Below are 576,716 nucleotides of genomic sequence, written 5' to 3'. Positions count from 1 at the left end.
AATTTATTCAAAGAGAAGAAAAAGATGATGTTTTTCATCTCCTTGAAGAAAAACTGCATTCAATGAGCACTTCCTATGTGCCAGGCAATGGATCCCTAATTTCATTTTAAGCCAAATAGCACAGTCATGTCATCTCCATTCTATAGATAAGGGAACTGAGACCCTGAAAGCTTATGTAATTTGCCTCTGGTCCCACAGCTGGCGAATGGCAGAGCTGGGATTTGAATTGTTGGTTTCCAAAGATCACGGTCTCAAAACAGCTACTGTAGAGCGTTCACTGTCTTATCAAGCATTTTGGGTTTATGTCACTTCCAGGAACAGAAACGGAGGAAAGAGAAGGTCCTTGGGCCCACTGGGATTCTCCAATTGATTTAAAAGAAGAAGCTGTCAGAGTTCCCTTTGTGGCTCATAGGGTTAAGAATCCAACAAGTATCCATGAGGATCTGGGTTCAATTCCTGGCTTCACTCAGCAGATTAAGGATCTGGCATTGCCGGGAGCTGCAGTGAGGTCACAGATGTGACTCAGATCTGGCATTGCTGTGGCTGTGGTGTAGGCTGGCAGCCGCAGCTCCAATTCAACCCATAGCCTAGGAACTTCCATATGCCTTGGGTGCAGCCCTAAAAAGAGAAGAAGGCAAAGGAGAAGAAGAAGAGAGATTGTCATCCGAAGCAAAATGCCATTTCAGGCTAATGTCTTGAAGCAGCGGTAGAACACTGTAGAGCTACACCATAAAATCATAGGGTAGAAGGGCATTTTGTGATCATATTGTACAAGAGGTTCAGAGTGGAACCGAATTGCTCAGCCATATAGGATCTTTGTGGAGAAACAATTAGTGGGGGAAAAAAAGGCGGGGGGGATCGACAGTTACATTGCTAATTCAGTTCACCTGATCTGAGCTCGACTAGACCTCGGAAATTTGATTTCTGAGCAACCTGAAATCCAGGTCTCCTATACCTTAAATACAACTATAATGCTCTCTGAAAAAAGGCAGCCAGATTAAGAACACCAGAATGGAGGGGGGTGGATTTTGGTCCCCAATTACATCCATCCATGTCCTACAGTCACTCCAAATTAAAAACATATGCCTATATTATTCGATCTGAACAAATAATATTTTCCCAAGCTTAGAGTAAGTGTGAGTAAAAGCATTTTTTTTCCAAAAAAGTTTGCTATTTTTATTCATCTTGTAACATGCCATCTTGGTAAAAATAGCATGCTTGCTAGGCAACAACCCCATCATGCTCTCTTCCAAAAAATTGCTCTGGCTATGCCCCTCTTTTTATTGATATTTGGGAGCGTCTATCAAAGACCATCCAATGAGATGGTTGAGTTACGAAATTGAAGTCCAAACCAGCCACTGATGACTCTCTGAGTCTCACTTTATACGTCCACCAAGGCAGGGATTAGCAGGAAGGTAAGAGATAGGAAGCCCAGAGGGCAAAGTTTTATTCTGTCTGGTTCTGAACTGTATCCCAGGGCTTGGCCCTAGAAGGCACTCAGTAAGCACAGGGTTTATTGAATGAATGAAAGCGAATGTTTTACCAAATGACAGAATAGTTCCAGGAAGATGTGAGAATTCAGGGTCTCTCTGATTTTTAAAGTTTTAGAAAAGATGTAGGTTTGCCATGAGTTCAAGCTTTTAAAAAGTTGGTTCGGTGCGCAAAGACAATAAAAATGATTTGCATTTGGCAAGATGGGCCAGGTAGGGCTATTAAAGCAGTTATTAAAAAAATTCTTGAATTGGTTCAAGTCTGAGATGACTGGTCACAGATGAATATTAAAGAAACTGATACGTTAGCCAGACTCTGTAGAGTCAGTTCTGCTTGACCTTACATTTCATGGGCAAAAAAAATATTTAAAGTGTTCCATTACATGAAACTCTCCTGAGTTATAAAATTGTCTAGGTGGATGTAGGACAATTCTTGAGAGTTTGTTTTACAAAGTGGTCCAGATGTTAATTAATGCACTTACTCTTAGAAGTGCAAGGGGACGGAATTCTGGCTCTGACCTGCAGCTGCTTTTCAGAGCCTCAGTGTTCTCTTCTGTAATATGGGACTTATGGACCCCGCTTCTGCAGCGCTGTGTTAGATTTCGCAGGGGCATGATTAACACTTTCCAGCTCCCTGGAGACTAGTGATAGGGAGTGGAGGCAAAAATAGCACTTCTAGGGAGTTCCCGTCGTGGCTAAGTGGTTAACGAATCCAACTAGGAACCATGAGGTTGCAGGTTCTATCCCTGGCCTTGCTCAGTGGGTTGAGGATCCGGTGTTGCCATGAGCTGTGGTGTAGGCTGCAGACTCGGCTTGGATCCCGAGTTGTTGTGGCTCTGGCATAGGCCAGTGGCTACAGCTCCGATTTGACCCCTAGCCTGGGAACCTCCATATGCCAAGGGAGAGGCCCAAGAAATGGCAAAAAGACCAAGGGAAAAAAAAAAAAAAAAAAAGCACTTCTAGAAATCAGCTGAGAAATTAAAAAGTAGTCATTGTAGAAGATTAAAATGTCATCCCTATTACACTGAACTATATTCAACTAGAAGTCTCTTTAGGGGTTGGGGGGGCATGACCTTCTGGAGGACATAATAATGCAGGTTACAGGGTCCAGATCTGGGGGTTCCATAAACCTTTGTGAAACGTATCTTGATTTTTTGAGGTTATGGTAAAGAAACCTGACCGGATGGGTGTTACTAATTCCTAGATTGTAAAAATCTCCCCCAAAGTCTGACAGTTGCCCTGCACTTATCAGAGCCCAGATTTCTAAACTCGGGGCCAAAATGAGGGCTCACATGACTGGGTCTTCATCACGCCTCACGAACTGCAGGCCATTTGCCAGTAGTTTATGAAATATGATCGTAAATGAAAACTAAATGGCTCACGTAAAATAAATGGACAAGGAGCACTTTGTGATGGCGAGGACGCCGCATTGATTTTGTTGGTTCATTTATTTGGATACGCAGAGGATTTCGAGAAGCAGGGCAGCTCCATCCACTCTAAAGAGGTGGCAGGCACGTGGTCCTATTACTGCTGAGCTTGCCCCGGAGCCCATTTCAGAACCAATGAGGAAGAAGTGACAGCGAGGCATCACTCTACACTTTACAAAGTTCTGTCACCTGCATTCTTTCTTCAAGGCAGGTGGCATTATGCGGAGCACCAAGGAGTGGCTTTTACACGGGGTTGGAGGGGGGAGGGTCACGAGTTTCTCAGAAGAGTTGAGACTTTTGCTGGAAATAGAAAATTCAACCTAAAGTACACATGATTTCTTTTTTTGTTGTTTTTTTGGTTTGTTTGTTTTCTTTCCTTTTTTTATGCATTCACGACATGCAGACGGTCCTGGGCCAGGGATCGAACTAACACCCCAGCAGCGACTGGAGCCACGTCAGTAACAACTCTGGATCCTTTACCCACTGAGCCACCAGGGAACTCCCCATATGACTCATTTTTCAAAGGAGTTAAGGGCCAAGTCAGTCAGTGTGGCTGGGCGTTTAGGGCAGGGGGAGATATGTGGTTATATTTGCAGAGCCTTCAGAAGTTAATCCTGGCAGGTGGGTGCTGGTGGTGATGGTGCTGGTGTGACCTTTCCAGGAAGATCGGCTTCACACACGTCCAACTGAGTCATAAACTCCCCAGATGAAGCAAGCCGACAGGATAAAGCAGGAATACACTCCATCACACTCGGGGTCTGCCAATTGCTTTTGTCGGTGGTGGTGGTGGTATTATTATTATTTGGTTTCCTTTCAGCTTCACTCTATTTCACATGGAGGGGAATGGTCTAGAAAAAAACATGCTATTTGTCATTAGTCTTTCTTTCCAGGTAGAGGGAGGTGGGAAGGAAGAGACAAACGGAAAGGGTGGCACAGAATTGTGCTGGTGTTTGGACGCCCAGGAGGAGCCGATGGCTTTATGAGGAGTTAGGAAGTGTGTGAACTCAATCAGTGCTTCTGGGTTCCAGTCTTCACTCTACCCGCCTTGGGCTTAACCTCTCTGGAACTTGAGTTCTTCATATGCAACTTGTGGGTGACAATAGCACTTATCTTGGATGATGCTGGATCCAGAACACTACTCTTGGAGTTCCTGCTGTGTCTCAGTGGGTTAAGAATCTGACTGCAGCGGCTCAGGTCACTGCAGAGGCGAAGGTTCGATCCCTGGCCCGGTGCAGTGGATTAAAGGATTTGACCTTGGTGCAGCTGCAGCTTGGATTCAATCCCTGGCCTGGGAACTTCCATATGCTCTGGGTGTGGCCACTAAGACAACAACAACAACAACAAAACCCTCTTGATACCCGATCTGGACAAAGCCCTCCGGGGGCTGGGGGTGGGGTGGCAAACGGTGAGAATTCTGGTCCTTATCTTGGGCATCGAGCAACCACTCAAGGTTTTTCAAGCAGGTAGTGAAGGGGCCTGGTGGAGTCAGTGCAGAAGGAGTGGGGTGCAGACCAAGGGCTAAAACCTAGCTGTTTTTCCCTGGTGCTATTTTGAATAAAGTGAAACCCTAGACCCCTCAGGGTTGAGGCAGGTGGGTGTGACTGAGCAAGACTTCCAAAGCGGAACCCTTTAGCCAGTGAAGAGTCGGCCAGAGTAGACATGGCTTTTTTTTTTCGTCCTTTTTAGGGCCTCGCCTTCAGCATAGAGAAGTTCCCAGGCTAGGAAGAGTCGAATCGGAGCTGCAGCTGTCGGCCTTTGCCCCAGCCACAGTAATGCCAGATCTGAGCTGAATCCGTGGCCTACACCACTGCTTGCAGCAACGCCGGACCCTTAACCGACTGAGTGAGGCCAAGGATCCAACCCATATCCTCATGGATACTAGTCAGGTGCTTAACCCTCTGAGCCACAACAGGAACTCCCAGGGTAGTCGTTTTAATAATTAATCTAGCACAGGTCATCCTTCACGGTCCCTCCTCTGCCATCACAATGCCCACCACAGTAAGGGGCAGTTTGCAGCCCCAAATAAACAGCGCCTGGATTAAAAGAATCCTGCAGTCACAGCTTTCTACTCCCCCCAACCCCTCACAACATCCGCTTGCTCTTTCCCCTGCTCTTCCGACAAGGTGTCTGATGACAGTCTGAAGGATTCTCGGGGTTGACGTGAACGGGTGCCAGTGGAAAACCTAGAAACAAAATGCCTACATCAGGAATCTCAAGGCCCTGGGATTTTACAGCCTCTGAAAGACAAGCGGCGGCTCCCCGACTAAAGACTTCCACTCTGTGCCTCGGCTTTAAAAGTCAGTCTCATGAAAAAAGCGTTTCCAACATGCATTTAAAATCATCCATCCAAAAGATAACTAAATCATGGCCATTCATTCCTCTCAACCCATCACACTGCAATGAAAACATGTATTTAACCGAGAAAACACTGAGCCTTCACTCTCCCTGGCCTCTGGCGCCTTTCTTCTCCCTTTCTTTGAGGGCTCAAAATGTTATGATTCATCTCCGCACTGCCTACGGCAGCAATGAATTACAGGCCCCAAAGATTTCCAGACCCAGAGGGGTCCAGACAGAGAAGGACCCTCAGTTCATCGCCACCATTCTCTCTCCCACCAACTGTGTCTGTTCCCTGCCTCCTTTTGATCGTTCCTTATAACAGTAGCCAAGCCGAGGAAATTAAGCTTTTGTATTTAAAACTAATCCATGACCCTGGATCATTTGTAAGAGACATCGATGAGCAGTTAAAAATGAGCCTCCATCTGCCTGTCGTGGAGCTGTCCCCAGATGCCCCACGGCTCCCATGGTGGGATGCTACTAGCATTTCAGGCTTGGCGAGGGGATGTCTGAGCCCGAGGTGTCTTTTGGAGCATCAGTCATGTCCAGCCCTCTTGGTTTGAACTATGGAGAAACGGAGGCTCAGAGAGGGAAAGGGACCTGCTTGAGTGGGGCTTTGCTGCGGGATTTCTGACTCCCCTGGATGAAGAGGGCTGGACAGTAGAGAGCAGTGTGGTGTTACCTGATGTTAACCTGTCCCCCACGATCCAGGGGCCACTGTCAGATGAACCTTCTATCTGCCTGTCCCAGTCTCATCTTCAGGGCCACACGTGTGCTGCCTATTACAGAAGCACCATGGGGCTCAAACTAGACAATACAGTTTTGTGTTTTTGCTTTTTTCTCTTTTGGCCACACATGGAGTTTCCAGGCCAGGGATCCGATCCAAGTCGCAGTTGCGATCTATGCGGCAGGTGCAGCAACAACGGATCCTTCACCCACTGAGCTGGGCTGGGGATCAAACCTTCGTCCCAGGGCTCCAAAGACACCACCCATTCTGCTCTGCCACAGCGGGAACTCCCAGTTTTGTTTTTCAGTGGCCTTTAATGGAGGAGTTAAGGGTCTGATGTCAGGACGAAGGTTTGGGGTTCTGGGGTCAGAATGCATAAGCTCTCTGGGTCTTGGTCCTCTGGGATAATAGTAGGACCTACTTCCCCAGTTGTCGTCAGCATGAAATGAGTTCATTGTGGCCATGTGCTCACCATGGTGTCCAGCCCTTGGAAATGTGAGCTACTCTTATCCCCACTTCTCCCGCTTTCTGTCTTTTTCACGGAGAGCAACTTAGGAAGATTAATAACTATGTATTAAAGGCCAGAACCCTTGGACCTCTCTGCAACTTCCTGCATGAGGATGAGATGCCCTGTCCACAAGGTACTCAGTGGGGAGCCTCATAGACACTGGAGCGTGTGTTCCAGCCCCACACTAACTGACTGTGATGCTGGCAAGAACAGCAGCTCCCCTGCCTCAGTGTTCTTACCGGTGAGATGGAAATACACGGCCCAGCCTCCCACGTGAGGACCATTCACCTTACAAGTATTTACAAATCATGGGGAAAACAGACAATAAATGAACACAACTAAACGAACACATTCTTTCATTATGTGAAATCAGTCAAAGGTTATCTGGAGTTTATGGGCTTCCTTTTTCCTAAGAGTTTCCTGACTTTTTTTTGGTCTTTTTTTTTCTCTTTTGTTTTTTAGGGCCGCACTTGAGGCACATGTAAGTTCCCAGGCTAGGGGCTGAATCAGAGCTACAGCTGCCGACCTACGCCAGAGCCACAGCCGCCGGCCTACGCCACAGCCACAGCCAGCTTGGGATCCGCCGAGCCTCAACTGCAACCTACACCACAGCTCACAGCAACACCAGATCCTTAATCCACTGAGCGAGGCCAGGGATCGAACCCTGGTCCTCATGGATCCCAGCTGGGTTCGTTACCACTGAGCCATAATGGGAATTCCCTAACTGACTCTTTTAACTGAAGCTGATACCTGCAATGTTTTGCTTTTTGGCTTTTTTTTTCTCCTTTTCCCCTTTTATTTTGGAAAATTTCAAATATATACAAAAGAGAGAGGACAGGATAAAGAACTCCACTTACCAATTATCAACACAGATCCAGTCTTTTCCTTTTTTTGGTCATGCCCTTGGCATGTGGAAGTTCCCTAGCCCAGGCATTGAACCCATGCCACATCTGCAGCCCAAGCTGCTGCAGTGACAACACAGGATCCTTAACCTGCTGCACCAACAGGAAACTCCCCAATCTTGTTATACCTTAATACTCTTACTCATTTCTCCTCTTTTCCAGGACTATTTTGAAACAAATCTTAAATATTATATTATTTAGCCTGTAAACATTCAAATATGTATCTTTAAAAGACAAAAATTATTTTAGGAGTTCCCTGGTGGCCTAGCCATTTAAAGATCCAGCATGTCACTGTTCTGGCTTGGATCACTGCTGTGGTGCAAGTTTCATCCCTGGCCTGGGAACTTCCAGAAGCCGCAGGCACAGCCAGAATAAATAAATAATTAATTGATAAAAAATTACTTTAGGAGTTCCCATCGTGGCGCAGGGGAAAAAAATCCAGCTAGGAACTATGAGGTTGTGGGTTCCAACCCTGGCCTCTCTCAGTGGGTTAAGGATCCAGCATTGCTGTGTAGGTCATAGACATGGCTCGGATCCCACATTGCTGTGGCTCCGTCGTAGGCCGGCAGCTGTAGCTCTGATTGGACTCCTAGCCTGGGAACCTCCATATGCTGTGAGTGCAGCGCCCCCCCCCCCCAAAAAAAACCTACCAAACAAAGATTATTTAAAAAAATCATAAGCACAATATTATCCCAACTAGAACTTAACAATAATTCCTTACTATCATTAAATAGCCAGACAGTGTTTAAATCTCTTTGTCTCATTATCTTATTTTATAATATTTTATTTTATTATTACTTTTTGCTTTTTAAGGCTGTACCTGAGGCCTGTGGAGGTTCCCAGGCAAGGAAATTGGAGCTACAACTGCCGGCCTACACCACAGCCACAGCAACACAGGATCCAAGCCATGTCTGCGACCATAGCTCACGGCAATGCCAGATCCTTAACACACTAAGCAAGGCCAGGGATTGAACCTGCAGCCTCATGGATCCTAGTCAGATTCATTTCCACTACACCATGACGGGAACTCCTGTCTTGTAATTTTTAAAAAATTACAATGTACTGGAATTAATGTGGAAATAAGGTCCATACATGGCAGTCTGTTGGTATATCTCTGAATATTTTTTTTAACGTATAGGTTTCCCTCTCTCCTTTTTTTCTTCCAATTATATTGTTGGGGGGGAGGTCTTTTGTCTGTATGTTTTCCCCATGACACAGAGATATTTTCTCGCATCCGCATGGCATCCTTTAACAGCTTCCTCTGTTCCCCTTAACATTTTTTTTTTTAATTTTTTAATTTTTTGGTCTTTTTAGGGCCACGCCTGTGGCATATGGAGGTTCCCAGGCTAGGGGTCCAATCAGAGCTGTAGCCACCGGCCTACGCCAGAACCACAGCAATACCAGGTCGGAGCCTCATCTGCGACCTACATCACAGGTCATGGTAATGCCAGACCCTTAACCCACTGAGCAAGGCCAGGGATCGAACCTGTGTTCTCATGGATACTAGTCGGGTTTTTTAACCGCTGAGCCATGATGGGAATTCCCTTTTAATTGTTATAAATGCTTAGTTAGGTCTAGAGGCTTGATCAGATAAAAGTTCTACTTCTGGGAAGACTATTTTCTGGATGGCACTATGTTCTTCCATCACAGGGCATTTAACAGCTGGTTGTCTTGCATTTGGTGATATTTAAAGCTGTTAACGATCAATTCCAAATTACTTCACTAGGGGTTGTGAAAGAGAGACATCCTAATTCCATCATTATTCTATTTGTTTGTTTATTAGCCATAAAACTCCATAACTTGACCATTTCTCCCCATCAACTATTTGGCTGCCCTGAGGCACATTCAGTATGCAAAGACAGGAGGAACGTTTCATCCTTTCTCTTTAATTGCCATTTTTCAGAAGAATGAGTTGGTCCAATAGCCTTCTCCAAAGGTCAGTGGGCTCATGTTTTTTAAAAAGAGTGTATGTATTTCAATCTATCCCAGTTATTATCTGAACACACAAATGATCCCTGTTTGGACAACTTGAGCCTTTTAAAATTGGCTCCTGTCTTTTTAATATAACTTCAATCATCTTTGAAAGCCTCCTTGCTTTCTGGTAAAGGATGATCCAGCCTTATCTTGTACATTTCCTGCCTCAGACCTGGAATCAGCCATTTCTCCAAAGGAGCTCCAAAGGTTCCACTTAGTGGGGAATAAAATTCAAGGCCGTAGTCTGGGCACTAGAGGTGCCCACTGCTAGGCACTGAGCTTATGCAGACATGAACAAGATTGATCTGATGCCTGGCTTTTCTTTCTTTCTTTCTTTTTATTTTTTGTCTTTTTGCCTTTTCTAGGGCTGCTCCCGCAGCAAATGGAGATTCACAGGCTAGGGGTCTAATCAGAGCCGTAGCCACCGGCCTAAGCCAGAGCCACAGCAACGCGGGATCCAAGCCATGTCTGCCACCTACACTACAGCTCACGGCAACACCAGATCCTTAACCCACTGAGCAAGGCCAGGGATCGAACCCACAACCTTACGGTTCCTAGTCGGATTTGTTAACCACTGCACCAAGACGGGAACTCCTCTTCCTTCCTTTTTTTAATAGCCACACCTGTGACATATGGAGGTTCCCAGTCTAGGGGTCAAATCGGAGCTGTAGCTGCTGGTCCACACCACAGCCTTAGCAAATAGTGACACCAGATCCAAGCTGCATCTGTGACCTACACCACGGCTTCAATGCCAGATCCTTAACCCACTGAGCGAGGCCAGGGATTGGACCTGCATCCTCAGGGACACTAGTCAGGTTCTTAACCCACTGAGTCACAGCAGGAACTCCTAGCACCTATCTTTATGTTCCCTAATCAGACGGGGAAGACTGGGGTGGAGCACGTGGTCAGAGTGGTGTTAAGTGTTCAGAAGGGCAAGTTTGGGGTGTCATGTCAGGGCTGTGGCAGGACCTCGTCCAGGATGAGGGCTCAGCAGAGACTTCTGGAGAAGGAAGAAAGGGAGAGGATTGGGACTAGAGGAGAAATAGTTCATGCTCAGCCTGTAACTAGATGTTGAGCCTCAGAGGGAGGATCGAATGAGTAGGCCCGTGAAACTGATACGGAAAATGTAGCATGCTCAGCAATAAATCTCTAGTGCTGGAATTCAAAACCTCCAACCTGTGGGAAAGGTTTGTTACAGGTGGGCCAAATATCAGCACCTTTCAAATCAAGGTGCCATGACTGTCGCCTAGGAGCAGTAGTTAATCAGATGTGCATTGTCTGATTTCATGCACAGAACACCCTGAGGTCAGGACTACTGTCAAGCTCATTTAAGAGATGAAGAGGAGTTCCCATTGTGGCTCAGTGAACCTGACTGGTATCGATGAGGATGCTGGTTCAATCCCTGGCCTCGCCCAGTGGGTTAAGGCATTGCCATGAGCTGTCATGTAGGTCACAGACACTGCTCAGATCTGGCATTGCTGTGGCTGTGGCTGTGGCCAGCAGCTGCAGCTCCAATTCAACCTCTAGCTTGGGAACTTCCATAGACCGCAGGTTCAGCCCTAAAAAAAGACAAAAAAAAAAAAAAAAAAAAAAAAAAGAGAGAGAGAGAGAGAGATGAAGAGTCTTGGGAGTTCCCTGGTGGCTCAGTGGGTTAAGAACCCAGGGTTGTCAGTTGCTGCTGTGGTGAGAGTTCAATTCCTGGCCCGGGAACTTCTGCATGTTACAGGCATAGCCGAAAAAAGAAAAGAAAAGGAACTCAAAATGGATTAAAGACGTAGATATAAGACCAGACACTATAAAATTCTTAGAGGAAAACATAGGCCAAATACTCTCTGACATAAACCACAGCAACATCTTCTCAGATCCAACTCTCAGAGTATTGACAATAAAAACAAAAATAAACAAATGGGACCTAATCAAACTTAAAAGTTCCTGCATAGCAAAGGAAACCCTAAACAAAACGAAAAGACAGCTCACAGAATGGGAGAAAATCTTTGCAAGTGAATCAACTGACAAGGGATTAATCTCCAAAATTTATAAACACCTGCTACAGCTCAATACCGAAAAACAAACAGCCCCATCGAAAAATGGGCAGAAGATCTAAACAGACAGTTCTCCAAAGAAGACAAACAGATGGCCAAAAAACACATGAAAAGATGTTCAACATCACTCACTATTAGAGAGATGCAAATCAAAACCATGATGAGGTACCACCTTACACCAGCCAGAACAGTCGTCATCAAAAAGTCTATAAACAGTAAGTGCTGGAGAGAGTGTGGAGAAAAAGGAACCCTAGTACACTGCTGGTGGGATCGTAAATTGGTGCAACCACTGTGGAAAACAGTATGGAGATTCCTCAGAAAACTAAACATAGAACTGCCATTTGATCCAGCAATCCCAGTCCTGGGCATCTATCCAGAGAAAACCACGACTCGCAAAGACACATGTACTCTGATGTTCACTGCAGCACCCTTTTCAATAGCCAAGACATGGAAACAGCCTACATGTCCATCAACAGAGGAGTGGATCAAGAAGATGTGGTGCGTATACACAATGGAATATTACTCAGCCATTAAAGGGAATGAAATACCGGCATTTTTAGCAACATGGAGGGACCTAGAAATTATCATGCTAAGTGAAGTCAGTCAGACAATGAGACACTAACATCAAATGCTTTCACTGACGTGGAATCTGAAAAAAGGACAGACTGAACTTCTTTGCAGAACACATGCTGACTCACAGACACTGAAAAACATATGGTCTCTGGGGGAGACATTTTGGGGGGTGGGGGGATGTGCTTGGGCTGTGGGATGGAAATCCTGTGAAATTGGATTGCGATGATCATTATACAACTACAGATGTGATAAATTCATTTGAGTAATAAAAAAAGAAAAGAAAAGAAAGAAAAAGAGAGAGATGAAAAGTCTGAGTTTTATGTGAGATTAAGGAATTAGCTAAAGTGACCCAGTAACAATTAGTGGAAATGGGATTTGAACCCAGGACTTTCTGATGCCAGAGATCAGCCTCTTAGCCACTTTGCTGTGCCCTGCCACCCAAAGGGTGGTCACACAGCACTTTTGAGACCCCATTTGAAAGGGTTAAAAATCACTTACTTCTCAACCAGCAGAGAGCCTTAATCATACCTTCTCATCTTGTTCTTGGCCAGACTCCCCCCTTGTTTCCTACTCCCAGGATGACAAGAAATTACACCACGGTCCTTTGAGCCACCGTGTGACACGGTGGCAATTCCTCTACTCTCTGTTTCTCTTTTCCTGTCTCCTTACCTGTGAAAGGGGGATCATTAACTCCACTGATGATGGAATGATGTGACAGAGGTGATATATTAACCATAGGGTGAGCGCTCAATCAACAGTAGTTATTATCAAAAATAATGAAGCAGCGGCTAACATGTGTTCTGTCATTTCATGGCCACTATACTCAGAAAGGTAGGTGAATCATTATCCTCATTTTACAGAGAAGAACACTGAGACACAGTAAGGGGACTTCCCATGTCTAAAGCCAGAGTAAACAGGGGCACCAGCATCTGAATCCAGACAGATCCCTGGGGCTTGACTGAGCACCACTTGGCTGCTTTAATAATCTTGTCCAGCAGGGAGGGGCCTGTTATTTCAGTCTGGGGGCCTCGACACTTGGTCCCACCTATAGTTGAAAGGAAGGGAGGTTTGCCCAGAGATGGAGGTAGCTGCCTTAAGAGACCCATCGTAGGTCAAAGCAGATGACCCACCTCCCAGGGAGCCTACTGAAGCCTGTTCTGGAGGCCTTGCTCACCATGACCCTGAATCATGGGCAGGCACTGAGCTACTTTAGTAATTACCGGTCTGATACACTGCTTTCCTTCTTCCAGAGCTAAAATTTGGACATTGGCATCCCACTGGTGTTGATGCAGGGAGAAGGATTTTTTTAAAAAATTAACCTTGCATTCAAAACTTTGTGTTAGGAGTTCTTGCTATGGTTCAGCAAGTTAAGGATCCGACATTGTTTTAATGAGGATACAGATTGAATCCCTGGCCGGTCAATGGGTTAAGGATCCAGCATTTCCACAAGCTGTGGCACAGGTTGCAGATGCAGCCCGAATTCAACCCCTGGCCCCGGGAAATTCCATATGCTGCAAGTATGGCCATAAAAGGAAACAAGACAAAACAAAAGCACAAAACTTTGTGTTAGGCACTTTTTTTTTTTTCTTTTTTGTGGCACCTGTGGCACGTGGAAATTCCCAGGCCAGGGATTGAACCTGCACCACAGCAGTGATCCAAGCCACAGCAGTGACAGTGCTGGATCCTTAACCACTCGGCCACCAGGGAACTCCAAGCCATCTATTTTAACTGCACCAGGACAGAAAGGAAAGGAAGGGGACAACAAGGGCCCCGCCATGTTGGAGTTTCATCAGCGAGCTGTCAGATTAGCTCCTTTCTGTACCACTTTTTTTTTTTTTTTTTTTTTTTTCCTGAGCTCCATTTCTTCAATCAGCCTTTATTAGGAACATAGGTTTGAGTCTACAGGAACAAATTCTTCTGGCTCTTTAAGGAACGTATTTGAAGGGGGGTTTTATTAGGCTGCATTACTGGATAAATGATACAACATGCTTTCCAGCATGAATCATCCGAGCAGAGTGACAAAAAAGAAGCTTGAAAACTAAGCACAGCCAAAATATTGGCAGGCCTCAGCCACTCGGGCCAGATTTCAGATTTCATCTCTTTTAGAAAAAAAAAAAAAAAAAAAAGCCCAAAACCTCAATTAAATTTTAATCTCCTGGTGACAATTCCCATGGAGGAAGGCTGAGGTATTTTGTCTACATCCCTCTTGCCCCTTCAGGCTAACAAGACTCTCCGCCATCAGAGGTGGAGAAGAGTCCCCACCCCCTCCCCCGGGTCACCTGGCCTGGCCCCTGGGCTTCCTCCCCCAGCCCAGGCAGTGCCCCCTGCCGCGAGCTCGCCGGGTAGAGACTGCGCTTGGCTTTTATTAGCAACATATGCGGGGGCCACCGCGCGTCCAGACAGCCTGGCAGCTCGGAGCCAAAATGGATGGCTCTCAGGCTGCAAGGCCACGGTTACAAATGCTTTCTCAGGTGGACAAACGCGGCCCTTTGCCGCGGGCTCGGGTTCCCAGGCGCGCGGAGGCGGCGGCCCCCTTCAACTCCCGGCGCGGGCGGGAGCGGAACCCGTGTTAATTACTGTACGTTTCCACTGTAAAGAGAGTCAGCCGGGGAGCGGGGCCGCCGAGGCTGCCCGGCCCCGACGCACAAAAGCTTCATATATTCTGAATGAAGGCGAATCGCAGCCTCGGCCTCCTTGAAAAGAGCCGTGAGGGAGACTTAATTCTCTCCCTTTCAGCTGTGCTCAGACTGTGAAATCCACACAATCGCGCCCTTCTCTTTAAAGGGAGGGAGAAGAGGGGCCGCGGGCGCGCGCCCCACCGTTAGCTGGGCGCAGAGAAGGAGAGTTCACTCCGGGGACAAGGGCGGCACGGCCCCGGGGGCTGGTTGGCAGCAGTGTTTCCCATCCGACGGGGACTGCGGCTCTTTCTGCCGCTGCATTTCACGGGGCCTTTTGTTGGGCTCACCCTGGCCAGGGTGTCGTCGGGGGCCTGTCAGGTGCGGAGGCTCGCTGTCCCTTCTGCTCGCCCCGAGGAGATCCATTCCACCACCCGGCGGGCTGGGTCCATTCCCGGGACACTAGGCCGAGGGTGGAGCTGTCCAGTGCTCCGGGCATCTCCAGAGGCCTGGCCACACCCAGTTTGCGAGGCTTCCGCAATAATTGAAACAAGACGAGTAGGAGAAATGCCAAAACCCAGTAAAATATGTTGAACCATGTTTAAAATATTGGCGTTGAAATTTTGATGTTTTTAAAATAATTTGTGCTTTTGAAAAATACACGCACAATCCATATGACTCACAGGATGACTACTACATCTATATACACCTTATATAAGATAAGATTTTATAGACATAGATATATCTTGAGAATATATGTATTTGCAAATGAGACCTATGTTTGAGGTTGGGTGATGAACCTCATCCTTTGTATCTTTGCAAATGATGTGTGACCCAATTTAGGGAGAATATCTTAAGAGCAAAGTGGATCTTGGGACAAACATCTCCCACTCCCTCCTCTGCAGCCCCGAGTTCGAGTTCAAGCATCTTGGTCATTCTCAGCAACTGCCCCAACTCTTGAGTTCCAGCATTGTAGAGCCTGGCAGAAACTCAGAAGGTGCCTGGTTGCCCACCTAATGCTGCACTTTCCCCCTTTCTCTCCTTGTGTCCCTTTCAGTTGGCAAAGCAGGACACAGAAGAGAAAGACCCAGGAGGCACCTTGGGGTCTGATTGTTTCCTTTATCCCTGGGGGAGTGGAACATGGCATTTATAACTTGGGTTTAGAAAATTAGGGGCAAAGTGCACCCATCTTCAGGTACCCCCTACTCACTTTCCATCCCTCTCCTTGGAAGAAGGGAGTAAAGGTGTATATATAACACTTGATACTTTTTGTTGAGTATCTGCTATGTGCCAGGCACTGTGCCAGGCACTTAGCATGGGTTGTCCTTTTTGTTTGTTTGTTTGTTTTTGTCTTTTTGTCTTTTTAGGGCTGCACTGGCGACATATGGAGGTTCCCAGGCTAGGGGTCAAATCAGAGCTGTCGCCGCCAGCCTACACTAGGGCCACAGCAAAGCAGGATCTGAGCTGCATCTGAGACCTACACCACAGCTCACAGTAATGCCAGATCCTTAACCCACAGAGCGAGGCCAAGGATCGAACCCGCATCCTTACGGATCCTAGTTGGGTTTTGTTAATCACTGAGCCACGATGGGAACTCTGGCATGGGTTGTCTTTTAATTCTCGCAAAACATCCAGGAGATAGGTATGATTGAGCCCAAAAGAGGCAAAGGCTCTTGCTAAAACTCAGTCAATAAACGGGAGTGGGCTTGAACCCCAACGGGAATGATTCTCAAGTTCTTTCCAGCCACGCCCATGACCTCCTCTTTATACCCTACTGGCCAGGCTGGACCTGTTGCACTCTTTCTGTCACCTGATCCCCACAAAATCCTCCGAGATAAATGTTCTTATTCCTCCTGTCCCCATTTAACAGACAAAGAAATTGAGGGTCTCAGGTGTTAATTACGCAGCTTAATGACATCTAGTAATAAGCTTTGGTCATATGTTGACACGCGGGACACAGATCTCCATCATTAAATCACACATATTTATCATCATTATTAGGAAAAATCAGGAATTTCAGAGCATTCTTTTAAAAGAACATATACATTTCCTTCAGTCCCATCATCAAGGAAACATGCTAATTATCTCTTCCCTCGGATCCAGTAAAGATGTCAGCTCTGGAGCCCAGACCATCCAGGTCTGCATCCTGCTATATATTAGCTCTATGACCTTGGGAAAGTTCTTTTCTCTTTTTTTTTCTTTACTTTGCTTAATTGAGGTGAAACGCACAAAAGATACATTGATACAATTGCCATTTTAAAGCACGCAATTCAGAGGCATTTATTATATTCACAATGCTGTGCAACCATCATCTCTATCTAAAGCCAAAATATTTTCATCACCACAGACAGGAAACCCTGTACACATTAAGCTGTCACCCTCCATTCCTCATGACCTAATCTATTCCTGTGTCAAGAATTTACTTTTTCTTTCTTTCTTTCTTTTCTTTTTCTTTCCTTTCTTTTTTCTTTCTTTCTTTCTTTCCTTCTTTCTTTCTTTCCTTTCTTTCTTTCTCTCTCTTTCTTTCTCTCCTTTCTTCCTTCCTGTCTTTCTTTCCTTTCTTCCTTTCTTTCTTTCTGTCTTTTGTCTTTTTGTCTTTTCTAGGGCTGCACCCGCAGCATATGGAGGTTCCCAGGCTAGGGGTCTAATTAGAGCTGCAGCCGCCAGGCTACAGCACAGCCACAGCCACACCAGATCCGAGCGGCATCTCAACCTATACCACAGCTCATGGCAACGCTGGATCCTTAACCCACCGAGTGAAGCCAGGGATGGAACCCACATCCTCATGTATCCTAGTCAGGTTGGTTAACTGCTGAGCCATGACAAGAATTCCTCTCTTTCCTTTTTATTATTTTTTAATTTAAAAATTAATTTATCATTATTATAATCATCTTAGTTGATGTAAAATATGTCTCCTTGTTATTTTGATTTGCATTTCCCTAACAACTAATGATGTTGAGCATCTTTCCATATGCTTATGGGCCACTTAACTACCATCTTTGGAGTAGTGTCTATTCAAGTTCTTTACCCTTTTCAAAATTTGGATGTTTTTAAATTGTTGTTGATTTGTTAGAATTCTTCATTCTTGACACTAAACCTACATCAGATGTGTGACTTGCAAATCTGGTCTCCCATTCATGGGCAGATTTTTGACCTTGCTATGCTTCAATTTCCTCCTCTAAAAAAAGAGCAATATTTACAAATAAGGAAGCTTGGAGGATTAAATGAAAGGATTGATTTACAGCACTAGCATAATGCCTGGTGCAGAGTAAATGCTCAAGAGATGTTACTCATTATGAATACATAGGCATAATTTTTATTAAACTGAGGTCATAGTCTTTGAATTAACATTATATTATGAATGTCTTCCATGGTTCCATGGCACCATATGTTCTTTGACAATATGAGATTTTTTTTTTTTTTTTTTTTTTTTTTTGGCCAGCCCACAGCATATAGAGTTCCCAGGCCAAGAATCAGATCCAAGCCATAGGTCCCTACACCATAACTGCAGCAACACCGGATCCTTTAACCCACTGCACCAGGGCCAGGAATTGAACCTGCATCCTGGCACTTCAGAGATGCTGCCAATCCCATTGCACCACAGCGGGAACTCCAATATGAGCTTTTTAAATGGCAGTTCAGTAATCTCTCATTGGAGTGAGGCATAACTTATTTAGGCAATCCTTGATTGGTGGGTATTTAGGCTGGCCATGCTTCCCCACCTATTTAAATAAATCCTTTGGAGTTCCTGGCTCAGCAGAAACCAATCTGACTAGCGTCCATGAGGACTCAGTTTCGATCCCTGGCTTTGCCCAGTGATTAAGGATCCGGCGTTGCCGTGAGCTGTGGTGTAGGTTGCAGATGTGGCTTGGATCCCAAGTTGCTGTGGCTGTGGTGTAGGCCAGTGGCTACAGCTCCAAATTGACTCCTAGCCTGGGAACCTCCATATGCCTAGGGTGTGGCCTGAAAAAGTAAAAAATAAATAAATAAATAAATACATCCTTTGATTTTTGTCAAGTTATCAGTGCTTCATTTTTCCCTCTAGGTGGATGCCAGGCTTGGGTAAGTAGCACAACAAAATTAGCTGACTAATGATTTTAACCATAAAACGGTGAATGTCTTTGATAAGAGAAAACTTTTTCAAATACTTGGGCCTGTATCGTCAAATACTTGAACGTGTGTGTCGTCCACAGATTTCCATGTGCTGTGCATACATTCATGGGCTTGCTTTGCAGGCAGACTGGACTCAGTGTTATTTCTTTTTGTTCTTCCTCCCTCCCTCTCTATCTCTTTCCCTACCCCTCTCCTTCCCTCCTTTTTTCCTTCCTCCCTCCTTCTTTTGTCCTTCCTTCCTCCCTCTCTTTCTTTCTTCTTCTTCTTTTTTTTTTTTTTTTTTTTTTTTCCGCTTTTAGGGCCGAATCAGCAGCACATGGAAGTTCCCAGAAGGAGTCGAATTGGAGCTGCAGCTGCCCGCTTACGCCAGAGCCACAGCAACGCCAGATTCAATCCGTGTCTTCTATCTACACCACAGTTCACAGCAACCCGGATCCTTAACCCACTGAGCAAGGCCAGGGATCACACTAGAGTCTTCATGGATACTAGTCAGGTTTGTTACTACTGAGCCACAATGGGAACCCCAGTGTTATTTCAAATGAACAGAATACGATGGAAATGCTGGTGTGTGTTTTGGGGACCAAGGCGTAAAAAACAGTGTGATATCCTTGTCTTCCTCTGTCCCTCATACATCACTTGCTCTGAGGAACGTCATGCCAACGGCAGCCTTGTGGAGAAGTTCACTTTGCGAGGAACTGAGGCCTCCTGCTAACAGCCATGTGAGTGAGCTTGAAAGCACATCCTACATCCACCTCCAGTCCAAGATTTGAGACTCTACAGCCCGGCCAACATGGTGACTACAACCCAATGACCCTGAGTCAAGCCACAGCAGATTCTTGACTTTCAAAAAATGTCTGATGTAATAAATATTTGTCAGAGTTCCCACTGTAGCTCAGTGGGTTAAGAACCTGACTCGTATCCATGAAGATGTGGGCTTGATTCCTGGCCTCACTCAGTGGGTTGAAGATCCAGCATTGCCACAAGCCGCAGTGGAGGCTGTAGATGTGGCTCAGATCTGGTGTTGCTAGGGCTGTGGCACAGGCCTCAGCTGCAGCTCAGATTCAGTCCCTAGCCTGGGAACTTCCACATGCTGCAGGTACAGCCCTTAGAAAAAGCAAAAAATAAAAATAAAAAGTAAATAAACATTTGTCGTTTAACTTGGGGGTGACTAGTTATCCAGCAATAGGCAACTACTACACACAAAGCCCATGAAGAGACTTGCTGCAGGCATAGACATGTGCCCTAGAATCACATGGATACATAACGCAGTGTCTACATTTTGACACATGCTCAGAAGTCCCAGATTTTTGCTGTTTGATCCAATGCCTAGAGAAGAATGAAGTCTGATGTTTCATTTTCTTGAACTGCTTTTCTAATATGTGGAATATAAAAAGGTAAGATGTGTTGTTTGTGTTAACACAACTTGAGGCCATCAATGCTGTCAACATGCCCTAGTTGTCCGGCAAACATCATTTTATTCCGTGGATGTTTTCCCAGAACATTGCATGAGTGAATAATGGCTTTTTGTAAGTTGAATCATGCTTAAAGGTCATGAGAGTTGTTAGTTAAAGCAAGTCTTTAAAGGGAGCTTAAAAGGGAGCTCTTTTGTACCTGGGATCTATTTGGTAAAATAAAGAGTCATTTTGTAATTTCCCAGGATCAGAATTTAATACATTCTGTCTTCTTTATATAGGGCCCAACTGCTTTATTCCTTCCTATTGATGTTATTATGATCATTAGTATAACTTCAGCAAATAAAATTCATACACCACAATCAGATTTCCATAAATGAGGAGTTTCAATAATAGTCACAGGGCGTAGGATTTTTCCCATGACATCCTGACGTCACACATTTTCCCCATGAAGCAGAAAACCACAAGATAGCAACAGGTGAATAATCTTAAATTTGAAGATATTGTGGGCCTGGTCATATGAGAAGACTTGAAATGGAACCATCTTGGGAGGACTTCTCTGAAGGCAAGGTGTAAGGCCTCCAAGAGACCAAGGCACAGGTGAGATACGTCCATTTGGGAAGAGTTCCTCTGACATTAAAAAAAAAAAAAACTATATCAAAGCCAGGCCCAGACATCGTGGCATCATGATTTTCACTAGAGCATAATGCAATGCTGTTTACGAGCTAATTTCAAGATGCACAAAAGTTTATTCATAACGCACTCTAGATGGTAGGAGCACATAAGGAGCTTAAAGTTTTTTGGTGCTTCGCTGGCATATACATAGACCTTCATTTTCATTTTCATTTTTTTGTCTTTTCCAGGGCCGCACTCGAGGCATATGGAGGTTCCCAGGCTAGGGGTCGAATCAGAGCTGCAGCTGCTGGCTTACACCACAGCCACAGCAACACCAGATCCGAGCCGTGTCTGTGACCTACACCACAGCTCACAGCAACGCCGGATCCTTAACCCACTGAGCAAGGCCAGGGATCGAACCTGCAACTTCATGGTTCCTAGTCGGATTTGTTTACACTGCGCCACGAAGGGAACTCCTAGACCTCCTAGACCTTCGTTTTTAGACACTGGTGCTCATCGAACCCACCTGTCGGGTTTGTTGTAATCCAGACGGCTGGGCCCAAGCCCTGGGGTTTCTGATTCAGTACAGGTGGGGCCTGAGAACTTAGATTTCTAGCAAGTTCCCGAGAGAGGCGGATGGGGCAGATCAGAATCACACTGAGAACCGCTGGCTTCGGCACTCTGGGAGGGTGTGTGAAAGGACCTCCTTTCTACCATATGCCCTTTTCTGTACCATTTTCCATGTTTCAGCACGTGCACATCTTATCTGTTCGAATGAGGGACCCAGGGTTCATGTTCCCTGACATGCAGGAGGAAGGTTTTCGCTGTTCCCTGAGAAGCAAAACGGTTTTGTGCTTAGGAGCAAGGGCTTGTCCTCTGGCTCAGCCACACCATGATCTTGTACGAGGTACACAGATAGTGGTGACTAATAGGTGCACACTCTTTGTTTTGTTTGTTGTTGTTGTTGTTATTTTGTCTTTTTAGGGCCGCACCTGTGGCATATGGAGGTTCCCAGGCTAGGGGTCGAATCAGAGCTGTAGCTGCCAGCCTACGTCAGAGCCACAGCAACACCAGATCTGAACCACATCTGCGACCTACACCACAGCTCATGGCAATGCCGGATCCTTAACCCGCTGAGCAAAGCCAGGGATCGAACCCACAATCTCATGGTTCCTAGTCGGATTTGTTTTCGCTGCACCATGACAGGAACTCCCGTTCACACTCTTTGATACGTCTCCCTTCAAAAGCTGTAGCTGATTCCTCTACTCATAAGTGTGGGTTACGCTTAGTGGCTTCCTCCTAATGAATTGAATGTGGCAGGATTATCCTGGCGTGACTTCTGAGACGAAGATGTAAAAGGCACAGTGGCTTCCCCCTCAGTCTTTCTCTCTTGGATCCCTCACTCTGGAGACAGTGGCAGCCATGTTGTGAGGACATTCAAGCAGCCCTGAGGAGAGGCCTACTTGACTGAGGCCTCCAGCCAACAGCCATGTGAATAAGCCACCCGGGAAGTGGATCCTTCAGCTTGTAAATGTTGCCATCATCTTGACAACAAGTCTTTGAGAGACACCCCCACCCAAAGCCAGAACCATCTTGCTAAGATGCTTCCAAATTTCTAACTCACAGAGACCTTAAGATAATGTAAAAGAGGTTAATGCCACGAAATTTGGGGGTGACTTTCAAGATACTACAGGAATTTGACCTCCTTAAGCCTGAGCTTCCTCGTGTATAAAATGGGGCAGGTATTTTCTTGAATCCAGACGGTTATTATGAGGTTTAGCTGAGGCTGTGCACCTAATGCCATAGAAGAGTGCCTGGCATGGGGTAAGGGCTTGGCAGATGATAGTTATTGTCATTTTTTCCCATTGGAATTCCCCCTGCCCCCTACCCCACCAGGCTAGGGATTGAACTTCAGCTGAAGCTTCAACCTACACCACAGCTGCAGCAATGCTAGCTCTTTAACCCACTGTGCCACAGTGGGAACTCCACCCATCAGAATTTCTTTTTTTTTTTTCCTTTTTAGGGCCGCACCTGTGGCATATGGAGGTTCCCAGGCTAGGGGTCGAATCAGAGCTACGGCTGCCAGCCTATACCACAGCCACAGCAATACAGGATCCAAGCCGTATCTGCGACCTACTCCACAGCTCACAGCAATGCCAGATCCTTAACCCACTGAACAAGATCAGAGATCAAATCTGCAACCTCATGGTTACTAGTCAGATTCTTTTCCTCTGCACCGCAATGGGAATTCCCAGATTTTTTTTTTTTTTTTTTTTTTTGTCCTTTTGCCTTTTCTAGGGTGGCACTCGTGGCATATGGAGGTTCCCAGGCTAGGAATCTAATCACAGCTGTAGCCACCAACCTACAGCACACAGCCACAGCCACAGCAACATGGGATCCGAGCCAAGTCTGTGACCTACACCACAGCTCATGACAATGCCAGATCCTTAACCCACTGAGCAAGGCCAAGGATTTGACCCGCAACCTCATGGTTCCTAGTTGGATTCGTTAATCACTGAGCCACAACGGGAACTACTCCATCCCAGTATTTCTAATCAGTGGATTTCACCCAGGGAGCTACTTCCTCCTTGTCAGATGGTCTTCATCCAAGGTGGTGCAAAAGGCTAAATTCCTGGCCCAGAGAGCCCCACGCTTGTCACAGACCTGTGACCACTGGCCTCTGAGCTGTCTCTTTGTGTACCAGAAGGGAAGCTGGTCTTCCTCTTCAAGCTATTCTCTCTTTTTTTTTTTGTCTTTTTGCCTTTTCTAGGGCCGCTCCTGCGGCATATGGAGGTTCCCAGGCTAGGGGTCCAATTGGATCTGTAGCAACCGGCCTATACCAGAGCCACAGCAACGTGGCATCCGAGCCAAGTCTGTGACCTACACCACAGCTCACAGCAATGCGGGATCCTTAACCCACTGAGCAAGGCCAGGGATCGAACCTGCAACCTCATGGTTCCTAGTCGGATTCATTACCCACTGTGCCACGACGGGAAATCTCTCCTCAAGCTATTCTGAGCCAAGTGTGGTTGCACCTGGAAACTCGTCTTGAAGGAAGTGTTCAGGGACAGCCAGTGTCCTTCCTTCACTGTCCACTTGAAGGAAGTGTTCAGGGACAGCTCTACTCTAGGCCTTGGGTCCCTGCAGGATGCATGGCTTGGAGGAAAAAGCCCACTCCCTGTCCTCGTATCACTCCTGTAACTGTCCCACCACTCCATAAACCCACTCCGTCCTCATGGCTTTTCCCAATAGTACTTTAAAATCATGACTTGGAGAATCAGGCTGGATTTTAATGACTGTTTTAACTGTCAGGGCATTAGAAAGTCTTAGTCCTCCTTCTTCTTATAGCTGGGATTTGTAATGGCTTAGGTTTAAATGATCTCCATAAGGAATTTATTTTCATTTTAATGGCCTACCCCGAGTCTGACTTTCCAAGCCCTTTTTTTTTTTTTTTTTTTTTTTTTGCCAGATATAGAAACGATGTCAAAAATGTGATATGAGTCAGGCTATGACTAAGCTGAAAGATGCTGGTATGTTGATGATCTGCCTTGAAATAAATAGCAGAGAGAAAAGCAATTGGCTGGGGGGGGGTGGGCAGCCCGCGTGATGTGCTCAGATACTGGACTAATGGAATGGAAGTCCCTGTACCAGGACCTGCAAACTCGATGTAGACCTGGGCTCCAGACCTGACATCCTGCTGCCAAGGCAGAGCCAGAACTCAGTTCCTGGACAACAACACAGCCTCAGGAGCTTCTCTGGGACCTCAAGTCTGCAAATGGCTCCACTGGGTGGTGGTGGTAGCGAGTGGGTCGTGAGGATTTAAGATATTCTCTTCCCGTTACAATGATGGGCTAAGTAACTGCAGTGGACTTAAGCTTAAGATTAGGGGCACCGTCGATCCTACCGAACTGAGTAAGGAAGGTTAGAGGCAAGAAAATGAGGAGGGGATTTTGTTAAGATTGTTTTGTTGGCAAGTGGCAGAAATCCAACTATATGAAACACAAAGGGAGATGCATTAAACAAAAATGAAACATTTACATGGCCTCCAGATACGGCTTGATCCAGGATGATATTTCTTCAATTCTCAGCTCTGATTCCCTTTGTTTTACCCTTTTCGTCAAGCAGGCTCTCCCCATATGTTTATATATATGGCTAACGTTGGCTCCAGGCTTCTGTGCTTCTATCTCAGAAACCCCCAGGGAAAGAAAGAACCCTTTGCCTCATGTTGCAACTAAACTCACAACTTTAACTCTGGTTCTTCTGGTGTGGGTCTTGTGTGCCCTACTGTATCTTACAGCCTAAGAGAGAGAGAGAGAGAGAGATGGGTGGTTTCCCAAAGGGAAAACAACATTGAAGCGGCAGGATATGCCCCCTGCAGTTTGCTGACAGCCTCTCTGGAGGCTACAGAGAGCCATTTTTGCTCATAGTGACTAGTAAAGGCATATATTCAGCAACAGCGCAATTTTAGCTCCTGAGGAGAAAACACTGTGTTTTTAAATTTGGACACCAGAGCACCTAGCTGGGAAGTGGCTGGATAGTTTTGTCTTTCTCCTTAGTAGCTCTTCACTGTCCAGACTTGCATTTCTTTCAGACTACCTTTCTGGAATTTTCCTCTGGCTGTATCATGATTAGAAAAACCTATGTTATGCCGGGCACATAACTCCTCCTTTCTGAGTCTCAGTTTTTTGCAGATGGAAAAATGGAGATAATAATGGCTCTGCAGGGCTTTCTGAAAGGTCAAATGAAAAAAAAAAAAAAAACACAATATAAATGAAAAACATTTAGTAGAGCGCTATTGTTTGCCAGGCACTGGGCAGAGCATTAGTGTCGTTAAGTAGGAATTATTATCACCACCCATTGTATGGATGAGGCATGGAGGGACAGAGAGGTTAAGTAACTGACCTGGGTCACACAGTTACTCAGGAGACAGCAGAGATTTAGACTCACATTGTCTATCTGTAGGGCTGGAGTTTCTAGCCACTAATCTATCCTGCTTGCCAACAAGGGATTAAAGTGCTGTACTTATTTATTTAGTCTTTTTGGGGGCCACACCAATAGCACATGGAGGTCTCCAGGCTAGGGGTTGAATCAGAGCCGTAGCTGCCGGCCTACACCACATCCAGAGCAACGCAGGATCCGAGCCATGTCTGTGACCTACACCCCAGCTCATGGCAACACCAGATCATTCACCTGCTGAGCAACCTCATGGATACTAGTTGGGTTCATTAACCACTGAACCACTGAACCATGACGGGAACTCCTATGCAGGGCTTTTTAAACTGGGATCTACAGGCATCCCCCTCCTGACCCAGGGGTTCATGAATAAACTTGGATGGAGAAAAAGTAAAATCTTTATTTTCACTAAACCTCTAACTGATATTTAGCATTTCCTTCTATGATGAAATTAAGCCACAAACCAATAGGCTTTGATAAATCTGATACCATAGAATCACAGATATTTTTCTTTTTTTTTTTTTTTTTTTTTTTTTTATTGTTGTTGTTGTTGTTGCTATTTCTTGGGCTGCTCCCGTGGCATATGAAGGTTCCCAGGCTAGGGGTTGAATTGGAGCTGTAGCCACCGGCCTAGGCCAGAGCCACAGCAACGCGGGATCCGAGCCGCGTCTGCGACCTACACCACAGCTTACAGCAACGCCGGATCGTTAACCCACTGAGCAAGGGCAGGGACTGAACCCGCAACCTCATGGTTCCTAGTCGGATTCGTTAACCACTGCGCCACGACGGGAACTCTAGAATCACAGATATTTTTCTATCATGTTACCTTTGCAGATATTTTCTAATATTTATGTTCATTACTACTTTAAATTATGTCGGACATTAGAGCTTATTACTTAATAACAAGATAAAAGTTTAAAAAGCACATATATTAGTTTATTGCAAATTTAAAAATATGTTCACAACAGTATTCTTTTGTTTCCTTTTTAGGGCCTCACTTGCAACACATGGAAATTCCCAGGCTAGGGGCAGAATCTGAGCTGCAGCTGCCGGCCTACACCACAGCCACAGCAACCCCAGATCCGAGCCACGCCTGTGACCTACACTGCAGCTTGTGGCAATGCCGGATCCTTAACCCACTGAGCAAGGCCAGGAATCGAACCTGCATCCTCATGGATACTAGTCAGGTTCTTAACCCACTGAGGCACAACAGGAACGACTTATAACTGTATTTTATTGGCTTCCTTTGTAATTTGATATATTTTATTTTATGCATTCAAAAGCATAGGTTTATGCTCTGGGGTTCATGGCACCCCAGAAGAGGGGTATGGCTGGGCAGAGTGGATTCACCTCAATTGTTTCGATTGATGGGGGGGGTGGGGTGGGCCTTAGCCCCAGGCAGGGGCAGGGCTGGGGAGCCCCTCGGGAGGCAATGCTGGAAGCTGTCTCCAGCTGACTGACTCACAGAGCCTGGCTGTGAATTCCCAGTTGCCAGGAAGTTGCTGGATGTGACCTTAGGCAAAGAAACCAAACGCCTCTGATGTAAGAGTTTTAGTGACACAGGTTTGCCCAGTGCCTCAAGCCCGCAGCTGGGCCAACGCGCTGTCCTTGGAGCGCCCTTGGTACCAACCCTGGGGAGGTGTGGCTTGCGAGTCAGACAGGTATGGGGTCCAGCTAAGCTCCTCCAGGTGCAGCCCTGGCCACACATTGTGTCTCAGAGCCTTGGATTCCCCATCGGAGAAATGGGCATGTGACTCTTACCACCTGGACTGGCCAGGGGCTGGCTCAAGAGAAGAACCGGAAAGTTCTCTGGGAACTAGAAAGTTCTATCTCCACGTTAGTGATAATTTTTATTCCTGTCTTCAGAAGGAGGGCAAAGACACCGTTTATTAAATCAGGGTTCCCTCATGGAGGGACATGGGAGAGTGGGGGAGGGGCTAACATGGTCCCCAGGTGTCCCCACACTCTCCTGTGTGACCCTGGCTACACTCACTTGACACTATGGGGGAGCTGCAGGGATGGCAATTTTATTTTATTATTATTTTTTGGCTGTACCCAGGGCATGCAGAAGTTCCAGAGCCAGGATCGAACCCATACCACTGCGGTAACCCCAGCCATAGCAGTGACAACACCGGATCCTTAAGCTGCTAGGCCACCAGGGAACTCCAGGGTTGGGAAATTTGGATTCTTATACCTTCTTTACTTGCAAGACCACAGAGGCCTGTTCATCCCTAAAAGAAATCTCTTTCAAAAAGTTAAGTGTGTATGTGTATGTATATATATGTGTGTGAGTATACATACTTATGCTCCCAAGCCCCATATTTCTAAGGGGAAGAATCAGGTCCCTGGGACACAGCTGTTTTTTAATGGACAAACAGTGCTGAGAAGCCCACAGCCTTAAGTGATGGGAGATGGGGAACAGAGCAGAAGCTGTGGCATCTTCTCTCCTATTTATATTACCCCTTTGAGAGGTTGCTCTGAGATAATTAAGTGTAGAGGGTGCACTTGCTAAATATGATTCAAGAACGTAAAAGCTGCACACACACACACACACACACACACACACACACACATCTCTATATGTTTCTGAGTAAGATGTGAGTCTCCATGTATGGTCTTGTCCAAAGTGGTTGGTAATCCTGTCCAAATCCACCTTCCTTTCTCAAACTTTTCCTCTCTCTCTCTGTTTTCCCAAACTCATTAAGCACCCACTTGTGTACTGGCTGCTATCTTGATTTAGGCTCCAATCCCACCTGTGCCGCCTATAGGCTATTTGGGCTTTTGGTTTGGTTTGGTTTTTTTTTTTTTTAGGGCCGCTCCCACAGCATATGGAGGTTTCCAGGCTAGGGGTCCAATCGGAGCTGTAGCAGCCAGCCTACACCAGAGCCACAGCAACTCGGGATCCGAGCTGCATCTGCGACCTACACCACAGCTCACGGCAATGCCAGATCCTTAACCCACCGAGCAAGGCCAAGGACCGAACACGCATCCTCATGGATGCTAGTCGGGTTTGCCAACCACTGAGGCATGATGGGAACTCCAAGGCTATTTGTTCTTGAACAAGTCACTTAGCATCTCAGGTCTTCAAGCCCTCCTCTTAAATGGGCTGAAAAACGCACTGGCCCCCAGGGTCACTGGGACACTTCGATGGGATGGTTCAGAAAGTGGGCTTGGAACAGACCCTGGCCAGGAGGCAGAGCCAGTGACAGCTGCTCCGTCTGGGTGAAGGCGCAGTTCGCTGGGCTCAGGGGTTGGTATATGGAAAGAAAATTAAGCACAGTCCTAGACATTTGTGCGAAGGGCCGTGGGGACACCAAGGCAGAAGTGACAGGACAGGGAAGCATTGTCCAGTTCAGAAGCTGAGGGACAGGCAGAGGGTGTGACTCACCCATGATGCTGCGCAGGCTGACTTTTCACATTTCACATCTTTTACACCAGTTGTCTTCCTCTGAATCACTCCTGAACTCTCGGTGGATAGATTACCTCACTTTTTTTTTTTTTGTAACGATAGTCACAATATTTATTTGAGAGCTGCTTCAAGGCCAATCCTTAGGTCGATCTTCATAAGCATAAGCGAGGTGGGTCTATGTCACCCTTGGGGTACAGATGAGAAAACCAGAGCAGCAGAGACATTAAACCCCCGTGGACAGGCCCAGTCTCCAAAGCCCCTGATGTTTCCATTTCTCCAGAAGGGGGATGACTTTCTTTCCCCAAAGCAATCTTAAAACCGCACATGGCCCCTTTCCACCTCCACTGTGGCCCTCAAAGAGCGCCCTGCAAACCTGGGTTGCCTCTTGGCGAACCCAAGATGCATGACCCTTGGGGAGACGCTTTAGCTTTATGAGCTCGGTTTTCCCTGCTGCGAGACAGGGATGGTGACCTGATGACCACAGGTTTGCTGCAGGAGTCCTGGATGCCTGGGGACCAGCCTCACATGGGTCAGGATCATGGCTTCTCTGAGCTGAGTAGGGGGTGGTGTTCAGAGCGAGGGCCAAGCCCGGCTTCCTGGGGCCCTTCATGGCCCACGTGGGGAGGATGGGACCAGAAAAACTAGTACCTGTGCTTGAAGTGAGCAGATGGGCTACCAGTCTGCCTGGCCATGCTTCCCACTGTCCTGTTTTAAGCATCACCCCAACAGAGCCTGAGTAGGGGATGCACGGAGCTAACCGCCCCTTGCCGATCACACATCTTGAACTGATTTGGAGCCCTGGAGCCACGCCGGTCACACACAGCATGCCACTTTCCGTGGGCTGGCCATGCAGGCTTGTTAGATTGGCATTTTTAATAAATGTAGCGCTCAGGTCTGACTTTGTGAGGCTTGTGCTGCAGGCTACCGACGTCACCTCCAGCCTCTCCTACGGCCTCTGCGTCTTCACTCCTGCCCACACCCTCCGGCCCAAGAGGCAGAGCCTTTACTTTGGAGTTTCCACAGTGCCGTGTGTTCTTTTGATGTGCTTTTACAACAAGGAGATGCTTCTGGCAAAAGACCTGGCTTGGGTCCTGGGGCTGCACCCTCTGCTGATGTCAGGGGTTGGGATCCAGGCTTTGAAGACACTCAGAAGTCAGGATCCTGGAGGACTTGGCTGGGACTTTATTGCAGCCCAGCAGGTGTTTGTGGGAAACCTCAGTGCCTGGCTCCCTGAAAAGCTGGTTTAAGAGGACAAAGAAGCCACAGACCCTGCCCTCTGGGCATCATCAGTCTGGAAGGAAGACAGAGGATTAAGTAGCATTTTTCAACAAAATGCCATGAATGCTGGGATCCATCCATCCATCCATCCTGCATACTGAGGACCTCCTTGCTGCCCACTCTTGGAGACAAGCTAGTGAGCCAAATAAAGTCCCTGATTTGTGTCAGATAATAGAAAAATAATTGAGAAAAATGTATGTAACAAGCCACGAGGTGATAAAAGTTATGAAGAAAAACTAAAGCAGGATAAAGGGATAGAAAGGAATAGATGTCGTGAATGAAGTGTGTGTGTGCGCGCGCGCATGCAAGAGCAGGCATGTGTGGTGTGGATGTGTGTGGGGGGAGTGCATATGTGTGAGAGAAGTACGTGAGTGTAGAGGTGTGAGGGATGTGAGTGCACACATGTGTGTGGGTGTGGTGTATAAGAGGCCTTTTTGTTTTTTATTTTTTTTTCAAAAATTTTTTATTAAAGTATATTTGATTTACATTGTTCCTTCAATCTGGTAAATTCTTAAGAGTGGAATTATTGGGCCATGGAATTGGGGCATTCATGATTTACAAAGAACCAAAAAGACCATTTTCTGATGTGGTTGCTGCCTTTTTCTCTCCCACCGGTCATGTGAGAGTTCCAATATTTTCGTATCCTTGAAAATATTTATTTATTTATTTTATTTTTATTTTTTGTCTTTTTTTTGTAGGAGGCTTTTTTGGATAAGGCGGACCAACCACTCTGGGAAGGAGGCATTTGACAGAGACCAAAAGAAGTGAGCAGTGAGCTATGAGGATGTGAGAGAGATGGAGCATCCCAGGGAGAGGGCACGGCAGGTCAAACCAGGAGAAGGCCACTTAGCTAGATGCATTACAATAGGAACTTGAATTTCATAACAGATACAGTGACACAAAAGGTGTGACCAGGACTTTATCTTGAAAAATGAAATGGAAAATTCAGAACAGACTTTTAAAAATCTTACATTCAACAAAATATTGATGATAATGGCAGGGAAGCACACACTCTGTAACTGGAAGGATGATATTACATTTTATTTTATTTATTTATTTTTTTGCTGCACCTGCAGCATGTGGAAGTTCCCTGGACTAGAGATGGAACTCAGGCCACAACAGCTACCCAGGCAACAATGGTGACCATCCTGGATCCTTTGTCGTTGTTGTTGTTATTTGTTTGTTTTTGTTTTTTGTCTTTTTGCCTTTTCTAGGGCTGCTCCCACAGCATATGGAGGTTCCCAGGATAGGGGTCTAATCGGAGCCAGAGCCACAGCAACGCCCGGATCCTTAACCCACTGAGCAAGGTCAGGGATTGAATCCGCAACCTCATGGTTCCTAGTCGGATTTGTTAACCACTGCGCCATGATGGGAACTCCACCATGCTGGATCCTTAACCTGCGTCGCTACAGGAGAACTGCCTGATGTTGGATTTAAGCATCCTTCAGGTCACATCTGACTTTCACAGGGCATCATGGAGATGATCAGTTTTATAAAGATATCTGAGGGTTTTTCCTGTTTTTCTAAGCATCATTTCAAATCTGGTTTTTATTCAAGTTTATTCTCTTTCCAAGCATTATCATTAGAAAGATCTTTTCCTCCAGTGTAAGTTGTTCTAACACCATCACATGCCCTTTTGTCAAAGCCTTGCTGAGTGATTGGAGCTGTTGCCAATGTCAGTTTTGACTTCCTGCAGCCTTGTGTCTATTCTGCATTGTATTGCTGGTGACAACACAGGACAAGAGGCAGCGATGACCCTCTGGGCAAGCAGGGAGTTTGTGTCACACCGGAAGCCACATCTGAGTGAGACTCAGATTTTTTTTCTAAGGCATATGGAAGTTCCTGGGCCAGGGACTGAATCGAAGCCTAATCTGAATCTGAGCCGCAGCTTCAACCTATGCCACAGGGGCAGCAACTCCAGATCCCTAACCCACTCTACCACAGCGGGAACTCCAAGATTTGGATTTTTAAGTGACAGGTTCATGACTGAATATTTCCATGTTCCAGTAGCTGTGTTTCTTTCCACAGGCTCATTCCAAAGGGTCTCTGATAATGAGCTCAGGTGCAAGGAGGACCTCGCATGGCAATGGGGTGCTATGGGGGTTCAGAGGAAGAGCACCTATTTCCTTGTTCCTAAAAATAACAGTCTGATCATAAAAGCATAGTGAGTTAACTCCCCTCTATTACTTGTCAGTGTCCTTGCACTATCTAGTTACTGAATTCTCCACCCCTACTTGGTGAAACTGTTGGTGTTATTATTACCTTCTTACAGACTAAAAATTGAAAGGCTAAAAATTGAAGTGACTGTTTATTGGTTCATTAACCTTGAAATCAACCCCTCTAGCTTCCCAAATCACCCAAGCACTCCCTCTTTTTTTCCTCTCTGAGTATACATATATACACACATACATATATACATATATATATTCAGAATACACACACACACAAACACACACACACACCCCTTCGGGTGAGGCCTGAGCTCTGTTCGTACATAAGACAACTTTCATTGGTCATGTCTCTGGAACAGAAGCCACTTATTGAGGTACTTTTACTCTGCTAACCCATGAAAAACATTGCCAGGGATAATAAGAGCTCCTATTTATTGAGCACGTTGTCAGCGTCAGGCACTGTGTTTGTGCTTGAAGACAACTGTCTCCTGTATCTTCAGATAACTGAGAGGGAGTCGGTATGACCCCACGCTAATTGATAAGGAAAGTGAGACTCAAAAGAGCAGCCTTAAAAAAAGGCCACACAGCCGGTTCAGGTGGACTGGGATGCAAACCCTGATTCATGGGCTGCCTGCCTCTATGCAGGGGTGCACTGGGGAAGAGCTGCCGTCAGATGCTAGAGTCAGCAGAGAAATGGGGTTTTGACATAAAACTCGAGTATTCCTTAGGAACTCCAGAGCGTCTTAAATTATTTTTGGTGAAGGATCAGTTGTTCTGGTTTTGGATTTTCATGTCTGATCTATTGTGTGCCAATACTTCTGTAAAATATAATAACATCTGAATTTCTAGGAAGGCAATTATCAAGTGATTTCTGGGAACGGCTTGGATGTCAAGTCGATGTGAAATTGCTCTAAGTGCTTTAAACATGCCTCGCAATGTCTGCTTTGAAATCTTCTTTGAGCAGAAAAAATGGAGACTGGACAAGTTGGAGGCTTAGGCTGGAGAAGGTACGGGAGGCAGGCAAGAGTTTTGGCAGAGAGCAGTAAGCCAAGGCTTCGAGAAGCTGCTGCTGTGATGCTGAGGCTGGGGGAGGAGGGGTGTCTGGGAGAGAGTTTTTAGAAGATGTGGCTTTGGGCTCTGGCGTGTAATTCCATCCTTCCTTGCTTCCTCTTCAAAAGGCTTCAGGAAAAACGGGGGTTATTTTTCAAGCTTTTGGGGTCTGAAAATGGTTTCTTTTGACTGCAGCTCTGGGTGTTGAAAGGCACTAAGATGGGGCAAGAGGAGATCCGGATTTTCCCTGAAACGACCCTCTTCTTACCTATTATAGGAGGGAAGTTCTGGGCTAGATTGCCAAAAGGCAGTTCATAATGGCATAATTGTATCGATAATGATGGAGTTAATACTGGTAATAGAAATAATAATAATAACAATAATAAAAAGAGCCATTAGCATTTATTGCATGGCTAATACAAGCCAGGTGCTGCACTAGGCGCTTTACATGCATTTATTACACAACAGTGATATGGAGGTGGGTGTGAAATCCCCAGAAGGGGTGGGGGAGAAGCCAGAGGTCAAGGGACTCAACAGGCAGGTAAAGAACGCGGAGAGGTTCTAAGCTGATTGTTGGTCGCCAGCTTCCACGGTGGCGGCCAAGCTGCAGTGATTCTTGCCTCTGCCATTCCCATTGCGCTGTAATCTCCTCTGGACCTTTCATCAGAGCTGTCTGTGTGACCAAGAGCACATGATAGATGTGACAGTGTGTGCTTTGTAAGGCTTCGCTGTAAAAAGCCTTGTAGGTTCCGCTTTGGCCCCGTGGATCACTTGCTTTGGTGAACACCAGTCGCTGTGAAGTGAGTTTACTAAGCAGCTCTGGGAAGAGGTAAAGACAGGAACTAGGTCTTGTAGCAAGGCTACGTGCATGACTCTTCATTAGACATGGGCCCTCTGGGGAGTTCCTTTGTGGCTTAGAGGTAACAAACCCGACCAGTATCCATGAGGACACAGGTTCGATCCCTGGCCTTGCTCGGTGGGTTAAGGATCCAGCATTGCCACGAGCTGTGCTGTAGGATGCAGATGCAGCTCGGATTCCACATGGCTGTGGCTGTGATATAGGCTGGTGGCTGCAGACCCCTAGTCTGGGAACTTCCATAGGCCACGGGAGTGGCCCTACAAAGACAAAAAAAAAAAAAAAGAAAGAAAGAAACCGATCTTCTAGCCTCGGTTCCTCAAGCCTTCAAATGACTGTCGCCCTGGCTGACCTTGGACTGCAGCCTCATGAGAGACCCTACCCCCACCCCAAGCAACAGCTGCCCAGCTGAGCTACTCACAAATGTCTGACCTACAGAAATTATGAGATAACAAATAATTCTGATCACTTGAAAGTCGCCAATTATTGAAGTCATTTCTAGGCAAACCTATAACTAATATGTTAGGTCCAGATGAATCTCAGGAAACCAGTGTTTGGCTCTTTTGCTTCTTTTGACTGGGACTTCATCCTTCTTTTTGAACTGAGTGTGGCTCTCTCACAAAGAGAACATTTCTTACTATGTATAATCCCAACCGCCTCGGAAGCTTGGTCATGCATTTAAATATGAGACTTGATGATAAGAAAGGGACACTCTTTTGGGCTTGGGTACACGCATTTGGGGCCAGGTCCTCTATGTATCAGGGAAGGAATACTCCGAACTTCACGTGTGATGAGGAGGAAGCGAGAGAAACACAGGTGAGTGAGGGAGAAGGAAGCATGGGGCAGGTAGCTGCAGAAAGGCTGCTCCCCTTTCAGATATTCAGGGAGGTGGCCTGACGTAGCAGAACCTCTGTTCAGTGGAGTGTTCCTGGGTCCTAGACGAGCAGTCCTTTCTGTGCTGAGGGAGGGTTGGCCAAGAGCATCCAAGAAGACCAGGAGCTGGAAGCAGAGAATTTCTGGAAACTGGGGGAGGAATGTGGACTTTATTAAGTGGTGGAACTACAGGAGCGGTGGTGACGGCTAGTACCCTGGGTCTCCGTGGAGCAGAGAGCGCAGCTCTGAGCCTGCTCTGTGCCAGTCACCAGTGCGAAGACAGCAACCAGGACGTCCAATCCCTTCTCTCCTGGCACCCCCCCCCCTTCCTGGGATGTCTGAGTTGGGTGTATATCCCCAACTCGCTAACAGGTACAGGATTGTACATAACTGGAGATGAGCTGGATTTGGTCCTCTACGTCAGCACTTTTTTTTTTTTTTTTTTTTTTTTAGGGCCAGACTTTCAGCATATGGAAGTTCCCAGGGTAGGGGGTCAAATTGGAGCTGCAGCTGGGAGCCTACATCACAGCCACGTTGCATACACCCAATCCTTAACTCCCTGAGCAAGGCCACGGATCGAACCCACGTCCTCATGGATACTAGTCGGGTTTGTTATTGCTGAGTCATGATGGAAACTCCTATGCCAGCAATTTCCTGCCTCTGCTGTCAAAAGGGATCACCAGGAGTCCAAAGACCAGAGGGTGCTCTACTTTTGCCTCCGCTCTCTCTTTCTCACTCTCAGAGCCCAGTGCTGGGCTGCCCAGAAAAGCCGCCAGTCACCATGGCTCCCCTGTGAGCCTGTTTAATATCAGACCACTGAGGTGAATAAAACTCACAAAAGTTTACGGTGTGTAAATCACAGTTACGTCCCACTCTGGGCCCCAGCGCAGAAAGGCCTGATTCCCTCTTAAGATTCGTAAGTGGAAACAGCTTCTCTTCAGGGTCAGGAGTGTTTGAGGAATGGCAGCAAATGTTTGAGGGGCGAGGCAGGCCCAGAAGCATCTCTCTCAGGGAAGGGCTTAAAAGCCCTCACAGGCTGTTGGCTTCACGCCTTCTCTGGGGATCCAAGACTAGCACCAGCCACAGGGGTCGTCGAAGCTGGGAGACTGGACAGCACAGATCCAACCCAAGTCTTCCCCCGAAGCAGCATCTTCTTGCCTTCTGGTACCTTCCCTCATGCCCTCCATCTCAGGAACGCCCTTCCCTACCAGACGTATTTTTTTTTGTTGTTTTTTGTTTTTGTTTTTTTTTTGTCTTTTGAGGGCCGCACGCGCGGCACATGGAGGTTCCCAGGCTAGGGGTCCAATCGGAGCTGCAGCCTCTGGCCTACACCACAGCCACAGCAACGTGGAATCCGAGCTGTGTTTGAAACCTACACTACAGCTCAGGGCAACGCCAGATCCTTAACCCACTGAACAAGGCCAGGGATCGAACCCGAAACCTGGTGGTTCTAGCCGGATTTGTGAACCACTAAGCCACGGTGGGAATTCCCAGACGGATTTTTTCACGCCTCCATGTTTTCTCATCAGTAGTTCCCACAGGAGGATGCTGGACCCCCTCCCCCTCTTCCACCTTCTTCACCCTGGAAGTTCTCACTATGCCCTCCCCTCCACGCACCTCTGCAAGTTCCCATGGGTTCCTTCTGTGGTTTTGCTCTCATCCTTTTACGGTATTTATTGTTTCTGCATCTCTCTCCTCTAGAGAGTGTAAACACTGGAGATGAGAGTATGGGGTTTTGTTTTGTTTTAATTTTACTGGAATATAGTCGGCTTACAAAGTTGTGTTAATTTCAGGCACACAGCAAAGTGAATCAGTACATGTATACCTATATCCATTCCTTTTCGGATTTGTTTCAGTACAGCTGCAAACTACAGGCAACGTGGAGGACTCTAGAGAAGGCCCCTGACACTGGAAGTGTCCCTCTCACCTGGGCTTCCTTGTTTGCTCCGTTTTACTGTTGGGGAAACGGGGTTCAAAACTCCTAAGTGACTTGTCCAAGGTTTCCATTCAGAGGAGGCAGAGTCCGGAGGTGAGGCTGGACTCAATGCCCAGAAGGGAGGTATTTCATCCTTACACTTTATTGTTTTCCAAGAAAGGGCATCAACCAGGAATTCGGAAAGATGCTAGTATCACCTACCCCTGACACTCCTGGAGCCTAAGAGCACCCGGAAATGCGAGGAAATCAAGAAATCTTTTGGAAAACTCTCAGACTAAGACTGGGTGAAGAGTCCCCTGAAAGGATTCAGAAAAGGGTCAGGCCAAAAAAATAAATATTATGAATTATTGAGAAAGAAGAACACTGTCAGAATTTCCTTAAAAAGAGCAAATAAAAATCCTTTTCAATGATTAAGTCCACATGACCACCTAACTTCAGAGCCCAGAACAAAAATCTCCTTTATTTATGTCTATTGGCAAATACTGCCATGATTAACCATTCAATTCAAAGGCAAATCACGCACTCTCTCTGTCTCTGTCTATCTCTCTCTGTCTCTCTCTCACACACACACAGTCTTTTTTGGCACACCTGCGGCATGTGGAAGTTCCCAGGACAAGGATTGAACCTGTGCCACAAGGGACCTCTGCAAATCTTTTTAAAAAATATTTAGGAGTTCCTGTATGGCTCAGGAGGTTAAGAACCCAACTAGTATCATGAGGATTCGGGTTTGATCCCTGGCCTGGCTCAGTGGGTTAAGGATCTGGCATTTCCACAAGCTGTGGCATAGGTCAAGGATGAGGCTTGGATTTGGTGGTGTTGTTTTGGCTGTGGTGTAGGCTAGTAGTTGTGGTGCAGGCCGATTTGACCTTTAGCCTGGGAACTGCCATACACCACTGGTGTGGCCCTAAAAAGACCAAAAAACAAACAAACAAAAAATTAAAACATCAAGATTTTCGAGGGAAGTGTCAGACACATATCATAACTACTGGTGTCAATATAGAATCATAGCTATCTTATGCTTATGCTAGATTGTTTTCTTTTCTTTTTTCTTTTTTTTTTTTTTGTCTTTTTGCCTTTTCTAGGGCCGCACCCATGGCATATGGAGGTTCCCAGGCTAGGGGTCTAATCGGAACTGTAGCCACCGGCCTACTCCACAGCCACAGCAACACCGGAACCTTAACCCACTGAGCAAGGCCAGGGATCGAACCCCCAACCTCATGGTACCTAGTCAGATTCGTTAACCACTGAGCCACGATGGGAACTCTGAGATTGTTTTCTTTTCTTAAAGCTGGAATGCAAGTCAAAAGAAAATCAGATTTAAACAATAAAGGATTCCAATCCAATAATAGCTTCTGGGCTTACTTTTCCTGTCAGAGAGCTCGTTGCCAACAGTAGCTCTTTGAGTGTGATCACCCGAGCAGGAATGTTTGTCTTGCTTTGTCTCAAAGCAAAATGATTGATTAAGTCAGACTTTTTTTGAGCCAAGGCATTAATCCTGTGTCATATTCCGCAGTGAGCATGTAGAGCCTGGTTAAACCTGGAGGGTCAGCCCTTACCTTTGGACCGTCATGTAGCTATTGAAAAGATAAAGTAAGCTCTCTACCTGGGAGGGAAGGCTCATGATTCAACATTAGGTGCAAAAACCAAATTACAGAGTTGTGTATAAAGTAAGTGTCCGTTTATTGAAAACAGAACACGGTAAGACTCTCTCTCTCTCTCTCTCTCTCTCTCTCTATATATATATATATATATATATATAGTCTTGGAATATATATATGTGTGTGTGTATATTGCATACATATTCTATCTATATTGCATAGTCCTGGAATAATGTGGAAGGACACCCACCAAGCAGATGCCTGGAGGTGCTGCTGGTGGATTCATTCATTTTTCTTTGTATGCTTAAAAAATTACTTCACTTATTGGAACAATCATATGTTGCTTTTGTAATCAAAACAATAAAGGAACATAATTTGAGAAAACCATTTCTTTTGTGATTTTCACTGGAGCGTAGATTTTCTTTAGACTCATTCTCAAAAAAAAAAAAAAAAGTATCTGGTTTCCTAACAAGAATTGCACATAAATATGGATTTATGCAATCTGTATTGAGTTTGTTTATTCATCAGCTAGCTTTCTTATTGCTTGTCTTTTCTGCACCAGGGTATCAGCTCCATGAGGATAGAAAGTCGGTTTGGTTCACTCCTGGGTCTATGGCCCTTAGGAGGGTGTCTGCAAATGGTAGGAGTGCAATGAATTTATTTAGCTCCATCTGTCTTTATCTTGCAGAGGTGAAGTGTTTTGCCAAGGATTACAAACAGCTTTTAATAACACAGTAGTAATTTGTTAACGTCGTAAGTATTTATCAAACACCTATTACACAACAGGTCCTTACCCTTACTAGGCTCTTGGCATTTTAAAAGCAAGTAGGAATAACAAGATGGGTAAAGTTCAACTCTCCAGGAGCACTTTCTAATTCATTATTGGAAAGAGACTAGAAACCAACATTAGCCCCTGTTCATGGGTTAAGCAGTGCTGAGAATCAGCAAAACTAACTTAGCCGCGCACACCAGAACATGCTTGCTCCTGGAAGGTAAGACAGTAAACCAATCAGCTTACTTATGAAAATGAACAGATCTAGCAATTTCACTTCTGGGTTCTTATCTGAAGAAAGTGAAATCGCCGTCTCAAAAAGATGTACGCCCCCTTATGTTTAGTGCAGCATTATTTGCATTAGCCAAGACATGGAAACGATTTAAGAAATTAAGAATATATATGGAATATTATTCCGCCATAAGGAAGAAGGAAATCATTTGTCACAACATGGATGGACGTTGAGGGCATTCTGCTAAGTGAGATAAGCCAAAGAAAGACAAATACTGTATGATCTCACCTATAAATGAAAGCAAAAAACCAAACCAAACAAAAATAGAGGCAGAGAACAGATTGGTGGTTGCCAGAGGTGAGAGGTGGGGGTGAGCTAAATGGGAGAAGGGGGTCTAAAGGTTCAAACTTCCAGCTGTAAGATAAATAATTCCTGGGTATGTAATGCACAGCACAATGACTGTAGTTCACAATCCTATCTTGTATATTTGAAAGTTGCTCAGAGAGCAGATCTTAAAAGTTCTCACAAGAAAAAAAGTTATATCATATGTAGTGATGGGTGTTAACTAAACTTATCATGATGATCAATTTGCAAAATATACTTTTATCAAAGCGAGATGTTGTACACCCAAAACCAATACAACGTTAAATGTCAATTATATCCCAATTAAATACAAGAGAAGGAGTTCCCTTCTGGAGCAGTGGGTTAAGGATCCAACCAGTGGCTCAGACTGCTGCTGCAGCATGGGTTTGAGCCCTGGTCTTAGAACTTCTGCATGTCATGGGCAAGTGACCAAAAAAACCCAACCAACCAAACAAAAACCAAAGGAAGAAAACTAAGAGTTTGCTCATCAATAGATGCTTTAGGACCTTGGCTTTGCTGTGTCAGCCAGTAGAAGTTATGATGTCATAGACTCTGCTCAACTAGTCCTCTGCCTTGTAAGACCTCCCTTAAAATTATCCAGCACATAAAGCCCTACAAATACTTTCTCTAAATGCCTGTTTTCAGGAGTTCCCATCATGGTGCAGCAGAAACAAATCCAACTAGAAACCATGAGGTTGCAGGTTCGATCCCTGGCCTCACTCAGTGGGTTAAGGATCTGGCGGTGCCGTGAGCTGTGTCTAGGTCACAGATGCGGCTCAGACCAGTGTTGCTGTGGCCATGGTGTTGGCCGGCAGCTGTAGCTCCGATTCGACCCCTAGCCTGGACACCTCCACATGCCACAGGTGCGCCCTAAAAAGTAAATAAATAAATAAATAAATAAATAAATAAATGCCTGTTTTCAGACACTGCTGAGGTTCTGGCATGGTTGTACTTTCCCTGATCGCAGTGCTTCTAATGAACTTAGCTTCGCTGGCTCAACAGGTTTTTCTGGTAGTCTTCTTCGGCTCCTACCCGTTGACAGGGAAGTAGACAATATTTAAATAGGCAAACACATGGACAAGATCATATCAGAAATGACTCAGGTCTCTGCGGAAGAAGGGTGAGGTGGTAGAGCGACGGAGCTGGAGTGGGGAATAGGGTGGAGATGGAGCTCTAGTGCCCAGATTCCATCTCTCCAAGGCTGTGCCCTGTGTGCTGAGACCTGAGTGATGAGAAGGTGGCAGTTGGGGATAATTTGGAAAATGAGTGCTCCTGGCAGAGGGAACAGCTTGTTCAGAGACCCTGAGATGGGCTAGAGCGGGCACACTCAAAACCAGTGTGAGTGGAGTGAGTGGCGAGGAGCAAGAGGACAGGGAGGTGGGCAAAGTCGAGGGGCAAGACCTCACAGGTGACAGTAAGGAGACTGGATGCCATTGCAAGAGCTGTGCAAAGCCACTGGGGGGTTAAAGCAGGGAGGAGCTGTCAAAAAAGTAATCTCAAAGTGGTTAAAAACATGACTCCCATTCACATTTTATAATGAGCCCACGCCAAAGAGCAATTGAACTCATTAACAAAGCAACCTCCAGGATGGGGAGTTCCCACTGCAGTGCAATGGGATCAGCAGGTGGTGTCTCTGGAGCACTGGGATGCAGGTTTGATCCCCTACCTGGCACTGTGGGTTGAGGATCCAGCAATGCCATAGCTGCAGCATAGGTTGCAACCAGGGCCCGGATTTGATCCCTGGCGCAGAAACTCCATATGCCGTTGGCCGAGAGGCGATCAAAAAGGAAAAAAATAAATAAATTAAAAGCAAAACAAGACTAAATGAACTGGTTTGAGATGAGTATAAGATGAGTGTACAGTCAGAAAGAAATGAACAATTTCTTAAAAAAAAAAAAAAGAAATCTGCAGGATGCTAGAGCTGGTTCAAGAGCATTTGAGGAATGGGGAAGGTATACAGTCCCTTGGCAAAGATATGCTAAGAAATGCTCGCCAAGGTAAGGTCAAAACTAGTTTATGTCCTACAGAGCAATACAATCCTAGTATTACTGATAGAAATCTATTTACATCATGGGGTGAGCACCTGTATGCTGCCCAGTATGTGAGCTCAACTCCCGATTCTGTCCAATTCTCCCTCTTTCTCTTCCTTTTCATGGATGGTGGTTCTAAGAGCACCCCCTAACTAGCCTCCTTTGTGTACCCCCATCTGAGTCAGCATCCTGGAGAACCCAACTGGATCACACATTTCTATTGTTCAAAAGACTACAAGTTATGCAACTTCTTTCCCTGTGAATGGTCTTGGCACACTTGTTGAAAATCGAATGGCCATAAATGTGAGCAATTATTTCTGGACTCTCAGTTCTAGTCCGCTGATTAATATGTCTATCTTTTTTTTTTTTTGGCTTTTTTTTTGCGTTTTAGTGCCATACCTGTGGCATATATATGGACATTCCCAGACTAGGGTTCAAATCGGAGCCACTGCTGCTGACCTACGCCACAGCTGTACTGGATTCAAGTCACATCTGTGGCCTATGTGGCAGCTGTGGCAACACTGGATCCTTAACCCACTGACTGAGACCAGGGATCAAACCCGCCTCCTCATGGATACTAGTCGGGTTCGTAACCCACTGAGCCACAACAGGAACTCCCTAATATATCTATCTTTATGCAAGTACTGTCTTGATTAGCGATGCTTTGTAGTAAGTTTTAAAATAGGGAAATGTTAGTTTTCCTGCATTAGTTTTTTGCAAGATTGTTTTGGGTACTCAAGATACCTTATAATTCCATATGAATTCAAGGACTGACTTCTCTTTTTTGCAGAAAGTCCATTGGGATTTTGACTTGGATTGCACTGAATCTGTAGGTCAATCTAGAGAGTACTGCCATCTAACAGTATTAGATCTTCCAATACATGGACATGGGCTATCTTTCTACTTATTTAATTATTCTTTAATTCCTTTCATTACAGCTTTGTAGTGTTAAGTATAAAAGTCTTGCACCTCTTTTGATTAAATTTATTTCTAAATATTTTACTTTTTGATGTTATTATAAATGGAATTGTTTTCTCTATTTCTCTATTTATATAAATAGAGTGTATATAAATATAACTGATTATTGTATATTCATCCTGCAACTCAAGTCTTTGTGGGTTCTTTAAGATTTTCTATGTATAAGATAGTATTTCTTCTGTGAATAGAGGTAGTTTTATTTCTTTCTTTCCAATCTGGATGTTTTTTATTCATTTTTTCTTGCTTACTTGGCATAGCTAGAAACTCCAGTACGGTATTGAATGGAAATTGCAAATGTGAACATCCTTGTGTTATATACCTGATCTTAGGATTTCCTCCCAAGTTTTAGGCTTCCACTTTTTTTTTTTTTTTTTTTTTTTTTTTTTTGTCTTTTTAGGGCCGAACCTGTGGCATATGGAGGTTCCCAGGCTAGGGGGTTGAATCAGAGCTGTAGCAACTGGCCTACACCACAGCTCACAGCAACGGTGGATTCTTAAACCACTGATGGAGGCCAGAGATCGAACCTGCAACCTCATGGTTCCTAGTCAGATTTGTTTCCACTGAGCCATGAGGGGAACGCCCTCCCGTTTCTAATTTGTTGAGTGTTTTCATCATGAAAGGGTGTTGAGTTTGTCAAATGGTTAATTTTCAACAATTGAGATGATTCATTCTGTTAATATCGTGTATTTTAGTTGTATATTGAGCTACTGCTAAGATAAATTCCTACTTGACCATGGTGTATAATCATAAATTGCTGCTGGATTTGGTTTGCTAGGATTTTGTTTAGAATTTTATCTTCTTAGCAGATAATGATCTGTAGTTTTCTTATCAAGTCCTTGTTTAGTTTCAGTATCAGAATAATGGTGGCATCATAGAATGAACTCATTTGTTTGCAAACAGTTGTTTACAGTATTTTCCTATAATTCTTTTATTTATATAAGATCAGATGTTATGTGAGCATTTTCATTCCTTATTTAGTAATTTGAATTTTTTTTTTTTTACTTTATCTGTCTAGAAAAAAGTTCTCAATTTTGCTGATCTTTTCAGAGTACCATCTTTTGGTTTTGCTGTTTTTCTATTTGCCATTTCATGTGATCTTTATTACTTTTCATGTGATCTTTATTACCTATTTTTTCCATCTGATTTGGGTTTTTTCACTCTTCTTTTTCTAGATACTTAAGGTAGAAATTTGGCTATTAATTTGAGATATTTCCTCTTTTTAAATATGGCCTACTATATTTCCCTTTAGCACTACTTTCAATGAATCCCATAACTTTTGGCATGTTTTGTTTTCATTTTCATTCTTCTCTAAATACTTTTTAAATTTCTTTTGTGATTTCTATTTTATCCATTAATAGTTTTAAAGTATGTTGTATAATTTTCAGATATTTGTGAATGTTCTATATTTTCTTCTGTTATTGACTTCTAATTTCATTCCATTGTGGTTAGAAAAAATATGAGTCAAAATATGAGTCAATCGCAAAGACACATGTACTCCAATGTTCATTGCAGCACTATTTACAGTAGCCAAGACATGGAAACAACCTAGATGTCCATCGACAGAGGAGTGGATCCAGAAGATGTGGTACATATACACAATGGACTATTACTCAGCCATTAAAAAGAACGAAATACCAGCATTTTTTGCAACATGGATGGACCTAGAAACTATCATGCTAAGTGAAGTCAGCCATACAATGAGACACCAACATCAAATGCTTTCACTGACATGTAGAATCTGAAAAAAGGACAGAATGAACTTCTTTGCAGAACAGATGCTGACTCACAGACATTGAAAAACTTATGGTCTCCGGAGGAGACAGTTTGGGGGGTGGGGGGATGTGCCTGTGCTGTGGGATAGAAATCCTGTGAAATTAGATTGTTATGATCATTATACAACTACAGATGTGATAAATTCATCTGAGCAATAAAACAAAATGGAAAAAATATGAGTCAACATTTTTAAAAAATTTATGAGATTTGTTTTATTGTCTAACATGAGATTTTTTTTTTTTTTTTAAATCTGGAGAAAATTTCATGTCTCCTTGAAAGAAACACATATCCTGCTGTTGTTGAGACACATACACCTAGTATGTGCCTGCTGGGTCTGGTTTGTTTATAATGTTGTTCAAGTCTATTTTCTTGTTTTATCTATTGCCTAATTCAATTGATTGTTGAAAGTGGGTATATGACATATCTAATTATTGCTCTTAAATTGTCTATTTCTCCTTTGCAGTAGACTTTATTTCATATAAAGAGTTCTATTGTTAGGTGCATATAAGTTTATAATTGTTATATCTACTTGATGGATTGAACTTTATTATCATTATATAAGGTCTTTTTTGTCTCTCATAATAATTTTTGTCTTAATGTCTATTTTGTCTAATATTGGTATAGCCACTTTAGGTCTCTTGGTTATATTTGCATGAACTATCTTTGTTTTCATCCTTTCACTCTCAACATATTGTCTGCATGTAAAGTGAGTGTCTTATAGATGCTATACAGTTGGATCATTTAAAAAAAACCCATTCTGTCAATATATGGATTTTGATTGGAGAGTTTAATCCATTTACATTTATTTATTTATTTAACTTTTTTTTTTTTTTAATGGGCTGTGCCCACAGCATGCATATTTCCCAGGCCAGGGATTGAACCTAGACCACAACGGTGCCCCAAGCTACAGTAGTGATAATGCAGATACTTAACCAGTAGGCTACCAGGGAATTTCTGTCCATTTACATTAGAATATCTCCTACTGATAAGGAGAAATTTACTTCTATTATTTGCTATTTGTTTTCTATTATAGTGTATATTGTTGTTCCTCAATTACTGCTTTCATCTGTGTGAAATAGATATTTTCTAGTGCAACATTTTGATTTCCTTCTCATTTATTTTACTGTTCATATATTTTATTATCTTATAGATGCCCTGGAGATTATAATTTACATATTAATTTATAACAATCTAGTTTGAATTAGCATCATCTTTTTTTCAATAGTATACAAAATTTTGCCATTTAGCTCTGCACCCCTCTTCACGCTGTTTTTGTTTTGTTACAACTGCATCTTTATATGTTGTACACCCATCAATATAGATTTATAATTATTATTTTATGTAGTTGTCATTTAAATTATATAAGAAAAAAAAGGAGTTAAAGACCAAAGAAACATTAACACTGATTTTTATACTTAACCTCCATCGTTACCTTTACAGCTATTCTTTATTTCTTTTTTTTTTTTTTTTTTTTTTGTCTTCTTTTTTTGTTGTTGTTGTTGTTGCTATTTCTTGGGCCGCTCCCACGGCATATGGAGGTTCCCAGGCTAGGGGTCTAATCGGAGCTGTAGCCACTGGCCTACGCCAGAGCCACAGCAACGCGGGATCCGAGCCACGTCTGCAACCTACACCACAGCTCACGGCAACGCCGGATCGTTAACCCACTGAGCAAGGGCAGGGACCGAACCCGCAACCTCATGGTTCCTAGTCGGATTCGTTAACCACTGCGCCACGACGGGAACTCCTATTCTTTATTTCTTTGTGTGGATTTATTACTGTCTATAGTGTCCTTTCATTTCAGCCTGGATTTGCTTTAGCATTTCTACAGCAGATTTACTAGGGACAAACTCAGTTTCTATATACCTGGAAATGTTTTAATTTCTCCATTTTTTTTTTTTTTTTTAAGGCTGCACCTGTGGCATATGGGTTCCCAGGCTAGAGGTCAAACTGAGCCGAGTCTGTGACCTACACCACAGCTCACAGCAATGCTGGATCCTTAACCCACTGATTGAGGCCAGGGATTGAAACTGCAACCTCATGCTTCCTAGTCAGATTAATTTCTGCCTCACCACAACGGGAACTCCTGCACTATTGCCTCTTGACTGCTCCTCTCTGGTCTCCGCATCCCCTCCTTTCCCTGATTAGCAACTGCCCTTTGACGACTACTTTTTTCATTTTTATTTTATTTACTTATTTATTTATTTATTTTAGGGCAGCACCCGAGGCATGTGGAGGTTCCCAGGCTAGGGGTCCAATCGGAGCTACGGCTGCTGGCCTACACCACAGCCCCAGCAACGCGGGATCCGGGCTGCATCTGCATCTGTGATCTACACCACAGCTCAGGACAACGACAGATCCTTAGCCCACTGAGGGAGACCAAGGATTGAACCTGCAACCTCATGCTTCCTAGTCAAATTCGCTTCCACTGTGCCATGATGGGAACTCCTCTCCTTAATTTTTTGAAGGATAATTTTGCCAGGTAAATAATTCTTTGTTGACAGTTTTTTAAAAGACCTTTAAATATGACATTCCACTGTCTTCTGGCCTCCATGATTTATGATGCCAATCAGCTATTAATCTTAATTAGTGCCCCTTGTACAGCATAACATGACAAGTCACTTCTTACTTGAAGCTTTCTCTTCATTTCTGGCTTTCAGTAGTTTGGTTATAATGTTTTTCACAGTGGATCTCTCTGGGTTTACCCTTTTTGAGGTTCTTAGGGCATCTTGGAAAAGTAGGTTCATGTCTTTCAACAAATTTGGGAAGGGTTTTGGCTATTATATTTTTCAAATATTATTTTCTCCCTTTTTCTCCTCTCATTCTGGGACTCCCATTATACATATGTTGATATGATGGTGAGGTCTTAAACTTTTAAAGTCCTGTTTATTTTTTCTCATTCTTTTTTCTTTCTGTTCTTCCAACTGAATAATCTCAACTGGCCTATCTTCAAGTTTGTTATTTCCTTTGCCTGCTCAAAAACGCGGCCATACCCGTTCCGTTAATTTTTCATTTGAGTTACTGTTCTTTTCAACTCAAGAATTTCTATTTGGTTCCTTTTTATAATTCTTAGCTCTATTTGGTTCCTTTTTATAATTCTTAGCTCTATTTGGTGAGACATCATTCTCATGGTTTCCTTCAGTTCTTTGTACTTTTTTCCTCTTTGAGGATGTATTAAATAGTTGATTTAGAGTCTTTAGTAAGTTGAATATGAGGGCTTCCTAGGAATAGTTACTATTAATTTTGGTGGGTTTTTTTTTTTTTCTTTGTTTGGGCCATATATTCTTATTTCTTTGTACGGTTGTAATTTTTTGTTCAACACAAAAAGTTTTTGTTTAATTGAACCTTTAGTGTGGCAACTCTGCAAAACATGAATTTTCTGAACTAATTTTGCCAAGTCTAAAGTCTTTGTTATGTGTGACCACTGAGGTCTCTGCTTCATTTGGTCAGCTATTTATTTAACAGAGTTTTTTTTTTAGATGTCTTGAACCAAAGAAAATCCCACCAAAATTCTCAGTCTTTGCCGATAGGCTTTGCACACCTCTATGTTGGTGGACATCTTTAACAGTCAGCCAGGCAGTTTATAATTATACCTTAGTTTTCAGTTCTTGCTTACAGAGCCAGAGGTCAGCCACCGGTGAGCGCTTTGGGACATCTCAGGTCTTTTCTGATCATGTGCCCAGCTCTAGGCCTGCATGTGACCATCTAGATTCCCGGGAACATGGCATAGCTTTGCAAAGTCCTCATTCTCCAAGGCATTTCTTCCCTCAGCCTTTCTTCCCAAACTTTTTGGTTAGTTTTTTGTTTGCCCCAATTGTTATTCCTTATTCCAGGTTGCTGTTGACAAACATTTTCCTCCATCATGGTGGCCACCTCAGTTAGGATAGTTCTGAATTAGGCGAAATAAAGGAAAGCTCTTTGAAAAATCCTTAAGGGAGCCCCCAGACAGGTCAAAACCAACGATCACAGTTCGTCTACGTCCTTTCTGCTCTCTCTGGTACCAGGAACCTGAGCTGGGAGGGGGATGGATCCATACCAAGCTAAAATGACACAAAGCTGTCTTGCCACGATTAGCTGTTTGTTTTCATTACTCATTTACGTGGTTGCTGTAAACTTCTGATTATATTCCAGAGTAAAATTCTGAAAATTCTAGCTAGTAAAGCTGATTCTGACCTGCCAATTTATTGCTACTTTTTGAAAGGATATACATTTGGAGTTCCCTATTCCACAGTTTTCACTGTGTCACCAAACACATGACATTTTAGAAAACATTTTCTTTGTATTAATGGTAGATTCACTTACAGTTGTAAAAAAAATTATGCAATTTTCCCCAATGATATTACCTTGCGAAACCACAGTACAATATCACAACTATTATTGACATTGCTACAGTCAAGACATAGAATGGCTCCATCAGTATAAACATCCCTCATGTTGCCCTTTTATAGTCACACCCATCGCCAACTATCCCTTCTCCCCCGACCCGAAATCCCGGGGAACCACTAATTTGTTCTCCATTTCCCTAATTGTGCTGTTTCAAGAAGGTTATAAAAATGAAATCATATAGTATGTGACCCTTTGAGGTTAGCTGTTTTCACACTACGTAACTCCCTGGAGATTCATTCATGTTTATTGAAGTTCCCGTTGTGGCGCAGCAGAAACAAATCTGATTAGGAACCATGAGGTTGAGGGTTCTATCCCCGGCCTTGCTCAGTGAGTTAAGGATCCAGTGTTGCCGTGAGCTGTGGTGTAGGTTGCAGACGCGGCTTGGATCCCTTCGTTGCTGTGGCTCTGGCGTAAGCTGGCAGCTGTAGCTCCAATTAGACCCCTCGCCTGGGAACCTCCTTATGCTGCAGGTGCAGCCCTAAAAGGACAAAAGACAAAAAAAAAAGTTATGTTTATCAACAGTTTGTTTCTTTTACTAATGAGTTTACAATGAAAACACGCAGAAAAACCTGATTTTCTTAAAGCCATCCAGTTAAAAAATGTTAGCAGCTTGGCCACTGGCTGAAGGTTAAAGCAGCAAATGGTAAAGGGACAGTGACTGCCCTCAGGTGGCTTTTGGGGAGAGAGTTTGTAGAGACCCAGCTACAAGGCAGTGCGATAGATGCCTTAGTTCTTGGCTGGACAACATTCTTTGCAAACCCAGAGAAAGTATATTGTGTTTTACTGGAGCAGAGGAGGTAGACAAAACCATGGCTACCAGATTACCTTAGAAGGGCAAGGATTACCAGAAAAATGACCATGCATGCCATGACAGTGAGAAGTAACTCTTGGAGGGCTAGCGCTGGAGTCCACTCAGGGAGTTTAAAATCTGCTTCACCCCATATTAACCTATGATCTTGGGCAACACTAAACCTCAGTTCCTCAACCCTAAGCCTCAGTTTGTCAGTTACCGTATGTGCAAAATGGGATGATGGCTGAATAGGCACCCCAGAATTAAACGAGATAAGATGTATGAAGGGCCGGGGCATAGGGAGCACTTCAAAAATGTTACCTCAATGATTATTTTTATTATTTTATTTTTAGTTTGCTGTTGCCCCACCATCTACCATTTTGGTCTCTTTACTTTATCAAGGCCCCTGTTCATAATTGTGAAGGCTTTGCTGGCAAGTTTTCCAAGGTTCAGTGTTTACAGAAATTTTCTGCCATGAATATCCGAAGTCCCTCTCCTGGCCTGGTCATTTTTCTCTCTTTCTTTTCTTTTTTCTCTTTCTTTCTTTTCTTTCTTTCTTTCTTTCTTTCTTTCTTTCTTTCTTTCTTTCTTTCTTTCTTTCTTTCTTTCTTTCTTCCTTCCTTCCTTCCTTCCTTCCTTCCTTTCTCTCTCTTTCCTTCTTTCTTGGCTACCCCATGGCACATGGAATTCCTAGGCCAGGGATCAGATCCGAGCAGCAGTTGTAACCCACACCACGTTGTGGCAATGTGGGCTCCTTTAACCCATTGTGCCAGGCCAGGGATCAAACTTGCATCCCAGTGCTCCAGAGATGCCACTGATCCTGTTGTGCCACAGCAGGAACTCTGGGCCTGGCCATTTCTGCTTCCCTTCATGACTTGCCCAAATGGGCACTGGAGAGATGACCAGGCAAAAATTTGTGCAGATAAATATCTCCTAATGAAGAGGGTCTTCTGTAGCTGAGATGAGAGATGATGCTGATTGATGCGAGGGAGCCTTTCCAGCATCTAGAGGTAAAAAGCGTTTGCTGGATCTCTCTGAATTTGCACCACTTAAGTCTTACACACCCACATCCATGTGGGATGTACCAACACTCTCTACATTTTGTAATCACTGCTGCCCTAGAAAAGGGCCAAAAAGAGCACCCAGTCGCACCTCTGGCTCTAGTAAAGCAGGTGCCTGGATTTCTGGTGTCTGTGGTCCTCCTGGTCAATAGCTTTTCCAGGGTCTGTGGTCCCACTCATTTCCTTCTGAGTGCACCGATTTAGAGTTGCTACTGGCAAACTACAGTCACAGGCTTAATCTGACCCACCGACTATTTTGTGAGCTAAGAATGGTGTTTACATTTTGAAATGGTTAGAAAAAATCAAAACACTAATATTTTGTGACACATGAAAATAACAAGAAATTAAAATTTCAGTTTCCACGAGTTCCTGTGATGGCTGGGCGTTTAACAAACCTGACTAGTATCCATGAGGATGTGGGTTTGATCCCTGGCCTCGCTCAGTGGGTTAAAGATCCAGCATTGCTGTGAGCTGTGGTGTAGGTTGCAGATGAGGCTCAGATCTGGTGTTGCTGTGGCTGTGGAGTAGACCAGCAGCTGTAGCTCCAGTTGGACCCCTAGCCTGAGAACCTCCATATGCTACAGGTGCGGCCCTAAAAAAAAAATGCAAAAAAAAAAAAATTACAATAATCCCAGTGGTTCTCGAAGAGGCCAGTTTATGACCCCAAGAAACATTTGGTGATGTCTGGAGACAGTTTTGATTGTCACAACTTGTGGGGAGGTGTTACTGGCATCTAGTGGGTAGAGGCCAGAGATGCTGTGAATATCCCATAATGCACAGGACAACCCCCACAGTGAAGTATCTTGTCCAAAATGACAATAGTGCTGAGGTTGTCAAGCCCTGAGATAATCTTATAAGAGACTTTTCTTAGCTACACTTTCCCGAGAGTGAGAGTCTAACTTGCTGCCTCCAGCACTCCAGAGCTTAATCCTTTAACCCATGCTCAGCAGCTGTACCTGTAGCCATTATTGTCACAGCTTCCTCTGGCCAGCTAAGGAGGGGCTGCTGAGTGGTTTCAGTAGGGAAGTGACAGGATGGATTTCTGCCTTAAAAAAAAAAAAAAATCACAATGCAGTCTGGAGAAAGGAAGGACTGGAGCGTGGGGTCTGGCAGGTGAGGAGCTGGAGGCAGTTTGCAGGGTAAGGGGGTTGGTGGGGTGGACGTTCGGGCAGGAGGCTGTTGGCAAGGGCAGGGTTTCCACACTTGCCAGATCGGGGGTCCAGGGATGCTTGTTATAAAGTGGAGCCACTGCCTCTTTCCAGACTTCTAGCCTCAGAATTTCCCAGGACTGAGAATTTGTGTTTGAGTGAGTGTCCCAGGCTGATTTTTGCCATTAGATAAAAGTGGGAGATTTCAAAAGGTCTATTGAGTATTTGAGGAGCTCTAATGCTGAGCCCCCTGGAGATGGAGAAGGGACTGATGCAAGGCAATTTGGGAAGATACAGGTGCTGGAGATACAGCTGTGAACAAATGGGCCGTCATTCTGGAGACGGCCCTGGGCTACAGACAGGGAGGATGGATCTACAGGGAGCATAAGGGCCTGTGAGCAGGGTCTTAGGAAAAGGAAAGAACTCTCTGGAAGAAAATGAGCAGGCCTGAAGAACTTCCCCCACCCCCACCGCCCTTCCAGTTCAAAATTAAGACCAGCCTTTGGTGTCAATCCCAGCACACAGGGACAGCGGGGAAAGACGTCGGGGATCAGCCCTATGTCTGGGCCTGCGGAGCACATATTTCCATGGCATTTAAACGGGCAATTACTGAAGTCACCACTCTGTTTCAACAAGAGAGATTTAATTAAGTGGTTACAGCCATCTCCCTGATGGAATAATATTGTCTTTGCAATGCAGAAAACATGCGATAATGTGTTGAGTAAGACGGCGGCTCCTCCTCCCCGAGGCAGGCCTCCCTGGCCCCCGACCCGCCTCGCGTCCCAAAGTTTCCCTCCAGCTCCCTGGCTCCCGGCTCCTTCTGGTCCTCGGGTCTCAGCACCTCCTCCCTGGTGCACTGAACCGCTGGCTCCAGCGCGCCCCCGCGCGGCCGCCGCCAAGAAGCTCCTCTTCAGCCGAGGCAAAATCTGGTTTTGATTCAGCTGCATTAAGTCAGGGGCTTACCGCGTCTGGCGGTAAGTGAGGCTTGCTCCCGCGCCCTTGAGGGACTATAAACAAGAACTTTTAGACTCGTGGGGTGGGGATGGGGACACGTGGGGACACGTGGAGCCAGATCACTGCAAAGATGGGGTTAAGAATTAACGATTGGAGCCAGACTGTCTGAGTTACCTCTCCTGTCACTGTTAGAAAACTGTATGACTTTGGGCGAGTCATTAACCTTTTAGGATAATGATGGTAATGACCTCCCCGGGATGCTGCGAGGCTCAAAGAGATGACATTCCAAAGCTGCCTCTGCCTCACAGTGCTCAGAACATAGAAGATGCTCAAAAAGTGTTAGCTGTTCATTTTATTACTATTATTACTAGTACTGTTATAATCACCAGGGGTCTTTATATTAATTTTCAAAGACTCCAGAATACACCCCCCATCTCCTTATTGCTAATATTAAATGTAATATTTTTGTAAAATTAAGTGAGGGAGAGAGAGGAAAAAGATGTTATCGCACATGCTTACAAATAAATCACTTTCAGCTCCTTGCGATTTGTTTTCCTCTTAACCTAACCCAGACCCAGAAGGAATTGGGGGGTTACATTATGTCACATAATTCACATTAAAGTTCATAATATACAAAATGAATCAATATTAACCATGCTACTTCTCTCCCTCCTTGTCCGGTTTTTTGCCTGGTGGCAGTTGAATTGCAAAGTGGGCTGAGCTCACACTGACAACCCCCGCCCCCACCCGCCACTTAAGAAGATCCTCTGGAAAAAATGCAACTTCTTTTTATGACAAAGGGAGACACACAAACGTTAATAAATGAGTGAACAAATTATTCACTCCTTTGATTTGAACATTAGTAAATGATATGAAATCAATACTATTAATTATAAGTTACACCATATTTAATTGTATGGTAAATGATAATATTAATCAATAAAGTCTATTAATACAGGGCAGAATTTCTCGACCTTGGTAGTATTAACATTTTGGATGAAATAGTTCTTTGTCGTGGTGGGGACCATCCTGGGCACTGCAGGGTGTTTACTAGCATCCCAGGCCTCCACCTACTTGTTGTGAGTGGCAAGTCCCCAGTTGTGACATCAACAAATGTCCCCCGGGAGGACAAAACCAGCCCTGATTGAGAACCACTGAGAGAGAGCGTGTGCTTTTTTGTGAGATCATCAAGTTACAGCAGACAAAAGGGGGAGTCTGGGCTGCATAATTCTAGGACAGCGGTTCTGGAATGGCATGAAGGCTCCTCCTCCCACAAAATGGCCCTGGCTATGATGTGGGAAAGGTCCCAGGACCCCTACAGAGCTGGAATTTGAAGCAAAGGAAGTGGGAATTGAAAACTGTTCCCAGGATCCACAATTCTTCTGCCTGGAGAAATCCCATGACAATCCTTGGAATCTTGTTAGAACATGGTTAATTTAGCAGAAGATGCCTAGTCTACTCATCATAAAATGAACATTGTAATATTAAAGGAAAATTCATTCTTCAAGTACCACAATAATCTCATATTCCCTGCATACTTTGTCGGTGTTTTTTTTTTTGCAAGTTACTTGTGGGTTCTAAAAGGTTACATTCCAGGGTTTGGGAAACTGCGGCTCATGGGCCAAATCTGACTGGCTGCCTGTTTTTATAAATAAAGTTTTATTAGCACAGGGCTACATCCATTCATTTACATTAATCTCTGTTGCTGATTTCACTCTATGGTGGCAGAGTTGAGCAGCTATGACAGAGATGGTTTTTCCTGCAGAGGCTACAATATTTACTATGTAGGAGTTCCTGTCGTGGCGAAGTGGTTAACGAATCCGACTAGGAACCATGAGGTTGCGGGTTCGGTCCCTGCCCTTGCTCAGTTGGTTAACGACCCGGCGTTGCCGTGAGCTGTGGTGTAGGTCGCAGACGTGGCTCGGATCCCGCGTTGCTGTGGCTCTGGCGTAGGCCAGTGGCTACAGCTCCGATTCGACCCCTAGCCTGGGAACCTCCATATGCCGCGGGAGCGGCCCAAGAAATAGCAAAAAAGACAAAAAAAAAAAAAAAAAAAAAAAAAAAAAATTTACTATGTAGATTTTTTTTTTTTTTTTTTTTTTTTGTCTTTTTGCCTTTTCTAGGGCTGCTCCCGAGGCATATGGAGGTTCCCAGGCTAGGGGTCTAATTGGAGTCACAGCCACCGGCCTACACCACAGCCGTAGCAACAAGGGATCCGAGCTGAGTCTGCAACCTACACCACAGCTCACGGCAACGCCAGATCCTTAACCCACTAAGCGAGGCTAGGGGTCGAACCCGCAACCTCATGGTTCTTAGTCGGATTTGTTAACCACTGTGCCACAACGGGAACTCCACTATGTGAATTTTTATGGAAAATGTTTGTCCACCTCTGTTATATACACATACTGCCCACAAAGCTTTTATTGTGTTACACTCTGTTGATATGGCACAGAAATGTTTAATCAAATTTCAGCTGTGGAGTGCAGGATTTTCCTCCTGACCAAACATCTTCGCACACGCAACCTCATCTGATTATCATATTGGCCGCCGGGAGGGAGGTATTGTCGTCATTTTTTCCCAAGGATCAAAAGAGGCCAATGATCACAACACTGTATATCAACTGTACTTTAATAAAAAAATACAAAAAAAAGTTTAAACAAAGAAGAGACCCATAAGGCAGCAAAAGGCGATGCGATTGGCCCAAGGTCACAGCCAGCCCAGCCAGAGCTAAAACTGATAATCGTGTCCTTCGTTCTACCGTCGTTTCTCATGCATCTACCTGCCCCAGACTGTGAATTTGTTATAGGTAAACTGCGTTAGGCAGATTCACTTATGGGTAATTTTACTATTAGTTAATTTTTCTAAACATCCAAGCTCCTTAGTAACCAGTGCAGATAAAAACAGGTTTGACTGTTGGCATGGTAATTTAGGGTACAAATTTCCCCAAACCAAGGTGACTTAATTTTTCGCTCCTAGTGCATAAAGGAAGATATATGATTTGACCGTTGTTTTATGGTATGAGTGCTGAGTAAGTCACATGAACCCATAAGGGAAAAATCATGGGTTAGTGTAACAGCTTAAGAGGTTGGGACAGAGGTAGAATTAGCTTAGATGAGATATTAGATTCTTGGGCTGTCCTTAAAGAGCCTTATGGAAAAAGAGAGAGAGAGAGAGAGAGAGAGAGAGAAAGAGAGAGAGAGAGAGAATGGTCCTGTGGTCAAATAAATTTGGGAAACATCAGTTTAAACATAGATACAACAGATTTTTACCGTAGGACTTCCCGGAGACTATCATATGCTAATGAGCTTGAACTTTCCAAGGAGGTTAAAGTGCACAGCACTTTGTAGCCTCTCTCCATGGTGTTGTACTTATGCTCAGTACCTCTGAGAGGGTCCCTCCATGGAAAGCTTTGAGGGTCCCTTCAATGTCCCACGCAAAGAGCTTATCTATCCGCAAGGTGTGTCTACCTAACAGGAATTATTCTCAGATGAACAGACAGCCTCAGGCTCCAGAACAAATAGGTGGTAGTTCTAAGATCCCACTACATGCCATCTGCCCCAATCCTGCATATTCCCAGCTATGGTGTCACTCCACTGCCAGGCTGGAGTCCCCCTTATTAAATTGATTAGTCTTTTCAGATTCATGAGCGAATCGGGATAAAATGGTTTACCTTTCTCATTGAATTCCTCAGACTTGCGTCTGAAAGATAGGCCTACTCTATGGGTTTTGGGGTTCTAACTTAGCTTGAGGTGCCTAGAGCATAGAGAGGATCTTTCTGGCCACCAGAGTGGCCACAATGAAGTCAGCTCATCATGATGGTTCTTGCTGTCTGTCCTAAATCTTGGGTTGGTCCCTGCATGCTCACACAGGAGCTGAGGGACTGCTGAAGCCTCAGAAATTTTCTCTCCCCCTTGGGGCACCCCATATTTCAGTGGGTTTGGATCTGCCTTCAAGGGAAATCCCACTTATATGTGTGTTGGTGAGGACTCTTGATTGCAAGTGTCAGAAACCCAACAATTAAGTAAAAAGAGGACTTCGCTGATACAGGAATCCAAGGAAGTGCCAAAAAACCAAACTTCAGGACAGGGAGCTATTCAGCTGAGTCAAGAACACTCAGAACTAGGGCATGGAAGTTCCCAGAGCACTGTTTCTTCCTCATTTCTTGGCTTTTCTCTATAGGCAACTTTAGTCTCTTTTTCTATAGATTGACTCTCCTGAGGTTGTGTAACCGAGCTAGTGCATTGTGGAGCTCCTAGGAACACAAGGCTTTCTGTCTCCTCCATTTCCTGTTTTTAGGGAATAGGCCTCAGCCTCCATGACCTTCCCTGAGTTCCAAAGGGCAGTTGCTAATCAGGGAAGGGTGGGGGTGCAGGGACCAGGAAGGAGCAGTCAAGAGACCATAGTGCAGCCTTGGGGCAGGGTCCTGGTTCCTCCTCAGGGATTATACATGACTATATCTTTGAGCCTTTCTGAAGAACTAAAACCCCTAACAAATGGAAGAACTACTTGCTGAAGTGTTCTTCATTCTGGGAGAAGGGGGACCACCACAACCAGTCCCGGGGCCACTAAACACCAGCTTTGAGAAACAATGCAAGCTTGTGTCTACCCTGATCCTTATCTGTGACCCTGTTATTCCGCTCCCCAAACTACCTCTTAATATCTCCCAAGGGGGGCACAGTCTTTAAGGCATTAGCCTGCTGTGGTCCCCTTTGCCTGGCAAAAAGCAATAAAGCTATCTTTTTCTCCTTCACACAAAACTCTGTCTCCGCATTTCCAGTGGGCAACAGTGGATAGAGACCAAGTTTCGGCAACAGCAGGATGCATGGAGACGTGGTCTGAGGTTCTTAATGCCACACTGTCAGCCCCTAGAGAGTGACTGGCCTGTTTTCTGATCCCAAGTCCAAATCCCAGGTGAGGCGTTCATTGGCCCAACTGGATCGGATGACTACCTTGGAAACTATCACCTCCAACCAGGGCTGAGAGTGGGAAGTCACAGGGTACTAACAGGGAGGCTGTCATATCAGCATGGAAAGGAAGACATTTCTAAGGGAGGCCAATGAGTGAACCATCCCAACCACCCATGGATGCGAATGATGGCCAGATGGGTCTCTCAAATTTAACTCTGGTTTTTACTTCAACTATGAAAGGAAGTTCTTGAGAAAAATAAATTCTCATTTGACTACAGTTAAATATTGCCTTTGTCCTAAAAACACCAATAAAGGGTAAATGTTGCGGTGGGGCTAATAATGGCCTCATCCCATGGGACTGCTAGGAAGATTAAATGATGTAACACACAAAAAAAGACTGACACCTACTAATCAGTCAGTCAGGGCTAACTGTTATTTTACCTTCTTTTTTTCTTTTTTCTTTTCTTTTCACACTGCTCCTGGAGCATATGGGAATTCCTGAGCTAGGGCTCTGATGAGACAGCTGCTGCTGCTGGCCTACACCACAGCCACAGCAATGCTGAATCCGAGCCCCATATTCCATCTATGCCTTGGCTTGCCACAACACTGGATCCTTAATCCATTGAGCAAAATCAGGGGTCAAACCCAAATCCTCATGGACACTATGTCGGGAAACCCACTGAGCCACAATGAGAACTTCTAGTCTTCTTTTTTTTTCTTCTTCTTCTGTGGCATATGGAGTTGATGGGCTAGGGATCAGATCTGAGCCACGATTGCAACTTAAGAAGCAGCTACAGCAACACTAGATCCATAACCCACTCTGCTGGGCCAGGAATCAGGAATTGAACCTGTGTCCCATTGCAGTCAAGGCACCGCTGATTCCATTGTGCCACAGTGGGAACTCCACCTCTAATTCCTATAAACAAAGAATCGGGTGTCTATTTGGGGTATGGATCTTCCCAGTCTGCGCATCTCTGGGGGACCCCCAAATGAAGCTATAGCAATGTTTATGGAGGATCAGATTCGCTGCCCTTCCCCTGAAGCCTCCACCCCCAAACCACAGTTGGAATCAATTAGTTTCTTGAGACAACTTCATTTCCTTGGAAAGGGTCTTCATTTTCCCAGGAAGTGGGTTCTTTTCATCGAATCTGAAGATGATTTCAGCTACTTCCATAGCCTAGGATTTCCTTATGCCCATCTCAACACCCACACCTCTGTGGCTTCCTGGAAATGCAGGCAGACAACAACACAGAGCATCCCAGCACTGCCCTGGGGTTTCCTCCACCATGTTTGGAATGTCGACGTCAGGCTGGCTGTGCCCTCGAGCAACCTGAGGGTACCTAAAACCACTGGTTTTCCAGGAAGGAATGCATAGAGGAGGCATATGGTTTTTATAACTGACAAGACATTCTGATTCATTAGAACAACTAGAGTTGTGCTCGAGTGAAAGCTACGCCCGGGAGCCCCCTCCCTGAATTTATGGCCACGACCATGCTGGCTGGCTGGTCGCCTCTAGCAAATCACCTCCCTTCTCTGGATTAGTTCTCAAATCTCTGAAATGGAAATGAAATCGATTTGGAGGAGTCAGGGAGACAAGGGCTGTGAAACGGCCCAGGACGTTGCCTGGCACGTGGGGAGGGAAGACAGTTCCTGGTCCCCTTGGAGGACTGGCGACCAGAGGGGGACCCCCCCCGACCAACCCCCCCCACCGCCCTCTGCCAACCCATGTCAATCGACAGTCAAATTGGTCTTTAAGCACCACTTTTCCTTTAATCAGGCTGTTCTTCACTAGGGCTGTTTTAATTAAGGGTCTGCTGTCAACACAAAACATATGTCCTGAAGTCTTGCTTTGGTTACTAATGATGCCCAGGATTATTAAGTCTGGAAGGAATTTCCAGCTCCGGTTTGCTTGGTCTTTCCTCCCTGCCCCCTGCCCCTCGAGCCCCCATTCCACTCCCATCTCAGCTTTCACCCACATACCCTCCTTCCTTGGCGTGCTTACCCTCCTGGAGACTGACCTAGGAAAGCTATCTGCTCGGATCAACATTCAGGGTCTAATGTCCTAAAATATGGTTCTGACTCTTCCCGTTCCTGTTCCTATCCTTGATATCCAGGCTGATATGGTATTCCTTCAATATGTGTTCTATAAAAAAGTTATACTCACACACTCACATGCACTGTACATAAACACATGTGTATACACACGCATTATGTTCATATCACGCACACATGAATATAAAAGCACATACATGTGCATATTCATAAGTATATGTGTATATTTATACACATATCTACACAGTGCACGTGAGTGCATAAACACATACGTATAATATATGTACATATTCACAGTACAAGTGAGTGCATATGCACATGTTGTGTAATATACGTACATACGTGTATATGTGTACTTGCACATGTAGCTTTTTCCCATGAACTGGGGAAGAAGGCAGGCTGATCTCCTGGTGGCTGGGGTCAGCCTCTTCTCAATTTTCCCAAGTGTGGCCAGAAACCTTCTAAGATGATCCCTGGTGATAAGAGAGTCCTGATATTTCCAGTCTGTGGAATTCCTCCCCCGTGAGGGTAGGCTGGTCTCAGTGCCTTATTCTAACCGACAGAATGCAGCAAAATGAGGTCGCTTTTGAGCATAGGTTACACAAGACTGTGTCTTCTGTCACACTGGGCTTCTCTCTTGCCCTCTTGACTATGCGCTCTGATGAAGCCAGCTGCCATGCGGAGAGGCCACGTGGCCAGGCATCAAGAATGCCTATAGCCTTGTGGCCACTCAAAAGCCAGAAACAGAATCCACTCCCCAATGAACTTTGATGACCACAACCCTGGTCACCTTGACACTGGAGTTGGCCGCCCCAGGTAAGCTGTGCCCAGGTTCCTGACTCACAGAAACCGAGATAACAAACATGTGTTATTTTAAGCCCCTAAATTTGTGATAACTTGTTATGCACAACAGATAACTAATATTCCTAAGCGATGTAGTCCAGCCCCAAACTTGTAAATTCTTGAGAAAATACACCTCTGGCAATTGGCAGAAGACAGACTCTTCCAGAAAGTGAAGATAACAATGGTGCCTGCCTCAGAGGACTATTGTGAGATGAGGTGAGGTAACACTGGCTCAGTGGAAGCCCAGCCTCAGCCTATGGCAGGTGCCACGTCAACATCAGCCCTCGGCATCACTCAAGACCAGGCTTGCAAACCCTGCTCTAGGCGGACTTTTCTCAGACGCTTCACGTCCCTCACCAGGGAGTGTTCATCACTCATCTTGTCTGGAGCTCACAACACACCTACCAGAGCCCTTGCCACTCTGTGCCGTAGCTGCTTTGTTTTGTTTACACGGAACCTCTTCTCTCCACTGAACTGTGAGGCTCATCTTTGCATCTGCAGTGCCCAGCCAAAGACCTCTTTCTGTTCCGGGTAAATATAGGACCAGGATGAAGGACACTTTCTGGTTTGGTTGTTTTTTCAAAGGGAGGGAGAACCATGTGGATGGCTTATCAAAAACAGACATTTATTTCTCATAGTTCTAGAGGCCGATACACTCACAAACCAGGTGGCGGCTGATCTGGCATCTGGTGAGGGCTCTCTTCCTGGTCTAGAGACAGCTGCCTTCTTAGGGCGTCCTTATAGGGTGGAAAGAAAATGAGCTAGTATTTTGGCTTTTTCTTATAAGGGCACTAATCCTATTCATGTAGCCTCATCAGCAACCTACACCATAGCTCACAGCAATTCTGGATCCTTAACCCACTGAGCGAGCTCAGGGATTGAACCCATGTTCTCATGGATACTAGTCAGGTTTGTTACCACCGAGCCACAATGGGAACTCCCACTTGAATTTTATTTAATTTTTAAATTTTTTATTATTTTTTGTCTTTTTAGTGCTGCACCCGCGGCATATGGAAGTTGGCAGGCTAGGGGTCTAACTGGAGCTGTAGCTGCCAGCCACAGCCACAGCCGCGCCAGATCCAAGCCATGTCTGTGACCTACACCACAGCTCACGGCAACACTGGATCCTTAACCCACTGAGCGAGGCCAGGGATCAAACCTGCAACCTCATGGTTCCTAATTGGATCCGTTTCTGCTGCACCATGACGAGAACTCCTCTCCCACTTGAATTTTAAAATAAATATCCATGTATAGTTTTGACCACAAATCACTGCTATGTCTAAGTTGCAAAAATGGAGAAAGTAGGGAGTAAAGAATTAGACAAATCAATCAGTAGAAAACAAAGGTGGTGTACGTATTAGTTTCCTAGGGCTGCTGTAAAAAAAATCCAGCTGTCCATCAACATCGAAGGGGAATTGGTTCCAGGGCCCTGGATGGATATTAAATCCATGGATGCTCAAATCCCTTTACAAAATGTCATAGTATTTGCACATAACCTATGCACACATTTCCCGATACTTTAAATTATCTCTAGAGTGCTTATGATAACCCAATACAATGTAAATAGTATGTGTTAGCTGTAAATACAATGTAAATGCTATGGAAATAGTTGCTGGTGGGCTGCAAATTCAAGTTTTGCTTTTCAGAACTTGCTGGAATTAAAAAAAAAATATTTTCTATCCACCATTGGTTGAATCTGCAAATGCCTAACCCATGGATACAGGGGCCTGACTGTGCCACAAACTGGGTGGCTTAAAAATACAAAAACTAGGAGTTCCCATTGTGGCGCAGTGGAAACATCTGACTAGGATCCATAGGACTCAGGTTTGATCCCGGGCCTCGATCAGTGGGTTAAGGATCCAGCATTGCTGTGAGCTGTGGTGTAGGTTGCAGATGCAGCTTGGATTCCAAGTTGCTGTGGCTGTGGCATAGACCAGTAGCTGTAGCTCCTATTCAACCCCTAGCCTGGGAGTGCCCATATGCCACAAATGTGGCGCTAAAAAGCAAAAAAAAAAAAAAAAAAAAAAAAAAAAAAAAAAAAAAAAAAAGAGGGAAAATACAAAAACTTACTGCCTTGCAGTAACAGAGGCTGAAATCAAGGCAAGGCATTGTTCACTCCTACAACCTGTAGAAGACTCCTTCCTTGTCTTTTCCAGCTTCTGATGCTTTGCCACGGGTCTCTGGCATTCCTTGGCTTGCAACTATGTAAACTCCAATCTCTGCCTTCACAGTCACAAGGTGGTGTCCCTTCCTGTGTCTGCATCTTTACGTGATCATCTTCTTGCAAGGACACCAGTGATACTGGATCACAGGTCCTCTCTACTTGAGTATAAACTTAAATTAGCTAATTACATCTACAATAATGTACACATTCTGGGGGGACAAAATTCAACTCATAACTGTATGTATCCTTACAGACTTTCTTCTGGTAAAATGCAAACATTTATGAAGTCCCCTTACCTAGTGCATGAGACTTTTCTTGTGTAGAGAAGGTTTTCTGATCCAAGTAGGATGTGAACCTGGCTTACAGGGGTGCAGAGAGGGACGTTCTGGCTGAAAACTGCACGTGCAGAAGGCCGGCGGGGGGAAGCAGTGATGAGTGGAGGGAAGGAGGGATGGGTGCTGAGCACACTGGGCAGGAGTGAAGGTGGGAAGTAGGTGGGGCTGGGACAGGTATGGCTTTGGTTTCACATCCAGGACCCAGGACTATGTCTCCTCGAGGAAACCTTGGAAGATTTCAAGCATGGCAGTGATGGGAACAGAATTGTCCCTGCTTTACCAAGACAGTCCCAAGAATAATGATATCTGTCAATGGACTGCACTAGGAAAAAAAATAAAACCAGAGTTCCTGCTTTGGCACAGTGGGTTAAAGATCTGACTGTAGTGGCTTAGGTCGCTGTGGAGGCACAGGTTCAACCCCCAAGCGGAGGCTGTGAGTTAAGGATTTAGTGCTACTGCAGCTGTAGCATGGGTTGCAGCTGTGGCTTGGGAACCTCCATATGCTGAGGGTGTAGCTGAAGAAGAAAAAAAAAAACCCAAAAACATATATTAGCACTGGTTATGTGCCAGAGACTTGATATATGTCATCTCACTGAACTTGAAAGTGGCTAGTACTTTTATCCAGAAATATGGAGGCTCCGAGAAATTGAGAGGCATCCTTGAGGTTACAGATGTAGGTAAAAAGGCTAGGATTGGAACCAGGGCTGTCTAGTTCAAAGTTTGAACTCTTAACTATGGCACCAAACTATATTATTATTATTATTATTATTATTATTATTATTATTATTATTTGCACTTTGGATTTAACCACAGAAATCTGAGGTAAGAATTAACATGATTACAAAGACCCTCAAAGACCCTCAACTGATGGATACTTTGCAATGCTCAAGTTTCCAAACCCTGCATGTGTCCAGCAGGGACAGAGGTTCAGGAACAAATATCCTTCCAGATCTTCCTCTAATGCTGAAGCCCAGAGAGGGAAGGGCCACACTGAGACCCCCTTAGTGAATCTGAAGCTGAGTCAGGAATCCCTTCAACTTCTGGTGTGATTCCAGCTGGGAAGAAATAACTAGAGAGACATAAGCATAGTTGGATCCATTCGTTTGCAAGATGGGGGTCTAAACCCTAGCATTGCCACGTGTTAGCAGTATAAGGTTAGACAAGCTGGGTCCTCTCTCTGAGATTAAACCTGTTTGTACATTGCAGGGTAGTCATTCCTGGTGCAAAGTTATTTTGCAGCTGGAAGGAGTGGTGCATTGGGGCCACATAGTGGGTTATTCAACCAATGTAACCATTAGTATTGTCATTGCTGTTGCTATTAGAATCACTGCCTTTATTATTATCTCGTCTTAACCAAAGACAAGTCGGTTTTTTTTTTTTTTTTTTTTTTGTCTTTTTCTAGGGCCTCATCCACAGCATATGGAGGTTCTCAGGCTAGGGGTCCAATCGGAGCTGAAGCCGCTAGCCTACGCCAGAGCCACAGCAATGTGGGATCCGAGCTGAGTTTGCAACCTACACCACAGCTCACAGCAACGCCAGATCCTTAACCCACTGAGCGAGGCCAGGGATGGAACCCTTGACCTTATGGTACCTAGTCGGATACGTTAGCCACTGAGCCACGACGGGAACTTCCAAAGACAAGTTTTCATCAAGGAAAGAATTTTACCCTAACACCCTTTCTGAGGAGTGGTGAACTCATGTCTCCATAATCATGCATTAGATGAAGCTAATTTTTCTTGACATAGTTGGAAAGCTCAGCCGTCCCTATGAAAGCAAGGCGAGGCGGCTATGCTGAAGCATTGCAGGCAGAGCTAGCTGGCTGGTGATAAACACCATCTCCTTTCAGAGAGTCCTCAGAAAGCTCCCAGGTCTGCATAAATCTTGAAAGCAGAGGGTTTCATGGACTCTCCTGGGGGAAAATGTTTCGAACTGTAGTCACAGGGAAACTCAGCAACGCTTTCTGCTGAGAGGAAGGAAAGACATGGATGGGGACCTGTGTGCTAGCCTTTTTCTGATGCCCCTGCGTCTGCTGCATTCCAGTTTCATGTGACAAGAGGAGGTAACTCTAACCCAGAGGGGGTAAGGTGACCAGGAAACATCTCACACTAAGGGTGCAAAGGCAATGGCAGATGGGATGGTCAATTTTATGTGTCACTTTGGCTGGCCCATGGGGTGCCCAGGTTTTGGTCAAACATTGTTCCAGGTGTTTGTGTGAGGGTGTTTTGGATGAGATTAGCATTTAATTGGTGGACTTTTTTTTTTTTTTTTTTTGTCTTTTTGTCATTTTCTTGGGTTGCTCCCGCGGCATATGGAGGTTCCCAGGCTAGGGGTCGAATCCGAGCTGTAGCTGCCGGCCTATGCCAGAGCCACAGCAACGTGGGCTCCAAGCCGTGTCTGTAACCTACACCACAGCTCATGGCAACGCCGGATCCTTAACCCCCTGAGCAAGGCCAGGGATCGAACCCACAACCTCATGGTTCCCAGTCGGAGTCGTTAACCACAGAGCCACAACAGGAACTCCTAAATTGGTGGACTTGAGTTAAGCAGAATGCAGAGCATTATGTGCGTGGGCCTCATCAAATCAGCTGAAGGCCCAAATACGGCAAAAGGGACACATCTGAGGAAGGGAGAGAATTCTCTAGAGGTGGCCTTTGGACTTCATCTGCAGCGTTGGCTGTTCTGGTTCTATAGCAGACGGCTTCTGAACTTGAATTGGAACATTCGCTCTCCTGGGTCTCCAGTCTGCTGCCCCACCCAGCAAATTTTGGATTTGCCACCCTCCATAATCATGCAAGCCAATTTCTTATAAAAAATCTCAATATAAGAAATTTTAATATAAGAAAACATATATTATTATGTTAGTTTTGTTTCTCTAGAGACTCCTGACAAGTACAATGGCTAAAGCTACTGGGGCAAATCATGGCTGTGGCATCACACCATTCTAACCATTTTTTAAACTGTTTACTGCCATACACTCAAATAAAAATAAAACGCTAGTTTTACTCAAGAATGTCCTCCGTGGAGTTCCCGTTGTGGCTCAGCGGTAAAGAATCTGACTAGTATCCATGAAAACACGGGTTCAATCTCTGGCCTCACTCAGTGGGTTAAGGATCCAGCATTGCCATGAGCTTCGGTGTAGGTCACAGATGTGGCTCGGATCCTGCGTTGCTGTGGCTGTGGCTGTGGCTGTGGTGTAGGCCGGCAGCTGCAGCTCCTATTTGACCCCTAGCCTGGGAACTTCCATATGCCACAGGTGTGGGCCTAAAAAGATGAAAAAAAAAATGAAGCCGAGAAAACTATTGATTTTATTAAATCTTGACCATCAAGTACACATCTTTCTAAGATTCTGTGTGATGACAGGAAGGATGCGGAAAGCACTCCTGCTCCATACAAGGCAGGACGGTTGTAGGAAAGCAGTTTTGCTGTGGAGTTGCAAGCTGAACTAGCTACTTTTTTTAAATGGAATACCATTTTTATTATTTTTTGTGTGTGTCTTTTTAGGGCCGCACCTGTGGCATATGGAGGTGCCCGGGCTAGGGACTGAATCAGAGCTGTAGCCGCCAGTCTACACCACAGCAACATCAACTTGGGATGTGAGCCGAGTCTTCGACCTACCCCATAGCCCACGGCAACATCCGATCCTTAACCCACTGAGCGAGGCCAGGGATTGAACCCGCAACCTCGTGGATGCTAGTCAGATTGGTTTCCGCTGAGCTGAGATGGGAACTCCCCCTTTGCATTTTAAAAACTAGTGCAAACAAATTTATGGTTACTGGAGGGAAAAGAGGGAGAAGGATAATTAGGAGTTTGGGATTAACACATACATGCTACTGTATATAAAATAGATAACCAGAAAGGACCTACTGTATAGCACAGGGGACTGTTCTCAATATTTTGTAATAACCTATAAGGGAAAATACTTATATGTATATGCATATACATACATACATACTTATGTGTGTGTGTGTGTGTGTGTGTGTATAACTGAATTTCTTGTTACACACCTGAAGCTAACACAACATTGTAAATCAACTACACTTCAATTAAAAAAAATAAAAATACGGAGTTCTCTTGGGGTGTAGCAGATTAAGGATTTAGAGTTGTCACTGCAGCAGCCTGGGTCACTGCTGTGATGCAGGTTCAATCCCTAACCTGGAAAATTCCACATGCTATGGCCTCGGCCAGAAAAATGTTTTTAATTAAAAAAATTAAAAAAATAAAAAACTGACTGACGGACAAACTATTATTCTAAGTTATTCAGACTTAGTTATTTGGCAGACCTCTCAAAAGTGAATGAAGTGAACTTGTCAGTTCCAGGAAAACAACTGATAGTATTTTTGCCAATGATAAAATTCAAGTTTAAAATAAAAAGTAAAATTTTGGAAACTTGAATCTGTTAGTGTGAGCTTGACATCTTCCCAATATTTACACACTTTACCGATGAGATCAGCAGTGATATTAGTGAATGTGAAATTTTGACATTGTGTAATGAAATGTGTCAACATTTTGGAAGATCTTTAGGACTCAGCAAATCAAATCAAAATCACTACTGGTAAAATATCCATTTAAAGTGTCAGATGAACAAATGAAGTTTAATACAACAAAGGATGAAACACTCAAGGACTGAATTTTGTAACGAACTTTTAAGGAACTGTTATTTATACACTTTCATGTAGTCTCAAAGAAGAATGTCTTGCAATTATTTGAAAAAACTACTGAAGAACTCCTCTCTTTTCCAACTACACATCTGTTCGAGGCCAGATCCAAACAAGGCACACAACATAGTAAATGCAGAAGCAGGTGGCAGAATCTAGTGTTATTATTAAACCAAACCTTTAAAGAGGTTTGCAAAATTGTAAAGCAATGCCACTCTTTTCACTAAACTTTTGTCTGTTTTGGAAAAAATTGTCATTTTTAATAAAAATATGTTATTTGTACATATACTGATTGTCAGTGGGATCGTCAATGCACTGAGCAAGGGCAGGGATCGAACCCACAACCTCATGGTTCCTAGTCGGATTCACAAACCACTGCGCCACGACAGGAACTCCTTAATTATTATTTTAAGTGAATTAACAAACATTTAAAAGATTTCTCAACTTCTTTTTTTTTTTTTTTTTTTTTAATCTTCTTAGGGCCACACTCCCAGCCTACGGAGGTTCCCCAGGTTAGGGGCAGAATCAGAGCTGTAGCCACCAGCAATGAAGGTTCCAAGCCATGAATGTCTATGACCTACACCACAGCTAATGGCAATGCTGGATCTTTATTCACCCCACTGAGAGAGCCAGGGATCGAACCTGCGTTCTCATGGATACCAGTAGGATTCATTTCCACTGAGCTACAACTGGAACTCCCATTTCTTACATTCTAAGTTTTTTTTTTTTTCATTTTTTCGTTTTTTTTGGCTGCACTTGCGGCATGTACAAGTTCCAGGGCCAGGGATCAAACCCACGCCACAGCAGCGACCCCAGCCACAGCGTTGACAACCCCGGATCCTTAATCTGCTTATGCCATGAGGGAATTCCAAGCTTTAAATATTGATGGATATGACACATATAAACAAAATCTCTTTGGAGTCTTCACTAATTTTTAAGAATGCTAAAGGGTCTTGAGAACAAAAGTTCACTCTAGTGTGATCTGAATGGGCTCCTTTTATTGGAGAAGCCCTGGACTCAGCGTTTATGTGTCTTTTCTCTTGGGCTGTGGGGTGTATTATATTATTGTCCATACATTTTTATTCCTTCCCTGCCCTGGCTACCCTGTGTGGGAGAAGTGTACTTTCCCTGCTTTTTGGAAGCTCCACTGGCCAGGTGACTTGCTTTGGGTGAGAGGATACATGAGCAGCTGTGATTAGAGCAGAGACTTTAAACATGCTTGTGTGTGTTCAAATCTGTCCTCTCGAACTCTGCCATCCACCATAAGAAGGACGTGTCTAGTAGCCACTAGCCCCAAATCCAGGGAGAAAGCATGGATCCAGTCTGAAATCTGGAGACTTGGGGAGCCCAGCTGAAATGAGCTGAACCCCATTCAACCAGCAGAACTAACACAAAAAATAAATGTTTGTGGTTGTAAGCCAGAGAGACTTGGGTTCCAGGGACTGAATTTTTTTGTTTGTTTGTCTGTTTTTTAGTGCCAAACTCGTGGCATATGGAGGTTCCTAGGCTAGGGGTCAAATTGGAGCTGTAGCTGCCAGCCTACGCCACAGCTACAGCAACGCCAGATCGGAGTCGTGTCTGCAGCTTACACCACAGCTCATGGCAATGCCGGATCCTTAACCCACTGAGTGAAGCCAGGGATTGAACCCAAGTCCTCATGGATACTAGCTGGGTTTGTTAACCACTGAGCCATGACAGAAACTCCCAGACTGAATGTTTTTGTCCTCTCGAAATCCATATGTTGAACCTTAGTCCCCAGTATGATGGTATTAGGAGGTGGGGCCTTTGGGAGGTAATGAGGTCCTTAGGGTGGAGCACACATAAAAAACCAAAATGGGAGCTCACTTTCTTTCTATCCTGTAAGGACACTGTAAGAAGGCTGCTGTCTCTAAACAAGGAAGAGAGCCCTCACCATATGCTATATCAGCCAGCACTTTTTTATTTTATTATTTTATTTTTTTAAAGCCACACCTTCGGCATATGGCAGGTGGCTAGGCAATGAGTCAGAGCCGCAGCTGTCAGCCTACACCACATCCAGAGCAACGCCAGATCCGTGTCACATCTGTAACCTACACCTGCAGCAACACAGGCTCCTTAACCCACTGAGCCAGGCCAGGGATCCAACCTACATTGTCATGGGGACTATGTTGGGTTCTTAACCCACTGAGCCACAGGGGGAACTCTTCAGGCAGCACCTTGATTGTGGACTTCTCAGCCTCCAGAACTATGAGCAATAAAATTCTATTGTTCATAAGCCACTTGGTCTGTGCTGTTCTGTTCTAACAGCCTGAGGAGACTAAGACAGGGGCTATTACGCGGTCCTAAGGCAGGAGAAACCTCCCTGATATGCATGCCTTCTGCCTCAGGGACGGAGGTAGAAGTAAGGATGAGGGTAGCAGCTGGCCCGTCTCAGATCTGACTGGGGGAAGGGGCTTGAGGAGTCACAGCATCACCACAAAGCACGTCAACTTTCACTTCACACCCTTGTGGAGTGTGGTCCTTCTACCCTCAGCTGTGCCCAGAGCCTTCTGATTGAACATCCAGAGCCTATGAACCTCCTGTGCAGGATGCGGAAGAGAATCAGGGTGATTCTCTTTACCTACAGACTTGGAGTCAGTTCTTCTGGGGTCAGTCCACACAGCCCGCCCAGTGGTCCTCAATACCTTTGATGAATGCTTCTTTCTAGCCTTTTAACTGGTAAATGGGTCCTGCTGGGTGTCCCCCACTGCCTGCTGTGTTTCTGCTTTCTCTGGTCTGCTAAATCAGGGAACTGAAGGTGATCTGCTTCTCAGCTTCCAAAGTTTGCTGCTTGTCATTTTCTCTCAAATTCCTCTTTTTTGGGGTGGATTTATGCTTTTGCGATTTCTCATTATTTTGCCACCTGCGGCATCTATCGCGGAGGTGAACGTACGTGTTCAGAACGTAAGTTCAACCAGATGTCTCCTGGATGACCTTTTTTTTTAAAAAAAATAAATAACAGCTTTATTGAGATGTCATCTACATACCATACAATTTTACTCTTTTCAAGTGCACAATTCAATGGCTTTTAGTCCATTCAAAGAGTTGTGCAACCATCGCTATCATCTAATTTTAGAATATTTCCTCATCCTCTAAAGAAACCTCACACCCTTGAGTCATCACCTTTCAACTTCCCCATCCTCCCCAGACCTAAGTAACCACAAATCTACTTTCTGTCTCTTGAGATTTGATTATGATCGTTATTTTATATAAATGTAAATCATAAATATGCGGACTGGCTTCATTTACTTATAAGGTTTTCAAGGTTCATCCATGTGAAAACCTGTATCATTTGTCATCCTTTCTTCTTACTAAATAATATTTGGATATACCACATTTTGTCTATCCATTTATCAGTGAGTGGACAAAGTGACGCTTATTTATTTATTAAATTTTTCCTTGGCCACACCCACGGCATGCAGAAGTTCCCAGGCCGAGGATCAAAATCAGCCACAGCAGGAACCCGAGTCACAGCAGTGACAATGCCAAGTCCCTAACTTCTAGGCCACCAGGGAACTCCATTAAGTGACTTTTAAAAATGTATATCACACCACGCCACGCCCTTCCATAAAATCCCCCAGTGTACTAATAACAATTATTAGGCCAGCAAGGCTTGCAAAAACTCGACCCTGTCTCCCTTTCTGATCTCAATTATCGCAAATTTCCCCATGGCCCATTACCCACCAATCACACTGGTACTTTCCATTCCTTGAAAACCCCAACTTTATACCTACCTCAGGACCTTTGCACTTTCTCTTCTGACCTGAGCCCTCTGCCCTCAGACAGTTCTTCCTTTCCCATCCCTCGTATTTCTCCTGTGCAAGGCTTTTCCAGGTTCTCTAGCCCAAGTGCTCTCTCACTTTTGCCACACCCCATCAAAATCTCCTCTCTAGCCTCGTTAATTAATCATCAGCAGTCAATGACCTTCCTATCATTGTCTAGTCTATTCCTTCTCCTGTATGTTGTCTTTCTCCCTCTTCTGGAGTGTAAGTTTGAAGAGGTCAGATTCTTGCTGACACCTTTATTGCTCTACGGAATAGGCCTGGCACAAAGTAGGTGCCCGGTTAAGTCTTTCTTCAACTGAGGGATGACTGAAGGTCATGATGTCTTTTGGTTCTGGGAATATCTCTCTCATCCCTTCCTATGGCAGGCAGAATTATACACCCCTGCCCAAAATGTCTATGCAGTCATCTCCGGAACCCCGCAAATATGTTAGGTTGCATGGCAAAGGGACTTTGCACATGTGATCAAGGTTGTGACCACTGAAATGGAGGGATCATGCTGGGTCCTCTAGGTGGGCTTCATCTAACCACAGGAGTCCTTAAAGGCAGAGGCACTTCTCCAGCTGGTGTTGACCATCAGAGAGACTCCTGATGATGTAAGAAGAGTCAGAGGGATGTGATGCTAGCTTTGAAGATGGAGGGAGGAACCACCAGCCAAGGGGTGAGGCCTCTTGAAGCTGGAAAACTCAAGGAAATGAAGTCTCCCCTAGAGCTTCCAGAAGGAATGAAATAGCTAACACCTTGCTTTTAGTGCATGACTCTCACATCTTACTTCTTATGTCCGAAACTGTAAGATAATACATGTGTACTGTTTGAGGTCACCGACTTGGTGATAATTTGGTCCAGCAGCAATAGGAAACCAATATATGTCCTTTCCTCTTTTTTCTTTGCTTCCAGTCAGATTTTTTTTTTTTAAAGAAAAACCACCTTTATTCACAACCAATGTGATAGCATATTAGAAATCTTAGCAGTTCCCTTGTGGCACAGTGGGTTAAGGACCTGGAGTTGTTGTTGCCATGGTGCAGTTTAGATTCCTGGCCCAGGAACTTCTGTATGCTATAGGCGTGCAACTTTTTAATCTCTATATGAATGTAAAAATGTCATACCTTTGAAGGACAGAGCCTTAAGAAAGGGCTATCCTGGGAGTTTCCGTCGTGGCTCAGTGGTTAACAAATCTGACTAGGAACCACAAGGTTTCGGGTTCAATCCCAGGCCTTGCTCAGCGGGTTAACAATCCGGCGTTGCCGTGAGCTGTGGTGTAGGTTGCAGACACGGCTCAGATACTGCGTGGCTGTGGCTGTGGTGTAGGCTGGCAGCTGTAGCTCCAATTTGACCCCTAGCCTGGGAACCCCATATGCCGAGGGTATGGCCCTAAAAAGCAAAAATAAAAATAAAAAATAGAGGTTATATTAATTTTAGTAATATGGTTTATTCAACCTACTATATCCAACATGTTATCATTTCAACATGCCATCAGTATAAAAATTATTAAGGAAGTATTTTCATTGATTTTTGTGGACAAAGGCCTCTACCAGCCCAGTGGGCTCTTGTTCTGTAGTCTTGGCACAGCGTTTGGTCAGCAGAGAAGGGATTTGCAAATTTGACTCAAAACCTCCACACCCTCCACTTCCTAGACCCAGTTTCCAGGAGGCCTCCTTCCTTTTTGGGTCTGCCTGGCATCCACATTTCCCCAACAAGCCTCACCACCCAACCCATTAAAAATAACATTTCAAATCGTTCTCTCATGCAGCCTGAGATGCTGAGCCATGATTCATTTCAAATTTTAGCAAGGCTTAAGGGCTTTGATTTCTTTTTAAATAGGGTTGAGAGGAAAGTCAAACAGCCCAATAGAAAAGTGGGAAAAGGATATTAACAAGCAATTCATACTTAAGGAGAGAGGCAGGAACATCCTAACAGGAGCCGTCACCACCACACCTCCCCCCCACGCCCCCACCTCAACAGCAGGTGGGAAAGTGTCAATCCAGGAAGCGATGGTTCCCATCTAGCGGGAGTTTGACACTATGGGTGCTGGTGAGACTGTGGATAAATGGGAAGTTCCCTTTTTTTGTGTGTGTGTTTTTGCCTTTTCTAGGGCGTCTTCCCGCGGCATATGGAGGTTCCCAGGCTAGGGGTTGAATCAGAGCCGTAGCCACCGCCCTACGCCAGAGCCACAGCAACTCAGGATCCGAGCCACGTCTGCGACCTACATACACCACAGCTCACGGCAACGCTGGATCCTTAACCCACTGAGAGAGGCCAGGGATTGAACCTGCAACCTCATGGTTCCTAGTCGGATTCGTGAACCACTACGCCACGACGGGAACCCCGAGAAATGGGAACTTCTGAAGCTACAGGCAGGAAGGGCACATTTGGACAGCTCCTCCCAAGAACAATTTGATAGCATCCGGTAAAGCTGAAAAAGCACGCACGCACCATGATCAGCAATTCTCTAGGGTTATCTTCCCTGGAGAAGCCCGCCCACCTGAGGACCAAGAGGAAGCATGGAGATGTTTATGGTGGCAAAGCTTGTAATAGAAGGATTTGGAAAGTCCTAAATCTCGAGAAGATTCCGACAAGCAATCCAGTAGGGAATGGATCATTCCGCCCAGATCCGCACGTTATTGACCACAGCATGCCAGTTAAAAAGAAAAGTGGATCTACATGGCCCCACCCAGAAAGCAGTCAAAGTCAGACTGCCAGGGTGGCAAAACCAGCTTGCAGACGAATCCAGGGAGCACGGTGATATTTATGTAAAAACACCACACGAAACAAGGCTAGTATATGTGTGTAGATCGGCACACATCTGTTTGGAAGGATCTAGACGAATTATTGGAAGGAGACAAATCAGATTGAGGACCAAGGACACCTTTGGGGGAGCTCAGAGGGGAGAGGAGGGTTCCCAACGTGGCTCCATGGGTTAAAAACCTGACGCTGTCTCTGAGAGGATGCAGTTGGATCCATGGCCTCGCTCAGTGCGTTGAGGATCCAGTGTGGCCAAAAGCTGCAGCATAGGTAGTGGATGTGGCTCAGACCCGGTGTTGCCAGGGCTGTGGCATAGGCCTCAGGTGCAGCTCCCATTTGACCCCTGGCCTGGGATCTTCCAGATGCCTCGGATGTGGCTGTAAAAAGAGACAGAGAACGGGAAGAGAGTTTAAATGTGCTGATCCAAGAGGATATCAGCTTTGTCTGTAATTTACAGTTATTGTGAGGAAAGCAATATTTATGCCCTACATGTGGAATTTAAAGGTAAAGAAAAAATATGGGCATAGGGCACCTCCTCCTCCTTCTTGGCAAGGAGGAGCAGAGGCAAATCCCTCTTCCTTTGGGTCATCTGCTCTGGTTCCCCAACCCCCGGGGGCTCTGAGCCCCAGGAGGGGCCTGGTTCTGCCCTAACTCATGGTATATGACCTTGGACAAGTCGCTTTCCCTCTCTCTGTCTTTGCTTCATCTGTCAACCAAGTCAGGTGTACCAGCCAATCCTTTTGTTTTGCAACGAGCGGGTATCATACGTGTCTAAAGGACTAGTGTGGTTTCTGGAGGAAAGCTAATCTGATCAAGGCTCCAAATCTGACGTGAATCACTGCTTCCAGTGACCATGTCTGCACAATGAGCTTGGCAAAACATCCACAGCTGTTTCACCAGTAAAGTGTGTCACGGATAATGACACTCAAAATAAGAAAAGACGGCGGCGGCTCCAGGCTTCGGGGACATGTTCTCCTGGGTCCAATGGCACATCGTTGATTCATGACCAAAAGCCAAAGTTCTAACTTTCCCAAGAGAATTGGGATGCCCGCTAATCACAGGAGATCACAAGTCTAAATAGATAACTGGGAGTTTCCATGTGGATCAGCGGGTTAAGAACCTGGCACTGTCTCTGTGAGGATGCGGATTTGATCCCTGGCCTCCGCTCAATGGGTTAAGGATCTAGTGTTGCTGTGGCTGTGGTACAGGTCCTGTTTGAAGCCTCAATTCAACCCCTAGCTGGGAGCTTCCATATGCTGCAGGTGCAGGCATTATTAAAAAAAAAAAAAGATAACTTGGAAAAAAGCAAAGGACAGCCCGCTTATGTCAACTGCCACTTGATATTTTGGAACTGGTTTGAGTGAGCCCAGTTTTGTATATAAATGTATTCATTCAAGAAATACTGAGTGCCTACAAATCAGATAAGGGACCTTCCTTCACGGAGCTTAAAGTCTACTAGTGATGACTTTCTGAAGAGAAATATAATGGCTAACATTTATCGAGCACTCACACATGATTCTAAGGGGTTGCCCCAAGTACATCCCTGGCTTGTCCCAATGGATCTTCATCACAACCCGATGACATTGGTGTAATTTCCCCCCTCATTTGCAGATGAGGATGTTACGACTAGGGAGATGCACTGACATCTCCAAGATGATATATCTGGTTGGGGCAGGAGTTGGAAATTTGCCCACAGAGCTCCATACCAAAGTTCGCACGCTCCAGCAAACACATGCCTGTCTACTGGCAAACTGTGATAAGGGATATGAAAGAAAGAGCAGGCTGATGGGAGAGGGAAGAAAAGCAGAGGGTGGAATGAAGGAGATCAAGGGACATCCTCTCTGAAGAGGTGATGTGCAAACTGAATGTCTAATTCTGGAGGATTGGAAAGCACCCAATGCAGAGTGTGGTGGGAAGAAGGAAGAAAACAGCACCCAGTCCCTGTGGCCTTGGTTGCGAACCCCACTGTGGAGTCACAGGAACTCCTCCTTCTGTCTGGAGGCTCCCTGCCCCGTGTGTCTCTGCACATCCTTTAAGACCTGGCTGCCCCAGGAGAGCTTTTCTGGTGAGTCAGCCACACCTTCCTCTGAGCCTCCCCAGCCCTCAGCCATCCCGCCCTCTCCTCACCTTCTGGTCCCTCCCATCGCATCCCAGTCCAATCTGCCAGCTAATGGTGCTGGTTCTACCTTGAACCGTTTCCCAGAATCCAACCCCTTCCACTGCGCCTAATCTTCTCCAAGACACTGTTGTCTCTTACCTGGATGATTGATTAATTTCCCAACAGAGCTCCTTGATGCTACCCTTGTTTCCACAAGACTATTCTTGACAGAGCAGCCAGAGACTCCTCTTAGGATATAAATTAGATTGTGTTGCTCTTCTCTGCTCCAAACTATGCAGTAGCTCCCCATTTCATTCAGAGTATAAGCTGAAGTCCTTTTCATACCCCCCTCCGCACACATACACACGCACACGAGCTCCATCAAGTCAGAGGTCATGGTTGTATTGGCTGATGATCTCACAGCGCTTGGCATGCAGTGGACAGTCAACAAATAGGGCTTCAAAAGTTGGCTGATGAATGGACTCATTTCCGCTACTTGGCTAGACCTCCCAGATTCAATGTGAATATGAGTATCTTGTTGGGGGAAAGCTTGTAGAGTGGTTAAGAGCATGAGATGCATTTGTTTGGGTTTAATTCTGGCTCCCCCACTTCCTAGGTGCATGATCCTGGGGAGGTTCCATCACTTTGAGAGTCCATTTCTTCAATCTATAACACGTGGGTAGTAATACTTAGCACCTCCCTGTGTCCAGGGTGAAGTGAGAAACTTTATGTGAAGGGCTTAGTTTAAAGGAAGGACTTGCTGATGCTGGTGCCAAGGCTTGGAACCCCATAGGTTTTTGTTTTTGTTTTTTTGCATATGGAGGTTCCCAGGCTAGGGGTCGAATCAGAGCTGTAGCCACTGGCCTACACCACAGCCACAGCAACACAGGATCTGAGCTGAGTCTGTGACCTACACCACAGCTCACGGCAATGCTGGGTCCTTAACCCACTGAGCGAGACCAGGGACTGAACCTGCATCCTCATGGATACTAGTCAGATGTGTTACCACCGAGCCACAATGGGAACTCTCCCATAGCTTTTGAGAATGAGGGTGCTGTGACTTCTGACACCAGGTCCCCGGAGCTGGGCCAAACATCATAGGTTAAAGGCATGGTTTCCATAAGACGGCCCTCTCTTCACACCCCAGCCGCCAGTGTGGGGGTCCCCAGTCCATATGCACTTCTGACCAGTTGGCTACATATTCCCCGCTACTTCTCAGGTCTGCTCATTCACTAAGAAGACTCACAGAACTCACCAAAGACTATATTTCTGATCACAGGTAATATTATAAAGAATATAAATCAGAACCAGCCAAAGTGAGAGACATAGTGCAAGGTCCCAAACAGAAGCTTTCGTGTCCCCTCCCAGTGCATTCAGGATGTCCTACCCACCCCCTGCCCCCACACCCCTGCCCCCAGCACATCAGTACCCAGACTATTGCCAACCAGGGAGGCTCACCTCACTCTCCAGCTTCCCTCCCCACACACCCACCCCAGAAGTCAGGCTGATAGGTGGCTCAAGGCCCCAGTACACCCCTGGCTAAGGTTGGTGTTTCCGGTGTGGCCGGCCCCATCCTGGGCACTCATCTCATTAGCATACACGGTCTAGGGTCCACAGGAGTCACTCCATTAACACAAATTCAAATGTGGTCAGAGCGGGGAGCCCCCATGGATACAAAAAACACTCCTATCACTTGGGAAATTCCTCATATTCAGAGGTAACCTCTCAGAAGGAGGTGACAAAGAAGAGCCACATTTTTTTTGGTCCATGTTCTCAGCAGGTCCTGGACCAGGGATCAAACCCGCCCCACAGCAGTGACATTGTCAGGGAACTCTGCCACATTCCTTCTTATCACAGGTTAGAAGCGTCATCGTGGGAGTTGGTGTGGCTTTCCCCTCAAACCCGATTTTGTGATTGTACAGAAGGGCTGGCCGGGCCCTTCTCCACACTGCTGTTTGCCTGTCCCTGTGGAGAAAGCACAGGTGTGAGCACTCGCCACCCAGGGCTCACCAAGGAGCTGGCTTTGGCTCTACAGCCTGGCTTCCTCCATGTGGCCCCTGAACGGCTGGTCTTCCCCAGGGCTCTTCCTCCAGGGCTGTCCCCACATGTTCTTGCTCATGCGCAGGCTCCAACACCCATCTCTGAGCCAACCATTCCCATGTCTCTCTTTCTAGCCTGGACCCCTCACTGTGCTCCAAGCTTGAAACCTCTAGCACCCCCATCACCCCCTTCGTCATCCCCTGGGACTTCACAGCCCATAGATCCTGCCACCTAAATTCGTCTCCAGTATGTGTAACTTCCTCCAGCACTCAGCCTAGGGGCACGCCATGGCCCCCGCCTCCAGCCTTCCTCGTCTAAGCCCCAGGGGGTTGGAAAAAAGTGCATTCTCAGAGTTCCCATCTTGGCACAGTGGTTAAAGAATCCAACTAGGAACCATGAGGTTGCCGGTTCGATCCCTGACCTTGCTCAGTGGGCTAAGGATCCGGCGTTGCAGTGGCTGTGGTGTAGGCTAGAAGCTACAGCTCTGATTCGACCCCTAGCCTGGAACCTCCATATGCTGCAGGTGTGGCCCTGGAAAAGATTAAAAAAAAAAAAAAGTGCATTCTCTATGCCCCATATTCCTCCATCTTCACTCAACACAGCCTCCCATGTTGCCTGAGGACACCCTGCCTCCTAGGCCAGCCCCCACTCCTGGCCAAGGACCCTATGGCTGCAGGATCGAGGGGCCAGCACCTGCAATGTGCTCAATTTGTGTGTGTCCAGTGAATGAATAAGCACATGAGGACGAGAGAGAGAAAAAAGAGGGGACCACACAAGAAGTTTGGGGACCAGATTTGCTTGGCAGCGGGGAGTTACTTCAGGTTTTCGATCCAGGAGGATGATGTGATTCAAGGAGAGGGGCTTCCTGAAACAGCGCGGGGATACAAGGCCCGATTATTGGCCCTTCTGACCCCTTCTCAGACACAGCCGAGGCCCTGCTGGTTGTTTGGAAACTGGCTCCTTTGATCAAGTCAAGGGCCCTGTGGTCCAAATTCAGGGCAGGAACAGAACATTCGGGAAGAACGCTGCAAAGACTTGCCGGGTATATGGGGAGAAGGATCAACCAGGATTAGGAAGGCAAAGAAAGCTCTCGGTGGAGCCTGGGGAGAGGATGAGTTCGACAATAGCGAGTGCCTTTTGAAAACCCCTCCAAAATAGCTGGGATAATTGGGGTTTAGTGTTCTCGGCAACGATGAAAAACATGTCATCATTGCCCATTTTGAAAAAGCTCCATCCTTTCGGCGGGATAAAAAAATGATCCTGGTAATTTGGAGCTCAGAGAAGCCACCCCATGATGCCTCCTTATCGGCTGACTCCCCGCTCCCCACATGAAAGCCTGATGGGGCATCTCCCATTCTCAGGCTCTTCTCTCTATATTAAATCTTGTAGCAATTAGCAGGCATTTCACGGCCCATTTCTGTCAAATAATGTGACTTGGCAAAACCCGGTGCCCTTACAACTGTCTGAGGGCTGCAAATCATTTTCTGTGTTCCAGATGGAGAGAGATTTTGAAATTCGTGGTGGGTGAGTTGCTGGGAACAGAATACAACTTCCCTGAATTCTGACCTCCTCTCAACCTCCGAGTCTGCGTCAGGGAGGAATGGGGACACATGGTCCCCATGGGTCCTGACCTCTCCGGGCCATCTGCTCCCCAGCCCGTCCTTCTGGAAGCTGGATCCTCTGGGCTTTGCGGGACCCTCTGCCTCTGGCGGCCTGTTCCTCGGTGTCCCCTGTAGTGGCTTGTTCCCCTGTCCTTCTCCCCAGGCTTCCTCTCGATTCTCCTAGAGGCCTCCCAGCCACAGTGGTAGCTTGAATTTACATTCTGACAACTCCCAGTCTTTATTACCCATCCCAACTCTCGTCCACATTCTGCACTCGTGCACCAGCAGCCTTTCCAGTCTGCCCAATTCTGTGACTCATCAGCTTCTCCAACTCTGTCCCAGGGTGGTCGTCCCCCCACCCTGGGTTTCTGAACTGGATGGTTGCAACCTGCTTCTTGTTGCCTTCTTTTCTCCAGATAGCTTCTCCAATCTATCTCCATGAAATGAAGTCTGAGAGCATTGACTTGCTCCAGATCCTTCAACAACTCTGCAAATGTCTTCAGATTGAGATCAAAATTCTATAAGTCTCAAGGCTTCCGTGACCACCTCCCTCTACTACCTTCCTTGGCTGAGGCCCAGGCGCAGAAGTTAAAAAAGGCAGAGCTCAGCAGCCAGATGTGAAGGGTGGCTTCCCAACAGATGAGCCAAATATCCCTGAGAAAGTCAATTGACCTCTCCCTTCTTCAAACTCCTATGAGATGGGGGAATCATAAGAGTACCTGCTAAATGGGGGTTGTGAGGATTAAAGAAACCAGTGCAGGAGGCATCCTGCTGGCAAACGAGCGGTCTCAAGAAGTCCTGCTTCTTCGCACCGTTTGCAGCTTCCTGATGGCTGCAGGCTGTTGCCTTCCCCAGTATCCCCTCCAGACTCTTCCCTCTTTTATTTTGCTTTTTAGGGCCATACCTGCAGCATATGAAAGTTCCCAGACTAGGGGACGAATTGGAGCTGCACCACAGCCACAGCGACTTGGGATCCTTAACCCACTGAGTGAGGCCAGGGATGGAACCCCCATCCTTGTGGATAGTAGCCGGGTTGGTAACCCAATGAGTCACAACGGACACTCCCAGGCCCTCCTCTCGGACTTAGCAGGCCCACTTCTGTGTGGTGATGGGGCCTCACCACAATCTACATCCGAGTGTATGGAGTGTCAGCCCCTGCCATGGGCTGATTGGACTTCGAGACTAGAAACTAGATCTCTACCTGGGCTTGTTTCTCTTAGAGGACCTGACCCAGTCCTTGGAACTCTGTAGATATAAAATAATGAGTGAATGATAGAGATAAATGAAGGTTGCATGATACCTGCCCAGGTGGGTGGTCATAAGGGATTAATGTAACAAGTACGTGTAAGTGGCTGGTACCAGTGCCTGGTGCCCAAGTGGGCTCTGTATACATTGTTTTCCTTCCCTTTTCCTTAACAACCCATCCTGAAATGACTGGAATGAAAGGCAGCTGAGGTTGAATTATTTTATCATTGTTTCTCTTCGTTGTGTGATCTTACTGCTCCTGTCAACTTGGGGATGACAGCACCCTGATTTTGGGATGATCCAACCATGTGGAACCTGGCTGGTTTTTATCTCCTTTCCTAAGGTTGATGGGGGGCCTTGTGCCACTGGAGAATGTTGGAGGGTCTGTGTGGCTGTTGACCATCTCATAGAAGCCTGGAGCAAAGTGGCGCATCCAGGAGACATCCAGTTTGGGGGAAAGGGCTAGCAGTATCCACGGAGGACCATGGGCTTTTGTTGAGGAATAATCAACCATCAAGGCATCCCCACTTCATGAGACTCCTCAGGTGCCAGGGAGGCAATAGGAAGGAAGGATAATGTTTTGAAGTCTGACCAAATGTGTGGAGAGCTTTCACAGAACTAGAACAATCCAAAAATTTATATGGGAACACGAAAGACCCAGAATTGCCAAAGCAATTCTGAGGGACAAAAACCAAGCAGGAGGCATAACTCTCCCAGACTTCAGGCAATATTACAAGGTCACAGTCATCAAGACAGTGTGGTACTGGTACCAAAACAGACCAATGGAACAGAATAGAGAACCCAGAAATAAACCCAGACACCTATGGTCAATTAATCGTCAACACCAGGAGGCAAGAACATAAAATGGAAAAAAGACAGTCTTTTCAGCAAGAATTGCTGGGAAACCTGGACAGCTGCATGCACATCAGTGAAACTAGAACACACCCTCACACCATGCACAAAAATAAACTCAAAATGGCTGAAAGACTTGAATATAAGACAAGACACCATCAAACTCCTGGAAGAGAACATAGGCAAAACATTCTCTGATATCCACCTTACAAATGTTTTCTCAAGTCAGTCTCCCAAAGCAACAGAAATAAAAGCAAAAATAAACCAATGGGACCTCATCAAAGGCACAAGCTTTTGCACAGCAAAGGAAACCAAAAATAAAACAAAAAGACAGCTTGCAGAATGGGAGAAAATAGTTTCAAATGATGCAACTGACAAGGGCTTAATGTCTGAATGATACAAGCGACTTAGACAACTCAACAGCAAAAAAGCCAACAACTCAATGGAAAAGTGGGCAAGAGACCTGAATAGACATTTCTCCAAAGAAGATGCACAGATGGCCAACAAACACATGAAAAAATGCTCAACACCCCTGATCATTAGAGAAATGCAAATCAAAACTACCACGAGATACCACCTCTCACCAGTCAGAATGGCCATCCTTAATAAGTCCACAGATAACAAATGCTGGAGAGGGCGTGGAGAAAAGGGAACCCTCCTGCACTGTTGGTGGGAATATAAGCTGGTACAGCCACTATGGAGAACAGTATGGAGGTACCTCAGAAATCTATACATAGAACTACCATATGACCCATAAATCCCACTCTTGGGCATATACCCAGACAAAACTCTCCTTAAAAAAGACACATGCACCCGCATGTTCATTGCAGCACTGTTCACAATAGCCAAGACATGGAAACAACCCAAATGTCCACTGATAGATGATTGGATGAGGAAGATGTGGTATATACACACAATGGCATACTACTCAACCATAAAAAAGAACAAAATAATGCCATTTGCAGCAACACGGATGGAACTAGAAACTCTCATACTGAGTGAAGGAAGTCAGAAAGAGAAAGACAAATACCATATGAGATCACTTATATCTGGAATCTAATATACGGCACAAATGAACCTTTCCACAGAAAAGAAAATCACGGACTTGGAGAATAGACTTGTGGTTGCCAAGGGGGAGGGGGAGGGAGTGGGGTGGTTGGGGAGCTTGGGGTTAATAGATACAAACTATTGCCTTTGGAAAGGATTAGCAAGGAGATCCTGCTGTGTAGCACTGGGAACTATGTCTAGTCACTTATGATGGAGCATGATAATGTGAGAAAAAAGAATGTGTACATGTATGTGTAACTGGGTCACCATGCTGTACAGTAGAAAAAAAATGTATGGGGGAAATAACAATAAAAAAAAAATTAAAAAAAAAAGTGTGGAGAGCAGGTCAGACTGGTGCGGCTTACCGGCCACTAGAGGGCGCCGCGAGCGCTAAAGTACGTACCGCGTGAGTAGCCACATATGGGGAACGCAGACCCCTTTGAGAAAGAACGACTGTTTTACCTGTGGATTCTCCAGCAGGAATTAAACAGCCTATGAGACCATCTGTCAGATCTGACAGAGCACAGCCACAGCATCCAGATCTGCCTGTGAAATGCGTGGAGCTTGTGAGAACCAAATTCACCTGTGGCATCTGCAGAGCTGTTCCGTGCTGTGCATAAAATACCAGACCCTTTCCCGTGCATTCTAAATATGGAACATTAGACACAAGTTTTGCTGTATTTTTATTGTTTACATATAGCAATTGGATGTTGTTGTTTGCAACACATCGGTGTTTTTAACACACACGTATTTACCAAGATTCTATGTGTAAACTCCTGAGGTGATAATGTCGAAAGTCAAAATTTGAGGCCTCAGCTTGAGTTAAACAGCACCTCTGCCCTCCCCTCTGGCAGGTCCTGTGTGTTGGGGACCCGTGGATGCTTTTATCTGAAGACATTATTCCATTGCTAAAATAACACAATGAGAAAGAAAAGAGGAAGAAAGGAATAAATAAAGGGAGGAAAGAAGGAATGGAAGAAGGAAGGGACTCTAGAAAATCTCCTCTCTAGATGGATCTTTGATGAGTTGGAAGTTTTAAAACTCCAGAGTATTACTGCAAACAGGAAACAAAGAAATCAGAGAAAAAAGAAAGGAAGGGAGAGGAAGGGTGTGGGGACGGAAAGACAGACCGACAGAGAAAAAAAGGAAAGGAAGAAAGGAAGAAGGAAGGAAGGAAGAAAAAGAAAGAGAATTTCTGTTATGGTGCAATAGGACGGGTGGCGTCTCTGCAGCGCCAGGATGCAAATTCAATGCCCCCTGCCCAGCACAGCAGGTTAAAGGAACCAGCACTGCCCCAGCTTCAGCGTAGGTCACAACTGAGACTCAGATTTGATCCCTGGCCCAGGAACTTCCATATGCTATGGGGGGGGGGTGGCCAAAAAAAGAAACAAATAAGAAAGAAAACGGAAGGAAAGAAGGAAGAGGCAGGACTTGGTTTGGAAAATATCATCCCTACCAGGAGACAGGTGCTTCGCAAATCTAGCTGTTCTCCAATCCGTAAATCCTATTTCCCAAACTTCAGTCTTTCAATGAGTTCTGCTGTGTAGAACTCTGAAATCTCAGTGTCTTTGTATAGCATGAATTTATTTTCCAAGCTTATAAAGTTTGGTTGGGGTTGGGATGGGATGGGGAACCTCTGGTCCTGGGCTCATTCGGGGACCCAGGCAAGCAAAGGCCCCAGCACCTCCCAAGGCTCTACCTCCAGGGCTGCCCTGCGTTGGCCATCCAGCCACCTGACCCAGGAGATGAGAGCCTGGACTATCTATCACCTGAGGGTCTCCATGGGCCAGGTTTGGAAGTGATGTATGTCAGTTTATTCTGTTCACCTGGCTCCTCCTGGCTTGGAGGACATGAGAAACGAAGTCCCCGACCGGGCAGCCTTCTCCCAACCACAAATCTAAACTAAGGGAAGCGAGCAATGGCCACGGGATTGGAGGATGAGCGAGGCGCTGAGTGTACTGGGCAGGAATTGGAAGCTGGGTGACTTTTGCAGTCTTGACCTTGGAGAATACCAGAGTCATTCATTTGAAACATATTTATTTGACAGCAACTATGGGCCAGGCATGAGGGATCTGGCACTGGCAACACAGCTGGGAATTGGGTGAGGCAAGGGAGGCATCGAAGGCACTACGTACAAGGAGATGCTCAATCTCGGGGCAGTGCCAGTGCCTCGAAAGTGAGTGCCTCCCTAAACACGATGCTCCAAGCAGGTGCCCTACTTGCTGCATCCAAACAAGACAAAGTTGCTACAATTGTGACATTGGTGACATTCACAGACAACAAGCAAATGATTGAGGAAAGCGGCTTTTGATAGAGGTAAAAACTATGGAGGGGAGAGCAGGGTATGGGGGGGAGCTGGGGAGCCGTGACCAGATGGGACAGGCCCTAGGCTGTGGTGGGGGCTGGGGCACCTTCTCCCTGGGATGGGGGGCCACCCAAGGGCAGTGACATGACTTGGTCTCTATTCGTGTAGAGCACCCCGGCTAATACGTGAACAGTGGGCTGCTGGGGGCCAGGGTAGAAGCCGGGAGGCTGAGGGCAAGGGGGGCGGCCATGGAACTAGGAGGAAGCTGGTGCATTTGGGGACTGTTTCTGAGTGAGAGCTGACGCGATGGGACCTGCTGGTGGAGTGGAAACAGGAGAGGCCTCCCACTGCCTGATAAAATGAATCTTTAATGCCTCTGGCCCAGAAGGTGCCTTTAAAATACGAATTTCGAGTATGTGCTTGTTCTGTCCTTGCTGGCCATCTGCCTTCTGGCTGGTGGCGCTGAGGTGGTTTCTCTCATCAGAGCCTGTGCACCATCTTGGACCAGGATCTCTGTGGAGGCCGAGGAGGGCAGGGATGGGGAGATGCAGAGTGTTCCTGAAGCTTCCTGGGGATGAAAGGTCCTCAAAGTCCTCTATTAATGAGAAAGTCCCTCCCAGGAGGGGAGAAGGTAGAGGAGCGGAAGCACCATTAAGCGTCCTATCAAGTCCTGGTGGGGGTGCGGGAGGAGCAGGGGCAGGGGCGCCATCTCTTCTGAGGGCTGGGCTCTGTGAAGAATGGAGGAAAAAAATCCAAGAAAGGGAACCAAAATACTCTCCTCTGAGCCTCCTGTTCAAACAGCATGAGGGCCTGACAGAGCGGCGAGGACAGAGGCTCCAAAGGCACGGGTGGGGGAGGGGGGCGTTGTGTGGCTTTAAGAGTCAGGGCTCCAAATGAGGTGGCCACCCTCCCTTCTCAACTTGAAGCCAGTGTCTGGCTCTCAGGGCCCGGCTTTCCTGTGTTCCTGTGGCGGGCGACAGGCAGCACCGTGGCCAGGGATTAGCGGGGCTGGGGCGGGGTCAGGGTGGGAAGCGGCCTCCCCGGCCCTGCTGGGATAAGTAAACAAAAAGGCAAAAGGACAGAGGCCAAGGGCATTAAATCCCAATTATCTACTCGTCCTAAATACTTCCTGTGAGAACAATTTGTCATTGACATACTTAATTAGACTCTTGACCAATATTTTCCAGATGTGGGGATTTTTGCTAAAAGCCCAACACAGATGTTTTCCATATTTAATAAGACAGCTGAGGCAAACCCTTGACGAAAAGGAATGGCGGGAGCTGCGGGGCTATGAAATCATGGCTTAGTGGGTCAAGAAAGAGAACCCACTGGCCTCGGGGTCTTTCAAAAGAAACAGACATCAGTGGCAAAGACGAAGTGTCACGGAAGGGGTGTTGGCACTGGGCTTCCTCCTCCTCTAGGTCTGGAGCAGCCTCCACGCAGAAACAAACTTTGGTTCATTTTACAGATGTGGGCAACCCAGGAGGAAGACTGTGAGAGCAGTAGAAACAAACTTTGGTTCATTTTACAGATGTGGGCAACCCAGGAGGAAGACTGTGAGAGCAGGAGTAGCAGAGCCAAGGTTTGAACCCAAGTCTTTGCTTTTATCCGTAAGTCCTTGAGCCGGGGTGCGGATAATCAGTACTGATGAGCCCAGGAGCCCGAGACAATTGCCGTTGGAAAAGAGAGCTTCCCCCCATGGCAGAGTGTGTCCTCACTGTTCCCCAGGGCCAGGGGGAGGCAGGGGGATGGCTGCAGTGCGACACAAAAGAAGGTTCTTGGTTTTAGGGGACGATCCTTTTTTGAATAATTCTAGTTCTGGGAGTTCCCATCGTGGTGCAATGGTTAATAAATCCGACTAGGAACCATGAGGTTGCGGGTTCGATCCCTGACCTTGCTCAGTGGGTTAAGGATCCGGCAATGCTGTGAGCTGTGGTGTAGGTCACAGGCTCGGCTCGGATCTGGTGATTGCTATGGCTGTGGCGTAGGCCTGTAGCTGTGGTTCCGATTGGACCCCTAGCCTGGGAACCTCCACATGCCGTGGGTATGGCCCTAAAAAGACAAAAAAAAAAAAAAAAAAATTCTAGTCCTGGCCTGGAATTGTCATATTGCTTCTCGCCTGGATTTCTCCGGGAGCCCTCTAACTGGCCTTCCTGCTCCTGTTTTTCCTCCCCATCCACCCTCCTTCCCGGCCCAGGGGGATCTTGCTAAAACCCAAACTCTACCACATCAGGAACCCCCTCTAGAAGTCTCCATGGCCCTTGGGACAAGGTTAAGCTATTGGGGTGGACAATCAAGGCCTCCTGGCATTCTACGACCCTGATGAGCCATCAGCCCTTACCCTGAAGTTCTGTCCACCCCCTGCCATGAGCCGCAGGGCCGGCCCTACCCCTGGCCTGTTCAGCCCTGGCCTCTGTCTCTCTGATCAGGTGCTTCGCTCTGCCCAGAAGGCCCGGCCCCATCTACATCCCACGCGGCACTTTAACCCAAGAGCCTCTCTATCCCTCAGCAGGAATTGGCCTTTCCTGGCCCCCCTGCTCCTTGTAGACACTCTCCCGCCTTCATGCCTCTACTGGTGCTTAAGCCTCTCTTAGCCCCTGAACCCCTGCACCCTGGCTCCTTCAACCCACGTGTGCATCCCTTTGCTCACTGAATTGATGGTGTAACTGTGTCGGACACGCAGCACACCCTCCAGAGGAGGAAGAGAGGCCTGGGGAGCAGGCCTGGGGAGCAGGGTTCAAAAACTTAAATGCCCTTAGGGGCCAGGCAGGAGCTATAATGGGTGAGGGGTTGAAGGGACCACGGTGCCTGGGGCACTGGTGCATCAGGGCCCACCCTCCTCAGCTGGGGTGGTGCTTGTCCCCAAGAATGTGTCACCTGGTGTGGCTGGATCTTCTGCATTATTCACAGAAAGCAAGACAAGAAGTTTTTTTGTTGTGTTTTATTTTGTTTTGTCTTTTTGTCTTTTTAGGGCCGCACCCATGGCACATGGAGGTTCCCAGGCTAGAAGAAGTTTTTTCCCCCCCTTTTCTTTTTTTCCCTGAAGTGGCTTGATGTAGGATCTCAATTCCCAGACCCAGAATTGAACCTGGGCCTCAGTGGTGAAAGTGCTGGGTCCTAACCACTAGGCCACCAGGGAACTCCCAAGACAGCAAGATTTTATTCATCAGCTCACTAAAATGATTGAAAACCCTGTGCAGGCCCAGTAAACCCACCTGGGGGTCAGTTCCAAGAGGGGCGGGGCGCCAGGTGGCAGCCTCTGAGAGGGTGAGTGGCTCTGAGTCTTCCTCTGACCCCTGTCCCGTGCCCTCTGCACTCCCGCTCCCTCCCCCCAGCCCTCATCTTGGGGGCAAAGGGGAGGCATTTGGAGCAGGGTGAGAAGTCAGGGTGCCTGGACCCCCGCCCTTCTCAGCTGTTCTTGCTCTCTTCCCCCAGCTCAGAGACAGACCTGTCTGCCTCCCTCACACTAGGACTCTTCTAGCGTCCGAGGACAGAGCTCGGAGTAGACCAGGGTTGTGAAGACAGAAGCTCATCTTGGGGTCACTGTTCTGCTTGGGAACGACCTGCTCTGGCCTTGGCCAGTTTCTGTCTCTTCCGGACCTTCTGTTTCCTTGCAATTGCCAAAACCTTAGCTTGGCCACATGGCTGGAAGGGATAACCTTGCCTGAACACAGAAGACTGGTGGCAAATCAGCTGTTTTTTTTCCTTGACCTATTTCCATCAGAGGTGTGTGTGTGTGTGTGTGCGTGTGTGTGTGCGTGTGTGCGTGCGCGCGCGCGCATTTAAAGGATAACCCACTATTCATGGCAGTCCTATTCACAACAACCAAGATATGGAAGTAATATAAATGTTTGTTAATAGATGAATGGATACAGAAGTTGTTATTTCTTACTACCCAGCTATAAAAAAGAATAACGTCATTTGCAGCAATGTAGATGGACCTAGAGATTCTCATACTAAGTGAAGTAAGTCAGAGAAAGACAAACATCATATGATATCACTTATATGTGGAATCTAAAAAATGATACAAATGAACTTATTTACAAAACAGAAATAGACTCACAAATACAGAAAACAAACTAATGGTTACCAAAGTGGAAGGGGGGGGAGGGATAAATTAGGAGTTTGGGATTAACATATATATATACTACTATATAAAAAACAGACAACCAACAAGGACCTACTCTATAGCAAAGGGAAGTATACTCAATATTTTGTGACAACCTACAAAAAAAAGAATCTGAAAAAGAATTATATGTAATATATATAATATATAAGTATATAAAACAATAATAAAAGTATATCAGTTGTGTATATATATGTGTACATATATAAAAGAATATATATCTATACATATACACAGCTGAATCAGCTTGCTGTGCACCTGAAACTAACACAGCATTGTAAATCAACTATACTTCAATTGAAGAAGTCAATTAAAAAAAGAAATTGCAGATAAAAGAAAAAAAAGATGAATAAGGTAAAAAAAATTAAAAAAGGACAATCTCCATTTGTTGAAAAGGGCAAAAGAGCACCGGGCTTGGAGTCAGAGATTCTGGATTCTAGTCAGACAACCATGCCCGACGTGCTTTGTGACTGTGAATCGGTCTCACCTGTAAAATGAGTATAAGGTGACTTATTCTGGGTGATTCTGAGGGCAGTAGAGTCTTGTATGGAAAAGCACCAGGCACTCAGGGTAGGGTATGCAGTAGGTGCTCAGTTAAAGACTTGTTGGATATAAATTAAAGAATAGCCCATCTGAAAGGAAGTCCCTGGGCTAAACCTGGCCCGATGCCAGTTTTTGTGAATAAAATGCTATTGGAACAAACTCCCACTTGTTTATAAATTGTTTTGCACTTGACAAAGTAACACTACATTTCCAGGAGTGATTGGGTGAACTTACACTCCCACTAGCAAGATAGACAATGACCCCTTGATCTAGACGGGCTCCCACTCTTGGAGTTATTAGATTTTTTTGACGTTTGCCAATCAAATGGGAGTCAAATGCTATTGTGGTGTTTTGTTTGTTTGTTTGTTTTTGCTTTTTAGGGCCCCACCCAGAGCATATGGAAGTTCCCAGGCGAGGGCATGAACTGGAGTTGCAGCTACTGGCCTACGCCACAACCACAGTAATGCCAGATCCTAAACCCACTGAGTGAGGCCAGTGATGCAACCCGAGTCCTCGTGGATACTAGTCAGGTCCATTGCCGCTGCTGAGCCACGATAGGAATTCCCAAAAAATATCTTAAATAGCAGATTAAAAAAAAAAATTCTAGAGAAACCAAAATGCTAAGTGAAGGAAGGAATGTGAGACAAATGTGGGCCTCTAACCATAGGGCCACCAGCAGCGCCCTTAGGTCCAGCTGGGGGAATGATTTCAGAAAACAGGAGCAATCAGCCGCGTTTGACTTAAGTCCTTCGCGGGCTCACAGAGGCCCCTGGGGTAGGAGGTCAATCAGTGCTGTAATAAATATTTGTGTGTCTGCGTGTTTGTTTATATGTCTGCACATCCATCTAGGATCCGTTCCTAAGAGTGGAATAGCTGGATTCAATGACGTTTGGTGCATTTTCATTTTGTTACAGTTTGGCAAGTTGTCTGTCAAAGAAATGATGCTCACGGCCCAGCCCCCAAAGTGTCTGTTCCCTGCAGAATACATACCAGACAGAGGATGCCCATCTCCACAGAGGAGACAAACATTCACTCCATTGGCTGTCAGTGAGGCGCTGGACCAGCCCACCTGCACTTCCAATGACACCGCCAGGCAAGGGAGGAAACAGGAATGGGGGCTGTCTCTGAAAAGCCTGCATCTCGGCAGGTATCACTGATCATCCTGTCAAAACAAGAACCATACTCTGCTCTGGTAGAGTTGGGTTTCTGCACAAAGTGCGCGAGTCCCTATGGACACCCCAGCCCTGCTGACCCCAGAGAAAAACACTATTACCTAAAGAATGGAAGGCAGATTAACAGAGAATTACAATAATGAAAGGCATTATCGGCATAATTGTAGGTCCTTGGGGCTTACGTTCATGTTTGTTTTCTCCTTACTCTCTCATGATCTGCCCATCTTCATCTTAAATGGAGTCTTCGATGGAGACCCAGATCATTGCGGCATAAAAGCATCCTGCGGCCCTTTCTGGCATAAGATAGATGTGCCCGGCTAAGACAGTCACCACCCCAAACCAAAAAGTTCTGGGTGAACACTTATGTTCTCACGATAGCCAAGCAATGCCTTCTCACTCAACACCTGATCAATTCCGCGGAAATCAAACAAAATTGTCTTTAAAAGAACTGATCCATCCCCGAGTCTCATCCAGGCTTATGCAATGCCAAAATGCCCGATGAACGGTATGAGGCTTACCTAATCAGAAATATTTAGAGTCCTCTAAAACATCAGCCATTCATAAATCCTACCCCAAACCTCTAATGATGGAATGACTTAAGATGTAGATGTTAAATTCATAGAGATCTTTAACGCACAGGTATTTTATTTATTAAGACAGTGATTTAACATTCTCAATTCTTGAGCCCTCTCCAAATAAATCTCTCCTGGGGGTGTAAGGATTTTTTTTTTAGAAAGTTTTTCACTTGCTCTGACTCTGTATTATAATGTCTATCCTTATCCTCAGCAGCTTATCCTGGGATTTCCTTCTGATACGTGCTTCTTTCTAGATTTATGTGTAGCCACATCTTCCAGGAGCCTGGTGGATCTGGTGAGGGTGGATGGTCAGTGGAACAGAGAACGTATAATGTGTAATGTATAATATATAACATGGTTCAAGTGAAGCATGCTGGGACCTGGGACCCTTTGCTGCAGTGGCTGCAACAAAATACAAAGAAACCGTAACAGACTAAAAATAACTAGGTACCTGTTCAGTTGGGGCAAATTATGGGCTAGAAGATCCAAAAAAAAAAAAAAAAAGCACTAACCCCCCCCCCCCAACTGCCAGTTCTGAAGAGCTGAGAGCAAAAGCAGGGTACTATGCATGCCCCCTGCACACAACACCACCAAAGGGGTGGGCAGACTGCCTAAGCCACCCCTCTGGCCTGACCCATGAGTCTGCCCATGCCTTCCCCCCATAAAAGGAACAAGCTCACCCCCTGCCCCTCACCAGGGAGCAAACAAACAGGGGAAACTGCTGTTTGTTCTAATAGCCCCCTGCTGTGACAGGGGCCCCAGTAAAGCCCTGCCTGAATTTCTTGTCTGGCCTCTTATCAACTTTTATTGATTAAGGAAGGCTAAGAACGCAGGCTGATAATGCAAAGAACATGGGTTCAGGACTTGGGGCCAGGGCTCCAACCGCATTTGCTTTATGACCTTGCAATTAGTTTCTTAAGCCCTTTGCATTCCCCAAACCTGAAGGATTCCATACAAAAGACTCTGGAATGGATTTCTCTACCTGCATCACAAAGGCAGTGGCGTAGAACAAACTTTTCATTTATAACTATTGTGCTTTCTACAGATTGGGGATTTGGGAGTGGTTCCGTTCAGGAGTCTGCCTTAGAGTCTCTCACAAGGTTCTGTCAGATGGTGGCTGGAGTTGGTAGTGTACCTTGGATGCTTCTTCCCTCCCATGACTATCTTGGAGCCTGGTGCCTGGTGAGGAAGGCTCCACAGCTAGGGGCTGAGAGAGCTGGGGCCTCTCTTCCCAGCATGGTGTTTTCAGGGTAGCTGGACTTTTATGATGGCTCTGGGCTCCAAATGTGCATGGTGGGTGGAGGCAGGGCAGTGGAAGCTGCATCTCTTTCATGATCTAGCCACAAATGTTACACAACATCACTTCTGCCTTGTCTGTTTATTAGAATTAGCATCCCTAAGGATGGCTTATACTCAGGAGGAAAAGAATTAAGAGTCCACCTTTGATGACAAGAGTATCAAAGAATTTAGATGCATTTTTAAAATGTCTACCTGGAAGCATCCTGTATGTCTATTGATAGAGGATTGGATAAAGAAGATGTGGTGTGTATACATATATGTACACACACACACACACACACACACACACACACACACACACACACACACAATGGAATACTACTCAGCCATAAAAAAGAATGCAATCATGCCATTTGCAGCAACATGGATGGACCTACAGATGATCATACTAAGAGAGGTAAGTCAGAAGAAAAAGACAAATACCATATGATATCTCTTATGTGTGGAATCTAAAGTACAACACAAATGGGAGTTCCCATCGTGGCTCTGCAGAAATGAATCTGACTAGTATCCATGAGGACGCAGGTTTGATCCCTGGCCTCGCTCAGTGGGTTAAGGGTCTGGTGTTGCTGTGAGTGTGGTGTAGGTCGCAGACACGGCTCAGATCTGGTGTTGCTGTGGCTGTGGCATAGGCTGACGGGTACAACTCCAATTCGACCCCAAGCCTGGGAACTTCTATATGCTGCAGGCAAGGCCCCAAAAAGACCAAAAAAGAAAAAAAAAAATATATATATATACATGACACAAATCAACCCAACTACAAGACAGAAACAGACTCCAAGGGAGTCTGTTGCCAAGGGTGGGGGTGGGGGCATAGATTGGGAATTTGGGGTGAGCAGATACAAACTATTATATATAGAATGGATAAACAACAAGGTCCTACTGTAAACAACAATGATAAAAATCCTCAAAAGGAAAGATTATTTGGGTTGTGGTGAAGAGAGGGAGCTGAGAGAGGCCTAAATGTCCCTACTACACACAGAAGTGTGGTGGGACGGGGAGAGGTGGGGGGGTGTGGAGAAGTCTTTGCCATCCCTTAGGAAGGCAGAGGGCGTGCAGTGTGGCAGATGTGGTCGAGTCCAGGGAGAGTCTCAAGTGGATCCCCTGTGGGGATGAGCAGGCTTGGAAACAGGCAGGTCTGGACACGTGAGTCAGCAGAACAGAGAGCAGCTATAGATCAGATACCTCCTAACCCCACTGGCCCACATGCCATCTAGAACTATGACCATTTCTAGACTATGGACTATGACCAGTTCAGGGAGGCAAGAAGAAGGAGCCAGGGAGTCGAGTCCTGAGTTTATATCAGATTGAGAAAACCCCAAAGTGACAGAATGTATCTGGATTTGACCAGATTATATTTTCTGGTGCCCTGACAAATAGAGGCTTGAGACAGAAGCTAAACTCAATGGACCTAGAGATACGGACTGAGTGAAATCAGATGGAGAAAGACAAATATCATAAGAGATCACTTCTACGTAGAATCAAATAAAAATAATAAAAAGACCTTATTGATAAAACAGAAACAAACTCACAGATTTCAAAATCAATCTTATGGTTATCATAGGGGAAACGACTGGGGCAGGGGGGGGCAAGAATTGGCGGGGTGGGAATAACGTATATCTACTACTGTATAAAAGAGATGATTAATGAGAGCCTACTAGAAATCACAGGAAAATCTACTCAATAGTTTTTGATAATCTTTACAGCAAAAAATAATGGGTATACTTACATGTATGACTAATTTGCTTTGCTGTACACATGAAACGAATACAACATTGTAAGTCAACTATCCTCCAATAAAATTAAATTTTAAAAAAGAAACTAAACTCCTCTATAGGAAAAAAAATTATATTCTTATGCACAATTCTTTGCCTTAAAAATATCAGACATTAGAATACAAGGAATCTGGATTTAGTTTTTGAATAATCTTAAGTTGCTTAATATGACTATCTCATTTTCGATCTGGGGAAACTTGGTTACAGCGGGGTTTTGCGGGTAATTCAAGGGATATCACTGATGCAAAAATATTTTCAAAAGTGGAAAATGCCACAAGCATGTGAAGGGGGTAATTCAGAGCCACTTCCCATCATCCCTCCCTGATAGGGCCCTGTGATTCATCACCTCCAGGCTGTGATGAATCACCTCCAGGCTGAATTCTGTAAATGGGGTTGAATTTATCTACACTGAGAATTCATCGTGAAACCACATTTGTTGGAAGTAAGTGTTAGTTGTTGGGAAATAAGAGTGCCAAGAGCTTGCCTGCCAATCATCCTCACCACACAAAGGATTCCCACGTGAGCCCTTGGCATAGGAAAAAAAGAGACTAGGCAGGTGTTTAATATCTGAGGACAAAGTTTCTATGATTGTCCTGAAAGCCGTCTTTGGTCCAGAACACTCATGGCTAAGCTTTCTGAAAACCAAATCTAACATTTTCAGTTAAACTGAATTCTCATCTCACAGTGTCTCTTCTGTTAAAGTTAGAGGACTTATGGACAAATTGCAATGACGCTGGGAACGTGGACCCTTAAATTCTGCTGAGCCTTCTAACCAATAGGAACAACTCTTCCACCCCTGTCCGAGATAGTTATCTTGCAGGGCACTACTGCTGGCTTTCCTCAGGACCTTACCCTCTGCCTCTCCCTGTATCTAGATCTATAACCAGGCTTAAGTTCCAGCAAACCCCCAAAGGGTGAGGGACAAGGTAGGACCTGTGATTAGGTGTGATACATACCAAAGGACTGTCATGATCTTGCCAAGTTATGTGGATGGAAACCTGGGGAACATATGTGAAATCTCGAGGGGGTAGGATCAAAGTGGAAGGGATATGAAGTTGGATCAGGTTGAATCAACGAATATGGGCCAATCTGACATTAATCACAAATGCAGTGTTTGGGCTTGAGGGAATTTGCTGGATGAGTCTAAGAAGCAGGACACAAAGAACTCTGTGATAGGAATGGCTCTGATTCCTTTATATGGACCCCACAATAGCCCAGATTAAAGGCAGTTGAAAATGATAGAACTTCCTTGCTGTACTATAGAGGAAGTTACCCGAAAGCTTAAGGGAGATTGGAATTCTGGAGTGCATTTATCATTGAAGACTTGCTCATATCCTCCAGGAGGGTCCAGCAAACATGGCTCTCACCGTGGTTGTGAGAAAAAGATTCATGTAGGGGAACCCCAAAACCCTCGAAGCTCTCTGTGGTGGCTCTTTTCTGAAGGGCAGAAATGACCGTCAGAGTGCTACCATTGAATGGGATCTTGGATGCAATAGTGATAATAGGATCTAGAGTGGTAGGAGGATGGATCAAGAGGTGGTACTTGGTTCCTACCAAATCATAATCACAAAAGATAGGAGGGTATGGTTGGACAGATGAACCAAAGCAGTAATCAGAGCAGTCTGAATCACAGAGATTTTGATATCAACTGGTGCTGCTAAAACTATAAAATAGATGAGTAGTCTACCAATGTCTTACTTGATCTGAATAAGCAGAAAAGCTCTAGATTGAATGACCAGAACTCTGGCTTAAAGGAGCAAAACAGAGAATTGTGACCCTTCAATCAGTTCCCAGACTTGAGCCAATGTATAGACCCAGAACTCTTTGGATGAAGGGAAGCTGGGTCCCCTTGAAGGGACTCCTGCTTCACCACCAAGAACGTATATTGGTAGTCTTCTTCCTCAGCCTTTCCCAGAGGAATCTATGGCTATTTACCAGGGTGACTCTAAATTGGGGAAGGGGAGATAATCAAACTTTTCAGTGATCATTGGAAATTAACCCAGAACTGACCTTAATTGTTGGAGACATAAAACATCACTGCAGCCCACCTACCAGTCTGGGTAGGGGATTATAGACATCAGGTGATCAATGGTGTTTGGGTTCACATCTATCCCACTGTGTGTCCAGTGGGTCCTGGAACCCAGCCTGAGGTTACTTCCCTGATCTGAAGTGAATTGTTGCAATAGAAACACTGAGTCACTTGCAGAATCCTTACATGGGTTACATGACCCATGGAGTGAGGGCTGCTAGAGTAGGAAAGACCAAGTGGAAGCCCAAAGAACTATGTCTACCACTCAACTGCATTTCCTGCAGGTCAGGTCTAGTGGTAACGAACTTTCTCAGCTTGTATTTATCTGGAAGTATCTTCATTTCTTCCCAACTTTTTTTCTTTCTTTCTTTTTCGGTCCACCCACAGCATATGGAGTTCCTGGGACAGGGATCAGATTCGAGCTGCAGTTGCAACCTACACCACAGGAACACCCAATTGATCCCCAACCCACTGTGCTGGACCAGGGATCAAATCTGCATCCCAGCGCTGCAGAGATGCAGCCCATCTTGTTGCACCACAGCGGAACCTCTGTTCCCCAACTTTTCAAGGACCATTTTGCCAGAGACAGGATTCTTATTTGACAGTTTTTTCTTTCAGCACTTTGAATATATCAACCCGGTGGCTTCTGGTCTTCAAAGTTTCTGATGAGAAATCTGCTGTTAATTTTATTGAGAATTGCTTGTACATGATATGTTGTTTCTCTCTTGCTGCTTTTAAGGTTCTCTGTCTTTATCTTTTAGTAGTTTATCATTTGTCTTGTTTTGGATCTCTCTGAGTTCAATTGACTGTGAGTTTTTTGAGCTTCTTGGATGTTCATATTTATATCTTCCATCATATTTGGGACATTTTTGCCATTATTTCTTCAAATATTCTCTTTATCTCTCTCTATTTTCTTTTGAGGACTTTCACAATGCATGTTACTCTGATAATTCCTCACATTTCCTTTAGGTTTTGCTCATTTTTCTTCAATCTTTTTTTTCTTCCTGTTCCTCAGATTTGATGGTTCACATTGTCCTTTCTTCAATTTTTTGTTTGTTTGTTTGTTTTTTTGTTGTTTTTAGTGCAGCATATGGAGGTTCCCAGGCTAGCTGGGATTGGAGCTGCAGCTGCCGGCCTACACAACAGCCACAGCAACACAGGATCCGAGCTGTATATGTGACCTACACCAGAGCTCACAGCAACACTGGATCCTTAACCCACTGAGCAAAGCCAGGGATCAAACCTGCAACCTCATGGATCCTAGTAGGGTTCATTAACCACTGAGCCACAAAGGAACTCCTGTCTTTTCTTCAATTTTTGCTGATTTTTTTCCTTCTGCCTGCTGACATCTGCCTTCGAATCTTACCAGTGAATATATTTCATTTCCGTTACTGTACTTTTCATCTCCGGTTGTTGTGTTTTGGGGGATAGGGCAGGTTTTCTATCTTGTTATTGATGTTTCCATTTTGCTCATATATATTTGTCTTGATTTTCTCAGAGTGTTTTCTTTGAGAATCCTTAAAACAGTTGTTGAAAGGATTTGTCTAGTAGATCTGTCATTAGGGATGACAGTTTTTCAGGGTCAGTTTCTGTTGGTTTATTTTTATTTTTTTTCCTTTGGATGGGACACACTTTCCTGAGGGTTTTGTTTTGTTTTGGTATGATTTGTGATTTTGTTGTTGAAAACTGGACATATGAATCTAATAATGCAGTAACTCTAGAAATCAAGTCCCCACCCCTGATTTTTCCTCGAGGTTTGTTTGTTTTTGTTTTTTTGTGATTGATATAAGCTTCCACTATGCCAAGGTTAAGTATAAGGAATAGATTTAAGGCCTTCTCACATCTTTTCTGAGCCTGCACCTTTCCCTGGGCACACAGTGATTTTCTAATACCCCCCATATATGTGGTTACTTTTGAATGCCCTGGATTCAATGTCTCGTTTCCCAAGAAGAGAAAAATGCAGGAAAAAATCCAAAAAGACACTGGCCTTTTTATACCCTGAAGTCAGCCAGAGGGAGAGGAGCTGGAAACAATTAGAAAGGGGCAAGAACAATGGCCACTTGCCTCCCTGTCTGCACCTCTTTGACAAATGTAGCAACCAGCAATCAGAGCACAGTCTACGTACTTGGAGGACAGCAGAGTCCTGGCTCCCACAGTGTTGGCACATCTACATGCCATGGGGCTACAGGGTAGGGAGTGGGTAGCTGCTAATGTGCTAAGAGCTGAAATTGACTGAAATTAGCTGCAATTTACTTCTCGACTTTACCTGGAAGTTGCAAGACTTCAATAGGCTCCTGAGGTCCAAAATAGTTCTCAGACAGATTTTGCTAGTGCAATTTTTGCCTAAGTGGGCAGACAGATTCCTGGTGCTTCCTGCTCTGCTATCCTCTCAGAATTCTCTTGGTAAAGGCTACTGATTTTTGCATGTCAACTATACTCTGATATTTCACTGAATTATTTTATTGCTTGAGCCAATTTTTTATCTGGAATTTTCCAGGTATACTATTATATCATCTGCAAATAGAGATAGTTTTGCTGTTTCTTTTCCCATTCTTTTGCTTCTTATTGGTTTCTCTTGTCTAAGTACATTTAGTATGATTTTGAAGAATGATAGAGGTAAGTTACCCCTTATTGATAAAGAAATCACCATTTTTCTCCCCCCCAAATAGAGATTTATGTTACACAGAATTAGGGTCTCAATAATATGTTAGAGGCTTATCAAAGAAATAAAGCAAGAACATTTCTCAAAAGAGAGGGGTGTGAGTTTTCATAATGAAAGAGCTTTAGCCTAACATATTTAAGAAGGAAAATAGAGGAGTTCTCATTGTGGTTCAGTGGGTTAAGAACCCAACATAATCTCTGTGAGGATGCAGGTTTGTTCCCTAGCCTGGCTCAGTGGGTTAAGCAAGTTGCAGTGTAGGTTGCAGACATGGCTCAGACCTGGCATTGCTCAGGCCGTGGCGTAGACCAGCAGCTGCAGCTCCAATTTGACCCCTAGTCCAGGAACTTCTATATGCTGCAGGTGTGGCCGTTGAAAAGAAAGAAAGAAAAAAAGAAAAAAAAAAAAGAAAATAATAAAAAAAAGGAAAATACATCTGACTTCCAGCAATCGTAGCCCCACTGTTATTTCATACTCTGACAAATCATGTTAGCGGTTTCTCCTCCCTGATATATTGTGAAGTAACAACGACAGCAACAAAACAGGGAGAGGTAGGAGTTGTTGCTGTGGCATAGTGGGTTAAGGATCAGGCAATGTGACATAGGGCATAGCTCTGGCTCCAATGTGATCCCTGACCTGGGAACTTCCATATGTCTCAGGAGCAGCCGAAAAAGAAAAAAAAATGGTATGTAGAGATAGTCCTATATGAGAAGCTGGGCAGAAATCCCTCTTCCCGTTACAAAAGCGGTGATGCGTAATTGCAAAAGGGAAAAAGAAGCAGAGCATCCTTTGGAATTTTTGTTGTTTTTTTGACTCTCCACCATAGCCTAAGGGTTGAGAAGGACCTGAGCTCTTTAGGTTTTATTTACGCCTATGAAAATACCAAAAAAATTTTAAAAAGTAATTTAAAACAAGAGAAGGGAGGGAAAATGCTCAACGGAACTATGTCTATCATTTGTCAATCATATGCTTTAATAGGGAAAATTTCCCTAAAACATCCAGTTAATGCTTGTCAGGTTCTTGTCTCCACATTGTGTTCGCTAAATCATTTAGTGAATGGCCAGGATTTTTCGCTTCTGTCCCAAATATTTAGTGAAATGTAGACATTCAATTATTTATTCAACAAACATTTGAGTCAGAGTAAGGAGAATATCCACAAATAATTCCCACACAGTGAAATGGGTTCTAGAATAGAGATGTACACAAAAGAAAAAGCTTCAAATTTTAAAATCTGCCTTTTTTTTTTTTCTTTTTAGGGCCAAACCATAGCATATGGAAATTCCCAGACTAGGGTTGAATCAGAGCTACAGCTGCCAGCCTACACCACAGCCACAGCAATTCGGGATCTGAGCCACACACCTTCAACATACACCACAGCTCACCGCAATGCTGGATCCCCAGCCCAATGAGTGAGGCCAGGGATCGAGCCCACATCCTCCTGGATACTAATTGGGTTCATTTCCACTGCACCACAAAGGGAACTCCCCAATGAGCCAATATAAAAAGTTCCTTCATCAATCAGAGAAGACCAGAAAGGACTTTTGAAGCAGAAGGAATAGCTGGTACAAAGAACAGATACTTGAATTGGAGTGCCAATTTAGAAAAGGATAGTTGAGTCTTTAGGAGGGACCGGAGTCTATACTTGGCTTCCTGCTGTATTTCAGCCTGAGATCATTCATGCTAACTTCATCTGATGGCGTCATAAGGTACCACTGGCTCTTCCTGTCAATTCCACTCAATGTCACTCTTGGGTTAAATTACAACTCCTCTCTGCAGAGTAAAGGTCCTAAGAAACATTGTTGAATTCCTTACGTTCACTTCAAAACTCAAATTCCCTGATGCTTTCCCTCTGACCTGAGCTTATTTTTTGAAGCAATTTACTTTTCCTCTAGTTTCTCAGTCTAAGACACCTGGGCAGTCTTCACTTGATAAAACTGAAGTTAATGAACTGCTCTGTTGCCCTCTGACCATCTATTATCTGAGAAATAACAGAGAAACCTGGTTTTTCAGTCATAAATACCCTTCTCCAGAGATTCCAGGTAAGGATGGCTAGAAGGGCTGTCAGAAATTCTCCTCTTATTATTTTTCCACAATCTCTTATTATTTTCTTTCTGTTTAAATGTGAACCAGTCTGAAAACTTAAGGTTTTCTAAGTCTACAACCTTCCTTCAAACTACCTTTTTGTTTGTGGAAACCAGAGTTAAGTAGATTCTGCTTACATGTCATAGCCTAGGTATTTTTTTTTTTTTAATGTGCCCATGATATGTGCAAGTTCCAGGGCCAGGGATGGAACCCACGCCCCAGCAGTGACAACACTGGATTCCTAACCACTGAGCCACTAGGGACTTCCTAGTCTGTGCATTTTGAGGTGGGTCTTCCATCTCTTGGGTCCACCAACAAAGCCAATAATTCACACACTGAACTCTGATAGTCAACTTGATAAATATCTGAATTACGTCAACATAAGACTCTCCATTCAGCTGCCCAGACTTGCCATCTCAGAAACATTTTTTATTTCTTCTTCTCTACACTGTCCAATTTTGTTTGTTATCCAATTCTGGTGGTTCTGCCCAGGAAGCATCTTCTCTTCCTCCTTCCTTCTCTGCCTTTCTTTGACAAGTATTTACCGAGGGCATTCTATGGGAAAAGATCCTTCCTGATTGTGCTTTCTAACCCACCCCATTGCCAAGGTCTAATACTCAAGTACACACAGGACCTGGGCAAGTAGTGGAATTAGAGAACTGGGCTTTAGCTGACTTGCCAATCACGGTGCTGGATCACACTGCTGCATCTTCCACTTTGTCAAGAGGACCCAGAACATATCACCTACTATATCATCATATTATTATTATTTCCTTTACCTTTTGACTGTCTCTACTGATTTCAAGCATCTTTTACGCCCTGCCTCTGGCAACCACCATTCTACTCCCTATGACTATGAGGTCAGAGTTTTTAGATTCCATAATATCAGTGAGATCATACAGTGTTTGTCTTTCTCTGTCTTATTTTATTTAAGGATGCCCTTAAGGTCCATCCATGCTATTGCAAGTGGTAAGATTTCCTTGCTTTTTATGGCTGAATAAAATGCTACTGGATACATACATGAGATCTATGTATCCTAAATGTGTCACATTTGCTATATATATATTTGTTTTGTTTTGTTTTGTTTTTGGCTGCACCCACAGCATATGGACGTTCCTGGGCCAGGAACTGAACCTGCACCATAGCAGTGACCTGAGCCACAGAACGGTGACAATGTCAGATCTTTTTTTGTCTTTTTTGTCTTTTAGGGTCATACCCAAGGCATGTGGAGGTTCCCATGTTAGGGGGTCCGATCGGAGGTGTAGACACCAGCCTACGCCACAGACACAGCAATGGGGATCTGAGCCATGTCTGCAACTCCCAGCAACACCAGATCCTTAACCCAATGAACGAGGCCAGGGATTGAACCCTTGACCTCATGGATGCTAGCAGGGTTCATTAACCACTGAGCCACGACGGGTCCTCTGACAATGCCAGATATTTAACCCACTGAGCCACCAGGGAACCCCCGTAATTTTTCTTTATGTGCCTCACTTTCCCAGCAGACTGATCTGCTCCACTGCTTTTTACCTATTCTTTTTTTCAACCCACTCCAATCAGATTTTCCCCCCAGCATGCCACTTAAACTGCACCTGTCACAGTCACCACAGTTGATAAATTTAATCTTTATCCTCCTTAACTTATTAGTAATCATATAATTTATCTTCCAAACCTATACTTTTTTTTTTTTCTTTTTACAGCCACACTTGCAGCATATGGCAATTCCCAGACTAGGGGTTGCATCAGAGCAGCAGCTGCAGCCTATGCCACAGCCAGAGCAACACTAGATCCGAGCCACATCTGCCACCTATGATGCAGCCTGCAGCAATGTTGGATCCTTAACCCACTGAGTGAGGCCAGGAATTGAACCCAAATCCTCATGGAGACTAGTCGGGTTTGTAACCCCCCTGAGCCACAGCAGGAACTCCAAGAATCTGATATTTTTGTCTGTTTTTCCACTTGGCTTCTCCCAAGCCCAAAATAACTGTTGAGCAGTCAGGGAGCACACAGTAGGTGCTTGCTAGAAGCTGAATCATCAGTGGTTGAATACACAACAATTTGCCCTCGCAAAGGTCACAGGTGCTAGGGATCCTACTGAACAAGCCTCAGGGCGGCCCTAGTTTGACACTGGATTATTTGCTTTCTCCACCCAGGATTAGAAGCATAATTTCAGAGGTCCCCTGAGAGGGGAACCTTTCCATATTGGGCCACAGAGCCCTGCGGTACTGCTGATGACTCAGAAAGCTGACTTTGCCCTGGAGATTATCCTCGCTAAGTTCAGAGAAAAGGGACCTGCAAGAGATCAGGAGCAATTCCCCTTCTCCAAAGGAAGGATGACAGGCACATGAGGTGCTGGGGCTCGCTCGGTGTTCTTTTAAAGCTTAGTTTTAATTCTGGGAAGAGCCTACTCATCTCTTCTTATATGAGATGAGGTCATAACAACTCGGTATCATCCAGCCAGAAGCATTTTTCCATTTCAGTTAAAAAAAACCCCCACCTTCATCATCACTGGTTCCCCTGGCTTATCCTGATATATATACACGCACATATGCATTTACACACATGCGTATTTATCTACAAATATGTCTACCCCCAAAGTATACAAATGTTACAGATCATGTATATTGGCCTATATATCTGTGTGTTACACACATATTTGAATGTATTCACCCTTTGCTGAGGGGACACTTTTCCTCTCTCAGAACTAAAAGCACTTTGTCACAACTTTGCCAATCTAATGATTCTCAAGAAAGGAGGATTGGCAAAGATTCTTAAGGACATTTGACAAACATGTGATCTTGACAGTTAAGCAGTGCTTTCTTAGAGTGTGCATGACAAGGAAAAAAAGTTATGTATAATTGCCACCCCCTCATTCTTTCTAAGGAGGAGGATGGAGTAGCTACTGCAGCCTTTCTTTGTTGAAGAGTGTGGGTTGGTGGGTTGAGGGGCAGGGAGACAGCAGGCAGAGGAGCCCTGAGTCTGCAGGACTGGTTGCAGGTGGGCAAGGGTCAGCCCCTCGTGGTGTTTGGGCAGGATGCGTGCAGATGGGGATTTTACAAAGTCTTCCATAGGGCATGCCATCTCTTCTCTCTTCCCTACAAAGTTTTCAGTGATGCTTTGAAGCCAACAGATTCCTTCTGGGGAATACAAAGTAGGTCCGGTTCTCTTTAATGTCGTCACAGGGGACAGCAGCGTATCTGGACCATCCCTCTGCACATGCCCAACCTCTCCTCTATAACCAAAGGCTGTGGCCATAGGGACGTGTATCAAATCAGACAAGCAAGAGGGACATGGAGATTGCACACGGAGGTTTCTGTTACAAAGGGGAAAAGATCTGGGAATGAGGGGTGGTGAGGGGAAACGTATTCTTTGAAAGCCTAAATGCCACTTCTGGTCCTTGTTTTTGGATCCACAAGCAACCTTAGCTGTGTTGGCTTTGGCTCCCGAGGTGCAAAAAACCATGCACAGTGGCTGGGCAGGAATTCGGTTCCTTTCAGTCCAGTCCCAACATCAGAGCCATGGATATGCCAGAAGTTGGGGATATTAACATGCATAGCCATACGAGGAGTCCTTCTGCCTTCCTATGCATCAATGTCCCTATCAAGCTGTTATGTGGTCTCAGTGGGCACTTCGTCCATCCTTTGCCCTCATTTTCAAATAATAAAAGTGGGGCTTTGGGAGGTGAAATCGCTCCGTCCAGGTCACACCGCCGGGAGTCGTCATCATCTTTATCACCGTGGCCGTTGTTACCATCCTCATGATCGCTGCTTACAGCGTAAGTTCCTGCATCTCGCACTGCACCCTCGACCCCCTCTTATGGATGGGGAAACTGAGGCTCAGAGAGCGGGAATAAAATGCCCAGGGCATTCTACTGGGAGCTCCCGGTAAAAGCAGACCCAAGTCTCAAACGCAGCTCTTGTCACTCTAAGCAGCATGCCTCTTCCTCCCCCCACACCCCTAAACGAAAACTGATTTAGGATTCTGGAGAACAGTTCTGATAGATAAGATTGATGGTGATTCCTGAGAAAGCAAAAAGATTGCCCCTTCACTACCATAGGCAGATGAGATTAGGTCCGACAGCAATGCCTCCCTTATCAAAAACTAACAGATAAACACATTCCCCCTTTGCATGTTCACTGTGTTCTGTTTTTTGGTTTTTGGGTTTTTTTTAAGCATTTAAACTATTTAAGGTTGCACCTTCGTTTGGAAATAGTAATTGGTTTGTTTTTTATTTTATTTTTTATTTATTTATTTTTTATCACCTCTGTAGTTGTATAATGATCACCACAATCCAATTTCACAGGATTTCCATCTTTACTCCTCTACAGCTCGGCCTGAGATCCAGGACTCAAGTGTCTTTTATCAGACAGAAGAGAAAGGGGATGGACTGTTTTCAGTGGGGATTTCTGGTTCTAGAATGAGAACGGCGTGGGTCACATGTGTCTAGTCTTAGTAATCAGGGTGGTACAGGTGAGTCTCTACGTGTCTGAAGAAGTGACACACAGATAAGTCAGTTGGCCATGGGGTCCTCATGCTTGAATGGAATGGTAATTGCCGGAAGTGAAGAATTTATGGACAGATATCACCAGATGGAACAACCACAGTAACCATGAAAAGTATTTTCCATTAAAGAGGAGATTAGATTACAACAACTAGGCAGGAGGGGAGAAGTGGTTACAAAGCAATGAAAAAAGTACAGGGAGTCTCATAGCAGCTCAGCAGTAACAAACCTGACTAGGATCCATGAGGACACGGGTTTGATTCCTGGCCTCGCTCAGTAGGTTAAGGATCTGGTGTTGCCATGCCATGAGCTGTGGTGTAGGTCACAGACGTGGCTGGGATCCCACGTTGCTGTGGCTGTGGTGTAGGCCGGCAGCTGCAGCTCCAATTTGACCCCTAGCCTGGGAACATTCATATGCTGCGGGTGCCGCCCTAAAAAAAAAGTACAAAAAATACTTAGTAGTAGTAGTAAAAAAAAAAGAGAGAGAAGCCACAGGGGGGGTATACTATAATATAATGACAGGTTTCTTATATTAGCACTTTTCTAGTACTTGATGGCTTCACTTCTTCCCTCAGACCAGCCCCTTGTAAGTATCTCTATTACACCACCTTCCGGAAATGCAGATCCTTCTTTCCCAGTCTCCCTCCCACACTTTCCATATTCTGTGAAACTGACCCATTTATCACCTGGAAGTATGGTTTTCTTATTGAGATGTGAAAGCGATCTCATCTAAGCAAACAGCCCTCAGTCCAGGGAAGCCTCCCATCATTCCTCTGTGTGTGTCTTCAATTTGAAAAAGGTAACCTTTGAAACTCAGGTACCCCCTTCCTTGACATCATAAGCAGTGTGGCAGCAGTGGTGACAGGCATAGCTGCTGGTTGCCGAAGGGCCCTGAATGAGAAATCTTGCTCTCACGCTTATGTCTTTAGAAACATCAGCCCATTTAATCCCCATAAGAGGCCTGCAAGAGGGAGAGTTTTGTAATCTTCAGTTTTTCTTCTAATGCGTGGAAATCTCTTCCTGAGGCTATTCTAAGAACGAATCCTTCTCCCTCTTTCGGTGTTAACTTAAAAGACACTTGCACAAAGACAATTTTTCAGAACCCGCTCTCTGAAGCAGAAGCCCTGTGCTAGGAGCTCCTGTTGTGGCTCAGCCAGGTAAGAACCTGACACAGTGTCCCTGAGGATGCAGGTTCCATCCCTGGTGTTGATGCAAGCTGCAGCATAGTTCGCAGATGTGGCTCAGAACTGGTGTTGCCATGGCTGTGGCATCAGCTGGTAGCTCCTATTTGACCTCTAGCCCTGGAACTTCCATAGGCCGAAGGTGTGGCCCTAAAAAGAAAAAGAAAGAAGGAAGAAAGAAGAAACCCTGAGCTGGCTTCTCTCTGGTCCCATTTCTTTTCTCTGTGGAGCTCGTCACCACCAGTCATTATTTGGTTTGTACTTGTTTCCTTGTTTAGCATTTGTAAAGCACAGTGACTGCAAGTCCCTGGAGGGAAGGGAGCTTTTTGATCTTGCCCCCTTCCTATTGCCAGGGTCACCATCATGCAGGATGTGTAATAGGAACTCGATGAGTGCATAGCAGGGTGAGCCCCAGAGTAGTTAAGTATCTTTTCAAAAGCCACACAGCAAGTAAGAGGCCAATATGGAGTCAAACCCGGGTTCACGGATTCCAGAAACTGGATGTTTTCTCCCTGCTTTAGCATCACTAGGAATATGCGATAAGTACCTAACCCTTATTGAGTTCGTTTTATTTCTTAAAGCTCATCTCTTCTGTCCCCAGCCTGGCTGGGATCAAAACGCAGGGATTAGGTTTACGACTCTCCCACTTCGAAAAACCACTTTGATTTAAGGCAATAATGAGTCACGATGCCACTGAGTTTTGCTAAATTAACTGGTACAAGCCCTGTCTCCCATGGCGCTGTGTTGAAAGGTTGGGGCTTTTATCCGGGGACACTTAGGTAGATAAAGGAATAACACAAGCTGAAAGACTTAACTACTCACAAGGAAAGCAGAAGGCTGATTATGCCACTACAAAACATATACTTCACTGCGAGGACAAACAAAGAAAACCATTTCAGCATTATTACCTACAAGCTCAACCATTTCTTTTATTTCCATTGTAAACCCAGTCTAAACATATTAAAGGTAATTTCTGATTTCAAAAAAGGTCTTAAGCAATGTTGACGCTATTAGTTTCATTGCCGGGATCTTTTCTGATCAAATGCACACAGAGATGTGATGGTAGTGAATATTCCAGGCTAACCTACTTTGGTTAACATTTGTTAGAAATATCCTTCCTTGTTGCTAGAGGTCTGCACAATTAACATTTTTTATTGACCACATAATGTTGTCTCATCAGACTTTTTTTTTTTAGGGCCTCACCTGAGGCATGTGGAAGTTCCCAGGCTAGAGGTTGAAACAGAGCCTTCGCCACAGCCATGCGGGATCTGAGCTGCATCTTCGACCTACACCATAGCTCACAGCAATGCTGGATCCTTAACCCACTGAGCAAGGCCAGGGATTCGAACCCGTTCCCTCATGGATGCTAATGAGGTTCATTACCACTGAGCCACGACGGGAACTCCCGTCGCATCATACTTTATTTGACCAAGTCTCTACGGTTGGATGTTTGTATTTTTTTCAGTTTTATCCATTTGAGCTCATGCTATAAAAAGCATCCTCGGATATTTAGCATTTTATTTAAGAGATTTTTTTCCCCCTGGTTCAGACTCTCTCAATTTTTTTCTAAGCTAAAGGACAGGAGCATTTTATGCTCTCCTTCCCCGATAGCCTTCCCCTTAACACCTGCCCTACTTCCTTAATCACTGCCATCACATCACCCTGTTTTACTGCCTTACCTGCCCAAAGTTACTACCTAAAAATGATCTTGAGTTCCCACTGTGGCACAGTGGATTAAGGATCCTGTGTTGCTGCAGCTGTGGTGCAGTTTCCAGCTGTGGCTCCGACTGGATCCTAGCCCAGGAATTGCCATATGCTGGGGGTATGGCCATTAAAAAAATTGCCTTGTTTGCCTTTCTTATGTATGTTTTGCTTTCCACTGTCACCTCAAGGACATATGCTAGTTCTCAATAAATACTTGTTAAATACACGAATCTAGGAATTTTGCTTTGTTTTTGGCTGCCCTGTGGCATATGGAGTTCCTGGACCAGGGATCAGATATGAGCCACAGTTGCCACCTACTCAGGATCCTTAACCCACTGAGCCGAGCCAGGGATTAAATCTGTGTCACAGGGCTCCAGAGACACCCCAGATCCCATTGCGCTACAGCAGGAACTCCTAGGAGAATATTTTTTAACACAGTTACGACCCAGTCCCAACAGCACCTATCCCCATTCCTTGCTTTGTTTTTTGTCTTTGTCATCATCTTCTTCTTATTTTGTCTTTTTTAGAGCTGCACTCACAGCATATGGAGATTCCCAGGCTAGGGGTCTAATTAGAGCTGTAGCCGCTGGCCTACACCAGAGCCACAGCAACTTGGGATCTGAGCCGAGTCTGCGACCTACACCACAGCTCACGGCCAATGCCACATCCTTAACCCATTGAGCGAGGTCAGGGATCGAACCCACAACCTCATGGTTCCTAGTCGGGTTTGTTAACCACTGAGCCATGATGGGAACTCCTGTTATCTTATTAATATATGATATATCCAAAAGAATATTTGGTACACCTATATGTGCCTTACAAAGCGTAAGAGTCAAGAGCCTCTCATTTAACCCATTAACTGGAACATGACCAATGGCTTGCTTCTATTTATGTTTTTTCCCTCATCCTCCCTCCTCCCAAGAGGTAACAAATATCCTGAATTTGAATCTATTATTAGGAGAATTTAAAAGGGAAAAAAAATTCCCTAGATTCCTGGCTCATAACTTAACCAGAGTTTGAGCAGTAGAAATTAAGAGAAAGTAGAAGGAAGAATTCTAAGCCAGAAACATTTTTCTTGCATCATTGCTTTTATTCCAGCACACCACTTAGTATGTGGAGTCACTATAACTCTTGTCAATATTGCTGAGCTTGTCGATATTGCCTCAAATTACATAAAAACAAGAGTGCTCAGAAGAGGCGAAATACTACTGTCACTCTGTGTATCTCCTGCTGAAAATCTCATGGCTCTAATTACTGTGCTTCTCCATAACTGAAGATGTGCCTTCATTAATTCAACCCGCCTGGGTGCCTCTTTTGCCTGGCCAAGCTGGCTCAAGCTTTCAAAGGTAGTGATTGCATTGTCTTTGCCAGAAAATGCTCGTGGCTCTATCTACATGGTGTTTTAGCTCTGGTTTTATTTTATTTTATTTTTGTCTTTTTAGGGCCACGTCTGCGGCATGTGGAAGGTCAGAGGGGTCCAATCGGAGCTGTAGCTGCCAGCCTACACCACAGCCACAGCAACGCCAGATCTGAGCCAAGTCTGCGACCCACACCAAAGCTCATGGCAACGCCAGATCCTTAATGCCCTGAGCAGGGCCAGGGATTGAACCCGCCTCCTCATGGACACTAGTCAGGTTTGCTGAGCCACAACGAGAACTTCTTTAACTTTGATTTTAAAATCAGAGGTCACCCTGGAACTTCTCAACTCTCCCAGCCTCCCTGAGCTGGTAAATGGTTTTGCCTGGATGCTCACTAGCTTTGTGGAACCTTTTAGGACCAAGCAGGTACACATCAGTCTGTCTGTAGAAACTGCTGTAGACAGCAGCAGGCTATCATCTGAGCTGAGAAAAACACATTAGGTTCTGAGGTGACATTACCTTTTGCTGCAGAAACTGGGCTTAAGGACTGACTTTCTCATTAACTCTTTGGGCAATAAAGAAAATGAAATTAACCTGACTTGAAGAATAATGATGATCAATAATAATACATATTTACTGAAAGTGGCAGGGGGAATAATGGCTGCTTAGAGACACCCATGTTCTAATCTCTAGAATCGGTGAATATGTTTGGTTACATGGTAAAAGGGAATTAAAGTTGTCAATGGAATTAAGGATGCCAGTCATCTGACTTTAAAATAAGGAGATTATCCTGGATTATCTGGATGGGCTCAAAATAATCAGAAGGAGCCTTAAAAGTACAGGGTGGAGGCAGAAGAGACCAAAGGGTATCTGTGAACCAGGACCAGGAGCTTGTGAGAACTTCAGACCCCACCCCAGAGCTACTGGAGATGTGCCTTTCAAACAGATGCATACATTGAAGCAAAAATGATAGAGCTTAGTAGAAGAATTTTGGTGTGGCTAAGTGGTGTGGGAGTGACATTTTCAACTTGACTATTAGGGGCCTTGTAAGCGTACTATGCAAGTGAACTGGCCCCGAGATAGAGATATTCTTAGGTTATAATTTGGTTCCCAGGGCGGGATGGCATAGCTGATGAACAGCTTCTCCTTTTTACTAAAGGAAGTGGCATTTGCCAATATGGATTCTGAGTTCCTTGCTTACTGAGTAGGGGGGAAGGTCAGTTCTTTCTTTAGTTCCTTACTTTTTTTTTTTTTTTTTTAGGGCTGCACCATATGAAAGTCCCCAGGCTAAGGGCTGAATTGGAGCAGCAGCTGCTGGCCTACGCCACAGCAACAGCAACTCCAGATCCAGCTCGAGGGACTGCTAGATCCTTAACCCACCGACCCAGGCCAAGGAGCAAACCTGCATTCTCATATATTAGTTGGGATCTTAACCTGCTGAGTCACAATGGGAACTCTTTGAGCCTCCTATTTTTAATAAGAGTTTCTTTCACTGAACTCCAAGTCCTAAGTAATTTACTCCCCCCCAATCCCCCCCCCCCAAATCAATGTCACCTACTCCTTCATTCCAGAATTGGTTTTATGGTAAGATCAAAGGGCTTGTGAAATCTCAAGTGACTTTCCTAGGGTATCTTTTTACCTTTTTGACTTAAGTGTCCATATATATGAACCCACTATCTAAACTGCACCCATCCCGTTGGTAGAGTGGTTGAGGCCTCCTGTCTTAGGCTAGGGCAGCTTCCCTATACCCCCTGGTAAGGGCAAGTGGCTGTGTCCACATGAGGGTCCCCTGTCCCTCTGGTTTGGCTTCCCTCACCTCTGCTTCTCTGCTCATCTCTTAAGCTTGAGATTTTAACAAGGACTCTCCTGGGCCTTGACTCCAGGTTTCATATTTGTAGCACTAATTTCAAAAAATGATGTTTTTCAAGCCTGGAGGAAGCAGGCATGTAGGAACAGCACTGTACCCTCACTGGGTTATATGGCATCTTCACGGTTTGATCCAATCCAGACCAAACATGTAGCCACTTGCTTGGGGTGAATGCAGCAAAAGTGGTCCACAGAGGGCACCCAGCTATAAAAGGAAGGTCAGTCCTTTTGTCACTTGACAGAGAGGACAGGGTAGTAAAAATGTTATAGCTCATCCTCTGTGATAATTATAAAATGGAGGTCATGAGAAAGAGAATTTTAATGGACTGGGAATTGCTACAACTGATTATTCTGAAGGGTTATCTTATACATGGTACTAATATCCTGTGCCAAGGAGCATAAGACTCTGTAAACACAGGTGATTAGGGATACCTTCTATTTTGTTTGGCAGTTGTCAACAAATCATACCATGTGTACTCACTTATTCTTTACTTGTTCATTCATTCATTGATTTATCCAGCAAACTGATATTAGCATTTAATGATGAAAGTCCTTGGATGACAGAGGTAAGTTACCCAGTTCAGAAAAACAGTGGTTGCTGCAGTGTGGGGAAAACTGAGGGACAGTCTGGGTCTTAAGCATCAGGTGACCAGATGGCTTTTATTATCTGCCACAGGCTGGCCTGGTGGCCTTAGTTAGGGTGAGAAGTGCGCAGACTGTGGATCCCTTGGGAAGTGGAATCAATAAGCCAGCCAGGCTGAAAAAAAGGCATCCTCTACAGGATCTGGCCTGACTTACTAGATGCTGAGGGGGGTCGGGGACCATAGCCTCAGTAGTGAGTAAAGTATGATTTGCCTTGAATGCCCTCTCGTGCATACGTTTTACTCAGGAGCCTCAGGCAGGGAGCTCAGTGACCCTGTTTAATAATAACACTATGAATTCATTCGTTCTTCCTCCATCCTTCTATCCTTTGCTCCCATCTCCTTTCTTCTCCCCACCTCTCGCTTTTCTTCATTCATTTTCATGAACATTTGATGAGCATGGGCTACATCTTAGGTACTAGAATGTTTAAGGACAGATTAAGAAAGACCAAGTCCCAGTTCTTATGAAACTTAAGTCCTATCAGGTAGAGAAATGAGGACATAATAAAAATATTCTGGGACTTCCTTGGTGGCTCAGATGGTTCAGGGTCCAGGTTTGATCCCTGGCTTGGGAACTTTTGCATGTCACGAGCATGCCCGCGCACCCCTCCCCAAATGTTGTAGTTTTTATCATACAGATCTTGCGCACACTTAAATTTATACCTGTTTCATGTTTTTAAATGCTACTTAAGTGGCATTTATTTAAAAAATACCAATCTTCATTTCTTCATTATCAGCATATGAAAACACAACAGATTTTTTTTTTTCTTTTGTCTTTTTACCTTTTCTAGGGCCGCACCCGCGGCATATGGAGGTTCCCAGGCTTGGGGTCGAATCAGAGCTGTAGCCACTGGCCTACACCAGAGCCACAGCAATGCAGGATCCGAGCCGCGTCTGCAACCTACACCACAGCTCACGGCAACGTTGGATCCTTAACCCACTGATCAAGACCAGGGATCGAACTCCCAACCTCATGGTTCCTAGTCAGATTCGTTAACCACTGTGCCATGACGGGAACTCCAACAATAGATTTTTGTATATCAACCTGTAGCCTTTGACTTTGCTGAACTCATTTGTTATTTCTAATTGCTTTAAAAAATAGATTCTTTTAAGATTTTCTACATAAATGATCATGGATACTACAGATAAAAACATCTTCCTTTCCATTAGGTGTCTTTTATTTCTTTTTCTTATCTGATTACATTAGCTAGTACTTCCAGGATAATGTTAAACAGAAGTGATGAGAGTGGACATCCTTGTCTTGTTCTGATCTTAAAAGGAAAACATTCAGTCTATCACCATGGAATATGTTAGTTGTAGGGTTTTTTGGGTAGATATAGTATTTTAAATTGTTTTGTTTGTTTGTTTGTTTTTGCTTTTTAGGGCTGTACCTGCTGCATGTGGAAGCTCTGAGGCTAGGGGTCAAATCGAGCTGCAGCTGCTGGTCTATACCACAGCCACAGCAGAGCAGGATCTGAGCTGCATCTGCGACCTACACCTCAGCTCACAGCAATGCTGGATCCTTAACCCACTGAGTGAGATCAGGGATCGAACCCATACCTTCATGGATACTACTCAGGTTTGTAACCCACTAAGCCGTGACAGGAACTCCAGTGGATATTTTTTTAAAATCAGATTTAAGATGCTCATTCTTCTTCCTGGGTTTAGGAGAGGTTTTTTCATGAATGGATGTTAAATTTTGTCAAATGCTTGTATTGCACTTTGAGGTAATTATATGGTTTGTACTATTGAGTCTGTTAATATGGTCAATTGCAATGATTGATATTCAAATATAAAAAGACTTCCATTTTTTACAGTGTGGATTAAACACAATCACAAAGCATTACAATTTTTAAATGTTGGTGGATTATAATTTTTTGGTTAAAGATTTTGCATCTATGTTCATGAGTGTTAGTCTACTCAGACTGCCACAACAAAATGCCATAGATTGGGTGATTTAACAAATTTATTTGCATACAGGTCTGAAGGCTGAGAAGTCCAAGATCAAGGTTCTGGCAGGGTTGGGTTTCTGCTAAGATCTCTCTTCCTGGTTTGCAAATGATTGCCTTCTCAATATGTCCTCATATGGAGGAGAGACCGAGAGAGAGAGAAACAGAGAGAGAGGAGGGGACAGGAAGAGAGATGTGGTGTCTCTCTCTTTCACAAGGACACCAGTTCTATTGGATTAGAACTCCTTCTTTATGACCCCATTTAACCTTTGTCACCTCCTTAAACACTGTCACACTGCTGGGTTAAGATTTCAACACATGAATTTTTAGAGGATATAGTTCAGTTCATATCAATGAAGGATACTGATCTGTCTTTTACTTTCTGGTAATGTATTTGTTTGATTTTTGAATCAGGGAATTATTATTAAACAGGTTCTATTTTCTCAAAGAATTCGTATAGAAGTGCTATTGTTTCTTTTTAAAATAAACTTTAGAATCGGCTTGTTGCTATCCATAATGTAACTTGCTGGGCTTTTTATTGGGATTGCATTGAACCTATAGATCAATTTGAGAAGAACTGGTGACCTGACAATGTTAAGTCTTCCACTACATGAACACAGTATGTCTCTCCATTTACTCGATTCTTCTTTTTCTTGAGTTTTAAAATGAATTTATTACAGAATGGTCTTAGAAAGGCAACTACGTTTGATTTGTCATTTTAAAAACAGTTGTTTCTTCATGCTGTAGAATAAAGGTTATGTAAGAGGGTATAGAGTTATAAGCTTCTTTCTACTGAGTTTCTCTGATAGTAAGTACAGCACAGTGTAATCATTTCTGCAATGCTAGAATAAATTTCTTAAAGTCTCTTCTATGCTTCTCTTCAAAAAGAAATGACCCCAAACAGAAAATGGCATTTAAAAAGCCATTTTCTAGTTTGGAGATACCTTAGAAATCTATACATAGAACTTCCATATGACCCCGCAATCCCACTCTTGGGCATCTATCCGGACAAAGCTCTACTTAAAAGAGACACATGCACCCGCATGTTCATTGCAGCACTATTCACAATAGCCAGGACGTGGAAACAACCCAAATGTCCATCATCAGTTGATTGGATTCAGAAGATGTGGTACATATACACAATGGAATACTACTCAGCCATAAAAAAGAATGACATAATGCCATTTGCAGCAACATGGATGGAACTAGAGAATCTCATCCTGAGTGAAATGAGCCAGAAAGACAAAGACAAATACCATATGATATCACTTATAACTGGAATCTAACATCCAGCACAAATGAACATCTCCTCAGAAAAGAAAATCATGGACTTGGAGAAGAGACTTGTGGCTGCCTGATGGGAGGGGGAGGGAGTGGGAGGGATCGGGAGCTTGGGCTTATCAGACACAACTTAGAATAGATTTACAAGGAGATCCTGCTGAATAGCATTGAGAACTTTGTCTAGATACTCATGTTGCAACAGAAGAAAGGGTGGGGGAAAAAATGTAATTGTAATGTACACATGTAAGGATAACCTGACCCCCTTGCTGTACAGTGGAAAAAAAATTATTTAAAAAAAAAAGCCATTTTCTTAGAGTTCCCATCGTGGCTCAGTGGTTAATGAATCCAACTAGGAACCATGAGGTTGCGGGTTCTATCCCTGGCCTCGCTCAGTGGGTTGGGGATCCAGTGTTGCCGTGAGCTATAGGATAGGTCTCAGACATGACTTGGATCCTGAGTTGCTGTGGTTCTGGCATAGACTGGCAGCTACAGCTCCAATTGGACCCTTAGCCCAGGAACCTCCATATGCCACAGGTGTGGCCCTAGTAAAGACAAAAAAAAAAAAAAAAAAAGCCATTTTCTTCTATTCATTCTGTAGTATTGTAATGTATTTTTACCATCACAGGCTACAATTTTCACTTTATCCACTTTAATAAGTTCTGTCACCCCTCTGAATTCAACATCATTCAATACAAAAGTCCACACATTATCACAGAATCCATACATATTTAGAGAGCCCCTGAAGTTGACTCTGTTCCTGACCCTCTGTGCCAATGATGCTTATCAAACTGAGGTAAAACCCGAAGGGCAAGTTGCGGGGTAACCTGTTGAGCCCGTATAAGCTCATGGAAGCTCTGCTGAAGACGGTTTCCCAAAGTGGTATTTCTGTACAACTAACATGCGATGGCTTAGGAGGGAGAAATTCTTTTTTTCAATTCAGGCTTGCATTGATGTCCTGTGGAAAAGGCACTTCCCGCCTTGGAGTGGACTGAAGCTGCATGGCCGGGAGCTCAGAGGGAGGTACCTACTTCCCTGACCTCCATTTATTTGTTCTTGTTTGAACAAATGTTCATCAGTTTTGCATTTCTCTAATGACTGGTGATGCTGGGCATCTTTTCATGTGTTCTTGAGTATTTTTCTCCAGCTTTCTAACTAGTATTTGTATGGTATAGATTTTCCATCTTTTCCTTTTATTCCTTCCAGTTTTATTGAAATGTAACTGATAGATGGTTTATATATTAAGTTTAAGATGTACAGCATAATGACTTAGCTTACACACATCATGAAATGATTACTACAGGTTTCACTGAACATCCATCACTCCATATATATGTATATATATGAAAAGAAAAAGAAAAAAAATTCCCTTGTGATGAGAACTCTTAGCATTTACTCTCTTACCAACTTTCATACGTAAACACAGCAGTGTGAATTATGTTCGTCATGTTGTTCATCACATGCCTGGTACTTATCTTAGTTCCTGGTGCACAACACAGTGATTCAGTATTTCTGTACATTACAAAATCATCATCATGATAAGTCTAGTCACTGTCTGTCACCACACAAAGATATTACATTATTACTGACTATATTCCGGTACAATGTACATTTCATTCCCATGACTCATTTATCTTATAACTGTAACCATCCTTTTTTTTAAGCATTCACCATATTTATTCAGAAAAATACATTCTTTTCAAAATTAAAATAGAGATGATTTATAATATATTGGTTTCAGGTGTACAACAAAGTGATACAAGATTTTTATAAATTAAACCCCACTTAAAAATAATTATAAAACATTGGCTCTATTCTCTGTGATGTATGACGTATCTTTGTGGCTTATTAATTTATAGTAGTTTGTACTCCTTAATCCCTGTGCCTACCTTGTCCTTCCCCCTTTCCTTTCTCCACTGGTAACCACTACTTTGTAATCCATATCTGTGTGAGTCTGCTTCTGCTTTATTATATTCATTTGTTTTATTTTCTAGATTCCTCATGTAAATGATATGCAGTATTTGCCTTTCTCTGTCTGATTTATTTCACTAAGCATAATATCCTCCAGGTCCATTCAGATTGTTGCAAATGGCAGAATTTCATTCTTTTTATGGCTGAGTAATATTCCATCATATATAGGTTGCTTACATTATCTTGGTTATTGTAAATAATGCTGCTGTGAACACTGGGGTGTGTGTATCTTTTTGATAAGTATGTTGATTTTCTTCAGATATATACCCAGGAGTGAAATTGCTGGATTATATGGTAATTCCATATTTAGTTTTTTGAGGACCTTCCATGCTGTTTTCCACAGTGGCTGTACCAATTTACAATCCCACCAACAGTGTGGTAGGTTCCCTTTCTCCACAACATTCGTTATTTTTAAGCTTTTTAATGACAGCCATTCTGATAGAAATAATATCTCATTGTAATTTTGATTTCCATTTTTCTTTTTCACTTTTTCACTTTTTTTTTTTTTTTTTGCTTTTTTAAGGGCCGTATTCGTGGCATATGAAGGTTCCCAGGCTAGGGGTCGAATCAGAGCTATAGCTGCCAGCCTATATTCCACAGCTCATGGCAATGCCGGATCCTTAACCTGCTGAGCGAGTCCAGGGATCGAACCCATAACCTCATGGTTCCTAGTTGGATTCGTGAGCCATAACAGGAGCTCTGATTTCCATTTTTTTGATGTTTAGTGATGTTGAACATCTTTTCATGTGCCATCTGTATGTCTTCTTTGGAAAAGTATTTTTCAGGCCTTTTGCTCATTTTTTAATCAGGAGGGTTTTTTTTTATATTTAGTTGTTTGAGCTGTTCATATGTTTTGGATATTAACCTCTTATTGATCACATCATTTGCAAATATCAAATATATTTTACTGTTAGGTAGATTGTCATTTCATTTTGTTGATAGTTTCCTTTGCTATGCAAAAGCTTCTAAGTTTAAATAGGTTTCATTTGTTTATTAAAAAAAAATCCTTGGCCTTTAACCCATTTGTGTTTTTACATTTAGAATGGATTTCTTCCTTGCGGCCTACAGTTGTATCTTAATTTTTAATCAATTCTGATAAAGTTTATCTTTTAATTGAATTCTGTAGGCCATCATTATTGATATAAGTACTGATATGTTCTGGTTTAAATCTGTTGTCCTGCTATTTTTTCATGTTTGTTAAATCCATTTTTTGTTTGTTTATTTTCTTTCCCTGTCTTCTTTTGGACTAGGTTAATCTTTTAAAATGTGTATAATTCCATTTTATCTCCATATTGGTTTACTAGACATCTTGTTTGTGTTACTTTTTTTGGCCATGCCCATGGCTTGTGGAAGTTCCCAGACCGAGAATCGAACCCATGCCACAGCAACAACCTGAGCTGTGACACTGGCAATGCCAGATCCTTAACCCACTGCACCACCTGGGAATTCCTGTATTACATGTTAAAGTGGTTGCTCTAGGATTTACAATGGATACCTTTGACTTACCACATCTGACCATCTGTGTTATGCTAAAACCTTACAATAGGATAGTTCAATGGCACTCCATCTTATCTTTTGTGGTGTTATATTACTTCTAATGTATTATAAACCATACAATACATTGATATTAATTTTGTTTTAAACAGTTAGTTTTAAAATGGTTAATGCATGAGAAAAATGTCTCGTGTGTATTTCCATATTTACGGCCTCCGATGTTCTTCCTTCCAAATTTCCATTTGATTATCACTTTCCGTTTTCCTGAAGAACTTTTCCTGAAAAACATTTCTCCTTGAGTAGTTAGGCTGGTAGTGGTTCTAAGAGAAATTATTTCCTTTCTATTCATTTGGAAAGGCATTTTTCTCTGCATGTAATATTCTAGGTTACCATCTTTTCTCTTTTTTCCCTAGTGTGTACAACGCTGTTCTCTGCCTTGCGTAATTTCTGATGTAAGGGAAGCTGTCATTCTTATCTCTGTTCCTTCGTATGTAATGTCTGCAATGTTCTGTGTGTAATGTTTGGGTTGCTTCAAGGATTTTATCTTTATTGTTAGTTTTGAGTAATATGATAAGGATGCTTTGTTTATTCTGCTTGGGGTTCTTTTAGGTTCTTGGATTTGTGCATTTTTAAGTGGGAAACATTTAGTCATTATGTCTTCAATTTTTTTTTTCCTGTTTCTTATACCCACTGCCCTGCCATCAGAGTTCTTCTGGAACTCCATTTATGTGCATATTAGATCACTTGATATTGCCAAATGTTGTCCAATATGTGAAAATAAATTTTAATTTATTTTATTTGTTCTTCTAGTTCCTTAAGATGGATACATATTTCCTATACCTGTTACCCCATCACAGCCAGAAGCATATTGCTTTATCTCCATTTTTGAAGATTTTTTTTTTCTCTAGAAATGGAATTCCAGGTTGATAGTTCTTTTTTTCCTTTGTTCCTTTAAAGGTGCCACTCTATTGTCTTCTGCTTTCCATAGTTTCTGATGAAAATCTTGCTATCTTTTTTCTTTTTTTCTTTTTTTTTTGGTCTTTTTACCTTTTCTAGGGCTGCTTCCGCAGCATATGGAGGTTCCCAGGCTAGGGGTCTAATCAGCTGTAGCCACCAGCCTACGCCACAGCCACAGCAACACAGGATCTGAGCCTCGTCCTCAACCTACACCACAGCTCACGGCAACGCTGGATCCTTAACCCACTGAGCAAGGCCAGGGACCGCACCCACAACCTCATGGTTCCTAGTCGGATTCATTAACCACTGCACCACGATGGGAACTCCTATCATTTTTATCTTTGATGTTCTGGATGTAGTATTTTTTTCTTCAGCTGCCATCAAGATATCCTCTTTATGAGGAAATCAATAAAATAGAGAGTCAAAAAACAATTGAAGAAATCAATAAAACCAAGAGCTGGTTCTTTGAAAAGGTAAATAAAATTGAAAAACCTCTGGCTAGACTCACCAAGAAGAGGAGAGAAAAAAACCAAATAAAATCAAAAATGAAAAAGGAGAAGTCATAACAGATACTACAGAAATACAAAAAAAACCATGACAGAATACTAAGAACAATTGAATGCCAACAAATTTGACAACCTGGAAGAAATGGACAACTTTCTAGAGACTTACGCCTACCAAAACTGAAGCAAGAAGAAATAGATCAACTGAATAGACCAATCATTAGAAATGAAATTGAATATGTCATAAAAACACTCTCTACAAAGTCCAGGACCAGATGGCTTCACAGGTGAATTCTACCAAACATACAAAGAGGAACTTATACCCATCCTCCTTAAACTTTTTCAAAAGGTTCAAGAGGAAGGAACACTCCCAAAGACATTCTATGATGCCACCATCACCCTAATTCCAAAACCAAAGATACCACTGAAAAAGAAAACTATAGGCTAATATATTTGATGAATATAGACGCAAAAATTCTCAACAAAATTTTAGCCATCTGATTCCAACAACATATAAAAAAGATCACATACCATGACCAGGTGGGATTCATCCCAGGTGCACAAGGATGGTTCAACATAACGCAAATCAATCAACGTCATATACCACACTAACAAAAGAAAAGTCAAAAACCACATGGTCATCTCAATAGATGCAGAAAAAGCATTTGACAAGTCCAACATCCATTCATGATCAAAACTCTTACCAAAGTGGGTATAGAGGGAACATACCTTAACATAATACAAGCCATTTATGACAAACCCACAGCAAATATAAGACTCAATGGAGAAAAGCTGAAAGCTTTCCCACTAAAATCTGGAACAATACAAGGATGTCCACTCTTACCACTGTTAATTCAACATAGTATTGGAAGTCCTAGCCACAGCAATCAGACAAACAAAAGAAATAAAAGGCAATCAGATAGCAAGAGAAGAGGTAAAACTATCACTGTATGCAGATGACATGATACTATATATAGAAAATCCTAAGGACTCAACCCCAAAACTACTTGAACTGATCAACAAATTCAGCAAAGTAGCAGGATATAAGATTAACATTTAGAAATCAGTTGCATTTCTGCATACTAACAATGAAATATTAGAAAAGGAATACAAAAATACAATACCTTTTAAAATTGCACCCGCAAAAATCAAATACCTGGGAATACATCTGACCAAGGAGGTAAAGGACTTATATGCCGAGAACTATAAAACATTAACCAAGGAAATTAAAAAATATGTAAAGAAATGCAAAGATATTCCAAGCTCCTGGGTTGGAAAAATTAATATTGTAAAAATGGCTATACTACCCAAAGAAATCTACAGATTCAATGCAATCTCTATCAAATTACCCATGACATTTTTCACAGAACTAGAACAAACAATCCAAAAATTTATATGGAAACACAAAAGACCCAGAATTGCCAAAGCAATTCTGAGGGACAAAAACCAAGCAGGAGGCATAACTCTCCCAGACTTCAGGCAATATTACAAGGTCACAGTCATCACGACCGTGTGGTACTGGTACCAAAACAGACAGACAGACCAATGGAACAGAATAGAGAACCCAGAAATAAACCCAGACACCTATGGTCAATTAATCGTCAACACCAGGAGGCAAGAACATAAAATGGAAAAAAGACAGTCTTTTCAGCAAGAATTGCTGGGAAACCTGGACAGCTGCATGCACATCAGTGAAACTAGAACACACCCTCACACCATGCACAAAAATAAACTCAAAATGGCTGAAAGACTTGAATATAAGACAAGACACCATCAAACTCCTGGAAGAGAACATAGGCAAAACATTCTCTGATATCCACCTTACAAATGTTTTCTCAAGTCAGTCTCCCAAAGCAACAGAAATAAAAGCAAAAATAAACCAATGGGACCTCATCAAAGGCACAAGCTTTTGCACAGCAAAGGAAACCAAAAATAAAACAAAAAGACAGCTTGCAGAATGGGAGAAAATAGTTTCAAATGATGCAACTGACAAGGGCTTAATGTCTGAATGATACAAGCGACTTAGACAACTCAACAGCAAAAAAGCCAACAACCCAATGGAAAAGTGGGCAAGAGACCTGAATAGACATTTCTCCAAAGAAGATGCACAGATGGCCAACAAACACATGAAAAAATGCTCAACACCCCTGATCATTAGAGAAATGCAAATCAAAACTACCACGAGATACCACCTCTCACCAGTCAGAATGGCCATCCTTAATAAGTCCACAGATAACAAATGCTGGAGAGGGCGTGGAGAAAAGGGAACCCTCCTGCACTGTTGGTGGGAATATAAGCTGGTACAGCCACTATGGAGAACAGTATGGAGGTACCTCAGAAATCTATACATAGAACTACCATATGACCCATAAATCCCACTCTTGGGCATATACCCAGACAAAACTCTCCTTAAAAAAGACACATGCACCCGCATGTTCATTGCAGCACTGTTCACAATAGCCAAGACATGGAAACAACCCAAATGTCCACTGATAGATGATTGGATGAGGAAGATGTGGTATATACACACAATGGCATACTACTCAACCATAAAAAAGAACAAAATAATGCCATTTGCAGCAACACGGATGGAACTAGAAACTCTCATACTGAGTGAAGGAAGTCAGAAAGAGAAAGACAAATACCATATGAGATCACTTATATCTGGAATCTAATATACGGCACAAATGAATCTTTCCACAGAAAAGAAAATCACGGACTTGGAAAATAGACTTGCGGTTGCCAAGGGGGAGGGGGAGGGAGTGGGATGGATGGGGAGCTTGAGGTTAATAGATACAAACCATTGCCTTTGGAAAGGATTAGCAAGGAGATCCTGCTGTGTAGCACTGGGAACTATGTCTAGTCACTTATGATGGAGCATGATAATGTGAGAAAAAAGAATGTGTACATGGATGTGTAACTGGGTCACCATGCTGTACAGTAGAAAAAAAATGTATGGGGGAAATAACTATTAAAAATAATAAAATAGATTTCCTCTTTATCTTTAGTTTTCAGCAGTTTGAATATGATATGTATAGGTGTTCTGGGATGATTTGGGTGGGAGGAGTTTATTATTTTTTTTTTTGTTTTTATGGCCGCACCTGTGGCATATGAAAGTTCCCAGGTTAGGGGTAGAAACTGAGCTGCCACTGCTGCCTAGACCACAGTCACACAACGTCAGATCATAGCTGCACATCTGTGACCTACAACTCAGCTTGTGGCAACACCAGATCCTTAACCAACCGGGCAAAGCCAGGGAAGGAAGCTATATCCTCACGGACACTATGTTGGTTTCTTAACCTGCTGGGCCACAGTGGGAACTCCTGACAGGAGTATTTTTTCTGTTTGCAGTTCTTTGAGATTTTTGGATACCTGCTAGATATTTTTTATCATTTTTTAAAAAATTCTCTATCATGATCTTTTCAAATATTTATTCCACTCTATTTTTTCTCTCTTCTTCTTTTGAGATTCCAGTTATACACAGGTTCAACTGGGCATAGCTGGACTAGGAATATCTTTGAAAAGTTTCCAGGATAGGAAACCTATGCCTAAAAATATTTTATCAAATTTATAAAGGAGGAGGAGAAGGAACACTGAAGTGACTTTGTTACAATGGCACTTTTCTCATTAAAGAAATGATCTTTTAGGAAGTGGGGATCCTCCTTGGCCCACTGGCTGGAAATAGCCTGTGTTTTCACTGAGTAAAACATAGTATTCTTACTAAGCTACAGACAGGAGGAAGAGATTAAACATCCCAGGCCATCTATGTTTGTCTCCTTTTATACTATACGTCATTTTTACAACTTAGAGAACATATGTATAGAGAACATATGTCTTAGAGAACATTCCATATAGTTACTATGGAATTACTTCATTATTTTTTCCAGGCTTCATTGTGTGCTCTTGAATAGATATAAACTAATTTATCTAATCTTTACTGATGGGCATTTAGAATGTTTTTAACTTATTGCTGGCACATCAAATGGCTCAACATTTTTGAACCTGTATATTTGGTATGCATAAGCAAGAAGAATTAGGAGCTTTTGTTGCCACTGTTTTAATTTTTCTTTTTTTTAGATCTAAGTGGTACCTGACTGAACCCATCATGTTAGTTAATTCACAGCAGGGCATAACTACTGTCCACATAAAATCTCTTTAATTTTAAAAAATATTATTATTGTTCATTTATTACCTTCTTCATTGCCATTATTCTCACAACAGGCATCCACTCTCTTGAATATAATGTGTATTCTTTCTATCCACCTTTCATTGTTCATTTCCATTATATGTACAGTTCCAAGCATTTAATATTGTTGGAGCTATATATTATACTTCAAATCCATTATTTTTCTTTTCTTTTTTTTTTTTTTTGCACATTGTATTTTTGGAGTCGTTCTACATTGCTCTATGTATATCCAGCTCATTTATTCTGACCACTGCATAGAAATCAAACTTATGTTAACAATAGGAAAATTCTTGGCAGCAGGAAGGCTGGATCAAAGAGAATATGCTTTAACAATTTGGAAAGATCATGCTAAGTTATCTTCAAAATGGTCTTACTGTTAACAGTTCAAGAGGATTTCTGTCTGCTTACATCCTTCATTTCTTTCTTTTTTTTTTTTCTTTTTAGGGCTGCACCCGTGGCATATGGAGATTCCCAGGTTGGGGGTCGAATCGGGGCTTTAGCTGCTGGCCTACACCACAGCCACAGCAGTGCGAGATATGAGCCATGTCTGTGACCTACACCACAGCTCGTGGCAACAGAGGATCCTTAACCCCTCAGTGAGGCCAGGGATCGAACCTCATCCTCATGGATGCTAGTCAGATTAGTTTCCGCTGAGCCACGAGGGGAACTCCCCTACATCCTTTTCAACAAGAGGAATTATCAAATGTTTTAGTATTTGCTGAGTTCCCTGGTGGCTCAGTGGGTTAAAGATCCAGCATTGTCACTACTGTGGCTCAAGTCATTGCTATGGTGCAGGTTCGATCCCTGACCTAGGAACTTCTGCATGGTCCCAGCATGGCCAAAAAAAAAATTAAATAGTTTAGGAGTTTCCACTGGGGCTCAGCAGGCTAAGAATCTGGCATTGTCTCTGTGGTGGCACAGGTTTGATTCCCAGTCTGGCGAAGTGGGTTAAGGATTGGGTGTTGCCACAGCTGTGGCATAGGTCTCATTTATGGCTTGGATTGGATCCCTGGCTGGGGAACTTCCATATGTTGTGGGTGCCATCATAAACAAAAATAAATAAATGCCTTAGTATATGCTAATTTTCTGAATGAAAATGATACTTTGTTGTCTTTTCAGTTTGCATTTACACAACTATCACTATACATGGGCACATGTTTCTACTCTTACCAGTCACTCATTCCTTTTTTATTATAAATCTCTTGTTCCAACACACAGCCTTCCACTGTCCTCAGCTTGGCGGGGGTGGGGTGGGGTTGTAGTTTTTTTTTTTTTTTTTCCAGAATTTCACACTTGAAACTTGAGTGATGATGAAATTTGAGGTCAACAATGAATATCAGTGATTTATCTATTTTAGAAAGGTTGCAAGGATACTGGGCAAATTAAAAGCTTATATGCATCATGGTTCCTGGGGCCAATAAAATTATTGTCTGGGTGACTGTGTTGTAGAATTGGAAAGCACGGGCATGAAATTAAGTTAACCAATACGTTTGACCAAAGGCCACTGAGGGCCCATTTTAGTTAAATTGTGATGTGGGCTGGCAGCTCCTCATTGTTTCAAAACTCCCACACATGCCCACTTCCTGAATGGTCTTGGAGCTTTGTGGAGAATGAGATGCAAGACATGTCAAGACATATCGGGTACATTAGAAGGATTTCTCGCAGCTTCTCCAACCTCCCTCTCCTGCCAGACTTCTCCCCTTCTGTGGAGACAGAGCACCTTCCCCCTAGAACAAGCCTCGGGCTTCCTGCCCTTTTGTCAGCTTTTGTTGATGAGTCCTAATGTTCCATTCAGGCTCCACCTCCATCACTGACAACTTGGCATTTGCCTGATGTGTCATCTTCAAGAGTCCTTAAGACGGGCAAGGGAGGTGAGAGAGAGGGCAATGGGGAGGAGAAGGCTGACAAAGGGCGTGCCCGCCAGCGTCACACAGCATCTGTCAGGGAGAGATTGAATCAGACCCCGGTCCTGGATGGGAGCTGATGTTCTGTCCTGTTGGTCTCTTGGCAGAGCCAGATCTAGCTTCACTCCGAGGGCCAACACTGGAGCCAACAGTGGTCTGCTCAACCTCAGTCGCCATGGTTAGTGTAAGCAGGGAACAGGCTGACTATTACATGGAGAGCCTTTGTTCTGCTGAGGACCTGGATGGGATTGGCTGTGCAAGTCTGGGGTGGAGCTGGGAACTCTGGAGGTAGAAAAGAGGTCATGTGTCTGGGGCCTTCTTGGGAGAAGGAAAGAAAAAAATACTTTGTAGGCCATGGCTGGATACAGTCTTTGTAGAAGAGGATATGTATTGGGATTTGAGGTGGGCAGTTGTGTGCCAGGTGAGGTAACCCTTCTCCATTCCTTATTAAATCCTCAGTAAAGTCACACACTCAGGAATGTGTGTGTGTATGGAGGCTGTTCGAGGAACACTAAGGGTTGTCGTAATGGTCATAGCGGCATGTTTGGGAGTCAGCGCACCTATGATGTGCCAGGAACTATGCCTATCATGGATAATCGCACGCAATCGCCACAACAACATTCTCATATTTTTACCCTCCATTTGCTTCATGATCATACTTTTATATTACGATGTTATTAGTCTTGCAATAGCGCCAACAAATTGTTGTGTTCTCTGCTTCAGCCAGGAATAATTTATTTCACAAAGAACAGTAACCTATCCAAATGCTCTAAGAGAAGGGGGCTTCTTAGGAGGTTACAAGGGAGAACATGAAAAACAAAAGCAGGACATTGGGTTGGGGGTCCTGGGAAGTGGAAAGGAACTGGGCCATGCCCCTCCTTTCTTTCTCTCCATTCTCAGCCTCTACTGCTTCTCTGTTATCTGTTTCTGCTCCAGCCTTTCTCTGAAGATGAATTTCCAGCTATCCACCTTCCAACTTGCTCCTTGCTAAAAACAGATCCTAAGTCCCAGACTGTCAACTGCAGGCTTATCAATGTCTCTCTGGAGATTTTGAGTCTCTCGTTCCAGTTCTAATAGGAGAGAATGTGATTGGCTTATCAAGAGTCAGGTGGCTACCTCTCATCTAATCATCTGTAGCCAGAAGTAGGTCCCTTGGGATGGCATAGTTCCAGGAGGAGCTAAGGGGACGCCCCTGTGATATGTCTGCTGCAATGCCCTCTGACAGAGGGGAGCCAGAGGTTCAGAGACAGAAATGTTTTTAGAACAATTGAGGGGGTTTTTTTGGCCGCACCTGTGTTCCCCAGAAGTTCCCCAGCCAGGGATCAAACCCTCACCACAGCAGCAACACAAGCCACAGCAGTGACAACGCCAGATCCTTAACCTGTTGTACCACCAGGGAGCTCCCAAGATGGAAATGTTTTGACTCCAAAGAAGAGGTAATAGAGTAACTAATCAAGGACTCTGACCGGATAGACCAGGGGTAAAGATCTGGTTGGGGATGCTTTATGTTTATTATCTAGCTGTCTCCTACTGCACTTTTGGGTGATTGGTCTTGGATGATGCAATGGATATTACTTGTTTAGAAATTAATAATCCTAGAATTTTAAATGAGGAAGGATTACTTATCAGGGGTCTTTGGTTTACAAGTAACTGAACTCAGCTCAAAATGGGTTCAACCTAAAAGTTCATGTATCTGAAAACCCCAGGGGTCCTCTAACGCCATCCTACTCTGAGGCCTCAAAACGGGTCATCCGAACCTAGTTTCATTCATTTCGTGGCTATTTCTTTAACTTCTTTCTGCCTATAATATTTCTTTCATGGCCATTTACCCTCTGCCTAGATTCACCTTCCCCTTCTGGCTGGAAAATTCCTAGTCATCCTTCAAAACTCAGTCCAAAACGTTACTCACCACTCTATGTATTTGCTGACTGGCCATCTGGCTCCAAGCAAAACTCACTGCTCTTTTGTCAGGGTCCCCAAAGCCATTTATTCATGTTCTAGCACAAGACTCACTGTCATTAGTGTTGTTGTGTATGGGATGTATGTGTTTTAATAACATGCGTGAGGAGAAGGTAGGGCTCTCCAAATCTGTACTTTTCCTATTTATCCTGGTCACATGGTTCAGTCACATTTTCCACCCCCCTTTAAGTTAAGTGGGGCCATGTAACTGCCAGCCATTTTCAGAGCTTCACCCCTCACCAAACGCCTCCTGCAAAATCCTCTGTAATCAGGTGTAGATGCTCTGGATGAGCTCTCCAAGGCCCTGGAAGATGTTGGAGCCACTCTATGGAAAGATACTGAATCCCTGAATGACAGCATGGAGCAGAGCACCCCTGGCTCTCAGCCTACACTGAAGTATATGGTGAATGAGAAAGAAACTTGCATTCTATCAAAACCCTCTATATCATTACCTATTATTGCATAGCAAGCCATCTCAAAGCTTAGTGGGTTAAGACAACAGCTATTTTTAATTGCACACAATTCAGCCTACGGGTTGGGCTTAGCTGGGCATTTCCTCCACCAGTCTTGTAGCTGGTTACTCATGCAACCAACATGTTCAGCTGGTGGGTTGGCTGGAGGCTGGGTTCAGCTAGGGTACTAGGATGCCTGGCCTCTCTCTCTCTCTTTCTCATCAGGACCCCTTCCTTTTCTCACTATCAGGACCTCTCCCTCTTCCCCATGGCCTCTCCTGTGGTCCTCCATTTGTCTCTCCAACAGCATAGCCAGACTTCTTCTCTGGAGCTCAGGGTGGCCAAGAATGGGAAAGTGGAACCTGCCAGACCTTCCTAAGGCTTAGGCTTGGAATGGAACTAGCATCACCTCCACTGTGTTCTCTACATTAGGGCAAGTCACAGAGTCAGCCCAATTTGTGGAGAGATGGCTATACCAAGTGTGCATAGTAAAAGATATAGTTTACCGGGGGCCATAGGTATGACAGACCACTATAGCCACTGAAACAAAGGGCTTGTTTGTTACAGCAACTACTTGCACTCACAAATCAATGCCAACAGGTCACTGTTTGTCAAAGTGTCAGTCTCTTACTGCCTTTACAATTTTTGCATTTTCTGGGTACCATCGTTAATATTATTTACTTACTGTTCCTTTAAACAACGAACTTGAAAAATAAATTCATTGAAAAATAAAATTTTGTATTACTACTGTGACTACAGGGCTGAAAGTGCAATTCCACTTTTCTTCAGTTCTCAATAGCATAAGTACACAACCATTTTTAAAATTCATCAATATAGGAATTCCCACAACAAGATCAGTGGCGTACCTGCAGCACCAAGGACTCAGCTTCAATTCCAGGGCCAGCACAGTAGGTTAAAGGATCTAGCATTGCTGCAGCTGCTGCTGTGTAGTTCAAAACTGTGCTTCGGATCTCATCCTTGGCCTAGGAGCTACAGGGTGGTCAAAAAAGAAAAAAAAATCATCAATACATCCCCTCATGTTACCTTGAAATCATCAGGGTTGGGTCCATCCCCTAGGTTAAGAGGTTACAGAGATGCCCAGGGAATTTGGTTGAAATGAACTTTATGGAATTGAAACCTGCTTCTGGGAGTTCTCCTGTGGTGAAGCGGATTCAGGATCTGGGATGTCACTGAAGCTGCTTGAGTCACTGCTGTGGTGCAAGTTCAGTCCCTGGCCTGGGAACGTCCACATGCCTCAGATATGGCCAAAAAATGAAATGCAACAAAAGAAACCTGCTTCCCTATAATTTTTACCCATTAGATTCTACCTAAACCCAATCTGATTTCTTAATCTGCCCTTGGGTATTTGAAGAATTCTCAAGGAGATGCTCCGAATATTCCAGCTCCTTCAACATATCCATTTTCTTTGAAGTAGTCTACTACCACTGAGTGGAAATTAACCCAGCCAAATACATGAACCAACTCAAAATACCAAAGACGAGACTGAAACTCTGTTTATCTGCCCTGTGGGTTGGTTGAGATCCTAGGAGCAAAGCAGCAGGTGGGCAGACCCAGGCCTTTTCTCAGAGGTGATGGCAGCCAGTGAGTTCCTCTCAAAAGTGGCTCTGTTTCCATAACAACCACCACAGTGATGATGCTACCTCTCCTTGTCTCATGTCCTCAGGGCTTGGAGACACCACTCCAGAATTCACATCCCTACAGAGATCTGATTCCAGTGGTTCCCACTCTGTGGAGCTGCTCAGACAAGATGGTCACATCTTGCTTATAGATCTCCGTTTCTTTCTCCCTCTGCCTCTCTCATTTCTTTTCACCACTGAGGCACTACCTTTCCCTGACCCCCCTCCTGAGTGTTCAAAATATATTTACTTACTACGGTTTTCTTGTGGGTGAAGTGGTCTATGCCTCTCTTAATACTGCAAGGGGGGGAACAGCTCGATTGGAAGTTTCTAGAAAGGAGACCGCTGGACATTAAGGAGTTGGGTTATTTTCTAAGTAGAAGGGCATTATCAAATAGTTATAGATCTGCCTCTCTTTCTGATTCCAGCAGGAACCTAATTTGATTTCTAAACACTATTTCAGAGATCTTGGAAGACTGGCTGGGGAAGGGGTAAGGAAAGTCACCCCCCAACACAAAATATCTCATTCTTGGGGTCCTGTGGTCATGACTCTATGAAGCAATTGATGCCCAAATAAGAAGGTCTCATTCTTTTTTTTTTTTTTTTTTTTTTTTTCCTTTTGGCTGCCCCAGCAGCATATGGAAGTTCCTGGGCCAGGGATCGAATCTGAGCCAGAGCTGTGACCTACGCTGCAGCTGGAGCAACCCTGGATGCCTAACCTTCTGGTCTGGGCTGGGGATTGAACTGACACCTCCACCTTGTACTGACAAGCCAGATCATTAACCCACTGTGCCACAGTGGGAACTCCAAGAGGGCCTCATTTTTTAAGGGGCGCTGCTTATAGGTATGCCCCTATGGGGACCAGACCTCAACTGAAGCCTAACTGCATGAACCAGGTAGACATGGGGCAAGTCCTGGCCCCACTGCTCATGGGTATGTGGCTCTGGGCAAGTGGCTTCTTCTCCTGGGATCTCACAACAACTGGGTAAAGCTGACTTGGGCTGTCATGTGCCTTGAGGGCTGAAATGGGTTCTCCAAGTTTATTTGGCTTCCAAATCTTCCACTCTTGGTATAAATGCAGATTCCTGGGCCCAATGCCCTTTTGATTCCATGATGGCAGGGTGAATCTGCATGTTAAAGAACACCTGGCATCGGGAAATGGGGGTGTCAGGCCAGATTGGGAGAAATTCCAGTCTAATATATGGCTTGTCCACGGAGGCTCTAAACCCACCCACTGTAGGTGTTCTGTCCCCCAACAAGTCTTACTCACTCTCACTCACATCTATTGTGTGGTGGGCTGTGGAATAAAGAAATAAGGGAGGAAAAGGCACCTTCTCAGCTCACAAAGAAGTCTGGCTGGAGGAAGCCTCACTGGCAGGTCTGTGCTCTGCTGGCGCCCCCTAGTGGTAACATGCTGAACCACCGGCACATCCCTCTGGGAATCTCTGATTCTGGCTTGATTCACTTGAAGAATCATTAATGGCCAGGAGGTCACCTGAGATTAGTAGGAAGTGGAAACAGATTTTGATCAGTGCCACCTCTTGATGCAGGTGGCTGGGTGAGATGGAAAGTTCGGAAACCCTGGAGACAAAGAGATTTGGGTTCAAACATTTCTTCGTCTCATCTGTTTGAACAGACCATTAACTTCAGAGCCTTATTTTTTTTGATCTACCAAATGGACACAATGGAGGACCTCTGGGAGGTCTTTTTTTCTTGGCCGTGCCCGTGGCATGCAGAAGTTCCCGGGGCCAGGGATCGAACCTGAGCCACAGCAGTGACAATGCCAGATCCTTAACCCACTGAGCTACCAGGGAACTCCCAGCCCTGGGAGGTCGTGAACTTATTCTCTACTCTCCCCTCCTTGGTCCTGTGTTTTTGTCCCTTCTTCCTCCCTCCACTGTTTAAGACCTGTCTTCGTCCCGGGAGCCTTTAGGTAGAGAATAGTCCTTGGTGAAAGCAATGACCAGTCTTCCCTCAAACAGAATCTGGTCCCTTCGTAGCCCCAACCAGGCCTCCATGAGGCTCCCTGACCTTGTCTTGGTGGTGGAGGAGGCACCCCAGTCCCTGCAGCCCTGTTATTTACCATCCTTATGCTCCCCCTCCTCCCTCCAGCCCATGCAGTGTCTTCCGTAGTCTGGGGAGCTGGAAATTTTGATTGCCAAGTGTGCATCACAATTGTTCTGCTTTATATCATCACTGGCTTTTGAACTTAAAAGACAGAAATGCGTGACTTTTTTTCCCTCTGATCCCACAAGGACCGCCACCTCCCAAGGCAGTGGGTAACTCTCAGGAAGCACAGCCCTCAGGGTACAAGTGAGACATGTCCCAAGAGCAGAGATAAGTAAAAGCACATCAGCTGGTCTTTGAAGTCTTGTGGCACACAGGCTGATAAAAATGCCACCCCTGTCCCTGCAGCCCTGTCATTTACCAGGTGCTCGGAGGGCGAGTGAGATCTCACAAGGAAAGTGGCTGGCGCAGGATGGGCACTCTTTCTTTTTCTTTCAAAAGAGCTCATTTGGCACACATTTTGGTTTTTACTGAAAAAGGAAGTTTCTTTTGCTTCTTTTTCTTTCAGTCAACACAGAGAGGCATAGCCGACAATGTGGCCTTTAGCAAAGTGTAACTGCTATTTAGGGAGACTCTGCAATGGGCCAGGCGCTCTTCTAGGAGTAGGGGAAACAGTGAGAAAATACATCCCGGGGTCACGGAGCTTGCTATCCAGACAGGCTGCGCACAGATGCACAAATAAGCACCTAAGAGGTCAGGTGCCGAGGATGCTCTGAGGAACAGCCAAGGCGGGACCGAGCCAGGTGGGAGGGAGGGAGGGACAGCCTCTCTGATAAGAGGGTGTGTGATGGGTTCCACTGTGGCACAATAGGATCGGTGGTGTCTCTGGAGCACAGGTTGGACGCCCAGCCCGGCACAGTGGGTTAAGGATCCCATGTTACCAAACCCACAGCTGTTCCCTGACCCAGAACTCCATCTGCCACCCCAGTCAAAAAAGGAGAAAAAAAGATGACATGTGAGCCGAGGTCTGTGTGGAGTGAGGGGCTGAGCCCTGAGGACATCTGGGCAGGAATGGTCCAGCTCTTTGCCATCCTGGAGCCCAACTTCCAGCTTGGCTACTGATGATGGGTGGCTTGGTTCATTTGGGTTCTGGTCACCACCTGGCAAGGAACCCAGCCATGGGCCAAACACTCTGCTAGGTCCCAGCAGTGATGCTGGCTTTCCATCCCCTTGTCTGCAGAAGAGGTCAAGGGCATTGGAAACCTCATGGAGTGAAACCAGATGGGCAGGGTACCTCACCCCTCTGGGTTTTCCATGGCCAGCTCCTTTGCATCCTGCAGATCTCAGCCCAGAGGTCACCTCCCCAGAGACAAGGGAGTCACAGCCAACCCAGCTGCACCCTCTACCACATGACCTGTTTGGTTTAAATTACTCGCACAATGATGTGGAGAGGAAGAGAAGAGTTTTGCAATAAGCAGAAGTGATCCAAGGTGGGGCTAGACCAAGACAGTACAGGGTATTGGAGTTGAAGATAAAGTTATGGAGGACACACAATTAGTGGGACCTCATGGCTGAGCTGATCCATTAAGCCAGAGGGGCCAGGTTGATTTCAGGGATGTGGCTTGGGGACAAGTAGTATTATTGACCAGGATGGGCACCAGAGAGAAGGAGCTGGTCTGTAGGAAAGACTATTGTATCTGGAAAGAGATATCCAAAGGCTGGTGGCATGGGTCTGGACTTCAGACACAAGTCCAGGTCGGGGAAGGGTGGACTTAGGAGTCATTAGAGAGGGTTTGGGGAGCTGCAGGAGTCTATAACGGAAAGTCTACAGATGAGGGAAGCTTGGAGAGCGTGAGTGTCTGGAGGAAAAATAGCCCCGTCTGACATCACGTGCCACTTGCTGGAGTGTAAATATTCCCACCCCGTAACTGATTGTAAGCTACTAATGAAGTCAGAGCTGGGCAGTGATGCCTACCATGACTCTTGTAAACTGGAATGAGCCAGCTGGACACACAGCAGTGGTCACACCTCCAAATGTGGTAAAGTCTGTCACCTGCTGGTAGTCTATTTTTCTCCACACCTAACAAGTGAATTGTACATGTCTCCTCTGCCGTATCAGTAAACAGATGGGGATTGTTTTGCCTGCGTAAATACACAATTCCTCCTCCTCCTCCTTTTTTATTTCCTCCTCGTCCTCCTTCTCCTTCTCAGCGGCCCCAGGCAGGCCCTGCTGGATCTGCAGAAATCCTTGCACCACCTTCCAGGGACAGCTCTTGCCCACGGCCCTGCGTGCTGAACTTATGGAGTTTCCAGGCGGCTCTGACTCAATTTCACATTCTCTCTCCTACCTTCCCCAGTACAAGGGAAAGTACTTTTTGTTTTCATGTTGCTGAGGAAAAGGGTGAAGCTCTTAACACAATTTTAAAGTCATAGCAGTGCGGGATGATTCAAGTCATCCCTAGAATTTTGCCTCGTCTGATCAAATCATGTCAACTTCAGGGCAGTCCTTTTTGCTGGGCTTTTCATTGTCACTCTGTCAAGCCTCCCTGTCTCCTTTGCTCTTCTCTTACTGTCAGAGTTATCATGTCTCAGACACCCGCGTGGGCTTCAGCTGCTGTCATGGGGTGCAAGGCATCAGTAAAGCTCAGTAAATGGGGGTGACGGGAAGGGTGAGGAAGCTGGGGCAGGATATGGGGAGATGGGGGAGCAACTGGGGGTGTAGCTCATCAGGGGAGAGGAGCTTCCATTCTTCCCCATTAAAGGCTATGAAGCAGAGCAGAAGGAAAACGGACTTGGGCATATTCTTGTCAAGTGAAGCTGGACATGTGATGAGTCACACAAGTAGGCAGTAGCTGGGGTTCTGGTCGGGGGGCAGCACTGAGGCCGGGATCTGAGAGGGGCTAGGATCAAGGAGAGCTGAAGCTGTGGGTGTTCCTTCTGGGTGACCCAAATGACCAGGCTGTGGGTGTGGGGAGGGAGTGGGACCCAGCCCCCAGGAGAGTACACTTTTTAATGTTTGTTCTTGGAAACAATCAAAGCAGCCCCTGGGGCAGAGTGAGGGCTCAAAATGGTAAGGCTAGCATTTTTCAAATGCCTTGTTTCTGTTTTTTATTTACCAAGGTTAAATATGCTATGTGTACTAATACTAAACAAACAAACAAAAAAACAAAAACAAAGAAGGAAACAGGATTTACCTTCAATCCCAAAGACAAAGAGAAGAATACCACTTAGACCTTTTTTCTTTTTTGGCTTTTTAGGGCAGCATCCACAGCACATGGAGGTTCCTAGGCTAGGGGTCGAATCAGAGCTGTAGTTGCCAGCCTACACCACAGCCACAGCCACACCACCAGATCCAAGCTGCATCTTCGACCTATACCACAGTTCATGGCAATGCTGGATCCTTAACCCACTGAGCGAGGCCAGGGATCAAACCTGAGTCCTTGTAAATACTAGTAGCATTCACTACTGCAGAGCCCCAATGGGAACTCCCGCTTAGGCTTTTTATTCAATGTACTTGTGTTTTGTTTTGTTTGTTTTTTAATACATCTTTGGTGACATATTATGTCTACAGTTGTCGCTCCTAATTTTTATGCTGAATATTAGGTCAATAAACACTTGCCCAGGTCATTACAAAGTTGTTTTAAAAAATGTTTTTACAGGGAGTTCCCGTCGTGGCTCAGTGGTTAACGAATCTGACTAGGAAACATGAGGTTGCAGGTTCGATCCCTGGCCTTGCTCAGTGGGTTGGGGATCCAGCGTTGCCATGAGCTGTGGTGTGGGTCAAAGACGCAGCTCGGATCCCGAGTTGCTGTGGCTCTGGCGTAGGCCAGCAGGTACAGCTCTGATTGGACCCCTAGCCTGGGAACCTCCATATGCCAAGGGTGCGGCCCAAAAAAAGACAAAAAAATAAATGAACCTACAAACCTTCAATCTAAAGCTCATGAAGAAATCTCATGCTAAGAAAGACACCAAACCTGACCATGGGAATGTAAATTTGCTTTGGAAACTACTATTTACATGAAAGTCTAAAAAGGACTTTAAAATAAGAATGTACAGACTATTCAGAAAAGTAAAAGTGCAAGAAATTAAGAAATAACAAATGAATATGAAAAGGAAGCAATGATAATCTCTGGAATAAAAATAATAACGCAGGACAATGGGGACCTGCTATACAGCACAAGGAACTCTACCCAATATTCTGTGATAATCTAGATGGAAAAAGAATCAAAAGAATGGATGTGTGTATACATGTATAACTGAATCCTTTTGTTGCACAGCAGAAATTAGCAAAACATTGTAAATCAACTATACCTCAATAAAACTTTAAAAAATGAAAAAAACCTATTTCCTTTGCATACGAGGAGCTATGTGGGCTTTTCAATTTCCTTGGTGTGCTCATGTAAGGACATAGAGCAAATAATAATAATAATAATAATAAGGCAGGAAACAGAGTGTTTTGAATTGGAAATGGGTACTGAGGGATACAACTAGGTCATAGCACAGAAAACAGAGAGTTTAAAAAATAAGTCAGGAGCTCCCACTGTGGTGCAGTGTGTTAAAGATCTGGTGTTGCTGCAGCTGTGGTGTAGCTATGTCTCGGATTTGATCCCTGGTCTGGAAACCTCCATATGCCGTGGGTGTGGCCAAGAAAGAAAGGAAGGAAGGAAGGAAGGAAGGAAAGAAAGAAAAGAAATCAAAGCCAGTAGGAAGGAGACCTGAGGGTAGGTGGAAGGACCCTAACATTTGTCCTGTGAGTGGAGGGAATGGAAGAGAAGCAATGTTTGAAGATCGGCTTATTGGGAACATTCCAGAAAAGTGAGATATGGGTTCTTTTATGAAAAGACCACTTAGAATCCTGAAAAGGAGAACCAAAAATAAATGTGTTCACCCACACTGTAATGAGACTGTAAGCTAAAAGAGAACATATAGAGTCATCAGAGGGGAAAAAACCAGATGACTTTTAAAAGCAATTACTTATAATAGCAATTTTTTTTTCTGTTGGCAGACTTCTCATTGGTAATGGTGTACTTTCTAACTGATGTTTTTAAATATAACCCAGCTTAATTTTTATATTAAACTTAATTAAAATTCACGAATGAGGACAAAATAAAGATACTTCTTAACACATAGAAAAATAAGTGAGTTTACCACCAAAAGACCTGCATTTAAAATTTTTTTTTGTCTTTTTTAGGATCGTACCAGCCGCATATGGAGGTTCCCAGGCCAGGAGTCGAATCAGAGCTATAGGCACCAGCCTGTGCCAGAGCCAGAGCAACGTGGGATCTGAGCTGCATCTGCGACTTACACCACAGCTCACGGCAACACCAGATTCTTAACCCACTGATCGAGGCCAGGGATCGAACCTGAGTGCTCATGGATGCTAGTCGGATTCATTAACCACTGAGCCATGATGGGAACTCCCCGAGACCCATATTAAAAGAATCATCAAAGGATGCATTTCAGCAAAAAGAAAGTGAGCTCAGAGAGGATCAGGGAAGGTACAGTGTTGAGAACAGACATGGATAAAATACCTACACGGATGCACGTCAAGATGATGATACTAAGTGAAGTAAGTCAGACAGAGGAAGACATCATATAAGATGACTACTATGTGTAAACTAATAAAAAAATGACATGGGGAGTTCCTGCTGTGGTGCAGTGGAAACGAATTAGACTAGTATCCACGAGGATGTGGGTTCTATCCCTGGCCTCGCTCAGTGGGTCAGGGATCCAGCATTGCCGTGAGCTGTGGTGTAGGTCACAGACGCAGCTTGGATCTGGCATCGCTGTGGCTGTGGCGTAGGCCAGCAGCTGTAACTCCAACTGATCCCTAGCCTGGGAACCTCCATATGCTGCAGGTGCAACCTTTAAAAAAAAAAGGCAAAACAAACAAACAAACAAAAAACCTTATTCACAAAACAGAAACAGACTCAAAGATTTTGAAATAAAACTTATGATTACCAAAGGGAAACGCAGTGCGGGAATGAACTAGGAGGCTGGAATGAACACATACACACCAGCATGTATAAAATAAATAACAAGGAACTACTGTCTAGCACAGGGAAATCTACTCAGTACTGTGTAATGACCTACTTGGGAGAAGAATCTGAAAAGGCACGGATGTATGTGTATGTGTAACTGATACACTTTGCCATGCACCTGCAGCGAATACAACATTGTAAATCAACTGTACGTCAATAAAATTAAAAAATAAGCATTAATGTCAAAATCATTTTTAATGAGTTTTTTAAAGGGTAAGACAAAATAAAGATGCACTCTGATGCACAGAAAATAAGTGAGTTTACCACCAAGAGACCTGTGTCAAAAAATTAACAAAGGATGCATTTCAGCAAGAAGCTCAAGAGAAGGTGGGAAGGAACAGGGTTGAGAACAGACCTGGATAAAATACCCTGGCAAAGTGAATTAGCCACTGATGTCAAAATAATTTCTAATGTTTTTTTTTTTTTAAAAAAGGGTAAAACTAAAACTCTAAATGAAAATAAAGTGTGTCTGTGTGTGCGCACACCAGGCACATGTGTGCACTCAGGTGTGTACATGCGTGTGCTATGTAACCCCTGCCAGGTATTGTGCCAGTGGTTTATCTGTTACCTCCTCTCCTTCAAAGCCACCTTTCATTGCCCTGCTTGTGATACTGGCGTTTTTCACCCTTGCTGCCTGTCGTGACATGACATTCCGTCAGTAGAAAGAACTGGAAGGACACTGGAAGAACGAGAGGCTCTGCTTTTGGCAAGTGTTCCCAGAGGGTGGCACGTCCCATGGCAGCTTCCCTGTCACTCCAGAGCAGAGGGTGAGTTCCCTGAGCACCCCGCCCCCGCCCAGCAGATTCCCAGGAGGTTCTGCAGGTGTGGCTGGCAGCGAACGTTTCTGTCCTCCACGGAACCCAGCTGTGCCCTCTCCAGGGGTCTGGATGCATCCCTGCAGAATGGAACCTCTTCCAGCTGTGACTTCCCTAGGTGCTGCATCTCGGCCCCGGAGAGGCTGCTCTCTGACTCAGACAGTCTTTTAGAGTTTCTCTTTACCTCCTTGTAGACAACCTCTTGTTACTTCAAGAAAGCCCCCAATACTTCCCTCCCCTTGGTCTAAGGTGCAGCCCCCACTGTATGACTGTCAAGCCGCCTCTTTCACCTGATTCTCGCCTTTCACCCAGTCTCATCTCATCTCCTGCCGTCCCTCCCACCCACATACTGTGTGATCATAATGAATGTCCCTCCTATGTCGGAAACACTATGCTTTTTCATGATTCTGTGCCTGTGCCATGCTGTGGCATCTATTTTTTTTTTTTTTTTTTTTTTTGTCTTTTTAGGCATATGGAGGTTCCCAGGCTAGGGGTTGAATCGGAGCTGTAGCCGCCAGCTTACGCCACAGCCACAGCAATGAGGGATCCGAACTGCATCTGAGACCCACCCCACAGCTCTCGGCAACACAGGGTCCTTAACCCACTGAGCGAAGCCAGGGATCAAACCCGAGTCTTCATGGATCCTAGTTGGGTTCATTAACCGCTGAGCCACAACGGGAACTCCTGTGCCATCCATCTAGTCTTTTTTTTTTTTTTTTTTTTCCTTTGTCTTTTTTGGCTGCCCCAGCAGCATATGGAGTTCCCAGGCCCCGGATCAGAACCAAGCCACAGTTTTGACCTATGCCACAGCTGCAGCAATGCCAGATCCTTAACACACTGTGCAGGGCAGGCTGGAGACAGAACCTGCGTCCAGGGGCTGCAGAGACACCGCTGATCCCGTTGCACCACAGCGGGAACTCTTGTGCCATCTACACTCAATACCATTTCCCCTCGTCCTCCTGGTAAGCCAACCTTAAGACGATGCCTCCTCCTCTCTGAATCCTTCCCCAGCCCCCCAGTGGAGGTAGCTACCCTCCCCCCCTGTACAGCCTCACAGTCCTCTGCACAGCCCCCGTCTAAAAGTTTGTATGAGTATAGACAGTGAGTGTCTGAGAGTCCCCCTAGATCTGAGCTCTTTGAAGGAAGAGACCTTGCTGAAATTACACAGCCAAAGTTGTGCATTAGGAGTTCCTGTTGTGGCTCAGCAGGTTAAGAACCTGCCACAGTCTCCTTGAGAATGCAGGTTCAATCCCTGGCTTCGCTCCACAGATAAAGATTCCAGCATTGCTGCAAGCTGCCACATAGGTCACGGATGTGGCTCAGTTCTGGCATTGTTGTGGCTGTGGCATAGGCCTGCAGCTGCAGCTCCCATTGGACCCCTAGCCTGGGAACCTCCATGTGCCCCAGGCGCGGCTGTAAAAAGAAAAAATAAATTAAATAAATAAATAAATAAATAAATTTATGTATTAGACCTACTGTTCATTCAGCACCAGGCACAGATTACATCTAACCTTGTCAGCAACCCATTTCTCTTCTACAAATGAGGAAATCAAGGCTCTGGGAGGTTTAGTAACTTGCTAAGGCCACACAGCTGGAACATAGTAGAGCTAAAATGAAAAAAAAAAAAACTACTTTTGTCTGATTTCAAATTCATACTGTTCTGGGCTGCCTCTGTGTCTTATTCATCTCTGGGTCCCCAGAGTCTGGTTCACAGCCAAGTACATAGTAGACCCTAATAAATATTTGATGAATGGATGAAAGAATAAATGAATGCACGAGCGAGTGTACAAGCCCAGGAACCATGGGAGGCAGAAGGCATCTTTGGCGGAATAGGTACAAGAAGGAACATGTTTATAACTTGTGTGGGGAGAGGAGATAACTTAATTGCACATTTTTTCTACTTTGCATCCTAATGGGTTTACAAGAAAAGGCATCTGGGCAGGAAAACAGCGTATCCTCCACATTTCATTACTGATTAAAATGATTTACAATGTAATATGAGTGACTTCAAATAAGCAAACCTAGCAAATGCAAGAAATAGCCAAAAATGGAATGTAGAAATGGAGGTAAGATAAATTGGATCTGAAATATTTAGGTCTCATAAATGAGAAATCAAAAACTGAGGTTTCTGGCTTTGGCTTTGTTCGGCAAGCAAGTGACAAAGGCAAAAACACACAAAAATAAAAACATGATGCCTGGATCCTTAAAGTAGATGGGGTGTTTCAAAGGTCTTTTGATCCAGAGATCTCAAGGTATTTAGAAAATTCTTTTACCTTTTGCTGAACTGATGCCAACAAAAGGAGATGCATCATCTGGTTAGCAGGATGAGGAGCTTCAGATATCAGTGATGGGAGCTGAGGCTGATAAGAGTACTTGTTGTCTCTAAAACGACGAGGGAGCCCCTGGCTTGAGCGATGCACTCACTCACTCATTCACTCAGCATAGCCGGCCTCAAGCGCTAGGGAGGTCAGGGCATGAATAACTGGCTCTGGCACTTTGCACCTGTCTAACTCCAGGCATAGAAGGGACTTCTCTTCTTTGACTCATGTCCTCAGCTGTAAAAGGGAGATAACAATACCCCTGATATCTGATGCCACTCGTCTTCATTTTTTTCTTTTATCTTTTTAGGGCCGAACCTGTGGCATATGGAGGTTCCCAGGCTAGGGGTCAAATTGGAGCTATAGCCGCCCACCTATACCACAGCCACAGCAATGCAGGATCTGAGCCACGTCTGTGACCTACACCATAGCTCACAGCAACCTCGGATCCTTAACCTGCTGAGCGAGGCCAGGGATCAAACCTCCTTCCTCATGGATACTAGTCAGATTCGTTTCCCTAAGCCACGACGGGAACTCCCATTAGTCTTCATTTTAAGATGAGAAAAACGAGTCTGACATCAGTTAAGTGACTTGCTCATGACTGTAGACAGGAAGTGGTGGTGTTGAAATCCAAACCCTGGCTTCCGACTCAATCCTGTCTGGTTCCCATACTCCTGCATCCTGTTTCTCTGCCTCATTCCCCTCTATTCTCATAATCCAGCACAGAGGTGGCACAGAGGCGGTGCTGTGGAATATTGTAAAGATGGAAGGAGACGGCTGTGTCAGGCCCCTCCAGGTCACCAATGCAGCTGGTTGGCCTGGCCGGCAAAGCCAGACCAGCCTATTCGTGTATCTATGTTTAATGCAGAACATGTCCTTTTTTTTTGGGTCATTTCTAGGGTCACACCCACAGCATATGGAGGTTCCCAGGCTAGGGGTTGAATCAGAGCTGTAGCCACCAGTCTACGCCAGAGCCACAGCAACGCCAGATCCAAGCCGCATCTGCGACCTACACCACAGCTCACAGCAATGCTGGATCCTTAACCACTGAGCGAGGCCAGGGATCAAACCCGCAACCTCATGGCTCCTAGTCGGGTTCGTTAACCACTGCACCACGGCGGGAACTCCAGAACATGTCCATTTAATCAGAGTTTGCTCTCAGCTGGCATGCTCCACACTTACACTTAGTACTAAATGAGACGCTCAGTAGAAGTCCTTAAAGTCAACACCCAAATTATTGTCTGGTGTTGATTACTGGAAACTTAAAAGATGATTATTTTCTTTCTTTCTTTCTCCCTCTCTCTTTCTTTCTTTCTTTCTTTCTTTCTTTCTTTTTCTTTCTTTCTTTCTCTGTCTCTTTCTTTTTTTCTTTTTACAGCCGCACCTATGGCATATGGAAGTCCCTGAGCCAGGGGTCGAATCAGAGCTGCAGCTACCAGCCTACATCATAGCCACAGCAACACTGGATGCGAGCTGCGTCTGTGAACTACACCACAGCCCAGAGCAACACCAGATCCTTAACACACTGAACGAAGCCAGGGATGGAATCCAGGTCCTCATGGATACTAGTCGGGTTCTTAACCGGCTGAGCCATAACAGGAACTCCAAAAGATGATTATTTTCCAAAGGAATATATTTACATTTTAATCAGCACCTTCCAGGAAGATGTAACTGTGAAGATTAAGAATCCTTGGTACAAACTAGTTGGAGGAGATTCCAGATGCAGGAAGGGCTGTCTCAAAGCAGAGGGCCCTTGTTCCTTGGACAGGGTTATTGCTCTGTCCTTAAACATCTCTTCCCTTGCAGAATACACACGATGGCCACTAGGTGGCGGAGTTGTAAAGCCGAAGACCCAAGAACAGACAAACAGCCAAATCTCCAGTCAGAGATCACAGCCAAGCTCAACTTTTTGACAGCTTTGAAGTTTAGATGCAAAAGAGACTTCTTCTCCTTCTTAAGTAATCCTCCTTTTGCAATCAGGAGCTCATCGTTCAAACAAATCTGACATTTTCCTCCCCTGAGTAAACTCTTTTGTCTCCGTCCATTCAACTATCCACTTATCCATCTCTCCATCCATCCTCCCATAATCCACTACATATTTATGAACATGTAGTACATTCCAGGCATTGTGCTCAGTGCTGGGGATACAACAGTAAACAGACAGAATCAGAAATCACTCTCGATGAGTTTACATCCTAACTGGGGAGAGATGGATATTAAACCAATAATCAGGCAAACAGACAACTGCAACCTGGGACCTGACTCTTCTAATGAATGCGGTAACTGACCGAGGTGGGATAGGCGAAGAGGCTTCTAAGCTTAGAGAGGTCCTGACGATGAACTGAGCTTGGTGAGTTCAAAGCAGATTTCAGGGGTTGCAGTGGGGGGCAGAAAGCAGTGGGAGAGGAGGCTGGACACCCAGGCTTTTCAGAACTTTTCAAATTCAAAAATTGAGGCCACGTTTCCAAAATAATTCCAGTTTGTTCTGTCCTCATTCTTTTTGCTTTACTCTCCAATAATTTAGATGGTATGGATTTAAGTGAGAAATGAGGCTAGGGCTTCAGTAAGGGTTAGTGTATACACTGATCTGATAGGGAATTTCAGGTCTGCAGATTTGGGAATGATGGAGGGAGAGGGGGTTGGGAAGAAAGATGGCTACAGGGATTCATTGTCTGTCTTCTTCCAGAAGGTCTTCTGGGCAGCTAGACAGGGGGGATCATAAAGGGATCCATGGGCAAGGAAAGAAATCTATATGGTGCTATCTGTCATCAGAGAGGGGACAAGGCTAAATGAGGCCAATGCCCAGAGGTGCTGTCACATGTTAACTTCCAATGGACTCAAGTCTAGTTTCCAGAATTGTCATTATTTAGCCATGTACTCCTTGTTTTTTGTTTTGTTCTGTTTTTGTTTTTTAATGTTTTTTTTCTTTTTAGGCCTGCACCTGCAGCATATGGAGGCTCCCAGGTTAGGGGTCTAATTGGAGCTGCAGCTGCCGGCCTATACCACAGCCATAGCAACACCAGATCTGAGCCACGTCTATAACCTAGACCATAGCTCATGGCAATGCCAGATCCTTGACGCACTGAGCAAGGGCAGGGATTGAACCCATAACCTCATGGTTCCTAGTCGGATTCATTTCCGCTGTGCCACGACAGGAACTCCTGTTTTTTAATTTTTAATTAAATTTTAGTTGAATCACAATGTTGTGCTGATTGCTGCTGTACAACAAAGTGACCCAGTCATACACATACATTTATATATTCTTTTTCTCATATTATCTTCCATCATGTTCTATCCCAAGAGATTGGATATAGCTTCCTGAGCTGTACAGTAGGAACATTCCACTCCTTCCCCTCTCCTCCTTGGCAACCACAAGTCTTCCCTCCATGTCTGTGAGTCTGTTTCTGTTCTGTAGATAGGTTCATTTGTGCCGTATTTTAGATCCCACATGTAAGTGATATCATATGGTATTTGTCTTTCTCTGACTTACTTCACTCAGTATGAGAATCTCTAGCTGCATCCACGTTGCGGCAAATAGCCATGCACTGTCTGGCAAAAAAAAAAAAAAAAAAAAAAAAAAAAAAAAAACCTCCTCTCTATGGAATGCCACATGGGAAGAGTAAACACCTGTTTTGGAGGATCAAGTCAAAACGGCTTGATGTCATGTCTGCAAGTGTTTCAAGCCATGGGTGTTATAAAGACCACCATCTTGAGTCGGGACATCCAGTGTGTCCAATGCAAAGCCTACGTCTAGTGAACTGCTGTACCACAGCAGCCACGACCCATCAATCCAACTGGGACATCTTACAGATGGGAAGACTGAGGCTCAGCCTTGGGAGGGACTTGCCCAAGGCTATGGCCTTCTTTGACCCAAGATGTCCCCACCACCCTACCTCATGGGACCTGCCCTGTTCATGGGGGCCCCAACGGAGCTACTTCAGGTGGGACCAGTTCTACACCACACGACATACAGGCAGAGCTGGTTTGCTCTGCTTGGTTCCTTGATCGTCACAATAGTGACTGCCATATCTTAGCACTTCGGTCGACACTCTGCAGAGGGACTTCATCCAGCCTCCTCTGTCCATGCAAGGTTGGTGTTATTGTACCCATTTTCCAAATGAGGAAACTAAGGTCCAGAGAGATATTTTCTCACTAAAGATCCCATAGTGGGAGTTCCTATCTTGGTTCAGTGGTAACTAGTATCCATGAGGACACGGGTTCGATCCCTGGCCTTGTTCAATGGGTTAAGGATCCGGCGTTGCCATGAGCTGTGGTGTAGGTTGCAGATGCGGCTTGGATCCAGCATTGCTGTAGCTGTGGTGTAGGCTGGCAGCTGTAGCTCTGATTGGACCCCTAGCCTGGGAACTTTCATATGCCATGGTTGTGGCCCTAAAAAGCAAAAAAAAAAAAAAAAAAAAAAAGATCCCATAGATAGGAAAGGACAAGACTGGAAGTAAAACCTCAGCCTGACACTGTTTTGTGAGCTCTCTAAATTTATCATCTCACGTGATCTTCCCTCTTTACAAATAAAGCAACAGAGGCACAAAAGGCTACAATTGCCTGGCCAAAGTCACAAATACAGTAAGAAGAGGTGCTGGGATCTGAACCATGATTTGAACGGGTGACCCGAACCCGTGTGCTCCAAAGGATCCTCATCCCGGAAATCCCTCTTTTCAGTAGTGTCACCCAGGCCTTCCTGCAGCCCATGCCTTCCATCACCTCAGCTCTTTTGACCTTTACTTTCTTCCTGGAAGTTCAGAGAAGACAATTCTAGATTTAGCGAGGCTCTTGGTCCCTCCTATGTGTCCCACCTTTGCTGGGGCGAGGTGCTTCTTCATAGCACTGGCATCCTCGTTTATAAGGATGGAGATTCCCAGATTGACCTTGTAGGCTTGCTGTGAAACTGATTCAATGAGACAATGATGAAGAAAACCCAGAGTCCATTCTCTGGGGGAACGTGCATGGTCCACCCACCAGGAACACGTGGCCAGGAAGAGGCCACCTTGAAACCCAGCCTCAGGCTGTTCATGAAATTCTAAGCTGCTTTTGGCTTGTCCTGTTCTCCAAAGCGAAGCATCCCCAGGCTTTCCAAACACAGCACTGAAGAGGTTGTATTCGTTCAGGGCAGTGAGTTAATCAGAACAGATTTCCCCTGGCCGGTGAAGCGGGGAGGGGAAGGAAAAGGGCTCCTTCAGCACCACCCCCCACCCCCCCCCCCCCGCTTCACCCAGATGCACTGGGGTGGGGGTGGGGGAGGCATGAAGATCGCCGGCAGGTCTGCAACCTGTTCAGACTCACTGAATAGGCACGGGCAGTGGAAAGCTCTGTAAACTGCACTTCATGTAAGACTCCCCTGGGGAGCTTGGGGAAGACCCCAGAGCCCAAGGAGCACCCAGAGGAGAAACCTCAGGATCTGAGAGTGAACACCAGGTACCACAGCCTTTCAAACTTCTGCCCCCTAGGCAGAAGCAAGTTTGAGTACCTGTGATCCAAGGAGCCTATCCTTTCAAAAAGTTCTTCTCTGGAGTTCCTGTTGTGGTGCAGTGGTTAACGAATCCAACTAGGAACCATGAGGTGGCGGGTTCGATCCCTGCCCTTGCTCAGTGGGTTGAGGATCCGGTGTTGCTGTGAGCTGTGGTGTAGGCCACAGATGCGGCTCGGATCCTGCGTTGCTGTGGCTCTGGCGTAGGCCGGCGGCTACAGCTCTGATTGGACCCCAAGCCTGGGAACCTCCATATGCCGCGGGAGCGGCCCAAGAAATGGCAAAAAGACAAAAAAAAAAAAAAAAAAAAAAACTTCTTCTCTGGAGTTCCCGTCATGGCTCAGCGGAAACGAATCTGACTAGCATCTGTGAGGACATGGATTCGATCCCTGGCCTCGATTTGTGCATTAAGGGTCCCGCGATGGGGTGAGCTGTGACGTAGGTTGCAGATGAGGCTCGGATCTGGCAGGGCCGGGGCTGTGGTGTATGCGAGCAGCTGTAGCTCCGATTCGACCCCTAGCCTGGGAATCTCTATATGCCGTGGGTGAGGCCCTAAAATGCAAAAAAATAAGTTCTTCTCCCCTAAATCTGGGTGGGACTTGTCTCCAAATGTTGAGCTGAGATCAGGCTGTTGGTCATATATAGTATCTGGTTCACCATGGTAGGGGGACCTCCTCGGAGTTGTTTGGAAATCTGGCAGTGAGGAAACTCAGACCCAAGGGTTAACTCGTGCCACCAAGGAATGAGGGTGTGAGGAGATGCACACAGCAAGCTCGTTAAAGAGGATGAATTACCCTTGACACTGGGAGGACCCACTCTCTATCTCCAATAGGGACGCACAATCATCTTGAGCACTTGCCATAATATATCCAGGATATGTTCAGTGTCAGTGATGATTCCATGTCAGTGACGCACAGCTGAGTAAACCACAGTTAAGAAATTCTGAGCTGTGTGCATGTGTCTGGAAATGGGACAGGCAGATGACAATGCTGTAAGTTATGAATTGTACTTAGGGTTTGTGAAAAGTGCTATGAGAAGCCAAGGAAATGTTGCCTAATTTAGTCTAAAGGGAAAGATTCCCTGAGAAAGTGATTTTTCCATTGGGTTTTGAAGGATGAATAGGAGTAGCCTGAGGAGACGAGATTCTTGGCTGATGATAAGCTTGGGAAACAGCTAGCAGCAGGTTGGTGGACAGGGAAACAAGCTGGATCTTGAAGTCTAGAATGCTAGGCTTAATTGGACTTTATATTGTAGGGGTCAAGAAGCCCCAGAAAAAGAAGACACATGATAATTTTCCCCCCAGAAATGATACAGTACAGCCACAAATCAAAAGTAATGAATTATTAGGAGTTCCTTTGCGGTGCAGTGGGTTCAGGATCTGGCACTGTTACTGCTGTGCTGTGGGCTTGGGTTTGCTCTCTGGCCTGAGAACTTGCACATGCCACCAGTGAAGCCAAAAAAAAAAAAAAAAAAAAAAAAAAAGAATCAATTACTATATAGTACTTAAAATGATTCAGCCAGGGCTGCCTAAAATGTAAAAAGCAAACAGTGTGATGATTTCCTGTTATAGCACAGTGGGTTAAGGATCTGGCTCAGAGTCAATTCCTGGTCCAGGAATTTCCATATGCTGTGGGTGCAGTCAAAAAAAAAGCAACTACTGTGAGAAGATAGACAGCATATTATTATTTATTTGAAGTTTAAAAGCATGCCATAATACGTCATGAAGTGATTATGTCTTCTGAGGAAGTCTGCAAGTAATGCCGTTCATTTTCTCATGTTGTGTCTTGGATAAACGATTTTATGTTAGCAGATAATGTATAAATATATAAATAACCATCACTTTACCATATAGTAAAATATATAAAGTAAAAATATTTCAAAAAAACATCGGTTAAATTATTGATCAAAGTGATTCAATTAAACCATATCTTCATAAAAAAATAAATAAATAAATAAAAGCATGTCAAAAATACAGTGTATTGTTTATAGCTACATGCTATATATAGCATCTTGCCTGGAAACTACATGCACCAATTTCTGAATCATGATTCTCCTGGGGAAAGAGGGAAAACTTGAGATCAGGGAAGGAAGATACAAGACCATTCAGTTGTATCTGTAAACTTTCCTTCTTTAACATAAACTGTAAAAAGATCTGAAGAAAATGACAAAATGGTGAGATGTTTAAAACCAGGGTGTGTATTATATTATCTTCTCCAACTCTGTTTGTTAAAAATCTTCATAGTAAAATGATTTTGAAGACAGAATCATCAACACAATGTTTGCTCTCCAACCACTCCTCCCATTGATGGCGCATTTTTTAGTGCCTGTTCTCCAGAGGATGCATTTAAAAGAGAGCTGTGTCCAAAAATGTTCTCCATAAAGAACTGTGGAACAATCAATTTCTTGAGCTTTGGAAGTAAACTCAAGATAGAGCATAGCTTTGAAATTTGCTCCCCCTTTATTTTTCCCTTCCATCAGAAACACTTCCATGGTAACAGTCATTGTCCTCAAAGCCCAGAGTCACACTTTGTGATGTGAACGTGGGACTGAAACTGGCTTGTGCCAAAAGTGGATGGAAAGTGAGGACGATTTCACAGAAATAAAAGCCTCAGTGCAAGTCACAAATATAGCTATAGTCACAAAAGCTTCTACCTATGCCTGTTCGCTGCATGTCAGGACATTTAGTAGCTCATTAAATCTTTCCTAGAGCTTCATGCTGCTCCCATTTTCCGGATGTGGAATTGAGGTTCTTAGAAGATAAGGTTCTTGCCTGATGCTGCATTGGATGTAAGTGGTAGAGGCCAGACTTAGAGCTACTCCCTTGGCTCCGAAGCAGTGACATCTGTCACCAATTTCAGGGCTTGCAAGGCCTCTGTCATTCAGTTCAAGCAAGTGCCTCTGAGTGATAGCGTGTTAGACTAAAAAATACCCCTGTGCCTGACACTGTGATGTGCACAGCAAGAGTCAAGGCAGATCAAACCTTTCATCTTTGCTTAAGGGAATACCTTGAATGAATGGACTCAAGCATCTGAAACAAGGCTAGCAAATGGATTTGGTTCTGAATTCTCCAGAGAGGAAAGAAATTCATATTCTCTGGGGAAAGTCCCACTATTTAACATTTGGCAGCAAATTCAAATATTTTTCAAACCACTTTGCAAGCCAAATAAAATATAACTCGAGGCCATGCCAGCTGCCCATGTGCAAACTCAGATATTGGTGATGAGCGACCTCAAAAGGATTGCAAGCAGGGAAACCCATGATCTGTCAGCAGTCGACTTTCAAAAAATAAAATAAAATAAAATAATAGTCCAGCACAAAAAGCCCGATTGTTGGTTGTTTTTTTTTTTTTTTTTTTAAAAAAAAGCAAAAATAAGTTTATCGGACCTACTACAATAAGGTTGTGAGAGATTCCTGGTGGTATCTCAAGATTGGGAAAAGACGGGAGGATTCAGGATCCAGGCTGGGTGACTTAAAGGAGGATTTTGCAAATCAAGAACCTGGGTTGGGCAGAGTTTATGACCCAAGAGCTTTAGACTGGGCCGAAGTGAGTCTTGATAACTAAAATATTTTAGTTAGTTCCTTGTAACCTCTAGAAGCATTTTTATTGCAGTGCAATATATATAACAAGACATTGGTCATTCTAATTATATTTAAGTGTATAGTTCAGTGGCATTACATATATACACAATGCTACACAAAACTATCACCATCATCCAGCCACAGAAAATTTCATCTTCCCAAACTAAAACTCCGTTCCCATGAAACAATAACTCCCCTTCCCCTCACCAGCCCCTGGCAACTGGCATTTTGCTTTCTGTCTCTGTGAATTTGATGATTCTATATATCTCACCTAATTGGAATCCCATACCAGTTGCCCTTTTGTGACTGGCTTAATTTATTCCTAATGTCCTCAAGGCCCATCCATGTTGTCTCATGTGGCAGAATTTCCTTCTTCTTTAAGGCTGAGTAATGTTCCACTGTATGGATATACATTTTGTTTATCTATTCATCCACTGCTGGACATTTAGGTTGTTTTCACCACTTGGCTTTGGTGAATACTGCTACTAAGAACCCAGGTGTGCAAATAGCTGTTCAAGTCTAGAAGGTATTTCTTGAAGCAAGGAGCTAAGTTATTTACATTTTCTTTCTAATTCTCAGTATTGATTAACGTGGCATCAGGGAAATATGCTCAGTCCCAGAAGCATGTGTTTACCCTAGAGACAAGGAATTACACTTTTCCAGTCTTTAGGTCAGGCTGCGCCTAGGGAAGATGCTCCTGGCTGCGGTGTGGGTGACTGGTTTCTGACACAGTTTTCCCACTGCAAATCATTTTTCCTTATTTATTATTTATTTTTTTATTTCCTTTTTGGGGCCACACCCGCAGTATATGGAAGTTCCCAGGCTAGGGATCAAATCGGAGCTACAGCTTCTGGCCTAAGCCACAGCCACAGCAACTACAGATCTGAGCCCTGTCTGTGACCTATGCCACAGCTCATGGCAATGCTGAATCCTTTAACCCCCTGAGCAAGGCCAGGGATTGAACCCGCATCCTCATGGGTACTAGTCGGATTCGTTTCCACTGAGCCACAATGGGAACTTCTGCAAATCATTTTTAAAAGCAAGAGTAACTCCAGCCTTTTTCCTTCTCTCTGTAGTTCAAGAAAAACTGTGCAGTCTCGATTTACCTGAAGGCCACCAAAATGTAACAGTGGCAGCCTGAGCATGGTTCACTTGGCCAGAAGTCCTGGGTGTAGGCACCAGGTCATTAGAACATTTGGAAGCATGCCTCTCAAAGGCTCTCCCAGACCCTGGGAGAAACCAACGGCTCCAAATGGGTGAGTAAGAAGGGCCGAAGGTGCCAAACAGAGGCTCTTTAAAGTGATTTCTATTGGAGACTCAGGTTCCCTTAGCCCACGGCCTTTCCCAATCATTTGTGGTCATTCTGAATTTTCTGGAACACATCCTAGGGCCTAAAGGCAGAACAGTTTTACTTAAGAAGCATCTTTGATTTTTAATGTCTAATGAAATTAGCTCTGAAATGAATAGGTTTAACCTTTCTTTTTTCCAAGACTCATACATGGATCAGTAGCCACAACAGTTTAAACATTTAACCTGTCTAGAAGCACCTTCTGAAGTTCTAGCATGGGAAATACTCCTCCAGCTCTTACTGTCTGCAAATCACTAGTCCTTGCAGAAGATGCAAAGACGAGGCCTCTAACAGGTAGCCTACAATTTAGCCGAGCAACAGGACAAGCACTCCAGGAATAAAAAAGCAGGCTACAATATGAGCCATACACCATTTGCTCTCATGCTATTAATTCCCAGTCTTTCCCTGTGGAACCCACATGATGGTGGCCTCGAGGTCAATGGTTCTTAAGTAAGGACATTTTGCAATGTCCCGAAATATTTTTTGATTGTCATAACTTGGAGAGATTGGTCCTTCTGGCTTCTGGTGGGAGAGGTCAGGGGTGCCACCAAATGCCCACAATGCACAGGACAAGGCCCTACAACAAAGAATTATCTGGCCGCAAATGTCCATATTGCCAAGGCTGAGAAGTCCCATTCTATCCTTTTTCCTATGCCTTTGTATTCACACATAATAAAAGTTGCTAACATATTTCTATACCCTAGGCACTGGAATCATATTTAGTCCTAACCAACACCCTGCTCTCATCAATCCTCCTTCACAGTAAAGAAACTGAAATTTTGAATAAATTGCCTAAATTCCTATAGCTAGAAAATGACAAGAGCTGGGGTTTGTGCCGAGAAGCCAAGCCATCAGTATCATTCAATTTAGTTGTAGGGAAAATCCTGTGGCCCCCCTAAGCCAGCATGATGGTGGGTTGTTCCTGAGAACTTCTGCCTGGCTGGCAAAGATGAGACTGTAAATTCAGGAGTAACTTCATCACTGGCTTCAGGAAGTTCCTGGAGATCAAGTTATTGAGGAAAGCCCTGGATTGCTCATGACCTAACAGTCCTCTTGTCAAGCCTCACTTTACCACTCTCACCTTGTATGAGATTATGGTATCAACTAGATTATGGTATCAATATAACCATATGGTATCAATATACTAATACGGTATCTGTCTAACTCACATCAGATCCCTATCTTTGAAAAAAAGCCTTAGACCATTAAAGCCCAGACCCTGGGGTCCTATTATTAGCCTATTGCTAATTTCCCTCTCTCTGAAACATGACTAAGATTCTGACAAGGAATTCTAGTAAATTTAGTTTTACGTTAACAAGTTTCCAGTGGTATTTGGGGGGAGCCCAATAATACCCAAGTTGTCTAAGGCCAAAGCCGTCCACTTTTTGCCATTAGTTGTGCCATTTGCTAGTACAGTTTAGATTTTTAGCCTAAGTGAGATAATACTATACATATCTGCTATTTCATCCAATGATTTGCTTTGTAAAGAAATTAATATATTTATATATTAATATATTTCAAACATTTTCATTGTCAGCTAATATAGAACCAAATCATTACCCCCAGTGGCTATATATTTAGTTCACTGATATACGATATTAAAATATTTAATCTATTTAGCCAGTTCCTTAGAGACAGCACTGCAGGTTGCTTTCATTTTTTTAAAATTATAAATAGTATCACAATGGAAGCCAACTTGGTGCTCCCACTTGAGTGCTTCCATAGCTTTCATTTTCAGAAGTACAATTGTCAGAACAATGTCATGTGAGTCTTAAATTTGAATAGAAATTTATAAATTGTCCCCCAAATTGTACCAATTTAGCAGTCGGGGATGAGAATGTTTCCCCACATTCTTCCTAATACTTGGCAAATTGGAGGTGCAGCCCCATCTTGGCTCCAGCTTGCTGTTGCCATGTGGGAATTCATACCTGGTGGCAAAATTAAAATCTGGTTTTTCAAAAGAAGCTGAAATTTGGGCACTGTAAGTAACATCTCCTGATTTAAAAGATGTTGTCAACTAATTCCATGTTTCAATAAACACTCTTTGCAAGCCATTTGCAGCCTGTAGGCCACCAGTTAGCAAACTCTGGAGGAACTGATCTCATAGGCATCTTTCTCCTCTGACCAGATAGAGGCCAACCCACCATAAGGCTGTGAAATAGATGCCCAAAGGTACAGGATGGAAGAATTGTTTCCCTAGGACCCAAAATTACAACCACTCCAGGTAGAATCTGTGTTTCTCGGGTGGGGTTGAGTGTCTCAGGTGAGATCGTTAAGTCATAACTAATGACTTATTTCTAGAGAATCCATTCATATCCTGTACTGCAATGGCAAGAACAGCTGGGAGTAGGCAGCCCTGGTAGAAGGAGGGCCACCACCTGCAGCCGCTGCCTCTCCTGCAGGAGTGATTAAGACCCTCTTGAAAAATAAGATAAAGAGGTTGTTTGTTAGGAGACCCAGGGACCCCCTTGATCTCCTCCACTTTCAGATGTCTCAGCAGCACCTGAAAATGTCAACATATCTTGGGATGAACTCATTGCAATCTCTCCTGAGTTAACTTAGAAATGTCACAAGCACATGACATTTATAACAAATGTCACCATCTAAATGACACTTAGAATGTCACCAGCATTCAACCAGAATGAAAAGACTGCACTAAGGTGTTTCATGCCTCCATTTGTGCATTTTGGTCACCGCATGGTTGGAGAACACCTGCTTACCCCCTCCGAGGTGTAGCTCAAATGTTGTCATCTCCCTGGTGTCTCCCCAAAATGTACTTGAGGCATTATATTCTCCTGTTCTGCTCTTCCTGGGCATATTTATCAGCTCTCTTAAAATATTGATCCTACTCTAGTGAAATGGTCTCTTACCTCTTGGTCTTCATGACCAGACAGTAAGCTCCTCAAGGAGGCCTTATATCTGATTCACCTGTGTATGCATGATACCTAACTCATGGTAGGCACACAACAAACATGTGTTGAATAAATGTATCTGTTGACACAGTTTTAAAATGTGTCCTCAAATTCTCTGACAATCCTTCCATGAAGAGATGGTGCCTATGCCCTTTCCCCTAAAACTGGATGGGCTTTTGTGACTGTATTAATCCATAAGATATGGTAGAAGTAAAGTTACGTGATTTCTGATGAGGGTCATAAAAAGTGGTGAAGCTTCCACCTTGCTCTCTGGAATATTTGCTTTTGAAGCTTTCAGCTACCATGTAAACAGTCCAATTGCCATGAGACCACCGTGCTGTGAGGAAGTCTAAACCTCGCATGCAGAGAGACCACATTGAAAGATTCTGATAACAATGGGTGTGGAGAGAGAGATGGAGAGACAGAGAGAGACAGGGAGAGAGAGAGAGAGATTCAGTGCTTCAACCCACTGCTGTCCCAAAGGTAGTCTCCATCTGACTGTAACTGCATGAAACACCTTGATCCAGAACTGCTCCGCTGAGCCCTTCTGAATTCATAACCCACAGAATCCGTGAGAGATAGGAAAATGATTGTTGTTGTTTTGAGCCACTAGTTTTGGTGGTCATTTAAGAGGTAACAGGAGCAGAATGTTGTACCTGCAAGTGGGGTGCTGTATGATACTGGCTTTGAGACTGGCTGGTAGGTAGAAGCTGAAAGGACCTTTAGGAGCTTCTTAGAAGAATCCTTGAGGCTGTCGGTGAGGGCTTAAGTGAAAGCTGAGAGAATGTTATTAGAAGGTAAAGGAAAGGAGAACTTTGCTATGTAGTGGTGGAAAGTATAGCAACACCAGTACCTGTTATCTGCAGTAATGTGGAAAACAGAAATGTACCTAATAAACCTGGTGATGTAGCTGGGGAGACTTCTGCATAGAGTGTCAAAGATGCTGCCTGACTTCTAGCTTCCTGTAGCAAAAAGTAAGAAGAGAGAGATGAGTCAAAGAACAAACTATTTAATTTTTGAGATTTTTTTGAGAAAACCTAGAGTGATCGTGACAGGCCTCCCAGGCAGCAAAGGGTTCTCAAAGAAATGAAAGACCTCATGGAAAAAATCAAATCCAGGGTGCTGTGAGGAAAATGTGGCCTCAGGGTAAAGATGAAGCTAAGGGTATAACTGTAAAAACCTTTGTTAGGATCCCCCCCAAATCTAAGATTATACCTTACAGACCTTTTCAAGCAGATATCTAAGGATGTCTGTTAAATTGTAGATGACAGAAATCCTAAGAATTTTAATGGAACTGTTCCACAACTGAGATACACAAGAGATCCAAAACAGGGAGAGACTTTTCTAGAATTTATCTGTGACTTCTTTCTAATGGAGTGGATTATAAATTGGCAGACAGGAAACCCACAAAATTTTTAAAGGAATTGCATTGTCCTGGAATGAAAAGAGCCAGAGAGGGCACAAGATGAAATCTTTGGTTCCCCAATCTTTTCTGCATAAGAAGCAGGATGCAAATATGAGCCTATTCTTATGGAAAAGGAAATATAACCCATTAGAATCAAAAGCCAAAAAATCATGGAGAACAACTCCCAGGGAGTAGGACCAAACCCTAATTAATGAACTGGAGTTTAGAAGTGCAGTAGATGACGCACCTCTTATTTGCCCCATTTTTGATTGGAAGTACTTATTGTGATTATCTTATGCCTGTCCCACCATTGTAAGTGTGTGCATGTGGTAGTGGGGGGTGGTTTGCATCTAATTTGTCTTAAGAGATCACAAATCTTTAGATTGAAAAGAACCACATGTGAAGATCCTCATCTGCCCCTGGATCTGGTATATGAGCTGATCATGGACTATGAGCTTGAGCCTGATGTCATAATAGGGGAAAACTTCTGGGGGGAGGTGGGTATTGGGAGCAAGTGAGTGTATTTTGCATGAAGGAGGAATGTAAATAACTTGTGCTTAGAGGGAAGACTGTGGTAATTTTAAAACATATTTTCAAGTTCTTTTATACTTTTCCCATTGAGAAGTAGGAACTATGTCCCCCCCCTTTTTTTTAGGGCTGCACCTGTGGCATGTGGAGGTTCCCAGGCTAGGAGTCCAATTGGAGCTACAGCTGCTGGCCTATGCTACAGCCACAGCAACATCAGACCCGAGCCATGTCTATGGCCTACATCACAGCTCATGGCAATGTTGGATCCTTAACCCACTGAGCAAGGCCAAGGATTGAACCCGAAACCTCATGGCTCCTAGTCAGATTCATTTCTGCTGCACCATGATGGGAACTCCAATGTCCCTTTCCTTTTATCTGCAACTCTTTAATGGCGGAAATGACACTGTGACTTCTGAAACAGGGTATAAAATATAATGCAACTTCCACCTTAGCTGCTGGAACATTCTTTATTTTTCTGTTTTATGTCATTTAAAAATTTTAACTTTAGGAGTTCCCGTCGTGGCGCAGTGGTTAACGAATCCGACTAGGAACCATGAGGTTGCGGGTTCGGTCCCTGCCTTGCTCAGTGGGTTAACGATCCGGCGTTGCCGTGAGCTGTGGTGTAGGTTGCAGACACGGCTCGGATCCCGCGTTGCTGTGGCTCTGGCATAGGCCGGTGGCTACAGCTCCGATTCGACCCCTAGCCTGGGAACCTCCATATGCCGCGGGAGCGGCCCAAGAAATAGCAACAACAACAACAACAACAACAACAGACCAAAAAAAAAAAGACAAAAAAAAAAAATTTTAACTTTATATATATAATGTATATATATGTATAATGTATATTGTATATATGACATACATAATATATACTGTATAATATATATAATGTATATTATTGAAGTATACTTGATTTACAAAGTTGTTTTAGTTCCTGTTACAGTCCATGCATGGGTTGGAAAAAGAATTTCCAGACTTGTAGTAGGGTGAAAAGAAAGATAAGCTTATTGAGATAAGAAATGCTACTAGTGCAGCGGGATGACTTCCTGATGATCAGGGAGAGCCGATCCCAAGGCCATGGTCGAGTCTGTTTTTTATAGCTCAGGAACACAGGGGAGGAGTTCCCATCATGACAAAGTGGTTAACAAATCTGACTAGGAACCATGAGGTTGAGGGTTCGATCCCGGCCCTTGCTCAGTGGGTTAAGGATCCAGCATTGCTGTGATTTGGTGTAGGTCACAGATGCGGCTCGGATCCCGTGTTGCTGGTGGCTACAGCTCCGATTCGACCCCTAGCCTGGGAACCTCCATATGCCGCAGAAAGCGGCCCTAGAAAAAGGCAAAAAGACAATAATAATAATAATAATAATAATAACAAAGGGGAGAAGAGAGGTCTTACTATATATACTTGCTAGTTGGTTGGGGGTATATAATGCCCCCATAGGGGCGAAGTGAGGAGTGGGCCAAATACTTTTCCTAGTCGGCAGCAGAAAGGAAGTTTGCTCCGGAGGGGTTTGAGAACTCTGTAACAACTGCAATGGGATGGAAGGGGTGATAAGGGGCTGGTAATTTTCATCGTGCCCAGAGGCTGTTTGAGTTTATCTGGTGGGAGAGGCCTTGAAGTCCCACAGTTCAGGTGTATAGCAAGATATATATAACTGAATATATGTTGTTTTCAGATTTTTTCCCTTATAGGTTATTATAAGATGTTGAATATAGTTCCTTGCACTATACTATAGGTCCTTGTTATTTATCCATTTTATATGTGGTAATGTTGCTGAAGATCTGGCTTCTGTGCACCAATGCTGAATTGAATCTTAGAGACAGAGTTTTGGGTGAAAGGAGAAAAGAGTAACTTTATTGCTTTGCCAGGCAAAGGCGGACATAGCAGGTTCATGCCTCCAAAAACTGTGTGTCCTATCTAGGAGGGTTTGGTTAAGAGTTTTACAGCAGTGGTTCAAGGGTGGGGATTGCTGATAAGGATCAGGGTGTGTGCAGGGCCTATATTCCTTTCATCAGTTCTCAGGGGATCTCCTGATTGAGCTCCTGCGGGTCTTGAGATTATCAAACTGGGACCTTTTCTCTGGAATGAAGAAGGCTTGATAAAGTAGTTAACATCGTCCATGTGTTGGGGTTTTAGTTCTTCAGAAGAGCAGATATTGTTAGTATTATCCCTTGAGCAGGACCCTGGACCCTGCCCAAGGCTGCGCTTTTGTTTCTTGACTGTTCCTCCTTTGTGTCTGCATGCCCTCCCCCCACCCCCACCCCATGAGCAACTGTTTAACCTGCCCTCTGGGAAGGTCCTGGAGGCTGAAGCCTATTCCCTACAAACAAGAAGTGGAGGGACACAGAAGGACTTCAGTGCCCCACAGGCTCCTGCTCAGTTTCAGCAGTGTGTATATGTTAATCCTGCGAACTGGGCATTGGCACTTGCCATCAGCCTCTACATGGATTAAACCAGGAGCCCCCTGCAGTGGCTGACCTGCAGCACCCCCTGAGGGGAGCTCAGGGTGAAAATCTGGAGTGAAGCCCTCTGTGCCCTGGGGAAAACAGGAAGAACCGTTCCTCCGAGGGTGAGCTATTTTTAGGAGAAGATTTTAGGGGTCCACTTCTTGCACCTCCTCGTATCTAGAAAAACACTAAAGTCCTTCATTGGTGATGTCTGTTCCTCGTGACTAGCAGTAACCTTCACTAGGCCAGCAACAAACTTTTGTAAATGTGTGCAGGGCTGCAGGCACCTCCCCCTCACCTTTATCATAGACACCGACCTTATTTCCCCCTGTCTCTTTGGGGTGGTGTTTCACAGTCAGCTGTGAAGGCAGCCACCTCCAAGGGTGAGCAGGTGAGCCCTGAGGGCTGTGAAAACTCAGGATACTGGCTCCCCAGTTGCTGAGGTACATACCAAAGGAATGATTTCAGGGAGCCAAGACCTCTTTTGTTCCTGCTAGCTGCCTTTGTTGCAAAAAAAACACCTAGATATCCTAGCTCTCCCCTTGTCTCCTCGGAGCAGTTTCTCAGGGCTTAAATCCCAATTTTGTCCCCCCAAGAAATGAACTCTCAACTTTCAGGTTGTGCATTTTTTTTTAAGTCAACAATCCCAAACTTCCAATTTATCCCTCCCCTCTCTTTCCCCTTTGGTAACCCTAAGTTTGTTTTCTATGTCTGTGGAACACTTTTGAAGCCATCATGCAAAAACAGCCTAATTGCCCTGAGACCAACATGTTATAAGAAAGCCCAAACTTTAGCCCACACAGAAAGACCACCACACAGAGACCACATGGAGAGGTCCTGGGAACGCATGAAGAGAGAAAAGTCCCAGCTGCCCCAGATGCCCATGGTTCCAGTTTATGCATCTAAATGTAACCAGTGAGTGATCCTCAGCCTTAACTGTCTATCTGATCTGAGAAGTAAGAATACAGTTATCATTTTAAGTCATAAATTCAGGGGTGTTGTTGCCTTAGCAATAGATAACTGAGATGCCTGCTTTATAAGAGATAGTCTCTCTGAGAAGATTGTCTTTCATTTCACTAGTTAAGAGAGTGGCACTGCATCTGTAGAATCAAGTCAGGAAAGCCATGATATTTACAGATTTTATTTAACAGCAAAGAGAAATATTTCCTTTTGCTGTAAGCAAGATACTGTCAAACTTAGTTTTGGAGAACTGTGTGAGAGTTGGGCCGAAGGCTTGGCCTGTTCTGTAAGGTACGTTCAAGGTGACTTTTCTGTTATCTGATGCCTTGAGGCCATACTTCAACATTTGACTTTCTTTGTCTCACCTTTGACTCAAACATTTCTTCTGCCTAAAGCATGAGACATACTTGCAATGTAAAGCTAAGTTGCTACTACAGCCAGACAAAAACTAAAGGAGACAAAAATTCAAGGAGAAAAAGTCACTATTGAGTATCTCTAATGAAGAATTGGATATTTGGGCATATTAGAAAGAATCCAGTGCTGATTATGGATCTTTTTTCATGAGGCTTTCCTGTGATGCTAAATATTTTTGTGAGATTAGAAGTTATAAAATGAATGCCTTCATTTCTGGTAGTGGGATGATAGGTGATTTTTCTTATCTTTGCTTTTCTCCATATTTTAGTAATCATTAGAGAAAAACACATTAAGAACTTGGAATTAGTATGGCCTTATTAAATTACATGCTAAAAGCACAGCCTAGAAAAAAGTGATAAATTCCATGTATTAAAACTAAAATCTAAGCAATGAGATTCTGCTCTATAGCACAAGGAACTATACCTAGTCACTTGTGACAGAAGATGATGGAGGATAATGTGAAAAAAAGAATGTATATGGATGTATGGCTGGGTCACTTTGCTCTGCAGCAGAAATTGACAGAACACTGTACATCAACTAAAATAAAAAGATTAAAAGAATAAAAAAGTAAAATAAAATTTAAAAACCCCACTCTAATGATCAAAAACCTCCACAAAATGAAAACAGAAGCCATGAATGGAGAGAAACACATAAACAACAAAGTATTGATAGTCAAAAAGTATATAAAGAATGCTCTCAAATCAACAACAAAGAGGCAAAAAAATCCAACTGGAAAATAGGCAAGAGGCACAAACAGATTTGTCATTAAAGAGGAAGATCAGAAAGTTCCCTTGTGGCCCATCAGGTTAAGGGTCCACCATTCCCACAACTGTGGCACAGGTTCAATACCTGGCCTGGGAACTTCCATATGCTGTAGAATTTTTTTTTCTTTTTTGGTGCAGCCAAAAAGAAGAAGAAGAAGAAGAAAGAAAGAAAAAGATCAAATGGTATATGGTCAGGATGGTTGTTCTCTCGCTCTCTGTACATCCTCTGCCTGACCAGAGCCTGATTCACACACCCGAAGCACATGACTGACTTTCCTATGTACTTGCCCCAGGCCCCAGCTAGTGGGTGGTGAGGACCATACTCCAGGCTGGTTTTGAAACCAAGCAGGGCCCTGTGGGGCTCCTGGGTACACAAGCCTTTCTGTGTCCTCCATTTCTTGTTTTTAGGGAATAAACTTCAGCCTCCATGACCCTCCCTGAGTTCCAAAGGGCAGGTTCAAACACTTGCTAATCATTGAATGGAGGGAGGAGCAGTCAAGAAACAATAGTGCATCTTTGGGGCAGGATCCTGGGCCTTCCTCAAGTAATACAGATAACAATATCTTTGAGTTCCTCTGCAGAACTAAAACCCCCAACAAATGGAAGATGTGAATGAAAGACCACCAGACCCCTGAACACCAGCTTTGGAAACAATGCAACCTTGCCTCAACCCAGATCCTTATCTGTAGTCTTATCTTTCACTCCCAAAACTATAAAACCACCTCCCACTCTCTTCTAAGGTGGTGGGGGGAGGGGGAGCTGGGGAAGGGTGCATGTGGGGCACAGTCTTTAAAGCATTAGCCTACTGTGACCCTCCTTTGCCTGGCAGAGCAATAAAGCAATTTTTTCTCCTTCACCCCAAACTCTTGTCTCCTTGTTTCTATTAGACACCAGTGAGCAGAGGCCAAGTTCCCCCAACAGTTTCCCTGGTAACTAATGAGCCAACCTTCAGAATTACCCTTATATCTGGCAATCTCCCCACCTCCCCCCACCAGGAGCAAAGTCTGCTACCTTATCCTGCCTCTATGTGCTGCACACAGTGGGGTGTTGCTCCAGGACCTTGCTTCAGATGTGTAAGCTCCCCCATCCTTTAAGCCACTCATATCTCTGTTGTTGACTCTGGGCCCTTTCTTCAATCTTGAAGCTGGGCAAGCACAGGGCCTTGTGGCATGCAGAGTGCAATCCAACAAACAGCCAAGAGGCAGAGGAAAAGTCACTCCAGAGAAATGCAAATTAAAACATCCATGTCATGCTATTTTACATCTACCAGATTGGAAAAAAAAAAGTAAAGTCTACAATGTTGAGCGCTGGTAACAATATGTAGCAACAGGTGATCTTATCCATGCTGATGGCAGTGAAACCCTGTACCAGACCCGAAATCTTTGTGTTTTGAAGCAAAAGTCCTTTTCTTTAGCCTCCCAGGCCTCCCCTCATGCTCAAAAGGCTGACTCAAGAGTTAATGATTCAGAAATATTGTTACAGCTAAAAACTAGTTAAAACAGTCTCCATGATGTTATGCCCTGCGCCTTGGCCCACTAACTTAGTATGAATGTTTACTTTCCAGTTAGAGTTACGTTGCACCTAGTGTTTTCTTTCGTAATTGAAACACCCCGACACCCTTCGCTATAAGCAGTCTTCATTCCAGAGAGAAGGTCAAGACAACCAGAAACCATCACCGGACCCACGGACACTGGATCTGACAACTCTGAAATGACTTATGGATGAAGAATAATATAGACACCTTTATCAATAACCCTGTCTTCTGAGCCGAGCCTATAAAACACCTTGCTATGCCCTCTCAGGACAGGACATAGTTTTGAGGCATTGGCCTGCTGAGACCTCCTTTGCCTGGCAAAGCAATAAAGCTGTCCTTTCTCTTCCTCAAAACTCTGTCCCTGAGACTCGACTGGTGCCGGTGTATAGAGGCCGTATAGAGGCCGCATTTTCAGCTACAGGAGTAAGAATGGTTCAGGCACTTTGGAAAACATTTCAACACTGTGGAGTAAAGGTGACAACGGTCACGCCTTCCATGCTGGATAGTTTCTATCTGCCTTTCCAGACCCATCTCCTCTCTTCTCACTGTTCTGTGCCAGGGAGGCTGGCTCACATGGAGTGCCTCACCGTCTGCCTCTTGCTTCCAGGTGAGTCAGAGGGAACGCTCTGGACCTGGTGGAAGATGAACTCTGGTCTTTTTCTTCTGTGAATTCTCATTCTCAAGCCTCCACTGTGCAGGTGTCTTTAACATGGGTAGGGGCCTCCATTTTGCTCATGCTTAAGACGAGTCACTTTATTCTATACAAGCCAGTCCAAGATCTTGCCTAACCCCCCCTCTTAGGGCTCAAAGGATCCACTCGGAGTAAAGAAAGGTGGAAAATAAGGAAACGAGGATAAAAACAAAAAGAACCAATTTTAAAGAGAAAATACATCTTTCCGAGTTTCATTTTGGATTAGGATTCTAGCCACGGGAATTGATAATTGAGCGGACATTAATGTGCAAAGTGCTGTCTAAATAATTCTGGCTGGCAATGGTATTTAATTACAATTTTTTAAGAAGAAAAACACTTACAGAGATGGTTGAGGTTAATAGGGTGCTAATTCCATAAGGCAAGCATTTTAAACTGTTGATGGGAAAGTTGCCACATTCGAGGCTAATTTCTTTTAGGCAAAAATCAATAGACAATTGGTTAAAGTAAAAGTGCTTTGTAAACTGTAATGAGTGATGCTCTTGTAAGAGATCAGCTCAATCATCAGATTAGAAGTGGAAAGTTTGGAGGCGGAAAACTCCACCTTTTCTCCCCATAGTCCACCTCTCTATTTTCTTCTTAAACCAGCTCTTTCAAGGAAGGAAAAGTGACCAGTATGACTTGTCAGAGACTAAGACCTCCACAGGGTTGCCCTTGGCCAGTGGAGGGATAGGGGCCCCTGAGAGCTGTTTTACTTCCTGCTTCCCAGTTAAGGTCACTGTGGGACTTTAAGGCCTCTCCGAGGAGATAAAACTCAAAGCCTCTGGCCAAGATAAGAATGATTAGATCCTTATTGCTCCACCCATCTCACTATGGTGCCTCCTCCCCAACACTGAGCAACCTGTCCCACTCCTTCCTGACTAGGAAAGGTGTGCAGCTCAATCCTCACCCAGCCCGATGGGGCCTTATACTCCCGCAGCCAACCAGCAAGTGCATCCTAAGACCCTTCTTTCTCTAACCAATCAGCAAGTGAGCGTGTGTATCATAAGACCTCTCCTCTCTACCTGGGCTATAAAAAGACAGGACCACAAGCTTGAAGTTGCTCAGGGTTGGCTCTCCCTCATCATCAGCAAGTCGCCCAGTTGTGCTAGCAGCATCTATCATCTCAATAAACTTATCTTACTTTTCACCCTGTTATGAGTCTGGAAATTCTTTTTCCAACCTGTGCATGGAGCACAACAGTCACCTGTGTGGGGCTTGCTTCTTGGGGCTGGTTTGGCTGATGTCTTGCCAGTGACACATGGGTAGATGGCCACTGAGCCTTTGGATCCCAGCCATCTCTTTTCCCTGTGCCCCTGCCTCCAGCCAACATCCACCCCTGCCCCCAGCTACCCACGCAAGCATGGTTTACTAGAAGGTCGAAGGTTATAAGATTTAGAAACAGGAAGTGAAATCAAGCAGGAACCTGGGTCTCCTGGCATAAAAGTCTTTCTCTGTTCCCTATTTCTTTCTTTCTTTTTTTTTTTTTTTCAATAGGGCCGCAGCCACAGCATATGGAGGTTTCCAGGCTAGGGGTCAAATTGGAGCTACAGCTGCCAGCCTAAGCTAGAGCCACAGCAACGCCAGATCCCAGCTGCATCTGTAACCTACACCACAGCTCATGGCAATGCCAGATCCTTAACCCACTGAGCGAAGCTAGGGATCGAACCCACAACCTCATGGTTCTTAGTCGGATTCGTTTTGGCTCCGCCACAATGAGAACTCCTGTCCCCCATTTCTTGTTTGAAATAGGCTTCAGTCAGCCTTCTTGACCTTTCCTGAATTCCAAAGGGCAGGTTCAAAAAGTTGCTAATTAGGGAAGGGAGGGGATGAAGAGACAAGGGAGGAGCAGTCAAGAAACAACGGTGCAGCCTTGGGGCATGATCTGGGTTCCTAACAATATCTTTTAGTTCTTCCAGAGAACTAAAACCCCCAACAAATGGAAAATGTTAACTACTTGATGAAGCCTTCTATATTCCAGAAAGAAGGTCACGGTGTGATGTGATAACCTCAAGGACCACCAGAACCCATCCTGGACCACCTGACACCAGCTTTGAAGAAGAATGCAAGCTTGCATCTCCTCTGATCCTTATCTGTGGCCCTATTTCCATTCCTAAACTATAAGACCTCTTCCCTATTCTCTCAAGGGAGGGCACAGTCTTCAAAGTATTAGTCTGCTGTGGTCTTCCTTGCCTGGCAAAGCAGTATAAGCTACTGCTTTCTACTTTGCACCAAATTCTGTCTCCACGTTTCTATTCAGCATCAGTGAATAGAGGCTGAGTTGCAGCAATAGAAGGAAGCAAGAGACTTTATGTCTCAGTTTCAAACTTCATTCTCTAGTTCAGTTTTTACCAGGGAGCTATTAGAGAGAGAGAGTGTGTGTGTGTGTGTGTGTGTGTGTGTGTGTGTGTGTGTGTGTGTGTGTGTGTGCATGCACGTGCGTGCATGTGTGTATGTGTATGAGAGAGAGAGAGAAGACGGGGGAACTGAGGGAAGATTGGCTGTGTGTTCCAATTTAAATCAGCAATATATACACATTTTTATTGTTCTTTGTATTAATCTCTTTGCAAAAAAAATAACTAAATAAAACCCTACAGAGAAAAGACAAGTAGGGTCATCAGTCAATAAAACCTACTTGGCATCCCTAACCCCCTATCTTGTTTTCCAATTCCAAGCCTGGCTCTATATGTATGTAAGATTGCCAGTTAAAATACAAAACACCCAGTTAAATTCAAATTCCAGACTAACGACGATTTTTTTCTTTTTTAGTATAAGTGTATGTCCCAAATATTGCATGGGACATACACTAAAATGTGTTATTTATCTGGACTTCAAATTTAACGGCTTCTTGTATTTTTATTCACTAAATCTATGGTCTGCCTCTCTCCAGAAGCAGTCAGTGTAATGTCTAAGAACAAGGAGACAGGGAAACTCATTCAGGAGTTCCCTGGAGGCTCAGCAGGTTAAGGATCTGGTGTTGCCACTGCAGTAGCTAGGGTCACTGCTGTGGCATGCATTTGATCCCTGGTCTGGGAATTTCCACATGCCAAGGGAGCGGCCAAAAATATTAAAAAAAAAAAAATACTAGTTCACTCAATGGCAATTACTTGGTGCATGTTCTATATTTTTTTAAAAAAACCATATATTAGTTCACTCAATGGCAATTATTTGGTGCATGTAGACATTGTAGATCTGTGTATGTAAATGCTGAGGCTTCTTCACATAGGATCCAAGATCTGTGCCATGTCTTCATACTCCTTCCACTGGAGGCTGCCAACTAATGAATACTCTCAACTCTTCTTTAGTGAGAGAGGGACACTAAAATGCTCTAGGAATAATAGTCTCAAATCCTCTTATAAATGTAGGTAAAAAGTAGCAGGAAAGTTTCTATCTTGAAATGTTATGTCCTTTTTCTTTTTGATAGAAAATGAAATACATGACTGAAATTATGGTGAAATAGATGGATGAATGTAATACTAGTCTTTGCAAAGTATAAATGAAAGAACACAGGAAGATGATTTTACTATTTTATTATTTCTTCTTCTTATTACCGAAGCTATTAAAGTATCTAAAAGGACTCATACCCAACTTCTGCAGAGAGGCAGACCATAGATATGATTGCTTTAATACAATTAGGATGGGGCAATACACTTTTCTGTTTTCTTTGATATTTTTTTTTCCTTCACAAAGAAAAATTTTACGTCTTACTTGTGCAGTAAAAATATTTGTAAAAAAAAAAAAGACAAGTAACATTAGCTGATGTGACTTCATCTCAAAAAATACCCTCTCATTCCCTATTCTCCCATGGAGGCAATACTAACAGATTTTTATATAACCTTCTAAAAATTCTCTGCATCAACAAGCATATATATGATAGCACTTGAAATCCACAGTGAGGTTCTACTCTACCTAACTGTTGAGCACTTTGCCTTTGTCATTTATCTTATCATGGAGACTCTTCTGTAGCAATACATACAAATCTCCCTTAATCTTTTTTTTAATCACAACATTTTCTTTTCTAGGATAAATGCACCAAAATTTAACCAGTATTCAATAGCTAGTTATAGAAATACCAGTCTAGAAAAAGTTAGCTCTTTAGAGTAGGAAGTCATTTATTTGAGCTTATAAGTAAATTTAGTGGTTTATATTGCCCCTTACAGATAAGTAAAAATGAAAACATAATATACAAAAACTTATAGGATGCAGCAAAAGCAATGCTCAGAGAGAAATGTATAGCTGTAAATGTCTCTGTTAAATAAAAGACCTCAATTCAATAACATTCCACCTTAAGAAAAATCAACTGCATACCAGAAATGAAATTGAATCAATAACTGAAAAACTCCCAACAAACAGAATTCTAGGAACAGATGGCTTCATAGGTGAATGCTACCAAACATTCAGAATAGTTAATGCCTATCCTTTTCAAACTATTCCAAAAAATTAAAGAGGAAGGAATAATTTTGAACCCATTTTATGAGGCAGCTTCACCCTAATACCAAAACCAAACAAAGATGTCATGAAAGAAAATTATAGGCCAATATGAACACAGATGCAAAAAACCTCAACAAAATATTAGGAAACCAACTTAAAAAATACATTAAAAGGATTATATACAATAATCAGGTGCATATTCCAAGGATGCAAAGATGATTCAATATCTGCAGACCAGTCAACGTAATACAACACATTAACAAAATGAAGAATAAAAACCATATTATCTCAATAGATGCAGAAAAGGCTTTTGATAAAATTCAACATCCATTTATGATAAAAACTGCCCATAAAATGGGTATAGAGGGAACATACCTCAACATAATAAAGGCCATACATGATAAGCCCACAGCTAACATCATACTCAATAATTAAAAATTGAAAGCAGGAGTTCCCGTCGTGGCGCAGTGGTTAACGAATCTGACCAGGAACCATGAGGTTGCAGGTTCAATCCCTGGCCTTGCTCAGTGGGTTAACGATCCGGCGTTGCCGTGAGCTGTGGTGTAGGTTGCAGACGCGGCTCGGATCCCGCGTTGCCGTGGCTCTGGCGTAGGCTGGCGGCTACAGCTCCGATTCGACCCCTAGCCTGGGAACCTCCATATGCCGCGGGAGCGGCCCAAGAAATGGCAAAAAGACCAAAAAAAATTGAAAACATTTCCTCTAAGACCAGGAACAAGACAAAGATGTTCCATTTTCACTACTCTTATTCAATATAGTATTTGAAGTCCTAGCCACAGCAATGAGACAATAAAAAGAAATATAAGGATTCTGAATTGGAAAGGAAGTAAAATTGTTACTGTTTTTTCAGGTGACATGATACTATACATAGAAAATTCTACAGATGTCATCAAAAACTTCTAGAGCTGATCAATAAATGTAGTCAAATTACAGGATACAAACTAATATACATAACCTTGTATTTCTATACACTAACAATGAACTATCAGAAAGTGAAACTAAGAAAACAATCCCATTTACCATTGCATCAAAAAGAATAAAATATCTAGGAATAAATATCACTAAAGAGGTAAAAGACCTGTACTTAGAAAACTATAAGACACTGATGAAAGAAACTGAAGATGACACAAAAAGATGGAAAGATATATTGTGTCCATGGATTGGAAGTATTAATATCGTTAAAATGACCATACTACTCAAGGCAATCTACAGGCTCAAAGCAATTCCTATCAAAATACCAGTGGCATTTTTCATAGAACTAGAACAAATGATTCTAAAATTTGTATGCCAAAGCAATCTTAAGAAAGAACAGAGCTGGATGTATCACACTCCCTGACTTCAGACTACACTACAAACTACAGTAATCAAAGCAGTATAATACTAGCATAACAACAGACATACTGGTCAATGAAACAGAATAGAGAGTCCAGAAATAAACCCACACACTTAGAGTCAATTAATTTATTACAAAGGAGGCAAGAATATATAATGGGGAAAAACAGTCTCTCCAGTAAGTGGTTCTGAGAAAACTGCACAGCTACATGTAAGAGATGAAATTAGAACATTTCCTACTCCATATACAAAGATAAACTCAAAATGCATTAAAGACCTAAATGTAGGACCAGAAACCATTAAATTCCTAGAAAAAAACACAGGCAGAACATTCTTGGATGAAAATTGTAGGAATATATGATATATATACATGGCATATATATAGAATCTGTATTCCAAGACAAAGTAAATAAAAACAAAAATAAAGAAATGGGACTTGGAGTTCCCGTCGTGGCGCAGTGGTTAACGAATTCGACTAGGAACCATGAGGTTGCGGGTTCGATCCCTGCCCTTGCTCAGTGGGTTAACGATCCGGCGTTGCCGTGAGCTGTGGTGTAGGTTGCAGACGCGGCTCGGATCCCGCGTTGCTGTGGCTCTGGCGTAGGCCAGTGGCTACAGCTCCGATTCAACCCCTAGCCTGGGAACCTCCATATGCCGCGGGAGCGGCCCAAGAAATAGCAACAATAACAACAACAACAACAACAAAGACAAAAAAAAAAAAAAAGAAATGGGACTTTAATCCTGCTATATAGCACTATATATGTGTGTGTGTGTGTGTGTGTGTGTGTGTGTGTGTGTGTGTGTGTGTGTGTGTGTGAGTGAGTGAGTGACTGGGTCACCTTGCTGTACAGTAGAAAATTGACAGAACACTGTAAACCAGCTATGATGGAAAAAATAAAAGTCATTTAAAAAAAAATTAAAAAAAAAAAGAAATGGGACTTAAAAGCTTTTACAAGCAGAGGAAACCACTGACAAAATGAAAAGACAACCTACTGAACAGAATATTTTCAAATGATAGGATTGATAACGGGTTAATATTCAATATATGTAAACAACTCATACAGCTAACATAAAAAAACAAAAAAAAAAAACCCTGGAGTACCCATTGTAGCTCAGTGGGTTAAGTACCCAACATTGCCTCTGTGAGATACAGGTTTGATCCCTGGCCTTGCTCAGTGGGTTAAGAACCCAGTGTTGCTGCAAGCTGCAGCACAGGTCACAGATGCAGCTCGGATCCAGTGTTGCTGTGGCTGTGGCACAGACCTCAGCTGCAGCTCCAATTCGACCCCTAACCTGAGAACCTCCATATGCCATAGATGTGGCCACAAAAAGGGAAAAAAAAAAAAACTGATGAAAAAATGTGCAGAAGACCTGAAGAGAATTTTTCCAAAGAAGGTATACAGATGGCCAAAAGGCACATGAAAAGATGCTCAAAATTGTTAATTATCAGAGAAATGCAAATCAAAACCATACTGAGACATCGCCTCAATACTGTTAGAATAGCTATCATCAAAATGACAACAAATGACAAAATTTGGAGAGGATATGGAGAAAAGAGAATACTTGTGTACTATTAATAAGAGTATAAATTGGTGCAGCCACAATGGAAAACATTATGGTGGTTCCTCAAAAAACTAAAAATATAACAAACACATAATCCTGTAATTCCACTCTGGCACTCCTGGCACTCTTTAGGTACATACCTAAAAAACATAAAAACATTAATTTGAAAAACTACAGGCACCCCAATGTTCACAGCAGCATTATTTACAATAGTCAAGATATGGAAGCAACCTAAGTGTCTATCAACAGATGAATGGACAAAGAAGATGTGGCATACAAACACACACACACACATGCGCACACACACAATGTTTCTATGTACATTTATGTACAATGGAATACTACTCAGCATAAAAAGGAATGAAATTTTGCCTTTTGCAACAACATAGATGGACCTGGAGGATATTATGCTTAGTGAAATAAGCAGAGAAAGACAAATACTGCATGTTATCACTTACATGTGCAATCTAAAAAGTAAAACAAAAAGATGAATTTAACAAGATAGAAACACACTCAGATACAGAGAATAAACCAATGTGGAGAGGGAATAGAGGAGGTTTGTCAAGATAAGGGTAGGAGATTGAAAGGTACAAACTCCTATACGTAAAATAAGTAAGCTACTAAGATACATTGCAGAGCACAGGGAATATAGCCAATATTTTATAATAACTTTAAGTGGAGTTTAATCTATAAAAATATTGAATCACTATGTTGTACACTTGAAACTAATATAATATTGTATATCAGTTATTCCTCAATTAAAAAATAAATACATAAATATAAATCTCTAAAAGTAATTCATGTTATAAGAAATTTGAAAAGCTAAAAAAAAATTTAAAAGTTAAAAGTCAATTGTATTTCTATACACTAAAAATGAACAACTCAAAAAATGAAATTAAGAAAAACAATTCAATTTACTATAACACCAAAAATAATAAAATGCTTAGGAATAAACTTAAAAAAAGAAGTTCAGGACTTAGGCACTGAAAATTACAAAACATCAGTGAAAGGCATTAAAAACATATAAATGCAAAGAGATCCATGTTCATGAATTGAAAGACTTAATATTGTTAAGATAGAAATACTCCCCAAATTGACCTACAGATTCAAAATTCCAACAGCCTTTTTTTTTCAGAAATGGATTAGATCATCCTAAAATTCATTAAGAAATGCAAGAACTAAAACCTTCTGAAAAAGTGAAAGTTTTCAAAGAAAGAACTGCGAAGTTCTTCACAATTTTAAAACATACTAAAAGCGATAGTAATCCAAAAAGTGTGATATTACAATACTTATAGAGACACACAGATCAATGAAAGAGAATTGAGAGTCCAGGCATTAACCCATATACCTAAGGCCATTTGATTTTCAACAAGATTGCCAAGACCATTCGATGGGGAAAAAAAAAAAACAATCTTTTCAACAAAAGATGCTGGGACAACTCTATATCCACGTGAGAAAGCACGAAATTGGACCTCTACATCATATTACATAAAAATTAACTCAAAATGGACCAAAAACCTAAATGTCAGAGCTACAACTATAAATCTCTTAGGGAAAACAGGTATAAATCATTATGAGCTTGGATTAGGCAAAAGTTTATTAGATATGACACAAAGCATAAGCAGCAAAGGAAAAAAATAAATCGGACCTCAATGAAATTAGAAACTTTGTTATGTCAAAGAACATCATTAACAAAGTGAAAAGACAAGTTACATAATGGTAAAAACTATTGTCAAGTATAAATCTGGACGTTCCCTGGTGGTCTAGTGGTTAGGATTCAGCGCTCTCAAGTATATATCAGGGTCTACCATTAAGAATACTTAAATAATTCTTACAATTCAACAATCAAAAGACAACACAACTTTAAAAAAAGATAAAGGATTTGAATGACATTTTCCCCCAAAGATGTACAAATGGCAAGTATATGAGAAGATGCTGAAGATCATTACATTAGAAAATGCAAGTCAAAACTACAAGATATCACTTCAAACTCACTAGAATGGGTATAACAATAATTTTTAAGAAAATGGAAAACCACAAGTAGGGGTGAGGATGCGGAGAAATGGCAATTCTCACACATTGCTGCTGGGAAAGTAAAGTGGTATAAATGCTCTGGAAAGCAGTCAGTTCCTTGAAAATGTAAACACAGTGTTACCATATGACCTAGCAATTCCACCCCCAGGTATTTATCCACACTGAAGCATATGTTCACACAATACCTTGCACATGAGTATTCATAGCATTAATCATGATAACCCCAAACTGGCAAAAACAAAATGTCCATCAAAGGTGAATGGATAACATTTTACCAAATGTGGTATATCCATACCATGGAAGAGTAGTCAGCAAAAAAAAAAAAAAAAAGAATAATGTACTGATACATGCGCAACATGGATGAACTTTGTAACATTGTGCTAAATGACAGCCAGACATAAAAGTCGATTAGAGGTTGTCAGGAGCTGGAAGAATCAGAAACTGAGGAGTGACGGCTGATGGGTACAGGGTTTCTTTCAGGGGTGATGTACATGCTCTGGATAAGGGTGAAAGTTGCACAAACTCATGAATATACTAAAAATCAATCAACTGCATGCCTCCAAATCATGATTTTTATGATAGGTAATTGTATTAATTAAAAATATTTTTATGGAGTTCCTGCCGTGGTGCAGTGGGTTAAGGACTCTGCATTGCCACAGCTATGGCATAGGTCACAGCTATGGCTCGGATTCTATCCCTAGTCTGAGAACTTCCATAGGTCGAGGGTGCAGCCAAAAAAATATATATATTTTTTATGATTTCCCTAACATGTTTTAGTTAACTGATTGTGTGTTTCTGTGACTCTTCATTTAACTATTTGTCAAGTGCCACCCATGTGTCTGACACTCATGTCCCTCTTTGGAGGGTGAAACAGCATGGTCTCTGCCTTTAGGATCTATTTAGAGAGGATGTGGAAATCTGTATGAGAGATGCAGGAATTAAGAGACAGCATTTAAAGAGAACAGTCCAAGAAGTTAATTTTGGTGGGAGGAGCCCTCTGTCCTTGGAACTGAACTGCTCTTGTCAGCTGGATGACAGTTACCAAGTTATTTGTATCTCTCGGTCTCCAAGACTCAGTTCTGTCTGTTTTCCATTCTTGTCTCCAGTGGAAATGTGTATTTCTGCTTCCCCAAGATTTACCATAAGAGGACATCTGGGATCCCCCAGCACCATGCCCAGTGGACACACAATGTCCTAGATATAGTCATCTGACTTCAGGACAGGAAGTTCATGGGGAAAACCAGCTTATGTTAGAAGCAAGGTCAAGGATTGTCAAAAGCCATTCCTTGTGTGATTCTGATCGAAATTCAGATTCTCAGGAGAGGGAGCACCCAGTTTTGGCCAGCAGGAGTTCACATCTTGGTTCACAATTTCACTAAGACCCAAGACCATATTCAATAGAGGATATCAGACACTTCAAAGGAATAGTGGAATGGGGTCAGTTAACAAAAAGGGGAAAAAAGAAACTCTGATGCCCCTTTGCAACCCTCCAACTACACACTCTCCATAGCCTTAACCAACCTGGCCTCACAGACCCTCATGCATAATTCCCTCTTTCCGTCCCTAATACAACATGCTTATGAAATCCACACAGCAGCATCCAAGCCAGCATCCTCCCTTAGCACCCCTTGTTGATTAAATGGCATAATGGATGTGACAGCCCTTTGCAAATTGCAAAGTAGTTTACAAATGTGAGTTATTATTATCACTTAGAGTGGGACTCTGCTGCCTGCAGAGAGGAGGGCTGAGCTGGGGAGAAAGGCCTAGGGACCCAGTGAAGCTTCCTTTGGCAAGCTTATTAGATTTATATGGGAAAGAAATTGTTTCTTTGGGTTGTTAGCTTGTAAATAGCTGGCCTCCCTGCTGATTAAATAAACAACTTCCTAAACAGCTTTCAGCTAGAATTACACTGTGCCCCATGCCTCAAACTGAATGAAATCTGAAACAGAAGGGGCTAAGGGGCCTCATTGATCAGAGGGACAGGTAGGGAAGAATTCTATTTACTGGTCCCCCTTCCCCATCAGCCCACCTCTTCTCCAGGGGTGAATCCTTATTGGACTAAAGCCATCTTCCTCACTACAGTGATTGGTTCAGAGCTGGCAAAATCTAGCTCCAGCCAATGAGGACGAAGCTTTGTCCTGGCAACGGTGGTGGTTTCAGAAATTTTCAAGTGATCCAAGTTGGTCCAATCAGAGTGAAACCTTGTATTTTTGTTTAATAATTAAGGACGGGTTTAAAAAAAAATCCCTTTCCTTGTGGACAGTTTGGGGATGTGCATGTGAAGTCTGGAACACTGTAGCTATTTTCAACTATATCCTCTTTTTATTCTTTTTTTTTGCCTTTTTGCCTTTTGCCATTTCTTGGGCCGCTCCCACAGCATATGGAGGTTCCCACGCTAGGGGTATAATCGGAGCTGTAGCCGCCAGCCTATCCCCAAGCCACAGCAACGCAGGATCCAAGCCACATCTGTGACCTACACCACACACAGCTCACGGCAACGCCAGATCCTTAACCCACTGAGCGCGGCCCACTGCTGGTTTGATCCCCCGCAACCTCATGGCTCCTAGTCGGATTCATTAACCACCGAGCCACAACAGGAACTAGCTTTTCTCTCTCTTTATAACCACATCTGTGGCATATGGAAGTTCCCAGGCTAGGACTTGAATCAAAGCTGTGCCACAGCCATGGCAACACCAGATCCAAGCCACAAGTGCGACCTACACTGCAGTTTATGGCAACACTGGACCCTTAACCCCCTGAGCGAGGTCAGGGATCAAACCTGTATCCTCATAGAGACAACACTTGACTGGGTCCTTAACCTACTGAGCCACAAGGGGAACTCGTGCACTTTTTTTTTTTTTTTGCCTTTTAGAGCCACAGGTGCAGCATATGGAAGTTCCCAGGCTAGAAGTCAAATTGCAGCTGCAGCTGGTTGCCTATACCACAGCCACAGCAACACCAGATCTGAGCCACGCCTGTGGCCTATATCACAGCTCACAGCAATGCCAGATCCTTAACCCATTGAGCGAGGTCAGGGATTGAACCTGCTTCCTCATGGATACTAGTTGGTTTTGTTTCTGCTGAGCCGCAACAGGAACACCCCTGTCTCTTCTTTTTAAAGGATTATCCATTAGAGGGACACAAATGAAATGATAATCACCTTTGAAACATGCTCTAAATGAATAAGAAATACATTCAGCTTTGCTAGTAATCAAAGAAAAACAACACTTCACAATTAAATCCTATTTCATACCATCGATGTGGGAGGTAGTAACTGCATCAAGTTTTCTTTCTTTTTTTCCCCCAAATGGCTAGCCAGCTGCCCCAACCCTCCTGAATAATGTATGTATTGTCTCACTTATTTATTTATTTATTTTTGTCTTTTTGCCCTTTCTAGACTGCTCCCGCAGCATATGGAGGTTCCCAGGCTAGGGTTCAAATTGGAACTGTAGCCGCCGGCCTACGCCAGAGCCACAGCAACGCGGGATCAGAGCTGCATCTGCAACCTACACCACAGCTCACGGCAACGCTGGATCCTTAACCCACTGAGCAAGGACAGGGATTGAACCTGCCACCTCATGGTTCCTAGTTGGATTCGTTAACCACTGAGCCACGACGGGAACTCCTATATTGCTTCACTTAGGTGAACTGGCACCTTTGTCATATGGTGCTTTACTTTACCTCTTTTCACAGAAGGGCTGCCCTTGGCCAGGTTCTAGGTGGAAAGATCTGCATTTGCAAGTGTGCAGCCTGGAGTGTGCAAAAGAGCACGGTCCGTTCTGAGAAAAGACGGAAGTTCTGTGAGGCTGAACGGGAGATGGTGCGATGGGAGCCGGGAGAATGGGCGGGGGTAAGCCTGGCAGTGTGGTACAGGGCCTCGTAAGGGTCCTACCAGCCATGTTATGGTTTCTTGGCTTTAGCAAAGGGAAGATCATACAAGGTCTCTGCACACTGGGTAGACAACGGCTCCTGGCCTCGGGGGTCGGGGGGTGGGAGAACTTCAGAAGAACTGCCACCTGAGAGAGTCCCTTTTGCAACACCGACCAAAGCCTCCCTTTTCCAATCAGGCCAAACTTTTCTTGCTTGTTCCTCCTCTACTAGCTCCAACTCTAGAGGAGCAAAGCCCTAGACTGTCAAGACTGGGGAGGGATGGAAGCATCCAGCAGGCAGGAGGAAGACTACCTGTGCTGTTATTCCCACTGCAGGGGGCTAGTCTGCTGGAGGAGAGGGAGAAATTATGATTGGTAGATCAGGACTAGACAGTTTAACCACCATTAATAATAAGACTGGGCAATCAGAGTGATGGAAGGAATTTTTATCATCTAAGAATGACCAGAAAAAGTTTGGAACCCATCCTCAAGGGGCTGGTAGAGAACTTGCCTTAAAGGATAATTTCTTTTCTTTTTATGGCCACACCCATGGCATACGGAAGTTCCCGGGCTAGGGGTCGAATTGGAGCTGTGGCTGAGGGCTACACCACAGCCATAGCAACACTAGACCCAAACCACATCTGCAGCCTATTCCACAGCCTGCGGCAATGCTGGATCCCTAACCTACTGGGCAAGGCCAGGGATTGAACCTGCGTACTAGTTAGATTCTTAACCCACGAAGCCACAAGAACTCCTTAAAGGATGAATTTAAAGGGATGCCACTGATAAAACCAAATTTGCATTCTGCCATTATCCTTCAAATCAGCTTATTTCATAAATTGGTGGTTATTATTAAGAGCGAGCATGTGTCACAACGGTGAGTGATGCACATTTGCGATCTCATTTAATCCTCAGCAAACCCTGTGAACTGTGCATTTGTAGCCTCATTTTGCAGATAAGCATTCAGAGGTTCAGAGAAGCTAAGTACCATGCCCAGCTAGCATTTACCAGATAATGGGATTTAAATTCAGACCACATTGGCTGTGCTTCTGACAGAGTCCTTTCATTGAATCAACTCTGCCTCGCTGCCAGCTTGAGCAGGTCATATTCCTTGCAAGGGAACAAAAAATGATGAAGGCACAGGCGCTTTCAGTGTTTTGGATCCCCTCTGCCTCTAAAGAGAGCAGTGGTTCCCTCCCTTCTCCTGCTTTTGCTTTATGGTTTAACTTCTTCAGTCCCTGGTCAGAGGAGGGAAAGGAAAACAGAATATGGGTGGGGAGCAAAGGGGGCAAGGGAGACAGACTAGAGTGAAAGAGGGCAGAAGGAGGTGCTTTTTCGAGAAGGTGGGAGTAAGAAGCCAGGGAGCAGGCTGCAGAATGTGGGACCGGAGAGCAGACTTTAAAAGGTGCTACTGGAGCTACTGGAGAAACACAAGCAAAGGACTTGGGTTATACTGAAAATAATTTTGGTTGCTAGGCTGGCTGGGAGACTGAGAGCCTGCTGAGAGACAGGGCACTTGGGTCACGGTTTCATAAACATTTTGTCAGCAAGAAGGCAGGACCAGGTGGGCAAGTCATCACGTGCCTTCACAGCTAAACAGAACTTTGCTAAGAACTTTAACATAGATGCTTTCTTTTATTCCTCATACAAACCTGGAAGATAAATAACATTCTGCTTTTGTTGGTTAGTTAATACTGAGTTATTAAAGAAACTCCGTAAATGGAAGGTCCCTTGTGGCACAGTGGGTTAAGGATCCGGCGTTGCCACTGCTGCAAAAGCGGCACGGGTTCTACCCTTGCCTAGGGACTTCCACATGCCGAGGGTCTGGTGGAAAAACAGAAACAAAAACAAAAAGAAGAACCTCTGTAGAAAAGTAGGCAGTACCTGAGAGCAAGAAAATGTTCTCCCCCAAAGAGGTGGGGACAAAACCAATGGTTTTCTCCCAGGTCAGAGGGAGAATGTTAATAATAACTGCTTCTATTTATGGAACCCTACTAGGTGCAGTATGTGCACTATCTTATTTAGTAGACCCTGAAATTTTGCAAAGGAGATCTTGCTCGTCTTCCCTCTGCAGAGATGAGAAAACGGAGATTCCCAGACTCAGGTTCAAGTACACAAACTGGTGGCTTTAATAGCAGAAATGCATTGTCTTGTGGTTCTGGGGGTTAGAAGTCTGAAGTCAAGGTATGGACAGGACCGTTGCCTTCTGAGGGCTGTGAGGGAGGAACGGCTCTGTGCTTCTCTCCCAGCTTCCGGTCACCTCAGGACTTCTGTCTACAGATGTCACTTCCTTTGTCTTCACGTGGTCTTTGCTGTGTAAGTGTCTGTGTCCAAATTTCCCCTTTTCCTGATGTCAGCCATATTGGATTAAGACCCATTCTAAAACCTTAACCTGATCTGAACTTGATTGTCTGCAAAAGACCCCATTTCCACATAAGCTCCCATTGGTGGGTGCTGGCATGAGGACTTCAACACTCCACCCCATCCCACCAGGGGGGCCAGGGTGGGTGGAGCAACACATATTTCAAACGACATAGTAAATAAGCATCTCAATATGTCATAGTGGAGATGAACAGAATCGGGTTCAAACTGCGGCTCCCACAGCGTATCAGCTTTTGTATGTGACTTCATCTTTCTGCTTCAGTCTTCCCATCTGTTAAATGGGAGTAATAACGCCTATTCAGAGGATTGTTGCCAGAATCAAGTAAGAGCAAGAGCGTAAAGTGACAGGCACCAAGTCTGTGTCTAAAGCTTTCTACTCTAAGCGCTATTCCTCCACTTGAAAATCTCTTCACGGTCACCTGCCTTGGCCTCCCTCCTTCAGCGACGAGGCAAGGAAGCAGAGAAGGAAGAAAACCACTCTGGAAGAAACCATTCACTTCATGCAGACTCAGCCCCACCTACTGTTTCTCTTGCAAAGCTGTTTAATTTTTCCAAAGGGCTGACATTGCAAAGCTCGTTTCCATATTGACTTATGAGATGAAATGAGAACTTAAGAGCAAGAAGAAGGTGACTTAATAATAACCATCAAGCGTATGAGAAGTGATTGGATGCAGGCAGGAGGCCAAATCTTTTCCATTTTCACTGGGGATAAGAGAGAGGAAAATGGGCTCATATTTCTACAGGAGAAATTTAAATAATACAGGGCCTGGCTCATAGGGCTGACAGCAGGGCTGGCCTTGGGCGACCCTGGGAAAGAAATGAAAGTGGTTATTCATGTCATGTCACCTCTCCCTGCAGCTGTTGTCAGAAACCCACTTTTCTCAAGCTGCCCACTAGCATAGCTAACTTGGAGCAGCACGAAACAGACCATCTCTTCCAATTGGCCTTCACTCAGCCATGCCTTCACAAATATTTACTGAGCACCTGCTGTGTAAGGGGAGGCTAGTGCCCTACCAAACAGTTTCAAAAGCTCAGTGGCCTCGTCCAATACAGGCTTATTTCTTTTTCAACAAATGTCCAACAGGAGTGGCCCTGGTGAAGCCGTTCCTCGAGGCAATTCTCCTTGAATGGCAACTCAGGAACCTCAAATGCTTCCATCCTTAGCCCGCAGTGTTCTCTCCATGCAGACACAAGATGAGAGGGCATGAAGGACTGTGCTTGGGAAGGTTTCCATGGGCCAGGCCCGGAGGTGGTGACATCCCTTCTGACCACATCCCATGTGCCAGAACTCAGTCACATGACCTTGCCTACCTGCAAAGGAGGCTGGGAAATGTAGTCTGCCTAAGAAAGAGAGGAAACGGTAAAATGCTAGCCAGTCTCTGCAGCAAAAGCATGGTGGAAAATAGTTGCTCTCTCCTCTCTGCTTCTTGTGGCACTTTGTACATTTATTTAACAAATGTTTATTTATACATACGCTGAGCCAAGTCACATGGTGGGCACTGACCTGTGTCAGCTGAGCCCTTGTCACACACTTTGCACATGACACCGCATTTGCTCTCCCACAGCTTTGTAGAGGTCGCCTTATGTGTCAAACACTATTCCACTGTAGTTGCTGTACCTGTGTCCCCTAATCCTTTCAATGTGCATCTTCCAGCTGGGCCAAGGGCTTTCTCTTGCTTGGGGAGCTCAGGAAATGAATGCCCTCAGCCCTCATTAAAGCTTGATGGGGGTTGTTGTGTAATAATGCCTTAGTTCCACCACGGCAGGGATTTTTATCTTCTTCACTCACCACTGCAGCTCCAACATCCTGTAGCTCCACTACATGAAACACTCTCAAATATTCATGTGTTAAATGACTGACTGTGTTGAATAAATCAAAGTAAACATTTTCAGGGAACAACTGGAAAAAGGGGGCTGGAGCCTGGAAGAGAGATGCCAGCTAAGGAGGATGGTGCCATATACATGGAGATGAAAACTGGGACGCGGGCAGGGATAAGGGGTCCTGCAAAGGAGAGAGAATAGAGAAAAGAAGACAGTACTGAGGATGGATCTCGGGAATTCCTATAGTGGGACAGACTGTGGAGGAGAGAGAAGCAGCGGGTGGGGAGAGCCAGCCGAGACCTGAATGCTTAGGGGGAAAGAGATGCCCAGGATCTGTGCAGAACCCGTAAAATAAGGAGAAATAAACGTGCTCAAGATCTTCATCGGTTTTTTGTTTTTGTTTTGTTTGCTTGTTTTTTTACTTTTCCATTCTTCCCACGGCTGCACCTGTAGCATATGAAAGTTCCAGGGCCAGGGACTGAATGTGAGTCGCAGCTGTGACCCCACGCCACAGCTGCTGCCATGCTGGATCCTTTAGCCCACTGTGTGGGGCCGGGGATCAAACCCGAACCCCCCAGCCCCACGGATCCCAGCTGCTGCAGTTGGATTTTTAAGCCACTGTGCCACAGCGGGACTCCTACATGTCCTTTTTCCTACTGAATGACCTTTGCCCATGTTATTCTTTTTAAATTAGATATTCTATCAAGACTTTTTAGCATTGTTCTTTTTCATGATGAGATCTCGAAATATTTATCTGATATACAATTTGTTTAACAAATTAGATTAAACTCCTTTAAAATGATCTCCTATCTGGAAACATAATTAAACTAGTATTTAAGCTGGACTTCATCCCTCTTTTCTACAGCAGGAATGAGCAACCAACGTGCGTACACTGCCTGCCCGCCTGCTTGTGAATTTCCACTCAGCCATTATGCAACCTTTTTTATTTTTTCTTTTCTAAAAATGAGCCTGCGTTTCTGAAAAAAGCTATAATAGTCATCTTAGGCAATTATAAAAATTTTCCCAGATTAAGACATTCGTTTCTACATCTGGCAAGGAGAAAACGGCAGGAAGTCACACATGCCCTGATGGTGGGGACACTGCAGTCTTTTGGAATAGCCATAGATTTTGGATTTTCTTTTTGTCTTAGTGGCGTGTGGTCTGTATGGGCAACCCTGGGTGTTTGGCCAACTAGTTGGGGTAATGAGACGCGGAGCTTCCAGAACAGTGGCTGCCAAACAAAGACGTTGTTCTTTGACTTCAGAATACATTACATAATATTTCAGAATATTTTTTCATGTAATTTTAGAATTTTAGAACAGGGAAAAAAATCTTAATGTTCTCCAGCCCCTTCTTTTGGTTTAATTGATTTATTTTTAGACCCAGTTTAGTGAGCTAGTTAAAAGCTTTCACTGTAGATTACGACAGCCGTGGGCACTCATGTTTGCTCCACCACTGAGTAGTTGTGTGGCCTTGGCCAAGCCATTCAAGCTCTGAGTTTCCTTATTTATAAAATGAGAATAACAGTTCCCATTGTGGTTCAGTGGGTTAAGAATCCAACTAGCATCCGTGAAGATGCGGGTTCAATCCATGGCCTCGCTCAGTGGATTAAGGATCTGGTGTTGCCACAAGCTCTCATGTAGGTTGCAGATGCAGCTCGGACCTGGCATTGCTGTGGCTGTGGCATAGGCCAGCAGCTGAAGCTCAGACTGGCAACTTCCATATGCTGTGGGTGTGGCCCTAAAAAGGAAAGAGAGAAAAAAAATCTAAAAAAAATGAGATGAGAATAATGAAAACATTATGAGGAGGTAAAGGTTGTTATAAGGATTGAGCATGTAGCAGGGTACCCAGGATACAGTGTGTATTTGGAAAAGCTCAACCATTATTGTTATTGTTAGAAAGAATCTGTTTCTGGGAGAGTCAGCTCTTACTAGTAAATGGTATAAAAGTCATCTGTTCTAGTGACAAGGACATTGAAGTGATCACTTCTATTTCTGGCAACCAGACAAAGGTCAAGCTATTGACCCAGAAGTGGTGAAAGTCTTTGAATGAGAATTATTTGCTGGGCCAACAGCTTAAATCCAGGCTCTTCCTCTCAACTGTGCTGGGATTATCCCAGAAAGCTAAAGATTGTGGGCTTTCCCTATATAAGCAACTATTCCAGAAGAGATCAGAAAGAGAAGGGCTTCCTATTTCAGTTTTTTCCTGGGATGATCTACGTTTCCCCAGGCATGATCTATGTTGACTCTGAGGAATACAAACCTTTGACCCCCCCACAATAGAAGCAGAGATGTATCTTCTACCTGCCCAGAACCAATTTTTGGTTTATTTGCAAGAGTCCAGGACAATGTTTCATGATATCTTCCTCATCAGATACTGGTGTATGTGTTGGGGGCTGGGGGAGAGCTGGAAGGCTTGCTACCTTTTAGCTGACAGTTTTGCACAGCCTTGCAATGAAAATCTCCTGGGGGAGTTAGTACCCTTGGCTGTCACCTAAAACGTAGCACATTCAAGTCTGGTTTTGACACCAAGGTCCCATCTATCAAGGCATGTATGGTCTAGAAGTATGGTCTTCAAGCTTTTTTCCTTAGGTACACCAATTTGCAAAAAAAATTTAAGCATGTATCTTCAATAATCATTTTTATTTGTTATTTATAAATTATATTTTGAATTTCCATACCAACATATTAAAAACATGTATAAGAAATCAAAGCATCTAAAAGCATATCAGTCAAAATACGTATTTGGTAAAAAATGATTTTAATCCTTTCTTCTTATATGCAATTTGCTTCGTACATGGCCAAGGGTGATGGATGCCCCCGACTCTATAAGAGACAGAACCAGAAGCAAAGCATTGCATACACTGTGGTAGGTGCCTGGAAGATGGGCAGAAATAAACCCAGGTGATGACCACTGAGTTGGGTCGTGAAGAATGAACAGTTTTCCAAATGAACAATAAGCAGGAGAGAAATTCTAGGCAGAAACAGAAACACAAGTGTGCAGGGGTGCGGAAGCATGGCAAAGGGAAAGCAGCTGGGGAAGAGAGCAGAACCATTGTGTCTGGATGACAGTGTTGCTAGGACAGAGAGCGGGGAACAGAGGTCTGGAAAGGAGACATAGCACCATCTTAAGCAGGACCTTGAATGCCAAGCCAAGGAGGAGGACTTTTATCTTATGGGAGAGATAAGATCTAAGGTTGCCGCTCTAGGGGCAATGTGGAACATGGGCTGGAGGAGGAGATGCTAAAGGAATATTATCAGGACACTTAAGATAGCTCAGGGAGGAGATGACAGGGGTCGAAACTATAGAGGTTTGGGATGGACACGCTATAAAATTTGGTTGTGATGATTGTTGTATGCCTATAAATGTAATAAAACTCATTACGTAATAAAACAAATTGATCAGAAAAAAATAAAGAGAATGGTCGTAGTGATGGAGAAGAGATGGGTTTGAAAGCTTAAAATGGAAAAGTGAAGATTCAATGAATTTGGGGTGGGGAGAGAACTTAGCATGGTACGTATCTGGATATATCACAGAGTCACTTTCAGACCCTTCTAGGAGGAGATTTTTGACGCTGTGGAACACTCTGTTGGACAACAAAGTCAATCATCTGCCGAGAAACTCTCGTTAGCTTCCTATTTGTGGCTAATTACATTCATGGCCCCAGTCCTTCACCTCTCTCTATATTCACTCTCTTTGCCAAGTGATGGCTCACTTTTTCCCGGTAAAAAGGCTATTTTCTTACCTCTTGAATCTGAGCTAGACCACCTGCTATACTTTGTCCAATAAAGTGAAATAGAGGTGACAGTACAGCCTGCAAAGCTGCTTCCTTGTCACTCATGCTTCTGCCATCATCATGAAGTGTGTGTGCCAAGGAGAGTACACCGGTCCTAAAGAGAGGAGACCTCCCCAGGGGAGGTGCTCCAGCCAAGTTCATCCTAGAGCAGAGCCCCTAGCCGACCTGAAGCCACATGAGAGAGCATAGCCAAGATCAGCTGAGCCTAGCCAGGATCAACCAAGCACAGATAAGATCAATGGAGCACAGGAGTTCCCATCGTGGCGCAGTGGTTAATGAATCCGACTAGGAACCATGAGGCTGACAGTTCGATCCCTGGCCTTGCTCGGCAGGTTAAGGATCTGGCGTTGCCGTGAGCTGTGGTATAGGTCACAGACGCGGTTCAGATCCCGTGGTGCTGTGGCTCTGGTGTAGGCCAGTGGCTACAGCTCCGATTAGACCCCTAGCCTGGGAACCTCCATATGCCAAGGGAGCGGCCCAAGAAATGGCAAAAAAAAAAAAAAAAAATCAATGGAGCACAGACATGATCAACTGAACTCAGATAAGATCAAGGGAGCACAGCCATAATCAACTGAACACAACTTAGATCAGTCATTCCCAGGTGACCCATAAACACATGATTTATCATTGTTCATTGTTATAAGCCAGTGAAATGTGGGGTGATGTGTTTGGCAGCAATAGCTTACCGATAGTCCAGGGCTCCACAGATAAAGCTTTTAACTTCTCAATGTGACCTAAAATAGCCTTAATGGATATGCCCCCGCATGAGCTTTATCTCTTACATATTCTCCTTAGGTTCTTAAGCTCCAGCCACACTGGTCTTTCAATTCCCCAGCACATCACGCCCTCCTCATTCCACTGAGTCCCTTTGCTTGGAATGCCCTCCATCTCCTTCCATCCTAACTGGAGGCACACAGTTAATTTCTATTCACTGTTTTCAATTCAGTTCAGAATTAGTTTCCCCAGGGAAACTGTCTCTGATCTTTATGCTGAAGTTAGCATCTCCCATTCTTGGCACTCCGTCATTTTTATTTACAGCCTGTATCATAATTATAACTTAGCGATTACCTACATAATTAATTGCAAGCTCTGTGATGGTAAAGATGGTGCCCACCTTTGTCGCCTAACACTGTGCTTGGAAATAAAAAGACATGAGATGGAGTTCCCATCGTGGCTCAGTGGTTAACGAACCCAACTAGGAACCATGAGGTTGCGGGTTCTATCCCTTTCCTTGCTCAGTGGGTTAAGGATCCAGCAATGCTGTGAGCTGTGGTGTGGGTCACAGACGTGGCTCAGATCCCGTGTTGCTGTGGCTGTGGTATAGGCCGGCGGCTACAGCTCCGATTCAACCCCTAGCCTGGGAACCTCCATATGCCGTGCACGCAGCCCTAGAAAAAGGCAAAAAGACCAAAAAAAAAAAGACATGAGATGAATGAATGATCGAGTGAATGAATGGTACAACAAATAGAGGAGTCTTGAAGTTCTGGTCTCTGATCTAGGAAGTCCCTGAAATCATAAACTCAGGGACGCACGTTCAGCTCTTTTCTTGCCTCTGTTGAGGAGGAAGGAAGACGAAATTTGCCCTGAGTGGATACACTCGCCAAGGAAACTTCGCAGCTGTCACAATGTTTCTGCCATCAGGGGAACTGAAGGAACCACAAGGGAAGGGAACCAGTGCCAACTTCTGGGGGAACTGTAAGGACCAAATTTGGCTAAAGATTCTTACAAGCTTCTCTGCCTGCACCTGCAGCTGCTTGTAGGCACAAAATGTTTTGCTCAAATAATTCCACCCACAATTAACCAAATGAGTGCTCTGGGGTGCTGTACTGTATTTAACTCAAAGTCTATCAAATCCTATGTTTTGCTATGACTTCTCTTTCTCTCAGAATTATTGCTGTCAGGATATCATTTTGAATTAAGGAACTTGCAATTTCAGTGAGCCTGAAGAGTTCTTTCAATAGTTGGGTGACTATTGTATCAATTTCTTCCACGCCAAAAGCAAGGGGTTGCAAAGCGAGTATGCTGGCCTTGACCTCAGTTTATTCCCTTCATTCATCTATTTTTTCTCTTCATAAAATATTGACCAAGTGCTTGATGTGTGCCAGGAACTGCATAAAGTGGGAAATACTAAACTCTCAGGATTTTGTGGAAAGAATATGACATTAGAAATGTGAGTTCCCATCATGGCACAGCAGAAACGAATCCGACTAGGAACCATGAGGTTGCGGGTTCAATCCCTGGCCTCGCTTAGCGGGTTAAGGATCCGGTGTTGCCGTGAGCTGTGGTGAAGGTCGTAGATGTGGCTTGGATCCCGAGTTGCTGTGGTTGTGGCATAGGTTGGGGGCTATAGCTCTGATTAGACCCCTAGCCTGGGAACCTCCAATATGCCATGGATGCGGCCCTAAAAACACAAAAGACCAAAAAAAGAAAGAAACGTGAGTTCTCTGGTGGTACAGCAGTTAAAGATCTGGCATTCTTACTGCAGCGGCTTGGGTCACTGTGCTGTGGGTTCAATCCCTGGCCTGGGATCCTGCACATGTCGTGAGCATGGAGAAAACAAAACAAGAGAAAACACCAACAGCAAAAACCTTGAAAGTTCCTGGTTATTGGCTGAGTTTTCAAAATTCCTTTTCATGACCTCCAAGGTCCTATGCTTTCCAGGCCCTTCCTAACCTCTCAGATCTGATCTTCTAGCATTCTCTCCCTTCCACCCTCTCTATTTTAAAGACAGCTAGCCTCCTTTCTGATGTTCAAATACACCAAGCTTATGTGATTTCTGTTCTCTGTCTGGGACACACACACCCCAGATCAGATATATTTTGACACTCAAGGCACAGCACAAATGTCCCCTTCTCAGATATGATTCATATGAGTGCCCAACACCCACCCTCAACTATTCTCTGTTACATCTTTTGTTTCTTGTCTCTATCTATCACTGCTGAAATAGTCTTTTGTTGTTGTTGTTGTTGACTTTTAATTGTCTTGTCTCCCACACTGTAATATAAGCATCTGGCGAATAAGGACCTTGGCTGTCTGCTCACTACTGTGGCCTTGGCACAAGGCAGACCTAAAACAAGGCAGAGCTCAAGGAATGGCTGCAGAATGAATTTCATATTATGTGAAGAGATGTGTCTAAAATCCACACTCATGATCCCAGCTCATGGAGGACAGGCTGGGTGGTGGGCATTCATCTTTCTCTAAATGTGAATACCAAGTTGAAGTGATTGTAAGAGTCAAGAGTGGAGAATCATTGTGTGCCTGATAAGTATATTTTAATCTGCAGATTAAAATTAATTAATCAGTATTTAACCTGCCTAGGAAGAAAAGATAAAGATTTTAATGATAATTGTAGTGCCCGCTGGTGGGCAAATATCTATGAATACTTTTTAATGATACAATTTAATGATACCGAGAGTGAACTGATTCAGGGTCTCTGGATATGTATCAAACACCTTAGCAGTGTCTGTACTTGGGGCTTAAGGAAGTTAAAGTGCATGTGTGCAAAGATGAAGCTATAAGGAGGTTTTTCCAGCAAACAAAAAAAAAAAAAAAAAAAAAGGAAATGACTCAAAGGTCCAGTTCTCTTCAGTTGAGAGTTTGTAAACTGTGATACAGCCATGTGGTAAAAAGCCGGGCATTTGCTAAATGCAGAGACAAAGAGAAGAACATACATCTGACATCAAAAAATGTTCACTCTGACAGTGCTAATTTAAAAAAAAAATGCAGGCTACAAACAGCATGTGCTATAGGTCCTTTTTTTTTTTTTTTTTTTAAGGAAAAAAGCAAATATAAGTGAATAGAAAAAATAGTCAAAGAATACACAGTAAAAATGTAATAAGTCCCATTTTGGTTTTGTTTTGGTCTTTTTAGGGTCGCATCAGTGGCACGTAAGTCCCATTTTATGGTGGCATGTGGGTGATTTCATTTTGTTTGGCAAATGTTCACTTTCTGCATGCATTACATTTGAAATTAGGGGAAAAAAATCCCCAAATACTTAGGGTACCAAAAATGACTCTAAGGTTTTGTCCATTTCACAAAATTGGTTGAGTAGCTCCTGCTGTGGCTCAGTGGGATCTGAGGTGTCTCTGGAGCGTAGGGACATAGGTCCGATCCCTGGCCTGGCACCGTGGGTTAAGGATCAGACATTGCTGCAGCGTCGGGTGCAGGTCAAAACTATGGCTCAGATCTGATGAGATTAGCCTGTGCAGGGTGGTGGGCTGCAGTGGGCTCAAGAAGGAGGGGGAGGCAAAGGAAGGAGGATGCAAGAGTAAGCACCTTGGTCCAGATCTTTGCTGAGTAGGGGAGCTAGGCTGCAGCTGGATTTAGAGAGTTGGAGGGGGTGCTGGTTTTAATCATAGAGACTTTGAAAGTTCAACCCAGATACTAAAGAATCAAAAAGAAAGGGTAAATTAGAAGTTTCAGGGAGTTTCCGTCGTGGCTCAGCAGAAACGAACCTGACTGGCATCTGTGAGGAGGCAGGTTCAATCCCTGACCTTGCTCAGTGGGTTAGGATCTGGCATTGCCGTGAGATGTGTAGGTCGCAGACGCAGCTCAGATCTGGCATTGCTGTGGCTGTGGTGTAGGCTGGCAGCTACAGCTCAGATTTGACCCCTAGCTTGGGATATTCCACATGGCATGGGTGTGGCCCTAAATAGACAAAAAAGAAGAAGTTTTTTCAGGAGAGAGTAAGGAGAATCAGGAAAGGTCCTGGAGGAGGAAGAAGAAGAGATAAATCCAGAGCGTGGGTAAGGAAGAAGGTAGCCCCCTCTTCACTATCACAGGTGGGAAAGAGGCTGAATACAGATACAGCTTCCTTTGCAGCTCTGGCACCAGAACTTTTCGGGAGTTCCTGTCTAAAGACTTCTATTTTTCTCTGTGCAGTAGGAGGTGAGGTTATTTGCCTTGAGTGAGTGGGAGATGGTGGGGCAGGAGATTTGAGAAGTGAGGAAAAATTTGAAATAGTTATCCTAGAGAGTGGGAGAGAGCTTCCTCAGGAAGCTGGAAGCTCTGAGGCCCCAGGTGAGGCTGAAGACATTGCCTTTTTAGTGGCACCAACCTGCAATGAGGTGGGATTTCCTCCCACGGGGCTCCGCAGCCTGGGTGTGGGCAGGGAGAAGTCACACAGCAGGGCTGAAGAAAGACTGGAACTTGTTTGGCAGGTGCAACAGAAGCACAGTGGGTTTGGCGAGTTGAGGATATTGGCAAGAGGGATATGAAAGTCATGAGTTTTAAGATCCAAGCCAGTGGGGACAGCAGTGGAGCCAGGAGCGAGGGATGAGGAGAAGGAAGCCGAGAAGGTGGCAGAGTCTGAGGTCTCTGTAATCCTGAAGATCAGAGGTGGTGGAAGGAACCACCTGGGAATCTTGGAAAGATGAGGTTGTGTTTGGAAGTTACATGCCTGAGCTTAATTACTTCCTAAGGGAAGGAGTTCTAGGCCAGGCAGAGACCTTGGGAGTGAGGGGGTGAGGGGGAGAGAAGGTCCATGTCATTGGGAAGAGGATATCGGAGGTGAGACCAGAGTGTTGGGCCAGTTGGTGCCCAAGAGGATGCTGGCATCACTTTGACCCTAGTAGGGACTGGGGAGGGGAGGGGAGAAGGAAAAGGGGAACCAGGAACCTGAGTCTTTAGGGACAGAGGAGAATGATGGGTGAGTAGGTAGAGACCAGCAGCGAGGAGGGTGAAAGGGCCAGGAGGTACAGCTGCGGGAGGGCAGAGGTGTAGGAGTTTCACGTAAGGTTGAGGATCAGGAGCCTAGAAGAGGCACCAGAAAGTGTGAACAAATTTGGAGTCATTACCGCAACTTGATAAGCAACTTGAGAGTAAGCAGGGGGAACATGCTGAGTTATGGGGTGACTCTGCCTCTTGTGTGAAGGGACAGGAGGGGGTCAAGGCACAAGGCAGAGAGACTCTCTGCACTGTAGGATTTGACTGGTAAGAGATCAGTGGAGACCATGGGTGGTTTCCTGGAGAAAAAAGACCTTGATCTAGACCACGATGCTTAGGTCGCATTATTATAAGCAAAGGTGTATGGGAAGTAAAGATTATTTCTGGGAAGATGAATACCCTGAAGCAAAGCCTTAGGAAAATCACTCTCCTTCTCTGGGCTTCAGTTTCTCCTTTATATGATAGGGAAACAGGAAACAGTTGACCTAGATGGACTCCACCCAGCTTTACATTTCTGTGATTATGTGATACCTGGGCCCTTGTTACAAGGAAGTAACTATAAGTAACAACAACAACAACAACAAATTCTTTAAAAACAAAATCATATTAAAACAAGAAACAAGGGGGGTGGGGGGATGTGCTTGGGCTGTGGGATGGAAATCCTGTGAAATCAGATTGTTCTGATCATTACACAACTACAGATGTGATAAATTCATTTGAGTAATTAAAAAAACTATAATAATAATAATAATAAAACAAGAAAGAAGCTTAATAAATGTACCGGAAGATTTGCCTGGGTCCGTCCATGGCCCCTGGGATAAAGACCAAACTCTTTCAAAAAACCGCACAAGGTCCTTTTCAACCTGCAAGCATCCTGTTGAACTGCCCTGTGCTCCAACCACACAGGCTGCTTGCAGTCTCTGCCATGTGCCTTGAGCTCCAGCCTCTGCCCCTGCTCAGGCTGTTTCCTCTGAATGCCTTTCCATGGCTCCTTCTCCTTCTTTTTTGGCACGTGGAAAATTCCTGGGCCAAGGATCGAACCCACACCACAGCAATAACCAGAGCCACAGCAATGACAATGCCAGATCCTTAACTTGCTGAGCCACCGAGGAACTCCCAAGGCTTCTTCTTTGTTATGCTTCCACATTCACTCTGCAAACTTAGTGTATGTGTCACCTGCACTTAGTGTATGTGTCACCTGTATGTGTCACCTTAGTGTATATGTCTCTTCCCATCCTCAGCCCCAAAGCACAGGCTTCCTTTTCTGTGCTCTTCATATGTTCTGCTTATCATTCTCTCTCAAAGGCAGGGACACCACTATTTTTCAAACAATAGACATTGAGGACCAAGAATCCAGGAGCAGCTTAGCTGGGGGTTCTGGCTCACGAGGCTTCAGTAAAGCTGCCAACCAGAGCTGCAGTCATCTGAAAGCTCCACTGAAGCTGGAGAATGTGCTTCCAGGATCCCTGACATGACAGGTGGCAGGAGAATGCATTTACACACTATGTGGGCCACCTACAACATGGTGACTTGCTTCTCCAGAGCAAATGCTGTATCTGGACCCAGGGTAGAAATGGCTGAGAGGCTGAGTTCAGCTGGGCCTCTGACTTTCTCCGAGTCATCTCAGAGTGTCTCCCTCTTCACCTGGTCCCTCCATGAGCCTTCTCCATGTGGTCTGTCCAGCATCACAGCTACATGGAAGCCCAGGGCTATAGATCGCCCTGCAATTTTGAGTACCTGTCCTCTGCAGAGCTTGCCTCTCAGAAGCTCCAGTCATCTTTCCACAGGGTAGGTCAGTTGTCTGAACGGGCAGAACAACATACAGTTTTTTCCTCTGGATGCTCAGCATGTCGCCTCCATGCCACTACTGCTCGGAAGAGTAGCTGACTTTTCAGGGCTCTGTCCTAGGGCCACACCTGCAGCATATGGAGGTTCCCAGGCTAGGGGTCTAATCAGGGCTGCCGCTGCTGGCCTACACTACAGCCACAGCAACATGGGATCTGAGCTGCAACTGTGACCTACACCATAGCTCCTGGCAAGGCTGGATCCTTAGCCCACTGAGCCAGGTCAGGGATCAAACCCACACCCTCATGGATGCTAGTCAGATTTGTTACCACTGAGCCATGACGGGAACTCCAGGGCAGTTCTTATAAGTGCTGTCTTACCCAGTTACTGGGGCCCCGGGGCTAGAAGCCAACTGGTCTCCCTTCTTAAGCAGATGATTTTGTCTACAAGCCCGACCACCTTCCTGATCATGCGCTCCCACTCTAGACAATATCCCTCAGTCCTAACTGTCCCAGGACTGGGTACCAGACTACTAGGGACAGCACCTAGACCCCAGAGCCTGCTGAAATCACTCAAACCAGCTAATCCTTCACCTACTGACTCTCCCTTGTATGTCCCTTCCTAGAAACCACACTAAGGGTGCTTGTCCACAGTTCCTCTCTGTCCTCCTGCCTCCTGACTGACTCCTGTGCCTCCCTTGAGTGACTGAGGGTAGGGTGCTAGTGACCCACCCTTTCTGGTTTCTTCTTGATCTGTCTGGCCTTCTCATACCTCGCCCAAGGCAATATGGTTAAAACATACACACTGTTCTTTAAATGTATTAAAGTAATGGTGAGAGCTCTAACCAATCAACCCTTCATCTCCGTAGTTTGTGACAACAGTGGTTGATTTCTCAGCCAGGGCGCCTGGTGGGCAGAGACCTCTCCTCCACATGATGTTCCAGGGAGCCAAGCTCCTTCCATCTGTGGCTCTATCATGCCCCCAGGATTTGGGGGTTCTCTGCTGGCTCCTCTAGGCCCTGCTAGGCTGCTTCACTTTTATTATTCACATCCAACAGGCCCGAACTCAGGCACATGGCCACCTCTAACTGCCAGGGCCCGAAAAAATATAGTCTAACTGAATGTCCATGAAGAAAAGGGAAGAAGTTGTATGGATGCTGACAAACTCATTAATGTATCATGTCATTTAATCCTTATACCTATGCTATGAGGGGAATACTGTTCTTTAGCCACAGGTTGTAACTAGAAAAACAGAGGTTCAGAAAAATTTAAGTAATTTTCCCAAAGATATACAGCTGATAAGGGAAACTTGAATTTGACTTCAAGTAGTCTGGACATATGTCCTCCATTTTAATCATTAAATTTAAATCATTAAATTTTCAGTGCTGAAAACCACTGACTGAATCGAAAGTTGATTTTCTCTGGTGAGAATTAAGCTGAAGTATAAGTTCACAGATATAAATTCTACCTTGCCTTCTAAGCAAGGCCACAGCATCTCCCAAGTCCAAGGGGGAGCTGTTCACATCATATCCATATGAATGTTCTTCCCTGGAATTGTTCAGTGCACAACCTATGCAGCCACATAGCAGCCCTGCCTTTAAGTGCCACATAAATTCAACAAACATTTTCTACCCACCTGCTGTCTGCCAAGCACCAGGCTATAGACTTACCTGCACATTATTTCACATCAAAGAATTCCTAAATGTATGTCTGATTAGGTAGCTTTGCATGAAGCAGAGCTTGTTGCCATGGAATTTTTTGGTCAGCCATATCCTGCCCCAGGGGAAAAGGCTTTGCTCTTTTGAAGCCCTGCCATCTCTTAGGAACCAGTCGAATGCCCCTTGGTGCCCACATCTGTCCTCTTGCCCCCACGGCTAGCTGGAACAAAGACAAATTCCCTTCACGTCTCAGTCTAACTGAGCATGCAGTGCACAAAGAATTTGACAATATGCCATTTTTGCCACTTTCCCCTCTTCTGTTTGGATAATTGCATTGTCAAGAATTACTTATCATACATTTAACACTTAATACCTATTTATTATGAGTTCATGTAACTGCTATTTAAAGAATAATCCGTGCTAACTCCCTTCTACCCCCATTTGATGCCACTCTGATTCTGTAATTGCTGGTTTCTGCGATATTATGCCACAAAACCTGAAAGCATAATTGGTTGTTTCATTCCAGACAATGCGTTTTCAAGATGCTTAAAGCTTAACTGGCAGATTTGAAGGGGAGCGGAGGCAGTCAGGCAAGCATGCTCACGGCAGGCTGGTCATGCAGAGTAATTTATGCAGGAACCATACGGGACTAAGGAGGGCAAAATTATTTCAAATAAATGAAGGGGAGGGGGAACACGATTCTTTTGTACAGAGCCTTTGTTTTAAGTTTTCAGCTGCCAGCGGCACTTCTGGCTGAAGTTAATCAGCCCCCAGTACAGAAAGAGTATAAAGCAGCAATGGAAAAACGGGCCTAACACAGAGTGCATTCTGGAGTGGAGGACTAATTGTGGCTTTGGGGCAGGGTCCCCAGGTTGGTCTTTGCCAGCCTGCCTTCCCTCCCCCAGCCTGGTTTTAGCTCTTCATTCTCTTTTCCTAAAAGTTCCTTTGGCTCATTTGCCCCAGGATTCTTATTCTTCATTCCTATCAAGGAATGATTATACTTTTTTTTTTTTTTTTTTTTTGCTTTTTAGCCTCCCCCGCCCCCAACCCCCCAGCACATGGAGGTTCCCAGGCTAGGGGTCCAATCGGAGCTATGGCCTCCGGCCTACACCATGGCTCACAGCAACGCCAGATCCTTAATCCACAGAGCAAGGCCAGGGATTGAACCCGCAACCTCATGGTTCCTAGTTGGATTGTTTCCACAACAGGAACGCCTGATTATACTTTTTAAGCCAAAGTGTTAGTGGGATATGTGAGCCTCCTCATAGCTCATACCATCCCTTACCCGTCTCCTCCCCGCTTCTCTTCTTTCCCTCCTTCCCATTTTCCTTCCTTTTCCCCTCCCTCCCTTCTTCTTCCTTCCTTCTTTCCTGCCTTCCCTCCTTCCTTCCTCTCATTGGCTTCTACTCTATAACTGTCCACAAAAGCGCCCACGATCTTCTGGAGGGAAGAGCAGAGAAAGAAAATGAAAATTACAATGGAGGGGCACTCAGACCTACACTGGAGGGGGGTTTGGCCCCAGCAAGAAGGCTCTGTGCCCCAGACCCCACAGAACTGTGCAGCCCAGCTCAGAGACACGGTCCTGGACAAGCTGACCTCCATCTATGTACCTCTCCGACCAGTCCATGTAAGGACATCAGTCCTGCAGGCTGGGGTGGCCCTTGGCAGAGTCCAACTTATCTGGGGTTCAGAGCTCCATGACCTCATTCACCCCACTGGGGAGATGCTAATGATTTGCTTTGGGGGAAGGCATGTTTCATTCTGGCTATCAATACATCCATAAGTCATAAATTATATATTGAACATCTGTACCAGGTCCTGACAGAGGCTGAGAAGGGCACAAAGGATCAGCCAGGTTCCTACCTCCCTACAGTTTATGTCTTGGAACAGATTAAAATATATATTATATATATATTATATATATGCACATTAGTTTCCTTGTCTGTAAAGTGGAAAATAACATGGTTTCTCCTTCACTGATGAATTAAATAAGAGAATGAGTACAAAATGCAAAGCTTCATGGCTTACAAATGGAAAAGGAAAAATAGGAGTTCCCGTCGTGGCTCAGTGGTTAATGAATCTGACTAGGAACCATGAGGTTGCGGGTTCAGTCCCTGCCCTCACTCAGTGGGTTAAGGATCCCGCGTTGCCGTGAGCTGTGGTGTAGGTCGCAGACGTGGCTCGGATCCCGCGTTGCTGTGGCTCTGGCATAGGCTGGTGGCTGCAGCTCCGACTGGACCCCTAGCCTGGGAACCTCCATATGCCACGGGAGCAGCCCAAGAAATGGCAAAAAGACAAAAAAAAAAAAAAAAAAAAAAAAAAGGGCAGGATGCCAGTGAAAAAGAAACTTCTAGTACTGCAGCAGAAACAGACTTTTCTGGGTCCTAGAATCTGGGAAAAGTTTTTCAAGAAGGCCTTTATATAAAGAGTGCCAAGTGACAAAATGGGTGAAATGTTCATGCACTCATTTATTCATTCATTCACTTATCCATTCGTTCAAAGACCCTTAGTGTCATGTACCTACCCACTGGGTTCAGTCTAACCATGGTAATTTTTCCAGAAAACACAGAAGGCATCCTCAGACAGTGGCTGCATTGGCATTTTTCTACAGAGGCAATGTTTTGGGGGTGATGGCAACCATACCAGAGCACCCATCTTCCTTCCCAACACCTCCTATTTTCCCTGTGCTACGGAAAGAACTAACTACTCAGACCTCTGATGGGGTCATGCTCCCTTGCTTTCAGAATAAACAATTTGATTCGATCCGCAAACATGAGATGACGAAGGTGACTCCCTCCCTTTAAAGACACTACAGAGTCATTGAAAGGACAAGAGAAATGAATGCCTATCATCGGTATCAATGAAGCAGATGCTAAAAAGTGCAATGGGAACCCCAGGAGTGCCTGCCATGTGTGAAGAGCTGCACATATACACATGTTATATACCTGGACTCAGGCCAGTGAGCTGGACAGGAGCCTGTATGTGGTAATGATAATACCAGCCACCATTTATCGACCATCTGACTCTACCAGGAGCTGTGCCGAGGGGGGGGGTTGTTTTTATTTTTATTTATTTATTTATTTGCTTTTTAGGGCTGTACCCGCAGCATATGGAAGTTTCCAGGCTAGGGGTCCAATCGGAGCTATGGCTGCCAGCCTACACGACAGCCACAGCAACTCGGGATCGGAGGCACGTCTGTAACCTACACCACAGCTCACCACAACACAGGTCCCTGACCCGCTGAGTGAGGCCAGGGATCAAACCTGCATCCTCATGGATACTAGTTGGACTTGTTTCCACTGGGCCACAGTGGAAACTGCTGTTTTTTGTTTTTATTTGTATTGTTTTATTTTATTTTATTTTTGTATAGCACAGGGAACTGTGACTCGACATACTGTAATAAACTATGAACAAAAATCTGAAAAAGAATATATACATAAAACCGAATCACTCCTCTGCCTATCTGAAACCAACACAACACTGTAAATCAACTACATCTCATTTGAAAAAATAAATAAATAAATAACAAGCAAACAAAAAGCCATTTACATGCAGCGCAGGATGCTGCCCCGGCTGCTGCACCACTGGGACAGTCAAGCTGGGAAAGAGCAGAGGGGGCACGGCTGTGTCTCCTGGGAGGGGCCCTGTGCCCCAGGACAGCCATGCTGGTGTGAGGACCCCAACCTACCTCAGAGATGCTCCATCGATGTCCCTCCTCCCCACTCCGAGGAAGCCGCTGTGTGAGGTGGCCGTTTTGCTTGCTGTCACTGCATAAGCAACGCTGGGGAGAGCCTTCATCAGCAGCAATCATAGAAGGTTCCGTCTCGTGGGCAGCAGGCTTTCAGGAACCTCCTTACAGTGCAGACGGCAGTGGACCCGACTTCGATTCCCTTTTCTCGCATCATCATGCAGGGCCCAGAACCCATCCCAGCATCGACGCGGATTCGCCATCTGTCTGCACACGCGGAGTATGAGAACATGGAGCGCAGTGTGCTGGCGCCTTCGCATCTCAACAGGAAGAGGGATGCTGTTTTACTCGTGCTGTATTTTCTTTCTTTGCTCACCTAATTTAAAAAAAAAAAATCTTAGCCCCATTTTGTGGAGAATCTATGTTTCACCTAAAGTTCTTATCTGTTCATAACCGAACATTCCCGTCATGCTTTGCTGTCTTTTTTTTTTTTTTTTTCCGTCCGACGGAGCCATTGATCTGAGATTTTTCTGTAGCTGTGACAAGGGAAGATTGGAATTTTAGAGAGGTTAGTGGGAGTCCACGCGCACCTGACCCTCTGAGGAGCCCCTGTTGGCCCTATCAGTGCTGGGCACCAGGCAGGGGAAGAGAGGCTGGTGCTGAGACCGGGTTAGGCAGCCTCAGGAAAGCGGGTCCCAGGGCAGCGGGGTCCCTTCCCTGTCCTGGCACCAGACTGGCGCTCACGGGTCTGACGTGCCTGGGTCTCTCTCGCAGACGCCAGGTCTGTCCAACAACCATCGGAGCGAGATCCCAGCAGATCTGGCCGACTGCCCCAAGCTCAAGGAGACCTGCTTCCAAAGAACCAGGCTGCAGGACAAGTGCCTGCAGATGGTCCACAGCTGCCAGACCAGGTTTATCCTGGAGTACCTGTGCCCTGGGGGCCAAGACAAGGCCAAGACCAGAGAAGGAAGAGGAAGGAGCTGAGGGATAGAGACAAAGGTGAGGGTGAGGAGGTGGTGGTGGAGGCGCTGCGGGCTGCTGCACAGGGACCTGCACATGTCTGAGAACCCAGCCCCAGTGACAATCGGGGTGAGCCCTAAGGTCAGAGACTTCTGGCTGTTCATTGTGGGCGCTGTGGTGTTGGAACGTGGACCCGGGAACACACTCAGATTCTTCCTCTCCTCCCAGGTGTGTGCCTTCGAACCAGACCAGGCCGGGAGGAGAGGCCGCCTGGCCGGTGACCTTGACCATCACTCCAGCCAAATGCCTCAGTTTCTTCCCTGGAAAACAGGATGCAGCAGGACCCAGATCGGTTGGACGGGAGCTAGAGGTGGTTAACGGGACCAGGGCCTCATCTCCCCAGGGTGCCAGTGTTCCTGGAGTTTCTGATATGTTGGTGGGTTCCTGATTTCTGTAATAAATGACACATTTAGTCTCATGTGAGATATATATTAAAGTTGTCAGCTCTTCTTGTTCTTAGGTGAGTTGTTTAGTTTTTAAGTTTTAGTTAGATGATTTTGTTCTTTTTCTGTGAAGTTGGCCCAGCTTTGAAAATAAAAGGTACATCCTTGCACATGGGAAACCCCTCATGTGGCCTGCAGGTCTGAGGCCGCCTTGTGGAAGGCCATGCATTTAGGGAAGAAGCCCACATGGACCAGGCAGGAGCTCAGAACTTGAAGATCAGTGTTTTGGAAGAAAAACATGCTGGGGTCCTGTTTTCTTTTTAAGTCGTGCTTTTGTTTATTCAGTCATAAATTTTAGTTGACAATGGGTTCTTTGAAGTCTCAAGTGTTGCATACTAGAGTCAGGGAAAAGAAGAAATTCTGAGGATAAACAGATAACATAGTTTTCTGATGATGGTGTTCACAAAATAAGTATTTAGCTGTGATGACAGGTGGACTAGCCCTGCCAGCCTGGCACACTGAGCTCTGCCCATTCTTTTTTTTCTTTTTAGGGCTGCACCTATGGCACATAGAAGTTCCTGGGCCAGTGGGTCCAATCAGAGCTGTAGCTGCCAGCCTAAGCCTCAGCCACAGCAACGCCAGATCTGAGCCACGTCTGCCACCTACACTGCAGCTCACAGCAACATCGGATCCTTAACCCACTGAGCAAGGCCAGGGATCAAACCCACATCCTCATGGATACTAGTCAGGTTCTTAACCCACTGAGCCACAATGGGAACTCCACGTGGTTTAATTTTTAATTCAACTCAGTGAGGTAGGAATGATTATTACCACCATCTGACTGATCTGAGGCATATAGAGATTAAGAATCTTGCCTCAGCTTACATAGCTGGTATATGGGGGAGCTGGGATTCTAATCTACTCCTGTGTGGCTCCAGAGCCTGTGTCCCATCCATCATGAAATGCTGCCTCCCACCATAGAATATCATAATACTGATGATGATGGTGGCAATGATGGTTTTGGTGATGATAACAATGGTGGCACTGATGATGATGGTGATAATTTAAAAATAATAATAAATATCTGCATAAAGTCTTACCAGTTGGCACTAAAGACCTGTTAGGGAGAGCCTGGCCATTAGAAAAATGCCCCGGCAAACGTCAAAGCTCTGGGTGGCAGCTACTGCTAAGATCTGAAGCAAGGAGAGAATTTTACTTGTTGCTTTGCAGAGAAAGGGATTGGATGGGAAAAGTGTAACTGGTAACACAAGGAGAGAGAAAAGGGGAGCCAGCATGCTGGGAGGTAGCTGGGACCAGGCCAGGTGAGGCAGCAGCAAAATCTCCAGAATGCAGCAGGTCGGGGTGGCTGGAGGGTTTGGGGGGAAAATGCCACCTAAACTGCATTTAATGGGGTTGGCATTGGCTGTGACATCCACTTTCTCAAACACTCTCCCCCTTCTGAAATATCAAGTCTATCATGCGCAAGAATGTGGGAACGGCTTTTGGGTAATATTGAAGAAAGGTGATGAAGAGTTCCCATTGTGGCTCAGTGGGTTAAGAGCCCAACATAATCTTTGTCCTGGAAGAGTTCCTGTGGTGGCTCAGTGGGTTAAGAACCTGACATAGAGTCCATGAGGGTTAAGGATCTGGCGCTGTGGCAAGCCAAGACGTGGATCGAAGATGCAGTTCAGATTTGGTTTTGCTATGGTTGTGGCATAGGCTAGCAGCTGCAGCTCCTATATGACCCCTAGCCCAGGAACTTCCATATGCTACAGGTGCAGCCCTTAAAAAAAAAAAAAAAAAAAAGAGTAACTGCTAATTCCATAGAGTGGAGGTGGGTTGATGTCACTTGGGAAGGGGTACAAGTCCAGGCCCGGCCAGCCCACCACAAACGCCCTTCTGCTGGGCATGCCCTATTGGCCCTGCATCAATGAGCATTGGAGCTGGGGCTCCCTGAACCCAGGGACTGGTGATTAAATTATGAGCTCTACATTTCTGAATATCAAAAGGCTCCCTGTGTCCAAGGGAGCCTGTGGTTAGCTGCACACAAGTACAGCACAAGTCCCATAAGTAATAATTAGAGACAGAATAACTGGCCAAGCTACTCGTGTTCCACCTGGTCCTGACGTTTCCAAGGGTTTCGTTTCCAGTCCAGTTATTTTGCTTGCAGTGAGAACCTGAGTGGCCAGGGGGCCCAGCTGGTTCTTAGGCTCGCTCACCATTTTGTGCTCCTCGAATGATTTTGCAGGTTAAAACAGAAAAGAACGTCTGACTCCCACAGGATGATGAGCAGAAGGCTTAGCGGAGACCACCATAAAGCCAGTGACCCTATTCTTTGGGATTTTCACCGAGAAAAGAAAACCATTTTCCCATCTCTGCTGTCACTATCCTTGCAGAACCAGAGGCCAGTCTGTTTGGTGGCAAGTGGTGATCAGCTGGTGGCTGGGAAGAAGATTATTGTCTGGTAATAGAGCTGTCAAAATATTGCTAAAAATAGTGTAATTTCTTCTCTTTGGTGTGGTTTCAGAGCTTTGGGTTGTTAGAAGCTTGGAATTAACACCTGAGATGGGATGGAATGGATTTCCTGCACCATATGCATCTCTGGGCTTAAACAGGGGACAGCTGAATGTGGCTCCATTTGCTGATGAGGCATTTGGTATTTGGTGGGGGGTGGAGAGAACCCCCCTGTGAGATTTTACCAGCATACTTTCATGTGCTAGCTTGCTAGATGTAGACCACCGAGCTAGCCCTGGGGAGACTGGTCTCAGCCTGGCAAGGCTGATGGGGATAATGGATGTTCTGGACTCCTCTGGGTACTCTTCTTAGGGCTTTTCATGCATCAGCCAGTGGAATTCCTACAACTGGGACCTGAGAGGCTTGGGACCATGGTCCCTCAGATAGTAAGGAGTGGGGCTGGAATACAAACCCAAGTCTCTCAGGTGTCCAAGCCTGATTTCTTCATCATGATACTGTACAATCATTTAGGACATTATACATGCTTGAATGAGAAATGTACCCAGGTCTGCGGAGGTTCTAGGAAGGGTAACCAGTTCCCTGAGTCTCTAATATTCCCCCAGTGCTGTCTGAATCTTTTCTTTTCTTTTTCTTTTTGACATTTTAGGGCCGCGCCAGTGGTATACGGAGGTTCCCAGGCTAGGGGGTCTAATCGGAGCTGTTGCTGCCGGCCTGCACCACAGCCACAGCAATGCCAGATCTGAGCCACAACTGCAACCTACACCACAGCTCACAGCAACGCCAGATCCTTAACACGCTGAGCGAGGCCAGGGATCTAACCTGCAACCTCATAGTTCCTAATCAGATTCATTTCCGCCGCTCCACGACAGGAACTCCATGTCTGAATATTTTCAATCGTATAGCACTATTAGTTAAAAAAACAAAAGCAAAGAGTGAGCTCTTCCTTCAGTGTGTTTTTTACCTCATACATTGTATGCCTGTACCACTGTACTAATGTATTTTATACTTTAAAACACAAACAAGGTGGAGTTCCTGCTGTGGCACAGGGTTAATGAACTGGCTTATCCCTCTGGAGGTGCTGGTTCAATTCCTCGCCCAGTGCAGTAGGTGAAGGATCCTGCCATTGCTGCAGCCATGGTGTTAAGTTGAAGCTCTGGCTCAGACTGGATCCCTGGCCTGGGAACTTCCATATGCTGCACTGGCAGCCAAAAAAAAAAAAAAAAAAAAAAAAAAAAAACATACAAAGTCATATGATATTACTTATATGTGGAATCTAATAAAAATGATACCAAAGAACTTATTTATAAAACAGAAACAACTTCATGGATTTCTAAATCAAACTTATGGCCACCAAAGGGGAAACTGGGAGTGGGGATAAACACATACACACTACTATATATAAAATAGATAACTAACAAGGACCCACTGTATAGCACAAGGAAATCTACTCAATATTCTGTGATCACTCACATGGGAAAAAAGAATGGATATGTGTATATGTATGACTGATTCACTTTGCTGTACACCTGAAACTAATACAACATTGTAAGTCAACTATACGCCAATAACATTTCTAAAAACCACACATACAAAGTAGAAATGAAAAAGGATGAGGTATTGCTTCAATTAATAAATGCATGAATGAAAGTTTTCATAAAATGAAGAATGATAAACCACCTAGTCAGTGGCCCCCTGATTTTTGGAGAAATTGCATGGGGACTATGTTCCTGGCCTAGATGGGCCACAGCGCTGACTGAGTTCTGAGTTTCTGAATGTCTAGGTCAGTTTGTTTGTCACCGAAAGGGTGAGAAGGGATGTTCAAAGGTCACCTGGCTAATTAACAAGGGCGTTATGTCCACTTGTTCAGAATGTCAGGGAAGCTCCACCGGTATTTCTGACCCGGCCTTATGTATTTTCATGGCGTGAGAGGTAGGGCACTTAGGGAGCATGAGATGCTAGATGCCCATGGGCGACACACAGAAAGACAGTGTTCACCAGGACAGACCGCAGAGTCCCCCATCTCTGTGCTTTCCATCTACTTCTTGTGAGAATATGGGGAAAATGGCTTTGCCTCTCAGAGTCTTCATTCTCTCACTTTAAAAATGGAGATAAATCCCTGTCTCACCAGGTTTCCTGTGAAGAGTATCACCTCGAGGGTACTTTCAAAGCACTTTGTAAAGTGCTTGGAGCCTTTTTGTAAGCACCGAAGATTTTCAGGGCACCTCCCCTGTATGGGTTAGAGCAAATGGAGCCATTATCTTTGGATGATCACTGGACCAAGCCCTGAAACACCAAGATGGTGTTGTCAGGGTTCCTGTCCTCAACAGCTGGTATTAGGGTGAGTCGGAAAGCTACACTTGGAAATCAATTACAGTCCATAGGGAGAAATGCGGTGCAGCAACGAAAAAGAATGAGATAGAACCACAAAAAGTAGAGGACAATACTTCAAGGATACAGTGGTGAGCATCTCTGGTACATTCCTGTCTCCTAGAAAAGGGTCAGTAAAATAAGACCCCCACAGGCTAAACGAGGCCCCAAGCCCCCGGCCAAAAGTGGTTGTTACCTATTTAAAGGATTGTACGACAAACAAGGAAGACTATGTGCTGGAGATCATACATGGTCAGCAAAGTCTAAAATATTTACTATCAGGCCCTTTACAGAAAGTTTGCTAATGCCTGGTATATTTTAAGTATTCACTGAATATTGTTTGAATAGGTGAATATATTGATACCACATAAAAATTCATATACACACACACACACACACATTTTTCTTTTACACGGGTACACAGAGATGGCAACTGCATAGAAAAAAGTGTGGAAGGATGTGTGCCACACTGTTAAGGTCCATTTTCTCTGAAGATCAGGGACGATGAGGAAAATCCAATGAATATGGTTGTATCTATAATGTGGAATTATGTTTTAGGACATTGTATTCATGTGTTACCTTATAATTAAAAAGTAATATGATTAAAACTATACCTTTATTTTAAAAAAGTTTTTATCAGTAGAGAATGGGGGCTGCACATTTGCCCAAGATACTAACCCGCTTTGATCTTAAATGATAATAAATGACAGTCTATTCTCATGATAATTGAATGAGATCATGTATGGAATATGCCCAGAACATAATCAGCACTCAACATTTTGTTGGTTATCTGCCTCAAAAGAACTGCGCTCAGGAGTTCCCGTCGTGGCGCAGTGGTTAATGAATCTGACTAGGAACGATGAGGTTGCGGGTTCGATCCCTGGCCTTGCTCAGTGGGTTAACAATCCGGCGTGAACTGTGATGTTGGTTGCAAACGCAGCTCGGATCCTGCGTTGCTGTGGCCCTGGCATAGGACGGTGGCTACAGCTCCAATTAGACCCCTAGCCTGGGAACCTCCATATGCCAAGGGAGCGGCCCTAGAAATGGAAAAAAAAAAAAAAAAGAACTGCGCTCAATCCTGAGTTCCCTGTCTCAGTTAATGACCTTGCCAACCATCTGCCTATGCCAGAGCCCTGCTACACATCTGCCTCTCACTGCCCCACATCATGCAATTGGTCCACAAGTTCTACATCTCCTCCTGTAGAGAATTTGTCATCTGAATATTGCAGTGACTTTCTCAGTGGTTTCTTTTGCTCTGTCCTCTTCCCCTTTGAAGTCATCTTTCCCAGTAGTGCTCATCCTGCCTTGCTAACCAGCCTCTGACAACTTCTGCTCCTATGGCATAAGCAGCAAACTCAGTGTGATATTCAAGGTTCTTCCATAATCTAGCCCCCTACTCTCACTGCACCCTATGCACAGGTATCTCTGCTCTTTCAGAAACACTTCTAGGACCTTAGACAGCTATTTCTTCTCTCTGGCATGCCCCATTTTCCCTCTTTCCCAAATATCAATCTATACTTCAAATACTCTCTCCTCAGGGAGGGAGAAGAATCGGGAGCTTGGGGTTAACGGATGCAAACTATTGCTCTTGGAATGGATTTACAATGAGATCCTGCTGTGTAGCATTTAGAACCATGTCTAGATACTTACATCGCGACACAGCAATGGGAAGAAAAAGTATGTATACATGTATGTGTAACCTGGTCCCCATGCTGTACAGCAGGAAAAAATAAAAATAAAATAAAAAAATAAAAGATAAATTAGGCTAAAAGAAGGATCTAAAAACTACCAGTTCTCATATTGCTATATTTGGATATAAAAATATGAATACATATGAATAATTTAGAGCAAAAACATTATCTCCTCTATAATGTTTTCCTCAAATACATCCATCCACCCATCCACCCACTCATTCATCCATCCACAAATGTTTACTGAAGACCTGCAATGTCCTGAGAACTTCAGCTGATCCTGAAAGTGCAGTGATTATCAACATGAACACATGCTTTGCCCTCAAGTGCCATCGACTCTAAAAAAGAGGGGTGCAGTCCTCCCAGGGACATCCAGGAAGTCCACCTGTCTTGCTACTAAATCAAGCTTTGCTCTTGCCTCAGTATTGCATACTCACACCCAGAGAAGACAGTTCCACTCCTTTTTCTGGAACTTAAGCTATTCTGCCTCACACTAAACCCTGAAAAAAGTTTAAAAAAACCTGGAAAGCAGTTAGGACCCCAACACATAATCTGGAGTCAAACCTCAATTTGAATTCTGGCCTCAGCAATTACCAACTGGGTAACCAATTTTCTCATTTTTACACTGGGGATAAAAATATTCACTTCACAGTTATGATTGTTGGGGCCAGATTTGATAGAGTGTATTCTAGTATGAAGACTCAGCTGCAATCAACAGAAAGATATTCAACCCTTGTAAGCTGGTGAGCTGATGGTGAGAAGATCCAAGGGTGGACTCTTCACACACAGTTGGATCCAGAATTGAAAGACAGGGCTTTTGTCTGCTTATTCATCTACTGCTATAACCCAGGTTCATACTCAGACAAGACAAAGTCACAAGAAGCTAGAGGTTTCATGTCCCCATAGCAGGCAATCTCAGATAAAGGCATCACCTCTTTGTTAGTAGATCCAGGGTAGGTGTCACGAAAGAGTCTGGTACCCTTGTTAAAGGACTAATTCAGACATAAGAGAAGGCTCCTTGTTGCTGTCTTTCTCCCTTCCCCCCTCCTTTTTTTGCTACGTTCCCTGCCCAGGTCTTTGACTGATGACAAACTGCAGGGCTGGCTCAGCTTTTATAGATACAGTTCAGACAATTATCAATATTCTTCAGTTTTAAGATGGTGCTCAATATGTAATAATCAAGAAATTATTATCACACTTCATAAAAACGGTCATTCATGGACCTGATTGGAGCAATAAAAAATTTGAATCACTAGATGTGCATGTTCCCAGCTAAGGCTGAACAAGGCGGTGCTCTGTGCCTTCCGCTTCCACCGCACAGCGAGCTGAGTAGAGGATGGAGATGGTGAGGAGGCAGTACATTATAGAGCAAGAAGCTCTGGCTCTGGGGCTGGTTTGGGGGATTTGAATCTCATCTCTGGTCCTTGTTAGCGGAGTGGCCTAAGGGAAATCATTTCTGAATCTTATTTTCTCTTTTATAGAAGAAAACAGAATCTTCCATGATGAGTCTTTAGGATCTAAGACTATAACTTAAGTGAAACTACACTAATTCATTGTTCACAATGGCTTTACAGAACATGACTAACACAAATAATGAGAACTATGTATATCTGTATCACTTAGAAAGATTGTATTGACAGATTTTGTAGCTTTTTAAAAATTGCTTTTTAGGGCCACACCCACATCATATGGAAGTTCCTAGGCTAAGTGTCCAATCAGAGCTACAGCTGCCGGCCTACACCACAGCCACACCAATGTGGGATCCGAGCTGTGTCTGCGACCTACACCATAGTTCACGGCAATACCGAATCCTTAACCCACTGAACGAGGCCAGGGATCGAACCTGCTTCCTCAAAATGCTGGTCAGTTTCACTAAGTGCTGAGCCATGGCAGGAACTCCAAAAACAGATGTTTTTAAACGAACAACCTTAGTCTTTTGACTCAAGGATTTCTTCAATTTATAGTTAATGTAATTAGTGATATATATTTCATTGGTTTTTAGGTGCACATTTTTCCATCTTGACATCTCTGAGGTTGGTAGACATTCACTGTTGGCTAAGCAGCAGTCGTGCTGTCGTTATCGTTGCCTGAGCCTGTACATTCACATCTGTAGAGTGGGTGTCAGCAGCTTGGAAGAAAACTCTGGAGGCAGCAGTGGAGCTCTCTTATATGAAATGCTATTTCACCCAAGCTCTTAACCAAAGCACAGAGTTTGATGTTGTGTGGAAGAACACAGATGTCTAAAACTCTGAGTCAAAAAAAAAAAAAAAAAAAAGAAAAAGATTTAGAAAGGATAGATTCTGAATTGAGGAAGCCTGAGATGTATCTCAACCTATTTATTTGACTTCTGATCTCCTTCTCCTGCATGCACAATAGTGACCAAAGTTAGGAACTGGGAAAAGCTCTTTCAGTAGTACAAAATAAAAATTCTATGTATTAAGGAAAGCATTACAGAAGTTTCAATGGATTTTTTCATTATTAAAGGTACATAAAATGATGCTTTTTACAATGAATTCCTCTTAGAGTCCAAAATACACTGCCTCGGATGTTCTATCTCATATTACTTTGGGATTTCTACCTCCCTCCCATTATCTTTTTATCTTCCTTTTTGCTTTTATTTTTGGATCACTCTGCAAGTCTAGAAGTAATACATTTGGTTTTTAATCTTCAGTGTTTACTTGAAAATTACATCATATGTCATTAACTTATCAAAGTAGAAATTATTCAAAACCTTTGCTCTTTCCCCAGGAAATATAAAAATCTCAGTGTCAACAACATTTCCCCATCTCCTAAGGGAAATGCAATTGTAGTTTGATATTTTAATTAAAACTTTTATATGTTAATACCCTTAGACATTATTACAACTATTTCATGTAATCGTTGTTAATTTCCATTTGCCCACATGTATAACACCTTCCCTGTTCTTTAGTTCTTGTATCTCAGACCTTTCATCTGGGGTCACTTGTGCTTCAAGTAGTGAGTCCTTTAGAATTCCCTTCAATGAGGTTTTCCTCAATGACAATTCTCATTCTCTCTCTCTCCCTCTCTCCTCCTCCTCCTGTCTTTCAAAATATTTCTATTTCTTCTGGGCCTAAAATTTCAGACCAGCAGTGGTTTTTTTTTTTTTTTTTCCCCTCAGCACATTGAAAATAAGATTCCACTTGGTTTGAGGTTTCCATTTTGCTGCTGAAACGTCAGATGTAAATGTATCCACTGTTCACCTAAAAACATTTGTCTTTTTTCTCTGCTGCCTTTAAAATTTCTTTCTCTTTGACTCTGCTTTTGGGAAGGTTCATGGCAATGTCTAAATATAGATTTCCTTTTAATACATTTTGCTTATAATTTTCTAGACCCCTCAAATCTGTACATAGGTGATTTTTATCAGTTCTGGAAATTTCTTGCCCATTCTCTCTTTATGTATTGTGTTGGCACTTTTGTCTTTCTCTTCTTCTCCTGGACCTCTGAACATGGACTTCTCAATGTATTCACCTCATTTATTACCCTCTCTTATGTATTATTCATTTTCTTTTCCATGCTGCATCCCACATAATTTATTCTCTAATTCTCTCATCTGCTGTGTCCAATCTGTTGCCAAAATGCCCGGTGAGTATTAATTTCTCATTACTACATTATTTTTTAACTTGTAGAAGTTATATTTGAATTTGTGTTCACATCTGCTACCTTATTTTTTTATCGCCTCCTGCGCCCTGCAGTTATTTTCCAGTTTTCTTATCGTGTATTTTTTTAAACTTGGTAAACATAGTTGCTTTAAAACTTAAAGCCTGTGTAGGTTCATATCGACTGCCCCTTGCTTCTCATCCATAGATCTTGTTTCTTTGTATGTCTGGTTATCTTTGATGGCACGTTGTTCATTGCGCTTGAACAAGTCATTTGTAGGGGGTTCCCAGTGCCCCAGGAGACTTGTCTCTCTCAAGAGGTCCTCTGCCTTTGTTTTTTCCAGGGGCGTGTGGTCCTACCAGTCAGGATTATCATATGCCAAGTTCATAGCTTGAGGTTCTTGAGTACACCCAGCCTATGCCTTCCCAGGAGGTTCACCCGTAAGAGAGCTGGTCTACAGACACAACCTCTCAAGATGATTCTGCCTTTCATTTCCTTCCCTCCTGCTTTGCTCAGTGTCAAGTCCATACTCTGTGAACTTCACCTTGGCAGAGGAGTGTGAATTTAGATCTGGTTTCCCTTAACTGAAAGTAGAACCCTTCTGAGACTCATTCAATGTGGGGAGGATAACCTCTAAGTATTCTCAGTTTCGTCCTTGGTTTCTGATCCCCTTTTCCTTCCTTCAACACCTCTTTATAGGATCCCAAGTGGAAGTGACAAATGCCCTCAATTTGTCAGTTGGTGCTTTTATTTTATTTTATTTTATTTTATGGGCCAAACCTGTGGCATATGGACGTTCCCAGGCGAGGGGTCAAATCAGAGCTGCAGCTGCCGACCTACTCCACAGCCACAGCAGTGCCAGACTGGGGCCACATCTGTGACCTACGCTGCAGCTTTCAGCAACACTGGATCCTTAACTCACTGAGTGAGGCCAGAGAGCAAACCTGCATCCTCACAGACCTGTCGGGTTCTTAACCTGCTGAGCCACAATGGGAACTCTGAGTTTGGTGCCTTTAAATTCTACCTGTCTCATTACAGTGAGCATGCAAAAAAAAAAAAAAAAAAAAACCCTATTGCCTTGAGTCCATCAATGCTTCAAAGGTGGTGTGTTTTTTAGACGTCATGCAGTAATTTCTGTTGTTTCCAGTGGGATGGTTGATCCAGAGAATCTAGTTTCATTATTGGGAACCAGAAGGCACATTTGGGATTTGCTAAGATAAACATTTCCAAATGAAAAACAAAGGCAGACTGTCATATAGAAATTTCTGGCCCAGCACACTACAGCTTGCAGACACTCTGTTTTCCCTCCAGAAAAAGAAGACAGCCCCATCTCACAGGGTTATTTTGAGGACAAAATTTGATAACATGTGAAATCACTAATGGAGGTGCCACTGATGTTCAAGGCAAGTTTATTAAGTCTGGAGTCGAAGCAAAACCTGAGAACTTCATTTTTCCACCTACTGTTAATGCTAGAGGCCATCACTATGGGGTTAAAAAAATAACTTGTCACATGGCTGAGCAAATCATTAGAAACACCCCCACCTCTTGGCCTTTGGGGGATTTCAATCAGAAAGGATCAGGGTGGGCTCTCTGAGCTCTCCCAGAATGGCAGGCCCAGAGGAAAAGTCAAGCCAAAGTGCTTAGGGGATTAAAATAAATAAAATGCTTCACTAGAGATTAGGACTCAAGTATCAGTTTGATTTAATGATTCCAGAAGGTTAATGCGCATCCCAGGCAGGCAGCCAGTTGCAATCAGCTGGTTTGGAGCTAGCAGGATTATGGTGAGGGTGATGGTGTCTCTTTGGCAATTCTGGCTTATTGGAGGAGCTGGATGAAGATGGCTTAGATGGAAAGCAGTGAGTAAGGAGGAGAGACTAAAGAGAATGGAGGAAATGAGGTCAGACGGGTGGTGGGCCGAATCCAGACCCCAGAGGGGACTTTGGAGGACATAGAAGGGCACTGAAATTTGATTCTAGATGCACTGAGAAACTATTGAAATACTTTAAGCAATATGTAAATGTCCATAGTAGCTTTCTTTATAACAACAAGAAATGCAAACAGGCCAAAAGTCCATCCACAGGTGATTGGATACAAAAACCGTGGTACACCCGACGGGAAATAAAATGGAACAAACCATGGATACTCATGATGGCACGGATGAATGGCAGGAACACTGGGCTGAAAGAAGCCAGACACAAGAGATCACACACTGGACGGTTCCATAAGGCAGAATCGTCTCCAGTGACACAAGGCAGATCAGGGTTGCTTGGGGCTGGGGAGGAAGACTGACTGTGAAGGGCACCAGGGCACTTCCTGGGGTGATGGAACTGCTATGTATCTTGATCACGGTGATAGATACACGGTATATCAATTTGTCAAAACTCATCCACCTGTACACTTCAAATGGGTGTGTTTCATTTTGGGTAAACCACCCCTGGGTAAAGTTCATATTAAGGAGTTCCTATTGTGGCTCCGCGGGTTAAAAAACCCGATATAGTGTCCGTGTGGATGTGGGTTCAATCCCTGGTCCTGCTCAGTGGGTTAAGGATCTGGCATGGCTGCAAGCTGGGGCATCGGTCTCAGATTTGGCTGGGATCTGGCATTGCTGTGGCCGTGGCTGTGGTGTGGGCCGGCAGCTGCAGCGCTGATTCGACCCCTAGCCTGGGAACTTCCATATGCCTCGGGGGGGCCATAAAAAGGAAAAAATAAAAATTAAAAAAAAAAAAAAACAAACCAACACATCACCAGCAGGCAAGATATAAATTATATTGACCAAATTCTGAACCAGAGTGAGTGTTGCAGGGTAGGGAAAAATGAATGCACAGATGTTCAAGTCACAGCCTTTCAATTATTAAACTCAGATACCCGATTGGCTGTTGAGGCTACTTGTTTCTAAAGCAAAAGAGGAAATAAATGTGGCCAGGTGCTTCTCTCTTCCGAACCGTGCTGTCCAGAGGTGCTCTACAGTGAGGACAGATGTTTTCACCCTCCCCTAAACACGGGGTTCGGGGCTCCATGAAGTGGCACCTATCTTGCACCAGGTGACCATTGTGACCACACAGAGCAAAGCCCAAAACTCAAGTCTGTGAGACACCCTCTCTCGGCCCTGTTCCAGGGACTGGGCAGTGATGGCGATGAACACCCACTCTAATAAACAGGTTTGGTAAAGCCGCCCTCCTCCATGGCAGCAGATGTGTTTTTGGCTGGAACTGGAGGGATCACTGAGAGCAATTGATCTGACCGGGAGACTCACTGCCCTCAGGCAGCCTTCTCAACTATTACCATTTAACCGTTAACATCTTTGGAATGGAAAATTCCTCACTCTGGGATGCTTGTATTTATACTGTAAGAAATTTAGCCAACCTTCTAGACCTCTGCCCACTAGTCACCAGCAGGTCAGCACCACGCACCGCCATCCCCCCACTGCCCCCCCCCGGCAGATGGACAGCCAAAAATGTCATATGTCCCTGCAGAATCATCCACAATTGAGAAACACTCCCCTTAGCCTTTGCATGGTTCCCCAGAGCCCACAAGATGCAGTCTACACCCTTTGGGCCACTTGGAAGGCCTGTGCCCATCTGCCCTCTGCCCCACCAGCCTCACCACCACTCCTTTCTTCACAGCATCCGGTCCAACACCACCAGCCCATCAACCTGGTTCTCTGCACACCATCCTCCTCCTTGCCTGGCTTGCTTTTGTCTGCTCCGTACGTCTTCCCAGCATGCCCTCTCCTCCCTTCACGCTCTTCTCCAGCTAACTTTTATTTAATATTCCAAATTCAACTCAAGCATTACTTCCTTTCGATGGTTGCCTTTGGCTGTAAATCCTGTCCCACTGTTTGGTATGCTAACCATGAGCCAATATCATTTTGATTTGGATAACAATAAGAAGGTGCTTTTTTAGAAAGCTTTCAGACTCTCCCCAGGCTGGGCAAATTCTCCTGCCCCCCCCCCCGAGAATTTTGTCTCTCTTCCATTCCATGTGTCACACTAGGAGTGACTGTATGAGGGCTGTTACCGCTCTTGTGTACCTGGGCTCAGCACAGACCCTGACCCAGAGATGACCACTGCCTTACCTGTGGGACCACCACATGCAAGAAAGGCTCGGGCCAGGTTGACATGAATGTGTGATGACACTGACAGTGGGGGCCTCTGCCTTGGCAGGTGAACATCCCACCCAAAGGCAAGAGGTGGGCCTGGTGAGCTCTCTGGGTCTTGTCCTGCTCCCTCGTGCCCAGGGATCCTGGACAACGTCCCTTAAGTGGGAAGCAAGCAGAACTGGATTGAGAAATCACATTACAGTCAGAAAGAATCTCCAGCAGAGCATAAGTTGGAACTAAGAGGAGTTTTGTTTTTTCCTTGCAGCTTACGTAGTTAATGGATTTTGACATGAACTTCTGGCACCATCATGGAAAAAAGTGCCCTTAGCTGAAGGGCAACAGAGGATCACGGAGCAAAAGTCAGCAGGGTCTGGGCTATACTTGGCAGAGTCGGTTGGAGGGTCAGAGGGCATAATTGCCATCATCCTGAGAAAATTCTTTGGAAGCCCTGAGGACTCTAAGCATTCATGGGTGACCCTGCACAGGTACTGAGGACTCCAGAAGAGACAGATCGGCAGGTCACTGAAGAGCCACCAGAGGGCCTTTGTGATTGGAGGGCACAGCTAAGCCGCTCAAGGCTTATTCTGTCCTGGGATCGCTCTTCGCTGTGTGACCAGTGTGCTTCCACTGTTGCTACCTATCATCTTCTGAGCCTTTCCTGGTGCAGACAGCAGCTAGGACGATGTTTCCACTGGAGCCCTGCTGGCATCAGGGGAAGGTCAAGTTTTTGCTCTGAAGGACTCTCTTACCCATTGGCAGTTCAGTCGCTCTGGCAGCTGGTCACTAAAAGTTAATAATGCCACTCCTTCCAGTCATTGTGACAACCCCAAAACGTTCCCCTCCTCCCCTTTTGTGTCCAAAAGTCTCTCAAGGCAGCAGAACCCTTCTTTGTTTTTTTTTTTTCCCCATAGATGCTATTTTTAATATGGATTCCCCCCCTTCCTTAAAATTCCCTCTCCAGGAATTCCCACAGTGGCTCAGCAGGTTGAGAACCCAACTAGTGTCCATGAGGATGCAGGTTCAATCCCTGGCCCCGCTCAGTGGGTTAAGGATCCGGCATTGCCGTGAGCTGTGGTGTAGGTCGCAGACATGGTTCACATCTGGCGTGGCTGTGGCTGTGGCTGTCGCTGGCAGCTGTAGCTCAGATTTGACCCCTAGCCTGGGAACATCCATATGCCAAGGGTGTGGCCCTAAAAGGACAAAACAAACAAAAAACCCTTTACTTTTATTCTTTTTGTTGTTGAAGTAGTTAGTTTGCAATGTTGTGTTAGTTTCAGGTGTGCAGCAATCCTTCAAATCATTCTTAAGACAAAAATTCCAAGTCTTTCCACGCCAACACCCTCCCGCCCCGCCCCCGCCACCCACAGCCCACATGTTCTGGTCCTGCCTTTCTGCCCACCTTCATCTTGTGCCAAATGCCTATTTCCCATCCTGGCATCTCTTCCCACCTCCTTGATTCAGTCCCTAGTCCTGCCCAGCTCTTTCCTGCCCCCAGGCCTTTGCCTGCGCCATACCCTCTGCCTGCAGGGCTCTCCTTTCTGCTCTCCCGGCTGGCTCCGTAGCCTTCAGATCTTTCCCCAAACCTCTTTAGAGCAGCGTTTCCTGACCACCCTCCCCAGAGACAATCCTGGTCCTTTTAGCTTATATCATACCCTCATTCTCTTCTGTGCTGGCACAATTCCATTATTACAACCTATAGTTCAATACTTGTTTATTTGCTGACTGAGTTCTTAGCAACCTCCCCTATTACTTGAAGCCAAGCACTGCAAGAATAAGGATGTCATTCATTCAGTGTCATTCACTCTGTATCCCTGGTGTCTTGCATTGTGCCCGGCACAGAGTAGGTGCTCACCAGCAGTTACTGAGTGTTGAGTGAGGACCACAGAGCCAGGAAGTGTCAGAGCTGATACTGGGATGACTGGGCTGTCTACCTGACAGCTCCCATCCATGAAGCCATTCTGATTCGCACTCGGGAGCTGCCTGGAAAATTCATACTCTTGGATGTTTTAAATAACCCTCTGAGCCTGTGTAGCCTGACATGGGGTAAGCATTTTTTCCCAGCATTGCCTGTCTGTTCAGTCCCCTCACAGAAGGCCTAGGTTTGGGATTCTGGGCTCTGGAATGCCTTCTGGCATTTTCTGCTCAGTGAGCCCATCCATTCCCATTTTCTTCAGCAGAGCTGAAGATACAAATTGCAAAAGACCGTCTTGCAAATTGCTGGAAGAGCGCATGCTCCAGGCCAGGAACCCCTCTGCTGCTGCTGCGGGGGCAGGGGGGCAAGCTCCAGGGGGGGTTGTGTTTGCTGCACTGCTGCACTGTTTGGCACTGTTCTGGCGGGCTGGGGATGGCAGAAGAGGGGAGCTGGGGCAGCTGCCAGGCTCAGCTCTGGGGACAGCAGGCATAGATTCGAGGGGACAGCCTGAGATCCAGGGCACAGCACAGGGAACCCAAATGCAAGGAACCAGTGTCCGTTCAGCTTACTGTCTAGCAGTAGGGAGTAAGCAGGCTTGACTGTGAGCTGCCATCAAGGTTGGCTAGACAGGAGGTGCACCACCAGGAGATGTGTTTATACCCAGTGGGAGTCTGGCCAGGGACTGGTGGTCCTGGAGGACTGGACAGCTCTAGGAGGTTGGCAAGAATTAGCTGGAAACCAAAGTCCCAGATTACGGCCTGAGGTTGGGAAAGAGGGACTCTGAGATATTAGAAAGATCTTGTATTTTCAAATTAGAAAGGCCTAGGCTGGATTCTTGCTTTCTCCTCTTACCAAACCTCTTACCATACGTGTGACGTTAGGCAAGTCACGTCACCTCTCTGAGCCTTAAGCTTCTCAGCTATAAAATGGGAAGTAACCCCCGGCTGCAGAGGGCAGTGGTGATGAGAAACAACTCGTGGAAAGCACCCAGCATGGAGCCAAGCGCTTAGAAGTCGGGAGTTCCCATGGTGGCGCAGTAGAAATGAATCTGACTAGTATCTATGAGGACTCAGGTTCAATCCCTGGCCTCTCTCAGTGGTCAAAGATCTGGCGTTGCTGTGAGCAGTGGTATAGGCTGCAGACTCAGCTTAGATTTGGAGTTGCCATGGCTATGGTATACACTGGCCGCTGTACCTCCAATTCTACCCCTAGCCTGGGAACTTATATGTGCCATGGGTGCGGCTCTAAAAGGGACAGACTGAACCATTTGCTCCCACATCCAACTCACCTTCTGTCCTCCTCTTGCGCTGGGAAGTTGGACCTGCCTCCAGCAAATATTTATGTTGAAATATTTGGAGACAGCACACGATTTGCAGATATTTTCATAATGCTTTTCACGGTTTACACAGCGTGCCACCTGCCTCTGTCTCCTGAAAAGGAAAGAAAGATTTTTTTAAAGAAAATGGGCTGGAATGAGGGAGGGGTGGGGGGTAAAATGGGATTTTCATCTGAAAAGGCTTGCCTCCAAGGCACCAAAATTGAGCATCCATTGAACTGGGAGAAAGAATAAATTCTAGGTGTGCCGGTAGTGCTTTGTATATCAGGTCTGCTTTGCAGCCTTCTAAGCATTTGCATAGCTGTCATCTTTCATAAGCCTCACAAAAATCCAATTAGGAAGGGCCATGATCCTAGATTACAGATGGAGAAACAGAGGCTTAGGGAGGCTATGGGATCTACTCAATGGTTCACAGTGGTATGTGGCGAAGTGGCAGATTCATTTCCAAGAGTGAGGAAAGGGAAGTGTTGCAAAATTTGGGTTTTAAGATGAGTTAAAGGATATTTGACATTTTTTCTTTTCTTTCTTTTCAAACTTCTTTTTAGGACTGCATTTATGGCCTATGGAAGTTCCCAGGCCAGGGATCAAATAGGAGCTGCAGTTTCTGGAGCCACAGCCACAGCAATGTGGAATCTGAGCCATGTTTCCAACCTACACTGCAGCTTTCAATAATGCTGGATCTTTAACCCCCTGAATAAGGCTGGTGATTGAACCTGCATCCTCATGGATTCTAGTTGTGGTTTTAACCCACTGAGCCACCATGGGAATTCCAGATATTTGACCTTTTAACAATTTATTTTATGGAAAACTTATATAAGCTCCTATCACTGTATATAGAAGGAATAATGCTACTGACCCATTCTCTTATGACAGCCAAGAGAGATGCAGGGCAGTGGGCCCACTTCACCTTTTGTGGGTCCCTCCTGTACTTAACTCCAGCTTCCCAATCCCATCTGCTGGTTGGATGACATCAAGGCTTTGGAGCCACCACAGGATGGCAGGGACAAGAGACAGATGCAGTCTGGGTTCTTGTGTCATCACCTGGAAAAGAATGGCTTGACCTGCATCCAACCTGGATAGGAGTGGGAAGTACTCTCTTGTGATATTAAGCCACATAGATTTTGTTTCATTTGTCACAGCAGCAAAACATAGCCCATGCTCACTAACATGCCATCTCACTGTCCAAAATCTCTACCTGGTTCCCTAAGGAAACTACTTTTTGCAACAGAAGGAAAGAATTCAAGCCTCATGGTCTCCTCAACTCAAGCACATTTTCTACCCCTGGCTTCATCTGGGTGTTTGCAGTGTTTGCTCTGTCTAGGTTCTGAGTGGGGTGATAGTGAGGTCTCTTCTACCCAGTTTCTGTACCACCAGGACTAGAATGAGATTTTCTCAGAATGTTCTAGAAATAATACACCTGGACAAGTATCTTCAGAAGAAAACCACAGTCCTCTATCCCACGAGGAACACATGCTTCTCCAGTAAAGGTGACTCTGAGCTTCCTTCTTGAAAAGGAGCAACTCTGGCATCATGACACTAAAGCATGAGAGCCATCTGGGGAAGGCAACGAGCAATTTAAAGCAGCCATCCCAGGAATAAATTTAGTGCTCTCACTTTATAGGTGAGGATGAAAGATCCAGAGAAGGAAAGGGGTTGCCTCAGGCAACACAGCTATTAACCAGAAGAGGTAGGAGTAGAATCAAGATCCTTACTTCTAACCCACTTTTCATTCTTTCTTTTTTTAAATTTAAATTTTATTGGTGTATAGTTGACTTACAATATTGTATTAGTCTCAGGTGTACAGCAAAGTAAATCAGTTATACATACACATATATCCATTCTTTTTTAGATTTTTTTCTCCTATAGATTACAGAATATTGAGTCGATTTCCCTGTGCTCTAAGTAGGTCCTTGTTAGTTATCTACTTTTATATATAGTGGTGTGTATATGTTAATTCTACCCTCCTAATTTATTTCCCCCACCTCTGGGTTTCCTGTTTAGTAACCATAAGTTCATTTTTGAAATCTGTGTGTCTGTGTCTGTTTTGTAAATAAGTTCTTTTATATCATTTTAAAATTAGATTCCACATATAAGTGCTATCACGTGATATTTGTCTTTCTCTGTCTGACTTACTTCACTCAATATGGTAATCTCTAGGTCCGTCCAAATTGCTGAAAATGGCATTATTTCATTATGGCTGAGTAATATTCCATTGTATATATGTACCACATCTTCTTTATCCAATCCTCTGTTGATGGACATTTAGGTTGCTTCCATGTAATGGCTCTTTTAAATAGTGCTGCAGTGAACATTGGGGTGCATGTATCTTTTCAAGCTATGGTTTTGTCCAGAGAGATACCCAGGAGTGCGATTCCTAGATCAAATGGTAGCTCTATATTTAGTTTTGGAAGGAACCTCCATACTTTTTTCCATAGTGGCTGTACCAATTTACATTTCCACCAACAGTGTAAGAGGGTTCCCTTCTCTCCACACCCTTTCCAACATTTATTGTCTGTAGACTTCTTAATGGCCATTCTGACTGATGTGAGGTGATAGCTCATTGTTGTTTCAAGTTGCATTTCTCTAGTAATTGATGTTGAGCATCTTTTCATGTGCTTTTTGGCCATCTGTCTGTCTTTGGAGAAATGTCTATTTAGATCTTCTGCCCCCCCCCCTTTCTTTTTAGGGCCATACCCATGGCATATGGAAGTTCCCAGGCTAGGGGTCTAATTGGAGCTCTAGCGGCTGGCCTGCACAACAGCCAAGCCTTGTCTGAAACCTACATCAGAGCTCACAGTAATGCTGGATCCCCAACCCACTGAGCAAGCCCAGGGATTGAACCCACACCCTCTCGGATGCTAGTTGGATTCATTTCCGCTGCACCACAATGGGAACTCCCTCTTCTAACCATTTTTTAAATTGTAACCTACTTTTCTTTATTCTTTTTTTTTTTTTTTTTTTTTTTTTTGTCTTTTTGCTATTTCTTTGGGCCGCTCCCGAGGCATATGGAGGTTCCCAGGCTAGGGGTCGAATTGGAGCTGTAGCCACCGGCCTATGCCAAAGCCACAGCAACGCCGGATCCGAGCCACGTCTGCAACCTACACCACAGCTCACGGCAACGCCAGATCCTTAACCCACTGAGCAAGGGCAGGGACCGAACCCGCAATCTCATGGTTCCTAGTCGGATTCATTAACCACTGCGCCACGACGGGAACTCCTACTTTTCTTTATTCTTTACCCCACTAGAGCATCCCAGGATGGAACTGAACTCAGATTCGAATGTTCCATTCTTGCCCTGTATGCAAGCCCATATTTATTTTCCCATGGAGATAATACAAACAGCATGGCCTTTAGTGTGATATTGGGGTGGTTTTGGAATCAAAGCCTGGTGCTGAAAATGTCAAGCTGTGTGACCTTGAAGAGGCCACTTGCCCTGTCTAAATCTCAATTTTCTCATCTGAAAATGAGGATAATCCCTGCCTTGCTGGATTGGATGACACCTGAAAAGTGTCTGATGCATAATAGGAGCTCAAAATATGTGACTTCTACTCTTTCACTGTATACAAAGCCTGGTACTAAGGGTTATGGGCAATTACAAAGAAAGCTGCCTTTTCTCAAGGCATGGGGACAATGATGTCATTGGCCACACTGGCAGCAAGAATTTAGAGGTTACGTAACATTGTGGCAAGCATGGGAAATCTGGAGCCACACTGCCTGGTTTCTAAGCTTGGCTGTGACGTCAGGCATGCACCTTAAACATTCTGTGCCTTAGTTTCCTCATCTGTCAAATGGGGATAACAGTAGGACCTACTTGATAAAACTATTGGGAAAATGAAAACAGTTAACATGTTTAAATCACATAGCATATGCCTGGTGTATAATGAGCCCTCCATCAAGGTTATTTTTTATCAGCATCTATTGTAGACTTTCTCTATGCCAGGCATTGTCTCTTTGGATCCTGGAAACTGACATTGTCCCTGTTAAGCACACAAAGAGATTTTAAATATTGTCCAAGGCCGTACGCCCAGGAAAAACACAGGTAGTCCTTGAACTCGGATCAGCCTGACTCCAGCCTGTGCTCTCAGTCACTCTGTTAAGCAGCTTTCCTTCAGATTGTGACCATCCAAGAGCGGATGGTGCGTGAGGGGTGAAGCTGGGAGGTGGCAGGTTGTCAAGGGTCTTGAAGGCTTTGCCGGGAGTCGGCACTTTAATCTGAAGACTGAGGGAGGCCCTGAAGGTTTCTAAGTAGGAAGGACCTGGGCTGATCGTTTGTGGGGAGCTTCAAAGAAAAGAACAGCTGTCTCTTTACCTGATTCAACAGGCTGTTTGGATTTGGAGCAAAGAAAGACCCAGAAGCCAACGGATACAAGGTTGAAGACACCCTGTTAATACAGAGCGCGAGGGCCAGAGCAGCTTAGCAGAGAAGAAAGCGAATTTCAGGGTGGGCCTGGCACAGGCTGTCCTGCTCTACCTTGAACACCATGGACTCTGCTCCCTCAGGCATCTTTGGCAGGGCACCTCAAAGAGGAAGCCTACAATCCTTTGAAGCAGCAAAGAAGAGAAGAGAAAGGGGAGGGATACATGGGAATTAATTTCCAACAAGAATTTTTTATTTTGGAGCTAAAGTCCTTTGGGGAAAGAAAAAAAATTAAAAGCCTTGGGCCTCTGTCTTTATATTTCTATGAAAACTGCATTTCTTATATGCCTTAGAGTGATCTAGTCCTATAGAGCGTGTCGGGGGACCAAGCCTTTGCTGTATTGGTTCTGAGAGCAGCTCATCAGGGGTTGGGCCCCTCAGGTGAGAGCCTAGTTGCTTGGTGGGTTCCACTGCTGGCTTCTATTTGTGTTTTGCTTTGGTAAGAGGAGGGCTGGCTGTTCCGCACCTCAGTTTTCTCATGAAGGAAAGAGTAGTACATAGTGTGACATCATTGGGGAGTTTCTGCAGGAGAAAACGCCGAAGGTGTAAGATCGGGGGTGTTCGGCAGTCCCAGCGGTGTTAATCCTCGGAGGAAGCGCCGTGATCCCACCCCCTGCAGTGTTCACATATCAGTAGTTCATAAGGTAGATGTGACTCTCAGTCGTGTTTGGTTAGGCATGCCCAGTGTCTTTTTTTTTTTTTTTTTGAATAAATTAAAAACAGAAGCTTTTACATAAAAATCAGAATTCCTGGTTTCTCTTGAAAAATCAGAAGATCTAGTCTCACTGGGAGCTGAGTGAGGCAGCTTTCAGCTGGAGCTGAGTGGCAGATGTCACTTATAGAAAGGCATGTCTCTGAACCCTCCAGCAACTTCTTGTTGTCTCCCCAACCCTGAGCCCAAGTCACAGGGGCCATTTCTCCTTGGCACCCCTGCTTTGCTTTTGAAAGGGGACTATTTCTCTATACCCACACCTCTTTCAAAAGAGAAAAGCACAGTGTTGAGAAACAAAGGCCATGTGTTTCTGGAAAAACTGGAGAAAAAAGTCTTTTTGGTGGAAGTTAAAAACATTCTTCTGGGAGTTCCCATCGTGGTGCAGCGGAAACGAATCTGACTAGGAATCATGATGTTGTGGGTTCGATCCCTGGCCTCGCTCAGTGGGTTAAGGATCCAGTGTTGCCATGAGCTGTGGTGTAGGCTGCAGACACGGCTCGGCTCCTGCGTTGCTGTGGCTGTGGTGTAGGCTGGCAGCTGTAGCTCCGATTTGACCCCTAGCCTGGGACTCTCCACATGCTGTGGGTGCGGCCCTCAAAAAAAAAAAAATCTTCTGAGTTTAATATGCAAATAAAGTGAGTCTATAGAGAAAGAATATGACTGATGACCCCATTAAAAAACAAACAGAACCATATGCAGTATATGGGAAAGATGTGTGATGAAAAGCTTAACGGACTGAAAAGGCACTGAAATCACTGCAAGGTTTGTGTTTCAGTGCCAATACCAGCAGCAATGGTGCAGTGAAAGGAAACAGACACATCTGATCCTTTCATCCACATAACTCATTTGGATTACTTGCCTGGTCCTTTTATTTTATTTTATTTTATTTATTTTTCTGGCCCTGCTGAAAGTTCCTGAGCTAGGGATAGAACCTAAGCCATAGAAGCGACATGAGCCGAAGCAGTGACAATGCTGGATCCTTAACCCATTAAGCCACCAGGGAATTCCTTGCCTGGCTCTTTAGATGTTTATGTTTGTAACCATTGGCCATCAGCAAGCACAGCAGACCTCTGGCAGCTGTAGGGAAATGGAATACAACCAATACAACAGAATTGAGGACTGTGAGAATCTCACAGCCCCCCAGTGCTCTGCCTGTCTTCATCACACAACCTACTCTCACTAGCCCCTTTCCACTCTTCTTCTCACCCATGTCCCCTGCCAACTCCCAAAGGAATCTGCCCACAGGAAGTGCCGCCTCCTCCTCATTGCATACGTCGGGCTCAGCAGGTGCAGCCCTCCAGGGGGGCCATGTGCTCAGAGTCAAAACAGCAAAGCCCTCCTGGGTGCTCCCTCCAAGGGAACATGAAGATCCAGGGGAACAGGTTTATAAAAAGGGACGAATTTTTTTTAATTATAAAAAAATTTATACAAATTTTAAAAGTTACTTTCCATTTACAGTTATTAGAAAATATTGGCTCTCTTCCCCATGTTGCGCAGTATATCCTTGAGCCTATCTCACACCCAGTAGTTTGTGCCTCCCATTCTTCCACTCCTGTATTACTCCCAACCCCACAGGTAACCAGTAGTTTGTTCTCCATATCTGTGAATCTGCTTTTTTTTTTTGTTATATCCACTAGTTTGTTGTATTTGTTAGATTCCACATATAAGTGATATCATGCAGTATTTGTCTTTCTCTGTGATTTATTTCAATAGCATATAATGTCCTCCAAGTCCATGGACTGGACTTGCAATGGCAAATGGCATTGCCGAAATGGCAAAATTTCATTCTTCTTATAGCTAAGTAGTATTCCATTGTGTGTGTATTACGTCTTTTTTTTTTTTTTTGGGTCCCATCTGAGGCATATGGAAGTTCCCAGGCTAGGGGTCAAATTGGAGCTACAGCTGCTGACCTACACCACAGCTAAAGGAACACGGGATCCTGGCAGGGGCAGTATCTGTGACTTACACCACAGCTCATAGCAACACTGGATCCTCAACCCACTGAGCGAGGCCAGGGATCAAACCTGAAACCTCATGGTTACTAGTCGGATTCATTTCTGCTGCACCACAATAGGAACTCCCCTTCCACAGCTTTGATAAAATTTCTGTGAGGTTTGTAGAAATCACAAAGTGTTTGGAATCTGACTGATCTGAACCAGCAGTTCTTAGAAACCCAGAGTTCTGGGGAAGTAATAAGAAAAGCAGCCTTCCCCCGGCATCTCCTATTAGCCTGACACTATATCACTAAGTTCTCTGAACCACCGCATGCATTAGCATTCCCATTTTATAGGTGAATAAATGGAGGCCTACAAAGGTTATGTGCCTTGCTCAAGGTCACACAGCTATTCAATGGTGATGGTGGAGTCCAGTGCAGAACTAGAAAGTCTTTGCTCTTGGAAGTTATTGCCCAATAGCTTTGTGAACACACTCTGCAGGGAGTTTGCCCCTTTGTTGGACTCCTGTCCCCCACCCCATCTCTCTCCTTCTTGGCAGGCCCCCGGCCTCCAGGAGAGTCTTGCGTGTCTCGATACTATCTGAATTGTTATCTGCCTCCTCCCTGTCTGGAGTGCCCCTCTCTTTCTCACTGCTGATGAGCTCATCATGGAACTCCTGAAGTCAGTTGTGGGTCCTAGCACATAATGAGTGCAGTGCCCTGTCTCCCTTAGTCCCCCTTTCCTCTGACCCTCCTACCCCGAAGCGGGGACCTCATCACAAAAAAGTATGCCTTGGAGAAAAGACTTGAATCGACATTCTCCCAAGAAGACACACAAATGACCCACAAGCACGTGAAAAGATGCTTAACATCACTCATCATTAGAGAAATGCAAGTCAATGAGATGCCACCTCACACCCTTCAGGATGGCTGATATCAAAAAAAAAAAAAAAAAATGGAGAGAGAGAGCAAGAAATAACAAGTGTTGATGAGGATGTGGAGAAATTGGAGCCCTTGGGCATTGCTGGTAGGAATTTAAAATGGTAAGCTGCTGTAGAAAACAGTATGGCACTTCCTCAAAAAATTAAAATGAGGAAGTTCCCTTCAGAGCGCAGCAGTTAACAAACCCGACCAGGATCCACGAGGATTTGAGTTCAATCCCTGGCCTTGCTCAGTGGGTTAAAGATCCGGCATTGCTGTGGCTGTGGCATAGGCGGGCAACTGCAGCTCCAATTCCACCCCTAGCCTGGGAACGTCCACATGCCATGGGCTCAGCCCTTAAAAGACCAAAAGGAAAAAAAAAAAAAAAGGAGGAAGGACATTCTGACACATACTACAGCATGGATGTACCTTGAGGACATGATGCTAAGTGAAATAAGCTGATTACCAAAAGGCAAATACCACATGATTCCACTTAGATGCAATACACAGAGTAGTCAAAACCACAGAAGCCAAAAGTAGAAAGGTGGTGGCCGGGGGCTGGGAGAGGAAGGAACCGGAAGTTATTGTGTCATGGATATAGAGTTTTGGTTTTGCAAGATAAAAAGGTTCTGGAGATGCATGATGAAAATGGTAGCACAGCAATGTGAATTCACTCAGTACCACAGAACTGTATAGCTAACAGTGCTTATGATGGTAAATTTTACATTTATTTGTTTTTTTAACCACAATAAAAAAAAATGAAAACAAAATATGCCTCTGAGACCTGCAAGCCTTTATTATTTGTTCTCTTTTAGGAGGCTGCGCTTATTTAAAATATCGTTTTGATGATAAAGGTTACACTTAATCCATCTAGTTTGTGAAGTCTTGTATCCCCTGAAGCCTGAGAAGGGAAAAATGCCATCTATGATGGTTTCATTATGTAACACTTCACACAACACCCGGAGGAAATGGCTCCAGGAGAAAGATAAAAATACATTCTGAGATTAAAAAAAAAATCAACAACTGCTGCTGTCTCTTTTTTCTCCATGACTTCAAATCCAGACAGGCAAAAGTGAGTAATTAAAAAAAAAAATCTGGTGTTATTTAAAGTAAACTTGAATAACAACCAAGGAGGACCAACATGAATAGCATTGCAGGCAAGCTGGCGTGTTGGATTCTGTCACCCAAGTGCCTAATATCCCAAATGACTTCCTCACATAGTCTGGACTCTGTGTTTAGGCGTGTGACGGTTGTTTTTAGGGTTTTTTTTTTCTCTCTTTTTGTGCCAACAAAGATGAAAACTTGCTTGGCTCATAAACTGTCTTTCACCTTCCTTCTCCACTCCATGAATAGCCATAGACGATACGCGAAATCAGGCAAATGCTGATTTGGGGAGCTTGAGAGGACCAGTCCATGTGTGTACATGGACATACACAGGTAAGCAGGCAGCAGAATGTGGATATGAAAGATAGAGAGAAAGAGAGACAGACTCAAAGAGTTATACGGCAGCACTCTGCATTGGGATGCACCTAAGAGCCTGGGTCACTGCAGCACTGCCCTCTGGATAAATAATGCAAAAAAAAGACAGCACCCATGGAACAGCCTCTAAATGTTTCCTATGTTTGGCATTACATGGCTCTTCTAATATTGCCTCATTATTAACTTAATAAGAGTTATGTCAACATACTCAAAATGACTGAGAGGGACCTACTTTTGGAGAATGTAGTCTGTGAGGGCAATGGTTGCCCTTGCTTGGGGAGGGGTGTGTATGTGTCTGTGTGTGTGTGTGTACCTACTAAGTACCCACTTACTATAATAGATCCAGAAGGATTACAGGCATGAATGAAACACAGTTCCACCTTCCAGGAGCTAACAATCTAGTCAAGGAAAAGACGGGCAGGTAAATTAGCCACCATATTCCAGAGGTTGCTAACCCAGCTCCCAGAGGGATAAGGTAGGTTGGCTCAAGTGGGTGAAATGAACCAAGTAGCATGACCTGCAAATCAGAGCACATTGGAAGTTCTTGTGGCTCAGCAGTAAGGAGCCCAGTTAGTATCCATGAGGACGTGGGTTCGATCCCTGGCCTCACTCTGAGTTAAGGATCTGGTATTGCCGTGAGCTGGAGTGAGGTCACAGACACAGCTCGGATCTAGCATGGCTGAGCCTGTGGTATAGGCATATGGCTGTAGCTCCAATTCCATGTCTAGCCTGCAAACTTCCAATGGGTGTGGCCCTAAAAAGCAAAAAAAAAGGGAAACCAGGAACTCAGTCCTACCTGATTGTGGTTATGTAATAAAGCAGCCCAGGATGGCCAGAGCTTCAGATTTTTAAAAGGCAACAGAGATGTGGCTTTGTGTATGTGTGAAATTGCCTAAAATTGACATTCTGTCAACAAATTCCATTTTTTAACAACCAGTGTACAGGCCAAATGTAATATAGATGAGGGCTAGCTTCAGCCAGTACGTCCAGGAATAACCTCGGATATCAGAAAATATGAAGAGCAATAAAGGAGGAGACAGCGAGGCTAATGCCATAAACTGAGGGAGGGATTAGGGAGAATGTCACAGTGTAGCTGATATCAGAACCGGATCTTGAGAGATTCATTTGCCACGAAGAAAAGCAGAGGGAGCGGCATTTGTGGCGATAGGAACAAAATGCACCAAAGCAGAGTGGGGTGAAAGGACATCCATGTGAAACCCTTTACAAGCCCCTGAGTCCTTGTGTTTTGAAGCAAAAGGCTGTTTCTTTAGCCTCCTAGGCCTCCCCTCCGTCTCAAAAAGCTGACTCTAGAGTTAATGATTAAGAAATATTGTTACCGCTAAGAACAAGTTAAAACGCTTCCCATTATACAATATCGTATCTCGGCTCACCAACTTTCGGTTACTTTCTAGTTAGAGGTACATCGCACCTGGTGTTTTTCTTTGAAACACTCCCTGACGCACCCTCCTTTTGTGAGCAATCTTCACTGCAGAGAGAAGGTCAAGGTGTGATAATCCCCCAAACCAGCCTTGATGGCTTTGAAACGATCTATGGAGGGAGAAGAATGCAGGCAGCCTAATCCTTATCAACATCCCTGCTTTTTCAAACTAAACCTAAAAAACCCCTTGCTGTCCCCTCTCAAGAGAGGACACAATTTTGAGGCATTAGCCTGCCAGGCCTCCTTTGCCTGGCAAAGCCATGAAGTTGTTCTTTCTGCTTCACCCTAAACTTTGTCGCCAGGATTTCATTGGTTCTGGTGTACAGAGGCCCATTTTGGCTACACATGTTTAGGAAAGAGAAAATGACATCATGTGATTGAGGCAGAAGACAGGTAGGTTTGCTGGACCAGAGGCTGAAGTGGTATTGAAGCCAGATGATGATAAGCCTGGAATGTCAGAGACTCATCCTAGGACTTTGGACGAAGCTAAAGAATAAAGTCAAACTTGATAGAACCACAGAGATCTGCTAATGCTTTAACTGCATGCCAAAGCAACACCCATATCCCTTAAAAAAGGAATAACATCATCCAGTCTCCCTATAATGTATCAACTACAATGTCCAGAAAGCAGTAAGAATTTGTTGCATATGCAAAGGAGTGGGAAAAATTCATAATAATTATGTAGGTTTTTTCATTTATGAATGTGGATGTTCTATTCACTGATTTTTTTTTGATAAATTCCATTTAATCATGGTGCATAATATAGTTTATATGTTGGTGGGTTCAATGTGCCAATGTTTTGTTCAAGATTTTAGCATCTATGTTCATGAAAGATATTGCTCTATAGTTTCCTGTGCTTTTTTGCTTTTTTTTTTTTTTTTTTTTTTTTTTTTTTTTTGCTTTTTAGAGCTGCACTCATGATACATGGAAGTTCCCAGGCTAGGGGTCGAATCAAAGCTACAGTTGCTGGCCACAGCCAAAGCAACATGGGATCTGAGCCTCATCTATGATTTACACCACAGTTCACAGCAACACTAGATCCCCAAGCCACTGAGCAAGGCCAGGGTTCGAACCTGCATCCTCATGGATACTAGTCAGATTCATTTCTGCTGCACCACCACGGGAACTCATCTATTTTGCTTTTTTTATCAGAGTAATAACGGCTACATATGATGTGTTGGAAAGTGTTTTCCCCATCTCTGTTTTCTGAAAGAGTCTGCAAAGGATTGATAAATGTTTGATAAAACATTTGTGCACTCATTCAAAAAAAACGTGACTCATAGTCAGGAAGAAAAGCTAGTCAATAGAAAGAGACACTGATTTTGCACCTTTAGGGCACAAGGTAGGACTTTACCTTCCTATGCCCTGGAGTTGGTCACTGGCCATGTCACTTGTCGAGGCTAAACAAAGGTAAGTATAAATTACGTGGGTCCTTTCACTTGCAATTAGTAGACAAGGATGAAAGTAAAAGGATTGAAAACCCTTTTGTTGTTGTTAACTGACTTGCACAAAGCCTCAGTGACCTAGAGGACAACACCAAGTGGTCTGACGTACAGGTAACTGGAGTCCCAGAGGACAAGAGGAAGAGACAGTGGGCAGAAAAAATATTCCAAAATATTCCCAATTCACCAATTCCCAAATTTGGTGAAAACATGAACCTAAAGGTCCAAAAACCTCCGTAAAACTGAAGACATGTAAAAACAGATAAAAGCACACCTACACACTTAATATCAAGCTACTAAAAACAACAGAGAAAGAGAACTTTTAAAAAGCACCCAGAGGGAAAAGGACATATTGCAAATAGAACAGCAAATGATTAACACCTGACTTCTATCAGAAACAACAAGAAAACAACTGGATAGCATCTTTAAAGCACTGAAATAAAAAACGTTAGTCCAGAATACTATATTGGATTAAAATGTTCTTCAAAAAGAGCATTTAAGAATATAAAGACATTTTTAAATGAACAAATTCTAAAAGAACTGCTCTCCAGCAGAACTTCACTGTGGAAGATACTCAAGGAAGTTTTCCAGAGTAAAGGAAACTGACATGAAGTGGAAACTCAAATCTCAGAAAGGAATGAAGAACATCAGAAGCGGTAAATATATGGACAAGCCTAAAACTATTTTTTTTTTAAACTTTAAAAAAATTCATTAGAGGATGGTTGATGTACAAGGTTGTGTTAGTTTCACATGTACAACAAAATGCATCAGTTATACATATACACATATCCGTTCTTTTTCATATTCTTTCCTCATATAGGTTATTACAGAATATTGAGTAGAGTTCCCTGTGCTATACAGTAGGTCCTAGTTAGTTATCTATTTTACATATAGTAGTATGTATATATCTACATAGGATATATCCAAATCCTAATTTATCCCCTCCATTTCCCCTTGGGTAACCATAAGTTTGATTTTGAAATCTGTGAGTCTGTGTCTGTTTTGTGAATATTTTCTTTTGTATCATTTTTAAAATTAGATTCCATGTGTAAGCGATACTGTGTAATTTTTGTCTTTCTCTGTCTGATTGACTTCACTCAGTATGCTCTCTAGGTCCATCCGTGTTGCTGAAAATGGCATTATTTTGTTCTCTCTGTGGCTAAGATTCCATATATGTACCATGTCTTTTTTGTCCACTCCTCTACTGATGAATATTTGCTTCCAAGTCTTGGCTATTGTAAACAGTGCAATGAACATTGGGGTTCACCTATCTTTTCGGATTATGGTTTTGTCCAGGTAGTTGCCCAGAAGTTGGATTGCTGGATCTTATGGTAGCTCTATATTTAATTTTTGAAAGAACCTCCATACTTTTCTCCATAGTGGTCATACCAATTTTCATTCCCACCAACAGTGTGAGAGAGCTCCCTTTTCCCCAAACCCTCTCCTGCAGCACGTGGAAGTTCCGGGGCCAGGGGTCAATCAGAGCCACAGATGAGGCCTACGCCACAGCCATGGCAACACCAGATCTGTGTTGCATCTGCAACCTATGCTGCAGCTTGTGGCAATGCCAGATCCTTAACCCACCGAATGAGGCCAGGGGTTAAACCCACATCCTCATGGACTAGTTTGTTGGGTTCTTAACCTGCTGAGCCGCTATGGAAACTCTAACCTATCATTCATCTTATACTGCAGACAGAGCTGCACCAGGACCTTTGCAAGAAGAGGATGGCAGCCACCATGCTGACCCACAGCCTCAGGGCCATCAGGGGCCCCTGCTGTATACTGCCTTCCTCCATAGGACCTCAAGGAGAGGCCAGCATCTATTTTTGCAGTGAGATGCATAGAAGCCTTGCATTTAAAAGATGTTACCATGTGGACACCCTGATGCTACCAACACCTATGGGCAGCTGCAATTTGCTTGGGCCCTGCTAGTTGCAGAGATGAGTCCCACAGAACTTAATGGTAGAAACCCTCCTTGAATGCTGACTGTCCTGTAGAATAATATCCCTTCCTAAGTAAGCCTAAGTGGAGAGGAAGGGCCACACATATCACCACCACCTAGGGCACAAACAATTTTGCTTATTCAGTTCAATCATTCAACATGTATTGAGAGCCAGGTTCTAGGGCTCTGTACTGGGAATGCAAAGATAAATAAAATATGATCCTTCCCTCAAAGAGCTCCCATTCCAGTTGATCTGTTCATCTCTTAGGAGCAAAAGTTTAGACACGTGACTTAGTTCAGAAATTACTCATTGGAGTGAATGTGCAGTCTCTTCTCCCTGTCCTGTAGACGTTTGGCACTCAAAAACTTCCACAATGGAATGCGGAGAAATTGAAATCCTTGTGCAGCATGGATGGGAATGTATAATGGTGTCAGAGTTAGGAAAACATTATGGTGGCTCCTCAAATGACTAAAAATAAAATTACCACATGATGCTGCAATTCTACTTCTGGGTACATACCCAAAAGAACTGAAAGCAGGGGCTTGAGGAGACATTTATACACTCATGTTCATCCAGCATTACTCACAACGGTCAAGAGGTGAAAACAACCAGAGGGTCTATTGATGGATGAATGGATAAGCAAAATGTGGTATACATATTCCATGGCCTATTATTCAGCCCTAAAAAGGGAATCCTTTTTACAGGGAAAGGGAATCCTCTTACATGCTACAACATGGATGAGCCTTGAGAACATTGTGCTGAGGTGAATAAGCCAGTCAGAAAAAGATACATATTGCATAATTCCACTTATATGGATTCCACTTCAAAATTCTGGAGACAGGAAGTAGAATAGCAGTTCCAGGGGCTGGGGGGGCCAGGGGGAAGGGGAGTGGTTATTTATTTACTTATTGGCATGTGGACTTTCCTGGCCAAGGATCGAAACCATGCTACAGCAGTGACCCAAGGCACAGCAACAACAATGCTGGATCTTTAACCTGCGAGCCACCAGGGAACTCTGAGGGTGGTTACTTAATGAGTATAGAGTTTTAATTACATTCCCATCGGCAGCATACAAAGGCTCTAATTTCTCTGGAGCCTGAGTGGACAGCAATGCTACTGAACCATACACATAAAAATAGTTCAGGGAGGGGTTCCCATCTTGGCTCAGCAGAAACGACTCTGACTAGTATCCATGAGGGACGTAGCTTCAAGCCCTGGCCTCGCTCAGTGGGTGGAGGATCCAGCATTGCCCTGAGCTGTGGTGTAGGTTGCAGATGCAGCTCAGATCCAGCTTTGCTGTGGCTGTGGCTGTGGTGTAGGCCGGCGGCTGCCGCTCCAATTTGATCCCAGTGTGGGAACTTCCAGATGCCACGGGCGCAACCCTAAAAAAATAAATAAATAAATAAAGTTCAGGGAGCTCCTGTGTGGTGCAGTGGAAACAAATCTGACTAGTATCCATGAGGATGTTCTGGCTTCTGGGATCTGGCCATGCACTCACGGCTGGGCCTTGGTGTTCTGTCCAAACTGAAAACAATTTCTTAGAACATTACCTACCATCAGACAAGGCCACTCCAACCGTGATGACATGATGACTACCAAAACAAAAACAACAACATCGTGTGGTCATGTCTGAATAAGGACAATATACAAACATTGTTCAAACCACAGCATCCCAAACATCCCTTTCTCCCTGCTAATATGAAAAATGACAGCTTCAGCCTTGTTCAGGTCTGCCCTCCCTAGAGATAAGATTTATTGATATGCCCAATGATAGAATTTCCCCCACTTCCATGAAGCATCCAATTCAGCGTAAAACCCTACCTCCTGAAACCTTCCCCCCAAATCATTTAACACAAGCCCAAATCCTTTAGTAAGTCCTTTCTAACATCCTCTTACTGAGATGCCCCGTGTTTCTCCAGGGAATACATTTTCCTTTGCTTCATGAGTAAATGACTCAAGGTGCTTAACTACAGGTGTGTATTCCTGCTGGTCTTTGTCTACAAGACTTTGATTGACAGCCCAAAAATCACCAATGAGGGAAGGAGTGAGGAAGAGGGAGGGGAGATGTGGGCAGCTGCCTCTCCTGCTTCTCCCCTACCCCTTTTGGAGATTGAGTGTGGTGTCCATCAGCAGTTACCTGCCTGACCCAGCCAGTACCGAAGGCCTTCCATACCTGCCACCCAGGGCCCCTTAGCTTGGACCTCAGCTTATGGGGAATTCTCAGCTTCCTCTTTCAGCTCTTTAGCTCTGCAGGAAATGATCTGCTTGATAACCCTACTGGTTCTGTGGCTGGCACCCAATCTCCCAGAAATGTCCAATGAAACTCTATAATAGAAAGACTGCCAATGAATGGAGGGGCTGAGCAAATGTAACAATGACAAATACAGCCACCACAAGAATATTTACCCAGAGGTAGAGGAGGGTTAAGAAAAGGAGGTGGTAGAGAACAAGTCACAATACCAACGTGGTTTTATCCATCCTTCCCCGATTCTGGTCTCCACCACAGTGTGGAAGTTAGACAGGGGAGCGCAAAGTGTAAGGTGAGAACTTCAGTAGAAAGGACCTTTGTCACAGCCAGACTCCCTCCTGTGTGCCAGGCACCAAGTAGGCACTTTGCCCATCAGGCCTTCTTTAACTCCCATTAAAAAAACTCTTTGCAGAAGAAAATGGTTTCACTACAGTTTAGCTCCTGAAAAGAGCAAAACTCAGGGATGTAAGGATTTGCCCTGGCATCACCCAACTAGTGATGTCTGTCTGCGGCCAGATGCCACACCCCGAACCACCACACCATGGACTTTCGCCATCCTCAAAAATCTAAACTATTGTAACTTCTCTAGCTAACTGATCACTGGGTGTTTTTTTTCTTTTTTTAGAAAAATAGCATTTTATTATGTTAGTCAAACCTCTACTCTGCAATTAACTCTAATTACACAAGCAATTAAATTAGGAGTAAGATGATTTTGCAGTTTAAAGCTATTTACGCTGACACTAGATTTTTCTCTATCTAATTAACTCTTATTTCTTGGTTATAATTGTTATTTAATTAACAGGGTTCCTGACTCTGCCCGCGAGTTTGTTTAAGTGCCAGTCTGTCCTCTGGCTCCCGTACCTGAGCCCACTACCTCTACTTGAATAGAGCATCACAAAGTGGAGACAGGAGTTCCCGTCGTGGCGCAGTGGTTAACGAATCCGACTAGGAACCATGAGGTTGCGGGTTCGGTCCCTGCCCTTGCTCAGTGGGTTAACGATCCGGCATTGCCGTGAGCTGTGGTGTAGGTTGCAGACACGGCTAGGATCCCGCATTGCTGTGGCTCTGGCGTAGGCCGGTGGCTACAGCTCCGATTCAACCCCTAGCCTGGGAACCTCCATGTGCCGCGGGAGCAGCCCAAGAAATAGCAACAACAACAACAACAAAAAAGACAAAAGATAAAAAAAAACAAAGTGGAGACAGAGAATTGGTCAGTTCCGTTGAGCCACAAGAAAGCAAGCTTGGCTTTATTAATGTGTCACTCGAAGGCAGGGAAGAAATAATTCCAGCGCATAGAGTTGGGTAATGTAATTTATAGTATATTAAGTACTCTATGCAATTATGACCCCCAATCACTAATATGAAACTGGGGTCCTCTGTGCGGTCACTCAAGGTTCTTCAGTGTTTGAGAATGTTCCAGTGGGGACTGTGTGTATACCCCGCAGTGAGTTCACACAGGCCACCAAAATCTGCTTCTAGCTGGACCCACACCAGTTTAAGAAGAGTCTGTCAACGATACCTTTATCATCAGAGGCTGACCTGTGCCAATCAGAAACTGATTGGATGCTAATGACGTCACAGAGTTGGGTATCAACTACCATGCCACAGACCACCAATAGAGAAAATTTTTTTTTTTTTTTGTCTTTTGTTGTTGTTGTTGTTGTTGTTGTTGTTGTTGTTGTTGCTATTTCTTGGGCTGCTCCCGCGGCATATGGAGGTTCCCAGGCTAGGGGTTGAATCGGAGCTGTAGCCACCGGCCTACGCCAGAGCCACAGCAACACGGGATCTGAGCTGCGTCTGCAACCTACACCACAGCTCACGGCAACGCCGGATCGTTAACCCACTGAGCAAGGGCAGGGACCGAACCCGCAACCTCATGGTTCCTAGTCGGATTCGTTAACCACTGCGCCACGAAGGGAACTCCGAGAAAATTTTAATAAGGGTTCCCTGGGTATGATAAGTTTAGGACCCGTTGACTTAACTGGAGGTCAGCATTATTCAGAAGTTGACTTCATAAATATTATCTCATCTAACTTTTATCTTCTTTCATCAAACTTGTCCTGTGCAGTGGCCCTGAGACTCAGCCCTTCCACGATCATGACCAGATCCTTTTGACCTTCACTCACAAATCCCCTTTGGGCCCAAAGAGAATTGCCAGGTATTGCAAATATTGCACGAGACAAACGTATCCTCAAAAATTGCTCATTGTTCATTGAAAACTCAGATTTAACTGGGCATCCTATATTTTTACTTGTTGAATCTGGCAACTTTACCCACCCCTAATGGTTAGGAAGTCTGCTCTATTGCTGAGAAGGTGGTCTCTTCCTGAAGCACTTTCCCATGCCCTTATTACATTTTAAAGGGTCATAATTAAATAACAACACGCAGAACAGTTTAAAACAGATTTTTCAACCATTCCAAACATGAGGACCCTTTTATATGTAAATATTATATAAATACTATAATAATATAATTATTATAAATAGTATATAAATATTTGTGTAAACATTATAGGCTCTTACATTATAGCTATTTGGGTTGGTAAAAAATATCATGAACAAATATTCAGTTATATTTCAAGAAAACTTTCATGAGGGTAGGAAGGGGAGGCCTGAAGAACACCTGCTGCAAGGAGGTGAAATTTTCTCCCTAGAGACCCTGGCCAGTGCTGACTGCCCCTTTCTGCATCTGCCCAGCCCCTCCAGGACACACATGCAACAGGACTTGTCTGAAGTCCTCCCATGACTCAGTAACTTCCGACCAACCCAGGCTTGGTGGAAGAGGTGAGACCAGATGGAACCCCCTTGACTCCCACCCCAGGGCTCCGCCCATGTCCGAGTACCCCCCACCCCAACCCAGCATAGCAAGTACCCTCTCCAGGAACTCAGAAACAGCTTCTCCTCACCCAGTAGTGGGGTGTTTCTAAACTGGAGGGTCATTTTCAGTCTCTGCCCCATTTTGTTAGCCATCCTCACCTCTGTGCAAAGCTTACTTACCCATTAGACCCAGTAGAACTCAGGAAAATGCTTTAAATTCTTTTTTTTTTTTTTCTTTTTAGGCCACTCATGGCATATGGAAGTTCCCAGGCTAGGGGGTTGAATCAGAGCTGCAACCTCCACAGCAAAGCAGGACCCAAGCCGAGTCTGTGACCTACACCACAGCTCACGGCAACGCTGAATCCTCAACCCACTGAACAAGGCCAGAGATCGAACCTGTGTCCTCATGGATACTCATCAGGTTGTCAGGTTCATTACCACTGAGCCACAAAGGGAACTCCTGAAATTCTTAATCAGATGAAAGAAAAATAAACTGGTAGATTGAAGAAAATGTTTTAATATAGGATCCTAGTTTATTTGTCTTTATACAAATACAATCATCGAACACTTTTTTTTTTTTTGGCCATGCCCATGGATTGTGGAAGTTCCTTGCTCAGGGATCAAAAGTGTGCCACGTCAATAACCAGAACCATAGCAATGGCCATGCCAGATCCTTAACCCACTAAGCCACAAGGAAATTCCCACATCAAATGCCTTTTTTAACATCGTTTTTATGAAGGATGGGCCCTACAAAGCTAAAAATGCTCAGGCTCATGAATGTCATAATGCAGGCAACCTCTATGATCTCTGAAGACGAATGCTTCTCAGGACTGTTGCCACAGGCCTGGAGGAAGGTGTCAGTTATGTGCAGAGGGGAATCAGACTAGTGCTTAACTATCTGTGCTCCCTGTTCCAAATTGCTTTAAAAAAAGGAGGAAGTAATGCCATCTGCAGCGACATGGATGGACCTAGAGATGATCATACTAAGTGAAGTCAGACAAAGACAAATATCATATGGTATCACTTATATGTAGAATCTTAAAAAAGTGATAAGAAATGAACTTACAAAACAGAAATAGACCCAGACATAAAAAAAAAATTATGATCACCAAAGGGGATAGCAGGGCAGGGGGGAAATAGATTAGGAGTTTGGGATTTATATATACACACTACTATATATAAAATAGATGAACGACACCTACTATATAGCACAGAGAACTATATACTCAATAGCCAAATCTATAATACTCTATAATGGAAAAGAATCTGAAACAAATCTGAAAGAGAATAGATATATAACTCTGTGTGTATGTGTGTGTGTATTTTTTTGCCTTTTGTCTTTTTAGGGCCACACTCACAGCATAGAGAGGTTCCCAGGTTAGGGGTCCAATCAGAGCTACAGCTGCCGGCCTATGCCAGAGCCACAGCAACGCCAGATCCAAGCCACGTCTTCGAGTTACACCATAGCTCACAGCAACACTGGATCCTTAACCCACTCAGTGAGGCCAGGGATTGAACCCACAACTTCATGGTTCCCAGTGGGATTCGTTTCCACTGTGCCACAACGGGAATTAACTGAATCACTTGTGTACACTTGAAACTAACACAACATTGTAAATTAACTATACCTCCTTTAAAAAAAATTTTTTAAAACCAAAAAAACAAATAGAAAAAAACCAGAATGCCTGAGATGGGTTTCAAAAAGACTTGGATTACAGCAGAAAAGAAAAAGCTAAAGAGCTAAGATGAGCTTCCTGGTAGCCAAAAAGAAGAGGGAATTCTATTCTTTTACAAGAGATGCACTATGCGGATGGTAAAAACACAATGCTTAGGGAAAACTTCTCATGTAGCTACTTGGACAGACTATTGGCTGTGGCGGCAGAAGGCTCTCGCTTACCTTCCTTCTGAGGAATATCATCCAGCTTCTTATCACAGCCTGTGAGGCCCTGATGACTGGATCACTGTCTGCCTCTCCCACCTCATCTCTCACTCTGTGCTCCCTCATTCATAGTTAAGCCACTGAGCATGACTGAGCCTCTGAGCCTTTGTATTTGCAGTTCCTTCTACCTGAAAAACTTTTCCCTTTGATCTGCTGGTCCTTCAGGTCTCGGTTCCAAGGTCAAATCTTCCAAGAGGCATCCTCTGACCTTTCATCTGATGTCTTCCCCACATCATCCTCTTACTCTGGGCTTGCCTGGCTTGATTTTGTCCATAATATTTATGACAATCTGTAACTGCCTATTGATGGGCTGTCTGTCTGTCCTGTGTCTCCCTCGTTGGCATGGATGCTCTTTGAGACCTCTGCTGTCATTTTCTTCTGCTATCTGTCTGTGTTGAGCCTGGAACTCAGTAGTGGCACAGTGAATTACTGAATGAATGAATTTAGGAAGGTGCATCCTGATAGTTGGTGGTGACGTGGCCACGCTGTGAAGTGACAGTGTCATGATGGAACACAAGTTTGCAGGTGCAACTTTGGAGCTAGGAGCTGGGACAGAGCAGAATTTTCTGTGTAATAATGCAGACAAGAATTTACAGTTCCCAGTAATCCTGACAGAGAGAGAAGGAGGCATGCCCATATTTTTCTTCTAATCAGAGGCTCTTATAGTTGTCTCTTCACCAGGAGGGAACATTTTCCCATTGGGTCCTCTTAAAGGACAGCTCTGCAGTGAGGGGACTTTCTCATCAAGAAAGCATCTCTTGGTTGAGCCCTGCCATCCCCAGGCAGGATTCTGATGGTGACTCAGCCAGGAGGACAAAGCCGAGCAGCCCCTATGTCTACATCTTCATGAGATGCTTCCTCTGACGGTAAATGTAAACACTGTAAAATATTGAAAACATCACCAGGTCACGCTCAGGGCATTTGTTCCAAAGCCACATTCCAGCCAAGTGCCTGGCTTGATGAATCCCGTGAATGCAGCTATATTTAGGTCTCTTCCTGCTAATGTTTCTATTTGTCGCTGAGCCCCAAGGAGTAATTCTGGAGAACATCTCTAGTGTCCCGGTCTCCATGGAAACGGTTCTCCCGCTTTGACTGCCAGCCCCAGGAATGAGGGGGCGTGTCTGTGCCACTTCCTCTCTGCTGCTAACACAGAATCTGAGCGTTGCTACCTGAAACAAGCCCAGCCAGATCCCTGGTCCATAGCCCTGCTCTGGGAAGTGTGAGTCAGTGTGACTGGGGGTAGTTCAGGGCAGAACTGTCTTATAAAGTTCTCTTCATTTCACTCTTCTCATTTTCACACTTTGTCTTGTATTTCCACACCCTCAGTATAATAGGATAATTGGGAGCACAGAATCTGTGCATTCTAAATAAAGGCTTCTGATTGGAGAAAGGAAAGAAAGAAAGAAAAAAGTAATAGCCATCAAACTGTTAACGGTGTGACACCTCGGGCGGACAAGGTCTGTGCAGGGCAGGCGGACATTCCCTAATGTTTTGTAGTATTTGAATTTTCCCGACAGTGGTCCTGGGTTTCTTTTATAATTTCTTCAAGCGAAAGGGTTCACTGTTCATGAATGAGCCCTGAGTTGGTCGTCTCCCTCTGCTCCCTTCCATCCATTTCAATCACTCAACCTTCTTTTCAGCTCGATTATCTGGAATCTCAAAGACATCATGGTAGCCCAGCAATAGAATCGGAGCAGATTTCCAAAGCCAACAAGGCCACTCATTTTTTTTCTGGAACCTCTCTCCTGCACTCACTTTGACCTTAAGTTTAGCCATACCAAACTTACTGCATATATCCAAACTCATCAAGATATATGTGACACGTGTGCAGTGTTTGATATATCAATGAGACCTCCATAAAGTTAAAACATACAAATACATTTAATTTTTACTTCCATAGAAGTTGTAATTCATGCACAGTTTAATAGTCAAATAGCACCATAAGACTTAATGTATAAAAACATAAAATAGGAGTTCCCGTCATGGCTCAGCGGAAAATCTGACTAGTATTCATGAGGATGCAGGTTCGATCCCTGGCTTCACTCAATGGGTTAAGGATCCAGCATTGCTGTGAGCTGTGGTATAGGTTGCAGACTCGGCTTGGATCCCACATTACTGTGGCTGTGGCGTAGGCCAGTGGCTACGGCTCCAGTTCGACCCCTAGTCAGGGAACGTATATAATGTGAGTGCAGCCCTAAAAAGACAATAAACAAACAAACAAGCAAACACAAAATAAGTAGGAAGAATGGTACCTTGCTCTCCCCTCTTTACTACAGATGTCTTTTTATTTCTTTTTTTTTAATTAAAATTTAGTTGATTTGCAACAGTATGCCCGTGTCTGCTGTACAGCAAAGTGACCCAGTCAAACATATATATACATTCTTTTCTTTTTTCTTTTTCTGTATTTTTTTAAATTAAAGTATGGTTGATTTACAATCTGCTCCAGACTGCTACCTCCCAGGGGAAAGATCTTCAGTGGTGTAAGCTCTTCCTCGTGGCACTTACCTCCATGTTCTAAGCAATGCATCTCTCGCACTGTTTCTTGATGTTCCAGTTTTAGATACTGTGCATGGACCTCTTCCTCCGGAAGATGATGAGGATGTAGATGTCTTCTACAACCTACACTTGGCCCAACATATGCTCTCCCTCCATTCATCTTCCCAATGATGCTGTGCCACAAGGTTTAGTTAGAGCAAATATTCCATGTACACATTATGCCCATATATATGCTATTCACAGTTGAGTCTTGCATGACTATTTTCTTTCTTTTACAACTAGATGATGCATCTGGAATGGTCTCTTTTTTTCATGTGCTCAGTTTCTTTTTTTATAATGCCTGTCATTCATGCCTTCTAGAACTCTCTGACAGAGGTGCTAATCCCCTCTCAAGACATTCATTGGGGATTTTATTGGCTTCATCTTTTCATGGCGACATTTCTCTAGGAGATGCCCCCTCTGTCTCCCGCATGGACTGCCTGTGGGCTTGTCTTCCTGCACAGCTGAGTCCTGGGCTCTCCCGGTGCCAAGCTCCTGGGGATTCCATTCCTCTTGCTTGTTCTGGAGTCCATGTTTTCTGAATCTCACAGCTTCCTCCGTCTCGATTTGCTCTCTTGTTTTAGCAGAGCACATGTTCCAGTCAATTCCTGGAAAGGGATGCATGGTTTTGTTTTTTCCCCACCTTCATTCACATTTAATTGTTGGGTAGGTATGGGATTCCAGAGTGGAGACCATATCTCAGAGTTCTGAGAACACTGCTCTGCTTTTCATGTTGTTCTTAAGGGTCCAAGGCCATTCTGATTTCCAGTTCTCTGTAGATAACCTATCCGTTTCACCCACCCCGTCCCCTGATTTCAAGGCTTCAATTTTCCCCAGCAGTCCTACATTTTCTAACCAAGTGATGTGTCCTTTTTTCATTTTTATGCTGCATACTTAGTGGGCCCCATCAATTTGGAATCCAGTTTTAGGAAATATTCTTGTTTCATTTCTGTGATAAATTATTCTCTGTCCTTAATTTTCTTTACTCTAAAACTCCTGTTTTTTCTTAATATTGGCCTCCCAGACCAATCCTATAATCCTTTTTTTTTTTTTTTTTTTTTTTTTTTTTTTTTAGGGCTGAAGCTGGGGCATATGGAGAATTCCAGGCTAGGGGTTGAATCGGAGCTACAGATGCCAGCCTACACCACAGCCACAGCAACGCCAGATCTGAGCCATGTCTGTGACCTATACCACCACTCACGGCAACGCCGGATCCTTAACCCACTGAGCGAGGCCAAGGTTCGAACCCGAGTCCTCATGGATACTAGTCAGATTTGTTAGCCACTGAGCCATGACAGGAACTCCAAGTATATGGATTTTTATCTAATCTTCATGATTGGTGTGACAGCTCTGGCCTCAGCTGTATGTGGAATCCCCAAATCCAGCTATCACCTAGTTCAACACCACCAGGGAATAAAACCTGAGTCTTCTGCAAAGACGCGGGAGGGTCACATCTCTGGCAGTATGGGGTGGGCCAGGGATCCAAGATTAAATGTTCTTTATGCAAAATGAGAGCTACATCTTGGGCTTTCAGCCTCTTCTGGACCAACCACTCATCCCTTTTCAGGAATTAACGGGAAGTTGTGCTCTGCTAAAACAAGAGAGAAAAAACAAGACAGAACCATGTCTTCTGAGGCGCTGTGGCATGATTCAGATTACACTGAAATAGTCTCCATTCTTGGCAGGGGACTCGGCTTTTCCTTCTGCCAGGTCAGGGGTCTCTTGACCTTCTGTCTTCAAACTTCCAAATTTTTGGTGCTCTTGTCTCCTTGCCTAATTTCTGTCCTTAGGGGCTTCTGTCTGGTTTTAAATCTCTGCCCTCACATTTGTGTGGGGTTTCGGGAAACAGCTGAAGTAAAGCTGTGTTCAAATTCCAGTCTAAGCAGAAGTCCTCATGCTGACGTCTTCTGTGTGTTCTGAACACAGGCTGTACTTGGAAGTGTCTCTGCCTCCCACCTGCCTGGCACAGGCTCTCCTCTCTTGGCTACTCAGCAAGTCACCTGTGTGCCTCCATCAAGACCTATGTCAAAGAGCATCTCAGCATCCTAAGTGGAGTGGCCATGTGCTCTTCCAGGCTCTCGTGGCACTTTTTTCATGCTTTCAGTTGGCATCACGTGTAGAAAATAGCAACGATGAGCAGATATTCCATTTTTTTGTTGGCGTCATGGCTCATAGCCATTTCTTTCCTATTTTCATAACCGAGGTTTTTATTATGATTTATCTCCAGGTTAACTAGATTATAGCAAGTGCTTTTATTTGTATGGAAGAGGATGTTGGTGATATGCTTTCTGAATGTTTGCTTGACTAAGAATTTACTCTCCTGCCCTCCCACAAATGCTGCCCAAGTTGAGTAATTATCAGAGGTGGTGGGGGCATCAGAGCAGAGACTGCCTTCGGGGAGGAGGAAGGAAGGTGCCTGCTCACGTGTAAGGATGTCTTTTCTGACTTTGCTGTTGCAACTCCATGTTAGTGGGGGGCCTCCACATGCCCATGCACTGCCTTCTCTGACTGGGGTGCCCCTGCATGCTGTGGATGCCTGGTGGTGGGAATAAGGATGGAGCAGCCTATGGAGTTTCCGTCGTGGCGCAGTGGTTAACAAATCCGACTAGGAACCATGAGGTTGAGGGTTTGGTCCCTGCCCTCGCTCAGTGGGTTAACGATTCCGGCGTTGCCATGAGCTGTGGTGTAGGTTGCAGACACGGCTCGGATCCCGCGTTGCTATGGCTCTGGCATAGGCCAGTGGCTACAGCTCCGATTCGACTCCTAGCCTGGCAACCTCCATATGCCACAGGAGTGGCCCAAAGAAATAGCAAAAAGACAAAAAAAAAAAAAAAAAAAGGATGGAGCAGCCTATAGGAGCCTTCAATGCCAGCCTGAAGGAGTGGCAGGATGGAGGTTGCCCACTGCCATCCTTCCCGTAGCCCAGGCAGTTTGAATTATTTCCTCCCAACAGCCTTTGACTAAAAATCCTGCAGCGTCTCAAGCAGGCTGGCACTAGCTCCAAATTCTCTCCCTCCCCGGAGTGGTAGTTCTGAATCACCCATCCCCCCACTTTCTTGAACACTTATCTTAGGCGGGCCTCATTTCCTGCACCTCAGCTGAGCTGCTCATCAAGGCATCCATTCTCCCCAACTGTACAATTTAGGTGAGTCAAGGGATGCTTGTACGCTAAGAACAGGAATTCTTTTAGCAAATGATTTCAGGAGTTCCCTCTGTGGCACAGTGGGTTAAGCATCCGGCATGATCTCTGCGGCAGCTTGGATTTGATTCCTGGCCCTGGGAACATCCATACGCCGTGGGTGCAGCCAAAAAAACAAAACAAAACAAAACAAACTTAATTTCCCATATAATTGTATCCCTTTGGTAATTTTACCAGGAATTTGGAAGGAGTAGCAAATTCGATCCCTGAGTCTCTAAGGTTGAGAAGGTAAGGGACTCTCCTCTTTCAGTTCCCGATGGTTACCAGGTGAGCTTCATAAGTGCATCAGCTGGACACGTACGGATTCATGTTCCTGATCGTTTACCCCTTCCTTAAAAGGTACACAATCCATTTCGTTCAGGCACTGGGTGTTCAAGTGTGGAGGGCAGCTTTGACATCAGCCTCTTGTCCTCGGATACTTATTTTCCCTGAGAGGGCCATAGGCTTTGTCTCTGTTTTGAGTGTGTTTCTGGTTCAGAATCCAAATGAGTGATGTCCATATAAACTGATGGCTGGTTGGCGAGTGGGGGGCCTCTGCCTCTCCAGGTCTGTCCTGTCCCATTTCGGTGGGCAGATAAAGAGATGTGATCTGAATGGAAATCTGGACTGGATCTTTCACAGTCAGTTAGGGTGGTTGGGAGAAGTGCAGGCTCGCTTATTCCCTCTCAGGGTGACAACGTGAGCCAGGCTATTATAAAAACCAGAGATTTTGAGGCCACACCCCCTGCCTTATCTCATCACAGATTCTGGAAACTACTGCCTCAGAGGAGCCATGGACCATGTTGAAAGGAGAGGTAGAGAGGGCTGCTTTCCAGTTAAAGGCTTGGTGGGGGAGTTCCCATCGTGGCTCAGCAGTAACGACCCCAACTAGGATCCATGAGGACTCGGATTTGAACTCGGATTTGAACCCTGGCTCCCTCAGTGGGTGAAGGATCCAGCGTTGCCATAAGCTGTGGTGTAGGTCGCAGACACAGCTCAGATCCTACATTGATGTGGCTGTGGCTGTGGCTGTGGTGTAGGCTGGCAGTTACAGATCCAATTTGAACCCTAGCCTGGGAATTTCTGTATGCTGCAGGTATAGCTCTGAAAAGACAAAAAAAAAAAAAAAAAAGAAAGAAAAAAGAAAAAGAAAAAAGAATAGGCTTAATGGGGATGACTGGATGCTTTTTCAAGAACAAAGGATGTAGGTACCAGATAGTATCACCATCATCATTTTCATAGCTACTTCTGGCCCCCAAAGCATGTGGCTTCATTTAATTCCTATGCTCACCTCATAAGGTAGGTGCTATAATTCTATTTTATAAATGAGGAAATGGAGGCAGCAGTGCTTAGCCACATGAGTGTCCAATAAATAGCTACTAAGTAAATGGATGAGTGGATGAAGTGACTTGCCCAAGGTCATACAGCCATTCAGTGTGGAAATGGGCAAAAGTCCAGCAGATAAGCCTTTTTCCCCAAGGGCCCAGCAAGGCCTTGTAAGGAAGTCAGTGCATGGCAGGGTAACCAGTCATCATGGTTTTCCTGGGACTTGCCCAGGTTTAGCACTGAAAGTCCCGCATCCTGGAAAACCCTTCAGAACTGGGCAAACCAGGTTAGTCTGCTTGGTTTTCTTGTCTGCTAGAAAGCAAAATAAGCATTGGTTCAGGAAAGACAGACTCAGATTAAGGAGACCAATGAAACCATAACCAACAGGTGTGGTTGCAGCCCACCAAGCATTTCCCAATCTATCATTTCAGTGTTCACAGTGCCCTGTGTGTTGGGCTTTTGCAGTAGCCCATGGTCACTGAGATCAAAGGTTACCGTGATCAATGGTGATCACTGATACGTTCATACTGTGGGTAAACACCAGGCATGGTGTTTTTCAGGGAAAAAGAGAAGATCGTTAATGCAAAAGAAGGTGCAGGTGCCTGGTTTGGGGCAGTGGAAAGACCCTGGGGAACAGGGGTGTGGCCTCCCGCCTGCCAAACCCATTCACGTGGTGTAATAAGGAGGCAGGGGTTTCCATTAACTGCACAGCTTATCCCGGCCAGGCCCTTCCTGGTGAGGCTTGACCCTGAACACGTCACTGAAGTCTGAATTTTGGATTTTTCAGTTATGCAAGGAGGTTACTGATTCCTACCCGGCACGACTTTTGCCAAGATTAAATGACATGAATCATATCAAGTCCTCAGCCCAAATTCCCTTGATAGGAACTTGAGAGAGGTCTATTCCCTTTCAGAATTCTGATTTTTCTTTTCCCTCTGTTGCATGTAAGCAGCAGAAATTCAATTTCCACCAGTTGAAAATGAAAGCAAATTTATTGACTTGGGTGCTGGGAGTTTTAGGGTTCAGCATGGCTGTGTGGATAGAGCGTGTCCTCATGTCCCCAAGGTTAATTGGTTCCCTCTCTCTCTCTCTCTCTGTCTTTCTCTCTGTCTCTGACCTCCCAGCTCTGTTATCCATCTGTATGCTGGCCCATCTCACCCCCTTTCTGGGCAGCCCTATCTATGCAGCCACCAAAAAATTTGACAAAATAGCCACAGAAGCACAAAGCACCTTCTCTGAAAAAGAACGGATATGTGTCTATGTAGAACTGAATCACTCTGTTGAACAGCAGATGATCACAACCTTGTAACTCCACCAGACATCGATAACACTTTAAAAAAGTAAAAAAAAAAAAAAAAAAAAAAAATTCACAAATGCATCCTGGGGAGGATTTGGATTGACCTTGCTTGGGAGTAGTCTGGGCCCTGGACCCATGCTTGTATCCGAGTGAACTTGAGTCTTACCTGGGATATGGGTCTGTTCTTCTGACTATGACCTGGGGAGAGCATATAATCTATCTTCCAAACTGGGATTCCCTGTGGAGTGAAAAGGGATGAAGACATAAATAAGCCAGGATGACAGGCAGAAACCAGACTGATCCACGCAACCCAGAATGCATGGAGATGACCCTCCTAGTACCATAAGAAAGGAATCAGGAAGAAGATAGGGTCAAACCATAATGGCAAAGAATATTCAAAAATAAAAAGTATATATATACGTATAACTGAATCGCTTTGCTGTACAGCAGAAATTAACATAACATTGTATATCGACTACACTTCAATAAAAAAAGAGAAAGAAACCACATGTCATAACCCACGCAAAAGTCAGTAAGGGAAAAAGTAAACTAGGCAACAGTATGTGCTCTTTTTAAATGTATACTGATGAATTACAAAAGCCCTGAAACCAGTGTTATCTGTAAATTTATCTTAGAGCTTGCTTCAAACAAAATAGTGAAGATTCACATGTATTTTTTTCACCTTAACTTTTCTTTCTTTCTTTCTCCCCCCCCCCTTTTTTTGGCTGCACCCATGGCATTCAGAAGTTCCCAGGTCAGGGATCAAACCTGAGCCACGGCAGTGACAAAGCCAGATCCTTAACCCAGCAGGCCACAAGGGAACTCCTCACTTCAACTTTTCTACCTAAAATACTAAGGAAGAAAGATTAACCTAAGTAAAAACATAAGAAGAATAGGTTCTCAACTTTTATAAAATAACTGAGTTATTATCAACTTAAAAAAGTATGACTTACTGCGAGTTCCCACTGTGGTTCACCAGTAGTGAACCCAACATGGATTCATTCCCTGGCCTCGCTCAGGGGGTTAAGGATCTGGCGTTGCTGTGGTTGTGGTACAGGCCGGCAGATGCAGCTCTGATTCGACTCCTAGCCTGGGAACTTCCACAGGTTCAGCTCTAAAAATACAAAAAAAAAAAAAAAATGACTTATTAATAAAGGACTTAGCTCTAATACAGTGAGAGGGACAAGAAATATCTGATGAAAAAAGAAAAGGGAAAAGATAGGTCAATCATTGCCACTCCCAACACACCTATTTTTAAATTTAAAATATCCTCTGTGGATTTGCTTAGGAAATAGCATTCTCTTCCCAAATGCACATCATCCAAGAACATTTGCCCTGCACTCTTAACTGAGACAGTGTGCTTCTAGCAAGTGTCTTTCAAATCTTTGGGTCATTTAAGCAATGGTAGATCCGCTTTATGATTTGTATTCCTGATGCTTGGGTTCTGCTGCTGTTCCCCCTTCTGTAGTTCCCACAAACTCCAGTACTTCTCAGTTTCAGGGACAGCCCGAGGCCCAGGAACACAGCCTGAGGCCTCCTGCCATTAGCACATCCTCACTGATCAGACTCCCGATACCTTCCTGCTGAGCAGTTGCAGTGACCCATTTGGAGGTAAAGTGTTCAGTCTCCTTCTCGAGATGCCGGGAGATGGGGTGAGCCGTCTAGAAAGCCCACTTTTCTCCTCTTCCCTCCCCAGGGCCACAGAAGTTAAGAAAACAGAAACAGGCTCTGAATCCGCACAATCTGGAAATTCACAGGATGCCCCGAGATTCATCACTCACATCATCACCACCAGCCTCAACATCTCATCTGTAAAATGGGATGTGTCACAAAAAACTTTCTCTAAAGTGTCTGGCACATATGAAGCACTCAGTGAATGGCAACTAATGTTATTTCCACTATTCTCGTTAATGGCCATAACTCACCACCAGATTTGAACATTTCAGGGCAGCTCCTGCTATGCTGGCAACAGGAACTTCATTCATTTTCGTCAACAAGTTATTCATGCTGTGAGTTTTCACCACTTTACCAAACAGCTCCATCCAGTCCTGTTTCCCCCATTTGTTCTGGCTAACTGGAATTGTAGTGGTTATCTGCCAGCCCACACTATTTTCTCTTTAGCATCCCACTGGTGAATTTCCCACCATGCCTCCTGGAGATGTTGGCTGTGAACAGAAGGGATGACAAAGTGCGCTCCACAGGGAATGCTGAGATCTGTCCTGGGCACCCCCAAAAACCCCTCTGTGGTTTCTCAGCCGTCTTATGGGTCCTTCTCCAGGAACCTGCTTTATTGCCTCTCCTAAGCTACATCTCTGAATCTTCTCTTTATCTCTCCTTTTCACTCTATCACTATTTTTTCCTCCTCTTCTCTGGTCTAAAAGTAGCAATAGCTAAGTGTATGCTGTGCCAAGCATCGAGCTTAATGCACTACATCTTCATAGCAACCTTATAGGCAGTTCCCTTTTTTTAAAAGAATTTTCTTTCTTTCTTTTTTTCTTTTTTTACAGCTGTACTTGCAGCATATGGAAGTTGCCAGGCCAGGGGTCGAATTGGAGCTGTAGGTGCCAGCCTACACTACAACCACAGCAATGCTGAATCAGAGCCAAATCTGTGACCTGCACTGCAGCTTGCCGCAACACTGGTTTGTTAACCCCTAGAGAGGACAGGGATCAAACTCGCATCCTCATGGACACTAGCTGGGTTCTTAACTGGCTGAGCCACAATGGGAACTCCCATTAAGTTCTTTTATTATGTCATTTTTGTTATGGGGAAACTGAGCCCAGGGAGGAAAGGTAGCTAGACAAATTCAGATGCTTTGTGAGATGTAAACACAGGCAGGGCTGCAGAGCTGACATTCTTTACTGAATTGCCTCCCACCGCAGGTAGCACAGAGGTGATTGACAGATGAGGTGAAGGTCACTGTATCTTTTTAGAATATTTGGTACAAAACATTTTTTTGTTTGTTTCAATGGCATTTATGGACTTGTTATCGTATTATTCTTCAAACTTACCAAGACGGGAAAGAAAACACCCTGCCCCAAGAAGCTCCTGCACTCAGAAAACGCAGACATAGGAAGATGGAAAAACAATAAATACACAGGAGAATGATATAAAAGAGATAGAAACCTCAGAAGAAAGCAGGAAGGATGCTAAGTGCAAAAAACTTAACCTTGTTCAGTCAAGGCTAATGTATTCCAAATAATCTAATACTTTAGTTAATAGTTACCCAAGGACTCAAGGTAAGGTGATTTTGCAAACACTTAATAACATTTACAGTTCTCCTTCTCTGGAGAACACTGCCTAATTCAATAACATTCTCGAAAAGGCAAAGTTATGGAAACAGAGGACAGATTAGCGGTTGTCAGAAATTAAGGAGATGGGGGCAGGAAGGAAGGAGGCATGGTTATAAAAGGGCCACAGAAGGGATCCTTGTGGTGAGGGGTCTGCTCTCTAAACACAAACACACACACACACACACACACACACACAAGTACAAATAAAACCAGTAAATCTGACAAAAATTGGTATATTCTATCAATGTCAATTCCACTTGTGATATTACACTACAGTTTTGCAAGGTGCATCACTGGGGGAGTTCCTGCTGTGGCACCACAGGTTAAGGATTCAGTGTTGTCTCTTCAGTGGCTCAGCTCATTGCTGAGGCATGGGTTCAATCCCTGGCCTGGGAACTTCCATATGCCATGGCTGCAGCCACCAAAAAAAAAAAAAAAAAAAGAAAGCATCATTGGGGAAAAGTGAGTAAAGAATTTATGGGATCTCTTTGAATTATTCCTTCCGACTGCACATGAATCTATAATTTTCCCACAATAATAATTTAATTTAAAAGTGAAAATAGTCATCCTTATACCACAGAACTGAGTTAAAGATTAGTGAAATGATGCACATAGAAGCATCTGGCTGAAGGTCTAGTGCACAGTAGGTCTTCAAGAAATGGTAAGTATTAATTTCTTTCATAACCAAGGATTCTACTTAGTGCAGCATTATATAATAACATGCACTGGAGTGAAAAGAAAAGCTGATCAGCTGGAGTAGGAGGCAAGTAGAAAGTTAGCTGTAAGGAAAAGCAGAGAAAGGAAAATTGTGTTTTTACAAGGCAATTGTCTAAACCAGCTGTAATGGAAAAAAAATTAAAAATCATTAAATAAAAAAATTAAAATTAAAAATTAAAAAATTACAAGGCAATTGTATGATTTCATATAAATAAAATTAAACAATATATCCACCCAAAGGAACAACCTAGACAACTGGTTGTTCGCTAAGAGGCTACTTCTGTTCTTCGCAGATGCCAGGTTCTGCTTCAGATCTTTATCAAGGTTGAGCTTGTGGAGAAATTTCAAATTCATCACAAGCCCCAGGAATTTTGATGAATACTTTTGAACAACCCCATTTTTAAAAATCCCAGCTGAAACCAGACTCCCACAAAGAGGTGTGTATGCAGTTAATGTCTGGGGACAGGCAGGATGACAGGGTTTTCGGAGTCCATACTGTGCTTGGTGTGCCTTTTCATGGGGGGCTGACTCAAACTCCCTGCATCCCCGCTTCTCCCCCTCCGGCCATTTGGCTTCATTAAGAGGCTCCCAGATTGCCAGGAGGAGGCAAGACAGAATTCTTTTCATTTCCTGGATTTTATACAAGGCATATTGGTTTTTGTTCCAAGAGAATCTGTCAGTGCCCTGGGCTAGTTCTTAGGAAGTAAGCAAAGTGAGCTTTCCAGTACAGTATGCCTTTCACAAGAGAATGGGAATTCAGGAAGCGAACTAGGTTTACAGAGACACGGGGATCGGACGTTACGGTCTTATCTTGGTCACACTGTCCAGGACCCAAGGTAAACACGTAAGGTGTTCTGTTATAAAACGGTTCTTGGTTGCAGACTACAGACTCTGGCCAGTTGAAGCAGAACAGAGTTTATTACAGAGCAGCGGCGGTTTACGGAGAACAATGTCGAACTTGTCCAGCTAATCACCAAATCTGTTTCATCTTTTTATTTTCTACTTTTTATTTTTACAGCCACACTTACAGCATAGGGAAGTTCCCAGGCCAGAGGTCTAATCCGAGCTGCATCTATTACCTACACCGCAGCTTGTGGCAATGCTGTATCCTTAACCCACTAAGGGAGGCCAGGGATCAAATCCGCACCCTCACAAAGACAACGTTGGGTCCTTAACCCATTGAGTCACAATGGGAACTCCTGTTTCATTTTTTTTTTTTTTTTTTTGTACACATGTCAAGGTTACATTAAACAAACAAACAAAAAACCCTGTGGTTAGATGTGGTAACGAAGTTCCAGACAATGAGATGTGAGCAGTTATGACCTGCTCCTCGCCCAGGCCTGGATCATGAGGACAATTCACATGCAACCTCCATGCTCTTCACCTTAATCAGCCTGATGCAGGCAACAGTGATAATCTTAGAGACCACACGTTGAGGATGGAAAAAGCCTAGGCTCCTAAATAACTGCTTGGAAGGGAAGCACTGATCAGTGATACGAGGATGATTATTTCCATTTCTAAATTAAAATTTTATTTTATGATAATCATAGATTCTCATGCGGTTGGAAGGAATCATACAAGAAGACCCCATGTATCCTTTACTTGGTTTTCCCCGATGATGCTTCTCCCAGAACTGTAGTACAGTATCAGAGCCAGGACTGACACTGATACACTCCACCAGTCTTCGGACATAAGAGGTAAATAAACTTCTCTTGTATTAAGCCATTGAGACACTTGAGGGTTTATCTGATACAGCAGCAAGTTTTACTCTGATTGACACTTAGAATTTATAGACAGTCCAGGGAAGCATATTTAGATGCTATAAACCAGGCACAGGTAGCTAAGAGACAGACTCAGGTGTCTTAGTCCATTCAAACTGCTTTGACAAAACACCACAGACAAGGTACCATATAAACAACAGGGATTTATTTCTCACAGTCTTGGAGGCTGGAAGTCTGAGATCAGGGGGCCAGCATGGGAGGGTGAGGCCATCTTTCTGGGCTGCAGACTTCTCATTGAATCCTCACATGGCCCAAAGAGCAGGGAGTTCTGTGGAGCCTCTTTTAAAGGGCACTAATCCTACTCACAAGGGCTCCACCCTCATGACCTAATCGCTTCCCAAAGGCCCCACCCTGCCTATATCTTTGGGGGTTTGGATTTTAACATATAAATTTGAGAGGACAAAGACCTTCAGACCACAGTTAAACCATGAGATGATTCTAAAGGAAATCCCATTGTACTAGCTGGTATTCTTCAGGCATTATGAACGACTAAAAACTCCTACCACTGATGCCCGGAAGGTCCAGACTCCCCTGCCACCAAGCTTGCCACAAGATCTGCTCTGCCTGGCTTCCACTAGGTGCTTTCTTCCACTTTCCAAGTCTTCCATGGATGAGTCTTCTTGGTGGACCCAGGTTACCAACAGAACACGAGCTACAAGGGAGTCTGGGAAATGTAGTTTCAAGCTTTCCTGCCTCTACGAGATAGGAAGGCATGCCAGAGGGGGTTGAATGAATCAGTCCATGAAATCTGCCCTGCTAGGAAGGCTGGATTCAGAAGGGGACTTAGTTGGGTGACTGAATGGTTAGTTTCAAGTTGTGTGCTGATCATCATAATAATCTGACATTGGGGGTCAGCCGCTCAAGGCTCTCTCCCTTTAAACTGTTCAAGGCATTTCAGTTTCTGTCTTCCAAGTTAAAAATTGACCAGCCTTTCTTCTTACCATGAGTCTGTCAATTTTTTTTTTTTTTTTTGGCTTTTTAGGGCCAAACTCATGGCATATGGAAGTTCCCAGGCTAGGGGTCGAATCAGAGCTACGGCTGCTGGCCTACACCACAGCCACAGCAACACAGGATCCAGGTCGCATCTGTGACTTACACCACAGCTCAAGGCAACACCAGATCCTTAACCCACTGAGCGAGGCCAAGGTTCGAGCCCGCAACCTCATGGTTCCTAGTCGGATTTGTTTCTGCTGCACCACAATGGGAGCGCCAGTCTGTCAATATTTTTATTCTGCTTTCCTGATCTTTGGGACACTCTCTATATTTTTCAGGCAAATATGAGCCCAGCTCTTTATGTGATTTAAATGGTATTACTTTTGGAGGAGGAGCAGTTGCATTAACTTTGCTTCCATGTTCTTCCTAGACTTTTTGCATTTCCCTCATAACCCCATAGAGAAAGGAGCATACTTGGAGAATTAGTCAGGAGGTTGGTGGGGGGCGGGCAGGGGGATTCCATTTTTAGGCAACATTTTCCTCTCTTTATTCTCACCCTTAAAGGAGCAGCATGGCCCAAACGTTCTCAGCAAAGTAATATAGTGATCACTTTGCTTTTTGATTGAGAGCATGGGCTCTGGAGCCAGAATATCTGCATTCAAATTCTGCCCCGCCACTTTGCACCTGCTTGAACTTGAGGACTTAGTCAACTTCTATGGGCTTCCGTTTTCTCTGTAAAATGGGGCTGATGGCAGTGCTTCTTTATGGAGCAGTGATAAGGAGGAAATGAGTTAATTCATGTAGAAGTTTTAGAGCCAGGCACATAGTAAGTGACCCATGGAACAAATCTAACTGTGCTGCTATCCTATTTTTAATTTTTTTTTTTGCCATTTGCAGCAATGTAGATACAACTAGAGATTCTCATACTAAGTGAAGTAAGTCAAAAAGAGAAAGACAAATACCACATGGTATCACTTAGATGTGAAATTTAAAAATACGGCACAAATGAACCTATCCACAAAACAGAAACAGACCCACAGACAAGGAGAACAGACTTGTGGTGGCCCAGGGAGAGGGGGGAGGGAGTGGGATGGACAGGGAGTTTGGGGTTAGTAGATGCAAACTATTATATTTAGAATGGACTGACAATAAGGTCCTGCTCTACAGCACAGGGAACTCTGCCCAATCTCTTGGGACAGAACATGATGGGGGATGATATGAGAAAAAAGAATGTGTATATATGTATACACACACACACACACTGCTGGGTCACTTTGCTGTACAGCAGAAATAGGCAGAACATTGTAAATCAACTATATCTTAATTTTAAAAAAGTAAAAAGAGAAACCAAAATAAATAAATAAAACATATTTTTGCTAGTAATGACCATGCTTTATTCAATCTTACTTCCCTCCCTCACAAAGGAGTGATTTCATCAAGCTTTCTACATCATGGAATATGGCTTTCATTTCTTGGCTTATTTCTCTCCCCTCCCCAGCATGCCTTTTGGATTTTGTGATAAAGACCAATGGCAAACATAATTAGAAGTGCTGATGCTCAAGGCGTAGGAGACGTTTGAGGAATGCATTTATTCCCTAGAGGAGCGCTATGGAGCAGCAGATGCCCTCGAGCCCCCACTGTCAAGCTGTTACAATTTGGAGAGAACATAAGGAGGTCAAAAGAAGAAAGAGGATGTGGGAAGATGCTCAGGGTGAACGGATGGAAGAGGGAAGGAAGGGCACATCCTGAGTGGAAGCCAGAGTGTGAGGTCAGAGCTCACAGACAAATTTGGGAAGACCTGCCTCCTAACCTGTGCCATGAATACGCTGACCTCAAGACCCAGGTTGGTGCCCAAGGACTTCTAGCACTAGGAAAATAAGCAAAATAAGTGCCTCAGTAAAGTCAGGTGCATCATGTGAGGGACTCAGAACTCTGTGTTGGCTCAAGTTCTGGCTCAGTCGACTTGCCAAAGAGAGTCATTGAGAAGTTTCTTCTCCCCATGGAGTCTCCATTCCCTTCAGCTGTAAAATCAGATTCATAAGGTCTCTCTCTCAAGGATGTTTTGAGTGTTAACTGACATAATAGGAATGAAAGCCCTAGCACAGTACCTGGTAGGTAATAGGTTCTTTAAGAATGTTGAGCAAATTGGAATTTGCACTTTATATTCTTGAAGAAAAGGAATTCTATTGAAAAGAAAATTGCTCTTCAAAATTCTTGCCTATGGCAGTAATGGTGTGAGGTGGGGGGAGGCAGGTTGGGGGGAAGCTAAAGACAAAAAATAAAACAAGCCCTAAATAGTTTCATCTCCAGCTTTTGAATCTTCAAAGTGAACTCTAATTTGGCTCCTTTCAGCCCTTCCAAGGACTGAAAGCCTTTGCAGATAGACAGAGCCAAGGATGCCCGGCCTTTCCCATTATGGGCGCTGATTTATCATTCTTTGCAGCAGCAGACATCTGCTCTGAGAGTTCTTGGAGGGCGTGACAGAAAGGCACCTCCTTTGAATTCGGCATATTCTGCAGCCACTCAGATGTCTACGGGGTGGCCGAGTGTGACAGCAGGGGGCTGGCTGCCCATCCACTACTGGGCTGAATACTGCCCTGGTGGGGACAAAGGCACTGAATACTGCCCAAGAATCCCTTACTCTGCACCCCCTCCAGACTCCATTTCCCCTGAAGACCCGAGCATGCCATAGGGCCCCTTGCTAACTCATTGATGACTATGGGTTGGGAGGTGGGTCTTCCCAAATTTGTCTGTTAACGGCCTAACCCCCAGAGCCTCAGAATATGATGCTATTTGGAGATTATGCCTTGTAAGCAGTAATTTGGTTAAAATGAGGTCATTAGGGTGGGCCCTAGTTCAATCTGATCTGCGTCCATGTCCTTATAAGAAGAGGAGATTAAGGAATTCCTGTTGTGGCTCAGTGGGTTAAGAACCCTACTACTATCCATGAGGACGTGAGTTCGATCCCAGGCCTAGCTCAGCGGGTTAAGGATCTGACGTTGCTGTGGCTATGGAGTAGGCTGGTAGCTGTAGCTTCAATTCAACCCCTAACCCAAGAACTTTCATACATGCAGGTGAGGAGCCCTAAAAAGACACACACACACACACACACACACACACACACACAAAAAGCACAGGGAGAAGAGGGCCATCTGCAAGCCAGTGGGTCCTTGGAAGGAACCAACCCTATTGACACCTTGGTCTTGCACTTCCAGTCTCCAGAATTTCGAGAAAATCAGTTTCTGTAGATTAAGCCACCCAGTCTGTGGTACTTTGTTAAAGCAGCCCTAGCAGGTAACACAGTCATCCAGTCTCAAACCTGAGGTGACCAAGCGCCCACATCCCTTTCCCGTGACACTAAAGAGGTTGTGCATGAAAAGCATATGGAAAGTGAGTGTGGGAGTCTTGCCAGAGCTGGGATCTGGGACTGTATTATGAGCAGTTACCATTTTGCAGAGCTTTTACCATAGGCCTCTACCCCTCCCCGCCCTGTGACTTCCCTGTGAACCCTGCAAGGGGTGGGGGTGGGAGGTACTGCAGCACCAGTCCCATTGCACTGAGGAGGAGACTGAGGCTCAGAAGGGAACCGGCTTGCCTACAATCTCGCAACAAAGAGCAGACAGAGCTGGGTTTTGAACTGAAGCCTGATGGGCCCCAAGCCAGGTCCTGCTGGTCCTGCTATTTGGGGCAGGATGGGAGGTGAGGATAGAAAGGAGGCTTTGACACAAGCTTCCCCTGCTCGCTCGTCACTGCCAGCTGGGTTCCCTGCCCTGACTCTGTGACCCTCTGCGGTACCTCGACTTAGAGGGGGAGTGGGGGCAAATTTCCTTGTCATTTCAATTCACTTTAAGTAAATGAGTGTGTGCGTGTACGCGCACGCACGCATGTGTGCGTGTGTGTCAGGAAGCACATTTCAGGGGTGGAAGAGGGAAGCCATGTCATGAGGCCAAATAAAATCAAAAGGAGTCAAATCCCAAAGTTTGGGAATCCATGCCACCCTGCAGGGACACACAGCTCTCCCGACTCCATGATGTTGTGGTGCCATCAATTACCTGAACACAGAAATGCCTAAAACTCTTAATATCCAAACCATGACTGTTATTCCACTTCTTGCAGGAGACAGGACCTTCCCCGAGGGAAAGAATTATGGGTTTTAATTCAATGTCCCCATAGCACCTAATGCATCCTTCAGATGAGGGGTGACTGTCACATGGGAAGAGATACAGGTTGATCAAGAAGATGTTTGAGGAGGTGGCCTCATGAGGGTAGCAGGGAATTCTCTGGCTCTGAAAACAGGTGCCAAGCCCATGGGTCTGTGCAAAACTGTGCAGACGAGAGACAAAGGAGACATGGATGAACTCATTGTCTCACTCTGCCGCTAGTGCTGATTCAGAGGGCCCACACCCCTTCTTCTCACAGTGGTCCACCTTCATGCTGCTATTCATCCTGGTCCTCATAGCACCTTTCACCCCCACCCCCCAACATACACACATACCCCTCAGGGCTCAGACACCCTATAATTCATTTTCAGCTCTTCAGTGAGGGCAGAACAGCAGGGAAGCTGTCTCCCAAAGGATGCACAAACCCTCCAAGTCAGGCAAAGTGGGGAGTGTTTTGCTCTGCTTGCAAGAATCTGAGAATCTTTTTCAGCAAGGGCTTTTAGAACTGGGTCTTGAGGTAGGTAGGAGTGTGCCAGGGAGCCATGGTAGAACAGGGCCTTGCCAGTAGAGGGCGTAATGAGCAAACTGGGATGTTTGAGTACAGGGCAGGTGGAGGACAGGAGGCTGGAGTAGAAGCAGAAAGCAATAAGCCTTTTGTTGTTACATTCAAGTAATGGGGTTGAATGTTTTCCTGAAGGCATTAAAAAAAAAAAAAAAAAGACAGACAAGCTTGATTAAATTTAGGCTTTAGAAGATGTCCCTGACTGCCAAAAGGCAGACAAATCAGAGAGCTAGGAGGTGGATTTAACAATGGTACTGAACTTCAGGGGGGGTTTTCATTGTGGCCAAGTGTAAGAACCAAGTGTGGGGCTTTTCATTTTTCCTGTTTTGCATGTGGTCAAATTTTACCTTCAGAGCTCTCCTAGGGGTGGGTGCGTGTTACTGCGCAGCTAATCACCCAAATGGCCCCAGACATCCCCAGGGCTGGGCACAAATGCAGTCAGTGGGAAGCTCCCCACCCACCCCCACCACGCCTGATACAACCCCAAGGTCACTCTCTGGATAAAGCTTCCAGGTTCCCTTGGTGACCCTCACCTCCCCACCCCCAGCACCCCCCACCAGTCCTACCACACGACCTCTGACCCAACACCCCTAGTATCTCACTGGGAGTTAACATGTTCAGCCAAACAGCCTCCTGCCTGGCCTCCCCGCTGGGCTTGTCCTCCAGCAGGTCTCCCACCCTGCTCTGGAAAAATCAGGAAAAGCTCTGAGAAACTAGACTTGGTGAGACGTGTCTCTTTGCCTGTTTGTTTTACTGCTGTGTCCCCAGCAGTAAGAACTGTGCCTGGCATATAGTAGATACTCTGTAAATATTCCCTGTATGAGTAAATTAGCAAATTACAACAACCAACTAAAGTCGTTTCCACGTTATGCTTAATTAGTTGGTTATATAAGTGCCTGGCATCCACGTAGAGTGAATCATGAGACTGTCCCTAGGTTTTTTCCCCCTTTTATGGCTGTACCCCTGGCATGTGGAAGTTCCTGGAGTTGGTGGGGGGGGGGTGGTGTCAAATTGGAGCTGCAGCTGCCAGCGTAAACCACAGCCACAGCAACACCAGATCTGAGCCGCATCTGTGACCTATGCCACAGCTTGTGGCAACACCGGATCTCTGATCCACTTTGGCCAGGGATTGAACCCAAATCTTCAGAGAGACAGCATTGGGTCCTTAACCCACTGAGCCACAATGAGAACTCCAGTTCCCAGATTTATGAGTACAGCAGAAACATACAATCTTTTCAACAAAATGAATGATTTTAATTGACCTCCCAGACCCTAACTAGGAACTACCTCATTCACAACCGTGAGGAGTGAACAACACAACTAGTTTTAAGATTTCAACAGCTGGACCCTAGATTGAGGTTACGAGCGAAGCAACCTCAGATGTCATGTCCAAGAATAAAGAGGGTCTGCTGTGTTTCTAAATCATGGACTGCTTCAGGGAATATATGTATGACTGAGTCACTTTGCAGTACAGCAGAAATTGACAGAATTGTACATCAACTACAATAAATTTTTTTAAGTTTCAGCAATATCAATTAAATGGAATATTTAATAAGTACCAGGTAATGCACAAAAGTTTCTGAGATATATATATATGTGTGTGTGTGTGTATACACACATATATATACATACATGTGTGTGTATATATATATATATATATTTTTTTTTTTTTTTTAAAGAATCTGGGAGTACCCTTGTGGTGTAGTGAGTTGAGGATATGGCATTGTCATTGTCATTACATCTGCTCAGGTTGCTGCTGTGGCGCAGGTTGCGAGTTTTGATCCCTGGCCCAGGAACTTCCACATGGGCCAGGCCCAAAACCCCAAAAAACAAAACACAAAAAAAAACAGATAAAGAAGAATCTGTACATCTTACTACATTTAATCCTGACATGGTAAAGGGAGGTATTATTGACTCCATTTCAGATGAGAAAAGGATGGCTCAGGCGGGAGACGTGCCTTGCACAAGGTCACAGAGCTAGGAAGTGGTCAAGCTGGGATCCTAGTGCACGCTGATCTGACTCCAGGCCCTGCCCTTGCCACTCTCCCCTGCTCACATCATGAAATGCTCATCTGGCATCTGTCCTGATGCCTTCAGCATCCAGGGCTCGGCTGATGCCTGAGTTCCCCACCATGCTGAAATCTCTCTGGGGTAAATGCACAACCTCCCAGAGGGCAAGGGGTATTCTTCTCTTGAAGAAGATGCAAGTAATTATGAGAAATGTAGCCTAAAAAAAAAAATAGCCTGAACACTGAGCTGGAGAGGAGACTTCTGGAGCTAGTACCACCAGGGTTTCTCCAGACAGTTGAAAGGCTGCTTGTCTAGAGTGATTTGGATGCAGGCTGCTGTGAGGATGGAGCTGTCAGATAGATTTGCAGGGCTGTGTGCATCCCAGTATGACTTCATATGGCATCACAGGCCTCCCATTGCTTTGTGGTTATCTTCTTTCTCTGCCTCTTCTGCTGAAATATGAGTTCCTCAAGGGTAACCAACAATTCCGTTTTGGTCCAACGGTACTGTGGTTAAGTGCTGGTGCTGTGGTGCCAAATGAACAAGATTCCAAGTCCAGCTTTTCTGCTTAACAGCTGTGTGAGCTTGGCTTTGTTGGTTAACCTCTTGGTGCCTCTACTTCTCCGTCAGTAAAAAGAGGATGTGATCATATCTACTTCACTGTAGATATGTGTTCTCCTGAGAATTAACATGCAAAGTTTTAGGAGAATGTCTGGCAAAGAGGAAAACGTCAGTAAATGTTCGTTACTATCATCCCTGTTGCCCATTGCTCCTAAGGCCCTGGGTCAAGCCTCACCTGAAGCTAGTCCATATCCTGGACTTTTTTCAGTCACTTGAGCCAACATATTACCTTCTTTATTTAAGTCATTTTGAGTTTTTGCTGCTACTTACTTAGCCAAAAGCATCTGAAACATGCTGGCTGGCAGTGGAAGGGCAATCCATACTGAGTTCTGGGTTCTTTTTGAACTAGGTCTGGAGCACTCAGCCCATCTACGGCTTTGTCATTGTCATTGTCATTACATCTGCTCAGGTTGCTCTGTTTGTAGACAGAGACAGAATGTGTCTGTGGTGGACAGCCGGCAGGTGGCGCTCCACTGTAAACACCAGGTCTTTGCTGGACCCTGACCTTTCATGCCACTGCCCCCCCTACCCGTTCTCATCAGAAGCTGGTCTCTTTCCTACAATCCCTACAAGGGGGAGCCAGAAAACACACAGCCCTGCTATGCTTAGACATCCCATATTCCTCTCCTTGACCCTCAGAGTGGTGGCTGACAGATGGACCCTCCACAAAGCACCCCATGAACCTCTCTCTGTCAGACGTGCTAGGTAATCCTCTTTTCGATGATTTCTCCAATGTATAAACTATCTTGAATTCAGGTCTTCATATCAGAATTTCTGGCTCTGCTGAATCCATACACTCTCCCCGGTATGCCAGAACTTTGGTAGCCACCAGAGAGCAGGGAGACTGGCGATGGGGTTGCTTGAGATGTTTGGGTTCATCAACATCTCCATCTTGGTAACTCAACAAAGCCCCTGGGGAGAATTCCCCAAAGCAACTGGTTGTGTAACCTTAACCAGAAACAAGTCCCTGGGGGTTTGGGATTGTCATATGCACACTGAGGCATATGGAATGACTGGCCAATGGAGACCTGCTGTATAGCACAGAGAACTCCACCTAAAGTTCTGTGATGGTCTATTTGAGAAAAGAATTGGAAAAAGAATGGCTGCATGTACATGTAAAACTGAATCACTTTGTTGTACATCAGAAGCTATCACAATACTGTACATCAACTATACTTCAATAAAACTTTTTAAAAATGAGGGGGAAAAAAGGGAGCAAGTCCAAAGGCCCTGGTGGGAGGGGCAGCTGGGAAGCTGTGTGCCACCTACAGGGGCCACACCGTGAAAGAAACCACTGGAAGCGACATGGACGTTCATGGAAAAGACACCCAGAGAAGCCTCCCTACAGTAATCGCCCCAAACTTTCAGGCCAGAGCTATGACTGTGAAAGTGGATCGTGCCCTAGACAACTCTGGCTCCCTTAGGAGTGGCTCTTGGCAAGTCTCCCAGAAGAGCCGCAGCAGCCCCCCACATACCCAAAACAGCTGGGAGGATTTGAGCACTTGACAGCTTTTTCCCCCTCACAAGATAATAAGGTAGGTCACATTTCAGATTTAACCCACTTGACATTTTAATGTTCTTCTAATGTGCTTTTTGATGTGTGCAGATGAGGTGCAGTGTAGGTACAAGTTGCTATTTATATAGTCCTGGCAAGCAGATTCCATCACTATCTGCTCCTCCGTTCACTTGGGTGACTTTAACATTGTCAGAACTTTAAGTTTTCAGCTCCCCCTTAGTTTCTTCCCCCCAAAGTTTTAAAGGAGAACAAGAGCATGATGACCCCCTGATTACTTCCTCTGTGGCAAGAGGACAGTGTAGTTAATATATTATTAAATAGCCTAAATGTAGAGTGGAAAGGCCTGGTGCTAAACATCTACTTTTTAGAGCTGGATGTGGAGTCAATGAAATAACGGCTGTGGTGTTCTTAATACAGGGGCTGACCGGGGTCAAGCTCTAGAAACGACAGTTATTACCCTTGCTTGTGAATATCATTGTCATGATCACGTCTTTACGGCTGTCAATCCCATCACCACCACCACCATTCTCACCACCACCAGCATCGCCACCACCACGACCATCACCACGACCATCACCACCACCACCATGACCACCACCACCATTCTCACCACCACCAGCATCGCCACCACCACGACCATCACCACCACCACGATACCACCATCATCCATGTCACCACCATCACCCTCATCACCACCACCATTATCAATGTAGCTACCATCATCCCCACCCTCGCGGTCATCAATGTACCCACTGTCATTGTACATCGTTATCATCATCATCATCAATTTCCTGACTCTTTCTCTTACTAGTTTTACTATGCTCTTGGGCAAGTCACTTTCTCTCTGGGAATCTCATCTTTCTTTTTATAAAACTGGATAAAACCGCTGTCTCTCAGGCCCAAAGGGAGCCGGACGTGGGGCAGAATGAATCCTCTGTAAGATCTGGACCCCCTCCCTACTCCCAGTGAGATCTCAGCTGGCACTTCCTACCCATAATTTCTTTGCTGCTTTACCTGTCCGTATTTCTCAGTCTTTGCGTTTTAACAATTCTCCCAGGCCCCAGAACCTGGAACTTCCTGTCTTCCTGAGCCCTGTATAGCCTGATGACAACCCTGGTTGAGACTGAAGGAGCTCACCAGCTGGGAAGCCAATTCCCACCGCAAGCTCACTATGTGGCCTTGAGCAATTTTCCTCACCTGCAAAGTAGGACAGCTGCATAGGTAGGTAGTTCTTAGAGTGGTCCAAAGACCATCAGTATGAGAAACACCCAATGTGCTTCCTAGGAATGTGTCTTTCTAAGGCTCTGCCTTACACTGACTAAATCACTCTAGTGAGGCTCTAAGATCTGCATTTTCACAAGTTTCCCAGGAGTGTCTCATATGCACTAGGGCCTGATGAAATAACCTCTTGAGACTTTCTTTCAGCTCTGATGGTTATTGGGGAAGAGTTACTGGCTGGCCAGGGAATACATTCCTCAGTGTCACTGCTCTACTCCAAACGCATGCCCTCGGGGGTGGATCAAGTTCATATAGGGTAGTCCATGGAACTCGCATACTCCTCGGAGACCCCAATCTCACCTTCCAAACAGCAGCACTTGAAAAATGTTCTATATTTCTGTACTTGCTGCCAAAACTCCGGGCATTAGTTGGGGTGGAAGCTTCCAGCTCCAGACCATGGAGACCACTCAGAACCAGGGAGAATATCAAGAAATGTTTAACACAGAGCATCCAGTCAGAATAGACATTAGCTCTTAGTAGTCAAGACTACTCTACCGTGCAAACTAGCTGGATGTCATCCTTGCCTAGAACCTTCATACATGTTTGTAATCTCAGAAGAGATGTGGGCAGATGCAAAATCACACCCCAGAGCTGGCTGTCCTTGCTTTGATCCCACTCCATCCCACCCAAATATCTGCCTTGGAACAAAACTGGAATACTCTCCAAGAAATGATAGTAAAGGGCTCAAATGGGGCATCTGCATCTCAGAAAATAAAATAAATTTGTGTTTTGAGGAGTTCCTGTTATTGCTCAGTGGTAATGAACCTGACTTGTACCCATGAAGACGTGGGTTTGATCCCTGGCCTTGCACAGTGGGTTAAGGATCCAGCGTTGCCATGAGCTGTGGTGTAGCTCACAGGCGCAGCTCTGAGTTGCTGTGGCTGTGGCGGAAGCCGGCGGCTATAGCTCAAACCCCTAGCCTGAGAACTTCCAAATGTCCTAAGTGCAGCCCTAAAAAAATTGTATTTTAAAACTTGATTTGTATTTTAAATTAATCAGTGAATACAGTGATAGTTTAAAGAGAGATGCAAAGTTTATTTCTTTTTTTTTTTTTTTAATTTTATTTTCCCACTGTACAGCAAGGGGGTCAGGTTATCCTTACATGTATACATTACAATTACAGTTTTTCCCCCACTATTTCTTCTGTTGCAACATGAGTATCTAGACATAGTTCTCAATGCTATTCAGTGGGATCTCTTTGTAAATCTATTCTAGGTTGTGTCTGATAAGCCCAAGCTCCCGATCCCTCCTACTCCCTCCCCCTCCCATCAGGCAACCACAAGTCTCTTCTCCAAGTCCATGATTTTCTTTCCTGCAACATTTCCTTGATAAATCCAGCATAAATTCATAGACAGGTAGATGGATAGACGGGTAAATAGATTATTATTATTTTTTTAAGGGCCACACCAGCGGCATGTGGAGGTTCCCAGGCTAGGGGTCCAATCAGAGCTACACCATAGCCACAGCAATGCAGGATCCGAGCCGCATCTGTGACCTACACTACAGCTCATGGCAATGCCAGATCCTTAACCCACTGAGCGAGGCCAGGAATCAAACCCGCAACCTCATGGTTCCTAGTTGGATTCTTTTCCACTGTGCCACAATGGGAATTCCTAGACAGATTATTTTAATGCTACTTTTATTTTTTTCTTTTTCCTTCTACAGCCACACCATGGCATATGGAAGCTCCCCGGGCAGGGATCAAATTTGAGACAGCTGCCACCTATGCCACAGCTGCAGCAACGCTGGATCCTTAACCCACTGGGTCCGTCAAGGGATCTAACCAGCACCTCCACGGAGACAAGCCAGATCATTAACCCACTGAGCCATGGCAGGACCTCCAATGCTACCTTTTCTTTTCTTTTTCTTGTGGTCTTTTTAGGGCCACACGCATGACATATGGAAATTCCCAGGCTAGGGGTTGAAGTGGAGCCACAGCTGCTGGCCTACACCACAGCCCACAGCAACAGCAGATCTTTAACCTACTGAACGAGGCCAGGGATTGAACCCTTGTCCCATGGATACTAGTCAGGTTCGTCACAAATGAGCCACATCAGGAACTCCCAATGTTATTTTTTATTCATTAAGTACTTACCACACGCCAGGCTCTATGCTTTCCTTTTTTATACACATCATTCCATTTTATCTTCCAATAACCATACAGAGTAAGAGTTATTACTATCATTGTCTTAGAGAGAGAGAAACTGGAGCTCAAGGAGATTAAATAGTTGGACCAAAGACACGCAGCTGCTATGACAAGTCAAGATTAGGATCCTCTAGGCGATGCTGCCTGCATGTGGTTAGCTGACTCCATGGAGGCAGAGGTGAGCAGACCCAGCTAAGAGGGCAGAGGCAACAGAAGGGAAGGAAGACGGGGGTGGAGAACCTGTGTCCTAATGAACAGGGACCTGTAGAGAAGTGATTTTCTATTTTTTTTTTTTTTGGTCTTTTTGCCATTTCTAGGACCACTCCTGTGGCATATGGAGGTTCCCAGGCTAGAGGTCTGACCCTTAGAGCTGTAGCCGCCAGCCTATGTCAGAGCCACAGCAACAGGGGATCCAAGCCGCATCTGCAACATACACCACAGCTCATGACAATGCTGGATCCTTAACCCACTGAGCAAGGGCAGGGACGGAACCTGCAACCTCATGGTTCCTAGTCAGACTCGTTAACCACTGAGCCAGGATGGGAACTCCAAGAAGTGATTTTCTAGATAAGACTTTGTCACCACTAAGCAGACTGAGTGTTCATACTTCCTCCCCTCCCAGCTCACTGGTCTCAACATAGTCACTCAGTCAGGGGCCAGCCCCAGAGTCAGGCCCACCTCAGCTCGAATCCTGGTGGTACCACTTACTCAGTGTGTAACCTTTGCCAACGTCCTTAAGCTCTCTAAGTCTCAATTTCCTCATCTTTAAACCAGGATAATAGTCTCTCCTAATCTGCTGGAGTTCTTAGCCTTAGCAGAGATGCCAGTACTGAGTAAGTGCTCTGTAAGTGAAAACTATTAATATTTCTAAAAAGCAAAATCAAGTAAAATGAATCACATTTACAATTTTAAATTTATCAGCATCCAAAGTACCTAAGAATAGAACATTGTCACCATTATAATCTGATATATATGTAATTGGAGAAATTTTCCTTCAAAAGGCTCACAAACTTAACAGAACTTTTAGGAGACAGTCATTATAAATGTGCTTTCAATTTGTCAGTATTTTGCCCTCTACTAAAATGTTTTGAGACTCTCAATTAGCCTCCTAAGGCCCTCTGTTGGTCCACCCTAGGGGAAGAGATCCATTTCATCAGGCAGGGATTATGGTTAAGGCTTACTCAATATTTCTCCTCTGCTCAACAACATTTTGAAGAAACACAGAGACATAATTAAGGAGGATATGAATGCCAGATCCACTGTGAATAAAAAACTAAAGTTTACATTTTTTTGGAAGGGGCATTTTTTTTTTAAAGTCCAAATTAGGAAAGACTCTACAGGAGGCAATAGTTCAAGCAATGGCTTTAAGCGAACAAATGAGGCAGTAGAGGAAGTTCCCTTGTCCCAGGTTGCTGCAGTAGAGCAGGCTCAATCCCTGGTCTGGGAACTTCCTCGTGTTGCAGGAGCGGCCAAAAAAAAAAAAAAAAAAAAAAAAAAAAAAAAAAAATCAAAACCCAAACCCAGAAATAATTACATGGAAATCAGGATAGGTTTTAGTCTCCCTCTTCATCCCACCCCCAAATCTGCTTTTGAGTTCTAGCCAGGCCACCAAATCAGCTGTGTGACCTTAGTCATCACCTCCCATCTGTAAAACAGGACATACCATTGACCTCAGAGAGGGTTGTGAGCATGCAGTGGATGTGAAAGAGCAAGGGATGAGTAGCAATTCACGACCTTTGTGTCTGGAACATCATCCTTGCCCTGATTTCCCTGGATAAAATGCCCACAAATAAGAGAAAATAACACACTCATGTCAGGTGGTGGGCTACCGTGTTCACAGACCCAGGGGAAGCCTTCTGTTTCGGGATGAAATGGCTCCTCTCCACATGGCAAGCAAGTTTCATCCATGCAATGTGAAGGAAGATTGTGTAAAAAAAAAAAAAATTAAAGTAAGTAGAAAGCAAAAAGAATGGGGAATTTGTATCAACAGGTCAAAGAAAGCATTCTCTCTGTATTTGAAGGAAATTGAGGTAGACACATGGAGGCAGTAGCAATACTGAAATAAACTCTCCAACTTATTTAGAGTCGTTTCATTTGGGGGTTTTTAGAGTTAACATGATGGTATGGTAGGTGGCCTCTTAGCCGACCCCAAAGGATCCTGGTCTCCTGATGTTCCAGCGTTTGTGTGATCCCGTTTCCTTGAGTCTTAGCTGGATCTGTTGACTCATTTCTTTTCTTTCTTCCTTCTTCTTCTTCTTCTTTTTTTTTGGCTGTACCCATGGCATTGGGAAGTTCCAGGGTTGGGGATCAAACCTGAGCCCACAGCAGCAACCTGATCCAGAGCAGTGACCAGGCTGGATCATTAAACCACTGAACCACAAAGGAACTCCTTATTTCTAATTAATAGAATACAGCAGAAGCAACAGGATATCCCATTTGAGGTTGGGTCATTAAAAACTGCAGACTTTCAAAGTACTGCTTTGTTCCAGAAGACATGGATAAACATGTTGAAGGTACTGAAGATAAAAGAGAGAGAGCCACAAACATCACGTGCAGCTGTACTGACCTTCAAATATAAAGGCAATAGGCAACCTGTCATGTTCACACCAGAACTCAGGGTTCTGCTCCCGGGAGCACTAAGTGACCAGCTGCAGAAACTGAAAGGACTAAAGGACCATAGCTGAAGGGCTGGTGATGACCATCCGCCATCCAATGGTAATTACCGGTAATTTTTAAAAAGTGTATGTACACACATATTACCAATTTATAAAGATATCTGTACATATAAATGTATTTCTGTGTATATTACTAGAGGTAAAACTTAGGTCCATAGTCCTACATATTCCTTTGGTCTAAGACTAAATTAAGGTTGGAAGAGAGAAGATTAGGAGGACATATGGGAGAATGAAGACAATCTAGGAACAGCAGGGTGAGCTCACTTAGTGCCATGTAGGTACTTATCAAGAATAAAAGGACATGTTGGGGAGAGGGAATAGAGGGGGAGAAGAGGTTACTAGCAAGTGTCAATAGTATTCACAGTAGGAAGCCAACAGATAATAACAGAAAGAGGTGGGGGGGAGAGAAGGAAGCAAGAAAAAGAATAAGAAGGCAGGTAGGGAAGGAAGGAAGGAGGAAGGAAGGAAAGGAAGGATGGAAGGAAGGGAGGGAGGAAGGAAGGAAGGAGAGAAAGTGGAGAGAGAAAAAGAACAAGAGAAAAAAGGGAATTATATAAATAGATAAAGGTAACAGTTAGAACAAACATTCAAAGTTTTCTAAATACCAAAATCTACAGACACACAGGGAGATAAAACAATAGAGGCAAATAGAATAGACCAAAGGAAATACCTATAAATAACCTGTGTATGTATACGACTTTATAGACATGTGCAACAATATGGCAAAACTGAAGCCAGACATATCAGTCACATCAGTAAATAGATACAAATGGTGTTAACTCACTGGTTAAATAAAGATTTTCCAGAGATTGATTAATAAAGTCAAATCTAAAACTATACTACTTATGAGATGAATTGAAACAAAATAAAAACAAGTTTAAAAGGTAAAGAAAAAAGATACAAATGCAAGGAGTTCCTGGTTGTGGCTCAGCAGAAAAAAATCTGACTGGCATCCATGAGGTCGCAGGTTCGACTCCTGGCCTCATCCAGCATTGCCATGAGCTGTGGTCGCAGACGCAGCTCCAATCCTGTGTTGCTGTAGCCATGGTGTAGGCCGGCAGCTACAGATCCGATTGGACCCCTAGCCTGGGAACCTCCATATGCTGCTAGTGTGCCCCCCCCCCAAGAAAAGATACAAATGCAAATAAAAATAAATTAGGGGCTACAAAATAGAGCAAAGGATTGGAAATACCTCGAATGTCCATCATCCTGGGGCCTGGCTAGAGAAACTAAGGGCACAGTCACCAACGGGGTCCAGGGCAGCTGTTGAAAGGAATTTGGAAGACTGCTATTTACCACCCATGTGGCCTGCCAGATGCACTGTTAGGTGACAAGTATAAGGCAAACCAAGTGTGTATGATGTTACCAGTCGTCTAAGAAAGGAAGGATGTGAATAGAGGTGCCTCAGAGCACAGATGTATGCATATTGAAAGGTAAAGAAAAAAGATACACAGTTGCAAATAAAGATAAAGCAATACATATTCGTGTATTTGCATATATTTACATATATGTGTATGTTTTGTGTGTAAACACATATACATACATAATTATATTTATAAGAATAATGGAAAGGTCTACAATAATTTTAAAATGCTTCCCTGCAGAGGAAAAACGTGACCCAGGTGAAGGGTCAAGGGTATAACCTAGACTTTCTCTGTGCTACTTTCTGCAGGTTTGACTTAGGAAACATGTGCATATTGTACATAATGATATGACAAAGTGAAATATAAAATACATCCCTAAAACTCAGGGTTAAATGAACTGTGTCCAGTTGGTGGCATAGCCACACCGAAAGAAACCATTCCAAGTGACTTCAAAAGACAAATATCACTTCTCAAGTATCCCACCCCAACCACCATAGTATCATGAGATCATGAATAGAATCTGGAGAAGATATGAGAAAAACAAGGCAGCCAGTGGCTCCCTCCTGGAGCTTCCTTCTAAAGCGCACACAAGGTCTGGGTAACTGTGCAGTGCACTTGGTCATGACCCTGCTTGCAGATTGGAGCTGGGACAGAGAGGGTGACTGGTATTTGCCAAATACACAAGTGAATCAGGAAGCAAATTCATTTATAAATGAGGTTTTTAATCTTTGGAAATCTGGGTGTTTGCAACTTCAGATCCCTGAGCAAATTTGTGCTGAAAAGTGAAGGAATATTATAAAATAATTAAAAGTCAAAAGTTGAGTGTTTTTCAAAGTCTGGGGGGTAAGTTTGATATTTAAAAAAAAAAAAAAAAAAACCCGATTTTCAAGTGCTTCCTTTGCATAGCCCCGCTCCCTGACACCTCATTAGTTCCCATTGATCCAGGAAAATTCAGACATGTTCCAGCAGGGCAATTAATTACAGAAGTCTCTGAGAGAATGGGAGAAGCACTGGCCCAGTTGTTGGCAGGCTTTGTGTCAATCAGCTCCCTTCTTCCTGGGCTGAGAAAACAACTAATTCTGATAAGTGGGATCAGAAAGGATTTCTCAGCAGAGGAGAAAGTTGAATTGGACCTGGAGAATGAGTAGGAGTTCGACAGGTGACAGTGGATGGGAGCTTGAGCATTCCAGGCAGAGGGCACAGCCTGTGCAAAGGCACTGGGGCTTGATGTCTGTCTGCCGTGAACATTGTGTTGGAACTTTGTGCTGGGAAGGAAGTTGAGGGGTGTGACTGAGCATAACAGTCCACTCACTTAATCTGAAGAAAGCTGTCAGATCCTTTCCTCAAGAGGGAAGTGTCTGCTGTTCCCCTAAAGGGGAGGGAATATTCGAAGAAAACTGACTTTGGTGTAACATCTGCAGCTTACACTGCACAAGGAGCTTCCTACAGCTCATCCTTTAACTCTCACAGCCCCGAAAGAAACATACTTTTATCCCCATCCTATAAAGGAACTAACCAAGGCCAGGAGGTCAAAGTGGCTGAGCTGAGATTTTCCGTAAGATCTGTCTCCAAGGCACACATTCTCCACAGTCTGCTCAGCAGCCCACCCATGGACAGAAAGAGGGGACACAGAGGGGACAGGGGCTCCCTCTGCTGCTCAGAGCTGTGAGGCACCCATCACTTCTGACTCTCCCTTGACCCCAACCAGAGATGTGACTTTAAGCCAGACCCTGAGCCTCAGTTTCCGCATCTGTAAAATGGGAATCTCTATTCAGTGAGACCCAGCATCTGTCAGCTGGCAGGTATCCAATGACAGGTCACCATCACATCGCTGTGATGGTGAGAAGACCCATGACCTTAATAAAGCAGAACTACTCAGCATGCAAGGCCACAGGACCAAGCACCCACTACCCTCTCCAAACCCTCAGTCTCGGGCCCACATTCTATAAGCTCTGGATGCAGTAGAGAAGGGGTTAAGAGAAAAGAAAGCAGCGACAGCCTGCAGCTTTCTCCCACGAGCCTGGTGATTAATAGCAAAGCACAGACATCAGGGAGTATTAGGGCAAGATGATTAATGAATCAAACTGGCACCCAAGTTTTAATGAGACACTGTTTGCTCTCCTACCTCTAAATTCTGAAATCCAGCTCTGAGGAGTCTGGCCAAACTGGGAAGAAGCGTGCCCAGCAAAACAGCCCCTCCTATCTCCATCCTCCCTCCAGGGAACTGAGCTGAATCAGGAAGGCTTTTGTTTTCCCCTTTACGGGAAACAAACAAACAAACACTCCTGCCTTAAGACAGCCAATGGTCTTTCTCTAAAGGCTAGAAGTAATGGAGACAGATTTGTTGTGGCGCCTGATGACCGGCAGATGGGCTGTGTGGGAAGTTGCTGGGGCCTGGATCCGGTGCTTTGCTTTTCTGAAGGAGGAGATGTGGGCCTGCGAGGGGGCCAAGGGCAGAATGACAGGGCATCAGCAGCAGAGGGCAGAAAAGGCCGTCAGAGCTCCTGACATCCCCTGGCCGCCACAGGACACTGCTGCAGGGAGGAGGGACACTGCTTGGATCAAGTGCCATCTGAACGCCACTTCCCCTTCTATGCTGGGGGCCTGGGGCAGGTCCCTTCACCTCTCTGGGCTTCAGCAGCTTCCTTTGTACAAAAAAGACAAACACCCACCTCTGAGGTGGCTGGAATTAAATGAGACAATGTGTGTGAAGTGCCAGGCGCAGTGTAGGTGTTCTGGAAAACTTCGCTCCCCTAGGGCAGGAGAATACAGTTAAAGAGGGGCAACTGGAGGGCTGGACTGTCTGAACCCAAAACCTCTCTCCACTACAACCTGTTAGGACAGCCTATAGACAACTGACTTTCCTGCTCCAAGCCTCAGTCTTTCCAGCTGTAAAATGGAATGATAATCACACTTCCTTAGTTATGGGTTTGTCATGAGAACTGATAATAGGTATATCATATATATATATATAGTACGATTACATATATAATATATATATATATATATAATATATAATACATGGATGATTATGGTGTTAATAATGAAGAGCTGTCTTTGTCCAAAGAAAATACTGGGAAGGCTCAAGATCAATATCAAAAATTGAAGGCAACATAAATATAGATCAGACCCACACAACAGGGGTAGAGCCTGGCTGGGGAGGCCTTCTAAATTAGCGGGTCTGGATGTGTGGGGGGGAGTTCCAATCGTGGTAATGAACCCGATTAGTATCCATGAGGACATAGGTTTGATCCCTGGCCTCACTCAGTGGGTCAGGGATCTGGTGTTGCTGTGGCTGTGGTGTAGGCTGGCAGCTGCAGCTCTGATTTGACCCCTAGCCTGGGAACTTCCATAGGCCGCAGGTGCAGCCCGAAAAATAGAAAAGAAAAGAAATATAATTGGAGAATTCAAGTTGGTGCAGTATTTTCTGTTCTGAATTTCTTTTTTTTTAATAACCCCCCGGCATTTGCATCCATCACGTGGTTTGCAGAGCCCAGTCCAGAGTATCTGTCTGCTCCTGTCAGGACCCATTTCCCCCCCAGGCCTTACCCACATCAGCCCAACTTGCCAGCTATACGTGAGGCCCCCTGGGAGTCTGTCCTTAGTCTCTGACTCTCTTGCTGGCGGATGAAACAGTTCTGGTTGGCATTCTGTGCCTTAGATTGTGCAAAGAGGGCTGAGTGTCAATGCAGCCTGGCTCTGCATGGCCGCAGTTCCAGTGTCTACATGTTTCCCAGACCCAGGTGGCCACCTCAGGTGAGTACACAGGAAACCTACTCGATAATTTAAATCTTCTAAATCTAGAACGGTTTCTTCTATTTTATTTATTTATTTATTTATTTATTTATTTATTTATTTATTTAGCCATTTCTTTGGGCCGCTCCCTCGGCATATGGAGGTTCCCAGGCTAGGGGTCTAATCGAAGCTGTAGCCACCGGCCTATGCCACAGCCACAGCAACACCAGATCCTTAACCCACTGAGGAAGGCCAGGGATCAAACCCAAAACCTCATGGTTCCTAGTTGGATTTGTTAACCACTGAGCCACCACGGGAACTCCTAGAATGGTTTCTTTTGATGAGTGTCACTTTTCCTACTTAAATGCGCCCCTCAAGTTCCATAGTGGTTTCCATAGGGTTGCACCCCATACAGGCATCCTGTTCATAGGCCAGTTTTCCATTGCCCTCTGCCCCACCACATGGCCAGGCCATTGACCCCTGCCTCTGAGGTCAGTACAAACCCACATATAGGGGCAAACAGCATGCGAATCAGCCCGCTAAGCTGATTTGTTTTGACCTTCTCCTAGCAGAGTGGCGTCTTTCCAAAAGGGAAGCTGTCCACTCCCCGTGGAATTGCCGTCCACAAACCAAGCCGCTCTTTGTTGGTCAGTGGAGGCTGTTCAGAGGGCACTGCCCAAGCAGCCCTGTGGCCATAAGATCCGACAGCTCTTCAGATGGTTCCAGAATCAGCCCAGGGGAAAAGATGCCCTCTGCTTGGGAATACATCCTCCTCACACCCTCTGGTAGCGTTATCCTCCGCAGACCATTTTCACCTTAGGATGGAACCCTCCTGGGTGCCGTCCGCCCTGATGGAGCAGTTCTCTTACATCGCCTAAGGCATGGTGGGTGTTTCAGGTTTCAGGATTATCCTCTGCCCTTTGGTCCTTGGAAATTTCAATTGATAGCCAATAGCAAGCTAGTAATTGCCCTCAAATGGCACTTCTCTGGTCCAGAGTCCTAGTAGTTGTCACTGGGAGGCAACCATAGGCTTTTGCCATAAGCCTCAGTCTACATGCCACACAGAGCTACCACACAGAGAAGTTGTCTATACCAGCACACCAGGTTCTATTCCTTATTTTATTTTATTATTTTTTGCTTTTTAGAGCCTCACCTGTGGCATATGGAGGTTCCCAGGCTAGGGGTCGAATGGGAGCTGCAGCTGCTGGCCTACACCACAGCCACAGCAATGCAGGATCCTTAACCCACTGAGCGAGGCCAGGGATTGAACCAGCAAGCTCGTGGATACTAGTTGGATTCATTTCCACTGAGCCACAACGGGAACTCCCTGCAGGTTGCATTCTCTACTGTGTGGACTCAGGCAGTCTTACTGGTTTTAACTTAGTGGGTCCAATTAATATTGCTTGAAAGGTAGATTTATATGCTTTCCATTTCCCCATACCAGGTAGGGGAAACTAGGTCCCCCAGGTAGACACCTCCATCCCCATAACACATTCAGATAAGAGTTACAACCACTTCACATAAAGCCTCTTCAACCAACCAGTTTTTGTCCAAACTCTCACCTTAATACCATCAACTGTTTACAGCTAACTGTAGTATTGGATAGGATTTCAACAACAGATTTGGGTTTTATAATACTAGGTAAAGGAAATATTCCCCAGTCAGACATAATATCCATTTCCATAAAACATCCCCATAAAACCAGGAGACACAACCACTTCTCATAAAGTCTGTTTGAACATTTTAATTTTCCTCCAATTTTTACCTCAATGCTACCAGCTCTGCATTTCTGTATGTCCTCTCAGTTTAACTGCAGCCTCTCCTGGGTCTTCACCAATGGGTTTTGATACCACATTGCATGGAGTACTCAGGTTGAGGAGTTCTAGAAACTTCTATCCTCTACTCTTGTCCACTAAATATGTTTCTGTGCAAAGGGGTGTTGAATCTCCAACAGAAGGTTGATCCAAGAGATCAGAGGTAGCAGTTTGAAACTGCCAGAAGCTGAATTTGGCCCATATTCTATTTTCATGGTAGCTATGCAGAGAACAATATTCAAAGGATTATACATTTTGCTTTTTCCTTATTATTTGGCATTTCCTTATGACTCCAGTAAGCCACCATCCCAAGAATTGTATCCATCACCTCTAAATGCCATGGGTAACTTTTACCTCTAGTACTGATCATAGCATTGTTGCAGCTCCAAACCAAGGGTGACCCTGTGGTCCCACAGGAAACAAAAATGTTTCAGCCATTTTTCATCCTTTCTTTTCCCAAACTACGCATTTCACTAAGTCAGGCTCATTCCAGCAAACCCTCTTTTCTGATGCTATACTACCACAAAATCCCAACTGATTCAATACCAACGGAACTTCTTGCACTACAACTCAGGTACCAACCACCCAGAGTTAATCACCAGATCCCACAAACTAAGAGCTAAGTTCTCCACAAGACTCCCTCCACTTCAGATGACAGGTGCAAGCATGGTCTCTAAACCACCCACACTTCTGATCCACTGGCTACAAATTCAGGGATTCTCACACCCCCTCATGTTCACTGGAAAGCACTGTATTTATAGCTACAGTTTTATTATAGAGGATACACTTAGGGAGAGGTCACAGAGGGAACACAGAGGTCCTGTGCCCTCTCCTCATGGAGCCAGGGCACATTACCCTCCTGGAGCATTGATGTGTTTGCCAGCCAGGAAGCACCACTGAGCTTTAGTGTCCACAGTTTTTATTAAGGTCTTATTATAAGTGTGGTGCATTCAATAATTGGCCACATGATTGACTCGGTATCCAGCTTCCCCCTCCTTTACCTCCCGGGAGGTTGGGTTGCTGAGAGTCCCAACCTGCAACCACATGATTGGTCTTCCTGGTGACCAGCTCCCATCCTGAATCTTTCTGGGGGCGCACCATGAGTCACTTCATTAGCACAACAAAGACAGTCATGTCACTCATGGTTTTTGAAGCTCTGGGACAGGAACTTCGACAAAGAATAGATTTGTTTTTATTATACGACACTGACAGACACCATAAGCAGCACAAATCCAGAAAACAATATAAAATTTGTATAAATTAATTGCCTGACACATCTCTATACTCCCTTTATGACTACATTTTAAAATTACAACACTTGTAATTTTTTTATGGAAAAAAACAGAAGATACTCCGGTATTTCCACTATCATGGTTGAAGAAATTTGCTTTTTATTATTGGCAGTCAAGAAATGTTTTTTAAGGGTCATAATTCTCTTGGTAATATCATGTTATTTTTAAAGGTTGTTAACAAATCTGGGAAAATCACATTCAGCTGTGGGGTTTTGCCCTTTTTTTTTTTTTTCCATAAGTGAGCAAAAAGAATTGGAAAAAAATTTCTATGGACTAGTATCTGGCTCTGGACATTTCAATCCTAATTAATCATAGACTTCCTTTGCTGGGTGCCACAGGACATTTATATCACCGTAAAAACTACCATAATGTAGATAAGTCCCTTTAGGTGAGTCAGTATGCTGGAAGCCATTCTAATATCAAGATAGCTACTACCAACAAATGAGAAAGCAATGGCAGAAGACATATGTGTCCCACTAAGACCACCTAAATGTGTTCCCACCTTAATTCTATCTTCACTAGATCCCTGGACTACTGCAACTATACGACACAAGGAAAAAGGAGACAGCAGAGAAATTAGAGTGGAAAGAGATGGTCGTCTTACCTGATTGTGGGTTAAATATGTTACTTTTTCAAAGTGCACAAAAAAGATCTCATTAAACCACAATCAGGTTAATAGATTTCTAGAGCTGTCCAGACTTTAGAAGGCACTTATGCAAGGGAGGGGTGCTTACGTTTACCCTTCGTGTTTTACCGAGGGTTGGGGGCAATTGGGAGCAGTCTGCACCAGTTAAGGAGGACTACTTTATCACCAACTTCATTTAGGTTTGCCAGAACAGGGTGATAAGAAAGACCAGATCTACTTTTATCTGGTTTTATTGTTTTTAAACTCTCTGTAAAAAAAAATGCACCCCTTGGGAGTTCCTACTGTAGTGCATCAGAAATGAATCTAACTAGCATCCATGAGGATGCAGGTTCAATCCCTGCCCTCGCTCAGTGGGTTAAAAGATCTGGCATTGCTGTGAGGGGTGGTGCAGGTTGCAGATGTGGCTTGGATCTTTCATTGCTGCATGCTATGGCCAGTGGCTGCAACTCTGACTTGACCCCTAGCCTGGAAACTTCCATATGCCACATGTGCAGTCCTAAAAAGCAACAAAACAAAATAAAACATCCCTTTATTGCCTGCACCCAAGGAAGAGAATTCTCACCACCGCACCTTTAATAAGTCACTGCTGAAGTTTCATTAACTTCACAGTAAAATGACTTCCACCACCCAGCATTTCCTACCCTCCAGTCTCAACCCTTGCTATGGCTGCCTTGAATCCAGGAGAAAGAGAGGAAACAAAATTAACCAAAGAGATGGGAGTTCCTCTCTGGGGGGGAATGCAGGGTTTAGGATAGTAAAATGGTTAAGTGTGTATGTTCCGGAGCCAGAGGGCCTGGGTTGAATCTAGTACATATACTTATCAACTATAGGACGTTGGGCAAGTTATTTAACCTCTCTATGCCTAAGGTTTCTCACCACTAATGTGAAAATCATTAGAATTTTTACTTCGTAAAGCTGTGTGTGTGTGTGTGTGTGTGTGTGTGTGTGTGTGTGTTTAAGGGTCAAATGCAATATTATGTAATTTCGAGCAGAGAGGTCTGCAAAAAAAGTCAAGGAAACATGGCACAGTCAAGGAATTAAAAGAAGGTCACTGCAGAGCAGGAGGAGCAATGCAAGAGTCTGGGCATCGTGACATGCTTAAGAATTCAGGTCTTTATTATAAAGGCAATGAGAGACTATGGGAGTGTTTTGTTTTTTGGAAGGAAGGGGGGTAGCAGCTTGATGACATTAAGAATTATGTCCCCTTGTTTCAAATACAACTTAGGCTATTTAGACTTTGAATTAAGACCACTTGTGTCAACATGACTTAGTTGTTTGTCCCAGAAAAAATGTTGCCTGGGAAAGATCAGGCTATAAGTCACTAAACAAGTCCACTGTCTGCTTCAGAAAATTCCTGCAGATCAATTAATCTAACACAACAGCCTTTTAATTTGGGCAAACCGCTTGCTTATCCAATACTAGTTGACTTACTAAGACCTGCTTCAAGACCCACTCTTCCATACCACTAATTTTGCCCACCCAATGAGTTCCCCACCTTGAAAAGCATATCTCAGGCCACTTAAACCTAGAGCCTCAAGGAGTTCCTGTTGTGGCGCCTCAGAAACGAATCCAACTAGTAACCATGAGGTTGAGGGTTTGATCCCTGGCCTCGCTCAGTGGATTAAGGATCCAGCGTTGCCATAAGCTGTGGTGCAGATCACAGGTGCCGCCCAGATCTGGCATTTCTGTGGCTGTGGTGCAGGCCGACAGCTGTTGCTCAGATTCAACCCCTAGCCTGGGAACCCCCATATGCCTCAGGTGCCGCCCAAAAAAGACAAAAAACAAAAAAACAAAAAACCTAGATCCTCATTCTATGAATGCATGCTTATTTCCTTCTTTTGAGACTCCAAAGAATTTTTCAAGATGGAGATCTTTATTTCTCCAGTAAGTCCGTTCTTTGTTCTCAGGTTGTCTGGTGATATCTTGGGAAGTCAACCACATGATCAAACTTTGAAAAATCCCCTCAGGCTGCAGCATGGAGAATGGATTGGAAGAAAGAGAGGGTGAAAATGTCAAATCTCAAAGCCTATTTAGGTCAACAGAAGCCAGAAGCATCGATAGGCTTAACTTTCTACTCTACCAACCTTCCTCCACCACCCCCTCCATTGTGAGGTTAGTGTTTCCCCAGAGCTTCTAAAAGGCTGTCCAAAATATGCCTCACATAGGCGGCAGCCATCACCTTCTCCAAACTCATTGTCTTCTTCCTCAGCTGCAATAATGAGATCATTCCCAATGAATAGGACATTGGGACATGTCCCAATGAATAGGACAGGAATGGAAAAATTAGTAAGAATAGGACAGGAATGGAAAAATTCATAAGAAACATGGAGAATTCACCAAGGAGGCTGCAGCATTACAAAAGGATTATGAGGGGAGTCCCTTCATGGCTCAGCAGTTAACGAACCCAACTAGCATCCATGAGCATGCGGGCTCGATCCCAGGCCTCACTCAATGGGTTAAGGATGCAGCATTGTTATGGCTGTGGTATAGACTAGCAGCTACAGCTCTGATTAGACCCCTAGCCTGGGAACCTCCATATGCCCCTGGTGCAGCCCTAAAAATAGCAAAAAACAAAACAAAAAAAACAAAAGGACTATGAGGGTAATTATCTAAAAGACATAGAAAGACATAGGTCCTTTAGATAAATACCAGTTTAGGACCTAAATTAAATAGGTCCTTTATTTAGGACCTAAATTAAATAGGTCCTGTATTTAGGACCTAAATTAAATAGGTCCTTTATTTATATACCAGTTTAGCCAGCCAGCCAGTCAATCAGCAAGGCTTTCCTGAGCATCCTTGTGCCAGGCTTGTTTTGAATATTTGGGAAAGAGAGATGAATTTGAGACATGCACTTTAATCTGGAAGAGCTTCTATTCCTCCAGGGAGGATAGACTCAAAAGTGATCACCCTGACACAGGGTGGGGAGGACTATGATGGGATGGATAATCCAGAGGAGAGGTGCAGAGGGCATGGTCCAGGAGGACATCGATGGTGGCATTTGAACAGAGTCCTATAGGATGAGTAGCAGATTTCTCTGGGGAGCAAATGCCAGGAAATGAGGACAGCACATCAGTGAAAAAGCAGGTGTTTCAAACAGAGCAAATACCTCCTCTGTTCAACTCCATCATCTGTGCCAGTCTCTGGAAATGCAAAGATAAAGATGATACAATTTCTGCCCTGCAGAGGCATGGGGTGGAGGTGATGGACACAGCATGAAGTGGGCCAGGGGAGATTTTCAAGCTGACCATGGGAGGTCAGCTAGCAAGAAAAGCAGAAAGCAAATCCCTTCCCCTCTGGAGAATGTAAGTGGACCTACAGCCTCATATTGGGCTGGATGGCAGCAGATCGATCAATACACAGCAGAATGATTCATGAGGTCATCAAGACAAGAAATAATTTTATACATCTAGTTCCCTCTTAGCCGGATTCCTAATAGGGTCCCATGAAAAGTCTGCATTTCTACAGCACTTCTCATAGCTGAGCACGTGATTCCCAGCACAAATCCTTCAGAAGGGAAGGTGGGAATGATGGCGCCCTGGAAAGAGAAGACTAAGTCTCCAAGATATAAAGTCACCCGCCCAGGATCTCAGAGTGAGTTTCACCAAAGCCAGATCTCAGGTTCCTCAGGTTCACATTTCCTGGGATCCAGGTGAGGATTCCAGTCTCCTCCATGTTTGCATGTGGAGTTACCCACTAGGTCTCTGTTCCTATCTTGATGTAAATGACAGTAGGATATTGGGCCCCAAGCACACTCAAGCAGGCTCCCCAGAAGCAAGAGGCTCTGTACAAGGGGAAACCATGAGTTTGACATCTGAGAGGTTCAAGACCTTAATCTGCCACTATGAGACATCTACCCTCTGGTAAGTCACTTCATCTACCTGAATCTCAGCTGAGATTTTCCCAAGTAGCTCAGCTGGGAAAGTCATGTTTCCAACCTAATCATATTCTTTAAGAACAAAATTAGTCAGTGGACATGAGTCTGTGTGCCAATAACAATACTGAGAACATTAACTAAAACGTACAATATGCCGAGCATTGGGTTAACTCCTTTACATGTATTTTCTCATTTAATCATCTTGACACTTCTATAAGGCAGGGGCTATTATTATCCTAATTTTACAAATGAGTAAATTAAATCTGGTGCTATAAGTCACAGGTGGGGGAACTTATCCCAAATCACACATACGGCAGGAAGCAGAGCTGGAAGGGATTCCAAAGACTTAGTTGTGCATCAGTTGAATGACAAAGTCCTGTTCACATGGAAACTGCATGTGGGGGATGGATGCATTAGGGGGATGGAGCTGAATTTAGAGCATCAGTCTATAGCTCTTCTGTCTTTTTGTTTGTGCTCTGGAGTTACAGAGTAAAATCCACCCTTCATCGGTGCCCAGTTCTATGAGTCTTGACAAAATGTGTACATACAGTCATGTCACCATCCCCACAATCGAGCCTATTTGCGTCACCCCAGAAACTGTCCTTGTGCTTTGTGGACATCAACCTCCTCTCTTTACTCACATCCCCTTGTAACCACCGACCTGATTTTTTTTCCCCTCTGAGTTTGCTTTTTCCAGACTATCATATAAGGGGAATCATTCTATGGAGCCCTTTGAGCCTGGCTTCTCCTAGTCAACCGAAGACATTTGAGAGTCCCCCAAACTATTCCATGTGCCAAGACTTTATTATTGCTGTGTACTGTTCCATGGTACAGATAACTTCCATCTCTCTTATGGAGTGGTGAAAACCTCCATTTTCTGGTAGCTACACATCCCCTGGTTGCAGGGCTTGGGTCCCTTAGAGCAGAGCATGAACCTGATTCCAGAGGAGAATCTACATTAGAAACAAGAAATCACTTTCTCCTTCCCTTCTTTCAGACCCCGAGAGCAGAGGGCACCCCGGGACTTCGGGCATTCATCTGGAAAGTAGAGGAGGGGGGCACGGGGTGTCTAGAGGGAGTTTGAGCACAGTGATGGGCACAGAGGTGGGACACAAACTGTGTGTGCAGATGAACTCATGTTGTGTCTTCCTTCTCTCCCTTTCTTCTTCTCTGCCTATTTGTGTTCCTGTCCCTGACAATCTCGTATCCTCACCAGGGAAGGCAGGAAGGGCAGGCGTCCAAAATAGCATGGAATATGACTTTATCACTTGTGTAACCCTTCTGTTAGCTAACTAACTAACTAACTAACTGCAGAGTTTACAAATCCTCAGCATTGGGCTCTGGAGTTGAGCTCTGGTCTCTGGGTGCTGCGGTGCCAATAGATGCCACAGCCTCCAAATTGCAGTCACTAAAAATAGGTCCACGTCACCTGGTCCCACTTCTTTTAAGTGCATGGCTTCTGTGCTGGATCCAAAAACCTGGATAATTAGCTTTAAAAGCCTCATTTGCAGGAGGAGGGTAGGTGGGAGGGCTGTCCGTAGGCGGAAGGCGCATGGGGAAGAAGAGCTGGTTGAGATGACAACTCTGTAAAGGAAATGGAGCAGTGAAAGGAGGAGAGAAGGAGAGAAAAACAAAAGGTGAGTTTCGGGAACGGTGGGGAAGAGGTATTAAAAAGAGCAATGCTCTAAGAGGAAGTGAGTCAGGGAGAGGTCAGGGGGAGGCAGGCAGCCCTTTCATTGCGGGGAACAGTGTGGAATGTGTATAGGAGGGGAAGTGGCTTGTCCCATAAGTGGTGTTCCCATCACCTTATTAACCACGATAGAAGGCCAAGGTCCATCCTTACTGCCTCCTTTGCTCTCTCTCCATTGCCAACCCAGTCCTCTCCATTCTGCCTCCTAAATTTCTCTCCTACCCATGTTGTCTATTCCATCACTTGCCTGGATACATCAACAGCCTCCAGATCACCTGTCGTCTGAATTCTCCCCTCCTCCTCCATTTCCTCTATCTCTGTGACAGATCTGCTTCACCAGTTCTCTGATGAAAAATGCTAAGTGGCTCCCAAAGAACCAAAATTCCATTCCCAAAGAGACATTTTCAGGCTCTTTTCTACATAGCCCCAAATTACCAGTCCAGTCTTATCTCCCTCCATTTCTATCTATGCAGTCTGCTCCCAAGTTGCACACTGGTGGTCTATGAGCTGAATCTGGGCCTTGGGTATTTAACCCTTGTACATGTCAAAAACTTGAACATTTCAGACACGAATCTTGATTTATGTATCCTTTTCCATCCCTGGAGAAGCTGGGAGACCCAGGAACACTGAGCCCATATTTCAGCATGGTGACACTCTTGAGTTGGCTTCAGTTCCCACTGTTCTCTAGTGAGTTTGGCTTCACGCATTTTCATTACCTTGTTGGCCCGGGAGGCAGTGAATTTTGAGACCCCACTAACTGTGGCAAAGCATGATGACATGGCAATCTGGCAGCAGACTCTGACTGAGCCTGGGGAGATACTTGGATGAACAAGACACAGACTCTGTCCTCAGGCATCTCCTGCTCTATGCCAGCTGTGATGTCAGATGCTGGGACAGTGAGGTGGGGAAATGTTACCAGCCCCTGTAGGCTCCAACCCAACACTGAGATTCTTGTGTCTCTGCTCATGCTCTTCCCTCTGTCTTTGCTTTTTCGTCAGGTAAAGTAACTTTCCTGAATGAAGCTGTCTGACACCTGTTAGGGTTAATGCCGGGAACCAACGATTTCTCCCCATCCTCATGATGTCATGCTCAATCCCACCTAAGGGCCTCACCTCTGCCTCGTATTTTAATCTATTCTAAATTCACCAAGATTAGGGTGTATGTCATATTCATCTACTCCCTCAATTCGAGGTTTACTCATCCCCAATATTCACTCCTTGCACATAATAGGTACTCCTATTAAGTTTTTAATGAGACCAATTCAGGCACAACTAGAATCCTTAAACTAAATTTTTACTAAAAGACAAGGGGAAAAAGAGTTCAGATTCCCAATTTGTATGTCTTTTATGGAGAGAACTTGCATTAGAGGGATATTATAGAATTAAAAGTACAGTAAAACCTTTTTGATTTGAAACAGTTGAAGGATAGAGAAGAGTGAACATTGATGTGTGTGTGTGTGTGTGTAAAAGACCAAGTTTGAGACCATTTTATTTTTTAATTTTTATTACTGTTCATATTATTTGTCTTTTTGTCCTTTTAGGGCCGAACCTGCTGCATATGGAGGTTCCCAGGCTAGGGGTCTAATCGGAGCTACAGCTACTGGCCTACACCACAGCCACAGCAACAGAGGATCCAAGCCACATCTGTGACCTACACCACCGCTTATGGCAACACTGGATCCTGACCCACTGAGGAAGGCCAGGGAATGAACCCACAACCTCATGGTTCCTAGTTGGATTCGTTTCTGCTGTGCCACGATGGGAACTCCGGGTTTGAGACTATTTTAAAAAGAACAATTTCTTTTTAGTTTTAGATGTTGAAAGTACATGATATATGTCTGTTTCCTTGAACCAACATTAGATTTCAGAGCTTTGGGATAAAACTAAGTGGACTGACTGAGGACAAATGAGAGAAAGTAGGGCCCGGAAGGACCCCTCAGGCAAGATGAGTCTGTCCCCTAGAAAACTTGACCCGGGAAATATCTTGCAAGATAACTAAGCCAACTGGCTTCCTCTCCCACGCGGGGAGGATGGCTCTGGGAAGGTGTGGCTACAGATGCAGACAGATGGGAGATGATTTCCTCTCCTAGAGTGATACTGAAATCATACTTACATTAGAAGCATACAAACATTAGAAGCAGTCTTACTTAATGCAGGACCACTACAGAGATATCGTCCCAGATCAAGACTGCTTTGCATAAAAAGTATAAATATTGGAAAGGAAAACACCATCACAAGTTGCAAATAATTTGGTATCTCCCGAAAATGTAAGAGACTCAACAGCAAAAAAACCCCTAAGATTCAATGTCAGTAAGTTTGTCATATCCACCAATTAAAGAAATATTGAACGAATGCCTCCTGTATGCCAGGCACTTTTCTAAGCATTCAGGACATAGTGAGTAAGGAGATAGATGGGTCCCAGGATAAACATTTGCAACCAGCCACCTGTTTATATTTTTGAGATAGAGGTAACAACAGAAATAAGGTAAATAATTGGGCTCTGTCTTCTGTGAGCACTTTAAACAATGGTAACAGAAGGGGCAGAGAGGGACTAAGCACTGTTTAGGCAAGGAAGCAAGAGATCACATACTTCCCATCCTTGGGGTCAAGGAGACCCCACCCAATTACACATGTGCAGAAAGACTCTTTGGGGTCAAAAAGGGAGGGGGTGCCACCCAGTAATAAGTGGCACCAACTTTCCCAGAAGCCCTTGTACTGGAATCTGTCTTGGCTGAAAGATGCTCACACATATGGCAGAAGGTCCTAAGTTCAATCAGGTATGAGAAACGAAGCAAAATGATTGGCCAAAGGGAAACAAAAGGCCCAGAAGATTGCCCCCTTCTAAGTGACTTAAACTTGCCAAAGGCACAGCTCTCTCTGAGCTTGTCCGCTTGTGCTCTGCTTTTCTAAGAAACTTCTTACTTTCTTCTCTACCTTCTGTCTCTTTGTCAAAATTTTTTTCAAAACACAGGGGAACTGGAACCTATACTCAAACCACTAGCTTTTGTGGTCCAGTGGTTAGGGTTCTGTGCTGTGACCTCTGCAACCAGGGTTTGATCCCCAACCAGGGAAATGAGATCTCACTTCAAGCTGCTTCTCACCGTGGTCTCCCCATATCAATAGCAGTGAATATAATAAAGTTTCTCCCTTCGTGGAGCTTACATTCCCATTTGCACAAATTTAGCATTAAAAAATGATACACAATAATCAATTAAAAACATAATGGGAAAACATAATGGGAGTTCCTGCTGTGGTGCAGTGGGTTAAGAACCCAACAGGAGTGGCTTGGGTTGCTGTGGAGGCACAGGTTGCATCCCCAGCCAGTACAGTGGGTTAAAGGATATGGTGTTGCATCCAGTGTTGCCATAGCTTAGGCAAAGGTCTCAGCTGCCACTTGGATTCAATCCCTGGCCCAGGAACTTCCATATGCCATGGGTGTGGCCATTAAAAAAAAAAAAAATAGGAGTTCCCTTCGTGGCTCAGTGGTTAGCGAATCCGACTAGGAACCATGAGGTTTGCGGGTTAGATCCCTGGCCTTGCTCAATGGGTTAAGGATCCGGTGATGCCATGAGCTGTGGTGTAGATTGCAGACGTGGCTTGAATCCCGTGTTGCTGTGGCTCTGGTGTAGGCCGGCGGCTACAGCTCTGATTTGACCCCTAGCCTGGGAACCTCCATATGCCGTAGGAGTGGCCCAAGAAATGGCAAAAAGACAAAAAAAATAATAATAATAAAATAAAAAATAAAAATAAATAAAAAAACCCAAAACCTTATAGTTAAGGTTTACAATACAATTTACAATACAAAAAAGAAAACTAAAATCTCCAGAAATAAATCTAGTGAGAAATGTCCAAGCCCTATGAAAAGAACATTTGAAATGCCATTCTGCTGATGATATTAAATAAATATCCTAAATTAATCCTCGCAACAAGGGGATGAGAGGCTGAGGGTACTGTTACTGCTCTTGCCTCCTTTACAAATGTGGCTTCAGGGAGTTGAGTCACCTGCCTGAGGCCACAGTCAGGGGTGGAGTAAGCTTTCCAAGTCTTGGCTAGGTGAAGTCAGTGTCTTGCCCCTTTACTCCTTTGACCCTCTCCCTCAGTTTCGGTCTTCCTACCTGGAAAATGGCAATGCCCACAACTCTCTCCCATCTTGGTATGAATGAAAGACTGTACTGGAAACATTTAACTCCGGGACTAAAGCAGGTGCTCAATAAATGCTAGTTCCTTCATTTGAACCAGGAAGAGGAATTGAGCTCCCCGAATCTTTATCAACACATTCTATAGCATAATGATAGGGGGAGAGAAGTATTTCCATCAGGATCAATCAATATCATGAAAAGTACCTTCAGAAGGCACGTAGGAGAAAGGTGGGTTTTTAAGCAGAATTTCTATTATACACGCTCGCTTAATGATTCACGGAGCTGTTTTATTTGAGAGACAGCGAATCTGAGGGCTGTAAAATGTCAATCTTTCTGAGCAGCAATTATTTGTGATTAAATCGCAGTGCCTTTTGAAGGAAGAAGCCACTCTGAGTCTGGAGTGAGGTGACTCATGGAAAAGATCTTTTCCCAGAGAGCCAGTAAAAGGCCACAGATGCAGCTGAAGAGGCAGTGGTACCCACGTGGACATGTAAGGAAGCCCCCTACTCCCCAAATATTCCTCAGCACTGCTGTGGTCTCATTTTACTCTCAGTATACATTAAACAAAATTAGGAAAATGCAGAAAAGGGAAAAATTCCCACTCCCAGCACTCTAATATGAGAATGGCTAATATTTTTCTCTTTCCTTCTGTCCACCCCCCCACCTGAATGTGTTTCTTTCCTTGTTTGCATCACTGTAATCCTCTAATTTTTTTTTTTAATCTGGTCTAAGGGTGAGTAGAAAAAGCACAGGGTTAGGAAACAGAGTTTAAATTCCACGACTGACTTGCCAGCAGAGGAGCTTTGGGGGTTGCTGTCTGTCATCTCTATCCTTCAGTTTTCTCATCTATCAAATGGGATGATAACACCCAGCCCAGAGAGTTTTGTCAGGATTGACTAGATATTACAGGTAAACTCTTGACACACAGTAGACACTCAATAAATGGCCCATTCCATGCCCCTGGGAATCAGAAAAGTTTTGAGAGAGAAACAATTGCCTGCCGTTTCAGTAAACAAAGGCTGTCGCTGTCCTCAGCAACTGGTGAGCCCTGAGGGACCTTGGGCAGGAAACAAAGAATACCTGCCTGCTGGCTAGCAGCCATCAGACTACAGCCACTGCCGCTGGGCCCTCTGGATGTAAAAACACAGGGTACAAGCCCTATATAACTGAGGTGCATATCAAAGGAATGAGTTCAGCAAGCCCAGACCCTTGCATCTCTTCCCATACATTGAAAAGCACTGCATTCATTAACTTAAGCTACTCCGTTTTCTTTTATTAACAGTAATCTTTTTGGAGTTCCCGTCGTGGCTCAGTGGTTAACGGATCTGACTAGGAACCATGAGGTTGGGAGTTCGATCCCTGGCCTTGTTCAGTGCATTAAGGATCCGGCATTGCCGTGAGCTGTGGTGTAGATCGCAGACGCAGCTCAGATCCCACGTTGCTATGGCTGTGGCATAGGCCGGTGGCTACAGCTCTGATTAGACCCCTAGCCTGGGAACCTCCTTATGCTGCTGCGGTACAGCCCTAGAAAAGACAAAAAAAAAAAAAAAAGAAAGAAAGAAATAAGCCATCATCCCTACTCATATCTCACCAGTTATACATGCACTCGTTTGTATATGTGCATTTATTTAGTTCTATACAATTTTGTCTCACACAGATTTATGTGATCACTGTAAGAGTCATCGTTACAGGAGAGCCCTATCATGGGGAGCCCATGCCATCCTTTCATAGTCAAAGCCCGTTCCCTCCCTTCTACCCTCCTTAAACCCTGGCTACCACTAAATTGTTCTAGATCTCTATCATTTTGTCATGTCAAGGATGTTACAGAAATGAAGTCACACAACATGTAGTCTTTATAATAGTGTCTTTTTTCTTTTTTTAGCTACATTTGTGGCATGTGAACGTTCCAGGGCCAGGAATAGAACACAAGTCACAGCAGCAGCCTGAACCACAGCAGGTCCTTAACCTGGTAAGCCACATGGGAACTCCATGATATGGTCTTTTTTTCACTCAGCGTAGTTACCTGGAGTTCCATTGAAGTTGTTGAGTGGTTTATTTCTTTGTATCACTGAGTAGTATTCCATGGTATGGATTACAACATTTTTTTAGCTATTTACTCATTGAAGGCCATCTGAGTTGTTTTCAGCTTTCAGCCATCATGAATAGAGTTGCTGAGAATACTCATGTATAGGTTTTTGCATAAGCATAAATTTTTATTTCTCTAGGATAAATGCTCCTGAGTGCCAACAGGCATTTTCCTTTCTTTTCTTTCTTTCTTTTAGAAAGTGACAGGCTAATTATATATATATATATATTTTTTTTTTTTGGTGTTGGGGGGCTGCTCCTATGGCATGCAGAAGTTCCCGGAACAGGGATTGAACCCAGTAATTAGATCAGTGATTGGAGCACAGCGGAGACAATGCTGGCTGCTAGGCCACTAGGGAACTCTTCTACTTTATTTTTCATAGAAATCAAATAAACTTAGAATAAACCAGACATTCTTAAAGAAGAACATAATTCAACATTAATTAAAGTTATTGGAAATACTGATATTTAAAAGGAAATAAAAAGGGTACGTCAGAACTATCTTAAAAAGGCTAATGACAATGTAAATTAATAAAACCACTCTGAACAAAGATACAATGTTACCTAGTCACTTTGAAAAATCATATACCTTATAACTTTCTATATCATTCCTAGGAATATACTTTCAGTAAATTTTTACATGTGTACCAGTTCATGATAGCATTTCATATAATAATAAATAAGTCATAAAAAGCAAGCCACAAAAATGAAACAGATAAATTACAGTTTAGACCCATGCTGGAATAGCATACAGCTGTGAAAAATGAATGAATTACAGCTACTTGCAGCAGCATGGATGAATCACTAAAGCAAGTCATAGAATACATAAAATAGAATTCCCATATAAATACGTGATGTATTTCATAATTTTAAAATAAAAGGATAAGTTTTCATACCAAAAAAAAGTTAATATTCCCAGGAGGGGGAACCACCCCTCCCTCTCTGAGCCAAGCACTTGATTTCTCTGGATATATTTAATCCTCTCCAGAATATGCTTAATTACCTCTCTTCATTCCCTTAAGGCCCTGACACAGATTAGATGGGACAATGTGACAACCAGGTCTTCCAGTGGGTGGGGAGGGAAGAGAAGAGTTGAGTATAGACCTCTCTTGTCCAGTTTCTCTGGGAGCTGATTAACTGAAAACCGCATCTTTTTGGTAATTTTCCTTACAGTGTCAGGCAGGTGGGTTGGCAGCAAAATAGGTCTGACCTCCTACTGGCTGAACGTGGGCTCAACCCAGACTCTCTGCCTTTCTCAGGACACTTGTTCCTAAAATGAAGTAAAAGCAGCTCTGTGGCCTCACCAGAGTGCTGTTTTCAGCCTATTGAATAAATATAAAAATCAAAGGAAGCCTTTGCCTACAAAATGCTTTCACCTCACACTAGGTAAAACCATCTGAAAGATGTGAACAGCCCACTTTAAGTTTTAAATTACAGTAACACTTTTGCTATTTCTATTCTTTTTAGGGCTGCACCCACAGCATATGGAAGTTCCCAGGCTATGGGCAATGCAGGATCCAAACCCACTGAGCGAGGCCAGGGATCGAACCTGCAACCTCGTGGATACTAGTCGGGTTCGTTACCATTGAGCCACAATGGGAACTCCTGTTGCTTTGTTTTTAATCACCTAACAGCAGACTGTCACTGAAAAAAGCTGAAGATGCAAATAGGTACAAAGATGTCACACCGGTGATGGGGACCCTTCTGGGATTCAGGAAATGGAGATAATCTATGCCTGAGAATAAAGAACTCTATGACGCATTTCTTCGGTGTTTACTCCATAAAATTATCCAAAATTTCCCAAATGCAAGTAAGATTATAGATACGACATTTGGTGGCAGTCCTTTCTTCCCAGGAGGATGAGAGTGGCATTCCCCCTCGGTCCCTTGTCCTGGCTGCCACCCAAGCCACAAGTCTGATCTAGTCTCATCATTCATGAAAAACCAGAGAAAATTCAAGAAACTTGTTGCTGCATATGAAAATCTCACAAAGCCCTCAAAGAAACAAATGTATTTGGAGTTATCCCTTGCAATCTTTGTGCTGTGAAAATGTAAATAAGCTACTTCCTGAATTAAAATTGGGTCAAATGCCTGGTCTTGGCTTTCTCCAGTGCAACATCTTTCACATATGACTTAGGAGTGAGGCCATTGTTTCAGAAATAAAACTTTGCTGTCAAGAAATTAGCTGAGGAGGTCCCTCATGGCTTAGTGGGTTAAGGACCTGGTGTTGTCACTGCTCTGGCTCTGGTTATAGCTGTGGTACAGGTTTGATCCCTGGCATGGGAACTTCCTCATGCCTCAGGCACAGCTGGCCAAAAAAGAGAGAGAGAGAGAAAAGAAATTAGCTAGAGAAATGATGTTGAGAAAGATGGAATAATAAGATGCAGCTCACTGGTCCCACAAATCCCTTCTCCTTCACTGATTCATTCATTCTAAAGTGAATTTACTAAGCACCTATCTCTGCCAGGCTCTGCACTGAATACTAGAGAAACTGAGATGAACCAGACTCCCTCCTGCCCTCAAGGAACCCACAGTGCAGTGGGGGCATCAGAAACTCAAGTAAATTATTGCAAAAATGTGTTTTATGTTGAAAAGAACTTTATACAAGATATTGTGCAAATGCAGAAAATGACCTTGGAGGAATCCATGAAGGCTGCAATAAGACTCTTAAGGAGTGGATGTTGAAGTAGGAATCAGAGTTTGTCCCCCTAGTAGCAGTAATGGAAAATGAGAGAAGATGGAAACCAAAATATCCAAAGTATCCTGTTAGGACTTGGTGACTGGATTTTGCTGGTCGGAATAGAGTGGGGAGTGGGAACACAATAAAGCGGGAAGATAACTAAAGGAAAGCTGTTTATTTACTCATAGCACCTTTTTTTTATTTTTTCAGGTCTGCACCTGTGGCATATGGAGGTTCCCGGGGTAGGGGTCAAATTGGAGCTGTAGCCGCCGGCCTACACCACAGCCACAGCAATGTCAGATAGGAGCGGTGTCTGCAACTTACATCACAGCTCATGGCAACGCCGGATCCTTAACCCACTGAGCAAGGCCAGGGAGCCTATGTCCCCGTGGAGCTGGGGTATGCCACCCCCCCCCCTCGGCACCTGGATGTGGTCATCAACCTGGAAGATTTCTGAACCCCCATAATTTAGGGATTGTTGTGGAGGCTCATTACATAGGCATGATCAATTATTAACTCAGTCTCCACTCCGCCCCCTGGGAGGATGTGGGGGTGGGGTTGTGCTGAAAGTTCTAGATTTCCAATAGTGGCTTGGTCTTTCTGGTGACCAGTTCCAACCCTGAAGCTTTCCAGGCCACCAAGAGTCACCTCGTTAGAACAAAAGATGCTCCTATCGCCCAATGTGATATCAAAGGATTTCGGAACTCTGTGTAAGATGCTTGTATCACTCCCCTCACTTGGGAAATTTCAAGGGTTTTTAGAAACTCTATCAGGAACCAGGGGTGGAGACCAGCTATATAGTTCTTATTATGTTGTGGTGACTGCAGGGGTGACTAGTTGGGGGTGACGGGACGCCCAGCCCAGCTCGTGGCTCCCCTAGGCAGAGTGGGTGTCCATTCTACATAACCATATCTCTAGCTCTGCTTTGAACTTGGCAAACTACAATCAGGAAATCTCTTTTTCTTCCACCCAAATCTCAGGCAGCCTTCTCTCAGCATTTTTTTTTAAACTAATTTTAGTTATTGTCTAATTTTCATATATTTTAACATTCCATACCATCAAAATTAAGCTTCCATCTTCCATCCAGTTCAAAGCCTAACTGAGGACTCCCTCTCTCAGTTGTGTTTTTGGGGGGCCTCAAGGGGACAACTGGGGAGAAAAGGAACAGCAGGAATGAGGTGAAGTTCTATTTGGTTAACATGTGCTCCCTGGAGTTCTGGTGGGTCATGCTCTCTATCATGGGTCAAGGGTCAAGCTCCCCCCCACCTCCCCCTCTCCCCCCACCCCAACAGGCTGACTTCTGGGCTCTTTGAAGACATCCATACTCTGTTGCCCAGGAAAGTCACTGCAGTTTTTGTGCTAGGGGCCCCTCCACTGGCATTCAGTTCTAATGTCCAGGGTCTTTCCAAGATGGCTCTAAGCTGGCTGTATCCCCCTGATTTAGGGGAACTTACAACCCTTTACTCCAACAGAGCATGGACTTGTAGCTTCCGTCACTACTACTGTTACAGCTAAAAACTAGTGAAAACAGATTTAATTAGGTTATGCCCTGCCTCGGCCCACTTCCTCTAACCAGCTTTCACGAATGATTTCTTCCTGCTTAATTACCTTATTTTACCAATGATTGCTTTCTAGTTAGAGGTATATTGCACTACAAAGCAACAGTCATCAAAACCATATGGTACTGGCACAAAGACAGAACTATAGATCAGTGGAATAGGATAGAAAGCCCAGAATTAAACTCATGTACCTACAGTCAACTAATCTATGACAAAGGAGGCAAGAATATACAATGGAGAAGAGACAGCCTGTTCAATAAGTGGTGCTGGGAAAACTGGACAGCCACATGGAAAAGAATGAAATTATAACACTCCCTAATACCATACACAAAAATAAACTCAAAATGGATTAAAAACCTAGATATAAGACCAGACACTATAAAACTCTTAGAGGAAAACATAGGCCAAACACTCTTTGACATAAATGACAGCAACATCTTCTCAGTTCCACCTCTTAGAGTAATGACAGTAAAAACAAAAATAAACAAATAGGACTTCTTTAAACTTAAAAGTTTCTGCCCAGGAAAGGAAACCCTAAATGAAACGAAAAGACAACCCACAGAATGGGAGAAAATCTTTGCAAATGAATCGACTGACAAGGGGATTAATCTCCAAAATTTATAAACACCTGCTACAGCTCCATACCAAAAAAACAAACAGCCCCATCAAAAAATGAGCAGGAGATCTAAACAGATAGTTCTCCAAAGAAGACATATGGATGGCCAAAAAACGTATGAAAAGATATTCAACATCACTCATTATTAGAGAAATGCAAATCAAGACCACTATGAGGTACCACCTTACACCAGCCAGAATGTCCATCATCAAAAAGTCTACAAACAGTAAGTGCTGGAGAGGGTGTGGAGAAAAAGGAACCCTAGTACACTTCTGGTGGGATTGTAAATTGGAGCAACCACTGTGGAAAACAGTATGGATATTCCTCAGAAAACTAAACATAGAACTACCATTTGATCCAGCAATCCCAGTCCTGGGCATCTATCCAGAGAAAACCACAACGCGTAAAGACACATGTACTCCAATGTTCACTGCAGCACCCTTTTCAATAGCCAAGACATGGAAACAACCTAAATGTCCATCGACAGAGGAGTGGATCAAGAAGATGTGGTACATATACACAATGGAATATTACTCAGCCATTAAAAGGAATGAAACACCAGCATTTTTAGCAACATGGATGGACCTAGAAATTATCATGCTAAGTGAAGTCAGCCAGGCAATGAGACACCAAACATCAAATGCTTTCACTGACATGTGGAGAGTGAAAAAAGGACAGAATGAACTTCTTTGCAGAACAGATACTGACTCTCAGACTTTGAAAAACTTATGATTTCCAAAGAAGACAGTTTTGGGGGTGGGGGATATGCTGGGGTTGTAGGATGGAAATCCTATAAAATTAGATTGTGGTGATCATTGTACAACTATAAATGCAATAAATTCATTGAGTAATTAAAAAAGAGGTATATTGCACCTGATGTTTTCTTTTTCTTTGAAACACTCTCTGACACCCCCTTCCCTTTGTAAGCAGTTTTATAAAGAGAAGGTCGAGGTGTGAAAATCCTCAAGACCACAGGAAATCATCACTGGACCCCCTGACACCAGCCTTGATGACTTTGAAATAATCTATGGAGGGAGAAGAATGTAGGCAGCCTAATCCTTATCAACAGCCTTGGGTTTTTTTGTTTGTTTGTTTGTTTTTTTAAGGGCCGCACCCTTGGCACATGGAAGTTCCCAGGCTAGGGGTCCAGCAGGAGCCACAGCTGCAGGCCTATACCAGAGCTACAGCAAATGCAGGATCTGAGTTGCATCTGTGACCTACACCACAGCTCATGGCAACGCTGGATCCTTAACCCCCTAAGCGAGGCCAGGGATCAAACCCACAACCTCATGGTTCCTAGTCAGATTCATTTCCTCTGTGCCATGACAGGAACTCCAACAGCCTTGTTTTGTTTTTTCAGGCTAAGCCCTCTCAAGGAAGGACACAGTTTTGAGGGTGTTAGCCTGCTGTAGCCTCCTTTTCCTGGCAAAGCAATAAAGCTGTTCTTTCTGCTTCACCCCAAACTGTCTCTGAGACTTAATGGATACCAGTGTACAGAGGCTGGGTTTTGGCTGCACGATTTGGGGGTTCATCCAGGATTTTATTTGTGGGCAAATGGCCCTGCAGTGGTCCTTAAGCTTGATGGGACACTCTAATGTCTTCCTCCAGGCTAGCATCCTTCAGGAGAGTGGGGGTTTGTGGGATTCCTTGAGAGGCCAGATCATCAGGGACTCTCTAAGGGCCTTGCCCCATCATACCCAGCTTGCCTACTTGGCAGCTGAAACTCCAAGGCAGGAATGGAGGACAGGAGGAGGGGCTGCCAGATGCCTCGAGAACATTCGCGTTCCCCAAGAGAGGAAAATCCTGCAACCTCCTGGAGACTCATCCAGGTGCGGGGCTGGTGCTAGTCTCTGGAGCTGCCAGGTTCAGAGGACATAGGTCAATTTCCCTCTACACTGTCTCATGCAATCATCTGGTCTTGGGATATGCTACAAATTGAGCAAGGGTCCAGCTAGCAATTGAGGTGCTAGGCTCCCTTCTGGCAATCTCCCAAGCTTATTTGGCTGTCCTCTTCACTTAAAATTAAAGAATCCTCTCCATTGAATCTCTAACCCTTTGGATTTAGGGTCACTGAAAAAATGAGTCCCAAACACTAGGATTCTCTCTAGTGCCTCTCTTTTTCTTTTCTTTTCTCTTCTCTTCCTTTCCTTTCCTTTCTTTTCTTTTCTTTTTAGGGCCACACCCACAGCATATGGAAGTTCCCAGGCTAAGGGTCGAATTGGGGCTGCAGATGCCAGCCTACACTACAGCCACAGCAATGTGGGATCCGAGCTGCGTCTGTGACCTACACCACAGCTCACGGCAACACTGGATCCTTAACCCACTGAGCAAAGCCAGGGATCGAACCCAAGTCCTCATGGATACTAGTCAGGTTCATTACTGCTGAGTCACAGTGGTTACTCCCTAGTGCCTCCCTTTAGATGGCTGAGTACTTACCAAGCAATTCTCTAAGCTCTAGGTTTCCCTGAAACTCTTTGAGTCAAGATTTTTAGAAAAGCCAATTAGCATTGTGCTATGCTTCCCTATCTCTTTTTCTTTCAAATCAACAGCTTTCTTTAACTCCCAGTTCTTTCTAGCTCCCGACCAGAAGCCTGTCTGTCTTCTTCAGAGTCAAGGTCTGTGGGTCATTTTTATGCCTTACGTTGAGAACCATCATCTCATCAAAGTCTTTCTGATCCAACATGCTTACAGACATGATGCTCGATTGTAGTGAGAGCCAGAGACATGGGCCCCTCCTGCAGAACTGAACAAAGCCTCCATTGGAGTAAGTCTTTGGGGAGTAAACCAGCAAGTTTATTGTAAGGTTAAATGTATAGCCTTGGACTTGGCAGTCTCTGTTCCACATTTCTACTCTGAGATGGTAACCACATCATGTGCATCACACAAGTCTTTTTTCTTTCCAGGAATTTATGTCACCATCATTGAGCATTAACCAAATCTATTGGTGTCCTACTGCTAGGATGTTGGAGTCAAAAGAAACAGAGGCTGGAGCAGTGAGATTGCAAGCAGGTTTATCAACCAACAGAGTGGCCGGGAACACCGAACAATGAGAACTCAGGCTCCCCGCTCTTGGGGCAAGGGCTTTTTTATAGTTAGGGTTTTGTGGGATAGGTCACGTAGTCTATAGGAAAAAAGGGCAGGGGGCTTGGGAAACAGGGAAGAAAGATTTAGGTCATTAAGCGTGAATTTTAATGGTCCTTTTGGTTCTGGTTATTTTGAGGTTTAACAGCTCCTTAAATTATCTTGGTCCTGGGGCTTTCATCCGTGCTGGTGTCTGTTTCCTATTGTGTCTGGAGCCTGGGTGGAATCTGGATGGCATGGTTATTTCACATCTTCCATTTGGTGTTCTTACTCCAGATTATAGATACCACCTAAAACCTACCTGACCACACGAACAGAAAAGAAAGCATGTCCACTGGCCAAAGTGTTCAAGCCTGCGCATTCCTGAGGTTGAGGTGAGAAAATGTCCCTGTGCCCCTTGGCGACCCGCACCCCCAGCTCTGGGTAGGCACTGTTTTGAAGTGTGACTCTATTATTTTCTTCCTGCATTTACCCCTTTTCTTTCCCTTATTCAGGCAAATAGTCAGTTTCAGGCTGACTCACTGCCTCAGGGATGGTATGCTTCTGGGCAGAAAGCAGAAGTACCCTACAAGACTCCTTTTCTATTCTGCTCAAAAGGTAGAACCTTTAAAATTCTAAGAGGCAGAGTTCCCACTGTGGCACAGTGGAATCGAATCTGACTAGTATCCATGAAGACATGGGTTCATTCCCTGGCCTCACTCAGTGGGTCGGGGGTCCAGCATTGCTGTGAGCTATTGTGTAGGTCACAGATGCAGCTTGGATCTCTTACTGCTGTGGCTGTGGTACAGGCTGGCAGCTGTAGCTCCAATTTGACCCCTAGCTTGGGAACTGCCTTGGGTGTGGCCCTAGAAAGCAAAAAAAAAAAAAAAAAGAGAAAGAAAGAAAAAAAATTCTAAGAGGGATTTCAGTTCTTACTATGGTGTAGTGGATTAATGATCTGGCTTGTCTCTGTGGAGGCACAGGTTTGAACCCCAGCCTGGAATGGTGGGTTAAGGATCTGGCATTGCTGCAGCTGTATCATAGATCATAGCTGTGGCTTGATTTGATCCCTGATACGGGAACTTCCATATGCCATGTGGTGGGATGGGGGTGGCCAAAAAAGGAAAATAAAGTAAAATAAAAGATCTAAGAGAGTTTTATAGAAGAACTGAAAGGGAGAAAACCTGAAGCATGATCAGAGGTTCTTGCTCAAAGAAGTGACATCAAGGCTTCCCTCATCTCAGAGTAGAAAATGATAGCCCTGGGCTTGGAGGAGGGGGGAGAGAAATCTGTGCATAATGGCCAAGGGATCTGAACGCTCCTTGAACCACCCCTGCAGGGAGTCAGCAAGATCCTGGAGAAATGGCCATAAACAGGGTCTTGCAAAAGAGCCTCCATATAAGCAAGAAAGTAGTAAGGAGCTCAGAAACTCATGGAACTTATGGACAGAACCAGGAATCCACCTAGCCGTAAGCTGTATAAACACTGACCAAGGTCAAGATGCCTTGTCTCTCACACTACCCCCAACCTTCTCCCCAGAAGATTCCTGCAAAGTGTGGTCAAATCTCACACACATGCTGGGAACCACAGCAAAGGCCAAAGTTAAGTTTCCTCCCAGTCAGTCAGGTTGGAGGTGGAGTGTCAGAAATTACATTACAGAAAAGAAAGCACCATCACTTACACATCTAGGATTTAAAGGACTGAGATTTCTACCTCCTACTCATTCTTTCTTTGGGCATCAAGTCTTACAGGGACTATGATGCCAGCTATGTTGCAGAAGCCCAAGGACCAAGCTCATGAGTGACGACTGCAACTTGAACGCGGGTCAGGGAGTAATCGGCTGACACATTCAGCGTCCACATTGCTGTGCTGGCAAATTCTCCATGAGGCTGGAACTGCCACCTCAGATTAGTTGCACAGTTGCTCTAAATGGCACTTAAACTTCTACAGAGGAAACTAAATTTAGTTCTTCAGCAGAAATGCAGTTGTCTGGTGGATGGGAGCAAAAGGAAAAAAAATGAACATAAGAACATGTTTTCAGAAATGTCTGAATAATACATGTCAAGGCAGCAAAGAAAAAGCTCCAGAAGGAGCAAGCTTTGCAGGGGAGCAGGGAGGCCTTCACACTGAATTACGGAGGGGAAAAAAATAGCCATAGGATGACCTGATAATAGGATAGAAGAAAGGGATCCTGTTGAACTAATATATTTCTGCCTCTAAGAAGTGAGCAGAAGAAAGAAGTGAAGAAAATGGTAAAGGGATCCTTGAGGTCTGAATTCAACTTTTATCTGGGAGGCCCTAGGGGTGCAGAGGGGAGTGAGCCAGTTCCTACTCTCAAAGGGTGGGCAGTCCTGATGAGGGAGAGGTGGGAGGGAATTTTGTGTGGTGAGAAGTGCGCTTACAAAGGCTGCAGGTGCACAGAGCAGGGGATGCCTCTTGTCCCTCAGAGGATCAGGGCTGCTGCACTGTCAATGTGGTATTTGAGCTGGGTTTGGAAGGTTGAACGGTGGTTTTCCTGTTTGAGAAGGAATTCTACATGGAAGGGACAATATTTGGAGATGAGAAATATATGGTGACTTCAAGGAAGGTTAGACTTCTGGTGTGATGAGGACATAGATTATGGATGCTATGGACTGAATGTTTGTGTCCCCACCCCAGCCAGATTCATATGATGAAGCCCAGATTCCCAATGGGATGGTATTGGGGGGAAGGGTTTGGGGGGGTAACTGGGTTTGGATGAAGTGATGGGGGTGGAGCCTCCATGATGGTGTATTAATCCCTTTGGGCTGCTGTAAGAGAACATCATAGACTGGGTAGCTTCAAAACAACAGAAATGTATTGCTCATGGTACTGGAAGCTGGGAAGTCCAAGATCAAAGTGTTGACAGATTCAATGTCTGATAAGAGCCTGTCTCTTGGTTCACAGACTGCTATTTTGTTGTTGTTGTTGTTGGGATTTTTTTTTTTTATTACTAAATGGTTTTATTACATTTATAGTTGTACAATGATCACCACAATCTAATTTTATAGGATTTCCGTCCCACAACCCCAGCGCATCTCCCCACCCCCCGAACTGTCTCCTTTGGAGACCATAAGTTTTTCAAAGTCTGAGAGTCAGTATCTGCTCTGCAAAGAAGTTCATTCTGTCCTTTTTTCACTCTCCACATGTCAGTGAAAGCATTTGATGTTTGGTGTCTCATTGTCTGGCTGACTTCATTTAGCATGATAATTTCTAGGTCCATCCATGTTGCTAAAAATGCTGGTGTTTCATTCCTTTTAATGGCTGAGTAATATTCCATTGTGTATATGTACCACATCTTCTTGATCCACTCCTCTGTCGATGGACATTTAGGTTGTTTCCATGTCTTGGCTATTGAAGATAGTGCTACAATTTCTCTCTGTGATTTCACTTGGCAGAAGGGGTGAGAACATTCTCTGGGGTCATATCCATAAGGGTGATAATCCCATTCACGAGACTCCATCCCCATGACCTATCACCTCCCAAAAGCTCCACCTCCAAGTACCATCCCACTGGGAGTTAGGTTTCAACATATGAATTCTATAGCAATGGGATTGGTGCCCTTACAAAGGGATGAGGCTATCAGCACGCTCTTCCTTGACGGCATGAGGATACTGTAAGAAGGCAGCTTCTACAAGCCAGGAAGCAGGCCCACACCAGTCACCTGATCTACCAGTACCTTGATCTTGGACTTTTCAGTTTCCAGAATTGGGAAAAATGTTTAAGTCACCCAGTCTATATTACCACAGCTGAATTGACTAAGATATTGGGGAATAAAGTAGCAAGAGATGGAGATGAGAGAAAGGTCCCCAACTTGAAAGGCTAAGGAGCTTGGCCTGATCCTGTAGGTTCTGTACTGCATCCTCTTCTGAGCCTTAAATTCATGGCTCTGCATTGTTCTGGGCTCCAAAGCTGAGACCTTATCAAAGCAGTGAAGGAGCCAGTAGGTTTCCTTAAAGACCCAAGAAAAGCATTTTAATGGCCCAAAGCACGAAGGGAAAATTGCAGAATGAAAATTTATAATAATAATGTTGAAAAAAAATGTCTTGGTTTCCACTGAAAAAAAAAACTAAAGTGAGATGTAGGTATGTTTTAAATGATTATTTCATTCATCCATCTAACAAATATGTATTATTCATTCTGCACTAGGCAATGGTGATGCAGCTGAGGACCAAAGAGACATGGTCTTTTGCTCTTATGGAGCCTTTAGCATAGTGAGGGGAGATCAAATAACCAAGCAAACTGTTACACAACAAAATGTCAGATGGTGATAAGTACTGGAGAAAAGTATGATTTCTACAATGGAACTCAAAAAAATATATATATATCAAACAAACAAACAAACCAAAAAACAAAACTCCACCAGAGTTCTGGTTTCCGTTGCTACATGTAAAGAGCTTGGAAGTCATCCTTCTCACCCTTACACAAAAAGGCTGAACAAATTAATGTTCAAAGATTTTATTTGACTCATCAAAGAACTCATGTGGCAGAGCAATGCGCAACCCTGACGTCCAGAGAGAGAGGTGAATCTGAACTCAGAGAGATAGCAGTGAGTGATGGCTTGAAGCGAGAGCTTAATCCCTGCTCAGGAATTGAACCTGGGCAGCCTGGGTGAGAACCAGGAATCCTAGCCACTAGACCACTAGGGGCTAGAGGCTAAAATCAGAACTGTCCTGATTCTTGCCCGTGTTGAAAGCAAGAATATTTCAAGGAGGCAAAGACTGTAAAAACAGGTAGCAAGTTTATTATTAGAGACACAGTACAATGTGTGGGAAGCACACAGGGAAGCTGTTTAGAAGCAAAGCAGCACATTCAAAGAAGAGAATGGATGCCCCCGCTAGTGAGGACTATGCCAAAGGGGTGACCTAAATCACTTATATAGGGGCAGTTCTTCCAGGTCTTTGTTTTCCTTTGGCCAATTACCTTGATTTCTCCCACCTGACCGGACCCGGGACCCTCCTCGATACGCATGTGCATCTTTTGGCTAAGACAGATTCCAGAGCAAGGAACTATGGGAAGGTTACTTGGACTTATTATGGCCTGGCACTCCCTCCCTTTATGACCCTGAGGGGTCTTTCTGCACCTGCGTATAAAGGGTCTCCCTGAACCTGAGGATGGGAAACATGCAACCTCTTGATTTTTTTTGTCCAAGCAAGATTTAGGCCCTCTCTGCCATTACCATTGTTTAAAGTGTCCACAGAAAGCCAAGTCCAGTTATTTACCTTGTTCTCGTTGTTATTTCTACCTTGAAATAGAAACAGGTGGCTGGTTGTAAATGTCTGTCCTGGAACCTATCTATCTCCTGCCTCAAAAAGTATAAAGAGGTTAGTTGTAACTGTTTAGCCTGGAGCACATCTATCTCCTGCCACAAATCCAGAGAGCATCACAGCCAGTACCTGCCTACCTGGAGCAGATGTCACTGGAGCCAGGAACTAGAAGGAACACAAGTGCTAACTGTGGTGAATGGCTGGAAGTCGAGTGTTGCTGTCTGAATATGTTTCCTTCAAACTCATATTTTGAAGTCCTAACCCTCAGCCCCCAAGAATATGACTGTTTTTAGAGACAGCGTCATTAAAGAGGTAATGAAGATTAAGCGACATCACTGGGGTGGCCCTAACTCTGTAAGATGGCTGTCCATCTAAGAAGAGGAGGCAGAGGACACAGACATACAGAGAAGACAGCTATCTGTCCACTAACAAAACAGAGGGGCCTTAGGAGAAGCCAAGCTTGCTAACACCTTGATCTTGGACTTCCAGCCTCCAGAATGTTGGACTTCAAGGCCCCATCAAGGAGACAGAACTCAAAGCCTCTGGCCAAGACAAGAATTACCAGACCATTATCACCCCACCCTTCTCATTGTAATGTCCCCTCCCTACCTTGAGCAACCTCGCCTACTTCTCTCTGTCCCCAACTAGGAAAGGTATGTGGCCCACGCCTCACCCTGCCCCTCTGGAAGCCTTATACATCCCAACCAACCAGCAAGTGTATTGTAAGACCCCTCTTTCCCCCAGCCAATCAGCAGGTCAGCAGGTGTATCCTAAGACTCTTCCTTCTCCCTGGGCTATAAAAACAGACATGACCATGAGCCTTGGGTCAGCTCTCCCTGATAATCAGAATGTCATCCTACTTTGCTATCAGCATCTCTTATCTCAATAAAATCTTCTTTCATTTCTCCTTGCCTTTCTGGAAAATTCTTTTTTCCTGACCTGTGTGCACAGACCACTACACAGAACTATGAGAAAATAAATTTCTATGATGTAAGCCACCCAGTCTGTGGTACTCTGTTATGGCAGCCCTAGGAAAAGATACATTGACTATAGGACTAGAAGGAGAGTGAGAAACTCTTGGGGGCCACAGTTTTAGCAGAACCCCACCCCTTTCTGGGTTTTACCTGTGAGGATCCAAACAGATTTTCATGATGAAGAGCCAAGAAAAATCTCCTGGTGGTTCTGGCTGAGAGAGAAGATAATTTCTTCTGAAATAAGCCCAGAGCATTCTCTGTAAAAAAAAGTTCTACTTTCCAAGGAAAAAGTCTTTACCAGAGCCTTACCCCACCCTTAGGAATGTGTTCTTCTCACTCCAGCATTCCTCTAGCTTTCTTATCTCACATAAGGGGGAGAAGCATAGAAGTTATATCACTGGATCAACACATGTGAAAAGATCCCCTAAAAGATGGAGATTTGGGGTTCCCAATATGACTCAGCTGGCTAAGGACCCAATGTTGTCTCTGTGAGGATGGGGGTTTGATCCCTGTCTTCATTCAGTGGGTTAAGGATCCGGCATTGCTGTGAGCTGTGGTTTATGTTGCAGATGTGTCTTGAATCTGGCGTTGCTATGCCTATGGTGTAGGCTGGCAGCTGCAGGCTCTGTTTTGACCACTAGCTTGAGAGCTTCCGTTTGCCATGGTGTGGCTGTAAAAAGAAAACAGAGGAAAAAAAACAAAAGACTGGGGTTTAATAAGATGATAGAATGCCTTCCCTCCCCCCACACCTTGCCATCACACCAACAATGCTCCAGTGTAATAAGAGTGGGTGATATCTCAAAGAGCTGCAAAGTGCAGGTGCCCTCTGTGTAAGAACATCTGAGTACAAAGAAGTACAAAGAAAGAGAGAGAGAGGAAGACAAGAGAGGAATTCAAAGTGTCTGATATCTACACCTATAGTAAACCTTAAACACAATACAACCCCTTACCAGATTAACATAAATTTCCACATTAAAGGTTTATTTACAGAACTTGTTACCCAATGCAACAAGGCTTAGTGTTTTGTTTTGTTTTGTTTTGTTCAATGGCCACACCTGCGGCATATGGAAGTTCCCAGGCCAGGGATCGAACCTGTGCCTTGGCAGCGACCTGAGCCATGGCAATTGGATTCTTAACCCACTGTGCCACAGCAGAACTACCAACATGGCTGACTTTGACCAAAAACTGAGAAGCCATCCAGATGACAGAGGCGATGGGGTGGTTAGTGTGGGCCCTAATGCAATATGCAACCGACGGGCGCACTTGCAATATGCCTGGTGTCCTTATAAAGAGGGAAAATTTGGACACAGAGGCAGATACTCCTACAAAGAAGATGATGTAGAAATGTGGAGAACACCATCTGCAGGCCAAGGAGTGCCTGAGGCCACCAGACACTAGGAGAGAGGCCTGGAACAGATTCTTCCCTGCAGCCCTCATGAGAAACCAACCCTGCCAACACCTTGTTTCTTCTCAGACTTGAGGCTTCAGAACTAAGAGACAATCATTTCTATAGTATAAACCCGTTTGTGGTACTTTGTCAGGTCAGCCCTAGGAAATGAATATAGTTTCCAGGGAAGTAGATTGCTGCTGTAAAAAATACCTTAAAAGGTACAAGTGACATTGGAATTGAGTAATGGCCATGATACTGTCAGTTTCCTCGGTCCCTGTCTCGTTTTAACAAAGCATTTCATATTCAAGTGAAAATACCTTTTCCGAGAGGGAGAGAGGACTCATGTGTGCACTGGTTGAAAAAGAGAGCCTGACTCACTCTGCAACAGTCTTTTTATCCCACAGTGCGACCTGAGTGGAGACCCAAATTGATCTTCTGATTGGTCTTGGGCAATTATTTGCATGAGGAACAGGTTAGAGAGTGGCCTGCTGAGGAATGGGTGACATTCCTTCTCTAGCAGGGAGTGAGCAGCCTAGGCTGGCCCAGGTGGGGGAAGGGGCCTTACAATGTGACATGGCCAGAGGCCTTGGGGTTTAATCTCCTCGAAGGGGACTTGAAGCCTAAAACAGGCAGAGGCTTTTTCTTTCTTTTTTTTTTTTTTAAAGTTTTATTGACGTAGAGTTGATTTACAAGGTTGCAATAATTTCTGCTGCACAACGAAGTGATCCAGTTATACATGTACACACATCCATTTCTCTATCAGATTCTTTTCCCACATAGATTATCAAGAATACTGGGTAGAATTTGCTGTGCTCTACAGCAAGTCCTTCACGAGTAATTCTCTCTCTCTCTCTCTCTTTTTAATTTTTTGAGTAATGAGCAGAGGCTGAAAGAGTTTTGAGGTTATTTGATAGAAAAATCCTACATTGCCTTGAGGAGACTGTTAGCAGGAATGTAAACATTTGAAGGTACTTTGGGTGAGGTCTCAGAGGGAAATAGGGATTGCATTATTGGAAGCTGGAGGGAGGGCGATCCTTGTTACAAAGTGGCAGAGAACCTGGCCAAGTGTGTTTGGTTGGATGGAAAGCAGGACCAACATGGATGCTTCACTGAGGAGGTTTCTAAGCAAAATGTTGAAGGCACAGCCTAGTTTCTCCTCACTTCTTAGAGTGAAATGTGAGAGGAAAGAAGAAAATGAAAGAAGGAATTGTTAAGCAAAATGGAACCGGAAATTGGAAAATTCTTCGTCTATAGGTATTGCAACAAATGAGAAAGTGTGCTCTGAAGAGAGCACCATAGGTGTGACTAGACAGTCATTTGCTAGAGAGATTGTTGCTGAAACTTGGCCTCATCCCTTGTTGCTTAATAGAAATACAGAGACACATTTGGGGTGAAGGAGAAAAAGACAGCTTTATTGCTTTGCCAGGCAAAGTGGGCCATAGCAGTCTCATGTCTTAAAGACTGTGCCTCCCTTAGGAGAGATTAGGAGGTGGTTTTATAGTTCGGGGAGTGGAAAAATAGGGCTGCAGATAAGGATCAGGGTAGAAGCAAGCTTGCACTGTCCTTCAAAGCTGGTGTCTAGGGGTCCCAGGACTGGTTGTGGTGGTCCTCCTTCTTCCCAGAATGTAGTTGATCAAATAGTTCTTCCATTTGTTGGGGGTTTTAGTTCTTCAGAAAGGCTCAAAGATATTGTTATATATCTTCTCTAAGGAGGAACCAGGACCAGGACCCTGCCCCAAGGCTGCACTATGGTCTCTTGACTGTATCTCCCTGGTCCCTGCACCCCCACCCTTCCCTGATTAGCAACTGCCCTTTGGAACTCAGGGAAGGTCATGGAGGCTGAGGCTTATTCCCTAAAAACAAGAAATAGAGGAGACAGAAAGCCTTGTGTTCTCAGGACCCCCCACAAGGCACTAGCTCAGTTATAAGATAATACATGGGACTTGTGGATCCAATCAATTATCTCAGGAGAAATGCTGCTAGCTTGGACAGAAGGTGACAAGGAAGAGAGAAAAATGAAGGAACACTCTCAAGACTACTGCATGTCACTGGGACTAAGAGGGTGGGGTTGTCATCCCTGGAGTGGGGTTGTCACCCCTGTCTAAAAGGACAGAGCATAGAGTCAAAGAGGATTATTCTGAAGCCTTAGAATTGAATGGAATTTGCCCTAATAGGTTTCCAACTTGCTTCAGACCTCTGACTCCTAGATTTTTCTCTTTTGGGGTGGAAATTTCTACCCTGTGCCCATCCCACCTTGATTTTGGAAACAGATAACTTGTTGTCTGCTTTCACAGGTACACAGACCCAGGATGAATCCTGTTGCAACTCTTACCTGTACTGATTTGCATGATTTAGATAATAAGATTTGAAACATTGAGGACATGATGTTTAGATGAGATTAGGAGCTTAGAGTTGATGCTGGGATGATGAACTTTGGGGGATGTTGGGAATGGGTGAATGTATTTTGCATGAGGGGATTTGGGGGGGCCTGAGGGAAGACTATTAGGGGGTGAATTGTGTCTTTCCAAGAAAAGAAGTGTTGAAATCTTAACCCCTAGGGTCTCAGAACATGACTTTCTTTGGGTAGGGTCTTTACAGAGATGATCAGGAGAGAATGAGGTCAGTAGGATAGACTTTAATCTTAGATAAATGGTGTCCTCAAGGAAAGGGGAAATGTGGGTTACAACAGAGACACTGAAAGAAGACACACACACACAGAGGGAGAAATTCAAGTGAACATGAAGGTGGGATCAGTGTCATGCATCCATGTGTTAAGAAATGCCAACGATTTCTGGCAAGCCACAAGAAACCAGGAGAAAGGCATGAAATAGATTCTCTCTCAAAGCCCAAGAAGGAACCAACCCTACTGACCTTGATCATTAACTTCTATTCTAGTAAGAATAAATTTCTGTTGAAGCCATACCTGTTTTGTCTATTTTACCTGCAAAGACTGCAAATCATATTCCATCTACTTATGAAACTTTTCCTTCATCCCAACTTTACTTAGCTCACTCCTACCCCCCCCCCCCCCCATTGGCCATGGCATGCAGCAGCTTGATGTGGGATCACAGGTCTCAGACCAGAGATCAAACCTCCTGGGCCTGCAGAGGTGAAATCACCACGTCCTAACCACTAGACTACCAAGGAATTCTCAACTTCTACTTTCCCTTCAGGTCTCCATTTGGGCTTCAGCTTTTCTAAGAAGCCTTCCTCAACTTTCCCAGGTTGGAAAGTTGCCTCCTAATCTCTGGGGCTCCTGCTAGCTCAGCATTCAGCATAGGTCATGGTAACTGTCTCTTTATCTATCTCCACCACAGGCTGTGAAATCCTTGAGGAAAGAGCTATTTCTTATTCTTCAGTGTATTCGGGGCACAGTTACACAGTTTCAAATACATGGAGAGCAACCTGAAGCTATTTTTTGGATGAGTGAATGGAAAACGAAATCTAAACCTAAAAGATGAAAACAAGCACTGAGAATTAGTCAAGCTGTTAAAAAGAGCTGGGAAATCAATGACATAATACATTTTAAGATCTATCAATACGATAACAATTTCCCAAATAGCACACAATTATATCTTCTATTACTGCCACTGCCTTGCTTGAGTCATCCCATGATTGCTTAGATTGCTCAAGTACTGCCTGCTGACTAGTCATGGCTCCATGGCCTAAGAGAATTTTTTTCATTTCCTGCCAAGAATAATAGTAGAATGGCTAGTTGACAAGGGAATTAAGTCAATGAATTGATGGCATGCATGTGCACATATCTGCAGAGAACCTGATTACCTGACAGGGTATAGGAGCTGGATTTGGAAGGACTGGATTGGAATTCTGGCCTTGCCATTTGCCAGCCTGAGATTCTGCTACCATCATGAGGCAGGAAGAACATGAGAAGGGCACTTAACTGTGAGTTGGAAACCAGACTGGCTGAATGACATTTTTTTTTTTTTTCTTTTCATGGTCATACCTGCTGCATATGGAAATTCCTGGGCTAGAGGCTGAAACGGAGCTGCAGGTGCCAGCCTAGGCCACAGCCACAGCCACAGCTATGCCAGATCTAAGATGCACCTAAAATCTATGCTGCAGCTTGAGGCAATACAACTGAGTAAGACCAGGGACCAAACCTGCATCCTCATAGATACTGGTTGGGTCCTTAACTTGATGAGCCACAATGAGAACTCCTAGCTAAGTGACTCTTTTGTTTGTTCGTTTGTTTTGTCTTTTTAGGGTGGTACCCATGGCATATGGAGGTTCCCAGGCTAGAGGTCCAATTGGAGCTGTAGCCGTGGGCCTAGGCCAGAGCCACGGCAATGTGGGATCCAATTCATGTCTGTGACTTATACCACAGCTTACGGCAACGCCAGATCCTTAACCCACTGAGTGAGGCCAGGGATCAAATCTGCATTCTCATGGATACTAGTTGGGTTCTTAACCTGCTGAGCCACACCGGGAACTCCTAGCTAAGCAACTCTTTGAAAATGTTTTCTAGTCTCTAAAATGGAAATGAGAAACTTATCTCCTCTTCATCTTTTTCCCAAGGTCATTGTGAGATGCAGAAGAGAACATACACAGCAAAGGGCTTTGTAACAGCAAAGTGCTATAATGAATAAAGTTTCTCAAACATTCCCTGAAAATATTCTTTGGTTAAATAAATGTGGGAAATAATGTCAATGCTAAGCCCTTTGGCAAATGACAAAGTAAATACTCTGATACCTTGTAATAAAAAACTTTTTTAATTGTATTTAGCACTATGTTTCTCACAGTCCTTGCAGAAAGACAGGAGGGTTTTTGCATGTATCTAGATGTGTCTAAACACTTTTCTACCAAGGGTTCCAAGGAACACACTTTGGGAAACATTTCCATACACTCTTCAGGGAGAATATCAGTCATCCAAGATGCTATTAAATTAATACACTTTATAGGCTTCTGCAAATGATTACAAATCAGTTTCTTGGCATCATATTGTCTATTTAGTGACCACCCTGTGTTAAGTACTGGGCTGGGAGTTTTTCAGACAAACTCTTGTTGAATTCTTACTCCCCATTAGCCATACTGATGGTGAATGGCAGAGCTGTGACTTGAAGCCAGGTATGCCTGACTCTAAAGCCAAAGATATTCTCTATGAAGCCTTCAGGAAAAACACAAAATACTAAGCTTTGGGTGATAAGGTTATTCTGTATTCAGAGTAAGCTTTATAGCTCTTCAGATGTTCCAACTACAAGCCTGATGTGTTTGCTAGGACTCATTCTCTTTGACAGGCCCAGATCTCCAGGATGTGTGCACCCAGAGCAGTAAGAGAACCAAAAGCACTCCCAGCCTCTTGTCTCTGAGCCTGCAGCCACTTATAGCCTGGTCAATGCCTTGAGTGCTGAAGAGGAACCCAGAAGATATATACTCTAGGAGTAAGTGCAAAACAAAAAGAGTGCAGGCCTCACAAGGACTGAAACCCAACTTGTAATCAGCTCAATCCCAGATTGGATGAAGGAGATCTTCCCCAAATTAGCCACATAGCTAAACAAAAGGAAGTACCCTCAGAAGGAAGAGAATATTATCCAAAGCCTCAAGGACACTTTGACATTTTTCTGACACAATGTCTGACATTTTATCAAAACTTTTCAAGCATTCCAGGAGAAAAAAGAACAAGTGCTCAAGTGAAAAAACAAACAGATAACAGAAAGACACCCACAGCAAGTCCATATATTGAGATTATTAGACATAATTACTGTGATTAAGATTTTCAAGAAAAGATATAACAAGTTTCAGATTCTCACCAGAGACCTGAAATCTACACAAAATGGAAGTTTAGAAGTGAAAGATGTTGTATTAAATTAACCATTCAATAGATTTATCGCCAGCAGATCGGATGCAGTTGAAGAGAGATTTAGGGATGGAGAAGACAAGTCAACCTTTTGTGATCAAGTCTGAGTTCTCTCAGGAAGTCCAAACCTCCAGATATATTTCTCCCTACAGGACTGTCAGTGACCCGGCTGGCAACCTTGAGGTAAATCTACATCAATTGGTCCAGGGGCCTGGTGGTAGGGTGGGAGTACATGTTTGAAATGCTTAGCAATAAAGCAAAAGTGGTGAGTTGATTAGAAAAATAAAAACAAATTATAAAACAAAAAGACAAGACAATAGAAAATATCCAAATTGAGGCACAGGGAGAGAAAACCATGGGAAAAACAGAAAAGTGTGTAGAAGATGTATCAGTCACGATAAAAGAACTAGACGCATGTAAGCAGAAGATCAGAAGGAAAGGAGAGAGAATAGTGTAAAGGCAATATTGAAAAGACAATAGCCAAAAAGTTTCCAAAAATAAGGAAAGCTACAAGTTCAAGAAATACTCTGAGCCCTAAGCAGAACAAATATGAAGATATGAGCAATATACAATGAGTAGCGTTTTACCTTTTTATAGAGTTTAAGTATGATACATTTTTGCAGATATTCTACCATTTTCCTTTTTACCTGATGTTATTCACTATAATTGTATGTAATTTTTCACAATATAAAAACTGTCCTATTGTATAAATGGTATACTAATCCATTCCACTATTGAAAAAATATTAATTTTTTTCTAATATTTCACATTTGATGCTACCTGCCTCCTTGTGCACAGATATAGAATTGATCTGATAGAGCATTCTCCAAATCAGGGCACATACATTCCAATGAGAGGACAAGACAATACTTGTGGGAACAGGAAGAAAATATTAGAAATTACATTTAAGGTATCTCCAAACTGTTCTCCATAGTGGCTGTACCAGTTTACATTCCCACCAACAGTGCAGGAGGGTTCCCTTTTCTCCACAGCCCCTCCAGCACTTGTTATTTACTTCCATATGACCCTGCAATCCCACTCCTGGGCATCTATCCGGACAAAGCTCTACTTAAAAGAGACACATGCACCCGCATGTTCATTGCAGCACTATTCACAATAGCCAGGACATGGAAACAATCCAAATGTCCATCGACAGAGGATTGGATTCGGAAGATGTGGTATATATACACGATGGAATACTACTCAGCCATAAAAAAGGATGACATCATGCCATTTGCAGCAACATGGATGGAACTAGAGAATCTCATACTGAGTGAAATGAGCCAGAAAGACAAAGACAAATACCATATGACATCACTTATAACTGGAATCTAATATCCAGCACAAATGAACATCTCCTCAGAAAAGAAAATCAATCATGGACTTGGAGAAGAGACTTGTGGTTGCCTGATGGGAGGGGGAGGGAGTGGGAGGGATCGGGAGCTTGGGCTTATCAGTCACAAGGTAGAATAGATTTACAAGGAGATCCCGCTGAATAGCATTGAGAACTATGTCTAGATACTCATGTTGCAACAGAAGAAATGGTGGGGGAAAAACTGTAATTGTAATGTATACATGTAAGGATAACCTGACCCCCTTGCTGTACAGTGGGAAAATAAAATTAAAAAAATAAATAAATAAATAAATAAATAAAGGGCAAAAAAAAAAAAAAAAAGAAATTACATTTGCATTTCTTAAAGATGTCATTTAAAATTTTTTACTTTGGAGTTCCTTCTGTGGTACAGGGGGTTAAAGAATCTTGTATTGCTGCGCCTGTGGCACAGGTTGGATTTGATCTCTGGCCCAGGATATTCCATATGCCTTGGGTGCAGCCATAAAAAAAAAAAATTTCTACTTTTATATGCACTTAGTAGTATTCATGTGAGAATACTGATCTATGCACATGATTTATAAATAAAAAACAATACTTATACTAAGAGTGCATGCTTAAAAAAACTAACTGATGAGGAACATGATAAACACTTCTCCAAAGGAGACATACATTTGGCCGGTAGGCACATGAAAAAATGCTCAATATCACTAATTGATATTAGAGAAATGCAAATCAAAACCACAGTGAGGTACCACCTCACACTGGTCATTAACAAGTCAACAAATAACGAATGTAGAGAAAAGGGAAATCTCCTTCACTGTTGGTGGGAATATAAATTTGTACAACCACTATGGAAAACAGGGTGAACATTCCTCAGAAAATTAAATAAAGAACTAGCATATGACCCAGCAATCCCACTCCTGGGCATATATCTGGACAAAACTTTCATTTGAAAAGATACCTGCACTCCTATATTCATTGCAGCACTATTCACAATAGCCAAGACATGGAAACAACCTAAATGTCCACCGAAAGAGGAATGGATTAAGAAGATGTGGTATATATACACAATGGATACTACTCAGTGATAAAAAAGGACAAAATAATCCCATTTGCAGCAACATGGAGCAACTAGAGATTCTCATACTAAGTGAAGTTAAGTCAGAAAGAGAAAGACAAATACTATATGATATCACTTATATGTGGAATATAAAATATGGCACAAATGATCCTATCTACAAAACATAAACAGACTCAACAGACATGAAGAACAGATTTGTGCTCGCTGGTGGTGGGAGGGGGTGGTGGCAGGGAAGGGGGAGGGAGTGGGATGGACTGGGAGTTTGTGGTTGGTAGATGAAAACTATGACACTTAGAATGGATAAGAAATTGGCTCCTACTGTACAGCACAGGGAACCATGTCCAGTTTTGGGGTAGAACGTGTGTGTGTGTGTGTGTGTGTGTGTGAGTGTGTGTGTGTGTGTGTGTGACTAAGTCATTATATTGTACAGCAGGAATTGCCGCAAAACAGTAAATCACCTATACTCTAATAAAAAAAAATCTGGAAATCTCTAAAGAATATGGCTAAAGGTGGAATTTCTGAGTCTTTCCACCCTCGACTCTATTAGATATTACCACATTGCTTTCCCAGGTGGTTATACTAATTCATCATCTCACCAGCAATGCATATGAAGGTTATATTTGCTGGTAATTACCTGAATTGCAGGGATTCTAAGTTTATACGGGCTTAACTCCCAAATCAATCACTACTGCTCAGAAATGACATAGTATGAAGCTGTATCATCAACATACTACCAACAAAAATTTTCCATATGTTCATTTTAACACATGAAATATAAAGTACCAGATCCCCATGACACATATCAAATTCTAAGAAGAATTAGCATTGTTATTTTTTTTAATGTATTTAAATTCTCAAGGAGCACCTTTTTGTTCACGATCCCCACCTAGCATATTGCCAATATTTTTAAGCGCATTTATCATTTTTTTGAAAACTCTGAGATAGGGTGTACAAAGCAGCAGCTGTCATATCAGGATATTTCAGTGATATGACAATTTGTATTTAAAATTCCCTGGGATCCAGTGAAAAAGTCATGAAAATCTAAAGTCAGATGCAAAAAAGGAAGCAAGCAATTTCAAAGCCCCATGAGTCATGACTGCCAAAGTTCCAGAAGGACGATTGCAAGGGGTTCACACAGAAGGGTGAAGCCTATGGTCTCTGATTGACAGAAAACTTGGGGTGTGGATGACTGTGACTTAGCACTTGGGTACTAGTCAAAATATCCAAAATGCTTGGATATTTCCAATATTCTGAATTCAGATCTTATCATGCAATGAATTTTTATGTAAAGAAAGTTAATGGACCACCTACTATGTACCAGGAAACATATTAGATGCTGTGAGTAAATGACAATGCTATCACCATCAATATAGCTCACAGTCATCAAGCATTTACTATGCTCCAGGCTCTTTCTTAAATGCCTTTCTAGCATCCCTATAGTCTCTTTATAACATTGATACCACCATATTTATTTGATGGATGCAACATCTGAAGGTGAAGCCAGCTAAGCTGTATGCATTGGGGCTGAGACATGAACCTGTTGGATTCTAGAGCTCTATGAGGTCCTAGGACCACACGGCTCCTATCATCACAGAAGTTGCAATATAGTTGGAGAGGCAGATACGGAAACACAAGAAAGATTATAATGTACAGATGAGTGATGTGGTTGGGGATGGGTGCAAAGGGCTACTAGGAGAGGGGGCATTGGAAAGATGAGTAGACCTTTGAGGGATGGAGAAGAGAAGGAAGTATAACTTGGGGAGAGGAAATGACAATGTAAAGACAAGAGTGTGAAAAGTATTATATATTCTAGGTGAAGAGATAATAGCGTACAGAGGAAATAAGTAAAAAGAGTGGTTCTAGGAATTCACATTGTACTGTCCAACGTAGTGTCCCTGAGGATGTGAGTTTGATCCTTGGCCTCACTCAGTGGGTTAAGGATCCAGCGTTGTTACATGTTGTGCCATAGGTTGTAGATGCAGCTTGGATCCTGTGTTGCTTCCGCTGTAGTATAGCTAGGCAGCTACTGCTCTGATTCAATCCCTAGCCCAGGAACCTCCATATGCTGCAGGTGCAGCCATAAAAAGAGAAAAATAAATAAATAAAAGAGTGGTTCTAGAAAAGTCACCAGGACCACTTCATGTCACGATAAAAAGCTCCAACTTTTTACACTTGGCCATAGAGACCCATGAATAAGTTTTAAAACAGTAGTGTGACATGGTTAGTGCCAGTGTTTGCAAAAACTGTTTTCACCTACACACACAGATTTCTTAGAATTCCTACCCTGCTCCCTGATAGACATCAAAGAATGGCTTATAAAAGTCCTTACACTTTTATAAAGTCCAGCCCAGGTCCAAGGCGAAGCTAAGATCAGAAGACCCAGAGATGCTGAACAGAATTTTTTAAGCCTCAGAGGAACAGAAGTGAGTCTCTGAGAAGACTCCTCCAGTTCCCAGTTCCCAGTCCTGTAAACCTATAGCACTTTCATTCATGGCTGCCTGCTACAAAAGCAGTCAGACGTGCATGGCCATGGCCAATGTGGGATCTGGATCCTTCAGTCACTTGGGGCAGAAGCAGAGGAAGCTGAGAGAAGCCAGCCTCGTGCTCGCACTGAAGTCACAGAGTTAATTTTATGGACATCAAACCTGGGACAAGCCCTCTGATTGACCTCACGTGTCTTATCCCACGAGTATGCTGCCGCATAAGAGAGGCCTGAAAGAGAATTCTTCTGGGGAAAGGGAAATTTTTAGATTTCTCATAAACAGCTCACTTTTGTAAGGAGAAATAAAGAGCTAAAATTAAACTGCCTCAATTATTTGACTTCTAAACTGACTTATGAAACTCACAGAGGACTGCAAATTTAGCAGCAGCCATGGGAAAGAGTCATTGCAAATCTCCTCAGGCAGCAGTGTCCTGGACAGATCATGCCACCTCCAGTCCCTGGGGCTGAGCAGCTCTGCCCAGGCAGCTAGGCCTTGAGATGAGGTGTCTAAAGGAAATAAATTGGAATTGGTTCCTGAAGAAGAGGCCATCTCTATGGTCTTCCAGTGGGTGATTCAATCTCCTCCCGCCTGGCCTCTTTGTAGGGATGCTGGCCTCATTTCCCCCTTGCAGCTCTGCATTTTCTTCCTGCTTGGGCATCATCAAACACATTAGAAAAACTATTAGGAGGGAGCCCATCTTACACAAGGAGGTATACGCAAGGGTTCACTGTAGCCCTGTAGTATTTCGAAATTGGAAACAATCTAAATATCCATCAACAAGAGAAAACACACAATGATGAAACATTACACATGGGAACCTCCATATGCCACAGGCGTGGCCCTAAAAAGACAACAACAACAACAACAAAAGAACAAGTGGAGGGAATGGATGACTTAACTTCTGAAATAGAGCCTCGAGTTTAAGAGGATGGGCTAAACATTAGGAGGAAGTTTAAAGGTGCCCAAGTTTGACTTGTGATTCTGTTTCTGTCTAACTATGTGACCTTGAGCAAATGATTTCACATGGCCATGCTTCAATTTCCTTGTCTATAAAATGGGAATAATAGTAGCATTCACAGGGTTATTAAAAGAATTAAATGCATTTAAATAAATAAATCGTACAATAATTTCAGCTGGTTTTATTATTATTATTAGCAGAATTATCATCTATCATCCACTCTGAGAAAAACTGAGGCAGAGAATAACCTCATTAAACTCCCATAGCTAAAACCCAGTTTCTTTGGCTCCAAGCCCATATCCTAACCACTAGCCCCCTTTTTAAGCTGCATCCTGGGTCTGATAGAGATGGAATAGGATAGTTACGTAGGTAGTTGTAGACGTCCCAAAAGGGAACCATAAATAGAGAGGGAAACCTCGGGAACTTAGGGAGATCACTGTTAACAATCACTCAAGAAAGCCATCAGAACAGAGCAGGCGTACCTCAAATAAAAGCACGAGATATGGAATGACTCTTCTGCTGATTTGAATGAACACCTTGACAGTCCTAGTTTTACCTTACAGGGTCAATTACTCTCTTACCACATACAAAGGAGGAGCTACAACTCAAAGAAAGAGGAAAAGGCGGTCTTTTCCGACCCCCACTCCACTTGGATCATAAAACTGTAGCCCACCGGATCCTGGGGGCAGAGACTCCTTGCCTGGCCACTTGAATCTCTCACAAGCATCCTATCTTAATAAATCTATTTCTTGCCTACCACTTTCTCTCTTGCTGAATTCAGTGACTCTAATTTAAAAACCATGGGTTCAAGCTCCAATCTGGGTTCTGGCTAGGCTCATGTGTTGTCAGTTTCAGGTTTATATGATTGTGAATGAAATGTCTTTATTTCTCTACCTAGAATCTTCAAAGGTGTGATTTCCAAATTGTTCCTGGAGAGTAGCGAAAGGGTGGCAGTTCTTCAGAGAAAACTACTACCAGATTTGCTTCAATCAGGAGCCAAGGACTTCCAAAGAGAGCATCTGCTCATCACTGTGGCTGGCATTTATTGAGCAATTACTATCTGCTAGACCAGAGGATGGCACATTCTGGTCTGTGGCCAAAACTGTCTTTGTAGGGCCTGTGAATTAAGAATGAGTTTACACTTTGTTTTTTGGGTTTTTGTTGTTGTTGTTGTTGGTTTTTTGCTACACCTTTTGCATGCAGAAGTTCCTGGACCAGGGATCAAACCCATGCCATAGCCACAGCAGTAACAATGCCAAATCCTTAACCCTCTGAGCCACAAGGGAACTCTACATTTTTAAATGGTTAAAAAAGTCAAAAGAAGCATAATATTTTATATACATTAAAATTATATGAAATTAAAATTTCAGTGTCCATTAATGAAGTTTTATTGGAACATAGCCATACTCATTCTTTGCACATTGTCTATGGCTGCTTGAGTGTCCAAGAGCCTGAAAGACTTAGCTGGTTTTTACAATTAAAGCCTACTGACCTCTGTGCCAGATGCTCTTTTCAGGGCTTTACCTGGATTACTCTCTCAGTCTTTATGACTCCATGTAACAGAGGTGTGCCAACCGACCTCCTCTACCACCAGGAAGCACATGCTTAAAGGAACATAAAACAGGTCATACAGTAGGTATCAGAGTCAGGATGTCAGTGCAAGTTTGTGTGCCTGATGCACAGTGAGGACAAACCAACCAAAATGTTGGAGTTTGGAGCAGAGAAAGATTTATTACAGGGCCACACAAAGAGACAGGTGCCTCGCGCTCCATCCCCTCGCCACCAAAAGCCTGAACTCCTTGAACAAAATTGTAAAGCATTTTTTTTTTTATTTTCCCACTGTACAGCAAAGGGGTCATGTAAAGCATTTTTAAAAGCTGAGGATGGGGTAGTTCCCATCGTGGTGCAGCAAAAACGAATCCGACTAGGAACCATGAGGTTGTGGGTTCGATCCCTGGTCTTGCTCAGTGGGTTAAGGATCTGGCATTGCCTTGAGCTGCAGAATAGGTCACAGAAGCAGCTAGGATCCTGAGTTGCTGTGGCTGTGGTGTAAGCTGGCAGCTATAGCTCTGATTTGACCCCTAGCCTGGGAACTTCCATATGCTGCGGGTGTGGCCCTAAAAAAAACATAAATCAATCAATTAATTAATTAATTAATTTAAAAAAGCTGAGGATGGAGTAAGCGATCAGCTTGTCCACAATTTTCTGATTGGCTGATGGTAAGGTAACAGGGTGGTATCATAGGGGTTAAGAGTATCAATCCTTAGGCTCATGGAGGCCTGGGGGGGCTAGTGCTCCTGGTTATCAAGTAGCTGACATCTCCCATTTGGTGGAGGGGATTTTCACATCTGTAAAACAGCTCAGGAAGTGTGCCTCAGATAACATCATCTAAGTACTTCAGAGAGAGCTACAGCAGAGTATAAGGGGGAAGGACCAGTCCCTGGAAGACCCCATAGGGTCCTGCTGAGTTCCAGGGACAAGTGAACTGGACCCCTCATGAAGAATGAGTGCTAATTTCCCCCTTTCGGTTGAGTTCTTCCTAAAACTCATCAGCCTTGTTCACTCTCCCCCCAAAAATAAATGGCGCTTAATATTAGAAGAACCTAAATTAAGGGCAGAAGGGAGGGTGCTTTTGCAATATAGTTAAGCAGATGGTGGGTGGTGAGTGGTGGGTGGTGGGCCTAAACGGTCCAGATGGATAATGGGGAGAGGAGGTGGAACAGTGAGAATCAAAGGAGGGTGGAATTACTGTTAGGGGACCATTGACTGACACTGCCCACCTTGCCCCATCACCACTTGTCTCACAGCAGGAGGCCTCATAAGGAACACAGTGCTTCTCTGAAGATTAACCAGGAAGATTTGGGAGAAGCCCATAGGAGGGAGGAGACCACCAACCTCCCAGAGTCCTTGGCGCTGGACTACATCTTGGCTGAGAGGTGTGTGTGCCACCAAGAAAGACCCTGAGCCAGACCAAATATGGGCAGAGCAGGACTACTGGCCAGAGACAGCCTCTTTCCCATAAATCCTGAGACTACGAGTCACATGGAAGAGCAGTTCTCCTGGGTGCCCTCACCCTGCTGCTCTCTGCCCTGGTGCCCCTTCCCAGTAAAGTCTCTTGCTTTGTCAGCATGTGTGTCTCCTTGGACAGTTCATTTCCAAGTGCTGGACAAGCACTTCTTGGGCCCTGGAAGGAGGGTCCCCCTTCTTGGAACATTATCAGACAGCACTTCCCCTCCACTTTACCCCTTTGGTAACCCATAGGTTTGTTTCCAAAGTCTGTGTGAGTCTGTTTCTGTTTTGTAAATAAGTTCATTTGTATCACTTTTTAATTTTCTAAATTTTATTTATTTATTTATTTGTTTGTTTGTTTGGCCACACTCACAACATATGGAAGTTCCTGGGCCGGGGATCAAATCCAAGCTGCAGCTGCAACCTACACTACAGCTACCACATTCCAGATCCTTAACCTGCTGCTCCACAGTGGGAACTCGTATCATTTTTTTAGATTCCACATATAAGTCATATCATATGATGTTTGTCTTTCTCTGCCTGATTTACCTCACTTAGTGTGATAATCTCTGCAAATAGCATTATTTCATTCCTTTTCATGACTGAGTAATATTCCATTACATATATGTGCCACATCTTCTTTATCCTTTCTTCTGTTAATGGACATTTAGGTTGTTTCCATGTCTTGCCTATTGTAAATAGTGCTGCAATGAACATTGGGTTGCAGGTATCTTTTCAAATTATGGTTTTCTCTGGATAGATGCCCAAGAGTGAGATTGCTGGATTATATGGTAATTTTATTTTTAGTTTTTTGAGGAAACTCCAACTGTTTTCCACAGTGGTTGTCCCAATGTACATTAAAATCTTTATGTACATTTTAAGTAACAATAACTCCTCTCAGGCCTGACTATGGCACTAGGTAAAATTGCTTTGGGGCTTTTAAAAGTCTGGTGGTTTTATGGCTGTAGATTAAGTATAATGCATATAAACCATGCTTTGGGGTTCAGACATTTAAATAGGCAGGATGAAGAAAAAAATGGTAGAAAGAAAGGGTCAGAGAATCTATTATGTGCTAGACTTTTTTTTTTTTTTTTTTTTTGCTTTTTAGGGTCACACCCATTGCATATGGAAGTCGCAGGCTAGGGGTTCAATCAGAGCTGCAGCTGCCAGCCTACACCAGAGCCACAGCAACACCAGATCTGAGCTGCATCTGCAGCCTACACCATAGCTCATGGCAACACCGGATCCCCTACCCACTGATGGAGGTCAGGGACTGAACCCACATCCCCATGGATACTAGTCAGATTCATTTCCACTGCATCATAATGAGAACTCCCTAGATATTTTACTAATGTTTTTATTTAATTCTCAGAGACCCTATGAAATGGATATAAGTAAGCCCATTTTATAGTTAATAGCAACCTGAATGATAGTAAGAATAGAGTTACTGGGATCATTGCTAACCTTTATTGAACCCTCATCATGTGCCAAGAAGAGTGCTGAGAGCTTTATATTTTTTTTTCTGATTCATCCTCATAGAAATCCTGGATGCTAGGTCTATCTCTATCCCAATTTTATAGACTTGGGGATATGCAAGAACTATATGGAAAAACAAGCTCAAGTGTATGCTCTTAGCCATTACACAGCAGGGTTGAAGGCAAGGATGCCAGGCAGTCAGAGGCCTTGTCCAGGACACAAGGATAGTAGATGGTTCACCAGAGACTCAAACCCAGGTTTGCCCAATTGCAAAGGCCATACTGCTTCCAGTAGCCCAGTGCATTCTGAGAGGCACAGGGGGCCAATACCATCTCCCAGTGAGCCTCAAAACAGCTCCAAGGGTTAGATGAACAAGGAAACTAAGGCTGCAAGTTCTCTATGGGCCAGTCTCGTTTTAGAAACAGGTCCCAGTAATGAATCTGGGCTTCACGTTAGGTGTCACAGGAAGCCACTTGGAGGAGTGTGAGCCAGAAAGTGACACATTTTTTTATCAAGACGTTTTAAAAATTACTCAGGACACTCTGCAGGGAACAGCCTGCAAGTGTGGGAGCTGAGTAGTTAATTACATAATGTTAAGTTTCTAATTGCTTAAAGATGATTCCTTACAAGGAAATTAAAATATTCAGATGCAACTAAAATCCCTGCCCCCAGCACTGCCCCCACCCTAGTATGGTTTCCTCATCCTGAAGGAAGAAGACTTATATTCAGTGAGCTAATGGCACTCGTCTTCAAGCAGTGCCGTGATGACCACTGAAACTAGGGGTGGCAACTGGACCATTCCTTGTGGTGCCAGGCAAGCAGCCCAAGGGTCAGGGAGAATGCATGTACTCAGCCAGCTCTAATCCAGGTAGAATGGCTGTGGTGAACTATTGTACAAGGTAGGCTGGGCACCCAGAGATTCAGGAAAGGAGTAGAGAGTGGAGGAACCCAGAAGGATGGGCCAGGCGATGATGGGTGTCCAGGGTGTTAATAAGAGAAGCTAAGATTCCTTTTTTCTTTTCTTTCTTTTTTTTTTTTGCTTTTGTCCTTTTTTTTTTAGGGCCACATATGGAGGTTCCCAGGCTGGGGGTCTAATCAGAGCTGTTGCTGCCGGCCTACGCCAGAGCCACAGCAACGCCACATCTGAGCCGGGTCTGCGACCTATACCACAGCTCACAGCAACGCTGGATCGTTAACTCACTGAGCAAAGCCAGGGACCGAACCCACAACCTCATGGTTCCTAGTCGGATTCATTTCTGCTGCACCACCATGGGAACTCCTAAGATTTCTTTTTCTTCTTTCTTTCTTTCTTGCTTGCTTGCTTTCTTTCTTCCTTCCTTCCCTCTCTTTCTTTTAGTTTTTTAGGGCCACACCTGTGGCCAACACCACAGCTCACAGCAACACCAGATCCTTAACCCACTAAGCAAGGCCAGAGATCAAACTCGCATCCTCACGGATACTTGTCAGGTTTGTTCCCACTGAGCCACAACAGGAACTCCCAGCTAAGATTTCTTGAGGCTGTGTGTCAGCCAGAGGTCTGAGCATCTGACATGTATTCACTTATGTGAATCTCATCACCCTGCAAGGCCGAGGCACCTGAGTCTCATTTTTCATGGTAGTTTTGTCCCTATAAAGTCTCCCTGAACTTCCTGAATTCATGAATGCTGAACCACTGCTCCTAGGAGAAACCCAAGACTAGGGTCCTGTAAACCTCAGGTCACACTATTTTTGTCACCCAATCAATATATAACCTGGACCTAGAGATTATCATCCTAGGTGAACTAAGCTAGACAAAGACAAATATCATATATCACTCATATATGTAGAATCTCAAAAAAAAAAAGATACAAATGAACTTATTTACAAAACAAATAGACCTGCAGACATGGAAAACAAACTTATGGTTACCAAAACAGAAAGGTGGGGGAAAGCTAAATTAAGAGGCTGGAATTAACATATACATACTACTATACATAAAATAGATAAACAACAAGGACCTACTGTATAGCACAGGGAACTATCCTCAATATTTTGTAATAATGTATAAGGGAAAAGAATCTGAAATAATATATATATGTATAACTTAATCACTGTGCTATACACCTGAAACTAACACAATATTGTAAAGCAATCATAATACAAAAATATTTATATACATATATAAATATATACACATATAATGTATATATTTATATATGTATAAACATATTTTATAGATAAATATTTTAGATATTTTAGATATTTTAGATATATGTGTATATGTTAATATACATATAATCTGGTTTTATTTGTTTCTGTTTAAAGACAACATATTTAATATATAGTTGACTCGTTAACATTGAACTCATAGCCAATAGCACTCATGCCCAGACAAAGCTTAACTAACACATGTTTTTTCTCTATAAGGCACATCATAGCCTTCCATGCTTAGGATCACTAGTCAGAGCTTTGGCACCACGGAATCACCCACAAAGAGTACAAGAATGAGAAAAAAATGTGGCACTAAATATACTGCCAAAAGGACAATACAGTAGAAGTGTAGTATATAGTAGAAGAGCTGAACCAAGCAGCAGATTTTACCGTGTTTGAGCTGAGCTGGGAAAGTGCCGAACGGGTGAGTTATACTCCCTCCCCCTTCTCCCCGCTCTGCACATGTCCATGAACATTCATGACATGAATATTTAAGACAATATTCATATAGAGTCAAGTACTGATTTAGGGGTTACAAATAAATTGTACTCAGTAGATGAATCTGCAAATAAGAAGTTCACAAATAATGAAGGCTGTCTGTTCTACTATATCCCTGCTTTCGACATGGGGAAACCAAGGCAGAAGAGGGCAAAGTACCCTGCCTCGGGTCTCACGGCCAGTAAGTGGCAGAGCCAGGATTAGGTATTCAGGCACCAATGCACCTCTACTCTGCACTGTCAGCTTCTCCTGTGTGGCAATGGTTGTAGGCAAGGGCAGCTGGTGGAAGGCAGGGACGTATTTGCGTGGACAGTGCGCACAGGTGGTAGCAATTTGGGAGGCTCAGAGCTCCCATCTCAGGGGAATGGAATTTAAGGATGTGATGCACGAGGCATGCACAGCACATAGTCAATGCTTGACAGACAGGACCCGCTCCACCCACAACACACAGAGAATAGAATAAAATTCAGAAAAACTCTGTAGATCATACCCATGGCATTTGACTGGGAGTAAATTCTGTTATGCATCTTTACACACTTGTCTCCAAGAACAACTAGAAACTCATCAGATACCCAGGGTCCCACTGAAATGTAAAATATTCATGGAAGCCTGACTTTATAGGGATGCAGCAAATATTTTCAGGAGCTAATCTGATCTATAACATCAAAGCTCTATAAAACTTGCTTGTAAAAATTTCAAAGCGGCAACAAAGCAAGAGATAAATTTTTAAAAAGAAATGTATCCAAAATGATCAGGAAAAGTGTTTGAAAGTTTATTCATTTAGAAAACTCTGTCAATGGGTTAGACATCAATTAATTGCTAAGATACAGACTCCAAGAGAGCTCTGTGTTCAGTGAGGTGTCATCAATTTAATATGGTGCTTTGCTAATTGAATGTAAAATTTGAACAAATTCAAAAAGAGTATGTCATCCTGGAACAGGTTAAGAAAGAACACAGACTACACTATAGAGAGAGTCAAGCAATCAGAATAATTTTTAAAAAGAATCTTGGAACAATAGATACATTAAGCTGCTAAGTGTTGGAAAAACCCACATCTGGTGACTTACAAAGTTCTAAGAGTTGGAGACCAGGTACAAAGGGCCTTTGGAGGACTTGAGTCTGGAATGAAAATTGGTTTTCCACACAGAGTAAGTGAGGAAGCCCTCAGACACACTCAGGGCACTGGCAATGGCTGGGGACTGCATGGGCATGCCGGGCAGACAGCCTTCTAGACAGGAGACTAATAAGACCCAAAACAAACAAATGAAAAAAGACCCATTTACCTACCTTGACAGTTATTCAATCATATTTATTTAAAAAATTTTTTTAATTATAATTGATTTACAATGTTGTATCAATTTCTCCTGTACAGCAAAGTGACCCAGGCATATATCTATACACACATTATTTTTCTCATATTATCTTCTACCATGTTCTATCCCAAGAGACTGGATATACTTCCCTGTGCTGTAGAGTAGGATCTCATTGCTTATCCATTCTTTTTTTTTTTTTTTTTTTTGCTATTTCTTTGGGCTGCTCCCTTGGCATATGGAGATTCCCAGGCTAGGGGTCGAATCGGAGCTGTGGCCACCGGCCTACACCAGAGCCACAGCAACGCTGGATCCGAGCCGCATCTGCAACCTACACCACAGCTAACGGCAACGCCGGATCGTTAACCCACTGAGCAAGGGCAGGGATCAAACCCGCAACCTCATGGTTCCTAGTCAGATTCGTTAACCACTGCGCCACGACGGGAACTCCTGCTTATCCATTCTAAGTGTAATAGTTTGCATCTATTAACCCCAAACTCCCAGTCACTCAATTTTAAACTGAGCTGGATGCCAATGAGTTTCTGAAGAGATTCTAGAATACTTATCTCCCCTAGGGCTGAGATTTATTGTTCATGAATCCTGGGGGACAAAAAACAACTAGCTTCTGCTTTCATATATCTCTCTGGTTCTCCTTCTTGGTTATAATAATAATGGCTAACATTTATTACATGCTTGCAATGGCCTTTGCATTATTCCCAACACTGGACCTACCTTATCTCACTGAACTATGAGAATCACCTAAAAGCCCAATTGCTCCAATTTTACAGATGGAGAGACTATGACCCAGAGAGGTTAAGTACTTCTTCCCAAAATTCAGTCAGTGAGTAACAGAGTCAGGATTTGAACCCAGATCCATCTGCTCCCAATCCTGAGCTTTTAATCATTTTACTAAAATGTTTATCCTGGATGATATTATTTAAAAGAATGAAAAGACTGGCTGAACATGAAACTAAATCAAACTTTTCAAATCCACTGGGCCCATAAGAACCCCAAGAGATGTGTACCTCCTCAATGAATGATTGGTTTGAGTGTCAACCTCAGAATGATTGGTTTGCATGGCAGCCTCAGGAATGTTAGCCCTATATGATGTGATTCCAGCTCTAGACCCCTCATCCAGTGACCCTTGGGGGGTCACGGGATAACAAAATAAAAGTAACAATAAGCCAGACAGAATATTAGGAGGTTCACAAAGTTCCTGCTGTGTGCAGTGGGCTAAGAATCCAACTGCAGTGGCTTGGGTGGCTTCAGAGGTGTGGGTTCCCTCCCTAGCCTGGCACAGTGGTTTAAAGGATCTGGCATTGCCACAGCTGTGGTGTAGGTTGCAGCTGCAGCTCAGATTCAATCCCTAGTCCGAGAACTTCCATGTGCTGCAGGTGCAGCCATAAAAACAAAAACAAAAAGAATATTAGGGATTCTATAGACTTCTTGATGCTGAGCACAAACCCTAGGCATCTTGCTATTGTTTCCAGAATGGATATTTTGAGTAAGACTATATAAGAAAGAGAAAACTCTTCCCCATGAAACCTAGCCCAGTATATTCCACCTCATGGTCAGAATAGCTAAGCTTGTGGTCAAAGAATATAGCTCTTTTCAAGCTTTACCCTTCATTCTGGAAGACCTCCCCTGGTCAGGCAGGTCCACATTCTGGCAGCTTGAACCTGTCCCTTGCATGTGACAATCAAATCCCCAGAAATTATGGTGTAGGAATACAAAAAGGAAATGTGCTGTCCTAACAGCTGGCATCAGGAGTGTCTTTTAGAAAGGGAAGCATCACTGGGAAAATGGGGAAGATGAGGCCAGCAAGACATGGGTCAGCAGTACCACAGCAGCAAAGAGAAGATGGAGTATTAGAAATGAACGGGGAGCGCAAGAAAAGGGGGTAGGAGGAGCAAGAAGGGGGTCGGGGTGGGGGGCAAAATTTTCAGAAACTGAAACCAGAGCTGCAGAAATCACCAAGGTGACCCATTAGATTCAGCAGCATGTATGCGCCCATCACTCTGAAGTCTTCTCCTCAAGCCAATGCCTGCATGTGCTTTTTCATTGATGGGAATGAGGAAAATGGGCTAGATTTTCCTTTTGGATGGACCAGCTGTGGAATGAAGACAATGAACAATATGGGGAGGTGGTCCCCACACTGAATTCAGAGAGAGCAGGAGCTGGAGGTTAGTGTGAATAAGTGAATGAAATACCTCCCTCCCCCAAATTTCTAGAATCTTTGTGAGGGCCCACGTAAAGTGTTTCACGCTATTTTATCTAGATCTGAACAGGTCTGGAGGCCTCAGCGGACTTCTGACACACTGAGATATCCCAAGACAAAAGAAGCACAGGTCATCACTGATAACACATGAAAAAAGTACTGTTAATTCCAATGTGTACTGGGCTCCATCCTAAGCATGGCAGGCTTAATTCATTTATATCAACAACTATGAGGAAGTGACTATTAATGAGGAAGGTACTATTCATTCCTCCACGTTCTAGATGAGGAAACTGGCACAGAGAGTCTGCACGGTTTTCCCAAGATTGCACAGCTGATGAGTGAGGGAGGCAGATGGAAACCCTGTCAGTTGGGCTTCAGGAGTCATGCTCTTAGATAAGAAGTTACAGAATGAAGGGGGTGGCTTGTTCCAGAAGCACCTCTGACTGAAAACCCTCACATTTTCAGTGAGAAATCAAAATGACTCCCAATTCTGATGACAGTAACCCACAAGCTATATCCTGAAAATGCAGGGGGCCAAAATATGGGCCACATGGAGTTCCCATCGTGGCTCAGCAGTAATGAACCCGACTAGTATCCATGAGGACACAGGTTCGATCCCTGGCCCTCTCAGTGGGTTACGGATCTGGCATTGCCATGAGCTGTGGTGTAGATAGCAGATGTGGTTCGGATCTGGCATTTCCATGGCTGTGGCATAGGCCTGCAGCTGCAGCTCCAATTTGACCCCTAGCCTGGGAACTTCCATATGACTAGGGTATAGCCCTAAAAAGGAAAAGAACAACAATAACAAAAATATCATGACTGGGTAGCTTAATCAATAAATTTATTTTCTCACAGTTCTGGAGGAGACTGAGAAGTCCAAAATTAAGGGAGATTTGGTTCCTGGTGAGAGCACTCTCTTTCTGACTGGCAGATGGCCTTTTTGCTGCATCCTCACATGGCAGACTGAGAGAGATCACATTCTCTGTTGTCTCTTCTTTTTAAAAATGTTTTGGCCACACCCACAGCATGTAGAAGTTCCCAGGCTAGGTATCAAACTTGTGCCACAGCAGAAACCAGAGCCACTGAAGTGTCAATGCCATAACCTGCTGCACAAGAGAACTCCTGATGTCTCTTCTAATAAGGGCACTAATCCCATTCATGAGGACCCCACCCTCATGACCTCATCTAACTTTAATTACCTCCCAAAGGCCCTATCTCAAATACTATCACATTGGGGGTTAGGGTTTTAATCTATAAATTTTGTGAGGACACAAACATTTAGTCCATAACTTCATTCTTAAAATTTTATAGCTGCTTAGGGGTTTCCAATGGTCTACCAGAGAAGCTCTGATTTGGAACTCTCCCCTGCCTGGGTTGAAATCCTGACTCAGCCTCTTGTTAGATGTGCAGCTCTAGGCCAGGCAACAACAAACTGGCCTCCTGGCCACATCTGGCCCGCTGCCTGTCTTTGTACACTGATTGGAACATAGTCACATCCAGTCACTTACAGAATGTCTGGGGTGGCCTCCACATCACAAAAGCAGAACTGAGTTGTTGCCACACAACTATCTCTGTAAAGGGCCAGATAGTAAATATTTAGCCTAAAATATTTACTATCTGGCCCTTTACAGAGATAATTTGCCAACTCCGACTTGAGGTGAATGATTTTACCTCTCTTAGCTTCAGTTTATTCTTTGGGAAAATGGACAGGATAATTGCTTGCCTCATGGTGCTTCTGCAAATTTTAGCTTAGGGGTTCTCAAAGTCCACAGTCTCATGCTACGTATCAGGCCCAGATGTGGAAGAAGTTGATTAGCCCAGTTTCCCGGTTGCAGCTCTTCCACCAGAGAAGTGTGGAAAAGGTATGGAGCACACAAATTCTAAAATGTGGTGGGGTTTCTGTTTTCCTCTTCTACTGCTCTGGGGGCAGGGAATGTTTCCTACTTGAGATTTAGGTCCGGGACTTCTCTCTGTGACCCAGCAAGTTAAGGACCTGATGTTGTCTCTGTGAGTATGGGGCTTCAATCCCTGGCCTGGCTCAGTGGGTTAAGGATCTCATGTTGCTGTGGTTGTGGCATAGGCTGCAGCTTCAATTCAACCCCTGGCCTGGGAACGTCCATGTGCCACAGGTGCAGCCCTAAAAAGATTTTAAAAAAAAAGATTTACGTCTGCTCACTGGGGTCCCTTCATCCACATTTTCTTCTGCCCTTGATTCTACTCTGGACTCTGAGATGTTCATTCTTTCTTTTTTATTTATGTATTCATTTGTTCATTCATTCACTCTTTTCAATAAGAAATGGACCAGGTTTACAGCCAAGTGAATTTCTCAGCCTACTTCCTACCCATGGAAATTCGGCACGACATTGTAAATCAACTATACTTTAATAAAAATAAAAATTTTCACACACACACAAGAATTTGAGAGCCTTGAATCCTTCTCACCTTTCTCTGTCTCAACTGCTGGAGTTCATTTAAAATCTTTGTATGTCTCTTAGGAATCTAATGAGTGGTCACCCCACACCAACAAGCCACATTCCTAGTTTTTTCATGACAGGCTTCTCTCTGCTTTGACACATGAAGATGCTGTGGGGCAACTCTCAAGATTCTTAGAAGCCCTTTCATCTAGCTGAGAGGGTCTAGGAAACAGTACCATAACTATCTCTAAAGTCTTAATGAATCTTATCCAATCTCAGCTTGGGAAAGGTCCTCTTGTCTTCAGCACAACCCCAATTCTCCAGAATGCACCATCCATCCAATTGATTCTTGCAGTACCCCAGACAGGGAGATTCTTTTCTCCCATTTGTCATATGAAGAATCTGAGCCTTCAGAAGGGAGATGTTAATGGCCTGAGGTCATAGGCTAGAGGGTCCAGGCCAGTCAGTCTGCCTAACTCCTGGTTCCCACAGAACCAAAGACAGAGATTGAAGAGGAAGTGGCCTGAGGTTACCCTGTCTCTTGCTAAGAGAGACAGCACCATAGAAATTACTGCCTCAGACTACACTTTTCTTAGAGGAAGACAGCACAGCCGGGAAGCTGTTTAGGAGAATAAAGTTTCCCAAGATAAACTTTGCTCTCTGATACCTCTGCTCTGATTTCTTCATTTCAAATTTGCAGGGGCTGTCCTGGAGTTTTCCTCACTCACATTCCCAGCATATGCTCTGTTGTTTGAAAGCACATCCGTGATCTCATTTGACTGTCAGCGCACCCAGGCTAAACAAGCAGTGTGAAGGATGGGGAAAGGCAGACACAGGACAAACTCAAAGCAAGCCAGCCTTAGACAGAATGATCTCTGGGCCTCTGGGCCTGAAAATGTTGGTGCTAGAAGTAAACATGGTAACCATCACCCTCTTACTTTCCAGACATGAAAACTGATGCTCAGAGAAGGGCAAAGGCAAGTCAAAATTTACTCAGCTAGTTAACTGCGGGGTTAAGACTTGAGCTCAAGTCCCCTGTCTTGGACTAAGCTGTCTAAGCACAGCCTGTGGTGTTGCTTGATCTGCTTCTCTATTTCCTTCACCCTGCCAGGCAAGGCTAACTCATCATTTATGGAGACTGGAAAATTTTGTTTTTCTTTTTATATTTCTAATAGGTGAACATCCAAGCCTGCCCTAAAAACACCTGCCTTCTCACCCAGCTATATCACTTGGGAGTGGAGTTACAGCATCTTCCCCAACTTGGGAAAATGATAGCTGTACATCAGCTCCAGGGGCTAAAAGTCATTATCTTTGTAGGGTGGGTCCAGGTTGAATAAAGTTAAGTCACTGCATGTGCAATTGGACTCAGGCCCAGACTTGGGAAGGAATCACATTACTGGGGTTTGCAACTTGGTCATCCCATCAAGCCAATTGTTCTTAATCATAAGAACAGAAGAAACACGGGGGACAAGCTCATGACTAGAGCAGAAAACAATCTTTCTCTATGAGATTGGTAGTCCATCTGTGCTTTACCTAAGCTTAAAAATAAATTAAGCCAGACCTGACTGCTAATCCACATAGCTATCTATCTCCTTCTAGCCATCATTCATTTATCACCCACTCTTTCATCCACCATCTATCCATTCATCTGATCATCCAACCATCCAACAAACCAATCATCTACCCATCCAAACATCCATCCATCCATCCTTTCAACCAATCTTCCATCCATCTATCCATCTTTTCATCCATCTAATCATTAAATCATCCATCTGTCCATTCATTCATTCAACTATCCATTATCTATCCACCTATCTACCCATCCATCCATTCACTATCCTCAGAACTTTTCTCTCTCCTTCCTCCCATCTCTGTGCTCTTTCATTCCTCCATTTACTCATTGATTTATAAATTATATTATGTATTTATTCATTTATTTATCTAACAAGTTGTTATTAAGCACCTCATTTTCTCAATTATCCCTAACAACAGCCTGGTTTCCCCCTCCCTACCCACATACCTTTGCAGATGAGAAAACTGAAGGCCCAAAGAAATTACATAATCTACTCAATAATTAACTTGTTGAACTGTATAAAATTAAACCTCCTTCCTTGGAGGATTTTGTTCCAGAGGAGGGAGGGTGTCAGGTGTGAACTGGTTATGGTAATTGATAGTCAAAAGCCTTTCTCCAAGTTTATTTCTTAAATACTCAGCAAGCATTTATTGAATCCCTACTGTGCATTTATTAAACTCTACTATGTGCCAGATAGGTAACAGAAACCAAGGCCACAAAGAATAAAACAAACCACAATGGTTTGGTGGAAGGTGAGTATTAGAGCTATAAATAGACAATCAGTTATAAGTTTAAACTGTGGTAAAAGCAATAATAAATGCTGGAAAAGGAGGAAGTGATTTTCTTGCTTAGGGTGGTCTGCAAAGTTTGCCTAAAGGAGAGAACACTGAGTAAAGTCCTGAAGGAAAAATAAGAACTTGCCAAATAAGGGTTTCAACTGGATTTTTAAGATAAATTTTTCATTGTTAAAAAACTGTGTTTGTGATGAACATTGTAAAGAAGACAGGCGAAAATATAAAGTAAACCTTATCACACTCTCAGCACACCCCCACATGTTGGAAATCCACTCCCCACAGAGCTATCTCTGTTAATTACACCTAGAACACCGGTCTAGAATTTTCTACCCACAAATAATGAAAATATCTCACTAAAGGCTACAAATTTTGAATTTTCTAATTCTATCATTTGTTCTGCAGTTATTAAATGACATTGGAAAAAAAATTTGTATTAAGTAGATGAACTACAGCTTATTCTTAAAAGGCAAACTAAATAGTTATTTTCTTTAGCTACCAATTTTCAGGATAAGGAGTTTCTGCCTATATCTATTTAACTGCCCATCTGTATATCTATCTATACTGTCTATTCTTTCTATCTATCTATCTTACTATTTTATTTTTCTAGAATCACTATGGATTGGTTAATTTTTATTCATTCTGTATTCTGCAGTCAATCAAATTTATTGTAATGTCTGATGCTCAAAATGTCCCAAATTTGGCCAACCAGAGCTCCTATCTGCTGGCTTCTGTGTTATTTTGACATGCCTTCAACATTCTTTCTTTCTCACACAGTAAGACTCATTTTATACTTTTGCTGCTCCAGACTTATAATCATCTATTTTTCCAAGGAGCTCAATTTCCCCTTAGGGGAGAATGATACTTAGAAACCAAAATCTGGTTATTGTGTGAGGCCATAGCTATTAGAATATTAATTTTTTTCTAGGCTTTTTCAATGGACAGACCTAGAAAATACATTTTGAAAAAATATTTTTAACAAAATCATGAGTCTACAGTGATACTCAAAATAATATTACAAAGTTTATTCAAAACACCTTAATTCACATATTTATTTATTTATGGCTGCACCTGCCACATATAGAAGTTCCCAGGCTAGGGGTCAAATTGGAACAGCAGCTGCAGGCCTACACTATAGCCACTGCAACACCGGATCTGAGCTGCATCTGCTACCTATACCACAGCTTGCAGCAACATAGGATCCTTAAACCACTGAGCAAGGCCAGGGATCCAACCTGCATCCTCACAGAGACAATGTTGGGTCCTTAACCCACTGAGCCTCCCTTAATTCTCATTTTTATCTCCTTTTATCTCAAATTAAAAAACCCCTAGTTCCTGATAACATATACATATTATGTATTTGCTTTATCCTATAATGAACACTAAATGGTTACAAAGTTACAATTACATTACAATGACTATTAGCAATGAAATTGCTGAATGAATTTTAATATTTCCTTTCAGTTCTCGTTCTTAAGGACAATCAGAATACCAAAAGTCAAAACTCATTTGAAATATTTTCTCTGTGTGGTATTTTGGTTGCCTTTTAACTTTTTCTTTCTTTTTTTTCCCCCCTTTTTTTTCAGTCTTTTGTCCTTTTAGGGCTGCACTCACAGCATATGGAGGTTAGGGGTCTAATTGGAGCTGTAGCCTCTGGCCTACACCACAGCCACAGCAACATGGGATCCAAGCCGCTTCTGCAATCTACACCACAGCTCAGGGCAACGCCAGATCCTTAACTCACTGAGTGAGGTCAGGGATCGAACCTGAAACCTCCTGGTTCCTATTCAGATTCATTTGCTGTGCCACAACAGGAACTCCGCCTTTTAACTTTTTCTACTTAATTTTTGAATATGTAAACATTTATATAGTTCAAACATTAAAACCATATTCAAAGATATACTCAGAAAAATATCTCTTCCTTTATTTCCCCAATCAGTACAGCTAAACACTATTTTTATTAGTTTCCACTTTATCCTTCCAGTACTACTTTTTATAAAAATAGTATATGCTTCCCCTTGGTTTTTGTACAAAATGTACAGACCCTAAATAGTTTTCAACAACTTGCTTTTTCACTTAATAAAATATGCAGAAAATCACTCCTAATCTGTATGTGGAGATATTTTAAAATTTAATTTTAGGATTGCATACAGTCTACCATGTGAAAATACTCTAGTTTATTCAGTTCTTCTCTGAATGATACATATTTGAGTTGCTTCCATTCTTTTTACTCTTGGAAATAACGCCACAGTGGCATTTTCGCCACAATGCAATAGATATTTTTGGAAGTATATCTTTAGGGTAGATTCCTAGAAATAGGATTGCTGGATCAAAGGGTAAATACATATGTGATATCATTACATTTAAAATTGCCCTTCATAGGCACTGGATGTTTTGCACTTTTATAAGCTAAGAATGAGGGTAAAAGTTCCTTTGCAAACAATGTTACCAAACTTGGATTTTTGCCAGCCTGAGAGATAAGAAATGACAAGTCACTGTAGTTTAAATTTGCATTTTCTTTGTTATGAATGAGGCTGAGCATCTTTTCATATGCTTAAAAACCTTTGCCTTTCTTGTGCTATGAAGTAGTCTTTTGCCCATTTGATCTCAATTTTGAAGAGCTTTTTAACGTATTAATAAGATTAGCCCTTTACGATGTAAGTTGCAAATATTTTCTCTCTTAGCTTTTCATTTCACTTTGACTGCTTATGATGTCTTTTGTTATGCAAATCTTAAAAAACATTTAGGTAGGTGAATTTATCAATCTTTCAATGCTTTTAAATTTCTGAGTCACAATGAAAAGGCTCTTGCTACTCCCAGGGTTAAAGGAATTTGCCTATGTTCTCTTTTAATATTGATATGGTTTAATTTCTTACATGTAGATTTCTGATGCATTTGGAGTTTAATCTGATGAATGAAAGGTGTGCACATAATTTTATCCTTTCACAGATGTCTATCCAGTTATCCCAAAACCACTATTTACAAAGCCATTCCCCGCCCCCGGAATCTGAGATGTCACTCTACCCCACACCAAATTTCTACTTGTAGTCAATCCTATTTCCAGACTTGCCATTCTGTTTCCATTTATTCTGTCTATTCAGGTGCCAGTAACACCGTGTAAATTATAGACTATGTCATATATCTTCCACTTGCCCCCCTAGACCCTCTCCCCTGCTTTTGTACTCTCTCATGAGCCCTAGGAGGTTGGCTTGAAAGAACTACAACCACACTTCCTTGTCTTTGGCTTCTGGGGAGTCTGGCAGGAGACTGGAAGGAAGAGAGCAAGATCAAGGTATTTATTCTCCTGGTTCCTTCCTGCAAGGTCTCCTTGATCTGCCTGTGTCCCTGGATAGATGGTCATCAGTCCCCTCAAGCTGGCCACTTCTACACAAAACTTCTTTTTCAGTTTCTGCTACCTACCCCCCCCACATCTTTGGGCCCTTAGTTGGTTAACAACCCAACAGCTATTGGGAAAGCTGCATAATTCCTTGTGATTTTCATACAGCCTGTCCAACCACACCTTTGTAAATAGTCCCTTTATTAAATTATTTTCCAATTTTACTAATTTGAGTGTGTCAACTGTTTCTTGTTCCAGCCTAAGTAATACACAGAGGCTGTATTCACTTCTATCTACCTACCTTATCCATCCATCTATCTATCTATCTATCTACCTACCCATCACCTATCACCTATCAATCTGATGAACTTACTTTGTCCCTCATTGCTCCTAAAAAGCTTTCCAAGCTGCTTTTGCTTTTCTTTTTTTTTGCGGGGGTGGGGGGGAGGGGGCACACCTGCAGCTCCATATGGAGGTTCCCAGGCTAGGGGTCGAATTGGAGCTACAGCTGCTGGCCTATATATACTACAGCCACAGCAATGTCAGATCTGAGCTGCATCTGTGACCTACACCACAGGTCAGGCAATGCCGGATCTTTAACCCACTGAGTGAAGCCAGTGACTGAAACTGTGTCCTCATGGATGCTAGTCAGATTTGTTTCTGCTGAGCCACAAAAGGAACTCCTGCTTTTCTTTATATTAACTTTAAAATCAACTTGACAGACTCCATTAAAAACTTATGTAAATACTTATTATTATAACATTCAAAGATATATACCTTGGGGAAAACTTATATCTTTGTGAGGCTGATTTTTCCTTCCAAGACCATGGTTTGTTCTAATATTTCTTCAAATCTACTTTTATGTTGTTAAAGAAACTTAAAATTTACCTCAAATAGGATTGCTCATTTCATGCTAAGTGTAGTTTTAGGGTTTTTTGTTTGTTTGTTTTGTTTTGATATTGTAAAAATCGTGTTGTGTGCTTTGCTGTATCTTCTAACTGGTTATTGTTATGTGAAGGCTACTGTGGAGGCTATTGATTCTTTGCATGTTAATTTTATAAACTTCCATTTTACTAAATCATCTTTTCAATGTAATTTTTCATTATTTCTTTCAGTTTATCAGGTTAAAAATTAACACTTTATTGAGTCATAATTCATATGACATACAATTTACTCATTTAGGGCATATAAGTCAGTGTTTTTCTAGTATATTTACTAGGTTGTGTAGCAATCACTACAATCTAATTTTAGAATATTTTCACTGCCTCTGAAAGAAACTTCATACCACGGTTCCCATTCTGGCACAGTGCGTTAATGATCTGGCTTGTCTCTGTGGAGGCACTGGTTCGATCCCCAGCTTGGCACAGTGGATTAAGGATCCAGTGTTGCGGCAGCTGTGGAATAAGTCACAGCTGAGGCTCAGATTCAATCCCTGGGGCATGTGCCATGGGTGTGGCAAAAGAAGGCAGGAAAGAGAGAGAGAGAACGAGAGAACGAGAGAGAGACAGAGAGAAAGAAAGAAAGAAAGAAGGGAGGAAGGAAGGAAGAGAGGGAGGAAGGAAGGAGGAAAGAAAGAAAGAAAGAAAGAAAGAAAGAAAGAAAGAAAGAAAGAAAGAAAGAAAGAAAGAAAGAAAGAAGAAAGGAAAGAAAGGAAGGAAAGGAAAGGAAAGGAAAGGAAAGGAAAGGAAAGGAAAGGAAAGGAAAGGAAAGGAAAGAAAGAAAGAAAGAAAGAAAGAAAGAAACTTCATACCTATCACATTTTCCCTAAACACCCCACTCCCAGTCCTAAGCAACGACCAATCTACTTTGAATCTCTACAGATTTTCCTATTCCGGACATTTGCCATTTTTTGTTATTTTATTTTATTTTACTAATATTTTTAAATTTATTTTATTTAATTTATTTTTTTGCTTTTAGAGCTGCACCCACGGCACATGGAGGTTCCCAGACTAGGGGTTGAACCTGAGCTGCTGCAACGGGCCTATGCCATGGCCACAACAATGTGGGATCCAAGCAGCATCTGCAACCTACAGCACAGCTCATGGCCAGGCTGGATCCTTAACCCCCTGAATGAGGCCAGGGATGGAACCCGCATCCTCATGGATACTAGTTGCATTTGTTACTGATGAGCCACAAGGGGAACTCTGACATGTGCCATTTAAATGGAAACATACCATATGTAGTTTTTATGATTGGCTTCCTTCACTTAACATATTATTTAAGATTCATCCTAGTTGCTTCAAATATCATGTTCTTTTACTGCTGAATAATATTTCATTGTACAGATATTTCACATTTTATTTTCCCAATCATCAGTTAATGGACATGTGTTTTGTTTCAACTTTTTGGCTATTATGTTTGGCTGCTGTAAACATTTGGATGCAAACTTTCATTTGTGCACGTATTTTCATTTCTCTGGAGTATGTATCAAAGAGTAGAATTGCTTAGTCATATGGTAACTCTTTTTTTAACATATCGAGGAGCTACCAAACTCTTTTCCAAAGTGGTGGAACCATTTTACATTCTCACCAGCAATCTATGAGGGTTGCAATTTCTCCATATCTTGCTAACAGTTGTTGTTGTCAAGTCTTTCTGAATACAGCCATTCTAGTGTGTATGAAATGGCATCTCCTTGTGGTTTTGATTTACATTTCCTTAATAAGTAATGATACTGAGCATCTTTTCATAGGCCTATTAGCCATTGGTATATTGGTATATCTTCTTTGCAGAAATGTCTATTTAAATTGTGGCCTATTTTAAAAATTTGGTTGTCTTTTATTATTTAATTATGAATTATTTATATATTCCGGACACTAGACCCTTATCAGTTATACAATCTCTGATATATCCCATTGTGTGGGTTGTCTTTTCACTTTATTGATGGTAGTAGCACTTGTAACACAGAAACATTCATTTTGATATAATTCAATTTTCTAATTTTTTCTTTTGTGGTTTGTACTTTTGTTGCCATATCTAAGAAACCTTTCCTTCATCCAAGGTTGTGAACACTAACTCCCATGTTTTCTTCTAAGAGTGCTACAGTTTCAGCTCTTAAATTTAGGTCTATGATTCATTTCGAGATTTCAAGTTAATATCTGTGTATGATGTGAGGTAAGTGGCCCAACTTCATTCTTCTGCAAGTGGCTATGTGGTTGTCCTAACGTAATTTGTTTTAGTTTTGGGTTTTTTGTTTTTGTTTTCAGGACAAACTCCTAGGTGAGAAATCGCTGGGTCCAAGAGTATACACATATATATATTTTTTGGTCATTTTAGGGCCGCAACCATGGCATATGGAGGTTCCCAGGCTAGGGGTCAAATCAGAGCTGTAGCTGCCAGCCTATGCTACAGCCACAGCCACAGCAAGCAACACGGGATCTGAGCCGCATCTGCGACCTACACTACAGCTCATGGCAACGCAGATCCTTAACCCACTGAGCAAGGCCAGAGATCGAACCTGTGTTCTTTTCAGTTTTCTGCTTATTTTCCACCAGACTCTGCATCCTGAAGTGGATTCTGAAATGGACATTGCTGGTATGAGACTTTCATTTTCCCTAGAACATACACATTGAAGAAACACATCCTTGGCATTTTACTTAGGCTATAAAGACTGACCGTGGGTGGTTCTATTTTCTCTCTCTCATCTCTTTTTCTTTCTCTTCTATTTGTGTGGCTTTTTAGAAGATATATAGAAAGATTCTAGTCTAGATACCTGCCCATTACTCTACAGGACTCTGGAACAAATGTGGGCTTCACATTTTGGCTAGGTATTTTTAAACAAGGAAACTGCCATCTTGTGGAAGTAGTGTTTCTGCCCTACTTGTCTAATTCAAGTAGCCACTCTGTCAAGTTGGTGCAGTTTGCAGCCACAAATTTCCGTGGAGATGGAACAACTCACTGATCCTATTTACAGAAAACCTCCTTGGGGTATTCCTAATAGAAGTAAATCCCTTTCTTCAGCTTCAGATTCTTCTCAATTCAATATAAACTTGAATCCTTTCCAGGAATGACAGTCTCTAACTGCAGAATAATAAACACCATCCTCACTGCCCTGGATCTGCATCCCTCTCAGAAATGCTAAGGGCTTGCCTGTGATGCTTAATGGACTCAAACACTTGGCAATCAGTTACTGAAGAGTTTTGTCTGGTTTCTCAAATAAGCATTAATAGAGACTTTTGGATTATTTTTCTTTATTATTATTATTTTTTAATTAAAGTATAGTTGATTTACAATGCTATGTAATTTCTGCTGTACAGCAAAGTGACCCAGTCATAGATAGATCTATAAATTCCCTTTCAAATGTTCTAGAAATACAAGGAGTTATTTCGTGGCATGTTGGGAGCTCATCAGTGTCTTCTCACCATACAGAAACTTCCGTGCTTTTCACCCTCATATCATCTCCCTCCCAGCCCATCATTCCCATTTCTCCAGGGTAAATATGAAAAGATATATCTGGGCAGATCGAAGGCTATGACTTTTGATGGGTTCCCCACTATGTACAAAATAAAGTCCCAACTTGTCAGCATAGATCTTCACAATCCAGGTTGTACGTACCAATCAACCAGCCACTTGTCCCATACTCCAGTCTCACAAAATTGCTGCCCTGCTTTTTCAGATATCTGACCCCTCATTCATGTGTTTCTCTTACCTATGTACTCTCTTCTGTATTCAAGTACTAATGAACATCTTTCCTTCCTGTAATCAATTTAAATGAATACAGCCCTCATCTCCCAGTCTGGGTTAGGGGCCTCCCTATGCTGTATGTTTCGTGCTATATACTCAGTCCCTATGCTCTCCTAATAACTCCCCTTATTATAATCCTGAGCACATGGTATCACCATTTTCTGTGTGCATATGTGTATGTGTATGTGTGTTCCTGTCTTCTCCTCTATCCTGTGAGCCTCTTGAGAGCAAGAACCAATGCCCTGTTAATTTCTACAGCCCCAGGGCCTAGTACAGGGCCTGGTGCAAGGTAGGTGCTCATTAAACATTTGAATGAATATTTACATGTAGGACCTAAGAGTTAAAACTCCATCCACTGTTGAAATCCTTCACACCCATTAAGATGACGCTCAGTCATCCCTGGAGCTGTGTTTTGATTGTTTCAGAGAGCACTAGCCCAATGAGAATTTTTCCGGGGAAAAGGTTTCAGGATCATCCAAGTCTGGGCAGTGCTATTTATTCCACGTCTCTCTCAGACAGGACCTCTACCTAGGAATATTAGTGCACTAAAGGCTCTGAGAAGTCTTGCAGCACTAAAATATGTTTTCTCCTTTTTAGCCTAGGGTTTCACAAACTTATTTGATTGTACCTTTTCCTCTAGTAATACCTTATTATACCCCAAGAAACGAGTACTCTAAAGAACACACGTCAGGGAGTTCCCGCTATGGCACAACAGGATCCCTGTTGTCTCTGCAGCGTTGGGATGCAGGGTCAATGCAGAGACATGCAGAAAAATGTTGCCAGAGTCATTACACTAAGCATTTTCAATGCATTGCATATAATTATCTTCCCCTTTGTACAGATGGGGAAATTGGAGTTTGAGGAAATGAGTGATTGGCTCAAGGTCACACACAATTTGTGAAGAAGCTGAGACTTAATCTTAGACCATCTGTTTCTGAAGTCTGAATTCTTAACCACTGGGCTGGGCAGCTTATCCCACCTCATTATCAGCTCATCATTTCCCTGTCTGCATTCTTTTCCAGAGCATTTTAAGATTTGTTTTTTGTTTGTTTGTTTGTTTTCTTTCTTTTCATTTCCTTAATAATCCCATTTCATGGTAGTAAAATGAAATCTGGGTCATTGACACTTGCTGCAATTTCAATACCTCCCCTGCTCTTCCCCCTAATCTGCTCTCACTGAAACAACAGCATCTTGTTTCTCACAAATGACACAGTGCAGGTGGCCTCTTACTTCCCTTATTGTCCTGTAACTCTTCTGGTTGCAAAACAGTGCTGGTGGGCTGCACAGGCGATTTGCATTGCAGGGGCATCTCCTTTCCCATCTCTTCATAAACTACTTCCCTTTCTACTGACACATCTCAGAGACCTTTTCCAAGACCACCTTGTGCCCCAGAAATGTGATGAATTGGAGGAGGCTAGGCGACCTCCTCTCTGACAGCCATTCTCATCTGTTCACTGGAGGTCTCCAGTGGTTTCATGATCTTGAACTTCCCCCGCCCCTTAGAGACCTTCCTCTAGTGAACAATGGTGTTCAGAGAGGTTATTGATTCATTTGGCACTCTGGTGACATGGGAAAACTGATTTGTTTTCAAAACAAATGTTGTGTAGGATGAAGAGTTTGAGGGAATTTAGAGAAAGTTAGGAAAAAAGTAGCAATGTATGTACGTTATCTATTGCCATGTAACAAATCACCCCAAAACTTTGTGGCTCAAATCAACAATGATTTACTCTTCCTCATAATTCTGCAGGTTGGCTAGGCCGTTCCTCTGCTGGTTTAGCCTGTGCTCACTCATGTGGCTGCATTCAGGGGGATGGCTGGATGGCCCTACTCGCTGTTAGGTTTGTCAAGGGAGGAATGTGCAAGACTAAGTCAGTAAAGCAAGAGAGATTTATGAGGGCATCCAAAATGGATGGGCCGAGCTCTGGATGGCTCCAGCAGCCACTGCTAGGAGATGTTAAGCTTATAAAGGATCTGTGGTGGGATTTGTGGCAGGAAAAATTAAGAAGTAGGGGGGAGTTCCTGTTGTGGCGCAGCAGAAACGTGACTAGTATCCATGAGGATGTGGGTTCAATCCCTGACCTCCCTCATTGGGTCAGAGATCTGGTGTTTCCATGAGCTGTGGTATAGACTGCAGATGCAGCCTGGATGCTGTGTTGCTGTGGCTGTGGCTGGTAGCTATAGCTCTGATTTGACCCCTAGCCTGGGAACTTCCATATGCCATACATGCAGCCCTAAAAAGCAAAAAAGAAGAAGAAGGAGAGGGAAGATTATACAATTCAGGGGAGAGGTAGGGGGGTTGAGTCCCGTGACAGACGGAAGTAAATCCTTACAGGTGGTTAATCTATGCAGGCTGTTGTTTTCCAGGCCATTGCTTCTCACTGCCCAGCTTGAGCATCTACATTCTGGGAGAGAGTGTAAATCTTGTGCCGGGCCACAGCAGGTCTCCAAGGTGAATAGCTTCATGGCGAGGCAGAGGGGGTGGGTGGGTGGGTATCATTCTGTCACCATCATCCTGGGAAGCTATCACTCATGAGTCTGATATTTCCTGCTCCTCTCAGTTCTCCGTGTAACTTTTCATCCTTTAGCATTAGGTATCATCAGACTTCCCTCCCATGGTAGCCTCAGAACAGCCTTCCAATAGGGCAGAGGAGGGAGCTAAAAGCCTAAATAGGTTTAGATTTTAGAACTCGTGTAGTACCATTTCCAGCACATTCTATAGAGCAAGGAAGTCATGAGTCCAGCCCAGATTCAAGGGAGCAGAGAAGTGGACTCCACCCCCTGATGGGTGGAGCAACATAGTCACATTGCAAAGGGATGTATGCATTGGGGTGGGAGGAACTGGTGGCTGCTAAACCATCTACACAGCCTGCATGGTCTCTCCTGGGACTTTGCTCAGTAAGACAGCACATAAGGCAGCACCAGACTGAGGAAGGCAGATGGACAGACATACGGCATATCTAGGGTTATAATCATAAGTGCTTTTTTTCTAAACACATCCAGATTTCACAGCTGCTACTTGGTGAGGTCTTATTAGATAACAATTAAAGGAATTCCTGCTGTGGTGCAATGGGATCTGTGGCGTCTCTGGAGCCCTGGAACACAGGTTCAATCCTTGGCCCAACACAGTGGGTAAAGGATCCAGCATTGCTGCAGCTATGACATAGGCTGGAACTGTGGCTTGGATCTGGTCCCTGGCCCAGGAACTCCATATGCCATAGGGCAGCCAAAATAGAAAAGGAAAGAAGGAGGGAGGGAGGGAAGAAGAGAAGTAATAAAGGAAGAATACACAGCATGTGCAAAGGCACAGAATCATGAAAACCATAGTATTTTTGAAACAGGAAGGACATTCATTATGACTGCTGAGTATGTGCGTAGGAGGGATGGCAGTTTGCACTTACTGAACAGAAGATTTGCTTGGGAAAAATATTATCTAAGGGGAGGATCTCACACCTCCATAGGTGTTCTTCTAAGTAACAGCTGTGTCCATGTCACAAGAAGATTCTTTTTATCCCACCTGGATGATATTCAAACAAGAAGTCAGAATTTTAGATCTATTAAGGAGTTGATTTTCACTAGTTCTCAGTGGGTAGGGTTTAATTATCATATAAATCAGTACTATACTAGGTGGAATGTAAGAGTGGTTTGCATCATTTAAAAATACATTTTAGGGAGTTCCTGCCATGACACAGTGGGTTAAGAATCCAACTGCAGTGGCTCAGGTCACTACAGAGGTATGGGTTCAATCCCTGGTCCAGCCCAGGTCGCAGCTGGGGCTCAGATTCAATCCCTGGCCTGGGCGCGTCCATACACTATGGGTATGGCCACAAAAAAAAAAAAAAAAAAAAAAAAAAAAAAAGAATTAAAAATAAATAAATAAATGTACATTTTAATCATCTTCAGAGATAAAACTCATTGACTATGATCTTTCCAAACCTTAGTAGCTCTTCGTTGAATTCAGGAAGGAGAAAATTCATGAATTTAAGGCAAACCATATTTTTCCTCCACAGATTATCAGAAAGAAAAATTTTCCTTGAGTCACAAAAAAGCCACTTTCTTTACGGAAACAGAATTATAACCAACCTAGCCTATTCCTCTGGACCTATCTTTCTCTATAAGGTGATACATCATGCTCCTGGTCCAAATGAAGGTGATAACCACAGTTGTAGAACTACTTCTAGTGCTAACTGGTATTAATTAACCACTAACTAGCTTTATGGACCATATGCTATATATAAGAGATAGGACTTGTTGCTTTACAGTGTTTATATACATTTTTTTCTTTTTATGGCCATACCTGCAGCGTATGGAAGGTCCTGGGCTAGGGGCTGAAAGTGAGGTGCAGCCACAGGCCTATGCTAGAGCCACAGCGACACTGGATCCAAGCTACATCTGGGACCTACGCTGCCGCTTTTGGCAATACCTGGTCCTTAAGGCACTGAGCAAGGTCAGGGATTGAATCCACATCCTCAGGGAGACAGCGTCAGGTTCTTAACCCACTGAGCCACAATGGGAACTCCCCAGTGTTTCTAATTCTCACAAGTCCACAAGGCAGAACTGATTGCTGCTCCCATTTTATTTAATTAATTAATTAATTTTTGGGCCACACCTGAGGCATATGGAAGTTCCCAGGCTAGGAGTCAAATTGGAGCAGAAGCTGCCAGGCTACGCCACAGCCACAGCAACAAGGGATCTGAGCTTCGTTGGTGAGCTACACAGCTCATGGCAATGCCAGATCTTTAACCCACTGAATGAGGCCAGGGATCAAACCCGAATCCTCATGGTTACTAGTTAGGTTCATTACCGCTGAGCCACGACAGGAACTCCACTACTCCCATTTTACAGCTAAGTAAAATGGGGCTCAAGATCACTTGATAGAGGCCTTAAAACTTGAGTTACTAGACCCCAAAGAATCACACTAGGCATTTCACCCTGTTTGATGAAATGAACAAAAGGTCTCGTCTGAGCTCCATCCCACCCCATTCAATAGATGAAGAAATCAAGGCCCAAAGAGGGTAGCAGCATCCCAGATCCAGGGCCCAGATCTCCTTTCTCTGGCTGTGACCTTGACCTTCCTGAACATCTCCCCCTCCCTCCACTGCTGAAGGTACTTCCATTCTGGGGCTGCCCAGTTGGGGTCCAAGGCCGCCATGAGCCTCCTACTCACTGTTCGTGTTTATGGCAAAAAGCAAGCCTGCCAGTACACACACATCTCTGGTTCCAAGCCCTAATTCCTTCCTGTTATGTTTTTTACCCCCTAAAGAAGTTTACCCTTAGTGAAGAACAGAAAGAGCCTTGTTGTACAGAGAGGCAAGCCATTGCCGAGAAGAGGGACTCAGGATGCCTATTATTCTAACCTGAAAGAGGGTGAGGGAAACTCTTTCTGAGTCCCTCCCACAAGCCAGATGCCGAAAGCATTTTCACAAAGTACCTCATCACGACCCAGTGATACTCAACAAACAGAGCTGAAAAAGTTACAGAGCTGGCCCCAGGCCCCATGGCTGGTCAGTGGCAAAGCAGGATGAGAACCTTGGTCTGTGCTTCCAAAGCCTCATGCTCGCAATTCTCCAGATTTCTCTCTGAAATCCCTTCTCCTCCCACCAATGGGCCCACCAGGCAACTAGGGACTAAATAAAATAACAGTCGTCAGTTTGTACTGGCCTCTGCTGTGTAATGAGGCGTTTAGGGAACGCAATTGCAATTTCATGAGTCAGATAGAAACAGGGGAATGGGAGCATTCGAGCTGGGGCTTCCTCCTGAGGCTGGGATAATGCCTTGCAGTGGCTTCTCTGCTGGAATTTCAGAGATTAAACATCCAAAAAAGACTTGGCCTGAAAAAGTGGGTACAGTCAGGAATAAGAATTCCGTGGACCCAAGCATGCAAAAAATAAAAAAATAAATAATAAACGCACTTGAAAGTGCAATTATAAAGACTGAGGACCATAAATAGAACTAGTTCCACTTGACACATGTATGGAAGCCTCGCTCCAAGCCAGTTCCCAGGATCAGGGAAGGGTCACTGAAACATGCAGGGTCACTGAGTTCCTGGCATCTGAATGTTGCTGTTATGGACTCTTCCCAAAATCCATCCATCAAAACAACTATTAGGGGCCTGGAGTGAGCAGAGCAGGCAAAGGTACAATGAAAAAGGAAACCCATGGGCATGGACAGGTCTTCCGCTCCTGCCAATTCTTGCTGGATGGTTTCTAACACATCTTCTCCCCTAAACTGTACATCCAGCCTGAGGAATGAAGATGGTTTCTTCCACTTTGCAGATGTGATAACTGAGTCTTAGGGAAAAGAATTCCTTATAATCATGCAGCTGGTAAGTGGCTGAGCTGGACTGGAACCCACATTTTGGACTCTATCTGGTTTTTCCCCAACACTGCCCCTCCTTGACAGGGAAAGGTTCCAAGTCAGGTGGAAGGGGACCCCTAAACCCTAACCCAGCCTTCCTGATGACCTCAGATGCCCCAGAGCCACAGCTTGTTTGGGGTGTTTTTCCAAATGTAATTATACCTGTCCTCAGAGGGGAAACTTGGCCAAACACGGTCTTCGGTGAGCTTCAGGTTCTGAACCCCACCAAGCACCTCTTTCTTCAGGGTCAGCTTTGTTAATCTGGACTGTCTCATGAACTGTTTTCAAGGCCACCACACTCCATGACCAACCACCTCTTCTTGGAGACTTTCCTACACTTCTTTCAAGCCTGATCAAGGACACTGTGTTAACCTCTGTTCAGCACTTCCCTGGGGACTGCCTGATTTATGATGCAGCTTCTCTAGAAATGGCCCCCAAACCTTGTTGTGGTGGGCCCACCACAAGGGTGGGCCTTCTGATTGGTCAAGAAGCAAATGCATGACCCAAATTGGGCCAATGAGAACATCACTACTGGCAATAGTAACATTTCTCCTAGGAAGCAGGAGGGAGGCTGGGGGTGCTTGGCAACATGGCTGTGGCAACAGCAACACTCTAGATAAAGTGCCATCGGCCACCTTAGCCGTTCCTCCCTCCCTCCTTCCCAAAGTCTTGTTGTTCAATGAAATACTCAACATCCATCCAATGTGTCTCCCTTCTGTTCAACATGACTTGGATAGACATCTGTTATCTATAACCAAAAGAAATTGCTCTATTTTTACTTACCTGTGTTCTTCTTGGTCTGCTCCCACTTGACTGAGATTCTCAAACATTGTAGCTTTGTCCTAAGTGTTTGGTCCAGAGAAAGAACTCAATCTGGGATGGCTGAACAAATGGCTGCCTCCTATCTCCACCTTCTTCCCTTTGGGTCATGTGCACACCTGCACATTCTTTTCTTCATCTGTTCTCCCTCGAGTCCTGTTATGAAAGAAACATTCAGTGCTGAGATCTTACTAGAACAATAAGGAAATCAAGGAAGCACCACACACTGCCTGCCCTTGGCTACCTGCAGTCCATTTGAACAGCACAGACATCAAACCCAGTAAGTTGCCCAAAAGTGCAAGAAAGAAAAAAAAATGAAAATGACGATACCTACTAGGTATTGGATGCCTACCACGTGCTATGTAAAGCACTTTTATAGGTCATCTTATTAAAACCTCACAACTATCTTGGAGGAAGACATGATTATATCTGAAACTTAATACTCAGAGAGTTTAAGTGACTTGCTCAGTATCATACAGGTAGTAAGTGCTGGGGCTGGGATTCAGCTGAAGCTCTGTTTCCAGATCTCATGGTATCTCTGAGCTGCTCCGTGTAATCCCAATGCTAAGAGGCTTAGCTAGGAGCAACTGATATGAGGCTGGGCCGATTGGGGATTTTAAGGAAGACTGCAGCCTGGGCAGAAGGTCCCTAAGTCAAGCTATGGAAGCATTGGACAGAGCGGGAGAGAGGAAGACAGCCGCTGAAGCAGATGGGATCAGCATATCAGGAGAGGTGTCTTCTTTGGGTCCTCGGGGCAGTCCACTGGGGAGCCAGTTCACTGAAGATGAGCCAATGTGTGGGGCCTCAAACATCCTTTACTTCCATTTTTTACCTCCCTTCCTATGTCAAACAAGGATGCCAAGGGACAAACAGAGAGAGGAGACTTTTCTCCAGGCACAAAGGGTGGGTCCAGATATCAACATCACAGAACAAGTAAACATACAAAATTCTCTTACATCTGGTTAGGCCCACCCAAGAGATCAGTGGGAGGCCTTTAGACATATTTTGTATTGGTTCTGGAGCAATTCTATTTCTGTATTAGTCAGGTGTCTTTTGACAGAAATCCAACTCTAAGTGCCTTAAAAAAAAAAAAGGAATGTATTGACTCATGTAACAGAAAGGCCAGACATAATGCTATTTTAGGGGATGACTGCTTCCAAATATCATTGGACAATGTCCTTGGACAATGGGCTCTCTCTATTGCCTCATTCTGCATTCCTCTCTGTTGACTTTATTCAATCCCCAAAGGGTAGCAAGGCAACACCTAAGTTTATCTACTAGCTTGAAAATGCCAAGTAAAAAAAAAAAAAAAAAAAAAGTGCCTCTTTCTAAATAGTTCTAGCAACACTCTTAGACTGGCTTTCATTGGCCAGGCTCACAATGTGCACTTACTGCAGATTCAATTACTACGGCATCCAGGGCCCTCATAGACCAGATCTGGGTTATGAATCCATTTTTGGAGCTATAGTTATAGACAAGCACTCTGTACTGACCACATGAAGTGACAGTGAGGGAAGGGATATTTTCTGGTTTCTCAAAAGAGTGTCAAGGTATTCTTATCAGGGTTACCGACCAGGGTTCTTAGCCTTCCCAAGCAATAGAAATTGATAAGAGGCCAGACGAGAAGTTTAGGCAAAGCTTCACTGGGGCTCCTGCAGTAGCAGGAGGTAATGAAAACAAGCAAAAATTTCCCTTGCTCACTCCCCAAGGTGGAGCGAGCTTGTTCCTTATATGGGGTGAGGGTAGGGGTGGTTCTAGGGTTGGACAGAGGGGTGTCTTAGGTAGTTTGCCCATCTCCTTGATGGTGTGGTGTGCAGGGTGCATGGGAAATACCTTGCTTTTGCTTCCAGCACCCTTATTCTTCTCCTAGCACCCTGTTTTTGCTCTTCAGAAATGGCAGTTGGGATTTTGATCTTTTTGAATCTTGTTCACAATTTGCTCCAACTGCACATGCACACAGCTATTTTTAGTCCCCTCTAGTTTCTTTGTATTTTGTTGCTCCAGGAGACATTTGGAGTCCCCGTGCAAGCACTGCAGCAGAGGGTCCCAGGTCCCAGATCCCAGCCTATCTCACCAGGATACAGAAGAATAAATTTATTGGGAGGCAAAACAATGGCTGGGCAAACCAGTGTTATCGAAGCCCTTTGAGAAACATTCATTCATTTATTCCTTTGCAATGTATGCACTGCATAGAAGACACTGTGCTGGAGATGAAAAGAAATGAGATAAATATCTGTTATCAGACTAGCAAAAAGTACTTCTGCTATTCTTTACAGTTTAAAGGGTACTTTCCCCTTCGTTGCCGTATTTAATCTCCATCTTAACTCTTTCTAGGGTCAACTGCCCCAGTTTAAAATTGAGAAAACTGAGTTTCAAAGAGGTTAAGTCATGAGAGTCTCAGTTTCCTTGGTGTGGCAGATTGGAATACTGGACCCCACTCTTCTACTCTTCCCTGTAACAGGATTAAGGACCCACGTCCTTTGTCACACAACTTTGCAGGTCTCTGGATAGACTGAGCGACCTGTTGATCCTCCACCAATAGAGTGAGAACAGATGCGATGTCAGACATCTCAAGCAAGGCTCAAAATGTGCTTGAAGGTTTCACTTGGCCTCCTGTGCTCTGCTGGGAGAAAAGCATGCCCCATGGAACCATGGCTTCTCCAACCTGGGTCTCAAGTTAAGGAGACCCATGAAAAAGACCTGAACCCAACTCGCTGCTGGGAACCAAGTCTAGCTGAGGTTATCAGAAACCACAGCCAACTCATAGATCTGAGGCCACAAGAGAACATGTGTTGTTGTGAGTCAATGAGATTTGAGGGATACTTGTTACACAGCAAATGCTGATTAACAGACCTAACTACTATGCTAAGAATCAGGAATTTAGACATTCATCTAAAATGACAGCAGAAAGCACAAAGCAAAGGCCTTGAATGCCAGTGACTAATTTGGACTTCACCCTGAAAACAGTTGGAACTCCTGAAAGGAATGACCTAATTAGGTGTGTGTGTTAGTGTGCTAGCTCTAGGGCTTTAAGGAGTGAGACTGTGAAGAGGGCATTCAGGGAAAAGGTAGGATCTGAGCTCCAGGGAAGCAGTAATCAGGGATGTGACTATGGCAGCCCAGATGTACATGCAGCTTTCTGTCCAGCTGTTCAACTCAGTTAAAAATTATTAAATCAACAAGACCAGGTTAATCTGTTACAGTATCTGCTAAACAGAGGCTTCATGAGTAACACTGACAACAGCAGACTTTTCTCCCTTTGTTATCTCCTTTCTGATTAGAATACCTTTGATTGTAATTGCTGAACATAATTTGGGGTCATGTTTTATCCGTACGGTAGATATTGGTTCTGACTTCTAACAAAGTACTGGCCAGGCAAAGCCATTCCATTTGTGTTCTTTTGTGTGCAACAAAACTACCCTTCACATTAAGAAGTTGGCATTGGAGTCTCTACTGTGCACATTTTAAAGATAAATATCCATGCTTTTTAAAAAATTTAACGAATTTTAGAACCAAGGTTAACTTCTGAAGATAAACGTTTAGGGAGAACTTTTCAGTAGGGAGTTTAAGATGCCATGTATTTTGAGCACTTGCTCTGTGTCATCTCTCTGTTTTTACTTAGTTATTCCTAATTCTTGTGATAATCATGCCCTTTATCAAATGAGGACACTGAGACTTGGAGAGGGAAAGGGACTGGGGACTAAAAAAGAGAAGCATTAAGAAGTGTTAATGTGATGAGCTTCTTGTCAGGGCTTCTTCCAAAAGATTATTTTATTTATTTATTTTTTAAAAGCTCAGCTTCTCTGAGCCTCAGTTTCCTCTTTCACTGAAGGGTACAAAAGTGACTAATACTCTGGGGTTGCCATAAAAATGAAATATGTAGTGGGCATTTGCCATACTTGCTGCTTTTCTAGCACCTTGGAATTTTTTTTTTTTTTATGGTTAGAAAATGCCCTTGTCATCTGAATCTTGAGTCCCTCTACAACCCAACTTACTTTTAAATAGCTTCGTTGAGATATAATTTACACACCATAAAATTCACACAATTTAAGTTAAAACTCAGCGGACTTTAGAAAATTTACAGAGGTGTGCAGCCCTCACCACTATCCATTTTTAGAACATTTCCGTCATTCCAGAAAGATCACTTATACAAATTTGTGCTCAAGCCTCACTCTAGACCCAGGAAACTACTGACCTTCTTTCTGTCTCTAGATTTCCCTTTTCTAGACATTTCATAGGAATGAAATCATACAGTCTGTGATTTTTTTTTTTCCTTGATTCTTTCATTTGGCATAATGTCTTGGAGATTTATCTATGTGCCTTTTTATTGCTGAATAGTATTCTGTTTATGAAGAACCCACATTTTATTTACCCATCACTGGTTGATGAACATTTGGATTATTTCGAGTTTGGGGCTATTATGGAAAATGCTTCTATTAACATTTGCATACGTGTCTTTGTGTGGAGATATGCTTTCATTTATCCAACTAGATTTTCTAGCCTCCTTTGTGGTGCAAGCATGTAACAAATGCTCCAGAACCCTAGCCATAGACTGCTACTGATTCCTAGGGCAACTCTATCAGATTGATCCCACTGCGATCTCTAGAGCTAAGTCACACCAACTTCCAACAGTTATGTCACTTTAATAGTTCCCATTTATTGAGCCATGTGCCCAGCACTCTACTAAGCACTCCATATACATCTTTGCACTTAATCCTCAAATCTATTCTCCAGGGTAGGGACTATCACTATACACATTTTACAGATGAGCACACTGAGGCACAAAGAGGTTAAGGGACTAACACACTGGGAAACCTCAGAACCAAAATTTGATGCAGGCAGCCTGATATCAGAGACTGTGCACTAAAATCTCTCTCTCCAAGTTCTGAGAAGCGGCTGAATTTATCTCCTGAACTTGGTCCTAATCATGCATTTCCAGCGTAAAGAGCCACATTGTACTCTCCCTCTGATGATAAGCAGCTCAGCATGGTTTCACTAGTATGTGCAATGGAGCAATAGCAGAAAGAGCATCTGCTGGGTCTCAGGATGCTAACATCCTCCACCATCAGAGTAGTCCTCTGTGGCCGCAGAGTTGACTGGCAGCCATGGTCCTATGTAAGCATCTAGTGCACAAAGAAGGGTCTTCTGCATTCCCCTGACAGATAGGGAAACAGAGACATGGAGAGGGGTAGTCACTTGCCCACGTTTGCAAAGAAAGGAGTCCCTGAAGCCAGGACCCCATCCCCAGTGGGCCAGCAGCTAATCTGAGCCCCCTCACCCACTCCAACCTCCACCAAATCAAGGCTCCATAATCTTTCTAGGTGATGGTCGAAGAGAGTAAGAGCTCGGTGTTGCCTCAGGCAGCAGTGAAGGGCTGTGGGTAAACTTTAGAATCTAACAGAATCTGAGAGTTCCCATTGTGGCTCAGCAGTGATGAACCCAACTAGTAACCATGATGACATCAGTTTGATCCCTGGCCTCGCTCAGTGGGTTAAGGATCCAGCACTGCTGTGAGCTGTGGTGTAGGTCGAAGACAGGCTCGGATCCTGAATTGCTGTGTGCTGTGGCTGTGGCATAGACCGGCAGCTATAGCTCCTATTCAGTCCTTAGCCTGGCAACTTCTAAATGTCATATATGCCGCCCTTTAAAAAAAATAAAATAAACAACAAAACCTCTCCCATTTGTCACCTGTGCTACTTGGCTAAATTCTTTTTGTTGTTGTTGTCTTTGCTAGGGTTGCACCTGCACCATGTGGAAGTTCCCTGGCTAGGAGTCAAATCGGAGATGTAGCTGCCAGCCTAGACAAAGCCGCAGCAACCTAGGATCTAAGCCACATCTGTGACATTCACCACAGCTCATGGCAACACCGGATCCTTAACCCACTGAGCAAGACCAGGGATCAAACCCACATCCTCATGGTTACTAGCCAGATTCATTAACTGCTGAGCCATGACAGGAACTCCTGAGTAAATTCTTTATTTGAATTTGTTTTCCCCTTGGTAAAATGCTTAAAGAATAGTACACATTCCATTGGGCTGTTGTGAAAGTTGAGGGAAGTACGCATCGTAAAAACACAGAGCAGTCTAGACCCAGACCTCCACCTGTCTTGCTCTCCAAACAGCACCACCAAACCCCAAAGACGGAGAGAACAAAACCCTAATGGCACCATTTTAACTCTGGAACCACCTTTGCCTAAAGCCAGCATGGCTTATCCCTGAACAGCATTTAACCCAAACTATAGATCGTACCCTCAATTCCCCACCATCCCTCTCCCACTTCTAACACACTAAGATCGCAATAGCTACTGAATCTCTTCACTGCTTTCCATCTATAATTCCCTCTCTGCCTAGGGCAGCTTAACATCTGTGCCAGTTCCCTAACTGGTCCAGCTTTCACGCGTCCTTCCTCTCTCCCCAACCCAAATCCATTCTCTCCATAGCAGCCTAAATGATCTTTCCAGTTTATCAATCACACTCTGTCCCTCTGTCATCCCCCCTATCATCTTAAATTTGCCAGTGACCACTCATTGCTCTTTGAATCTACCCAGACCCCTCAGTTCTTGTCAATAACCTCATAAATCTGGCCTCAGTGATCCTTGTAAATTTACCTGGCCTGACCGTAATGATAAAAGCTACCATTTCCTCAGTTGCTATGGCTGTGGCATAGGTGGGCACTTGTAGCTCCAATTCAACCCCTAGCCTGGGAACCTCCATATGCCACAAGTGCGGCCCTAAAATAGCCAAAAAAAAAAAAAAAAAAAAAAAAATGCTGGGTAAGGAGTTCCCTGGTGGCTCAGCAGGTTAAGGATCTGGCATTGTCACTGCTGTCGCTCACGTCGCTAGTGTGCTGTGGGGTTGTGATCCCTGACCCAGAGACTTCCTCATGCTGTGGACATGGGCATAAAACAACAACAACAACAAAACTGCTGGGTAAGACAAGTGACATGAATAGTCACACTGAAATCTGTGATAAAAGTGGATCATAAAGTAATATTGTAGTTACCATTTTTTAATGAGAATATAATCTATATGTTTATGTAGCTCCTATACACAATTCTGGAAAGATTTACACCAAAATGTTAATGATGATGATGATGGGAAAAAATAACAAAGATATCTGTTGCTGGCTTGGACCATCTGCTTAGCACTAGATTAGCCCTTTCTCCATTATCTCCCAGCAATCTAACAGTGGAACTCCTTACCCAGCATTTTTTTTTTTTTTTTGGCTATTTTAGGGCCGCACTTGTGGCATATGGAGGTTCCCAGGCTAGGGGTTGAATTGGAGCTACAAGTGCCCACCTATGCCACAGCCACAGCCGCTGAGCCAGGCCAGGGATCAAACCACATCCTCATGGATCCTGGTCGAGTTTGTTAACGGCTGAGTCATGAAGGGAACTCTCTTTTAAAATTTTTTTAAATTTTTATTTTTCTTACTGAGCATTTTTAATGGAAACATATTTGCCCACTGAATTGAAATCACACAATTTGTTAATAGATTCTGTCTTCTCTATTATATAAAAAAATTTACTATGAAAACCCTTATACACTCCTTTCATCCACTGTCTCATTACTTCCTTAGGCTATGACCTTAGAAATAGGATTTCTGGATCAAAGGTATTTACAAGGTAACACCTTGGATACAAATCACTTAATTGCTTTCCAGAAAGTTTACTCCAAATTATATAACCCTAAGCAGTATATGAAAAGTCCCCCTTTAGCACCTTATTTTAAACTATCTTGCTTTTTTTGATAATGGCCTTTATTTTTATTTTTTTTTTGCTTTTTAGGGCTGCACCCAAGGCATATGGAGAGTCCCAGGCTAGGGTCAAATCTGAGCTATAGCCGCCAGCCTACACCACAGCCACAGCAACGCCAGATCCAAGCTTTGTCTGTGACCTACACCACAGCTCACAGCCATGCTGGATCCTTAACCCACTGATCGAGGCCAGGGATCGAACCTGCAACCTCATGGTTCCTAGTCGAATTCATTTCCACTGCACCACAGTGGGAACTACTGATAATGGCCATTCTGACTGGTGCAAGGTGATACCTCATTGTAGTTTTGAGTTGCATTGCTCCAATAATTAGTGATGTTGAACATCTTTTCATGTGATTTTTGGCCACCTGTCTTCTTTGGAGAAATGTATATTTAGATTTTCTGCCTATTTTTTGATTTTTTTTAAAATATAAATCTCCATGAGATGTTCGAATATTTGGGAATTAATCCCTGGTCAGTCATTTGATTTGCAAAGATCTTTTCCCATTCCGTGGGTTGTCCTTTCATTTTTTTAATGGTTTCCTTTGCTGTGCAAAATCTTTTAAGTTTAATTAGGTCACACTGGTTTATTTCTGTTTTTATTTTCATTATTCTAGGCGGTGGATCAAAGAAGGTGGATCAAAGATTGCTGTGATTTATGTTAAATGGTGTTCTGCCTAGGTTTTCCTCTAGAAGTTTTATAGTACCTGGCCTTATGCTTAGGTCCTTGGTCCATTTTGAGTTTATTTTTCTGTATGGTGTTAGAGAGTGTTCTAATTTCATTTTTTACATGTATCTGTCCAGTTTTCCCAGCATCACTTATTGAAGAAACTGTCCTCCCTCCACTGTATGTTCTTGCCTGCTTTTTCATAGATTAGTTAATCATAGGTGCTTGGGTTTATTTCTGGGCTTTGTCTCCTATTCCAGTGATCTATATTGCTGTTTTTGAGCCAGTACCATACTGTTTTAATAACTGTAGTTTTGTAGTAGAGACTTAAGTCAGGGAGCCTGATTCCTCCACTTCCACTTTTCTGTTTCAGTATTGCTTTGACTTTTCAGGGTCTTTTGTGTTTCCACAAAAATTTTAAAATATTTTGGGAGTTCCCATCATGGCTCAGTGGTTAAAGAAGCCTCCATGAAAGTGTGGGCTCGATCCCCACTCCTGCTCAATGGGTTAAGGATCTGGCATTGCCATGAGCTGTGGTATAGGTCACAGACTTGGTTTGGATCTCCCACTGCTGTGGCTGTGGTATAGGTTGGCAGCTACAGCTCTGATTCAATCCCTAGCCTGAGACCCTCCATATGCCACTGATGTGGCCCTAAAAAGACAAAAGACAAAAATTTTTTAATATTTTGTTCTGTATCTGTGAAGAATGTTGTTGGCAACTTGACAGGGATTGCACTGCATCTTTAGATTGCCTTGGGTAGTATAGTCATTTTGATAATATGGATTCTTCCAAAACAAAAGCATAGTATATCTTGCCATCAACTTGTGTCACTGATTTCTTTCATCAGCATATTATAGTTTTCAGAATCTTTTGTCTATTTGGGTAGGTTTATTCCTAGGTATTTTGTTCTGAAACAAATACAACATTGTAAGTCAACTATACTCCAATAGAATTTTTTTTAAAAAAATATCTTGTTTTTAAGACACTGGAATTTGAAGGTATTTTCACAACTGATTCTAGAAACTAGGGGGAAAACAGATTAATTTATTTCCCTTAAGTTATCATATGTACATAATTGTTTTGCTGCAAATTAGTTGGAATTTGTATGCCTTAAACATTCAGCATGAAGAATTTATGCTTTATTTTGACTAGTGCATTTAAGAAAACCCTTGTAGCTTCATATATTTAGTCTAACCATTTCAGCTTGTTTGTTTTTCTTCTTTTACATACTACATTTAGCTCTGTGATAAAGACAAAATTGCCACACAATCCTCATGACATGTATATTCCTACTACTCTCCTCCCCCTCTATAGCTGCAGAGAGTAAGAAAACATCTGGTAGGAAGATGGGACATTAGAAAGAGCAGGGTCACCTGGGCGGTACTCCTGGGACTGGCTTTTCCTACAAAGCTTCGCCCCCAAGGCCTTGCTGGGCCAGGCCCCAGTGCTGATTCAGTCTCTGATTCTCCGGATGACTAAGGCAGAGCCTTATTAATTAATTGGGAATCACATCTAGCAGAGGAAGCAGGTTAGGAAACAGAGGTTGACTACAGAAGGACACAAGGCTGATGGAGCTATGAAGGAGCCCGACAGGAAGTAAGAATAGAGAGCTCCAGACTAAGGGCATGGTACGTGCATGATAGTACATGGGAAGTGGTCAGAAGTGTGTGTGTGTGTGTGTGTGTGTGTGTGTGTGTGTTTACAGCATGGATTGTGGAAGAGAGAGGACAGATAGGTCAAGGCTACATGGATGCCCTGACCAGGCTGGATAGAGAGAGAGGCTGGACCCGAGTTACATAGAACCACATATGTCAGGCACAGGGGAGCCACTGAAGTTTCTATCTGGAGAAGGACTTGACAGCACTTAGAAAGATCACATAGGTTACCATAAGGAGGGTGGATGTGAGTGAAGTTTGATGACTAGGCCTTGGTGGTGGAGATGGGGAGGTAGAGAAGTACTGGGGAGACATGTATGGAGTAGAGTGGACAGTCCTTATTGAGGGACTGAATGAATAGGGAGGGGAAGAACCAAAGCCATGTCCAGATTCCTGGTTCTGCCATCCAGAGGAGAGTGAGGCCATTCACTGAGCAGGGAGGCTTGAAGGAAGGAGATGATGGCATCCAAGGGGCCTGGGGCCCACTCTGTGTCTGTGTCCAGACGACAGCAAGAGAGCTGGGCTGGAGAAGTGGTTGGGGACATAGCAGAGAGATGGTGACAGAAGCCTTAAGAGGAGATATCACCACTCAGGCAGAGTGCGTCGGGGAGACCACAGGGAGGCCTAAAGTACTGATTAAGGAAAACTGTCTGTGGTTGTCCAAGGCAAGGACACAGAGACTAACTAACCAGGGCATCACAGCAGTTTCCATCTTTGAAGAAAATGTACAGGAGCTGAAAACCAGTGTCCTCGCTGCTTCTGTAGGAGTCTGCCCTGCCCCCCATCGGCAGGCCTTCCCTGTGGGCAGAGGTCCTCACTCCAGGGTAGGACACTTGCAAGAATCTGATTGGCAGTCAGGGCCTCCATCCTATCACCATGAATTTCTTCAACCTGAGAGCAGAGTGAATTTTTTTTTATTTATTTTTCAATTTTTTTTTATTAACGTATAGTTGATTTACTATGTGGAGTCAATTTCTGCTGTACAGTGACCCAGGCATACATATACATACACTATTTTTCTCATATTATTTTCCACTATGTTCTATACTAAGAGATTGGATATAGTTCTCTGTGCTGTACAGTAGGTAGAATAAATTTTTAAATGTGTTATATCTGGTTCAGGCCTGGCTGATTGGGAGGAATGGGAAATTTTAGACAATATGGGGAATGTGGTTGATCGTCTATGATGCACTGGGCATTTTCTGTGTGCCTACCCACTGCCTGAAGCACTATTCAGGCTTTGTCTCTGAATTTGAACTTGAGCCTTTTGCCCCCAAACCTGGTGCTTTAACTTCATATTGCATTCCAGCTCACAAAAATGGCCAGGAAAGGCAAACTCCAGAATAATGAGACATGTTGTCTTCTTTTAAAAGCTAGAGGGAATTAAGTTTGTGTTTTGGACAAAAGAAAATGAATTTGAGATATTGCACTATGGCTCATAAACTTACATTTATCTCTTTGTATGAGACGAACCCAAAGCCGGCACTCAAGTTTTATCACTGGAATTGAAGGTATTGGATATGAATTGAACTGAGTGGAACTGAATTGAGGCTAATCAGGTCAAATGTAAAATGACAAAGATAGATAATAAAGACAGAAAATGCATTGGGTTTGCAGACAGTTGTACTGTGAGTGGTGACTGATCAGAGTAAATTCTTGAAGAAAGGAGAAAAGATAGGAGTATCTCCTGAAAATGCCCTAGCTGAGTTCCAGAAGTGTTTTTCAAAAAAAAAAAAAAAAAAAAAGAGGACTATTATCCACAGTAAAAAAAAAAATGCATTTTATAAACTTCAGTACACATACTCATGTTTCTGTGCATAATGAAAAATACCATACATATATGGGAAGTGTCATGAAATAGTATTGAGCCTACTACCCAGGATGCACTCCATTTTTCCATTCTACTTTATTCTAGTCTAATCCGTTCCATTTTTTATTTTAATCATTTTAGTTTCAAACCATCTAAACTAATTTTATTTCCCTTGAAGAGACTGAACTTGCCCTGTGGGAAACCTGGTTCTGCTGGAAAGGATTCTAGGTAGAAATGGAGGTGAATCTCAGTTCTTGATTCACTCTCTCTGTGACCTCATGATATTTTAGAGTCTCAGCTGCCTCATCTGTAAAATGGTGTGTGTGTGGAGGGGTGATAACTCCTCTGTCAAGATCTTTGGGAGGAACAGATGACGTTGCACCTGCAAAGCTCCCAGCATAATGTCCAGCACGGAGCAAGTGGCCCTTGACATCAGCAGGCTTTTGACCCATTATAACAATTTCCAGTTCTTTTCAGAGCAAGAGAAATGAAAGGCAGAGGAGGTGCTTCCACTGCTCATGCCTCTCCACCCGGGATCCTCTTGGTCCACAGGTGGGTCAAGCCAGCCGAAGCATGGCATTTGCAGCACAGGAGCCTTTTCCCAGCCAGGTCATGGCTGGAGGGTCCCAACCCCCTAGGAGTTCCTCAAGCCACCCTCTGCTCTGGGATCATTTCTGAGACAAGTAGTGTCTCAGGCAATTCATCACCAGGGCCTGTCTGACTCAAGCCAGAGAGCAGGTAACAAGAAGCGAGGGCTTGACATGGGCCCCTGACACCCTGCACTGACCTGCCAGGGAGCAGAAAGATAAGCCACTTGCGTAAGTTGGAAAACAGTGAGATAGAAAGTTGAACATAAAAATGAGCAGCATAATAAAAATCATTAGGAAAAAAACCTGTAAACCAACTATAATGGAAAAAATAAAAATCACTTAAAAAATAAATAAGCAGCATGGGGAGTTGCTGTTTTGGCGCAGTGGAGATGGATCCGACTAGTATCCATGAGGATACAGGTTCAATCCCTGGCCTTGCTCAGTGGCTTGGGGATCCAGTGTCACAATAAGTTGCAGTGTAGGTTGCAGATGCAGCTCGGATTCCGTGTTGCTGTGGCTGAGGTGTAGGCCAGTAGCTACAGCTCTGATTTGACCCCAAGCCTGGGAACATCCATATGCCACAGGTGCAGCCCTAAAAAAAAAAAAAAGCAAATAGATAAATAAGCAGCATGGTCCCAGATAGAGAGAGAGTCACAAGGCTGTAGACTCTAAAATAATCTTCTAAGTTTTGTGTTCATTTTCCATTTGTTAACCCATCTATTTATTCATTCAGTATACTTGGACACCCCTGCTCTTTTCCAGACCTGATGCTCAGGCTCCAGGGGGACGGATAAGACTAGCTCCTGTCTTTGAGGAACTCAGCACATGTGGCCATTGAGAGGCATGAATGGCGCAAGAGATGCCATTCACAGGGCCTGTGGGCCCCAAGGATGTGTGACTAACTTGGCCTGGGAGAAGGGAGGAAGAAAAGAGAACCAGGAGAGAAGAAAACAAAGGGTGTTCCAGGCAGAAGGAACAGCAGAGGCAAAGGCACAGAGGAAGGACAGTAGAGGGATGGAGCTGGGGTGGAAAGGGAGGCAGAGGCAGAGGGTCTCAGGAAAGAGGCGCTGGACAGATTCTGAAAGAACCTGCAGGGGGTCAGGCCCTCTTCTGAAGGCAGTAGGGAGCTGCGCAGCAAAGAATGAGCACATGGGCCTGCTGCTGCCTTTGAGGAGACTGTTTACAAGGTGGGCCCTTTGTGGGCCTCTGGGAACTTGGATTTGGGGAGGTTCCCCGCCATCCTCTGAGGGTAGCAGTGCACTGTCCAAATCCTTTACATGAACCATGTGGTGCTGATGCCGGTCTTCCTTCTGTGAAGCTGGAGCCTTGGGCCTATGCCAGGTGGGAAGGGGGCTGACAAGATTGGCCCCAGTAAAAACCCCCCTGTGAGTTCCCATCATGGCTCAGGGGGTTAAGAACCCAACTAATATCCATGAGGATACGGGTTCCATCCCTGGCTTTGCTCAGTAGGTTACCCATCCAGCATTACCCTGAGCTGTAGCATAGGGTCAGAGACATGGCTCAGAGCTGCTGTTGCTGTTGCTGTGGCTATGTTGTAGGTTGGCAGCTGCAGATCGGATTCGACCCCTAGCCTGGGAACTTTCATATGCCATAGGTGCTGCCCTAAAAAGATAAATAAATAAATAAATAAGCCCCTCGGGCATGAGGTCTTTATCAAGTGCCCCTGGTGGAAGTCTTGCAGGTGTTGTCACAGCCCGTCACTCAGGGTGGAAGGATGTCCCTGACCACTCCATTTGGAAGCTTGTGCCTGGTTCTCCTGGACTCCATGCCACACAACTTTTCCCTTTGTTGATGGTCTTTTGGATCCTTCTGCTCTACTAAATCATAGCCCTGAGTATGACAATACATGGATCCTCGTGAGTCCTACTGAATTGCCATAATGGATGGCGATCTCAAAGCCCCACCCCCACCCCAGGAATGATTTTTATAGATTATTTATTTATTTATTTATTTTTCTTTTTAAGGCCACACCCACAGCATATGGAAGTTCCCAGGCTAGGGGTCAAATCGGAGCTGTACCTGCCGGCCTACGCCACAGCCACAGCAACGTGGGATCCGTGCTGAATCTGTGACCAACACCACAGCTCTCTGCAATGCTGGATCCTTAACCCACCGAGCTAATCCAGGGATGAAACCCACATCCTCACGGACACTAGTCGGGTTCTTAACCTGCTGAGCCACAACTCTAGTTCCAGCCTTTTTTAAAGGATCACTCAGGCAGCCTTTTGGAAGGGGGCAAGGGCAGAAGCAGGAAGGCCCAAGAGGAAGCTCTTACAGTAGTCCAAGTGAAAGACGGCCTCAGCTTAAACTGGGAAGATATTGGTGGAGGTGGGGAGAGGAGGCGAAGTTCTGGGTTTATAGGGGTCAAGACACAGAGGCAAGCAGGGGAGGCAGTGCCTGTGAGGATTCGGTGTGCTGACCAGGAGCCTGTCCTCCTTCATGAGCTCTGCACCAGTGGACCGATCCCTGAGTGTGTAGAAAATGTACAACCAATGCCCATTACAACTTCCAGGAGGCTCTCCGCCCCATAGTGCAAACACGATTGTCAAAGATCTCCTCCTCTTACCTAGCACCTGTTTGCCGAGATCAGCCCGGGAGATCCACTTCCCTTGAAAAGCCAAGTGTAATTTCTAAGATCTAAATAAATACCCTAAGCCAAAGAGGGCAGTGATTGCAAAACTGTGGGGTACCACACAAGCAAAGCTGTGTAACCAGCCCAGCGCTATTTCCTGACCTCAAGAGTCCAAAGAAGGCAGGGAGATTAAAAAAAAAAAAAAGTTTTCAAGGACAGAAAAAAAAATTGCCTCTTTGATTAAGAACACAGGTCCCGTGGGCTGCTTCTGCAGTGGAAGAAAAAGACATCTTTTTTTATGACATAGATTACACAAACTTTCTTGAACTCTAAATTGGAAAGAGCATATTTCAAGGCAGGTGGGTGGATGGGTGTGGAGGAGGGAAAAAGCAGAAAGACAATAGGAAGCAGGTGGAGGGGGGTGCTCCTGGGAATTTGTTCCCAAAGCCCTCTCCAAGATTTTCAAGTTGAAGAGTGATGTTATGTTAATCTAGGTTCTAATTGCTCAGCAATAAACAACACCCACTTGCTGCATAAATGTCAAGACCAAGGCTATTTCAAAATCTGCTTTGAAACAATGTCAGTCACAGGGAACAGCACAAAAAGATGGAACATTTGGATTAGCATAAAAAATGTTAAATATATATGACCAAGGGGCATCCGTTACTGAAAGAAACTGCCCTCAGATGCAGTGGGAGGACAGGGCTGGGTTGAGGAGGGACTGTTTGCCAGCTGCCAGCTGACACAGGAGGAGTGGCTGTGATGTGTCCACACTTGTCACCCCTTCCTGAAAGTGCCACAGCCCAGGTCAGTGCTCAGCTTGGATGGCACTGAGAGGTAAGGGGGATTCTTTCAAACAAAAATGGAGGCTGGTCAGACAATCTGAATGCTCCAGTCCACCAAGTCCATGAAGGTGTCAAGCACTGAAATTTAAAAATGCAAATAAAATTGGAGTTCTCTTGTGGCTCAGTGGGTTAAGGATCCAGTATTGTGATTTAGGTGGCTCTGGTCGTGGTGTGGTTTGATCCCTGGCCCAAGAACATCCACATGCAGGTGAGGCCAAAAAAGAAAAAGAAAAAAAAAAAGGAAAAAATAATAAAATTATCAAATGCTTTGTCTGCTCTAAGCACAGACTTGAAAAGACTCGAAACCTGTTCATGAGGTGTGTGGAAATAGTTTGGGAGCCCAACATTCTGAAACCCTCTCTTTCCTTTTAACTGTGTGTCCTCAGGCAGACACTTAACCTCTCTGAGCCTTGGTTTCTTTGTCTCTCATAAATAAACATAATTACCCCCACCTCTTCGAGGCAACAGCAAGACTCATGAATTAACATGTTTATGTAGGTGCATAACCTATATAGCCTACAGCATGTTCCCAGAAGCAGCCTACACCAGCTGAACACCAAAAGAATTCACTTAATTCTAAAAAAGTGAATCAAGTCACCTTGTCTCCCCCAAAGCTACACATGTACCTCCACTAATCCCCAAGGACTTGCCCTGGCCGTCCTTTCCATGCTGACTGAATGCAGAGCCCAGAGAACGGCTGAAAACTGATGAGTTTCTAAGATGCTCATATCAAACATCTAAGCTGAGGACATGGGTACAGCCTGGACACCTGCTGTGGACATGGCTACAGCCTGACATAAGAAATACAGCCATCTCGGAATATGCTCAAGTTGGGCAGCAAATAACAATGGGCTTCGGAAAACAACTGCCTGCATAGATTAACCTCCTACAAAGATTAATTGCCCTCTGGTTGGGACTCAACCCCCTATCCCTCCCTTGACCTTCCCTTCCTCCTTCATTGTTCCTGCCACAAGTTTCTGCCATGAACCTCAGCCACTGCTTCCTGCCACAGATCCTTTATAAGCCTAGCATCTCCTCACAGTCAGGACTGGCACCATCTTGAGCTCAACCCATCCCCCATCTCCCTTTGATGCTGTAATTCATCTCTCTTGCTTCACCAACTTGGCCTTGCACGTTCCTCCCTTGGCAAACCTAACGTGTGTGTGTGTGTGTGTGTGTGTGTGTAGGCATTATTTTTATGTGGATGTACACTTAGGTGTGATCATGAAAATAAAGTTCTTCCTTAAGGAATTCTTTTTTGTGTGCAAGCCAAGATGTTGGCTGGAAGCCGTTAAGCTCAACTCGCACAAAACCCAGTTCTCGTGGGTAAAAACTGAGGAGCCATCCACGCAATCTGACATCTCCTGGATAGCTTCATCCAGAACTGCCAGGTGAAGACACCCTTGCGTGTCCTAGGGATGATGTGACAGTCCTAGAGTGAGACACAGGGCACCCCCGCTCTGTGCAAGATGGTGACCAACTCCTCAGTCTGCTCACACGATGCAGTGCAGAGCACTTCAGAGAGAGAGAAGAAGCATTTGGAGCCATCAAGGAGTCCTCAGAAGCCTTTCAAAGCTCTTCTACTGAACAAGATTGCTTTCATTTACAGCTAATAGAGTCATTGACTAACAAATGCTTTTTTAAAAAGTCACTTAATTATCTCACCTAACAAAAAGTCTGAAAGTAGATAGCTCCCAGTTTGGTGCAAAGACTTAATGATTGGGACACATTTTTTTAAAAAATGTCTATTTAGGCCTTCTGTCCTTTTTTTAAATTTTTACTTTAATTTTTTTAATTTAATTTTTACTTTTATTATTATTATTATTATTATTATTATTATTATTATTATTATTATTAGGGCTGCACCTGTGGCATATGGAAGTTTCCAGGCTAGGGGTCGAATCGGAGCTGAAGCTACTAATCTGTGCCACAGCCACAGTAACACAGGATCCTTAACCCAAGTATCAAACACGAATCCTCACGGATTTGGATGAATTTGTTTGGTTTGTTACTGCTGAGTGACAATGGGAGCTCCCCCATTAATCTTCTTTTCTATTTGTTGGAAGACATTTAGGTTGTTTCCATGTCTTGGCTATAGTGAATAGTGTTGCTACAGGGGTGAATGTATCTTTCTGAATTACAGTTTTGTCCAGATATATACCCAGGAGTGGTATTGCTAGATCACTGCTAGTTCTATTTTTAGGTTTCTGAGGAATCTCCATACTGTTTTCCATAATGGTTGTACCAATTTACATTCCTATCAATAGTGTAGGAGGGTTCCCTTTTGAGACACATTTTATTCTATTTCACCATGTTGACATGTTGCCTCATGGTCACAAGATGGTTGCTACTACTCCAGGCATCATGTCCTCACAGTAGCAACTGAAGTTGCAGTTGGCAAAGGCTTTCTCCTAAGAGAATTTCTATCTACACCTTATTTCAAATCAAAACTGTTTGACTTTGGCAACTCTCTTCTTAACCACTGCAAGAGAAGATTATCATGAGACTTATTTATATGATTCATAGGAAAATAATTGACATGCAGGCATTTAGTAAGTGTTAGTTCCTTTCTTTGGAAGGAAGAATAGTAATATCCCAGGCTCTAGTGTCTAGTATTAACTGATTAAGACCTCTCTGTGTCTCAGTTTGTCAACCATAAAAAGGGTCTGATAGTAGTCAAACAGAAAGCATCTACAAACATTCACTATTCTAATAACGATTTTTTCCCCAGCCTATGTAGTCACAGGCTCAGTCTGAGTTTGAGGACTCATTTTTCAGACCCAAGTACCAGTCAATTAGCACATTCAGTTGGATTTTCAGCTATCCTGCTTTTAGAAATAGTATTTTGTGAGGATTTCTAGAATGTGTCAGCAGTTCTTCAATCTTGGAGATGCACGGGAATGCCAGCAATAATTATCACCTAGCTGGGCTCCTGTTAGAACAAAAGGATACTTTAATTAAGCAGATGAGTAAGCTGATGCCTCCTTAGAAAACAGGCTGTTGGTTAATATGTAAATAGATGATTATTCATCACCAGAAAAAAATGTTGCTTTATGCATTCGTGCCTGGTAAGTCTGTTGCTCAAGAAAGAGTTCATTTGTAATGGGTTAGTACATGTTATCTATTTTTTTTAATTTAATGAATAAAATTAGATGAGAAAAAGATACAGAAAGCTGGAGTTGGTACTGTCAGCTTTAATTCTTTGTGCCACTAACATGGTCTAAGCTTTGAATATTTTATCATCAGAGCAAGGGGCCGTTCTTGGACAGTGTTCATCACTAAATGACTATTCATATATCTAACCATCATTTCTTAGCAGCTGCCCTGTGGGACAGCCCAGTGCCAGGCATTGGGGAGACAGAGATGCCAAACCTCGAATGGGAGGAGCTCAGGGTCTGGAGAATAGACTTCAAAGCAAATAACTTGCAAGTGCCTAAGGGCAGTCATAGGGGTGTGTACTTAAGGCAGCTCTGAAGAGGGAAGGATTGCCCTGGTCAAAGCTGGGGAGTGGGGTGGGGGTCAGAAAGTCTTGCCAGAGGAGCAGATCTGTGAACTAGGAAAGGGACTTCCAAATTTCTAAGGAGGGGAAATGGCACACGCAAAAGGGTGGAGGCTGGAAACAGTATTGTGAACAGAGAAGACTACTCAGTTGAGGAACACAAAGTGGGAGGCGGGTGTGGCAAGGACGGAGGCTGATGCAGCAGGGCCAGATGGCAAAGAGGTTTGCTCTACTCAGAAAGGAGTCGGAGCCCTCTCCTGAGGCCACTGGGGGCCTGGGACTCTTTTCCTTCTTTCCTTCCTTCCTTCCTTTTTTGGTTCAGATTTTAGGTTTTAAAAGACTACTTTGGCTGCACCACGGGGCTTTTAATTAACATTAAGGGGTTAGCTCCAAGCTGTATAGAAGGAGGTAGACAGTCAAGGTCAAGGTTTGCCCTGGCTCCCCTGCTAACTAACAGGGTGTCCAAATGCAGACCACTTCACCCTGCTGGCCTTAATTTCCTTCCCCAAAGCGTCACCAAGCTCCCCCAGGATGCAAAAATATTGAGCTCTAATTACAACTGAATTCTCTGACTGCGATGTCAACAAATGTGGGAAACAGTTTATCTCGAAGGAAGACTCAGCACTGTGCTGGTTCCCCAAACACAGAGCCAACTCTATAACCCAGTGACAAGCATGGGAGATTTTCCAGGGAAACGGGGAGCGGGTGGGGTACGGGGTTGGGGCGGGGGAGGTTGCATCTATACCTTGCAGCAACTCTAGGGAAGGTGGAGGGACAGGCAGGCTTATTTGGATGACTTAGGAAAAGAAAGGCCAGGAGTTCCCTCATGGCTCAATGGGTTAAGGATCAGGAGTTGGCATGCTGTAGCTCTGGTTATAGCTGTGGCATGAGTTCCATCCCTCGTGGCAGAACTTCTGCATGCCATGGGTGCAATCAAAAAAAAAAAAAAAGCCATTCCTCAGGGTTAAAGCCAAACTGTGTCTTTTCTAGCTGTCAGAGGGAAAAGTCAGTCTTCAGATCCTAAGCAGATAAGACAACTAGAGAAAAATTGGCACAAACTTCTCATAAGTCAAACTACTGTGCATCCTCACAAAAGCATTGGCAACACCCAGTGAGGAATACAAAGCCAACTAAGATGCTGTCATTACTTAGAGTCAATGTCATCGCATTTTCCCCTAGCTCTTAGAAAAACAGAGAGAAAATTATATTTCTCTCCCCTAGAAATTTGGTGGGGAATTGGATGTTTGTATTTCTAAGGTCTTGAAACAAACAGCCTTCCTGCACACACAGTTAGCTGTGGGCAAGGACTGGGCAACACAGGGTGTTTTGCCTTCTGTGTTCATCACAGAGCTAAGAGAGATGGCGATCTGCCACTGCAGCCCTGAAAGTCCTATTTTTCTCTCTTCTCATCCCAGATATAGGAGAAATAGCCAAGCCTGGAAAATGTGAGGAAATGAGACTGAGAAGAGGAGAAAAAAAAAAAAAAAAAAAACCTGTTGGCAGCTCTGCTTTCAAAATAAATCTGTATCTCCATGCCTTTTTCAAATTATTCAGGATTTCAAAGAACAAATTAGACTCCATTTAAGTAAGCAGATTGATTCTTTTATTTTCTTGCTCCCTGGGCTGGCTACCCTGGGGTAGAAAATTCTAGAGAAATTTCATGCCAAACCCAGCGTGTTTCTTGGCATTCAGGTATAAAGCTTACCTGGACTTTGACAGCAGGACTTTTGCGACCCTTCTTTTTTTTATGTTTTTGAAGTAATTCTGTTTTATTTTATTATTTTAAAAAAATTTATTATAGTTGATTTACAATGTTGTGCCAATTTCTGCTGTACAGCAAAGTGACCCAGTCATGCTTATTTTTTTTCCCCATACTATTTTCCATTATGTTCTATTCCAAGAGTTTGGATATAGTTCCCTGTGATCCTTCCTGATAGAAGGTGGTGCCTGATAGAAAGAACATAGGCATGGAAAGCAATACACTTGACTTGAATCTATCTGGCTTTGGAATTTGCTAGCTTTGGGCATTGGGTCTAATTATTTCATTTTATGGAGCATCATTTCTTCATATGTAAAATGATGATAAATAAACCTATTCCCAAATGCCTAGTGCTTGTATTCTGCCAGGAGGTGATCAGGAGGTTGTTACATGATAAAGCATGGTTTTTCAGCGATGCAGACTTGTGCCCACTTTACGGATGAAAAAACTGAGGCTGTATATGTAATCAAGACCCCAAAGGACACCCATCCCCCTGGGGCTTGGGCTGGTGTCACCCTCATTTCCCTTGTCCCCTTTCCACCTTCCCTTCTTCCTCCATTCAACCTCCAACAATCAGGGTCTCAGCTTTTTTCCTTATGTGGAGCCAGGTGACCAGAGGATGGGGGCCTTTGTCCAGCTGACTCCCAAGGCAGAGGATCCCAGGTGTTTTGGTTCATTTTTTGCTCTTATAATTGTTTCTCTGCGTGTTCTCTTTTTACATTCCTGCGGCTTTGTTCAGTGTGCTGGTTTCCAGTCCAAGGCAGTAGGAAAGAATGAATTAAGTCAGACGGACAAAGACAAATACTGTATGCTATCACTCGTATGTGGAATTTAAAAAGTACAAACAAACTAGTGAATGTAAGAAAAAATGTAGGAATTATCGAATATAAGAAAAAAGCAGACACAGATGGAGAGAACAAGCTAGTGGTTACCAGTGTGGTGGGGAGGGGGACTGACGGGGTGGGGGAGTGGGAGGTATAAACTATTGGGTGTAAGATAGGCTCCACGGATGTACCACAACGGAAATATAGCCAGTATTTTGTAATAGCTGTAAGTGGAAAGTAACCTTCTAAAATTGTATACAAAATTTTAAAATAAAAATATGTAAAGAGCATATAGTTTAATAAAAAAAAGGAGTTGGAAATATCAGGCTAATAACACGGCAAGTTTTCTGAGATTTAAAATCTCACCACTGCAGATGTGTGCTGTGTGTTCAACCTGATATGCATTGTGATAGGTTGGCAATAGTTTGCTGACAAAAGCCGCCTGGAGAACCATGGCTTCAGAGCCAGACCAGCACAGCAAAAGACAATACTGTGTAACAGTTAAGAGAATGGATTTTTTACCATATCACTTATATGTGGAATCTAAAATATGGCACAAATGAACCTACTGTATATCACTAGGAACTATATCCAGTCTCTTGGGATAGAACATGATGGAAGGTCATACGAGAAAAAGAAGGTACTTATATGACGGGGTCATTTTGCTGTACAGCAGAAATTGGTACAAAATTGTAAGTCAACTAGACTTTAATAATAGAAAAAAGAGTATGATTTTTTTTTAAAGGACCTGGGTTCAAATCCCTGTTCTACCATGCACTGGTGGGTAAGCACTTTCATCTCTCTGGGTGTCAGCTCCCACATTATATGACATTGCCTCCATCACTGGCTTGTTATCAAAGTTAATCAAGGCTATTGGAATAGTTTCTGGCACATGGTAATATGACTAGAATCTCTATCATCTTCCATACCCACCCTGCTCCTTCCACCCTCACATGATGTATGAATCACCAAGGATAAGGGTCCTGCTTGTAAGTCTGGAAATGTCTGGAGAGATTTAGATCTGACACTGTGTAACTGAGTGATGGAGCCCCAAGATAACAAGATGCTGAAATTAGAGCCAAAACAACTGCCCCGGGGCTGGTGGGGAAAGAGAAAGTCACAGATGCTGCTGGTGAGTCAGAACTGAGAGTGTAGTACAGCAGTGTAAGGACAGAGGCCAGCTGCGGGGGAGCAGGAAGTTTCTGCAGCTGTGAATCCTGAACAGCTTGCTCAACTTTCTGAAGCAGCACCCCACTGAGCCGGCTAGCCCTGTGTGGTTAGGCAGCATGCTGTCTCGCAATTCTTGAAAAGCCCCAGAACTTGTATGGCTTGGTGAACAGGAGAAGGATACTAATGTGATAGGATCATTTTTTATTGCGTAACATCCTCAACAAGCCCTCTTTGCAGATGAGAAAACCAAGGTTTAGCTGGTCAAAGCCACTTGCCCAAAGTCATACAGCTTGAGGTGTGAATTTGGGTCTATTTGTCCGTGAAGCACTGCATTTCCTCTTGACTCTACTGCATTCCACCAAGGCTGGGTCAGGTTAGCCACATACAAGTTAGCTCAGGTTTTGCTAGGGGAGCAAACAAACGTTGTTGCACAACAGTCCTTTAAGACCAGGGTATTTGGGGCGTAAGCACAAGTTCACCAGCTTGATCGTATGTCCTTTGCAATACCCTGCAGGCAGTAAACACTCAGTCCATTTTGACTAGATAAACACTTACTGTAGTTGTATGGCTACCATAGGGGAAGCTGTGGGGAAAGGGAGAATTGGGAGGATTGGAGTAACATATACTTATCACTGTATAGAACAGAGGATTAATGGGAACCTACTGTATAGCTCAGGGGAATCTACTCTATAGTTTTAACCTATGAGGGGAAAAAGAATGAATATATAGATGTGTACCTGTGTGTGTGTATGTGTGTGTGACCAACTCACTTTGTTGTACACCTGAAACTAATACAATATTTAAATCAACTATACTCCAAGAACATACATACATTTATTTATTTATTCATCTCTTTAGGGCCGCACCAGCAGCATATGGGAGTTCCCAGGCTAGGAGTCGAATCAGAGCTGCAGCTACCTGCCTATACCACAGCCACCGCAATGCAGGATCCAAGCCAATCTGGGACTTAAACTGCAGCTCACAGCAACACTGGATCCTTAAGCAAGGCCAGGAATCAAACCTGCCTCCTCATGGATACTAGTTGGGTTCCTTACCACTGAGCCACAACAGGAACTCCTACTCCAACAAAAATTTTTAAAAAGATTTATTACAATTTTCCCAAAGGATCTAACTTGGGAATCACCACTGATGTGGGTAAAGAAATGGCCTGTTTTTTATTATTGGAATATAATTGACACATAACATTGTATTAGTGTCAGGTGTACAGAATGGCAGTTGGTTTGGTACCTGGTCTTGTATTTGCTCTTTCACCTGAACGATGATGTCACCTTGTTACTGCTACCCCTCTACAGCTGTTTAATCAATGTCCAACAAGTTTCTAGATGAAGAAATGCTTCTAGAAAAAAAGAAGACCTATTAATGTTTGCTAATACCAATTGGGAGTTTATTAATTGCTCTTTTTATGACACAACCTATGGAAAACCCAGAATAACACCTAAATGCTAGGTACTATTATTATCACCCTTTTACAGATGGAGAAACAGAAGCACAGAGAGGTGAAATAACTTGCCCAAGACAATGCAGCTAAGAAGAGGCCGAGCTGGGATTTGAACCTCGGTAGCTCTTCTGGTTTGTGGAAGGTATGTTCTCAATCTCTAACTGAAGAGATGATGGACAGATAGACGTCAGGCAAAGATGAGAAGGGAGCCATCATCTATTGAGTGTCTGGTCCTCCCCAGGTCCCATGCCGGGCTCTTTGCTGATTGCATCATATATAACAAAAGTCTATGGGGTTAGTGACAACCCCAACTGATGCACAAGGAAACTGGGCTCAGAAAATTGAGATGACGCGGGAGAGTTACGCAGTGGCAGAGCTGAAATTTGAAACATAACTGTCTCCCATCAAAGCCTAAGATCTTTCCAGTCCTGCAGGGCATCCCTTGAGGGGTCAAGGGCAAGAAACACAGACAAAGTATGAGAGCGGCAACACCCGGCTGACTGTGAGAAGCTCATCTCCAAGACCCAGCGCCCCCATAACGTGCCAACAATTGGCAGCCTTCTTTCGTGTGAACTGTGCTCATTATAGGTTTTCATTTTCTGTGATGCTCCTGACAGCTTTTGTGGGATGATTGCAGGGTAGAAGACGGCAACCTTTAAAGGTTTGGTAAAAACTCTGCAAGTGGGAGGTCTGTCGTCTTTCCAGGGCGTGTTGTCAGCTGCTGCTTAGAAATGTTTCTTTACAAACTTGGGTGCCTGCGTGCTCCAGGTAAGGAAAGTCTGAACTCAGACAAAAGCTAGATGTGGAAGGAAGAGAGTGGGGGAGCCAGGAGAGCTCATGATGTGACATGTGGCAGGTCTCGGGCTCTGTGGGATGTCAGGGTGGAGGAGGGGGTGTATCCAGATTTGGGGCTGGCGGAGGGGAGCGGGGAGACAAAGGAATGGGAGACCCTTGAAAGAAACTGGCAAGGATTCCCCCCCCCCTTTTTTTTCTTTTTATGGCCACTCCCATGTCATATAGATGTTCCTGGGCTTGGGGTGGAATCAGAGCTGCAGCTGCCAGCCTACACTGCAGCCACAGCAACACCAGACCCGAGCTGCATCTTCAAACTGTGCCACAGCTTGCAGCAATGCCAGAACCTTTACCTACTGAGCGAGGCCAGGGATCAAACCCGCATCCTCATGGACACTATGTTGGGGTCTTAACCTGCTGAGCCCCAACGGACACTCCACATGGATCCCCAGAATGAGGATAAGTGGAAAGGAAAGTGGTTTAGAGATTATCCAGGGCCTTAAATGTCATTCATTAAAGTTCTGGCATTTCCCTATTAGTGGTATTGATGAAGACATCAAAATCGGCCCGCAACACTTATAAAAATGCAGCTTCTGCTTCCAGCTCCCAGGACCAAGGAATTAAAACTTTCAGAGAACCAAGTCTTCAGAAAGATGCCCAGGAATTAGCATTTGCAAAGTGCTCAAATAAGCACGACACATCCCTGTAAGCACTGAGGAGCCATGGGAGGTTTTAAGCTGCGCAGCCAAGAGATTAGCTATGGGTTTCAGACACAGCCCTCCCCGAGGGGCAAGGGTGACAAGATGCGAGGCTCTCACCAGAGTCCCCATGCACCAAAAGAGGGGCAGAGGCCAACTGCTCAAGCAGAGGGAGCTTCTCTACCTAGTTCCCTAGACTAAAGACTGCTAAGAATGTCCCAGAAGACCAGGGCTGCCAGCACCTGTGTGGCTTCAGCGCAATCGAACCTTGTGGATCATAAACTCAGACCATACGGCCAGGGCTGCCACAGAGCCCCATTCCAGCCCTGCAGGAGTGGTGAGTCTCCCGCAGTCTGGGACAGGCATGACAGCCTCTGCAGTTGCACAGTGCCTCGTTCTTGCACGCAGACAACCCAGAAATGAATGCCGAAGAGAAAGCAAGTGTAGGAGAGCAGGGCAGGTAGGCAGGGGGTAAGGGTCCCTTCCTTTCTGTCGCCAGAGAGAAGGTAGCACAGCCCCTTCCACAGGTCACAGCTCTAGCTTGAATTCCAACTCTGGCCTGGGAACTTCCATGTGCCGCAGGCACAGGCAAAAAAGGAAAACAAAATGCAGAGTTCAGAACAGTGTGAAGAAGGAAGAATCTCTTTTGTCCCTCACCTCTCGTTTTTACCTGCCAGTGGTAACAACTGTTAACAGTAAATTCTCCCAGAACAGTGCTTTATAGTTAAAAGCATAGAAGAATTCTTCTGAACACGGATCAGCTCATAGTCTACATAAAATACTTGACCTAGTGTGTGTCCATGTTAATTTAAAATATATACTGGGCACTGTTTCAAATGAGCTCAGAGAGATGGGTACCTTTCATTTCCATGGCATGGATGGATGCACCATAATTTTGTTTTTAACCAGCCCCTTATGGATGGATCTTTAGATACTTGCCAACTATTACCTTTAAGGATGTGACTTCCCACTTCTTTGTATCCCATGCTGGGTGTTTATTTGTTTGTTTCTTTGTTTCTTATTTATTCTGATGTCAGTCTGTGCTAAGCCAGTCACTTCTCTCTAACAGAGTTGCAGTTACTGACTGTGGAATTAAATACTAATTATAGAATATTTTCGGTCTCTACATCTGCAATTGCTCCAAGTTCCCTTGGAATTTTAAGGTGGAGTGTTCAACAGCAAAGTTACCAGGGAAATTTGTACCAATCACTCTAATCCAAAGGTATTTTCTGTTTGTTCCAGATCACCCAGGACTCGGGGGCCCCGGGTTCTCTGTAGGGCTCCATCTCTAAGCTACCTCTGGGTGTCATTTTTGCAGCAGCAGATTTTGGAATGAAGTAGAAAATGTTCAGGGGTTTCCTGGTGGCCTAGCAGTTGAGGATACGGTGTTGTCGCTGCTGTGGCTGGAGTCACTGCTATGGTATGGGTTTGATCCCTGCCCCAGAACATTTGCATGGCCTAAAAAATAATAATAATAATAAAAATTTAAAAATAGTAAATAAAAGAGAATAGAAAGAAAGCAAAAAAAAAAGAGCAGGAAAGGAAAGAAAATGTTCAACCTGTGAAGTCAGACAGAAGTGGAATTAAATCTCAGCTTTGCCTTGGGAGAATTCCACAAGTGAATCACTTACCCCCTCAAGCCTCGGTTCCCTAATTTATAAAACAGGAATGAATATAGCTAACTCCAAGGCTGAAGGGTGGTAGAGCGATCATACATTTAAATGTATGAAGGGCTTACCAAGTGTTGGTGTGCAGCACACAGGCTGTGCATTTGTTGGTGCAGCCCCTGAGATTTTGGTAGGAAAAATAAACTGAAGAGAGCTGAAAATGAACTCCCCCACCCCCCCAACCCAACCCAGCAGGTGTCATCTCTACTAAAGCCAAATCCATTCTTTCTGACCTTTAGGAACTCACTCAAATGTGGATGTTCATTGGCTTCCTACTTGGAAGGGCAGCAGAGAAGATTGCCAGCTGCCTAGCACCCAAACACGAACACTCATACACTGCAAATGGGGATTTAAGCAGGCAATCACTTTTGTTTTTCTTGTGTTGTTGTTGTCGTTGTTGTTTGGAGGTTTGTTTTTGGCCACTCCTGTAGCATGGAGAAGTTCCCAGGCCAGGGCCCAGGGACCTGAGCCACAGCAGTGACAATGCCAGATCCTTAACCTGCTGAGCCACCAGGGAACTACCACACCACTTTGGAATGTGGTCTGGCAGCTTTGTATAAACTTAAGTCTACCTTTTGCCCCATCAACTTCAATTCTAAGTTTTAACTCCCCAGATGAAAGCCTACTTCCACAGAAAGACAAGTACATGAATGTTCATAGCATTCTTATTCAATGTAGCCCCCAAAGAGGGGTAGGGGACAGCCCACATGTCCATAAACAAGCAGTGAATTAAACCAAGTGTGTTATCCTCACACAGTGGGATACCACTTAGCAATATGAAAACTAGCTGCTTATATTGTGACGATATGGAAAAATCTGGAAAATATGATGCCAAGTGAAAGAAGCCAGTCATAAAAGAGTACATGTTGTATCATTCAATTTATATAAAGTTCTGGAAAAGGAAAAACATAACTATGATGGGGGAAAAGTCAGAGCAATGGTTTCCTGGGTCGAGTGGGGTGGATACTGATTGGGAAGGGAGGCGAAAGAAACTTCTGAAGTGTTGGAAATATTCTATATCTCGATAACCATTGGAAAACACAGGTGTACACATTTGTTGAATTTCACTGAATGGTACTATTAATATTTGTGCATTTATTTCTATGTATGTTTTATCTCAAAAAGAAGTCAATAAATGTGGAACTGTAGGTAATGATATCCACGCTGAAGTGTTTAGGGGTGAGGTGTACAGATGTCTGCACCTCACTTTGAAATGCACCAAAAGTAACATGTGCTGATGGACAGATATGTGGTAAAAATAAATGTAGCAAATGCTAACAGTTGTAGAATCTATGGGGTAGGCACCCAGCGTTCTTTCAAATTTTCTGTGTCTGAAACTTTTGCTAACAGAATGCTAGGGGGAGAAAGCATCTGGAACTTTACTGTTTGGGTTAAATCCTGGCTCTAGGCCCGCTTACCCTTGACCTTACACAAATCCCTTAGTCTCCCTGTGTTGTGCCCAAATTCCCTTGTCTGTAAAATGGGAATAAAATCTTTGGGTTATTCTGAGGTTTAAATGAGTTATGTACTTGGAGCTGTCCCTAGCACACACTAAGCACTCAATAAATGCTTTCTTTGGCTAGCCAGAACACTGAGATGTTGATTGTATGCCTCTGCCTTCAAGGAAGTGTCAGTATGTAATACCCGCCCCCCAACATTTACCCCAAGAGGCCGTGTTGCAGAGAAATGTATATGAACTTTGGAGTCTAAAGGCCCAGGAGTCTTACAAGTGATTATTCTTGAACCCCAGCTTTCTCAACTCAAAAACAGGAATCATAATAAAATGGCTCTGGGCTTTTAAAAGGATTAAATAAAACAACATAAAGAAAGGCAATAGATGCCAAGGGGGAGGGGGAGGGAGTGGGGTGGTTGGGAAGCTTGGGGTTAATAGATACAAACTATTGCCTTTGGAAAGGATTAGCAAGGAGATCCTGCTGTCTAATCAGGGAACTATGTCTAGTCAATTATGATGGAGCATGATAATGTGCGAAAACAGTATGTGTACCTGTGCTACTCAGTCACCACGCTGTACAGTAGAACAAAAATTGTATTGGGGAAATAACTTTTTTTTTTTGTCCTTTTTGCTATTTCTTGGGCCGCTCCCGCAGCATATGGAGGTTCCTAGGCTAGGGGTCGAATCGGAGCTGCAGCCACCAGCCCATGCCAGAGCCACAGCAACGCTGGATCCGAGCCGCGTCTGCAACCTACACCACAGCTCACGGCAACGCTGGATCGTTAACCCACAGAGCAAGGGCAGGGACCGAACCCACAACCTCATGGTTCCTAGTGGGATTCGTTAACCACTGCGCCACGACGGGAACTCTGGAAATAACTATTAATAATAATAATAATAATAATAATAATAATAATAAAGAAAGGCAACAGAAACTAGGTTCAATAAATGTTCATTGAATGCTTTTTTCCTAAACCTCTCCTGTGCTGACATTGTTGGAAGAGACTGATCAAATTATGGCTTGAATGCAGCCCCTCCTGCATCCGTGCTTGGTAGCTGGATTCCCACTATACAGCCCTGGACCCTCCAGCAGGTTGGGGTGGTTGGGAGATGCAGTAAGAGGAGGGAACGTCTTCATCCAAAAGTCCTTGGGGCCACTCCTTTGCAGTCCCTCTCCCAGATGCTGCCCCAGCCTTCAGAACCCTGAAGGCAGTCTATTTAGCCATGAGGCTGGAGGAAACAAGGGTGATCTTGGAATAGCTGTGTCAGAGTCATTCAGACCTACGTAGGACACCAATTATGTAGCCTCTCCATCCCAAGACTGGCAGGTCTTTGAGTTAGGACATGCCCTGGTAAATAAATGGACCAGAAGAGGCTGTTCACAATGCCAGCAGCCATTTGTTTTTGCAATTTTGTTATAAAGTGACCAGAGACTGACTTAGTTACAAGGCCTGTTTTGTTGAGACTTTGGGGTCACCTATGATCCATCTACTAGGATTTCATAAAAACGGAGTAGTTTAAAACAAAAAGGTCCAACTGACTTGCAGAACTTTCTAAAGCCTGTTATTTCATGATTTCCTGATCTTTTTAAAGAAAACCTTTCTAACAACTGATCCCACCAACCCCCTCACCATCATCTGATTTCACTGGATTGGGGGGAAGCGATTTCTCATCTGCGATCTTAAAATCCATCTGGATTTCAAGAGGATTTTAAATTCATGCATTGCTGATTCGCTTATTTTTGACAAAAATGCTATTTGTAAGAGAAATGTGCCAAACCCCCCAGAGTCTCTTTAGAGATCTTTCTAAAGTGCTTTGATGCTGTGGAGTTGAAGAGCCGCTCTGTGTGTGTGTGTGTGTGTGTGTGTGTGTGTGTGTGTGTGTGTGTGTGTGTGTGTGTGTGTTACCTTCCTCTTGGCAACACTTAAATGGAATTCAAATCCCAAATGTCAGGAGCTTTCTACGGATCTTAAACTGTTAGGAAAAGCTTCTCTAAGGGAGTAAACCATGTGCAAGCCCCTTGTTAATGAAGAGATTTAATGGTGGGTTAGATGGTACAGTGGGATCGAATGGTACCCTTTTCACCCCTGTTTGGCGCTGTTCCTGTAACCCAGGTGGCTGCTGACTCCCACACCCGCACAGCCTGGCTCACCCCCCCAACCCATTCCAGCACAGATTCTGTTGCCTCACCAACTTCCCCCCAAAACACCATCACATCAAACATATTGATATTTATTGTGATTTTTAACTCAATATTTCTGGCATCTTAGGGCACGACCACAGGGCATTTCATGTAATTATCAGCATGTTCACAAGTCCGCATCAGACATGACCTTCCCAAATGGCCCTTTGACCTCAAGCCATCAAGATACCCACTTCCCTGTCTTTCCTCATCACTCTGGCTTCAGAGGCAGTCTGCAAAGGGGCTGAACCTCTGATTGTGTAGTGAGAGTCAAGAGGGTGGGTGCAAAATCCAGCTTCACAATTCTTTGACTATCTGGCACTAAATCAGTGACTTCACCTTTCTGCACCTCTTTCCACTTCTTTAAAACAGAGATAAACAACCACAGAGTTGCAGTGAAAATTAGATGGGACAGTTTATGTAAACCCTTTAAAGTAGTGCTTTTCATGAAGGATGCATTCAGTAAATGAGTAAATTAGTGGACCCACCCAACTTAGAGGACAGCTTTGCAGGCATTAGAGAATGCTCTTTATAAATTTCTTTTTTTATCGCTGCACCCACAGTATTAGGGCATTCCCGGGCCACAGATTGAATCTGAGAGCCACAGCTGTGACCTACACCGCAGTTGCAGCAACCAGATCCTTTAACCCACTGCACCAAGTGGGGGATCGAACCCATACGTCCACAGTAACCCAAGCTGCTGCAGTCAGATTCTTAACCCACTGCAGCATGGCAGGAACTCTGTGAGAATGCTCTTTAAAGGTTTCTCCCCTGAGTGGAGCAGGGGTATACAGGTTTATCTATCTCATTTCACATGGAGAGCCAGAGGTGTGAATGCGTGTATATTGGGTCCCTTGGAAATAGGTCTAGCTTGGCGTATTTCTGAACTCTCCCCACCCCCACTGCACTATCAGGGTGCAGGGAACAGAACTGCCCATCTTAGCTCTCTCTGGGACCCCAGACACAGAGTATTCAGTCAAGCTGCCAGACAGTAGTCAGGCCCTAAGGGCAGCCCCCGTAGAGGCAAACCTGAGAAGTGACTTTGGGATCCTTCGGAAGGTGAGGTGCCACTCAAATGCCATTTTGGATGTAAAGTCTAACCTCCAGGGCCAAGCCAGAGACCTGGAAAATCCATCACTTAGCAACAGCTGACCCTGATCCAAAAGAGACATGAAACGGCTGCTGTGACCTTGGGGACACAGAGCTGGAAAACCACCAACAGCTACTGATGGAAAAGGACCCTGAAGGCAGAGATGTCTGTGAACATCAACTGGTTTGCAGTGATGTGAGGACATGGGGTGGGAGTGAGGGCCAGGCTCTGGAATTAGAAGCCCAGCTCGGCCACAGACAGGCTGTGTGACCTGGAGCAAGGCTTGACCACTCTAAATGTCACTCTCCTCACCTGTGACGCAAAGTCTCCAAATCGTACTCTTCAATGTCACTGCCACGACTAAATGGTGGATGTATCTAAAGCCCTTAACACAGCGCCAACATACGACTAAACACCAAATAACCAGGAATCATTGTTAACGCTGATTATATCCATGACCCCCAAATTTGTTCTGAACACCTGGAACTGTATATCCAACATTCTAAATAATGCTTAACATCTTCCTACATGGATGTGAACCCTGCAAGGCCTCCCCCTGGAGAGAGAATGGAATATTCTTTTGCAAATCTCATTTAGTCAACTTGTCCATCTATTATTTGTACATATCCATGTACACTACATGTGTGCCTGCGCATATTTATATGTGTGAGATTGTGAACATACAATGCATGTGTCTATCTGTAAATATCTATATATACAAAGTGCTTGGTGGTTCACACAGATAACAGGTATATTACTATTAGTACAAATAGTAATGATAAGAATAATAATCATCCACTAAGTATCTAAGTGCCAAACACCATGCTATGTCATATACACACATGCTTTTTTTCCATGCTGTCCAAATGAGGGAGTTCCCGTTGTGGCTCAGCAGGCTACAAACTCAAATAGTATCCATGAGGATGCAGGTTTGATCCCCGGCCTCCCTCAGTGGGTTGAAGATCTAGCTTGCCATGAGCTGTGGTGTAGGTTGCATACACAGCTTAGATCATGTATTGCTGTGGCTGTGGCGCAGGCTGCAGCTGCAGCTCCAATTTGACCCCTAGTCTGGAAACGTCCATATGCCACAGGTGCATCCCTAAAAAGAAAAACAAAAAAGTAATGTAACATAAGTGCTATCATTTAATGTAAGACGCCTGACTCAGTATTCGAAGCTTCATTTTACAGATGAAGCCATTGAAACCAAGATGAATACATTGAGAAGTGAGAGAAGTTATAGTAACAGCAGAATAAATTCAAACTCAAGCCTGAATCCATCGCTAACACTCCTGGTATTCACCTAAAGTTCCGCCTTGTGCAACGGAATGAATGGAGGATAGATAAGCGGGGTATACAATGGAATACTACTTGGCCATAAAAAAGAACAAAATAATGCCATTTGCAGCAACATGGATAGAACTAGAGACTCTCATACTGAGTGAAGTAAGTCAGAAAGAGAAAGACAAACACCATATGATATCACTTATACCTGGAATCTAATACATAGCACAAATGAACCTTTCCACAGAAAAGAAAATCATGGACTTGGAGAACAGGCATGTGGTTGCCAAGGGGGAGGGGGAGGGAGTGGGATGGACTGGGAATCTGGGGTTAATAGATGCAAACTATTGCCTTTGGAATGGATAAGTAATGAGATCCTGCTCTATAGCACTGGGAATTATATCTGGCCACTTATGATGGAGCATGATAATGTGAGAAAAAAGAGTATATATGTGTGTGGTGACTAGGTCACCTGCTGTACAGCAGAAAATTCACAGAACACTGTAAACCAGCTATAAGGGAAAAAATAAAAATCATTAAAATAAAAAAAAAATAAGTAGGTGTATAAATGGAAGGCTAGACGAATGAATGGATGGATACCATACACTGAGACTGGGAACAGAATAGGTAATAAAAGTGATGACTTCAGCTTTAGAAACACTGATTCTGTGGTGTCACTGGATAAATGGATGGTAGTCATAGCCAAGAGGCAGGAGAACATATGGGCCTAGAAAGGAAACACATTTTCTGGACTGGAGGTATAGCATTTTAAGAATTTACTTCATTTCCTTGAGCCCCAATTTTCCCTTCTGTAAAAAACAAGAGTAATAATAATTTCCTTGAAGGAATTTTGAGAACATTATATTTCACTTCATACTGAGGTTTTTGGCTATCTCCCAATTGTCTTGATGTCTCAAATGATAAAACAAACAAACGACTTACGGAAAACAAGTATAAAGGTTCTGTCTTCCCGGTGCAGGCAATGCCCTGTTTTTGAACATGATTAAAGCCATGGTGTGAGGCAGGTAACCCCATGGAAAAGGGAGCCAGAGCAAAGATGATGAGGGTCCAGACAGCCAAGGGTTTATTGAGCTGGCCCATTTCATCATGGCCAGCCAGCATGGCCGAGCCCCACCCCCTCAGAAGGCAGAACTGTCTGGACTCCTGCTGGTCACAGACAGTCAGCCTCTTGCGGCATCTATTAAGTCTGGGACTAAGCGCAAAACTGGTTTGGAGTCTGGGTTTCTCCTGAACTCTTAGGACATCTCCAGGCAGGAGAACAGATTGGTTTCATGTTACATCACAACATTTTTATTTCATCCAAGTGACTAAAAGGTAACTGAGTTGGAACTTAATCAAATAGAAAAAAACAGAGAAGGAACAAAACATGGTAGCTGATGTCTGAGGATATGAGGTTGTCCTAGGAGGCAAAAAGCTGAGATTTCGCCTTGAGAAAGTCAGTGGAAAGGGGAATATTCTTTTTTGATAATAGAAAAGCCCACAAATAGACAAGGCCCCTGGAAGAAGGAAGGATGTATGGCTTAGAGAGAAAGAGGCCCAGTTTAGCATCTGAAGAACACAGTCATTTTTATTCCTGATTCCTAACTCTGGCACCGAGCGGCTCTGTGATCTTGAGCAAGTAACCAAGGCCCCCTGACCTCAGCTTTCTCATCTGTAAAATGGGGATATCTCTCTAGGTTAATCAACTTTTAGAGTTGCAAGGGACAGAATCTCAGCCTGAGGTGGTTTAGGCAAAAGAGAAGATTTATTGGGCCTTTTAAATTCCCAGAAAAGCAGCAATTGTGGATCCAAGGACTCAGCATGTTCACAGCTCTCTTTCTTCCTCTAATCTGTACTTCTCTGCATGTGCTTCTCTTAGATTTTTTGCTTTTTCACTTGACTTTCTCCAAGAAGCTGGAATGATGGCTCCTGGAGCTCTAGGGCTCACTCGTCCCCATCTTCACTAACGGAGAAGAAGGGACTCTCTGTCTTTAGTTCCTAGGGGAGAACTCTGATTAGCCTGTTTTTTTCTTTGTTTTTGTTGTGTTTTTTTGTCTTTTTAGGGCTGCCCCATAGTATATGGAGGTTCCCAGGCTAGGGGTCAAATCAGAGCTGTAGCCGCTGGCCTACACCACAGCTACAGCAATGCCAGATCAGAGCCACATCTGTGACCTATACTACAGCTCACGGCAACGCCGGATCCTTAACCCACTGAGAGAGGTCAGAGATTGAACCTGCATTCTCATGGATGCTGGTCAGATTTGTTTACGCTGAGCCACGCCAGAAACTCCTGATTAGCCTGTTTTTGCTCACCTGCCAATCTCTGGGTCACTACTCCCAGTCATGCTCTGGGGAAGCAAAGTCTTATAGGAAGGTGACAACTCACCTTGGGATCACCTATGAGAGGCCAACAGGAGGAGATAAGACATGATTCCCTGAAGGTGGGCATATTGGCACCAGAAGAAGTGAAATGTGCTGCATAGATAAAATGAATAAATACCCATTAAAGGTTCTTTTATATCACAGGGCTATTGTAAGAGTTGAATTAGATAATGAATATGAAAAGTGCCATGCAAATGTCACCATTATGTTAATGTGTTGTTAATGTCTTATTATTTAAAATATTAATGAAATAATAGAAAATTACCAATGTTAGAGGCAGACGCATTTTCTCTCAGAGAATCTAGAGAAACGCCTATCACCATGTAGAGGACGCAGCCAACATTTGTTGGTATTTCAAGAAGTTGCTGTCTACTCCATCATGAGACATGGAGATGTGTCCCAGAACACACAGAGCTGGTGTTCACCTTTGAACAAGGGAGTCCAAACTGTGGACCATTCATTCGACCAATACTGATAACATCAAGATTGTTGCAAGCTCTGTGCTCCACCGAGAGGCAGAGATAATCTACTGATCATCTCTTCCCCAGGAAGCTCAAAGCCTAGAAGGGAGAAAGATATGGGGGGAAATTGCTCTAGTTCTGTGTGATACACCGCTTGAAAAAGAAATGTCCAGGGTTCTGTGGCTGCATACATGGGGCCAGCCCACTGCTTCATTCATTCGGGATAGCAGTATTTGATGGAACCTACAAAGAAGGCTTGGGGACATTGTGCTACTGTCCACATGTAGGGTGACTATATATTTGGCTTCACTAGGGACAGTCTTTGTTGTCACCTGCTGACCTGACTTAATCATGAACAGCCTCCCCCCACCCCCAAACTCCCCTCTCCAAATAGATGCTGGTTATTTATTTTTATTTTTATTTTCTTTTTAGGGCTGTACCTGCCTATCCAGTCTGCCCCCACAGCCATAGCAATGCCACATCAGAGCCACATCTGTGACCTACACTGCAGCTTGCAGCAACGCCAGGTCCTTAACCCACTGAGCAAGGCCAGGGATTGAACCCACATCCTCATGGACACTAGTCAGGTTCTTAACCTGCTAAGCCACAACAGGAACACTAAAAATAGATCCAGATTAGGTGATAGATTACTCTCTCTACGGTTAGCAACCTCTAATGTGGACAGTTGTGTTTCAGACATGCTAAATACAGTGAAGACAGTATAGGCTAGGAAGTCAGGTAGTCTTCTAGAGTTCAAGAGTTCCAGAGTTCAAATCCCAGCTGTGCCATTTATATGCTTTGTGATCTTAGAAAAGTAACCTCAACTCCTGAGCCTAAGGATTTTTATCTATGAAATATGGACCCTTATCATGCATAGAAAGACAACTTGTACATGGGAGGTGCATGACAGATTGTAAATCCCTACCCAAATAATAGCTGCACATCTCAATAAATGGTACTACCATAGATCCTATGGCTCATTCAGGTCAAAACCCTAAGACGCATCTTAGAGTCTCTGTTTTGCTTACCCTCCAGCATTCAATCTATATCAGTTATATAAGTTATAACCATGAGCTATAGCAATTCTCTCCAGCATTTATCCCAATGTCAGTACTTTGGGCTCAAAGAAAAAAAGACTGTCACAAAACATGTTATATTCTCAATTGAAAGCTACAAGTAACTTCTAGTCTCACTGTGTGAACAGTTCAGGTAAACACCACTGACTGACCATAACCAGAAAAGTGATTTTTCCTACCAAAGTTAGAAAAAAATCCAGGGTTCCCTACTTAAGTGACCTTCCCAGACATACTATTTCTTAAGGCAGATGATGCCCTTGGCAGAGGAGTAGAGCTTGAGATCCTTTAGGAGAATCTCAAAACGCTTTAGGATCAGTTTCTTTTTCTACCATAATCACAGATGGACTTTCCAGTGGGATTCCGTGTTCCTACTAAGGTCATTTTAACTCAGTGTCATTTTCACTCCAGTGTTCATTTTCCCTTCAGATCAGGGAAGTTTCTCAACATCTTCTCTCTCTCCAAATCTATCCAAGGAAGAAGCCCCCAGAGGGGGGCTTTGTTACCATGGTGAGGTAGAATAGCCCTGGACCAGTCGTCAGGAATCCTGAGATCCAGGCTGATTCTGTGTGGGCTGTTTGTATGAACTTGGACATGTCCTTTCCCACTGGACTTCAGGTTTCCCATCTGTAAATGGAGCAGGATTAAAACGTTTCTAATGATCTCCTGGCTCTGAGTTTTTATAACCAGTGATCGTGATGAATTGACCAATGCCTAGAGGAAATACAGATTTCCCCCAAAGAAAATGTGTCTGGGGTGTTCCCGTGTGGCACAGGAGGCTAAGGATCTGGTGTTCTCACTGCAGCAGTGTGGGTCACTGCTGTGGCATAGGTTCAATCACGGGCCCAGGAACATCCACATGCAGCAGGTGTGGCCCCCCCCCCCCAAAAAAGGAGTTACTGTTGTGTCTCATCAGGTTAAGAACTTGACATGGTGTCCCTGAGGATGCAGGTTGGATCCCTGGCCTTGCTCATTGGGTTAAGAATGTGGCGTGACCACAAGCTATGGTGTAGGTCACAGATGCGGCTCAGGTCTGGTGTTGCTGTGGCTGTGGTGTAGGCCTGAAGCTAAAGCTCCATTCGAGCCCTAGCCTGGGAACTTTTTAGCTTTCATCTAAGCTCTAGTGTTCACTATGCTGTATTGACAGTGTCTTCCGACTTGTGTAATGGGATGTGAATTTCAGCCTCAAACTCAGGCAGGCCAAAATGAGACATTTTTCTCTATGATCTAGCTTAACTCAGATCTCTGAGCACTCATTTTCTTCTGGGAAGGAGGAAACTTAACCATGCACATTTTAGGTCAACTCAGTCACTTAAGAATGTTCACACTCTCACTTACGTCCCTTTAGAGTCCTCATTCTTTTTTTTCTCCTTTCCTTCCAAGGATGATCTACATTTGGGAAACACCTGCCACCCTGGCATTGGGAGAGGCCTTGGTCTTCAGCATTGTTCCATTCAGGCTTCTGTTGACATGCTGAATACCCACCTATACTTGGCTTATTAGCTTTTTTTATTCCTGATGCGTCTGCTCTTCAAGAGTCCGCCCCCCTACCACCGGCTTTCCCAGTGGCAGGGCCACACCAGTCCCTCTGCACCTCCCTTTTCCTGACCTCAGGCAAGGTGGTGGGGCCTCTGACCTGCCTACACCTGCCCCACCACAGCCTCTGTTCTTGTCTCCAAGTTAGCGCTGAGTCTTGCCAGGCTGTTTCTTCCCAAGGTTTCAGATGTGAAGTGAATCATGGGAGCCCTCTGATCTCGGTCCCTGCATATGCATCTGAGATTTGAATTGTTCCCACCCCAGGACTCAGACTGAGAAGCTAACCTTGAGAATCTCTTGGAAACACTCTAGAAGAGTGTGTCACTCTCACCTCTTCTTTCCTGCTTTTCCATCTGCCCTAACCTACCCACGTTTATCAAGCCTGTGGTGTAACCTGTGCTCTTCCTCCACCTATGCACATGGAACCAATCATTTACACTAAGCCCTTGAGCACAGTAGCGTTTGATTTAGGAAGCCAAATTTTTACACTAAAAAATAAGATAAAGCAGTTTCTGCCTCCAAATTCCAATCTCTTGCAATTATAAGCCTTAGTTTTAAAGGCATTCACTCTGTTATGTATTTCAAGAGCCTACTTTGGAAATCTTTTAGCAATAAGTTTTTTTGGTGGAGGGGCCTATCAACGTTCTTCTTTGAATGCAGGCTATGTGCTCCCTGAATGCAGCAGACATGAAATGGGTACAAAGAAGTGGAGGGGGATGAATTGGGAGGCAGCTTTGGCTAATGTCTCAGAATATTGTTCCACTGTAATCGACTGCCTCTCCAGTGGTCCCCGAGCCCGTGAAAAAACAAAAGTATAATAATGATCATTCAACTCAGAAACTCCAGATTTGGTTCAAATGCTTAGAGTGGGCGTAATCAATTTCTTAGACCATCTCAGTCACAGAACTTTGCATCGCTTCTTCAAGTTGTCTTCAACCTGAAAACTTCTAATTACAGTTTCTTTTAAGGTACAAAGGAAGGAACAGGCAAGGTAATCCTTTTCTTTCCTTTTCCTTTTCCAGAATAATATGACAAAGGAATAATGCATCTGCCTTTATCCAAGTAGAATATACTGTTTATCATAGCTACCTGCCCCCTTGTGGATCCCTTCTCTGAACCATTAGCAGAGAAACATCATTTGGGAGGTGTGTGGTACATCCAGAATTGTACACATTGCATCAGTCGGCTGAAGATAAGCATTAGGGGAGATTAAGATGGCTGAGCACTTTTTAAAAACATTGTTATTTGCGGGGATAATAGAGATAATATGGTACCTATGGCAGCGTAGTCAAGGAGATGGAGCAAAAGGCAGGAGTGAAGGGGATGTGAAGGAGAAAGACTGAGTGGCAATGCATCTGCCCCAGCCTGAAAATGACTGTCATCTTAGCTCTATGGGCCAACTGGTGATAAAAGCCAAGGACCATCCCTCTGGGATCCAGAACTTAGTCTGTCTTACATCAAAATTGAGATTTTTTTTGCCCCAAGTAAGAACCAAGAAAGTACTGATCTTTTTGTATCAGCCCCCTCCCTGCAATGAAAGCAAGAAGAGGTAGCCCCCTCTTTCCCCAGCAAGAGCCCCCACTTCTTCACCACTCCTCTTGAACTCCACTTCACTCCATCCTCCCCATTTCTCCAGTCACTGCCTTGCCCTTGACCTCACTGCTTTCAGCCTCTAAATGTGCTCTCTTTCTTCTCAGCCAAGTTTGGAAAGGGGTCTACCCTTCCGCTTTGGCCACTGCCTCTCCTTCCAACCCTTCTTCAGCTCTCTGCAATTCTGCTTCTGGTCCCAGAGATTCAGGGCCACCGACTATGAGCCCCACAGGACAAATGCCATGTTTCTCTTGTCCTCTCTGACCTCCAATTCGGGATCTGGCATTGAGTGGGAAACATCTGAGAGATGACAGGTACCTGGGGGCGGTGATGGCCAATGGCTGGGTGGCTGAGCTACTGAGAGATTCATTCAAAGTAAATATCCCAGAGAGACTCATTGACTGGGTTTTTAAAAATTCATGACAGAAGAGGAATAAAGGTAATTTATATCAAATTGTCTTTTTTTTCCTCTCTTTTTTTTTAAAGTTTCCTTTAAGTATAGTTGATTTACAATGTTGTATATTGAATAGTCTTTAAAAAAATAACCCAAGGGAAGTTGCCTCAGTGGCACAGTAGAGTAAGGATCCAGCATTGTCACTGCTGTGGCTCAGGTTGCAGCTGTGGCATGGATTCGATCCCTGGCCCCAGAGACCTCCACATGACATGGGCATGGCCAAATAATAATAACCCAAATGACTAAGTGGCATCTGTCATGCACTGTAACAAGGACAGAGGTCTTGAGACAAGATGGGGCCATTCCCTTGCCTCAGGTAGGCATGTTGCTATGAACAAGAATTCAGGACCTGCAAGAAGACCTGGGATGAGGTGTCTCTGTAACTCTGTGCCCCAGCAGCCACCAGCAAAGAGTGAGTGACGGGTGTGAGGTGGGTGGGTGGGTGTGAGGCATTGCTTGCCTCCTCTGCCAGTGTCTCTTTGCATTAGCCCATCCAAGATGATAGGGAGCTTTGTGCTTTTGGCTGATCTGTGGGGCTGGGGGAAGCTGGGGCGGGGGACAGGGAGAAGGCTTGGTGGGATCAGAGGGGAAGGCCTGTGCTGCTCACCTGCAGCAGGTGCAGTGGCAGAAAAACACAGTTTCCCCATCCCCTCCGCCAGACAATCCTGGGTTATTATCCTGGGCTCTCAGCCACTCTGGGCGCTCTTGCCCAGAGAGAAACATAGAAAGCCATCCCCACTGAACAGGGCTGCAGTGAAGGTATAACGGGACCAGCATCTGGAAGCCTGGCTCAGATCCTGCAGAACGTCTCTTCCCTTCTCACCTCCAAGAATCCAACAGCCTGGGAACATGCCACGTAGGGTGATGTCTTAGAGCTGGGTTCCCTGTGCCAGCCAGAGGTGTGAATCCTGCTGGCTTTGCATCAAAGGCATTTGGGGATTGAGAATCCTAACTTTCTTTCCAGCTTTGCATTGTGATGGGATACTTGATTCTGCCTCCTCCCCTCAATGAGGGGGAGGGGCCGTCTACAAGGCCTGGAACTGAGTCTGCCCATCCCCCACTGGGTATGGGACACCTGGCAGAAAATTAAGCCTCCATAAGCATGTTTTTGATATACAGGGAATGACAACCACAATACGTGTTGTTTGCTATCTTATAGTTCACAAAATATTTTGATATATGCTTATTTAGGATGTATTGCTAATGAAAGAAATGGGTCTTAAGTAGTGGTTTAGGGTACAAACCCTAGAGTCAGACAATCTGGGTTCAAATCCTAGAATTTACAAGATATCTGACTTTGGGCCAATTACTGTTCCTCTCTCAGCCTGTTTCCCACTTATAACACAGGGATTATATAAGAATCTACTACCTGGGGTTTGTGGAAAAAGACTGTAAAGGTATAGATGTAGAGGACTCACTGTGGTACCCGGTACACAATAAATGTCCCATATAGGTCACCTGTGCTCATCACTAATGAGAAACCTAAGTCCCAGAGAGGTGAGACCAATGGCCAATGGTCACACAGTGAATCAGGGTCAGAACCAGGACTAGAATCCAAGATGCTCCTTCTATTCTATTATTGTAACACCTGGTCTTTGTTGAGTGTTTCCCAAGTGACAGACACTGTGCTAAGCACTCTTTATGTGTTATCTCTTTTCTTGCTCAATACCATCCTGAGATGGGTCCTATAACTGTCTCCTTTTCACAGATAAGAAAACAGACTGAGATATAGGACAGCTACATGGTCAGATATGAAAAGATGCTCAGCGTTGCTAATCACCAGGAAAATGCAAATTAAAGCCACAATGAGCTATCACCTCACACCTGTTAGAATGTCTTACATGATGAAAGATAATATGAGAAAAAGAATGTATGTGTATACACACACACATGTATAACTGGGTCACTTTGCTATATAGCGGAAATTGATAGAACACCGTAAATCAACTATAATAAAATTGTTTTTTTTTTAAAAAAAAGAACACAAAAAACAAAGGCTGGAGAGGGTGTGGAAAAAAGAGATCCCTCCTACACTGTGGTTGGGAATGAAAATTGGTACAGCCACAATGGAGAACAGCCTGGAGATTCCTTAAAAAACTAAATATAGAACTACCATATGACCCAGAAATCCCACTCCTGGGTATATATCAGAAAAACAAAAACAAAAACACTATTTTGAAAAGATACATACAATCCAATGGTTACCTGCAGCACTATTTATAACAGCCAAGACATGGAAGCTACCTAAGTGTCCATTAACAGATAAATGGAGAAAGACGATGTAGTGTATACATAGAATGAAATACTACTCAGTCACAAAAAACAACACAAAATGTTGCCATTTGCAGCAACATGGATGGACTTGGAGGGCATTATGAAACAAGTCAGGCAGAGAAAGATAAATATGGTATATCGCTCATATGTGGAATCTAAAAAAATGCAGCAAACTAGTGACTAGAACAAAAAAGAAGCAGACTCACAGAGAGAACTCCAACTTGTGGTCCGCAGTGGGAAGGAAGGAGAGGGTAACATACAGGCAGGAGATTAAGGGTACAAACTATTGTGTATAAAATGAGTTATAAGGATCTATTGTACAACTTAGGGAAGGGAGCCAATGTTTCCTAATAACTATAAATGGAATATAACGTTTAAGATTGTGAATCACTAGATTGTATACCTATACTTTATATAAGAGTATACACTGATTTTACTTCAACTATAAAAGTAACATGGAGAAGGCCAGAGAGTCCCTATATGGACTGGGGCACAAACACAGGCAGTGGGTTCAGCGCTCACACTGCCCACCACCTGAGTCTTCCTCTCCCTTCTGTGGTGCATGAGACCCAGACAATAGGCAGCAGTAAATAAAGACTAAGGAATTGTACTGCCGGGTTGTTAAACCAATGGAAACCTGAAATTGGTCATAGATGGTGGGAGTATTTACGCTACAGAAATCAATGTACACGACAAATCAGAGTTTTGTTGTTGTTGTTAATTAATCTGATAGCTAGTTTACCAGACACCATCTTTTTAAACTCTGCTGCCCAACTTATATTTGGAAGATGTTTCTTCTCAATTCCTACTTGTTACTGTTTGGAAAAACTTAGGGGGAAAACACAGATGGTGAGGAGAGTTTGTCTCACCCCACACAGTTGTCCTCTCTCATCAGGGCTGAAAGTGTGTGACCTGATAGTGGCAGGAAAGACTTAATTGGTCCCCTATTATATGATATCCCTTATATGTGGAATCCAATAGAAAATGATACACGGAGTTCCTGTTGTGGCTCAGTGGTTAACAAACCCGGCTAGCATCCGTGAGGATGCAGGTTTGGATCCCTGGCCTTGCTCAGTGGGTTAAGGATCTGGCATTGCTGTGAGCTGTGGTGTAGGTCGCAGACACAGCTCAGATCCTGCACTGCTATGGCTGTGGTGTAGGCTTGCGGCTATAGCTCCGATTCAACCCTAGCCTGGGAATTTCCATATGCCAAGGATTCGGCCCTAAAAAGATGGAAAAAAAAAAAAAAGGAAAAGAAAATGATACAAAAGAATTTATTTATAAGACAGAAAAAAACTCACAGATTTCAAAATCGAACTCATGATTACCAAAGGGGACACCATGGGTGGGGGGAGGAATGAATTAGGAAGGTGGGATTAACTTATACACACCACTACATATAAAATAGATAACTAACAAGAACCTACTGTCTAGCACAGGGAAATCTACTTAATATTATGTAATAACCTATATGGGGGAAGAATCTGAAATGGAATTGGTATATGTATTACAGACTCACTTTGCTGCACACCTAAAACTAATAGAACACTGAAAGTCAACTATTCTCCAATACAATTTTTTTAAAAATAAAAAAGATTTAGTTGGTTCCTGGGCTATGGATGACCACTGGGGTCCTTGTGAGGGAGCATTTCTGTTTGCACTAATGAGAGGTATGTCCATACTTGGCAGGTGCCCTCCTGCTCTTCAGCCTGAGAAGGTATAAACTGGCTGTTACAGCACATAGCACACATCCAACTGCTGCTTCACAGAGAAGCTGCCATAGTCATCCAGTGTTTATTCATTCAATTATCAAGCTTCCAGTCCGGGGTTTCTCTTACCAGGCTCTGAACTAGATGCTGGAGACTCGGAAGTGAGTTCACCTCAGTCCCTGTCCTCAGGGATCTCCTAGACAGACAAGGTGGCAAACAACTTGGAAATTCTGTAGAAAGTGTTGGAGTCTCTATGCACACAGTACATGGTCACGCCAAGGAGGATGGAGGACATGCATGTGAATCAAGAAATCACAGACACCATTGCTTATGTAGGGATATTTGGATATTCAAGACCTGATGGATGGTTTCCTAAAGAATAAAGGGGAGGAGTTCCCGTCGTGGCGCAGTGGTTAACGAATCCGACTAGGAACCATGAGGTTGCGGGTTCGATCCCTGCCCTTGCTCGGTGGGTTGGCGATCCGGCGTTGCCGTGAGCTGCGGTGTAGGTTGCAGACGCGTCTCGGATCCCGCGTTGCTGTGGCTCTGGCGTAGGCCGGTGGCTACAGCTCCGATTCAACCCCTAGCCTGGGAACCTCCATATGCCGCGGGAGCGGCCCAAGAAATAGCAACAACAACAACAACAACAACAGACCAAAAGACAAAAAAAAAAAAAAGAATAAAGGGGAAAGGGCATCCCAGACAGAGGAAATGGGATATACACAAAGGCTGGGTGGCGTTCAAGCAGAGGGTGTGTCTGCTATCCGGACAGAAGCTATAATATCTATCTGGAGTCCACATAAGTGTTGGAGTAGGGAGGGTGATGAGAGAGATGGCCAGAGGTGAAGTTACCAAGGCCTGAACAGTAAGCTGTGTCAGCGAACTATTGCTATGTAACAAAATATCCCAAAACTGAATGGCTTAAAAAAACATATCCTTTAGCAGGTCTCAGAGTTTATATGGGTCCAAAATTCAGGAGTGGCTTAGCTGGGTGCCTCTGGCTCAGGGTGTCTCCTGCAACTGCTCTAGATGTCAACCAGAAGTGCAGTCCTCTGCAGGCGTGACTGGGTGTGAGGATCCACTTTCAAGGTGGCTCATTCACATGGCTAACAGGTTGGGTGTCTCAGTTGTCCCCGTGTGCCTCTCCATGGAGCTGCTTGGGTGTCCTCATCACTTGGAGGCTTGCTTCCTTTCGAGTGAATGATGGAAGAGAGCGAAGTGGGAAGCAGAGTGTTTTGTATGACCCAGCCTCAGCTGTCACTGCATTCCATTGTTCACACAGACCAGCTCTGATTCCATGTGGAGAAAATGGCACTAGGGCGCACATCCAGCTTGGAGGCTGACTCTCACATCAGGTTAGAAGTTCAGACTGGATCTTGCAGTTGATGGAAAAGGTTAGAAAAGGAAGCAAGAGTGTGTGCCCTTCTTGGGCATCAAAATCTTTACAAGGAGTAAGAGAACTAACACAGTGTATTAACGCCGAATGCATACTGCATTCTGATTCTTGGATATTTTCTTGAAACTCCCAAAGAAGGTCCACCACTTGTTATCCATGTGACTTTGGACAAGTCTCTTTCCTCCTAGTTTCAGCTCTCTGTTCTGTAAAATAGGGTTTATTTTATCTGTCTCAGAGAATTACTGAAAGACTTAGAAACATACTGCATTCACTAGACTTAGCACAGTGCCAGGCACCCAGTAAGTGTTAAGTAAGGATCCATTGTTATGATGATCACTTTGGGTCCTACAGTAGAGATGAGATATCCATCAATTCCCTAGAGGGGGGAACCATAGTTCCTTTGGCCAGGACTTATCCTTGCAAAAGCAAGATGCCCTATGATTTCACTGTCTAAGAGTGTAAATTTGAATTGTGAGCCTGTTGGGAATGTTCAGTCATTTGCACTATTTTTGAATTTTTATTTTCTTTCTGGGGGCCAGTGTTGAAGCAGAAGGAAAGAGTTTTTGTGTCAAAGGGTTAGGAGGTATAATCCTGCTGAGAAAATTTCATCCATGGGAGGCTCTAAGTAAGGCCTTTGGGAGTGGGCATCGCTGTATTTGAAAAGCTCAATAATGCCACTGGGGACAAGGGTGTGATATAAGCTCTGCTGACTCCAGGAAAGCTCTCCATATGCTTGGTGGGGGTTTTCAGGACCCCTCCTCCTGGCGCAGGTGACCAAGGACCTTGTTTTTGCTTCTGTGAGCCTTCTTCCAAATCATATGACTTTTATCCTCCCAAAGCCTGGTCTCCATGAGGACGATCAGGTCATAGGTTCTCAATTACATCAACAAGGTTTGTTGGCCTGTGCCTTGGTCTTGGGGCTCAGCTCATATGGGAGATCTGGGAAGCTGCCTTACCCTCAGCCAGCCTCTTTTTCCCACCTTTGACATACATCAGCCACCCTCCTTGGAATAAGCCCCTTCCTCTCTTTTTGCCTCAACTATTGGTATTTGGAAATTTGTTAGAACTAGTGAAAATTTTAGATGTATTTATCATGACTTTTTTCCCTTTTTTTTTTTTTCTTTTTATGGCCATACCTGCAGCATATGGAAGTTCTCAGGCTAGGGATCAAATTGGAGCTGCAGCTGCCGGCCTATGCCACAGCCCCAGCAATGCTGGATCCAAGGTGCATTTTTGACCTACACTATAGCTTGTGGTAATGCCAGAACCTTAACCCACAGAGCAAGGTCAGGAATCGAACCTGAATCCTCATAGATACTATGCTGGGTTCTTAACCCACTGAGCCATAATGGGAACTCCTTTTTCCTCCAATTTTATTGAGATATAATTGACACAACACTGTGTAAGATTAAGGCATGCAGCATAATGATTTGACCTATATACTTTGTGAAACGATTATCATAAAAATTTGGTGAGCATCCATCATCTCATACAGACACAAAATAAATGAAACAAAATTTTTCACTTGTGATGAGAACTCTTAGGATTTATTCCCTTAATAACTTTCACATATAATATAGAGCAGTGTGAACTACATTTGCCATGTTTTACATTACATCCCTAGTATTTATTTCTCATAACTGGAAGTTTGTGCCTTTTGACTACCTTCATTCAGTTTCCCCTCCTGGCACCCTCTGCTTCTGGTAACCACTAATTTTTCTTTTTAGGGCTGCACCTGTGGCATACGAAAGTTCCCAGGCTAGGGGTCAAATCAGAGCCTCAGGTGCCAGCCTATACCACAGCCCCAGCCACACCAGATCTGAACCCCATCTGAGACATACATCACAGCTTGCAGCAATAGCCAGATTCTTAACCCACTGAGCAGGGCCAGTGATCAAACTTGCAACCTCATGGATACTAGTTGGGTTCATAACCCGCTGAGCCACAGTGGGAATTCCTGGTAACCACCAATCTGAACTTTTTTTTCTATGAGTTTTTTCGTTTTTTTTTTTTTTTTTGAAGTATAATTGACATACAATGCTATGTTAGTTCCTGTTACACAACAGAGTGATTTAATATTTCTATATGTTTCAAAATAATCACCACGAAAAGTCTAGTTATAGTATTTCACCATACAAAGCAAGTACGTAGTTTTCCATGATCATAGGTACATTTCATACCTATGATTCATTTATTTTGCAGATGGAGGTTTATATCTCTTAATGTCCCTACTCTATTTCTCTCCTCTCCCCTGCCAGCCTCCCCTCTGGCCATGACCTGTTTGTTCTCTGTACCTATAACTCTGTTTCTGTTTTGGTTATATTTGTCATTCGTTTTGTCTTTTAGATTTCACACATAAGTGAAATCACATAGTATTTTTCTTTCTCTATCTACCTTATTTTGCTTAAGGTGCACCTGCATTGTAACAAATGGCAAGATTTCACTATTTTTATAATGAAATATAAAAATAATATTTATTTTTAATATTATACTGAGTATATTCTAGTGTGTGTGTGTGTGTGTGTGTGTACATCATATCTTCTTTATCCATCCATCTATTAATGAATACTTATTTGTATCTTGGCTATTGTAAATCTTTTCCCCTTTTTTGTGTGTGCTGATGCTATAGAAATAATAACACAAATTCAAGAATACCTGTGGCAGCATTTTTTAACAACCAGAGAGAGAAAAAGAGAGACAGAGAGAGAGAAGAAACAGTTAATGCCTCCTAAAATGAAAGTTTAAATACTTTATGATACATTCAGACAATGTAAACTGATTCTTCCATAAAAAGAATTTACCCAAAAGAAAATACACATCCACACAAAGACTTGCCCAGGAATATTCATAGCCTTACTCATAATAGCCTAAAGCTGGAGACAATCCAAATGTCCATCAACTGGTAAATGAAATCAATATGGTACCATCCATGCAATGGAACAATGCTCAGCCATAAATGGACCAAAATACATGTTATGACATGAATATGGTTGGTGAAAGAAGCCTGATGCAAAAGACCACATGCTATATGATTCCATGTGTATGAAATGTCCAGAAAAAGCCAACTTACAGACAGAAAGAAGTTACCTAGGGATGGGGATAGGAATAGAGAATGAGTGAATGCAAATAAGCACAAGTTTCCATTCAGGGGCAATGGAAATGTTCCAGAATTGGATTGTGATGGTGGCTGGGCAGCTCCATGACTTCACTACAGATCATTGAGTTGTACACTTAAAGTGGATGAATTTTATGGTGTGTAAATTATGTTTCAATAAAACTGCTTTAAAAAGGAATGCTTCAGATCTTTGTATGCTGACCTAGACAGATATCTAGGATAAATGGTGACACTAAAAATGGTAAATTGCACATGAATAGAGAGAACATTATTGCATTCTTTATGAACACACACACAAAAAAGGTATATATGTATACACACACATATTTGCAACAGCACTGGGAAATTTCAGGAAGGACATGCACCAAACAGTGCACAGTGCTTATCTCCCAGGAGAGAGAGAATCAGATATAGGGATGGACTTCTACCTTTTATTTTACACATTGTTTTCAATAGAGTAATTAATGTTCAACTTTACCTTACTTTTTACTTACAAACACACACACATGCACACATATAATAGGCACAATTTTACACATACATAAACAAATATGCATATATACACACATATATATATAATATTATACATTTATATGTAATATTTTAAGCTGTTTCTCTGGAGTTGCAAATTGGCCTCTGCTCTCCCTTGCTCTGTGCTTCCTTACTGAGTAACATCATTCCTTCCCATAACTTCACCTCCTGCCCAGATCCAGGCAGGGACCACTCTAGAGATCAGCACAAATTCTGGGGGGAAAAAACCCTGCCAATAATAATAATTTTAAAAAACCCTGTCAATAAGTGTCTGCTGACCAAGTAGTTGAATGATCACCTTGAACTTCATCCATCTTTCTAAAATTTGCTCATGCCCAGGGCATTGCCACATATTGTCCCCTTTGCCTAGAATGTCCTTCCTGCCTTATTCGTCTGAGAAAGTACATGAGCTCAGTTGAAATGTTCTAAGAAACACTCCAAACATGAGAAGCTAGTCCAAGTCTGTTTCTTTCTTTCTGTTTGTTTTTTGATTTTTAGGGCCACAACCCTGGCATATGGAAGTTCCCAGCCTAGGGGGCTGAATCCCAGCTATGGGTGTCAGCCTACACCCCAGCCACATCAACACGGTTTCCAAGCCATATCTGTGATCTACTCCACAGCTCACAGCAATGCCGGATCCTTAACCCACTGAGCAAGGCCAGGGATCAAACCACATCCTCATGGATCCCAGTTGGTTTCCTTACTGCTGAGCCATGATGAGAACTCCTCAAGTTTCTTTCTTATATCCCTTTCTAGGGTAGGCTGGTGGGGGGCTGCCAGGGGTCCAGCCGCGGGCAGTCATTTGGGATCTAGGCTCCTGCTAGTTTGGGGCCCGCTTTCTTCTAAGTGGAAGGGAAGAGCAAGGACCACTACACCATATCCATCCATGATCCACTGGCCGGATCTCAGTCTGCTGCTCCCACTAGACTGCAGGAGACTGGGAAATTGTGTCTAGTTGAATGGCCAGGAAGATGAGGTGATGGATATGGGCAAACAAAAGACAACTGTACCACAGAAGCCCCTGCTTATTTTCCATAACCCAGCTATGCCACATCCTGCAGGAAGCCCTCCTTAAATTTCTGTCCGTGTTCTCACCTCTCCAATCCCAGGTCCCATGCTTTTCCTATTTCTCAAAATTGTCTTGTAATCCTGTCTGTCACTGGACTGTTAGTGGAGTAACAGGTGCTGGATAAGTAGTGGGTGCGAAATGTGCTTTTGTTAAAGGACCAGCCAAGGGTCAGATCACAGCCTGCAAAAGTTTGGAGTCAAAAGGTCTCAGATCTAAAAAGCTACAAGTGTAATTACTGCTCCCTCCACTTTGCTCAAAACAAACATGACCTGATAGATGGTTTCCTAGGGGGACTCATCTTAAGTTAGGTAAAGCCAGCTGAATATGATGGTGGAGGGGGAGATGGTAGCATGGAAGCTGAATCTGACCTACCTGTTTATTCTACTCCCTTGGTGAATGTTTTATTAATTATACACGGCAACAAAAGAAAAGAGAGCCCTTACCGTTGGAACCTCTTTTGAGTTATTATAATTGTATGCAAAAGGCTACCTTTGACTGGAAGTTGATATATGTTCTTGATCAGAGTTTCTTCACCTTGAGCCTCAGAATCACTAGAAAACCCATTAAAATACAGACTTGCTGAGCCCCACTGCAGAGTCTCCGATTCAGCATGTCTGGGGTGGTACCCAAAGATCTGCAATTCTAACAGATTCCTAGGTGATGCTATTGCCCTGGGTACCACACTTTGGGAACTGCTACAGTAGACAAATTTAAAAAGTGCAATTAGGTGTCAGACCAGAATTCAAGCCCCAGCGCACCACCAAGTCACTTGACCTTGGGCAAGTCATTTTCACTCTCCGAGTCCAAGCTTCTTTGACTGTAAAACAGAGGTGATGCTATGGGCATTAGACAGATGCTAGCCCAGTATATGACACTTTACCCTGAATGCTTATTCTCTTCAGCCCTCTCTTGTGAAGCACAGTGCTTAGGTACTTAATTTGTGGTTATGGTAATAAAAGCCGCAGTCAGAACACAGCTGTGGTGTCAAACAGACCTGGGAGTAAATCCCACTTCTATGACTTCCTATGAGGACTCAGGCAAGTTAGTAAACCTTTCTACCCTTCCTCCTCCTCTTTTATAAAATAGGGAGGAACATAATATCAGCATCGGCCTTATAGACTTTGGAGACTATTACTATGTATCTGGCACAAAATAATCATGGGAGATAAAGTAAAATTTTACTTACGGAAATTTCTTTTGGTCCATAGAATCTCTGCTTTTGCCATAAATATGAGCCCAAAGGACGGAAAGTGTGCACAAAGAACCAGACCTTGAGGGGCATATGGATTCATAGTCAAAAAGCTTAAATTCTGCATTTCTAAGTCAAAATTTTCAGGAGAAAAGGTTAAGAATGTGATATATTTGTTTTGAAACTAATTAATGCCCAGTGGATTAAAATGAGATAAAATTGTGCTGAGAACTCATATTCGTTAAAGTCAGAAAAGTCATGGGTGAAATTAGTCCAAGGGCTAGAATCAATTCCTAACTCCCCTGTGGTCATTTGAGAAGACGGACAGCTTGTCAGTTCGCCCATTTTTTTCTCTCGGCAGCCCTGGAGATAAAGAAATCAGGAGGCAGAAGGACTTGGTGAACCGACATGAGGAATGGAAACTCCAACCTACTGAGTCAGATGTCCCTCGGCCTTTGGCCAGCCTGGGGCCAAGATACACACTCATTTGAATACTTTGTATTTTGCTTGATTCACTTCATCAGGACAGTGGTGATGGAAACTCTAGACAGTTTACAATATTCTTCTAATGCTTACATGGGGAGGAGATGGAAAAGGACAAGAAGAAGAAGAGGTGGGAGGTGACAGTGGGTGTGATCCTCCGCTGTCTGGTCTTTGAAGAGCAGCCTTATTACCTGAAGGATATATGGACCCATGAAGGAGAAAGTATTTTTTGGTGGAGTTGTAAATATACTGTCCACCAAAACGATAGAACAGAATTATGCCAATGGTTTAAAAAACAGACTTTTAATAAATCCAGCATCGTTCCAGAGTACTATATCCTGAAGTTTAGCTCCAACATCAAAACTTGATTTCAGGTTCAACGTATTTATTCCCTAATTAGTCAATACAATTTCTTGATCAGCTGGTTGACTCTCAAGTACCCAGTAAAGATCTCTTAGACAATGGCTACCTCAACAGCCACATGGCTATATACAAACAAATCTTTTTTTTTCTTTTTAAGGATTTTGTCATTTTATTTATTTATTTTTTGACCACACCCATGTCGTGTAAAAGTTCCCAGGCCAGGGATTAAACCCACATCCCAGCAGCTACCCAAGCCACTGCAGTGACAACCCCAGATCCTGTTGTCTGTATGACAACCCACTGTGCCACAAGGGAGCTTCTCTCACAAGTCTTAAAGCATTACAGGTGAAGAGGGTAGTCCTGGAGGATAAGGGATCCAGGTTGAGTTCTAGCTTTACGGCACCCAGAGAGTCATTTCCTTCCTCTGATCCTCAGCTGCCCTATCTGTAAAATGGGCTGTGTCCCTACCTCTTAAGGCTATAGGGATTAAATAAGATGATGCTTATGAAATGTATAGCACAGAGTAAATTCATAATAAATGTATGCTGTTTTTATGTCACCATGAGGCTGTATGTAACCCAGTGGCCAAATAAATAAGCCGCTCCTTAGAAATGATGCTTCTGCCACTGAACATTGACTGAGTTAGCCAAATGTAGCAAGTATAGACCTGGCTGTTTTTTAAGTCATTCTTATTGGGGAGCTAATAATTATTCAGAGACCATAAGCCCAGTTTGAAAAATGGCTTGTCATATTTAAGAATACAAGAATAGAAGTGTGCATTTTATTCCAGCAAGTGTGGGGAAGGGAACAAAGGAAAAGAGAAGGAGGACATCGACCTTTACTGAGCAACTAGTAAGTGCCAGGCGCTGTTCTGGACTTCACAAGTATTAATGTTGAGTCCCAGAGGCATTAGCGATTTGCCCTGGGTCACACTGCTGGTCAATGGCACATTCAGGATCCAAACTCAAGACTGTCAGAACCCCAAACTTTGCCTTAATCAATTCTCTGAAGCCAACATCCCATCCCTTCAGCTATGGCCCCTCTCCAACCCATCTAGCAACTCTGTCCTGGAATTCCAAAGATGAGCAGGATGAAAATCTTATGAACCCTCAGCTCAAAGAGTCAAATTCTCCACCGTGAGTGAAAAGTCCCATAGAGAATGTGATCACAGAATGTATTATACTCAAGTATGAACAGGGCATGATACACAAAGGCTGGTATTAAGGCAATCGACGTGGAGGTCAGTAAAATGCTCAGTAGTTTCTGGGAGTGTCTTCATGCCTTCAGTCTTTAATCATGCCAACTTTGTACTGCCAACCTCATGCCCACTTTCCTCTCATCACAATGAAATCCTTTTGCTTTGGACACACACGAGTCCACTTGCTCTCATGGGATTCACACCTGTTCCCTCTGGAATGCTCTTCAGCTAGATCTCAAAGACAAGGTCCCCTCCTGTCTTGGGGGATCAGCTCCAATACCCCATTCCCAGGACCTTCCCTAAATGCTATTGAAAATTGCTGTCTTTCTCCCTTTACTTTCTTTTTTTTTTTTTTTTGTCTTTTGTCTTTTTTGTTGTTGTTTTGTTGTTGTTGTTGTTGCTATTTCTTGGGCCGCTCCCGCGGCATATGGAGGTTCCCAGGCTAGGAGTTGAATCGGAGCTGTAGCCACCGGCCTACGCCAGAGCCACAGCAACTCAGGATCCGAGCCGCGTCTGCAACCTACACCACAGCTCACGGCAACGCCGGATCGTTAACCCACTGAGCAAGGGCAGGGACCGAACCCGCAACCTCATGGTTCCTAGTCGGATTCGTTAACCACTGCGCCACGACGGGAACTCCTCCCTTTACTTTCTATCACACGCCTTGTTTTCTTTAGGGCATATTTATTTATTTGAAATAATCCTTTCAGTCTCTGGTTTGGAGATTTTTTGGGGGGGCCACACCTGCAGCATATGGTGGTTCCCAGCCTAGGGGTCGAATCAAAGCTATAGCCACAGGCCTACGTCACAGCCACAGCAATGTGGGATCCAAGCTGTGTCTGTGACCTACACCACAGCTCATGGCAATGCTGGATCCTTAACCCACCGAGCGAGGCCAGGGATTGAACCTGCATCCTTATGGATACCAGTCAGATTCATTTCCACTGAGCCACAATGGGAACTCCATGGTTTGGAGATTTACAGATGGTCTCCCACTCCACAGTAGAAATTCTGTGAATGTTGGGACCTCGCCTGCTTTTTCACTGCCTAGAACGGACTTTTGCATTTTATAAGCTTTTAATAAACATGTTTGGATTAAAAAGTAATTTCTATCGATTTGAGGGGAAAGTGAAAAGACCCATGAAGTTTTATACCTCTGTTTTGTTCTCTCTGCCTGGAATGTCTTCTTCTCAAGTCCTAGTCATATTCCAAGTCCAACCCAGGAGTCAACTTATAAAGTCTTTCCTGCCACTCACCCATTACAGGTTACCACTGGCTTTGTGTACAATTTTCCCTCTTGCATCTATCTACCTCAATAGTCACCCCCTCACCTGCTATTGTGTTTATTTATGTATATATCAGACTTCCTCACTTGCATCTGAGTTTCTTGAGAATGGAAAAGCCACAGTGACCTTGTATTTTACACCTGGGACAATATCTGTCATATAAAAGGTGCTTGGTGAATGTCTGAGAAGTAGGTTGACTTGAAATTAATTAAATCACATTTGTGAAAACAATTTTTAAATGTCTGCAAGCTATGAAGTATATCTACCTAGCTTAATTCAATTCAACAACTATTTATTTAACATAGTTCAGCAAATAATGAGACTACCCTGGAACAGTAGCTCTGTCAGAGTAAATAAAATTCAATATCTGTCTTTAATTGCAGTAGTTCACAAACTACTGTTGGGAGTGAGGGTTGCTGAAAAACAGTTTGGATACTTAATTAAAAGCATAGAAACAGCTGCACATGCATGGGACACTTCCTCTTGATTAAATCGTATGTTCTATTCTGGCTATTATCAGTGCGGTACATACCAAATGTTGTGGTAGCAGAGGAATGAGGGAAAATTACTGATCACCATGGAATCTGGAAGGAACTTATGGAGAAAAAGAGGCTTAATAGGGTCTTTGAACACAAACACATTTCAGTCAGAAAAAAGAAGAGGAGTCCCAGGCATTCCACTGCAGAGAGCTGGGGGCGGGAGGACATATGTGGAGACACCAGGAAGAAAGGCTATGAGAGAGGAGAGGAAGAGCCAACCAAGAGATGAGGGAGACCTCGATGGCCTGGACCACGCAGAGATCTACTGCAAAAGGCTAACCCCTCTTTGCAGCACCATTTCCCACTAGATGGGAGATACTGGGGCTGGGACAATGGTGGCCTGCCGGGAGGTTTTAGGAATGCAGCATTCTCATCTTTGTGTGATGATCAAGCCTATCCTAGCAGGCTGACTGTCTGGCTAGAGGAGGGCTTCCCCAGCCGAAGTCCTGTCTGTGAAGAGCCCACCCCACCCTCTCCTACAAGAAGGCTCTGTCACCCTCCCCAGGAAAAAGTGTTACCGAACCAAACTTGGCTCAGCTCACCTGTGCACAGTAAAGCCAATCTACTGACACTGAGTTGTAGCAAAGGAAACCACAGTGTTAACTGCAGGGCACCAAGCAAGGAGAATGGACAACTCATCTTCAAAAGATCTGAACTCCCTGATGGCTTTCAGGGAAAGAGTTTCAAAGGCAATGTGAAGGCGGGAGCTTCAGGGCATATGACCTGCTCATGCACAATTCTTGGACTGGTTGGCATCAAGGTGACGTTACAAGCATCATCAGCTTTCTAGTTTCAGTCTGGGGTCTATGTTCTTATGGTCAGTTTGCATCTGGTAAGGGTCTGCTTCCTGTAAAAACAACTTAGGAACATATGTCAGGCCTTTATCTACATCTTGCAGGGAACTGGGGGTTCAGTGATTATGCTATGTGGCAGATTTATAGTCTAAATTGTTACAAGTTTCTCAGGCCAACAGCTATTCTTTGCTTCTACATCTTCCTATTTCCTAATCATTAACTCTTGAGTCAGCTTTTTGAGACTCAAGGGAGGCCTGGAAGATTAAAGCAAAAGCCTTTTACTTTAAAAGACAGGGACACAGGGGCTTGTATATGGTTTTCACCCTTTTTCTTTAATACCCCTCAATCTTTAGGGGAAGAGGCTCAGGAAAATAAAGGGAGTAAAATTTTGGATAGAGAGGTTAATCATAAACTCAGCAAAGGAACTCAGCCTTAGGGGAACTCAGTTACAAAAGGTCATCTTTAAAAACCTCAAGAGCTGCCTTGGGGATGGAATGCAAAGAAGACCCCAGGAGCAGACCTTCTGGTCAACCACGGAATCTGACCAGAAAGGTCAAGTCAGATAAAATCCAAAATGTAGCCCTTCTTCAGTCTGTGATATTGGGTGGATCACTTCCTCTGCAGTACCCTCAACATCCTCCTCCGTAACATAGGATTATAGCACCTGCCAGAAAGGTCTTAAGGATAACGCAGCACCTTCTAATACACAGGCTATGGGACATTCACAGAGAAGAGATGGTTTGGGATGGCACCTAATGTGGTATTACAGACATTCTGACTACTTCAAGAAGGGCTTAATGTGTGCTAATATCTTTGCTACCTCGCCCCAACATTCTCTTTTCACAAGAGTAAGAACAACAGTCTTTGTTCCCAGGGTCAAGAAAACAATCAAATGCAGAGAGGCCATGTAGATCCCAGGTGTGCCATGGTGACATCTGCATACTTTCTTCCACTCTCTGCAGACTTGGTATTTAATCCGAGTTTCTCCGAGACATTTACACCATGCCAATCATTGGAGGCAATTCAATGAAGAGTCTGAGAGCTGTTTTTTAAGACTCCAAATCCTATTAGGTAGGCTTTTATATGTAGAGACTTTGCGGCCAGTCTTTGGCTAGCATTCACTGACATTATTTTCTTTCCACTGTGTTTCTTTTTATAAGCATCTTCTACTTATAGCCAATGACGCTGCATTTTTATTTCAAGTGATGATAAAAAGTTTCCCTTTTGAGTAATAGCATTTTCCCAAGGAACTGAATAATGCTGGTGGGACAGAGCAATAAACTGGCCTTCAGAGCTATAAGTAGGTTTAGGGGTGGCAGGTGTGAAAGAGGTAGTATACAAATGACTGGACTTTGGTAAATGATGGAATAAATTAGAGGGCAGTGATCTGTAAATAGTAAACATGAGCCACTGTCAAAGAGCAGATCCCAAGTGTGTGGCAGCAAGTCATTAGTTAATCCATAATGAGAACGTGCAGGGTTTCAAATTCAACAAGCAGCCCAGTCTATAGTGGCCCCAGAACAACCTGGGTGGTTTACTTTCCTGTTTGTTATATCAGTGGCCCATCAGAGAGAGAGAAGAAGCAAAGATTGGAGCATCTCTGCCTAGTGACCAATACCTTAAACTTGGCAAAGGGTGGGTTGACTCAATTTTTTTGAAAGAAATTTCCTGCTAATTGGATGGACTTTGAAGAGACTTCATTTGTCTAGTGAGGACAACCACTGAGCAGCTGGGGTGAGCAGGGGATAAAGAGAGGCAGGCAGTTACAGTGCCCTGATGGAAGGAGCCCTAGGGCTGTCATATTAACCAGTTTCTTATCGGCGCCTTTGTTGGTCCTGATGTGAGACGAAAGTACAATGATCTCCCCAGAGGTGATTAGCTCAGAAGAACTCTGTAGAGGAACAAGGGACCACAAATCACTTTGATAAGCTACAGAAACACTAAGTTTCTTCAAGTCTGCCTGGAATGAATACAACAAGTGGAAGTCCTGGCCTGTGTGTTAGAGAGTCAGATTTGCATGAGATGACCTGACCAACAGATGCTGTAGCCCTGGGGGGCTGACAGATGCTGTAGCCTTAATTGCAGAGGAAGATGGGGAGTCTCTTGGAAAATAACTCAAGCCGTGTCCATGGATGGAATGTGTACACACCTGAGCAGATCTGGCACACAATTTGCAGGAAAACCATGAAGCATCCTATGAGAAAATTCATCTGAGGCTGACCCAGGACAAAGCTTTGCTGTCAAGAGAAGTATTCTCAAGGACAATTAGGGAGCTACCACATAGTAAATGTTCCATGCATATGTGTGGAATAAACAATAATGAATAAATTAATCTCTGGTTCACACAAAGAAGCCTGCATTATGTAACACCCTCTATTAAAAGGTCCATCTAAGGTGGACCACTTGCAGCTCTAACTTGTCCTTTACTGTGGAAAAATGGCACTGACAAATAAGAGTTGACAACTCTCAATTGTTCTTAAGTAAGTCACAATACAACTCACATCCTTCCCTCTCAGAAGATGAGCCATATTGAGGAAAGGAAAAAAATAAACAATTGCAACAGTTTCCCTTACTCACAATCCCTTGATTTTGCAGGCTGATGGCTCATAGAAAATAGAAAAGCATTATCTCAAAGGTCATGCTTTGGTGTTATCATTGACTCAATTTTTTTTTGACTTTTTTTTTTTTTTAGGGCTGCACCCACAGCATATGGAGGTTCCCAAGCTAGGGGTCCAATCAGAGCAACAACTGCCGGCCTACGTCAGAGCCACAGCAACTCAGGATCCGAGCCATATCTTCGACCTACACCGCAGCTCACAGCAACGCTGGATCCTTAACTCACTGAGTGAGGCCAGGGATCGAACTCACAACCTCATGATTCCTAGTTGGATTCGTTTCCGCTGCACCATGACAAGAACTACAAATCACAATTTTCAATCTAGGGGAGCTAATTAATGGCAATGGAAGTGGTCCATCTTTCCAAAAAGCCAATTTGTCGGTTCGACCAAAATTGGCTCTGAATTGCAGTCAAAGACTCTTGTGTCCATTCCTTTGTCCAAGTGAGTTCTGCTACCTCAGGGCTTTTGCTGTATTCCCAAGTGCATTATGGTTCCTCAAAGAAATAGAACCAATAGGAGATATACACACATAAAGAGATTTATTAAAGGGATTGGCTCTGCTAGATATGGAGGCCAAGAAGTGTGACAATCTGCTCTTTGTAAGCTGGAGAACTGAGAAAGCTGGAGGCATAGTTCAGTCTGAGTCCAAAAGTCTGAGAACCAAGGAAGTCAATGTGGAATTGCCAGTCTGGTCAAAGGCCTGAGAACTAGGGGCTACTTATGTAAGCCTTAGAGTCCAAAGGCCCAAGAACCAGGGACTCTGATGTCCAGGGGCAGAAGATGGACATCCCACCTCAAAAAGAAAGGGAGAGAATTTCCTCTTCCTTTGCCTTTTTATTCCATTCAGGCCCCCAGTAGATGGTCTGATGCCCATCCACACTGGTAAGGGTGGACGTCTTCACTCAGTCTACTGAACCAAACAAAGGCTAATCTCTTCCAGAAATACCTTCACAGACACACCCAGAAACAGTGTTTCACCGGCCATCTGAAGATCCTTTAGCACAATCAAGCTGACATATCTTTAGTGGAGAGCTGAAAGTAGGGTGAGCTGATTAGGAATGGTCTGGGTGAGCAGGGTTCTGCATTTCCATGCCACTGAAATGAAAATTACTCCAAAACAAGATAGAATCCAGAGGAGTGGTCCCTTCTAATTTGGCCAAGCCAACAAAACACATTTTGTGTCTCTGTGGGTCACTGGTGGCCACTTCTGGGAAATGCTACACCTGGTGGTAGTGAGTGTCTCCAAAGAACATAGCCTGACATGCTTGTCAGGGGCTGTGCTAACTGACAAAGCAAGAATGGGGAGCGGGGGAGGGGGGGTGCAGCAGAAACAGGTGTCTCTGCAAGGCATCCTGAGAGATATAGGAAACCTCTTGGGGTGAGGAACAATTTATCTGTAGGAAACTCTCAGCAGATGGGGGCATCTCACCCATGGAGTCCTATCATTAAGGTTTCTATGACCTCTTTTTTATCCACAGCTGACTGGACATGGCAAAATTTAAGCCATCTCTATCAAGCAATTTGGAACTAAAATGCTCCAGGGTAAGCTCAGCTCTGGAAGAGGAATCTTACTACCACTCACCAGCCCAGGATCTTTGGAAAGCTCTGAATCCTCTCAGATTTCCTCCTCTCTATTTTGGGAGTTATCCTCCACCCCATCAAGGGGATCATTGTATCTTTTGTACAGCTGTGTTAAGAAGACCAGAGACAGGAGTTCCCGTCGTGGCGCAGTGGTTAACGAATCCGACTAGGAACCATGAGGTTGCGGGTTCGGTCCCTGCCCTTGCTCAGTGGGTTAACGATCCGGCGTTGCCGTGAGCTGTGGTGTAGGTTGCAGACGCGGCTCGGATCCTGAGTTGCTGTGGCTCTGGCGTAGGCCGGTGGCTACAGCTCCGATTCAACTCCTAGCCTGGGAACCTCCATATGCCCCGGGAGCGGCCCAAGAAATAGCAACAACAACAACAACAAAACAACAACAAAAAAGACAAAAGACAAAAAAAAAAAAAAAAGAAGACCAGAGACAATGGATGTAACCCTGTGTCAGCTCACCCCAGGCAGCTGCTATTTTCATCCTGGACTAGCTTCGATGCAGAGCTGGATTCGGCCGTGCGTTCGCACCTGGCTCCACAGCAATAATGAACCATGCGCTTTTTCGCTGAAGTCCAGCTTCCCATCCTCCCAAGCCAATCCTGCTCATGCTGTTGACAGTTTTCCTCAGGACAGCTTCCTGTCACAGCAATCAGCCCCATTTCTCCATCTTCTCCCAACTTTCTTCTTTCCACATGAATCTGGTCCAAGCTTGTTTCTATCCCCGTGAACTCACCAAAACCTCTTTTACAAAGCCAGTCTAATCAAGTCTGCTGCTAAAGAGAATGCCACGAGGAGCTAAAGCCCCTGGCACACGGTACATGTTCAATAACTGGGATCTTCTTCCCTTTCCCCTTTGATGATTGTTTGGATGCGAGTCAGGAAGGTGTGGTTATTGGAAGTAATGTGACAAAATAGGAAATGTTGCTAAATTAGCCTCGTCGTTTTGAGAGCACAGAAGTCAGCTGCGAAAATCTAAAGGTATGTCCGCTCAGAGGCATTCAGGCAGCAAGAAATCACTAGGACTGTAGCCAGTCCTGGCTCTGTCATGTCCCTCTGGGTGACAAACCATGTTTACAAACCAGGACAACAATTTTCTCATCTGATATTTATGGAGATTAAGGAGTAAAGATAAACACCAAGTCCTCATGAAGTTGTAAAGCTTAAAAGTGGCTGTGGGTGGGAAAGGATACAGTAAACTGGCTGCAAATTGAGGTTGGCCTAATTATTTCACACACTCCATTAAGAACTAGAATGCCAAAAAAAAAGAAGAAGAATTAGAACGCCAATTTTTTTTTTTTTTGCTTTTTAGGGCTGCACCCATAGCACATGGAGGTTCCCAGGCTAGGGGTCTAACTGGAGCTGGAGCTGCCAGCCTATACCACAGCCACAGCAACGCGGGATCCGAGCCGCGTCTGCGACCTACACCACAGCTCACGGGAACGCCGGATCCTTAACCCACTGGGCAAGGCCAGGGATCAAACCCACAACCTTATGGTTCCTAGTCAGATTCATTAACCACTGTGCCATGACGGGAACTCCTAGAATGCCAAATTTAATAAAAGAGATCTAACTTTAAGACCTGATTCTATCATTTATGAATCACACAACCTTGGATAAATGACCTTATCTCCCTGAGCCTTAAGTCTCCTTATGAATAAACTGCATGGACCTGGAAGGTATTACGCTAGGTGAAATAAGTCAGACAAAGACAAATACTATATGACATCACTTCTATATGGAATCTTAAAAATATAATACACTAGTGAATATAACAAAAAAGTAGCAGACTCACAGAGAACAAATTAGTGGTTATTGGTGGGGAGAGGAGGGAGGGGCTGAATACAGGGAGGGGGTTAACAGGTACAAACTATTATGTGTAAAATAAGCTACAAGGATATAATGTACAACACAGGGAATATAGACAATATTTTACAGTAATGATAAATGGAATACAATCTTTAAAAATTATGAATCACCATATTGTACACTTGTAATATATATAACATTGTGCATCAACTATTCTTTGATTAAAAAAAAAAGTCAGCCAGAGAGTTCCCACTGAGGAACAGCGGAAACCAATCTGACTAGTATCCATGAGGAAGAGGGTTTAATCCCTGGCCTCACTCAGTGGGTTGAGGATCTGGCATTTCCGTGAGCTGTGGTGTAGGTCACAGATGTGGCTCAGATCCCACGTTGCTGTGGCTGTGGCGTGGGTCAGCAGCTGTGGCTCCCATTTGACCCCTAGCCTGGGAACTTCCATATGCCACAGATGTAGCCCTAAAAAGAAAAAAATAAAAATAAAAAATAAATTTAAAAAAAGATCAGCCAACACTTGCAATGCATGCTTCCCCAAAGCCCTGTACAAAATCAGCTGTCTGTTCTGCTCAGAGAGACTGCTTGACCAGCATGGGTGACTTTACTAGAGTGAGCAATAAATTCAGCTTTGTCTTTTCACTTCAGGTATGAAGTGAAAGTCTCATCAACATATGAATTCCCTGAGTCTCACATTTAAATGTCCATTTATTCATCAAACCTTTCTTCACTGCCTTGTGGTTGCCTGAACTGTGCTTAGCTCAGGGACACAAAGAAAAATGCTATACGATTCATTTCCTAGAGGAACTCTCAGAGCAGGATACGAAGGGCTAGAATCAAGCGCAGTAATCATAACACCAGAAGAGTCAGCCAAGGGCTACAGAAGCCAAGAGGAGGAAGCAGTAAATTCTGTTGAGGAGAGAAAGGCCAGGGAAGCATTTCCAAGACAATGTTCAGGCTGAGGTTTCAACAGTATATATGAGTTTCCCAGATGAAGGAAAGAGAGAGGGTGTTCTAGGCAGAGGGAACAGCATGGACAGGAGACAGGAGAAGTACACCAGACTCAGAGATGGGGTGCAGTGGATATGAACATTCTTGGGTAAGAGGGATGAGCAAGGAGGAGCCGGGTCTGTAAGGGTCCCCCATGCTATATCTGGGAGCTTGGTTTAACCTCATTCAGCTGGATTTTCTCATTGATAAAGTAGAATTAATAGTATTCCCTGCCTCTTGGAATGGCTATGAGAATTACATAAAATGAGGTATACAAACATAAGTGTTTATGACCCTTACATATCCAGGCAAGAATATGTATGATTTATTTTCATGGCCACACCTGCAGCATATGGAAGTTCCTGGGCCAGGGAATTAATCCAAATCACAGCTTTAACCTATGCCACAGCTGCAGTAATGCTGGGTCTTTAACCCATTGTGCCAGGGCCTGGGATCAAAGGCACACTTTCACAGTGACCCGAGCTTCTGCAGGCAGATTCTTAACCCACAGCACCATGGTGGGAACTCCAGAATATGTATTTTTATTTAATAACTTCTTTTATGTGTGTGTCTTTTTTTCTTTTCTAGGGCCGAACCCACGGCACATGGAGGTTCCCAGGCTAGGGGTCTAATTGGAGCTGTAGCCCCCAGCCTATGCCAGAGCCATAGCAACGCAGGATCCGTGCCGCGTCTGCCACCTACACCACAGCTCACGGCAACGCTGGATTTAACCCACTGAGCAAGGCCAGGGATCAAACCCACAACCTCATGGTTCCTAGTTGGATTCATGAACCACTGAGCCACGATAGAAACTCCCAGAATATGTATGATTTTTATTAGACTTGGTCCCGAAGACTTCAGGGCACAAGAGAATGAACTGATACCATCATTCCATTTGTATTTTAGAAAGAGCACTCAGAGGCATTGTGGGGAAGCCACACAAGAAAATTGTGAACATTTTCCTTTTGAAAAATTCAGAAAATAATCAATAATAGTAACAGAGCAGCTAAGCAGTAACTGAGACTTTACCAAGCACAGTCTGTATTTGTTAACACGTACTACAGGCATTCACTGGTTAATTACAACAGCTCTATGGGTAGCTGCTGTTATCCTCAAGATAACATGAATGATTCTATTGCCAGTCAAGAGACTGATTCCTCACAAGGAAAGCAGAGTGATTCAAAGGAGTTCCACACCACTAACTTAAGATTGGAGGTGTTTATGCTTTCCTAGCTCATGCTAGAAAGTACCCCAGTTGCATTTTACACACTGTTTGTTCAGCTGACATTTTCTCCATAGCAAGACTTTCTCACTGAAGGCAGTATTGACATTCTGGTACAAACTCCTTATCTAGCCACAGGGCAACACTGTGAGTAGCAGTGGATGAAAGGGATCAGGGCCAATGAAGCAATCATTTACTCATTTGTTCATTGAACATGCACTACTAAGCATCAGAGTTGCACACCAGTGGATGTCATTCCTGATTTTACAGAGCTTCTAACAGTAACAGCTAACATGTACAAAGCACTAGCTATGCACTGGATTCCGTTCTAAGCAGTCTGTTTCCAATGACTCATTTGATACCCCCACAAATCTATGAAGAAGGTGCTAGGATCATACCCATAACCCAGGGAGGAGGTTAAGTAGTCTTGTCAAAGTTCCATGGTAAACAGCAAGGCTGGGATTTGAACACAGGGAGTGTAGCTCCAGTGACCATATTCTTATCAACAACTACATCACCTCATGGTCTACGGCAGCGGTACCCAAAGTGCAGTCTGAAGTCCGTGGCCATCCTATCTGTTCCACCCGCTGCAGCTTGTGCTGGGAAGTGCACCAGCTTGATCTTGCACACTCTTTATTTCAGTGGACATGTCCTCCATGACAAGACTTTCTCAACAAAAGAAGTATTGCTGTCCTTGACATTCCAGTACAAATTATCTACCTGATCAGAGGCCAGCACTCTGAGTAGCAGTGGATGAAAGACTTGACACAAATAATCAAACTGATCAATGAGCAACTGGTATTAGGATCAGTCTTAGGGGAGAAAAGGGCAGGAGCTAGAAGAGAGTGCAACAGGGTAGCAGAAGCCCAAGCTTTCTGAGGTCATGGGAGCATCCCAAAGACCTGTGGGTTGAGGAGGACTCTTGAGGTTTAAGAATGGGGATGGAGGAGTGAGGCAGAAGGGAGAGCTCTTGTGAGGTTGTAAGGAGAAAGACCCTGGCATGTTTGAGAGTCAGAGGAAAAACTATGTGAATCTAAGGAAAGACTCTCCTGGAAAGCATGCAAGGGGAGTCCACCATGAACACATGCTAGAAGAGAAGAGGACCTTTCAGGGGATGCAGGAGGCATTTGCTGTACAGAACTTCAGTCAACGGACGCTTTTAAGCAGGAAACTGGGGAAAGAAAAGAAGGAAGGCAGTGGGAGCAGTAACGTTGGACAACCTTGAGTAAGTAAGTCAACATGCTCTCCTCAACTGGGCAGCCCATTCCTGAAGCCAATGGCTGCCCAGCTTTAGAAAATGTAACAATCCCCTAAGGAGCTTTTTAGAAATGCAGATCCTCAGTAACTCTGACTCGGGAGGTCTGGGGTAGGAACCAGGATTCTGGTTAATGTGGCCTGTTCCACGCTCAGCTCAGGACCTCACATACAGCCGGTGCTCAGTAAAGGTTTTGAGTGATGAAGGAAGGAATCCAGTTAATCCATTTCAATGCAGCTTGCCCCAAACGAATGCTCCCAGAAGTAACACATGGCTGCCTAAAATAGCTACACATTTCACAGCACAGAGGGGCCCCGCGTTCTGACAGAGGGTTCTGCACAGAGGTAAAGGGCTCAGATGCATCCGCCCAACCTGGGAAGATTAGTCAGACCTGATGACGGTGGTGGAGGCAGGAAGCCTCCCCAAGGACAAATCCTATGAGTATTTTAAGCATCTCTGTGTAGTCATTGCGGCAATCAGAAAGAGCAGGGGAAAGCTGAAAGAAACCCACTTGCGATTCTTTGCAAAAAGCAATATGGCGACTCCTAGACATGAAAAACAAGGGGGTTACCAGGGGAGATAGCCGGGGGGGTGGGGGTGGAGGAGGACATAAATCAGGAGTTTGGGATTAACACATATGCATGGCTATGTATAAGATGTTAAATACATAAATGACAAGGACCTACAGTACAGCATAGGGAACTATATCCTGCATCTTCTAATAACCTATAATGGAAAAAACCTGACAAAAGAACCTGTGTGTGTGTGTAACTGAATCATTCTGCTGTACACTTGAAACTAATGCAGCATTATAAATTAACTATACTTATAAAAATAAATTAAACATTGAAAAAAAATTAAACACACACATACGCACACAGAGCAATATGGTATAAGGATCCGAGACCAGGCTGGAAAAAGAACACAGGACTTTAGGATTAAATATCCCTGGGTTTTAGTCCTGGCAAGTCATATGTCTCTGAGCTCAGTTTCTTCAACTGTGAAATAGAAATAACATTTCTGAAAGGATTGCTGTGTGGGTTCATTAAGAGACAGGGGTTGCAATTGTTTAGGAACCTGCAGCCAGCAGAGGGAGAGGAAGAAGTGCTACAGCCAGGGGGTCGGCCCCCATCACTTGACATGGGGGCAGAGACTCAAAGGCAGGCAACGGAGTGGGAAGAAGGGAAAGCTTCAGACCATCTCTGATTGGCTGTGGTGGGGATGCTAGAGGCAGGCCAATGTGATGGGCCCTGGTGTGATGGTTTGGGGGGTCACATTTGGCTTTCTCTGATTGGTCCTGAGTTAGAAGCCAGTTCTAAAACAGGGAAGCTGGAGTTCCCTTTATGGCTCAGCAGTTAATGAATCCGACTAGGATCCATGAAGACTCAGGTTTGACCCCTGACCTCGCTCAGTGGGTTGAGGATCTGGCGCTGCCGTGAACTGTGGTGTAGATCGAGGACATGGCTCTGATCCCATGTTGCTATGGCTGTGGTGTAGGCCAGCAGCGTAGCTCCGATTTGACCCCTAGCCTGGGAACTTCCACATGCCACCAGTACAGCCCTAAAAAGCAAAATAAATAAATAAATAAAGGGAGGCTGAAAGTCATTGATCAAGTCTTGACTGTTCTGGGAAAATCTTACAGAGTTAGTTTTGTTTGGCTTTTCCACTGGGCTGCTGCAGAGGCTATGGGTACAAACTTTTTCATCACTACATATGGTCTGGCCACCCGTGTATCCTGACTCTCACTGAGCAATTATGGTACATTTATTCAACAGGTATTTGCTGAGGCCTTCTCCATGTCCTTGGCACCAAGGACACAGCTGTGAGCAGGACAAGCCAGCCCTCCTACCCTCCTGGGGCTGCTCCCAGAGTGCCCAGCGTTGGGCTGAGTGGGTTACCTCCATGGCCCCTAGCACCCATGCTCTGGGTCCAAGCACTACATAGTCCTTCCAGGCTGTGGTTGCTGCTACATTAAGTGTTCTATTTATTCCAGTTGCCTATGTCTTGAGATTCTGAGTATTCTTCCAGTACTCACGGGTCCCATCTTAGTCCCTCAGCCAAGAGCAGCCTCTCTCCTCCCTACTTAACATCACCCCTGCAGGGATGTCCAGCTTCCCACCCCTACAGGGATGCCAAGCCCATCATGCACGGCAAACACTGTGCCATTGTCCAGGCTGTCACTTGCTTGTCCAGCACTGTGGCCACAACCAGGAGAAGCCTCGTGGAGGCACCTGACATGCATGCCTGCACTGAGTTAGAAGCCAGGGAGAAGAGCCAGTAGGCTCAGTGCCATTTTTATGAATCTTGTGCTGCTTCCTTCCAGGGAGCCTGATGTCTCTGCTTGCTGCTTTGCTTCTTCCTTCCGCAGCTAAGTCTCCAATGTGCTTCTCTTGCCCTCTTCTCTCTTTCCTGCTCCCTCTTTCCTATCTTCTTTCTTTCCTCCAGTTCTTTCTAGTAACAGCAGTAGTGAGAGGAACCACTTTTTAAAAAAAAGTTTTGTTTTTAACTTTTTTCTCTCTCTCTCTCTTTTAGGGCTGTCCCTGCAGCATATGGAAGTTCCCAGGCTAGAGGTCGAATTGGAGCTGCCAGCCTATGCCACAGTCACAGCAGCATCAGATCCAACCCACATCTGTGACCTACACTACAGCTCACAGCAACGCCAGATCCTTAACCCACTGAGGCCAAGGATCAAACTCTCATCATCATTGATACTAGTCAGATTCTTGACCCTCGGAGTCACAAAGGGAACTCCAGGAGTTACTCTTCACTGAAGTTTACTAAGAAATTGCCAGGCATTTCACTAATCCATAACACATTAAATTCTATAAACCCTCCTTTAATTCTATGAGACTGGCAGCTATGCCACTGTCCCCAAGGTAAGGAAATGCTAATGGGTTGAACTATGCACCCCCAAAAAAGGATATACTGAAGACCTAACCCTCAGTACCTCGGAATGTGACCTCACTTGCATTCACGCAAGTTGGAAGACGCTGCAAGCAACTCTTTCTAGACTTTTCATGCTGAACTGTGCCCTAGGAAGTTGAGGTTTATGTCCATTTTCTGGCAAGTTCGTGTGACCTGTCCTCTTCATACTTAGGTGGTAAGTAACAAAGCAGAACATCAAATTTTAACATTTTAAAATTCAAAATTTTTTAAATCAAATTTATATAGCATCCTGTAAACATAAGAAAAGTGAAGGTTTTTTTAGCATTTTTATTTTAAGGAATTTGGATTTAGGGATGGCCCTTAGAGGCTCACTAATTCACTTTGACAAAGATGGTACCATGAAGAAGCCATCAGTAGGAGAATCTGTCTCCCTTCCTTCTCCGTTCAATTCAATTCAGTAAACGTTTCCTGGGCTCTTACTCTGTGCTCAGCCAAAAGCTAAGATCAAAGACTCAACCTGGAAACCAGACCCTCAGCTCAAGGACCGACTGCAGCTCTCATGCGTTGGTGATTCAGGACCCCGGGATGCCTCTGCCTCACCAGAACTGGGGTGGGCGAAGTGGGGTGGCAAGAATTCCACATGGGCAAGGCAGGCTTCCCCAAGCTGTGTCCTGCCCCAAGCCCCTGGGAGCTCCACAGGGCATGCATAGGCAACTATCCATCTCTTATTGGTGAGAGCTCTGGAAAATCTGAATTAAAACAGGAAGGGAAAGAATAAGTCCAGTGCTACAAACTGCCCAAACTCTGTCCAACTGACCCTTCACTACAGGCACTGCAGAGGCTGCTGTTCAGTGCCCCCTGTATTTGGGTCAACCTCCACATGTCTGTCTTCGTTGACTGGGGCTGCTGAGTACCATAGACTGAGAGGTTTAAACATCAGAAATGTAATCCTCACACTCAGAAGGCTGGGAAGTCCAAGAACAAGGTGTCAGCAGGCTCAGTTCCCAGTGAGGGCTCATTCCCTGGCTTGTAGACAGCCACCTTCTGGCTGTGTTCTTATATGGAGAGAGAGAAAGAACGAGATCATCTTTCCTGTGTCTCGTAAAGACACTAAGCCCATTTGTGAGGGCTTCACTCCAGGACCTAATCACATACCAAATACACCACCTCCAAACATCACACTGGGGACTAGGGCCTCAACATATGAATTTGGGGAGATGCAAATTTTCAGCCCATTAGAGGTCCTTGCCTGCAAGCTGTCCCATCCATGACCCACAGTTGAAATCCTGGTGTTAATTCTGATCAGAGATGCCTCCTACAGCCACTTTAGAGGAGTTCCTTCATCTCATCTACTGCATCCCATTAGAGAAGACAAACATCATGGCTTTTTGCATTGGTTTATGACAAGTCTACCAGCCTCACCAGCCATCTCAGATCACTGACCCCAGGCCCATGGCAGGTTTCAAGTTGGGTGCTCTCTAGACCTCCTTCTGGGACTGTGAACTTGTTTAACAGGACACCCACAAAACATCCTCTACTGTTAGAGTAACAGGTTGGCAAGAACTGCCTCAAGTTAAACACAGTGGCCTTTTAAGAGCTCTAACTTTCATCTTGTCTAATTTCAAATTCCTCTGAAAAGCTCCAGAAATGGCACCAACAAAGTTCAGGACACAGAGCTTTTAAGAGCATCTTATTCAGAGGGCTCACACATCCTGTGTTTTCAGAGATGACAGACCAATTCCTAGAATATTCTTCAGTTGAGTCAATGAGGGGACTCCCAGGTAAGACTGATCCAGTATGGATTCCTGCAATGCCGCAACCTTGTGGATGACTTTAGGAATATTATTAACCTTCCTAAACCATAATGCCCTCAGATATAATGGAGATAATATTACAGTATATATCATATATATCATCACAGGGTTGCTGCACTATCCAGCTAAATGAAATAAAATGTGTAAAACTCTCAGCACATGTTACCTATATTTTACCACACTTTGTTAAAAGTTGGGAAAGAGGAGTTCCCGTCATGGCTCAGTGCTTATCGAATTAACTAGGAACCATGGGGTTGCGGGTTCATCCCTGACCTTGCTCAGTGGGTTAAGGATCCAGCGTTGCTGTGAGCTGTGGTGTAGGTTGCAGACTCGGCTCGGATCCCACATTGCTGTGGCTCTGGCATAGGCTGGCGGCTACAGCTCCGATTCGACCCCTAGCCTGGGAACCTCCATTTGCCATGGGAGCGGCCCAAGAAATGGCAAAAAGACCTCTGGTTATGTGCTCAACTAACCATTCAAGCAATGCTATGTGGATGGCATGGTAACTTAAAGGGATTTTTGTTTTTATTCTAGTATTTTTCCTTCAGGAACTGTCTTCTGGGTCTTTGTTTTTTCTGGAACAGGTGTCCATTAAGGGATTAGGCAGAGGAAGGGGAGAGAAGGCATGCCTCTGAGTTGAGAAGATAGGTTGGGATGGAAATGCTGTAAAAATTTGGTTGTGATGATTGTTGTACACCTATAAATGTAATAAAATTCATTAAGTAATTTTAAAAAAAGAAGATGGGGAAGGGTCTCTTGTAAACTAAACAAGTCAAGATGAGCAGTGAAGGATGCAGGCGGCATCCTAGGATGGGGTAGGATTTTGCCTGGATTAATAGTGACACGACAGTAGCTGAAGTTAAATCTCCCACTAACTACGTGGATGGGAGCTCCAAATTACACTGGATTTGACTTAAAGAAAATTTGACAGCGTGACTTTTTTATTCTCACTTTTCAGACTAACATGATGATGGTGGTGGTGGTGATGGTAAGGCACACAATGAATGGGAAGCTATTCTTGGCCTTTTCCAAAAAGAGCCTCAAAAAACGTTAAAGAGCACCAGAAAATTAGCTCCATGAGACACAAGAGGAGAGAAGTGAAAGTAAATATAATTAAAGGAAAGGGGAAGAAGAATATTAATTAAAAGATTGCATCTCCAGGACTTTGCTTATGCTAGTATCCTGCTAACTGGAATGTTATTTGGGTCAAGGATTGCTTGTTATAAACAAACAAAACCTGAGCATTAATTAAAGGTAATTTATTATAAGACAGGCCCCGCAGCTGGGTGCAGCCACTCCCTTCCTGTATGTGTTTCTCCCTCCAAGCCCTAGGGTCTCTCATTCTGCTCTTCTCTTTACTCTTTTTCTTCAGACTTCTCTGCAAACCTGCAGTCACCCATCAATGTAGAATATTCCAAACCACCGCTTCTGCATGGCAGCCTCGGCCCCAAGTCAATATGACCTTGAGGGTTCAGCATTCTCTCCTCTCTGACACAAGATTGCAACTTCCAGTTCCCAGGAAAGAGAATCTGATTGGCTCCTTTAAGCCAATGGAGTGTGTCTCCGGGGTAGGATTGGACCACCTTGGTCCAATCAGCTGTGGCCAGGCAGAGACAGGGCAGCATGTTCAGCCTCATGGCTGCAGAGGGCTGTCTACAGAGGAGAGGCTGAGCTGAGGTGGGCAGGCACCTGTCTCGGTGTTGGTCACCTGCCTCTCCCACTTTTCACTTGTGAGCACCCATGCATCATTTAAGCCTCGGCCTCTGGTTTTGTGAACCAGCCTCCACACCCACTGGGGGAATCAGTTCCTTCCTCCTTAGGTTCCTGGGAACAAGCCTTTATCACAATAACTACACTCCTCATCACAGTCTTTTAGTTACACAGCTGATTTGGGTTCATGCATCTCAAGCACGGGACTCTTACCTCTAGTGTCAGGGCAAATAAATATGGATTGGATGACTTAAGAAATGAATTGACCATCAGTTTCACATCTTAAAAACATACTTCAGCCCTCTTTAGAGGCTTCTGGGAGCTCTATCATTATTGCCCAGAAAGATGAATTTGTTTATGGATGCCACACAGCCTCTTAGAGATGGAGGAAGGGTTTTAACCCTGGTTTTATGATTCCAGGCCTCTTAACAAAATCATTAATACCAGCCTTATTCTCTGGTATAGAAGTTGTCACAACCTCTCTGTTTTCTAATATGTGAGAGATTTATTTGAATAGCACTATTTGCCTTTAAAGGGCTTGTGGGAGAAATAATTAGTACTTATCCATTGTCTGGAAATGGCAGGTTATAAAATGTAGCAATCTAACTCAGTTTTCATTTTTAGGTCTTTTATAGAACATGAAACTGTACTCTGCAATCATAGTAGAAAGGCTTTTCTTTGTCTGTTTATGTCAAAGTTTATTTTGAGCCTTTGATTTTGCAATCTAAAGAGTCATACTCTCTTGCGTCTCCTTTAGCGTAAGCAAATCTGGATAGAGATTTTTGGCTGCCTAGTAACTCCATGCAAAACCACTTCTGACCTCTGTGTGGTTGGGGCAGGGGGTGTGGGAAACACTCAGTGCCCTGGAACTCATTATGGCCACTTGACCCAGATCTGCCCAAGGTGATCCTGTATCCCACTGGCTAAAGGGACTGATTTAGATGAGAACAGAGGGCCAAGCCAGATGAATTGGAGTCAAGCTTGTGATTTTGCTGAAGCCTTCAGGAAAGTGCTGCTCTTGATCTGCTGTGGTCACTGAGCCTACAACCTCTGGCAGCTACCTTTGTCATCACCTAGGAAAAAAGCCTGTCTGAGGCTTCATAGAAAGCAGATTCACAAGGATGGAACTAGAGACTTTCATACCAAGTGAAGTAGGTCAGAAAGAGAAAGACAAATATCATATGATATCACATATCTGGAATCTAATAGATAGCAGAAATGAACTTTTCCACAGAAGAGAAACTCATTGACATGGAAAAGAGACTTGTGGTTGCCAAGGGGGAGGGAGAGGGAGTGGAATAGACTGGGAATTTGGTATTAATAGGTGAAAACTGTTGCCTTTGGAATGGATAAGCAATGAGATCCTGCTCTATAGCACTGGGAAGTATATCTAGTCACTTATGATGGAGCATGATAATGTGAGAAAAAGGAATGTATATGTGCATGTGTGACTGGGTCACCTTGCTGTACAGTACAATATTGGCAGAACACTTTAAATCAGCTATAATGGAAAAAAATAAAAATCATCAGTAAAAAAAGTAAAAAAGCTCTTGGAACCAGACAAAACAAAACGAAACAAAAAAAGAAAGCAGATTCAAGAGCTGTCAGGCACTGATGACAAGGAAGACCCCATGACTAAGACCTGTGCTATCTGAGGACTTACCAGTTATCCATTATAAGAAAAAAAAATTCTTTTTTTTTCTGCTAAAAATTATCTGAACTAGGTTTCTGCCATTTACAACAAAAAATCATGAATAACATATTAAAGATAATAATTACAATAGTTGAGAATAAATAGAGTCAAACTTTTAACCCACTTACTAAGCTCAAATCATGTTGACCATGTTGAGTTATGCAACAGTCCCTATGTTCAAAGAATTTATATTCCAATGGGGAAGACTAAACACAAACATACTTTTGAATAATTCTTTCCTTATTTCATTCATTCATATAACAAACATTTTCTCAGTGTCGGAACTGGGCCATGTTCATTGCTATAAGCTAGTGATACACTGATGAACCCAAAAGACAGACCAGATTGGAGCTCTCCGTTTTATTGGACCTGAACTTTGAGTTCATGGAACTTATCACAGTTTGAAATTTATGATGTAATTATTACACTGATGACTAGCTCTCCCATCAGCCTGGGATTTCATATGGAATGAGACCTTGTCTATCTTTTGTTCACCACTATGTTGCATGACTCACCCTCTGGGAATTCACAGTCTAGTGACAGTCTAAACAGACCGCTGTAACTCAGGGAGACACATGCCCACCAGGGAGAAGAGATGCACAAAGGTTGTGGGTCCCCAGAAAGGAAGCTCCACCACCTGCCAAGAGAAGAAAGGGAAAACCTGGAAATTTTTCTGAGGAAGCAGCTTACTTGAACATGGAGGAATAGAAACTTAAAGGAGGGATAGGAATTTTAATTTTGTTGCTTTTAAATTGAAAAGGGTAGTATGTAACATACTTTATAGTGACTTCCACTGTTCCCACTACTTGGTGTCCATATGTGGGTTTCTTCTGGATCCCAAAGTGAGTTGGTCTTCTTGGCATGGAACCTAGTCATTCCTCCTCGGACACAGTGCACGGGTATTATAGGCAGCCTCTAAGATGACCCTCAGTGGTTCCCACATCCTGGGAACACAAGCATGTTTGGACCAGGCATTCTGTCACTTGCATCTAAACTATTCAAGGTGAATGTAAACATTATGAGCATCCTTGTAGCCAAGAATCCCAAATGTTCAAGACCCCTTATTCCTGATAAAGGACAAAGGACAGACATCACCTTACAAAGCCTGGCGTGCACCTTTCTTTTGATTACCAGTCGAGGAATGGGCCCCACACCCACTTTGAGATAGATTTCTGGGAAGGAACTGAAACCAGAGAAACTGGTTCTGTTGAACTTTTGCTGAAGTTATCATTTTTCCCTCAAGGTTATTAGCACTTTAGTCCCAATGTCAGGTCATCCTGACAGATGTCAACAGAAGTTTTCCAGTCCTTGAGACCTGAGAACACTCCAAGTCTCACCAAGATTTCTATAATTCTAAACGTCTTCTGCATTTCTACACCTTTATATCTATTTTTCTGTGGATTTTAAATGCTGCTCCCTCCTTTTCTCTGTCAAAACTCTATTTGACCTTCAAGACCCATTTTGTATTTCATCTTCTCTGTGAAGTCTTCCTTGATTGCAAAAATGTGTTTTTTCTTCTCTCTGATCCAAAGAGATTCTGAATCCTCTTTTTATGCTTATTACATATTTTGGGTTTCTCTGTATGTCTCCATCTCCTCCACAGGGAGTCCCCTGAGGCAGGGTCCATGAATCAGTTCCTCTTTCTGTCCCCAGCTGTAAAGTCCCGGGATGAAGTTCCCACACAGTATATATAGTTAAGTTACATTGGAAAAGCAAAGGAGCAGAGAAATTCTCCCACTGAGGCTTCTTGTTCTTAAGATAAAACTTCCAGGGTCACTGAAGGAGGCTATTTGTCTCCCAGACTCAAGTTATACCCTGGAGGTCATGATTCAGAGGCACTTTTAATAAATGTAGATAACATTTGCCTCTCCACCTGAGCTCCAGCAAAACCGTGTAAGACAAATTAATTCATGTGTATGAAGCTGTATTTGTCTAATAAGCACAGTACTTTATTAGGGTGCAGGGTTGGAGCTTAAGTCTTTCTCTGGATTTCTTAAGTGGATTTTACTACCATTTCATTCTGAGATGAATATTTTGCATTCCAAAAGTGTGTTGCAAGAAGCCCAACAGTTTTAACTGAAATGATTAGAGAGAAATTGCAAATCATTATCCCCTCTGTTGTATTTTGCCAGATATTCAAAACACAGGCAATAGAAATCTAACTAGATTTAGAAATTTTCCAATTTCACCGGCATTCATTTCTTCATTCACACATTTATTCTTCCTAATCAATTCATTATTCTACCATGTGACATTCATTTATACATGTTCATTTTTAAAACAAAATCTTCTCCCATATCTTAATGTCTAGAAATGTCTCCAGGGAGCAATTTTGCAAACAGCCTTAGCAGAGAACAGTTGACAGTTGGAAGGTTATTTTGATAACATTGTCCCTATCACTATTCCTACAGCCCATCTCTCTCCTCCCAGGGCCACTTAAAATACTCAAGTCCCCATTTCAGGTTTTAGAGTCAAGAGCTATGAAGTCTGATGCAGCAATACTGAAAATTTAACAGGTTACAACCCATGTCACTAGCTTGCTCCTTTAACAGACACATTTCTATGACTGTTTTCGTTCTATGTTCCCCTAATGCCTCAATCACCAAATAGTCCTGTCTTAGATTTATCCACTGTGCCCCCACTGCCTGAAAACTCTAAGAACTTATTAGGTCTCCTTCTTCTCCTCCTCTTTATCCTCCTTTCAAAAGCCAAGGAGAACAGTTCATAAATAATTTAGAAACAGAAAGACTGGGAAGTCTGCCCAGTCCGGTCATGGCCAGTGCTGTAACTTTTGTTACTACTGCTAAGCATTGCTGTTGACCACTTGTCCTGTACAGTTGGCTACTCAGAGTATGAGCAACAGAGAAGCAACATCAGCCTTCTTGGATGGGTTGTTAGAAATGCAGAATCTCAGACTCTTCTCAGACCTACTGAATAAGAAAGTGTACTTTAAGAAGATTTAGGAGTTCCCATCATGGCACAGCAGAAACGAATCCCACTAGGAACACTGAGGTTGTAGGTTCAATCCCTGGCCTCCCTCAGTGAGTTAAGGATCCAGCATTGCTGTGAGAGGCACTATAGGTCACAGACAAGGCTCAGATCCCACATTGCTGTGGCTATGGTGTAGGCCAGCAGCTGTGGCTCTGATTAGACCCCTAGCCTGGGAACCTCTGTATGCCACAGGTGCAGTCCTAGAAAAAAAAAAAAGAAGAAGAAAATTTGCAAGTGATCCATAGGCACATTGCAGTATGAAAAGCACTGATCTAGGGACCATGTATCCATTACTGCATCAAATCTTGGTTGGCCCAGATCCGCAGCATCATGGCAGTGACCTCCATATAGATGATCTCCAGGATTATGGCTCCGTTAGATTTTGTTCACAAGCTCAGCCCTTATTTCCCCTGGGCAGTTAAGGCTGAATAGGGATACCCAACTACAGCCATGAGTTGTGCTAGAAGTCCAGCCCTCAGACCCTTTGAGCTAAACTGAAGTTACTCACCCACCTAGAAATTCCCTTTCTTCCTGGTGAGTTGTACCCTAGGCTCCTGATGTCCTTTCTTGCTTATTCATTTATTTATTTATTTATTTTGTGTTTTTGCTATTTCTTTGGGCTGCTCCCGCAGCATATGGAGGTTCCCGGGCTGGGGTCGGAATCGGAGCTGTAGCCACCGGCCTACGCCAGAGCCACAGCAACGCGGGATCCAAGCCGCGTCTGCAACCTACACCACAGCTCACGGCAACGCCGGATCGTTAACTTACTGAGCAAGGGCAGGGACCGAACCTGCAACCTCATGGTTCCTAGTGGGATTCGTTAACCACTGTGCCACGACGGGAACTCCCTTTCTTGCTTATTGATGTCCAATGGCATTAAGTTGCAAAAACAAAGGGGATTTTGAATTGTTTCCTCCTAGGAGTCTCCTTGACCCTTACGTATATTTAATGCTTCTTCCTCATGACCGACCAAAACAATTTGCAAAAACAAAGTTGAGAGTTTCCATCATGGTGCAGCAGAAATGAATCCAACTAGGTTGTGGGTTCAATCCCTGGCCTCGCTCAGTGGGTTGAGGATCCGGCGTTGCCATGAGCTGTGGTGTAGGTTACAGACGTGGCTCAGATCTGGCATTACTGTGGCTGTGGCAAAGGCCAAAGGCTATAGCTCCAATTAAACCCCTAGCCTGGGAACCTCCATATGCCACGAGTTTGCCCTAAAAGGACAAAAGACAAAAAAAAAAAAATGTTGGAGGGCTTATACTATCTGATTTTAAAGCTTCATATGACACTACAGGGAACATGATGGTGTGGTTATGGCATAAAAGATGGCTACATAGATCAATGAAACAGAAAAGAAAGTCCAGAAATAGACTAACACCTATACAGCAATTGATTTTTTTTTTTGACACAAGTACAAAAATAATTCAATGAGTAAAGAATGGCCTTTTTAACAAATGTTACTGGAACCACTGGACATCCACTTTGGGCTGCAGAGGGGACTTGGCTCTTACTTACTCTACTTTCATATATACTTGATGTTTTCTATTAAAAACAAATTTAAAATAGGTATATTCTGGGATTACCGTAGAGTAGGAAGTACCAGGAGTCTACACCTAGACAACAATTACACTGGCAGAATCTGTCTGATATAACTATTTTGGAGCTCAAGTCTACCGAAAGCTTGCAACTCCCAGGAGAAGGCTTGAGTAATAAATTATGGTCAATTTTAATAAATTTAAGGCCCTTTAGCTCAGTAACAGCTACCCATCCACCACTCTCTAGCTCTGTGGCAGGCAGCCATGCATGTGTTCTTGAAACAGCTTGCATGCAAATTTCAAGAGCTTGCGGCTTATTATAAGTGGGCTAATAATAAACTTGTCTTATAAGTATTGTAGATCTATGTTCGGATCACTGTTTCTGATCATGGTGGTACACACACAGAGGTGGGCAGCAATGTTTTATGCCCTCTGCATTTTTGTCAGCCCCTCCCCTTCTCTAAAACACTTTCAGAAGATTTAAAGGGCCAGCACCCTCCCTTCCTTTATTTTCCCCTCTTTTCCCCCCATTTAGGAGGCAGACCTTAAAAAATAAGTTATTTTCCTGTATATATAGGAAAATTAGAAAGTCACTGCACATTTCCAGGGAAGAACAAAAGTTCAGAAAAAAACCTGGGAAGACCTTACTTGTATACCCCCAGCTGATTCTCAGCATGGAAACAGCCTACAAAAATCAAAAAGCAAAACAAAAGGAAAAACATCAAACCATTGGGAAAGGGAGAATTTTATTTCCAGAGTTACTACATTATTAGATTCAAATGTTCAGTTTTAAGCAACAAAAAAAATCAGAGTATACAAGGAAACAGGGAAGTATTACGCATTCAAAGGAAAAAAACCAACAGATATTGTCCCCAAGAAGGACCAAATGATAAATCTAGATAAAGACTTTAACACAACTGTATTAAACATGTCCCAAGAATTAAAAGAAGATATAGTAAAAGTCGAGGAAACAATGTTTAAACAAAATGGAAAGACTGAAAACCTTATGATAAGCCAATAAGAAATCTTAGAGCTGAAAAGTATACTATCTAAAATGAAAAATTCAGGGAGTTCCTGTCGTAGGGCAGTGGTTAGCGAATCCGACTAGGGACCACGAGGTTTCAGGTTCGATCCCTGGCCTTGTTCAGTGGGTTAAGGATCCGGCATTGCCATGAGCTATGATGTAGGTTGAAGACGCAGCTCGGATCCCGTGTTGCTGTGGCTCTGGCGTAGGCTGGTGGCTACAGCTCCCGATTAGACCCCTAGCCTGGGAACCTCCATATGCTGCGGGAGCGGCCCTAGAAAAGGCAAAAAAAAAAAAAGGCAAAAAAAAAAAAAAATTTCACCAGAGGGATTCAAAGGCAGGCTTGAGTAGGCAGAAAAAAAAAATCAGTGAACTTGGATAGGATAACTGAAACTATTGGGTCTAAGGAATAGAAAAAAAAGACTGAAGAAAAGTGAGCAGATCCAAACACCATTGAGCTGACCAACATATATACTACAGGAGTCCCACACTGAGAAGAGAGAAAGAAAAGGGAAGAGAAAATATTTGAAGAAACATAGCCAAAAACTTTTCAAATTTGATGAAATACATGAATAGATATATCTAGGAAGTGCAACAAACTCCAAGTAGGATGAATTCAAAGAGATCCATACTGAGACCCAATGCAATCAAATGGTGGAAAGACAAAGAGAGAATCTTAAATGTAGCAAGACAAGTGGCTTGTCAGGTACAAGGGATCACAATAAGATTATCAACAAATTTCTTAGCAAAATTTTGAAGTATATAAGAAGGCAGTCATTGATATATTCAAAGGGCTAAAAGAAAAAGCTCTTACCCAAGAATCCTATATCTGGGAAAATGGAATTTGGGGGAAAATTAAGACATTCATGGATGTTTAAAAACTGAAAAATCTCATTGCCACTATACCTGCCCTGAATGAAATCCTAAAAGGAGCCCTGTAGATTGAAATGTAAGGACAGTAGCTTATGAAAAAGTAAATAACCCAGTAAGAATAAATCAGGAGCAATTATGAAAGTTTGGATTATTATAACTTTGGATTGTAACTCCACATTTTGCTTTCTCCATTATTAAAGAGACTAACACATTTTTAAAAAAAAATCAATCTACATTTTGGGATACACTGTATACAAAGATGTACATCAAAATTGAAAAGGGATAAGTACAGAGCTGTAAATGAGCAGAATTTCTGTATGTTATTGAAGTTAAGCTAGTATAAATTCAATTAGAGTGCTCTAACTTTATGATATTAAATGTAATCCCTGAGAAAACCACAAATAAAATAGTTATAGAAATACACAAAAGGATATGAAAAAGGGAATTAAAACATTTAACTACAATAAAGCAACTAAACACAAAGGAAGATAGTGAGGGAGGAAACAGGACAAAAATGCTACAAGCCACAAAGAAAACAATTAACAACATAAAAATAGCAAGTCCCTCCCTATCAATAATTTCTTTAAATGTAAATGGATTAAATTCTCCAATCAAAAGACAAAGATTGGCTGAATATATTTAAAAACAAAAACAGGATCCAACTATATGCTTTCTATAAGAGACTCACTCTAGATCTAAGGACACATCCAGACAAGTTAAAGGTGAAAGAACAGAAAAAATATTTCATGCAAATAGTAACAAAAAGAGAGGAGAGGGACTAAACTAATACGTGACAAAACAGACTTTAAGTCAAGAGGTAAGACAAAAAGGATGTTATATATTAATAAAATGTTCAATACAGCAAGAAGATACAATTATAAACTCTTACACATATAATAACAGAATATCAAAGTATTTGAAGCAAGAATTGACAGAATTCAAGTGAGCAATTGGTATTTCTACAATAATAGAGAGTTCAACTAGTGTTTAATGGTTACAGAGTTTCAGTTTGCAAGATGAAAATAGTTCTAGATGGATGGTGGTGATGTTTACACAACTATATAAACATTTATTCAAAAAGATACATACACCTCTAAGTTCTTTGCAGCACTATTCACAGTAGCCAAGACATGGAAACAACTAAATGTCCATCAACAGATGAATGGATTAAGAAGATGTGGTATATATATATATATATACACACACACACACACACCGGAATACTACTTAGCCATAAAAAATGCCATTTATAGCAACATGGATGAAACTAGAGACTCTCATACTAAGTGAGGTAAGTTGGAAAGAGAAAGGCAAATCCTATATGATATCACTTATATCTGGAATCTAATATATGGCACAAATAAACCTATCTACAGAGGAGAAACAAACTCATGGACACAGAGAACAGACTTACGGTTGCCAAGAGGGAGGGGAAGGGAGCAGGGTGAGCTGGGAGTCTGGGGTTAATAGATGCAAACTATTGCATTTGGAGTGGATAAGCAATGAGATCCTGCTGTACAGCACAGGGAACTATATCTAATTACTTGTGACGGAACATGATGGAGGATAATGTGAGAAAAAGAATGTATATATATGACCGGGTCACTTTGCTGTACAGCAGAAATTGACAGAACATTGTAAATTAACTATAACAAAAACCAACCATAACAAAAAATCTTTAAAAATAAAATAAGGTATTTTTTTTTAAGTGAGAGAGAGAGAGGAGAGTAGGACATTTCCAGCCCTTTGGCATTTCTCTGGGAAAATCCCACAGAGACTTGTAATAGGTATAATTTCCCCATAGGGACTGCCTCTCCTCTGGATGCTCCCAGAGACTGCAGTGAGACCTGCTCATACACTCCCTCAGAAAGTAACTGGGGAATTTTCTCTTCCCAGGAGATAAAGCCTCCTGCGACTATCATCAGCCAACCCCATGGCTTCAGAGAAGATATCTGGGAAATTCTTCATCCAAAGGGAATGCCCCTCTGCTACCTCAATGGTCCAAGCCACCCTCATCTCTTCCTTGAAAAAGATTCTACCCCTGCCCAACTGATCTCCCTGAATCCTCTCTAGTTCTTCTACAGCCCATTCTGCACTCAGCAGCCAAAAAGACAGTTTAAAAATATAAAGATGAGTTACTGTGCCAGTTTGTTCTACTACAGAAAATAAAATCCAAATACCATAAAGCATAGAAGCCCTGTAGGATATGGTTCATTGCTACCTCTCTAATCAATTGCATGCTTCCCTGTTCTTACAGTCAGCCAAGCTGGCCTTCTTTCTCTTGTTCAAATATGTTGCTCTCATCATCATCTCAGGTCTATGCTTCCCTCTTGGGAAGGTTTTCTTCCAGGTCTTCCTTGGCTTCATTGCCTTATTCCTTCAGTTTTGTGTGTTACCTTCTCTTTTCTACCACCATATTTAAAATCACATATCCTATCCTTAACCATTTCCTTACTTTGTTTCATTATATATATCACTATCTGAAATTACCTACTTGTCTAGTTGCTTGTCTGTTTTCTCCACTAGCAGATAAAACCTGTAAGGGCAGAGATTCTATCTTGGCCACTGATGGATCGTCTCGTCTTTGTCTAGAACATTGCTGTGAACATGGTAGGTAAGTACATATTTTTTGAATAAATAAATGAATGTTTAATGTCCTGCCCTAATTTCCAGTTATACTCCCCTGAGACAACAACATTAAATTATTTTAGCTGTTTCTTTTCATATTTGCTCCATATTCCAGTGATAGGTTTGTACTTCTATGTCCTCAATGATTTGTTACAGACATTATTTACCACCTATTAATCTAGATAAAGATTAGCTCATTGACACTTTCACTCTCACTTTTTCTTCCATCATCATCCAAACACACTTGTGCCACTATCTTTTGATGAATTAATAACATTATTATGACTGTATTAAATTTGCTTGCTTCAGAGCCAAGTAGTATACTATTATATTTTTGAATGGCTATATGTAGTTCTTATAGTTTCTAATTATCATTATTTTATGCTTGAAATTTATTATAAGCAGAAAGTATAAAGTTTTTGTTAGTATTACCACATTAACTATTCTAATGAGCCCCCATTTTTCAAGGAATCTGCATTTCTAGGGTCTTCTTCTTTCTTCTCTAGACTGTTCCTTTTCTAGCCCTCTACACAGACGATACTCTGGGATTTCCCATAATTTCTTTTCTGAGTTGGACCCCTTGTTTTCTAAATACCATGTCTTCCTCATTTGGGGTTTATACCCTTTGGTTCTGAACCCCATAGAAAGTGCAGAGATCCCCACCGCTCTCCTGAATCTTATGACAAATTTAGGTGTGAGGGACATGATTTATATTAATAATACCTTTCACTTAGAATTAATTCAAAACAACTTTATAAACTATAGTTTATCCCCGTTTTATAGAGAAGTATACTAAGGTTAAAGCAGTTAAGTAACTTGCTCCAAGTCTCTCATCTAGAAAATAGCAGAGCTAGGATTTGACCCCAGGACTTTCTAACCCCAAAGTCTGATGGATTACCCTCTACTGAGGTCTTATCAACACATCAGACACTGGGGGAGGGGGGTTGGTGTTTTTGTTTGTTTGTTTTTTGGCTTTTTGGCTTTTTGCCTTTTCTAAGGCTGCTCCCATGGCATATGGAGGTACCCAGGCTAGGGGTCTAATCGGTGCTGTAGCTGCGGACCTACCCCAGAGCCACAGCAGTGTGGGATCCGAGCCACGTCTGCGACCTACACCACAGCTCACGGCAACACCCGATCCTTAACCCACTGAGCAAGGCCAGGGATCGAACTCGCCACCTCATGGTTCCTAGTCGGATTCGTTAACCACTGCACCACAACGGGAACTCTGAGACTCTGTGTTGAGCTTTCTATATTATTGTCATCTCTCATCACCCTTACCAGATCCATCTAGAATTGTTGAAATGAAAGCTGTGGTCAAATATTGAAGGATTTTCACAATGAATAAAGAATTAAACTTACTAGAACCACCACAGAGGGCTTAACTTGTATCAGTGAGGAAAGGTTACAAGGAGACAGATGTTGCCTAAAAAATAAGGAGAGAATTTCTAACCATCTGAGCTGTCCAGGCTGAGTCATGTTGTAAGATAGTCAGATCTCCATCCCTGGAGAGAGACAGGAAGTATCTACCTGCTAGAAGCAATTGTAAAATCAACTTCTTTGCTTTGTAACCTGACGACCTTGGCAGGAGAAAGGAACTATCAGGCTCAACTCCTACTAAGCCCAGGCGCAGTGCTTTGCATATAAGATCTCCGTTAACTATATATTATTTATTTGACCAATAAGGTAACTAAGCTCAGAAAAATCAAATTGTTAACCCAAGGACATGCAGTTTCTGTGTCATTTTTGAATCCAAATCTGTCTCCAAGTCCTACAAGGTACTTCACCCTAGATATGTGATTCATAACCCTTTAATTCTTTCAGCACCAAGATTTTCTTTGTGACCCCTTTTATCCTCACAGACTTCTTTAAAAGATTTTATCTACTCAATTAACTGCCTCTATGGAGCAGAAGTTGTTAATCAAAGGTTTATGACCCTGTCAATCAGAAGGAAAGGGCTGATAGAACTCTGTGCCAAAGCAAGGGCACACACCACTTCTGACAACCTGTTCAGACTTATAATTGAGGTATGATAATTTTAAAAACAGCTCATAAACTTGTGTGATGATCTTCTAAGATCCTTCTAGAATTAACTACCCAAAAGTAAAATTAGTTTAGACAGTTTTTCTTGATATTATCATTTAGGGAGAAGCTTTTTTTTTTTTTTTGTCTTTTTTCTTGAGCTGCTCCCACGGCATATGGAGGTTCCCAGGCTAGGGGTCTAATTGGAGCCAGAGCCACAGCAACACGGGATCCGAGCTGCGTCTGAGACCTATACCACAGCTCACTTCAACGCCGGATCCTTAACCCACTGAGCAAGGGCAGGGATCGAACCCGCAACCTCATGGTCCCTAGTCGGATTCATTAACCACTGTGCCACGACGGGAACTCCAGAAGCATTATTTTTGACTGAATGTATTTTGTTGTTGTTCAGTGAGCTCTTTTTTTCTCTGTCTCTCCTCTTCTTAATCAGACCCCTAGCCTAGGAACCCCCATATGCAGCAGGTGCACCCCTAAAAAGCAAAAAAAAAAAAGACAGAAAAGAAAAAGATAAAAAGAAATCATTTTTGTATCTTAAAGCAAGTGTGATTCTGCAGTTATTTTGAAAGCATTAACATTCAACATTGCTGCTTATCCTGAGATCTTGGAATAAAATGAATAATCTCATTAAACAAAAACATCTAAATATGTGAGATGGGATAGGAGAACATTGATTTTGGTGAATTTTATTTCTCCCAGAAGGCTTAATTAGACTAGTCTTCTAAAGATTCGAAACTGACTAGTCCTTTATACAAGATTTTCAACCTCCAAATCTGAGAAAGTTGTCTAGATCTAGCCCCATGAAAACTCTACAAGAATATTTGTAATGAACCAAGATTAAATACCCAATTAAGTACACCTTGTACCTGATATTTAAATTATTATTGAGAAGAGAAGTATAAGGAATGTTCTACCCCTCACGTCACAGAGTTTTAAAGAATCTCTGGCATTACCTGATCCATCCTTTGACACTAAGGTCATATTGAGCTACAAGGATTTCAAACGAATTAGGACGATTTATTCCAGGGTTTCCTCCTAGGCTGTTCTTTCTGCTTCAAATGTCCACGACCCCTCCCCCCATACTTCTAGAACACATTTTTCTCCTTTACAATTCAACTAAAGGTCACCTCCCTGAGAATCTTTCCCTGACACCACGCCTCCCAGATTGGTGAGGGTGGCTCGTCATAATGCACTCAAAGTCACAGTGCATAGTAATCATTAGTTTTACCTCCACTTGCCACCCTCCCACCTTGAGCTCCTTGGGGGAACATTCAATGTATTATTAATTACTGGATCTCCAGTATCTAACACAGGCCTTGGGATACACCAAGCATCGGTTCTTGTTTGTTATCAAAAAAAAAGACCAGCCTTGGCTAGATCTATTTTATAAGCATACGGCAAACCTAGGTATTTTCCATTCTACAGGACAAATTAGGACTACACACCAAGGAGGTAACTGGGTTCAGCCACAAAGATAGAATGCGGCATTTTATATTTGTCTAACCACAGAGCTCAGCAGGGGTATTGAACACTTTTGTTATCTTCAAGGAAGAGAGAGTCAGGCGGACCATTTAAGAAGTATGCAGAGTCAACAATAACAAGAAGAAAATGACTTAAGAAAGGATCGGAAAAAGTTTCAGAAAAGGAAAGGTTGCTTCTTCCCAGCAGTGTTTCAATACGGACAGTGGAGAAGGGAGGTCATTTAAGTGGAAGGAACAGCATGAGCAGAAGGCTAGAGGTTGGAAAGTGGATGTATGGGGGAAAACATAGTAACCAAAAAACGGGGGGCTTCAAAAGAGGTCAATAGGGCACTTTATAAGATGTATGATGTGTAAAGTGTACAGAGAGAGGAAGATGGCTTATATTATCAAGGTAGTTCAGATAGGATTCTACTTTACAGACCAAGCTAAGGATGGCATTGGGTGTGGCACTAAGTAATGTTACATTCACTAGACCTTACCTACTGCCATCCATACCTCAAGCTCTTCTTCATGAAATAAAATGTACTGGTTATGAGTCTACCTTCCTGGCTCTGCTCAGAGAGACCCCATGAAGTGTTGAAAAGAACCCATGCATTGGATTGGGCATGTTTATATCCAAATTTCTGCTCTATCACTGGCCAGGTGTGTGACCTAGGGTACATGAATTTACCTGCTGAATCATCTTTCCTAGTATGAGAAAGTGACACCTCTATCAGTGGGTTATGCTGGAACATAAATAAAATTGCATATGGGAGAGTTCTTGACCTAGCAACTTGCACAGGGCCTATGAGCTTACCCTTCCTCAGCATCTTCCTATTGCTGGTAAGAGAAGTACCCAAGAGAAACCCACATCCAAGTCATTTCTGCCTTTCTAGGTCCTAATCTATCACCCACAGCTCTTTACTGAATGAATAGTTGAAGGAGTGAAGGAATAAATAAACACATGAATTATATTAACTGATAGATGAATGAAGAAATAGGTAAAGAGTGAATAAATTATTCTCTCACAATAAAAATGGTAACTATGAGATGACAATACAAAGAAGAGTTGGAAGCAGGGGCTATACTGATATTTCACACGTAAAGGAACAGAGGCAGAAGAGGTTGGGAAATGTACCCAAGTTCCTATAGTTAACATGGGGTGGAGCTGGGGTCCTAACTAATGCTTTTGATTCTGCTCATTGTGTGTCTTGGGGACAAGAGTAGGCCCTGGAGGCTGAATGCCACATATGTGAAATCAGCTTCAAAAAATCAACTTAATCCTTTATTCAAATGACCAGACATACAGGTTGTGAAAATGTTGCATAGGCGCAAGGATTATCCTTGATCTCAGGAGTCAAAACTGCTCCCTATTGACTATGGTGGGCCTGCTGGGCATGATGCTCATCATTTCACATACCTTATCCTTTGCCACAACTTCCCAAGGTATATTACCCTCATTTTACAGAAACTGAACTGAAACTGAAGTCCGAAAAACTGAATTGCTTGCCCAAGGAGGTAAGCCTGTAGTGGACCCAAGATTCGAAGTCATACTTGTTTCTAAGAAAACATGCCCATTCATTGCCGTTTAAGGATTAAATCTCAGTACTTTAGGCTTGCAGTTAGTTAGACAAAATAAAGAAGATAACAATAAGTGAAACACTTTTTTTGGAGTTCCTGCCATAGCACAGTGGGTCAAGGGTCCAGTGTTGCTGCAGCTGGGGCGTAGGTTGCAACTGCAGGTTCTATCCCTGGCCTAGGTACTTCCCTATGCCTGGGGCACGACCAAACAAAAACGAAAACCAAACAACAACAACAAAAAACACTAAGTGAAACTTTGAGAAAAGTGTATTTTTCTTGATCACAGAATACCAAGTCATGAGCCATGGTCACTCAGCAATGATACATTAAACTACATTTCTCTTTTCTGCCTTTTTTGGGTCATTCTCCATCATGTCTTTTGTTCTTGCATAACAGCACCTGGTGGGCAGGAGCTGCTTTCCATGCACATCTACCCATCCAGCTCCTTGGTTTGCCACTAAATGAGGCTCATGGCTGGAGGCTACATCTGGGGACAGTCTAGGTCTTTTTCCCTCTTTACTTGCCTCATCACTTCCTTCCGAAGGACAGATGAGCGCCTTGAACAAGAAGAAACCTTTTGTCTTCCTCCTCTGAATGAAAGGTGAAACACTGTTTATCTCTTAGGGAGGAAGAAAGTTAAGCACCACTTTTCTCTGTATGGTCCTCTTATCTATTACAGGTGGTACATGTGGATTCACATATATCTCAGGATTCCTCATGGACTCTCAAGATTTTTTATAAACACACACTTTGAGGTCAGCCAGCCAGGGCTTATATTCCAGCTTTGCTCTTCACTATTCATCTTATAAAATACGGGTTACAATACATGCATCACTGGACTATCACAAGCATTAGGCACTAAGACAGGTAGGTGGAAGTCCCAGCATATGGTGGAGGCATGGAATAGATGGTCAGTTAAGGAGTTCACTTTGGCCTTGGCCTTGGCCTTGGGGACCATGAGAGGGGTTAGTGAACATGGAAGGAGAGGAGTGTTGTGTGTCTCCTTGTGGGAAGTGGTGTGCAAGGGAATTTGAAGGCTGGGAAACATGTTAAAGGGCCATTTTTAGTCTTTTGGTATAAGTGAGGGGCAGAGAGTCAGATTTAGGCTCATGGGAGAAATTAGAGGTATCCCAATTTCTCCTCTGGTCTGCTCTGAGAATCTAGACTATTTGCTTCTGTTCCCTGGACTATCACACTACAGACTCTGAGGGCAGGTTCCAGTGGGTTCAAACAGTGGCTCCACTATGCCTTGCTGAGCAGCCTTGGGAAAAACCATCCAACATGCCTGAGCTCAATGTGTTACCTGTACAATGAGATTGAAAACACCTCTTTCAGAATGTAGTTAAAAGATAAGAAAGACTGTTCGTCAAGCACAGCTTTATGTGGGCCTGGCAAGCAGCAGATACTTCCATCTACAAAATGATTATTCACCAGCTAGGAGCATGCTAGCAGCTAGCCTGAGAACCATATGGACAAGTCAAAGTCAATTAATTAAATTGAGTATAAATTGAATCCCTTCCAATTTGTCCTAGTTCGGGCTATAATAATAAGTATTCATACTTTTGCAGAATCTTGCTCTTTTTCTTTTTTGGCTATGCCTGCAGCCTGTGGAAGTTCCTGGGCGAGGGAATCAAAGCTACACCACAGCAGCAACCTGAGCCACTGCAGTGTCAACTCTGGATCCTTAACCCACTGCACCAAAGAAGAACTCCAGCTTGCATTTTTTCAAAGTACCTGTCTCAATTTATCTGAACGACATCCCCTCAAAGTGATGAAAGTAGGTTTACCTGGGATTTTTAGAACAAATGTTTAAACATTTTGGAAACTGTCAGTAGGTCTCCAGAGGGATTCCATCAGGGCTATTCCCTACTGTTCACAATAAAAGAAGTCCCCTACATTTCCCGAACTACACCTTGGCTTTTAAGACCTTCTTATCTTTGCACATGCTGTTCCTTCCACATGTAGTTCCCTTTTTCCTCCTGTCCTTTTCCCAGCTACTCCCCACTACCCTCCTCCGCCCACCACACAGTGAGCAGAATTGAACAATCTTAGTTAGGACTCTAGTTCCACCCCATGCTAAGTAGCTATAGGACCCTGCAAAAATGTCCAGACCTTTTCTACCTTTGTTTCCTCATCTATAAAGTGCAGCACTAACGCTAAGAACAGAGACTACCTCCCACTATTCTTGGTATTGTTGTTATTTCATCTTTTCAGACTCAACCAGAAGACTTTGGTTCTTTGGTTGAAGAGAACAGAAGATTGTTCTATTCCATTTGCTTGAGTCCAGTGCTATTTTCCCCTTTCAGTACTCTCATGATCCCAAGCTTGTCCCTGGTGTGGTGCAAATTACACTCTTCAATCCATGAATTCCACTTTAAGGAATTGAGCTTAATGACTTATAATCTGAAATGAACTCAGAGCTTATAACAAGGATGTTCAAGGAAGTTCTGTTCACTTAATAATATTTATAAATACCATGCTGCAGGCCTGGGGTGATGATGAGGCCAATTATTGGTGTGTTGTGTTTTCTTCATCTACTGAAGCCCAGATCATGTCTGAGTCCTCTTTGGCTTCAATGTCTCAAAATGAGCCTTGAACAGACTCAATAAACATTTCCATTCATATGTTCAACAAAAATTTATTGAGCACCTACGATAAGCATAAATTGTGCTACATGCTTTATATGCATTATCTATTTAATCTTTGCAATTCTCCTTGTGGTAGGTGTTATTTTGACCCCAATTTAAAGTTCAGGAAACTGATGCTTGAGAGATTAAATCAAACCCAGTTTTGCCAGACTTGACTATGCAAGTACTAACCACTGTTCCACTGAGCTTGATGAATGAATGAATGGTCTCTGATAAGATCAATGTTTGTCCACCAACAAGATAAACACAAGTATGACATTCTTGGATGGAAATCTCTTAATGCTAAGTTCAGCTGCTACTTTGAAAGGTCAGCATCTAGAACTATTGTTAGTTCAATTTTATAAATGTGACTCGCTTATCTGAGTCACGCAGCTGATGAATGGCTGATTTCTACCAAGAATCAAGTCACCTGGCCCCTTGTCTATGGCCGTATTCATACTCCTTGTCCCAATTGGTGGCCAACAGCTACAATTCAGTTAAGACATTGATTAAGGATCAGTCTTAAAAGAAAACATTGTCCAAAAAAGAAAATAATGCAGCTGCTTGAGAAAAAAGATCTTTGTGGAAGGTCTTTGTCAATAAACCCATTGCCAAGTTTTTGTCCCATGATATTGTCACAAAAAATGAGAAATTCAACACCACTACAGACTCTCAGACCAGTTATTAAGTTTAACTCATTTCAACTCCTTCCTGTAGGCTGTGAAATGTGAAAAATGACCAGACTCACAAAGTAAATCTACTCTTGCTCCACTTTTCTAGATGCACCATTTTGACTGCCTAAATACTGCAATACTTTGTACATCATACTTGCCTGATGATCCTGACCTGGTTTTTCTGGATATTATTCTAGAAATATCCCTTCCACGACAATGAGGGTCACAATGAGGGTCTAAGGAGTCTTCAGCTAATTCTACCAAAGAAAATCCACATTGAGAGTTAAAGTAAGCACAGTATCTTTCCAATAATAATAATAGTAGTAGTAGTAGTAATAGGACAAGGTGGGTAAGTAGTCCAAATCAGACCTTAGAGGTCTGTTTTCCCAATTCCTCAAGAAATTGTTCAAGTCTCCTCTCTACTTGGAGATGTGTAAATACAACCTACAATAGAAAAGAACCTTTAAGACTGAGAATCTCAAATGAGTGTTGCCTCAAAGTCACCATTTAGCATTGCTATTCGGGAAGGAAAATAAAGATGAAGTTGCCATGGAAACCTCTGTGACACCTGGCATAGCACCTCTGATTCACACAGCTGTATCTTAAAGAAATATATCCATAAACTGATGCTTTTATTCAATTCCTGGAGCCAACTATGCTTTCCTGATCTACAGTGAAGGGACATTTACTGACATGCATCAAACATCCATCTTTTTTAAGGGAGCAGTTTAGGAGAACAATGCAGTTTCTCATAGCCCCAATCCATTTTTATTCTACCCTAAATGTTCACTGTATTCCCAACTTCTGGAAAATCTATTTCTTGCTCCACATTTTTTTTCTGTTTCTGGTGTAAAATAGGAGAGATTTATTCCCTAAGTTCAATCTTTGCCTCCTGCAAAGAGCTGATATGAGAAGCAGGTGGCAAGTTTAAATATATGGAAGGCCAAGTTGGTTAAGTATGAACTGCACAGACATGACACCTCAGGAAGGACCTCATACTAGAAGTCAGAAATCTGAATGTGACTCTTGGCCTTGCCACTATCTAGTTAGTTATTTCACCTCCATAACCACGATCATCCTTGTCAACTACATCTACTACCTATGAAAATACCTACATCACCAGATGAATGTGAGAATTTCAGTAGATCATTGGAGGAGTAAAGTCTCTCTGTAAACTGTAGAGGGAGGAGAGAGAACTGCCATGTATTGAGTGCCAATTATGTGCCAGGCACACACAGCAACTTAATATTTCTTGAGTGGGAAGTACAAAGCAAACACAAATCTGAGATGAGGTTGCTTAGGCTGGCAGGATCAGGTAACACGGGCCCTTGAATATCAAACTAAGAGTGTGGATTTCATAATGGAGGCAAAGAAAACTTTGGTGACTTGTGAGCAACAGAGCTACACATTGAAAACAGGGTCTTAGAAGGGTCCCTTGGGGTAATGAGGAGGTTAAATGGAGGCAGAGGGACTGGAGGGAGAAAGCAGAGAGGCTATGCAGTAGTCCAAGAAAGGGATGGTGAGATCTGAAAAAGAACAGTGGAAGTGGATACATCGTCTTTATGTCTCTGAGCAAGAGGGGGTGACTGTGGTCTCAACAATGGTCTGGTAGGTGAAATAATACACCTGCTTACATAGTGGTTCTTATGGGCTAAATTTTGGCTCCCCCCCCAAAAAAAAAGATATATTGAAGTCCTAACCCTGGGAATCTGTAGAACATGATCCTATTGGGAAGTAGAGTCTTTGCAAAGTAATCAAGTAGGGTCTACTGGATTAGGGTGAAACCTCATTCAAAATCTGGTGTCCTTATACTAAGAGAAAATTTTAGACACATTGGGAAAATGCCATGTTATGACAGGCAGAGATCAGAGTGGTGCATCTGCAAGCCGAGGAGCACCAAGGACTTCCAGCAACCATCAGCAGCTGGGCAAGAAGAAAGGACGACTCCTCCCCTACAGCCATCAAAGGGAGCACAGCCCTGCCAACACCTTGATCTTGGACTTCCAGCCTCCAGAACTGTGGGACAAGCGATAACTGTTGTTTTAAGCTGTCCAGTTTCTGGCACTTTGCTATAGCAGCCCTAGGAAACTAATACAATTGCACAGAGAGAAAGAGAATTCAGCAAATATTTTCTAGCGTTTCAAATGATGTTATAATCATTAATAAATGCCCTTGCAGGAGTTCCCTAGTGGCCTAGAAGTTAAGGATCTGATGTTGTCACTGCTGTGGCTCAGGTCACTGTTATGGCGAGGGTTTGATTCCTGACCCAGGAACTTCCACATGTCATGGATGCAGCTAAAAAAGAAAAAAGAAAAAGAAATCCCCCATATAGTGGGTACTGGGATGTACTCCCTAAATCCCCCTTTCAGGACTAAGGCACTCATTGTCCCCACCTGGGAATGGTGGCTGCTGTGGGCTCATAGATAAGTCCTCCCCAGGAAGTGCCCTCAAGGGAAAGGGGTACCTGCCCTGATATCCCATCCTGTTCCTCAACTCAAACCATATCTGAGGTGAGGGTGGAGAGACCACTTGCTTCATTTCAGGACATCTCTATGAGGTCATCTCACTTCCAAGCTCCCTATAGGATCAACTAAAGCCTATACTGTAACTGCATCATGTTCCAACTTCCCTCACAGTGCAATTCAGGTTCCCCCACTTCTTTGCAAATTTGCTCCTGTGCACCCTGCACACCCCCTGCACACCAACCTCTCTCCAGGGTCTTCCTCCAGGGACCTCAACCTAAGATATCCCACAAATGGGATGTCTGGCTCCACAAAAGGAACGTAGACTTTTGGCCAGTCTCAGATTTGCATCTATAAAAAACCTGGAGGGCACTTTTGAAGAACAAAATATAATCAAGGTATGTTAATTAAAGAAAAAGTTCCCTCTGCAAAGGTAAACTTCTTTTTTTCTTTATTTTTTTTCTTACATTTTCTTTTTTTTTTTCCCCACTGTACAGCATGGGGACTCAGTTACACATACATGTATATATAATTTTTTCTCCCATTGTCGTATTGCATTGTAAGTACCTAGACATAGTTCTCAGTGCTACATAGCAGGATCTCATTGTTAGTCCATTCCAAAAGCAATAGTTTGCATCCATTAACCCCAAGCTCCCAATCCCTCCCACTCCCTCCTCCTCCTCCCCCCAGGGCAACCACAAGTCTATTCTCCAAGTCTATGATTTTACTTTCTGTGGAACTGTTCATTTGTGCTGTATCTTAGATACCAGATATGAGTGATTTCATACATGCAATTTTTAAAATGAAGATGCTCATGGAAAAATTAGTCTGGTTCCACCTACCTTAAGAGAATACTTGAAAATGCATGTGATACTCCAGTCCAGAGTAGGGAGTAATCCTGCAATCTATATCCTACTTTATCCCCCCAAACCTTCAATAAACATCGTAATGATCAACTGCAAACCCCCAGAGAGAGAATGACCCGGGCCCATCTGTGCTGGTTGAAGGAACGAGAATGTATTATGATAATTAAAACCAGCTTAGTGAGAATGAAAATAAGAAAAAGTTTGTTAAAGTTCCAAAGACAAATAGAATTTGAACCACACTAGGGACAAGAGGCAGAAAGAAATGGAGACATGTACTAGCTCTATTCATCTAGACTGAGTCACCAAATCTCTTTATCAGTAAGAACTTGATTTTAGGGTCAAGACGCAAAAGATGAGACAAAGTGAAGTCAGGCCTTGGCCTTTTACTCTTAGGGGGTTCAAGTATTTTCATACACACTCAACCCAAACAGGTTGTCACTTCCATAGTCCTCCCTCGGTAACCACAGGGGATTGGTTCCAGTCATTATCTGAGGAGGCCTAAGTCTCTTACATAAAATGATGTAGTGTCCTCAGCCCTCTGTATCCACAGGTTTTGTATCCACATATTCAACCAACGGTGGATTGAAAAGTTGGAGGAATCCTAGGATGCAAGGATGCAGACATGGAGGGCCACATAAACATATAAAACTACAATGGCCTCAACTAGTGGTTAATATGTCAGAGACCATATTAAACACTTGTCCTAGATTCACTCATTTATTTTTCATGCAATGCTACAATCGGGATTCTAGTAATATTGCCCCCATTTTGCAGAGTTGGCCAATAAAGCAGAAGAAGGTAAAGCAGGTCTCACTTCTCACCTTTTGGGGATTGGAGCCCAGGGCAGCCTGGCTCCTGGGCTCCTCTTCCATCACATATTCTGCTTAGTCAGAAATATCTCTCTTGAATTCTTCCTTTTCTCCACACTGTTTTTACCTTTTTTTTCTTTTCCCCATGGGGCCTCTATATACACCTTTTTACTGATCTACCTTCCTCTTCTCTCTCCTTTTAATCCATTTTGGAATTTGAGGTGGTCTGTACAGAAAGCCTCTCTCTGCCCTATTAAGTTAGGAATCAATTAATTGAGGAAATAGATTCAGAGGTCAGATAGAGATGACCACATCAGCTTTATTCCTGAGAAAAGCTAGGCTGAAGGACAGGGCTTAGACCTGGGGGCTTATAGGTTGACAATAATCCCATGATTTTCATTGACCCTCAAAACTGCAGGGTAAATAATGAGAGGGCAGTCTTTCTTGGTACGTTCATCAAAAAGCAGAGCGTAGATAAATATGGTGAATTTTCTTCAGACCAGTAGATCTGAAAAGCAGGAAGAGAGAAAAAGACTCTACAGGGCAGAGGAAGAAGTATTCCTCTCCAGTCCACTTCCATGTAACCTCAGTTCTAAGAGTGTCTCTCCCACTTCCAAATCTTGGCTGATTTCCCTATACCTTTCAGATAAAATCCTAGTTCCCTAGTGGATATTTAAGGCCCTTCCTCCCAGTGGTGGTCATTAAAGCTATTCCCAATGTTTCTAACTCTCTCTTTTAGAGCCTATGGGAGGCTTGTACTTTCCAATTGTCTTCAAGTGAGTCAGGACCATCTGTGTAGCTGATTTTGACCAATAAATGTGTCACTTCTATTTGGGAGTCTATAAAATCCAGTTCACTCATCATTTTCTTGTGCCTTTGCCAGAGTGAATGATGATGATCCAGGTTGTTTCTGGTTTATCAGAATAGTACAGAGAAGATCCCAGTTCAAACATGACGGATTATCAGCCTAGGTTGAGAAATAGTTAAGCCACTGAGATTTAGAAGCTGTCCATTCCTGGAGTAGGACCTGACCCTTGCTGACGCATGCATCACTGGCCTCACAATCCCTTTCCATATGATATGATTTTTTTTTTTTGTCTTTTTGTCTTTTTGCCATTTCTTGGGCCGCTTCCGTGGCATATGGAGGTTCCTAGGCTAGGGGTTGAATCAGAGCTGTAGCCACTGGCCTACACCAGAGCCACAGCAACGCAGGATCCAAGCCACATCTGCAACATACACCTCAGCTCACAGCAATGCCGGATCCTTAACCCACTGTGCAAGGCCAGGGATCAAACCCGCAACCTCATGGTTTTTAGTTGGATTTGTTAACCACTGAGCCACGACGGGAACTCCATATGATATGATTTCCATACACACAATGTGACAATTTAGCTCCATGCTGGTCACTCTTGGTCTTTATTCACATGCTCTCCAACATACAACAAACCTCCAATACCTCCTCCAAATCAGGATCAACTAACACCTCCTCCATGAAGGCTTCTCAGTCTTCTGGAAGAAGAAGTAAAAGCATTCTCCTTTGAACTCAGCTCAGAAAACATTTCATGAATGACTGAGTGGAGAAGTGGGTGGAGGGAGGCTCTATGGCCAGATATAACTTGTCTGCCATCTTTTGCTATAGTAAGTACACTCAGACTATAAAATCCTTAGCCCTTATCTTTCATTCTAAATTGTCATTTCTCCCTGCAGAGTAAGAAGAAGCATGTTAAGAATGTCACCCCTGCACTGTAGGATGCCAGGTTTAGCTTTAACCTAAAGGATGCCCTTAGCAATTTTCTCTAGATAGTCAGTGAATGTGCCAAGCATCTTGCTTCAGGATCTCAAGAAGGACCTAGAGTGGCCCAGCAGGATGGAGAAGAAGCAGCACATGGTGTGGCATATGGTCGCAATGGCACCTTGCCAGAGATGGCAGCACTTATATTGGCCATGGGAATAACTTGGAGGATAAATTACACTCATGCAGGGGATGGTGGGGGAGACTAAATAAGACTGGAGTGTGGTGCCAAGACCAGGGTAGAATGCTGCAGATGGATGGCCCTTCTGTCTGGAGTAGTGGTTCTCAATTCTGATGGCACATTACCGTTTCCCAGAGACTTTTTTTAAATGCCAATGGCTAGACAGCATCCCAGACTAGTTAGATCAGAATCTCTTGGGGGTGGGGCACAGATATCAGCATTTTCCAGAACTCCCTATGTGATTCCTGTGCGACCAGGGCTGACAGCCACCACTCCTGAGCACAGCCTTCGCTTTGTCTTCCTAGCAGATCCCAGGAGGCTGATAGCAACTGTGGCATAGGTTTGTCCTTACCAATACCCATGAGAAATAAAATATCACTTGCCATATCAGAAAACAAAAGATGTCACAGTCATCAGAGAGTGCAGCCACCTCCAAGGGTGAGCCTGTGAGCCCTGAGGGAACTCAGGAAGGAAACAGAATATCTGCCATCTAGCAGCCATCAGACTGCAGCCACACCCAATGGTGATCGCTGAGGAAACTCAGGATGTGAAAACACAAGATACTGACCCCAGACTGAGGTGCATATCAAAGGAATGATTTCAGTGACACCAGATCTGGCATTTTTCCATACAGAGAAAAGCGCTAAATCCCTTAACTTGAGATATCTGATTTTCTGCCATTAGCAGCGATCTTTTTTTCCTACTACATGCCCTTTGTTGCAAAACTCCTATATATCCTAGCTCCCAGTTGCTGCCTCCTCAGAGTGTTCTTCTCAGGGTTACTTGAGATCCTGCCTCCCGGGCTTAAAGTCCTCAGTGTTGTCAACCAAATACAACCTAACTCTCAACTTTTAGGTCATGCATTTTTTTTTAGTCAACACCTATATTCTATGAAACTGGGAGAGATGAGTTAGTATTGGCAGGGTGCCCTCTAGATGAAAGACCTTGGTGGTATACACCTTACACAGAATTTTATTTAATCACCACACCAGCCCCATGGAATGACCACCTCCTTTGAGAAATGAGAAAACTGAGGTTTAAAGAAGGAAAATCTTGTTTATACATAACAAGCAGCAGGCAGGATTCAGTTCAAAAAGCCTTTTCCTCTACGCCAGTGGTTTTCAGACTACGGAGGTGTTTGAGGTGTTGAGGAAACCTAATCAAATATCATTTTTAAATGTATATTTACACTTTTTGAAGCTACAACATAAAAGAGCACACACCCTGGAATTTCTGTCATGGCTCAGCAGTTAATGAACTCGACTAGGATCCATGAGGATGCAGGTTTGATCCTGGCCTTGCTCAGTGGGTTAAGCATTCGGCATTGCCATGAGCTGTGGTGTAGGTCAGCAGCTAGACCTCCGATTCGACCACTAGCCTGGGAAATCCATATGCCGAAGGTGTGGCTCTAAAAAGACAAAAATAAAATAAAATAGCACACACCCAATTGACCCATCTACCAAACTGCAGCACATTTAAGGCTTCTAGTGCTTTGTTGTCTTTCTTTCTTTCTTTCTTTCCTTCTTTCTTTCTTTCTTTCTTTCTTTCTTTCTTTCTTTCTCCATTTTAGGGCTGCATCCTCGGCATATGGAAGTTCCCAGGCTAGGGGTCAAATCCGAGCTACAGCTGCCAGCCACAGCCACAGCCATGGCAACATAGGATCTAAGCCAAGTCTGCAACCCACACCACAGCTCAGAGCAACACCACATCCTTAACCTGCTGAGCAAGGCTAGGGATCGAACCCGCATCCTCATGGATCTTAGTCAGGTTCATTAACCGCTGAACCATGAAGGGAACTCCTCCTGTGTTTCTGTGCTAACTCATGGTGATGCAGACCACCAACGAAGGATTTTTCTGCCACCTCAGTATTTACAACTAAATATCTGGAAAATGGATTCACTGATTATAAGTGCTCTTTAAAAGAATCAGGCTTGGGAGTATTTACACTTACGTAAAATTATTCAAATGAGTATATTATATGTGCCCAGCATCCTTGGACAAATGCAAAATATACCTACTCAGTGCAAATGCTCATCAAAGTGTTGAGCCAGGGGTGTAACACCAGGTGAAGGCTTACATGGCACAACACATCCATGTCCTTCAAGGACAACTTGATGGGTTTGCAGCAAGTTTGAGGACTCCCCTCCAAATGTGATTAAGCTCTGTCGGATGGTTGCCATGCTTCCCACTGCACGTAAAGTGTCCACGATGAAACTGAAATGCAAAGGTGCAGTCCAATATGCAAAACACAAGTAGTTGGGCAGCTTTGAAATTCACAAGGGTGGTTATTACTTTAACAATGAAACCTTATTATAAAAACCTAAATAAGGGATTCTACATTGACCCAAGAATCTATGCATTGACTTTCTTCAAGTTGTACACTGCAGTGCAGAACTGCCAACACATTGTCAATGATTTAGTGTTGCAACAGAAATTTTCTACATTTTCAAGCTGCTTGATCAGTTTAGTTTGACAAATATCTGCGATTACTCAGTGAGCTGTTAAAAACAATCATCTGCAGGGAGTAGCAGCAGTGGTAGACTCAGCTGTGCAGAAGCAGCAGCCAGAGGAGGCTGAGGCTAGAGTCTCACACAGGGGCTCACAGCCAGTTGGCCCTTGAAAGGTCATCGTCTGGCCTATGAGGCCTCCAGGCCTACAACATGCCCTCAAGGCCAGATGGGGCTAAGAGGTTAGAGCGGAGACTAGGCCCAGACTTTGAGTGTAGAAGGAGGCCCATGAGTTCATGCTGTTCTTCTCTTTCACCCATGAAGCTGAACTTGAAGCCATGGTTGGCTATTTAGAGGACATTATCATGAATGATAAGTTCCAGTTGTTGTAGAGAAATTCCATGAACAAGTAACTACCAGGAGTGTGAAAACAGGAAGAGAATTATCTCATCTACATGTCTACTTTTAATAAATATAATGTTTTGATAGACAAGCATATTGAGGAGTTCCCACTGTGGCTCAGTGAGTTAAGAACCCGACTAGTATCCATGAGGATGTGGGTTTGATCCCTGGCCTTGCTCAGTGGGTTAGGGATCTAGTGTTGCTGTGAGCTACAGTGTAGGTCAGCAATTACAGGTCCGATTCAACCCCTACTTCAGCAAGCCCCAAATGCCACAGGTGCGGCCTTAAAAAGAAAAAAAAGCATATTGAAGAAAAGCTGCTGGAACAGATCCCCACAGTCAACACGGCGGCCTTCACAGCAATATAGAGCATCCCAAAGATGAAGCGGCTGGGGGCATTCTCAACATGCTGCTCCCATTTACAGCTGACCCCTGAACAACATAGGTTTGAACTGCTGGTTCCACTTATATGCAATTTTTTTCCTATAATACATACTACAGTACTACGGGATCTGAAGTTGGTAGTATCCTTAGATGCAAAATGGTAGACACAGGGAGTCAACCGTAAAGTTACAGATGGATTTTTGACTGTACCAAAGTCAGTGGCACCCCTGACACCCATGTTGCTCAAGAGTCAACAGTACTGATTTTCAAGCTTGTAGAGACATGCTTCTGGACTACAGGGCAAAAGAAGGTCAAGGACTAAATGTCAGCAATAGTTCAGTGGAGACTTTGTTGTGCAAATCATCTTCCATGTCATCTCTCAGCACCAATTCCCACATCCAGGTAACAGGATGGTTCTAGTCATCGCTGGCCTTATAGACTGGGAAGGCTTTGGCTAATGGTGAGAGGAGAATATATCACGGACAGACAGACTCTGAGCTGCAGCTCTTTTTTGAAGGCTAATTATTGATGAGTCAAAAAGACAATCACCTGACCCTGAAATGCCTTGTGTTGAGTGTACCTCTCTGAGCACACTCCTTTCCAGCTGCTTCTGAGTCAGGCTTCTGAGGCAAGCTGATGTTAAAATTCCACCTAGGGCTCCCCTTCCCCCAGCACACATACTGGTGTGCCAAAAATGTGGGCTATCTCACCATCATGAAGCCCCCTTCTTCCCAAATACTGCAGAAGGCTCAGCTCTTTCACTTGGGTAAGAGGGTCAGTCAGTCCTTCGGCCCCAATGGCCCAGCTGTGTGAGAACAGTTTGGAAGTGTTTATCCCTGTCTTGAGATTTTTGAAGCTCCTATTATCACAGCTAGCCTTAGCTAGGGGAATTAACTGAAAGGAATGTCCTTTACCTAAAAGCCTCATGTGAAAATCACTCCATGTTGCATTTGCAGTCCAATTGTTGCCTTGTCTTCTGCTGATTCTGATGGAGTCTGTTTCTGAAAGCCCCTCTTAAGCATTATCTTTGAAAAAATATTTTAGAGATGAACATTCCGGTTAATCTCATGGATCTATTTTTGGAATTTCCTTGATCACCCCCTAAAATATTAAAGTATTATGTATTTTTTAGTTAGTGCTATGAAGGCAAAACACATTAGCATTCTTATTTTATTGGGTACCAATGGATGTGTGCTATGCACTGGAAGTAGACTAAAAAATATCCTTTCTCTATCCCATGTTAGGTGTGTTTATTTAGGTTTGTTTAACGTCCTTTTTCTGTAAAATCCAGTTTGTTAGATTTTCCGTTGGGTGGTGGATGTGAGTTTGTTTTGTTGTTTGTTTTTTAAAGATGACTAATTTCTTCTTTCAAAACCTCTCTTACTAACTTGGTGTTCCAATGGTCCAGCTCAGCATCAGTAGGGGGTAGGACAGCTTTACAAGTCACCTGTCAAGCTTTGGTTTAGTACAATGTTTGGTAGAACATTACTGACCAGAAAACGTGTATGTAACATCTCCAGAAAGAAGAAAAAATAGTCTATTTTTAAGCCTGCCATTATAGTAGTTTTTAAGTTTGGCATTTGTAGCTACTTCTATATGTGACTCAAAACTTTCTCAACACTGTGTATGGTGTTCAGACTGACTCAATTATAAAACAAAATACAGGACCACACAGGTTGCTGAGACTAAGATATGGTAAGTTTCAGACTGTGAATGCACTGAAACCAGCTTACTGTCTTTATTGACTAACTTTAGCAAAAGCCATAGCTATAATATGAAATTGTAAAATAAATATGAACAAAGTACTACTTGTGTGTTTTATGTAAAACAATTTTTTCCATGTAAGCTTCCATTTTCTTTAAAGAGAGTTGAAAATCTAAAAATTACTACCCTATGTTATGCTACCCCTGAAAATTTAATTAATGAACATTCAATTATTTATGGAAAGAAAAATAATTTATTAAGCAGTTTAATTAAGAGTGTGTGCGAGAGAGAGATTAGGCTCACACATAGCCACTTGCATGCACAGGTGTACTGCATGCACTCATCGAATTACAAGTATTGCTTTGATATAACCAAGCCCTTCACAGTGGGGTGTTGGTGAAGTGAAGCACATGACACAGAAGAACCCCGGCTACTGCCAAAGCTTGATTTCTGACCTCTTTCCTTTGCCTGATTCTAATATCCTCTGAGCCACTCCTGTATCCCATTCTGGTCCATGTTCCATGCGCATCCATGTGAAGCTGAGATATTAATTGTACAGCGAGATTTTTAATTCCTCAGAGTTCTTCATTGATTTCCACCTGCCTTGAAACACAGCATGTTTCTTCCCAATAGCTGTCCCTGCACGTTAGTGCACACAGCTCCACAAGAACAAGGGCCCCCTTCCCGGGGGGTGGCACTCTTCCATGCCACCTCATCCTGATAATGCCATCACCAAAGCCATGGATACAAACCCAGAGCTGAGGACTGGGTCTATGTCATGTGGCCCAGGACACTTTAGACCTAAACAGACAGCCTAGTGAAGAGGCATTTTAAACTCCGGTCCCGCCACTTATTAACCATGTGTCCTTAGACAAATTACTTCACATAGCTGAGCTCAACCCCTAAAGGGAGAGAAGAATCCTTACTTTGCAAGGTTGTTGTGAGCATTGAATGAGGTATGGCGGCAAAGTGCTAGACTACAGAAATGCCTGATAAATGTGGTATATTGCCAAAGTGTGTTGAATCTTTAAAAAATCTCAGCTCTTTTTCTTTCAAGCATTGTCAAATCAGTTGGGATATTTTGCATCCTTTTCAAATTTTCTGCTTTCTGTCTAAAAAGGCAAGTAAACACATTCCATAATTACTTACTAAAGTTTTCTAATTTCTTTCTTGACAGATAACAGTACCTGATGTCTGCTGTTTTGGAGGCAATATGTGGAACACTTGATATTTTTTTCCACCTAAAAGAGTAAATCTGAGGTTGTTTTGAACCTTTTATCATCCATCCTCTCCCTTACACCTTTTAATAAGTTCTTCAAATATAAATTTTGTTTTTCCTTTCTTTTTCATGTTCTTACCTTCCAGCTTGAACACATACTTTGGCAAATTTCTAGTCCCATCTCATGCCAAGAGATGGAAATAAAAGTAGAAAAGTGTAGGAGTAAAAACCAGAGATTGGCTTCTCCACCTATTTGCTGTGTCATGGGAGCAAATCTCCTAGCCCTCCACTCTGTAAAATGAGTCAAAACATCCCCTGCCTTCCAGGGTTGGTATGACTTTCTGTGCTTACCCATCTCCCTGGGAGGACAGAGTAGTAGGCAGAGGAAAGTGGAGTTTTACTCAGAAGTTAATGTAGGAAATTCAGGGCCTGTGTCCCAAGGGTGTTTATAGGTACATGTCTAAGGATGGAGTGTTGGCTTTGCTCCAGAAGCATCAACCAGGCTAAAGTCACACCCAACACCTCTCCATGCAGCCAATCTTTGTGGTGAAGCAGTTTACACATTTAGAAGAATGACCCAGAAGCTGCTACATAATGACAATTTCATTCCACACAATTTCTGAGCCCTAGATCTGGGCCAAGCCTTATGCGTGGCATGGAGCTACAGAGAGGAAATAGAGAGGCCACTCAATAATTTCATGCCCTACATATTTGTGGTGTATTTCAATTGTGCCAAATGCCCTTTCAGATGCTGGGGATACAACAGAGAATAAAGGAAACAGGATCTTGCTCTCATGAAACTTATATTTTCAGAGAGGGGAGGGGAAATGCAATGAAAGGGAAATATTTATTCTTTTTTTTTTTTTTTTTTTTTTTTGGTCTTCATTTTTAGGGCTGTACCCATGGAAGCCCTAAAAAAAAAAAAAACAAAATCAGAGCTTCAGCTTTCAGCCTACGCCATAGCCACAGCAATGCCATATCCAAGCCACATCTGCAACCTACACCGCAGCTTGCCACAACCCTCAATCCTTAACCCAGTGAGCAAGGCCAGAGATCAAACCATTCTCATGGATACCAGTAGGGTTCTTAACCCACTGAGTCACAGTAGGAACTCCCAGGAAAATTTTTTTAAGATCAATTTAGTAAGTGAAAAGTGCTACAAAAAAAACTGAATTGGGTAAGAAGACATAAAGGGAGGGGAGATATTTCAATGGAATGGTCTTCGGGAATGCACTTCCTTGAGAGGTGACATTTGAGAAATGAGGATGAGTATGAACATAAGCTAGTGATATCATCAAGCTAGAAGATTGAATATAGGGAAGGAATTCTTCCTTTTTAAGCACCTAGTGTGTTCAATGGACTATGCTGTGTTAATACATTTCCATTTATTTAATCTTCATAAGCTACCATGTCAGTCACTGTGCTGACTTTGGTCAATGGTACCAAGAGCATTATATGGGCACTCTGACAAAAAGAGAATGAATGCAAACATGGATGAACGAGTCAGAATTTATCAATTCTATTTTTAAAATAAAGAAACAGAAGCTATGAGAATTTAAGTTTCCCAAGGTCCCACAGTTAGAAGCAGCAGATCTAGAACAGCTGATTGTGGCCTAGTCCTTCCTTTTTTCTTAGTTTTTTTCTTTTTGGCTACCCCACGGTATACAGAGTTCCTTGGCCAGGGATTAGATACGAGCCACAGTTGTGACCTATGCTGCAACCGTGGTAATGCCAGATCCTTTAACACACTGTGCTGGGCCAGGGATGGAATCTGCGTCCTGGTGCTGCAAAGACATCACGATCCTGTTGCACCACAGTGGAAACTCCACTGTGGCCTTGTCTTCAAGATACTGACTGATTTTTAAATTTTGTTTTATAAAATTAGAATTAACTTTATTTTAACAGTTTCATTTGGAATTATTTATATTTATGTTTATAAAGTGAGACCAAGCAGCCTGTAATTTTCTTGTGTCAAACAATACTTTTCAGTTTGACATCAAGGTCATTTCAGGCTTATGAAATACACTGATTGGCTTTGCCTATACTGCTGCACTCTAGAAGTTATTGTACAAAGTAAGGATTGCCTGTTAGTTGAATATTTGGCATATCTTACCTATAGAACCTTCAAAAGCATTTGCTTATGAATGAGCAAAGGTCATTTTTATAATACTTTTGTTAGTGTGTGAGTATGTGGCCCCTTTGGGTCAAGTTCTGTGCTTTAAGTTGGGGACACATAAATGAAACAGTGACCTATTTATTGAACTGGTATTTACTAAGCATCTCTTATAAGTCAGGCATTCTTCTAGGCACCGTGGGTCCAACAATGAACAAATCAGGAAGAAAGAATCCCTGCGCTCATGGAACTTATATTTTAGTGCATGGAGAAAACAGTAAACAGAAAAGAAAATACTACAGAAGGTTACAAGGTGCTAATACTCTACAGAAAAAGAGCAGAGAAAGGAATAAGAAATGTGGGACGGGGGTTGTACTTTGATATAGGTAAGTTTGAAAGGGCCTCTCTATAGGCAAAGACTTGAAGGAAGGAAGTATGCAGAGAGGGGAGAAAGGCATATGCAAAGCTTAGAGGTAGGAAAGGCATGTGCAAGGCCCAGAGATGTGTGTCACACAGGGGGAAAGACAAGGAGGGTGGCATGGCTGGAAAAAGCTTGACAACAGAGAGGGAGAACCAGATGGAGTCAGAGAGGCCATGAGCCCAGCCTTTGGAAGAACTTGGAAGAAATCTGACTTTTGCTCTGACTGAGATGGAAAGCAATGGGAGGTTTTCATGATGATATCTAATATGTTTTAATGGGACTGCTCTGGTTTCCATGTTGAATAGAGAAAGAGACCAGCAGCCAAGGGACCACTGAAGAGGCTACTGCAGTCAATCAGGTAATGACAATGATGGCCTGAACCATGACAACCAAAGTGGAAATGGACAGAAGTGGTCAGATTCCAGTTCTTTGAAGATTAAGCAGTAAGATTTGCTGACACATACAAAACAGGATCCATATTGGCGATAAAAAGTCTCCAATGTTTTTAACTCAAGCAGTGGAAAAAATTAAGTTGTCATTAATTTAGGTTGAAACTCACTTCAATTCATAGACAAAAATTTCCATTTTGCATGTGTTAAGTTTAATTTAGATGGACAAGTAGAGATGTCTAGTATGCAAGTGGATATGGGAGTTTGGAATTTAGGAAAGAAGCCTAGGCTAGAGACATCAATTTAGGCTTCATCTTCTTCAGATGGTGTTTAAAGACATGGTCTTAAATAATATAACCAGGGAAATGATAGAGAAGATGGAGGTCCAAGGACTGAATTCTGGAGCACTTCTCATAAAGAAGCAGGACATATGAAGAGGAGTCAGCAAAGAAGAGTGGCCAGTGAGGAAGGAGAAAATCAACACAATATGCTCTATGGGAAGAAAGTGAGCAAAGTATGTCAAAGCTGAGGAAGTGATCGACTGTGTCAAATGCTGCTGATACATCAAGATCTGTAGATCTAGACTGAGGGATGGAAGACTGATAATTAATCACTGGATTTAACAATGAAGAGATCACTGGTGACAGGACCAGGGGATGTTTGATCATAATTATGGGAGCAAAAATCTGATTAAAGTAGCTTCAAGATATAATAGGTGTGTTAGTCTGCTCTAGCTTCCATTACGAAATACCACAAACCAGGTGGCTTAAACAACAGAAGTTTATTTTCACACAATTTTAGAGGCTAGAAGTCCCAGATCCAGGTGCCAGCTGGTTTGGTTTCTCCAGTGGCCTCTCTCTTTGGCTTGTAGATGGTCACATTTTGCTGTGTCTTCCCCTTTCCTTCACATGTATACACTACTGGTGTCTCTCCCTCTTCTCATAAGGACACTAATCTTATCAGATTAAGACCCTGACAGAGCTCCCATTGTGGCTCAGTGGTTAACAAACCCAACTAGTATCCATGAGGAAGTGGGTTCAATCCCTGGCCTCGCTCACTGGGTTAAGGATCTGGTGTTGCCATGAGTTGTGGTGTAGGTCACAGATACAGCTCAGATCCTGCATTGCTGTGGCTCTGGCGTAGGCCAGCAGCTACAGCTCCAATTCAACCCCTAGCCTGGGAACCTCCATATGCCACTGGCATGGCCCTAAAAGACAAAAAGACAAAAAAGAAAAAAAAAAAAAGACCCTGTCATATAAACTCATTTAACCTTAATTGCCCTTTTAAAGTCTCTATCTCCAAATACTGTGATACTGTGATACTGGGGTGGGGGAAGAGGCAGGAGGCACAATTCAGTCCATAACAATGGAAGAAAAGGAACTTCCTTCTATGGTAGTCTCAAGGAATGTGTAATTTCTCTCCACAAGAGAACAAGCATAAAATTGGACAAAGTAGTCAAAAACAGGTATTTTGAGACACTGATAATTGACCAAGAGCAGAAAACAAATTGAGAACTGTCTGTTATTGGAAAAACTACAAGATTTTCAGGTAAGAACAGCAGGGGTCTTACCTAGAACAGCACCTACCCTCCACCTACCAGCTCAGAGAGTAAAAGACTCATTTTACCAGCATGGCGTTAGGCTTGAAAATTAATAGCTCTGCTGCCAAAAGGAAGATTTCGTTTAAGGTAGAATTAGGGCTAAAATCCTGTGTTCTTGCCAGACAAAAACTGCAAAATTGGTTGGGAATGAAGAGAGAACAACTTTAGCTTTGCTTACCCAGAGCTACGATCTCAGATGGGGTGGACCAGCCCAAAATCTTGGAAATGAGGACACTATAGAAGTGTTGAGACAGGCTCTACACACATTGCTTGGCTGACTAGAAAAACTATACATATGTTCAAGAGAAACCAAAAGAGCACAGAAGAAAGTAAAAGACAAGGAAACCTTGGGAACTGCCTGCAACTTTGAGCACATCTGAGAGCTTAGGAGTTCAGGGTGTTTGAGCACAATCTATAGCCAAATCATTGACCACCCAGTTATGCAGACACAGGGGTTCCCCAAGAGGTGACTAATAAATACAACCTGAGCAGAGACATCAGTGGATGCCACTGTAGAAGAAATGGATTCCACAGCTTAAGTCCAAGGAAGTTACTTTTAAAAATAAAAATCCAGAGTCTTATAATATTTTATCTAAAGTATTTAGTTTCAACCAAATACTGTGGCATGCAAAGAGCAGCAAAATATGATCATATTCAAGGGAAAAAGTAGTAAGTAGAAACTTACTTTAGATGTATTTACCAGGTAGAGTTATTTTAAAAGATACTATAAAAATGTTCAAAAAAATTTAATGAATCTATGTATAAAAAACTTGAAGGGAAATATGATGAAAAATGGGTTAATAAGTAAAGAATTCCAGTAAAGAAATAAAAACTACCAAAATGGAGTTTTCATCATGGTTCAGCAGTAATGAACCTGAATAGTATCCATGAGGATGTGGGTTCAATTCCTGGCCTCACTTAATGGGTTAAGGATCTGGCATTGCCATGAGCTGTGGTGTAGGCCGAAGAAGCAGCTCAGATCCTACACTGTGATGGCTGTGGTGTAGGCCAGCAGCCACAGCTCTGATTCAACCCCTAGACTGGGAACTTCCATATGCCATGGGTGTGGCCCTAAAAATACAGAAGAAAAAAAAAAAAAACTATCAACAAATTACCAAAAAAGTTACAATAATCAAAAAATTCAGTAGATGGCTCAAAAATTAAATGTGAATGGCAAAAATAGGAATCAGTAAATTTGAAGATAGAGCAATAGGAATAATTTAATCTGAAGAAGAAAAGAAAAAAAAGAAAATTGAAGAATAATAACCAAAGTCTTAGAGATTTATGGGGAAAAAAAAGGCAAGTGTCACCATCTCAGAAGGAGATAAAAAAAAGAATGGAACAGAAAAAATGAAGAAATAATTCCCAAAACTTTCCTAATTTGATGAAAAAACATTAATTTGTAGATCTAAGAATCTCAATGATTTTCAAGAAGGATAAACCTGAGTTCCCGTCGTGGCTCAGTGGAAACAAATCTGACTAGAAACCATGAGATTGCGGGTTTGATCCCTGGCCTCATTCAGTGGGTTAAAGATCTGGCACTGCCGTGGCTGTGGTGTAGGCCGGCAGCTGTAGCTCCGATTAGACCCCTAGCCTGAGAATCTCCATGTGCAGCCCTAAAACAAACAAACAAAAACAAAAATAAACAAACAGAACCACACTGCTGATAACTAAAGACAAAGAAAAAATGTAGAAAGTGGGAAATGAACTAAATGACAATATAATTAATGGCTGACTTTTTAATCAAAACAAAATGGAGTCTAAAAAGACCCTAAATACCATAGAAACAATTGTTAAAAAGTGAACAAAAAAATCTGTTATTTCTATAACCTGTGAATCTTCCAAATGAAGGTGAAATAAACACACCCTCCCCCCAAAAAAGATATTTTCTAGAAGACCTGTTCTTTAAAAATATCGAAAGAAGTTCTACAGGCTGAAAGAAAATAACCCCCAGATAATAAATTAGATCCACAGGAACAAACAACACTGGAAAAGGTACATATGAGAATAAAAACACAAGAGCTCTGTGTTATATATTCTCTTTTCTTCTATAATTTCTTTAAAACATAAGCCTGCTTAAAGCAAAAATCATAATACTATATTGCTGGGTTGATAACCTACAGAGATTTAATACATAGGAAAATAAATCATACAAAAAGGGGAGAAAATGGAGCTAACCTGTTATTGAAATTGTCAGTATAAAACAGATGTAGATTTTGATAAATTAGAGATGCATAGTGTAATCCCTATAACAAACCCTTAAATAACTCCTAAAGACAACCTAAACAGGAGAGGGATTAAAATGGTACATACATAAAAAGTTCTGTTTAACACACACACAAACACACACACACACAAAACAGAAAAATGAGAAACAAGAGACCCCCCCAAAAAAAAAAGCCTAAAAGAGAAATTAGCAAAATTGCAGATATAAGTACAACCACATCAGTCATTATATTGTGAATGGACTGAAAATTCCAAACCAAAGACAGAAATTACATGACTAAATAAAAATTAAGATCCTACTATATGTTGTCCGTATCTTTTAGTTGCAAAAGTTGAAAACTTAGGATGTAAGTAAAAGAACATAAAGATTTGTTATGTAAAAACTATCCTTGATAAAATGGTGTCAACACAACAGCACACAAGGAAATTTCAGATTCCCCCACAGAAACATCAAGTTAGCAATGGTATACAGACCAAAATAACTTTCTGAGAACTCTAGAAACAATTTAAAAAGCTGAAGAAATTTAGGGATGCCCTCACCAAGAAAAAACTGCCTTCGAAACAGAAGGAAATTTCATTGCATTTTTCTCATTCATGCCCCTCCTCCTACCTTGGCACAGAGCAGCATGATAGAAAAAAACCATCCAACTTCTGGTTCCTCCCTTGGGATGGAAAGGAAAGGGTTGGAAATTATTTGCAACGTTCTAATTTGTCAGTAAGCTCAATAAACTCCAACAAAGAAAACTGGAAAAGACCCACATCAAACATATTATCATCAAACTGTTGAAAGTAAAAAGACAAAGAACCTTGAAAGTGGCATGACATACAATGGAGCCTCTATTAAAATGTCAAGATATTTCTTAGCATAACTTCCAGGCCTGAAGGCAATAAGAAAATATATTCAAAGTATTGAAAGAAAAAAAATGAAAACCAAGAATATTATATTCAGCAAAACTGTCCATCAAAAATGAAGGAGAAATAAAGACACCCAGATAATCAAAAGCTGAATTAATTTAATACCACTAGACTTTCCCTACAATAAATGTAAAAAGGAGTTCTTCGAGTGAAACAAAATGATGCTAGAAAGTGACTTGAAGCTTTGTGAGAGTATAAAGTTCTTTGACAAAGGTAAACAGGTGGTCAAATGTACAAACTTGTAATTACTGTAATCTTGGTTCATAATTGCATTTTAAATTATTTTGTAGAATTTAAGAAACAAAATCATAAAATAGCTATATATTTATGTTACTGAGTATACAATAAACAAATATTTGGGCATAAGAAATATAAAGAAGGAAGAGTGAAGCTATAAAAGACTAGATATTTGTATGTGATTAATTTGCTATCATTTTAAAATAGGTTGTTATGATTTCAAGTTTTTTTTTTTTTTGTCTTTTTAGGGTTACACCTGTGGCATATGGAGGTCCCCAGGCTAGGGGTCAAATCGGAACTGTAGCTGCTGGCCTATGCCACAGCCACAGAAATGCAGGATCTGAGCTGCTCTACAACCTACACCACAGCTCATGGAAACACCGAATCCTTAACCCACTGATCAAGGACAGGGATCGAACCTCCATCCTCACAGATGCTAGTCAGATTCATTAACCACTGAGGCACAATGGGAACTCCTCTCAAGATGTTTTATGTAATTCTCCTGGTAACTGCAAAGGAAAACAACTACATAGTATCCATAAAAATAAATGAGAAAGGAATCAGAGCATGGTATTTCAAAATATTTAAATAAACACAAAGGCGGCAAAGGAAATGAGGAACAAAAAAAGCTGAAAAACATATGGAAAACAAAATGGCAATAGGTAAGTACTTCCTTAGCAGTATTTACTTTAAATACAAATGGAATAAATTACTCCATCAAAAGAAATAGGTTGACTGAATAAAATTTTTAGTTTTATTTTTATTTTTTTGCTTTTTAGGGCCTCACCCATGGCATATGGAGGTTCCCAGGCGAGGGGTTGAATTAGAGCTGTAGCTGCTGGCCTACACCACAGCCACAGCAACCCAGATCTGAGCCACATCTGCAACCTACACCACAGCTCACAGCAACGCTGGATCCTTAACCCACTGAGCAAGGCCAGGAATCAAACCTGAGTCCTCATAGAAGCTAGTCAGATATGTTAACTACTCAGCCATGGGGGAACTCCACCTGAATAAAACATTTAAAAAATAGACTCTGTGGTGTTCCTATTGTGATGCAGTGGGTTAAGGATCTGATATTGCCAAATCTGCAGCATGGGTCACAGCTGCAGCTCAGATTCAATACCTGGCCTGGGAATTTCCATACGCCACAAGAGTGGCAAACAAACAAACAAATAAATAACAGAATCCAAATATATGCTCTCTAAAAGCGACTTACTTTATTTTTTATATAAATCTATTGGAGTATGGTTGACTTGCAAAGTTGTGCTATTTTCAGGTGTACAATAAAGTAAATCAGTTATACATATACATACATTCATTCCTTTTCAGATTCTTTTCCATATAGGTTATTACAGTATTCAATAGATTACCCTGTGCTATAAAGTAGGTTCTTGTTACCTATTTTATATTTATATTTTATAATATAAATATTTATATTATATTATATTTATATTTCATATTTTATAATATATTCCACATATTAGTGATCTCATATACTTGTTTTTCTCTGTCTGACTTACTTAGTACGATAATTTCTAGGTGCATCCTTGTTGCTGCAAATGGCATCATTTCATTTAAAACAGACTCACATTAGGGAGTTCCCGTCATGGCGCAGTGGTTAACGAATACGACTAGGAACCATGAGGTTGCGGGTTCGGTCCCTGCCCTTGCTCAGTGGGTTAACAATCCGGCGTTGCCGTGAGCTGTGGTGTAGATAGCAGACTCGGCTTGGATCCCCCGTTGCTGTGGCTCTGGTGTAGGCCGGGGGCTACAGCTCCGATTCAACCCCTAGCCTGGGAACCTCCCATGTGCCACAAGAACGGCCCAAGAAATGGCAAAAAGACAAAAACAAAAAACAAAACAGACTCACATTAGATCAAAGGACATACAAAGACAGGTTGAAAGTGAAAGGATGGGAAAATATACTCCATGCAACTAGTAAGAAAAAGAGGGCAAATATGGCTATACCAACATCAGACAAAATAAATTTCAAGTAAAAAACTGCATCAGACACCAACATCAAATGCTTTCACTGACATGTGGAATCTGAAAAAAGGACAGACTGAACTTCTTTGCAGAACAGATGCTGACTCACAGACATTGAAAAACTTATGGTCTCCAGAGGAGACAGTTTGTGGGGTGGGGGAATGTGCTTGGGCTGTGGGATGGAAATCCTGTGAAATCAGATTGTTATGATCATTATACAACTACAGATGTGATAAATTCATTTGAGTAATTTAAAAAAATGGAAGAACAACAACAGCAACAAAAAAAAACTGCATCAGAAGAAAAACATTATATAATGATAAAAGGAGTCAATCCACTAAATATCAGAACTTCTAAATATGTAAAACAAACACTGAGAGAATTGAAAGGAAAAGTAGACAGATTTACAATAATAGGGAGACTTCAATGCCCACTTTCAATAATGGATGGAGAAAACAAACAGAAATAAGAAAATATAGTACTAACACAATACTATAGACCAACTGAACTTGGCAGGTATATGTAGAACACTCCACCCAACTACAACATAATACATGTTCTCCTCAAATGTATCTCTCCAAAATACACCATGTTTTGGGCCACAACTAAGTATCCAAAAATTTAGTAAGACTGAAATCACACAAAATGCCTTGTTCAGTCACAATGGAATGAAGCTAGACTTCAACAGAAGGAAAGCTGGAAAAATCACAAATGTGTGGACATTAAACAAACAGTGGGTCAAAGAAGAAATCACAAGAGATAATAGAACATATTTTGAGACAAATGAAAAAACACAATATATCAAAACTTATGAAATACAGCAAAGAAGTACAAAGAGAGAAGTTAATAGCAATGAACACATTAGAAGAGAAAAAAAGACTCTGAGCCTATGACCTAAATTTACACCTTAAGGAACTAGAAAAAGAACAAACTAAATACAAAAGTAGCAGATGGAAAGAAATAATAAAGGTTATAGCAGAAATAAATGAAATAAGAGTATGGAAAAATAATAAAGAAAAATCAAAGAAAACAAAAATTGGTTATTTAAAGATATAAAAAAATTGACAAGACTTGGACCAGACTGATCAAGATGAAGAGCTAAGACTCAAATAACTAAGAAATGAAAAATGTGACATTATAACAGATTTTTCAGAAAAGAATTAGAAAAAATATTATGAGTAATTGTACATCAACAAACTTGGCAACCTATTGAAATGGATAAACTCCTGGGAATACACAACCTACCAAGATTGAATCAAGAAGAAAGAGAAAATCCAAATAGACCTATAACTAGACCACTATATAACTAGTGCAATCAGTAATCGAAAATCTCCTAACAATAGCAACAAAGAAGCCCAGGACCAGATGGCTTCACTGGTGATTTCTACCAAACATTTAAAGAATTAAAAATCCTCCTTTAACTTCCAAAAAATTGAAAAGGAGGGGGCACATCCAAACTTATTCTAGGAAGTCAACATGACTCTGATCCATAAATTAAATAAAGACACTACAAGAAAATAAAACTATAGACTAATATGCTCTGATGAATACTGAGCAAAAATCCTCAACAAAACATTAACAAACAGAATTCAACAGCACCTTAATAGCATTGTAGAGCACTACCGAATGGGATTTATTCTCAGAATGCAAGGACAAAAATTAATCAGTGCAAAACACATAAGAGAATGATGGAAAAAACACATGATCATTTCAATTGATGCAGAAAAAATATTTGACAAAATCTAATACTCTTTTATGACAAAAAAAAAAAAAAACACTTAACAAAGCAGGCATAGAAGGCAACTACCTCAACATAATAAAAGCCATGTATGAATGACCCACAGCTAACCTCACACTCAATGGTGAAAGAAAGAAAGCTTTTCCTCTAAAGGTTAAGAGCGAGACAAGGATGCCCACTTTTGCCACTTCTGTTTAAAATAGTACTGGAAGCCCTATCCAGAGTAATTAGGCAAGAGAAACAAATTAAAAGCTTATATATTGCAAAGGAAGGAATAAGATAATCTTGTTTCATAGATAACATAATCCTACATGTAGCGTACTCTAAATAGTCTGTGTAATACCAGTTGAAGCTAATAAATTAATTCAGCAAATTTGCAGGATACAAACTCAACCTCAAATTTATTGTATTTCTATACATTAATAATGAACAATCCAAACAGAAAATACATAAATAATACCATTTCTATTTTGTAATTTTCAATGTACAAATCTTTTACCTCATTGACTAAGTTTATTCCTAAGTATTTTATTCTTTTTAGCATATAGGCTACAGAATCATGGAAAATAACACCACTGGGGCTTCCTTCAAACATTCGTGGACAAGAACTAGTGATTAATATCCCTGCTTACTTACCCATGAGATGACTTTAAGGCACATTTTACAGCTTCCCAGGGCCACCGCTGGGATTGCACCTCAACAACAGATAGTGGTAACCAGCTCATAAATGTACCCTGAATGAGCTTCTTTCCCTTCCCTGTCTCACTTCCACACTCCTCCACCGAGGCCTCTTGGGGTCACCTCCCTCAAACTATGTTTACTCAATTCTTGCCTCCGGTTCTACTCCCAAGATGCCCTCCTTGACAACTCCTTTCTTTCTGCTATGGCTCAAGCTAAGAACAGTGCAGGAAAATCTCCCCTGATTTTTAATGAAGTTGTTTGGCTTGAAGCCCGAAAGACAGATGGCACCTCAGACTATAACTGATTTTTCCAAGAAAGGCTTGAAAAAAAATTAATTTGCGCAGAGAGAAGAAAATTCAGCAACAGAAGGAATTGAGTCGCCCTTGGCATTTGGGCTTTCATATCTCAATAGGCAGCGCTGATATGGTTAATTCTGGAAATCCAGTCCAATCATTGTGTTCATTATAATAAGAATACTGACTTCATTTAGCAGAAACAATGGTATTAGACTTTCCCTCATTTACCTGGTATTCACCTGGGTGAGACAATGTTATTCACCTTGCAAAGCAAACTACACCCCCCACCACACCCCAAAGCCTGGCTGCCCAATTATATACGGTTTGATCCCTGGCCTCACTCAGTGGGTTAAGGATCCAGTATTGCCATGAGCTATGGTGTGGGTTGCAAACATGGCTTGGATCTGGTGTTGCTGTGGCTATGATGTAGGCCAGCAGCTGCATCTCTGGTTCAACCCCTAGCCTGGGAACTTCTATATGCCACAGGTGTAGCCCTAATAAAAAAAAAAAAAAATCCAACAACATGGCATCCATTCTATTATCTCTCCCATTTTTTCTTTTAATGGCCACACCTACATGTGGAAGTTCCCAGGCCAAGGACTGAATCTGATCTGCAGCTGCCAGATTCAAAACTCACTGAGCCACAGTGGGAACTCCCATTATCTCTCTTTTTCGTGTGATAAATAATATATTTTTATTTTAAAATAATCATATTTTCCAAAACAAAATATATCAGTAAGAAGAGAGTCATTGTTGAATTTTTTAAATTCTCTTTAGCTTCTGGCTTTAATAGAAGACAGTTCACTCCTTAAATCTGCTTCTGTATGCAGTTTGTTGTGATATGTTGTTCGGAAATACAGCAAAAAAAAAAAAAAAAAAAAAAATGCGGCCTCACGCAGATACATTGTTAGAAAAGAATGGTGTTATCTTAATAGCTTTTTCAGTTAATTGTGGTTATTCTTCTTTGGCACAATACCAAAATGTGAGATTGGAAATCATATCCCTGAACTTTGTGTATTCTGTTACACTAGAAGTCATTGGTCCCTTTTAAACAAACTCACATGCCCATGTGAATAAAAGCTGCAAAAGTGTAGAAATGAAAGTCCTGTCTAGGATTTTCCCAGACCTCCTTTCACCAAATTCACTTTTTTCATTCACTTCTTTAACAAATATTTATTGTGCGCCTACTGTGTCCCATCTCTGTGACAGAATATGATGGATAAAGTGACCACCCTCATTGAATCATGTCCTTGTGTAATCCCCTCCCCTCAAGTACAGAAAAATCCATGACTTGCTGATAACCAACAGGAGAAGGCAAAGCTGACACTCTGTGATTATACAAGACCTCATCTTGGAAAACTGGAGAGGAAGAGACTCTCCCTTAATGACCTTGAAGAAGTAAGCTGCCATGTTGTGAAAATGTTCTGCATGACTGCAACATAAGCACAGCCTCAAGGAACTGGGGTGGCCTCTAGAAGCTGAGAACAGCACCTGGCCAACAAGAAAACAGGGACCTCCGTTTTCAAGGACCTCAGGAAGTTTGATTCTGCCAACAACCTGAGGAAGTTTGGAAGTGGATTTTTTTTCCCAGCTGAACCTCCAGACAAGAATGCATCCCAGTCAACCTCTTGATAAAAGTCTTACAACCTCCAGAGCAAAGGACCCAGCTAAGCCATACTTGGATTTCTGATGAATCTAAGATAATACATGTGTCTTAATTAAAGCTGCTAAGTTTTTGGTAATTTTTAATGTAACACATAAAACATATACAGGGCTAGGGATACATCTTTGTTTTCTCACACCCTTTGGATTTAAACCTAGTTTTCCCATATTAACCGCAGCCATCTTCCTTGGCATCCTGAACTGGATGCATCACTCAGGCTTCAGTTCTGGAGGATTTGAGTATCTGACAGAAAACCTGCAAAGGGAATACCACTCATGGCCTTGAGTGGCCAAGCCGACTCGCAGCTGAACTGCACTAAGAGAAGGGGAAGGGACCAGTGTCGATTGCACCTTCTCCGGGGACCAGATAGCTAATGTTCACCAGTATCTGGATTCTCTCCTTCCTCCCGAGCATGGTGTTAGATCTCATTTCCCAGCCCCCTAGCTAATCATGACACTGGTTCTCACCAATGGAAATATCAACTTCCCAGAGTGCTACTGCCACTTCTAGGACAAAAGAGTTAGGGGTGTGTGCCTTCTCTATTCTTCCTCTCTCTTCTCTCAGCCACCAACTGAAAACATTCCAGTGGAAAATCCTGAGGCCCTGGGAGATGGCAGAAACATGGTGAAAGGCTCCCAGATCCCTGAAGGACTGCATGGAGCTAAGCTTCAACCCACTCCTTGACCCTTATTAGATAAGGTCAATTATCTGGGGCTTACCAGAGAAAGAGAACTTGTGTCAGCAGACAACCCTATTGTCAGGAACCAGCAATTCCCTGGGGGATAAGCAGAGTGGCTGAGAACACCTACCAGGTCTCAATTTTACATATCAGAGATGTGCCCATAATTATTTTGATTACTTTATGGGTCGCATTAGGCTTTACCAAGCAAATAGCTACTAATTAAGTCATACGCAAAATGTCTCACTGTTGTGCAGTCTTCTATATGTGAATATAGTCTACTGAAAAATAAATCTTACATCAAATGACTTTTACCTATCTGCTTTAATTTTAATAAGCCCCCTTAAGAGCATGGTAAATGTTGATTGCCTGTTGAAAATAGCAGGCAAAGATAAAGTTATTAAGACATGTTTTGCAAGAAATTGGCTTACATCATTGTGGTACATGGCTATGCATATCCAAATCCTTAGAGCAGGGCATCAATAAGGCAGGATGGAACTTCCCAGGACAAACTGAAGCTTCAATCCACAGGTGGAATTTCTTCCTCTACATGAAGTCTTAGCTCTGCTGTTAAGGCCTTTCAACTGCTCACCCAGAATATCTAGGACAATCTCCCTTACTTAGAGTCAACTAATGTTAACTACATCTACCAAATACGTTCACTGCAATACTTGGACTTATGTTTGATTGAATGATTTGGTATTGTATCCTCTTCAAGCTGACACATAAAACTGATCATCACAACAGTGATAATAATTAGTGAACACAAGCATGATTAAGCCACTGATGTTTGAGGTATGTCTATTACAAGAGTTAAGAGTCCACCTGGGGGTTCCCGTCGTGGCGCAGTGGTTAACGAATCCGACCAGGAACCATGAGGTTGCGGGTTCGGTTCCCTGCCCCTTGCTCAGTGGGTTAACGATCCGGCGTTGCCGTGAGCTGTGGTGTAGGTTGCAGATGCGGCTCGGATCCTGCGTTGCTGTGGCTCTGGTGTAGGCCGGTGGCTACAGCTCCGATTCAACCCCTAGCCTGGGAACCTCCATATGCCGCGGGAGCGGCCCAAGAAATAGCAACAACAACAACAACAACAACAACAGACAAAAAGACAAAAAAAGACAAAAGACAAAAGAGTCCACCTGGACTAATATATATGAATTGTCATTCTTCAAAGCCTCAGTTTTTTGCTTCTGAAGAATAGTAATATGAATATCTAATACCTGGGACTATCTGTACCCCTAATTAGTAGAGATTAGAGCCCCTCAAAGACCTCTGGACCACTTATCAGGACACGGGTTGGTTTTCCTCTAATCTGTCTTTGATTTCACAACAAATTATTCTCAATCTCTAGTGTTTCAGTATCCCCATGATTCCGTCCCTGCCCCAGATGAAGCCACTTCATTCCTCACTGAGGTCGTGATACCAGTCCTGGCTGGTTCCCCCTCCTTCCACATTACCATTCTTATTGCTACAGAGTGAGACTTTTATGCCCTAATGTAATCATACTATATCTCATTTTTCTTTTATTTATTTTTTTTTACAGCCACACCTGCAGCATATGGAAGGTCCTAGGCCAGGGGTCAAATCAGAGCTGTGGCTGCAGCCTATGTCACAGCCATGGCAATGCTGGACCTGAGCCACAACTGTGGCCTCTGCTGTATCTTACGGCAATGCCAGATCCTTAACCCACTGAGTGAGGTCAGGGATCAAACCTGCATCCTAACAGAGACAATGTTGGGTTGTTAACCTCCTGAGCCACAAGGGGAACTCCCCTGCTATGTCTCTTGTTAGTTATTTCCATCATTCTTTTTGCTTATATATAAAACCCAAAACCCTTATCTCAAAAGACACTCAAGACTTTACGGCACAGGTCTAGCTTCATATTCTATTATGTGTCTCACCAACTCTGGGGTATCATGTCTTACATTCATACTATCCACACACAAATGTACTCTTTTTTCCTAAAGACACCTACTCTATTATATTTATATGCTTTTATTAAAAGTGATTTGGGGGGTTCCCATTGTGGCTCAGAGGGTATTCATGAGGATGCAGGTTTGATCCTTGGACTTACTCAGTGGGTTAAGGATCCAGTGTTGCTGCAAGCTGTGGCGTAGGTCACAGATGCATCTTGGATCTGGCGTTGCTGTGGCTGTGGCAAAGGCCAGCCCTATCCTGGGAATTCCTATATGCCACAGGTGCAGCCCTAAAAAGAAAGAAAAATAAAATAGACTTTGGTTACTTATTTTGATGTTCCTAATTACTAATATGCCTTATCTTTTAATTTTCACAATATCACTTTGTTATTGAAGTATTACTGTGACCAGCTTGTAAGTATCAGATCAGGCATTCAAACCCAAACCAGTCTAATTCTAAAGCCTAAACTCTTAACCATCATACTAAACTGCTCTCAAGCTTTCATACATATTGTTCTCTGCTTGGAATTCCTAGTCTCACTTCCCAAGCTTCTATCTAGGAAACTCCTTCTCATCCTTTGAGGCTCAAACATCACAATGTCAACAGAGCTTTTCCTGTTCACCACCAGCCACCTGTATTTCATCCTCCAACCATCAGCTATGCTTCTCATTCAAAGAGCACAAGCACTAGTGTGGCTTCCCCTTGCCTGACTGAAACTTGACTAATATGTATGCCATTATCATAGCAATCTAGAAAGCACTTAGAGCCCCCTTCCCCATCTATCTCTTGGCCCTTAAAAAGTTGCTAAGCAGAACTGCCAGTTAGGCTGCTGATGCTGCAAAACCCAACAAGATTTCTCATGTTTGTCAACCAGGTTCTCCCTCTTATCCAAAAACAATTGGTCAAATGAATTTTTAAAATTACGTAAGTTCTATATGTAAACCAAAAAGAGACAAAGATGAATATTGTAAGGTAATAGAGTGAAGATTATCACTGAACGTGTCCTATTATGTGGTTAGAGACATTAGGAGATTTAACAGTGACCAAATCCTAGTGGGGGGGGGGAGGTTGAGAAAAGCTAGCCAAAGAAACTATTCTACCACCACCTCTAAGAGCATTCTCAGTCCTGCCTCCCATGTTTCTAAAGCATGTATCTCAACAGAGACACTGGAGGGATAGAGAAAATATGGAAGTCTAGAACTCTAGTTTGAAAGACAGATTTGTCTTTTCATAGAGCAATGGGATTGTATTACCTTTTGTCCAATATTCTGATTTCCCTTCTGCCCTTGCAGGGGGAATTCCACATCTCCATCCATACATATCTCTCTATCCTGTTGAACACAGGGGTGTCAATTTAACTTGCTTTTTATGATGAATGTGGGCAGAAGTGGTGTTTGTCACTTCAGGCAGAAAGTTAAAGAGGCTAGCATGATTACTCATGTCTCTTTTCCCTTCTCAAACAAAATTGGAACTTTCCCCTATAGAGCCAGCTCCATCATCTGGTTATCAGAGTGAAGATGTGACTGACCCAGGATGAATATGTTGTAAGAAAGCCATGGTAAGGTTTTAAGTCATTTGCTATACTGCAATATAATAAGGCTGTTCTGCTAATAAAGAAATTGGTTCCAAGAGTGGGGTTTCTTCAATAAACTCTAAAATAGGCAGCATTTGAAACTGGAAGTACGGCAGTCCATGTAATGCATTAGTGAAACATTTGGTTAAACTTTCACTTGCCATAATTTAGAAAACATGTATCCCCTTATGAGCTTGTATTTTATTCTAAAACAGAATTTCTGCAGTATGTCATAATTTCTCATCATAGCATGTAACAAAATAACACAAGGAAGATAATATCATAAAGAATTGGCCAATGCTTTGAATTAAGTTTGCATCTGCGTATTTTCATTAAGATGGCATGTATGTACACACATTGTACTTCCCTTGAGGGTGAGAAGAAACTGAATATGATGGGCTATCACTCCCATGATTTTCTTAAACCATATGGCAAAAGAGATTTTTCAAATGTAATTAAGGTTCCTGATCAGAAGACTTTGAATCTATCAAAAGGGAGATTTTTCCTGGGTGACACTGATAATCAGGTGAGCCCTTAAAAGAAGTTTGAGAGATTTGAAGGAAAAAAAATTCTGTTTCAGACTTTAAAGAAGTCAGCTTCCATATAAGGATCTGAGGACAGCCTCTAGAAGTTGAAAGTAAACCCTGGATAGGAGCCAGCAAAAACACCAGAAATGTATTCTTCAACCACATGGAATGGAGTATTCCCAAAACTGTATGAGCTTGGAAGACAACCCCAAGCTCCAGAGAGATACACAACCCTGCTGAAACTTTGATTTCAACCTTGCTTGACCCTAGGCGGAAAACCCAGCCCTACTACACGTGGACCTCTGACTTACGGAAGTATGAGATCATTATGAGTGTTGTTTTAAGCAACTATGACAATTGGATCTGGATCCAGAAATTACGTATCTGGTAGAGACCATGTAGAAATTACCACATCTCCTGCAGAAAGCTTTAACTTTGAGTTTGAAGCAGTGATGGTGTCAGTGGTGGGGACACTCTTGAATTGCCTCCTTTGTGGAAGAGTTGAGTGTTTCTGTTTGAGGTAGAGGAACTGAATATCTGGTGACTAGAAGAACGAACCTGCACTGTTCCCCTTTCCTGTAGGAGGATAATGCACCCCCATTCTATTGAACTTAGAAGTAAACCATGTGATTTTTTTGGCCCATATGGTGGGAGTAATGAGTCATTTCCTGGGGAAAGTTTTTAGATTCAGCACGTGATTTGCTTCATCTCCTTTCTTTCTGCTATACAACTGCCAATGTTCCAGACAGAGGTTTTCCATCAGCTGTGTCTCAGAGTAAAGAGTAGAACCTGGCTGACTCAGGATAGATAGTAATAAACTTTTGTTCTTACAAGACACTGAGATTTCAGGATTGCTTGTTATCATGATATAATCTAGCCTGTCTTGACTTATACAGTGTTCCCAAACAAGGATTTGGGGACAACAAAGAAGTTACAAATACCTAATGAAAGAGCACACTGAACCTGTGCAACCATTCATATTCTCTGAAAATTAGGTGACTTCAAAGAAGAGACTTCTGCTCTTGTGACTTGAAAAGGAAGACAATCAGTACTCCATGGCTATTTAGAGAAGCAGCAATTATAAGAACAAGAGGGCAAAGCAAAATTATGCAAGGGCCATCACTCAAGGAATTCAGGAGGATTTTTTTTTCTCCCCACAGATGGAGTTGTAAATAGTCAGAATATATTATCATGGGCAATCAGAAAACTGTTGCCAGTAATTTTAAATGGAACTTCGCAAGTGAAGTGTTGAACGAAGAAAAAACATTATGAAAAGCTCCCAGTAATCTCTTGTATGTTTTCTATGTCCCAGGATCAGGCCACCTGTATGAGACACTAGCTCTAATTTAAGGAAAAAAAAATTGTTCTAGGGGTATTGGATATCCCTTGCATCTCAAAGATGGCTGGAGAACTGGATTCAGATGCTCTGTAGCCAAGGTAATTTCTCCAAGTCATCGTACACTGCTGACCCAGTAAATATACCAATTCATAGCAATCACTACTAGGGATAGACTGCAGCTTACATGGCTAATATTATGGGTCATGGCAGTAGAACTGGAATGTAGATGAAGCTGGCACTATTGCTACAACCCATCACCACAAAAGATGTGGCATGATCCTGCCTTTATTTGTCTCTGTCTTGTCATTCAAAGTCTGGGATGTGATCCACTTCAAGGACAAATCCAGTACCACATAAAGCCTAGAATAAGAAGATCGGAATTTTCATTTTTTTAATAGTGAAATGTGGATTCTGCCCCAAAGATGAGGAGGTCTTCAAACAGAGGAAGGAGGTTTAGATGTTAGGTGAAGAAGAATAACAAACATCTACTGTATGACCATAGCCTTCAGCATGGAGAAGCACTGAGATGAAGTTATGTAAAAAGGACACATACTTGGGTTTAGTTCCTGCTCCTCATATCCTATCTCATCTCTGGGCCTCAGCTTTTCATCCATAAAATAAGTGACCACAATCTGTATGATTTCTATCCCTATCTAGCTAGCTAGCTATATATATATATCTGTGACAGACCCATCCTGTGGGCCAAAAGTCACAAAAAGTGACCATGGATAGGTGGTAAGTCACAAACATGTTTGGACTAGACCACTATGCTTCTAATTAAATGTTTGAATTAATTAATAATATTAAAATATTATAAAAGGCTCAATTTTATATTTGTTTTATAAGTTGAAATCACATATTCTGATTAGCATTTTTTCTTATGCATATAATGGTATCAACTTTCATTATACACCCCTCTTCTAGTTTCCCTATAAAACTATTTCCCTACTTTTCCTATCTGCCAATGTAACGTCCATATCTATGACGCAAAAGTAAGCATCAAGGAGGCTCAAGTTTGATTCCCACATCTGCCACTTTCCAGCTGTGTGACTTTGGGGCAGTAACTTAATTTTTTAAGCTTCAATTTCTCCATCTTTCAGAAGAGCTGTGACCACCTTTTGTAATTGAGCACAACACCAAAGGAAGGGAATTAAAGCCCTTTGTTATCAAACCCTCAGTTGTCCCTCGAGCCTCACCTCCCGCTACTAATTTCTTTCTTACAATTTATGTTTTAGCAACACTGAATTATGTTCTCTCTTACATGGTCTTCTTGGCTGTCTTTTCAATTCTTTCCTCAACCTTTTCAAATAGGATCACCTCCATGATCTCCCTAAGCTGGGTTGGTTGTTTTCAATACCCTCGGGGCGCTCTGATTCTTTGTGCCTTATTACCATTTATCTCACACTTATATAAGTTATCTTCCTGTGATACCACTAGACTGAGCACCTTTGAAGGTGAGGTCTTATGGCAAGATCATGGGGAAAACAGATGAACATATTTTCACTTATAAATGAGCTACTTGGGAGAATCTCAAAATCCTATTAGTGAAAAGATGTTACAGAATACTACATATAGAACAAATAACATTAAAGTCTTTAAACATGCAATAATATTGCATATATTTTAGAAATATGTGTATATGTGGTAGGAGTAAAAAGATATGCATGAGAAAAATAAATGCAGTATGTATGACAACTGTTTCCTGGAGAGGATTAATGGGATATGCAATGAAGGGAGGATGTGTCTTATCTATCCAAAAGGCTACATCTTTACTGCAATATTTTGTTTCTTCAAGCTGCACAGTGTGTTCTACTTTATATGCATGTTAAATATCTTTAAAAGAATTCTAAAAGGAAAATAAAGAGCACGGGATTGGGGGTTGGAAATTTCATATCTCTGCTACTGTCTGGGAGATCATACACAAGTTACCTTTTAAGCCTCAGTTTCCTCATGCACAAAATGGGAATAAAGAATTGTTTAAAGAGTTCTGTAGACAGTAGAAAATATTAGCTCTATAACTGTTCAGTGCAGGGTCTGGCACAGATCAAGTGCTCAAAAATGCGTGTTGAATAAATGAACAAAGAGTAATAACCATGTAAGATATTTTAAAATGCTTCCAGGGAAGATTACTTACTTATTGGCACCTTGATTCCTTTAAAGTAAAACATCCTAGCTGTCCCATTTGTAAATACCTGAGTGTGGAGAGTGGAACAAATGTCAAGACTCTAAAATGTTGTCTTCACCTTCAGAGATCATCTTGAATGTTTAAATACCCACCATGAAGATGAGCCCTTCAGCAGAAGGATCACAGTGTAAGAAGGAGAAATTCAAACAGGAGGTACTGCCTCCCTGGAGTCTCCTCTTGCTGCCAATCACTTTCCCTCTGCCCTTGATCCAAACTTTGGAAACTCACAGAGCTGCAGGCAGTCAGCACTCACCTTTATTACATCCAATCCCCACTACAGCATCTTCCATCCTGCCCGCACTAATCTGTCAAGTTCAGCACCAAGGACAGCTCCCTGGTATGCTGAGCCTGCGTTATCAAAACTGATCTCTGCCAGCTCCCAAGGCTTTTGAGTCATAAAAGCAATTGAGGCTGCCAGAACTAACCTCTGCAGTTCTCCACTAACTTTAGTAATAGGGTCTTCTTCTTAGTGAAACTGCAAGGAGCTGGAGGCCATTTCTTGACAGTTTTTGGAAAAAAAAATCAGCAAAACTTGAATTTCAACCATATTGAACAGTTCATTTAAGACAGTTTTCAACCAGATTGTGTGCTAGGCAACGTTCTCCTGGGGAAGAAAGATTTCAAAAGCAAGCATCTAGATGTATAAACACATACTTTTCAAAAGAAATCAAAGAAAAAATCCTGAGAAAGAGAATAACAGGGTTAGAGGAATGATTTAAGATTGGCTGATCCATAAAAGAGAATGACATAATGCCATTTGCAGCAACATGGATGGAACTAGAGAATCTCATACTGAGTGAAATGAGCCAGAAAGACAAAGACAAATACCATATGATATCACTTATAACTGGAATCTAATATCCAGCACAAATGAACATCTCCTCATATCGATGGCCGGAGGCACATGAAAAAAATGTTCAACATCACTAATTATCAGAGAAATGCAAATCAAAACTACAATGAAGTACCACCTCACACTGGTCAGAATGGCCACATTAACAAGTCAACAAATAACAAATGCTGGGACCTGTGGCTCCCATTGTGGCTCAGCCAGTTAAAAACATGACTAGTATCCATGAGGATGCAGGTTTGATCCCTGGCCTTGCTCAGTGGGTTAAGGATCCAGCATTGCCACAACCTGTGGCATAGGTCACAGATGTGGCTCAGATCTGGCATTGCTGTGGCTGTCATGTAGGCTGGCATCTGCAGCTCCAATTCGAACTCTAGCCTAGGAACTTACATACGCTATGGGTGTGACCCTGAAAAAATAAAGACAATAAATGCTGGAACTTATTACTTTAACATTAGAAATTTAAGAAATATATTTATTTATTTTTCTTGAAATCTATTTTTTTTAGAATTTTTTTATCATTTATTCATTTTTTTCCTACTGTACAGTAATGGTGACCTAGTTACACATATATGTATACATTCTTTTTTCTCACGTTATGTGTTCCATCATAATTGACTAGACAGAGTTCCCAGTGCTACACAGCAGGATCCCATTGCTAATCCATCCCGAAGGCAACATTCTGCCTCTATTTACTCCAAGCTCCCAGTCCCTCCCACTCCCTTCCCTTCCCCCTTGGCAACCTAAACAAGTATTTTCCCCTTATAGACTCCCAGAAGTTCTGGCCCAACAAATGATGGTGCTTAAATAATGAGGCCACAAAGCAGTGGAGAGTCCATAGCTTTGTAGTGAGCTATTCCCCTCTCTCAGCTCCATACCAGGGGGACCCCAGAGCTCTCATGGTGGGGGTGCTTGCTTCCCTCTATCCCTACACTATCATAAGATGGTGAGAGGGGAGTGGAGAAGGAGAGGTTTGATGGAAACCCAGACTCCAGCCCATCCTTTATAAATGAAAGCCCCTATCGTCACTACATATATTTATCCATGGGATGAATGCATTGAGTGTGTGAAGCTTTGATCATGTGAACATCTGCTGGACAGAAAATATAGCAGTTCTCCATGGAGAACCAACTTGTCATCCAAAAGGAGAGACTATTTCTTACTCCTGCCAGCAGTTATCTAGGGAAAGAGAAGGATCTCTGGAATGAGAACAGGGAGGGCTGTCCCTATGATTATGCTGCCTGGATTCTCCAAGGTTTACACTCCTGTATATTTATCAGTGTGCCTGGACTATCTCTGCAAGCTCAGTGGACACTGGGTCAAGGTCTTCACTGGGTGACCACAGCACTAAAGAGGGCCAGTGGGATCAGAGCCAGAAAGACCAGGAGTCAGAGCCTTTGTGCTACTGTTCTCCCTGCTGAGTGCTCATCCAGCCCAAGGAAACCTTGTACTGTTTGGGGTTTTCTTTTATTGAAAAAAAAGTTGTATTTTCCTCCAGTCTCCCAGGAGCTGAACTTTTGCAACAATAAATGGAATGCTGAGTGAAATCTCTGAGGTAGAGGTAGAGGCAGCCAGTCACTACTAGCTCCCTCTTTCCTCCTTTCAGAGATACTATGTCACTGAATACATCAAGAGCCATAGAAAAGGACCCGGGTAAACTAATTACCTTCAATCAAAAGAACTAATAATAAGTAAGAAGTGCTGGGTGCTCCGGGATGACCACATTGTGTGCATTGTTTAATGTAACCTTCGCAAGGTGGGGATTACTGCTCTCCCCATTTTACAGGTGAGGAAAGCAAAGCTCAGAGAGGCGAAGTGATGGTTCAAGGTTACCACGGCAGAACTGAGATTCAAATGGAGGTCTGACTCACTTCTGATTCCATGTTTCACTGCCTCTGCGTGACATAAGATTACAGCCTCCAAACCAGCATCAGTCATCTGTTCCCCCCTCACATGGGACCATGTCAAGGGATGTGGACCCCGGGCTGGTTGGTGAGACTCTGCAAAAGCCACTCTGGCCGGCCTCCAGTCCTCAGCATTAGCCCGAGCCTTTGTGCCAGCCACTGGCAGAAAGATCACTACTGCCTCTTGGCTCACTCACGCTCATCAACTCCAACCTGCCAAACGAGTGTGGGCGTTGACAAATTAGCTACAAACTCCAGAAAGTTAAGCTGCTCTGCTCCAAATCCAGCACTGCAACCCCAGGCATTTTGCTTTTCATCTTCATGTTGCAAACTCAACAGAAGCAACGCTGGTGATGAATCCCTGCTGCCTGCACTGGTCCTTGGAGGGGAGCAGCCACAGAAAAGCAGAACTGTGGGGCCAGTCTGGCCCCGTTCACTGGCTGAGCCCCTAGTCATGCCCTGTTAACCAGCATCTTGCCTACAGCCTCAAGGTCTTGGCTCAGAGGCTCCCAAATCCTTCTCCTGGACCAACCTCGACATTTTTGTGCTCAGCTGGGGACTCAATGTCTTGTTCCACAGAAGTGGGGAGGTAATCAGATTGTGGCCTCTGGACAGACAAATCTGCTGGGAATTCCAGCTTGAGTTTAACTAACTGTGTGGTCTTGCGGAAACTGTTTCAACCTTCCAAACATCAATTCCCTCATCTGCAAAATGAGGAAGACAGTAATTGCATCTAATCAAGAATAAGTGAGATGATGTCTAGCATGTAGACATTACTTAACTGCACTGTGATGACTATTATACTGTATGGACACTAATGAATTGTATGATTAATAATCGATAATCATTCATTACTAAGTCACTTACCCCTCCTCTTCCTAGCCATAGAAGATCTAATGTTCCTTCCACATCTGCTACCCACTGGCCCACTGAAAGTGAGAGCCTACCACGTGGGGTCCCATGGAGAGTAAATGAGGTCGTGAGGACACATGAAGCACCCACACAGCTGGCAGGCACATCACGGGCATGGAAGAGGCAGATGTGTGGTCCCCTGAGAGGGAGTACTGCCAGCAATTATGAGTCTGTGCTCCAAAGGATGTGGCCCTACTAACCAGGTGGAGGTGTGTTCACAAGGACAGTTAAAGTGCCCCACCTCATATGGCTGTTTAGTACATACAGCACAGGCTCCAGCATTCAATCCATTCTCACCTCTTCCCATCCCTATGGCCACTGCCACTCTAGCTGCCAGATGCCAGCTCTTCGCACCACAAACTGCCCCTGCACACTGGGGTCTTCCTGCTGGCCCCTGTTATTGTCACAGACATAATCCCTTGGCAGAGCCTTTAAAGCCTTCTTTTTGTTTTTTCTCTTTTGCTCTTTTAGCTACTGTTACAGTGAACCTCTTAGTGCACATGGCTTTCCCTTTGCATTAAGTTACTTCCTTGGAGAGCAAAATTATTAAATCAAAGGAAACAACATTGTTTGACTTTTCACACATCTTACTTTTCAAAATGTGCTGTATGCATTCACACCAGTATCCTCAGGACACAAGTATGCCAGTTTTCCCACATCCTGACCAGCACTGGGAGTTATGAGTTTTCCATTTATTTTGCTTATTTCACAGGTATAAAACAGTAACCCTTTAACTTTGTACTTCTTTGAATGTCATATGAATAATTTCCCTCATGTGTATTATTTCCTTATCTCCATTACACCTGGGTCTCAAGAGTACAGTATATTTAAAGGACTGCTTGAATCTGGGTAACTATAATTTGGTTGGAGTTGGTGATGAAGAAATCCCCTCTCTGATCAGCCATGTTGAGCTGGGCTTATAAAAGCTAGACTAAAAGCATGGTGGTCTGTGTCTGGAAGAGCTAGTTCCTTTGCCTAAAGCACATTGCTGATTCTTTCTGCTCCCTGTAGTATCTGCAGCAAGCCTGGCCACATGGTATCTTACTCTGAATCCTTCTAGCTGACACTAGGAATCTAGAGACATGTGGCACTTCCTACAACAGTCAGTCTGGGAGACCAAACTCTAGAGGAGAATTTCTGCCGCATACTCTGTTGACTTAGGAATCCAGCCAGGATTGATGCCTCCACCAACTCCCCCATGTGAGAAAGGTGAAATGTGGGATTAAGAATTCTGGCTCCAGGAGTTCCTGCTGTGGTACAGTGGGTTAAGAATCTGACTGGAGTGGCTAGGGTCACTGCAGAGGCATGGGTTTGATCCCTGGCCAGCACAGTGGATTAAAGAATCTGGTGTTGCCGCGGGGTGGCTCTAATTCAATCCCTGGCCCAGGAACTTCCATGTGCCATTGGTGTGGCCATAAAAATAAAGAAATAAATAAAAGAATTCTGGTTCCAACACCCACATTGACCTTGAAGCCCCCCTCGTCTGTTTTCTCATCTCTAAAGTAAACACAAATAATCTCTTAGAGCACAGGCATGGCCAAAACAAAGAGAAAACAAGGGAAGTAGATGGCCTTGGGTTCAGATCTCAACTCATCATCCATTCACTGTGAGGCTTTGGACAAGTCTGAAGCTCAGTTTTCACATCTATAAAATGGGGAGTTACGGAGTTCCCGTTGCGGTGCAGCGGAAACAAATCCGACTAGGAACCATGAGATTACGGGTTGGATCCCTGGCCTCGCTCAGTGGGTCAAGGATCCAGTATTGCCATGATCTGTGGTGTAGGCTGAAGAACGCGGCTCAGATCATGTGTTGCTGTGGTATGGGCCGAGGCAATAGCTCCAATTAGACCCCTAGCCTGGGAACCTCCATATGCCTTAGGTGCAGCCCTAAAAAGAAAAAAGACAAAAATAAATAAATAAATAAATATAAAATGGGGAGTTAGCTTCACCCCCACTGGACTATGAGGCAGATTAAATGGCGCAACATGTATGCAGCATTTTGCACTCTGTCTGGCTCAGAGGTGAGCAAGAGATACTAGTTCCCTTTCCTGCCTTTTCAAATGAGATAAATTCTGTGAGGGTGACTTGATGATGACATTTGAAGTCTCAGCCACAACAGACAGACCCTGAGGGTCTGCCCTTCCCTCCTGATTTTTCTGTGAGGATGCATGCAGCTCATTTACTGCCTCTGCTCAGAAGGAGGCAAGATTTAGGAGAAAAATCAGCTCAGATCCTGCCCTCGAGAGACTGCCAATCAACATACCTAATATGTCCACGCCCTGTTGATGGCTTTGATCCACTAGGATTTTGAGTGAGTAAAATGTAGCCAAAAATCTCACATAAAAGAACAATAAGTCTGGATCCCCAGAGATTCTGACTCCATAGGGCTGGAGCCCAGGATTCTGAATTTTTAACAAATACCACCCCCCTGCCAAGATATGTTTCATGTAGGTGGCCCCTGGACACGTTGAGAAACTGTTTAAGGCGAAAGGTAGCAGCTTTTCTTCCCAATCACCCAGCAAATCTGTATGCATTATCTGCCTCCCATATCCACTGAGCTAAGGACAGGGACCAGGTGGTAACCAGGAAGACCCAGTCCTGCTTCAAAGGACTTTCAGCCTCTTCTAGTGATGGGAGTAGGGGAGTTAGCAGCTAAAAATGCATCAGGACAATGAAAATCAAAACAGCAATGAGATAACACCTCGCACCTGTCAGAATGGCTGTCATCAAAAAGAACACAAATAACAAATGTTGGCAAGGATGTGGAGAAAAGGGAACCCTTGTACACTATTGGTGAGAATGTAAATTAGTAGAGCCGATGTGGAAAACAGTGTGGCAATTCCTCGAAAAACTAAAAATAGAACTACCCTGTGACCCAGCAATTCCACTCCTGGGATATATCTGAAAAAAACCAAAACCACTAATTCGGAAAGATACATGCACCTCAATGTTCTTAGCAACATTATTTACAACTGCCAAGATATGGAAGCAACCCAAGTGACCATCAATAGACAAATGCATAAAGAAGATATGAGATCTATAGCTATAGACATATAGATGTATATTCATATCATACATATATAATACACACAATGGTATACTACCCAGCCATTAGAAAGAATGAAATTTTGCCCTTTGCAACAATATAGATGGACCTGGAGGGTATTAAGCTAAGTGAAATTAGTCAAAGACAACTACTCTATAATATCACTTACCTGTGGAATCTAATACAACAAATTAGTGAATAAAACAAAAAGTAAACGGATTCACAAGTATAGAGAACCAGCTAGTGGTTACCAGTGGGGAGGAAGAAGGGGGGAGGGGCAATTTAGGGGTAGGTTAATTTTTTAAAAAGAGGTTATTAGAGGATTATATGAAATCATCTGTGCGAAAATTCTGAAAATTGCAAATAGTATTTTTAATTTTTAAAAATGCTGATTTCTGGGGCACAGCCTAGCACTGCTGGACTAGAAGCTCTGGAGATGAGCTCAGTGTCTACACGGCTAAGAAAGCTCCCTAGGTAGATTCTGTGAACACCAAAGCTTGAGAAGTACTCTCCTGGATAACCACACACAGCCCTGCTCTCCTAGAGCTTAGGATCCAACCCTGGCAGCTGACAAGGGAGCAAGGCCCATACTGGCAGGGCTGTGTCATGACTAGGCAGCTGTGGGAACTAACTCCCAGGGTTTCTGACCCAGACCAGAGTCAGGGAAGGGCTCCAAGGGGAAGTGATATCATGCCGATCCCTGTCAGGAACAGGCATTAAGCCAGGCAAGGGGCAGAGGGGATTGTCTGTGATGGCTCAGTGGTAGAGGATGTGACTCACATGGAAGAAGAAAAAGAAAGCCAAGCGTCCCGGGCATCATCTACATAGGTGACAAGGTGGATGAAGCTGTGAGTGGAGCAAAGGAGAAAACTGTGCAGTCCTTACCTCTGCACAAGCCCAAAGTCCACTTTGATGTTGCATGTTGGGGGAGTGGGTTCACTGCAGCTATCTCAAAGTTTTCAGAAATGCTAAGACCATCTCCTCATGACATTTGCCACATATTAGTATCTGTGCAGACTATCTGTACATCAGGCCCTTTTACACAGAGTATCTCTCGCAGTCCTGCAAGGCACAGAAATGGTCCCCTTTCTAGGAAGGGGCAGATTGAGGCTCAAGTTTATAACAGTGGTCAGCTTATGACCAGAGAATGGTTGCTATGGGCATAGAGCCTAGAGCAGTTGGCTGGGTTCACATCACGGCTTCATTACTTACCAGGAGGGTGACCATGGACAGGTCCCTTACCTCTCTGTGCCTCAGTTTCCTCATCTGTAAAATGGGGCTAATAGTAGTACTTACCTCCTGGGTTGTTACAAGGACTGAGTTAATGTATATAAATGGCTTTGAATAGTGCTGGGCATTTGGTAATTCAATGGCAGTGCGAACTACCATGACTACCAATATCAGCAAGCCCTAGAATAACCCAAACAGATGCTTCTCTTGGGGTTATTCTGCAGATAAGGAGGCTGGAGAGATGACATATCTGCCTAAGGTCACATGCCAGGCCAGAGGTGAGGCCAGGTATGCCAGACTCCCAGCCCACATTTCCTCTCTTTATGCCCAGCATCTGCCTGGCTAGATCAGAAGCCATCGTTTGGGAGAAGCCAGCTGGTGGGGGAACAAGAACACAGTCAGAGGGATGGGAACACAGGTGGTGGAGGCTGAGTGTGAGGCTAGCCTCCCACCCTGCCATGTACCTGCTGGGCAACCTCAGGCACACCAGCTTCCCTTGCTGTAGTGTTCTCCCCTGTCAAAGAAGCACTGCAATATGACTAACCCGGGAGAACTGCCTGAGGATGAAAATTACTACACCGATATGCCTTAAAGCAGCGTTGGCACAGAGAAATCACTGAGTGTTAGCTATTGCCAATCCATACTTCTCTGTTTGAAACCCTGACAGCAGACATAGTCCAGGATACTTGGGTATTAAGAAAGTAATATGTTGGGAGTTCCCTGGTGGCACATTTGGTTAAGGATCTGGCTTTATCATTGCTGTGGTGCAAGCTGGATCCCAGGGCCAGGAATTTTGGCATGCTGCAGGCACAGCCAAAAGAAAAAAGTATTATATTGTGCTTTTTAATATATTTTTATTAAAATATAGTTGATTTACAATGTTCTCAGTCATATCTATCTATATATATATATATATAAATATACATTCTTTTTCTCATAGTATCTCCCATCATATTCTATCACAAATGATTAGATATAGTTCCCTATGCTGTACAGCAGGACCTCAATGCTCACCCATTCTAAATGTAATAGTTTGCATCTACTAACCCCAAACTCCCCAGCCATCCCACCCATCCCCCTCCCCCTTGGCAACCACAAGTGAAAAATGAATGTGCTGCATATGCTATATACTAAGGAAGAGTACCAGTGCATTCTGGATTGCACTCCATAATTAAACACATGTCTACTAAAAGATACGAGTATCACACACAGTGGAACAAACAAATTGCCTCAGGTTTTGCCACTTAAGGTACAGGAAACTCCTCTGTAAAGGACCAGATAGTACATATTCAAAGCTTTGAGGCCATAGGGCCTCTGCCACAATGGTCAAGGTTGCTGATCCATGGCTTATTGTGAGATACAACCACTCTGGGTTTCCAGAGCTCTGAGGGTCTGGAGATTTCCTGGAAAGGACTGTGGCCCAGGACCATCGTTATTATCCCATGATTTCCTTCAATCAGGAGTTCTGCCAAGCTTGTCTCCGCGCTTACGATTAGCAGAAACCCAGAAAACAAATTCTTTTTCAACACTACCCAGAGATCATTTAATAAAGCAAAATCTTCAGCAAAAGCATGGTTCCAGAGAGAGAAGGAGTTATAAAATACGCCACAGAGAATGTTATCATGCCAGCCCAGAACAGAGGACCACAGGGAACTGGCAGCCAGATTGGGAAATGCACAATTTCTCTCATGTCTCTAAAGATATCCAAAATAGCTATGGAGTTTCATGGCACTTCCCAAGCACTGTGCGTTTTTAGCTGCTTACCAGTGATTCATATTTTAGGGGAAATTGACTGATATACCAGCTCCTCCCTGAAACCTCCAGAAAAAAAAATCACTTTACATGTGAATCATGGTCACAGAATTTTTGGTGGTAACATGTAATATATTCTGAGATGTGGCCAGTGTAGTTGTCATTATTTCATGCTCATGTAGCTCTGAATTATCTAAGCATCCTCCTACCTTGAACGAAGTACCATTTGATTTCAGAGGTGGATTATGGGAGCAATGTCTGTTAAGTTTCATGAGCATCACAGAGGAGGAACACTACCTGGGTGCAGAAACTAGGGTTTCAAACAAGGGAGAAAGCATTCTGCATTGAGTCCTTAGAACAAAGGAGCTGCTTTGAAAAAAAAAAAAATAGAGGGGTGTGTATGTGCGTGTTCGTGTGTGGGGGGGGGTGTCCCCTTTTGGGCATGTACACACAGCCTGTTAGAGGTGCTTGGTGGTGTCTTAGAGCCTGTTAGTCAATCTAAGGAAGAGTCCTGAACTTAAACTGAGCTCCACCCCTACAAACCATATGACCTTGGACCTCAGTTTCCACATTAATACCACAGAAGTAATGTTCTATTTCTCATGAGATTGCTGTGAAGATTAAATGATCAGTCACTTGTGGAAGTTTTCAGCATGGTCCCCTCGCTCATTTCATTTCATTTGAACAAATATTCATTTAGTACCTGCTATATGCCAGGCACTCAGTCAGATATGGGGATTCGGGGGTGAGTAGGAGAGAAAAGTTCCCTCTCTTCATGAAGTTTGAAGTTTCACGGAAGACTGAGCATAAAAACCCACACATTAAAACAACTTAAAATGTGAGAAGTGCCAAAATTTCCAGAAAGACCTGTCAGAGGGTCCTATTTTCACCTTTTCATTCTTCGCTTAACCCAGTGTACCCAGTACTCAGATGGGATTGCCTAGGCTTGGGTCCTCTGCTGTGCAGGTCTGGACCACTCACCCACCTTTTTCAACAGGTTGACCCAGAGGCGTTTGTCTGCATCAGGAGGCTGTGTAGGATGGGGGAGGGTACTATGACATTTTCACAACCTTTCCTGGGCAGCTCTGATTGCTATTCATCCCTCACTCCCTTTCAGCAGTTGGAGCAGTGAGGCACTCTCTCTGTCTCTGAACTTCATCAGGGGTATCAAGCCACAAACGGGCAAACATTTCTCACGGGAAATTATAAGCATTTTATGTTCTGTCTGCTGCATCCAGGGAAACCATTCCATTGAAGAAAAGTGTATCCTTATCCCAGTGGGCCTCGCTTGAGAACAAGTGTTATGAGTCGTAATTTGTCCTTTGTATAATTTTTTCCAAAGAGAGGAGGAAATCCATAGTGTGATGCATGTTAAAAAAAAATTCATGAGTCTATGAATACGTTTGTCCATGAGCTTTCCAGATTATAGCACCACTGCCTCACAAGGGCCTGAAAACAGGGAGTACAGGAAAGCCAGGACCCTTCTTTCCCTTCAGTCATGACACCAAATGAGGGGAGGGATATCTAGTAGGCAGTGTGAACCATAAGCCCAGAGCTCAAGGTGGTGGTCTAGGATATGTAATATTTTTAGTTTCCACATTTATTAGATGAAAAACCCAAAATTCGCAGGAAAAAAAAATATTCCATATTGCAGTTTTTTTCCCTTGCAGGTACAGAAACCCAATGTCAATTAGCTTAGGTAAAACAGAACAAAACAGAACAAAAAAACACAAGATTTTACTGGTTCATGTGGATAAAAGTTTGGGGATATATTGATTTCAGTCATGGCTGGATCTAGGAGCTCAAGGTCATCAAGATTCGGCATCTTGCTTTTTTCATCTTGGGACTCTGCCTTATTCTGCGTTGCCTTTCTTTTAGGTAAATTCTTCCCACGAGATGGCTGCCAACAGTTCCTGCCTTGCTTCATCTTAAAGATGAAGTTAGCAACCCTGGTGGAAAAAGAGCTTTCGTTCCTAATAAGTCCAACAGAAGCTTTGGAATTGAGTCGCACTGAACCAGTCTGGCTCCTCTGCCCATTCCTAAGCCAGTCATCTAGAGAAATCACAGGGCCTGGGATTCAGTAAGTGGTTAATTAAAGGAAAGTCAAGTGAGCTGGGTTTACTAGACTTATAATATCCACAGGAAAGAAAAAGAGCAGAGGAAAGGATTAGAGCCAGGCACACCTGGCCTTGTAATATGTCCTTCAGCTTTCTGGGCCTCAGTTTCCTCACCTCTAAGGTGTGAATAAAAATATCTACTTTCTGGCATGCAGATGACCTATAGGCACATGAAAGTCTGCTCAATAGAGCTAATTATTAGAGAAATGCAAATCAAAACTACAATGAGGTATCACCTCACACCTTTCAGAATGGACATGATTAAAGTCTACCAATTATAAAACCTGGAGAGGATGTGGAGAAAAGGGAATCCTCATATACTGTTGGTGGGAATGTAAATTAGTGTAACTACTGCAGAGAACAGTATGGAGGTGCCTTTAAAAACTAAAAATAGAGTTGCCATATGAACCAGCACTCTAATTCTTGAGCATATATCTGGAGAAAACTCTAATGCAAAAAGATGCATGCACCTTAATGTTCATTGCAGCACTATTCACAATAGCCAAGAAATAGAATTCACCCAAACATCCAATGGCAGATGAACAGATAAAGAAGATGTGGTATGTACACACACATACACACACAATGGAATACTACTCAGCCATAAAAAGAACAAAATAATGCCATTTGCAGCAACATGGATGGGCCTAGAGATTATCATTCTAAGTGAAGTAAGTCAGGCAGAGAAAGACAAATATCATGTGATATCGCTTATATGTAGAATCATAACAAATATGAATAAATTTATTTAAAAAACAGCAATAGACCCAAGATATAGAAGACAAACTTATGGTTACAAAAGGGGAATGGGGGAGAGGGATAAATTAAGAGTTTGAGATTAGCAGATACATAGTACCATATATAAAATAAACAGCAAGGCTCCACTGTATAGCACAGGTAACTGTATTCAATATCTTGTAATAACTTATCAGGGAAAAGAATCTGAAAAAGAATATATATTTACATATCCACATTCATAGATATGTATATGTGTGTATAAAATATATGTATGTAACTGAATCACTTTGCTATACACCAGAAACTAACATTGTAAATCAACTATACTTCAATTTAAAAAAAAAAGAATGTCTATCTTCAGAGACTGTAAGGATTCAATGAGATAAATGGTTTTAAACGCCCTGAGCACTGATATAGAATTATTCGCTTGTTTTCCCCCCTTGCTATGCCTATTCCATGTCCATTATTCAAACCTATGATGCCCTGGTTCATGCCTTTTTCCTTCTGCGATGCTGCCAGGTACTTCTTCTTGATCAATCAATAACTATGAAAGCCTGGAAGGGGGAACTATTTCATGGTGTAGGTGAGTTCCCTGGAATAGGGATCCTTCGTGGCCATGGCTTCCCACAGATTATTCATCTTCATGACAATGACCATCTCCTTGAGGTGAGAGAGAGCATCATTTTATCTGACTCTAATGTCCCTTTTGAGAACCATGTAACAAGACATGGCAGTCCCTTCCAGGAAATACAGAGTGACTCTGACTGAAATTAGGCTTGAAGAAAATGACCTTCAGGGGCTGGACCTACTTTGGCTTCCAGTTCTTCCACAGTCGCCCTCAGCCTGGGCCCTGCTGACACCTTTTCAGCAGACAGAAGCCTTCAGCAGATAAATAAAGGACTCTCCTGTTGGAGGCAGAGGTCAGGTTTACACGATTCCCTAAAAGGTGGCCCAGGAAGTGCTGGCATTGAGTAAACTTTACCCCAGATCCCAAGCACTCTTCAACATTCTTCTTACTTTCCAAGGGGATGTCCTCCTCTCATTAAGGCGTTTTATTATCTATCCAGAAGATTCTAGTAAACACATTCCCATCAAGGAAGCCTTCTTTATTTGATACTGCTGGTCTTCTTGGCCAGGATAGCACATGGTAGAAGGATTTTTCTCCTTCTTTTAATCTTCACCCCTAAGTTCTCTATGCATATAATAAAGAACACCAGCTCCCAAACCACTGCTATGTGCTAGGCTCTAGTGGGAGGAGTGAGGGGATGTGGGGGTATAGTTCCCACCCTGCCAGATCTCCCCTTCTGGCAGGAGAAATAGATAGAATAACTGCCAATCCTGATTCAGCAGGACAAGGAGCAGTGATACGAGGGCACACAATGAGTCCTGAAGGAAAGAGTTACTCATTAGGCTTATGGCATCAGGGAGACTTCCCACAGAAAATGCTGTGGAGCTGAATCTTAAAGGCTGTCCATTCAATGTGGAGGAGGAAAGCACTCTAGGCACAGAGACTAGCATACATGGGCCAGGTCACAGAATGTAGTGGCTCAAGACAAGGTCAGCCTAGGAGGCTGCCTGTGGTTGCATGGCCAAGAGTAAGAGAGATGAGCCTGGAGACAGAATTGGGCTACCCTGAGATGGGGCCCATGACTTGTGAGGGTGTTTGGATTTCAGCTATAAGCAAATGAGGAGCAAAAGGTTGTAGAAAGAGCTCTCTGAGACAAGGTTGTAGGATGATAGGTAAAAAGAAGAAGAATTTGAAGGAATAATACCAGGTATAACTGTCCTATGTCATTGGGTTGGTTAATTTTATGTGTCAACTTGGGCCACGGTGCCCAGATATTTGGTCAAAAATTATTCTGCATGTTTCTGTGAAGGTGTTTTTTGGATGAGATTAACATTCATATCAGTGGACTAAGTAAAGCAGATTGCCCTGATGAGGGTGGGCCTTGTCCTATCAGTTGAAAGCCTTGATAGACTAAAGACAGACCTCTCCTGAGCAAAAGGGAATTCTGCAGCAGACACCCTCTGGACTTGAACTGCAACATCAGTGCTTCCCAGGGATTCTGGACTTTCCAGCCTCTGTGTTTACATGAATTAGTAAATTAATTAAAAGAAAGTGTATATATATATATAAATTAGTAAATTAATTAAAAGAAAGTATGCATTTGTGCGTTTACGATATATATTTGTATATAGGATACATCCTATATCTTATTGGTTCTCTTTCTCTAGAGAAGCCTGACTAATACAATCACATTCTCTCCAAATCTATTCCAAAAACCTTCTGTGGTTCTGGGAAAGGCACTAAAGGAAATTCCTAATCCCTATCTCCTCCACTACACTGAGAGTACAAGACTAAGCTTTAATCATTTGTCTCTGCCTTTAGCACTCAGCACAGGACTGGCTCAAGGCAAGTACTTACAAACTTTCAAAATGTATAAACCAGTGACTCAATGATAGTGTTTTTCAAAGTGTGCATATCCCATTGGTGGCGAGATGTTAGGGGGGTTGCACATTTTTTTTTTTGACACTTAATATATAGAAGTTCCCTTATCCAATGTCCACTACACTGAACTCTGTTTTCTCAGTCAAGTCTGTTGATTGACATCTTCATCCCTACAAATGCTCACTCATCCACCCACAGACTTCTGCTGCCACCAGGGTTACTGTGCCCACATCAAGAGGTCACCAAAAGAGCTCACCAAATCAAGCTACACCAATTGCATTTTTTTCTTTTTCTTGTTTTATTAAGGTATAGTTGATTTTCAATGCTGTGCCAATTTCTGCTGCACACAAAGTGACCCAGTCATATACATACATTCCCTTTCTTATATTATCTTCCATCATGGTCCATCCCAAGAGACTGGATATAGTTCCCTGTGCTGCACAGTAGGACCTCACTGTTTAGCCATCTAAATGTAATAGTTTCCAATTGCATTTCTTATGGCACATACATGATTCAATTAAATACCAAATAAACCAATGAAATATGAGTCGGAAAAGAAAGAGAAGCACTTGCTCCATGAAAAGCAAATTGAATCCTTTAGAGAGATAAAGCAAACATGAATTGCTGAAGAACAGCATAGTAAATCTTGCTGTTGAGGTTAATGGGCAGGAAGACATCTATAAAAAGACAAAAGAAAAGTAATAAAATCCTGGAGGGTTTCACATTAAGATTTACAGCCGAGGATCTGAATTCCCACCCCATTTTAAAGAATCTGAATTTAGAAATTGTGGGTCATGCACTTTGGGTGCTGTTTATGCTAGATGTCACTAAATCCTATGAGATATGTTGAAGTCCTAACCTCCACTACCTCAGAATGTGACCTTATTTGGAAATAGGGTCCATTCCAGATATAATCAGTTAAACTAAGATGAGGTCATACTGGAGTAAGATGACAGGTGTCCTTATAAAGGGGGGATTTGGACGTAGACATGCCCACCAGAGGAAGATGGAAGGAGAGATTGGAGTGATGCCTTCTATAAGCCAAGGTTTACTAGACTGTCAGCAAACCACCAGAAGCTCGGAGAAGCTTGGCACATTCTCCCCCAATTCTGCTGACACCTTCACCTTGGATTTCTAGCCTCCAGACTGTGAGCCTATGTTTCTCTTGTTGAAGCTACTCTGTTGGTGGTACTTAGTTATATCACCTCTAGGAGACTAATAAAATTGTACAAGAGAAGTCCACTGTTCACATCAAACAAGGTACATATTTGAAGTTAGAATACTAGTTATACTCTAACCTGAATTTATTCTACTAACCATTCAACTATAAGACTCGGTGGCACTGGATAAAAAAGAGCTCCTATTCTACTTAATGCAAATTAGAAAAGTTGGTAAACAGCACCTCAAACCTGCCGTTCTGCAGATATTGTTACATAAATGCAAGGCTAAGTACAGATTCAAGAGCAGACGTCTGTCTAAAGAAAATTATTGAGTGTGAGGTAATACGTATGGCTCATGGAAATAGCCTTAATAGTGGAAATGTAATGGAAAATCCTCTCGTCTGGGGAAACACTCGAGAGGAGGAACTTTACCTGGACACATGACCATCCTAGAAGCTGGAGCAAGTAACATGACTGGCTTTCTGAACATCTGTTACCTCATCTGGGAAAGGGATGTTAACAGCTGCTTCATTGGCTGAGAGAATTACAAGAGATGGTTTCTGTCACAGCACCTGGAGGGCTGTATAAGGCGGTAAACAAATGGAAAGAAGGCAATGGGCATAAGTGCCTTGTGTTTAGCAGGCAGATCCACCACCGTCATCTCTACCAGCTCTGCTCCCATAAAACATGCCCAGATTAGGACACGGGGACAGGCAGAGAATCACCCAGGGTTTCTCACTCCAAAGCACTGGAAAAGGCTTGGTCTTCCCATTTTATTTTTATGTTCTCCCTACTGCCTCACATAAATCAATGCTGGCGGGCTGTTAGGCCAGGGGGAGTCAAGGGAATGACAAGACCGAGAAGGGGGTCCTTGGAGTGTATTTCCTCCAGGGAGATAGTAATGTCTAGCTTTCTTCCCAGCCCAGTGGCCCCTGTGCAGATATGATAAGTTTAGGGCCCAAAGAACTTTCCTATATATTCTAAAGAGACAGAGCTGAATCTCAGTGCTCAGGAGAGAAATAACTGACAAGCATTTATTTAGCACAAGCTGAATAGGATGAGTAGCCTCAAACATGCTGATAACCTTCTTGAGGCTCAGAGACAGGAAGTGATTGAAGTCAGACTGGACAAGCCAGGACTCAGTTCTGTCTGACTCCACAGTCTGTGTATTCAACCAGCTATACCCAATCAACACATATTTTTGCTGACTACCTACTATGTGCCAGGCTCTGGGCTTTATGCTGGATCAAGAGCAGTAATAAAATAGGCAAGGCTAATGCCTCCATAGGGCATTTAAGCACATAAGTGGGAGGAAGCATGTAACCTACAAATAGGCTCTCCTTATTAACTGTGATAAATGCAATGAGAGGGACTGGCAGAGGCACCTGCTGTAGACTGAGGCAGCCAGAGAAGGCCTCTCTAGCGAGTGGCATCCAAGCCAATACCTGAAGGAGGTCTAGGAGCTGAGCAGGTAGAGAGCACCTGGTGGAGGGTATGTGAACTTTCCTATTCCCAGCTGTTCTACTCCTGAAAGGAGAATTGTCCTCATTTAAAATAATCCAGGGCGACAGAATTAGAAGAAAAATCATCCTAAAATTTCTGATGAATTAATTGCCTCAGCCAAGTTTCATCATTAAATCCTAAGAGTATTAGCTGAAAGCTTTGGGGCAGGGAAATACTTCTGGATAAAAAAAGTAACTATGCATTTAAAGGCTCTGACAAGCATCACCCTAACCAAATTAATAACCTATCAGAGGGGACAAATAGTATCTTAGCATCATCTATGAAATAGTCTTGCCAAAAGCATTTAACCTGATCATAATTATTATCCCATCGTACTTAACCTCAAATTTGCCAGAAAAACAAGGAATAGACTGGGATGAGAAAATAGTTGGACAATCTCCTTTAAAAGTGTTTTATTTTGTTTTGTCAATTATTTCCTTTGCTGTGCAAAGGTTAATAAAGAGAAAATATCTGCAAATGATATGACCGATAAGGGATTAATATTCAAAATATATAAAGAGTTCATACAATGCAACATCAAAAACAAAAAACAACTCAATTAAAAAGTGGGCAGAAGAATTGAATAGACATTTTCCCAAAGATGAAATGCAGATGACCAACAGGCACATGAAAAGATGCTCAACATCACTAATCATCAGGGAAATGCAAATCAAACCCACAGTGAGATATCACTTCACACCTGTCAGAATGGCTATCATCAAAAAGAACACAAATAACAAATGTTGGCAAGGATATTGAGAAAAGGGAACTCTTGCACCCTGTTGGTGGGAATGTAAATTAGTGCAACCACTGTGGAAAAAAAAAGTATAGAGACTTCTCAAAAAACTATAAGTAGAACTATCATGTGACCAGCAATTCCACTCCTGGGTAATTCGAAAAACACTAATTCGAAAAGATATATGCACCCTGATTTTTATAGCAGCTTTCTTTACAACTGCCAAGATATGGAGGCAACTTAAATGTCCTTCAACAGATAAATGAATAAAGAAGATGGGGTAGATATATATCCAGTGGACTATTCCTCATCATTAAAAAGAACAAAATTTTGCCATTTGAGGCAACATGGATGGACTTGGAGGGCATGGTGCTAAGTGAAAGAAGTCAGACAATGAAAGGCAAATATTGTATGATATCACATATATAGAATCTAAAAAATGCAACAAACTAGTGAAAATAACAAAAAAGAAGCAGATTCACAGATATAGAGAATAAATGTGTGGTTACCAGCTGGGCAATACAAGATTTGAGGGAGTGGGAGGTAAGACAGGGTGTGAGATAAGCTCAAGGATACATTGTACAATGCAGAATATAGCCAATATTTTGTGGTAACTGTTAGTGGAGAGTAAGCTTTTAAAATTGCATTATTTTTTTTAATGTTCAATAAATTAAAATCTGTGTCATTTTTGAAAAGGGGCTATCATGTTCTTAAACCAAAAGAGACTATAGAATAGATGCATGAAACTTGACTGGAATTTGGTTCAAAGAAAACACAGCTACAAAGTCTTTGGGGGACAACCGAGGCTGAATATTAGATGATATTAGAAAGTGAGGGAGTTCCTGATGTGACACAACAGGATCAACAGCATCTCTGCAGAAGCAGGGACTTGGGTTCAAAGTCCGGTCTGGGGCAGTGGGTTAAAGATCCAGTGTTGCTGTGGCATAGGTCACAGCTCCAGCTCAGATTCAATCCCTGGCCCAGGAATTCCACATGCCATAGGGAGGCCAAAAATGAAAAAAAAAAATGACTGTTAATTTTCCAAGGTATGACGATGTCATAATTATGAAGACTAAAGTACATATTTTTAGGACATGCATAAAGGAAGCAGTTATGGGAAAAGTGTCCTGATGTCTACAGCTGATTTTAAAGGAGTTCATTTATATAAAGGAAATATGACAAAAATGTTAATTTTTGAATTTGTATTAGAAAATCAGGTGATCATCGCAATATGCAACTTTTCCGCATGTTTGAAATTTTTCACAATAAAAAATTAGGGTGGAGAAACACAAAGTATTCAGATATACATCCTGGAGAACCCAAAACATCCACCAGAGCCCTTTTCAAGCAACTAAACCTCTGATTAGTCTGCTGCATCAGGCTGAGGCTCCCATTCAGAACTTTGTTCCCATGCCCCATGGACAAGAATTGTACGCCCACTCGTGGGTAGCCTGTCCATAAGAAAAATATATCTGGGAGTTCCCCTGTGGCTCAGCAGGTTAAGGATCCTGTACTGTCACTGATACGATACGGGTTCAATCCCTGGCCCGAGAACTTCTGCATGCTGCAGGAACAGCCAAAAAATAAAGGGGGGAAAAGAAAAGAAAAATGCATCTGTCCTGTCTATTTCCTCTCTGTCTTCTGACCATGAGAGTCGGGAAGAATGTTGTAAGCCGCTAGGCAATTCACTCCTCCTCCCCCTCAGTCATTTGATATGGAAAAGATTGACTTGAGCCAAGCTTCCCAAGTGGATCCTGCTAGACAGATTACCAATTTGATCCAATGGGAAAAAGCTTTCTCTTTATCCAAGGAGCCAAGGAGAAGCCCTCTCTTTCTCCTGCTGGACATTAATGAAAAGGGAGCTTCTGGTCATCACTGTAGGACCACAACCAGGAGGAAGGCTGCCTGACACTAGGTGCTCTCCAAGGAGCTAAGAGACAGAGCAACTCAACTACCTCCCCGCCCCTCAATTCTCATCACCTGTGAAACTGCTTGTCCCTGGACTGGTCAGTAAAAGGACTCAATGAATTTTCTAAGCCAGTTTCGTTTAGTTCTCCTGTTCCTGGCCACGTGAACAGTTCAAACCAGGATGGTAGGGAGTGAGTCAACTGGTGCTGCTCCAGAAAACAGCAGTGGCTGCCACCTTCCTCTTCGAGAGATGGATGAGCAGTCCCTGAATGACTCATTCTCACCGTCCTCCCCTTACTCTCCCCATGACGGCAACTTTCTCTGCCAGAGTGCACTTCTAAAGAGACTCCTCACTGCCAACTTTCAAAGCACAGGGTCTTTTTTTCAAAGGTGCATTACTCTGATTTGGAAGTCTCATCAGCGATTTGGGAGGTGTCCATGAATTATTCAAGCCCATGAGGATAATGAGCCAGTTTCTCAATGGTCTGTTCAAGTCCCCTCTATGTTCCCCATCCAGACCTCCATCTTGTCTTCCCTTTTCCTCCCCTGCTCTCCTATGAAGGGGCTGCTTTGAACTTGGCTTCAGACGGATCTCTCAACCTTGAGCACATTGATTTACTTCTAAGCTTCAGGTTCCTAATCAATCAAATAGGAACAAGAATATTCACTCTGTAGTGTAGAAGTGAGGATTATCCAGGACTAAATAGGAGAAGACACATAGCTCTGGGGCGGAGCGCTCAGTCTTTTCTTCTTTGTCCTTCTCTGCTTTACTCTGAGAGCCTCAAGTCCCCCAAGGCTTCTGGGGTCACACTTTCTATAATATAGCTGCCAGGCAAAAGAACCCAAGTTCCCATCTTCTTGGACCATAAGAAAGCGAGCCTCCTTCTAAACATTTCTGAGGGTTCCCTGGCCATGACTGTCATACATTCTCACCTGCTAGTATACCCCCCATATCTCCCCTCTGCTCCAGTTTTGTGGTGGTCCCTTCTCCCAGGCATAGAGAAAACAGACCCTCTCTTCACATGCTGGAGGCAGCACCAAAACAGGGATGCTGGGTCATTTGGTGTTTACTCAAAACTTGTGGCTATTAGAGGCAAATTCTAATGCAAAACAAGAGGATATTTGAAATTACTTTATTTACTAACACACACACAAAACAGTATATAGTTAAAAAGTAAGCCTTCCATATCCTCTAATTCCCTACTCAAAAAGAACCACTGCCTTTAGTTCCTTAGGTACCCATCCAGATAGTCTGTGGATTTACAAGTGTTTTTTTTTTCCAGAAAATAAACATTGACATTTCAATACCATAAACCAGGGCTCTGAAGTCTAGAAGTTAGAGTGCATAGTCACGTCATACTGTAGTCCATCTTGTTGCCACTTTCCAGTGTTTTCTCTCACTCAGTACCAAGCCCTTTCTCCTGGTTTCCCCTCTTCATAGCCACTATCCTCCCAGCTGCTCCCAAAGTTAACTATCATCCACCCCTGCTTCTTCATCTCGCAGGTTGCCTAGTCTTACCTGCACACCACAAAAGCCCATGGAGATGTCTTCCCAACAAAAGGTCAGCTCTGCTATAAACAAATTATGCCCCACCCCTCAGGCCAGTGATACAAAGGTAGCAGGTGGCAGAAGTGTAACATTTTGTTGGATTTGTCCCCAGTGCATCTGCTTTTCTATCAAATAAACTAGTTTCAGCAAATGCCAAGTGACTGTCTCTCCCATCTATCTACTCATTTTTCTGTCAAGAGGCATTGTCTGAGTGTAAAGAATGCCACCGTTCTGGGGAGCCTGTGCAGCCCCACTTTGCAAGTGGGCCAATGATGCTCCTGGAGTGAATGACCTACCTGACACCAGAATGAGAATCGAGTCTCCGACTCCAGCATTGTGATGGCCCCAAGGACTTGTCCTGTCTCTCCCACTGCCCCCGCCCCCAGGACTGACTTCACCAGATAATCAAAGCCCTCCCTTAACCACCAGCTACAAAGCTTGCAAGCTGAGACAAGAAAAGGAGCAGAGCTAATGTTGGAATCAGGGGCATCAGGCTACCCTGAATTTGTAGCAGCAGCAAGAAGGGCTCCAAGAACAATCAAAGGTCAAACAGTTCATCGTAGTAGACAAGGGGCAAAGTGGAACAGGTTGAAATAGGTACAGGTTGTCCAGTGCTTTCACAACTGGATCCCAGCCCACCTTGCAGCTCTCATTTCCTGCTGTTCACATCTGTTGGTTCTGTTCATTCCCTCTGTTTATTAACAGTCAGTGCAGCACTCTGCTGGAGGAACCGCTATTCACTGTTCTCCAAGCCTGGATCATTCCACAAGCCTCCATGCCGCACCCATGTTGAATCTTCTGTCCAGAGTCCCTTCCCATCTCCCCTGATGTCATCCCTCTTGAACCTCAAACTTCCAAAATCTAGCTTAAGACACCTCATGCATGACCCTTGCCATCCCTCCACCCCCTGCTTACACACCCAGCTAGGTCAGGAGGTTGGGGTCTGGGGAGGAGGGAACCTCCTGTTGCTAAACCTACATGGAAGATGAACACAATGGAAAAAAGTTTTATTTCAAGTCTAATGTATGCAAATTGGAATCTAATCTCATCATCTCATAGTTGGTAGAGCATGGCAACAGGGAGAGACCAATTATAATCATAATTAATTATGAGGGAAATTGAAGATTTTTTGAATATGAAGCTCTACTGATATTCTGATGGAAGCTCTTCTGCAATTCATCACGTTTAAATTCAAAAGGACACGTGAGACACGATGTAGGGTAAATCCCCTTCTTGTTTTTTTTATTGCCAACAATATCTTATGCTTGCAAGTACTTAAATTTGTAACTCAAATTTCCTTTAGCCCTCTTCATCTGTGAATGTAACTGAGGTCAATGAGGACAACAATGACTCCAACTTCCCTGGCACATGACAACCAGACCCCACTAAAGTCGCCACCAAGAAGTTCCAGAAGGCCCCAGAAGACTCTCCTGGATGTTCATGTTCCAGCTCTATTCCTGCCAACTCTACAGTCTCTCCGTTCTTCCCCCAGGCTCCCCAGTTCATACCACAGAAATATCTTAATTCTTAAATTGATGTCTCCACTGACACCCCCACCAGACTCAACACCGCTCTCCTGGATGAGTAAATCCCTCCACTGCCTGCCCTGTGTTGGTTTTTTTGTTTGTTTGCTTGGTTTTTGCTTTTTAGGGCTGCACCCAAGGCATATGGAGGTTTCCAGGCTAAGGGTCTAATCAGAGCTATATCTGCCGGCCTATGCCACAGCCATAGCAATGCAGGATCCAAGCCACATCTGTGACCTACACCACAGCTCACGGTAACTCTGGATCTTTAACCCACTGAGTGAGTCCAGGGATCGAACCCACAACTCATGGTTCCTAGTCGGATTTGTTTCCACTGTGTCACGACGGGAACTCCCTGCCCTGTGGTCTTTCCTCGGTTTGCCAGCATGTTCCAGCCAGAAAGACTTTTTATTGGACCCCGAGGTTCCCACTGGGCTGCTACTCCTCTCTGCTTTTCCTCTAGGTAACATTTTCCTGCTTCCTGCTGCCTCTTCAGGAAAGCAGCTCCCCAGAGTGACTGCAGTAGAAATAGTGAATAGCAGTACCATTCTTCCAGACATCATGTTAGGCGCAGGCCACCTGCTGGCTCTGTCACTGCAGCTCTGCTCTAGAGACAGGGCCATTCCTCACCAGCCAGAACAGTCTGTTGCCCACTAGAGACACCCCAAACTCACTCTGGGTCAAGGGCCACAGGAATGCATGGCAAAGAGGGACAGAAGAATGATTCCCCTTTGAATGAGAAAAGGACCCCACCATGGACCCCAAGATATTACATCGACCACTGTGAAAGTGCTCATTCCTCTTTTACTACAGTACCTGCATTCTTTTGCTAGAGTCCAAACATGCATCCAGGCAGCTGATCCAGGGGCATGTGGAATAGCAGGTAACCTGCTGCCCAGTCTACTTAAGAACGTCACTTCTGGAGTTGCCCTTGTGGCTCAGCAGTTTAAAAACCTGACTACTCTCCACCAGGATGTGGGTTTGATCCCTGGCCTCGCTCAGTGGGTTAAGGATCTTCAAGTCACAGATGCGACCTGCAATCTGATGTTGCTGTGGCTGTGGTGTAGGCCTGCAGCTGCAGCTCCAATTCAGTCCCTAGCCCAGGAAATTCTACATGTTGCAGGTGCAGCCCTAAAAAAATTAAAAAAAAAAAAAGAAGAAGAAGAAACTCACTTCCCTATAATGACTATGACTTGGTTACTAAACAACCACTTGCAGCCACCCCTGGTACCTTCCTCTCTTGGGATCAGTTCTCTGCAAAGAGACTCCCCCAGCCCCTCACCAATGTATTGCAGTCACACAACACCCACCACCTCACCTGGGCAGCCACAGGGTGAACTGGGCTCCCACTGAGTTCTCATCAGGATAATCCTATCAAACATTACCTTTTATCGTTTTTCATTAATTGAGCACCTGCTCTGGGCCAAACAAGTGTCTGAGCCTTGGAAGACTCAGTTCCACACACATTTCACAGAACCAGGCTCAAGAGACTAACCAGGACCTGAACCAGGACCTCACAGGCAGGGGAGACAGAGCTGGGCCGCCCAGAACCAGCCTTCCCACCAGGCTCTGTGATTCAAAGAAGACAATATCTAACAAGTTCCCCAAACCATGCTCTTTACAGAAAGCTCCTGCTAATGCAGAAACTTAATTTTGCTTTCCCTGCCTATGTTTTGGCTTCTGCCCAATTTCCTGAATATGAGGGAATTCTGGAAGAACAAGGAACACTTTTAAGAACTAGATGAATCAAGGAACATTTGAAAGTAAAATGTGAATTTGGGCTGTAATACAAGTGTTAGTCTCTAATCTTCCAGGCACAAAATTTGCAGAGAGCCTCCAGGAGGGGTGGGGAAGTGGAGTTAGCTTTGCAAATGTGGGCTCCTGTTGGGATCTGAAGGCCAGCCTCTGGCATTTGGCATGGCGCTCAGCACCAGTCCCCATGCACATTGTGATTGGAATATTGATTTCCATTATTCAAACAAGGAGGACAACCCCCCCACAAGGGCTCTTTGCATGCCACAATCCAGGGTGTTTTCCGGGCCAGGCCCTGTGCTAAACATTTAGGTGGCAGAAATGAACCAGCCATGATTCCACTCATAAGGATGGCATGATCACAAACTCAGGGGCAATCAATGACAGAAATGACAGCAGCTGCCTCTAGTAGAAAGCTTCTATACTGCAGGTGCCATGCCTATGCTTTGCACGCATGACCCCATTTAATCTTTATAACCTTACAAGGAGATTTTATTGTGCCCCCAATTCATAGATAAGAAACTCATTCTGAGAGAGTTTCAAAAAGTTGCACAGCCATCACGAGGGGAACCTAGACTCTTAACCCATGACTTCAAAATCCATGCTGTTACCCACTGGTCTCTCAAGATCACAAAGCAGCATGCTGAATGCTACACCAGAGGGGTAGACAGGGGACAGTGGGGCGCAGAGGAAAGGAGGAAGTAATTCAGTGGAAGACATGAAATGGAGAAGTAGAGGGAAAGATGAACTGGAGGAAAAGCATCCTAGAGGTAGCTGCATTTGAGATTTATTTATTTACTTATTTATTTATTGGCCACTCCCACAGCATGCAGAAGTCTCCAGGCCAGGGATCAAACCCATGCAACAGCAGTGACCAGAGCCACAGTAGTGAAAACACTTGATCCTTAACCCACTGAGCCACCAGGGAACGCCTAAGCTCCATTTACTGGACTCCTGGTGAGTTTTCTGGATGGACAAGGGGTCAGGAATGCCATAGCACTCCAGGCACCAGGAACAACATGAGCAAAGACAGAGCTTCAGAGTGCATGGCATGAGCAAGGGAAAGCAATCAGTTTTCAAGGGCTGGAAGGCAGGTGAATGATGGGGAGGGGAAATTGCTGCAGGTGAGACTGGAAAAGTCTGAAGCAGAAGAGCCTTGAATGCCATGCTGAGGGCTGGACTTCACCCTTGAAGGACTGGGAAGCCACTGAATGATTTGGGACTTGAGATTGATCAGATGTGAGGGTCTGTGTCCTAGAATTTCACTCTGGGGCACATAGAGGGTGGATCGATAAAGAGAATGATGATAAGCTGTGAGGACATTAAGAGGGGGGGAGATGGGACACAACTTCTCAGGTCTCCTAATGGTTGAAAAGAAGTATTCTTCTGAAACTCATATGCATCATTTGCTTGACTGACATAGGACTAGTTAGTAGATGCAAACTTTTTAGAATGGATAAGCAAGGAGATCCTACTCTACAGCACAGGGAACTATATCCAATCACTTGCAATAGAACAGAAGATAATATGAAAAAAAGAATGAATATATATGTATGACTGGGCCACTGTGCTGTACAGCAGAAATTGGCACAACATTATAAATCAACTATACCTTAATTTAGAAAGAAAGAAAGAAAGAAAGAAAGAAAGAAAGAAAGAAAGAAAATAAGAAGGAAAAGACCCAAATAACTCCCTAGAGAAATAACTTAAATGGTCTAAGAAAATGATTCCTAAAACAGGTCAGCTTAATTTTTCTAAATGAAGTGGTGGTGGCCCAGGCAGAACTGAAGAAACGGTGGCAATTCCATAGCAAAGCCAGGCTTAGCCTGCTGCAGGCATGACCTTTCAGGCTCTGGAGAGCCCCGATAACAACACAAGTACCGAGGCTACAGAAACGATAATCTCATCAGAGATCCAAAGGTCTGAATAGCATTTTCCTGGCTTACTTTTCAAAAACCCTGAGATTACGGCTCTGGGCTTCGAAGGCTACCACAACTGTGTCTGTCATATTTTTTGTCTTAAAATGCTGGGGATTTTGTATCTTGCTGATACACCAAGAAAACACTGGCTTTTCAGAGACATTTTTCAAAACTGCATTTCTTATTCTAGGAGTAAAACATCTATCACTTCAGAGGACACAGGGGAAATCAAAAGGAAGTAAAATATAGACTTTATAACCTATCCAACATAAAAGGATCCTTTTACGCCTGCAAATGTCTTCCACACTCTGCCATGTGCAGATGTGTTTCTTATAAAGTTACCATTTACATACAGAACAGACTTGTGGTTGTCAGGGGGGAGGGGGAGAGGGCATGGGATGGACTGGGAATTCGGGGGTGGTAAATGCCAACTATTACATTTAGAATAGGTGAGAAATGAGGTCCTACTGAATAGCACAGAGAACTATACCCAACATCTTGGGATAGAACATGATGAAAGATAGTATGGGAAAAAGAAGGCATATGTATGTATGACTGAGTCACTAGGCTGTACAGCAGAAATTGACACAACACTGTAAATTCACTCTAATTAAAAAAAGAAAATGGCATCAAAAAAAGTTACTGTGTAATAACTTATATGGGAAAAGAATCTGAAAAAGAATAGACATATGTATATGTATAAATGATTTACTTTGCTATACACCTGAAACTAACATAATATTGTAAGTCAAGTATACTCCAATAAAATTTTTAAAAATAAAATTTTTTTTAAAAGAAAAAAAAGTCCTCATTTTAGAAGATGCAAGATCTTTGGGGGAAGAAAGTTGCGTTGCCCATCTTTCATTGCATAGTATTTCCTTGGGAGGAAGGAGGACAAAAATAAACAACAAAAATTAACAGAACATGAGCTCTGGAGCCAGAAAGCCTAGTTCTGCCTCTCACTGGCTGCGTGAGCTGAGACATCTGACTCCATGTACCAGGTTTACTCCTCTCCAGGGAGAGGATAAGGAGAGCCTCTGCCTCACTGGATGCTATGAGGAAGAAACAGGATAACGGCTCTGAGATTCCCAGCCCAGTGCCTGGAAGTTGGGGGAGCATTCACCAAATAGCTAGTGTGGACCCAGCCACACTTAGTACTGAAATATTAGCTTTTTATCTTACTATGACAGTTATCACTTTTACATCAAAACATTTTAAAAAATATAGACAGGCTACAAGAAAATGTTCAATCCATGTATAGCCTCGCTGATCCAAATAATACTGCGCTTATTTTTAGGTGACGCCTTCTTATTTTTTTTCTACCCAAATATACTTGGGTATATACATAGGAAAAAAACTTCAAAAATAGGACCGTATTGTACATACTTTCTGCCAGGGAGTCTGCAGTGGGAGACTAAGAATCACGCTCATACTCCACACTGAGGAGAAAGAGTATAAGCATGTGCCCAGCATAAGCAAGTGACCCAGGATCCAGAATTCCTCATTTCTTTCTTGACCAGCAGCCAGCCATCTGTGCAAGCTTCCTAAGAAAGAGGTCATGCTTGGATTCCCATCCATCATAAATAGTAACTACTAATCCTTTGCAGCAGAGTTCTGATATTAATTTCCATTTTCTTCTTACTAAGCAGGTGGTGAAATCATATAGGCAGATGAGGCTAGGAGACAGTTTCTGTTCTGATCTGTTCAAGTCCAATGTGTGTGTCTTGTTTTCTTCTGGGATTTCTGGGTTTGCGGTGAAGCCCTGCCTGTATATATGTGACCTATCTACTCTGGGGGGCTGCCTTCTCCTACCATGTCCCTCAATTTCCCCTGCTGTTGTCACTGCTTATAATCCCTCTCAATACAACCACCTGAGTCCCTTCCTAAGAAGCTCTGCTTACTCCAAGGCTCTCAGAAATGGCCTTGGCTATTTAGCGATGGTCTAGAAGTGGTGACTCTGCTTGCCTGGACGTGTAGTTCACTGCCCAATTTGGAAAGCTGCTCTGAGCCTGATAAGGATGGTTGTACTCCATTCCCTTCATGGAGAAGAGTAATTTCCCAAATGAGGTCCCAGGTGAAATCAGATTCCCCTATGGAATTTGGTGCAATCCAAATAAGAGTGAGTTGCCCTAAAGGCAGCCCTGGCTTTGGCTCACCTCTAAAAGAAATGCAAATACAACCATGAAAGCCTTGAAAAGTAAGGCAGATCTGTATTCCAAGATTTCTTAAGGAGCATGCAAAAGGGAAATTGCATGGCACAAAACCAAGCAAGGTTTCCTTTAAAATCTCCCTATCACTGTCTCCAAAAATCCATCGCCCTAGCAACTGCCTCTTTCTCCCTTCTTTCTTCCTCAGCCTTCCCTCACAAAAGGTTCTTTCTTCATTGGCCCTGCTCTTCACCCCCCCAACACACACAGTAAGTATTTTGTTTTCCAAGTATCTGGATGCCATTGCCAATGAAGATCTCCATGCCGTTTGCTCTCATTAATATCCTCAGAAACATATGAAAAGATATGGAAATAGGACACTATAAAAAGAAACAGAGAACAAAAAATAATCTCCGAAAGAGTAGAAATTATGAATTCAATAGCAGGGTTGGAAGATAAGAGTTGAAGAAATCTGCACACACACACACACACCCCAAAACAAGAGACAGAATAAAGAAGCAGGAGTTCCTATCATGGCGCAGCAGAAACGAATCCAACTAGGAACCATGAGGTTGCAGGTTCAATCCCTGGCCTCACTCAGTGGGTTATGGATCTGGCGTTGCCGTGAGCTGTGGTATAGGTCGAAGATGCGACTCGGATCTGGCATTGCTATGGCTGTGGCTGTGGCGCAGGCTGGCAGCTACAAGCTCCGATTAGACCCCTAGCCTGAAAATCTCCATGTGCCGGGGGTGCAGACTTAAAGAGGGGAGAGAAAAAAAAAGAATAAAGAAGCAGAAGATTTTTTTTAAAAGGGTCCAGGAAGCCCAATGTTCAAACAATGAGAACTTCAGAAAGAAAAAAAAATAAGGTGGGGGGGATAGGTGGGAGAAAATTTTCATCAAGATAATTCAAGAAAATTTCCCAGACAGATAAGAATACCCAGGTGGAAGGAACCCACCACCCAGGAGAAAAACAGACCAAGGTCAAAGCACATAATTATGAAATTCCAGAACATACAGGAAATAGTATCTCTCAAGCTTCCGGCAAGGAACCTGTCACATCCAAAAGATCAGGTATAAGAACTGCTCTGGGGTTCCTGCTATGGCACAAAGGGATGTGTGGCATCTCTGCAGCTCCAGGACACAGGTTCAATCCCCAGCACCTTTACTGTGCATTAAAGGATCCAGCATTGCTGCAGATGCAGCATAGGTCACAACTTCGGCTCAGTTCTGATCTAGCCTGGGAACTCTATATGCCCTGGCTATGCCCATTAAAAAAAAAAAAAAAAAAAAAAAAAAGGAACTGCTCTGGATTGTTCAACTGCAAACTAGAACACAACAGTGAATGCCTTGCCTTCAAAATTCCAAAGAAAAATAAGTTCTGGCAGAGAATTCTAGAGCCAGGCAAATGGGTATGAATAGAGATTGAGAATATTTTCAGGGAGTTCCCGTTGTGGCTCAGCGGTTAACGAACCCAACTATCATCCATGAGCATGCGGTTTCAATCCCTGGCCTCTCACAGTGGGTTAAGAATCCGGTGCTGCTGTCAGCTGTGGCATAGGTCGCAATCGCAGCTTGGATCCTGCGTTATTGTGGCTGTGGCATAGGCCAGCAGCTGTAGTAGCTCTGATTTGACCACCACCCTGGGAACCTCCATATGCCACAGGTGCGGCCCTAAAAAGACAAAGGAAGGAAGGAAGGAAGGAAGGAAGGAAGAGAATATTTTCAGGGAGTTCTCATTGTGGCCCAGTGGTAGCAAACCCGACTAGTATCTATGAGGACGTAGGTTCGATCCTGGCCTCACTCAGTGGGTAAGGATCCAGCATTGCCCTGAGCTGTAGTGAAGGTTGCATATGGGCTCGCCTTGAGCTGTAGTGAAGGTTGCATATGTGGCTCGGATCCCAAGTTGCTGTGGCTGTGGCTCTGATTTGACCCTAGCGTAGAAACTTCCATATGCCACAGGTGCAGCCCTAAAAAGACCAAAAAAAAAGGTATATACGTATTTTCAGAAATGCAAGTTCTCAGCACACCCATGTCCCCATTCTCAGGAAGCAGCTTGAGACTGTGCTGTTTCTAAAGGAGATGTCAAGCCAAGACATAAGAAGACAGGATGCAGGAAACAGGAGGACCAGGAGGAAATCCTCAAGGAGATGGAGAAAGGAGATGGCAGGAGGCAAGCTGTGTACCAGGCATGGAGGGCACTTGTCCAGAGCGGAAGAGATGAGAAGTTCCCAGAGATGAATTCAGATTCAAAAAGGTGGTACCCACAGACAACCAGGTAAACACCTTGAGGGGAGATTTAGTTCAGCCTTAAAGTGTGAGAACGATATAGACACACTAATTGGTTCCTAGTCAGATTCGTTAACCACTGCGCCACGACGTGCACAGCAGGAAAAATTTTTTTTAAAAATTAAAAATAAATAAATAAACAAAAGTGTAGCACTGTATCCTAAAAAAAAGAAAGAAAGAAACAATAATTGGGGTTCCCATCATAGCTCAGCAGTAATAGACCAGACTAATATCCATGAGGAGGCTGGTTTGATCCCTGGCCTCGCTCAGTGGGTCAAGGATTCATCATTGCCATGAGCTGTGGTGTAGGTCGCAGACATGGCTCGGATCCCAAGTGGCTGTTGCTGCAGCTGCAGCTCGGATTCAGCCCCTAGTCTGGGAACTTCCATATACTGCAGGTGCGGCCCTAAAAAGACAAAAAGGAAAAAAAGAAAAGAAATACTAATTGATGTAATAACAATAAATCCAGGGGAAAACTCTTTGGGCTGAAATGTATTACACAACTCAGCCAGAAAAAAAAAAAAAACCTGCAAAGTCAATCCATTACAATACATAGATCTTATTTACATTTGATTTGAAAGGGGAAAAGAAATCTCAAAAATAATACTCAGAATGTAGAGTGTGGTTGCCAGGAGCAGGGGGAAGGGAAGGGGGAGTTGTTTGTTTAATGGAGATAGAGGTGCAGTTTTACAAGATTTAGAGTTCTGGCACGGCTGCTGGCACATTATAATGTGTTTCATGCTACTAAACTGTCCACTTAAATATCATTCAGATGGTTATTTTATGTCTGTGCCTTTTACCACACAAAAAAATTTGGGGGAAAATATGGAGGTTATAATTACTAACACATATCAATTTCAGATATTTTAGTAGAAAACAAGGCCTTTCGGTTATCATTTTTATTTAGGTTTGGTATTGTTCATGCAACAACATGCTCACATGTCATCTCCTTAAAGATATGTCCCCTGATGCTCCATCTAAGATACCAGCCTTCCCCAGCCACAGCATGCTTTATCTACCCACCTTGGATTAATGCTTTGTCAGTGTATTTACCAAAACCTGACACATGACACACACAACACATCTTTCTCGTTTTCTGGAAGTTCCTGTTGTCACTCAGCAGCAGAACTCAAATAGTATCCATAAGGATATGGGTTTGATCACTGGCCTCACTTAGTGGGTTAAGGATCCAGTGTTTCTGCGAGCTGTGGTATAGGTCGCAGATGTGGCTTAGATCCCGCATTGCTGTGGCTGTGGTGTAGGCCAACAGCTGCAGCTCTGATTCACCCCCTAGCCAGGGAACTTCCACATACTGCAGGTGCAGCCCTAAAAAGCTTAAAAAAAAAAAGATCTCTTTTTCTTGATGACCTATCTTCGCAGCCTAGAAGGTAAGGTCTGTGAGCAAGCGCTCTGTCTACTTTGCTCATTGTTACCTCCTCAGTGCCTAGAAAACTGCCTGGACCACATTATCTGAGCTAAATATTTTTCAAATCTGTAGATGAATGAATGAATTAATTAATTAATTAATTAATATGTAGCATTACAGGTATTAGAAAACTTTCCTCAATGAAGGACACATACATATAGAAGAGCAAACTCTTTTGCATGGCTGGTCTAATTTTCCTTCATCAGGAATACAGTGAAAAAAGAAAAAAAAAATTCCGTCTCCCACTTTTACAAATGAATGGCACAAAAGTCTTCTCCTAAAGACAGGATATCCCTTAAACATGTTCAAGCACTGGTGATGTATGAAAGATAAAGCAAGCTACTTCTGATTTTTATTTTTTTTCTTTTTTCTTTTTAAGGCTGCACCTATGGCATATGGAAGTTCCCAGGATGGGGGCTGAAGTGGAGTTGCACCTGCCGGCCTACACCACAGCCATGGCAACAACGGATCCAAACTGCATCTGTGACCGATGCTGCAGCTTGTGGCAATGCCGAATCCTTAACCAACTGAGGGAAGGCAGGGATCAAACCCCCCATTCTCATGGATACTTGTGTCAGGCTCTTAAACCACTGAGCCACTCAGGAACTCCTCAATAATTGCTTTTAAAGATTGTTCTTTATAATTCTGTGTCATCAGAGGTCCCTCATCCTTTCTTCTCTTCCCAGAGGGGACTGTGAATCCAAAGAGGGGAAGGGAATTCTCAAGGTCACAGAGCAGAAGGCTCATACCAGCATCCTTACAGTGAGTCAAGGGTATTTAACTTTGCAACCTAAGAAAACTAATTTTCAGAGGCCTGTCTTTTTTAATCTTGAAAGTAGCATTTATAAGAAAATAGATTCAGCTATTAAATGTGGACCTTTAATGGCTAATGGATTCTTCTCTCTCAGTTATAAATAATCAGAGAATGAACATACTCCCCACACCTTAAAAAAAAGTCCCAATTGCATGTGAAATTACTTTTATCATTCAAACAAAAATTCTGGCTTTAGAGTTTAATTAGCTAATCTTTGGTATCTCACATCAAAATTGGTTGTCTTTCCAATGTAGGTGTATAGTCATTGAAGTGTTTACCAGGGAATGTCTTTCATCTATTTTCAAAGAACTTTTCTCTTATTTTGAGCATTTGAAGTAGAAAGAGCTTCTTAATCCTTCTACTGCTTCCTTTTCCAGCCCCTGCTGAGGCTGGAGAACAATCCAAATTTATTGAGAACCAATAATCTACACTGTTGTGGTCATTTTGTAGATAAGATCTCATTTAATCCTCATCCCTGCCATTCGAGGGATTTATTTTTGTTTTTACAGATGAAGGAGCAAGCTAGGAGAGGTAAAGCTGGTTTTTGTGGGTGTTTTTTAAATTTTATTACTCAATGAATTTACTACATTTATAGTTGTACAATGATCATCACAACCCAATTTCACAGGATTTCCAACCCACAACCCCAGCGCATCTCCCCACCTCCCAAACTGTCTCCTTTGGAGACCATAAGTTTTTCAAAGTCTGTGAGTCAGTATCTGTTCTGCAAAGAAGTTCATTCTGTCCTTTTTTTAGATTCCACATGTCAGTGAAAGCATTTATGTTGGTTTCTCATTGTCTGACGGACTTCACTTAATTTCTAAGTCCATCCATGTTGCTAAAAATGCTGGTATTTCGTTCATTTTAATGGCTGAGTAATATTCCATTGTGTGTATGTACCACATCTTCTTGATCCACTCCTCTGTCAATGGACATGTAGGTTGTTTCCATGTCTTGGCTATTGTAAATAGTGCTGTAATGAACATCAGAGTACATGTGTATTTTTGAGTAATGGTTTTCTCTGGATAGATGCCCAGGACTGGGATTGCTGGATCAAATGGTAGTTCTATGTTTAGTTTTCTGAGGAATCTCCATACTGTTTCCACAGTGGTTGCTCCAATTTAGAATTCCACCAGCAGTGTACTAGGGTTCCTTTTTCTCCACACCCTCTCCAGCACTTACTGTTTGTAGACTTTTTGATGATGGCCATTCTGGCTGGTGTAAGGTGGTACCTCATAGCAGTCTTGATTTGCATTTCTCTAATAATGAGTGATGTTGAACATCTTTTCATGTGTTTTTTGGCCATCTGTATGTCTTCTTTGGAGAACTATCTGTGTAGATCTTCTGCCCATTCTTTGATGGGGTTGTTTGTTTTTTTGGTATTGAGTGGTAGGAGGTGTTTATAAATTTTGGAGATTAATCCCTTGTCAGTCGATTCATTTGCAAAGATTTTCTCCCATTCTGTGGGTTGTTTTTTAGTTTTGTTTAGGGTTTCCTTTGCTGTGCATAAACTTTTAAGTTTAATTAAGTCCCATCTGTTTATTTTTGTTTTTGCTATCATTATCTAAGAGATGGATCTGAGAAGATGTTGCTGTCGTTTATGTCAAAGAGTGTTTGGCCTATGTTTTCCTCTAAGAGTTTTATAGTGTCTGGTCTTATATCTAGGTTTTTAATCCATTTCGAGTTTATTTTTGTGTGTGGTGTTAGGAAGTCCTCTAATTTCATTCTTTTCCATGTGGCTGTCTAGTTTTCCCAGCACCAATTACTGAACAGGCTGTCTTTTCTCCATTGTATATTCTTGCCTCCTCTGTCATATATTATTTGACTGTAGGTACATGGGTTTAATTCTGGGCTTTCTATCCTGTTCCACTGATCTATATTTCTGTCTTTGTGCCAGTACCATATGGTTTTGATGATTGCTGCTTCGTAGTATAGTCTGAAATACGGGAGCCTGATTGTTCCACCTCCATTTTTCTTTTTCAGGATATCTTTGGCTATTCTGGGTCTTTTGCGCTTCCAAACAAACTTTAAAATATTTTGTTTGAGTTCTGTGAAAAATGTCCTTGGTAATTTGATAGGGATTGCATTGAATCTGTAGATTGCCTTGGGCAGTAGAGTCATTTTGATAATATTAACTCTTCCAATCCAAGATCATGGTATGTCTTTCCATCTATTTGTGTCGTCTTTGATTTCTTTCATCACTGTCTTATAGTTTTCAGAGTATAGGTCTTTTGTCTCTTTAGGTAGTTTTACTCCTAGGTATTTTATTCTTTTGGATGTGATGGTCAACAGGATTGCTTCCCTAATTTCCCTTTCTGATCTTTCATTGTTAGTATATAGAAATGTCGTCAACTTGTGTATTAATTTTGTATCCTGAGACTTTGCCAAATTCATGGATGAGCTCTAACAGTTTTATGATAGAGTCTTTAGGATTCTCTAGGTATAGTTACATGTCATCTGCAAATAGTGATAGCTTTACTTCTTCCTTACCAATTCGGATTCCTTTCATCTCTTTTACTTCTCTGATTGCTGTGGCTAGGACTTCCAAAACTATGTTGAACAGTAGTGGCAAGAGCAGACATCCTTGTTTTGTTCCTGATCTCAGCAGGAATTCTTTCAGCTTTTCACCATTGAGAATGATGTTCACTGTGGGTTTGTCATATATGGCCTTTATCATGTTGAGGTAGGTTCCCTCTGTGCCCACTTTCTGAAGGGTTATCAGAAATGGATGTTGGATTTTTTCAAAGGCTTTTTTGCATCTATTGAGAGGATCATATGGTTTATATTCTTCAGTTTGTTAATGTGATGTATCACACTGATGGATTTGTGGATATTGAAAAACCCTTGCATCCCCGGGATAAATCCCACTTGATCATGATGTACAATCCTTTTAATGTATTGTTGGATGTGGTTTGCTAGTACTATGTTGAGGATTTTTGCTTCTATGTTCATCAGTGAAATTGGCCTGTAGTTTTCTTTTTTTGTGGTATCTTTGTCTGGTTTTGGTATCAGGGTGCTGGTGGCCTCACAGAATGAGGGAGTATCCCTTCCTCTACAATTTTTTGAAATAGTTTCAGAAGAATAGGTGTTAGCTCTTCTCTAAATGTTTGATAGAATTCGCCTGTGAAGCCATCTGGTCCTGAACTTTTGTTTGTTGGAAGTTTTTTAATCACAGTTTCAATTTTGGTACTTGTGATTGGTCCATTCATCTTTTCTATTTCATCTGGGTTTAGTCTTGGAAGATTATACCTTTCTAAAAGTTTGTCTATTTCTTCTAGGTTTTCCATTTTATTGGCATATAGTTGCATATAGTAGTCTCTTATGATCCTTTGTATTTCTGTGATGTCCATTGTTACTTCTCCTTTTTCATTTCTAATTTTATTGATTTGAGTCCTCTCTCTTTTTTGCTTGATAAGTCTGGCTAAGGGTTTATCAATTTTGTTGATCTTTTCAAAGAACCAGGTTTTCATCTCATTGATCCTTCCTATGGTTTTCTTTGTTTCTATTTCATTGATTTCTGCTCTGATCTTTATGATTTCTTTCCTTCTACTAACTTTAGGTCTTGTCTGTTCTTCTCTCTTGAGGTGCTTTAGATGTAAAGTTAGCTTGTTTATTTGAGCTTTTTCTTGTTTCCTAAGGTGGGCTTGTATTGCTATGAACTTTCCTCTTAGAATGGCTTTTGCTACATCCCATAGGTTTTGGAGTGTCATACCTTTGTTGTCATTTGCTTCTAGGTATTTTTTAATTTCCTCTTTGATTTCTTCAGTGATCCATTGATTGTTTAGTGGCATTTTGTTTAGTCTCCACATGTTTCTGTTTTTTCACAGTTTTTTTCTTGTGTTGATTTCCAGTCATAGAGCGTTGTGGTCAGAAAAGATGCTTGATATGACTTCAATTTTCTTAAAGTTACTGAGGTTGGATTTGTAGGATGTGATCAATCTTAGAGAATGTCCCGTGTGCCCTTGAGAAGAATGTGTATTCTGTGGTTTTTGGATGGAATGTCCTATAAATAAATTAAGTCCATCTGGTCTAATGCTTCATTGAGGGCCTGTCTTTCCTTATTGATTTTCTCTCTAGATGATCTGTCCATTGCTGTACGTGGGGTGTTAAAGTCCCCCGCTATGATTGTGTTCTTGTCGATTTCACCTTTTAAGGTTGTCAGCAGTTGCCTTATATATTGTGGTGAACCTATGTTGGGTGCGTAGATATTTAAAACTGTTATATCTTCTTCTTGGATTGATCCTTTGATCATTAGGTAGTGACCTTCCTTGTCCCTTAAAATATTCATTTTAAAGTCTATTTTGTCTGTTGTGAGTATTGCTACTTCAGCTTTCTTTTGATTCCTGTTTGCATGGAATATTTTCTTCAATCCTCTCACTTTCAATTTGTATGTGTACCTAGAAGTGAAGTGGGTCTCGTGAAGACAGTATATATATTGTTCAGCCAGTCTATGTCCTTTGGTTGGGGCGTTTATCCATTAACATTTAAGGTAATTATTGATATGTATGTTCTTACTGCCATTTTATTAATTGCTTTGGATTTGTTTTTGTTGCTCCTTTTTCTTCCCTTCTTCTCTTGCTCTCTCCTCTTCTAGCTTGATGACTATCTTTAGTGTTGTATTTACATTGATTTTTCTTATTTGTGTGTCAACTGTAGATTTTTTGGTTTGCAATTACTCTGAAGTTTTGATGTAAGAGTCTATATATATGCAAGAGATTTTTTTAAGTTGTTGATCTCTTAACCGCAAGTGCATCTCCAGTGTCCTGCATTTGTACCCACCTCTTCTCATTATTTCTGATTTTGGTGGTATAATTGTGCATGGATGATTTCGTATCTTTACTGTATATATACCTTTACTGGTGAGCCTTGTCATTTGTGGAATTTTTGTTTCCTGTTGCTGTCTTTTCTTTTCTGCCTAGAGAAGTTCCTTTAGTATTTGTTGTAAGGCTGGTTTAGTGTTGCTGAATTCTCTCAACTTTTGCTTATCTGTAAAGCTTTTGATTTCTCCTTCAAATCTGAATGAGAGCCTTGCTGGGTAAAATAATCTTGGTTGGAGGTTTTTTCCTTTCATCACATTAAGTACATCATGCCACTCCCTTCTGGCCTGCAGAGTTTCTGTTGAAAAATCTGCCAGTAACATTAGCGGAGTTCTCTTGTATGTTATTTGTTTCTTTTCCCTAACTGCTTCTGTCTTTAATTTTGGTCAGTTTGATTAATATGTGTCTCAAGGTGTTCCTCCTTAGGTTTATTTCATATGGTACTTGTTGTGCTTCCTGGATTTGAGTGAGTGGTTCCTTCCCATGTTAGGGAAGTATTCAGCTAATATCTCTTTGAATATTTTTTCTGTCCCCTTCTCTCTCTCTTCTCCTTCTGGCACCTTTATAATACAGATGTTGGTGTGTTTAATGTTGTCCCAGAGTTCTCTGAGACGCTCTTCATTTGTTTTCAATCTTTTTTCTCTTTTGTGTTCCACAACCATAATTTCCACTAATCTCTCCTCCACCTCGTTTATTCATTCTTCTGCCTCCTGTATTCTGCTGTTGGCTGCTTCTAGTGAATTTTTTATTTCAGTTATTATGTTTTGCATCTCTTGTTTAAGTTTTATATCTTGTATCTCTTTGCTCATTGTTTCCTATAAGTTATCCATCTTTGCCTCCAGTTTATTTCCAATGTCTTGCATCATCTTCAGCATCAACAATCTAAAGTCTTTTTCCTGGAGGCTGAGAATCTCCTCATCGCTTAGCTTATTTTCTGGGGTTTTTCCTTTTTCCCTCATCTGAGTTATAGTTCTCTGTCTTTTCATTTTTATAGGCTTTTGGTGTGGTGACCTTTTTACAGATAATAGAGTTATAGCCTCTCTTACTTCTGGTGTCTGCCCCCCTTGTGGCTGAAGTTGGTACAGAGGTTTGCTGTAGGCTTCCTGATGGGAGGGAATGATGCCCGCCCACTGGTAGGTGGTGCAGATTCCTATCCCTCTGATGGGTGGTGCTTTGTCTCTGGATGGGATTAGAGGCGGCTGTGTGCCTGGGGGTCTTTAGGCAGCCTGTTTACTGAGGGGCAGGGCTGTGATCCCACCTGGATTGTTGTTTGCCCTGAGACTTCTCAGGGCTGATAGATGGCACCATATTTTCCAAAAATGGGCACCTCCAGAGAAAGGCACTGCTGCTGAATAGTCCTGAGAGCTCTGCTTCCAATGTCCTCCCCCCACAACACGCCACATTCACCCATATTTTCCCAGGAGATCCTCCAGGAACTGCAATCAGGTTCCTATGGAGATTTTGCTTTGCCCTGGGACCCAGTGCATGTGAAAGTCTGTGTGCCCCTTTTAAGAATGGGGTCTTCATTTCCCCTAGTCCTGTGGAGCTCCTGTGCACAAGCCCAACTGGCCTTCAATGCCAGTTGCTCCAGGGGATCTTTCTCCCGGTGCAAGATCCCCACATGTGGGGGTTTGATGTGGGACTCAGAACTCTCACTCCTGTTGGTGAGTCTCTGCGAACTATACTCTCCAGTCTGTGGGGCTTCACACCCAGGAGGTATGGGGTTGCTTATATCGTGAAATCATCCCTCCTACCTCTTGATATGGCCTCCTGTCTACTGGAGTAGGATATCTTTTTGAAGGTTTCTGGTCCATTTGGTTGAAGATTGCTCAGCATTTAGTTGTAAATTTTGTTATTTTTAGGGGAGAAGTTGAGCTCAAATCCTTCTATTCTGCAATCTTAATCCCATCTTTTTTTTGTTTTGTTTTGTTCTGTTATTTGTTTCTTTTTACAGCTACACTTGTAGCATGTGGACGTTCCCAGGCCAGGGGTCATGAATCAAAGCTGCAGCTGCTGGCCTATGACATAGCCACAGCAGCAATGGATCTGAGCCACATCTACCTCCAACGCCACAGCCTGCAGCAGCACCAGATCCTTAACCCACTGAGTGAGGCCAAGGATTGAACCTGCATCCTCACGGAGACAATGTCAGGTCCTTAACTCCTCAGCCACAAGGAACTCCCTAAAGTTGGTTTTTTTCAAGATCAGGAAAGGAAAGAGAATAGAGGTTTTAGAATCAGACCAGACTTTTGTCCAAATTTCAGCAGCAGACCTATCTACTCTGTGACTCTGAACAAACAATCAACTCCTGTGAGCCTCCAGACCAGTGCTGTCCAGTAGAACTTTCTGTGATAATGGAAAGGACCTATATCTGTGATGCCAAGTGAAGTAATCATGAACCACACAGAGCTCTTGAAATGCAGCTAAGGCAAGAGAAGAACTGTATTTAAATGTTATTTAATTTTTTGTTTTGTTTTGTTTTGCTTTGTAGGACCACAACAGCGGCATATGGAAGCCCCCAGGCTTGGGGTCGAATCAGAGCTACAGCTGTCAGCCTACATCACAGCAACACCAAATCCAAGTCATGTCTGCAACCTACACCACAGCTCATGGCAACACTGGATCCTTAACCCACTGAGAGAGGCCAAAGATCAAACCCGCAATCTCATGGTTCCTAGTTGGATCTGTTTCTGCTGTGCCATAATGGGAACTCCAGAATGTTATTTAACTTTAATTAGCTTAAATGAACATAGCCCTACGTGGCCTGTGGCTACCATATTGGTCAGTGTAATTCCAAGTAGTATTTTCTTAGCCCCTAGCAAGAGGGGCCCCTACTCTGGATCCTGTACTTTCCAGGCCCTTCTTCAGTTCTCCTCTGGCCACAGCCCTCGCTGTGGGGTTTTTCATTTCCCTAAGACAAGAGCTAGGACTGGGATCACCGACAAATGCAGTCCTATTGTATTTGGGGCCCAGTTTTAAAGAATACATGGTTTTTAAAGAATATATAAAATAGTATTATGGAAGGAACTCTGTATGACTTGGAATAATCTTATAGACATAATAATTATAGACATAATTATTTTATTTTCAAGGAATGTAAGTCCTCAGCTTAAGCAATGAGAGATGTGTTAATAGGAAACAAATGTCTCATGGAGCCTCAGGACAGAGATGTAGGAGGAGCCTCAGAAAAGTTTAGAAAAGGGTAGAAAAAGCCATCAGGATGCTCTCTGCATCCTAGAGCCTTCTTGTTTATATGCATCTGCTTCATTTTTCTCTTCTCAAAAAACTTACTCTCTTTGCAACTTGATCCTTGAAGTATTTAGAACATAGCTCCTAGAGCTACAAATTAATTGTAATCTCAATGAATGGAACAGACTCTAGAAATAATCTCAAGTATACATTCTGATGTTAAATATGTTTAATAATGTCAAATCATTGGAGACAAGACAAATTATTTAATAAATGAAATTGGGATAACATTTAAGCTTTAGGAAAATATATTTATGTGTATACTTCACTCCTTAAGTAACAAATTCTGTTTACACCAAAGATTTATGCTAAAAGTAAAACCATATAATTTATTTATTTTATATTTAAGGATTTTTTTTTCCATTATAGCTGGTTTACAAGCATTCTGTCAATTTTCTACTGTACAGCAAGGTGACCCAGTCGCACATACACATGTACATTCTTTTTTTTTTCACATTATCATGCTCCAGCATAAGTGACTAGATATAGTTCCCAGTGCTATACAGCAGGATTTCATTGCTTATCCATTCCAAAGGCAATCATTTGCATCTATTAACCCCAAACTCCCAGTCCATCCCACTCTCTCTCCTCCCCCTTGGCAATCAAAAATCTGTTCTCCAAGTCCGTGAGTTTCTTTTCTGTGGAAAGGTTCATTTGTGCAAACATTAGACTCCAGATATATGTGATATCATATGGTATTTGTCTTTCTCTTTCTGACTTTACTTCACTTGGTATGAAAGTCTCTAGTTCTATCCATGTTGCTGCAAATGGCATTATTTTGTTCTTTATTATGGCTGAGTAGTAATCCATTGTGTGTGTGTGTATATATATATATATATAGTCACCACATCTTAATCCAATCATCTGTCGATGGACATTTGGATTGTTTCCATGTCTTAGCTATTGTGAATAATGCTGCAATGAACATGCAGGTGCATGTGTCTTATTTAAGGAGAGTTTTGTCTGGATATATGCCCAAGAGTGGGATTGCTGGGTCATATGATAGTTCTATGTATAGTTTCCTAACGTACCTCCATACTGTTCTCCATAGTGGCTGTACCAGCTTACATTCCCACCAACAGTGCAGGAGGATTCCCTTTTCTCCACACCCCCTCCAGCATTTTTTATCTGTGGACTTATTAAGGATGGCCATTCTGACTGGTGTGAGGTGGCACCTCATAGCAGTTTTGATTTGCATTTCTCTAATAATTTGTGATGTTGAGCATTTTTTAATGCACTTCTTGGCCATCTGTATATCGTCTTTGGAGATATATCTACTCAGGTCTTTTGCCCATTTTTCAATTGGGTTGTTGGCTTTTTTGCTGTTGAGTTGTATAAGTTGTTTGTATACTTCAGAGATTAAGCCCTTGTCAGTTGCATCACTTGAAACTATTTTCTCCCATTCTGTAAGTTGCCTTTTTTTTATGATGTCCTTTGCTGTGCAAAAGCTTTTCAGTTTGATTAGGTCCCATTGGTTTATTTTTGCTTTTATTTCTTTTGCCTTGGGAGACTGACCTGAGAAAACATTTGAAGGGTGATGTCAGAGAATGTTTTCCTATGTTCTCTTCTAGGAAGTTGATGGTGTCTTGTCTTACATTGAAGTCTTTAAGCCATTTTGAGTTTATTTTTGTGCACGGTGTGAGGGTGTGTTCCAGTTTTATTGATTTACATGGGGCTGTCCAGTTTTCCCAGCATCATCTGCTGAAAAGACTTTTTTTCCTGTTCTATATTCTTGTCCCCTTTGTTGAAGATTAATTGACCGTAGGTATCTGGGTTGATTTCTGGGTTCTCTATTCTGTTCCATTGGTCTGGATGTCTGTTTTGGTACCAGTACGACACTGTCTTGATTACTGTGACTTTGTAGTATTGCCTGAAGTCTGGGAGAGTTATGCCTCCTGCTTGCAAAACCATACAATTTAGAGGGTGAAAAAAAGACAAAAAAAAAAAAAAAAAGAACATGCCTCCTAGAATCCCAGAGTTCACAGTTATAAGCCAAGCCTTGCAGTAAGACTGAGTCCCCACCAATATGAATCGCATCTTTGTAGGACATGAACTCTGGCCCCTCATCCCAGTCAGTATGACAGGCCAACAGGGCCACATAGAACCAACATGGACAGCCAATGACCCCTTCCTGACCTTTTATGGATCAGGGTATATTGAGGACAGGGCTGATTTTTAAGAGGATTGAAATTGCTTCCTATTGTGATCCTAAATTTTATATTCACTATATTCCTTAAAATATACCTTAATAAATATTTTATAGCCAAAAAAAAAGAAAAAAGAAAAAGTACAAGAAGCCCACATGCATGAAAATTTCAGAGACAGCAAAGTAAAATGAGGTTAAAAATGTAAGAGTTCCTGTTATGGCTCAGTGGGTTAAGAACCCAACATAGCTAAAAGTAAAACGAAAACACATAGACATACACACACAACAGAATGTGACTATATTTGGAAATAGGGTCTTTACAAATGTAATTAAGTTAAAATGAAGTCATTAGGATGGCCCTAATTCAATATGACTGATGTCCTTATAAAAGGAGGAGATTAGGCCACAGACACACAGAGAAGATTATGTGAACGAGTTCCCATTATGACTCAGTGGGTTACAAACTCGACTAGTATCCATGAGGATGTTAATCCCTAGCCTCACTCATTGGGTTAAGGATCCAGCTTTACCTTGAGCTGTGGTGTAGGTCACAGACTTGGCTCAGATCCCGAGTTGCTGTGGCTGTGGCACAGGCCTGCAGTTGCAGCTCTAATTCGACACCTAATCTGGGAACTTCCATGTGCTGCTGGTGCGGCCCTTAGAGACAAAAAAGAGAAAAGAAAACACAGGGAGAAAATAGCTATCTACAAGACAAGGAGAGAAGGCTCTGAAGAAATGAACTCTATTGACAACTTGATCTCAAACTTACAGTCTCCAGACAGAGAAAATAAATTTCTGTTGTTACAGACAGTCAGTTTGTAGTATTTTGTTACATCAGCCCTAGCAAGCTAATACAACCAGTTCAGACTGTTGCCATGGTCTGCTTCAGAGATGATGGTGTTGTTAAGAGAAGTGGTCAGATTTAGGATCTATTGAAAGCAGAGCCAGCAGAATTTGCTGATCGATGGGACATGAAGGAGAAAGAGAAGAGTGAAGGTCAAGAGTGAATGCATTGGGCTTGAGCTACTGGCTGAATGGAGGTAGGGAAGATTTGAGGCAGAACTCATTGGCAGCAGAAGTCCAGAGTTCTGCTTTGGACAAGCTAAGTCAAGCAGTTGAGCAGGAAATGGCCTAAGAACTTTGTTGAGCCTTCGTGGGAACTACAGAGATAACAGATCCCACTAAGCATCTGATAGGTACCAAGCACCATGGGAGGCTCTTATGAAAAAAGAAGAATAACAGGGAGGTAGACCTTGTGATCCAGAAAGCCAAGAATTTGTTTTTAAACCCTCAGCAACGTATGTCCCATAGGACTACATTTTTCTAGTGGTCGAAGTCAAAGAAACAAAATCTTGACCAGAGCTGCAAGGATGTGATAAATCTGTGGGACATTTCTGAGGCCAGGGGTATGTAACTCTCATCTGAGTGGGAGTCGAGGATGTGCACTGCCTCCTTAGGGGTGTTAAATGATCAGAAATTAACTGAACATGTTTTTGTTAAGATGATTTCATTTGTCGAGGAAGCTGTATTCTTAGAACAAAGGGAGTCAGGGACAGAAATGTATTATCAGTTCCACCTTCAGACTCAACCCACGCAAGTCAAAAGTAAAAAAGTTGCATTATCCCTGAGTTCATGAACAAATGGTGCTTGACACCCAGAGAAATGATAAAGGATGGAGATGTAGCCCTTTTTTTGTCTTCTTTGGAGTGGAGACACTGCTTTGGCTTCCTGCGCTAGGCTACAGGAACTTGACCAACATGTTTACTCCCAAGTATGGAGCTGGGTCTGTGGCAAGCTGGGATGGCAACACTAAGGCTTAGCCCAATTTTTCCTGTTTTTCTCTGCATGGTAACACTTGGTATAATTTTTCCAGTCTTTTCCAGAATGCTTTTAGTTAGATCATGATGAATACAGAATTTTATGACTTTTTTTAAATTAAAGTACAGTTGATTTACAATGTTATGCTAATTTCTGCTGTAAAGTGACCCAGTATATATACTTGTATATATACATACACACATTATAACATAATGTATGTATATACATAATAATGTAATAATGTAATATAACACATTATATTATCTTCCATCATGTTCTATCCCAAGAGATTGGATAGTTTCCTGTGCAATACAGCAGGACCTCATTCCTGTGCAATACAGCAGGACCCCATTCTAAATATAATAGTTTGCATCAATTAAGCCCAAATTTTCAGTCCATCCCACCCCGCCACCCCCACGCCCCAGCAACCACAAGTTCTCTATGCACTCTGACTTTTATAAGGTAACATGGTATTGTGAGTATTTTTCATGTCATTAAAAATTGTTTGACATTGCATGTTAATGGTCATTTACTATTTCATCATACTAATACACATACTAATCGAAGCAAGTCCTTAGAGTTGAACATTCAGATTGCTACAAATTGTTTCCTTTCAAAGCACAATTAGTGATTGCAATCCAAATTGGGGTATTTTTCAACTCTACTAAACACTGATATTTTTATGGACATAGCAGTATCTTTGGACCACATGTTTGAATTCTGTTCACTATTTGTTCTATGATTCTTCTCTCCTTCAACCCTTCCTTTATGTCTCATACTCTCACCAGACCCCCCTAAAATCCCTCTTTATCATCCAGTATCCACAACACCTCTACCCACTTCCCATCCCCCAAAACCAAGTGCTGCCATGGACCCAGTCCGAGGAGATATTGAAGGAACTCCCTGAAACTGCATATGGAAAGGCTTAAAACCCAGGGCAAGACCACAGCTCCAGGTGGGCAGGGAGAGAAATCAAAATTGTAGGCAACTTAGAATCCCCAGTCAAGAGTAGTTTTCCAGAGCTCTCAGCTGAGGGGAGCAAAACCCTGCAGAAAAGCATAGAAGCCCAGCACCTAGAATAAGACTGACATTCGAGAAAACAGCAGAACCAGTAACAGTTAATGATTTATATTGGAATTAAGATGAATGAAGTATTTTTATAGATGTTTTGGCTTCATGTTCTGAAATGTGAATAAATGCTATGTATGTTACAGTAAATGTCATTCTATTGCATTTATTCATTTTTATTTCTGTTGAATTCCAACCATTACATCAAAAATAATTACATAAATCAAATGAAAATAAAATACAGCTTGGTATTGAATGAAATAAATGCAAAAATATCAGTATTTTCATTGAATGCCAGTATTGAGGTCACTAGCTGCACGGGGTATCTTTGCATATAAATCTTTCCACAAAATTATATAGCGTTCAATGCCCCAATGTAAAGGTTCACATGACAAATTCTCTCACAGCTCAGGGCTGTGATTCTGAATAATGCCTTAACGTTTCACCATAAAAGCCTTAACATTTCCTCTTTACCAAAGTTGTCAGGAAGTTCGGAACTAAGTTTTTCATGCACATGCTATAGCCCTTCTAAACAGAGGTATATTTTTTCCTTATATTTTTCTAGTCCTTCCCATTGAGTCCTTTATCCTGTTATTTTGTTTTATCTTATTTTTCTTTGATTTTATTATAAACCACTTTATATCTTTTTTTTTTTTTTTAAAGAGGTAATGTTGAGAAGAAAGTGCAATCAGAATCCATCGTTTAAATGACAAAAGCCTAGAGTTAAATCATCTTTGGTCAACTGGCCAGGAGATGGCAGAGTCTTCTCTCATTCTCTCAGAGTCTTTGACGTAATAAGCCTACACCAAGATCCCATTGTCAAAGAATTGCCCCCCCCCCTTCCCCTAGTTGACATGTAAGGTTTATGTTGTTTTGACATCAACAGACCTCATCTATTAATGATGGAAGACCATGGCAGCCCTCCTTAGGTGCCATGATGGTCAAAAGCTCCCAGATCTGTCTGCAAACTGCTCAGTGCTCAAAGACTAGAGCTGAAGAATATGCTTCAACTGTTCTTATGAGTTTCCTTTTCTTCCCATCATTTCCAGTTACTTCTCAGATACTTACCACGGCATGTGGGTTGTCACTGTGATGCAAAGATAATGAACTCAATGGGTATTTTGTAACATAGTTGAGATTGCAACATACACATATGAATATTGAAAGGTAACTCTTTGAGCTAAGTTTTGGATGTACTAAGCCTGGTCTATAATAGGAAATCCAATAAATATTATGGAAGGGGGGAAGGAAGGGAGGGAGAGAGGAAGGAAGGAAGGAGGAAGGAAGGTGTAAGGGAGGGAGAGAAGGAAGAAGGGGGAAGGAAGGAAGGAGCAAGGAAGGGAGGAAGGAGGGAGGAAGGGAAGAAGGGAAGAAGAAAAATTCCAGCACGTCAACAAACTTGCTTAAGATTCTGGGATCTAGATAATTTTTCATCTTCTTCACAGTTTCTTTTATCCCTAGGAGCCTGAGGAATTAAACTTGGACCTGAGGGCCGTAAAAAAGGACAAAGATCCTTACTCTCATAAACACTAGGAGAAATGAATGAACAAATGAAATAAAAAAGAAAAGAAACTTGATGTCATCCTTTTGTCTATAAAGGTATTATGACATGTAGAGAGTTCTCACATTGCTCACACATGATATGCCTAGAAATGTGTAGAAGCCTGAACAAGCACTGTCCTCTTTCTTATCCCCTCTGTTCCCAAACCTCGCAAGCAGTCCTAACACTGTGTTTCAAAAAAGCAGTGAAAAACTTGACAATAGTCAAATCATCTATGCACGCTGAGATCCACCCCCATAGTTCTTCTCCTCTCTCTTGGGAGCAAAAGAAGTCCAGTAGATGATTCTTTGTGTCCTCCTAAGCTCTCTCAAGTGGGAGCTCACATGGCTGGCTGAGACTGCCCTCTCTTCTTTCCTGGGCCCTGGCACCTGCACCACTTCACACAGCTGAGAACCTCCTTATCTCCCAACCAACCTACTAACTCTTCTCCCATCCAACATATCCTCAGCTCTGTGCTCTTTGTGATTCATAATTCTGAAACCCCCAACTCACAACACCTCCCTGCAAAATAAAACAAAAAGCAAAAACCACAGTCTTGGAAGAGGGGGAAAACACTTCTCTGCAACTTTCCTTGACTTTGCTATCTATTTTTCTTTAACCCTCTCACAGAAACCATAGAAAAATAAGAAAATGAAAGTAAAGAGCCTCATATCTGATGAAGTGAAATAATAATAATAATAATGATAATGATAATAATCACACTATGTTCCTCTGTCTCGGTGTTTATAAAGCCAACATTAGGGCAAGGTGTGGCAGAGACAGCGTAGGCAAAAAATTAAACCCCGTCTCCACCACTTGCAAACTGAGTGGACTTGACAAGACATTTCTCAGAGCTCTCTTTCTTGCTCCATAAATGGTGTTAATAATTCCTATTGTACAGGGTTGCTGTGTGGACTCAAGATAATATGTAAAGCACATGGAATACACTAGGCTTTCAAGGAGTGGAGCTGTTGTTAACACACATACCTCATTCATGGCTCCCATCTAGCCTGAGTTGGAGCAGTGCCTTGGCGGTGTCAAACAAGACAGCACACTTTCTTGACCCAGGAGACCAAACTGAAAGCACTGCAAAGGAAAAATACATTGACACAATGCCATTACCAGAACTAACAAACATTCACAGGAAAGCCCCTTGGTGCCCATAAGCCATCACAAATCTACCAACCTTGAGTTTGTCTAAGCATGTTTTTAAGCAATTTATATTTTTCAGCTCATAAAACCTACTGGGATAACAAGCTCCACTTGTTAGTCATAGCCTATAAATCTCCTCTTCTCAAACACAACAGCCTTCAAGGAAGGCGATGAGACCCAGAGGAAGGAGTTCAGGGGCTGTTTTCAGTTCTGGGTTGAACCTGCCATTTTCTACCTGTAAGGGCTCAGGTAAGTGGCTAACTTCTATGATCCTCGGTCTCTTCACTCTGAGGTGGGGATAACAATAACTAAGCCACAGATGGCTCAACCTCAGAGATTTTGGCCTGTTCTTCCTTCTGCCAAGAATGCTTTTTTCCCATAGATAGGTATCTACATGGCTTGCTTGTTCATTGCATTAAAGTTTGTATGCAAAGTGCACCTATAAGAAATGTCCCATGTCTATACCATAACCACCTAAAGAACAAGACAAACTTTTTTAAACATTGGACAATAAGCAGAAGAGTAATGTGATTCCAGCAGAAAAGTTACTAAGAGTAGGGAAACAGGTAAGATGAGCTTTATAAATGCACTGACTTTGTATCTGGAGTAAATTTATGGACCTCAGAATAGGGAAGAAGCCCAAACCAAGACTGAAATCTTGCTAAACTGAAGAAACTAAAATAGAAACAATAGAAGACAGAGGTAACTGGAATGTGTGCAGAAGAATATTAGAAAGGAGAGAGCTAAGCAGAGAATATCTCCAAAAATCTGTATAAGAGTCCCTTTCCTGTCTTTGGAGGACTAATAATTTGTGTATGCATGAGGTTAAATTCTACAAGACTATGCAAAGAACTTAGCTGAACGATTCCCACTGCTGGGAGACATTTGAGTTTCTACCAGCCAGAGTGGAAAGAACTCACTAAACATAGATGACCTTCAGTAGAGACCCCAGACAATACCCAATAACTGCAGAATATACACTTTGGTCAAGTGCGCATGGAAACCACTGTTAGATGTTGTTGAGCCATAACAAGTCTATTTAAAAGGACTGGAATCACATGGATATGTGCTCTGATCATAATTAAACCATATGATTAAATCAATAACAAAGATATATCTGAAAAAAACCTCAATATTTATAAATTAAGCAACAAACTTGCCACTCTTGAAAGTATTTAAAAAGGCTCCTTTAGAACTGGACCTCTCTTCACCTTTGTCCACTAAATCACACAGCCCCAACCCCATCTTCTTGGGCAGTGAAGCCTAATACTTTGCATGGGCCAAGATTTCATGAACAAAGCCCTGTTAATTCTCCCTAGGAAGAAAAAAGAAGGCCAGACCTCAAAGACACAAAGTCCTACTGAACAGTGTAAGGAAAGATTGGTTTTCTCCAGTGATGAGACCACTTCCAAAAAAAATAAGACCTAGTCAATTTTTAAGTGTATTAGTCCACTTTATTAATTTTTCAAAAAATTAATTGCCTTATCGTCAGAATAAATAAGAAAATTAAAACAACTCATAATCTCACCCCCTGGAGATTAATCAGTTAATATATTTATTATACACAGAGCTAGAACTAATGGTGAATCAGAAATTAAAAACAAAACTATAAGATGCCAACCCATAAATGGATAAAAGATGTGAGAACTAATTCACAAAAAAAGAACTAAAATTGGTAAACAGTTTTACTCTTTCATAAAGCCCAAAATGCAAATTCAAACAATCATGTTGTTCTAAATTTTATCTATTAAGTTAGCGACAAATACAAATACTGGGGATACAAATCCATAATTACAGCTGCAGACTACAACATCCCTCTCTCAATAATTGATAAAACAACTAGACAAAAAAAAATCAGCAAGGATATAGAAAAACTCAAACCACAAACCAACAGGATCTAATCAACATTTACACAACATTCCATCCAACAGAACACACATTTTCAAGCACCTATGGAACACACTAGACAATTATCCAGGCCATGAAACAAACTTCAGCAGATTTAAAAGGATTAAACCATACAGAGTATGTTCTCTGATCACAATGGAATCAAACTAGCAATCAATTTTTTAAAAAGACAAGCATGAAATCTCTAAACACTGGAAACCAGACAACACACTTCTAAATAATCCACGGGTCAAAAAGAAAGTCTCAAGGAAAATGTTTTTAAATACACTGAACTGAATAAAAATGAAATACAATCACAATTTGTGGGACAGAGCTGAAGCAGTATTGAGAAGGAAACTTGTAGCACTAAATTCATATATTAGCAAAGAATAAAAGTATCAAATCAACAATCTAAGATCTACCCAAAGAATTTTTAAAAAAGGAGAATAAATAAACCCAAAGCCACAGAATAATACAGAGAAGGGCAGAAACCAATAAAATTGAGAATAAAAAAGCAACAGAGAAAAATCAATGACATAAAGAGATGGTTCTTTGAAAAGACCAATTAAAATTTCGCATCTCTAGTTAAAACTAACAAAGAAAAGATAGAGAAGACATATTACTAATATCTAGAATAAAAGCAGGGATGTCATTATAGACCCTGCAGACATAAAAAAGATAATAAGCAATACTATGAACAATTTTACACATATAAATTTGACAACTTAGATGAAATGAACCAATACTCAAAAAGTACAAACTATTCCAACTCACCCAATCTGAAATAAATTGTTTCAACAAGATCCACAGCCACCAAAGAAATTAAAAATCTCCCAGCCAAAAAAAATATCCAGGCCTAGATGAATTAAGTGTTTAGGAAGAATTAATATATATTCTGTTTATTTTTTCCAGAAAATAGAAGAAAATACTTTCCAAATTATTCTATAAGGCCAGTCTTACAATGAATTCCAAAACCAGAGAGAGTTCCCTGGTGGCCTAGCAGTTAATGACGTTAATGACTCGGAGTTGTCACGGCTGTGACTCTCCTTCAATCCCTGGCCTGGGAACTTCCACGTGTCGAGGGTGTGGCCAAAACAACAACAACAAAACCAGACAAAGACAACATAAAGAAAGGTGAAAACTACAGAGCAATATCCCTCATAAATATAGATGTAAAACTTTTTTTTTCTTTTTCTTTTTTTTTTTTTTTTTTTGTCTTTTTGCCTTTTTGCCTTTTCTAGGGCCGCTCCCATGGCATACGGGGGTTCCCAGGCTAGGGGACTAATCAGAGCTGTAGCCGCCGGCCTACGCCAGAGCCACAGCAATGCAGGATCCTTAACCCACTGAGCAAGGCCAGGGATCAAACCCACAACCTCATGGTTCCTAGTCGGATTCGTTTCCACTGCACCACAACGGGAACTCCAGATGCAAAACTTCTTAATTAATATTGACAAACTGAATTCATCAATACATTGAAGAATTATACACCAAGACCATGTGGGGTTTACTCTAGGCATGCAAGCCTAGTTCAATATCTGAAAGATCAATCAGTGTGATGCACTACATTAACAAGCTAAAGGGAAAAAAATCACACAATTATATAAATGAAGAAAAAAAAAGTATTTGACCATTTTTCATATAAAAAAAAAACTTTCAGAAAATTAGGAACAGGAGTTCCCACTGTGGCACAGTGGGTTAAGGATCCAGTGTTGCCACAGCTGTGCAGCTGCTGCTTGGATTCGATTCCTAGCCCAGGAACTTCCATGTGCCACAAGTGCTGCCAAAAAAGGAAAAAAAAAAAAAAAAAAGACACGACAAGAAAGAAAGAAAATTAGGAATAGAAAGATCTTCATCTATCTATTCTATCTGTCTCTATGGATAGTTTATCCTCAACTTGATAAGAACATCTACAAAAACAAAATAAAGCAAAACCTATAGCTAATATCATGCTTAATGATGACAGGATTTTCCCCCAAGACTGAAAACAAAACAAGAATGTTTACTTTCAGCACAGGTATTCAACATAGTACTGAAAGTTTCAGTCAGCACGATAACACATGAAAAGAATAGAAAAGACACACAAGTCAGAATAAAAAAATAAAACTATCCCTCTTTGCAAATGATCTATATATAATGTACATGATTTAAAATAAAAATATAAAAATTATATTTCTATATACTATCAATGAACATGTAGACAGTAAAATTTTAAAATCCAAATGATTTATAATTGTTTAAAAATAACAATCATTACATATGAATCTTCCAAAACAAGTACAGAACTTGTAGTTTGAAAATTACAAACACTGATAGGGAAAAAAAAATTAAAAATCTAAGTAAATGCACCAGCATGCCCTGTTCATGGACTGAAAGACTCAGCATAGTAAATATATGAATTCTTCTTAAATTAATATACTAGTTTAATGCAATTCCTATGAAGATTTTGTAAATAAAGACATCATTGTTCTAAAATTTTTAAAGAAATAAAATTACTAAAACAATTCTGAAAAAGAACAAAGTGGGAGGAATCCTTCCACTTAATTTCAAGACTCATTATGTATTTACAGAATCAAGACTGTGTGGTATTGATGAGGTGCACACAGATCAATGGAACAGAATGGAGAGGCCAGAAATAGGCCCAACAAGTAGAGACAACTCATTCTGACAAAGTCAAAGAGCAACTCAATGGAGAAAGCACAATCTTTTCCAAAAAAAATTGTAACAGAAAAAGTAGATATCCATAAAAAATAAATAAACCTCAATTCAAGTGTCACCTCTTAGCCAAATTAACTCAAAATTGGCTATAGATTGAAATGATAATTATGAACTATAACACTTTCAGAAAGAAAAAGAAAAAAGAAAAGGAAGGAAGGGAAAGAAAGAAAGAAGAAAAAATTGGCGGACCTGGGAATTGATGAAGAGTATTTAGATATAACACTAGAAACACAATTCATAAAAAAAAATCAATAAACTGGACGTTATCAAAAATTAAAGGCTTTTGTTTTATGAAAGACCCTGTTAAGACAATGATAAGCTACAGGCTTGGAGAAAATATTTGCAGACCACTTATCTAACAAAAGACTCATATCTAAAACAAAGAACTCCTAAACTCAAGATTTTTTTAAAAAATTAACTCAATTAGAAAATAGGCAAAGAACATGAACAGACATTACCTAGAAGAGAATAAACAGATGGCAAATTGTTATATAAATGAACCCAAAAGGGCCTTTGGGTACTGGCCCCCTGGCCGCTGACTTCTTCACTACAGGCTCAGACGCATTAGGCTAAAAGCCTGCTGGCACCAAACTCACATTTTTACACATCCAGCTGTTTTAAAGATAGCCCAACTAAGCAGATTTGTAGCCATTTAGAGCTTGCCTGCTTTACGTTCCCTGCAAAACCTCATCTTCTATCTGCTGACCATTGATAAGCTAAAGCCTTATGGTTATACAATCCCAAGAGACGATGGCCCTTAGGGGTCCTGTGACCCAGAGGCTGCCTGCTGTACTGCTGAATGACATCCCCTAAGCAGGTCAGCCTCCTCTCTGACCCTCCTCTTCCCCTGACCTCCACCCCTTCTGAGTAGCAGCAACCCCTCAAGTTATAGCCTCTGAACAGACTCATGTGCAACTCTGTCCAAGCACAACCCAATAAAGCTTGTGGTGTATTACTGCCTCTCCTGGTCACATCTTCTCTGATCTGATCAAAATCTCTCAAATCCCAGATACAAACACATGGAAAGATGTTCTGCATCACTAGCTTTAGGGAAATGCAAATGAAGGTCATGATGAGATACCACTATATACCCATGAGAACAGCTGACACTTAAAATACTGGCAACACTAAATGATGGTGAGGATGTGGAGAAACTGGACCTCTCATTTATTGCCGCTAAGGGTGTAAAATGTACAACAACCGCTCGGGAAAGTAGTTTGGCACACACGTACAAAACAACTCAAGAAACTGTGCTCTTGGATATTTATCCCAGGGAAACAAAGGTATCTATCCACTTAAAAGCCTGCACATGATTATTTACAGCAGTTTTATTTGTAATAGCCCAAACTGCAAACTCAAATGTCCTTCAATAGGTGAATGGTTAAACAAACTGAAGTTTATCCATACCAGGGAATACTACTCAGCAATGAAAGAAGTGAACTGTTGATACATGCAACAACTTGGATGGACCTAAAGGATATTACGCTGAGTGGAAAAAAAACTCAGTTCTCAAAAGGACAAATACTATATGATTCTATTGACATAACATCCCCCAAATGACAAAATGATGGAGATGTGCAATGGCTTGGTTGCTGCCATGGGTCAGTGGTGGTGGAGGGGAAGGATATGGGTTTAGCTATAAAAGGATAGCACTAGGGAAACACTTGTGGTGATGGAATAGTTCTGAAATTGATTTCCGCCATGGTTACACAAATACACACATTGTACCAACGTCAGTCATAATGTTGATACTGTTGCTTTATTATGTAAGATGTGGAGAGGGTTCATTTCAACAGGCACAACAGCATTTCTCCTAAACAGCTCCACTTAGCCATTCAGCATTCTCCCTGTAAAGCAAGCCAACTAATGCCCACTGAGATGTTATCACTCACCACTGCGTCTACACTCTAGCACTCGGTGTTCGCATGCTCCCACCAGTTGAGCTGTCTGTTTACTAAGAATGAGCTGTATTTGTTCTCAAGCCATTGGGACCACTTGAACTATTTTTCTAATTACTTAATTAAAATAAACATAATAAAACCTGATTAAATATGAGTGGGATAAGTAAGAGAATGGCTGTTTCAATGAAAACTAAATTGAAGGCTTTGGAAAAGCTTAGAAAAACAGCAAATCACATATGCAAAACTATGGATGTTGAATTAGGCGTGGGTGAGCCAACAGGAAAAGATTTGGGGGGTAAGAATCTTAAAAATCTCAAAGAATGCTGCATTCACGTGGTCTCCCAAAGATCTCTAGTTCTTGCTCTCTTTTACAGAATGCTAAAGGGGAAATTTCAGAGATGCGTTGAGGGTAATGCTTATGCAGAAAAGACAACATAAAAATCCAGAGACGCGTACACGCCATGGTCTTGGCTCTATAGCATAAGATTAGCAATGTAATAGACTCAGATAGGTACATAGGTAAATAAAATGCCTAAGGTGTGTTTGTATAATTCTTGACCCTCCATTTTTAACTACCACTTCCAAATATTTCTAATAAAGTTCCTCCTATAGGTGCTATACACATGCTTGACAATGTCCATCAAGAACCACTACCAAAGTTCAACCTTCTCGTCCACTCATCCTACTTTGGGAAATGTCATCTAAAAAAATGACTCAAAAATCTCAAAAAAGCTATATGTGCAAAGACGGAATATTTATGTAGTGAAAACTTGGCTTAGGAGTCATCTAATTCCAAAGCCCTTATTTTCCTTGAGGCTCCACTGTGCATAGTCTTGGTCCTACCGTGCATCTAGGCATTCAGCCTTTGCCTCTCCTAGGTCTGGTCTGTCTGCGCATGTGATCCAAGCAAGGTCAGTCACATTCCTTCTCTCTCTCCCTCTCTCCCTCTCTCTCTCTCTGTAGTGAAATAACCCATGGAAAGGAAACTGTAGCTGACAATGTATTCACTCTAACAGCAGAGCTGTTACAAATCATCAAGACCCCCAGAATTTCCCAAACTTTTGGGATTTTTATTCACCTGATTCTGCAACCCCCTTGCGAACTTTGTGAGCTTATATATGTACCCCTTTCTGCCTAAGCTATCCAGAATTAGTTTCCATTACTTGTGAACAAAGCACCCTGACTTGATTTATAAAAGGAGAAAAATACAGGTATCATCTAAATGTCAAAGAATAGAAAAACAGTGATGTAGAGTTTATCCACTCAAGGAAATATTATGCTGTCAATAAAAATCAGTTATTAGGATATGTAATACAATAGAGATGTCTATAATACCTGTGAACAAAGGCAGGATGCAAAACCTTACATGCAATATAATCACAACTTTGTCAAATATACACAGAAAAACTTCAAAATAATAATATGAGTGGGATTATGGTTTTTGTTCATTTTTCATATTTTAAAAATTTTCCTCATTGAACTGTGTTCTTTTCAAAATAGAAAAGCTAATTGTTTTATGTTTACTGAGTTTCTTAAACAGGAAAAAGAAACATGCAAACACTTTGGTGCTTTATTGTTGTCACTGTCAGTCTTTATGATGGGGCATGAGTTCTCCCACTGACTCACTGCTTAACTGTCTGTTGCTGTATAATGGATATTGTAGCCAGATTCTTCAGTGCCTAGAATGGGCTGGGCACCAGGCTAGAAATTTCTCCCATCTGTAATCCTATGAGGTCCATAACATTGCTCCCAATTTTCAGAAAAACTAATTGAAGCCCAGAGTTTACAGCAGCTGAAGTCCCCATGGTAAATGACAGAGAATTTGATTAGAATAATGTATCCTATATGTTCTATAGCACAATTTTATTTATATATGAAACAGGTATTAAAATTGAATTTTCAGGATTTCCTGCTGTGGCGCAGTGGGTTAAGAATCCTATTGCAGTGGCTTGGGTCGCTTCAGAGGGGTGGGTTCCATCCCAGGCCAGCACCATGGGTTAAGGAACACAGCATTTGATGCAGCTGTGGTGTAGGTCACACCTGTGGCTTGGATTCAATCCCTGGCCTGGGAACTTTAATATGCTACAGGTGCAGCCATTAAAAAAAAAACAAACTGAATTTTCATCCAGACATCACCATGCAAGAAGTGTGGGAGTTCCCACCTGGTGCAGCAGAAACAAATTCAACTAATATCCATGAGGATGCGGGTTCGATCCCTGGCCTTGCTCAGTGAGTGGGGAATCTGGCACTGCCTTGAGCTGTGGTGTAGGTCCCAGATGCAGCTTGGATCCTGAGTTGCTGTGGCTGTGGTGTAGGCCGGCAGTCGTGGCTCTGATTCCACCCCTACCCTGGGAACTTCCACAGGCCACAGGTGTGGCCCTAAGAAACAATATATATATATTGCTTTTTATATTTTATATACACGCATACATAATAGGTGTGACATTTCCAAGTGAGGAACCACTGCAGACATTTCAAAGTAAATGCTTAAGAATGATTTCCCAGACCCCTCACCCACTTGGTTGATATAAAAGGCTAGAAAAACAGAGGAAGAAGAATTTTATCGGTATCCTAGGGAGGAAGATCAAGATGGAGGAGGAGCAAGACGTCATGGTCACCTTCTCCCCCAAACACGTCAAAAAAATACATCTACATGCAGAATGATTCGCACAGAACATCTACTGAACACTTGCAGAAGAACTTAAACCTCCAAAAAGGGCAAAAAACCCTCGACATAACTGTGTAGAACAAAAGAAAAAGAGAGAGAGAGAGAAAAGGAATCAGGAGAATCAGGACAGGACTAGCATTCAGGAGAGGAACCTGTGAAAGAGAAAAGGAACCCCCCCACCCCACCCTGGGAACTCACCTAACCGACGGGGAGATCAGCTGAGACGCAGAGACCTCAGAGTTGCCAAGAAAAGTGCAGCAGCTGGACTGAGGAGGGCAAAGCAGAGCGAGAGCTGCACAGATGCATCCGCACCACCGACCAGGATACCCTAGCCTGAGACGCTCTGGGGGGACCTGGGCGCTGAGACTCAGGCTCCAGAGGGAAGTTCCAAGGCGAGGACTAGGATTGGCTGTGTGGAGACAGCCTGAGGGGCTAGGGAGCGGTGTGCCACCGGCTGGGGAGCGGAAGGCCACAGCAGGGGAAACCCAGGAGGAGGTCTGGGCCTGCAGGAGAAGCAAGGTGCCATTGTTGGGGAGGGGCCAGAGGAGGGAGCCCCATGCCATAAGAAACTTTCCCTGCGCATGCGTGGCTCTCAGAGGGCGGGGCGTCTCTACAATTGCGGGTGGGAGAACCCCCTTGCCCAGCTCTGGGAGACCGGGCACTTCTCCTACTGGCTGCAGGTGGCCAGGAACCTCTTGTGTGGGCTAAGGGCAGCAGGGGCTAAGCTTGCATGATCTATAGGCACTAGAGACAAACCACAGCAGTCACCTCAGAAACCAGAGGGAGGCATGGCTTGCAACCACTAGGGGTTTGTGAACAGGCTCCGCCTGTGGCCCCAGTCACCTCAGAGGTCAGCAAAAAAGAGGGCACTGCAACTGAGCACCACCCGTTGTTGCTCTCACTCCCCTGGGAACACACCCGCCCTGCTGCTGCCACTGCCAAACACTCCCACACGCTTGATCACTGTCACGGCCCCAGGAGCCTGCAACTAGGAGCAGCCTGTGCAGCAGCTCCTGCATGGGCTAAGCAGGGCAGTGTGCTTCTGTCGTGGTCGACAAGTGACGGGGGCAAACCACCGCAGTCTTCTCTGACTTCAGAAATGGGCATGGCCCATCGCCACCGGGGTCCCTGAATAGGCACTGCTTGCAGCCCCAATCACCTCAGAGGGCACCGCAGAGAGGGCATTGCGACCAAACACCACCTCTTGTTGCTCTCGCTCCCCTGGGAGCAAACCTGCCCTGCTACTGCCACTGCCAAACACTCTAGGCAGGGCCCAGATGCTTGATCGCTGTCCCTTCCCAGGAACCTACAACTAGGAGCAGCCTTTCCAGCACCACCTGTGGTGGCTAAGCAGGACGAGGTGCTTCTTGCATAGACTAGAGGTGGCAGGAGCAAACTACCACAGTTATCTCTGACTCCAGAGGTGGGCGTGGCCTGCCACCACAAGGGGTCCATGAACAGGCAGCCCTTGCAGCCCCAATCACCTCAGAGGGCACCACAGAGAAGGGCATTGTGACCAAAAACCGCCTTTTATTGCTCTCACAACCCTGGGAATATATCCACCCTTTTGCTGCCACTGCCCAACACTCTAGGCAGCACCCACATGCTTGATCACTGTCACTTCCCAGGATCCTGCAACTAGGAGGAGGCTTTGCAGCACCTCCTGCATGGGCTAAGCAGGATGGGGTGCTTCTGGCGTGGTCAACAGGTGGCGGGGGCAAACCACCGAAGTCTTCTCTGATGCCAGAGGTGGGCATGGTCCCAAGGTCCCACACCCTGTGGCATGGCGTCACATCTAAATTCACAAGTGGAACAGTGACCTGATGGGTGAGGTGTCAACAAGAGAGAAAGAAAGAAGCAGAGGAGGGCATCTGAGAAAGTTAAAGTTTGTGTCCCAAGACATCACCTATAGGGAGTGGATAAAAACAGAAGAAACCATGAGAAAAGGCGATGAGAGTTCAAAGCTGACCCTATTTGCAATTGCCTATTTGGAGAAGTTGAGATGAGATTTTTAATTCCCCAGGGGTGGGGAAAAGCACTTTGGAATCAAATGAGTCAGAGATTAAATCTAAGCCTGGTCCCTTTGCAGCTGTGTCCCTGCGCCCCCTTCATTCCTCAAGCTGTCATTCTGAGGGAATGCTCCCTACATCCAGGCCTGTGATGAAAGTTAAATAAAATCATATCCCTGGACTGGTACACAGAAATGTTCAATAAGAGTAAGATTTCTTCCTTTTCCTGTTTATTTTATCGGACATTCTTCATCTGCCCTAACAGTCAGATATTTGGGGGAGGATCATTTTAAAATCTCACAGATATGTACATTTCCGGTAAAAAGAAATATGGGAATATTATAAAAGAGTTAGTAGCTGGGAGGTGTAAATTTTAATAAAGTTTCATTTTTAGAACAGTTTTCTGGACATATTCCTAGCTTTCACCACTCAAAAAATATTTTTGAAATATCCATGTGTCAGGCATAGATTCATAGGCTGTGTTTTGATGAACTTGTGCCATTGGAGGTGGACAATTTTGGAATCTGATGTTGCAAGCAGAGCATCACGCTGATAATAGTAAACTATTAAAGCAAATCCATTGGTCTTTTCACAGCTCAGGAAGTGGGTCCAGGATATTGTTGGCAGGGCAGGGGGAAGGAGTAGGGGGCTCATGTTAACTGCTATAAAACAAAGATGGTGGCTCCAAACACAAAGAGGAACTTGTTCTTGTTCCCATGTGCCTTACTTTAGCAATGCTTTGTTCCCACTGACTAGATTTCTTTTCTTCATCCTTAAGAAGAAAAAAAAATCTCCTCTAAGCAGCTGTGCATTCCCTTCCTCTATCATCACCCCAGTATTGTTCAAACCCTCATCCTCTGCCCTCTTTCATCATGGCTCCCATCAAGCTCTTTGGTGATTGCTGTGCCCTCTGGGCTATGTTACCACATTGGACGGAGGGCTCCTTGTGGACAGAATCATGCTTACTCATCTGGCTAAATCCAGGGCCTGACACAGGGCTTGGTACATCACAGGCACCTGATGAAGGACTAGAAGGAACAAAAGAGGGAGGAAACCTACTATATTCATACATAAACACACAATGCATATACATAAATAAAGTTATTATATTAATGCATATAAAACTGGGTCAATATATAAAGGAGTAGGCATTCTATACAGTTATATAGGAGTAGAGAGAACATGAATTATCATTATTATTATTTTGCTTTTTAGGGCTGCACCCATGGCATGTGCAGGTTCCCAAGCTAGGGGTCCAGTTGGAGCTGTAGCCACCCGCCTACACCACAGCCACAGCAACAGAGGATTGGAGCCATGTCTGCAATCTATACCACAACTCTCGGCCACCCTGGATCCCTAACGCACTGAGTGATGCCAGGGATTCAGCCTGCATCCTCCTGGATCCTAGTTGGGCTTGTTAACCACTGAGCCATGAAGGGAACTCCCAAGAATATGAATTTTAATAAAGTAATTTTTTAACCATTTTTTGTTTTGTTTTGTTTTGTTTTTTAGCAGCCACACCTGCAGCATAAAGAGGTTCCCAGGCCAGGAGCTGAATAGCAGTTGCACTTGCAGGCCTACACCACAGCCATGGCAACACTGGATTCGAGCCGCATCTACCACCTATGCCACAGCTTGTGGCAATGCCAGATCCCTAACCCACTGGGTGAGGCCAGAGATCGAACCCACATCTTCATAGAGACAATGGCATGTCCTTAACCCACTGAATCACAATACACTGGGAACTCCTGTTTTGGTTTTAATTTTATAGTTTTAGCATCTCACTTTGTTGGCCAAAGAATCTTAATTTTTTTGGTTTTGCCAAAGAAACTGAAAAAGAGAGAAGGAAAGTCATTCTATTTACTTTACTTATTAGTAAATTGTAAGATTATAAATGGCCAGAAACCCCATTCAAACTGAGTTCAGGGAAATTGCTGGCTCTGGTATTTGAAAGTCCAGGAAGAATTTTAGCTTCAGGAATAGCTGGATCTAGGGGTTCTTTCCACATCTCAGCTCTGTTTTCCTCTGGGTTGGCTTTTTCAGATTCAGATGTGTCTCACTGATACTTCTAAAAGCTCCAATGAACAAAAGTGCAGCTTCCAACAGCTCCAACAAAAATCTCAGAACTGAAGCCCATTGGTCTGTCTGGGTCACGTGCCCATCTCTGAACCAACCATGGTAGTAAGTGGATGTTTATCCAGGCCTGGGCCATGGCTCACCCCTAGAATTTGGGGCAGCGTCAGAGTCCCCTGTACACTATGGATAAGGGTGCAGAGGTGCTGCCCTCCAAAAGTACGTAAAAGTACCGTCTCCAGAGGAGGGGATGGTTGCTGGATAGTTGAACAGCGTGTGATCAAAGTAAATTGATGATAGAGTCAAGAGTGCCATTGGGGGCTTTCTGTGAGAAAACCTTCGAAGTTCTGGGGGGCAAGGGGGAATAGAGAGACCAGGGTTCATTACAGCCTGGGCTAGAGCAGTAGCTGTGAAAATAGAAGGAAGGGAAAGAGTGGGAAGATAAAAGGAAGGAGCCTGCAAGAGGCAGGGTAATGGTCAGGCTGTACTGAGTAAGGACAGAGAACAAAGAGGGAGGAGAACAAGACGGCCCAGTGACATGTGCACTGGACAGGTGGCATGAAGACCAGTGTTTTGAGAGCATCTGTCATGCCTGGGTACCACCCTCCAAGTCAATCCATTTCCACTTGAGCCAATCCATCTCCATTTGACTTTATTCAAATCCCAGAATCACATTTCCCAGCTTAAGAAAACTTCCTTTTTCTCTTTGTTCATTAAAACAAAAGAGAGCCTAGTCTTTGGAATCTGGCTTCCAACAAACAAGGCAATATTATCATTATTACCATTATGAATCTCCTGACTGGAGAGAAAGAACATGGGATTCGCAGTCCAATGGACTTTGTCAAATCCTGGCTTTGCCACTTGGCAGCTGATGAACTTGAACAAGTTGCTTCCCTTGGAGCCTCAGTTTCCAGAGCAGTAAAATGGGGGACAATCAGAACTACCTCACGGGATTTTGTAACACATGGCAGCCACCAACCAAGTCCTAGAATACAGCAAAAGCGCTCAACACCTGTGAGCTCATAGCACTGTTACTCAGGGTACTGTAAAGTTAAGAGGTTTAAAAAAGTCCAGCCATAGAGTTCCCGTCGTGGCGCAGTGGTTAACGAATCCAACTGGGAACCATGAGGTTGTGGGTTTGACCCCTGCCCTTGCTCAGTGGGTTGGGGATCCAGCGTTGCCATGAGCTGTGGTGTGGGTCTCAGACACGGCTCGGATCCCGTGTTGCTGTGGCTCTGGGGTAGGCTGGTGGCTACAGCTTCGATTAGAGCCCTAGCCTGGGAACCTCCATATGTCACGGGAGCTGCTCAAGAAAAGGCAAAAAGACTAAATAAATAAATAAACAAATAAACACATGCAAAAATGTGTCTGAACTGTCTTACACAAAAAAAAAAAAAAGTCCTGCCATGAGTTCTTCATAAAAAGATCATAACTAAAGCCGGCAGGACAGCCCCAGAGGTATCTGAAGCCTGTAGGATTTTTCCTTACAGAGCAAACACTTCCACTTTCTAAAGATTAACATTGACACAAGGTTTTCTTTTAATTTTTTTTCCACACCACCATTAGACTCTGCTCAGGATTCCCAAAGGAGAAGCAGTACTTAGATAATTCATTTTTAATCCTTTGAGCCGCACAAGGAAAGTTTCCCTCTTATCAAAAATGGAACAACAGAAAGGAGGGCAGAAAGAGAAGGGAGTTCGCTGGATTTGCACTTGAGCTATGGCCGGCACTTTTGGAGAAAAGTCAATGACCTGTTGGTTTTCACACCAAGTGGGCCCACCTTCTACCAGATGAGCTGGCAGTGCATCCCTTTAGTCAGTGGTCCTGTTACCGCAGCTCCCTACACTTACGGACTTCTCTGCACCAGGCTTGGGCACCAGGGACAGTGTTAAGCAAGAGGCGTCCTTTGCCTTCAGCAGCTCAAAATCCACAGCAGGACTCCATGAACTGTTTAAATAAAGGGCCAGATAGCAACTAGTTCAGACATTGCAGGCCATGTGGTTTCTGCCACAGCTACGCCTCCCAGTCATTATAGCTCAAAAGCACCTAGAGACACCAGGTAAATGAATGCATGAGCCTATGTTCCAGTAACACTTGACAGGCAGCCCCAGTTTGCTCACCCCTGATCTAGAGGCAGAAGAAGCCACGGGCAAATAAACACAAGTCCTTTAATTGTCCCAAGGATAGAAATGAAGGCCAGCACTGGGAGTGGAGGCGAGGGGACTAGTGATGGAGTCCCTTGGAGGGGGCGGGAGTTTGGGCTCCAAACTGGAAGAGATGACTCAATTTGGGACACATGTGGGGATGCTTGAGATTGACTGGAGAACTGAGTCACCAGGGTTGACACCTAGATTTCTGGCCTGAGCAACTGGGTGATGCCATTTCCCAAGGCTGCCCCATCCAAATCAGCGCCTGGCAACTTTTTAAAAAATTATCACTCCTGAACTGAAGACTTTTTAGTCATTATTTTCTCAACTACCTTCCATAAAATTCTAATGTCATTGATCTAGTATATATATATTTGTGCACTGATATATATTTCTGCTTTGTACGTTAAAAGAGTAAGAGGCTTTTTCTCTTTCTCCAAGGACCAATTTTCACTTCCTTGGGAGCAAGATTGCCCCTGTGAGAATGTATGGTCTGGATCTAGGAGAGGTGAATCTATCTCCTGTCTATCCAGAGCCTTCTGAGGAGTTCTCATAGTGGCTCAGCACATTAAGAACCCAACACTATCTCTGCGAGGATATGGGTTCAATCCCTGGCCTCGCTCAGTGTGTTAAGGATCCACAAGCTGCGGCATAGGTGGCAGATGCAGCTTGGATCTGGTGTTGCTGTGGCTGTGGCATAGGCCTCAGCTGCAGCTCAGATTCGATCCCTAGCCTGGGACTATCTATGTGTTGCAGGTGCCACCATAAAAAGAAAAAAAACTTTTACTTAAAAAAAACAGGCTTTCCTGTCGTGGCGCAGCAGAAACGAATCTGACTAGGAACCATGAGGTTGCAGGTTCAATCCCTGGCCTTGCTCAGTGGGTTAAGGATCCGGCGTTGCCTTGAGCTGTGGTATAGGCTGGAGGCTACAGCTCCAATTAGACCCCTAGCCTGGGAACCTCCATATGCCTGGGTACGGCCCTAAAAAGAGAAAAGACAGGAAAAAAAAAAAAAAACATAGCCTTCTGAGGGGCATTGACAAAACCTTGAGACTTTCGACGGAATACCATGTTAGAACACAGCAAGGCAATGCCGCGTTTCAGGACTTTTGTACCTTCTGAACCTTTCGGGACTCACATGGTTTTCAATCCTCACTCACAAGGTGATAAAGGGGAGGCGGGGGCTGGGAGTATTCATAGTTGGTACCAAAAGGATCCTTATTGGCTGTGGAGAAAACACCTCAAAGATGTGTTTGGGGTAGGAGATGAGACCCTTGGTGGAAGTGTTACTGGAGAGGGATGCAGAAAGTGTTTACTCTTCTGGAGAAATGGATGGAGTGGAATGAGAGGCTGGGGTGGACACAGCAAGGTGGGAAGGCCCGCTGGGACACACTGACCCTCCCCTCAACCTGCAAATATTCAAGGAATGCAACAAGCACACCCAAAACGTCCCATGTGAGTGTATTTCTTTTGGGAAGACGCAAAGAGGCTGAGGTTTGCACCAGAGAGGAAGGCAAAGGAAAGTGAAATGCATGAGGGAGCAGCAGGCAGACCGCAAGCAGGTGAGCCCAGGAAGAGAAAAACGCTGGAGGTGTCTCATTTCCAGGGCAACATCACTGGGAGCTTGAGATGATCCTACTCAGATTTCAAGGTCCAGGGAGACCCAGAAAGATGGTCAGGGACTGCTTTCTGTATCAGCTCCTGCAAGAATGGAAACCACAGAAGACACCGCAAAAAGTTAAGCAACCGTGGTTGGGGGCCACAGCTTAAACTAGGCTTAGAAGGAAATATATATAAAGTACAATGTTAACTGCATGAATTTGGAGAAAGAAAGCCTGAAAATTAATAATCTCAGAATCTACTGCAAGAAGTTAGAGAAAGAAGAGCAAATTAAGCCCAAATGAAGTTAAAAGAAAGGAAATGATAAAGAGCAGAAATTGGAGTTCCCTGTGGCACAGCAGGTTAAGGATCCTGCAGTTGTTACTGCAGCAGCTTGGGTCGCTGCTGAGGCGTTTGATTCTAGGCCTGGGAAGTTCCATTTACCATATACCGAGGGTATGGCCCCCCAAAAAAGCAGAAATTAGTTAAATAAAATGGAGGCATAAACGAGGTTTCACATGGGAAGCATCTAGTATGTAATCAACCCACAAGGAATAAGAAGGCTTCTTTCACTTCAGCTGCAATGCTGCTAGTGCTTCCCCCCTCGGCATTATGCTGGCCTTGAGGCCGAGATATTTTATCATGTTATGGAAGAATCCATTGATTTGCATTTTATCAATAAGCAGTAGAATTGTGACAAATGCCTTCTCAGCAGGCATGGAGATAATCTGGTGATTTTTCTCTTTAAATCATTAATTTAGTCAATTTCCTAATAAGCAATCATCCTAGAATTCCTGAAATAATACTAAGCCTTATAGTATTATTTGTGTTATGTTTTCCTTCGTTTGTGAGAGTTCTTTTCAAGTCTTTTGCTTTTAATGTGATGCTGTACTGTGGTCTCTAATACTTTATTTAGACTTTTGATCCTCATAAGTGAAATTGGTCTGCAATTTTCTTTTCATCTCAGTCTTTAGCAGGTTAATGTCACTATTTTTCCTAAAAAGAAGAAAAAATATGTTTATTTTTCTTTGTTTTGGCTTAAGTAAAATTGAAATGAGCAGTTATTTAACATTTTGTTTTGAAGAATTACATTTTACAGAAAAGTTATTTTTTAGAAAGTGCACATTTGCCATACCCCCGGTTCCCTAAATCTATATGTCATTTTTTTCCGCCTCATTTACATTATAGATACATCCCTTAACCCTAGATACTTTGGTGTATATTTTCTGAACACAAGGACATAATCATACATAACCACAATACAATAGTCAAAGTCAGGAAATGAACATCGATATAATCCTATCACCTAATCTATACGCCTTCATTAAATTGCATCATTTTCCCAATGATTTTTTTTCCTCTAGTTAGGACCTAATTAAATCTCACATGCATTTAATTGTCATGTCTCTCCCATCTCTTAATCTGGATCAATCCCTCAGTTAAAAATCTTGATATTTTTGAACAATGCAGGTTATTTTTCTTGTGTAATATCCTTCAGCTGGGGTTTTTTTGCTGTTTCTTCATGACTAGATTCAAGTTATGATGTTTTGTCAGAAATGCCACAAAAGCGAGGTCATGTCCTTCTTAGTGCATCATATCAGGAGACATGCATATGTTCCTCCTGCTACAAATGATGTTCTCGTTGATGATTTGGTTAATGCAGTGTCTGCCCAGATTCTCTGCTGTAAAAATAGTTGTGCTTTAATAGTTTGGTTAAAATTCCCCTTGAAACTTTTTAGTAGTTGTTTCTTCATGGAGGGGATGGTAGCTCTTTCAATACTTTATAATTAGTTTATTTAGACTTTCATCTCTTCTAAGATCAACCTGGATACATTACACTTTCCTAGAAAATCGTTCCTTGTATCTAGGTTTTAAATGCTATTTTCAGAGAGTTGTAGGAAGTTATTTCATTTTTTTTTTAATTCCTGTGTTGATTGTGTTTCCCCGCGGTCATTTTTTTATTGTGCATATTTGAAGTTTCTTTTTATTTTGCTTGGTTAGTTGGCTAGTAGTTTATTTTTAATATTTTTCCAGGAACTTACTTTCAGTTTTATTAGTTTATTATTTGTAGGGTTTTTGTTGCCTAATTTATTCATCTCCACTTTATTTTATACATTTTAAGATTAACATACAATAAAATCGACTTTTGCCGTATAGTTCTCATAGAACCACCACCAATATTAGGAATCAGAACAGTTCCATCACTCCCAATCCTTCACTTTGCCCCTTTGCACTCCATCCCCCAACCTCTAACCCCATACAATGATCCATCTCTTCTTTGTCTTGTTTAGAATGTCATCTAAAAGGAGTTATACAGGATGTAACCTTTTGAGACTGGCTTCTTTCACCAAGCCTAATGCCTTGGAGATGTACAATGTTGTTGCCTATAGCAATAGTCTGATTTTTTTATGGCTGAATAATATTTCATTATATGTAGGTACCAACCTTTGTTTATCCATTTACCCATGGAAATACATTTGGGTTGTGTCCAGTTTGGATTGGTTACAAATAAAGCTGCTAGAGAAGGCACAGGTAAAGAAACTCTCTTCATTGTTTATAAGGCATACAGTTCCTATGTGCAATATATATCTCCCTTATTAATTATTTGATTTAAATATACTTGATCTGTTACTAAGAGAAAGTCCCACTTATACTATTGTGTTTCTATCACGTATTTCCCCCCTTTAAGTAATTCTTGTAGTTTTCACTTTAATCAGTGATGACACATCAGTGTGAATCACCCTCTTTGCCTGTTTTTTTTGTTTGTTTGTTTCTTTCTTGGCTCATTGAATCCCTCAATTTTAGAGATGTCTTGTAAACATTATAATATTGGTTCCTTATTTGTGACCCAATCTGAATCTATTTTTCTATTAATAGATGAGCATATTTTTTCTCTGTGAGAACAAATTATCACAAATTTAGTAGCCTAAAACAACACAAATTTACTGTCCTACAGTTCTGGAGAACAGAATTCTGAAATGGGTCTATTTGGGTTCTAACTTGGCTGCCTTTCTCCTGGAGGTTCTAGGGGAGATCATTCATTTCCTTGGTTCCAGAGGCTGCCTGCACTTCCTTGGCTTATGCTACTTCCTCCATCTTCTAAGCCAAAATGGACCACTTCTCTCTTTTTTTTTTTTTTCTTTTTTCATTTTTTAAAGTTTTATGGACGTATATCTACAATGTTGTGATAATTTCTGCTGTACAACAAAGTGATTCAGTTAGACATGTACACACATCCATTCTTTTCCCAAATAGACTATCACAGAATATTGGGTAGATTTCCCTGTGCTCTACAACAGTGGATCACTTCTCCTCTATAGTCAAGTTACCCTCTGCCTCTTTTTTTTAAAGAACCCTTGTGATTACATCAGGCCCAGTCAGATAATCCAGATTAATTAAAATAATCTCCCTAGGTCAACTGATCTGTGCTCTTAATTCCATCTGCAACCCCATAACAACTTAATCACAGGTTCCGGGGATTAAGATGTGAACCTCTTTGGGGGCCTGGAGGGAAGCATCATTCCTCCTGCCACAGTGAGTTTAGCCCTTTTACACTTGATAGTTCTGATAACCTCTCCTGCATTCTTTGCTTTGTGATCAATTTTCTTTGTTTTGTTTCCTATGGGCAGTTGTTTTGATATTAAGAAAGGTTTTGTACTTTATCCTAAGGATGAGCTTTAAAATTATAATCATATATGGGGAGTTCCTGTTGTAGCTCAGTGATAATGAACTTGACTAGTATCCCTGAAGACATGGGTTAGATTCCTGGCCTCGCTCAATGGGCTAAGGATCCAAGCTGCTGTGAGATGCAGCTCAGAGCAGCTCTGATTGGACCCCTAGCCTAGGGAACTTCCATATACCAAGGGTTCAGCCCTAAGAAGACAAAAAAAATTATAATCATGTATGATATTCTTAGCCTTTTAATTTTTTTTGCTTGTCAGTTCCCTATCACCAAATTTTAGTTACCAGTGTCTTTCTTTCTTTAGCGTTCATTTGTTTACTCTTAAATATACCATGACAGATTGATTTATTGCCCTAAGTTCTTCACTCGGGGGCAATATATTCTCCCACCCCCACTGATGATAAGCTTGGTCACGTGACTTGCTTTGACCAGTGGGTGGTTAACAGATGAGAAATGTCCCTTCTTGTGTTTTTGTCGTGCTTATTCATTCACTGTGTGCTCTTTCAAATTTTGTCTTTATTTTAACAATGGTTTCACTTTTGCTTCTACTTCTTTTCTGAGTTTTGCTGGATCACATCTCATTTACCACTGCCTTGCAATCTCGTCCCTGAGTTACTGCCTGGTGGTTGTTCTCAGAGGCAATTACCTCTTTATAATAGTTCATGTAAGGTAGAGGTTTGGCTCACAATTTTAGCCTGTTCCAAGGCCATTTTACTAGTGAGTATTCTTTGTTCATAAATTTTGCTACTCCTTCTTTTTTGCTTATAGTAGTTTTGCTAAAACACAGCTCTGGTTTGTTTGTATGGCTCATTATTGACTGCATTAGGACCTTCTGAACTAAACATTGCACAAAGGTTTCTGTGGGAGGAGAGAGGCCAGGGTAGAATTATAATAAAGTTGATTTGTACAATTCAGAAGCTCTCTTCTTATTTGCTGTGAAGTCAGAAGCCACGCTTACACATGGAACCTGGTGTGCAGGATTAAATTTCCGCCCTCACTTCTCCATCCCCCATGGTACTGTACATGCACACCCTTGCCATGGTCCTATGGTGATGGATTGTACTTCCTTACATCCCAGCTTCAGATCTGACCATGCAACTTGCGCTGGCTAAAGGGCTCTGAGTGTGTCTGCCACGAGCAAAGCAGGAAATGTGCTTGTGTGGTTCGACTGAGCTTCTTGACTCTTGCTGTCCATCATGAGAAGACTATGCCTCAGGTTGCCCTTGGGTTAAGAAGGTTGAGATACATATGAAGCAGACTTCTGACCAGAGTCAAACCCAGCTTAGGCCAGCTAGATACAGCAACCCCAGCTACTCTGAAGACACATGAACAGGAAAAAACAAATGTTTATTTGAGTTTGGAGATGTTTGTTAGTGGAGCAAAAACTGACAGATACTTTCAGCCTCCTCCCTTCTCTGAACCTAACCAAGTTTTAGGGAACTTCTACCTCTCAGATTACCCTGTGTCTTCACCCTCTTTTTCAGTCGAAGGATATAGATTTTCTCCCACGGCATGGTTCCCCAGCATCCAGAAGTTTTGTTTTTGTTTTTGTCAAATACTTCACGGAGCTCTTGCCTCTGCTTTTGGCTACTTCCTGTCACACAGCCACTGTGTGCTCTTGAATGGCCCTTACAGAATGGTTTTCAGTCTGTCTCGTAGCTGCACTGAAAAGGGAGTGTGGAATGTTGTTGAACCCATTGCATCACAGCAGGATATCCAGAAGGCACTTTTTTTTGGTTTGTTTTGTCTTTTTAGGGCTGCACCCATGACCCTCCTTATTGTTTCAGATAGTTTCCAGAAAGCAATGGGAAGAATATAGCAAGTTGGCACGTTCCTGTTCAAATAGAAGTCTCTGCCTTGCTTCTATAATAAGAAGGTAGCATGGGAATTCCTGTCATGGCTCAGTGGTTAGCAAACCCAACTGGCATCCATGAGGATGTGGGTTTGATCCCTGGCCTCACCTGGTGAGTTAAGGATCTGGCATTGCTGTGAGCTGTGGAGTAGGTTGCAGACGCAGCTTGGATCCCGCATTGCTATGGCTGTGGTGCAGGCCGGCAGCTGTAGCTCCGATTAGATCTCTAGCCTGGGAACCTCTATATGCTGCGGGTGCAGCCCTAAAAAGACCAAAAGACCAAAAAAAAAAAAAAAAAGAGAGAGAGAGAGAGAAGGTAGCATGGAGTCTTGAAAAGAACCCAAGCTTTGGAACCAGACAGACCTGGATCAAATCCTGGCTCTGCTGCTAATTTTTCGTGTGAATTTGAAAAACTTACTTCAAACTCCCTGAGCTTCAGTTTGTTTTCTCATCTGTAAAGACAATCTAGTAATTTATCGGGAAAAAAAAAATCTTTAGAGAACCAAGAATCGAAGCTAAAAAGATAGTAGTGCACATAGTAGATACAACAAAAACTGAGGAATGTTGGAGTTCCCATTGTGGCTCAGTGGGTTAAGGACCCGACATTGTCTTCATGAGGATGCAGGTTCTTTCCCCGACCTAGCTCAGTGGGTTAAGGATCTTGCAGTGCCATGGCTGAGGTGTAGGCCTCAGCTGCACCTCCAATTCAACCCCTAGCCTGGGAACTTCCATATGCTGCAAGTGCAGCCATTAAAAGAGAGAGAGAGAGAAATGTCATTATTGTACTTCTTTATTGCACCGTTGGTGGTTGTCAAATGAATAATGTAGGAAAGCACTTTTTTTATTTGTTTGTTTTTTATTTTGTTTTCTTCTTGGCACATAGAGTTTCCCGGCCAGGGATTAGAACCAAGCTGCCGTTATACCCACACTGCAGCTGCAGCAATACCAAATCCTTAACCTACTGTGCTGGGCATTGAACCTGCATGGCAGTGCCCCAGAGAGGCCACTGAACCATTGCACCACAGCAGGAACTCCAGAATGCACTTTTTTTTTTTTTTGCCTTTTTAGGGCTGTACCCTTGACATATGGAGGTTCCCAGGCTAGGGGTCTAATCAGAGCTATAGCTGCCAGCCTACACGACAGCCATACCAGCATAGGATCCAAGCTGCATCTGTGACCTACACCACAGCTCACAGCAATGCCAGATCCTTAACCCACTGAGTGGGGCCAGGGATCGAACCCGCAACCTCATGGTTCCTAGTCAGATTAGTTTCCACTGAACCACGACGGGAACCCCAAGAATACTTTTAAAAGCACCTAAATAATGAGGCAACAGAAGTATGGAGATAGGTCTCTCACTCTCTAAAACTTTTATAGCAACCAAAACCATTTCTTTCCTAGCACCCTGTCCTCCTTCTCAGGACTTGCGTTTTCCTACCCACCAAAGCTGAACACCTGCCTTGGTTCTGGGGATGGAGCAGGTAGCTCAGGCCTAACCATTCAGCACAACCTCATTCCCTGAACACTAGCCAGTGGTTCATTGATAGGTAGGTGATTCATTCAGGGACCCCCCCAAAAAAAAAATTGTAGTTATTTGCCAGTGGCTCAGGGAAAGCAAAGTTTCAGTCTTCTAAGAGAGTTTCTAGAAGCAATCCTGTCCCTCTCCCTGGACATGGTCATCAAATCCCAGAAGATTTTGGCAGCCCTCTTACAGTTACACTAACCAAGAAGATGGCCTTAGGATGAGGCTGGTATGGCATAAAGAAAACGATCCTTGATGGATCACTGAGCAGCTGAAGCAAACCAACACTGAAGCCCACCCAAGCTTGCGACTGTCTAGGTAAGCCTAAGAAATCCACCTTCTTCTTAAAACTGGTTGATCCCATTTGGGTCAGATGTTCAGTTACTTGCAACTGAACACAGTCTAACCCACACTTGCAGATGTCAAAGTTTCCCAACAGTTTCTATCTCCATTGTTGGCGTACATTCCCAGGTGAAAACCACCTTCTGTCATATGTCCCTGGTAGGTTCCAGAATCAAGACTATTACTCAGTATCCTTTTTGCGATTCTTTTTTTTTCTTCTATAGACTCTGCTATGGTGTGTGTTCCATAAAGATTTAATAACAATAAAAGCTAAGATCTTTTAAGATTCCAAGCCTCTTGCAAGCTTCATCTCCCCCCAAAATATTTCTATAGGTAAAAGCACTGTCGCCTCTACTGTACAGAAGATGAAACCAAGACTTGGCCAACTTACTACTTGACCTACGTTACAGATCAACAGGGTGGAGAAGCCAAGAGTCTAACTCAGATCTCTCTGACTCCAGGGTTAAGGTTTTATTTTTATTTATTTATTTTTTTGTCTTTTTTTTTTTTTGGTACCTTTTTTTTTTTTAATTTCCCCAGTACATTTTTTTCTACTGTACAGCATGGTGACCCAGTTACACACACACATATACATTCTTTTTTCTCACTTATCATGTTCCATCATAAGTGAGTAGACATAGTTCCCAGTGCTACACAGCAGATCTCATTGCTAATCCATTCCAAAGGCAATAGTCTGCATCTATTAACCCCAAGATCCCAATCCATCCCGCTCCCTCAGAGTCAAGGTTTTAAACACTAGGTTCAACTGCCTGTTATGAAACATTTATTGAGCACCATCTAAATGCTGGTTACAAGAGGTACCAGGGAATGCAAGAGGGAATCAGACAGTTTTTGCATTTGAGTTGCACCCAGTCTCGTGGGATATGCAAACGTAGGCACTGATAAGTACTGCAGGGCAGGGCGCTTGTGAGGAGGGACTCAAGAGGCAAGTTGGGGCCAACTCAGGAAAAGTCTGTTCATTGCACAAAGCAGCCAGGACCCCTCCCCCAACACCGCACCAGTGTAAGTTTTTTGGCAGGGGAGAGGGGCGCGATGCCATCAGACAGGGGTATGTAAACCATGGATGTGACTGTGACATGCAGATGACTGACCAGCACAAGACTGGGGTCCAGCGGACCGTGAGGAAGGTGAGCACAACTCCCGATGAGATGCAGAGGAACAGACAAGTGACTGTTCTCCCTGGAGAAGAAAGGAGCATGAATTGCTTCATCCAATTTCCCCTGCAAGTCCACGTTCTACACAGGACATGCAGCCCGTGAAACTGCAGGTGTTGGCAGCGCATCCTATGTTAGCAATGTGCCCCCATACACCGTAGTCATGTCCCTCTGACAGGGGTGAACCCCACTCTCTAGGATGCCTGCTGTGCTGCCCAGCGAGCCCATCCAATAACTGGAGAGCAGAGACTCCAGCCAGAGTCAGCTGAGGGGGGCATGGCCTCCAGAAGAAAAAAAACGTGTCATGCTGTTTCCAACTGTTCTAAAGACTAAATTGATTCTGTAATTCATCCAATTCTCACCGTGGAAATTCATCATTAAATGTGCTAAAGTACACACACAAACGTAAACACACGCACGAGTAAAAGAATGTTCCATTGAGCAATTTATGCTTTGAGTCACTTCATTTTTTTTCCACGTCCTATCCTTTGTGGCATCACTACTGAGCCAGCAGTCATAATCAAATTATAATTGCAGAGTTCCCGTCATGGCTCAGCAGTAATGAACCCGACTAGGATCCACGAGGATGTGGGTTCGATCCTTGGCCTTGCTCCGTGGGTTAAGGATCTAGCATAGCTGTGGCTGTGGTGTAGGCCAGCAGCTATAGCTCCAATTCGACCCCTAGCCTGGGAACTTCCATATGACGAGGGTGAGGCCCTAGAAAGCAAAAAAAAAAAAAAAAAAGATAATTGCCATCATTTATTGTGCACTTACCATACACTGGGCACTATGCCAAATATTTTACGCACATCAATCTCACTGAATCCTAAAAAAACAAAACTTCTCTTAGGGGAGTGTGACTATCCCCCTTTCGAAGAGGAAAAAACCAAGTCTGAGCAAGACAGTGCCTGAGCAGAGACTCAAACCAGCTCTGCCAGACTCCAGACCCCCTGCCTTTCAAAAATGAGCCCTCTCCCAGACACTTATCAGGTCCTTCTGAGTTACAGTAACATAATTATTCACATGATCTTATTTGATCATCACAGCAACTCTCCGCGAAACCATCCCCATTTTTCAGGTGCAGCTTGGAGAGGGACAATGACTAACCCAGGGTCACACAACAAGGAGGGGAAGTAGGGTTTGCCTCCAGCAACCCAAGATGACACTGCTAACCATTGAGTATAAGGCCTGCTTCATTCATGGGAACTTGGTCCTGCCTGCGTGAATGCATCTTCTAGTTTCTGAGTCTCAGCGGCTGAGCCATCTTCTCATGATGCTATTTCTACCTGAATTAGAGTAGAAAAGAGCCTGAGGTTCACCACCACCCCAGGTATCTTCCCACACAGACACAGAAAATAATAATAACACGGATCACAACAACCCTAACAGTGAACACTGGCGTGCTGGGTTTATTTTTTTTAAGTAATTTTATTACTTTGTTCTAAAGTGCCCGAGCAGCAAAACTGCAAAGCAGTTCAGAGAACTGTCTTCAAATGCCTTGGAAAGAGATGTTTCTTTTCCTTTACAAGGCCTGAACCATGCAGGTTTTACTCTTAAGGATCTTGACATCTCTGTCTTTCACCTTTAAAGAACCAGGCAAAAAGCATAAAAATAAAAGTCATATTTTGAGGCGCTCTGCATGCCTGGCCAAGACCAAATGCACCAACTGTCTCTCTGGTCTCCTGTCAGCTCTGGCCACAGGGGACACGCCACCATCGCCATCTCAGAGCAACTAATGAATCAAGAGGAAAGGAATTACCCCTTTATGGAAGAACCACCTCATGCCGGGGGCTGGGGTAAGCACGGTATACATTCAAAAGGATGCAGAGCAAAAGGCTAAATGTACAGGCTCTGGAACCAGCCTGTCTGGATTTGAAGCCCAGATCTGCCTTTACCAGCTAATGGTGTTAGTCAAATTTCTCAACCTCTCTGCCTTAGCCTCTCCTGCATAAAATGAGGACTGTCAGGTACCCAACCTATTAGACTGTAGGTTTGTATGTGCCGAGCACTAAAGACAGTTCCTGGCACACAATAAGCGCTCTCTCAGTGAGCATCAGCCGGGGTTGTTACCACTGTCTTTAATCCTGACGTCCATCCTGTAAGACCGAGGTTCTCATCCTCTTCTGGGAGACGAGGAAACTGAGGCTCCACGTGATGAAGTGACAGTGGCTGGGAGGGGGCTGGAAAAGGTGGAGTCAGCCCAGCTATGTTCATGTCCAACTGATGGGCTCTGTGCCCACATTTGCCTTCAAGAATCATAGTCCAGAAGTTCCCATTGTGGCCCAGTGGGTGAAGAACCCAACTAGTATCCATGAGGATGCAGGTTTGATCCCTGGCCTCGCTCAGTGGGTTAAGGATCCAGCATTGTGGCAAGCTTGGCACAGGTCACAGATGCAGCTCAGATCTGGGGTGGCTGTGGCTGTGGCAGCTGCAGCTCTGATTCAACCCCTAGCCTGGGGACTTTCATAGGACACAGGCGTGCTCCCCTCACCCCTAAAAGAAAGATTCATAGTCCAGTTGAAACTCAGACATGCCCGTCACATAAGACAGTGTTGACAGGCTGCTGACATCCAGACTCACAATGGCCTTGTCACGTGTTCCCTTTCACGACTGACACTGAGTCTCGGAAATTCTAATGACGTCCGCTCCCTCCATCCTTGCAGCCAGCCACTCACCCATCCATCACCCACCCACCCACCCCCACCTCCACCCACCCATCCATATATCCACTTACTCACCCATTCATCCGCCCATCAGCAAATATTTACAGAGATCATTCCCTTTGCCTCTTCCTGGTGAAGCTGCCAAAATCTTTAAAAATAGTACCACACTGAATTGCAGACTGGGATTCTGTACCAGGTGCTAGAGGGACATAAAAGGATTATCTGACAGGTTTTACCACAAATGTACATTCTTTACCCTTGGTACCCAGAATACACTTCCCGCTTACCCTCTGTGCCCACCCCCACTCCACCCCCCACCAACAGCAAAGAGATTACTTCTGAGACATTTCCCTTGCAAGGCAAATTGACTAGTCACGTGTCTAGCTGATGCATCCAGCCTCACTAGCTTGAGATGTATATTTTTCTAAAGATTCAAGTGAAACAACTCCAACCTCCTAGCCTACCCATCAGGGAATGTCTGTCTTTCTTCTCACCTAGGGGGATCCTAGGTACCTACAGGGTGTCGATTCAGTCTCAGAAGGCAGGTCTCTTAGTCATCATCAAAAGGTCAGAACACAAAAATCCCTGCTTGGCTCAATAGCTGTCCTAGGTGACTTGGACTCTCTGGCTTTTGTGGCCGATGGGGTTCACAGCATCAAGGCCATCTCTACCCAGGACAGGCATCCCCACTGTTGGTCCTGTACTATTCTCACCAGATACAAAATAAGGAGATCAAGGGGCTCTGGGGATTTAAAAAAAAAAAAGTCCCCTGTTCCCAAGTGTTTTATTCAGCTATGGTGACTGCACCAGACCTCTGCCTTCCAGAATGAAGCTCCTTAGGGACTCAATTCTCTCCAAACACGCCGCACACATGCACACTGCCATGATCCAGGACGTCTCTGTTAGAAAGAATGCACATATGGAGCTATGTGCTCTGCCCAGAATTCGTCCTCCCCTAAATTCTTGGGAAGTTGATACAAAGAGGTAGCTGGGTCGGAGCAGTGAGCTGCAGGGTGCCTCCCCAAGCCCAAGGGCTCATCCTACCACCAGAACCCTGGCTTGGCCTCCACACCCCCCCTCGCCTGGTCTAGAGCAAGCCCCTCCCTCCCCAGTCCCACAACCCGCTCGCTGCCCACCCACGACGACCAGAGTCCAACGTCCATCCCCTCCCCGCAGGTCTTCCGAAAGACTGATAAAGGCACACTTCCCTCTGTCTAGGATACCCAGTCACCGTCCCACTTTCCTTTCCAAATCTTCCGCCACTTTACTTTCTGGGCTCCTTCTCTTCCTCCCAAGGAAGCGTCTCTATGAGTGGGCCAGGGGTCGGAGGGAGAAGCTACAGAGTGCAGAGACCATATCGCAGGCTGGTTCTGGGCATTAAATGAGGAAATGGATGTAAAGGTGCCCCGTGTGATGCCGAGGCCATAGAAGCACCAATAAACTTGCGCTCTCTTCACCCTTTTCTGGAGCTACTTCATTTTCTTTGAAACTACGACTTAGCTTCTAGTTGCCCTTGACTTCAAATGTCACATTCGCTAGCCCATACCCTATTACTAATCCATTCTTGGCTAGTCCCTCCTACATTTCTTTTGTTCATGTTAAAGACGACTTTTCTTTTCACCTGTTGTAAGTCTTGCTGCCTCCTACACTGATTAATTCAGCTGGATGGAAAAAAAAGGACGAGCTCCTCCTCCATAAAACTCCAATTAATCAATCAGCCTAGAACCAAAGCCGCTTGGTACCGGTATTAGGTAGAAAGAACGGCAATGTTGCTGTGAGGCCTGGGACAGCGTGCAGAAAGAGCTAGACAGATAATTTTACGCTTGTAAGCCTCAATTTAATCATCTGTAGTACCTCAACTCATAAGGTTGTTGAGAAATTTGCCAATAGCCTAAGAGGAATTTCCAAGGCAGAGCCTGATGTGTAGATGCAACAGAACATGAATTTGTTGCAGCAAGGCAGACAGACCCTGAGATGGCAGTACTTAATTTCTTGACAAACCACAAGCTCTCCCCTCCTCCTCCCTCCCCTCTCCCTCTGCTCCCATCTCCTATATTGAATTTGGAGTCTCTGTTCAATGCAAATCTGTGATTTAATAACCATCAGGGTGAAAACAAGAGAAAGAAAGCTAAGTATCTACTCATTCTTTACTGTGAAGCCAGAGGGAGTCTGAACAGAGGTCTTGTGACATGTAACCTCATCTCCCCAAAGCAATCAGCCTTTGGAGTTCCCGTCGTGGCTCAGCAGAAATGAATGTGACTAGGACCCATGAGGTTTGGGGTTTGATCCCTGGCCTTGCTCAGTGGGTTAAGGATCCAGCGTTGCCATGAGCTGTGGTGTGGGTCGCAGTCGCGGCTCCGATCTAGCATTGCTGTGGCTGTGGTGTAGGTTGGCAGCTACAGCTCTGATTCGACTCCTAGCCTGGGAACCTCCATATGCCGTGGGTGCGGCCCTAAAAAGACAAAAAGACAAAAAATAAATAAATAAATAAAAGCAATCAGCCTTTAACGTGAACTGATGCTCTAACTAGATCCCCAAAGACTCTTTCCTATATACAGTTGTGTCTGAAATAACATAGTGTCCCGATTTAACAAACTCAGTCTGCATGTGACAATCAGCCAGTCTCCCTGACCAGTATCTGGCCTCAGCATGCTCTCTGCCTGTGACTTGCTGTTCTAATCTCTTACAGGTTACAGAGTCTGAGGCTTCACCCTTCAATTTCTTTCTCCTTGTAGAATAAAAGACCAAATAAAGAAGCCTATCTTTCCCTTCAATCCAGCCCTCAAGGCTTTTATCCTCACACTCTGAATTTACCACCTGAAGCCTTTCATACCTATTCTCTGGAAATGTCTAAAATGAGCCTGTGGGAGCATTTTACATAAAACTTTCACTAAAACATTTAATATCTATGTCAAGGATGAGAAAAATAGAATTTGAAAACCTTCCCAAAGGTTAAACCTGAGAACGAATGCTAGAGTGTTTTTCAGTTTTAAAATAATCTGAAGTGGTTGGGACGGCTGTGGCAGACTGCGTTTCAGAAAAGGTGCTTAAACATTTGAGTAGTCACAACCTAGATGGAGAACAAGAGTGATTTCAACAGGGAAAATGGCAGTGGCCTCTCTTGCTGTGCCTAATAGCATGCGGCATTTTTGCTCATAAAACTTGGAAAAAATTCTGGCAGGAGCTTGTTGGGGGCTCAGGGACTAGAGGTCCCTCAGGCTCTGAGCTTTCCAAAATCACCTGGAAATGTTGGAAAGCAGAGAGGGAAAATGCATTGGTTCTAAAATATGACAAAAATACCTGCAAAACTGAAATTATGAGCAATTTCAAGACATTTAAAAATCTTTTCTGGTAGCAATACAATTATATTTAAGAAGGATGTGAGAACATTCTAATATGTTTGATACGCTGAGCATTGGAGTCCCACAAACAAAGAGCATGGAGGGTCCACAAAGTTGTTAAAATCGTCCAGACCTCTGAGGGGACTTGGTTCTTGAAAAGGGGACTTCTGAGGGCTCTTACTGATGACCCCGACCTCAAGTCCCCCAGGATGCCACCATGAGTGCTTTCCATCATTTCTCAAAAGCTGAACAGAAAAAATGCCTGAACCTCCAAAAGGCCACACAGACTATGTTTTCCAAAGTGAGGTGTTCTCAGTCAAGAAAATTATCCCCAGGAGTTTCCCTTGCAGCTCAGCAGGTTACCAACCATGAGGATTCCGATTCGATTCCTGGCCTCACTCAGTGGGTTAAGGATCCAGCGTTGCCATGAGCTGTGGTGTAGGTTGCAGGTGAGGCTCAGATCCTGAGTAGCTGTGGCTGTGGCGAAGGCCAGCAGCTGCAGCTCCCACTCAACCCCAAGCCTGGGGATCTCCATATGCCACAGGTGCAGCCCTAAAAAGCAAAAAAGAAGAAGAAGAAATCTTATCCCAAATATGGGCTCTGTGGAAGGACCTTTTGTGTGGGAAAGAAAGATCCCGATCCCTCCTGGGAAAAGCGGAGGGGCTTTGGAGCAGGTGGCCAGGTGTCCTGCTCCACACAGATCTGTTGAGGGTCCATGAGCCAGTCCTGGACCTCTCCCGGTTCAGCATGCTTCTTTTTTTTTTTTTTCAGCAAGCTTATTAAAAAAGAAAAAAACAGTATAAGAAAGTTCTCTTGATGGCCTAGCGGTTAAGGGTCTGGCATTGTCACTGCTGTGGCACAGGTGGGAATGTCTGCATGCTGGGGGCATGGCCAAAAATATTATAATTGCACATGTGATAATACATAAACACAAGCTTCTGGTAAAAACTAAGAAAATACATAGAAAGGAAAAAGTGAAAGCTGCCCCTCTTCCAGATCTAAGTGATATCATATGGTATTTGTCTTTCTCTTTCTGACTTACTTCACTCAGGATGAGAGTCTCTAGTTCCATCCATGTTGCTGCAAATGGCATTATTTTGTTCTTTTTTATGGCTAAGTAGTATTCCATTGTGTCTAGTCACTTAGGATGGAACATGTAATGTGAGACAAAAGAATGTATACATGTAAGTGTAACTGGATCACCATGTTGTACAGTAGAAAAAAATATATATATAAATAAATGATAAAAAATAAAAAGATACATTTTAAAAAAAAAAAAGCTGCCCCTCTTCGCTCTCTCCAGAGACACCACTATTTTCAGGTAGGCAGGCATTTTCCTGCATCTTTCCCTATGTGCTGACATAAGAAATATGTATTTCTTACACTGTTTTAAATAGAAGCAATCATATGGTCCGCATTGTTTTGTAACTTGCTTTTTCACTTCCTGGAGATCCTTCCATAATAGTGCATACCATTATGGTATGCATCTTTCTTCCCAACTATCTCATACCATGAACATCCTACATTTTAGTTATTTGTTTCGCTTGGGTTTTCTTCAGTGGGGCTTTTGAAGCAAGGTTGCCGTCTTGACACAGGAATCTCTGAGCACACGGGTGAGTATGGAGGTAAGCCAGATTCCTAGAAGTGGAACTGCTAGGTCAAACTGCTGGCAGGATTTAACACTGGTTGTTAATATCAAAGATCCGTTCAATGTCCTGTCAGTTACATACTTGTCAGTTGGGCAGGGGAGTGTCTGTTTCCTAGCCCTAAGGCAGAGGTTCTGCGGCTGTACTTTGACAGAGCCACATTCAAGTGTGACATTCTAAATTGCATGGTCCCGTGAGAAGCAAATAAGCTTTCATTGCAATATGGGTGCAATGGATTCGTTCTAAAAACGGCGTTAAAATCTACTTTTGCCGTGAACGACCAGGCTACTTAAATACAGTCACCTTCTTGTCCCAGGTGCCCTCTCAGACTGGATCCTCTTTAATCCTCTCCCACAACAGTCAGGAACAGGCTGTTTTACAGCGACGCCACCATCAGTCGAGGAGAACTTCACAGCTGTTTGGGCAGGATTAGCGTGGACATCCCCCCCACCCCCGCCCCCGCTTTCCCCAGGTTAACAGCCAACAGCAGTGTGTGCTAAAGTGGCATCTTACAAATGGGGCTGGACATTATCTTAATTACAGTCAACATGTTTATAATGCTAAATACATCTGACCTAAAAACTCAGCCTCAAAACAGCCTGCATGCGGCTAGATCATCTCGGAACACACTGGTGACATTTGGTTGACATTTCGCCTCTCCCCCGTGTGAAAGGTTGATCACTCACAATCCGTGCACAGCGATATGAGAGAGGGCCCTGGTTGGCCATTACGATCCCATCCCTATTACTTTCCTGAGATTGTATCAGTATCAGAGAAACCTAACTTAGCAGAGATCAGCCCCGTAACCTCAGCAGAGTTAACTCCACAGTGAAAATGAAGGTATGTGTATAAGCAGTTATGCATTTTCATCAAGTCATGAATTCACCCATTCATTAAAAAAACATATGCATATTTAACCGGGACACTCCTGTGTGCCAGGCTATCCTGGACACTGGGAAGACAGCGCTGAAAAGGATACATTCTGTGCCTCTAGGAGCTCCTCCGAGACACAGGGGACATGGCCAGCACGCGACAGGATTCATACCCTGCAGCGGGCCACCAGCCTAGGGGAGGAAGGGTCAGAAAAGGGTTCCAGTGAGGCTGACGCCTGACCTGAGGCTCAAACAGATGAAGATGGGAAGAAGGGAGTCCCAACCGGGAAGAGAGTAAAGGAATGTCACCAGGTAACAGGTGAGTAAGGCTGCAGGAGGGTGTGAGGAAGAAAGGGACTTGTGTTCACACCCAGCCATTATCACCCGACCATCTGGTTAGCTGTCCAGATGCTCTGAACAGGTCCCCAAGCGATTACTTTGCCAGCCTGTGGGACATCATTTGGTCCAAACATTCCAATGAGTTTAAATTTTTTTTTCGTCTTTTTTCTTTTCTTTTCTTTTTCTTAGGGCCACACCCGCGACATATGGAGGTTCCCAGGCTAGGGGTCCAATCAGAGATGTCGCTGCCAGCCTACACCACAGCCACAGCAACACAGGATCTGAGCTGTGTCTATGATCTATACCACAGCTCACAGCAAGGCTGGATCATTAACCCACTGAGCGAGGCCAGGGATTGATGGATGGAACCAATCCAGTGAGTTTAAATGAATCTCTACCCCCTGTCCTATATCCAAAAAATCCACCCAGTGCCCCTTGCTCAGCCCCTTGTTTGCAGGTACCAGAATTCCAACCTCAATTGTTCACATTCCTTGCCTGTCCACCCCTCAAGCCCACCTCCAGTGCCATTTCCTTCCCAGCCCTGCCCGTTCCCACGCCCCTTCAGCAGCACTGGCTCTCTAGCTAAGCATCTTCTCCCTTCCTGCCATGTCTTCTCCTCCTTCCCTCCCCTCTCCCTCCCACAATGACACACTGAGCACCAGGCAGGTGTAGATAAATGTTTGCCGAATTCCACCAAGTATGCCCTGATCCAAACTGACCCCTGAACGTGGAGTGTTTTGACCTTTGGCTCAGCCATCTCCCAACTCTGTTATCTTTGAACTCCACAAGGACATGGTTTTGAAATTGAAATGTCCTCTTGACTTCAAATTTGTGCCCTGTCCAAAGACATGAACCCCCTGTTAGTGCTTAAAGACCATCAACCTTACTTTTGCTAATGTTTCGATCTGGGTAATAGGATGGATGCACAGGGGTTTATCACACAATCTTATCTTTTTTAACGTGATTGAAAATGTCAATAATAAAAAGTGGCTTTTAACCCACCAATGTTCGAGGTGATGTGGAAGCCCCCTGAACAAGTTACTCACTTGGTCAGGGCTAGTTCCTGGCAAACAGAAAGGATTCCTCATCAAAACAATAAGCTTTGGGAGTTCCTGTCATGGCTCAGAGGAAATGAATCTGACTGGCATCCGTGAGAACACAGGTTCGATCCCTGACCTTGCTCAGTGAGTTAAGGATCCGGCATTGCTGTGAGCTATGGTATAGGTTGCAGACATGGCTCAGATGTGGCGTTGCTGTGTCTGAGGCATAGGCCTGGGGCTACAGCTCCGATTAGACCCCTAGCCTGGGAACTCCATATGCTGCAGGTACCAAAAAAAAGACCAAAAAAAAAAAAAAAAAAAAAAGAATAAACTTTAGAGTCAGACAGCCCTAGATTTAAACCTGCCCCATCATTTACTGTGTGACTTTGGACACATTACGTGCCCTTTCTGAATCTTTCAAAAGAAAAAAAAAGAGTTCCCTAATGTGGCACAGTGGGTTAAGAATCCAACTGCAGCAGCTCAAGTCACTGTGGAGGCATGGGTTCAATCCCTGGCCCAGTGAAGTGGGTTAAAGGATCTGGTGTTGCTGAAGCTGTGGCAGAGGTCACAGCTGTGGCTCAGATTCAATCCCTTGCTCAGGAACTTCCATATGCTGTGGGTATGACCATTAAAAAAAAAGGAGTAGTAGAGACAGGAAGACGGTACCAAGGAAGGCCTTCTGCAATTATGCCCTATTGAATCATAAAATGGGTAGGAACAGACACATAAAGACAACAGGGGAGGATATTCCAGGCAGAGGGAACAGCATGTGCAAAGCATAAAGACAAGAAAGTACCTAGTACACACCACAAGCTGTATGAAGTTCAAAAGGTCTGTAGGGACAGTGCTAGTGGGGTAGTAGCCATAGATGAAGCTACAGAGACCACCAGGGGTCTGTTCAGGAAGGACCTTATGCGAGTTTGTTTGTTTTTCCTGAAAGTAACTGGGAATCATTGACAAATGTTAAGCAAGGGCATAATATCTCTTCGGGGTCTGGAGATATCATTCCATCAGCTTTCGAGCAGCAAAGAGAACAGCGCTGGAACACCTATAAGATCCACCTTCAGCAGTAATGGATCTCATAGGCAATATTGTCGAGCCTGAAAAAAAATCTTAGAAATCCTCTTCTAACCCTCTTACTGTAGAGATGTGCCTTTTCAAGGGTTCAAAGGTAGTTCATCCAAACACCTTACCCTAAACATTTTTTTCAATGAAATTACAAACTCTGCCCTATAATTCAGTCCTTCCAGGAACCACTGCCACCTGCCAGTTTGCTGGCATTTCTGCTAGGTGGGCTCATCTCTCTGGATATAACTCAGCATGATCCTCCTCAATGGCTGAAAACATTCACCAATTTTGAGAGCAGGTAGAATAGATATTCTCTGTGCATGAGAACAATTTTAATGGATTTTGTACATTTTCTCATAGTGATTAGAAAGTTAAACCCTTTTAAACCAGAGATTATTCCTGCGCTTCTAATACTATTTAAATTACAACTCCCAAATCTTGAAGGATGTGACTGACTCCGGTCCAAATGCTGCATCTTTTAATTCTGGACATCACATGGAAGTTACTTAACACGACAGAAGGCACTCTGACCAGATTGGCCTGGTCACAAGTTCTTAGAGGAGTTCTCTATGCTGTAATGCTTGTCATCATCTCAATCCTCCTTACACATAAACAGGTTGATTAGGTCATGTTTCTCTCCAGGAAATCTCAAAGAAATCCATAGAGGTGCAGCCAATCTTTTTAATACTACAATCTCATGATCCACCGAGCTAGTTCCTTCGAATAACCACTGGAACCAGCTTGTGCAGAGCAACAGACCCCAGTTTTAACAGGCCAGACCTGGCCTGCCATCCACTCATGAAACAAATGCTGCCAGGTAAATAAGATTTCATAGACTACACCATCGTGGACAGATTTCTTTCATCAGGATCTAATAGAAAATTCAGGCAAGTCCCTTAACCACGCAGATATAAAAAGCTATTGGCTTCTGGAATACCAGGGAACCACAGCAAAAGAGAGTGATGTCTGGGAGAATCCCAAACCACCTGCACTCTAAAAGCCATTTCCATTTGCTTCAAGCAACCATGCAAGAATTCAAATGTATTCTAGCTCCATGACTAGTAATGCAATAAATATTGTCATCAATCCCTTCCAAGGACAGATCCTGCAGAGATTCAGTGAACCCAATATCTCAGGGATCAGGGGCCTTAAAGACATTAGCTTCTTTTAAATCTTCACGAGAACCTGCTTGTTTATGTCCATTTCACAAATGGGCAAACAGGCTCAGAGAGGTCTGGACATTTATTGACGCTCACACAGCTTGAAAGCAGTAGCTGAAGTGTGAACCCATGTCTGTTTGAAACAAAGCCCGGACTTTCTGCACCCCAGGCCCCTGCTTGCAGGTTGGCTCCTAGTGGGTAGAAGGACCGGCCCTGAATTGGAGCTGGTCCAGGCCTGGGGGGAAATCAGGACGGAGCCCCTCGAGAGTGCAGAGTTCAGAAGGTCCCCAAGAGTGAACTACTTAGTTTGCTATTTGGTGTGACCCCCTAACTTCTTCCCAGGAAGAAGTGAATGCAGAGGTTTTGTCCTCCTCATTTAATGGATCAGGACAGGTGAGACTCAGAGACCATGACTTGCTTAGATCCCAAGAAAATCCAATGCCTCTCCTGCATAAATTCCCGCTCTACCAACAGTAGCCCAGGGCTCAGTGTACCTCCTTTAAGACTTTCTGACATTCCATCACCAGTAAGAGCTCCATATCTATTTGACCAGGAAATGCATCGTATTAGATGGGAAGGAAAAATAAATACCTCTTTTAAATTGACCCTGTCTTACTAGAGTGTCTCACATATATTTAGCCTCATCACGAAAGTTAAATGAACGATATGTCATACTTTCATCTTGCTGTTGTGGTTGTAAATTAAATTCTCTGAAAGAGCCTGTCAGTAAAATCAACATTTCATAAGATACCCTTTATCTATCCAACATGCCAGGAACCCAAAGTATGGTTGCATCCACAGTGTCCTGAATTTTACAATTATGTAATATAATTTCTGGACATGTCTTTATTTTTCACTCTGCCAGTGAAATACATGGTGAAGGCTTTTGTGCCATGTTCCACTGGTCAGACAGTGACAACCCTGAGCATCGGAGCCGATGTTGCTGGACAGCTAAAGGACAACATCGAACCGCCAGAAATCAAGATGTGCAGAAAGTTAGGAAGCAGAAAGAAAAGGCATCATGCTTTATGTGTGTCCTAGATATGTTCTTTATATGCCAAAGCCTGGGGAAGGCAAAAATGGAATTTAAAAGGCCACCATCTGTTGTGTGATGTTCCAAATTATAAACATAACCCTTAATTTCTACATTACCTACTTTTCAGGCATTCTCCTTCCTTGGGATCAAAATAGGGAGGGGAGTGGTTATCACAGTAACTCAATAGCTTTGGCAGGACCAGCGGGTGAGCCTTGCAAGACTTTTTGATAAGCCCAGCATCACAACCTGTATCTTTTCTCCAGGAAGAAATCTCTTGTTATACTTTACTCTTAAAACACACGCTACACATACAGCGGTTGCCATAAGCTAAGGGTCCACGACCATGCACACAAGCCACAGTCTTTTCTGTGATATCTGTTACTTAAAATCTCTGGGATCTTTGAAAGAAAAAGCAGAGATTTTAGAAATCTTTCAAAGCTGTGAAATGAAAAGTAGAGTAATTCTCCGAGCAAAGAAAAAGTTCTTTTTGAAAAAAAAAAAAAAGTTTTTTGAGACAGAAAGAAAACAGGAGTATACTGCCCAAATCAACTCTGTTGAAATGGTCAAAGGCAACATGTGGCATACATAACAGAGAAATCGCCACTTAAAAAAGAGGAAAAAAAGTAATGTATCCTCGAAAATGCCCATTTTCCTACATGTAGAATATCCTAGCTCTTAAAACACATTTAACAAATGCAACACAGCCCATTTAGGGTTGATCTGAGTTCACAAAATAATTTTATTATATGTAAGAAAGCATACAGGCAATAAAATGAAGAAAACATTCACAATGCATAAATAACACAGACCTGATGCAGGAGATCCTTTGCAGTAGGTATCCTTCTCCTTACCCATTTCAAGTAAATGTTAAGTCAATTGCTCACCCACAAGAATACTTTGTAAACATTTCCAAAAAAATTCTCTTGAAATGCCCCACATGAATTACTAGCTGGCAATGGAGATTTATGATACTTTTTACAGCCCAGATGATGACACAGGAACTTGATTCCAAAGCACAGAGAAAGGGCTAGCATTTGTCAAAAGAGATGCTGATGGCTTTGGGATGCTTAATATACCCAAAGAGAAAGGAAAGGGTCGCCTGTTTTTTTCCACCAACAGAAGTGTCTTACTTGAGGAAGATAATGAGGCACTATCTGTTAGAATACATTTAGACTTAAAAAAAAAAAAATTCTCAGTTCAGATTAAAGCACTACGAAAAGTAGCCCCACTGAAAAGCTTGGTTTGACCTGGTAAGATGGTGGTGTAAGATCTGACCTTGGTCCACTGGTGAACCTGTTGTGACACATGAGTTAAGGAAACTCACTGTCTTCCCACAAATCTAACCAGGACAGCCATTTATTTGGTTCAGAAAAGCTATCTGACACAGGAAATGAAAAAAGACAGAGAGGGCCAGTTATTTTACATAAATACAAAGTGGCAAATACTTTTTATTACCACCAAAGGTCGTAAATTTCAAGCTGGACGCTTAAGCTGTTTTTTATTTCAGATATTTACAGAACTGTAACTCATTCTCAGGCAAAAGTCTTCGTCACTTAAAAAAATCTGAACACAGGAGGAGCTATGCTTTTTAAAAAATCTTTCTAAATCTTTTCAGGAGGAAAAAAAAAAACAATCTGAGCGTTTGTGAATTCTCACCTCGAATTTATTCTTGCCAATGAATTTTAAGGAATCCTCACAACTTCAGTTTCTATTAGTCTTTGCTGTATTTCTGGAAGTTTTATATGAGCATTTAGAAACTCAGAGAGTCTGTGTATTTGTTTCACTGGCTGATAAAGTGCTAGTTCAATGGACAAAAAATGCTATTGTAAGATCTCAGAAAACTCATTCATTTATCCTATTAAATATGATAAATATAGATTTATTATAATAAATTTTAAATATCCATATAATACAATAAATAAATAAAACCAATACCAACAAAGCATCAACACTGGAAAAAAAAATCCCATTCCTATTGTAAGGCTCAATTCTTTTTTAGGAATAATTTATGAAGGCATGCACCTACCTTTACAATCTGAAAACTTTGCTTGGACCAGTGTTAGCACCTGTTTGTACACAGCAAACTCAACCCTTCTCATTTCCTTCCCGGAAAAATCTAATTTTTAAATGAAGCTCTTCATTTCTTGCTTCTGTGCCCTATTTTTTAAAGTCCTAAGATAAGAATCAGTTTCTAAAAATAATTTTGGAGCCAAAGACACGTCCCTTATGAATGATCGCCTCACATGTGTCCCTCTGATTCACTATGAACAACACAGAAAACACATTGGAACGTATTTTAAAATGTGGTTAGTGGTGGGTTGGAGGGAAAGCAGCAGAGGAGGGCTCGCCTGACAGCTCAGGGTCTCATCACGCCTCAGTTTCTTCACAACAAGCCCCAGAGAAATCTCCTCCAGCTTTTGGGATGAGTGGGTCTGTTAAGATTCACCTTGGAGTTCAGGTCGGGTGCTGTCCATTTTGTGTGATGGGCTGGATCTTCTCTAGAGAGACATCAGTGTCATAATCCAAAATGACAGACAGGGCTGGGGACAGCTTCTCCAAGGGCTTGGCTATGCCACCTGCCTCTTCCTTCTTCAGGTCCTCAGAGGAGCCCACAGCATGGGGGATCAGATACACCAGATTGCAGTCCTTGGAGATGGAGCCTCGCGGCTCGTGATGGCTGGAAAACACCACGGCCCCATTGTTATTGATGCTCACCGTCTCTATGGCATTAGTTGACGTCGGGCAGAGTCGGTAGCATCCTAAGAGGGTGGAAAATGCCTTCCGAAAATCAGCATTAAAGGCATAGATGATGGGGTTCAAGGAGGAATTAGCCCACCCAAACCACACAAACACGTCAAAGGTGATGGAATCAATGCAGAAGGGCTTGGTCTCCCCAGACCCACAGAAGGGCACCATGCAGTTCAAGATGAAGAAGGGGAGCCAGCAGCACACAAACACCCCCATGATCACGGACAGCGTCTTCAGGACTTTAGTCTCTCTTTTGAAGGACATCTTAAAGGAGCTTTCTGGTTGAGAACACTCCGCAGGGTTGCCATTACCTGCAGTGGTCTGGCAATTCTTGGCGTGGACCGCTGCCCTCTCCAAGGCCGAGATGCGCCGTATTTGTTTCTGGGCGATCCTGTAGATCCTGGTGTAGGTGACAATCATGATGGCCACGGGGATGTAAAAGCTGATTAGGGAGGATGAAATGGCATAGGTCCTGCTCAAGCTGGAGTCACAGTTGTGGGTGGTCTTGCCCAGGGAAGTGACATTCCCATCGGAGGGGCTCGTGGGTTTTGCCTTGTGCCAGCTGAGCTGCACTGGGATAAAGGAGATGAGAACGGACAGAGTCCATGCCACGCTGATCAGAATGAAGGCTGCCTTGGGGGTCATCTTCCTCTCATACCGGAAGGGGCTAGAGATGGCCCAGTACCTGTCCACGCTGATCACACAGAGGTTGAGGATGGACGCGGTAGAGCACATGATGTCAAAGGCCACCCAGATGTTACAGAAGGACCCAAAGGGCCAGAAGCCAGCGATCTCAGCCACCGCTTTCCAGGGCATGACCAAGACAGCCACCAAGAGATCCGATACGGCTAAGGAGATGACGAAGAAGTTGGTCACCTTGGAACGCAGGTGTCGGAACCTGATGACGGCGGCACAGACCAGCGTATTCCCCAGGAGTGTGGACAGGATGAGCAGCGACAGGAAACAGGCGGTGAGGATGCGGAAGGAGAAGTCCCTCTCCACCACCAGCCCGGTGCCGTCCATGGTGGAGGTGTTCAGCGTCCTCATCTTCCTGAGGGAGAGCCCAGAGGGGGTTCTGACACCCCTCAAGTTCCTAGGCGGGGATTAGGGGTCGATCAGAGCTGCAGGAGTCCTGGCTGGCCAGGCGGTCCCTGGCTCAGCGCCACTTGCTCCCCTGGGTGGAGGACCTCACCAGCGTGCCATCACAAGGCCACAACAACTGGGCGGCAGGAGCCTGCCCTGGGCCGTCCAAGACAGCCCCTCGGAAGGTCCCTCTTGCTCTCTACAACTGTCTTCTGACTCCTTTGCTTCAGGTCACTGTTACGGGGACCAGATGGCCCTTCAATGCCCCATGGAAAGCACTGGCTTTTTAGCATATTCTAAGCTGTCAGTTCAGAGACTCCCAGGCCTCTGCCGAGCTAGTCAATTGTAGTCACATTTACGGGCTGTTGCCTCTCGGGTGGTGACAGAGAATTCTCCCTTTCTGAGGCGCAGCTGAAAATACATGCCTCGCACCTCCAAGCCCCTGACTCCGCAGCAGCTCCCCGAAAGCCCTAGAAAGCAAAGAGAGAGCTGAGGACGTTTGCCAAGATTTGAGCAGATCGCATCTTTACTTGCCAAGCCCAATCCAACTCCGGGAGAGCCACCTACCTTGCCTTGAGGTGGTCTCTCTCAATGCTCCTGGAGCTCCGAGAACAGGATTCCCCAAGCGCCCGCCGCAGCTGCACAACGGAGGGAGGCGCGCCTGAGTCCTGCCCTGCGCGCGCAGCCGGGGCTCTGCTCCCCACCCGATGCGCAAAATTCGCTGGGGCGGGTTCGGAAAAAGGATCCTGGGCCAAGTCCACGGAGAGCAGGCGCTGCGCCACTGCCTCAGAAGGTTAGAGATGCTTCAAAATGGACGAGACCCGGGAAAAGGGCTTTCGGGCGCTAGGCGCCTCCTTGACTGAGGACACCTCCTGTAGTAGTCACTCGGGCAGTTTCTTTGCTTCCTTTCTCCGGGAGCCGAGCACCCGGGCGCCCCTCGAGTGGTCTCTGGTCCCTCGAGGAACAGCCCTGCGCCTGCCCGCGAAACTGCCCGCTATCACCCAAGAGCCCGTGGGAACACGAGGCGGAGAGACGAGCTGGCACTGGCGGGCTCACGGGCCGGCCTGGTTCCCGCGGGGCACAGCCACCCCGCCCCCGCGTCCCCTCCCCTGCCCTGGAGGCGGGCTTCTCTTGACAGGCAGAGAGGTGGCCGACAGCCGCACGTGGTTCTCCCGGATGGTGCCGCGGGCGAAAGGGACGGGGGACGTCCGGGTGAGCTCTCGCCCGCCCTGGGTTACCTCCCCCTAAACCTCAGACCCCCGGACCCTGGGACGGCACGCGACAGGGGTCCCTGAGAAAATATTCCATGTTAGACCCTCAACTAAGCCTGAGTTGCCAGAAAGCAGAGCTCCGCCCCACATGCAGCGCCTCCTGGGGTCAACCCCCCCAAGCCTTTCCCAAAGACCAAACGGAAACTGGGACCCTGCTCACCCTCCCACGCATACCAGCCAGAACGGCCCGCCCGGATCCGACCTGAGCGGCCTCCAGGTGCCCCCCCAACTAGAGTGAGACGTGCCCCGCGGGCGCCTGTACTCACCGCTCGCCGAGAGGGCTCCGCGCAGCAGCGCTCCTGGTCGGTGGGCTCCGTTGCGCTGGAAGGGGGCTCGCTTAGCGCTCCGCCGGGGTAGCGGGCGCGTCCAGCGTTGCGGTCAATACCGGACTGCAGCCTGTGCCCGGAGCCCAGCAAGCGCCTCAACCCCAGCGCCAAGCGCTCAGCGGGCCCGGGGCGCCCTCTGCCGGCGGTTTTGGCTTCCAGCGCCCTGGCTGCGCCCTCGCGGGCACCAACCTCACAGGTATGGGCTCCAGCATCCACGCGGGACCCGCGCCTGGACCCGCTCTTCTCGGTCCATGACTGCCAGAACCTGGGAGAGGGAACTCCTCGGCTTGAAATCCCCTACAAAGTGACAAGAGTGAAAAATTCCTTTTGCTGGCACTGCATTCATTGACCTAGTATATTTTCCTGAGCCCTCACTCGTACAAAAAGCTACAGGGTAAAGGGTGAGTGAGAGATGCGATCCTAACTCTAGGGCGTTTACTGAGCAGCCTGTGTGTCCCAGGCACGGGCCTTCTGTCGTCCACCCCATAAAGAATCCCCCCTCATAAGCCTGCTCATTTCCACTTTGCCGAGATGGAAAAATCAAGTTCAGAAAAGTGCTCAAAGTTACAAGGCTAATGAGGGTGCCGGCTGCCCGACTCCCACACGCGTGTTTTTCCCACCTCCGCGTCACTGCCTACTGGAAGCCCGGAGTCTGGTGCTGGAACCGACGAACTAATTACCCATAGAGCTAAAATAGAGGAAAAGACTAGATGGAAGGAAGAGGGTCTGATGGAGAAGACTGCCCCTGACCCCCTCCCTGCTGCCCTGGGCCAAGCCTCACAGGTCAGACCTCGGGCTAAGAATACGTAAATGGCGACATCCCCCTGCCAGGCTGCACCTTCCTAAGCCTGGGGAAGATAAGCGAGCCGTTTCTCTGTCACACCGCCAGGTTTCCTGTCCCTATCCTGCCACTGTTAACTGCTGTACCCTCTCTCCTCTCTCAGCTTGGTTTCTTCCTCTGTAAAATGGTGATGACATACCAGGATTGCTGTATTAAATGACATGATGTTTGTAGAGGTCTTGGCACGGAGCATAGGACCCAGTTGGCCCTTTCCAGGTGTGTGCCCCTGGGGGGCTCATTAGAAAGCCAACAGCCTTATCTCCTTAAGAACCTCACACCACATTGGAAGATACAATTTTCTCCCTAAAAACCCTAAACCTAAAGAATAATTAATTCCATTCAATTAGCCACTACAAACTGCACCTTGGTTTTAAAGGAAAAGACTGCATTACCAATGGCAGACCCTCCTATACCTCTGCTCCCAGCTCTGTTCTCTCATCTTCAGCCTCATTGTCACACAGTGACACCGGAGGTCGTGGGTCAGGATCACAGACACAGTTTCTGCCACAAACATGCCCAAAGAACTGCATTCTTACAGTCTTAAGCCATGTTTAACCTAATCTTAAAGTCGTCATTCCCCAAGCTTCTGGATTTTATTTCCTCCTTCTCTCCTTTTTTTTTTAACAAACACAAAAATTCTAGTTCAAGACAGTCATGAGAACCTGAACATTTAACTTCCCACTTCTTTTTTTTTTTTTTTCTTTTGTCTTTTTGCCTTTTCTAGGGCTGCACCAGTGGCACATGGAGGTTCCCACGTTAGGGGTCTAATCGCCGACTTATGCCAGAGAGCTGCGTCTGCTCATGGCAATGCCAGATCCTTAGCCCACTAAGCAAGACCAGGGATTGAACCTGCAACCTCATGGTTCCTAGTCAGATGTTAACCACTGAGCCACAACAGGAACTCCTAATCTCCCACATTCTATTCACCCTTCCTGAAGTGTTTCCACTGCAACTACGGAGAAGCACACGGGGAGGGAAAATTGAGCATTAATCCTGGAAGTCAGGAGCTGCAGGGGGGAGGGTAGGGGTGGGAAGTAGGGGTGGAGGTAGGGGCCTGTCCTTTTCTCCAGGATAAAGGACAGAGGGGCCTGAGCTGGAGGAGAGAAGCCCCCCTGGGATTATTCCAATGGGACGAAACCCCAAAAGAACACACTACAGGACGGAGGTAACAGGAGCTGGAGGTCAGGGTAAGGCCAATTTGAGGAGGAAAATTTCTGTCTTGGCAAGAAATGCCCCCAGTGCCAGAGTCCTCCTATAGCCAATGACCCTGCCAATGCTCACTGCTGTTTAAATTAAAGCCCAGTGGCCACTGGTCTGGGCTCAGGTGGCATCACATTCAACAGCCAAAAACGATTTGACATGAAATTTAAATATTAACCAAAACCTCTTTGGAAAGAAATGACACTCCTAGCCACTCCTAGCACACTTCCTCATATCCTTGTTCCTCTCAAGCTCAGCAGCTGCTCAAAAAAAAAAGCCTTTGTTTTCCTTTGCTTGAAAAATCCCCATAATTCCTTCCAAACTATTCCATACCGACCAGCATCTTTTTCTCTCAACTCTTTTGCCTGATAGGTCTAGGTGATCAAATCAACATAATATATACATACATCACTTTTGTAGCGGTCGAGTGGTATTTCTCGGACAAGCAAATTTCTGCCATTTTTACTGTCAGCGCATCCAATTTCCTCCTTATCCATAACAGAACACCCCCCCCCAAAAAAAAGGCTCAGGAACAGAGCTACAGGAGAGAAGATTCTGAATATCTATTAGGATAATTTTGTCTCAGGAAAACAAAAAGAGTTGAACAAGCTCTCATGATTCCAGGACAGACCCCTGAGATCTCTTGCCGGCAAACTTACTTCTGAACATCATTGCTGAGGGAACAGGAAAGAGTAAAAGGCAGCTTAAATCACAGGGGGCTTTGCACTCTGCTGGGGGTGTGAATTTCGGAGGCACTTACAGTTTGGCTAAAGGTTTAGGGTGTTCTCCATGTTTTCTTTCTTGAAGCCAAGGTGAAACAAAACCTTCCGTTTTGTTCTATAAAAAATCTCCCCCACAAGCATCAGGAACCAAATATAACCGCAAGCAGGTATTAGCATTAGATCCTGCTGGGAATGTAAAGCTTAGCACAAAAGCACCTTTGTTTCCCAAATTGGCTTGTCTTTTAAGCTTCCCAGTGATTTAGGCGCTGCAGGGAGGGAGAAGTTCAAATGATGCTTTTCAACAAATTTTTATTTAGAATTCGTAAAAGTAAATGAATAGAGAAGGCACGCTATCAGAGGGGGAGCTAAAGCTCATAAAAGACTACATAAAACAACTGAACTGTCAAGTATAACAAAGGATATATATTTGGGAGGCTTGGGGATTATTAAAGCTAATTTTACACCAAAAGTGATTGTTTATAATGTTAGTGAAAAGAGGTAAACCTTGGCTGATCCTAAGTAACTAGAATGCTTGTTTTAGACCATAAATGTAACTTCTCTGACAATCCTAATCCCACATCAGATTTTCTTCTCCTATAGCTTATACAATTCAAAAATCAATAGTATTTAAAATGTTTAAATCAACAAATATCTCTTTGGGTAGTGGATGAGAGGTAGTTCAGCAGGCATTATGTGCGTGCTTTTGTTGTTGCTACCTCTGCCCTTGGTTCTTTTTTTCTTCTTCCTAGGTCACTCTTTTTTAAAAATTTCTTTTTTATTAGGGTATAGTTGGTTTATAGTGTTGAGTTGATTTCTGCTGTACAGCATAGTGACCCAGTCATTCATACATACATACATACATATATATATATTTTATACATAATTTTTCTCTTATTATCTTCCATCATGGTCTATCCCAAGAGACTGGATATAGTTCCCTCTGCTGTACAGTAGGACCTCATTGCTTACCCATTCTAAATGTAATCGTTTGCTTTTCTGACTTCTGTAGGGGTTTTTTTCTTTTTACTTTTTACCACCACACCTGCAGCTTATGAAAGTTCCCTGACTAGGGCTAGGGATTGAATCAGAGCTGCAGCTTCAGGCCTACTCCTCGGCCACAGCAACTCCAGATCCTTAACCCCCTGAGCGAGGCCAAGGATGGAACATGCATCCTCAGAGAGACAACATTGGGTCCTTAACCACAACGGGAACTCCCCTGGTGATTTTTCTCACATTTCGTACTTTTCACCTCTAGAAGTTCATTTTGGGTCTTTGTTACATCTTCCATGCCTTTACTTACCATCCTGAATGTATGAAATATAGTGCTCATAATTGTTTCCCTGTCCCTCTGTGCTCATTCCAACTTCTGTGTCAGTGCAATTGATTGCTTTTACTTCTCATCATGAGTTGCATTTTTCTAATTTTTTTTACCTGCCTGGCAAGTTTTGACCATACATGGTGAATTTTATCTTGTAGGGTACAAAATCTTCAGGATCTTTTTATCATCTTACTTTTTATTTATTTATTTATTTATTTTGCTTTTTGCTTTTTAGGGCCGCACCAGAGGCATATTGGAAGTTCCCAGGCAAAGGACTGAATCGGAGCTACAGCTGCCAGCCAACCTACACCACAGCCACAGCAGCGCCAGATCTGAGCCATGTCTGCGAGCTACACCACAGCTCAAGGCAACGCCAGATCCTTAACCCCCTGAGCGAAGCCAGGGATCAAACGAATGCTAGTCAGATTCGTTTCCACTGCGCCACAGTGGGAACTCCATCCTACACATGTTCTTGAGCTTTGTTCTAGAACGCATTTATTTCGAAACTGATCCTTTCAGGTATTGCTTTGAGGGCTTGTTAGGTGGAACCAGGGCAAGTGTTTAGTCTGGGACTAATTATTTTCCATGACTGAATGAAGATTCTTCTGTGTACTCTACCGAACGCCCTGTGAATTATGAGGGTTTCCAGTCATGGTTGTCTGGAAGCAACAAATACTCTTCCTGGCCAAACGTGAGTTCCAGATACTGTTCCCCGTAATTGTCACACTCCCATTTACTCCCATCAGACACTGATTAGTTTCCTGCTGAATACTCTGAGGGATTCTGAAGATCTCTGGAGTTCTCTCTCTCTCTCCCTCCAGGTCTCTCCTTTCCAGTCCTCTTTTCTGTGACCTCTAGCTACCTTGATGTCCCTGGACTCTCAATTCTGTCTCCTCAACTCAAGGGTTCCACCAGACTCCGCCTGTGCTCCTCTTTCCTGCACCATGGAAATTCCCTTGAGCCAGGAAGCTGGGCCGGGTTGTAAGGCTCACCTCCCTTGGTTCCTATCTCTCAAAGGTCATTGTCCTTCATTGTCTGATGTCCAGCATCTTGAAAACCACCGTTTCACATTTTCTGCCCAGTTTATCACTTGTTTCAGATACAAGGATCAGTCCAGTCTCTGCTCCTCCATCCTGCTGGAAATAGAAGTCTCAGCTTTGAAAATTGAGACTTGTGGTTGCCAAGGAAGAGGGGGAGGGAATGGGATGGACTGGGTGTTTGGGGTTAGTGGGTGCAAACTATTCCATTTAGAATAAACAATGAAGTCCTGCTACACAGCACAGGACACTATATCCAACCACAATATGAAAAAAAGAATGTATATAAATGTATAGCTGGGTCACTTTGCTGTACAGTAGAAATTGCCAGAACATTGTAAATCAACTGTAATAAAAAATTTTTTTTTAAATTTTTGAAGAAAATTTTAAGTCTAAAAAGGCAAAGGAATCTAAGCCAGCTAGGGAAATTGGAGTTGGAAATGAAGATTGGTTCAGCAATACTGACGTTCTTCTAGGTTTTGTTTGTTTGTTTTGTTTTGTTTTGTTTTTGCTCCTGGCCCATGGCTCTGGGCTGCCATAAGCACCCTACCGAGCCTGGCCCCCCTGTATTATGACTCTGGTATTCTCCCTCTACCCCCTTCTAAATCCCTCAGTCTTGAGAGAGAATGTGGAGTCATTGTGGTCCCACCTGACTTTCTGGGGTTGTGGCCAGAGCCAGTTCTCTGAGAAGAAATGGAACAGGTACCAATGCCATCATGCATTCCATAAAGATTTATGGAGTGCCTACTATTGGCCAAGTGCTTTTCTAGGTGCTGGGACTAAATCGCTGTATAAAACAAACATCCCTGTCCTCATCGCATTTATATTCCTATGCTAAATGATAAATATCTTTTGCATCACACAGTATACAATTGCCATGAGTTTCAATTTTGTTGGGAAAAAAATTAATGCTTTTACTGGCCAGATCATAACCTGAGCTAAGATAAAAGGCAGGATTATCCAGAAAACTTGTTTATATTGTGTAAATATAGAATCTATTTAAGTCACCTCAGAGAATCTTCTCTAAGCCATGGACAGAAATCACAAAGACCAGGGGAGAGGCTTTGCCGAGAAAATGCTGAAGCAGGCTCTTGAGACTGTAAAGCAATGCTCTGTGAAGACATACACAAAAAAAATAGCAATCCGTCTGTTGGGCTATCCTTTAATTCACAAGAGAATTCACAAGCTGAGGCTTTCCTCCCAGTTACTCCTGCCACTGGTTTCATTTATTTTCCCTCCTGACAACATAATCACTGGTCAATCTAAATCCCCAGTGTCCTAATTCTGTGAGAAAGTAACATGGGTCCACAGTGGAAAGAAACCGAGTCAGACAGACCCGGATTTGAACTTTGACACCACTACTAGCCAACCGTGGAAACTTAGTCAAGTTTCCTTCACCTTTCTGACCTCTTTTTTTTCCCCCACTGCTTGAAAACGCAAATACTACTATATTCCAGGTAAGGCTGATAAGAAGGTTAAATGAGATCCTGTCTATGAAATATCAGGCAGAGAGACATATCAGGAAAAATTACTTCACTTTACATTCTGTCTTAGCAAAGGCCGTTTGTCAGGCATCATGTGTTGAGTTTTACCAGCCTAGCATCCATTTCACCCTCTCTTTGTAAGAACAGGTAATTTAGATTTCTCTCCGATTTCTTTCGTCATCACCTTATTGGATTCACTTGTAGCAAAAGGAAATCTATTTGCAGCTTTGCAAAGAAAACCCTCTTAATTACAGGTAAAGGAACAAAAGGAAAAAAGCTGGTGTGGCCGCACTTTGAGATAAAATCCTAAACCATACAGTCTTTCAGGGGGAAAAAAGTTTAGGTAAAGTTGGAGGCGGAACACATTTACAAGAACAAAACTCAGTTCCCTGTTTAGAAACAACGCAAGGTGCCTCGACTGTCAATATAAGTCTTTTTGGAGATACTTGGACTCAGGGTCTGTCCTGTTGAAAGTGCTTTTAATTTTTCAAGGACTTTCATAGTGATTGAGCATCATAAAGCACATTATTCAAATTGGCAATTATTATTCCTGGGAGGTTTGTAAAGTGATATTTTTCTTTACTAGAAAGAGGATACTCAGAATTCAACCTTGTCTCTTCTCTCTTTGTTACCAAGGTAAATAATTGGATGAATCTAGCCGATTCCTTGTCTTCAAATGACAATTGCTCATGATTAGCATTCTGTCTCTGGGTGTAGTGACACTACTTGGTCACCTAGCACTTTCTTTCCTGCCTGCTGCAGCCCTCAACTCCCCTGACCACATAGGATGAGCACAGGACCTACACCCCCTGTAGGCATCTGAAATTTGAGCTGGAGACACAGAGGTCAGAGCTGTCTTTTCAACAAATGTTGTTGGGAAATCTTGATCTCTACATGAAAAAGGATAAAGTGGAACCCTCACCTAGCACGAGTATATAAAAGTTAACTCCAACTGGATCAAAAACCTACAAGGAAGAGGTAAAACTGTAACACTCTCAGAAGAAAATGTAGGGTGAAAACTTCACAACAGTGGATTGAAAATGGACACCAATAGCACAGACAACAAAAGAAAAAACAGTTACATTTTGAATACATCAAAAGTAAAAACTTACATGCATCAAAAGGCACTATTAACAGATTATAAAGGCAACCCACAGAGTAGAAGGATTTGCAAATCATGGCTGATAAGGGAACCCCTACAACTCAAATTTTAAAATAGACAAAAGTCTAAAGAAGACATGACTCTGAAGAAGGTTTGGATACCATTTGCATGTGGTCAATAAATAAATGGAGAGATGTTCATCATTAACCTTTAAGGAAATGCAAATCAAAACTACAACAAGATACTGCTTTATACCCAGTAGGATGGCTATCATCAGAGGAGCAGCAAGTATCAAGCGCTGGCAAATATATGGAGAAATTGGATCTTTTGTGCTTTGCATTGCTGGTGGGAATAAACATGGTGTGACCAGCATGGAAAATATTATGGAAGCTCCTCAAAAAAATTAAAAATAGAATGACCGTATGAGCCAACAAGCCACCTCTGGGTATGTACCTCCAAAAAACT

At 43.4% G+C, this 576,716-nt stretch overlaps 1 protein-coding gene and 3 long non-coding RNA genes across 6 annotated transcripts; 2 read left to right on the top strand and 2 right to left on the bottom strand.

Annotated features, from left to right (window-relative positions):
• On the bottom strand, positions 126,837-534,404 carry LOC110257222. Its single transcript, XR_002339533.1, has 7 exons — positions 533,753-534,404; positions 524,219-524,317; positions 347,834-348,025; positions 247,804-247,875; positions 217,966-218,107; positions 199,113-199,488; positions 126,837-131,180 (listed from the first exon to the last, which is right to left on the bottom strand). It is a non-coding gene; the product is annotated as an uncharacterized LOC110257222 (long non-coding RNA).
• LOC102167394 lies at positions 199,525-200,771 on the top strand. The gene is made up of 3 exons (XR_308476.3): positions 199,525-199,680; positions 199,887-200,111; positions 200,301-200,771. It is a non-coding gene; the product is annotated as an uncharacterized LOC102167394 (long non-coding RNA).
• LOC110257221 lies at positions 282,546-294,386 on the top strand. Of its 2 annotated transcripts, none has more exons than XR_002339532.1 (3): positions 282,546-283,691; positions 288,248-288,372; positions 291,605-294,386. It is a non-coding gene; the product is annotated as an uncharacterized LOC110257221 (long non-coding RNA). The 2 variants fall into 2 exon arrangements; XR_002339531.1 differs by having other exon boundaries at positions 282,548-283,691; positions 291,602-294,386.
• Positions 563,828-567,995, bottom strand: DRD1 (dopamine receptor D1). Of its 2 annotated transcripts, none has more exons than XM_021076520.1 (2): positions 567,518-567,995; positions 563,828-567,439 (listed from the first exon to the last, which is right to left on the bottom strand). In XM_021076520.1, exon 2 carries the CDS (start codon positions 566,912-566,914, stop codon positions 565,574-565,576), a length of 1,341 nt encoding a protein of 446 aa, XP_020932179.1. In that variant the 5' UTR covers positions 566,915-567,439; positions 567,518-567,995; the 3' UTR covers positions 563,828-565,573.

Source organism: Sus scrofa, chromosome 16, assembly GCF_000003025.6.
Source record: "Sus scrofa isolate TJ Tabasco breed Duroc chromosome 16, Sscrofa11.1, whole genome shotgun sequence".
NCBI lineage: Eukaryota > Metazoa > Chordata > Mammalia > Artiodactyla > Suidae > Sus > Sus scrofa.
This window is presented reverse-complemented; position numbering and strand designations above follow the sequence as displayed.

What these genes read in the sequence shown, in the direction of transcription:
- DRD1 (XM_021076520.1), bottom strand. Translation starts at nt 566,914, where the DNA reads ATGAGGACGCTGAACACCTCCACCATGGACGGCACCGGGCTGGTGGTG.